This window comes from Thermobia domestica, chromosome 12 (assembly GCF_964235325.1).
Source record: "Thermobia domestica chromosome 12, izTheDome1.hap1.1, whole genome shotgun sequence".
NCBI classification, from domain to species: domain Eukaryota; kingdom Metazoa; phylum Arthropoda; class Insecta; order Zygentoma; family Lepismatidae; genus Thermobia; species Thermobia domestica.
In genome coordinates, this window is record NC_137465.1 from 176,068,388 (window position 1) to 176,645,103 (window position 576,716).

General features: G+C 35.7%; 7 protein-coding genes across 8 annotated transcripts; 3 read left to right on the top strand and 4 right to left on the bottom strand.

The window, feature by feature from the left end:
• Positions 1-23,760: 23,760 nt before the first annotated feature.
• On the top strand, positions 23,761-40,274 carry LOC145666844 (bridging integrator 3-like). Its single transcript, XM_081734419.1, has 4 exons — positions 23,761-23,918; positions 30,175-30,282; positions 34,904-35,078; positions 39,696-40,274. Exons 1-4 carry the CDS (start codon positions 23,911-23,913, stop codon positions 40,209-40,211), a joined length of 807 nt encoding a protein of 268 aa, XP_081590545.1. The 5' UTR covers positions 23,761-23,910; the 3' UTR covers positions 40,212-40,274.
• A 21,046-nt stretch (positions 40,275-61,320) lies between these two features.
• Positions 61,321-98,126, bottom strand: LOC145666845 (pyridoxal phosphate homeostasis protein). Its single transcript, XM_081734420.1, has 7 exons — positions 97,998-98,126; positions 87,391-87,534; positions 79,195-79,405; positions 76,568-76,710; positions 72,704-72,802; positions 65,504-65,649; positions 61,321-61,668 (listed from the first exon to the last, which is right to left on the bottom strand). Exons 1-6 carry the CDS (start codon positions 98,088-98,090, stop codon positions 65,518-65,520), a joined length of 822 nt encoding a protein of 273 aa, XP_081590546.1. The 5' UTR covers positions 98,091-98,126; the 3' UTR covers positions 61,321-61,668; positions 65,504-65,517.
• Positions 98,127-139,371: 41,245 nt separating this feature from the next.
• Positions 139,372-142,130, bottom strand: LOC145665818 (putative Na(+)/H(+) antiporter nhx-9). Its single transcript, XM_081732933.1, has one exon. The coding sequence runs from the start codon at positions 141,909-141,911 to the stop codon at positions 139,548-139,550; it is 2,364 nt and encodes a 787-aa protein (XP_081589059.1). The 5' UTR covers positions 141,912-142,130; the 3' UTR covers positions 139,372-139,547.
• A 36,212-nt stretch (positions 142,131-178,342) lies between these two features.
• On the top strand, positions 178,343-405,892 carry LOC145666846 (matrix metalloproteinase-21-like). The gene is made up of 15 exons (XM_081734421.1): positions 178,343-179,435; positions 232,431-232,613; positions 247,197-247,367; positions 250,938-251,055; positions 252,898-253,022; positions 342,662-342,778; positions 354,173-354,350; positions 357,663-357,814; positions 386,765-386,909; positions 390,786-390,918; positions 391,518-391,625; positions 395,541-395,721; positions 397,405-397,572; positions 399,990-400,241; positions 404,944-405,892. Exons 2-14 carry the CDS (start codon positions 232,434-232,436, stop codon positions 400,122-400,124), a joined length of 1,911 nt encoding a protein of 636 aa, XP_081590547.1. The 5' UTR covers positions 178,343-179,435; positions 232,431-232,433; the 3' UTR covers positions 400,125-400,241; positions 404,944-405,892.
• Positions 405,893-406,604: 712 nt separating this feature from the next.
• On the bottom strand, positions 406,605-439,143 carry LOC145666847 (uroporphyrinogen-III synthase-like). Its single transcript, XM_081734422.1, has 6 exons — positions 438,782-439,143; positions 432,109-432,318; positions 429,428-429,634; positions 419,928-420,088; positions 416,489-416,584; positions 406,605-416,159 (listed from the first exon to the last, which is right to left on the bottom strand). The coding sequence occupies exons 2-6, from the start codon at positions 432,293-432,295 to the stop codon at positions 416,040-416,042; spliced, it is 771 nt and encodes a 256-aa protein (XP_081590548.1). The 5' UTR covers positions 432,296-432,318; positions 438,782-439,143; the 3' UTR covers positions 406,605-416,039.
• Positions 439,144-481,429: 42,286 nt separating this feature from the next.
• LOC145666849 (uncharacterized) lies at positions 481,430-532,933 on the top strand. 2 transcript variants are annotated; one of them, XM_081734424.1, is made up of 4 exons: positions 481,430-481,571; positions 513,086-513,278; positions 522,248-522,337; positions 526,403-532,933. In XM_081734424.1, the coding sequence occupies exons 1-4, from the start codon at positions 481,485-481,487 to the stop codon at positions 526,633-526,635; spliced, it is 603 nt and encodes a 200-aa protein (XP_081590550.1). In that variant the 5' UTR covers positions 481,430-481,484; the 3' UTR covers positions 526,636-532,933. The 2 variants fall into 2 exon arrangements, with proteins under 2 accessions (XP_081590550.1, XP_081590549.1); XM_081734423.1 differs by having other exon boundaries at positions 481,451-481,760.
• A 17,743-nt stretch (positions 532,934-550,676) lies between these two features.
• Positions 550,677-559,597, bottom strand: LOC145666188 (F-box only protein 7-like). Its single transcript, XM_081733258.1, has 2 exons — positions 558,501-559,597; positions 550,677-550,998 (listed from the first exon to the last, which is right to left on the bottom strand). Exons 1-2 carry the CDS (start codon positions 559,595-559,597, stop codon positions 550,677-550,679), a joined length of 1,419 nt encoding a protein of 472 aa, XP_081589384.1.
• Positions 559,598-576,716: the final 17,119 nt, after the last annotated feature.

The window sequence follows — 576,716 nt, forward strand, 5'->3', positions numbered from 1 at the left end:
AGTTTACAAGAATCTATAACTGATATGGGTTTAACCTAATTTCATTAACGGTAATCAGGTTACGTTCGTACTTGCATACGATTCTAATAAAGTACATTGCACAGCACAATCGTGATTATGTCCCGTATTATTGTTCTGTACAGAAATTACTTCAATACCTGGATCTTGATGCGAAGTGCCATCTCTTGTCCTCCCATTATGTCTATCCACGTAGTTCCCTGTATTCCTAGAATTTCGCCATACATTACGTCTATTTTTAAACCTATTTTGATTATATGGTCTAACATATGGATTACTACGATTAATTAGGTTAGGCGGATTCCCTACATAACTTTGTCTATTTTGCTCGTTTTGATTGCTAGAGTATACTCGGCTTAGGTTATGTTCCGTATTATTCACACTTCGGATATTTAAATTCCGAACAGGCACCAAATGATCTGAATTATTCTTATTTTTACCCATTCCTGCTTGTTGATTCATGGCATGGTATTGAGTTTCATAGCATTGGACAAGCATTAATAAATGGTTGAAACTCATACACTGTGTGGAAAATAAGATCTGTTGTAATTTAAATGGGAGCAAATTTCGAATCGATGCTATTATTCTCGATTCCGATTGCAATGGATTAACGACCTTTAATTCGTTGTATGTATTTACAACAAACTCTACAATAGATTTATGCAATCGAGGATTGAAGTGTTGATTTCTAATGGTAGCATCTCTATTCGCAAGCAAAAAGTCATTTTCATAATTTGCGATCAGTGCCGCTTTGAATTCATCATATGTATTGATGTGATCACGTACTGCTTTAAACCATAATGAACAAGGTGGGAGTAATACATGAGGAATTAATTTCATATATTGTGATCTATCTATACACATAATATTGCATTCGTCCTGGAATTTCTCTAAGAAAGAAGTAGCATTCTCGTTACACTTACCACTGAATTTGCTCATAGCTCGAATTTCACTCATCTTAACACTTAATTTTACCTTCCTTTTATCATTCCGTGTACTTATTGGGTGATAGTTCCTATTCATGACGTGATGTGTCGTTACACCATCTATGTCTCGCCCATCTGTACTCTTCGGATGTATTTCTTCCAATATAATATCATCATCAGACACCGGCGAAGGCGAGTTCATCTCTGGTGAGTGGGGAAACTCCAAGCGATCACTACACATGTTATTACGGTATGTGTTGTCCTTAACCTGTAGCATTCTAATTTCTTCCTGTAACGTAGCTATCGACTGCGTATTTGCTCGTATGTTGTTAGCATTATTGATGACCTGGATCTTTTGTTGTTGAACAGAAGATTCAGTTACTTCCAAATCCTTTTTTATATCACTGATTTCTTGGCTCAGGTGGTTGTGATTACCCTGGCATTCCTCCGATATTCCTTTTAACTTTTCCTCGAATTGCGAGGTAATATCGCTCATCGTTTGGATAATTAATTGTTTCGTTTCATCCGACTTCTGTTCCATCTTCTGTTCTATCGTCTGCTTCAATTCTTCGTATTGCTTGTTAGATTCATCAGACTTCTGTTCTATTCGTCTACTTAATTCTTCAGAATTATGCTTCATCGTCTGCTTTAATTCTTCGTATTGCTTGTTAGATTCATCAGACTTCTGTTCTATCGTCTGCTTTAATTCTTCGTATTGCTTGTTAGATTCATCAGTCTTCTGTTCTATCGTCTGCTTTAATTCGGTAGACATCTGACTCAATTGCCGCTGTAAGACTAGCAAGATTCGGTCTTCCGCTGTCATTCTTGATGTTACACTAGGTTCACCGTTGTCACTATTGGTGGATTCATTCTCCATTATTTCATTGTCCATTTTCCTTAATGATTATTCTACCACTTCTCAATATGGTCAAATTTGTATTCATTAACTTAATTGTAAAAGTAAATTCACCCTTACTTTGCTTCGGGGTATAGAATTTATGAAAAGTCCCGGGTGAGGTAAACCAAAAATTTTACAATCCCGGTGTGAAGGCACCATAATTTTTATAACGACTCACCAAGGGTAGTCGTCAACCTGGTCCGTCTAAGTAAGATATACAAATATTGAGTGGTAGTATTAATTTGCATGTAAAAATTATCTTTAATAATTATATAGCATTATTCTCACCTTTTCTATCAGAATGATAACATCGATGAACGTTGCTAAAATGATTTATTAGCTGATATACTTTATAATATATTTTCCTTCAAACTGTCAAGCACACAAACTTGCTGACTAGGTATCCATAAAACATTTACATAGCAACAACTATCCCATAATAATATTTACATATCTCAAAAACATTCTTCTTTTGTTATTATCAAATTAACATTCTATTAAGTATAGTGCACATGTATGAGCACTTTCTGCCCAAGGTACAGGTAATTATTAATCTATCCAAAGTATTTTGTTATAATGTTTGAATGCACGAGTGTTATAAATACATATCACAGTTATGTAAATTAATATTAGAACATTAAGCAAAATCACATCTCTTTCTCCTCTTGTCTCTAACGTTTGCTCCGGCGTGGGAGACCCATATTTGATTCCCAGCGGGAACTCGTGGATTCGGATTCCTCGTTAAACAATATGTCCAGGTCTTATATAACCTCAGTGTTGAAAGGGACGCCAAACCACAATATAGCGCAGTCTAATGTTTACACTTGAACAGAAAGCGATATGGAATTATGTTCATCCCAGAAGCATTTTTTTTAGTAATTTGCACAAACAGGGGCGTCATTTTTGGAGGGCACGAGGGAAATTGCCCCCTGAGTTTGAGATGTATAGGTCTATATAGTTTAATCAATGATACTATTGAAAAACGTAAAACTGCACATCAGAAAGTCTTGCCTCCCAGCCAAGCAAAATCTGAAATGACTACTGTGGACAAGGAGAATCATTGTGTAGGAAAATAAATGGCAGATAAAATTTTATCAATACTAACAAACGTTCTTTCTGCGTACAGGAAGACGTAATAAATATAAAACCGAAAATTTAAATATGCAGAAATTGTCGTCCTTTTCTCTTCAAATATGGAATTTCTAAATGCTGAATCACATATTTTTAATGAATAGATTGTGTATTGGAGGGCACAATTCCAGCTGAACCAAATCCTAGTTTTGAGCACTTTTGGAATAAGAGAGAGAAATTTGAATATTTTATAAAATTCTCCCTTTTCTTTCTTAGAGAGGAGTATCCGAAGAGTATATTTCTTTACCTTTAATTAAGAGTTTATATACTGAATTTTACACCTCCAACTTGACCATGCTTAGTTTGGCCATTTTCCGAAAAAAGAAAAGGAAATTTGGGTGTTACTGAAATCAGTTACTTTCAGTTTTTAGAAGCGGAGTTTTTAGAAACACTGAAACACATATTTCCTTATTTTTAGTTAAAAATGTATTTACCAAATTTAGGACCTTTATATTAAACGAATCCTTACATTGGGGAATTCAAAAATAAAGGAAAGAAAGGGAAATTTGGATATAGAAATGAACCCCTTAGGAGCAGAATTTTTTGAAATGCTGAAACATATTTCATTCCTTTTAATTTAAATTTTAATTAATGTTACTTAACTACCCGTTGTAAGTACTGTCAATGATTTAGGAGTAATGTATGATACGAAATTTACATTTGAACCTCATATTGATAACATAATAAATGAAGCGAACAGAAATCTTGGGTTTATTCTAAGAATTAGTAGAGAGTTTCGTAAACCTGCCACACTTCATAAATTGTATCAAACTTACGTTCGATCTAAACTCGAATACGCGACGCTTGTATGGAACCCAGATACAAAAATTAACTCACTAAAAATAAAAAAAATCCAGTCCAAATTTCTTAGATATCTTGTATATAAGGAAACATTTTCCCAAGAACTGAAAATACTAATTCATTAAATAGGAATTTTGAAACTCTAACCCTCAAACAAAGAAGAACGTTATCTGACATGATATTTTTGTACAAGGTACTTAATAATAATTTAGACTGCAACGAATTGCTTTCGAGCTTTCAAATAAACGTTCCAGGTAGAAAAACACGTCCAGAAAACTATAACTTCTTTTATTGTGCAAAAGCAAGGACTAATATCCTAAATAAGTCACCAACATGGAGGATTAGTGCAACCTACAACAGACTCTTAAAAATGACAAATAAAATAGATATTTACGCTTATTGCCTCACAAGGTTTAAAAGGGAAATTGTAAATATATTATTTCATAAAATATGAACCCTGTAATTGGGTATAATACCTGTTGTGTTCTGTTTCAATAAATAAATATGTCAAATACCACATCTCCAACATAAGCGAATATCTACATTCGACATTTTCTGAATTAAAAAAAAGAGGAAATTTGAATTTTAGAGAAACAACATCCTTTTCCTCATTAGAAGCGAAGTTTCGAAAACTCTGAAACACGTATTTCCTTCTTTTTGATGAAAAGTATCTCGTTTCGGAGTCGTTGATGGCCCTTTTCGCTTCCCTGACTTATTACCATGCGATTATTTTCCTATGTGCTATTTGAAGGATATGGTCTACTCCCATCGACTCAGTCTTGGGAAGTAACTTAACGGAAATAACACGTTACTTCTTAAGTAACGTTTCTCAGTAACGTGTTACATTTTTTCCAAAGTAACTGTAACGGTAACGCGTTACAAATTTTTAAATAACGTACCTAGTTTGTGTTACTTTTTTCGCGTTACATTTCGGATGACGAACTACAATATATGTATATTTTTTATTCGGAAACAAATGTTTCTTTCCTCTAAGTGGGAGGCTAGTCGAGCGAGCGTTACCCCCCAGAGCGAACGCGGCCTAGGTGGCTATACGGTAATTTTAGTTTCACCAGAGTTGTAAATCATACTATGAGCCAGTCAGGGTTTCCAGGTCTTTTCTTTTCACTTCCCGCGCCAGAAGTGTAGAATGAGAATGAACTGCTTCAGTTGGTTTCTTGTGACAAGATATGAAGGTTATCGAAGAAGTATTGGTGTTAGCTGCAGTTTCTTCTTATGTAAAGAAAAAAAAGACGCAGAGGAAACTAAGTGCAGACAAAGTAAACGACCAAAACAGCTTACTTTATCTTAATCAAACTTGGAAAACAATTCAGTTGGTGTTAGATTCTTGCTTTTTCAATTTATTCCTACATCCATATTAATCTGTGTATCTGTATAAAAAGGATGTGTATGTATGTTAGGAATGGTATAGAGACGAGATGAAACTCAATACACTCTCGGTCTCGTCTCGAGTCGAAAAACATCGTATTAATCTCGGTCTCGTTTCCATCAATATATGGAGCTCCTTCGTGACTAAGCGGTAAGCGTACGTGTCTTTGGCGTGGTAGACCTGGATTCGATTCTAGGCAGAAGGTTATGTGGTTAGGGTAGGGTGATCAAATCATCAACTAGAAAAAACGGGACAACTTTTTACTTTTAGATAGGTTGCTCCCTTAAATATATATTTTGGCTCTTTCTTCTCTATTTCTTTCTCTTTCTCTCTCTCTCTCTCTCTCTCTCTCTCTCTCTCTCTCTCTGTGTGTGTGTGTATCTCTCACAAAAAAGGCAAATTTACACTTTTTCGTTTTAAAACCTATTGAAAAGGTTGTGGAATTAATTAAATAACAAGTAACTATCAGCAACTAACAAAAAAACAAATTTTGAAAACATTCTCTCTTCCAAGCGACAGAAAAGTTTTAAAATATCCATGTTGCCCACCAACCTATGGTTGAGGTGAACAAGAAGACTGAAAATATATGAAACACTCATCAATATGTCAACAACAAAATCTGTCACTGGCAGAATTTATAACGAACTACTTTCAATTTCCAACTAGCTTTATTTTTTATTTTCTTACTTTTAAACATTATTTCACTTAGAACTAGTTTTCTTTTTACTTTCAGTTTTATTGTTCTATACTTTGTTCCCCTTTCGTAAATGACAGTATATTATATCTTAGTTAAATCACGGAAAAACTGTACTGATCTGATGACAGCGCCTCAGTCTTCCACCCCCAAAACAGAGAGTAAAAACAGTTTGTTTTTCATAAGACTTTCAGCCCGTTGCACTGTCATCTGCGCAGTGGGAGTCTTGAGAGGGAGGCCTAGGAGGGAAAACAGTGCAACCACCACATCCAATATCGCAAACGTCGTAATGACGTTGCTCAGTAATTAGACATATTCGAATATAATTACATAGCTTAGAAAATAATAATATAAATTAGGAAATTTTAGATTGGAAAGTTTCTTGTACCCAGTGTACGTAAATACGGGACATTTTGGCGTCCCGGGAAAATTTTTCGGGACACCGGGAATGGTAGTGAACGGATGGTTACCCTAGGTTAGGGTCCCACGTTGAGCTATAGTTCACGTCTGATGTAGCCTCGCTGATATAGTCGAAAGAGACGGAGCAAGAGGCATTTTTTTCTAAGATATCCTCTGTATCGAAAACAAATATTAGACCCCAATCAATAAATTCCAACATTCACACTACTTTATACTTTACTAGCTATGCACGTGCCTTTGGAGAATGGGGTTCCGGATTCGAATCCTGTGGGAGATCATTGAAAGGTTGTTTAGATTCCACCTTAAACTGTAGGTTCACATCTTGTATAGCTTCGGTGCTGAAAGGACCGCTAAATTCCAAGCCACCAAGTATAAAATTTACATCATGATATTTTTAACCAATTCTCTGGTTTAATCTTTTAATTTTTTTCTTCTCATGATTTAGGCTAATTCTGAAATTCCTACTCTCTACCAATTTTAGCATCTTATTTTCAGTTTCAGAACAAAGTTGATAAAACACGAGCAGTTGCAGTTAAAATAAATAAATAAAATAAAATTACATATCTTTCCCAGGAATATTTCTAAGTTGCATGGAAAGAAATGTCTGGAAACTGAAACATTATGTGTTTGTTTTACAAAACTAAATTTCGAAATAATTTGGCAACGTAGATTTTCGGTCATTTCAAAGACTGGAAAGAGAATAAGATGTATTGAATCCCAATTTAAAATTATGGTCTTTGCTGTTTAAAACATTTTCGATATACCTAAGTACCAAACTATTAGAGGTGGCATTTTCCGCCTTTCTCTTGTGAACACATCTATGGCTTAGACCATCTAAGGGCAATTGTTCCATCATCTAACATATCCACCCCATAAAATTCCGCATAGCCGGCCCTGGCCCTTTCGGGCTGTTGCGCCTTAAGGTTTGGTATATATTAGGTATATTGGAAGTTGGCACAACTGTAACAAAGTATATTATTATTATTATTATTATTATTATTATTATTATTATTATTATTATTATTATTATTATTATTATTATTATTATTATTATTATTATTATTATTATTATTATTATTATTCATAGTGAACATACAATTTAGCTCGATGTAGCTCTACTTAACGTATTAAATGAAATCATAAAATAAGAATATTCTTCCTTCTTCATTCTGAGAATTCTGTTCCATTCCCTCCTAGTCTGGAACAAATATCGCAGCCACTTCTCTCCACATTTTTATTTTTAAGTCGCGATTCATGTAGTTCGGATCTCTTAAATTATATAGGCATGGCCTTTTTTTTTAATTATTATTTCGATTATAAACGCCTCTGTGTTAAACACACTAATCATGATTGGAGATGTACACAGGACACGTTTTCAAACACAACTGAAAATTTCTCTTTGTGATTACACTTGTGGTTATCTGTTTGGGGGTGGAGTGCGAGCTTCGGAGATAGGGGCTCAAATTCAAGTTATTTCGTTGTTTCATCTTTTGCCTAAAGCCAAATATTTTGCTTATAGATTACCATGGCACCAGCTAACTGTCAATCAAGTGTATCACGATAAATCACCGTTTTACATAGATTTTTCTGTGATTAGCTAATTTTTCGGAATTTCCTTCTATTTTTGTGAATTTTCTTTTGTTATACACACACATACATTATAATAGCAGAGTTCCAATCTCTGCACAAAGCGTCTTCCAAGCAGCTGTTTCTTGCTACAATCCCCTTGCCTGGCAACACGTCTTTCCTTTCTGTCAGTCCTTTTGAAATCTTTTAAGCAGCAGGCGGTCTATTGTTCCGACTCGCACCAAATACGCTGGAGCCGGCGTTTTCTCAGCAATTTTATTGCTTTCGCGTTCATGTTTAGCCGCTCAGATTTAAATACATGGTCAGCGTATTTCAAGCTTACGCATGAGCAATAAATGCGCTTTGCGATCGCTACAAATAGCCGGGGTCTAAGTGCATTTCTCAGAATGGAACAATGAACATACACTACATACGACAATGATCGACAGTTATCGACACATAGAGAAACAGATAAGATCAAGTGCCACTTGCTATTTTTGGAAGATGAGAGTAGCCTCATGGAAATGACGTGTACTGATTGCTAACACCTGGAAGATTTTATCATAGATTTTGACAGCTCTAAATCAATACATTCAGTGGGTGAACTACGAGTGCAATGATTATCTATTTTACTTTGATTGGTGTTGTTTCTATAAATATGGGGAACGAAAATATTTTACTGTTCGAATATTTGAAATAATATTTTTCCCTTAAAAGCTGACACGGGAAGGTCCCACAAGTTATCGCTAAAATCCGATTGCCACATAGCACATCTGATAGAGCATCATGAGAAATGAACATGAGCAAAGTTTAAGGTGCAATGGACCAGAAGGATAGAAGCTACGAGGTTTCAAAATTTGAATATCCAAAAAAATTATATCATGGAATTATGTACGTTTAAAGTAAATATCTTGAAAACCTTTAAAGTAATCAAAACAAACGTTGCGCAATGTAATGAGAGCAAAATGCCCTATCGAAAACCACAAACAGTGTTGCCATAGGTGAAGCAGTGTTGCCAACTCAGCATAAAAATATTTCGTTTGAAATAGTACCAGTACAATGGAGAAATCTAATACGTGGCAACAGAGGGTGATAAAGGAATGAATTAGAAAAATGAGAGGGTTTTGCATTATACTTCTGTAGCCTCGGTGACTAAACAGACAACTCGCGAAAACAAAATGATACATGCGAAGAAAGAAACACGGGTTTTCTAATTTTATAAATTAGTTCTCCTGATTATCTTATCAATATTTGGAAGAGTACTTTCTTGGTTTATGTCTTTCGTGTTATGTGACATATTCTTTTACTTCCTCTCCTACATACTATATAACTATGTTTGTACACTGTAATATTACCATGTTCACATTGGAAATATAATTATCTTATTACTACCTCATTTCGATTTTAGTCGGCCCGGATAGCCGTGTGGTATAGAAGACTTGACAACCGACATATTAGGGATCGTGGGTTCCAATGCTGCCTCGGACATATTTTGGTTATACTTTTCACCTTGCATTTCATTATTATCTTTCTCTTTCATAGTGGTTCGGATCCCACTTTACACTATGGGTCCCCTCCTATATAGCTTTGGAGCTGACACAGGACGTAAAAATGGCATCCTCAATTTCGTTTTTCAAATGCATCAATATTTTGTGACACGACTGACATTTTGCTATGTTGTATTATCGGTGTTACGCATTTGAATTTAATTCATAGTATGTGAAACAGATTACCTAACTACAATCTGTTGCCACATATTATACTTCTCCATTATACTACATTTTCAGCACACGTAGCTCCAATTGTGTGCAACACTGTACCACTACACTTCACTGTTATTTTTAGTAATAATAGTGCATTTTAAATCTGTGCACACATGTATATGGTGCTATTTCAAACAAAATATTTTATGTTGAGTTGGCAGCACTGCTTATGGTTTTCGATAGGGCATTTTGTTCAAATTACATTGTGCAACTTTTGTTTTGATTGCTTTAACGGTTTTCAAGATATTTACTTTAAACGTACATAATTCCATGATATAATTTTTTGGATATTCAAATTTTGAAGCCCCCTAGCTCTTATCCTTCTGGTTCATAACACCTTAAACTTTGCTCATTTTCATTTCTCATGAAGCAGCCATTTTTCTAACGTTTACGGATGGGTACGAGTCGAGCTAGAACTCGGCTCAAATTCAAGTCGAGTCAAAGGTAATTTTTTCGATTCGAGTTCCGAGCCGATTCACTGTTTTTGGCGTCCACTTTCGAGTCGAGTCGAGTCGAGTTTGATAAATGGCTCGCTCGTTCAGTTTGTTTTAGCTCGTTTTGAATCATGGCCTGATTATACTGGAAAGTGACAGTCATGAAAAATGTAAGCAGTAATATGGAATACTTTTAGTGTTGCTCACTGAATCACATCTCGTCTCGTCTCGATAACGAGATCACAAGAGATTTTTATAATGAGCTCAGTTCGGCTCGGCTCAACTAAGCCGATGGCTTTAACCAGCTCCGTTGAGTGAGCTGTTGGTTCGGCTTACTTCTCGGTTCGGCTCGATAGTGAATGAGCTGTAAGCCGAGCTGCTCGAGTCGTTGATAATTCTAAACTCGGGCTGAGCAGTTTTGAACATATTTGGCTAGCGACCTATAACTTTTAACAATGTTTAGAACCTAGACCCTCAACCCAAATTCAGAAGCTCGTGAACAACGTCCTTGACTCCTAGCCTTCACGACTACCAAGGTTTGCAATCAACTAGTTCTTTAATTGAGTTGAGTTGATTTTGAGTTTAACGTCCCTTTCAGCAGTGAGGCTATATGAGACGGGACCTACTGATCAACGTGGAATTCGAACCACATGAGCTCCCGCCGGGAATCGAACCAAAGGCACGTACGCTAACCGCTTAGCCACGGAGAAGCTCCAGCTAGCTTTTTAGTGTTCAGATACAAACCTCCTATATTTCATGTTTATACACAGTGTTGTTATAATAAATAAATAATAAGTTGTAGGCCTAGTTGTTATATCATTGATAATTATACTGTCTATGTATGTAGGATACTTCAAGACAGTACTTGAAACTACACTTAGGATTTGGCTCGACTCGACTCGAAACTCGACCAGAATTCGAGTCGAGTTTGAGGAAATTTTTCGAGCCGAGTTCTCAAGTCTTGCTCAAAGATGCCTATTTCGAGTCGAGTCGATTTTAAAAGAAAACTGGCTCGAATTCGCTCGTGACCATCCCTACGAGTAATGCAGTATGGCATTTTAGTCAGTGTTACATTATATGAAAATGTTCATAGAGCTGTCAAATAAGAATTTGTTATTGCATCTACATAGAGTGATTCAGAGCGTGCAATAATAATAATAATAATAATAATAATAATAATAATAATAATAATAATAATAATAATAATAATAATAATAATAATAATAATAATAATAATAATAGTGGTAGTAGTACGGGAAGTAGTAGGTTTTTTTCACATATTCAAAGTTTAGGACCTAAAAGTAACTTACCCAACACTGCATCGACGTCACACTTTAAAAAAATTGTGGTGTTTAATATTATTATTATTATTATTATTATTATTATTATTACTATTATTATTATTATTATTATTATTATTATTATTATTATTATTATAGATCATTTGCAACAATTCTCTGTAAAATTCAGTTCGCTGATTCAAATAACCAGGAAAGAATTGTTGGTCTGATTAAATTTTAAAGGGGCGGGCTGTTAACCGATTAGGACTATACTGAAAAGCTTGTGACACTCTGCGTATACACCAAACTGTGATTTTCCTCATATCACTTTGATTAAAATGCATATCCTAAGGGGAAGAAAGAGGTTCAAAATGTATGTCAAAATATGTCAAAATGCATCTCGCGAGCTCTGATGTTAGAGATTTGAAACTTGAAGTATGATGTTCTTAAATAAATTGACGTGTCCAGCGTCTCAGAAAATTCGGCTTGTAAGGAGGAGGGGAGAACGGACAATCTCTAATTTTTTCTCACTATATATAAAACGATATCGACTTTGTCTCTCTTCACTATCACGGAAAAGCGTTTGAACTCTTTCAGCTGAATTTGGGAAAGTAGTTAGTGAGACTTGGGCCGAGATGGATTTTTATAATTTCATTTCAATTCAAATATGTATCGTAAGGGGGAGAAAAGGGGTTCATTTCAAATCTTTTGCATAAATCAATTTTTCTCGTGCAAAGAATAAATATTTCAGATAGTCTTTCTATATTGTTTTCTGATCAAGGTATACATTAAAGAGAATTGAGATTTTGTTTTAGAAAAAAATATACAGGGTGTTAATAAACTATACCGACAAACTATAAGATGTGATTCCTCACATCAAAATAAGACAAAAAGTTCATATGGACCTGTGGGAAAAAGTGCATAGTTTCAGAGCTAAAGCTGTCCAAAATCGCGAAAAAGTCAAATTTCGAGAGGCCCCATTTCGAATTTGAGAAACTGTGGATGGTGGTCCTTTTCAGTTTAAAGGAAGTCATTCATACGCAGTCCAAAAATGCACATTTCATTAATGTTCAATGGGTGTACAGAATATTCTCTGCAGGGTGAAATTCCCATATATGCCATCAACCGAATTTTGAGATATGCTCTGGACTTTAACGTTGGTCCAAAGTACACAAACAATAAGTCTTGATAGCAGTGAATACGGAATCCTTTGGCGCGGTGTCGGAAAAGTAAAGGATCGTCAGCAGCACGGTCTCTCGTACTCGGGAAAACGCATGCTGCGATGTTTTCTTTCACGCTTATAAGTGAACTAACTCTATGGCCTATGGAACCCGGAGGTTCAATGCCGCGTTCACAAAAGCTCTCCACTGACTTCTATCCTTAGCCAACCGGATCCTGTTTCTACTTTGTATTCCTATTTCTGCGAGTTCCATCTTAATATTGTCCTCCCATCTGTGCCTAGGTTCTTCCTAATGGTCGTTTTCCGATTGGTCTTCCAGTCAAGATGTACACTCATGTCCAAAATTATTGTCGCATGTCTATAAATATGTTGTTGTAGGAATACAATTTGATAACGAATTCGCCCGGTATTTCTTATAATGTTAGTATGTGTATAATCGGCAAAGACGTGTATATGGCAAATTTCATGTCAAAAGAACAGTAAATAAGAACAATAAATCCAAAATAAAATTTTCTTGTTTATTTATCAACATTTTATTTTACTCATTTTAATTTTCGTATTTATAATTCTTTTCCTATGAAATTTACCACAAATTAACATTTCCCGATTATACACCTAGTATCAGTATTAAAAGCACCCTGCAAAATCAGTATCAAATTATATTCTTACAAGAAGAGAGTTATAGATATGCGACAATAATTTTGGACATGAGTGTACCTAACCGGGAATAGAACCTAAATATACTGCTTTGAAAGCGAAAACGCTAACCACTTTCCCACGAGAAATATTGAGTCCATTACTAGTAAATGATCGTTACTTGTTATATAAGTATCCTAGGAAATTGTCTCATATTACAGAAAAATATCATAAATGCAATTATCGTAAAAGGCTCCTCCGTCATGATTTTATGTTCCTTTTTTATTAGTGGCCATACAGTACGCTATTGTCATTGTTCTGTCTGTCTGTAATTCCTTCCCTGTCTGTCATATCTCCGCTATCTTGAGAACGGTGATACATAGAAACATGCGGTTTTCAATACTCCACTCCGCACCAAAAAGTATGCTTATTAGCCCTCTTTTAGACCACAGATCCCAAGAGATCACTTCCGGTCAAGGGTAAAAAAATGTCATTTGTTGACAATTTCTGTAGGGATCGCCTGAGTTGGATTCAAACTCAAACTATTAACTTGTCATATCTTTACCATTGTAACACGCTCAAGAATAAAAATGTCAGCATTGAACTCGGTGGCGAAGGCAGTAAAGCATTTGGCCATAACGTGGGAGACTTGGACTCCATTTCCGGGATGAGTAGAACCGGATAAATTTTCCGTCGCCTTCACATCTAGAGGCTCTGAGAGGCCCACTCAGCCTCGAGAAATACGTAATTGGGGCAGCCCTGTGGGAGCAAAGGATATCTTGGGGTAGTGTTGACCACCAACCTCCAATATTGCCGAGGTGAAGGTAGTGTGGAGCTCTACATTCTCATCCCCTTCTACAACCCTTCATGACATGGATCTTCGCACGAAGGACATTTTCACCTCCACCACTGGCCATTATTTTGTTTCAAAACATTTAATATTCCTAAAGATAATGGAAATGTACCGTCAGAGCAGTGGATCATACTTGTCTTACTTTCATACTCAGGAACAAACATTAGGTAGGTAATTCCGATTAAATGGTAACCTCTGAGTCAACTTAATAAAGTAGGGAAACTCGCAACGTGTGCAAAGGTTACGTCTCTTATTGAGTTCGGACGTTATTACCAGAGCACAATTATGGGCAAAGTAAGTATCAATCGAAGTTATGTGTCTGTGCAATCTAGCTGTCTGTCTGTGCCATGTCTAATGCTACTTCTGTGAAACACTTTAATATAGTTCTGTCCTGCCGCTTTCCTTTGTGAAACGTGTTTTCAGAAAGTATTGGGTTGGCACATAGGCCTAAGTTCTGGCATTACAACCTTTCCCATCGAGTGAAGGCGACACTCGGTAGTACTGGCGTGGATCTTCGTCATAGGCGTAACTTAGGGGGGGAGCAAGGGGGACAACTGACCCCCCTCCAAAATGTCTGAAGTTTATTAGGATAGTCATACAGTGTTACCTGTGAACTGAGCTGAAGCGAATGCGACACCGTTTTGCTTAATTTTATGTTTTTGTTTCACTATATTAAGGCCTTTAGGCGACTAACCAGACCAAGAGAAGGGAGGGGCAAGGAAGTGAAAAAACAGCGACCCTAGCATGACAAAAGGTACCAGGTAAAACCTCAGTCACTCAGTCAGGATGGCCGGTCGGAACAGAGTTCGTGCCCATGCTCCACCTTTCCAATGCTGCTCGTTAGACATGCATACTGCCCAGGGCTTAAAGTGGCTTCAGTGAATAGTCGCCTCACCAGAATGTTTATCCAGTGATTTGCCAGAACACAGTCAATAATGAAAGTAAATAGTCCTTGATCCATGTTCCTGATCTGGTTTGATAAATCATATGAATAGTCCTTTCATAGACGGAAACAAAATATTAATGCACAACCAGATGCACAAAGTTTGCAAAGTGGCAAGTGTTGCACACGAACTAAATTCCGACAGTAGGCTGATTTGCCGGAACGCAGTGCCGGCCAGTGCTTCAAGTGACATTAAAGGAGGTGACGATATGGAACAAATATGGCCACTTAGAGCAGTAATTTTGACAGAACCATAAAGAGCATCTCTACTCCTGACATTTTGGAACCATTTTTATATGAAAATGGAGCGAGAGAGAGAGAGAGAGAGAACTCTATAGTGACAACAGTGACACAACTGAAAAACAACTCTTATTGAGTCAATGGGAAGAAGAAAACCCGTTATGCAAATGAGCAATTTATAAATGTTTTACTCCCCACTATCATCATCCTAGTATTCAATGAATATAGTTTTCCGTTGTATTCCATTGTATTGTATTGTATTCCACTAGTATTTAATGATTCTTTCCAATCTAATTTCCATTTTCAAAAACTTCTTCTGGTCTCATCTCGTCTCCTGGTCAACACTAATTTTCTTATAATTATAAACACAGAAGTCCAGACAATGTGGAAAGAATGATATTGTATTTAAAAAAGAGTCCTGTCAGGTTAAACGTTTTAGGCGGGTGGTACGGTAGTTAGATTTTTTTTTTTTTTTTTTTTTTTTGAGAGAGAGAGAGAGGTTAATTGCTCACACAAATGTTGAAAAATTCAAGAGCACAAATTCTGCCACTGAATAAGGTAATAGGGAATGATATTTACTTTCGAAGCAGCAGCAACGAAATCTTTGATAGTACAGATATATTTGTTGAGTCAATGTTAACGCCGTACTTATTATTGTGTGTAAAATCTGTTTTCTTTTCTGCACGCCAATTACAATTTAAATAAGTTATTTTTATCGGTATTCCATACCGGCCGATTTTCGAATTTTCGGATGCATAACCGGCTCATACCGGCTCACTTTAACCACTGGTGCCGACGCGTTCCGGCTCACTTCAAGCCCTGACACTGCCTCTCTACTACTAGCTGGGTAATTGTCACTCATTTTGGATGCATGTGATCTGAATTGGTTCACACTTCACTTTATTGCTTTTTTCGTTTTTAGACACTACATGTTCCTTTACGACGGTAATAATAATTTATAAACTGTAGTGTCAAATTCAAGATTTCTTTATGTTTCTGTTACATCAAAAATGCTTCTAATTTGAATAAAAATAGGACTTATTCTGAACATTTTTTTGGGGTGGAGGGTCACAGATCCAATGTAAAATTGTGATTGAACTATATCTAAAAATAATTTGCTCATGTTCAGAGATGTTCATATACCTTATCCCTTACTGATTCCAGCTGTTTCTTAGGCAATCGACAGTTATTTAAAAAATTGTCTTATCTATGCTGATATTATTATAAAATGTTCGACTGTAAACTGTCTTTAAGTTTGAAAAAAGTTCTAGAATAACAACGAGAATGGAACTCTGATTTTAACCACATCTGGTAATGTCTTAAAATAAATATTTTGCTACATCCATCGTAATAAAGGTCACTGAACTTCAAGCATGCTGGAGAAAGGGGATGCAGTGTACGTTGATGGTCAAAGGAAGTACAGGTCGGTCTGTTGTCTGGTATACACGGTGAGTTTTATAAGGATAAGTAGAGACATACAGAACTCGGCTCTCTTGACTTATTCTGAAGTTTGTGTTTGCAGTGAGCAATTCGTTTCAAGTTTTTTTTTTTTTTTTTTTTTTTTCTGTATATATAGCCTTCAGCTGCATTAACAGTTCAACTCCAGTTTCTATATCAGTACATTTCGTCGGTAAGTGAAATATTAATTTATTAAACCAAAGTTATAAATGTGATATTTACTGGCTAATATTTGGAGTTCTTAATATTGTGATTTCCTTGTATTATTGATAAGCAATATTTCTTTCAGAGGGTGAGCCGCAGCTTTCCCCCACATACACACACACTCAAGTGCAAACTACCCTTCCGACAAATTTTCAGAGAAATCAGGACATCAAGAAACATATGTTTAACTATAATACCCTTCTTTACTTTTAAAATACCCTTTTTGGAGATATTTTTTGAAAGAAACACTATTAGTGTGCTGGGGTAGACGAATACGTGAATATTGTGCTGATAGGTTGTTCCAGGTAATTCCTTAACAACATTTAAGGCTCAGATCAATATGAGAGATTGGGCAAAAATCAGGGAAAGATTGGCTAAGCGAGGCTTAAAATGGAATGGAACGCACCAGTTCTGCGCTCCAGTAAGTCAGTGTGGTGTCCGAATTCAGTTCCTGTGCTGTATTTGTATCGCTCCAGATTTATAGTTTTCAGTTTATTATTGTCATGTTTTAAGCAGATTAATATACTATTAAAGCACGATATTAGAATTAATCTAAAACTTTTCGTTCTGTATCATTGTGTTCCGCCAAATAATTCTAGGGAAACGTGTTCTGTCTATTGACTTAAACAAGGGAAAGGTTTAATTTTAGGTCTCACCTGTCAAAAGCTGACGTAAAGTTAGGCTGGATATCTGCCTGAGTTGTATTTATATCATTCCCACACTCCAACTACACAATGGTGATCCAAAATCGGAGAGGGTTTCTCGAAACTGCGGTGCTATTTGGTTAAAACATTAGAAGCAAATACATAGTTGGTTTCAAAAACTGACAATTTAACCTCGAAGACTACCTGCCCAAGTGGAAATTTGTGAATATATTTTTGTCGAAACAAAGAAAAGTTTACACGTGCACAAGTGAGCAATGTATATTATACTGTATACTTCTAATTACAGCTTGTGAATCTCACAGTCAATAAATAAAACTTGTTGTCTTTTAATAATGAAAGAAAAGAAGAACGCGGTCATGCCATGAAGCTGCCACCGCAAATTCAAACTTTATAATCGATTTTTATACCAAACGCAATAATTTGAAATATGTTGCTGCTCCCAATCTAAAGTAGAAATTAATATCTACGCCTGGTTGAATTCACAAGTTTCTGTGATCAGTTGTTAATATATAATGCTTTTTCTTAAAAAAAACGAAATGAAATCTTTGAGTTTTACGTCCCACGGTTATGCCGGTTAGGCTAATGGAGACGGTGATGATGAGTGATGAATGAAATGGTGGAATGAAGAAAGTAGGAGGAAACGGGAGAACCCCGAAAAAACCCACGCACACGGTGTTTGTCCACCACAAAGTTCACTTGGCGGGGGCTCGGATCGAACCCGGGACCCCAAGCACCAGAGGTGAACGCTCTACCACTGAGCCACCGCGGCCCCCTGCTTTTTCTTAAACTTGCATAGGGAGAGAGCATATACAACTCAAAGAAGCATGGAGAGATGTATGCTTGGAATAGCCCGGAGAGATAGGAAAAGAAATACATGGATCAGGAAGATGACAGGAGTGACCGATATCATCGCGAAAATAAAAGGACTCAAGTAGCAGGAAGCTGGCCATATTGCAAGAAGAACTGGCGATAGTTGGACAAAAGTAGTCTTTGACTGGATCCTAAGGGAACGAAAACGACCCAGAAAACGTTGTAATACAATATGGTGTGACGAAATTAGGAAGCAGTGTTGAGTAACTGGAAACGAACTGCCGAAAATAGATACGTGTGAGAGAATTGGAGAGACCTTCATCCAGCAGTGGTTCGACAAAGGTTGAGAATAATATATATACAGATGGTGATCAGAAAAATGGAAACACCTGTAGTTGGCAACACGTCAGATGTATGGGTTGGCAGTGGTGTCGTGGCGTCCGCAGCGCCGGACCGCTGGTGGTGGTGTGTTAGGTCGGTCTCCATACTACGTCAGGCGCAGTGGAACAGCAGTGTCCAGTGGCTGCAGCAGACGGAGGTAGTGTAAAATGGGAGACCACTCAGATTTTCAAAGAGGGCAAATTGTTGGTGCGCGGTTATGTGGAGTGAGTGTGACGGCAGTGGCTACTGTGTTAGGTGTGTCGCGTGGGACAGTGTCGAAGGTGATGACGGCCTACACAACACACGGGAAAACCACTGGGCGGAAGAAAATCATGAGTGACAGGTCACGCCGGGTATTAAAGCGCATTGTCACGCAGAACAGTCGTGCCACTGCGGAGCAAGTGACGGAGGAACTCAATCAGCACCTCCTCCACCCTGTTTCGACAATCACAGTCCGCCGCGAATTAAATGACATGAACTTACGGGGTCGTGTTGCACGGGCCAAACCGCTCATCAGGGACCATAACGCTTTCGCAAGCCGCAAATGGTGCCGCGACCATGCAAATTGGACCGTTGAGGACTGGAGACGTGTGATATGGTCGAATGAGTCATCCTTCACCCTATTCCCAACCACGGGCCGTGTTTATGTGTGGAGAACGCCCAAAGAAGCTTATGATCTGCAGTGTCTCCACCCAACTGTGAAACATGGCGGCGGCTCGGTGATGCTGTTGGCCGCCATATCATGTTTTTCATTGGGTCCTGTGGTCACACTTAGCGGACGAATCACTGCCAACGATTATGTCGCAATTTTAGGAGACCACTTGCATCCCATGGTCCGGATGTTGTTCCCGGACAATGACGCCATTTTCCAGGATGATAATGCACCCATTCACACAGCTGGTGTTGTTGCAGCGGGGTTTGAGGAACATCGGGATGAAGTTCAACACCTCCCCTGGCCCGCCCAATCCCCAGATCTCAACATAATTGAACATCTGTGGTCCGTCTTGGAAACACGACTCCGGCGACGATTTCCACGTCCATCCTCTCTCACAGAACTGGCAGATGCCCTGCACGAGGAATGGTGTAAAATTCCACTTGCTACCATTCACGACCTCTATGCCTTCATCCCACGTCGCATCAAGGCTGTTCTGAAGGCGAAAGGTGGCCCGACACCATATTAATCTGGTAAGTTGCAATTTCGTTCAGGTGTTTCCATTTTTCTGATCACCATATATATATACAGGGTGTTTAATAAGTAATGGTCATAAATTAAACCGTAGATAGTACATGCCAAAACTAACAAAAAAAAGTCTTAGTAAACATGTGTCCGCAAACGCTTCGTAACGGAGATAGGGGCTGTCAAAAGTTTGGGAAAATGAAGTTTAGAGACGAATATCTCAAAAAGTATGAATCGGACAGAGGGCGGTCCAATGAATGACTATCGAAGTCAGACATGCGCTATGCAGAAATGCATGGTTGATAACTCTGCAATGCGCGCGCAAGGGATTCGCCAAAGAAACGGAAGGAATCCCGGAAAATTGTCTAAGGAAAAGGGGCTCGAGATGAACATCGAGGGCGAGTCTATCCACCAGTAATTCATACGTCGTGGTACCAGGTCGAAAGCTCGAAAAGATACAAAATGGCGGACAATGTTTACGTGCCGTGTGTGGTTGCATAACCAGCAGGGAATGACAGAGGTAATCGAAGTGTGGTGATGTACGTTCAAAATTGCTCCAGGAAGAATTCCGACAACTAATGCATACGTACAAGTGTAGCAGCACTTAGGTAAATCAAAGGGTATGCAAGGCACTGATGAAGCATTATGTGCTAAGCAGTTAACGTAACGAATATCCGCAAACTGGATTGCAATGGGAAAAGCATGACAACATTCGAGTATGTGGGACGCGAATCTGAAACATTCCGCATGTTGAACGCGTAAATGTATTACAACAAGCAAAAAATGATGGACATGTAGTGTTTCTCCATATCAACAAACAGAAATCGTCATGTTGGTAATGTGTACAGCATTAATCATAAGGTAAACAGTAAATACCCAGATGTGTAACCACAGAAGAGATGCATGAGAAATTAACGTACCTCTATCATTAAAGTAAATGTTGGAAGTGTCGTCCATTCATGCGAATGCATGCTCGTACTCGTTTTCGCAAAGATCCACGTACTCGTGATAACATGTCGGCATCCTGTTGAATATGTCCGCACCATTGTTCCACCCTTTCTCGAAAATCTGAGATCAGAACCACTGCATTCAGTGGCCACTTCAGCGGATTTGAACCCGTAACATCATGCACCCAAGGTGAGCTCAACGTCTTGCAACCCCGATTCAGTATTTCCAGCTGGCTTGCATGGTCTACCAGTGTTCCTTTCGGCCATTCCATTCATTTTCGCGCATCGTTTGTTTTACCTTGGTATTGGTACTGTAAAGGACTACTCTGTACATGTGCATTCATCTTAGGAATGAGCTCTGAAGTAGTTTAGAACATGCACCACCACCTTTCTTCGATTGCCTCTCTCATTTCCTGTTGGTTATGCAACCATACACGGCACGTAAACATTGTCCGCCATTTAGTATCTTTTCGAGCTTTCGAACTGGTACCACGACGTATGAATTACTGGTGGATAGACTCGCCCTCGATGTTCATCTCGAGCCCCCTTTCCTTAGACAATTTTCCGGGAATCCCTCCGTTTCTTTGGGGAATCCCTTGGGCGCGCATTGCAGAGTTATCAACCATGCATTTCTGCATAGCGCATGTCTGACTTCGATAGTCATTCATTGGACCGCCCTCTGTCCGATTCATACTTTTTGAGATATTCGTATCTAAACTTCATTTTCCCACACATTCGACAGCCCCTATCTCCGTTACGAAGCGTTTGCGGACACATGTTTACTAAGACTTTTTTGTTAGTTTTGGCATGTACTATCTACGGTTTAATTTATGACCATTACTTATTAAACACCCTATATATACACCCTATATATACACCCTATATATATATATATATATATATATATATATATATATATATATATATATATATATATATATATATATATATATATGTGTGTGTGTGTGTGTGTGTGTGTGTGCACGAATGTTTCCCCCCCCCCAAACCCCATGGGCCAAGTTACGCTTATGATCTTCGTGAATAAGCTGATTCACTCCCTTCTCATCAAAGTGAACGGAGAGCCTGGTGCTATACATGTCTTTGGAAGCGAAATTGCCGTCTTTGAATAAGCTTAAACCAATTTTTAGTCGTCTTTAAAGGCGTCGCTTCGTCGCCATACACTTCACAAATCTCTCGAGCAGCTTCTGTGGCTTTGGCACCTCGATTAAACTCCAAAAGCAGAACGTGTCGAAAATGTTCTTTCTTGTCGACTTGACACTCCATTTTAATGACCTGAAAAGAATGAAAAGTACATCAGCATAAAAAGATAAACACATTCCTTTGCAGAGCACATAATTCTCTACCGAATATCATAAAACGCATTGCAAAACATTTTAGGACTTACGCAGAGTCGTTTTGACGTATGATTAGCATCATAGTAAAGGTCTGACTACTGCAGGAAACATGTTAGTTAAACTCCTTAGTATGGCACTAATCATACATATGCTTTAGTATATGGCACTCTGCATAAGGCCCTTTAATTTTCACGCAAAAGTTTCACTACAAATACGCCAGCCCATATCAAACAACCCAATAAAATGTATTCAATACATGGAAAAGCTGAAATGGTGCTCCTTCAAGTAGTTGGAATGAGTCAACGGGAAACAGCAGCAAGGTACCACAGGCGTCATCCAAATCAGGTAGCACCGTTCCATTTTCATGTCCATGGCACCATTCTAAATTACATGTAGCGTGGCGCCAGGACCTGTAGTGGACGACCACCATGTGCAACTCCCTGCGCCATGAGAATAGATGTGGTTTCTAAGGTACAGTTAGTCCGGAACAATCAACATCAAAGATTGCACAAGAGGCTTTTGTGACTCTTATGTTCATCTCCATTATTTTTTCACGTGAAATACACTTAGAACAAGAGATCTATGGGAATGCCACAGACAGAAGAATAGAGTTCGGTGAATGGTTCCAGTAGACATGTATACAGCATTCTAATCTGGAGCTAACATTTCATTCAGTAATGAGGCTACTTTCCATCTTAACGGCAAAAAAAAAAAAAAGAAAAAAGAAAAGAAAAGAAAAGAAAAATAGAAAATATAACTTCTATTTCGAGTATTGGAAACAAAATCACAAATTTTCTGTTGCGTTGACGCTAATCGTTACGGAATATGCCCACCGGAGGAAATCACTGCTGATTGTGGTCATATTTCTTTCAATTTATTGCTTTAAGTGGCCCGGGGGCTCATTATGTACAAAATTCTGCATGCAACGACGCAAAACAAAACCTAAAAAACTCATTATATCTGCTATTACGATTATCGGAAATAAACGAGCAAATTTTGCGTTGCTTGATGCTAATCATTTCGGAATGTGCCTTCAGGAGAACGCTTCGAACCATTCAAGAACCAATAACCAATTGTGTAATCCACACTTTGATTCTTGAATTAATCATCTTTCTCAACGTATGAATCTTTCCACTGACAGTGGAGTCTGTAATAAATGACAAGTCATATTCGTCAGTGACAACATTCAAGTGCATATCGGAATTCTTTCTGTACGCTGTGTAGAAGAAGGGTTGAAGTTGGAATTTCTTCACATATACACTACACTTAACTCTCTGTTTTTGTACATTTACTCGTTCATACATCCACTTCTTTCTTTCACTTTTTTCATTATACCTTTCTCACGTTTTCCCACCTTTTTAACCCTATCCTACTGGGAACTTAGTTCTCTTTCACTGTCTGAATTTCTTTCCCGATTTTGACTTTTCCAAATATTTACTTTTTCTTTTCTTGATTTTGACCTTTACTTTGGACAATTTAGTTTTCATTTCAAAAATTATCCTTGTGAGATATACGTTACATAAGACCATTTTACAGTTGTAGCCTACATAAATTATGACCGATGCACCTCTTTGTTTTTAGTGAAGAAGAAGACGAAGTTATGACAGACAGAGAAATCAGATCAGATGTTCGTGGCATAGATAAAATAGTCTGGATGTGTGGGAACGAAATATGATTTTTTTAAACAAGTAATAGCATTACATTAGTATAGTGCGTTTGTTTGTGTCCGAATTCTGTACTACAATGACTTGGCAAGTATATGTTTTCGAGTATTTTGGAGATGTATAAATTTTTTTCTCTTAGTACGTGAAAAACATTTTACACTCTGTTCAACTCTAAACTTGCTGACTTGGTTTATACTAGTAACGTAATATATTTGGTAATAGTTAAGAACAGCTACTTCTCATCTCTCATGTTTGCTTTAGTTATTCTGAATTCGGCTTAGTATACAGAACATTAGGGTTCAGGTTTAGGCTCATGTAAATATTGCATATGTTCTACTTTTTTGACAATATCGAGGCCATTAGTGCCGTATCGGCGGACCACTCTGAAAACTGAAAAAAAAAAAAGCACCAAAATGTGCTACATTCGGTTATACTTTGTTTTATTATATTAAGTTACGTTGGATGATGTTACTTTACGTTGGGTACACAAAAACCATAGCGCAAAAACAAACACCCTGTGCTAGGTGGCCACTAAATAGCACGAACGCCATATAACTAAGTCAGAACAGGGGGGCCCAAGTAAAGCGAAGGGTTGCGTCCAAATGGAGGAGGCGCGTCAGCGACGTTGGGTATATGCGTAAGCGAGGGTAGTGAAAACGTCGGTTGATAGATCATAAAAATTTCGCTAGCACTTGTCATGATTTCATACTTGCAACGCTTCACTTGTTAACATACAATACAGCTTCTGTACAGTGTGCAGAAATACATTCCCGATCAGTTAGAAGTCACCTTCAAAACTGAGGCTTGTTAACTTTTCCAGCTTCAAGAAGAAAATCGTGTACAACAGTTCCCTTTCCTTAAATAAATACACCTAAATAGCCCTCGAAATGCTGTTCCTTCATCCCCAACGCCATGCCACTCGCGCTACTATATCATAAGAAATGTACCACTCCGCGAAATAGTCCTTCCGTCTCCATATACAGTGCCGCTTGCGACATCAAAAACCACAACTTTCTTCACTTTTACTATTTTTACTTACTTCACGTTCACTCATTCCTCCTCACAAACTTAAATAAATTCTCCAATTGACCCGTTAAATTTCCTAAAATTGGTCTGGCGATGCAGCACTTAACGCATATCGAGTTTTATACTTACAATTATGCTGTTTGGTATACGCGCTACCGCTCCGGACTATCGTCTTCGGCCTATCTTGTCTCGGTTGGATAACATTCGTGCTTTTTAGTGGCCACTTAGCACGGGTAAGTTTGTGCTTTTGCACTGTAGTTCTTATGCGGTACATCCGGAAACCGTATTTATACGCCAATTGGAAAAGAAAGCTTTGAGTTTCACGTTCCACGATGATGCCGGTTAGGCTAAAGGAGACGGTGATTGTGAGAAATGAATGAAATGGTGGAATGAAGAAAGTGGGAGGAAACGGGAGAAGCCCGAGGAAACCCACGCACACAATGTTTGTCCACCACAAAGTCCACTTGGCGGAGGCCGGGATCGAACCCGGGACCCCACCAAAATGGGAAAAGAATTGTATACCAAGTGTGATATATTCATGTCGCCCAGCGCAAATCATTTAAGAGACAGTAAGAAGTAAATTAGTGAAAGAATTAAAATTTTTCAACAGTTACTTCTAGTGGTGCGCCAAAACTACTACTACAAGGTTTTCTGTCTTCGTTAGTGTTGGCCCTCCATTCCTGAACGGTTACCCTGTTCTTTATATCCTTAAGAATTATTCTTGATGGGTAAAGTTGCATTCCTCGATACAGATTCACTTATGAGGGCTCAACCGTTTTGGATATAAACAGAGTTGGCAAAAAACATGGTTTTTATTGAAAAAAACAAAATACCAGGTTTTTTATGGTTTAAATAATTTACTCTATGTATTTATATTAGATATGAACAGAAATTAATTTGTTTTGCCTTGGTGTTATTATGAAACAACAAGGTTATGCTGGAAGGGGTCACATAAGCTTAAAACGGAATCCAATCCGCTTCTCGACTTACATCCAAGAAGAATTGTCCATTTGAACACGAAAGCGGGACTAATTGGTCACAAATGCGATTGCCAACTCACTCACGAAGGACTCCTGATAAAAATACATTGTACTGAACTTTACATAGGCGTACTTCGTACTTGTTAATATAATTGTCAAGAGTCATTTCAAAAGGACAAAAAAATAAACAGTTGCACAAGTAGAATTATATATAAATCGGGAAACTCCCGCCTTAGCCATTGGGAAAATCCTCTTATTACTTTAAATGTATTTGTATGTAAAATTTTAAGGTCAACATATCATAATCCCTACGCTAAAACTGAGGTATTAAATTACAAATTTGGTATGTAGAAATCATTCAATAAAATTAATACAAAGTCAAATCCAAGTTGATGTTGGAAGCTACATAGGCAGTTGATAAATTTTGCCAATTTCTATCAATAAGGGGCAAACTTGGCTTCTTTATAAAACAACAGGAATTCATTCAAGTAGAAATATATAATTTGGTTTCATTTCGTATGTTGAGGCTTAACATCTTTATGAAATACCAAGGTTATCACGGAGAAGACTTTCGCTTAAAGGGACACCTCGAATTGCTACTTGGTTTTTACCCTTGAAAGATGGGTCGTGGTTCGACCGAGAATTGAACACGGGATCCCTTGATTAAAAGGTGAAAAGTAGATAAACGTAATGCGGATGGTTTGATATGTGGAAACGTCACCACGAAGTTCACACGGTTTAAAGCAGTTTTCGTTCGTTTTTCTTTTTTTCTTTATTTTTGGGTTTAAACCAGTTGTTTTTCTTAAAAAAAAAAACAGCTGGTTTAAACCAGCCATCCCTGGATATAAATACGGCATTTCTTCGGTAGAATTCAATGCGAACCTTTCAAATACTGTTATGCACTTCTACAAGTATAAAAGTCAAGGTTTTATAACACAGGTCCCCATTTCCATTTAGTTGTAATGAGGACAGAAAACAACGTGCCCTGCGGGGCGCTCGCTCGGCAATACTATGTGAAATATATAATAAACTTTGGTTCAGAAAGAAACCAATCTAGCTACTAATCTATATAGGGCGCCCTGTGTTCTAGAACCTTCCCAGTATACAAGTGTGCTATACACCAATTGCGTACAGATTTAGTATATGCATCGGGTATATGCCATAAAGACAATGAGTGAAGAAAAATTAACACATTTAACCTGTGCAAGACAAGATTTTGATCCCGTTTCAGGCACGGAAACTAAACTTCTTACAAATTACAAATTTTCTCCTGAGTAACCAATTTCACGTAGCTTTAACTTTTGTCGTGGCGTCTCTCGTAAAATATTTCCCAGATACTTAACTTGAGCGACCTCTTTAAGTTCTCTTTGTTCTACTCTGACCTGTAAGGGTATTTCCACGGAATATTTTCATGACTTCCGATTTTTCGACGTTGATTTCCATTCCATATTGTTTTCCAGTGTCATCTATTTTGTCCATCTCCTGTAGTTCTTCTTCGGTTTTAGGCCAACCTGTAATAACCGTGTCACCCGCATACCTAACCTTGTTAATGATCTGTCGCCCAATCTTGAAATCTTCAACTCCCGTTGATGTTTCCTTCATTGAACATTTATTGTAAATGTTGAATAATTGGGGCGACATAATACATCCTTGTCTAACTCCTCTTCCAATCTCCACACTATTAGTTTCTCCTTCATTCAAGCACAACTTCACTCGTTGTCGTATATACAGGCTGCGAATGAGTTGTCGGACTCTCCAGTTGACCTCGATTTCTTTAAGTATTTTCAGACGTTTGTTCCAATTGATCTGATCGAAAGCTTTTTGCCAGTCGATAAACATAATCATAACTCTTCCCTTACGTGAAGACCTTGTTCTGATACAATTTCGTTCACAATAATTGGACGATAGAAAAGTACTTATGATAATCTTATTACGTATTTCTTTTAAAGCATCTTAATCAGTAAAAAACCAAAGTAAAATAATCTCGTAAGAACTGCAAAAATTTTACGTTGCCTTGCACGACACGAGTTTGAGTTTTTGTCATATATAAATTGAATAAAATTCGTTATACTCCTTTCATCATAACTTTCTTGTAATGAATATCAGTATCGTTTGATAAGATAAACTTCCATATCAGTATGAACTGTGTATGAATATGAATATTTGATTTCAAGTTATCTGCACCCGATGTGACGAAGGCTTACCGTTTTCAAATTAAAATATATATTTCCTTTTTCTTCCCATTTACAGCATTAACAACTAGCTGAAATGTCCTTTCTTAGCACTGAGAGAATATGTCTGTGGCAGATATATATGAAAGATGAATTTCACCCCTCTTTTCCACTCCCTTAAGTTGCTTATTTTTATTTGCGAAACATTTACCCACTCACCCCTTCAGAATTCGCACTAATTATAAGTATCGAGATCAATCAAAGTTATGTTTAAACGGTTCAACGTGTCCTTCCTTTTTGCCATTTTATGAATACAAAATGAGAGAAAACGTATTTACGATATGGATTTTACATACTCAGTTCCCTCTGCCTAACTTCAAGGGCTCGTGAAGTACATGCTTCCTTGGTTTAAAGCAGTTTTTTTTTTTTTTTTTTTTTTAATGCTTTAAATCGTGTGTACGGTGATGTTTCCACATATCAAATCATCCGCATTACGTTTATCTCATAGAGCTCCTCAGTGGCTAAGCGGTTAGCGTAGGCGCCTTTGGCGTGGAAGGCCCGGGTTCGATTCCCGGCGGGAGCTCATGTGGTTCGGATTCCACGTTAATCAGTAGGTCCACGTCTCATATAGCCTCGCTGCTGAACGGGACGTTAAACTCAAAATCAACTCAACTCAACGTTTATCTACTTTTCATCTTTTAATCAAGGAGTCCCGTGTTCAATTTTCTGTCGAACCACAACCCATCTTTCAAGTGTAAACCAAGTATTGATTCGAGGTGTCCCTTTAAGCGAAAGTCTTCTCCGTGATAACCTTGGTATTTCATAAAGATGTTAAGCCTAAACATACGAAATGAAACCAAATTATATATTTCTACTTGAATGAATGCCTGTTGTTTTATAAAGAAGCCAAGCTTGCCCCTTATTAATAGAAATTGGCAAAATTTATCAACTGCCTATGTAACTTCTAACATCAACTTGGATTTGACTTTGTTGTAATTTTATTGAATGATTTCTACATACCAAATTTGTAATTTAATACCTCAGTTTTAGCGTAGTGATTATGATATGTTGACCTTAAAATTTTACATACAAATACATTTAAAGTAATAACAGGATTTTCCCAATGGCTAAGTCGGGAATTTCCCGATTTATTTATAATTCTACTTGTGCAACTGTTTATCTTTTTGTCCTTTTGAAATGACTCTTGACAATTATATTAACAAGTACGAAGTACGCCTATGTAAAGTTCAGTACAACGTATTTTTATCAGGAGTCCTTCGTGAGTGAGTCGGCAATCGCATTTGTGACCAATTAGTCCCGGTTTCGTGTCCAAATGGACAATTCTTCATGGATGTAAGTCGAGAAGCGGATTGGATTCCGCTTTAAGCTTATGTGACCTCTTCCAGCATAACCTTGTTGTTGCATAATAACACCAAGGCGAAACAAACTAATTTCTGTCCATATCTAATATAAATACATAGAGTAAATTATTTAAACCAAAAAAACTTTTTTTTTTTTTTTTGTTTTTTTCAATAAAATCCATGGTTTTGCCAGTCCTGGCTGGTAGAGACAAGTTGTGCATGATCATGTGTAGAAACTTTATTGTGTTCAAGATATTATTTAAAGCTTTTGCAAAATTATTTGTTGAAGTTTTCGAAATTTCCATTGCCTATTTTCATATTTTAGTGTCTACACATCCGGACTCTAGTTATGGAATTTATTATAACATATGTAGGTAGGTTAACCTATTTGGATAAAAGATTTTGCGCCCAAATGTCATGGACTCTAGGAGGAAAGCAAACAAAGCAAGCGCGCGATTTTCATTGTCTGTAATCTTGTGCAAATGATGCTGTCTACAAAACTTTACGCAACTTCTAAACTTAAGTTGGATTGAGAAATTTATTCCATATGTCGTTTTGTAAGAATGTGAGCAAATAATTGATAGAAACAGTGTTGTTTATTGTTTTCATTTCAAGAATAAAAGTAGGTTTGTACTTTAGAAAATTAGTACTAAGAACGATGCGCAACTCTCTTGACATTACCAATTTTCTTCGTATCGTTATTCGTTACTCGACATGGAAACTCTTTTTCATTTCGTATTAAAAGTTATATTTTAAATATTTCGTTTATTCTCTTTATAACGAAACTTTCGTTTACTTGTCACAGGAATCCCCGAAAGAAGAACTTCCTGACAAACAAACCCACATCCGTACCTCAAGTATGTTCCAAAGCGGAAGAGAGAGATCTTGAACTCATCTTTAATAAATTACAACAGTAAGTAAATTGCAAAATTGTTCGTAAGACTTGTTGTACGAAAATGAAGAGTGCAGGTAACCTAATGCTTATAATTATATATTATTCTCTCTTTATTTTCTTTTAGCTTCGTATTCTAATCTATCTTTAAATCCTTTTACTTTAATTAGACTTAGGTTTTCTTTGCACTGCGTAAACTGTCAACTACAAAGTGGCCCAAAAGTAGATATACAGTCCTACAAAGTATGACAGTTTAGTTTATTAAGATAATTATTTTATTTGCTTCTGTTTGTTCCAAGCTTAAGTTATAAGTGAAAAGAGATTAAAAATAAATAAGAAAGAAACTGTAAATCACTGCTTGTATGGATAACAATAAGTAAATTATATAAAATGTCATGAGCCGGTCAGTACAGGACTGTATACCTACTTTTGGACCACGCTGTATATATGAATAACTAGTTTTACACAAGCATTTTCTCATTTATAGCCTTAAAATGTGAAGGAAATATTTCTAGTACTGGTGCTAAGCTTTTTTTCTGTGTACATTTACTTACTCTGTATGTGTGTACTTTTATATATATATATATACGCATTGTGGAGCTAATTATTTGTTAAGCGAAAGGAAGCAATGGGTAAAGATGGAAGCAAGTATCATCACCACAGTCAACGCAGCTGAGCATATTTCAGTCACTTGGACTGATATCGCAGTGATGAGCCTAATCACAAGAATCATGATGCTCTTCCATGTTCACATGATCCAAGGTTTTGAAATCCAGTGCATTTTATTTTGAAAGACGGAACTTTTTATTTTAAAAAAAAAATAAAAAGGGTGAAAGGACAAAGAAACACATGGAAATAAAAGGGATGAACCACAAAATTATGTATTATGTATAATAATAACACGTAAAGTCTTCCTAAGATCCGTCGTACCACGCATAATCATAGAATCCACTGAAACCAACGCGGAGTTCATTTACTTTAAAATTTTGTAAGAAGTGCCTGAAGATAGATGTTTTTTTAAATGATGATTTAAAAATGAAATGAAAGCTTTCAGTGTAACGTCCTACGGTTGGGTCTTTTAGGCTAAGGGAGACGGATAAATAATGCAAGTGAATGTTGATGGGAGATTTAATGGAATAAAAATATAAGAGGAACCCGAGATAACCTCGGTCCACCACAAACTTGACCCCACGTACCTGCTCTACCTCTGAGCCACCATGTCTCCTTCAAAAGGAATTAATGACATGGAATATTAAGTGGTGATTTTTCCAAATACGTTACAAAAAGAGCGTGAGTGAATGAAGGAATCATTAAGTAGAGAAAAGATTGTCGGAAAATGAAAATAGAGGAAAAAATAATATGAGCATTTAAGTTTATCCACAAGTAACAAATAAACTATAAAGATTACTTATAAAAGTGGTTTGTCGTATATTAATCTTCAATATTTAGCAATTCTACCTTTCAAAATTGCATAACAATTTTAAGTCTCTCTTCTTGGGAAATTGCTTTCTTCATCTGTACTTTCCCGTTAAAGCGAAAATATTACTATACATTTTCGCGTGATGCTTTTTATTTTATTTTTTTAAACTTGTGAGGTCAAAATACGGTTACGGACTTTACGCGAGTCGTGCAAAAGATGCGCATTTTTCCATTTTCGTTATCTATATAAATTGGTCTTCGAACCTACTATGTATGTAATATCGACAATTAATGAAGGACCGTGCTCGAGAACGTAATGGAACTACCTTCTACCTAGTTTCTGGTGTCGACAAGGGACAAAACAAGAACTTTTTTTAAGGTATATATATAATTTGCTTGTTTTCTTTTATACGTAGATAAAAGTATCCATCATCATGACTGAAGAGAAATAAAAATTATTTATAACAAGAATATAAATACACATACCCGTAGCTTATATTTTCAAGAAGAGGCAAGTAGAGGAAGTCTGCTATTTGTAGGATGTGGATTTTTTTTTTTTTTTTTTAATTTTAATTTTAATTTTACCTCTAAAATTCAGGTACGAACATTACACATGCGGCACTTATCGAGCGTAGGGAGCACGCACGAGGCTCTATCAGGTTTGTCACGGCACCTTCTGGTTACCTAACACTCGGTAGAGGGTTTGAAAGTTTTATACTGTGCTACTTCAAATGTCGAAAGAAATGTATTTGAAGCATATTACATAAGGAAAAGAAGTCCATTAATGAATACCGATTAAGGAAATCTTGATAGGGATTGGACAGTATTATTACCAATTATTTCAGCAAAATAATAATAATAAAAAAAAAAGCGTAAAAGCTTTATTATACGTATATACTGTCTAGATACACATAATGTGCTCTAAATTGCATGAATTAAAATTTGAGGTATGGATATGCTAGGTGAGTAATTTGAAAATGTTATTGTTACGCTAGGAGTTCAGTTGTATGTTTAGAGTGGAAACTTTCAAGATGTCGAAAAAGGAGAGAGGCCTTGTCGGAACCGCTTAGTACTCTAAAAATTAAGATGTGTTAACAGGAAAGTCATTACCTAATATTAAAGACGAAAAACAGTTTCTACGGAAGTTGCCACGTTTCTTCTTGAAATACTGAAAGTATAATAATCAGGGACCCGATGACATACTCTGGGGCTTACGAAGAAAGTGCCAAGAATGCCGTGCCATATATTGGCATGTCAGAAAAATATTTGTAGTGAACTAAAGAATATCGGAGTATAATTAAAACACGGCCAGGGTTATATAGACAGGAAAAAAATGGTAAACATAATATTGAAACGGGAAGGTTATTATATTACAAATCGAAATCAGAAATATCATACTTATGAAATGTAAAAAATACTGTTTTATTATTCATTATAGCTTTGGAAATATTCTAGAATATCAATGAAACAAAACTGCCTAAACATTAAATATATACTAATAACACTTGCGAAACAGTTTTGAGAATGTAACATTGCATGACTGAACTGGGACTTGAACGCAAGATCATTGTGCCGATGCGTTAACCACTACGCTTCCAGGACAGCCATAGCGCACTGGTTAACGCATCGGCACGATACGCCGAAGATCCCGGGTTCAAGTGTCGATCCTCGCACTTACAGAGAATTTGGTGTGTAAAAATAAGTTTAAAACGGTTTTTCCTGCTTTCATTAATATAATGAAATACAACCGTTAGCTGTGCTCTGAACATGGACACTGAATTGTCCAAGCACAACAGCTAGGTTTTGGTACAAACCACGGTGTCTGAGTGGAAAAAGACTGAAGAGTGGACCAGTGTATGATTATTCTGGGAGCGAACTGAGTAGCGAAGTGGTTAATGTATCGTCAGATACGCCAAAGGTCCCGGGTTCGAGTCCCGGTCCAGTCATGCACTTTTTCACTCTTCGTGTAACATCGAGTTAAATGTAGATGCTGATAAATTGGAGAAAACTTGGCTACCACATTTCAACGTTGCAAAGTCTAAACAGGAAAAAGAGAAATCAACCACATGTACAAGATGTTTTTTAGTTCCACACCGCTGTTCTGTGGACAGCAGGGTACATTTATAAGATTTTAAGTTTATTTTATTGCTGTACATGAATGAATAGTTTGTTTCATTAACAAATTCGGGAGCTGTAAGGTATCATGTTTCTTATGTAATAATTTCACTTGATTGAAACGAAAATCAAATGTTCAAATATATATATATATATATATATATATCTCAGAAACTTACCACATTACCTAGGTAGTATCTGAGGAATATATTCGAACAGCGGATGAAAGAACAAAACGAGTGATAGTGGAGAGACGGGAATAGCATTCAAGTTCCCCAAAATCGAGAAATAGTGTAATGTTTTTTTAAATATTTTTTCAAAGTCGTATTTCCCAGTTTCTTCAGTCATGTTGTTTCGTATTAAATATTTGAAACACTGAATAGAACATCCCTATTCTTAACGCTAACAGTTTAAAATGCCTTTAATATATGAATTCCTGATATAGTATTGTAATTATAGCTGAGCGGTCACCTCCGGTGCTTGGGGTCCCTGGTTCGATCCCAGCTAACGCCGTGTGGACTTCGTGGTGAACAAACACCGTGCCCGTGGGTTTTTTCGGGTTCTCCCGTTTCCTCCCACTTTCTTCATTCCACCATTTCATTCATTTCTCAGCATCACCGTCTCCTTTAGCCTAACCGGCATAACCGTGGGACGTAAAAGATTTCATTTCATTTCATTTTGTAATTATAGCTTAACTGATATAGTTGCTGTAATGTGTAATTAATAAACATAGTTTCTGGTACTTTCCAACGTCTAAAACGAAACCAGAAGTAATTTTTTTTATTTAGTTTGTTATTGTCATTTTATTGTGTTAGCTTACTTTGATGGATCTGAAGAGTTTCTTTGAAAATATGAATATAATATTTTCGAACCCTTATCCTGGATCCTCTTTAGTGAGTCTATAATTCCTATAGTATTCAAATGTAAGAAGAGTGTAATAGTATGTAACTAACTTAAAGTAACATTTTCCTAACCTAACCCATAGAAAAACTTTTCAGGTGCGTAAGAAGTTGATACAAGCTATTCCATTTGGTCAGTTCTTTTTATTATGTTGGTATATTTGTGGTGCCTCTCTTATAGTTCCTGTATTTACTTTATTTTTTTTCAGTGTGGAGGAGTCCACAAAAAAGATTCAGAAGGAGACAAAGAAATATGAAGAAGAAGTGTTAGCACTAAGCAAAGTGGAACAAAGACTTACAAATGATCTGAGCAACAGCCCCCTGTGTTATCAAAACGCTGAACTGCGTCAACTAGTGGAAGATTATTATTCAGTGTCTTGCAAGGTGTGTATGGTTTTTTAAGCATTTAACGCTTTTATCTACCCTCTCTTCTTTCTTTTTTTACTACTACTACTCTGTCATTTCCAGCTTACGCGGGGTCGACATTTTTGATAATTTGCTTCCATCTTGTTTAGTCCCGAACCATTCTCTGTTAACCCTTTTTCTTCGAAGGCTGTAATTACACAATCTATCGCTCTTCTTTTGGTCTTTCTGTTTTTCTTTCGCCTTCTACTTCCGTCGTCCTCACGCCCTTGCCATCATTTTTCTCTTGTACTTTCTTTGAAATCGCAGTCACTTTAAAGCTTCTTTTTATTCTTTTGTTTCTGATCTTATCCAACCTGGTAACACTACATATGCACCTGGATATTGTCATTTAGGCCACGTCTAGTTCTCTTTTCTCCTACGCCTTCTTGATTCCCCAAGTTTCTGCTCCGTACGGCGTTGCGGGTCTCACTACGATCTTGTTGGCTCTTTCTTTCACCTTGACACTTACTGTTTTATCACAAAAAATACCTGAGATCATCTTCCAGCTCATCCATTCCACCTTAATTCTGTGCTTTATTTCTGTATTTAAATTTCCATCCTTATTTACAGTGAAACATAGGTATTTAAATATATTTACTTCCTTTATACTTTGTCCTTTTATATGTTCGGTTTCCTCTCCGTCTTCTGCGAAGTTCGTGTTTTTTCCTTCCTTCTGACTTTCTTCCAAAGCTCGTTTTCACTCTTGACTCTTCTCAGTTGGTATCACATAAGATAGTCATCCGTAAACAGCGTATAGAAAGGTGATGCGTCTTTGATACCTTCAGAAATGACATTCATAGCCAGGTTGAATGCATATGGACTCAAGGAAGCTCCTTGATGTATTCAGACAATGACGGGTATTCAATCCGTGGAGCTTACACTGCTCTTGACTCTTGTCCTAGCTCCTTCATACATACTGTATTAGTCCGAATCTCATCCAAATTTCAATAGTAAAAAATTAGGATGAATCTTATATTTGCGATCTAACAAAAATTATATTCCTTCATATCGTATGCTGTTAAAAATGTGCAGATTTTTCATTTTGAAATAACGATCATGCATCAACACTGCCGAAATTGTCAGCATTCTTGATAACGTATTCTTTGATTTTACCATTAAGATTGTGTTCGTTGTTTACTAAGCTTATATCGGTATTCATTTCTACTCAAGTTGGTTTATTAGTTTATGACCAATATGAATGATCACGCAGAGAAGAAAGCATCAAGCCTAGATTTTTTTTTTTAGTACTTACCTAATTATATTTCCCTGAATATACCGGCAAATGATTAGTGGTATTTTTTTACTACTATTATTATTGCCTCGGCTTGTACGAGATATGGCTAGAAAAAAAAAAAAAAAAACGATTGATTTAGCTACTGGCAAACAACGTGTACATGAAGGTAAAGTAATGTATGATTCTATAGCACGATACCATGCCTACTGAATGACAGACTGCCCGGGATGCGGAACGTGGAGATTATTGCTTATCTCGCACACAATTGTTTTAATGGTTTAAACGTTTAAAAGAGGAATAGGAAATGATCAGAGACGACCCGCGTCCAGGACGACCTTGCACGTCGAGAACAGGAAACGAACATTCAAAAAGTAAGTGATGTGATTCGGAAAGATCGTCGATTGATCATTACATCTGTTGCTGACATCACAGGAATAGACAAAGAAAGTGTTTGTTAAATTTTACATGAGAATTTGAACGTGGGTAAAGTGTGTTCAAAACTGATGCCAAGAAACCTGACATTGGGACAGAAGAAAGCTCGAGTGAACATTTGTACTGACATTTTGACAAACATTGAAAAGGATTCTACATTCTTAGACAAAGTGATTACGTGTGATGAATCGTGGTTTTTCAACTACGATCCTGAAACAAAGCGCCAATCAATGCATTGGAAGAGCCCGAGTTCTCCACGCAGAAGAAAGCTCGAATGAGCGAGTCGGAATTCAAAGCCATGATGATTGTTCTTTTTCGACATCCGTGGCATCGTGTACGTTCATTGGGTACCCGAGGGTCAAATTGTAAACCAGCAGTATTATCTTGATGTTCTGACAACCCTTCGTGAGCGCGTAAGAAGACGACGACCTGATTTGTGGCAAACGGAGTTATAGAAACTGCACCGAGACAATTCTCCCTATCAGTTAAGACATTTTTGGCTAAACATGGCATTCCAGTGTTAGATCACCCGCCATATTAGCTGGATCTTGCTCCGTGTGACTTTTCTTATTCCCCACTGTGGAGTCAGCCCTGAAAGGAGACAGATTTGAGGCAGTAGAAGCTGTGAAAAGAAAAGCGACAGATGTCATGAACATGATTTAAAAAAAAAAAAAAAAAAAGATTGGCATCACTGCTTCCAACGATGTAAGAATCGTGAAGGGGAGTACTTTGAAGGTGATAAGAGTGCCCATTGTGCAAATGTCCAATAAAAGATTTTGTAGCGCCAGTCTTTTATATATATATATATATAAAGCTACATCTCGTATTCTAATCATCCTTTCTTCCCTTTTCACTTCTTCAAATTTTAGGGTGCGGCTTACGTGCTCACTAATATGGTATCATGGGCTAGGCGAACATACTTTTCTGGCACATCTCTACTTCTCATGAATCTCGTGACGCGGTACTTTATCATAAGCTTTCTTCAGGTTGATGAACACTATATGTAGGTTTTTATATTTGTTATTTTTCTTTCGTTTGTCTAATTGTTGTTCCCCGACCTGGGATGACGGGTCCAAATTCTTTAACTAAACCATGTTATGCTGCAGTTATTACTGAAACATTTGTCTGTGAAATATGAAGAAAATGATAAAGCCTTTCTTCGTACATAGAAAACTTGCCTTCTAAAGTAAGCTACTCCTTATGGATTTTTTTCGTGAAGAATGACTCATACCATATATTATGGCTAGTAAATGAAATATTTGTGAAATGTCAACAGAACAGCTTGAGTCGAATGTGAGAAAATTAAGGAAGAAAAAAATTATCTTTTCATAGGAAATGATTTACGCAACATTACAAAATTAAAATGAAATATTTATTTATGAAATATGAACAAAACCATCTGAATCGTTTTTCAGATAATAAACTTTTTTTTTTTTTTTTTTTTTTCAGAGTAAATAAGTTATGCCATATTGTCAGGTTATTAATCAAGTATAAACAAAATCAAGTAAGCCGTGTTAATCATCCAGAACAACTCATAACAAAAGCAAACTACTACTAGATGTTCCCCCAAAATTAACTCATATCACAGTATAGGATTGTTAATGAAGTATCGATATACGAAATATTAAAAAGAAAATCATTAGAGCCGTTTTCGAGAAAGAAAAGAAAGAAATAAAAAACAATTTTTAAAATTTATTTTCACCCTTTGGTAAACTATCCTTATTTTTGGAAACAGAAAGAAAATTCGAATATTCATCCTTGGAAAGTCTCGTAAAAACCTTAAGTTTATAATTTGGTGCGGATTTGTTTAATGGTCTCCTATCGTTGCGTCGCTCGGAAGTTAAAAACAAATCTGTTACTTGATACCTACCATTGCGCATTTTCACTAATTTCTTTCAACCAATACTTTGTATGCGAACGATTTGAAAACACACATTTAATTGTATTGACTTGAAACTACAAATTTTCCTTGCGTAAAATATGGCTGTCTCGGGTTCGATTCCCGTTGGGATACTCAGTCGAAAAGGTATAACAGTTTTTTTTTCAGACCAGTCTGCCTGATTTTTTTCTCATTCACACCAGGCGAAATGTTACCTAACATACAGATCCCAGGCCGCTTCCTGTCTATCTTCCTCTTTTCCCTGGATAGTGTGCTCACCGATGGACGTTATCCCTCCAACGTGATAGGCTTAAGACATATGTACATGCCGGTAATGCCCAGAAATACGTATAAATAAAGCATAATGGACTAAGTCAAAATAGCCAAGTCACCAAAAAAGAGAAAAAAGTGACACCCATACGGTATAAGGTCCAGATAACAGGTATTAAAAAAATTAAGATACACAACTATTAGCGAAGAAAAGAAAGAAAAAATACTTTGACTACAGTACAGGAAGTATTGCTGAAAGTTAACATCAATTTAAAGGAATCAGAAAGCAGAATGGCGATCAATGTCAATGGCGTTATGTCCCAGTTGGTGATAACTGAACAATGAAAAGCATCAGAGTGAAAACTGAGTTAAATCGTAAACAGAACTAATAGTACTAGTAAAAATTAAATAGCCTATCTAAATGTATCAATCGTTTGTGATGATCATATTCCACATATAGCGCACGAAGTTAAAAAGATCTATTAATTTTCATCTTTGCACGGTGACATGATTATGTTAGATTCCTTTCTTTTCGTAGTTTCACAAGAAAATTGATAGAAGTATGTATTGACGTTATGCTTTTGTGTGTGTACTAAAATAACTGTTAGCGAACAATAAAATCTATTTTCATTTCTAGCTTGTGTAAATGAATACAGACATCCACAAAATGATATAGAAACAACGCTCTGTTTAGAAACTATTTTGAAGTGATATGTCTGAACACGTAATTGTATTGTGATCTTGGTACTGTTCGTAAAATTTTGCTTTCTTTTTCTTTTAGGTTGGCGAGAGTGTGCAGGATCTTACAAAAGTGACACATAAAACAATTGTGGAACCAATGAAGAAATTTGGAGCCGAATTTTCTGGCGTCCAGTCAACGCTAAACAAGAGAGAACAGGTCATTCAGGAATATATGAGACAACAGGCCCGTTTAAAAAAATATGAAGAGAAGGAAAGAACTGCAGCCAATGTAGTAAAAATGGAGCAAGCACGTAACGCGTTGAAAGAAATACACAACGAACTTCAAACGATAAATGCACAGTTATTAAGTGAACTTCCTCAGTTTTATGATCGAAGAACTGATTATTTTCAACCGTGTTTACAGGCTTTGATAAGAGCACAAGTTGAATATTATGGAAACACCACAAGATTATTCACACATCTAATGTCTTCGGCTGGGGAAAAAGGACGCAATATTCCTGAAAGACAATATTTAGAGGACATGCAAGATAAATTGTCAACAATCCGTTCCTTATCAATAGTGCGCCAAGACAGGACAGGAACATTGAAAGATTGACAAAGAGTGAATGCAAAGAAAAAATGATACTGTGGTGTTTTATATATTTAAAAAAATTAAAAACGCTAGTTCTTGTGTTACATAATTAAATAATAGTTGACACTCACTTGAAGCAACCGAGTAAAAAGTAATCGCAGATTAGTATCAGTACACCATCTTCTTTCAAAAAGCGAAATTTTTTGTGCATTGGGGACAGCGTGAATTTACCGCTGAAATTAGTTGCGACTGCTTTTTTCTAGGATACTTCAGGTGAGATCGAAATTTCTTACAGCCAAAATAGTACTGATGCTTCAGTTAAATCCAGGAATCGTTTCAAGTTTGTGGCATAAAGTGTTCCTGTAAATAGCCATTGACATCGATTTTGAAAAAGACACAAAGCTCTCTGGAGTATCATACCCCGTTGGGAACTTCTCAGGAGCGGCGGTTTCCAGTTTTTCTGTATTTTTTATGAAATAATAAAGATATTATATATATATATACTTTATAAAATTCTTGCATTTATTATTTTTACATTTGTGTACAGTGCTCCCAAAATGTCTGAGAAAATAATATTAATTAGTAATTTGTATTAACTGTTCATCACTCTCCTACGAGTAGCAAATAGCTAAAGCTGCCCAGCTGCGGTTAGCAGCGTTTTGCAAGGTATTGGAAAAATCTTGGACGATAAGTAGATGGGGGGCACGTGTCCAGATGCAGAGTAGTGGGATTTAACTTTTCTTTCTTCCTACGCATGTCGATATCTGATAGCGAATGATGTAATACTCGATGTATAATGATGGCCGTTAGAAAATTGTAAAACTAGAATATGAATCTATAACTGTTGAAACAAAAAACGATACAAATATTGCCTGTAACGGATATAGCAGATGTATAGGTTTTACAAAAATGAATTCTCCAAAATTTTCTGACTGCCTAGCTTCCATTTGTTAAGTGAATTGAAATAAGGACTTTCGCCGTACGAACGATAGTGCTGGTTCTGATCAAATAAAGGCTCCCTGAGATTGATTGACATATTTTCTATTCGAAGCGAATAGATGTTCTTTCTGTTGCATATGATCTTATGCAACTAAGCACATCGAGTATTACACCGTTTGCTATGTCATCGATCATTACATGTATATAGATGTCCCGCTGTCAAATAATCGTGTCATTGACCCGTGGTTTCACTTGTAAGAATAAAATAATCACCTGAACTTTGTCCCCATAATTCGTTAACACCCTATATATATAATTACATATCAATTACACATTTTAAAGTAATTGATAAAAAGCTATGAAGTTTTGTAGCATACAAATATCGACAGGGGGACATTGTTTACATACCGCGCTATACCAGTCGATTAGTAGTGTTACTAACCTAACATAAACTTAGAGGTGTCTAAATGACAGTACGTCAGGTTATTTACATATTTCAATTGTACATGTTAAACGAAAACTTAACCACATTTAATATTCTGTGTTACAAACTAAGGAGACTATAGTATCATAAATAACCAAATTTTGGAAGGCTCTACAACAATAATAACGTAAAACACGTATCGAAATACTTTATATCGAATACTGTGACCATGATCTGATGTATTTGTATTGGCTGTAGGAATAAAGGTACAAGAAATTTAAAATTATACTTTCAGTATTGGCATGCTACGAAACTTCATTGTTTTTGTATTAGTTCAAATGTTACAAGTGCGTGTCAAGATAAATGGTTCACTATTTCACATCAACTTAATCGAGTCCTTATATTTGACACTGTCTTAACAGAAAGGGAAATTGTGCGTAGAAATACTGCCAAATTTTCGGAAACACTTACTTTTAATAAAGAGTTGATATATCGAGTTTCATCAGAGGGTTACCAGGGAGTTTCTATTTTCAATATCTCTGACTTTTCCAGGTCTGTGGAGCACATTTCTCCAGATTAAATTTCTTGAGTGTATACTTTAACCTCTAATATAAGGAAATCTTTGTTAGCTAAAAGTCTTATATAAAGAGTACACAGAAAGACTCATCACAACATTCACTCTTTGCCTTTCTTTATATGAGCAAAAATAATAAAAATAACAGGAAGTTAACAAGATGTGTTTTGATTATAATAAACAGAACCTAGAACATACTGTAACTAATGAACAGTTGTAGCAAGTTTTCACTGTGTTACGGAAGAGATTTTCTTTTCAAAGTGGCAGTTTCAACGTTGGTAGCTTCTGTTTCCAGATCAGCTTCTTTCGATAACTTTGCTTTCTTCCTCTCTAATATAGTAGTTTGATCAGCGATGCGTTTTAGACTCAGCTGCATTTTCTTCGGTACGCTTTTTCCTCATGGCTTCTTCATACCCCTTTTCATCACGCACGAACAGATTGAAGCTATTTTTCCCTTTATTTCCACCGCACAAGGTCCCCCAAAACTTTTACAGAATCATACACTAATCTTAATGCTACTATTGAATCTTCACAAAGGTTTTCTACCATCATATCTTTAATAATAATAATAATAAACACTTTCAACACTCGAATTTCCGCGAGGAAGAATAAGCAATTTCATTACCTTCCACAGTTCTTCGAACTCATCATTATTTCCGAGTAAATTGTGATAAAAAGTGTCCAGTCGATCTGTTTCAGGGTTGGAACTGCCAAACTTATCTTTCCATTCATTCTGTAATTTAGAACACATTTTACTGTACTGGTCTTTTGCTTTTTTCTGCAGTTCGTGGCGAAATGTGATTTTTCACATATAATTTTTGCAAAGCATAGTTCATACGACTTACACACAAATTCCGAACAGCCCAAATCTATCTCGGAATGAGACAAGAGAGACTGTGCATAAACCTATATTTCATTGGATAATTTTCAAGGATCTTCCCGCACATTGATACCAAAATTTCCTACATTCCAGCAGGAATTCAAGCTTTAGTCCTTCATTAGCTTTGTTATGATTTAAAAACTTCCTAGCAGCAAATCCTAGGTCAACTTTAGAACAAGAACAAAGTTTATTTTCATCAGATATTTGTACGAGTTTTAAAGTAGTGTCCGCTTCTATTAAGGCTTCACTTTTAATGAAACTCTTCATAAGGCGACGAATCAAATATTCACATTCTGGAGACAAAAGGGATGCTAGTGACTTTGACGATTGAAATTTGATCAGAAAACTATTAACATCAGTACTGATAGACACCAAGAAAGCCAGTTTAGGCAAGGTTAGCGGATCATCAATTGCTTTTTGAACAATTCCATCTTGCAGATACTTCGGAAGAGACTTCTAAGTTGTTCCTAGTATTTCCTGACATGTGGTAGTAAGTCAGTAGTGCACTGAACAACTTCGGCATTCTCCAGCCAGCGCCAACTGCAGAATTTCTTGGAGAATTAATACCTGTGCACGATATAAAATTGCACGGTGTGCAGAGCTGACATTGAAAAGTCTGTGCAAGATTTTAAAAAAGTTTCTTAATATTCCAGTCAGCAGCATCATGTCCAGTTCGAAGTGATCCGTGGACGATATGCAAACTGCAAGAATCCAAGTCTGAGAGTTTGGTAGTATGTTCATCTTGTACAATTTCAGCAGACAAATTGCAATGAAATTTCCAGTTGACACTGGGTTCATCCATGGAAATTTGAATTATTCTGGATAATGATAAGCCATTAAGAGGCGCTTATAATTTTTCTAAGGTCTTCCGCAGTAGAATGACCAAGAAAAACAGAATTCAAATACCTATCTGATACATGATTAATCATGTTATCCCAAAAACGAATAAGTGCATCCATTTGTCCTTGCTGAATTAAGTTATTTAGACTCATTGAAGGAGACAACTATATTTGGAAGTTCCTTAATAATTTCAAGTACTGGGACTTAAAATATGGTGCTGTCATACATAACGACATACAGGATGACTTCTCTTTATTGAAAACTTCTGAGCTATTTCACTAACAGGGAACATGCGTTAAAATACCGCATCCAAACCGGTGCATGAATTAAATGAAAAATGTTCATAATCATCTTCATTCCCATATGATTTCAGCGTTTGTTACCTCCTTTCTGATAACACAGTCACATGCTGCTTGATTTTGATACTTCTGGTACCCCATATGAAATTTTCCTGTCAATCACTGGCAGAGGAAGATGATTTTGTAATTGCTACGAACTGTGGTATAACTTCGTTTGCTTTTGTTATCTGTCCCTGTGTTTAGCATTTTTTGAATGACTTATCACAGCTTGTTGATCCATGTTACTTAGTTCAGATGCATTATTAGGTACTTCCTTCAACCACTTACTCCATTGAGGATATAGTGTTCAATCCACCCATTCAAAGTTGAAAACAGTTTTCTTCGACAATTTCAAAGTTTAATCTAAAAATACAATTAAATAATATGAAATGTCATATCAAATATTAATACAATATAGCCGATCAATCAAAGGCATTAAAAGAAAATAATAAAATAGCTTATAATAACGTTTGCAGTTCAACTTACATATGAGTAGTTCGGCTAAGTGCATTTGCTATTACGAGTCATTTTAATGCGTTTAAACGAACACGTATTTCGAGAGGAAAATTTGTAAATCATACTGACAACTGGCTCATGAACAGTTCTTCGAGACTAGTTATTCCAGTTCCCAGGTAAAAAATGACCCTTCATAAATCGCCACTGTTCATACCCCAGCCTTGAATATCGCGTGCACATTTCCCTCAAAAGCAGTTTCGTTTAAACGCATGCGAAGATCACCAGTAATAGAAAATGCAATGAGCTGGTTTTACAAACGAACTACTGATATCAAAACGTACATATTCATGAGTTGAATACTTTTCAGTAACTTGCTAAACACCTGATTTCATGCTTCCCTTAAATGATTCTAAAATGATTATTTTCTTTAATTGTAACACACTAAAAAAAATGTGATTTTTTAATTATAACACACTTAAATTTAAGCCGGCAAGCATCAAACATGAAACCTGAGAAAAAAAAAAGTTGTTTAAAGTTCTTTGATATAAGCTGTCCTTCGATTATCTACTCAATCTTCTTCCTCCTTCACTCGTACAATCACCTAGAGATTGAGAGTACTCACAGGATAGGAGATTAGTATTAATATTGTCAGTAAGTTCACAAAAAGTTAGACTGGTACAACCAAGTTCAGTTGGTCGCCTTAAGTTCGAGTCCTTCGTGCTAGGGAGTTTTGTCGTAAAAGAAAAGTATACTCAAAACGCTTTGCATGATCAAAAGCAGAGAACTATAAATAATGTTATTGATTTTTTTACTATTAATAATTCAATTCCTTGACTTCTCCAGGTCCCTGATCAAAATCAAGTTCCCAGACTTTTTCAGGTACCTGATAACCCTGTCAATCTCCCTAAATTCAGAGATTCGTGAGCTACACAATTCTTGGAGAAAAAAAAAATCCCACTCTACCCTCCCCCTCCTATGGTAAGTACAAAATCCTTTCTTGTCCCTTGTTTTCATAACAATTTTCTATTCAAATTTCACGTTTCTCCCTACAGTAGTATGGCCTGGTTGATAAGCCAGTCAATTCTATTCTTTTATATACTGTAATAGTATAGATGATGGCATTTAGAAACTTATTTAACAGCATATTGATGACAGCCGAGTGTCTGGCCTTCCTATTGGTCTAGTGGCTAGCGCGCGCTAGTGTACGGGCCACCGAATTCGATTCCCGCTGAGAGACAGTACGGTGGTCCTTGTCTTATCAAGCCTCAGTGCCGAAAAGGAACGGTAAACTCTAACAAATAAAACTAAGTTCGAGTGTCTGCAGGTAAGCATCCCTCCCCTCTTGTTCAGGCAACTATCCCAACACTGAATAAGTATCTCTTACTTTTGAAGGAGCTAGTTGAACCATTTTTCCACAGCATTACGAATCACTTGATCGGGATGAAGCTCCTACCCTTCAGGGCCTTGTTCAACGGACCAAAGACGTGATAGTCGCAGAAGAAGAGATGTAGGTGATAAAGTGGGTGATCCATAAGAGCTCAATGAAAACGGGCAATAAGTATTATTGTGCACCTCTTTAACAGTTTTCCCAGCTGTTTGATTTTGATGTCCCTTTGGAATGTGTAAGGTGTTACAGTAATACGAGGGTTTATTGTGGTGCCAGGTAGCAGCCACTTCAAACACCAGAGATCTACTGAATTGACAGTCAATGTTACTTCCAGCTGAAGCAATGGCTGCAATCTTTAGTGTTGTGACGTAAGATGTGCCCATTTCTGACACTTTATTTTCGAAATCTCATCAGGTTTCATCAATCACGATTAGCTTCAAGAGACATCCATTGTATATCATCTGGGATGTTCCAATCATATAGTGTGGTTTTCTGTTTGTCGGTCAAGTTCCAACGCATTAACTATGTTCTGTGCTGCTATGCAAATACATGCAATGCTGCAAGCTTTTGGCCGTATAGTCAACTATTTGCAGTTCCCAACGCTTTGTATATAATCTAAGCAAACTACGGCACTTTCGTTCTTTTAAAGAAACAGCTCGGAGTACCATTAACCTTTTCAGGACGGGCAGGGATTTCAAGAAAATCGTAGACCTTTACTTTGGCGGTCCTAGCACCCCTCCTAATTCTTCCATGGATATGAATTATGCCTTGTTGGAAAGCTTATGAAACAAAGATTCTAGTAAGATAACCTTTGAGGCTACGGTACCCAACCCGTAGAAGAAGAAGAAGAAAGAAATAGAAAAAGTAAAAAAGATATTTTTTCCGAAATTTGTGAGAGTCTGGCAACACTGTTTCTAGTCGTACGCTAGAAAAAATATTCTGATCTGTAGGCCAGACATTGATAATAATTATACCAAAAAATGGAGGGCAAAGGTACAATAGCTAGGTAAAAAAAAAATAGGTGAATCTAGGTGAATCATCCTGTTCCTATTTTTCCGAGAAATTTTCGTTTACCCTTACGTTGGCAGGCTTGGCGACGCCCCTAAATGTCACACATAAACAAACCATACCTCGTTGGAAACCTTATAGAACAGACATTTCAGCAAAGTAACGTTCGTGTCTCTCGGACCAAACTAGTAAAAGAAGAAGAAGACGAAAATCTTTTTTTTTTTTAATACATTTCTTCAGATTTTGTCAGATTGTGGCAACGCTGTTATATACCGTACGCAAGGAAAAAAAACTCAGATTTACGCCATACACTGGGGACAATGATGTCAAAAAATGAAGGGTTTAGATTCAATAGGAATGGAGGGAAAAATTCTGAACACCGAACCTACGTGAATCATTCTGTATTTTTTTGATAGATTGTGGTATACGCTAACATTGGCAAGTCTGGTGATGTCCCTAATTGTCACAAACATATCAGCTATACCTCGTTGGAAACCTTATGAGACACCCATTTCAACAGGGTAACTTTCGTGTCTCTCGGGCCAAACTAGTAAAAGAAGAAGAAGGCGAAAGTCAAAATTTTTGCGAAAAAAATCTATTTTTTCCAAATTTGTCCGACTATGGCAACACTAGTATTTGTCGTACGCAAGGAAAAAAATTCTCACATTTACGCCAGACATTGGGAACAATGATATAAAAAAAATGACGGGTTTAGGTACAATAGGAATGGAGAAAAAATTCGAAACATCCAACCTACGTGAATCATCCTGTATTTTGCTCGAGAGATTGTGGTATACGCTAACATTGGCAGGCTTGGCCACGCTCCTAATTGTCACAAACATATCAGCTATACCTCGTTGGAAAGCTTATGGAACAAACATTCCAACAAGGTAACTTTCGTGTCTGTCGGGCCAAACTAGTAAAAGAAAAAGAAGACGAAAATGAATTTTTTTTTGGGGGGGGGAATCAAGTTTTTCGAAATTGGTCGGACTATGGCAACCTGTTGTTTGTCGTATGCAAGAAAAATAAATCTCACATTTATCCCCGTTATTGTGAACAATTGTGTACAAAAAATAAACCGTGTAAGTGCAGTAGGAATGCAGAAAAATTCTATTTTACTAACGGCAGAGAATAAACCCGCATTGATTCACCTAACATTGTCCGTCGAAAGATCATTGCTTTTCTTTCCTTTTGCTTCGGCAGGAAGATTTTGGAGTTGAAAGAAATATATTGCATATTTACGACCCTCAGGTTCAACTGATAACTATAGCTGACCTTGACCAGGCTAAAAATAGAACGGTGCGTTCTGAGGTGATAACTGTTTTCCTTTCGCTCTCTCTCTCTGTATGTTTGTTCAATAAGTTACCTTGTTGGAACATCTGTTCTATAAGCTTTCCAACGAGGTATAGCTGATATGTTTTTGACAATTAGGAGCGTGTCCAAGTCTGCCAGTGTTAGCTTATACCACAATCTCTCGAAAACATACCGGATGATTCACGTAGGGTCGACGTTCCGAATTTTTTTCTTCACTCCTATTCCACCTAAGCCCTTCATTTTTCTACATAGTTGTTTCCAATGTTTGGCGCAAATGTGAGAATTATTTTCCTTGCGTACGACAAATAGCAGTGTTGCCATAGTCCGACAAATTTCGAAAAATTTGAATTTCCCCCCAAAATTTTCATTTTCGTCTTCTTTTTCTTTTATTAGTTTGGCCCGACAGACACGAAAGTTACCTTGTTGGAATGTTTGTTCCATAAGCTTTCCAACGAGGTATAGCTGATATGCTTGTGACAATTAGGAGCGTGGCCAAGCCTGCCGATATTAGCGTATACCACAATCTCTCGAGCAAAATACAGGATGATTCACGTAGGTTCGAGGTTCCGAATTTTTTTCTTCACTCCTATTGCACCTACACCATTCATTTTTTTTATATCGTTGTTCCCAATGTCTGGCTTAAATGTGAGATTTTTTTCCTTGCGTACGACAAATAACAGAGTTGCCATAGTCCGACAAATTTCGAAAAATTTGATTTTCCAGCCAAAATTTTGACTTTCGTCGTCTTCTTCTTTTACTGGTTTGGCCCGAGACACACAAAAGTTACATTGTTGGAATGGCTGATCTATAAGGTTTTCAACGAGGTATGGTTTGTGAGTCTGTGATAATTAGGAATGTCGCTAGGGCTGTCAACGTTAGAGTATATTACAGTGGATATTGAATAATATACATGATGTGTCACGTAGGTGTGGGGTCCGAATTTCTTTTTCCATTCGTATTGAACCGACGGGTTTGACTTTTGTGTATGATTGTCCCAAATATCTGTCGTAAATGTGAGATTTTTTTTTCTTGCGTACGATGAATAACAATGTTGCCAGAGTTTCTCAAATTTGAAATATTTTTTTGTCTTTATAAAAAAATATACAATAAGAAAATGGGTAAATTCAATACCCCTCCTATTCACCCCTCTCAAGCCCAAAAGTCATGGACTGGGTATGGCTAGTAACTATGTCCATTTGTCTCTATGGATGCCATTTTTTATCCTTGTAGCTCCATCAGGGGGGTACCTCCCCCCAAATTCTGAAGGGAGAGAGGGAAAGCTATAAACACCCAACTTTGCCCCCCTCCCCCTTCACGGCGGGACCCATTCCATGAATGATATACACAGGATTAGAAAGTTCCATCCTTTCTGAAGAGATACATACCAAAATCATATCTCTAGGTTAATTAGGTGCTGAGCTAGAGAGGTTTGAATTGCTGGCTCAAGGGTTGAGTCGTTCGTCCTGAAAACGTTAAGGAAAGCAATATTTTGGCATTATTTTTTCTTAACATGTTATGTGCGGTGAAGTTTTTCACATCAGTTAAATTCTCTGTATGTTTACTCGGGCACTGTGGTTCCAACAGCTTTGACTTCATGTATTCATAAGTAGGCATCAAGAGAAAATTTTTAGTTCCCAAAACTAATATTTTAATAAACTACTTCCTCCTCCATCTAAAATCCAAATAGTTTTAATTTTCCAAATAAAGAGGATATATTTTCAAGTATGATTTCAATATTACAACGTGATGATGTATTTAGAATGCGTAATGAGCTGAGCAACATGGAATGTTACTCGATTTAATTATTTTACAGCTTGAACAGCACATACTTGCTGGTTTCATTTTATGGCTATTAATTACTATAATTTTCTTTCCTAACACCTATAAATAAGAAGCGGATCTTACTAACTAAATGATTCGGTGTAGAATTAATACACGTTTGCTTCGTAATCGTCAGTTCGCTGCCTAAAGTTAACCCCTTTCTGCATGATTTTTTTTTTCTTTTAGCGAAAAAAATATAATCAGTATTGGAAATCCTCATATGGGAACTTGAAAAATGAATTAAAACTTGAATTTTAGATTTTTCACTTAATTCCGACGAGAAATAAGTAAGTGCCATATATGGCACAATTATAACTCACAAAGAACATGCCAGGTGACACCAAAATCTCTTATTCATAGATGTCAATATCTCACACAGCAGACAAAACAATCATTTGATGTCTTTGATAAATCACAAAAAAGCTAAAGTGAAAAAAGTGTATGTGCCATATATGGCACTGCATGCGGTAAGGGGTTAATTTGACTAATGTTCACAATATGAATTTAGAAGAGACGCATTAGTTGCCACCCCATTTATATGAAATGTACTATATTTAACCATAATGTATTTGAGTTAAATTTTTTAAAAGTTATTTAAGAAACTAAATACTTTAGTACGTAACTTGCATTTTCTGCTATATTCTCTGTGTTCGTAGCGTTGTCTGACCGACTGCCGTGTTATAGGCTGAATACTATATTAGATTTTTTTTTTTTTTTGTCGACTTTTCTGTTGCAATTACATGGTATAACACTATTCAGTTTTTAGCTTTTCTGTGAAATGGCATTTCGAAGGCTCGTGAAATAAGAAAAGTAATTTCGTTTCATTCCAAGTCAGAAATCAAGTTAAGCCGTGCTTAGTTACTACTGGGTCAATCCATTTGAAGTGATCCAAAGGTGGTTGCTCGACCATTGCTGAAAAGTATGAAACTTACTCAGTTGTTTACCTCATTGTTTAAGACTTTAAAACTGCTTTTACAATATTTGTATCTGAAGCTGTTTGCCGGTGGTGGCCATGTTTGTTTTGTGATTCGCGCCTACTTTCACGATTAGAAGGGATAAAAACGTTCATTACGACAAAAGTACATGTTCTAGAAGGATAAAATCAAAAGCATTTGATTGATAATGGATCGAAGTAAAAAATAGACCTATAAGTATTTATCTATGTTTCTCCTTTCTATGTGAAAATTACAAGTAAACGTAAACATCAATATCTGTGTAATTACACGTTTTGTAATGTTTTGTAAGTAGGAAGGAGCGGTATACATAGTTTGATTTAGTTTGTGCTATCAAGATATGTGTCAGTAATTTTACCAGAAAAGATATTGATCGTGACACACGTACCCTTATGTTTGTATGATTGTTTTAAAATCTCGGTTTTGTCGAAAAACCCAACTTTGGAGTTCAAATAATTCTCATGGGGCTAGTGATAAAAATCTCAAATTAGCACAGGATGTAGTGCTGTTGTATATGTTTATGGCAAATAAAAGACATTCTTGTGTATTTTACTAATGCAAAAGTTATAGCATTTCAAAAATGAAACGTACTCCGTTGAAGTGCTACCGTTTTGGCGCACTGAAAATGTGCTATGTAGAGGGTTACTTGTCTTTAGAGCACGTTCATAGCTTCACACGTTTCAAATAATCAGATACTCAACGTAGATGACATGTTTTCATTTTGTAATGAAAAGTTACGAAACATAAAATATTTTCTGATGAAATCAGATGAAGTAGCTACGAACTCAGAAATTCTTCAAAAAACGTTTCGACAGCTATACTAGAGTTGTTGGTATTAGAATCTACTACAAATATGTTCCTATCTCAGAACGCATTGTAAGATCTTACTTTGCTTCAGATCAAAGGACTACGACGACCATCCTGCATTACGTATTCTACCACTTGCATCAAACTAGTTTGTTAGAATCAAACATAATGGAATGGAATGCTAATATGCAGTTATGTTTTGTGTTTCTACAACAACAATATGTTTTTCCAAAACAGTTTCTTTTTATTGCAATCTCACCAGTCAGTTGTGGTAAACGCTTCGAGTAAAGTACTCTCAAATAGTAATAGGTTATTAGTATTGTCTAATCTCCATAAACTTAAATGCTGGGAATAGGAAAATACACAAATATAATTATTGTTCCAATATTGAAACAAAGCACAACATATAGGACAAATATACAGCATATCAACGTGCTCTGAAGACAAGTAACACTCTACATACCACTTCTTCAGTGTGCCAAAAGAGTACCGGTATCACTGCAACGCAATTTATTTCATTTTTGAGAGGCTCTAACGTTTGTATAACCTGACCAGGATATTAGTGCGATTTTTCGTGGAGGGCGCTAGTGTTGTGTTCACATCAGTTTCTAGGTAAGCGCGGTGGGACAGGGGAACGGAGAGCGTCACTCTGCAGTGTATCCAAAAGTTGCAGTTTACATGTTATAAGTAGCCTAATCTGTTTCTCTTAATAAAGAACTCCATAAATTGTATAGTTATTGAATGCAGTAATTGTTATTCCTGCAGTAATGCAGATGTATTGTGGATAATGGCATATGCATGGAAATTAACAATTTAAAAACAAGCACACAAGTGAATTTCTACCGTGTGTTAAGCAGATTATATATATAAAAAAATTATTACGTTTTATTTGATTTCATTATAAAACAGTAGAAACCTGTAAAACTCAGTAATAAGATGTTAATGACTAAAAGATTAATTATGGGTTGGTAGCTTAGATACTTGTGCAATCTCTTGTAACTGTAAGTTTAAATCATGTTAAGGCTCGCGATGCTTGTATTTGTTTTAACGTAGGTTTATCGATTGACAACTAAATTATTTTCTTAAGTTGTAGCCAAGAAAGAATTCCGATACGTTTCCACTCGAGAACTGTGAAATTCTCTTCGTTGGTCTATTGGCTAGCGCATGTGTCTTTGTTGTACGTGGTTCTGTGAGAGTCCAACAATTAATTTTACAATCTTTCACTTTCATTAATCACCTGTCTCCTCTAGCATAAAGAGCATAATCATGGGACGTTAAACTAAAGAAATTTCATTTCATTTTTTCGATGAATGTGAACCCTTTGGGGGAAAAGAAAGTGAAGAAGAAATTTTCCTTAATTTTTTAAAGAGCTACGGGATTGGATAGCTTGTCTTTCGGGATTGCCATGTAAAACCTGATTACACTGCATCTTTCTTTTAGGATTATTATCGTAATCCAGCCTTTTGGTAAATGTGAAATAAAAGTATCGATAAAACATCAGCGTATGGGTAATGTAAGCATAAATATCATTGGTTCAATACACAATAAATTCACAACTTTTATTTATGAGTATAGAAATTCCCTTTGAACTTCCTCTGAACTTCTTTGAATTCAGAATTTGACTTCAGAAGACTGAGTTTAACCCGTGAGCATAAGTTGCATATAGTTCAAACATATCAGATGTACGGTCTTGTTTAACAAATCCTGTGTACACATATGAAATTCAAAGACAATCAATCGTCTTTAAACAGCTGTGTTTTTATTTCAAGTGTGAGTACTAAAATGTGCTACGTATAGTTCCAAGAGGGGATCCTTAAAAAAAAAAAAAAAAAAAAAAAAAAAAAAAAAAAAAAAAAAACTGAACTTATGTACCTAACATTGGCACTCATCTTCTTCTTCATGATTTGATGTAAGAAGCGGCCGCATGATTTCCGGCCAATTGTTTCATCGCCGGTGTCTTTGAGCAATGAGATGGCAGTGGAACACAAACTTCGTTCTTCTAACTTGATATTTTGAAAAGCTGACGCAAGTGGTTTTGTTACTTAAATACATATCTATTCACTCTAATCAATTTCAAAAGTACCATTAACTTTATAATAACATAATGAATGTAAGAGTTACCATGAAAATGTATTTTGTATTTCTTTTTTAATATGAAATTCGTTTTTTTCTGAATTTCACTGGAGCTATAAGAAATCAATTATCAGGCTCCCCACTTTAAATTTTAATCGCTCCCCTACCTTCCCCAATATAACATTGGGTTTATTTCTTTTAAATAAATTTTTCAAAATATGGTAGAAATACTGAATTTTTAAATTACCAAACCATGCTAAATAATGACAGGTTAGATATCAGAGAAAGTTATCTTTATCTACCATCTTAATTAGGGGCGGATCCAAATCTCCTTCGGAGGCGGTTAGATTATCAGTTTCTCTGTCACCAGTCTTTTGCAGCACATCCGAAAATGATCTCAATGTTAATTTTTTACTGAAGGTACTGTCAATCAATCGATCACATGGTCCAAATTGGTAGCAATTTCGAAAACGCCTTATCTCAAAACTACACAATAAAACTTGCTTTAAACAATGAAAGCGCAGTTGCCAAAGATAACTTTGATTCACAAAGATGAACTTCGAGGTTTTGTTAACAGATGAAGTAGGAATTCCTTACATTCTAATGCTACGAAGTTCTCAGTGTTCCTTTGTACAACACTGAGGTTAGTTAATTCGCAAGTTATTGCCAAATTAATATGGAAGGTGTATGTACTTCTTTTTTTGCAGTCCCTTAAAATGTTCTGAAAATAACTTACATAACTTTTGAAATTGTGTTTGTCTTAACTTGAACATATGCGTGAAGTGGTTTATTATGAACAGGGCAAAAACAACTGTGATAGATTAATTACAAGTAATCCGGTTAGAAACACTGTTGTTTGTATTTCAGTTCCAAAACCGGCCGCCCGCACTCGTTCGCTGGTCAGGATATAATAGTAGTAAGAATGTCTTTTATTTACCATAAACATATACAACAACACTACAGCCTGTGCTAATTTAAGATTTTTATTATTAGCCTCATCAGTTATTTGAACCGAACTTCGACAAAACCGGGATTTGAAACAATCATACAAACAGAAAGGTAAGTACATCACAGCTAATATTTTCTTCCGGTAAAACTATTGATAGCACAAACTATATCAAACTATGTATAAGCTCCTTCCTACTTACAAAACACTACAAAACGTGAAATTGCACCGATATTGATGTTTACGTTTGTCATTTTCAAATAGAAAGGAGAAACACAGGTAGGCCTATTTTTTACTTCGATCCATTATCAATCAAATGCTTTTGGTTTTATCCTTTTAGAACATGTACTTTTGTCGTAATAAACGTTTTTGTTAACCCTTCCAATCGTGAAAATAAGTGTGCACCACGAAACAAACATGGCCGCCACCGGCAAACCGCTTCAGATAAACATATTGTAAACACAGTTTTAGTGTCTTAAAACATAAAGCAAACAACTGCGTAGGTTTCATAATTTTCCAAAAATGGTTGAGCAACCAAATTATTTTTTTCTGGATTACTTCAGATGGATTGACCCTACTGTATCCACTAGTAGCACTATTGGCAATTGATATGATATGACCTGAGCTATAGATTGCTTGGCAGTTACATGTTTTCACAATAAGAACAAGACTGTTAAACACAAATCCACAAATTACAGGAAAGTTCTGCATTCCGAAGAATTCTATCAGGGCGCCAGGAATAAGGGAGAAACTCGTAAAACACGGGATATATACAAATCCTAGCAATGGCTCATCAAGTTCGTGGATGATGCACTGAATATTCACATAGAAAAATAGTTAGCTGTACTGTAGTAATTTTTCTTGCTATAGAACATCCAATTCATAATATTTTTCTTCCGGAGTTTCGAAGTGGAGGGGAAACATAGAGGTATGACACTTGCTGAGAGAGGATATTTGCGGTCGTTCAGTTAGAAAAGAGGGACCCAGTCTCAACGGGTCGCACAAACACCAGATCTTATAACAAGCGAAGTCAGAATTACCCTTCAATGAATTTATAATTTAGTGTCATGCTTTACAGTAGAATTCAATCAGTACGTTAGAGACAGTGAAGATTAATAAAATACAATGTATGAAATCTAGATACATTAATATAAATAGTGAATACAGTGCAATTATCATAATTAATAATAATACAAAGGGTCCTTTATAAGAAAAAAGTACTCTAGTAATGGAAACAGCTAATAATACAAAACCAGCCTACCGATTTGTTAGTCAAACCCAGGGTTTCTCAACCTGGGGGTCGCGAAGATAAGCGGAAGACATAAATATAATTAGAATCTAACATCGGAAAATATTTTTAAATATTATTTTGAATTGTGTTACGATAGGCATATTTTAATTTTTATCCATATTGTTAAGAACAACAAAAAATAGGTCTGCTAAATATTTTCAAAAAATGCAGATTTGTTTACCTCCTCGGACCTCGTGTCGCCAATAGGCGACATGTGAATTATACATGATGTATACATTGAGTCCCTATGTTGCCTATAGGCGAATGCACTCAGCGGACAAATGACAAAGATAAAGAAAGAATAACTGAAAATTGGTTGAGTTGAATTTCAGTTTAGCGTCTCTTTCAGCAGCGAGGCTATGTGAGACGTGGACCTACTGATTAACGTGGAATCCGAACCACATGAGCTCCCGCCGGTAACTGAAAATTGGCTAACAGGGTATACAACCGAAGGTAACTATAATATTAGAACATAACATTTCTACCCCAAAAAATTACTGGGACCGAGGAAGTTAAAAATCAATTTAAATGAAAGAGGTGCGATATGAAACTAATGAGAACTGCATATTGAAATACAGTTAAAATTGAAAGCAAATGAGATACGGTGTACTTGAGCATGATGTGATTTCACTAGTGCAGTAATGTCCGGTTCAATCTTCGTGACGCACATTATAAAGTCATTTAAAATACTCAATAATGTTTTTTAACTGTCCAAGTTTTTTTTAAACCAAAATTAGAAATCACTATTCTTTGTATCATAGGACTCAAAATTTCTTAAGGGAGTCATGAAATTTAAAAATTTTCAAACGGCCTCCATTTTGAAACAGTATGATGGATTGGATTCGATATTTCTAGTATGAATGAACTGACCAAATTTGGTTTTAATCCATTCGCTTTTAGGAAGGTTACTGTATCCACTATATACAAGAAATGGATTCTACTATTATAAAAATAGGTGAATATCATGAACTCTCCGCAGTAGGTATATTAAAAATCCCAACAAGCTTACTACAAACCAGAAATTATAAGTGGGTCGTTGGCAAGAGGATGTGATAAAATGGAAGTCGTTATAGGAATTAGGTTGAGAATCACTGATCTAACTTGCAAGTACAATAAATAAAATAAAAGCTAACCTAGTAGTTGCCCTAGGTCTACAGCAAACTAGCATTACTTCGTGACAATTTTTGCGGTTACGTATTTAGATACTAGGTTCTGTATTCTTTCATTCAATCGTATGTACTGTCGTTATGTAAATACTGTCTTGGCGCAAGCGTCCCATTACTACATCAAGTAATAGGCTATGTTTACTACCCCTGCACTTACCTACAAAAGTTAATTTTTAATTCCGCCGGTAATACATGTCTGACTTTCAGAAATATCACCACTCAAGCACTGTGACCCTGACGTATGTTAATAGTTTCATACGTAAAGCACATAAAATCAATAACCTTAGCTGTAATCCACTTCAAAACACACAGTCCATTTCACACACACGCACACCTAATACTCTATTAATATTGTTTAATATCGCTAGTGTGCATTATCTGACATTAATATTGTCAATGTGCTCTATTTGTGTAAATTAGCATGTACGTGCATGGAAGACTCTTTTAGCGCACGTTTCAAGCTGTGTACTGCCAATGTCCTATATCCAAGGAAATGGAAGACGTCTTCATGCTTTTGGCGCACGTTGCATGCTGTGAACCGCAAATGTGCTGTGGCTAAGAAAGAGTTTTGAACAGTACCGCAAGTGACCCGGAAAAACTGGTTTTGTCATTCTACCGTAAACGTTTTGACACGGAAAGAAACATATTTCCCCTTTCTTTTTTACTATATGTAATTATTCTGTCTCCTTGCACAAACATAACGAACTGATATATAACACTAAGTCTCAAAAATAATTACAATACAGGAAATAAATGAGACACAGTACTATATATGATTTGGAATTAAATTGTACATATTACAAAATAAAACGCCCTTGTCAAACAATAAAAATTATATATTTGATATGTATATGCAACAAACAATTAACAAAATATATATGTGCTCCACATATTGACAAATATACATATTTTACATTATATATTGGAAACTTAGTTCCCTTTCACACACCTAAATTAAGATTCGTACACGTATTGTAATTGGCATATTTACATCCAATATATACAATGATTTTTCTATTATTTTCTCTTATTTAGCAATAAAAATGACTGGTGATTTAGCAGTCAAGTACTTGAAATAATGCTTATAGGTACAGTACAGTGTATTTTTCTACGGTACATGAATATTTGTATAAGGGCCACAATATAATTTTATTGTCATTGTAAAAGGGGCCACAATGTATAAGGATAATATTAGAATCATTTCAGCAATAATTCAATCTTTACAACACACAACCAAGGAAAATATAAACTGGTCAAACTGATTACCAGTAAAAGAGAGAGAGAAAAAAAAAAAAAACATCAATTAAAATGTTCACTGTTTTTATAGATTAATTACTTATGTATTTTGATAAAATACTAATTATTTTACACAGCCCGTCTACTAAATTTCAAGACTGGCAACAGTGCTATGTAACCGATGGCGGAGCAAATGCGAAATGTAACATCCCGAACGTGCTGTGACGAGTTCGTTGTTTTGCTGCAGCAGGAGGTACGTTATAGTGCTTCAAGGGAGACCTTGTGCAGTGTTATCATAAATATGAAAACAGAACAGAGGTTAGCAATCAAATGTTGGGTTTAACTTGGTAAAAAAAAAAAAAAAAAAAAAAAAAAAAAAAAGGCAGAAACGGTAGAAATGATTAATGATGCATACGGGAACGAAGCTTCCTCGAGCCAATGTTCTCAAGTGGCATTCTCGGTTCCGTGAATCACGGACGACCGAGAAATGTTCTAACTGCGAAACAAATCGAATTGTTGAGACAGAATTTGTTTGAAAATCGTTGCCAGTCATCAAGGGTGACAATTGAGGGTCTGAACATTGGAAAATAAAATTGTGGAACAGGATCATCAGAAAAGAAAAGTTCGCGCCCGTGTTGTGCCACACACACACTGACTGACGAGCAAAACAAGTAGCGTTTCTGCGAGTCATGAGTTGGTTAAAATGGTAGACAGGAATCCAGGTTGGTTCAAAAAGATCACAAGTGGTGACGAGTCACAGTTACATCTGTACGAGCCTTTCACAGAGTGTCAATCAGCAGATTAAATCGGTAAATGTTCTCCGCAGCCGAAGAAAATGTCCATTCAGAAGTCACTCATGAAGACTTATGTTGGTGGGCTCTCCGACTAGAAGTGGGTTCACACACAATTCCATCCCCGACGGTCACACCGTCATAACAGTTTACATGGATCGGTTGTTGAAGATATTTCGACATGCGAGATTGCAAGTTCTTAATTCTCACGAGTGGCTCCTCCTCCATGCAACTTGACACAAGGCGATTCTTGTTAAGCAGTTCTTGGCAAAGGAACAAGCTGTCCGCATCAAACACCCCCTCCCTCTCTTATTCTCTCGACCTAGCCCCAGCATACTTCCTTCTGTTCCTTAAGGCTAAATCCAAACTGAAGAGGCAGAAATTTGATTCAGTTTCTGACAGCTAGCATGCTGTTACCAATGAACAGGGTCACACAAGACTTTCAAAACGGAATCTTATAGTTCTACATTCGTGCCACTACTTCAGTCGAAATAGGGAGGATATATGTGGAATAATGGTATATGGTTACGGTTATTTTGTTTTTATTTCTTTTTATGTCACCAGTCTCGAAACTTTGTAGACCCGTCAGTAACATTAAGTAAAAGTTAACTAGAACGGAAATATGTAACATAGTGATATTTACACTATATACGAAGTGGTGGCTTACAGTGTGACCTTTCTGAACATATACGAAGTGTGGCTTACAAATCTACAGTCACTGAAGCTTATAGAATTCGTTCTTACTAGATCATTTGTGAGTTTCAAGTTAATAAATCACTATCAATCAACCATCAAGTGAGGTAATCGCCAATTATTTCTCTACCCATTGTCATAACTTACCTCAAGTAACAATTGCGGTAATAGTATGTTCCTAAAATATATTAATAATAGAACAGAAATAAGGTAATACACTAGTTTAGATGTTGTACTCAGCAGTTAAAGCATTTGTTCTTGTTCTTTTATTAGAATAAACTACTATTCCTTATAGTCGTGGCATCAAGTCTATTGAGAAATATTTACGGAACTTTTTTTTTTTCTTTATCTTCCTACTACTATTTGAGTCTTTAATGAAAATTACCGTGATTAGTATTACCAGTTCGTGATTATTTTATTGTAATGTGAATTCTGAAAATTATGTTTTTACTTATTTATTTGTTACAGTTGTATTTTATGTCCAAGTGAAACAGAAAGCTCATTACGGACAAGACCTACATCTTCCAGGTGAAGTCCGAACTTATCCGAGTTCTATCCCAGGCATTGTAATCCGAATAGGAATTGAACCAGAGCAAGCCCTCCTGTCTATGTGTTAGGGGTGTCTTAACATTCCACACTCAATGTAGTAACTATACGACTAAGGTGAGAATATTTAAAGCCCTGGAAAATGGCAAGGTAAAAAATGCCAATCCAAATTTTGATGTTACGTATAGAAATCTTCTATTTATATTTCTATGGTCCGATCTTAATTTACCCATGATATGTGTCCTCCAAACGTAATTTATGTACGTAGTCCTCGATTCCTGGTGGAAAACTATGTATTGGATACAAACCCGAGTAATAGTTCGGACCCGCTTTAGGTCCTGTCTGATACAGCTTCTGTGCTGAAAAGACAAATTATATTCCAATCAATGAATCAATAGTAAGCGCCCCATAATATAAGAAAAATAATCTGACGCTAGATGTCAATCTTTCAGTTCGAAGACCCTCTGCGCTGTCATTACCAAGAGTAGAAAGATACGAAAATTAGGCTAAAAGAGGTAAGTTTTTCATTTTAAGCGTGGTTCTTCAAAATTCACGCAGTTATTTTAAAACATGATCAACACTGTTACAATGACGACTGCATAATCCCGTTAAATTAGTTGTAAGAAACATTTCCTTTTTCTCTCTCTCTCTCTCTCTCAATGGAACTGTAAGCGCTTAAGTACTGTATTTTATCTTAACATACTTCGTCTATTCGTCTCAGAGCTTGATAACCCACATACTACTCAACTAAATTCGTTAAGTTACTCTTAATTGCAAATATTTGCATAAAGAACTAAACAGTGAATATCACAACCATATTCTTGCAGTTCACCTATACATTCAAATACTATTCAGATCTTGGTACTCTATGATGTGTTATTCTAATGCTGAGGAAAAGCGTCCATCAACCAACTGGTAATTCAGAAAACTTGTCTTTTGTAGCACAATGGAAGACGTTCAATCTTTGACTTCAATAATGTATCAACTGCCGCAGTCACCTACAAATAGAACAAATATAGTTAAGAAAAAATGAAATGTAATCTTTGAGTTTTACGTCCCACGGTTATGCCGGTTAGGCTAAAGGAGACGGTGATGATGAGTAATGAATGAAATGGTGGAATGAAGAAAGTGGGAGGAAACGGGAGAACCCCGAGAAAACCCACGCACGCGGTGTTTGTCCACCACAAAGTTCACTTGGCGGGGGCTGGGATCGAACCCGGGACCCCAAGTACTAGAGGTGAACGCTCTACCACTGAGCCACCGCGGCCCCCTAAATATAGTTAAGAAAACACGATATTTTGTGCGTTTTATTGCAAGTAAAAGTAACTGAGTTATTCGAGCGGAATATTTTCAATCATTAATTGAGTTATTCGGGTGGGATATTTTCAATCATTTGATTACTTATATTTTATAATGATATTCAAGAAAATATACACAACACACAAAGCAATTAGTACATTTTACGCTTGCCAATAAAATAAACTTCACTGGTACCATTTGAGTGGGATTACCACAAAGTACTGATTATGTTTTACTGACCGAGTTTGTTTAACAGGTACTGAAATATACGAAATTTATTCTTTCGGCGGCACGCATATTGCACACCCGGTGGAAGAGTGTTACAACCCAAAAATAATTTTGAGTTGTTATTATCACTCAAAAGAGAATAGAAAGAGAGAAGCGAGCTCTACCTGGTGATATTTTCACATAAACGTAACTAAACAAATTAACCCCCAGATGGCAGAAATACCAGTATTCTAGGGAGCGATTTTGATAGAATAACAAACTTTAAAAGTCATGTTCCCAGTATTTTTGACTCGTAACAGTCTTCCACCAAGTGTGCGATATATTATAAAAATACTGCTTGAGATGATGGCGTCTAACACACACACATTTAAAAGTTAGACGGTAATATTTCATCCGTCTAGTCGGCCATAGCCTTTCATAGATAGTTGACGAATTTAGTAACATAAATATCTTAAGCTTAAAAGAAAACAATCTATTGAACAGGACAGATATCAGTAAGTATAAATAATAGATCATATTTTTGAAATACACAAAATGGCAATTAAAATTATTTTTACCATGTACTTGTATCAAGATCAGGGCTTACTTTTCATGTCTATTTTGTCTATGAGCAAAAATATTCAGCAACATTCTGCTTAAGAAAAATCATTATTATCTTAATGGTATCCTCAATGAATTTCTGAAACATTCGTTTTGAAATATACTGTAATTTCTCTGTTCGGCTACTTTATTCTTCTTCCAACATCAAAAAACTAATTCAGGATGATAAAAACTATCAAAAAAGTTTAATTAGGGTAGATGCACGTAATGTTATATCTTCAATGCTCGTCACTATGATTTTTATGAATTTGTAGGTTAGCTATGTATGAAACCATATCGTTATAGCTATGTTGCAAATTGGTATTGGCTTCGTCTTTCTTTTGTGTCAACTACAGCCCTTTATCTAAAATGTGTTCTGCTCAGCGTGTAAAAGAAGTGAATCGATGATGATTTGGCGTAAATTTTGCTTTGCTTCTTTTAAAAAATTGATGTTGAGTTTCACGTGTGCTTCTTTTATTTCGATTTTTAACAATCTTAAAATATATATATATATCGATTTACTCTTGTAGAATGTGTGGGCAAACAGCAAAACATACATTGAAAATCTGAAGATGTTTTCTTCCAATGTTCCCAGGTGGATGGCTGAACAAAACATCATTTCTATTCATGAAAGATACATTAAATGTCGTACTGCGAAAAAGACCCGAGATTACCAGGCAAGCAAGATCCAAAAGCTTCCTTAAGTACGTAAGTAATATAAACTTACAGAACAAGTCTGGACTCTAGTTGTCAATGAGACTGCAGACATGAAACCTCTCTCATGAAGAACTGTTAAAGTGAAATAAGATTAATACTCACTGTTGAGTAGTGTGATGAATTCTATATGAACGGGGAAAAAAAGAACGAAACATATATATGTAAGTGAGATGAGGAATAGTTTTGGAATTAGGATCGAATACCAGAAAGTTTAGATTATATTGAAAAGGTATGTAATTGTGTTTACTAAAACAGGAACCAAAGTATGTATCAGATAACTGTGGAATTGACCACTGTGTTATAAATTGCAATGAAATGAAGGCAATTTAAGTTAACGTGGGGATTCGACTGTTACCGTTGTTTATTTAGAGTTGGCATTAGAGAATTACTGGATAAATGGCTTATACTTTGGTCGTGATGTAAACCAAGTACGGCATCGACCAAGTTAACACCGCAAGTTGTGTGTTCTGAAGTTACTCAAAAATAATTTGAACTTTTCCAATTATCGACAAGGTACTCGAATACACTCACTACTACACAAATATACTAATGGTATTATACCACTATAATTCATAAATTTATTCATAAACATTAGGTAATAGAAAAGTTTATATCTATCTATCTATCTATATCTATCTATATATCTATCTATCTATCTATCTATCTATCTATCTATCTATATATATATATATATATATATATATATATATATACATATATATATATATATATATATATAATTTCCTTTTTGAAGGAAAGAAGATTTTGACAACACTCCATAGTAAGTGGTATTTTATTCTGGTTATTTTTAGTAGTAGTGATTTCTATTATATATTTCAGTATATTCAAACCTGACTTTCTGCGATCGAAGATGCCTTGCTTAAAAATTTTATATCTGTAGTTCCATGTTTGAAATCGTATTCCAGGAAAAAATCCTGGCGTTGTAGCGGTATTATTTTCACTCTTAATAATTATTCACTGGAAGCACTTTTCATGTCCCTTATCTCAGTGTACTACCAAGCAGAGTCCAGAATGTTTTTCAAGTTCATATCACGTGACTTACCCACTGAAGGAAACTTTTAGAAATTGTTTGTAGGGCTTCTAGGGCGGATTTTTGTAAATTAAAGAGATTGCATTTGTGTTTATATATTTCTAAGTAATTTTTCCCACATTTTTCATTAACTTACATTGGCCGTAATCTTCGATTTCTTTATAATTTTATTTATACTGAAATCTATTTGTAATAAACAGATTATAATAATCAAGTGAACATGCAGGAGTAGTTGAGTATCAGTTTGCATTCCTTTGGATTCGTAAAAGACCACAGAAGCTTAAAAACATAGTTCAGAAAAATAATTCTAGTGCAGTAGCGAGTTGATTATTATTAACTGCTAGTAAATAATAATACTACACCAATACCTTCTGGTTTACGGACGGATAGATTATGACCAAAGCCCCAGTGCGGGCTGAAATATCGAACATGTGTTTTCTTAAATGAATCACAATAACAGCGGGCGTAGGTGAGTTTTTTATTTATTATTTTCATTCGTTGTATAATGCATAAAAGGCAACTTTTAAATATTAGTGTGTTTGCATGCCAAATACGTAGCACATTGATTTCACGTCGTGCAGTACAGGCTTTGAAGAAACCAAACGGTCTAGCTGAGTTGATTTTGAATTTAACTTCCCTTTCAGCAGCGAGGCTATATGAGACGGGACCTACTGATTAACGTGGAATCCGAACCACATAAGCTCCCGCCAGAAATCGAATCCACGCCAAGGGGCGCGTACACTTACGCTTAGTCATGAAGGAGCTCCAAGACTATCTAGTGCAGGAAATAGGTTTATATATATATATATATATATATATATATATATATATATATATATATATATAAAAATTATGTTTGTGTGCAGTGGTTGTCAATAACTAAATGGCAATCTGTGTCTATTTACTTGTGGGTTATCTCTATACTTCATATGGTCTTATTTTTAAACAAATCAACTTACGAGTTCTCCCTCTATTATTGATTTTCCTTGATTTCCACATTTTGAACTCCTTTAGTTATTTCTTCTGTTTTGTCCTTAGGCTCTTTCTTTGGTCTAGGTCCGAATATTGTGCTTCCAACGCGTATATTTGTACTTCCCACTTCAATCTAAAAATAAAATAAAAAACACTCAAAACAGTTCTTTTATTTCCTATATACCCTAATACAAGAGTGGTTAGCAGTAACAGGAAATAGAAACATTTCCCAAATTTGCTGTACAAGTAGTTTAATATTTAAGAGACATTTTCGCGATGTGAACGAATTTTACAGTTGCCGAACTTGTATAACTTTGATCACCTGTTTACTAATTAGAACGATTAACAGAGCTATTTTCGTCAAGTATTTGTATTCTCGTACTAAAGTACCCTATTGTTGAAATATTATATGGGCAAGAAGTGCCACGACAAATTGTATATACCGTACAGCGGTTGTAGACAGAGAGATATTATGTTGCAAACAAGAAAATGTAAGATATTCAGATATACAAGAGAGATCGTTAATCAAATGTAACTGAAGCCTAAGATTAAGATAAAAGCTTATTATACTTATATTCAGTAGTCGAAGTGAGACGGTATGCGGTGGTATGCCATACCGTCTCTGGTTTTTCTGTAATGAGGACATACCGTCTCTGGTTTTTCAGTGATCAAGACAATATCTAAATAGCCGGTATGTTGAGTCAAAATCATAATAAAACATACCGCCTCTGCTTTCTTTTCCACTTCGAACACTGCTTATATTGGTAAGAACTAGATGAGTGTTTAAAGAGATTCAATACCGTAGGATATTTGAGAGATAGTTTAATAAAAGAGAAACGAAGAAATAATGGTAATTACATTTAATATAGTATACAAACTAGTTTACAAACTACTTTAAAAATCCGTATCTCTTCTCTCCCTCATTAAAGTTTTTTTCAAAAATGTAAAATTGACGCAGTTGTATAAAGTACGTAAGACAATTAAGCCAGAGGTATGTCCAGTTTTTGGTAAAAGATATTTCCGCTGTTTTGGATTTAATCACTTTACCTCGTATGAGCGTCATGGTTCTCGTTTACTCCAAAACCACAAACAGATAAATCCCACATACGTATGAAGAAAGAATATTACAGCAAAAAGCAAAGTTCTAGCAGAATCAGCATGTATGAGCATGAACTTATACAGAAAGGGTTACAAGCAGACCACCAGCAGAAACGATGGGTAGAAAGTGAAACTAAGTCTACTAAGGTTATAAAGGAAAAAAAGAGACACAGGAAAACGGATAAGTCTGGAACGGTCATATTCGATATACAGAGAACCTATGCTCCAAAGAACTTGATATGTCAGCAAAGGACCAGGAAACCGCTCAGGGTGTAAAGCCGTTGTTAGCTGGTGCCAAGAACTTAGTTCAGCTAGTAACACCGTTACACAGTCCGGCCCAAGTCCAGAAGTTGCGTTCAGCAAAGAACGAGAATACAGACCAAGTAGTTATACCGTCGCCTAGCAAGAGCAAGAAGTAAAGGAATGAAGGCATACCTGTAAAAGATCAGGTCAAGGAAAGGGGAATTGCAAAGACCATAGTTCGAGTCATAACAATCAAGTAAAGGTCTTGGATAAGGAATTAGATATGTTAATCTTTCAAAATGATAGGATGCAAGAACAGGTTAACTCTAAGATGACTATTTTGCGAAGGCAAATTAGTAGGTCAATGCAAGAGTTCATGGACCAAGAATTATGAAAAAAGTATTGTTTAAAAAAATGGCCTCTCTCGATTTCAGCCACGAGCGGAAAAATGCGCTCTATTTAAGTTATTCCTAATTTGGTTCCAGGCCGTTAGCTTCTAATGAACAACACTGTCCACTAATCGTTGTTAGATGGGAAAAAAGTCACTAACATTAGATTTAAAAATAAATTTAAAAAATAAAAAATAAACTGCAAACAATACAGGGATCATTAGTACGAAAAGGGAAGTGCGCAAATCATTCAGATGCATAAAGAATTTAAGCTAGAAAATATAATAATGGAAGAATGTGATCAAAATGATATAACACAATTCGTATTCAAACAGTAACAATTCCTTAATTAAAAAACGAAAAAACAAAAATTAGTCAACGTAAGTTCTTCAACTTGAAATTATAGAAAGGAACACAGTTTGAATCTTATATAATTACTAATTTTAACTGTGTTCCAGTTATTGAAATTCACTCACAATCATTTTTAAGTATCTATCCTGAAGTATTCTGATGTTAGAGTGATTAAGTTAAATATGTTGGTGCAAAATGCAGTAGATTCATATTTCAAACAAATCAACCAATACTGAAGTTTTGTTTTTATTATTCTCTTCTTTAAAAAAGTATTCTTGTGCGCAGTATTATGTACTCATTTTATGCTTACAAGGAATGTACGTGACCTCAAACGCTCAGAAATGCACGAAAATATGCTTACAATATAAATCACTCATCCCAAAAGCAATGGTACGAGCCATTCGCATGCAAAGCTGCGCGTCTTATCACGAAAGACATGTGAATGATCACCTATGCAAGGTCTAAGAGAACTTTGGTAACACAAAGTAACAAAATATCGTTATAATAGGACCAAAAACAAATACACATATTGCAATGTCTCTCTGCTCAACATCATTACACTATCTGAATAACAAACATTTTCCACTGACCTGATAGTGTTGCTCCGCTATTCAAACTTCAAAGTGCAGGTACGAATTTCAATAAAGTGGTCAAAGTAAAGTGGAGCAGAATAATATGCACGCCTAACTAAAACCACTTTTTCACATTAACAGTACTTCTGCATACAAGCATTCCAACATCAAACGCCACACTAATTATATTTTCAAAACCTCCCTGTTGCCAAGAATACTGTAATATAGGCTTGTACTTCGGTGCAAAAAGTTGCTTGTATAGCACAAAATGAAGTCTGATGATAAAATGATGATCATGTAATCTTACTTGTGGTTTTTCACATTGTAATCTTACAAAACCAACGCTCCTTCCCACGTAGAGCGTATTTTGCCTTAAGAAGTATACATCATAAGACAATATTTTGTCGTCTTCGGTGGCAATATCTTGGGAATAGCATCCTTGTTCGGAAAACTTTCATCTAACAGAGTATGATCTCTATGGCCTGACCGCCAATCACCAGCAATAGGCTTTTCGCATCGTGGTACGTATTCAACTTCATATGCTCTTTCGTCATTTTGCCACTTTTGCTTCCCTCCATATGAATGTTTCGTGAATGCGTTACTTCACGTTTCTTTGAAACATCTGGGTCAAAGTGCTTTGTTTTTTGAAAACAGATATAGAGCTTGTTAGCTAATTTGCCACGCATTGATAAAGCCACATCAATTGTATAACTGTGTGTAGAATTAGACACAGGCTGTAGTTTTCTCGCCTCTGTGAAATTGTATTGACAATGAATGCATTTCATAATTAAATTGACTTTGGTCACTGTTCCAAACATTTTCTTTATCCACATTCCCGTCTGTTACATACGTATTAGTCTACTTTCCCTACAAGTGTCTTCTGACGAATACTATTATCTTCTTGTATGTCGTTACGTGTGACGAACATTTATAATATGCCTGGAAGAAATGCCATATTCAGCCCTAAGTTTGTTGATAAAAGTAATCGAAGCTGTGAAATTGCCTAGGCCAATCTCTTTAGACGCTTCTAGTGCCCACATCTGCAGATGCCAATAATGAACAGTAGATCCATACGCTCTTGCTATATTAAATTGTGTTATATTACATACTCTTTTGTAGTGTTTAATTGTGACAGCCTGTTTCACTTGAAGTGAGCTCGATCTCGCCTTTTACTAGTCATATAATCTAATATTACCTTGCAATTTGATTTACTTCGAATGTACTTATAACGTCTCATAAGTTGTGCTATAGGAGTTGAAGCCACCATTTGTAATAATCTTCACAAATGTTTTCCAGTATGTTGACATCAATATCTTGTAATATACTGGCCCTCGAAATTTTGGGTGGAGATGGTTCGTACTCACTTTCACTTGAAGGTTCCTGTTGCTTCGGAGATGAAAGTTTTGTACTGCTGGACGGGCCAGCTTCAAGTCCGGGCTCTTCTTGTCCTTCAAAATTATTATACCTATCCAGCGTATCTTCGTGAGTTTCTCTGTCATCCTCATTGTATTTGTGAATCGACTCCCGTACCGGTGGTATGCATTGTGGGCACCGTGTGCCAGTGGGGGAGATGGGTTCGAGTGGGGCTTGGAAACAAGTTTCTATCTCGAATGTCCGGCACACCAGGCAGTTCTTCCTTATAGACTGTCCCATAAAGCTGGATAACAACCTACCGGCTGAGGTGATGCTTCGGCTATCCTCCAAAATGGGCGACTAACTCGTGCTATTGGATCCGGGAGAGTACGTGTGACCTCGTCGCGTTCTCAGCGAGGTAGGTAGTTTTTCAGCCGCCGCTATCCTCCGAAATGTGCAAGTAGGCCGCACTCTTAGGTCCGGGAGATAAAACTACGTGGTATCTCAATACGTATGAAGGAGCGGGTAGTTGGTGTGCCCAGGGGGGCGGATCCAACCCCCTACCGGGAGGATGATGTAGGTACTGCCCTCAAAGAGCGTGTCGTGCGTGCTCTTGGGTCCCGGATGGGATACATGGTATCCTAGCGCTCACCCATACCTCAGGAGCGCTGAGGAAGTGGATTTCAATGTTCGCCTCCTTGCACCCGGGACCACGACCCTACCAGAGGAGCTTCTGCTCATGGCCATTGTCTTTAAACGAAGACAGTTTACATCAGTCACTGGATCTGGTAATGTACGGTGTACCTCTACCGTAATTAGAGGTGGTGAATTCTCACAATCCTGTAATGGGAGCCGCCGCTCGTAAATGGCTATTGTCTTTAAAGGGAGATAGTCTACATCAGCCATTGGGTCTGGGGGTAATGTACGGTGTACCTCTACCGTAAATAGAGGAAGCCCCGTATTGTTTGGACGGGCTTACCAAGGGAGACACGGCTCCCAAATGACAATGTCTGCCTTAAGCAGACGGTCTACACCAGTCATTGGCTCAAGCAATGTACGGTATACCTCTACCGTAATTAGAGGAAGTCCCGTACTGCTTGGACGATCCTACCGGGAGGGGAGTGTCGGATTCTTGCCTGTGGAGGGACTGAACGGAGGTGCCTATCCCAGGAATCCGGGCAACGGTTCTGATCCCGCTGAAGGGAGGATGTGGGCCGGCACCAAACTCAGATGGCGACTTAACACGTACCATAGGAACCGGAATGAGATACGGGAGTATCTCGACGTGTACGTAGTACCTCAACACACGAAGGCGGTTGTCAGTTGAACGTTAGAGGTAGGCAGGACCGGGATTGAACAATCCCCCTCGGGCATGCCTGGGGCACCCGGATTGGGTTGGACTCTGCCGGGCTTATCATACTGTGGGATTCGGTAGCTCATGGGAGCCAATCCCAGGAACCTGGGTAACGGTGAACATGGGTGGGAGGTGAGCTTGCTTTATAACGCTCGGGCACCATACCTGCAGAGCATGGGAGGACTGGCTCGCTAGCAGTCCGCCTCCACCAGTAGGTAACTGGTAGGTGAGGCTTCGGCTCTGCCGTGCAGTGGGCGTATCCCACTCCCTCAGTGAAGAGGAGGCTAAGGCGTTAAGGTTAAGGGACAAATCTTTGGCGGTGCACTATTTGCACATGGACAAACAGTCCAGATTAAGGAAATACAGGCTGGGTGCTAACGGAACCGGTCCATCAAAGAGGCCGAGCAGCCGCAGCACGTATCGTCGGCTTGCAACAAAAGCGTGGAAGTAGACCACTAGCTCCAATCGTGTATTTGTGAATTATTATTTATTCATTTATTTATTTCTTTCTTATTTAAAATGGCGGAGTTAAGGCATAACCTTTTCTTCCACTCAACCATTTACATTTTTCTTTTACAGCCGGATCTCATTTTACTTTTTTTTTCTTTCTTTTTTTTTTACGACGAGAATAAAAATGATATACAGTTAGGCACGTTAAAGAGTTACCGACATACATAACAATACAGAAAATAAAACATGAAAAATGAAAATGAAACTTATTACATATAAAATAAACACTAAAACAAACAAGAGACAATGCTAAAGACATGTTAAACTTTACAAGGAGAAACGAAGACGTCAATCTTGATTATATATAACATAAAATACATTCCTATGATTCACTATCTATAGATAAAATGATGCACCTACTTAAGTGATTGTCTATAATGTATACGTTCATACACATGTATCAGAAGCGAATAGAAAAGAAAATGAGAACAAATAGAAAGAGAGAGAGAAAAAAAAAAAAACGACTACATGGTAACGCCAGGAATATTATGCTATACAACATCTGCGAACTCCATTACCCTCGACTCCATTACGTTCCCATATTCAGCACATCGTAACATTGCCTCTCACAGTTTGAGAACATTCATGGGACTAATTCGCCTCATGATACCGATGTACACTCTTTACAGTCTAACCCACAACCGAACACTCCAAAAGAAGGCCTCCTACTGCAGCTATACTATTCATACAACTAAAGTAAGTACTTGTTTGTGCAGTACAACATGCCGCCGTCGAATGCGTTAGCAGACAACAACTGCATTTTGCATGGAAATTACTCATATTACTGTTTTTGGAATGAGCGATTTATAATCTAAGCATATTTTCATGCAGTTCTGAGCATTCGAAGTCACGCATCTATTTCGATAGTATTGTGAAGTATATAAATTTACCTGCCTCGTAATCATGAGGCACGGTGGCTCGGTGGTGAAGTGCTCACCTCTAGTGCGATGACTCCGTGGCGGTTCGATCGCAAGCCATGTGAGTTTATGATGGACAACATTATGCTCATGTGACACTCTCACGGGATTCTTCTGTTTTCCTCACACATTCTCATTCCATCAACTCTCTAATAATCACTCACTTTCATTAGCCTTTTAGCTTACAACGCATAACTGTATGACGTCAATACTACATTCACTTTATTCGTAATTTCTTCAACGCCAGAGAAAGACTGCAGAGCAAGTAGTTCAAATCATTGTATGAATAAATTTCAATAACTGGAACACAAATAAAATCCATTATTTTGTAACAATTATTCATTTTACTTAAAGCAGTATATGTTAATAACTTAAGTTCTTCTGTTTCAATGACCCTTACCGCATGCTCAAAATCATTTGACATTCCCATTGATAATTCTACTTGATCGACTGGTAAACCAATCTTTGAACAAACATCCTGGCGGCATTTAATAAGAACCTGAAAGATAAATAAACATTTTCTTGGATTAATTGAAGAAGAATCCATGTACATCCCGTTCATATTTCAATTACATACTACTATTACGTGATCATGACAGTGAATAGTTTATTATTAGTTACGAAAAGACATTCGTGCGTAGTTTTTCAAATACAGGCCTACTTGAGTTGTTAGTACCTGAGTTGTGAGCATTAATTTTTAAAATATTAATATAATGTAAAACCCAATAAATACATTGATTGCTTTTATAGGAAGCACGGCATTTCCAAACATTTTAGTACAAAAGCCATAAGTAACACTGTTGAACTTTATATATTTATTTTTCAGCCCAGCCATATGCCATAGTTCTATTGGTTGAGACGTGGTCAGTGCATAGGCTCTCAATGTAAAACGTAATTATTTCTGGCTCCCTATTTCTTAATATCCACGTAGCTTCTTAATTGCTTCATGATACTCGAGCAACACCGAAAATCCCCCACTTTCCCGGTATCAAACCTGAAACCACTCTCATTCTTTCGCCTATATAATATGAAAGGCAGATATTAACATGAAACATAAATACAAATAAAATAACTGAGGATACAGTAATATAAACTTGAATGGTAAAACAAAAATAACCGATAAAGAAAGAAAAAAAGATAATACAAGAAAACATTTAAGATAATTGGAGAGAGCTTCTTCCTTTAAAAAGTAATAAAAAGAAACAACCAAAAAGTCAATAGAAGTGAAGGTACTATAAATTGGAAGGAAAAACGAATGTGAAAAAGCGTGAACCTAAAGTATATATACATATATACGAGATGGAATTAGAAGCCTTGTCTGATCCAATAGTTTAAGTTTTAGCGATTTGGCTCTAGGGGAACATACCTTAACTCAAGTTGTTGTACAAATGACATTCTTTTGCAAACAAGCTGAAGAGCCCACACTGAACCTTGTGATCCAAGTATTCCCAGGATATTCAATTCGATTCGATTGATCATCCCCTTTCGAATGTCTGTTAAATTGTGTCACTTGCTTATGATGATCATGTATTGCACTATGCTACAACTGTGAGATATCGGTGCGTATGTATACTGGCAGCAAACCGTTCCACGTGAAGGCTCTAATGCGCAGCAAAGTTCATTGTGTATCTACGAGTAGTCAACTGTTAGTCTTTTCACTGAAGATCAAACTTTGATGTTCTAAAATGCTATCTGACCGAATTGCTACAGTAAATATCTTACGAATACGCACTGAAAAAAACAGTTCCCATTAAAAATAATATTAATGAGCTTCAAGTATTTAGTGGAAAGTTTTGCTGTTAATTAAGTATGGTAATCCTAAAGACAAATAAAGAGAAGTTGAAATACAAAAGGGTTGAGAAAATGATAAAATTAGACACAAAAGGATAAAAAAGAAAAGAGGTTAAATAAGTAAGTGGATGCAATGTCAAGCTCAGCTCAGGCACTCCGTGGTCGCCAACTAAGCAGTCACAAGACGAGCTTTTAAGGCACTTGAGTGCCATTATGTGCAAAGAATTTTGATCTAACGTTAATCATATTTCCGTCATTTTAAAATGTTCTCCATTTGCCAAGACAGAAGCGTCCGATGAAACTTCAAATCTTCCCGTGACCATCTTTAATTTCCCTGATTCCCCTTACGTTTCTAGTTTGTCGGAACCCTAAAATATAAGCCCACAATAAATTTGGACCAGGGTTAACTTAACAAAATCTGTCAATATAAAAAGACACACTAAATTTAATGTCACACAAAATCTTTAAATTAATATTAAAAAGTAATCATCTTCAATACAGGTCAAAACTGATCAGTAATTTTGGGGAAAATTAACACACAATGGCAACAATGGTTCAATTGACGGAAAACAAGAAAAAATATGAGAAGAATTAGATGATTATACAGGGTATTCCAAAATTATCTTTCCAACTTTGATCGAATATAAATCAGAAATAGGGATAGATAAGTAGAAGCGATTTGTGGCATAATGTTCATACACGCCTACAGTTTTGTTCTATAACAACACTGCCAAGAAATCTCTCTTCTCTAATTTCTTTTTGTTTTGTTTTTGTCGTTTAGGTGAGGCACCGGCGAAAATGGCCACTCCTAGGAAATGGCATTGAGAGTGGAATGATGGATAGGTAAAAAATCTGCCACCTAGGTTCAGCGAAACTTCCGGACGCGTTACAGACGCACACCACCATCACATTTGACCATCTGTCAGTTGTGCACGAGGTTCACGGAAATTGGAAGTGTCATAAAGAGGACGATTTCTGGACATCCGAGCACAAGTGAAGCAGACGTGGAACGGGAGCAAAACCAAATCAATCCGTAAAGCATCTCGATAGCTGCAGCTTCCAACGACAACAATGCACACGGTGCTACACAAGCGCCTGAATCTGCATGCCTACAAGTTGCAGCTACTTTATGCGCTTCCACCTTATGACAGGCCAAAGCGCAAAGCATTTCCAACTGAGATTGTGAATCGCTTCGCCGAGGACCCAGAATTTCGGACAAAGATTGTGTTCTCAGACGAAGCGTGCTTTCATGTATCCGGGATGGTAATGACACAACGTGCGGATATGGAGGTCGGGGAGCCAGCCCATGTAAGCCGGGAAACTGTGTGCGACAGTCCAAAGATAAACGTGTGATGTGGTCTGCTTCATGACCGTGTGGTGGGACCGTTTGCCTTTGCAGAGGCGCCAATTACCGCAACTGTTTATCTGGATATGCTGGAACGGTTTGCATTTCCAGAGGTCGAACACCTGCAACCTGACATCCTGCTGCAGCAGGATGGTGCCCGTCCTAACTGGGCTGTGTTCGTTAGGAAGGCTTTGGACGACACATTTCGAGATCGTTGGATTGATCAAGGAGGACCCATTGCCTGGCTGGCCCCCAAGGTCTCCAGACAACACCCCACTAGATTTTTCTCTTTGGGGTTTTGTGAAGGATGTGGTCTACAAGACCCAGGATCTGCAAGAACTGCGAGCTCGCATCAGCGCAGCACTTGGAACACGTTACGGATGACATGCTAGGCCAAACGTGAGTGGAACTCGAATATTGCTTAGATATCCTGCGTTCTACAGATGGCGCACACATTCAACTCTGTTACACGGCTATTAAAACTTTAGGTGTGTGAGACCATTATATCACAAACCGCACCTTTCTATCTATTCCCATTTCTGACTTATACGCGATCGAATTTGGAAAGATCATTTTGGAACACCTTGTATTTAATGGATACGCCAGAAGTGAGATTGTATCTCCGTTACGAAAGAAGATCAAAAAAGGAAAGCATCTCTTTCAAAAATTAATTATTCAGATTATAAGTTGTATTTATTTACCTATTCTAAAGTCATCCCAATGCGAAGTCTTTCTCCCTCACTTTCACATCGGATTTAATGAAATGTTTGTGTTTTGAAAACTTTTAGTGAATTCCAACTAAAACAGTGGACACCGTAAGGAGAAACTGCACGAAATTAAAATGTTCTCTTCAAGCCAATCACGTCACAGTAAATAAAACATTGTTTAATTAACTTATTTAAGAATATAATTTGTAAATAATAATAATAATAAAAGCAACTTACTGCAGTCAAATGCACTTCAAATTGCACTACACTGTTTCAGTAATCTCTGATGCCTTCGCCAGGAACTTTGGGAAACTCACCGTTTTTTTTTTTTTTTTTTTTTTTTTTTTTTTTTTTTTGTTGTTGTTTTTTTTTAAATGATATTTGAAGTAAATTAACTCTAAAGAAAGTTCATTATCAATACCTGAAAATCTGGGTTAGGTCCTTTTGACAAATCATAACCGAGCATTCCAATTGTCATTAAACCAACCATTTCAAGATTTGGGCACTTTTCAAGGATGAATTTCACTAAATCAGATGCCTCAGATGGTTCACAGCCATTTTTCTCTGTTAAAAAAATAACATAATTAACTCTCACTTTTCATATACAGACAGCTAAAATAGTTATAATCCTCTCTCAAATTCCCTGTACTTATGTACAATTCTACAATTCAATTATATCTCGTATTCCTCTCTGAAGTGTTTGCACTATATTTATAAAACACCTTCATTTAACCTACATATTCGAATGCAAAAATATTCAGAAAAAAATAAGAGATAACTTGCGCCATGTGATGTGCTATCTCTTGTTCCGAGTGCTATTTATACATCCGTATTAATACACTTCTGAATGTTATATTACAGCATTATTAGCGAAAGTGTTTTGTTTGGACGCTATAATGCAATAATAGTTGTATCGATTCCTGTGTAAGGTTGGATTAGAGTTTAGCATCCGTTCAGCACTGAGGCTATATGAGACGTGGAACTAGTTTAAGGCAGAATCCGAACCTCTGTAATGCGTTCAAATTTCAAGGCCCCTATCCGGAATTGAACCCGAGACCCCAAGTACCAAAGGTGCGTATGCTGGCCATTAGACTAGTGGGTAAAGCTGTATTGATTCCTGTTCTGAGCTATTTAGACACTAGTACTGGGTGCACATTCTTTTGGTTTGGCTGTTCTACTAGTGCTGTTATCGTATGTAATGTGTCAACTGTTATTTATGTAACCTGTTACTAACATACTAAATGTTACTTTGTAATATTAGTTGTCGATCCGCCTTGCAAACAGTGTATGACGTGAGTCGCCACCACTTACATTTAAATATAAATTTTGACGCACCGCCCTCAATTAGAAAATTTAAGGAAGAAAAATTTAAATAAATTTATCAAATATACACTTGTATAAAGCTGCATTTCCCCCTTAGCACAACCATCTATTTCGCATTAAGACGCACGATAAAATCAAACTTTAATAGTTTTCAATCACAACAAATAATGTCTCCGCATTTGAAAACACCTACCAGGATGTTGGGCACAAAGTGATTCTTTATGTGACTTGCTGTTACCAAGTAAATGAGAGTACCCTGTGCAAATAAGAAGTAGATATGATATGATATAAATTTATGACAGTTTGTTGAAGATGAATTATGATTTAAGAATAGGAAGATATGAAGAAGTATTAGTTAAGATAATAATATAGGATACGAATGTGAGTTAAGCTAACACAGGACTAACAATGTATAATCACAACACTGCTTCTACCAGGCAGTTGGCTTTTGTAACGCTTTCATTTTTCATCATCTCTTCACAATTCCTGAGCAATGTCTCAGAGAAGAGCCAGAAGTTAGGTCTCTATAAGTTTATACAAGAATTAAAATTAATTAAATAAATAAATAAATAAATAAAATGTAAGTGAAGATGAAATGATGTCGCGAAAATGAATTGAGTACTCTGTAATGAATCGAAAGAAGTCAAAAAAGAAACGAAGTTAAAAACATCTATCTATCTATCTTTTATATATATATATATATATATATACAGCGGAGCCTTTTTTTAATTCAAAGTCCAAGAGGTCACGAGAAAAAGTTTGAAATATCAAATATCCAAAAATATACATTTTTAAATACCTCAAATAAAATGAACATACTACTACTCCTACATAGAAAAAAAATAATGTGCAACACACTACCTTTAAGGCAGCATATTATTTGGGTGACAAATTACGGCAAAGAAACATCATTAATTGCACATATTTTAAGGCAAATGTACCATAGAAAACACATTTAAATACAGTACCTCAGTAAGTACCTGCTTTATTACATAAATCCATATACACGAGTAGCAACCTTATTTGTTCTTTGAGTTGCCTGCTCTTTACTTGATCGGTTTTACACGGTCAACAAATCTTTCAATTTCATATATTGCCTGAAATACACCATTAACAACGTTTGGGTTACATAAATATATCTTCCTAAATTTTCACCCATTTCGGAGATTTCAGATAAGTTTGACACATCCTATTTCTCTATTTCATCGCCTATTTCGTCTTGATCTTTATCATCTTCAAATATACTGTCAGGGCTGCGTACTGAAGAATATGTAGTATTACTTTATGTATTATGTTGTTTGTTGATACCCATATTGTATACAAGTACCAAATACAAATGCCTGAGATATATTTCTGAATAGTAACAACAGTCCTGCAGTCTGGCTGGTTAACTGATTGAATAGGAGTTCATCGTCATCGTCCCTTTTAGCACCATGACTATTAGACGTGGACCTACAGCTTAACGTGGGATCCGAACTACGCGAGCTCCCGCCGAAATTGAACCCTGGTCTTTCGCCCGAAGACCAGTACGCCAACCATATAGCCACGAAGGAGCTCGTATAGACGGGTTGGTAACATAAATATAAAAATTATCAACCAAATTGTGTTCTTGTTGTTAAGACTTTCCGTAGCGAAAGTAGCATTATAATAATAATCAATATATAACACATTTCAACCCGCACAAAATAAATCTTCGAGAGCTAAGACACGAAAAACTCAACATACCATCTTCTGCACTAGTATTTACTTGCACCATTACTTTGAGCTTGCTGTCACCGTGACGTTTACCCCAGGAATCATTCAGTGCTGTTGCTATCCTTTCCGAATCCACTGTTTCCACCATGTACAGATTTGGAACGCCAATCACCTTATTCACTTTATTCTTCTGAAGACGTCCGATAAAATGCCACCGAATCTCTTTACATTTCTCCAAGACCTAAAAATAGAGATCTGCTATGAAATCACACATTATTCATGCTATGAACTACAATGTTGTTTGTATAATCTGCAACATAAAGAAGGAATGACGGGAACACAAACTTGTGCACTAAAGTACGATACAATTTCAGCGATGTAATACATGCGTGGTTCTTGCAGCAATCGAACTGTTTGGCGCGTTGTTGTAGTACTGCGTGTAAGTGATTTGCGCAGCACTCAGTGGAGCGTGAATAAGAGAACAGAAAACGTGTGGGGGAGGGTACGATCCCTCGTCGACGTCAAAGGCGGTCGTATAAACAGCCGAACGCAAGACCGCATGGTCGCCCTACTAGACTACCGTGAAATTGGTGCGCATACAGGGCATAGCAGTGATGTGTGTGGAAACAATACAGGGCATAGCAGTGATGTGTGTGGAAACAATAGACTCACGAGAAACTACTTTCTATTTACGATCGGGTAGTGAACTGCGCAATATAACCACACTATGGAACGACAGACATCTTATTCATATGACTGTCACTGACCGTACAGCATCGTCAACGCTGGAGTATGGTAACAGATGTTGAACAGTCTGTGTCGATGGTTCCACAGCGTCTACTAAATGCTGCACTGGCAGCACGCATGTCTTTGCACTACGTTGACCTCTATTGACCCAGCAATACAAGGCCTCAGACTACGATGAGTGCACGAACATAGTCACAAGTGTGCTGAGTTCTAGATGATCGTATTTCTTCCACCAAGTCCCGCTTCAACTTTCCTACAATGATGGTCGCATACGCGTTAGATGCCAGCGTGCATTATAGAGCGTCATAGCGGCCGACTGGCAGAAGTGAGGTGTGGGTGACATTGGGTACATTACGTGATCTCGACTGTTACGTATTGAGGGCGACTTCATGAATAACCACTACCATGAGAAAATGTCCAGAGAACTGAGGTGATACGCTTCCCTAAGACAACTATGTCAATAGGACAATGCCCTGCGACATGTACTGTATTCCGGGATGTGAAAGTTTTCTTCGAAGAAGGACGATTACCGGTGCTTCCATGGCCTGCCACGTCCTCACCTTGCACCCGCAGCTATTGCGTTTTGTCTACGAATCTATTCTTCTATATTTCATTCCATTCTATGACCATGTTCACAACCAGTCACTTCAGAAGCTAGAAAACACTAGTTAAATATTATTTTTGTTGCTTTGTCCCGTAACAAAATAAAATAAAACCATACGTGAAAAAAATGTATATTTTTAACACTATAAGGTAGAAATTATGTCCATTTAATCTTAGAAATTAAGGTAATCACAATCGGATGGTTTGCACTATTATCTAACAAAATAACTCTACTACCATTTCTCCCTACAGAAATTTTGTCACTTGGATTCATTTTAATGTGTCTGTCTTTATGGTAGAGTTTTGAGCAACGAAAGTAGAGAAAAAAGTATGGTAACCGTGAAGAAAATCGAATTCCAGATCTCAACTGATTTACAGTTTCATGGCCCACACGCATCGAAAAAGTTATTTTTCGACAACTGTTTTTCTGTTTGTCCTGATGTACATTCACCAGAAAAGAAAGAAAAAAAACTCCTACCCTAAAAATAGGGGTAGTTCACTGAAGGGGAAAAATCAAAATTCGCGATTTTCTCTAAAAGGCCCTAACGATTTTGTTTATATTTCAAACGTGAACTTTTCAAAGACAATCTCATACTGTGATATAAGTCTTTTCTCTGGCAAAAATCGAGAAGGGGTAGAGTTTACTCTCGGGAGATTTTTCTCGAACCATTTTCTCAAAAATTAATCGAGGAATGTTTATTATTATTATTTTCTCAAAAATGATTTAGTCGATTTTGTACATATTTCATAAATAAGCATTTTTTTAAAGGTGGATCACTACCCGGAAGTCAGTATAAGCATTAGTTCATTGCCTTAACCAACGCGTAAAGAAATGGCACATATTATAAGTATTACAGTATAAAATAGAGTTATGCGTCAGCTACAACATGAGATACTATTTTCTGTACTTATGTATTCTGTTAGATAAAAAACTGACATATAAGAGGAAAACTTGATCAGTTTTAAGATGAGTACGAAAGATGGCGCTTGCTGTTAGATTTTGCTACTCCTGTGCTCAGTTTTATGAAATTTTTACTTACAAGCATAAATTATTTTACAAGTAGTTGTCTCATTAAGAAATATGGGTATTATATTACCGTTTTTCGTGTTATGTTTTACATTTTATCCAAATATTATTTTGTGTTTACGGAAATAGTGTTAGCGGCTGAATCTCATGTTTGCGCAGGACGCCATAAAGCTTCGTTGCCAAACTTGCATGTGTACTGTTGCAGTCACAGTAATAGGGCAATTCCTTGTTAGCGTTTGAAGTCCAGAGGCGAAACCTGTGAATTGTGACAGAACTATTATAGTTAATAAAAGTGGAAAATGGGAAAACGGAAGGAATGATACATATATATATATAAGAAGAATCCAACTCTAAGTAAAAGATCGAAGAGCCAAAGGAAGCAAAGAGAAAAGGAGAATAAATTGAAGAAACAGCTAAGCGCTTTTCAATTTTTAACTGTTTGTTTCCACGTAAATATTATGCACACGTGTAATACAAAGGTAGTTTATTTTGACTATCATTTTGAACGTTAAATATGTAATGTGTGTTTTTTCTGTTTTCTTCTTTCCTTTTTCCTGTATTTATTTATGCTGAAACTTAATTTGCTTAGGTAAAATATTATATCTTCTTGAAAATAATCTATATATGTTTTTGAGCTTTCATACATACACGAATAGTTGCCTGAACCCGTTAGTGGAAAATAGTAATTAGTTCCACTTACTAGGGAGATCGTGGGGTGTTACTCTGACTTCATATTGATACTATGCTCAGTTGGCTCCTTTTTACATATGAAACAATTAGGCAACCGGAGAAATCCTCGTTCGCAAGCTTGTTCGAATTATGGCCGTTAAAACTTCAAAATTGAACAGATTTTGAAAAAAGTTTGAAGAAACCATTTTTTTAGATACACGCTTCATTCTTGGTACTGAGGTGTTTTCTTGGGTACTCGACGGAATGGTGAGGTCAAAACGTATGCATTTTGCAAGATATGGGAACTTATTGGAGAAGGGGTGAAGAGTAATGGCGTCTTACAACTTGCAACTTGTATCCTATTTGGCACACCGGATAAATAGGCTAATAAAATTTATTTGAATCCAACTGTATTGTCATTCAAATGTCACTTTCTGTGTGGCCACCTAAACATTAAACAATGACATTTGTTTTCGAAACGTTTTGCCGCGGGACTAACTTCAACACGACTCCCAACCCAGCCGGCCTCTGTGTATTGTGAAAAAAATGAAATATTTCAGTTGAACATCCGATGATTATACCCTTTAGTCTAAGGAAGACGATGATTAAAGCTAGTGAATGACGATGGAAGAATTGATGGAATGAGAAGAAGGGAGGAAACAGGAGTATCCCGATAAACCCCATGGACATGATGGTATCCATTGTGGAAGACGGTGTTTCAATATTTCATCGCTAGCCATTTTTTAAAAATTTTCAACGAATTTCAATGGCGATTGTTTGAAAATAGTGGCCAAATTTCAGACAATATTTTACGGTATTTCGCGAGAAATGTGACCAAAAAACAAACAATCGGCTAGAGATAATGTATGCAAACAGCGGTTTTCTCGAGAATAAAAGTCACCTGGTTCACGACTTTGAGTGCACATTCCCGCTAACCACTTTTTTTCTTTAAATTTTTCGGTCTACTTTCTCGTTGAATATCTTAAAATATTTCCTGGAGTTTGACCAATATTTCCCCATAATCGACATTCTAATTGCTGAAAACTAAGCACATGGTTAGCGATGATGTATTAAAACACCGTATTCTGCGATGCATAAGCATAGGCCGACAGAATCCGGAGTACCGCGGTAGGGCAAGCCTGTCTGACGCTGCTCGAGCTGTTTAGACCTAGCTACAGAAGGGGAAGAACCAGGCCAGTAGTCAGTCCAAAAATGCAGGGGAGTGGTAGAAGTTAGGGGGGCCGATCCAACCATATTATAGTTCATCACCATATTATTGTTAATTTGCAAGCTTATCGTGAAAATTTTAGGGGAGCAGTAAAAATTTAGGGGGGGCCCGGCCCCTTAAGCCCCGGGGATGTGCGCCAGGGAAGAACACAACAATATAGATCATCACAAGTTTAATTATGAATATCACGTCGTTCTTCATTGAATTTTCCACGACTGGCAAAGCGTCTTCAAGACAAATGTGATTATTCAATTTGAAGGTGGTCACACAGGAAAGTGATATTTGAATAACAATATAGTCGAATAGGGGTATCAAATACATTTTATTAGCCTATTGGCCCCAGGTGTAAAAGTGAAGGAGAAAGCGGGGACGCTGTACCCCACCTCGAAAAAAATTAAGGCGTCCCCCCAGTTCCGAAAAAAAAAAAACTATAATGGGTATAGATAGGCAGGAGAACGACGTGTCGTCATGCCACTACCTACCGTCCCCCCACCTTTTCAGATCCACTTTTACCACTGGTTGGCCCAGTATGTCAAATGGGAGGCAATTTGCATGGTGTAAGACGCCATTACCCTTCACATCATTTCAAATAATTGCCCTTATCTTGCAAAATGCAATAATTTTGATCTTACTACTGTGTTGGGTATCCAGGAGACTCCCTGATATCAAAACTGAAGCGTCTATCTCAAGAAATGGTACTTCAAACTTTCTGCAAAATCTCTTCAATTTTGAACTTTTAACTTTCATAATTCGAACACGCTTGTGATCGAGGATTTCTCCCGTTGCCTAATTGTTTCATACGTAAAAAAGGCGTCGACTGAGCATAATATCGAAACGAAGTCAGAGTAATATCCCGCAACCTTCTCTAGCTAGTATTTAAAAATTCATAAAACCGTAAAGCTTGAATTGTCTTTTTTTTCCTATAATGAAAAGAAAATATTCAGACCCTATAGCTTTACTTGAGAAACGCAAACACTCATGTAGAAATGCAAATCCTTTTTCTACTCCGGAGCTGCAGTGACTCCGTGGTAGAGCATTGACATCTTGTATGCAGGGTCACTGGTTCGATCCCAGCTTTGCCAGGTGAGCTTTTTGGTGGACACACACCATGTGTGTGTGTGTGGATTTTCTCAGAGCTTCTCTTTGTGCTCCTACTTTCTCATTCTACCATTTAATTCATTCTTATCATCACCGTCTCGTTTAGCCTATATGGCCGAGAGACATGAGTGTTTTTTTCTGTAGCGTCCTATCACTGTGCTTCGAAGGAAAGATAGAAGGTGATGATGACAACGAATGAAATGGTTGAATGAAAGAAAGGAAGGGACTCGGAGGAAACTCCACTTATGATTTGTCCACCACAAAGCCCACTTGGCGCGAGCTGGAATCCAGCCAAAAACCTGACCTACCAGAAGTGAGTGATCTATGTTTAGCTCTTATTGATCCAATATTCTGACGAATATTGTCCGTGAATTCCGAATTGTAAGTGATACGTTTACCGCTTGCGGTATCAACATAAGAATAAGGAGCGGAGATGGAACCCATGCTCGGGACGCTGAATCTATATCAACAAATAATTTCTTGTTATCGCTTACCGTTGTGCTCTATGTAAATTGAGAGTGTGATAAGGGGCAATGCAGACTGACTGGATGAAGTAGCTAGGGGGGCTCGATCCAACAATGTTATAGTTCATCACCTTGCAAGCCTACTTTGAAAATTTTAGGGGGGCAGCCAAAATTTAGGAAGACCCGGCCCGCCTAGACCCCCCTGGATACGGGCCTGATGATTATGCCATGTAAAGTTACACTAAGGCATTCAACTTACAAAATATATGCACTGGGGAACACAACTTACAAAATATCTGCACAAGAATACAACTGACAAAATACCACGCTTGAAAGAACTAAGTCTGTTGAAAAGATAGGATTTGTGTAATGGTTTTGTATTTGTATACTTATTCTTAATTTGCACCTTTGACACATCTAGTTATAGATAAACGTATATCTTTGTAATTTGCAGAGAAACTTTTACCATAACAGTAGTTTTTGTTACCCCTAAATGCAGTTTGAGTGGAATTTTGCCCAGAAAACGCTGGAATGTTAGCCATGATATTTAAGCCCCTAAAGTAAAGCTGCTCCAAGGATTGCAACTTCGCCTATAAAATAACATTTGTGAACCTACTAAAAATCTGTTGTCCTATCTACCTAGGCAGTATTGAGTAAAATAGAAATAAAAGCTCTCATTTCTCTTTGTTGTAAATCTTGTATAAAATGCGATCGTGTCTAAACTCTTTTCTATCCGTAACTCATGTGGCAACATCGCATGTATCGCAACGTGCTCCGCCATCTAGTAAGAAAGTTTTACCCTAAAGGTGACTAGCGATCCAGCTTAATATTCCTATAATGCTGCATAAATAACTTCCATGAGAAAAATAAAAATGAAATCTTTAATTTTAAGTCCCACGGTTATGCCGGTTAAGCTAAAGGAGACGGTGATGATAAGAGATGAGTGAAATGGTGGAAGGAAGAAAGTGGGAGGAAGTGGGAGAACCCCGAGAAAATCCACGAGCACGGTGTTTGTCCGCCACAAAGTCCACACGGCGCGAGCTGGGATCAAACCAGGGACCCCAAGCACCGGAGGTGAACGCTCTACCACTGAGCCACCGCGCCTCCAACTTCCATGAGATTAACCATAAGGGGGTAGTTTACTCTCAGGGCATTTTCTTTCTTTCTTCTGTGAAATACGACTTTTGTGAGTTTGTCATTTTACATACGAATATTTCATAACACACGACATAAGTCATTTTCTTATGGAGAACTCTACCAAGGATAGTTTAATTTTGCGGGTGGGTTTTCTTTGGGTGAAATTTTCCCAAAACGCCTTATAATTTTGTTCGTATTTTACAATACTGCATAAATAAATGAAGCACATGATTTAGTTTAAGGAATTAAGGAGAGGAAGTTTAGTGCGGTACCCCGTATCTTTTATTACATACAAGATCTCGTTGTGGTTAATTGAAGTTATTTTCTTTGTGTCTTCAACGTTTCTATTTTCTGTAACAGAAATAGTTTTATCACTCACGAAATATAAATATTCATTGTACTTATTTTCAATTTACGTACGTATCTTCTAAGAAATTATCATGTACCTAAGTTTGAATAAGGCTGTTTTAAGAAAATACTGAAAGAAAAATGACGTCCAGGGTTAGCAACAATAGAAAAGAATTAGGTATTTAACCACAGATTCCTCCGATGTTCATTTCAATTTACGTCAGTCCTTATCCATTTTTCAAACCGACACACGAGCAACTCTAATTTAAAAAAGGAAAAGATAAAAATAAAAAATGACTTCGGTTTATCCATTTAACCCTCTTTGTTTACTTTACTTTTCACAGAAAAATGCTCCTACAATATGTATTTGTGGAATCTTCTCACTAAGCCCTTTCGTTGATACACCACACAGGAAGGGCTTCGATACTTCGTTAACAATGTTATTTCGCGTCCGATACATTAAATTTAACACGATGTTATATATTCATATATACCTAGCTAATAACATAGATTATAGCTAGCTATTAGCCATGGCTTGAAAAATCCACTCACTTGCTCGCCAGTGGTGAATACTTTTTTACATTTGGCAAGTAAAGTCTAATATAAACACTGTGCCTGCAAAATGGTCTGGCTAGTACTTGCAAGTAAGATTTTTCAAATCCTGTATATAGCTAGCTAATAATATAGCAGTGATAAAATAGTCACAATAGCTTCACACTAGCAAGTAAAAGATAACGGTTCATGCTCCCAGCTATTTAAAAAAAAAAAAAAAAAAAAAAAAAAAAAAAAAAAAAAAATTAGTTAATCAAAGGAAACAAACCACTTCACGCCCATGAACACCATGGTTAATGGACACTAATGATACTTTGAAAGTTACTACTACTTAAGCTATTATTTATACTTACATCATTATCATGGCCCTTCTCTACTAACTCCTGTACATAATTTTCACCGAAATGTCTTTGCCCAGCTTCATACGCTTCTATAATGAGTTCTTTTGGTTTCACTTTGCTCACAGCCACAAGCCTCGGGGTAAATTTCTGTAGATCCTTTAAATACATAAATGAATCATTTTTTAAACATTCTGATCCTCGTGCCAAGAAACACTTCGTGAATCTAGCTCTATGTCACAAATTGTTAATTTTATTGTAATAGTTTTGCATTAAATGAAAGTATTTGCTATAAAAAGTACCACAAAAGTCCGTATGGACGTACTCTATACACACTGATAGCTCTCAATAATTTTTTAACTCCATATAAAATTAATTAATATAAAATACTAGCTGGAGTACCTGTTCTTAGCACGGGGAGAATATATTTTTGGGAAGTATTTCAACCCTCTTCACCCTTAAGATACGCATTTCAATGAAAGGGCAATGATGAAAACCATAATTATTAAATTGTCCTCTTGGGTACATAGTTCAAAACTCTATATCTTACCTTGTAATTTCATAAACTTCCATCCCTCACTCTTTCTCACCTCCATATCATGGGGGCTGAACCTGGACTTAAATACCATCAGGGGTATCACTATTCATCTCAGCGATCCCGAAAACTATGGAGTCGACACTAATATCGGTCGTTCGGTCCTTTTCGATTATTTTTATGTCACTCTCTTATCAAAAACGCTGAGGCATGTATCCACATATTTTTAATAAGTTTATATACCAAGTTTCATTTTTCTACCTTGGTAGGATCATGAGATGCTCAATTATTCGCATACCTTTTGTCTCCTCTCCCCCTACTTTTTAGGGTACACTTTAATAAGAGGAACACGATGAAAGACTAGTTCGAAGTACGTAATAATTATATCCGAAAATTCACTACAATCGCGTAAGCCGTTTTCCTGTGATTCGATGACAAGCAACATTCTTTTTATTTTTTATGTAACAGATACTCCAATCCTGACATGCTGAGAATATCAGAATACTTCACCCAATTCCATTATGTTTCATTAAATGGTTAAGTCTAAGGTATAAACAGAAAAGGCAACATGTCTCATGGGATAATTTGGCGTGGGAGACCCGGGTTCGATTCCCGCCGGAAGCTCATGTGGTTCGGATTTCACGTTAATCAGTAGGTCCACGTCTCATATAGCCTCGCTGCTGAACGGGACGTTAAACTCAACTCAACTCAACTCTCATGGGATAATTCGAGAGAAAGAATGAAAGATGCTCTTTTCTTTTGCAAGGTGTATCCCGTTAGGCACTTTATGTAATCCTTACTAATGATACCATAAACATTTCATTTTATAAGCTGGGGAAATTCATCCCCTTACCTTTAACCCTTTAGTGGGCAGTGTTGCTCTTAAGCAACATCGCATTCTATTGCGTTATCCGCACGAATTATAACTTCAGTGATCATTTAATTGGTATTACTGCTTTCATACAATATTCATATACATTCTTTGCGGGTCGCTTCTTTAGATACTTCTAATCTTTGTCAACAGGGGATAGTCAAATTTAATATTGTAAAAGCTTTATCTCCAACGTTCCGCGAAAGTTTTTTTTTTATTATTATTATTATTTGTTGTTTCATGCTCTGTAGGAAAATATATCAACGAAACAGAGTATTCTTATGATATTTTACCATAATAGGGCAATGATGCTCAGTAGCTACACATAAGACCCATTTTATGGCAATGTTGCTTTGAAATAAACACCCTGTATTTTACAAACAAAGTACCGAAGTACAAAAGTACTTTAAAAATTACGAAATTATGATCAGGAAGACATGGTTCAACCATAAAAGCAAACTAAATACTTTAATGGTAATGCTATCAATGCTTGCCCATTAAAGGGTTAAGCTTCTCAACTCTAACCAATAAGATCAACTATTAAGCCTCAAAAAGAGCGTATACCTTGATTCATAAAACTAAAGATTAATTATTATTTACGAAAATCAAATTTTCTTAAAGCCAGGGATGAAATAACATATTATTCTTGCAATAGAATAATAAAAAAAAAATCTCGAAGGAAATACACGCCAGGTTTCGTGAGAATCAGGTAATTTTCAAGGAAGTTACATTAAACATACGTATATATTAAGATTGGGGGTGGGGATGAATTTGTTCTTTTACCTTTGAGTAATGTCAGTCCTAAGCAAGGAGTAACTCTTCAAGTCTCAAAGAAAACACACATTACGTTTCATGAAAATTTACTATTTTTTTCTTTATGAATTTTCTCGTGGAACATATGATGAGCTAGTTTCTCCCCTTACATTGTGATGGTCGATTTTAACCCCAAGCAATGGGGTGATTGGGAAGAAAGAAAAAATTTTTTTTTTACAACAGTTTCTGTGGAAAATTGTTTTATTATTACATTATGTATACGCGGAAACTCTAAAGTAGGAAAACAGATTTCATCTCAAAGAATTCCACATATTTACAAAAGCATACGTCAAGTATTACTAAAACCGGATAAATTTTACAGAAGTCACTCACGTGCGTTTCGGTGATTTTGTACTGATTTTTATGACACATTTTTGTTTGAATATATTCTGAAGTTTTGGCGAAACACACAGAAGTAATTCCGTATTTAATATGAGAATAGAATATAGCAATATACAAACGTATCTGTCGCACAAGTCGCAATTTATTTTATGTCGTTATAACTTATGTAAAACTATACAAGTTAAAATCAGTAAAACGATTGGGTTTGAAGTGAGTGCAAATGTTTTCATAGTTAGGAGACGGGATATGCAAACCCGCTGAATGTGGGGTTTTACTTTCTTGAAATTGTGCACCTCAGAGAAGTGTGCTGGGATCTATACTTTCTCTTATCTAAGTAAACTATTTCCCAAATTGTCTACTTTATAAATCTATCTTACATGCTGACAAGTACAGATAAAGTTTGATGAATATAAAATCTCAAGACAATGAAACGTTAAAAATGTTATCGCTTGGTTAAAGTGTAACAAACTGTATCTTAACGAATCTAGAACAGAAACTATACATTTCTATCTTAATGTGACTGAAGTAAGTGTGTGCTACTACGTAAAACTATTGTGAATTAATCTAGATTCGAACTAAACGGGGTGTGCATACTGAAAATTTAAGTAGGAAACTGTCCACATGATTATTTTTAATACGTAAGCTATGAACAGCAGTTAACGAAACAATGCTTTTAGCATACTATACATTTTTCCCATTCTCATTCACAATATGGCATAATATTGTGAAGTAATTCACCTGGTACACAAACTGTCTTTACATGGAGAAGGAAGCGATAAGAGCAATAAAAGGATTACGTGATACTGTGTCGCATAGGCCATTTGATAAGAAGTATATCATGAGAGTTCTCTTTACGAATATTTATAATTGTCTCACACATGTTAAAGAAAATCAGGATAGTATTGGTTACCGCAACAATAGTCATTTATATACAACTAGACATAAAGAGAATTTAAGTGCTCTCTATATTAAATTAAGAAAAACTCAAAATGCCATAAATATACCAACATGAAACTGTTCTATACATTATCAGTAATATACGAATGATATGCAGTAACTATTTCGAAATGCATTGTATTCTTTTTGTTAAAAATTTAACGTCCCATCACCGAGGCTAACGGAGACAGTAATGAGATGGATGACAACGGCGGAATGAAGGAAGTCGGAGAAAGTTGGAAATTTTTGATCGAATATTGATCAAACAATTACCATCGAAAAATTTCGATTCTGGCGTACAGAGGAGGCTAGAGTCTAGTTAGCCCCATACGATTTATTAGTAAAGCCGATTAAACCTTGAAAATCGGGTTTGGGTACAAAACCTCACGTCCCAAAACCTTGCCTGGCCAAAACATCGCGACACAGGATCTCGCCTGACCTAAACGAGACGTAATCTCGCCTGGGAAGAAATGTCGTCAGTATAAAACCTCGTCATGACGATTTCTTCGATGTAGAAAGTTCTATACATTGCTATACGTATATATTTTGTAATAACACGTAATTGCATTAAAACAATGACAAGAAAAATATTCTAACGCGCGCTTTGCAAATCTATATAGACTAAAAATGAAAATGACTATATGATCTTGAAGCTTTGCTGGCGTCTACTATTAATCCAATGTTCTCGGGATTGCTGCCAGAGTGAGTGTTGCTGTGCTGAGCTTTCGTTACCATACAGCGGCAACATATTCATAGCTCTGAAGATGTTGCCGCTGTATGGTAACGAAAACTCAGCACAGCAACACTCACTCTGGCAGCAATCCCGAGAACATTGGACGAAAATGACTATGTTTGTGACATCATATTTCATGAGCCGCCCAACCCATCTCGATCAAATTATCAACATACATGAGGTTCGGGTCTGGAATGATTTTTATTATTTCACTTGGACGCTACGACGAAAGGGTGGGGGCGATCTCGATCAAATATGCCACACAGATGAGGTTAGGGCAACGGATTTTTTTTTCTTTTTTTTTTTCACGTTGACGGTGCAACTTAGGGGAGAGGGTTTCATTCCACAAAGTTTTGGCCAAGCGAGATTATGTCCGTATTCCTGAAAATCGTTTATCATACTTGATCAAATGATGAGCAAACGACTGATATAAAGTGCCTTCCATTTCAACTCAGCCAAAAAAAAAAAAAAAAAAAAAATAAAATAAATAAATAAATAAAATAAAAATAAAATTGTACCATCACAATCTCAGATATTGTTGAATTTTTTTTATAGCAACTAAACATGTTTTCAAGAGACCCATATTTTTTTGTTTTGTCGCAAAAAAATTTTCCCGCCAAGTAATAGGCCATCAAAGACGGGGAGTACAATTTATGAATTGTAAGGAGACATGGAAAATGGTCAACTTCGGAGCCTCACCATTCGGCTATGGAGACAGGTAGAGTTATAATTCTCGTTGTGGTGTGTACATAGGGATATAAATAAACTATATTTTATTATAGTTTGGCTTGCGCATGCGTATCTTTTTGTTCATAAATTAACAAATAACCGTCAATTTATCTGAAAAGTCGAAGTTTGCGAATTTTTTCGAGCACTTCCGGTTCGAATTTTAAAATTCTGTTTTCACGGTTGGTAAGACCGAGTTACCCGCTTACCGAAAAAAAATATTGTATCGCTTATGTATGCAACTATTTTGTCGCAAAATATTCGACTAATTGTAAAATTTTCAAAGATAGCCATTTTCTCGAAAACACCATCTTTTAAAATTCTGAAATTTTGTCAGATGGTTCAACTTTTCATGAATAATAAACACACCAAATACCATTCTCGACCAATGCTATATGAATTAACTGCAGCCTTTTGAAGTTAGCGAAGTTTCGTTCACTTTGATGTCACAGTTAGCAACACTGGAAACAATAAAAGTGCAATAATTTGATGATGTTTGTCGTTCACATTCATTAAATGAAGAATAAAAGGTTTTCTCCACTCTGTTTTTTATTAGTTTGACCAAAAAGGCTCTCTGAAATAGTAAAATGAGCCTCTCCCCTTCTCCCGTTTTTTTTTTTTTCTAACCGAAGTAATCTGAGATGGAAATTACGATTACGAAACACACAAATTTCAAGTTCACTTACTTAAAATGGTAGTCGGAAACAACATTTCACTGATCTTTTTTTTTTTTTTTTTTTTCTCACGGACCAATCATTTGCTTGGGTGGTGTCTTCTTCGCTAATAGCATGTAACCGTGCAGTTGCTCCAATAGGTGTTGGTTCACTCGCAACTCGTCCAGGGGTGGATCCAGGGGGACGATCGCCCCCCCAGAGATTGGAGCTCTTAAAAATAGCTCTAAATAGCAGTATTACAACCCAACCCCAGAAGTCCGTCCTGGATCCGCCCCTGCGTAGCACATTGTCGATAGTCACAAAACACTTATTTTCACTTCTCTTATGCTCTTCTGAAAACCTGTAGCATAAACAGCACTTGAACTTCACGTAATTCATTATTTATTCATAATATTTCTGCTACCCACCACTGGTTATCAAATATGCATGTAACAAAAGTTCCTTTTTGCAGATTTCTTAAATCTACACTTTGAATTGCAGAAGTTCGATTCTGAATTGCAGAAGTTAGTTCATGGTGACCCGTTACTGCCATAAAAACTTCCCCATTTTCCGAAAGCCAAAGATGACTTCGTTGAATACCAGTTACCAGTCGCATACTTTCCCTTTTTTTCTTCTGGAAGTCGTCGAATTCAGTTCCAGGCAACAAAACGAGAGTAATACCCGGAGTTTGTACTTGCACTATACTCCCGAATTCTTCTGCGGTTTTAATACTGTGTATCTGTTTTTGCCTAAGGTTATGCCGCATTGCCACATTCTTTACCCCCCCCCCCCCTCCAATACCGTCGCAGAGACCCTTGCATGGCCGGTTTCACTGCAAAACCACTGCTTTATCGGACCTGTCTGCATCTCGAACATCTGAAAGCGATTTTTAAAGTGGGATGCAGCACCATCAGAAATCACGGACACGATTTGGGAAATTTTAGACACTTATTTTCACGTATTCAAACCTTTTTCTATAAAATATATTTTCGCTTTTCTTCGAGTATTTTTAGAATCTTGTCGATGGCTATGAGTACATGAGCTATATCGTGTGTTTCGTTGTCGCTTATTATAACAAAACTGTCAGTTGTTTCATAATAATATACCACTGCTGTAAAGATGGAAATTTGCTCGTTTTTCCGGTGATAACTCTGAATTTCACTTTGCAGAATAACAGTCCAGTTTTCAACGAAATCCACATGAAGTAAAATAGAATTTGTATCTTGAAATTTTATATGATGCTTTTCGATACCAATTAATTTTCTTTGGATTTTCTTGATGGAGCCATGAATTCCAATTCTTACAGTTAAACCAGCAATGTACGATACGAAAACAAAAAGTGGGACAGTTTACTAACGAGATAATTGTTTTCAAATATGACATACGTAACACTCATTTTCACCAGAATCAATGATTAAAGACTCCACACTTATTCCTTCCACTCCAGGACATTCACCACATTCTTGAAGAAGGCAGCTATCATTTTCTATGGATCATACTACTAAAGGAAATAGGTCACTCATGACGGCTTCAATACAGGCTGCACCTTTGATTTGTAGCAACGCAGTAGCAGCTAACGTAAAATTTGCACAATACACACACACTTCCATCGCAGGTTGCGGACTGACCCACTTTAGTCGAATACTATAAAATTCCGAGTGACACATTCTTATGCTGGGATTGTTCTGTTTAAAAAGTCAGTAAATTTCTTTGGAACGCGTAAGAAAACGTTTTGATTTTTTAAACTTTTTGTCCTTTTTTGATCACTGTAATAACATCACACTTAATTGAGATTTTGGAGCATTCCAAATCATCACTGAGATAATAGTTCAGGCTTTTTATAGATCAGAATTTATTGGATAACCATTTCAAGCAAACTTAAAATTTGTGTGTTTCGTAATCGTAATTTCTACTTCAGATTACTTGGGTTTAAGAAAACGGAGGAGTAGGGGAGGATCATTTTTCTATTAGAGAGAGCCTTTTTGATCAAACTAATAAAAAACAGAGTGGAGAAAACCTTTTATTCTTCATTTAATGAATGTGAACCACAATCAAATCATTGCACTTTTATTGCTCCCAGTGTTGCTAACAGTGACATCAAAGTGAACGAAACTTCGCTAATTTTAAAAAGCTGCAGTTAATTCATGAAGCATTGGTCGAGAATGGTATTTGGTGTGTTTATTATTCATGAAAAGCTGAACCATCTGACAAAATTTCAGAATTTTAAAAGATGGTGTTTTCGAGAAAATGGCTATCTTTGAAAATTTTACAATTAGTCGAATATTTTGCGACAAAACGGTTGCACACAGAAGAGATACAAGATTTTTTTCGGTAAGCGGGTAACTGGGTCTTACCAACCGTGAAAACAGAATTTTAAAATTCGAACCGGAAGTGCTCGAAAAAATTCGCAAACTTCGACTTTTCAGATAAATTGACGGTTATTTGTTAATTTATGGACAAAAAGATACACATGCGCAAACCAAACTATAATAAAATATAGTTTATTTATATCCCTATGTACACACCACAACAAGAATTATAACTCTACCTGTCTCCATAGCCGAATGGTGAGGCTCCGAAGTCGACCATTTTCCATGTTTTCTACAATTCATAAATTGTACTCCCCGTCTTCGATGGCCTATTACTTGGTGGGAAACTTTTTTCGACAAAAAAAAAAAAAAAAAATAAATAAATAAATAAATAAAATAAAATACGGGTCTCTTAAAAACATGTTTAGTTGCTATAAAAAAAAAGTTTCAACAATATCTGAGATGGTGATAGTACATGCTCTGCCTGAATTGAAATGGAAGGCACCATAATAAAGTGTTGCATCAGAGAAGTAGAAGTTTTTTTATTATTATTTTATTTTATTTAACAGCCTTTCTCCCCTTTATAACCTATACGTTAGTAAAGTTGACCAAACAAAAATCAAACTATTAGCATCGAGAAATCTTGAATTTGGTGTAAAGGGGCGGGGTTTCGTGTGTGGTAGCGCCCTACTAACTCATTTATAGTAGTCAAGCCAATCAAATGTTAAAAACTGTGGATCATACCTGATTAAATGACTGACATCATGAAGTGGTGAATCAGAGGTGTTGATGAGGCTAGCCCCTATTTTATCTGTATTAGTAAAGTTGACAAAAAGTTAGAAATTGAACAAACCTGATCAAACGGTACTTCGAGAATTTGGCAGTTAAACTCCTAACTAAACTAGCCTAGCTATTTTTATATTAACAAAGCCGATCAAACATTGAGAATTATTGATCATACCCCATCTTTTCTATCCTTTATACATATGTTAGTAAAGTTGACCAAACAACCTAATCGAACGATTAGCATGGAGACATTTCAAATCTGGAGTAAATGGGGTAATGTGTTGTTAAACCTCTTGCTTAGATTTGGTTTCAGTCTTGTCTACTTTTCAGCAGGTAGGCTATGTGAGACGTGCACCTACAGTTTAGAGTGGGATCCGAACCAAATTAGCTCAAGACAGGAATCGAACCATGCCAGAAGCGTAGCCCCGTACTAAAATACCTTATATTTATACTAATAAAGCCATTCAAACATTGAAAATTATTGATCATACCGGCTTAATAAAATGAATTGGAGATGAAGGGGCCTCTCTTTTAAATTTCTTTATATCTATTATAAAGTTGATCAAATATTGATCAAACGAATAGCATCGATAAATTTCGAATCTGGCCTAAACGTAGGCTAGCGTTTTTTTTTTTTTTTTTTTTTTTTTTTAAACATTTATGGTAGTTGAAAATTGTTGATCATGCCTGATCAAATGACTGACATAACAAAGTGTTGAATCGGCAGTGTAGAGGCGGCTAGCAGCCCTTTTGTCTGTTAGTAAAGTTGATAAAAATATTAATTTTTTAATATAAAACCTAATCAATCGATTACAATAAAAAAATTCAAATCTGAAGTAAAGCAGGGCTAGTTAGCGGTTAGTCCCCTGCTAAATAGTTTATATTTAGCCTATGTTAGTAAAGCAGATCAAATATTAAAAGTTATCGATCATACGTGATCAAACTATTTACATCAGGGGTTCTCAACCTACGGTACGCATACCACTGGTGGTACGTACAACATATAGTATTATTGCTTTGGTGATACGCCGATGGAAAAGGTTGAGAAATCCTGATTTAAAGCGCTGAATCGAAGCAACCCCCTTTCTCTACACTTTGTATCTGTTAGTAAAATTGCTCAAACGTTAGCAATAGTTGATCAAACTTGGTCAAAAGATTAGAATCGAGAAATTCTGAATCTGGTATAAAGGAGGTACCGTGTACGTAGACCACCTACTAAAAATGACTTTTTAGTAAACCTGATCAAACGTTGAAAATTGTTGATCATGTGAACAAACAATTGATATTGTGTCAAATCGGAGGTGTAAGGGAGGCTGGCTCTTCATTTATATTTTTATACCTCTGTTACTAAAATTGATCGACGTTGGAAATTGTTGATCAGAACTGTTCAAACAATTACCTACCAAAAATTTCGAATCTGGCCGGCGCGTAGTTAGCACCCTTTTGAGAATAGCTTATATTTATATTCATATAGCCTATCAAACATTGAAAATTGTCGATCATACCTGATCAAACGATTGTCATGAAATTCATTTTTAAATTACCATGAGAGTATTCTCGCGGTATGTGTTTTTGATTTAAAGAACCCATCACAAATTCGTCTGCTAGTGAAGAAAATGAAATGAAGAAATCACCTTCTTGCATTAATTGAAAGCAAGCAAGTATTTTCACCTGTTACCGCTTAGTAACAAGCATTTACCTTCAACTTTCGACCGTGTACTAAGTAAATACATTTATCACATAATTGCCAATTTACTGAGATAAGAAATCAGAGTAACAGACCTAGTTGTTATTTTTATGAATAACCACGAATTCGGTTTAGAAGAAATTCAATATATTACCTACATATACATCTTGTTCCCGATTAATTTTAATCCCTTCATAAGAATACTACATTAACTTAAGGTATGTCACTTACCGGTGGCCTTCTTTGACATGCTTGATGTATTTTATCATAAACAATTCGCAGATTTCCTTTCACGTCTATTTCGTTCATAATTGCTCGAAACATAATCAAATTCTCGATAACTCAAAACATCAGTATTGTGTTCGACTAATCGAAAGCGTACTAAATGTTGACTCGACTCTATGACTGCGTTGCTTTTAAAGATATAGGATATTTAGGTGCAAAAGTATTTATTACAAATGGAGATAAAAGATATGAAAGAAAGGAAGGAACAAGATTAAAACACTATCAAATATTGAATTCCCTACATAATTTAAATTAAATTGCATATTGATCGATAAATATATCAGAAAAATTTCTTTCATTCTCTTATTACACGCGGCCTCATTCTGTAGCGAATTTCATCAATGCAACGCAAATTTTGGGATGTAGTTTGCGATAGTTTACATAGCAGTTATAATTATTGTTGTCATATTTGCGATTCATTGAGTTGCGATCTGCAAACTTTGCGAAGAAGTATATGAAACGGTCTCGGATCTTAGAAATCATTTACACTAGAATTTTAAATTTTATGCAGACGTTTCTCGAACCTTAAGTTCAAAGTAAGAGGTTTTGCGAAATAGAAACCTGGAATGGATGAGGTTTTAGTGTTTTATCATTGCTCAGAGACCTTTTAAGCTTATACAATAACTTGATATTAATAATGTTAGTAAAATTTAATCAAGGGATGTGGAGTTAAACCCCTAGTTTCATATTGTTTCATATTATTTGCACACATAGCTTAATAAAGTAAATGTTTGTTTTTGCATTATATTGTTCAAGGTACGAGAAGACCGCTATGTACGCCATTGTTTGATAATTTGAGCATAGGCCTCATTCAGTATAACTTTGTGCCAACACACTAAAATTCGCGTTTTAGTTTGCGATAGTCGGTATTGAAGTTTTACCGCCTTATGCAGAGTCGTTTTCATGAATGATTAGAGTCATACTAAAGATCTGATTACTGAAGGAAACATATGTTAGTCAAACTCTTTAGTATGACACTAATCTCGCTTCAGAACGACTCTGCATAAGGCCCATATTTACTAAATGTTATTTACATTGCGTTGCGATCTGCATTTATTGCGAAGACTGTTATGCAATGAGACCCCAGTTCTTCTTGAAGTCTAGGCCAGTGGTTTCCAATCGAAGTGTAGCAACACTATTTAGTTGCAGTTTTACAGAGTGTGCCGCGAAATTTTAGAATTTAAAAAATTAATGCTCCTAATAAGATAAAAATCAGTTTTGGGTTATACTGTAACAGTCAACGACTCAAGCGGTAACTACAATGATCAGTGTTATATATAGACATAGACACATGGTTTATATAGAAACATACATTCTTAAGCTATCGCAATTTATTAATTAAAAATTAAACAAGTGGTCACGACGTCGTAGACGTTTAGCAGAGAGTGTTGTCATCCATAAAAGTTGGAAATTACTGCTCTAGGCTGAAGATAAGACAAAGTTTTCAGAATGTAATGACCACTGGCGCAAATCCCGGGGGACGAAGAGGTCTTCAATCTTGTAACTGGGGAAACTGTTCCCTCCATCAATAACCCGATTTCAAATGTGTTTTTGAAAAAAAAAAATGTGATTTGTGTCCGATTGCCACAAAGGAAAGTGAGATGAAATTGATGTCCCCCAGAATAAACCTCAAATCTGCCCGCCTCCCAATTTTGAAGACAACTCTGCTCTCCTGATCCTCCACAGGATTGTTTTTCAATGTCACAATTATTTTGAGCATACTTCAACGGTCTTAAGGAAACGGTCTTACTTGTCCCCCCTCCCCTCAATGTTAAAGACAGATTTGCGCCGCTGGTAATCACTGCAATGAGGCATGAACCTTCATTCCAACGATCACCAGAGTCCTAATTATGTAGGTGTTTGCAGGGCCGGTTTTAGATATTTCATAAGTGTTAGCAAACAATATTTCGATGCCCACACCTAAATAATAATAAAAGACTAGAAAGGTGTAAGGGACAAAAATTCTTCAACTAATTGCCAAAATTGCAAACTTCTTCAATATCTCTTGTCTCCCTGTGAATATTAACGGAAAATGATGAAATTATAACTAATTGACTGTGAATGAATAATTAATAACATTTTTTGTTAAATAAGCACAAGACCCAAGTAAGATATATACCTGAGATGTATTTTGATAAGTACAATTGAAATATAAAACTCGAAACACAATAAAACTCATAAGCTTGCATTTACACAGGTGTGATTTTGACAAAGACTCTTATGCTTCATTAAAATTATATTATATAGTGTTTTCTAGTGATACGATTATGGCAATTAGCTTAGCTTCTCGGTTTCTTTCTTACTGAAAAGTTCATGTTATAAAGACATTTTTCTGGCTTTCAATCTGGCAAAATCTCTTATTATTGTATCCGTATCTATTTCATGGATTTTGTCATTTTCAATGCCCATCAAAGCTAATCCATTTAATCGTTCTTGAGATATAGTTGACCTCAAATAATTCTTTATTAATTTTAGCTGAACTTGAATTCACAACAAATAACGAAAGTATGTGTCTTAATCGATATTAAATTTGTCTTCGATCCAGTGGCGGAACTTCAAAATCAGATCTCCCGCGAAAAATTCTTAACCCGCCCCAGCAATTTTTTCAAGGCCACCTTAGACCTATAAAACAATTCAGTCCTTTCATGTCTCTTTCCAACATAGAGATTAGAAAACAGGCAAAGAGAAACACAACGTAAACACAAGCACTAGCGCACCAAAGATTTCTCTTTTGGGTCCGAAGATTTTTCGGAGTAGCCTGGAAAATGCAAGTAATTTTGTGTATATTTACTTCCTGAAATTGTGTTAATTTTCTTAAAAAAAAAAAAAAAAAAAAAAAAAAAAAAAAAAAGTTTTGGAGAATCCAGACTCTCGGACTACCTCCGTCGGTGCATCGTTGAACAGAAGTCACTAGTAATCAAAACTCTACTTTGAATTAGGACTATTACCAAATGTTTAGAAATATGCTCCATCTGAAATTAATACGAGGAAATGAATTGATAATGATTCTTACACTGTCATAATACAACGAGTATATGTATACGCTGCTGTGATTGACTGTGAGAGTTCTGAAAAAAAAAGTGTTGTTTATAATCCCAATAATCTTTCGATTACAGTTTGGATTCCGATTACAGTTATCTTTTTGAGTTATATGCGTATATACTGCGTAAAAACTAATTGTATTCAAATAAATATTGAAATACATTAAATTTAACTCAGACCCATAACCGGAGAGGCCGTATCCCTTCCATTTTAATTTAACAATTAAATTACCGTAATCAAATGAAATAAACTTAGTTTCAAAAGTTTGTCGACTTGTAGATGCTTCGTTAGCAGTAACTGGTATTCACAACTCCCCCACCTCAACATTTGTATGATTATCACTTTCGAAATTTTGTTCAGAAGTCGAAAGAATCATTTTAGAGCTTTTGCTTGTCTCTCGTTTTTTGTAGCTCTCTTTTCCGATTAAGTGCTCCATTTTTTAATCGTCGGCCATTATTATTACATGGAAAGCAAAGAACTATTGAAAAGTGAAAACACACATCATTACAAATAATAATAATAATAATAATAATAATAATAATAATAATAATAATAATAATAATAATAATAATAATAATAATAATAATAATAATAATAATAATGACTCAGGATAGAAACGAAACTGTAGACGAATGACAAATGAACTAATAAACGTTAACAAAGTGAGCATTAATCAGTGGACAGCGATTGTGAGCCAAATTTAAAATTACCCTTAGAAATGATCAAATTTAGCAAAAATTTTTCTTGCTAAATGCTAAATTTGTATTTCTTTTAGGGTACTGGTTCTAGGTGATGACGCAACAAAGACAAAATATCTCTTCAATCATAAATGGGAGGATGTGCTGTAATGTGCGCAATATTTCGGACCTGTTAAACACAACAAATCGGAATTCGGAATATGGGACACCAGGTAGCCCTTCCTATGTTACCTTATCACATTCTTTATACATCTCTTGTGGTGTTTTATTTGTGTTAGCTGTGTAGAAAAAAACTGAAAAATTTTAAGTAGTAATATGGAAAAATCAGGTGAATAATTTATTCTTATCAAATGAGTAGGAACCCTGACTTTATAAATAGTCTGAGATTGGTGTCCCGGTTTTTTGTTTACAAAATCTGGCAACCCTATTAAAGATGTAATACGGTCTGGCGTTGTCATCGTGGTATACGATACACTTCCTGTTGCTTACATTCGCTAAATCGATGAATATTTTGTGTAACTGATAATTACGCTCCATAATCAATTAAAATGGAAAGATTGTGATCAGTAACGTATTTAAGGTGGGGGGGGGGGCTTTCGGGCTAAAGATCTCCCGAAATTTTATTTACTATATTAAAGTAAATAAATATCTTGCAGAATTTTCAATTTCCAGAACTAAAGTTAGAGAAGCCCCCCCGAAACAAAATTGTAAATACGCCACTGACTGTGATAGTATTTGTACAAACGGTGCCTCTCCTATGACAGATTGAGTGAAATGATTTGTAGCTAAAATGTGCAAAGCAAATCCTAACATACGATGTGATCATTGCGTCATTCACCGCGAAGCTATTGTTAAGTCCTTAACATCTCTGAAAGTTGTGCTGGACGAAATAGTAAAAATCGCGAACCTCACTAATTCGCGACCCCTAAATTCGCGGCTTTTTTCGTTTTGTGTCAGAAAATGGGATTAGAGCATACGTCTCTTCCACATACAAAAGTACGTGATTATCATGAAAAAAAAAAACTGTTAACGCCAATATTTGAACTTAAAGATGAGGAGATCCAGGTAATTTTTACCCTTGAAGGGCATGAATACTTACGCGGATTTATTTGCAGATAGTAACTGTGTATGTAAACTTGCATATCTTTCCGATATTTTCGTGGACTTAAATCAGTTGAACATAAAACTGCAAGGTAAGAATGAAAATGTCCTCACTAGTATGGATAAGATTGAAGGTTTATGAGTAAGCTGAATTTATGGATACAGAACATTGAAAATAAATCGTTCAAGATGTTTCCATATGTCTGGCCACTTCTGACGGTAATACAGTGGTGATGGACTTGAATTAAAGAACATTTGAGGCGCCTAGTGTCAAAAGCCGCCATTTTTTTAAATACCAAAATTGAGTTATATATCGCTTGTTATATATTTGATCTAAAGAAATTCCATGGAAACAGAATTTTGCTTAAAAGTTTAATATTTCATACTAAAAAAAAAAAAAAAAAATAGTTCAAATATGGAATTTTGTACGTTTGTATATGGAGCTTTACTGCACGTTTTGCGAGATTGCTCGAAACTAAACGAAATGGATGTGGCGGATTTTGATACTAGACGCCTCATGTACAATTTCTGCAGCAGAAATTCAAAAAAGTATTTCGGAGCTAGTGTTCAAGACTTCGACTGAGTTTGTAATCCATTCTTTGCAAATTCAGAACCCTTACAACTACAAGAAGAACTCGCAGGTTTAAAAAGACGACAGAACATTTAATTTGAAACTTCTCGAAGTTCCTTTAAATACATTTTGGTTCACAGTAAGAAGTGAACACCTGGTTACCTCCGATATGGTAGTTAATGAACTGGGCTTCTCGATGTCGACTGAAATTAAAACAGCAAAGAGCGAAAGACTCAAATTCGTAGAAGAAAGATTTGCATAGTCAACGATTCCTCCACGAATCAGCCGCTTATGTGGAGAGGTGGATCTAGAAGGTAAAAACGGGGGGAGACGGCCAGAACCCAGACTATAATACGTCTATCAAGAGTTTACTATAAACTTTCAAAAATATATAAATAATAGCCTAAATTATTTTTGTCAGAAAACAGGGGGGCTATGTGAAGTCAAGCAGAGACAAGTATCACAGTGAAGGTATTGAGTAATTAGAAGAAGGTATAAAGTGAATTATTTACTTTAATAATTATCGAATAATTCATGCTGTCACGAGTAGGAAAGATTGTGGAACACTACTAACAATGTCATTGAATTTACAGGAGATACAAGTTTGATACTGGATCGGTTTCGGAACTAAATTTCTCTCTTGATTTTTCAAGTATTTTTACACTTACATTTCAGTGATGGGAAGATTATTTTAGGAGGAAGCCAAAGGAGAGAGAAAATATGCTAGATAGGCCAATATTATTTATTAGAAACTTCAATAGTAGCCAATGCCTTCACTTAACTGTTATCAGGTTAGAAATCATATCGTAGGCCTGATGCAACTTTTAGGGAGGCCGAATCTGACCTGTGGGGCGTAGTTTGCCCATCATCTAGTCAATCATGTATTTGCTCACATAAACTTACGTATGTGCGACCCAACTGAAATCAAATAAGAAGGAATTTACCAACTACGATATTGAATGATTGATGATGTTCTGCTGAATAAAAACCCTATTACATTAGGCCACTGGTTGCGCAAACCAGTGGACGGAGGACGTGATGGAGCATTGAAGTATATAGAGCCTATTATACTAGGGCAACTGGGGACGCCACCAAGAAATCGTTGGACGGCTGGTGGACGAGCTCAGCAACTGTCCGTGCGACCATTGGTGGCGGGGGACACACTTGAGCCATTTTTCTTAACGCAGCGTATTACACTAATCCACTGGTGGCGCTACCAGTAGCAGGTTCAAGAGTTTTTTTGATCAGCGGCTCTCGCTTTGTGACTCATTAGACCGCAATATATTGTCACTCTGTGTAGTGTTGGTTGTTTCTTTTGATTCGCGAGAAAATGGTAAGTGACAATGAAAGTGGTGACAGAAATGCAATGAAGTTACAAATTCATTCCCAATGATAAAGACATTCCAATGCCCAATAGTTCAAAATGGTGACTTTGACATTCAAAAGTAATTTAAATACTTAGTCTCGTCCGCACAAAGATCATCGAATAGTGTGTAATATAGTCCTTTATCTTCCCTTGACATCAATATTGGGTATATCTACACTTTCTTCTTTCTTCGCCCCGTTTTTCATCAAGAGGACAAGAAGAAGCATACTTTCACTCACTGAAGACATTTTCTCATGAGAATATTCGTCTTGTTTTGGCTGCGCTACTGGTGGACAATACGCGAGAGTGTGGTGTAGCCACCATTTGTGCCACAGGTGGCGCAATCAGTGGCCTAATGTAATAGAACCCTAAGTTATTCAGTCACCTTTCTGAAGAGATAATGGAGTAATAAAATTGGACCACCTGAATATGTATATTCGGCATTATTATAAACTCAAATATTTGGAAAGAAATTAGTCGTTTTCTGCATGTAAATAACACGTTGCTCATTTCTGCGGGATAAAACACTCTTCAAAGTTACAATGAAACATTGATGCATATTATTCCTTGTATGGCCTGAACTGTCACCTCAATTTTCGTAAATGCACGTTGTGTCATATGTGATCCAAAAATAGGGCGATCATACGTCTCGTTTTGACCGGGACAGTCCCGTTTTAGGGGCGTGTCCCGGCCGTTCCGTCAGTAGATGGAAAAAAGTATTATTTGTCCCGTTTTATGCAAGTGAAAGAAGTAAATAAACCCAGTACCATAAAACGGGGTTACTTTGCACATCAGGGGTTACTTTGCACAAAATATGAAAAGAGTTTCACAGTTCTCTGTCGGCAAAACCATGAACAGAAAAGAGGAAGTTTCAACTGGCACCGTAAGATAGAACATCTAACTGTATTTTGGCTATAATGTTGGCGGTTAACATCAGTTCTAATTACTGGGAAGGTTCATTGTTGTAGAGGTATATAAAGCAGTCACTGTAAAGGCCGCCAAAATTTGAAAGATATCACGTACAAGATTTTCCGTCAAAGTTAAGTCAGTTTCGTAGAATACTACTGTGTATAATGGGACTTTGATGCAATAGTTGAAATTGAAATGTGAAACGTTTTAAAGTAATAAAAAAAAGTAAAACTGGGAGAAGGCGGTTTCTGCCTCTAGTCGGAGTTACTTTGCACCGGTCCAAAATACCGCTTAGATAGGAAATTATTACTACTGGAATCTCCTGTATTTTAAATTTAGGTAAATTTCCTATTTACTAAGATGTCGGAATGAATTTCTTGTTGGAAAATAAATTATGAACAGTAGCGGATCCAGAAAAGTAGTTTGAGAGAGGTTTCACTCATAAAGACTTTTTTTTTTTTTTTTTTTTTTTTTTTTTTTTTTTTAGAAATTACTAGACTTTGGGGAGGAGGGATCTTGCGGCTTATACGCACAGGAATGACTAACATTAGATTTTTTAAAAAAGAAATCATACAATTTGGGTGAGTTTCAGCCTGAAAATTCCAAATACCGTAAAATCTTCCACTAATTACGTTTGGGATGATATTCTTGGACATAAGGAATAACCAAGGCAAACCAGTTCACGGGGATTTTTTTTTCTGTTCCTGAGTTGACATTTTTGTGGGACATATGTTAAACTATTAGAATGCGGTTCCTGTGCCGATACCATCAAAAAATACATAATTTTCTTTACAAATATTCATAATTCAAACTAAGTACTGATACCGGTACCATCATTCTAATATCAATATTTGTAGACTGCATGCAGTTTTGTGTAGAAAGTAAAATGTATAAATACTGAAGGGTAAACATTGCACAGAAACGTTATATTCGTATGTTGAACATACTTTTTTGTATGTTGTGCAAAGTAACCCCAGCTATGCACCGAACTTTATATTTCAATAACTATTGTTATACTGAATGTTTACTAATGAACTTGCACTAATGTTTCTCTTATATATCTAGCTATTATATGTTTAAAATACAGTGTTCTAAATCATTACGTTTGTAAGTTACATGCGATTTTCTTTAAAATAGCTTAAATCTTGTGCAAAGTAACCCCGTTTTACGGTACTTTTACTCCTTGTAAAGTTATTAATAATAATTAATAATAACAAATAGGAAAGAATTGAACTGAAATTCCCTACACTAAACATGATCTACAGTTCGCAGTACTGCTCAAAAGGCAGCAGAGATTTAGCAGTTGCTTGTTTGTCGAACACCTGCCCTGTAACAAAGAGAGAGAGAGGAGGAGGAGTACTGATATCAGGGAACTGATAAGAACAAAGGTAAACAAACCAGGATTGCTAATTCAGTACCAGTAGTAAACCTAGCTACATTCTTTTCACTTCTAGCCATTTTATAGCCAATTTCATATTAATTCTTATGTCTCTAAAAATATAGTCATTATAAGTAAATTGTATGTAGGTAGAGGAAGTTTAAACGTGATTTTTTTTAACGCCAATGTTATGTTATAATACAATATAAATATGTTAGGTATTCCTAAGGTAAACAGGAATTAATTTACACACTGATCTGTTTCTCACTTCCCATTATTTTTAAAAAGCCGGGATCTATCCCGTTTTCAACTGAAAATTTTATGGTCACCCTATTCATAAACAAATTTTGCCAAAATTTTGCAAATTAAATTTTAAAAAATATGAGGTTTTTATGTACTTACATCAAGACAAGGAAAATATAAATTTCTAAAATTCATGTAGAAAGGAGTTTGCCATCAAGCGTCCATAATAGAGTGACCAGATTCTGACAAGCGAAAAGTAGGACATGACACAAGTATAATAGTAAATGATAGCTTACTGCGTCGATAATACGCATGTACTTATTTCATTTAAAGTTTGCCTTAAGTTAATAATTCAGTTTTGTTAAAAAAAAAAAACACTCAAGAAAATATTAAAATAATTAAACACAACTCCAATTACTATTATAGATAACAAACAAGATTAATGAAACAATTTAAAACTATTTAATGGAGTAACATAAAGGAGCCAGTTTAATGAAAAAGGAAACAAGTATGTTAAAGCATAAAATTTTAATGAACTTAATAATGCGGTTCATCTTAACAGTTATTTATCCATTCCCTTCCGAACTTTTTTCCAGAAAATGCTAACAAGTTATTTTCATTAATATGTGACATACCAGCTAAACATCAGTACAGTATAGGGCAAGGGCGTCAATCCTGGGCCCCCCAAATTTACAGAGAAATCGGCACCCTTGGTATTTGGTGACATATTTTTCGTTTGAATGTACAGTAGGGTGGAGTGAAATAGTGGTCTAAAATTTTTTTTTTGGAATTAATTATTCTAATAGGGCGGAAAAGTTGCCTTACCATTAGAGTACTGTATCACAAAAATATTAGTCTCGTTAATTAATTCCTTTGGGTGCCACACGGAACTTGAAATTTGGCTGAAATCCAATATTTTTATCCGTATTGGTAAAAGGGACAACATTATTTTTTTTCTGTATTAATTTTTCTAATAGAGAGAAAAATTTGCCTTACCATTAGAGTACTGTGCCACAGAAATATTAGTCTCCTGAGTCATTTCCTTCGGGTGCTATACGGACTTGAAGTTTGGCTGAAATATGTATTTTTAACAGTATTGTGAAATGAGGCAATTTTTTTTTTTCTGTTCGGAAAAGTCGTTATATAACAATATTGTATCACAGAAACCTCACTCCTCTGAGTCGGGCTCGAAAAGTTAGTTGTAAGGTACTTATATTTTTACATTATACTTGAATGGAAAAATGAAACTAAGTATCTTACATATATGCTACATATATGCGAATACATCTTTATAATTATTACAAATATTACACAAGTTTCATAACATCAAATTTTTTGTTTGTTATCTTAGTTTGAAAATCTTTATAAACACATGTGAATAAACATAAAAAAGAAGACTACCTTGTAGCGAAAATTGGAATAGATTTATGTGTAGTCTGTATTACCCTACGTATATACTCGACTACAGGCATCATTGATAAATACTGTATATTAATAATATTAGAGAAGTTAGTGAGGCGATTTTTCATTCTTGTCTGTTTGAATATAAGCTAAGAAAGCTTTATAATATGATATGTGAAAAAAAAGATGACAAAAATACACCACTCAATATAAAGATAAGATTTAGGTTTTTGTGTGTAGTGTATGTTACAATAGACATCTTCACACAATTTTTAGATTAATTGCAAATATAAGAAAAGTCATGTAATGACATGAACATTTCTGATCTCAGTTTGAAAATAGCCTAGGAAACTTATGTGAAAACATGACAAAATACATTACTTTCTACTCTTGAAAATGAGATACGAGAACTTCATATCAAAATAATATGTGGAAATACATGTCAACATACATTACACTGTAGAAAACTCTGACTTTGTGTTGAAGACAGGCGTACGTCTTCGGAACTCGAGTCTTGCCCTTATGTATCCATCTCGTGCACTTACACCACAAACACAAGACGATGCTTCTGTCACCAATTTTACACATCGTTCTACAACTTGGCTAAGGCATGGAATATTCGGAATTTCAATATTTGTGGTATCACCTTGAATGACTATGAATATTCGCAGCAGTTAGATCCATAATAAGTGTGTGTGGGGGGGGGGGAGTTATAGCCAAATCTGTCCAGTTTATGAGTTCTGTGTAGTCTTCAGCTTCAAAATTGAGTAATGGAATGTCGTAATTTCTGATTCCAGGCATTTGTGAGGTTTTTGCCTTAAGGACTCGTCTTAAGTCCAGTTCTCTGACATTTTTCTTCTCATCTGTCATCATAGAGAGGAGAATGTTTTCAAGATGTGCAAAGTATCAATTTCTTTGAAGTACAGGATCAATGACAGCTTTGTACTTTTCAGGAAGCAAACGCGATAACTGAATTATTATGAAGAAATGTCTTGATCCATCTGTGCAAAATCGTTTCTGTTTTATGCTGAACCAAACTGGCGCATACACTTTTACAATATACTGAGAGAGCACTTTTAATTCTTCTGAAGGGTTTGGTGTAGCTACATACAATCGAATAATTCTGTTCGCTGTAGGAACCCACCTGACGTGCGAAATGTTCCCTGGATAGCGTTTTGCTAAAGAATCAGGAAAATGTCCATTTGAAACAGCCCTGCGAATCTTATACAAATATTTCTGATCCGCACTGAGATCGTTATAATTCTCGAAAGCTGAAAGATGGTTCTCAATTATATCTTATTCCACAACTGATTGGTTTTCACAATTTAATAATGATCTTCCAATCTGTCCAGAAAATGCATGAGGACCTGTTATCTTACCATCAATTGATTCTAGCAAATGTCTTAAAGGGAGCTCATTTACGTGCAGCAGACAAACCAACCACTGCAAAAGCTTCTGAACAGACTCTTCTAAACGTCGTATTATTCCACCCTTTCTGCCAGTATTTGTAGCACGAAAATTTGAAATATTTTCACTCTACGTATTGTAAAATGCTTTGGCAGAATAAAAACACATACTCTCCATTTCAATTCTTTTTAGTTCAAGTTTCTAAGACAATTATTTGGCAGGATATCAACCATTCCCCTAGTCTCCTTGCTCGCCAACCTAAAAGTTGGAAAATTTTGCGGAAAGAAAGGGTTAACCATGCTGGTGGCATCCAAAGATAATAAATTTCAACGAAAATAAATATTGATTTTTAAAATACTTACTAAGGAGCAATAATTCCGCACTATTAGAATACCGATGTGCAAACTTCAATTTTTCACTCCACCCTAATGTACAGTAACTTGCTGTTTTGCAAAGTCATGTTATGGAATTAAGTAACATTTGAATATTAGATGTTTAAGAGTTTTAATTTTTAATTGAAATTTCTCATCAGTCCATAGATTACTCATTATACAAATTATCATTTCAGTCGGAGCATTTGTGGCAGAGAGGCACGTACTGAACTCCACATAATCATATATAGTCTAGGCGCTAGCTAGCCCATGTCACATGTGCAGTTTTATATGCCTTGATTTTGACTACGGTCACGTGATCTGGTTCATGGTCTTCATTCGCCATACGGGATTCAAGACGGCGGATAATGACCTTCTTTAAACACTCATAACTCGGCCATTTATGGACCTATTTTGATTATCTTTTTTCCTTTGGAAGAGGAAATTATGCTCTACAAGTTTGTATTCTTGCACTTTCCGCAAAATTTTCGTTACTTTCCCGGAAATTCGGAAAGAGTAGAATTAAAGATAAACTTTCATTATATTTTCGTAATTTTCTCTAAAACGGCTAATAATTCAATATTTTAGTAAGACAAAAAGAAACAGAATTTAATAAGCTTTAAAATGGTATTCAGCAAGCTGGATTTAGTTTAGAACTAGGCATATATTAAAGGAAAACTAGTAGTTTATGTGATTTTAATTGTTGTTACAAAAATAGCTTTTCCGGTGTTTTTACTTTCTAGCAATATACTTGTAATGCAGGTGTTAGCCCATCTCACGTGCGAAGTTTTATGTCCCCTAAGTTTTGTTGTGGGGTTCGTTAAATACCTATACGAGTATAAAAAATGGTCACATCATCCAGGTCATGGTCGCTTTACAACATGTATATTTTTACTACTTGTAAATCCTTATTTTATTGTAATTTTGGGGCGTAAGATATTTTAAATTATGTACTAGGCTGATTATGTAATTCGAAGAAGAAAAAGAAAAAGAAATATGTTAGTAACAGGGTTGGCAAAAACCATGGTTTTTATTAAAAAAACCAAATAAACCGGTTTTTTTGGTTTAAACCAGGTTTTTTTGGTTTAAACCAGGTTTTTATGGTTTAAATAATTTGCTCTATATATTCATATCATATATGGACAGAAATAAGTTTGTTTCGCCTTGATGTTATTATGCGACAACCGAGTTATGCTGGAAGGGGCCACATAAGCTTAAAGCGGAATAAAAACCGCTTCTCGAGTTACATCCGAGAGAAATTGTCCTCCATTTGAACTCGGAACCAGGACTAATTGGCCACAAATGCGATACGTCTGCCGACTCACTCACGAAGGAATCCTGATTAAAAAACGTTGTACTGATCTTTACATGCTTCTTAATATAACTGTCAAGTCATTTCAGAAGGACAAAAAGATAAACAGTTGCACAAGTGAAACCATTACACAGAATTACATATGAACAATTTCAAAGTAGTACGGAGTACAGAAGAACTAATTTAGTTCAAGCTAGTTAATAACGACTTTTATTGGTCCAAATTAAAGAAATACACCGACTTAATCTGCATATCAATAAGAAAAGTGAATAAAGATACGAATTATTTGAGTCCACTTTGGCTCAGACTCATTTATACATAAATAGATACCAAAGATACTTATTTCACTAAAGGCCTCTCGTGAGGTCTGTATGACCCCCCCCCCCCCCACACACACACAAAAAGTACGGCATTTTCGATGTATTTTATCAATAGTAAACATTGAAACGAAACAATATTTAGAATTTTTCTTCGACTGCAATTACATAACAATAATAACTACAAAAAATCACAAAATAAACATTTATAAACTTATATATATAAAAAAGTTGCTTTTGTAGTATAATCTTTTTGAGTAATGAATGGGGAATTTAGGTCTGGATATAATACGAATAATATACGGGAGTGAAACGTGATAACCCACAAATGTGTGTTCATCAAGATTTTACAAACACTTACACTTTTACGAACATTTTTTGTTTTTTGGTTTAAACCAGTTGGTTTTTTTGAAAAAACCAGCTGGTTTAAACCTTGGTTTAAACCATGGTTTAAACCACCTTGGTTTAAACCAGCCAACCCTGGTTAGTAATAATATCGATATAAAAAGATATTCATATGTTTTATGTGTTTTAAATAATAGGATTTTGGGATTTTCGTTGTCAAGACAACAGAGATAAATAAATGAATTTATTCAACAGAATTTGCGTTTTAATGGCTCAATAATTAATTATTATAAAAAGAACCGTTATAAATTGGTGCCAAAACGACGGGAGTTTGTTGTATCGTTTAGAAGTAAAGTAAAATCGAGCAACATTGAACCTGGTATTAATTGTACTATCTTAAGAAGTGACAAGAGAATATATAGAAATATAAATATCATGAGTGATGCGGATAACCAAAATATACATACTGATATGAGTTTTCCAGAAAACATGATGGATGTTTTAAAGGAAATATCGGAACAAATTAAGGAACAAGCTCGACGAAGTGATGAACAGTTTGAGAAATTAGACCAAAAGATGAATCAACACATTAAGGATCAAGCTCAACAGTTTGAACAGTTAAATAAAAAGATGAATCTACAAGCTCAACATTTTGATGAAAAGTTAGAGCAATTGCAGCAATGTAACGATGGCAAATGGGACCAAATACAACAACAATTAAGTCAAATGAATCAGCAAATTACAGTTAGGTTCGAGCGTTATGATGAAGAAATGGGCAAGATAGTACAGAGATTCAACGAAGTTCAAGACTCTGTAGACCATGGGCGGCGATTAGGGGGGGCAAAGGGGGGCAGTTGCCCCCGCACTTTTTTTAAGTAACCAATTAATGTATATAGTTTCATTTGGAAATAAAACGATTTTGTATGTGTTACTGATTAATAGGAAAAATGCTGCCATATAATACTTGCTGTTGCGTGAATACGTATTGGTTGTCTTCCCGTGGAGTAAAGAAAGCTACAGTAATTGCGTTTTAATCGCCACAGAAAATAACCCCAAAAAATAACCTATTGGAGCACAATTTCAGCATACTTTCATTTCTTCTTACAAGGGCTCGATATGTTAGTGAGCCGCTTTGAAGCTAATCGAAAGAACATTATGCAAAAAAGTAGGGCCTATTTCACAAGTTATTCTTTAATTGCACAAAAATTGACAGTTCCTAAAATGTCTTTTCTTCTTTCTAAAGTAAGGAATATCGATTAAAAAGAGCGTGATAAGAAACAACTTCTACCTTTTCCATTGTTTTGTAGTGTAATATACGAGTGAAGTGTTGTGTTTAAGGATGTACGAGTGTATATACAATCAAATTTAGTAAATTGAACATAATTCTAGGTTTTAAGTTTATTTTGTATAACTGAAGTGTGGATTGTAAGTATTGTTGTGTTTTGATGTGTTCCAAGAAAGTGAAATCTGCACCTAATGGCAACGAACATATTTCAAGAAGTTGCAAAAGCAAATATTTCTTTAAATGTCGTAGCATATGCTTGTAGTATTTACTGTCTTTCATTTTCTAAGAGTAATAACATACATTTAATATCATGTTTGGAATTAAATATTAAGTTTTTCATTAATCCTCAGTTTCAATATAACTTTTGCAAAACAAGCATCATTATTCATTACTATGATTAATATTATCCTTTCTATTTATTTGTTTTGCAAATTTATTAAATAATCTGATCACACAATTTTCCAGACAGAATTTTAAGATGTTCATGAGCAAGGAATCAAATCTCTTCTTACACTTTCGTTGTTTAAGAGTACAAAGGGCTAGTATCTACTTGCGTTGTTCTTCTCAATTTACTTAATAAACTATTATATACGATATACGGTATTTTAACTGAAAATATAGTATCCTATTAGTTATACAACCTTTCGTCAAACAAAATGTTAGAAACAACCAGGAAAACTAACATTTATATAAAATATTCAGATCATGTCTTGCCCCCTCACTTTTAACGTCCAACCGCCGCCACTGCTGTAGACATTATAGAGACAACGGTAAATGAGCACGCTAACCAAATCAAGCAGTTACAAGATGAAGTAAACTTCATTAAAGAAAGGTGTATCCACGAAATTGCAGTGCAGACTGGTGGGCATTCAAATACTGTACATACCACATCTACCGCTTGGGAATCTACACGTCATCCTCGAACAACTTATGAACGTAATGAATCCTCGAGCTGTAACGAAGATAGCACCGAAGGAGCAAGAAGAGTGAGGCAATCATCTCATCAGAAACGAAGCTAATACAGGTATTTGAGGACCAACAAGGTAAATCGTTACGGTTTAGTGATGTAAAATCACTTACAAAATTTAGTGGCATTCCGGAAGATAAACCAGCGAGGGGGTTCCTCGAAAAATTTGAGCACGAATGTGAACTAATGGGCGTAGACGAATCTCAATTTTTAAAATTACTACCACATATATTATTGCCACCGTGTCTAACTTTGGTTCAAGGCCATTAGGAGTGTCTTCGTACTTATTCCGACTTTAAGAACGCTTTGCTACCTAACTATGAGAACGATTTCATGATAGCAAATAGGGATGCATTGCTAAGAACGAAACCATTCAATCCCAAGGTATTACTATGAGCAAAATAAATGACGCGTCTCTTTATTTTGAAGTTTTTTGAAAATATCTCTGTTTTCTTTATATGTTCGAAATTTCGGAAGGTTCCCCAGCAGGAAACGTTAATAACAAGCCCGTTTTAAATATTTGTGTTAGATATTAGCTTAAAATAAATAAATTAGAAGCAAAAAACATTAAATCGACCGAAATTACGAGAATTACCAACTCTGCTAAAGTGGAAAATTTTCAAGAACGCGAGGGAATTCTGCAGTTCAACGACATCTATGTCATTGAGAGAAATGTGGATTAGATCTACAAACGAAACTTTTAACGAAACATTTCTAATATGTCCTATTACGTGCATTATCTGCAAACTTCAAATATATGAATCTATGCGGCTTAAGTTTAGAGTTGCCCCTCCAGTATGAAGGTGCCCTTGGACTTTGCAACATACAACAAACAGTACTTAAAGTATTAAAAATTTTTACATTTCACTTAACTTCAGTACTCCGTGGGCTTCTGAAATTTAAAAGGTTTTCTTTTTTATTTTTGCGCATCTGTTACACCTGTTCGCCATATTCGCCATATTTTACAACTACCATGCTGCTGAAACCTTCCGCGAATGCTTCCGTATCCAGCAAATAGTACTAACTTCCACATATCTTTTTTCGTATTAAACATAACTCTCCTGCCGAAATTACATTCCTAAACATCAAATGAAAACTTCAAATTATCATTTCTTACTTCATTTCTCCTGTAAATTTTCCTGATTTTTATAAAAAGCGGAGGGGTAACTCTAAACTTAACCCATCTATGCCAAGTATTAACGTATAGATAGAGCAAATAGTTGAAATTACGTATGGAAAAGGACGAATTGGTAGCACGATCGTAATGAAAAATCATTTTTACCGTAGAACAGATTCAGTTGTAAAAAAAAAAAAAAAAAATAGCTCAGTTAGTTAAAGCAACGAATCTGTATGCTGGGGGTAGCCGGTTCGAACCCCATATAAGTGAAATTGTCACTTTTATTATTATGGTTATTTTATTTATTTTTTTATGTGGGAAAGAATCAAATTGTAACATATGTGTAAAACTCATGACAATACCAAAAAAGAAAAATGTTGTCGCACTTGCATTAGTGTCCTAATTTTGTTTGCAAACAGTTTCGTAATTATTTTCCCTGTGCTCACTGCTCACAATATGCTCGCTGGTGTATAACGAATGCTTTCCAGTAAACGTTAATTCTAATTTGGAGAATTTTATAAAGTTTCGCAATGTTTATCATTAAATAATCTTCTATTACTTGTTTGGACATTTTGATAACAGATTTCCCTATTAAATGTTTAATTTTCCCTAGATGTTTAATTACGGAAAAGTTTTACAATGTATTTGTTTTAAATTGAAATTGTTTTGAATTTAGCACATGAGGTAAGTAGCCCGAAGGAGGAGAACTGAAGTAACTGATATTCTACGTAAAAGCAACCTATTGTAGAATGATGATGCTTCTTACCTTCAACACATAATCTTCACGTTAGAGAGTCAGATGGAGAAAAATCCTGTTATTTCCTCCCCTATGACCACCCATCTTAAACCTCTACATACCATGGTTCGTCTTACACAATTTCGGTGCTCCAAAGACATTCATATAATAATAATAATAATAATAATAATAATAATAATAATAATAATAATAATAATAATAATAATAATAATAATAATAATAATAATAATAATAATAATAATAATCCTGAATATGCCATACTTACCTAATGTAGTAACCTTAGACATCTTAGTTTAAAATGCTTTCTTTTGTAATAATTTGAACAACCATGTGAGAGGCGGCACGACGTTTTTTTGCCCCTCTCATTTCAGTATCCTCATAACAGACAAGGACAACGTTACTGACAAACAGGGACAACGTTACGTAATTTCTGATAAGCAGGGCAGACAAAATGAATAAGAAATATATTTATATCACCCTCTCCCCCTTCATGATTGGAATATCATGTAGCATTTTTAATTCTACCGAAGATAACCCTGTGCGTTTAGGGGTAGGTAACTAAAGAGATACCTAATTCATAGCTCCCCTTGTGTAATATTACCGCTTCTTTATTTGTTCGAGGGAGCTCCTACACAACCAGGGGTGACAAAAAGAATAGGAAAAGTGTCTATTGATTCTAGTGGCTGATCCAGCATGGATTCCTGAAAGGGGGAAAAGCGGTGAAGTGAAGGATTCTTTTGATGATGTGAAGCTGTCACAAATTACCACTTAATTAAACTAAACATAATAGTGTGGTTAACCGGAACCCAGTCAGTTCAAATTGATGTAAAAGTTTAATTTTTTACTTCATATTAAAGTTTTGGTTCCAAATGAGAATTTCAGTCCGAGTGGTCAATGATCAAATCCCGGGGGGCTTTTCGGTGTAGAGGCTATGACCCCCTTATGGGAAAAGGCAAAAAAGTTAAAATTCTTAAAACTTTCGAAGTTTTCGTCTATTTTAAAGGAATTTTTAGCTTCATATTCAAGTGTTTGTTCCAAATGACAATTCCAGTCCGAGTAGACAATGATCAAATCTCGGGGGACTCTGCAATGTAGGAAAAATAATGACGTCTATATCGTGATCCTGTTGGTGACATCACGAGTCATGACGTGAATATAGCACAAAGTAAACGCTAAATGTTGTCGGCTCTCGTAGCTGAGTGAGCAAAAAAAAAAAAAAAAAAAGTGAGCTAGCGCAGCATGCTAGTAAGAAAGATTGGTTTTGGTGTGGGTTCAAATCCTTCGTAAAGAGAATTATTTTTAAAAAAGTTTATAACACTTCTTTTGTTAAAAAGATTTAAAATAATATTCAAAAAATGATTTAACAATTATTTTTTTTTAAATTTTCATTAACCTTTTTTCATTAACATAAGTTTGCCCTTGTACTATACAGATCCACAGCAAAGTTAGTAGTAACAATAGTAGTAGTAAAAACGGGTTACAATGCAATTCAGCATTCATTTGTTTCCGTGCGATGTTGCCAAACGTAACTCGCTTACAATGCTTTCTGGCTAGGCCTTAGTGTGTTTCGAAAATATGCTTGTGTTCGGGAAGAAGTTCCAAGGTTCAGCATTGACTAGGAGTTTTTGCTATTAATATCCCTTCTAACAATATTGGCAGTGGACAAAAGTTGGACCGTGTTGAAGCTTTTTGCTCCTAATTTAGTTATTTTACTTTATTATTTAACGAATATATTGAAAATATGTTTGTCAGCAGGCACGTATGCAGGAATTTATTTCGGGAGGGGTCCAAAGTTATCTGGGGGTTCGACTTCAATATTAGGATAAATTATATTTTTTTAAAAAAAATAACCCCCAAAATTAGGTTAAATTTACAGAAAAGTGGGGTTTCAGAGGGGGTCCGGACCCCCTGAACCCACCCCTAAATGCGTCCTTGTTTGTCAGTAATGTTTCCTCATTTTGGAACTCTCAGAAACTTCGAATATATAAAGGAAAACGAGTTATTTTCGATAAAGTATCACTTCAAGGAGATGCGATATTTTTTATTGCACATGGTGGTGCCCCAACTTAACAAGGGCAAGAATTCCTTTTCTTTGGTTCTCTGCCATTGCGCTCTATCGAAAGGTTAGGTTTGTAATATATACTCCTAAGAACAAATGTGTTTACCAGAGAACCGTGATACTGAACAGAGCTCCACAGAAATGCATGCTGAATTTCCGTTTATAGCTACCCTTTGGTGTTTTTCGCCCTGAAGGTCAATCGAGTGATGATTCAGTTCAGCCCCTGTTCTTAAGCTGTGTTCGTATTACTTCGAACAGTTTTGACGTGTTTTCCAACCACCATAGGAACAGACAATCAGGGCAAATCATAGCATACAATACATTTAAGCAAGTATATTTGTCGCGAAATTATTACACACATTACACAAAGACACTTAATATATGAATCCATACATTTATTTATATAGGTAAAGCAAAGAGTGGAAATTACCTATCGAAAGAATAAATTAACAGCACGATCATAATGAAAAGCATGCCTCGTAATATAACAGACTTCTTTCGCGTAAGAAATCGAAACTCAGTTGGTCAGAGCAACTAGTCTGTACGAATTAGGTTGTTAGTTCGAGCCTAATACGAGTAAGAGTTTTTATTACTATTGTTTTTCTTTTTTTATGTGAGGAAAAATCAAATTGTAACATCGCGGTATCAAATGTATTTGGTTAGGTAACTTTGTCTTAGCTAAACTTTAAATATCAGTAACCGTCGAAATTATTTCACTAACCGATCAGTTACTGAACATTTCAAACACCAGTGGCATAACATGAATCTTAACCTCACGTCTGCAGCCCTTAGTTATGCGTCCATACTTTCAAGGTCGGACCTTGGCCGGTTAACCCGGGCGACTGCCCGGGGCGCCAGAGTCAGAGGGACGCCAAAACGAGCCTCAAAAAGTAAATTTTATAATGTGTTTCCTACTGACTTTTTTGGTTTACATTCTTGTAAAGTAGCGGCAATTACATAATCTTTTTTCATTTCACCATGGAAGAAGAGAGTTTCATAGCACTAAGGGGACTGTATCGACAAATGGAGAGATGGCATGTAGAATAAAGAGTGGAGGGGGAGTAAGTATTGTTTGTTTCTTTGTTTGAGTTTAGCGTTCCACGGTTATGCCTTAATGGCCAAAGGAGATGTGAATACTGATTATAGTGAAATCCGAACCACGTTTATCGTTCAACAGTAACCCACCGGGAATTGGACCCGGTACCACAGAAGGCAGGCGTGCTAGCCACTAGACCAAGCTGGGGGGGGCGGTGTTCGTATTGTTTATAGCAGGCCATATTCTTTGTGAAGTTTTCCTAGGTAATGAATGTCTTTTTGAAAAATGAGTTTAAACTATTAAAAACACTAGCATAAAATGTAAAATATAGGCTAATACTAGGGGGGAGGGCGCCATAAAGTCACTTTGCTCAGGTGAAAATTTGGCCTGGTCCGTCCCTGCGTACTTTCTATATATTTTTTGGCTTTGCAGCTTGTGCGGTCCCCACGCCACAGGGTTGTGGGGGCGCTATTTACGCCAATGCTTCGAACGTAATTCAATAACTGTTTCAGAAATTCTACCATCAGCGTGGAAACGGGAATATATATTTTTCTAATAGTCCCATAGAACTTTCACCCAGAACACCAGATGCAATATTTCAGAATGGGCTCTGGCTAAGTATAAGGAGGGCCTGATATTTCCTAAGTAAGTTCCTTTCAGAGTTTGATATTTCTTTAACGGTGTTGTAAATAAACATACTCATCGTTATTAGCCCGACACCAAACCATCCTGGACAAATCCCTCTAGAGCAACGATCGGCATAAGTTTATTCTGGCTAATTTTATAAGCGACTCAAGGGTGAAACACTTGTTAACGAAAACAATGCTGTGTATACACTGCCATGCTTCTGAAAAAATATAAAGTGTTTTATAATCTTTAGACACTTTTCCTATTCTTTTTGTCACCCTTGGTTGTGTAGGGCGCCTTCGAACAAATAAAGAAGCGGTAACGTTACAGCCAAAGGGCGCTATAAATATATTACGTATTTCTTTTGTTACCTAATCATAACCGCCTAGAGTCATCTTCGGTAGAATAAAAAATGCTACGTGATATTCCACTCACGGAGGAAAGGATGCTCAAAATATATTTCTTATTTATTTTGTCTGCCCTGCTTGTCAAAAATTAAATACTTTCTTTTGGGAGGGTGCTGAAAATAGAGGGGCAAAATAAAACGTCGTGCCCTTCCTACAGTTTAAATTCTGTTACGTGGTTGCTCAAATTATTACTAAAGAAAGCACTTTAAACTAAGATGTCTAAGGTTACTACACAGGGGCGTCATTTAGGGAGGGCAGGAGGGGGCAATTGCCCCCTCCAAGAGTTTAAGGAATACATATACTTTAATCGATTGTCTACTAATATACTAGTACAAAACGTTAAAGTCTTATGTAGGTGGTGGTCTTGCCCCCCTCAAGCGAAGGCTGAAATGACGCTCCTGTTACTACATTATGTAAGGGTGGCATATTCAGGAATAATAATAATAATAATAATAATAATAATAATTACCATTACCATTATTATTATTATTATTATTATTATTATTATTATTATTATTATTATTATTATTATTATTATTATTATTATTATTATTATTATTATTATATGAATGTCTTTGGAGCACCGAAATTGTGTAAGACGAACCATGGTATGTAGAGGTTTAAGATGGGTGGTCATAGGGGAGGAAATAACAGGATTTTTCTCCATCTGACTCTCTAACGTAAAGATTATGTGCTGAAGGTAAGAAGCGTCATCAATCTAAAATTGGTTGCTTTTACGTAGAATATCAGTTACTTCAGTTCTCCTCCTTCGGGCTACTTACCTCATGGGGTAAATTCAAAACAATTTCAATTCAAGACAAATACACTAAAACTTTTCTGTAATGAAACATCTAGGGAAAATTAAACATTTAATAGGGAAATCCGGTATCAAAGTGTCCAAAAAAGTAGATAGAAGACTATTTAATGATAAACATTGCGAAACTTTATAAAAATCTCCAAATTAGAATTAACGTTTACTGGGAAACGTTCATTATGCACCAGCGAGCATATTGTGAGCAGAGAGCACAGGGAAAATAATTACGAAACTGTTTGCAAACAAAATTAGGGACACTAATGCAAGTGCGACAACATTTTTTTCTTTTTTTGGTATCGTCATGAGTTTTACACATATGTTACAATTTGATTCTTTCCCACATAAAAAATAAATAAAATAACCACAGTAATAAAAATGACAGTTGCACCTCTGTGGGGGTCAAACCAGCTACCTCCGGCATACAGACTCGTTGCCTTAATTAACTGAGCTATTTGCTTTCTTACGCAAACTGAACATGTTCTACGGTAAAGATGATTTTTCATTACGATCGTGCTACCAATTCGTTCTTTTCCATAGGCAATTTCCACTATACGCTCTATCTATACGTTAATACTTAGTTTAGATTCATATATTTGGAGTTTGCAGATAATGCACGTAATAAGACATATTAGAAATGTTTCGTTAAAAGTTTCGTTTATAGATTTAATCCACATTTCTCTCAATGACATAAATGTCGCTGCTTCGTGTTGAACTGCAGAATTCCCTCGCGTTCTTGAAAATTTCCCACTTTAGCAGAGTTGGTAATTCCCGTAATTTCGACCGATTTAATGTTTTTCGCTTCTAATTTATTTATTTTAAGCTAATATCTAACACAAATATTAAAAACGAGTTTGTTATTAACGTTTCCTGCAGGGGAAACCTTCCAAAATTTCGAACATATAAAGAAAACGGAGATATTTTGAGAAAACTTCAAAATAAAGAGACGCGTCATTTATTTTGCTCATAGTAGTACATAGAAGCGTCACTGAATTTGTGGTTTCTACATTCAACGAGTTAAGACCATTAAATCCGAGTCATCCAGAATCACGAATTATTGCTTCTATCCGGATTTTATTACCTTTTAAGGTTACAATAGCTATTAATGTCTGCGCAATGTATCAATTTTAACCACTTGATTATGCTTGTCCAAAATTATGAAAGTCAATCTGTAATGCAAAATGGTAATAGGGGGCAGGACAGAGGTCAAGGTAATTCTGATCGTAATCATATACAATATGCTCCAGTTCGCAACTTGAATATATAACCAGAAAATACTTCCAATTCGTATTGTTTTAATAGCAGAATAAATGGTCACAATGTTACCAGTAATCAGACACAACCTCATCGCAGAAATGGAAACAGGAATTTTAGAAGTAGTAATCGGAACTTCAATAGGAACAATAATCATCGCATTTTTACACAAAATCGATTTACAAATAGCAGAAATTACGCTAATAGAAATTCGAATGTTACAACATTGCGTAATCGCCAAGATAGTACTCAAGATTGTGGAATACAATGTAATTTTATCGAAACTGTGAGTCAACGTGATTTGGGCTAGATTGTGTTGATGTGGAATGGATTGAATCCACGTCATTGTTAAATACTTCTAATGAGTAAAGTGATCTCTTTTACACTCGAGCTCAGTGGTAGAGCGTTGACCTCCGGTGCTTGGGGTCCCTGGTTCGATCCCAGCTCGCGCCGTGTGGACTTTGTGGTGGAAAAACACCGTGCTCGTGGGTTTTCTCGGAGTTCTCCCGTTTCCTCCCATTTTCTTCATTCCACCGTTTCATTCATTTCTCATAATCACCTTCTCCTTTAGCCTAACCGGCATAACCGTGGGACGTAAAACTAAAGATTTCATTTCATTTTTTTTTCTTTTACACTCGAGCTGTGAGAGTTAATATTGTCCAAAGGTCCCTTCTGAACAGAATTATTAGCACGTATAATAAGTTACCAGAAACTGTAGACGTTTTTTTCAAATGAGCATACCTTCAGATCATCTATAAATAAACTATCTTTGTAATGTTGCCATTGTGCTGTACTATCTTGATTTCAAATTGTTATTCTATTGTTATGTTACATAATTGTTAAAATGTTTTAATGTAAAATGGCCTAGTGCTGTATCTGAAACCTATTATAAATAAATAAATAAATAAATAAAAAGAATGTCTGTGATTCTAAATGTTTTGAATAAAGAATAAAACACTGAAGTACTGCAAATAAGTTAAGTCAGGTCATTTTGCAGGATATTTTTAAAAAAGAACATTTTTCGATTTTCTAGGGATCTCTGCAGGACAGCTCTTTGAAAATCAGTACTGTACTTCGAAAATCAGTCTGTCAGGTTACCCTAGTACATAATCGTATGTTTAAAGTTAGGGACTACTAATCAGTAAAAACTTACAGAGGCAGCAATGATTGTTTCGCCAAGTTCATATTTATCTTTTTCGAACCAGAAATGCATGAAAGAAGTTTAAAGATAATTGTAACTTAAAACCGAAATCTTTCCAGGTATTTCTATAGAGAATCATAAAGAAGTTTTCAACCGTGGCATTTTGGCAAGTGTAGCCATATCGCTTCAAGTGGTTTTTGGCTTATAATAACTGCTTGTCGTAAAAAAAAGTCCTGAACTTTTTCCTTTCTTTTCTTTTCTTTTTTGTGCATACTATGTTTACGACTTTTTATCATCGAAGCTCTCCGTTGGTGGCTCTGCCAGTAGGTGTCAGGATGAGAATTTCAGTTGGTATTTATAGATGGCGCGAGAGGGTAATAAATCGAACCAATTCCCCTCCTGGGTGAATCTGGCTCATAACATCACCGGTTGTAAAGATCATTGGAAATGAGTCTGCGGAGGCAACCTGGGGGAAGAAGAAAGTTGCACAGATCAACCCATGAATCTTATTGAAATCCTGCCTGTTGTCTCAGTGCACAAACATACAGAACAGTACATGTGAAGATTCCCCTCCCCTTTCTCAAAACGGTAACACTAACAAAATGTTATTGACATGATAATAGATAAGCATAGAATTCGTTTTGTAGAATTGCACTTTTTTCTACGCAAATCTTTTTGTCGGCACACAGTAATTTTCATCTATATTTTAGAATTAAGTATAGAACTCTAAAGGAATCGCAGCGACTTAATGGTACAGCATTCACCCCTGATGCGTGGGGTCCCTGATTCAATCCCAGCTCGCACCAAATGGGCTTTGTGGTGGACAAATGTCGTGTACGTGGGTTTTCTTGGGATTCTCCCACTTCCTCCTACTTTCTTAATTTCACAATTTCATTCATTGTCATCATCACCGTCTCCCTTAGCCTCGATGCATAATCGTGGGATGTTAAACCAGAAATTTCATTTTATAGAAGCCTTATATCTCATTTGCAGCTTAGAAATACGTTTAAATGCAATGTATGGCTTCATCGAGTACTGCTCGGTTACTGGTAACACAAAGAGTTTCTTCAGAAAAAGAGTAGTTTTAACAGAAATTTGCCAACTGACAATGAAAAAAAAAAACGAAATGAAATCTTTCAGTTTTACGTCCTACGGTTAGGCTAAAGGAGAAGGTGATGATGAGAAATGAAGGAAATGGTGGAATGAAGAAAGTGGGAGGGAACGGGAGAACTCAGAGAAAACCCACGAGCACGGTCAAACACAAAGTCCACACGGCGCGAGTTGGGATCGAACCAAGGACTCCAAGCACCGGAGGTGAACGCCCTACCACTGAGCTACCGTGCCCCCTAATTGATAACGGAGTTTTCATTTAAACTTCACTTAGCATAAGCGAACAATTTTCTCAATGCAGCATAAAACAAGCCCTGCTCCATCACACTATCTTAAAAGTCGTATAAATAATGGTAAAATTGCAAATGTTAGTATTTGAAGATATCTCACATTTTACAATTTCACATTCTACTAATCTCCAATGTTTTTCTGAGCGTCAAAACCAAACGTAAAAAAGAAAGAAAAAAATATAGTCAGGGTAGTTAAGATTCAAATTGTAATCTAGTGAGTGGGATACGCTTACAACGCCGAGAAATGAAAACTGAATTAATTTAGACATTTTTCACTTCACATTTTCTTCCTGGACTGCTTCCTTTATTGTTATTTTGTTTAATTCACTGTGATATTCTTCAGTTTGTATGCTTAAAATACTGTATGAGAAATTTGATGTTTAAGTTTGGAAACTATTCCGTTCGAAATATTGTTTATAAAATTATTATATTATAACTTTATATTTTGACAACACTGTTGAATTATGTCCATATTTTTTCTACTTGAGATTAGGACAAATATCATCCTGTCTTCTTTGGAACTATTTTCGTCAGAAACTATTGTATTTCTCGTGTATTTTGAAATGTATGAATCAAAGCTATTGCAATCAGTCTCCTCATATAACTCCTGAAGTTTGTAATACTGCTATGTATTACACTTACAATATACGTTTGTTGTAATATACTTTGAAAATTTAAGAAAAAAAGTGCATACCGATTCCATAACACTACATCTATTACAGCATTGATGACAATGCTTTTGGATAGCATCTATGATATGTATCTAGGATACCCTATTATTATTAAAATTTCTTATAAATTGCTTAATTACATTTCGGGTAATTTCAATTTATCTTAAAATTTTACCATTGCGTGGATTTTCAAATCTATATTGTGCCATATCTTCATTATTTATGCCCATTAGCAACTACAGCTTTTGAATATACCTTCAGAGGAGCTAATCTAAATACATAATCAGGTTATGTGATATCCATTTTACAGTTGGAAAACATTCCTATTAAAAGCAAGTCGTCCTCTCCAGACACACATTATGTTGCAGTATCACTTTCGCTTCCGTCGGACGATGTATGTAGGATACTCTTAAATTAGTTGGTACATATGCAATATATGCCATGTTTCTGGCATATATATGAGTACTATTTTTCACAACTATATTCATAGTTCAATATATTGTTACGCGCAGGAAAACTTCGTGCTTCTCCAGAAGTCCTGCTCCTATTTCTAATACAAGAACATATTAGTGTTAAACATTAGTATCGTAAAATATTAATACCCTGCTTAAGCTAATTGAATTGTTGGTTGGAAAAAGAAAACGGGGGGGGGGGACAATGAGAATTCTTTATCATACGAGGGCAAACGTCTTAGTGTAAGTGTTTACTATTAGGAGTTAGCATGATGCACTATATTGACAATCGAATTGTACTACTCATCAACATTAATATTCGAATTCTAGTTACAGCAGCAGATGTTCTACAAATAGATGCTTTTATCACTTTCAGGCTTGACGCAAAGAGACGTCGTCGTTACCTGCGGGATTGTTATGTATAACGATGTCTTTGAATAATTGCATAAAGAATATGGTGTGGAGTTTGGGGTGGTGAGTGTGTAAACTCGAATCAACAAGTAAATTCGTTAAGAGTAAACAATTAGAACTTTTAATAACGATTTTAGTCTGTTGTAATAAAAGCAGAGGTTTATGAAAAAAATAAAGGATCACTGTAAATGTAAATAAGAAAATGTATTTTTTAACAAAATTAAATAAACTTAAAAAACCTTAATAATATAATCGAAATAGACAAAAAAAATGAGCTATCTTGAAGGACGATGGTCATGTGCAAACTGATGACTAAAAGCAAAATGGAAAATAAATGACTTGTTATGAACGATAAAGGTTATGTGTATTAATGGAATGGATAATGGAATTCTTGGGATAACTTAGGGCTCTGATTAAAAATTAATGACGGGTTCAAACCCTGCTCCCGCCAAGTGAACTTTGTGGTGGACAAACACCGTGTGGGTTCTCCCGTTTCCTTCCACTTTCTTCATTCTACCATTTCATTCATTACTCATCATCACCGTCTCCTTTAGTCTAACCGGCATAAGCGTGGGACGTAAAACTCAAAAATTTCATTTCATTTCATTTCATAAAAATTAATGAGAAAAAAAATTAAAATAAAAAGGAGGAACCTAAAGTCTGGGAGGAGATTTTGGTCTTGGCACAAACTGAGGAAACAGCCAAAATAGTAAAAAGACTAGCTGAGTCATGTGTAAAAAAAAAAAAAAAAAAAAAAAGGCTTGATATTTGGGTTAAGAGAATTAAGTCTCATTCATGTAAGTCACCTTTCTTGATGTAAAAGTAATTAAAACGGAGTCTAAGCTTGTTTTGGTCTCCTAGCGTTCTAATGTGTAACAATAAAAGCTTACTTCATGTTAAAATCACTCACTTGTGTCAGTCAGTTTTCTTTTAGCAAATATTGTAATTGTAACCTTCTTTAATAATAATACATTCTAGTTGAACACTACAGGAAAAAGGGTTCTTTTACTTAAATTCCTTGGAAAAAAGAGAAGAACCTTCCTCTTACGCTTAAATATTCCTAACAGGTAGGAATACTAATTGCACCTTAAGGTTACTTTGTTTAACAAAACAAAAGATAAACAATTTTACCAAAATTCTTTACCCTAAACTCAACTTGTTTCAAACAAAATCAACAGTCTTATTAATCACTACATAGTCCAGCAATTAGAAAATAAGGTTCTTCATTAACTCATCTTCACTTTTCTGGGATTAATTGTGTAACCCGTACATTTACTTATTATAGTGTAGCCTATGTCTGTTTTATAATGTCTCTTAATCTTTTATTAGTTTCAGTGTAAAATTTGATATCCTGCAGAGTATGAAATATGTATTTATTGGACAGTAGTGTACAACTCATATTCTCTCGTTCAGTTTATTAATTGTGTTATTGTTTTATCGCATCTACAGGTATCACTGCAAAAAGTGAACAACTTAAAGACAATAAAGAACATAAAAAATGTAGAAAATGACCCAGGTAGTATCTACAAAACGTTATTATATGGACTACGAAATTGTTTTCAGCATCAATTTTTGGGTTTACAAAAAAATTTTATCTCCATCTTTTTGAAAACGATGTATGAGAATTTATATCCACCCATATATATATATATATATATATATATATATATATATATATATATATATATATATATATATATATATATATATATATATATATATATATATATATATATATATATATATACAGTGTGTTAATGAACTATACCGACAAACTGTAAGAGGTGATTCCTCACATCAAAATAATTCAAAATGTTCCTATGGACCTGTGGGTAAAAAAAAAGTGCGTAGTTTTAGAGCTAGGGCTGTTCACAATAGCGAAAACGCCAAATTTCAAGATGACCTATTTCGAATTTGAGAAATCGTGGAGTGGTGGTACTTATCAGTGTAAATAAAGTCACACATACAAAATCCAAAAATGCATATTTGATTAATGTTCAGTCTTCATAGCAGTGAACACGGAATCCTTTGGCGCGATGTCAGAAGTGTTAATTATCGTCAACAGCACGGTCTCTCGTACTCATGAAGAAACATGCTGTGTTTTGTTTCACGCTCATAAGTGAAGAAAACATGAAATATACCATGACGAAAACATTGCTTCACACGTTATTCCGAACACAAGAAAACATGGAGCTGCGTGTTCCTAACACTTTCGACTTCCTTCCGATGCTTTGGATGTCTATTGTTGTCAAGGCTTACCTCCTGCTTACTTTACACCCTCCTTGAAATCGAGGGGTGTACACATCTGAAAATTCTATTGAGAGCATATCTGAGAATTACACCCTGTAGAAAATACCCTGTACACCTATTGAAAATTGATGAAATATACATTTTTGGACTGTGTATGCATGACTTGCTTTACACTGATAAGGATCAACATCCACAGTTTTTGGAATTCGAAATAGGGCCTGTTGAAATTTAGCTTTTTTTGCGATTTTGGACAGCCCTAGCTCTGAAACGACGCACTTTTCGCGATAGGTCCATATGAACTTTTTATCTTATTTTGATGTGAGAAATCACCTCTGACAATTTGTCGGTATAGTTCATTAACATCCTATATATATAATAATGCCGTGGAGGATCAGGGAGCAGGATTGTCTTCAAAATTGGACGGCGAGCAGATTTGAAGCTTATTCTGGGAGACATCAATTTCATCTCACTTTTGTTTGAGTCAGTCGGACACAAGTCACCACATTTCTTCCTTAAAAAAAAAAAAAAAAAAAAAACTTCAAATCTGATTATTGGAGGGGACAGTCCCTCCCAGTTCCAAGATTGGAGAGGATGTCTCCCTCATTTCCCCCGGAATTTGCGCCAGTGTTCCTTACAAAACACAAAGAGAACGTTTCGGGAAGCTGTTTCAGAGTAGTTAGAAACTTAATCACTTTCCTTCCTTTAATTGCTACTCCTAGAATTATTATCAAACAGGTTAATTGACTATTAGAATTAGGAATAGGAATTAGATTTCTGGGCTAGTTATGGCCAAGTTAGCCCATCTCAGAGTAGTGTAGTTATATTATATGAGGGATGATGTCCGTCGGTGATCACACTATCCCGGGAAGTTAGAGAGGAAGAAAGCAACGGGCTGGGAACGAAGAGGCCTGGGACCATTGTGGTAGGTACCATTCCGGCATTTTCCCGGTGTGAATGAGAAAACCTCAATCAGAATGACTGGCTTGAAGAAGATTTTACACTTTCTAGGGGGCCGCCCCCTCAATTTTTTTTACTGACCCCATTAAAATTTTCACGATAGGCTTGCAAATAACTATAATATAGTGATAAACTATAATATGGTTGGATCGGGCCCCCCTAACTTCTACCGTCCCCCTACATTTTTGGGCTGGCTACGGGTCTGGAACTATATACAATCCTTCTGCAATTACTGACCAACTTTCTTTCTTTTCAGTGCATATTATATTATTTTTCACTTTACAATCATACACCATTTCAAAATGTATGGAATTCATATTTGAAACTAATCAGTTTAAAAGTAAAATAAAAAAAAAATCAGTCTTTTTATATCTCACAGATCACCTAAATATGAAGAGAAGTAAGCACTTAAAATATAAAATAATGTTATTTGACAAATTCGCAGGAATCATAATAATTATTGATACAATCATATGATAACTACAAAATTAGATTATATACCTAGAGTTTTAAAAAGTGAAGAATTTGTGAACGAGAACAAATTGTTAAGTGCAACCATGCGCTTGGGCACCTTTGGATTTACTTGATTTATCACTCCATTAACTTGATTTCAACCTCTGATTCGTAGCTTCTATGATTCAATCCAAACTCGCTCCAAATAGGTTTTGTGGAAGACAAACACCATGTGGGGGTTCTGTTTCTTCCCACTTTCTTCATTGATACTTTTCGATCATCACCGTCTCCCTTGGCCTCAGAGCATAATCGTGGAACGTTAAATTTCAAAAAAAGTAATTTGGTATTCCATTGATTAGTTTGAATTTCATTTCACTAACCCAGTTGCCGCAAGCTTTATCCGGTAGCAACCAATTCACTTGCAGAAAGTTATCGCAAGCTAAGTTGCTTGAGTATTGAAGCAAGCTCACATATTATATTGGAAAGCCTGGTGTTGCAGGTTTAGTACTGCACAATATTTACTTTGCATTGGATTTCCTGTTCACTAGTGTTCTTTTATTTATTTATTATAAATAAACATTATAATATATAAATTATTTATTGCTTGTTTTCATTATTTGACTGGACTGGAAAAAGACTGGAAATATGCATTAACTTTCCTTGCGTACTACGAAGGTGTCCTTCGCTTTAATCTCAAAAAGTTTATACGCTACTGAAGTAGAAAATACTACAGAGTACTTTCCTAACCTTAGTCATAAAAAGAACGAAGAAAAGTAAGAAAAGAGAGACCTCATAAATGAAAGTATATACATATGACGTATATGTGTTCAAGGTGAGAGGTCAAATTGCATACTTGTATAACACTTGCAAAGCCATACATTTTATGTAGATGTTGGAGAAAAAGGGGGAGGGCATAACAATCACGATAAACGTGTTACACAGAATGATTACTTATATGATCACAGCACCTTAAGAGTTTACCTTGATGTTGCCGCTAATGTTAGGGGGCCACACACGAGAAACTAGGGCCTGGAGGAGGGGAAGGAGAATTTTTTTTTAAGCACAGGCCTTTATTACTCAATCAATCACTGCAGCATTCAGAGGATAAAATGCTCAACACAGAAGGCAATTAAAATGTTAAAAGCTAACCCGTTCCGCCACTTGAATCACTGTACAACGCATCTGAACCGATATACATCATTTCAACAGTTGCTAACTTTTAGTGTTTTCCACTAACTTCTGACACGAAGATCGTAACTATATTGTATGTATGCTAATTCTTTGTTAATGACAAATAAGTAAAAGAAAAAAAAATCCAAATTCTAAAGAACGCAACCCAAATCGCTTAATGGTTATCTAAATATGATGAGTCTGGCAAGCTTTATCTAAATATGATAAGCCTCAAATCTGCCCGCCTCCCAATGTTGAAGACAACTCTGTGCCCCTGATCCTCTACAGCATTGTTTTTCAACTTCATAACTATTTTGAACATCGCTAAAAAATAAATAAATAAATAAAGAGAGAGAAAGAAAGAAAGAAAGAAAAAAATATGGGGACCTTCTTACCCGTCCCCCCGTAATGTTGAAGACAGATTTGCGCAGATGGTTGCAAGAATACTGTAGGTTCAATCTAGTCTTTTACCCCTCTATTTAATCGGAAAGTTGTAGAGTAGCTTCTTGTTTTTAATATTAGATTTTTATAGAACAAACACTGTAAGAATAGCACGACATTGTTTCTTCGTATGGGCTCATAAATCCAAGTGTAGGTTCCATCTTATCCCTTAACCACCAACTGGAAATAGAATTGATAAAGCTTTCATTTCTGGTCAGAATAGTGAACCATTTATAGTTTGGAAGTTTATCGTAGTTCCACAGTGTGAAAGGAAATGTGATTGTACGTAATATATTTTCAAGTGAACACTCGATGCTTAATATTAAAAACAGAGGAGCTGGCAACGTTGAATGATACCCTACTATCACATTTTCCGAAGGCTAAGGAAAATTGTGATATGATGTCACCACCATAATTTGATGCATAAAAGATCACAGGAAGAAATCTCCCGTGAAAGTCGCGTTCAATGGCGCATTATAGGACAAAGAGAAATCGCTGCAGTCATTCAACGTGACACTTCAGTGTTTACGCTTTTCATTTTAGATCATATTTGTCTTCATTCGCCAAATACAGAAAAAATCTATTTCATTGAAAAAAACGTTCTTATGTAACAATGACCAATGAAGAAATAAAATAAAGTAGGTTAGTAACAGACAGGTTAGAAATTCGGTTTATTAGCAACTGATGTATACACATTACACATCACGATTTACATCTGCAATTCTCCTTTTCCTTTAATAGTAGGCAACCCCAAAAGCTCGGTCTTTGGGTTGGTTGAGAATTCGAAAGGTGTTGGACCAAACCTCAATTTTGTTACAAATACAGTACTGTCACTGTATTTGACCACTGTATATCATTGTGATAACTGATGTGCGACTGAACTGATGGTTCAAAAGCACATAGTTCAGTATAATTGTGCACGGCTGAGAACCGTCTGGCTGCGCCAACTTTAAAGATAATTTGCTTGTATTCTTTTAATGGGACAAACCAAATATTAATTATATTTTGAAGGAAATTAGTATTAAAAAGTAAACGCTGTATCGTGTTATGATATTTTTGAGCTTGTGTAATTTATTAAGTATTGAAGACCACGTTATTATTAGGAAGTCACTTCTAGCTCACTGTTTAAGCAAAATACAAAAGAATACAAACAAAATAAAACACCTTCTTTAACCTTCGGAACGCCAAGATGAGGCAATTTTTGGTCCATGTACATTTATAATGAGAAATATTTTTTTCCAGAATAGGCACCACTTACATCGACTAACCCACCAGACTTGTAGTATGCATGTTGAGCTATCTAAAATATTGAGAGTTTTATAGTTATTGGGTCTGTTCTGATAAAAACATATAGAAATAATCGATAAAATATCCAACTTTTTAAAAGGTCTTAAATAATAGCAGCTACGCGTCATCAAAACAATACACACGTGCCTTTTATGGCTTGTTAGGAGAGCTACAGTCTACGGAAAATGTCTTCGGTTTAATGCAAACCACAACTGAGAACTGTCATTCTTTTGTATTTTGATTAAACAGTAACTTAAATAGAAACTCGTATTTAAAAAGTGGGTCTCGAATACTTTATGAATTGCCTAAACTCAAAAACAACATAACACAAAACAGCGTTTACTTTTAATACTCATTTTAAATATTTCATGGATTTGATAAGTTCAAAAACTACTTAACACAACACAACTTGTTTTTTTATATATATAAATTTTCTTCAAAATACGATTAACAGTTAATTTGTCGCGATAAAATATTATTACAATGAAACAACACCTAACATATATCAGAATACTAATATAAATAGGTTACTTGCAGAATGAACCAACAGTTTAGTTGGTCCATTAAAGGTACCGTAGTTGTACTTTAGTTGCTAATAAACCGAATTTCATCACATAAAAAAGAACCGCTACTCAAAAATTAGTCAAGTCTCAGTAATTAAATTTTAACCATTTGTTACTAAACAAATGGGAACTATTTTCTGAAAATTTGAGATTTTTCAAGCGAATTCCTTTGGAAATATTTCAGGTTGAACACAGCTGATTTTCGAAAAATCATAGTTTGAAGACCCTTAACAAAGAAAGAATAAGACCACCAGGAATGAAACTCTTTTAGGAAGTAGTATACGACGAAGCCTATACAGTGAAATCTGTCAATGTTGGCGACCATCCGTTCTATTGAAAAGTGGCCAACTTACAGAAAATAAGCGTGATTGATGTATTTTTAGAATAGAATTTCTAGTATTTCTTGATTGTAAAATGTTAATAAGTAATACTCCGACAGCTACTTTTAAATAATGTTTATAGAGTAATCATTATGGCAACCCAAAAGCATAAAAAGCATAAAAACAACAGTAATTTACACATATGGTTAGTACATTGAACATGGTTGTGGTTATCTAAGGGTCTAGAAGAAACTAATTTTAAAAGCATAATTTTAGAAAATAAATCATAAAGCATAATTTAAAATGCATAACACAATTCTTGGAAAATTCTGTTTAACTGCAAGTTTAACATACTGTACTATTCAACATACTGTATTTTTAAAACCAATATTTACAGTGCAAAATTTTTGAAACCATAACAATGTAACAATGAAAAGCTTATTTTTATTTCTGTAAACTTTTCGGTATAATCCCTTGAAGTGGAGAAAAGAAAAAACTTTCGTCCAACAATGAATAAACAATAGTTTTCTTCTAAGTATAACTGCGCAGTTATGTATGATGACTCAAATTGTACAAAAAGAACTCCACACTATATTGTTATGTGGACCTCTTGAACTTGAGCACTTTCTGTATTTTTGGTGGCATCTTTTACTTTCTCTTTCTGTATATATGCACCTCTAAGGCGCACACAAGTGATAAAAAAACGACTCGAGTATTAAGTAGAAAGTTCATTAAATATAAAAGAAACTGGTTGCATAAAATATTAATAAATAGATCAAGATATTTAGAATATTTAATGTATAGTAAATATTATACATTATACACGATTAATGTAAAACAATGACTGAAATTAACAATAAAGCGTAATTTGGCAAAAAAATAAATAAAGCATAATTAAGCAAAAAAATAAAGCATAATGTGGGTTGCTCTAGTAATCATAATAACAGTACTAGAAAAAATTACGTATTTTATGGTGGTTCATTCTAGATGCATTTCTTTTATTCTTTTTGACACATATGCACATTCTAATTTTGTAGTTCTTGTATAGTATCGTCTACCTCTTGTTAATTAGCTACAAGTGTTTCCCTCGGAGCAAAAGATGTTCTGAGAAAATCTTATGGGAATTCATACCTTAAAACCTCCGCTAGCTTTCAACAAACCGTCAGGTGTCAATAGTTGACAATTGAGATGGTTAGCTTTAACCTTGAGAATTTTCCGGAATTACTGAAGCTCCCATTGATGAAAGGAACCGATATAGCTAATAGTTTTATCAAAACAGACAGGGTAAAAAAAATACGTGCAACCATTTCCTGAATTCCTGTACGTGCTTTTTCTTATTCACACCTTCTTTCACCACCCCTTCATAAGGGTAGTGTTCTGGCCATTGACCTCCAAAAACAAATCGTGGGAATCCATGCTTCTTGTTCTCCAGTCACAAATACAGAACATCTCCCTCTTATATGAGAATACGAAAGATTTAAGAAAAATAAAAAAACAGTATTTTGTGTGGCCAAGATATGCAGGTAAGCTTTTCTTATCATTATCGTCATAGGGATAAACATTGCTTCAATGCGGCCAACTTTCAACATAGACAGGTGGCCAACTTACAGAGTAATAAGTAACAAATGTCTTATGGGAAAATGCAGGTTCAAAACGAACCAGGCCAAGATGATCAGGTGGCCAGGTTGACAGGTTTTAGAATAATAGAAACAATAGTAGAAAGTCTTGTTTTCTTCGATTTTTAAAAATTTCCAAAATGACAATTTGCGTTTTTTCAAATTTTAATTTTGTACAATTGTTTAAAAATATCTGTAATGTAGTAGGCTTAAATATGCATTTGGACATAAAATGTTATACATTTAATTTTCTTTCAAATTGTTTTTGTTTGAAATCAATATCTTCCAAAAATAACAGAGCTACAATGTTTATCGCAACTATTATTATAAATTACAGCAAAATAGGCTTACGCGCCCATATAAAGTAGCCTCTAAAACAAAAAATATAAATGAATGAATACTTGTTTTCAATCTCTATGCAAAAGCAAGCTTTGTGTGCAAAAATCCAAAAAATAAAATTTGTCAGGAACCATCATTAGTGGATTTGATACGGATTTACTCATACATTAGTAAGCAATAGTGGTTTATTACGCGGTGCATTTTCCTCAGGAATTAAGAGTCTTCATCCCGGCGAAATTAAAACACCGTTAATTTTACAGTAATTATGTGATATCTTCAAATAGATAAAAGATAATCAAAATGTGGAACAAGAGCGCCCTAGACAATAATATTTTACATGAGAAACCGTTATCACGACTCACTTATCTGCTTTCGATTTCGAGCCATTTTGAAAATCGGCATTTATTTTCGCGTTTCTAAACAGCTGAAAACGAAAAGCCACTAGGTGACTTGTAATAACGGTACCTCACGCAAAATAATATTGTCTAGGGCGCTCTTGTTCCATATTTCAATTATCTTTTATCTATTTGAAGATACCACATAATTACTGTAAAATTAGCGGTATTTTAATTTCGCCGGGATGAAGACTCTTAAGTAGTTGAAATGTTTAGACCACTTTTTAACTTACAAGAGCTACTTATAATCTTTTAAACTCTGAAAGGAGCTTTATTAGAGAGATCTTACAAGATTAAATATATAAAGTAACAAAAAGTGGATTATTATTCCTTTGTGCTCCACTCGACATTGCTTTCAATATAACTCCAGAGGGCATATCAAGTTTGTATGTACTAGTTATATAAAATGTTTTAGTAGGTTGCATAATACAGGGTGTCAAATATACAATGCAACCCGGAGTTTGGGATAGTAGAACTTTTGAACCGGAAGCGGTACACAAATAATGGTTATACCAAAATGGAGCCTTGTTCATACATATATTTTTAAACTACGAAGCAACGATTGAAGTACACTAGGAATCACACAGTGTTGCCAGATGTAACCGAAAGTGTATTTTTTTTTTTACAAAACACGTAAATTGACTCATAACTCATACGTATGGATGTTCTGTCGTTGAATAGTTGGAGTAGCTTGGAAACTATGGAATGGAAAAAAGAATTTTTCATTTCCACCGATAACTAATCGGATGAGGCCTCTGTAAGGGGTTACAAGGGAAAATGTAGTTTTCATAAATTAACATTCTCAATTAGCAACAGTGGTGGTTTCAGTGCATCAAAAGGTGTGTTAAGGATCTCTCTACATTATGCAATTCCTGAAAACAATGAAAACCAAACTGAAATTATCGTGATAAAACTTTTACTTACATGCACCTGGCAACACTGCTATTCATTTAATCAAAACGGGGACACTTCCAGAATCTGCCGTAGAACTGACAATTCAGTTCGTGATGAATAGCAATGTTGCCGGGTGCATGTAAGTAAAATTTTTATCATGATAATTTCAAAGTTTGTTTTTCATTGTTTTCAGGAATTGCATAATGTAGGCAGATCCCTAACACATCTTTTGATGCACTGAAACATCACACTATTGCCAATTCAGAATGTTAATTTATGAAAACCACGTTTCCCCTTGTAACCCATTACAGAGGCCTCATCCGATTAGTTATCGGTGGAAATGAAAAATTCTTTTTTCCATTCCATAGTTTCCAAGCTACTCCAACTATTCAACGACAGAACATCCATACGTATGAGTTATGAATCAATTTACGTGTTTTGAAAAAAAAAACTTCGGTTACATCTGGCAACACTGTGTGGTTCCCAGTGTACTTCAATCGTTGCTTCGTAGTTTAAAAATATATGCATGAACAAGGTTCAATTTTGGTATAACCATTATTTGTGTACCGCTTCCGGTTCAAAAGTTCTACTATCCCAAACTCCGGGTTGCATTGTATATTGGACACCCTGTAGTAAAAATGAACCTCGAAGTGATTTAATACCTGAATGTAGTGTAAGACTAAGGGATGGTATGCAATTAGTTCATGATACGCGACTTGGAAAAGTGACTTCACTGGAAGGAATATACGAGTAAAGGGTCCTGAATCTCCTACAACTCCGCCACTGGGTATTAAACCCTTCTTATGGAGATACTCAATGACAGCACTGCCATTAATTTCTCCATTTGGTTCTTGCATCAATATACAGTATATAAACATCAAATTTGGTATGACATCCCATGAAGCTTAAATAAATATTCATGTCTATTATATTTCTTAGTCAGGCTTAAAACTTTTACAAAAACCCTCATATCTATGACTAGCCTTATGGCTGAAAGAGGTCCGGAGGACAACTATATAGAATTATAGAATTTTCTTTTATTTTGACTGTGAAATAGTTTTTGTAATTCGTAGGTGCTATTTTAGAACACACATTATAAATGTGCGATAATTACTTAAAGCCGATTAGATTCATGTAGAGATTTTTAAAAGTCTCTATATATGAATCTAATTAGCTTTAAATAGCCATCGTCGCGTTTATATTTTTGATGCGGGAAGTGTTATTGGGAAGGGCAATGTTTCTGGTTTATCCAATTACAACATACTTGAAAATAAGGATTTGCAGTTATATTCCAGGTGGTTACTTCCTACTACTATTTTGATGTATATTCCAGTAACATTCATATGATCTTAACCAGGGGCAAAAGTGGAATCTGAAAAGGTAGGGGGACGCATAACGCCGTCCCTCGTGCATATCTTTGCTCATTATACTTTTTTTTTAGGAAAACGTTATAGATATTTTCTTTAAGTGGGGCAGGGGCATAAATAAGGGCCCCGCAGACCCCGAATTACGGGAGCCTTAAGTCATCAGGGGATCACCAAATCGTGAAGTGGGGCGTAGAGACGGTCCCCATTCCACGCTGTGTGCGGGAGGGTTCCCAAGCCTTTAGTTACGCCACTGAAGTGGGGTAACGGCGTGCCCCCGCGTTCTCCCTAACTTTTATACCTGATCTTAACTCCAAAACACTCAATATAAACGTAAATCAACATTCCTAGTTAAATGATATCAAAATAAAGTGCATAATCAAATATCTCCTTCAACAAATGCAAGTGACTTTACAATATTTTATTAAAATGTTAGAATTCAAGAGTTCTGAAATTATCAAAGTTAACATTTGTGTTAAGTGAGTATACAATGATGTATTAGACTTGATAATGTTTGTGATAAATTTAACGGAGGAAGCAGTTGACAACCTTATTAGTCACTTGTTTGTGTTGCCATCCATTACCACCAGGCTAATCACGACGATATAATTTTGCCTTTTTCAATATCAATTTCATTCCCTGGAGTTCTTCAGGTCCCATATTATGCCTTTCGAGTGGAGTTTGTCTTTCAGGAGGCACGTGAGAATCATAAATACTAGGAATCTTAGCATTTCTAGGATCAAATAGTAATTCCAACGGTCTTCCTCCCTCTTCGTCAATTACTTCGGATTCTGGAGCTTGTATAACGCCTGCCAATCGTCGAATCTGTGTAGCCGTAGCGTGTCTTTTGTTCCATACACTCCAATGTCGAGGTTGATTACTGTCACCTTCTCGAATCTTATTTCGATTATGCAATTGGCTGTAAGTAGTTTTGGAAGCATGGCGAATGGCCTTTCTAAAATCTTCTACATTGTCATCTCTGGTGGATACCTTACTTGTTACGGGTAACCTTGAAAATCGTGATAATCTAGAAAATCTAGACACTCTAGGTTTGAGTTCAGATATATCTGCCCTTACACTCGAGAATGATCTAGCAATTCCTGGGTATTTATCTTGTATAAGTGTCATTGGACCGTACAAGTGTGCATAATGGTCCATAAGACAAAGTTTCTCGTAAGTGGTCTTAAACGTCGGTTCAAAGCTGTGCTCTCTAAGCATAATTGGCTGCATGTACTTCTCGTCCCAGTGTGCTAATTTCAACCGTATATAGAAGCTTCCATGGACCCCTGCTATTTCTTCGATACCTCCCATAAGATTATTAATTACATTTTCTGCTATTTCTTCATTTAATGTATTTTGAATGTTTTGTTTCTTCCTTATATGGAACAATTTGACTAATAGTTTTATTGTTCCACCTTGAAGAAATACCGTAAATAAGATTACGACAATAGTTGCTGTTAAAAATATGGGCTTACTTTTTGTCACTGATTTGTCCAACATTTGTACTAAGGAATACGCAATACCTCCACGTAATCCTCCGTAGGATATTATAAAAATTTCCTCACGATTAATCACCACTGATCGAAATCGATTGGCCATTACTGATAATAGGGTCGTAACAATAAATCTGATGACCAAGCACAAAAACAAACTCCATAGGATAAACTTTACGTTTACAGTCATAGATTTGGTAATAGTCATACCTAAGAATAGAAATATAATGGCATCACTTGTTGAACTCATCATCTTTGTGAAATATTTAGTAGTAAGGTAACTTCTGTGTGATATATTCTTCATCGCATAATGTGCTTGAATTATGCCACAACCAATCAAACTCATAATGCCAGAAAAATCGAATATTGCAGCTGCAACGTATCCTATATACGCTAAACCTAATATTGCTAACGGTTCAACAACTGTTGTTTCTTCTGTGGTTCTTGTAATAAGTGCAGTCAATAAACCAAAAATTATTCCAACGAATAATCCACCTAAACTCACAGTGAAAAATGATATAACAGCTAAAATATAATCTACTATTTTAACAGTTTCCATTTTACTAAATGCCAGCATAGTATTATATAATACTATAGTTACAGCGTCGTTTAAAAGTGATTCTCCAAATACAAGAAAGTAAAGGTTTTTATTTACGCCTATTTCGTCAAACACTGAAAGCACTGCAACGGGATCCACAGCGGATATAAGAGAAGAAAAGATCAATATTTCGGCAAGCTTTTCGTTGACATCTGTAATTAATCCATGATTGATCAGAGCATACAAAAAGAATCCGATTGCTAGTGAATTCATTAAAGTTCCAACTACAGCAAAGATTAAAATCGTTATAAGATTATTGAAGAAAGTAACATCGTATAGAGAGTAAGCAGATTCCAGGACAATCGGTGGCAATAAAACAAAGAAAAAGAGAGTAGAAGAAAATGGAGGTAACATGTAATATTCGGTATTATCAAACCAGTAATCCATCGTTCCGTTTTCGTTCTGGTGTCTGGAAGCAACTAGAGTCGAGATATCAATAATGAATCCAACTACAATTCCTAAGGATATAAGTACACACGATTCTGGAACCCAATCCGCCAGTCCAAACGCACGATGGAACGCAGTTTTGAAGAGTCCCAGTAACACTATGAAAATAGCGAACGTGAAGATTTTACCTAGCTCATCCCATTTGAAAGCAATGAGTTGTATTCCTTCACCTACTGTATTTTCGTCACTTTCACGCTTAAATATGGAGTTTGATTTCTCTGATTCATACGTGTCTAATTCACTATTTAATTCATCTTGCGTGAATAATAAAGAGGTGCTATGTGGTAAAGGTCTTTCACATACTAATTCACGTAATGATATCAACAGAACAAACAAGAGCAATTTAACCATGATTGCACTAATTTTATTCCCTTGTACCCCGTTTCGTGTAAAATATGGAAACAACTTCACAACCATGATAATGTCAGTGTATCTAAATTATATTTATCTAATGATGACTAATATGAAAACTTACATAAAATCAAATTAATTTCAGCGATAAAGGCAAATATACACAGAGTATGCTCTTGCTAAATAAATACAATCTGAAACTCTGCATTTAGTTTGCAAACAGAAAAAGAGACTGCTTTATACTTTTAAAACAATCTCGAAAATAAATATCACAATTTTGTAGTTGACATGAGAACAGTTGAAGAGCGATCAGTGCAGATTAAAACCATAGACATCAAAAGCAATGTAGGTTAAATAAAAGACTGTTTTATTTTGTGGCTGCTACTACGAACATCTTGAAGTAGTAAACTTAAAGTACCTATGAATCTAAAAATTAAACAAGTTATGATTCGATTTCAAATATTCAAAGTCAGACAGCTACTAACTACTATTGCACTATTGGCCAATGTTTAAATTTTTCAAATAGAGTCTTTATTAACAACGTGTAAATCAAATTTATCTTCCATAACTTTCGTACAGGCAAATACACCACTGTAAATAATTAAACTAACTAATTTCACTAATTATTATTAGGAATGTCTCTCGTGGCTCACTGGCAAGTGTAAAAGCCGAGATAAATTATAGTGAGCAGAGACAGGGAAATACCAAAGAGACGCTGGGGTGGAAGCTAAGTGAAGTTAAGGGGGATCATAGCAAATATTGTTATGAAAATAGTCATTCTTGCAAAAATTGTCACAGAATACATTTGAAACTCGGTCTTAATAGCGACTTCCCATTTGTGCTGTATTATGTAGGCAGAGTTGAAGCTAAAAGGATCCACTATAAACATGGCTATAAATGCTCTCTGTAAAAACAAGAATTTTCAGTACCAGTTACCAGTTAGAATATCCTTGGAAGGCAATGTGCACGCCTACGATCACAGTAGAAAAGTATCTATTGGATACACAGGGTTTTAATAGCTTCATGAGTTATCTCGCCCTCCACTCATCTTTGCTACTCTACCACTACACCCACTACATCTACTCTTTACACTATATTGTTATACCGTTCCCCCAGATCATATGGACTTTCTGCGTGTCCATTGTTCAAGCACAATGATTTTATTTTGATTAAGAAGGCTCATCTTATCTTCATTACTCTATTGTATCCCTTAGGCAGAAGATAACCTCTAACCTACTCGTTGATCTTGTGTTCTAGCATGTTTGCACTTCAATTCATCCAAGTCCCATAGCCAGCCCAAAAATGTAGAAGGGGCTCGGTAGAAGTTAGGGGGGGCCCGATCCAACCATATTATAGTTCATTTCCAAGCCTACCCTGAAAATTTTAGGGGCCAGTAAAAATTTAGGGGGCCTCGGTCCCCTAGCCCCCGTGGATACGGGCCTGCCTCATCCTTCAGTTTCATTCTTAATTTTACACAAACGTAACTATAAATGTCAGCAGTATTATACTATCTTCACACTCCCAGTTATCCTTTCATATTTAATTGCACCCACTCATTACATTATTAATATCTATACTGCAGCATCTGTAGAACGCCTGGAGAAATTTCAACCACACTTGGAACATATATGACTTATAATCTGAAAAAAGTAATGTGGGGAAGACGCTCCTAGCTCCCATATGGGTGCGGGAACAGTTTTCGGGCCAAAAACATTTTAAAATAATGCCTGGAAGGTATGCAACCAAACTTGAGCTGAGGAGGTTGTGGTTGCATATTAGTGAGGGTCTGCTGTTTGTGATCGCAACATGGTTAAACTGTTTGAAATTAATTTTGAAACATTGTTAGTAGTTAGTACCTAGAAATGAAATTCAAATTGTAAAACGAAGATTAAAAAAGATGATATTTTGATTTAATTGTTAATAGAAGTTCTGTTTAAAATTACTCTGTAAATGAATAAATGTATGCTATTGCTTTTCCTACCTTGTTAGAACTTTGCTTTGTCACGTAATATAACAAGTGGACCAACAAATTATGACCAGAAATTCATTTTGTAATTCATTAGCACTGATGCTTCTAAGTCATTTGGACATTTGACCATAAATACAAAGTAGTCTATATTTATTTCATTATTAGAAATAAATCTGTAGCTTTACACAGGAGAGTAATATTTCTTGCTGCACTTCGCGCATTACTACTTGAGAAAAAATACATGATATTTGATAACATATTAATATTCATAACAAATGACACCCATATGACTTGTAATTCGTATCAGTTTATGACCTAAACAATAACTTAAAGGGAAAACTAAAATAAGTTTGAAGAAAGAAAATAATGACAAATGGTCCAATTGCTTTTGCCACTTCATCAATCATCTGCAATTTCGTTATGCTATCTCCCTCTTTTTTATGTTTTCTTTTATTGTATTCGTTCAGCTATTAAATTTTAGCCTTAAGACTTTTTAGGCGTAGCCACAGAACATTTAGAGAACAGTAAATGTCATATTTAATGGGTGTCAGAACATGATAAAATATCTTGAACGTCGAGTCGAAACACTTGTGCTTAGCAGATGTCTAAGTCAATGCTTTGGTATTAAAATCCCTGTTGGAAGGTTGGAAGGAATTGTTAGTGAGTTTCAAGCTATTTGAATATCTCTCTCTCTCTCTTTATATATATATATATATACCGCTGTTTCAAAAGTCCTCTGACATAGAATAACTATTATTATCAGAGTTACAACAAAATGTAAGAGGAATAACCATATCCAAATATGACGTTTTTAATCTAAAGTAAAGGATTTTCTTTAAAATCGGACGAGCCGTTTGGGCTATATACGCCCTTCATGAATCCAACGTTAAATGAAAATGCAACTTTACCATTTACCTGGACCCACAACATAAGTGAATGAAGTTACTGTTTGAAATGGGGGCTAGCCATCGGCATGTTAGCGTAAAGGACAGTAACTTCATTCACTTATGTTGTGGATCCAAATAAATGGAAACGTTGCATTTTCATTTAAAGTTGGGTGCATAAAGGATGTATAGCCCAAACGGTTTGTCTGATTTTAAAAAAAATATATATTTCACTTTAGATTGATAATATCACATTTGGAGATGGTTTTTTCTCTTACATTTTGTTCCAACTCTGATAATAAGTTTCCTTATGTCAGGGGAGACACCCTTTATATATATATATATATATAGGCGCGGATCTATGGAGGGGCTATAGCCCCACCTTAACGTCCGGGTATACACTGTATAAAACGGCCTTTAATCGAAGTTTACACAGAATAAGACACGTGGGTGTTTTTTGTACTATATAAGCAGGCGAAATGTAGCAATTACGTAAAACGCTTGATCAGAAAGTAATTTTAATGGAGAATTTAGCAGATTACATATGAGAAAAATAGCAGGTATCATCCCTTCCCATTGAGGCTCAACTTTTCACTGAATAAAAGTAGCATTTGCCAAAGCCAAATAGTCCAAGTAATGTCAATCTAGCTTATGGATTCTCAAAATTTCCAATGCCTCTACAATTTGCCAATACATTTTCGTAGATATTAAAATACCAATGTCAATGTATAACGATGTATTTTACTGCATTAAGAGTAAACTAATAATATTTTAAAGAATTTTCGGCGCAATGTTCGTTTAAGTATTGTTTGAATCTCTTTCGTTGCCATTTTCTCATTCCGCTGCGATGACGTCGCCCTGACAAGACCGAAGAAATATTAAAATACTGTTATTTAAGTGTTCCCTGTAAACTACCAACTTCGGGAAAGTCATAAAGTGACATGAGTTTCAAACAACAAGGAAGGAAAGGACTTGAACCGCTGTTGGTTTTTGCTTATCCATCTCGAAGACTATACCAGATCAGTCAGTATTATTCTGGATAGGAAAAAGATGGAAAAAGTAGCATCAAAGAGATGTCGATTGAAACCCATTATTGACACATTTCCATATTGTGCTACGAATAACTAACCATTAAGAGGACAATGAGATGATAGGCTCTTATATATCTAGAAACAAGGGTTAGTAAAGAACGCACATTCAGAAGCGCGTTAATATTCAGGTTTAATGCTGAGGACAAAATTCTGTAAGAGCATTTAGAAACAGCAGGAGAAAACCTTATAAGTAAAACTATAAAAAATGAAATAATATCGTGTGTTACTGAGCAGAGTCGTAGCTAGAGATTTGGCATCCGGGACAGAGGAGAATTCGGCGCCCCTACACTCACCTTACCAAGTTTTTAATTTTTTTTTATTTTATTATAATTTTTTTACAACTAAGAGAAGTAGCTTTTCCCATTGCAACAACCAAAAGCGATTATTATGTGTAAGAGCTGTTTTCAAGAGGCTTATTTTGGACTTTTTGTTAAACTTGACAAAACTATCTTTGGTTGTATACAGATCCACTTGGAGAACAGTTATGGAAATTTACAACTATTTACAATGTTTCCGATACCGATAAGAAACGAAATTTCAATACATTAGAAACCACGTATGTGCTTTTGAAATGTTCGAAATGGGTGACAGTATTAATTTCTAGTAATAATTATAAACTTTTCAATTTTATTCTGTATGTGACCACATAAATAGGATTTTAATTTCGATTGTTTTACGTACTAGGTAAATATAGTAAATAATAGGTAAATATATTTTGTGAAATGTAACGGAAGTTCAGAAAGAGTCTTCTTTGCGAATTTCTTAATATCGATCAATGAAGCTGAAGAATATATTTAATATTTAAATTTAAAATCCAAAATATACTTTGGCTACTACATGTGTTTGAAATTATAGTAATTACTTAATTTCCTAATGAATGAAAATTCTAAATTTAAGGTTACTTATTATTAATTAACATATTAAAATATATTACACACATACACACACGTATATATATATATATGAATTGTATTTATATATTTCTATGTATGTAGATAGATAAAAATACCACCAAGTAGATACGTATGCACAAAAAGAAAAATATCCTGGCCATACAAGCAAGGGCACCGATCCTGGGAGCCTCAAAGCTCATGTGGGCCCCCGCATTTTATTTATGAATATACAATATTTGGCATAATTTAAATGCAATTTGTCTAAAATCTTTATATATGCCTTCTGTATCTGAATGAGTCCCCCAAATTTACAGAGAAATCTGCGCCGTTGGATACAAGTAGTTAATGGACAAATGATCCCAATAAATTTCTTCAAATTGGAAGCACTTTGTATATCAATGGAATAAAATAAATCCCTGCTGATCAGTCTTTGAAAAAGACGAAATTCGTTGGGTTAAGTTCTGACCCGTTAGGCTCCTATTCTACAACTGCTTCAAGTTCGAAATTATTATTATAAACTTAAACGTTCCAGGTAGAAAAACAAGTCCAGAAAACTAAACTTCTTTTATTGTGCAAAAGGAAGGACTAATATCCTAAATAAGTCGCCAACATGGAGGATTAGTGCAACCTACAACAGACTCTTAAAAATGACAAATAATATAGATATTTACGCTGATTGCCTCACAAGGTTTAAAAGGAAAATTGTAAATATATTATTTCATGAAAGATGAACACTGTAATTGGGTATAATACCTGTTGTATTCTGTTTCAATAAATAAATAAATAAATAAATTATTCCCCTCGTTTATCTTCATTTTTAACATTCCCGCGCAAACAGTAGCTTGTGTATATTTCTTCACTCTTCTCATTTTTCATACCTTCATTCTCACCTCGTGATTAATCCGATTGGGTAGAAAAATATGATTAAGTAACCAAACTCATTACCATCAAAACGCCGAACACATTATTTCAGATTTTGACCGTTTCTGATTTTCAAAACGCTCCTGCGTACACTATAAGTCATTTTGCAGCATGTATATCACAAGGCCATTAAGAAATCATAAATAATAACTTCCTTGAAGTAATAAGTAAAAGCTTGTTGTGAATCTTATTGAAACATTTGGATTGCGAGCGTAGTAAGCAAGAAAATTTCTAACAAATCTATTTCTTTAAAAACCGACAACAACATTGATTTAATAGGGTGCCAATACTTTTTCGGGGCGATACTTTACGTGTCGTTTACTCATTTCCAACACTTTTTCTTTCTTCTTGTTCGTTCGGCGCCCTCTTGGATCTTGCTATCAGCGCCCGAGGCAACCGCCCCGCTCGCTCTCCTAGCTACGGCTCTTATCACTTAAACTTATTTCTTCACAGTAGTGTTTGTATTTTTATTTTTATTTTTATTTCTAATTACAGATTTACTTGTATCAGAGCTTCTCAAGAATTTATTTTAATATACATATAGGATATATATATATATATATATATATATATATATATATATATATATATATATATATATATATATATATATATATATATATATATATATACAGGGTGTTAATGAACGATACCAAGAAACTGTAAGAGATGATACCTTACATCAAAATAAGATAAAAAGTTCATATAGACCTGTGGGGAAAAGTGCACAATTTCAGAGCTAGGGCTGTCCAAAATAGCGGAAAAGACAAATTTCAACAAGCCCTATTTCGAATTCCAGAAACTATATATTACAACGACTCACCAAAGGTAGTCATCAACCTGGTTCGGCTAATAATATCAGTAAATCTTGAATGGTAGTAATTGTTTACACATTAAAATATCTCCCGTGATTACATTTACTAGTATTCTCACCTTTTATATTGAAATTACAAAACGATGATACGTTTTAAACAATTTTATTCGTTGATTCTTGTTGAACGAATATGCACATAGACTGTATTACAATCGTACATGTTAGTTAGGTATCTATCAACAACAACATAGCAACCAACTATATAATAATGTCTATATCTTCTATATAAAAAACATTCTTCTTTTGTTATTTTTAAATTAACATTATATCTGGTATAGTGCTTATGTAGAAGCACTTTCTGCCCAAAAATACAAGTAATTATCAATTTATACAAAGTATCTCGTTGTAATATGGTGGTTCTTATCAGCGTAAAGGAAGTCACGCATACGCAATCCAAAAATGCATATTTCATTAGTTTTCAGTGGATGTACAGAATATTCCATCCAGGGTGAAATTCCCAGTCATGCCATCAACCAAATTTTGAGATATGCTCTGACTTTATGATTGGTCCAAAGTAGGCAAACGATAAATCTTGATAGCAGCGAATGCAGAATCCTTTCGAGCGATGTCGGAAGTGTTAAGGATCGTCAGCATTACGGTCTCTTGTACTCGGGAAAACGCATGCTGCAATGTTTTCTTTCACGCTTATAAATAAAGAACACGAGAAATATTAGAACATTTTAAACAATAGCAAACTAATTACATTTCTCTCAAGCTGATAGATATCCTTAACAAAAAGTATAAGAATTACCTGCAAAATTAAAAAATCCAAATAGCTTCCACTGTCGACTAGAGCTTGCCTCCAACTGAAAGGTTCCCGGCAAAACAAACAAAGGGAACGCGGACAGAGAGAATCAGAGCTGCCAGCTGCAGGAAATTTTTACCAACTGCAACTGGAAATTTTTACCAACTCCAAATTTTTACCAACTGGTTCTGTTAGCGTGCAGCGTGGAGGCGAGCTGTGCTTTTCTCCTTCTTCTTCTTCTTCTTCTTCTTCTTATTCACGTTGTGATGCTCATGGACTGTAGTAACTGTAAAATAAACACTTGATGAATTCAGTATTGAGCTGTACAGACAAGGCGAATTTTATGATGAATTAGTCCTAGAAGCGACAGTCCTATTAGCGACAGGAACTGTTACCTATCCCATGAGAGACCGATTCATTTACATTGAGATAATGGGAGATGATATGATTTCCTCTCGTAAAATATGTTTGCCTCTGGCGTTATTAGAGTCCGAACAACCTCGCTATGAAAAATGTACATGTCAGTGATATGTTCACCTCTACTGTAAGTGTAAATAAAACATCTTAATTTTGAGTTACATTTGACATAAAACATATCAAATAACTTAACGAGACAACAGAGACGTTTCCATGAAAAGTATATTCCTATGTAATTAATTATTGAAAATCCAATTGTAATATCCTCTTTCTTCAAAAGCTCTGCTTTCTGTACTTAATTTAATTCGCATCTAATTACTCACTAACGTAAGCAAAGCAATATATTTTATTTTAGAAAACTTAAACCTTAACATTAGCGCCAATCACCTACTTTTTAGACTTCCTAAGAGTCTATGAATAAAATGAGAAAAACATTTCAATAATAAAAGACAGTTTTTGAGATCCCTTACATTCGATTGAATATTCCCAACCAATCCCATCAATTACAATGCAGCACACCCTAAAGAATCTAAAAGGTAAACAAACTTTTAAAATTACCTTTCCCCTCGTATAGCAATCTGATATAATCCCTTATAGCTAGATGAACTGTTAAGTCCTGCGAGAGATTTGTAACTTGTGTAATAATTTCTCCGGATATACCGTGTTTTTGAAATGAGACTTCTAGGAACGTAAATTTTTCATAGTACATTTTTTAGGTTCTAAATCACACTAGCGTAAAATAAGTTAAAGAAGAGGGAACCTTATCTTCTTCCATTATCTTAGTATGAACGAATCGCTGACTCATAGGCTAGTTAACAGATCGAATGGGTCGCTCATAGGACAGTTAACAGTTCCCGTCGCACCTAAGACTGTCGCAAGTAGGATGACACCATTATGATGGGAATCAAAAATTGTGTGTAACAAATATTAAAAGGGATATCCCACTTATGATTTTTTCCAAATTTTGTGTTTGCCACGCTATTAAACTTCTAGTAAGTTGTAACAAGTGAGTGTCTATTAAGAAATTTTGATTTGTTTAGTCAGGGAATTGTATATTTGGCTTTCGCGATTTGAATCACGTTAACTATAATGTAACCAAAAAGTCTATTCCAAGAATTTACTACTTTTGCTTTTCATTTCCACGTCTAGTGGAATTTCTAGTGATTTTAAACATTTTTAGTGGTATTATGGTGGTTGGTTTTAAGGCATTAACCTGGTGAAAAGGGTCATTCCTTAATTTTTAGATAGTGTGGTGCACATCGGCACGCGTGAACATCCGCACAGTACGATTTTCGTGCACATCGACACGGTATTTTTCTCTTTATTTATTATCATGCGCAGAGGGGTGAAAACCTGTTTACATAGAAAAGGGAACTGACTATAAGAAACTGGCTACAAACTTATAAAATATAAAAATAAAACAAAACCAGTACAACATTACGCACATTCATGCAAAACTTAATAACTACATATAATTTTCTACAAACTTATGAAATATTAAAATTAAACCACATCAGTACAAAGTTACACATATTCAAGCAACACTTCACAGCTACAAAATTTAGTTTGGATACAAACTTATGCAAAACACATTTATGCAAAACATATAAAAATACATGTTGATACGTCTGGACGGCCTATAACATGCCGCTCAAGAGCATGGAAGAAAGCAATGACTACATAATTACATCGCATTTGATCCATACCCTAGGCAGCTCCGATGGGAGCCTTGTCGAGTATATCCATACTAACTGCACCTCGTCGAGTATATCCGTACTGACTGCACCTCGTCGAAAATAATACATGGCTACAAACTTATGAATATTTATACATTACAATATCTAGCCTACTCGAGTTTATGCACGTACCTCAATCTTCTGAGACATCTCTTCAAGTCACCATCTTCTCCAAAATTTTCCACTATTTGATTTATTCTGTCATCTAGCTTCATATATGTCAACCTTCCCCTCTCCTGGCTGTTGCCAAACACTTCATATCTGTTAAGGAAATGGAAACTGGATGTGGCATCTGCTTTCAACACCTTTATAAGAGAGAAGAGATGCGCTGAATATCTTGATACGGTGCTGTTCAATCGATGATACCAACCTTCAACGACGTTGTTCGTCCTGTGCCTTTGCCCGCTGCAGTTCCACATTTTTCTAGGCCGTTAGCATTCTCCAGCCATTGTTCAATAAAATATTAATTGAACGCCTCAACCTTTTCTCCTGTTGGACAGTCCTCCACGTTGACCAACCAACCAACCATCGTCAACGCACTCCAGAGGCGCAAGTGCCATAGAAGCACACATCCGCACATGGTTGCGTATATCTTCGTTTTTTGTGTACTCCTCCACCATGCCGAGAGCTTGTACCTTCCGCCAAATTGCCTGGTTAAAGTGATAGTAGCACCCTGAGATCTGAGCAGCGGGGAATACAGCCTTCAGAGCATTCACAGCTGCTGCTTCGAAGTCGACTTTCAGCAATTTTGGGTTAGTTCCACACCATGATTTTACTAATGAAAACAATGTCTGTACGTGACGTCACGTTTATCGGGCAGCAATACATAAAGAACGACCTCCTATGTATACTTCCAATATCAGCATATAAGGTACATAGTTCTGCAAAATGTTTACAGAAACTCTTAAAAGTTCCATCCAAGAACCATTCCTCACTGTTTTTCAGTGCTCGTCTTAAACCATCATAACCGAAACACAAAATCCTTTTGTTTTCTTCTAATCTGTCGTATTGCAAGAATGAGGATCCATCCTCAAGTAGGAGAATACCGTCAGGGAAGAAGATGTTGCTAGGAGTTGGTGTGTCCTGCCTGTTTCATGCCGAGAGCTTTTCTCCTTGCTTTGTTCAAATAGCCTTTCTTGTCGCTGTACATTGGAATTGTTGTCACCAAATCTAAACCTTGGTTTACTCTTACTGTCTTTGACGATCTTTGAAGATCTGACTTACCGGTGTAAATATTTCTTCCTCTGTTCTTCTCTTGCAATTTGCGAGTCGTTTTCTTATCTCGCAAGCAGCGACGTCTGGTATACATGTGTGATTTCTTTCTACAACTGCTGTTTCCTCCACCAACTTCACTTTGCCAGGACAGTTCGAATCCTTCTCTTCACACACAACTGAAAGAAAGATGCAGATTTGATTAATTGCGTTTTATTTCATAAATGTACCAAATAATAATAATAATACATAACATATGGATTTGATTAATAAAGTTTTCTAAAATAAATTTAATTACAACTTTCAATTCATAAACTCCCAAGCCTTCTGTTTACAACTCTCGAAATTGGCTTATGGAAATATTAACGATTTTCAGTTACCCATCTTGTAGAATCTCTATGCTCTTTCTGGAAATGATACTGATATCCTTCATGCAGTAACAGTTCTTTGCCCATAGCGGTCCTTGTGAACTCCATTGCAGATCAATGTGGCACTGTAATCCCAGTGTCATGTTTTGTCCTTTTATAGTTTTCTTCACCCCACCCCCAGCACCAAGGTCACGGAATCAGGTGTGCACACCTGGCCTCTGGGAACGTCGAGATGACAACATGGCTTCCATCCCCACTCCCCAAGGCACGAAGCCAGGTGTCTGCACTTGACAGCTGGTAGCGTGGGGATGAGCACGATGAGATTGGAAGATAAAAATACCGTGGGGATGTGCACGAAAATCGGACTATGCTGATCAGTACGCGTGCGATCATCCTTTTAGACAGTCCTGGGAGTAGTGACGAGTACTATCGAATACTTTTCCTATCGAATGATCATTCGTTAGTTGTTTTGAACTATCGATAGTTTTTATTCTATAGTCCGATAGTTTTTTATTCATTCAAATATTGTGTTCCTATGCTTGTCTGCTACCTAAACGTTCATTCAATAGTTTGACTGACAAGTCTACACTACCCTCCCCTCTTTCTTCTGGTGACACGATAACAATGCAAAATAAGCATTGCGTATGCAGTCACTTCTTTCCTAAATTCTCCATTGCCTACCATTGGCTGAAATTCATTCGATAGTTTTTAAGTCTACTATTGGTTGAAATTCATTCGGTAGCGAGAAACTAGTAGTGATATTAAGCCTTCTTCAGGGCCTCATAGCAAGACACTACGGCCTCTGAAGTCTAACTATCGATTGTACCAAACATTTCAACAAGCTCGAATTCACTCGTTGGTATTCAAAAACATTCATTCACGTGGTTCCTTCTACTAGGCCCGGAAGAGGGTGTAATAACACTGCTGGTTTCTCCCTTTCGACATACAGCAAGGCGGCAGGGCCGCTAAAACGGTAAAGTATCGATAGTCTGGTCTGGAGAACGAAAACAGTCTGTCAGATATAGGCCCGCAACTAGAGGGGGGCTAGGGGGCCCTGGTCCCCCTAGACCTTAATACAAAATGCTATTATTAATACAAAAAACACAATTTAGCTATTTGTAAGAGAATTTTTAATTTTTAGTCATAATATAAAACCTTTCTGCATCATTGCTAGTAACGTTTATAGTCTCAACGTCACAAGAAAAAAATGGGGAAAATGAAAATACCCGAATAGCCCGAACACACTGCGTTTGACCACACCGCATAAATGAAAAGTAACTAATTCTTAGCAACTGTTTGATTGTTGATCTTTTACCGAAAAAATAACAATGAAATATGTTAAAATTTTAAATATTGAAAAACTTTCTTCTATTGTCTAATTTTCAATTCAAGTAAATTTAATTGTAATTATCCAGTAAAGGTTCAGTTTGGATTTGAAATTAATTTTCCTAAGTACTTCAATAACATAATAAAGGATAGGTAGAATGAACGCAGGGGACTCTCGATTCAGCCTTTCTGCTTCCATTTTTCCCAGGAGACTTTGCGATCGGTGACAGCACGTGGAGGTATCGCCAAGGATGTTATACCTAGGTATAATAGAGGATCTGCTCATACAACAAAATCGTGAAGACATACGTCACAATCATACGTATTCTATGATTGGTGATTTTCTTACCTGTGAAAGGTTATTTCGGGAGCACAAACCGTGGAGCAATTTCTTCTCATTCCTATTTGTACACCCATATATGCAGCATGTAATCATTGTATAATATAAATCTGAAGCAACGACTTAAGAGGCCTCATCACTGCGAAATTAAAATACCGCTAATTTTACAGTAATTATGTGATATCTTCAAATAGATAAAAGATAATCGAAAAGTGGAACAAGAGCCCCCTAGACAATATTATTCTGCTTGAGATACCGTTATCATGACTCGTTTATCTGGTTTCGATTTCCAGACATTAGAAAATCGGCATTTATTTTCGCGTTTCTAAATAACTGCAAACGGAAAACTACTAGGTGACTCGTGATAACGGTAGGTCATGCAAAATAACATCGTCTAGGGAGATCTTGATCTACTTTTCGATTATCTTTTATCTATTTGCAGATATCACATAATTACTGTAAAATTAGCGGTATTTTAATTTCGCAGTGATAGGGACTCTTAAATAAAAAAAATGAACGACAAACAGACTACATGTCTACATATGAAGATCACAATGTTTTGAGCCAACATATAAAGTGGTCATGCAGTTACCTAATAGGATGAAGATACATATGGGCAGATCCTCTATTTTATAATATCCTTGAGTATCGCGAGGTATCGTTCAAGAGAACAAGTGAAATACTGCATACGCGATTACGCTAGTTGATATACTATTTCAAGATGGGCAAAATTACCCCACACGACTTCACGGACAGGGAACCAATCAGAACGCTAAACGTGAACTGGTTCTACCTGTTATTTTATATACCTTGGAATGAATGTACAGCCAGCTACAAAAGTAGTTGGACCTCTGACTGCTATAACTCCATTAAGTCAGGTCTCCAGTACTCTTGCTGGTAGCACAAACCGTGGAGCACTGAGATAGGCTTTTGCTGGGCAATTGGTAGAAGAAAAATGCCTCTACTTTAAGTTTAATCTCTTGTTTGGAATATGGTGTTCAATGAGTGCCTTAAATCAATGATATAACTCGTTCTTTGTTCAATACATATTGCATATGAAAAAAAAAAGAAGAAAACATGGTGAGATTATAATACGTTCTTGAACTATGAAAGATGTAAATAGATGCAAAATGTATTCGGTTATCTATGAAGAAGCAATTAATGTTAGTAATAAGACACAAATGACTATATGTGAGGTGTGTTGATTTGACTGATCTTCGAAGACTTTCTCTGATTCTTAGAACTGACGTCAACAACAGGTAAAGGAGTTACGAAACCTGTAGTAGAGCAACTGTAGAGACTACGATTAAGTATGATACACCTTCATGGTCAGGGTTATGTTAGTAGTGTTAATATGGCAGGGAATAAACGATGTTCAAGCCGTATTTTAGCAGAACAGTCACTCGCAGTTTACACACACTGTTTTGTCCACTCCTTAAGCTTATGTGTGTAGATAAGTCATGTGAAGTTAAGCGCATTAGAAGTATGATAACTAACGTTGGTAGGATATCAGCTTTCCTTTCGGAATAATCAAAATATGTTAATTCCCTAGAAACGATCATTTCTGAGCCTGCTATTTCTAGTACAAAGGAAACCAAATTACAAGCACTTTGTGTGATATGTTAAGTAGAAAGACATAAATCAGTAAATATATTCATAGAGCTATATCCTCGTATTGTAGAACAATTAAATGCTTAGAAAATGAGTACAATGAAGTGTCCAGCAGTGGTTCGAGCTATAATACCACGGTAAAACGTAGCGACTTTATTGTCATTGGAAATTGTAGCTCACTTCATTTTCTTTCAGAGTGATGCTAAGATCTGCAGATTCCAAAATTAGAATTGTTGGCTGCAATTACCAATGTAATAAAGGTCCATCAAGCATTCGAAAAACCGAGAGAAAATATGGATGTAGCATTCTGATCTATATTTAATTCGGCGTGTAAAACAGTTATATGGGATATAGGGAAAGAAATTAAAACAGTTCTAGTGGTAGATCAAGAATGGGGAAACCTCAAGAAAGGCTGAGGAGTATTTCAAAACGATCATGTTTATTCCTTTCTTTTTTATACAGCAGCTTACAACGAGATACTTTGTATTTTGGGCAGAAAGTGCTTCTACGCAAGCACTATGCTTGATATAATGTTAATTTAAAAATAACAAAAGAAGAATGTTTTTAATATATGTAAGAAAATACATTATTGTATAATTGGTTGCTAAGTAATTGTTTATGGATACCTAATTAACATGTATAATTGCGAGACAGTTTATGTGAATATACGTTAAAAGAGAATCAACAAATAAATTATTTACTACTCATCATCGACTTGTAATTTCAGTATAAAAGGTGAGATTAATAGCGGATATAATTACGGAAGTTATTTTAAGGTGTGAACAATTACTGCCACTAAAGGATTTTACTGATGTTATTAGCCGAACCAGGGTTGACGACCACCTTTGGTGAGTCGTTGTAAAATTTTGGTTTACCTCACCCGGGAACTTTGTAAATTCAAATCCTGAAGTACAAAGTAAGGGGTGAATTTACTTCAGTAATAAGATTCATGTCTACGAACTTAACTATACTTAGAAGTGGTAAAATAATCACAAGAAAAATTATGATCAGTGAGGCAATGGAGAAAGAAACTGGTGACAGTGGTAATGACGAACAAAATACAGCTTCTGTTGTACCTGAAGTGTTGACATTTGAAGACAAAATCTTAATGGCTTTACAGCGACAGGAACAAGCCATGAAGCAAAATTTGGCCCAGATGTCGGAAGAATTAAAGCATACGGTTCAACAGAAATCCGAGGAATCCAGTAAACAGTACGAGGAATTAAGTAGACGGTTGGAGCAAATTGACCAAAATTCAGAAGATACGAAACAATCTGTGATCCAGGCGGTGAAAGACCTTACATTACAATTTGATGAAAAGTTAAAAAGAGTATCAGAAGATTGCCAGGATAATTACAACCATGTAATTCAAGAAGTCAATTGTGTAAAAAAGGATTTGGAAGTAATAGAATCTTCTGTACGGCAACAAAAGATTCAGGTTACGGATAATTCTAACCAAATACGTGCGAATACTCAGTTGATATCTACATTACAAGAAGAAATTAGGACGTTGCAGATTAAGGACAACGCATACCACAACAACATGACTAATGATCGTTCGGAGTTCCCTTGTTCTCAAGAGATGACATCGCATTCACCCGTAACAGATCAACGTGGACATCACATTATCTCATCTTCAAGTAATCCATCCGATGAGGACATTATTTTGGAAAGGATACATCCAAGAAATAAAGATGGGCGGAAAAGAGATGGTGGAACCACAGATAATGTAGTAGGTAAAAATTGTCAATCAACACGAACACGAAATGGCGAAAGGAAGGTAAAGTTAAGTGTAAAGATGAGTGAAATATGTTTATGAGTAAGTTTAGTGGTAAATGTAATGAAAACGCTACCTCTTTCTTAGAAAAATTTCAAGATGAGTGCAATATAATGTGTATAGATAAATCGCAATATATGAAACTAATTCCTCATTTATTACTCCCACCATGTTCTTTATGGTTTAAAGCAGTACGAGATCACATTAATACATATGAAGAATTCAAAGCAGCGCTGATTGCAAATTACGAAAACGACTTTTTGCTTGCAAACAGAGATGCCACGATTAGAAACCAACCTTTTAATCCTCGTTTGCACAAATCTGTTGTCGATTTTGTCGTGAATACATATAACGAATTAAAAGTCGTAAATCCGTTGCAATCGGAATCCAGAGTAATTGCATCAATTCGAAATTTGCTACCGTTCAAACTACAACAGATTCTGTTTTCTACCCAGTGTATGAGTTTCAATCACCTATTAATGCTTGTCCAATGTTATGAAACTCAATACCACGCTCAGAACCATCAAGCAGGATTAGCCAAAATTAAAAACAATTCAGATCACCTTGTACCTGTTCGGAATCTAAATATCCGTAATGCAGACAATACGGAATATAACCTAAGTCGAGCAAATTTCAACAATCAGAACGGACAAAATAGGCGAAGATATGTTGGAAATCAACCTAACCTAACCAATCGAGACAATAATTATGTCAGATCACTTAATCGAAGTAGACTCAAAAACAGTCGAAATGCATGGCGAAATTCTAGAAATGCTATAAATCCTATGTATAGACATAACCGTAGTTCAAGAGATGGCACTTTGTATCAAAATCAAAGTCATGACGCAATTCCTGTACAGAATAACAATACGGGACATAATCACGATTGTGCAGTACAATGTACTTTATTAGAACCATATACGAGTACGAATTTAAACTGACTGCAGTTGATGTAGTAAGGATTAAGCCCATATCAGTTATAGATTCTTATGAACATTTATCTTCAAATTTATGTGTTAATGTCAATAATGAAAACAACTCTTATGACTTTGAAGTACAACACATTAAAGGAGTAGGTAATGGACCCATAGATACTTTATTACGTCTGTTTCAATAAATGATAATTTTCAAATGATTTTAATTCTTTCTTGTTTATGTGAAGAATTATAATTCGATTCATAATTGATTAAAAGCAAAGGTTATTTATATTATATTGATTTGTGTTGAAACTTTGTTGTCAAAGATTATGTTAAGTATAAGGTTCATTCTATTAAGCTAATTATCCGACGACTGTCTTCATGCGCTACCTTATATGTTACTCGAATAAGAGTCTTCTGTATTCTGACGCCTTATTGATACGATGTATACATTAAAAATATCATCTAACGTAGTTATTATATAATGCGCCCTGGAAAGTTCAAACATTTTTTTTAACATCACCGTTTTTAATAATGATTGAAACTTGATCGTTGTGAATTATGTTTTAAAATGTAATTGCCTCTTACGATTTTTGACTTCGCACCCTTCATTGATTATATTAGTAAGCGACGACGTTTTTATAATAAAGGATAAATATTAATGGAATAAAAGATTTATTATAAATGTATCTATATGAAGGAAACTTAGTGTAGTTATATACGAGGGTCGATCAAAATGTAAAGGACATAAGTAATGTAATATCATTATTATAAACGGACCAGTGGTTCTTAAATATAAAAGCCAAGCTCGCTTGTAACTTTTATATTCAGTCCCATCATCGGGCGACATTTTATACAACGAGATACTTTGTATTTTGGGCAGAAAGTGCTTCTACGCAAGCACTATGCTTGATATAATGTTAATTTAAAAATAACAAAAGAAGAATGTTTTTAATATATGTAAGAAAATACATTATTGTATAATTGGTTGCTAAGTAATTGTTTATGGATACCTAATTAACATGTATAATTGCGAGACAGTTTATGTGAATATACGTTAAAAGAGAATCAACAAATAAATTATTTACTACTCATCATCGACTTGTAATTTCAGTATAAAAGGTGAGATTAATAGCGGATATAATTACGGAAGTTATTTTAAGGTGTGAACAATTACTGCCACTAAAGGATTTTACTGATGTTATTAGCCGAACCAGGGTTGACGACCACCTTTGGTGAGTCGTTGTAAGCTAAAGATTGGATTTTATAACAGACTAGTACAAACCTTACCCCTTGAATTCCAGCAAATCGACCCCGCTATGATGACTATTCGACCCGGTGCTATAAGCTGTATTAATGTATGACAAAAGTTTCACATGAATACCCAAATGAATTAGAGCTGCATGCTAAACTTACTTTGGGAAGAAAATGTGGAACTAAGCAGGAAAAGAGAAGCAGCGGGTACCCGATACTTCGGTAAATGCTTTACAATACTGTAATGAACTCTATCCTAATGTAAGAATTCTCCATTTGCTGCCTTACCAGTTTCAACTGTTATGATAACTAGAAAGTATACTTGAGTGGTACAATGTCGAAAGCACGACTAAATGACCCGCTTTAGCAACTATTCGTAAAGAAAGAAGGGTTGACGTGGAATAAAACATACATATTTTTTCTAGAACGAAATCCAGAAGAATGGAGTTAAGTGATTGAACAAAAGATGGAACAATTTGCTGTCAAATCACAACACTAGCATCAAATTAGTACACAACAAGTTCCCAGAATTGTATTTAAGCACGTCGTTCAATTAGAAATGTAAGTCAGTATACTTGTATTACTACAAGATTTTTAATGTTAGTGTTCTTCTATAATTAGAGTATGTAATGTACGTTCCTTAGCACATATATTTCATATGTGTTGGTCTATTTGTTTATTTGGGTTGACAAAAGAAGAAAACACTACTAGCACTATATATATGCATACATGTATGTAGTGTAGTAGTTGATTATAGTATGGTAATTTATATAATGTCTAATAGACATATGAAGATACACAAACTCATTCTCCTTATCTAGAACAAGGAGGAATTGCCACAAGCGTAGAAAGTATCAATAATTGTTCCAATCCAAAGAAAGGCGATAAAGTTAATTATAATAATTATCCTATAAATTGTGAACATCCTATAAAATCCTCTCAAACATTCTATTACCAAGATTGATTTCATATGTAAATGAAATTATTGGAGATTATCAGTGCGGATTTAGGTGAAGTCGATTAAATATTTACCATTCGACAAATACTCGAAATGAAATGGGAATACAATACCCTGATATATCAATTATTTATGATTTTAGAAAGGCCTACGATATGGTTAGTACGACATTCTTACAGAATTTGGAATACCAAAAGAGCTTATTAAGATGTGTTTAAATGAACCCAAAAGTGAAGTCCGAGTCGGAAAATTCCTGTCCAGGAGTGTTCACATCGAGAATTCTCTGCAACAAGGAGATGCGTTGTCGCCATTATTATTCAACTTTGTTCTGAAATACGCTATAACGAAAATCGAGAACAGTAACTAGAGCCTAGACCTGAATGGTATTCACCAGGTTATGGCGTATACTGATGATGTAAATAGTCTATAATGGATGATAGGAGGAGATTAGAAAGAATTGCAGAGATCTTATTAAACGCTAGTAGGGACATTGGTTTAGAAATAAATACAGAGAAAACTAAATACTGGAAAATTAACCGGGATAGTAATACTGCAAATTATTGATGCATCAAAATATCGAATAATACTTTTAATTAGGGATGGTATCGAGACGAGACGAGACGAGACTTTGTACAGTCTTGATCTCGTCTCGGTTTAAAAATAGCTGTCTCGGTCTCGGTCTCGGTCTCGTCTCGAGTCAAAAATCGCCGTCTCGCTCTCGTCTCGGTCAACAAATGTTTCTCTCGATCTCGGTCTCGGTCTCGAGGGCCAAATCTCTGTCTCGTCTCGGTCTCGTCTCGAAAGTCTCGAAATAAATAGGTGAAATTAAAATTGTAAAAGTATTATTATTGTAAAGTCTGTCGTTTCTGCTTTTTATTTTTGGCCTTATTCTTGACTTAGAATCATAGTATGGTGTACTTCTTCAGAGCTAATTTGCTAGCGCTGATGCCTTCCATGCGTGTGTTCCAGTTTCAATCATCAGTGGGTATATCATATCTGGGATAAAATTCTAATAGTAACCCATATTTCACTTTCTGCAAAAGACATTCTCATATGGCCTCAGTACTGCCTATAAATTAAACTCTATTAAATTAACTTCAGAACTATACAGTAGTTTATTTCCTTCCTTAGAATAAGAATTGTTCAATACATTCTAACGGATAACGCAACACATAGCAGCATGAATGTATTTAATCGTACCGAAATTGAAATTTTACAATTTCTCATTTATTATCCAATACATTCTGTTTTGACTGTCATTTTAAAAGCATAATATAACGTTCATTATCTGAACAAATAGGGTAAATTATTACTACAATATATTTTGTTTAAAATTGATCAAATGCTTTATTACCGTTTCACATCTACGTGTTTAATTGACACCTTATAACACGAAATTCCTGAACTTTGTGATGGGGTTCTATGGCACTCAAATTTGCTATGTGTGGCCTCGGGTTGCATCACGAAACAATTAGATTCAAAGTCAGATGTTTCGCATAGTTCTCGTCTAAATTTAAGTACATTCTGTTTTTTATACAAGTTCCTAAAGTAATGCATTGCATACGCATACGTATATCGACTGCCGTAACATAGATTAAGCTTATTCCTGAGCTCTTAGCGGTGCATGCGATCTTTATTCGAGAAAACCACTCGTGCGTTCATTACGTTGAAATTTTATATTAATTGAAAATTACTTGCGAAACATGAACATACATATTATATAACTATATAGATAATTCGAGCTAGCTGTATCTATTTTCTCTCTCTCGCCAAAACAAGTTATTCTTAGCTTTCTAGTTTTCTTTTGTATTCATTTTCGTAGTTTTGCAGCAACATGAAGTATTAAATAGTCAATATATATATATATATATATATATATATATATATATATATATATATATATATATATATATATATATATATATATATATATATATATATATATATATATAAATTTCGCTGTATGACTTTCGTTAAATTTTGGATCCACTTTTATCCTCTTTTGTCTCTAGTAAATTTATACAGTATATATATATATATATATATATATATATATATATATATATATATATATAGATAGATAGATAGATAGATAGATAGATAGATAGATAGATAGATAGATAGATATACCGGGTGAGGCATTTAAAACTGTTTTTTTTAATATCTGGAAAACTACAAATCGGATTTTGAAAAAGTTGTAATAAAAGTTGTTCGTCTCGAAGGGGGACATCCAATGATACCACACTCGACCCCCTGCCCCCACCCCCCGGGGGCGGGAGGGGGGCAACTTTGAAATCTTAAATAGGAACCCCCATTTTTATTCCATATTCTGATTCTCCGTGAAAAAATACGTAACTTTTGTATTGAATATTTTTTTCGTTGCGTGATAGATGGCGCTGTAATCGACAAAAATCAAAATGGCTCACAAACATTTGAAAAATGAGGCATTTAAAACTGTTTTTTTAAATATCTGGAAAACTACAAATCGGATTTTGAAAAAGTTGTAATAAAAGTTGTTCGTCTCGAAGGGGGACATCCAATGATACCACACTCGACCCCCTGCTTCCACCCCCCGGGGGCGGGAGGGGGAAACTTTGAAATCTTAAATAGGAATCCCCATTTTTTATTCCATATTCTGATTCTCCGTGAAAAAATACGTAACTTTTGTATTGAACATTTTTTTCGTTGCATGATAGATGGCGCTGTAATCGACAAAAATCAAAATGGCTCACAAACATTTGAAAAATGAGGCATTTAAAACTGTTTTTTTGAATATCTGGAAAACTACAAATCGGATTTTGAAAAAGTTGTAATAAAAGTTGTTCGTCTCGAAGGGGGACATTTAATGATACCACACTCGACCCCATGCCCCCACCCCCCGGGGGCGGGTGGGGGGCAACTTTGAAATCTTAAATAGGAACCCCCATTTTTTATTCCATATTCTGATTCTCCGTGAAAAAATACGTAACTTTTGTATTGAACATTTTTTTCGTTGTGTGATAGATGGCGCTGTAATCGACAAAAATCAAAATGGTTCACAAACATTTGAAAAATGAGGCATTTAAAACTGTTTTTTTGAATATCTGGAAAACTACAAATCGGATTTTGAAAAAGTTGCAATAAAAGTTGTTCGTCTCGAAGGGGGACATCCAATGATACCACACTCGACCCCTGCCCCCACCCCCCGGGGGCGGGAGGGGGGCAACTTTGAAATCTTAAATACGAACCCCTTACTGCAATGAGTGAAGTTGGTACTGTTGCAAGAACATAACTTTTATTTTAACAGTTGTGGAATTTGAAGTGCCATTCATTTGGATTCTTCATATTTTCTTACGATACTTACTTCCAGTTGTACAAAGCAGTTTCGTCAAATATCTCGATTACTATTTATGATTACGGAACACTTTAGCATATCCTTTAGGCTGTATCATTGTATCACGACCCTTAAGCTCAAGCTCAATGCTATTATAAAACACGATGAGAAGTGAGATAGGAGTGTCCTGGAGAAGTTAGATATAGTGCATTCATTCAGCCAATGGAACAAGATGCAAATCTTAGCAGAGTTCTTATTCTGCCTTGCATATCCATCTACAAAGTGTCGAATTTCTGATACGCCTTCACATGACGTGTTTTGCAGACGATGAAACACTACTGATGCAATTTCCGATGATCCTTTGGTTACGTGTGCTTCTGTCCAATAATATACTGTGTAAACAATTTGTTCTTTGTTTGCCTATCGGTTGATGTTCCTTCGTAAATCGTAAAATTAAACAACTATAATTGTGCTTCTGTAATAGGCGGTTTGATCTGGAACTCGAGGAAGAACATGATTCTTTTGCGAGTCGAATAATAAAGTGATTGCATCATTGTTTCTACTTTTCAATAAGGAATGAAAGGCTTCACCTTTCTCTTATGTATCAAAAATTCAGTTTCACAAGAGGTATTCCCTGATTGAAGTCTCAACTCAAACTGCATACATTTCGAACATTTATTTACAGCAGGACTTCCAAAACTTATATTGTATTCAGTTACAAATAAGAGTATGGAACCCGAAGATCGTTTTCCACATCGTTATTGTACAGTTGGTGAAGTTTTGCTACAGACAAATAACTTGGCAGCTAATGCTTCTTTCCATTTTTTCGTCTGCAATAATGTTTCTGTACAGGAATTAGTCTTTCACAGGCCCGTTTTTATAATATTGTGCGCCTATGTGCCCTTTGCTGCCTCCCCGCACAATTTTGCCGCCCCCTCAAAAACGACCAATATCATTATAGTTGAATTCAGTTATTTGGATGGGGGGTCGCTGAGATGTATAACGACAGCTTTAATACATTTCAACTTCAAGGTCATATTCCACTCCCCAGGAAGGGGGCGAGATTTTAAAAGTAATCGAAAACGACAGATATTAGTGTTGAATTCATAGTTTTCGAGGTTGCTAAGTTTAACGGTATCATTTTTCATGATGTTTTAAGTTCATCCTCACCGCTTGGAATGGAGTGGGAAAGGATGACTTTTTTAACATATTTTCTCGCCCTTGCGCGGGACTCTGCAGATTGCTAGTTTTAAATATTACTTTCTAAATATTGTGTTTTAAATATTGTGAATCTTAGAGAAATTCCAAAATTTTGCCGCTCAATAAATTCTGCCGCTCTGTGCTCGAGCATAGCTTACCTAAATACGGGCCTGGTCTTTCAATGAATGTTTTAACAGTTTTCTTCTTGGCTTCAAACATATGGGACTTATGGTCTCCTCCTCTGTTTTCTGATGCCAGCTATACACTTTCAAAATTCCGTTTACATATTAGCTTAAACCGTTTCTCAGATACTCCTAACACACAACAAAAAAATTCTTACATACTATCAGCAGTGTTTTGATGTCACTATCACATTTCGAATCGTAATATCGAATCCAAAGCTGTGTTGCTTCTTCCCTGTTGTTCTTTGGTCTTTTTCGTTGTCGTGTTGAAGGTTTCGTATGCTTTAATATGAAATTGTCTTGGATTATTTTATTTTTAACCAAATAGAAACATTGGTGAAATTTGCAAATATCTTGCATACACGTTTCTGTACATCTAAGTCTTTCCTCCTACATGGTTACAGTTAAAGTGTTTCGTGCAAACATTTGGGTGAATAGTTGACTCTTTTAATTTTTACGTTTTGCGTTTCCACTTGTCAGGATTACGCAGTTTCTTCCTGCCGTTTCCAGGTGGACTTGGTGTAATAATAACATCCTCCTCTTTCAAATCTTTCCATCTCCGTGGACATTTACGCCGGAAAGCTTCTTTTTAATAGGACAGAGTGATTTCATTACACTCTTCAAGCTACTTTTGTTACTCCAACAATGGCGTCGTAGTAAATAAAACCAACCTTATCGTTAAAACCTTATCAAATTTTCAGTTATAGCCGGTGATAACACAATATTCTTTCTTGAAGGAGAAATGAATGTAAATTCCGTGAAATTTAATTGTTTATCACTATTATCTTGCTTGCTGATGCAATGCATAGCATTGGGACAAAAGACAATTTGAACCGAAAATGGCAACTAGTCATTCAATGGTTATAGAAAAGAGCCGTTTTGGAATTAAAAAATCATTTTCTTATCAGTGCGCCATGTTGTTGTGAACAATATCACTTATGAATAAAAACCTACTTTTCAAATTAATTTTTTTTTAAATGTTTTAGACAGTTTTGGCAAGAAACCAATTCATAAACAGAAAGATACGACCTCAAAGATTTCAAAGCTACTGATATCTCAATTTAAAAAAGAAAAAATGGACAAGATCCGTTTTGAAAATAAACTCGACAATTAAAACTACTTTTAGCGTTACCCAGGAACAACGACGTGGACGTAGTAGTAATTTGTTCCCTTCGGGGTGCTTTTTTAATGTGAGTCCCCTTGCCTCTCACCATCGGGATGCTTGTTTCAGGTGAGTCCCCTTGCCTCTCACCATGGGGGTGCTTGTTTTAGGTGAGTCCCCTTGCCTCTCACCATCGGGGTGCTTGTTTTAGGTGAGTCCTCTTGCCTCTCACCATCGGGGTGCTTGTTTAAGGTGAGTCCCCTTGCCTCTCACCATCGGAAGCTCCATATTTTACCGAAGCAAATGTTCAAAATGGTGTCCGTTTTCTGCAATACACATTACAACTCTGTTTCTGAAGGACAATTCTACTGCTCTAAGTGTCTCTTCGCTAATGTTTGCACATGCATTGATTATGCGCTGCCGCATATTTTCTGGGGTGGTTGGTTCTTCCGTGTAAAATTTTGCTTTTAGCGTTCCCCACAGGAAAAAGTCGGAAGAAGTTAAATCAGGGGATCGTGCAGGCCAATTTTGAGGACCACCTCGTCCAACCCATCGATCAGGATATTTTCTATTCAAAACCTCACGAGATATCCGTGAATAATGCGCTGGACATCCGTCTTGTTGAAACCAAATATTCATTCTTGTTTGAAGTGGGACATCTTCCAGTAGTGTTGGCAAAATATTATCTAAAAAATCGGCATACATTTGACCATTCAAATTCCCGTCTATGAAGTATGGGCCAATTATTCGAGTACCTAAAACACCGCACCAAACGTTCACACTCCATGCACGTTGACGCTCGGCTTGCCTTAACCAATGAGGATTATCTACTGACCAATAATGCATATTATGCCGATTCACTTGACCAGTATTCGTGAAAGTTGCCTCATCAGAGAAAAGTATCTGTGAAATAAAATCATCATTAACTGGTAATTGCTGTTGTATCCAATTGCAAAAGTTCAAGCGGTGTTGAAAGTCGTCCCCATGTAGTTCCTGATGCAACGAAACGTGATATGGATTGAACACTTCTTTGCGACATTCCTGAACTTCGTGCGATTTGCCGAGAACTGATGTGAGGATTTGCAGCTAAAACATTCACTGCGGCATTTTCGTTCGTCACAGGCCGTGATCGGACTCGTTGTCTGGGTTGAATACTTCCAGTTTCAATAAATAATTGAATAATACTGCGAAAAGTCGTTGCAGAAGGAACATTCCTATCAGGGAACAGGTTAGCATACCTTAAACGTGCTTTTGCTACTGTCTATTTGACTCAAAGTACTCCTTAACTTCGTCACCTAATGTTACTGATATCTTCAATTGATCCATAATAAGAATTTTTCTGTAACTAATGAACAACTATTTTCATCATTATTGATCACATACTCTAACTACATAGCAACGTCCAACTTCATCATACGATACGGACTATTGTCTTGTTGCCCATATTCTTTTCTTTCAGTTAACATCCCATTAAAAGTGAAATCCACAATCGAACTCCACTCAATAGAATTTCATCAAGAAACTAATCCTTGAAACTACAAGTTATTCTCACCAATACAAACAACGACATAACCCTGAATGACATGTGAACGTACTTTGTGAGTACGTTATGTAACATTGTCTTTCTTGGCGCTGTCTAATAGATGGCACTCTAATAGACAACAATCAAAATGAGTAAACACCGCTGACAAGTGATAAGAAAATGTTCGAAATTGTGACTATTTTTTTGCGATATATTTTGCATTATTCAAACTACCGTCTACGAAGCAAGAACTGCTATCACGCGTAGCAGTCCATGGTTAGATTTCCTTTAGGTGTAACACTTGCAATTAGGGATGGGCACGAGCGAGTTCGAGCAAGTTTTCTTTGAAACTCGACTCGACTCGACTCGAAAAACTTCCTCCAACTCTACTCGAAATTCTACTCGAATTCGGGTTAAGTTTCGAGTCGAGTCGAGCCAATTCGAGCTAAATCCTGTGTGTAGTTCCAAATACTCTTTTCAAATATCCTACGTAGATAATATAATTATCAATGATATTACTAGTAATATACTACCACTACTACAACTTATTATTATTATTATTATTATTATTATTATTATTATTATTATTATTATTACTACTATACGAAAGATAGGCGGTTTGTATCTGAATACTAAAAACTACTTGACTGTCTATCTGCGTAGTCGACAAGTCTTTAGGAGGCAAGGACATCGGTCATGAGGTTCTGGGTTTGAGTTCCGGAGGAGCAAGCCAAAAATTGATAAAAGTTATAGGGCGTCGGTCAAACATGTTCAAAACTGCTTGGTCCGGGTTTAGGGTTGTCATCGGCTCAAGCGGTCGGCTCACAGCTTATTCACTATCAAGCCAAACAGAAAAGTGAGCCAACAGCGCACCCAAGCGAGCCGGCTCAGCCATAGGCTCAGTTAAGCTGAGTCGAACCGAGTCGATGGGCTGCTTTTAATGGAGCTGGCTCGAGCCGATGGCTCACATGAGTCGAGTTGGTGGCTGATCCGAATGGAACCGGCTCGAGCCATCGGTTCAATTGTGCCGAGTCGCTGGCTCGTCCCAACCAAGCCGGCTCAATTGAACCGAGCCGATGGATTTCCATCCCAACCGAGCCGGCTTGAGCTGTTCGCTCAGTTGAACCAGCAGAGCCTATTGACATCACTGCACGGATTGGGCTTCTTCTGGGGCTCAAAAAGTCGACCGTGCAGGTCTAAGCCTAGACGGTAAGAACTACAGTATATACTTATATTGGTGCTCACGAAATTTGAAGCTGTCTCGCTATAAAAATCTATTGTTGTCTCGTTTTCGAGACGAGATGACATATACTAAACGTACCCCCACCAGATGTACCTCTGTCGTGAGAAATATTAAAAGTATTCGACATTACTGCTTACATTTCTCATGGCTTTCGCTTTCCAGTCTAAACAGGCCATAATTTAAAAACGAGTTAAAAAGAGCTGAATGTGCGAGCCATTTATCAAACTCGACTCGACTCGAAACTCGAGCTCAAAACAGTGACTGGCTTGGAACTCGACTCGAGAAAATTACCTTTGACTGGACTCGAATTCAACTCGAGTCGAGTTTAAGCTCGACTCGCGCCAATCCCTACTTGCAATGTGTAGTCTATTGCAGAAAAGGGGGACCCTTTCGAACGTTTGTTCGTTTGTTCAGTAAACAATGAAGATGTGTGAGAGGCAAAGAGACAACCCTAAAACAAACATCCGAATGGTAGGATGCAAGAGGCTCAACTAAAACAAACACCTCGATGATGAGACTCAAGGAGACTTACCTGAAACAAGCACATCCTTAGTGAGAGGCAAGGGGACTCACATTGAATCAGCAAACCAAAGGCAACAAACTAATAGATACTACGTCCACGTAGTCCAATTGAAGTAAATTTCACCTACATCGGTAACAGAAATTACACCAAAAATTTGGGCAAAGTAATGAATTATGTTCTGGAGAATCAAGTGTTTTGCTTAAAACATTACAGTTTCTCATTAAAGATTTTAGAATAACCACCTTTCAGAATAACTGAGATAGCGTTACGGTAGTCAACTATGGTGTCATTTGATACCATTAACAAAGATATCAAAACTATCTACTTTAATTTTCTTAATCTGATGCGTATTTCTTGGATATTTTTCAATTGTTCGTAACAAATTTTCGTCGATTACAGCGCCACCTAACACGAAACGAAAAAAATGTTCAATACAGAAGTCACGTATTTGTTCCCAGAGAATCCAAACCTTTATTAAAAAATGGAGGTTCTCGTATAATATTTCAAAGTTGACCCCCTCCCGCCCCCGGGAGGTTGGGCAGGGGTCGAGTGTGATATTGCTGAATGTTCCCTTCGAGATGAGTTAATTTTTTTACGTTTTTTTTTAAATCCGATTTTTAGCTTTCCAGACATCTTAAAAAAACAGTTTTAAATGCCTCATTTTTCAAATGTTTGTAACCCATTTTGATTTTTGTCGATTACAGCGCCATCTATCACGCAACGAAAAAAATGTTCACTACAAAAGTTACGTATTTTTTCACGGGGAATCAGAATATGCAATAAAAAATGGGAATTCCTATTTAAGATTTCAAAGTTGCCCCCCTCCCGCCCCAAGGGGTGGGGGCAGGGGGTCGAGTGTGTTATCATTGGATGTCCGCCTTTGAGGCGAACAACTTTTATTACAACTTTTTAAAAATCCGATTTGTAGTTTTCCAGATATTCAAAAAAACAGTTTTAAATGCCTCATTTTTCAGTTTGTGAGTCATTTTGATTTTTGTCGATTACAGCGCCATCTATCACGCAACGAAAAAAATGTTCAATACAAAAGTTACGTATTTTTTCACGGAGAATCAGAATATGGAATAAAAAATGGGGGTTCCTATTTAAGATTTCAAAGTTGCCCCCCTCCCGCCCCCGGGGGGGGCAGGGGGTCGAGTGTGGTATCATTAAATGTCCCCCTTCGAGACGAACAACTTTTATTACAACTTTTTCAAAATCCGATTTGTAGTTTTCCAGATATTCAAAAAAACAGTTTTAAATGCCTCATTTTTCAAATGTTTGTGAGCCATTTTGATTTTTGTCGATTACAGCGCCATCTATCATGCAACGAAAAAAATGTTCAATACAAAAGTTACGTATTTTTTCACGGAGAATCAGAATATGGAATAAAAAATGGGGGTTCCTATTTAAGATTTCAAAGTTGCCCCCCTCCCGCCCCCGGGGGGTGGAGGCAGGGAGTCGGGTGTGGTATCATTGGATGTCCCCCTTCGAGACGAACAACTTTTATTACAACTTTTTCAAAATCCGATTTGTAGTTTTCCAGATATTCAAAAAAACAGTTTTAAATGCCTCATTTTTCAAATGTTTGTGAGCCATTTTGATTTTTGTCGATTACAGCGCCATCTATCACGCAACGAAAAAAATGTTCAATACAAAAGTTACGTATTTTTTCACGGAGAATCAGAATATGGAATAAAAAATGGGGGTTCCTATTTAAGATTTTAAAGTTGCCCCCCTCCCGCCCCCGGGGGGTGGGGGCAGGGGGTCGAGTGTGGTATCATTGGATGTCCCCCTTCGAGACGAACAACTTTTATTACAACTTTTTCAAAATCCGATTTGTAGTTTTCCAGATATTTAAAAAAACAGTTTTAAATGCCTCATTTTTCAAATGTTTGTGAGCCATTTTGATTTTTGTCGATTACAGCGCCATCTATCACGCAACGAAAAAAAATGTTCAATACAAAAGTTACGTATTTTTTCACGGGGAATCAGAATATGGAATAAAAAATGGGGGTTCCTATTTAAGATTTCAAAGTTGCCCCCCCTCCCGCCCCCGGGGGGTGGGGGCAGGGGGTCGAGTGTGGTATCATTGGATGTCCCCCTTCGAGACGAACAACTTTTATTACAACTTTTTCAAAATCCGATTTGTAGTTTTCCAGATATTCAAAAAAACAGTTTTAAATGCCTCATTTTTCAAATGTTTGTGAGCCATTTTGATTTTTGTCGATTACAGCGCCATCTATCACGCAACGAAAAAAAATGTTCAATACAAAAGTTACGTATTTTTTCACGGGGAATCAGAATATGGAATAAAAAATGGGAGTTCCTATTTAAGATTTCAAAGTTGCCCCCCTCCCGCCCCCGGGGGGTGGGGGCAGGGGGTCGAGTGTGGTATCATTGGATGTCCCCCTTCGAGACGAACAACTTTTATTACAACTTTTTCAAAATCCGATTTGTAGTTTTCCAGATATTTAAAAAAACAGTTTTAAATGCCTCATTTTTCAAATGTTTGTGAGCCATTTTGATTTTTGTCGATTACAGCGCCATCTATCACGCAACGAAAAAAAATGTTCAATACAAAAGTTACGTATTTTTTCACGGGGAATCAGAATATGGAATAAAAAATGGGGATTCCTATTTAAGATTTCAAAGTTGCCCCCCTCCCGCCCCCGGGGGGTGGGGGCAGGGGGTCGAGTGTTTTATCATTGGATGTCCCCCTTCGAGACGAACAACTTTTATTACAACTTTTTCAAAATCCGATTTGTAGTTTTCCAGATATTTAAAAAAACAGTTTTAAATGCCTCATTTTTCAAATGTTTGTGAGCCATTTTGATTTTTGTCGATTACAGCGCCATCTATCACGCAACGAAAAAAAATGTTCAATACAAAAGTTACGTATTTTTTCACGGGGAATCAGAATATGGAATAAAAAATGGGGGTTCCTATTTAAGATTTCAAAGTTGCCCCCCCTCCCGCCCCCGGGGGGTGGGGGCAGGGGGTCGAGTGTGGTATCATTGGATGTCCCCCTTCGAGACGAACAACTTTTATTACAACTTTTTCAAAATCCGATTTGTAGTTTTCCAGATATTCAAAAAAACAGTTTTAAATGCCTCGCCCGGTATATATATATATATATATATATATATATATATATATATATATATATATATATCTGAACACTAGTGGTAGACTGTGTTAAGCCACTTTTTGGTCAAATTGAGTTAGAATATTTTTTTAATAGACTATGTTCTTTCTAGTGGTGTAATAATGTAAGCCTAAAGCCATCTTACTACTTTGTAACTACTTAGTATAGTTTGAAAAACAGTATTAAAGATCTTAGTTAAGGAACCCGTTTTTCGCTTCTCCTGTAAAATTACGAAATTATGACTTGGTTTAGTTTACCTCTGAGGTCCCGATATAAAATCATCACCATTATCACAATCAAGCATTATCAATCCACTGCTGGATGAAGTCTTCCCAAGTTTTCTCTACAACTATCTATCTTGGGTAATTCTTTTCCAGGTTACTCCCCAGTGGTTCGTGATTTTGTCACAATTGCTTGTATGTGGACATTTCCTAGGCTGTTTTTGTCACGTGGTATCCAATCTAAAATTGTTTTCGTCTATCGATCATAATTTCGTCTTGCAATATGTCCATAACATTTTCCGAACTATTTTAAACATTATTTCATTAGTACCAGTCATTAGTTGCCAAATAATTCATTTCTATATATTTGGGCTACAAATAGTTCATGTCCTCTACTTTTGGAGCACAGACACGCTACTTTTTGATCTTCGGATCTGGCAACACTGACTCAATTATTTAAATCAACACAATGTAAGAACCCCCATTTGCTGTAATGGCTAGTACGCTTGATTTTGGTTCGCATGGTTCCGAGTTCGATTCCCGGTGGCGGTAATGTTCAATGACCAAAGTTTTTCGGATTCCACTATGATCAGTAACTCCACGTCTCCTTTAGCCGCCCTAGCATAATCGTGAGACGTTAAACTAAAACAAACCAAACCAAAAATCAACACAATGTGTATTACTAACTGTAAGTCTTTGAATGATTGCATATAGCTATATGATATGGATCGAGTTTGAGGTGGTCGGTGGTCAAACTATAACAAATGATATGCAGTTAGGGTGTAATTAAAATTTTAATAAAGCAGTGTTTTAATCTAAAACGTACACCAGGCCTAAGGCTTAGGGAGAACAACTAGTGCTACTGAAAAGTTGTCAGTTACGTTTAATTTCAGTTACAATTTGCTTTTACATGTATTGCTGGAACGAAAACTTTGACATTAACATTATAAGTAGCCCAAAGACTATGAAAAACATCGTGTTTTGAAAACATTCTTGCACCATAAAACAAATTACGAGTAATTTTAAAATATTTTGCACTTTAGCTACGTTATTTGCACTATATTTATAATAATATTTAGCAATTTTAATTAAGTTCGCAACACTGCTTAAAATAATGTAAGTGCGATTTGTTGTAATTAAAACTACTGAACACTAATGTTATAATGTTCATGCCATTTGAGTTATTAGAGATCTCCAAAATGTTGATTTTAGTGTTATGTATTGTCCTTTGTTACACTGAATAATATATGTGCTTTCGTGGTTTAATTTAATATCTAAATTAGAAATATGTAGAGCTCTTTCGTGGCTAAGCAGTTAGCCTATGGCGTGAGAGACCCGGGTTAGATTTCCGGCGGGAGCTCATATGGTTTAGATTCAAAGTTAATCAGCAGGTTCAGTCTCATATAACCTCGCTGTTGAAAGAGGCGTTAAACTCAATTAAAAAATGAAATGAAATTTTGGAGTTTTACGTCCCACGGTTATGCCGATTACGCAAAAGGAGACTGTGATGATGAGAGATGAATGAAATGGTGGAATGAAGAAAGTGGAAAGAAACGGGAGAACCCCGAGAAAACTCACGCACTAAACTAAATTAACTGAACAGAAATGTGTAATATCAAATGTAGTGCAATTTGAGAAATTACAACTTTATGTTGCGTTGGCAACATTGCTTGTTTATCTAGTGACATTGCAGAGTATCTGGAAGAATTTCCCCTTCCATATTTCACACAGAATGTTAAAAAAATTCAGCATTTTTAATATATATGACTATTATATATAACTAGATGAAATACCTATTTTTCGCATGGGACCAGTATTTGGAAGTCAAGACCTGTGGGAGTATCACTATCTCAGCAACCGCGAAAACTACTGTATGTATTTGACACTAATATCGGTCATTTTGTATTATTTTTGCATATCTGGGTACCCCCTCCCCAGCAGGTGAACCCCGGCCCGCATGCAATGGTAGCTGAATTTGAAAGTCATCGCTAATGGAAGTGACACCATTGATCTCAGCGACCGCAAAAACTATACATTTGACACTAATATCGGCCATTTTGGATTACTTTTACATGTCTCGGTATCCCTCCTGTAAACTCCGGCCCGCAGCTGAATGGGGTGAATTTGGAGGTTAATGCGATCGGAGCTTCACCATTGATCTCAGAAAACGCGAAAACTATTTCACACTAATATCGGTCATTTTGTATTATTTTTTAGTCTCGGTACTCCCCTCCCCCGCAAGTGAATCACGGCCCGCATGCACTGGTAGCTGACTTTGAAAGTCATCGCTAATGTATCATCATTGATCTCAACGACTGCGAAAACTATGTATTCGACATTAATATCGGTCATTTTCTACTACTTTTGCATATCTCGGTAAACGCCCCTCCTGATTCAAAATTAAAAAAAAAAAAAAAAACGCTTCTTCTTGGTCTGAGGCCTGGGACATGATAATTGTCACTCAAATTTCGTAACTCGTGGACTATCGTCTGGTCCTCAGGCCGCACACAGGCAATCAGAAAGACATACACGCAGACACACAGACAAACTCTTCCTTTTACTTATATTAGATATGATATACAGGCTAGGATCCAAGGGGAGGGGTTTACCTCCCCTTGATGCTCAGCTATACACTGTATAAAATGGGCTTCAATCCTACTTCTTTCTTTACACTGGGTAAAATATCAAACTATGCTTTAGCCCCTCCCTCGATCATATCCTGGATCCGCTAGTGTATATATATATATATATATATATATATATATATATATATATATATATATATATATATATATATATATATATATATATGTTGAGAGAGGGAGAGAGAGACAGAGATGACTATACACATCAGCAGTGGATTTTGTTTCGGGAGAGGCTTGAGAACGAGTAAGAAATATTTGTGTTGTACGTGCAATGCGAAAAAATGATCACAAATCTATTTCGGGAGGGGCTTCAGTCCGATAGCCATCCCCTAAATACGCCACTGAACATTAGTCAACCGTTCCCATATTACCTAATACAGCAACGAAAGAAATTTTGAGTAAAGGTCAATCTTAATAGTTGTCTATATCAATATTCGAGACGAGACCGAGACTTTCGAGACTGAGCTAAGTCTCGTCTCGGTCTCGTCTCGATTTATAGAGGTCCGTCTCGTTCTCGGTCTCGTCTCGATTTATAGAGGTCCGTCTCGTTCTCGGTCTCGTCTCGGTATATAAAAATCCGTCTCGGTCTCAGTACCATCCCTACTTTTAATAAAGTGGATACTTTCAAATATCTAGGATTGGTATTAACAAACCAAAACCATATTAAATTTCATCTGAAAGCAGGGAATTCGTGTTATTATTCCGTTCAAAATCTTTCGTCGTGAATTCTGTTACATTGATGAATGTTCGTACTAACATTTTATCAATTTATTGCCTTCTTACTATGAATCACACAACACTAAAACACTGTTTGAAATCTAAGACTTGGGTGAACCAGTGATCCCCACAAGACTCGAGAAATTTCTCGTCTCGTCTCAAATTTCAAAATGCACTTCTCGTCTCGGGGTGGGGACGTGACGAGAAATTTCTCGTTTTGGGGGAAATACTAATCTTGGGCGTCAATTTTATAGTCAGTCTCTAGTAACAGGGATTTTGGTTTGTGGTGGATTGATTGGTTTAAGGTTAGATAAACTAAAGGACACCTTGTGAATATTAGTGGGGTTTCGAAGAGACACAGGCCCGTAGCCAGCCCCAAAATTTAGGAGGGGCCCAACCCAATCATATTATATTTCATCACCATATTATAGTTCATTTGCAAGCCTACCGTGAAATTTTATGAGGGCCAGTCAAAATTTAGAGGGGGGTCCGGCCCCCTCTTACCCCTCCGTGGATACGGGCCTGAAGAGACATTTATCTCTGAACTAGTATCAAATGTAACATCTAATGAGAACCGATCCGCCATGAAGGAAAGACAATGATATATAAAATAGCTCTTTTATACTGCTGTATAAAACTGTCTGTTTTTTATACTGTTCTTTGTTAGAAAAATAGCTCACTTTGATAATAAATTATAGTCATGAATACTTCGCATTTGGCGATCCAGTTTCTCGTTTGCATAGTAATTCTATGATTTTGTGTAGGAAACTGTTTTACTACTTTTTTAAAAAAATGTTGTGTTATTAATAATAATCATTATATAGATAGATATAGATATAAGGGCATTTGAATTAGTTTTAAAATTAATAAAAAGAATGTGACAAAATAATATACGCAATATAAGGAAAAAAGAAACTGTTATATTATGGACAAAATAACATAGTATGATTAAGATAAGATTCCAAAAGAAAATGCAGATGACATTTTTTATTGCCTTTTCTGTCGTAATAACTCACACATAACATCTCAATCAGTATCCAGCTGAAAGTGGAAATTGTGTGTGACTGTGTTTTAACGATAAATCACTTCACATATTTACGTCACCAGAAAATTACCAGTTCAAAGGACAAAGTAGTTGTTCCCGTGAAATGTAACTGAAAATAGCTGTGGTCCGTACAAAAGCATTCTACAAGTTGCCCAGAACGCATTCATTGGACACTAACACGGCGATAAATCTCAATGCGATAGCTGGAATTGCCACAATCATTCGTTTTAGTGACAAACTCACCCTGTTTACGTGTCATTGGGACTTCTGTTAGTAGCAATCTTGTTTTTTTTAAACTTTGTGTCAGACAAGGAGTGATAACAACGAAAACTTTGCCTCATTATTCTCAGAGTGCTTTTTCTTAGTAACGGACCGTTTTATTCCCTTCTTAACACTTCCTCCACAACGTCGGCACTATATATAATAACAAAAGGGGACAACCAATGAATTACGCTTTAACACAAAACAACTTGGAAATATTCCCTGGCGAACTCATAAACGTCTGAGAAGAAGGAAGAAAATTGAGGTCTGGCGGAAAATGTAATTTGAAGCGCAACGTTTGGCTCGATAGATATTCCAGGTCTGTCCGAAGAAATTAAGATCGTGCATAAAATGAGTTCATGGGTGGCGAAGGAAGATGTGATGGAGTAGATATAATTTCTTTTGTTAAAAGAACGTGACAAAACATTTTCTCTTAGTGATATGGTTCATTCTGTTTCTTTCCTGCGTGAAAGTGTGATGATGTGTTTCGGTGAAGTGGTGTTGAATAGGTGAACAAGACTTTTTTTAATTCATTTTTTCTTCTATCAAGAAAAGAGGACCAGAGGGAGAAGGTGTGTCAAAAGGGTGAGAATAATGGGCGGGACCAGGCGGGGTATTCCCGCCTTCTCCTGCCTTTCCGACGGCAAACAAACGCGAATCTTACAACTCGCAACACGGTATTTTCTGTCTCTCTCTCTTTCTCTCCTTTTGTCAACGCGGAATATCAAAACTGAAACATAATGAAAAGAGGAACTCATTTTAAGGAACGAGAAATCGAATTTTTAAATTAGTGTATGTTTTAGTGTTAATGTGAGTTATTTACATTCTGAAATAGAAATCTGACTGAATTCTGAAAAGTAAACAATACTTACTTTCGGACTTGAATTTTAAGACCAAGAATTGAAAAATGTTCATATGTGAGCGGTTGTGTAGTAAACGACAGAATTCTGAAGTGTAATATGCATATCTGTAGACAAACACAGGTGAAATTTTAGTGTTTTAAACATTTAACACACACAGTGTGAGATATGTGTGCAAATAATTTAAGTGATTTTGCCTGCGTATACGAAAGCCGTTCAAAATATGTGTTTGGAAAACAGATTCATTTATTTTTGTATTTGAAAATGTATGATTTCCCTGAACAATTTAACAAAGAATTACGGACAAGGATCTGAGCGGTAAGTGGAAAAGAAACTACTTTTAGAGATTTTTATCAAAATTTATTGTTTTTTTCTTTATATGATATTTACGTTTATGCATTTACATAATACCTATATATACTAATCTAGTATATTGTATTCCAGCCGATGAAAATTTCAGAATGAATTAAAACGTTAGAAAACAAGAACTATAGCTAATGAATTTAGAGTATAAATTTTTTTTCTAAGATTTTTTTTTTTAAATCTCCAAATTTAAATATATTTCTTGTGCAGGTAACCCCTTTAGAAATCAAATTATTCAAAAACAAAGTAGTGAAATCAGGTGCGCACCTAGAAATTGTTGTTGCTGAAGGGAGGGGAGGGATCCAATATTACAAGCCATTATTTCTATGTAGTATTGAACGAATATTATTCTGCACTCGAGAAAACGATCAGTAATCTTAAAATACTTCCACCTATATTTTCAATGGGGGGGGGGGGGCGTAAATGATAGAACAAGAAAGTTTTTATAAGAGAAAGAGTACAGATGAAATGTAAGATCAAATTTTCATCCTACACCAATCATTTCTCTGTTAAACAATTATAATTTTATTGAGAAAGTGTACAAATGTATGTTGAGGTAGGAAGTTTGGGAAGGAGGTTCGTACTCTGTATATCCTCCACTTGTGGGTACGCTTCTGAGTGAGATGCGTACTGGATGGTTTCTGATTGGGCTATTTGACCAAAGTCACAAGATGCATGTAGTAATAGTACTTAACGAATTCCACCTTAATTTTGATTTTTTTTCCCCTGTCTTCACATATTCTTTTTTCTCTTTTGCGATTTTGATCTTTTCTTTAAATTATGCCTAAATTTTCGAGAATGTATAAAACACACTTTTATTCACTTATTAAATGTTTTATATTACTTAATAACTGCCCACATTGTGTTTCTTGTCTGAATATTAATTAGTGAAGAAAAAGAAGAAAAATAGTACCTTAAACAAAATTGAGAAAGCCCGTTACTTACGAGATAGAAAGTTTTGTGGTCGTAGAAAGAAAATGAATTCGATATTTCAACAGAATTACATGTCTCTGAAACCAGTGCTTCTCAACTATTTCGAACCTAGCACCCCTTTAGATGAGTGCACCCCTTCCTTTTGACCCAATCCATCCTTGCACATTCCTGGACGTAAGACCTGGCCGAGGCAGTTGAAGAACTACAATAAGGCTTGAATTCAGCTTTGAAGAATATTTTGGTCACCTTTTTCCTTACATTATTTCCCCCTCCAAACGCAATTTTTAGCTCTTTTTATTTATGTTCGCTTGCTCTCCTCGCTGTCCAAACGAAAGGACTCAACCAAGTTTCTTTGACCGACATTTTTTAGCTATAATAACAGATTTTGTATGTCGGATTTATATCTTTTATTATTACAAAATTGATATAAAACTCAGGGTATAAATGCAGCAAAAAATTAAGTTTTAAAGTGGCTATTCCTATGCTGGTTGGAAAATATAATTTGTGTAAAAAGTCTAATGTTTCGATAATTTGTAAATTGCATAATGGCTTTCGTCCAATAATAAGAAATCTAACAGATCATGAAACCTCAAACACACCTAAATAGTCTACTGTCCCCCCCACCAATTGCCTCTTTTTGATCCAGTATTCCCCTTTCGAAATGAGAACGCCTACATTGAGAACCACTGCCATAAACCACACATACCATTAAAGGTGGTTGGTCCATCTGTTCTTCCGGTCGTTTGTCCATTCATATGTGCAGATACCTATTGGTTACACCGTTCAATTCTTTCAACAATAAATTTTATAAAGTTTCTATGTGATTTCCCAGGGTTCATTTTGAAATTTTCTCTACCCTAAATCAAATGTGGGTAGTAAAGAATGAAAATCGAATCGAAAATCGAAAACGGATTTAATAAGCCTTATTATAAAGCAAAACGTATCAATCTGTGAGTAACGCTAATACGCAAACTTCAAAATATTTAAGTATTACAGGTTGCATAAACATGTAGGCAAAAATATTTAGATAATCTTAATTCGTATTATAGCTAAACACAATAGGTCTCAGTTTCTGGTCCTTCCCGCTGGCCTAGTGACTTTGGTGTACGTAGTCTTAGGTTCGATTCCCGGTAGGAGAGCAAAGAAACTTCACAATCAATCACTTTGATTAATGGTTAATCTTCTAGTCTAAAGAGCATAACCATGGGACATTAAACTAAAAAATAATATCTTTGCGTCAGTTACACTAATTCACTACAATTCACTGTCAAGCTAATAGCTGTCACTAGCTACGATGCCTCTTACCAGATATCAGGAAATGTCACTAACGTGCAGACAATTTACAGACTAGCCAAATCCTTATGGGAGCAAGTAGTATTTCTAATTTGTAAATAAGTAGTGATTCCACACGTACAATATAAGGTAAATCGTAGCCTATACTTAGTTAAAAACTCTACCTGTTTACATTTAACACTTTTTTTAAAAAAAATTGCCCACCAACTACCCCAATCACTATACCATTCGACGGGAGCTCATGTGGTTCGGATTCCACGTTAATCAGTAGGTCCACGTCTCGTATAGCCTCGCTGCTGCAAAGGGACGTTAAACTCAACTCCAACTCCAATTATTCAAGGGCAGGCAAGCTATTGCACAGGTAGCGACTTCTATTAGCATCAGACAGGCAAGCGATAGCACAGGTAGTGACATCTATTTGCATCAGACAGGCAAACGATAGCACAGGTAGCAACATATATTACCGTGACTTTATTATTAGGATTAGCATAACAGACTGAGAAGTTTGTCGTTTATTATTAGGATTATTTCATTAATAACATTATAATATATCATTCGTTCCTCATAGGAAAATCTAAGAGGCCTAGTTTACTGCTGGAGTAAAATTTTTGAAGATTATTTCCTTAATAATAGTTTGGTTGACTTTATTTGTGTTTTATTAAGAATTCTCAGTGTTGGGAAGTAACGTAACGCAAGTAACGCGTTACTTGTAACGCGTTACTTTTCAAGTAACGTTTTCTAGTAACGCGTTACATTTTTTCCAAAGTAACTGTAACGGTAACGCGTTACAAATTTTTAAGTAACGTACATAGTTTGCGTTACTGTTTTCGCGTTACATTTCGGATGAGTAACTACAATATATGTGTATATATTTTTTCGGAAACAAATGTTTCTTTCCTGTAAGTGAATTTATCAGAAATCAACAATCGAGCATGAACTACGTATGTCAGTGACCGACAGTCACAGACACACAGAGAAACAGATAAGTTCGTAGTGCCACTTGCTGCTTTTTGAAGATGAGGACAGCCTTAGGGAAATCAAGTGTACTGATTGCAAGCACCTGGAAGATTTTGTCGTAGATTTTGACAGCTCCAAATCAATACATTCAGTGAGTGAACTAGGAGTGCAATGTTACCGGTAGTCTATTTTACTTTGATTGGTGTTGTTTTTATAAAGTTGGAGAACGAAAATATTTTACCATTCGAACATTTGAAAGAATACTTTTTTCCTAAGAGCTGAGGATGATGGTGGACAGAATTTAATAGTAAAGTGTCTGAAGTGCCAAGGCGGAAAATGTTTATCAACAACTAGGGTGCCATAATTATCGATTTACATTGGTTAATATAAATAAACTGTGTTCTGATGAGCACGCCTACTTTATTACTAGAAAATAGTTTGCTGATGGTATGTAATATTGGAGTTCTTTCAGATCAGTTTGCTTTTCCTAGAGTCCCGTTGATTATAGAGTAGTGTAATGTTTCTCTATATTCTGTATTTTTAATTTTACATAACAACATTGTTATTAGTATATAATAATAAGCAACCATTTTTTCTAACGCATAGGGATGAGCACGAGTCAAGCTAAAACACGACTCGACTCGAATTCAAGTCTAGTTTCGAGTCAAGTCAAAGGTAATATCCTCGAGTCGAGTTCCGAGTCGATTCAGTTTTTCACGTCGAGTTTCGAGTCCAGTCGAGTTTGATAAATGGTTCGTTCGTTTTAACTCGTCTTGAAATCATGGCCTGATTACACTGGAAAACGAAAGCCATGAGAAATGTAAGCTAAACAGGAATATGGAATACTTTTAGTGTTGCTCACGAGAGGGGACACTGCCCGCATCTCGTCTGGTCTCGATAGCGAGACCACAAGAGATTTTTTTTATAACAAGCTCAGCTCGCCTCGGCTCAACTGAGAAGATGGCTCGAGCCGGCTCACTTGGGGTGAACCATCAGCTCGAGCTGGCTTGGTAGGGATGAGCCATTTGCTCGGTTCGGCTCAACTGAGCCGAGGGCTCTAGCTGAGTCGGTTGGGTGAGCTGTTGGCTCGGCTCACTTTTTGGTTCGGGTCGATAGTGAATGAGGTGTGAGCCGAGCTGCTCGAATCGTTGACAATTCTAAATCCGGGCCGAGCAATTTTGAAGATATTTGGCCAGTGCCCTATAACATTTAACAGTGTTTGGCTCGAGCCCAAATACTCAGCCTAGACCCTCAACCCAAATTCAGAAACTCGTGAACAATTTCCTTGACTCCTAGACTTCACGACTACCGAGGGTTTCAATCAACTAGTTTTTTAGTATTCAAATACAAACCGCCTATCTTTCATTTTTATATACAGTGTTCTTATAATTAATAATAATAATAATAATAATAATAATAATAATAATAATATAATAATAATAATAATAATAATAATAATAATAATAATAATAATAATAATAATAATAATAATAATAATAATAATAATAATAATAAAGGTGGTAGTAATAGTAGTACGGAAAATTGAAGTCATATTTTTTCACATTTTTAAAGTTTCGGACCTAAAAGTAACGCGTTACTAACGCGTTACTTTCGAAGTAAAGTAAGAGTTACTTTTTTGGGCCAAGTAACGCGTTACTAACGCGTTACATTTTAAGAGAAAGTAAAGTAACTTGTAACGCGTTACATTTTTGCAAGTAACTTACCCAACACTGAGAATTCTACAATTATGTTTTTAAAATATCGAGATCAGTATTTTCCTGGTAGAGTGAGTTTTTTCGGACTGAAGGAGTGCATTTTGTCCGTATGAATATCTCAAAAACTGTTTTCATTATTTTGTTCCCATTAAATAAGTAAATATTTAATTAACAATCGTACAATATAACATACTAGCAGCGTTCACCCCGCTTCGCTGCGGTCACCCTGGAACGCAATAAACTTTGTTACTTAGATAATTTTTACTTTTTCGCTTTCAAGTGATATGATAAAAACCATAGAAGAATGTTAACATTATATCGCCTGTCATTTATGTTAACCCGCCGAGTGACACGGTCATGTGGGTTGCATATAAATACGGTTAGATTTAGCTATGATGAGCTAACAAAGGATTTGTACGTTATGGACACTTGAATGGTCAATTATCTCAAGACACTGGTAATTAAAAATTAAAGTGATATGATAAAAACCATCTAGGGTCCAAATCCTAATAACCCCCCAAAAATAAAAGAAATTGGTTCAGCCGTATTAGCGTGATGAGGTAACAAAGGATTTGTGCGTTCTCTTTTATATATATAGATTTTAATAATCTGTTGAATTCTGGATGGAGTAGTTTATTGGAAGGTGATTTTTTTTGAACAGTTTAAAGAAAAGGACTCTAACGATCTTGTTCTTGTTTCATAAACTAGGTAGGTTTCTAAAAAATCTAAGTTGGAGTGAAGGGATGATTACCCCAGATCGGTTACTTCGCGAATATAATGAATAAAGATCTGCTTCTTGATTTGAAGCGGCAACTTGTACTGGACAAAATAAAGGGTCATATAAAAAATCTCCGCGGTTTTTTGGTACATTTTTGAACAAAAAATTTCTTTATTGAAAATCAATTTTAATCAAGTACATAAAGTACTTGATCAATTTTAATCAAGTACATAAGTAGAAAATCAATTTTAATCTATGACCTTTTGCCATTTTTCGGGAAGCTTCATAATTCCATCGGTGTAGAACTTCTGTGGTTTATCGTTGAAAAAAAAATGAGTGATTTTCAGCGGCGCGCTTCGGTCGGCCATTTTTTTTAAAATCATCAAAAGAGTTCTGCAGAAATCGAAACAAATGGTAGTCGGACGGTGCAAGGTTCGAGCTATACGGTGGATTCATCAAAACTTCCCAACCAAGTTCCATTAATTTGTTCCGAGTCATAGAAGATGTGTGTGACCGCGCATTGTCATGATGGAACACAACACAATATTACTGGATTGTCGGCAAACAAGGCTATGTTGAGTGGTTGGTGAGATTGGAAGGAAATTGTTCATTATGAACTGCTGCAACGTGACGAAACCATCAATTCGGTTCTGTACTGTGCACAACTCTATCCTTTGAACGAAACAAACCAGAAAAAGCGACCAGAATTGGCCAACAGAAAGGGAGTTGTGTTCCGTCATGTCAATTCGCGGGCACAGACATCTTTAATGACTCGGAACAAATTAATGGAACTTAAATTGAAAGTTTTGATGCATCCACCGTATAGCCCGGACCTTCCCCATCTGAATACCATTTGTTTCGGTCTCTGCCAAAACTGTTGATAGTAAAAAAAAAAAAAAAAATCTGACCGGAGCACCGCTGAAAATCACTTGGCCAAGTTTTTCGACGATAACCCTCAGAAGTTCTACACCGATATAATTAGGAAGCTACCTGAAAATGGCAAAAGGTCATGGATAATAATGATCAATATGTACTTGATTAAAATTGATTTTTAATAAAGAAATTTTTTGTTCAAAAATGTACCAATACATACTTTTTATATGACCCTATATCTTAGATGTGGAAAAGAAAAATAGTCTAATTAATATAATTTGTTAATTCCAATATGATTACAAGGCAGTTAGTTACTTAACAATGTTTGTAAATGATTCAGGGAGAAACTGAGCTTCTACTATTTATAGTTCTCCCATTCCGAGATCTTTTACATTTTACAAGATAGTGATTGAATCTCTAAGCGAGATATGAAATTCGGGACTTGGACTTCCCATTTAAAATAATTAGACGTGCCATTCAGCGATTTTCGATATTTGACCTAGAGAAGGTAAGTAAAAGGATGGGGAAAGGAGTAGAAGTGACTCACTCATGATCGCCTAGGCACTGATTCTCAACCTTTTTTGATTAACGACACACTTTACCGTATATCTTCGACATCCTGACACACTTGCTTGATATAATAAAATTATATAAATTTTACGTCAGTGGAATACGCAGAGTTTCATCAAGCGGATGTCAAGCATTCATTTCCTTTCACGACATGCATGATTTATGTATATTTTAATATAGTAAATGTTTCCTTTTCCATAATATCTTGCTCAATGGGGTTAAAATCCCAAAACGCTCCTTGTGGTGTACGCCACTGATAATAGTATAGAACTATAAGTTTCTAAAAAGTAGTGGTTTCACTACTGAGCATTGTTACTGCCATAGGAGTTGCTGACTCTTACAGTTTTTCTTAAAATTGATTCTGACTAATTGGCTCATTAAATTCCAAAATTTCACGACACACTTCATGGGACTGCACGACACATCAGTGTGTCTTGACACAACGGTTGAGAACCATTGGCCTAGCCCATCTACTATAGGTAGAAAGCTAAAAACGTGAAATTTTGACATGATATTTTCTCTTTGTCAGAACATCACGGGATAAGAAAGGAATTTTAGAAATACATATCATATCCTAAGGGAAGTAAAAGGGGTGTTCAAAAAGATAGTGTGTCTCACGACTTCCTAAAAGTAGAGATATAAAACTCGTCATACAAACTCTTCATTAAAAATAAAGGAACACGTATTTCAGCGTTTTCGAAAATGTATCTCCTAAGGGGAGGGGAAGAAACGGAACATATCTCAAGTACTCAAACTTCACTTTTGTTTAATGAAAAATGCTGATTGCAAGGATTCGCTTAAGATAGAGAGATAAAAATCGGTTCGAAAATTTCGCACTTAAAGAAAGAAAGTAAGTTTCTACAATATCCAAATTTCCCTGTCTTTATTTAAAAAAAACTGTCCAATGCAAAGATTCGCTTACTTCAATATATATAATCTCTAAAAAAAATTTTTAAAAAGAAAATACCTGTTTCAGTGTTTTCGAAAATTACTCTCCACATCTTTTATAATATTGGAATTTCCCATTATTTATTCACAAAACATCAAATGTAGGGATTTGCTTAGTAGAAGATGTGGAATTCGGTATATAAGATAGGGGATACAGTGGCTCATTGGTAAAGGGTTTACCGCTAGTACGTGGAGTCCCTGTTTCGATCCCCAGCCAAGGTAAGTCTTGTGGGTAACATCGTGTCCATGAGTTTTCTTGGGGTGCTCCCTTTTCCTCCCATATTTCATTTCACCAATTCTTCCATCATCATTCCCTTGTTTTAATCATCCATCTCCCTTATGCTAACAGGCGTAACCGTGGAATATTAAACTGAAATATTTCGGTATATAAGATCTTTAATAAAAAATAATGGAACACGTATTTTAGCTGTTGAGAAACTGTCAGTCCTAATGGGGGAGAGGAGGTCCATTTCTATAACACCCAAATTTCCGTCTCTTTATTGAGAAATTGCCCAATATGAGGATTTGTTTAAATGGAAGTTGTGATATTCGGTGTATAAACTCTTAAATAAAACTAATAAAATAAAAATAATACAATAGAAATAAGTGTTTCAGACAGAAAATTCCGCTCCTAAGGGTAAATGGGGTTATTTTTAATAATAATAATAATAATATATATATATATATATATATATATATATATATATATCTTTGTTGAGAAAGTGCCGAATGTAGCGATACGCTTATGTTAAAGATGTGAAAATTAATATATGAACTTTTAAATGAAAATAATAGTGTACCTATTCCAGTGTCTTCAAAACTTCTGCTTCTAAAGGATGAACGAATTTTTTTGAAATACGAGAGGAAAAGGTGATTCAAATCTTTTGCCCATAATAGAGTACCACATGAATACCTGAATTTAGGGAGATGAAACTCTGCGTATAAGGTCCTCATTGAAAATAAGTTAACAAATTTCCCAGCCTTTGTAAATTTCTCGTTTTAAGGGGCAGATAGGAGTGTTTTCTACTTTTTTCCCCTCATATTGAAAGAGACGTTGTCTGTTGCTTGTGATCGCATCACTTGAAGACGGCTGAAAATTTTGGAACATCTTATTACCTACCTTGAGCTAGGTTTTAATCATTACATTAATTAAGGGGTGTATCCTAAAGGAGATATGAGGTTCATAATTAATGAGAAAAATAGAATATCTCAGGGTCCCTCAATTTAGGCAAATGAAACTAAATAAACTCCTCAGTATTAAATAAGCGGACATGAAACCCAGCATTTACCAAAATTCCTGTTTCAAAAGGACAGAGATAATTTCTATATTTTTCATCATTTTGGAATTACGACAACAAAGTAAAATAGCGTTTAGTAATACTGTTTCCCTTAGACCTATCTAATAACATGTTTAGATAAATTTCACCTTGAAACTGGAACTAGAATACATGAATAGTTTTAGCAATAATAATCTAATTGGAATTTTTCATAATGAAAATTGAATAAAAATCAAAATTCTTGTTCCCTTTTCGTTCTTGGCAGAGAGAAGCGACCCGTTATCATCGACAAATGCTACACATAATTCGTGGGAATACGTTAAAGAATATATTCGCAGCCTCTGAGTGAAGTACGCAACGTCAATACGTTTCTCAATGATTCATGTGGTGTTGCTCTTCTTTCGAATGCAGTTGGGATGTATGTATTAACTCCTAATATAATTTCAGTGCAGGCATTGTACAGTGTATAAACTAACTTCCAATAGGATAGAAATATTTAAGACTAATAATTAAGGTGTACTAATAGATTAACTTTATTTTTTAATTGAGAAAGACATTTTATATATTTGAGTTAAAATGTTATCTTTTGCTGATCTCAACCGGCTTGTTCCCTCAGTCAACCTGTACAACACTGGGCGATAATGCGCTGGGCTCTGGGCCTCGAGCAGAAAAAGAAAAGGCACGGTAGTGTGCAATGGAGTTGAAAATACACTCAAATATGTATATGATTATCAAATATTTTACAGGCAGTGAAGTCAAGAAGATATTGTATATACACTTCGGTACTCATGTGATCTCTTCGTCTTGGTGTAGATATTATTCGTTGTTACACCATCCGTTAACTGTAGTCTAGCTCCCCGTCTCACTGCACCGTTGCCAGCCAATTTTTCGAAAAATCAGGAAAATTTTTATCCAAAATCCAGGGAAAATCCAGGAGACACAACTTACTACCTAAAGATGTTATTTAACAAGATTATTTTTTTTACAAGGCAAACAGTGAACCCATCAATGATTATACTTACCAATAAAGGGCTAATTTTCTTCATCTGTGTACACGTCAACACTGACTCTACTGGTAAGAGAGCGATCCACAGGGAAGGTGTTGAGGTGTTGAAAGTAAGCCTGTTTGTAATAATCCTGGCAAAGTTTGGGTACCTAGTCTGTTTTTTGTTTTGTTTTCATCAAATTTACGGTAGAAGACTTTCTACAGCGGCACTTGAGTGACGAAGGTAGAGCGGCGACTGTGAATAAATTCGAAAACATTATTACTTTTTTGAATACTTTTTTTTTCCTGACGAACATCCAGAAATATTGAACAGAATCATTATTTTCAGTTTGCAAATCTGTGTCTCGCAATAACCGCCACTCTACGTCTACTTCTTGCAATTTACTCTGTTCTATAATATTAAGGAAGTCAGATACGAAAAGAGCAATTGATTGTGCCGATTTGTTTATCACATTTGATGGGCTAATCATCTCTAAATGTTTCATGACGGGATCATGAAGTGCATATCTCTCTCGAATTTGATGTACTGCTTCAATATAAAATTCAAGACACCTAAGTTGAAAATCTCGCAGTCCATCATTTGGAAGATTTCTTGACATAGATAGGGAATATTTCGCTTCAAAGTAGATTTCATCTGTAGACAGAACTCCCGGGGACTTCTGAAGTCTACATTTTCAAAGAACTTTTGGATGATGTGCAAATCCAAGAGAATTTTATCATTTAAAAAAAAAATCATCGTTCGTTCTTTCAGTTTTACGTCCCACGGTTATGCCGGTTAGGCTAAAGGAGACGGTAATAATGAGAGATGAGAGAAATGAAGAAAGTGGGGGGAAACGTGAGAGCCCCGGGAAAACCCATGAGCACGGTGTTTGTCAACCACAAAGTCCACACGGCGCGAGCTGGAATCGAACCAGGGACCCCAAGCACCGGAGGTGAACGCTCTATCACTGAGGCCCCGCGCCCCCTTAAAAAGGATCAGTAGATCAGGAAATAACTTGAAAAACCAGAAAATCTCCTGAAAAGTTAGGAGACCTGGCAACGCTGTCTCAGTGTTTAACCTGCCACATCGTCTATTACGTTCTGCATAGTACATTTTTTCTCAAAACATGTCCTAATCAGTTTTTTCCTTTTTTAATTACTTGCATTGTTGTTCTCTTCCTTCCTTCTGTGCATATAATTTCTCATTGGTTTTCCGTTTGACCTAATTAATTTTCTCCATTTTTTTTTTTTCCATCTCGTATGTTATATGTCAATATATCTCTTGTTTCCTTAATATCATGATTTTACAGTAGAACATTATAGCACAACTTCGTAGTATTTCGTCTTTTCTCATAAAAAAACACAAGGTTTCTGTCCTTTTCTTTTTAATGTTTCTCTTAGTTCTATTTTTGTGACGGGAGCAATTTCCACGGTGTTAATGTTCCCATTGTCCCCCTTATGCTGTAAGTTCACGCCACATATAGCCTCGGTACTGAAAAATTAAGTTAAACTTCAATAATAAACAAATAAATAAACTTTTTAAAGCAATGTTTTGATTTAAAATAGTACTTTTATAATAATAATAATAATAATAATAATAATAATAATAATAATAATAATAATAATAATAATAATAATAATAATAATAATAATAATAATAATAATAATAATTTTCTGTATTTTTTCGTTAGAAGAATGAGAATAACTTACCTAAAGGAGTTCTTACGCCTTTCATTCTAGAAGTATTTCTAAGCGTAAAATATGTTTATACAGTAAATAAAGCTAGTTATATACTGATGTTCGTGTAGTTTAATGCCAGAAGAAATATTATATAGTTGTTACTGTAGAAGTAGAATTTGCGTCACAACACTAAATCTCAGCAGTTTGATGTACTAAGCAGCATTCTCGAGGCCAGATGCATTCTTACATGGATGGTGTGAGGGGGGTCAGAATTGGAACAAGTCGTAAATCTTTAACGCTTGATTTGACCGTGTTGGAAGAGAGATAACGGGCGTTGGATAACTTCCAAAGCCTCAAATTAATCAAGAGTTTACCACGACTGGTCGCAGCTGAAGCATACCAATTGCTTCATATTTCTCTTTCACTCTTCAGTTTGAAGTTTATCCCACAACTAATCTGTTTAAAAACCCTTTTGGACCTCAGTTATTACCGAATTCAATTTTCAAGCCACTTACAGTTATTTTAGGAAACTTTCCAAAAGAAATTTTGCATATATTCTCGTATCTTTATAGGTATGTCAGAATGTAGAGTGTTATTTATTAAAAAGAAAAATGTTACGGGGAATTCCAAGCTGAATCTGAATTTTTGTTACTTTAGGGAATTTTTAATATTTAAAATATGATTTAAGCAAGATAAATGCAGGGACAGTACCCTAACAAAATAACCAAATATGATTGCTGACTTCAAAATTGAATGAAGTTCAAGAACTATACAACGTATAACATGAAATGTGTTTGATATAATAAAAATAAAATTTAAATAATCACAGAACAGAGATCAACGAACACATAACTGTGATTGTCATTTATTTATTTATTTATTTATTTATTTATTTATTTATTTATTTATTTATTTATTAAGGTAGTTCTAAATATAACTGAAGGGAAACCCAGGTTCAATTCTCAGCAGGAGCTCATGTGGTTCAGATTCCATGTTAATCAGTAAGTCCACATCTCACTGGACTGTGCCTTACTGGTGAAGGGGACGCTAAACTCAAACTCAACTTAATTCAATATAACTGAAATATTATAAACTTCAAATATTAATACTAAATATTAATACTTAATTCAAATATTAATACTAAAAACTACAAGTCCAAACACTGAGTTTCAGATATTACTCTATTGCTATACATCAGACTGTATCTACTAAAACCAAACAATAACCAATTTTTACAAAGAAAACATCTCCTGGCCTTTTGAAATTTTGTGTTTGTTTTGAAGAAGAAGATTAGTGAAACGTATTTTGAGTAAAAGTATAAACAAATAACACACTTTTGCTCATGTAAGAAAATTACACTCTATGCGGACCCTTAGGCAGCAGCGAAGTTATGGAAGTATCATAAGGTTTAGCGGGATTAGAATATGTCTTTTGGACTACTGTTTGGCATAATTTACTAGAACTAGAGCAAGACAAGCTTAGGAAAGCTTTAACTCATATCTCCGTGGCTGCAGGCCTGTCTATATGTGGACCCTACGAGTATGTTTAAATTTATTAAAAACAAGTTGCTTAGCTTGCTGTATGCTATAGCTTAAAATCGTGAATTTGAAGTTCTAAAAGTTTACATGCAACTTTTTTTCTTTCTTTTTTTCTAGTTTACCAAACTAACTTAAGAGTTACACCAAATATTAGTGTTCAAATCTAAATATCGATACCGCCTATTATTGGTAGTATGCTTCATATGGATTAGCGGTTTCGCGGTAAAGATTGTTATAGGGGGAGGTGGGCAATGGCGATCACCTAAGAAAAATGGGTTATTTCGTAGTTTCATTTTCAAGATATATTGAATCAAATTTGTAAATACGTACTCCAATCCTTCTACAATAAGTGTGTTAAATATAAAGAGGATCATTCTTTCAGTTCGGGAACACGATGGGAAAGACTCAAACTGCTATTTTGGTCGCCATTCCCATCACGTGTTGGTAATGGCGATCACAGTACAAGCTTAATAAACACGCATAGTTTCATAGGCAGTTCAAGTTTTTTTTCTACCTCACCTATGTTGTTTTTTCTACCTGCGTCTTCGAAAGACTGAGAAACGTCAACTGAATGTTTTATTGACGTTTTTTCAAAGACACGCCACAGATATATACATTTGGTGAGTCCACAACAGTACAGTCAGCATGCACCCACAATCCACAAAGGTTACACCGATACCAAAGTTTCAGTGTTTGACTCAAGTAGGCGTATTACCTATCTTAGGTCAAGCCTCTTTTATAATTTTTGGCTGGAGAAGTATTCCACATGTTTGTTAGGAATGGCGATCACCATGATGGTAAACGATCACGTTGATCGGCGTTCCCAACATTGCGCCATTTTGAAAATTGAGCTGGTTATACTGTAAAACGTAGTTTATATGAAATTTAACTATGTGTCGTGCATTAGATGTAAATATAACTTTTTATGAATCTTGGTAACTTCAAGATCTTACAACTTAAAATTGTACGTATCGTAAGCTGAAATATGCAGATCCTTATAAGAAAATCAACAAAAACAAGTTTCATCACGATGTAGACTTCAGTCTTCTCTGACAACTTCCTCGACAATACACAAGAAACCTTGGTACAAGAGTCACATGACAGCACTAATTTGACTTCTCCTCGGGTCACGCAAGAGGGCAAAGTGGGCTGATCGCCATTCCCAACTGATCGCCATTTCCTTCCTCTCCCCTACTATATTGCGTTCTCCTAAAAGTAAACAGTAATAATTCTTTGTAGTTTATACATTGTGTATATGTTGTTTCATTACTAAATTATATTGTGGATTTTATATAAGTAATCACAACCTTATTTACATTTAATACAGAGTTTGTTCTAATAATAAATAGCTAGCCACGTTCATGTTCAACATGTTCACTGTCCATTTTCAAATAATGATAATCAGGTAGGTTGGCAGTGAATGCAGCTTACTGGCGATGGTTACTACTACAAATTAGTGCTACTCACAGACTGAGATGATTTTGTATTATAAATAGATACCAAGATCACCTTAACACTACAATTCGTACCATAACAATATCTCCACTGCAAGAGAGGTAGATTACGGTTCTTGTATTAACTATTCAGTAAGCAATGCAACATACGAGGGTCATTCGGAAAGTAAAGAACGTTTTTGTATAAACACTTTAATAACTGATATACAAAGGCGAAATTTGTGTTACATACTATGTGATACTTAAGTTACTTTTCGACATAGTCGCCGTGTAAATTTAAACACTTGTCATACCGTGGTACAAGTTTTTCTATGCCTTCGGCATACACAGTTGCCGCCAAAACTGTTGAACCAATCACTAACAGCTTCCTTAAGTTCATCATCACTGCCGTAGTGGCTTCCACCCGTGTAGCCCATCAATAGTGAATCGCCTATCCTCTTGAATTTTCCGCTCAATTCTTCCTTTGAGTTGGTCAGTCACAACAGAAGGCCGGCCCGAGCGTTCCTCATCGTGCACATTCGTCCGTCCGTCATTAAACATAATGCACCACTTACGACCTGATGCTTCATTCATTACATTTCCATACACCTCAGTGATTTGTCTATAAATTTCTATCGGACGCACTTTTCGTACATTCAAAAATCTTATCACACTACGAACCTCACACTTGGCGGGATCAGTAATTGTATCGCACATTTTACAGTCACACAGCGAAGCAATAACGGACCGTAGCGGATCGCAGCTGGTGACAGACTTAGGCTAAAGCGGGGAACACGCGCACGCGCTAGCGCAAAACGTTCTTTCCGAATGACCCTCGTAGAAATAAATTTTGGAAGAAATCCATCTAGAGCCTATATTTAAAGGTATTATCACACCATTTGCTTTGAGAGTCTAAGAGAAAAATATGAAAAAAAAATCAGTCAGAATACCCGAACCTGGATTCGAATCAAGGAACTTCACTAAAGTGAACCGAGAACATTAACCATCCATCTACGTTGGCTCGATTTGCTAAAGTATAGGGATGGGCACGAGCGAGTTTGAGCGAGTTTTCTTTGAAACTTGACTCGACTGGAAACAGAAATTGTTGAGCTCGACTCGAGAACTCGACAGGAAAGATTTCCTCCAACTCGACTCGAATTAGAGTCGAGTCGAGCAAAATCGAGCTAAATCCTGTGTGTAGTTTCCAGTACTCTCTTCAAGTATCCTACGTAGACAATATAATTATTAATGATACTACTACTACTACTACTACTACAACTTATTATTATTATTATTATTATTATTATTATTATTATTATTATTATTATTATTATTATTATTATTATTATTATTATTATTATTATTATTATTATTATTAAATACGCATTACTATTATAACAACACCGTGTATAACCATGAAAGATAGGCGGTTTGTGTCTGAGAACTAAAAACTAGATTCTTGCCGATCTCGGTCATCAAGAAGTCTTCAGGAGGCAAGGACATCGTTCACGAGGTTCTGGGTTTGAGTTCTGGAGGAGCAAGTATTCAGGCTCGAGCCAAAAATTGTTAAAAGTTATAGGACACCGGACAAACATGTTCAAAACTGCTCAGCCCGGGTTTAGGGTTATTAACGGTCGAGCGAGTCGGCTCACAGCTCATTCACTATCGAGCCAAACCGAGAAGTGAGCCGAGACAACAGCTTACGCATCCGAGCTGGCTCAAGCTGATGCCTCACCCGAACCGAACCGAACAGAACAGAGCCGATGGCTCACCCGAACCGAGCCGGGCCGGAGCTGGCTTGAGCCGATAGCTCACCTGAGCCGAGTCAGTGGCTCATCCTAACTGTGCCGGCTCGAGCTATCGGCTCAATTGAGCCGAGCCGATTGCTCATCTCAACCGAACCGGCTTGGGCACTTCGCTCACTTGAACCGAGCCGAGCCGGTTGATATCAGTACCCGGGTTGGACTTCGGTTGGGCTCAAAACTGCGACCGTGCAGGTCTCAACCTTGATGGTAAGAAATACAGCATATACTTATATTGGTGCTCACGAGATTTGAGGCTGTCTCGTCATAGAAATTTATTATCGTCTCGTTATCGAGACGAGATGAGATGTGAGCTGTGTCCCCTCTCGTGAGCAACACTAAAAGTTATCCACATTACTGGTCACATTTCTCATGGTTTTTGCTTTCCATCCAATCAGGATATGATTTGAAAACGAGTTGAAACGGGCTGAACGAGCGAGCCATTTATCAAACTCAACTCGACTCGAAACTCGACCTCAAAAACAGCGACTCGGCTCGGAACTCGATTCGAGAAAATTACCTTTGACTCGACTTGTGCCCATCATTACTAAGGTATCACACATCAGTTTATTTAAAAAGGTAGGTTATTTCACAAATTATTGCGTTGTTTATTACTGTTTCAATATCTTTAGTGAATAGGTCTGTCACTGAATGTGATTTGTTTCTAAGCTAGCTGAATGCTTTTCTCCTCGTAAATGTTTTTTACAATCTAAACATTTAAAAGAGCTTTGTTTCTGAGTTTTAGTTAAATTTACTATATTTGTGTTGTGGATTTGAGTTACTTTGTTTTGAGTTCTTTATGCAACACTTTAAGGTTATGAAGAACGGGACCTACTATTAACGTGGGATCCGAACCATCATCCGGGCTTGAATCCGGTGCAGTTAGCGGGTGCACAGGCTATCATGCGAGATCAATCCTCACTGTATTAGTCGTTTCTTATCATACTATCTCGCCACGAAGAGATCTAGTGTACAAGGTCCCGGCCATATTTCCATTATTTTACGCAATCGCTAACGCTCTCACATTTGGTGCGAGCGGTCCCGAGTTCGATTCACGGTGAGAGCACTCGGTCGGAAAAGTGTAAAAGTTTTCTCAGGCCAGCCATCCTGAATGAGGTTTCCCTGGGTTTCCCTCATTCGCACCAGAAAAATGCAGGGATGGTACCTAACATATAGGTCTCAGGACACTTCCTTCCTTTCTTTCTCTCCTTTCCTCGGATAGCGTGATCGCCGAGAATCATCCCTTACACGTGGCTGATTAACATGGTCATAGATCCTAAAGCCCAGAAATTTAATTCCTAATCCTAATCCATTATTCTATCATAAAATGTAATGTTTCCAGAAATTATTCGGGACCAATGACATGCGCAAGAGAAGTTTGGGAGTTTTTACCCCCCCCCCCCTCATCTTGAAGATGATATGGAATAATAAACATTTACTGTACAAAGATATAAGTACATTAGAGTTCCATTAATCTAATTTGATGGGAGTGCCGGTGCTCCGGATAAACGAAAATTCGGTTAAACCGGAATGAAGTTTTTTGATATAGATATGTACTGTTATTTGATATATTTTCAACATGAAAAGAGTTTTTAACAAGATAGGATGCCTTCAAAAGCGAACATTGCTAAGCTAAAGCCGTACTGCTAAAACAATGAAATTAAATTTAGCTTAACACTTATTTAGCGATTCTGTTAATCCGGAAATTCGAAAAATCGAGATTCGGTTAAACGAGACTGTGGCGTACAGAAAAATCATAATTGTTCTCAAAAGAGATTGAGTGATTAATCCTCCTGTTGATGAAATTATGCATACGCCACTGCTCAGAATCACGCATCAAAAATGTGATATGACTTCATTTATGGGTAGCTTGAAAACTTTCTGAAAGAATTACAGCTCAAAAGTGGATATAGAAATATCATATCGTCCTTTCTTTTTCGTGTAACAAATCATAGATACAATTGACTTTTTTCTTTCTTTTCATAATGGCGAAGACATCGCTGTCCCAATAAGGTGGAGAGATTCAAACTCAGTCCATGTTTGATTACAAGGCGGTAAAACAAATGACTGCGAATATGTGAATATGTAAACCCATCCTTCTTTCTAAGCCGGAAATGAAAAAACCTACTGTACAATTATTTGCGTTGTTATTGTAGAAAAAGATCGAATACGTACAACAATGAATTAAAGAACGAGAGAAGACTCAATGAATCGTTGAGAGGGTGGAGACATTCATGCAATGATCTTCATAAATAGAAGCATTGTTAAAACGTCATAGACTCTTAAAGTCTGTTAAGGTGTGAACACAACATTGTTTTCCAATGACGTAACAATAGTTTGTTGAATTCGAAGATCATAAAAGATGTCACAGAAAAAAGGCGTTTATTGTCAAGATGACAATATAAACTTTCGTGTTTATTTGTCTATACATACAGTGTACATACAGTATGTAAGCCAATATTCATAGTATCCGTATCCTTAACATGTACACACGAACCTTTCATTATTACCTGTAATAGCTATATGCACCTAGAGAGAGAGAGAGAGAGAAAGAGAGAGAGAGAGAGGTTAATCTGCATTCAATGGATGTTGATTGTTTCCGGTTCTTTCTCGATGCATTGAAAAACTGCTGAGAGCAAACAATAGTTAGGTATTCATGTCTCTGCTCATCATCATAGAGAAGAAGAAGATCAGTACGTTGTTCTGATTCATATTTCGGATTCATTGCTTTTATTTTAATTATAAGACCTCAAGCAGCTATTCGTAAATAGGGGACGATCAGGGTTGCCAACTTTTGAAAATGGAAATACCAGACAGTGCCGGATTTAGGTTTGATGGGGCCAGTGGCGTATTTAGGGGGGCTTCCAGGCTTAAGCCCACCCCGAAATCTTACTTAGTATAGTAAAGTAAATGAAATACCTTGCAGAATTTTCACATTTCCAGGAAAAGCCCCCCCCGAAAGTTAGCAAAGCCCCTCTCGAAACAAAATCGTAAATACGCCACTAGATGGGGCCCTAAGGTATTGAAAGTAATGGGACCTTTTATATATCTAGCTTTCTTTTTCAGCGACATTTGGATTTATCGTTTGGATTTGAATATATCATGCTATATGGTAATTTATGGACCTAATAGATATCTAAATACGTTTACATATCAAATATGCATATTATTAAGTTACATATTGATCAGCTTACAACATTTACAATACATTGTAAAATTCTTTAGGAACGAAATACAGATTCATTATCTAGTCTCTGGAAGCTTGCTATAACATGAAATAATGTGTCAATATATTACTCAAACTGCTAACAATTGTACAAGGCAAGTCAAAATGATGGACCCAATTTCAGAAAGTTATTCTTTGAAATCTAATAAACATATGTTATTGTGAGACATATACTTGGAAAGGTTAACTTTCAAAGTTTAGTTTCCATGCAGTGTTTCGACTTTCTACCGCTAGAAGTCAGCAGCAAGCAGTTAAGGAAAATGGCGTTGAGTGGAAGGCAGAGATCTTTATGTGTGCTTCATTATCATGTAATCAAATCTAGAGAAAACAATTGGATGTCCTGCGTGCCCGCATCACTGCAACCATTCCTGATATTGACCGCAAGATGCTGGAAAAGATTTGGCAGGAGATAGACTATCGGCTTGATGTGTGCCATGTTACGCGAGGTGTTCACATAGAGCATTTGTGAATATGTTCCAAGAAAACTTTGACAGTTTACCTTTCTTAACACATGTTTCATAACAACATATGTTTGTTAGATTTCACACAATAAATTTTTGAAATCGGGTCCATCATTTTGTCTTTCCCTGTGTATAGCATTATTAATATGACATGATGTTATATCCTACACACAATACAATTATAGTTAATAGAATGTATTCATACAATATCATCAGAGTAGTTCACACTGTTTATTGGGACAACAGACTTTTATAGAGCTGCAAATAAATGCCGAATCTATAAATAGTTGCAAAGCGAAAGCAGATTGGTGAGTCATAGTAACGGTATCTCATGCAAAATAATATTGTCTGTAGATATACCACATTGACTTGACTTGACCTAGTCTTCCCTTCCGAGCACTGTTATCGGCTGAAGGAATTCAATTCCCATTCTCTCGCTTAGTAACAGCTCAACCCTTATTGACTCAACGCATGTGTCGAGGGTGTGAGCTTTAGTTCGCATTTTTACCATGGATCAAGACATTTTGGCAGCATATAGCCCGCTGCGTTTCCACTTTTCGATTACTTTGGTCTATTTTGAAGATATTACAGAAAAACTAAAATGTTGTAGATTAATTTCGTCTCAATTAAGCCCCTTGCGGATCTTCCTCTGCTTCCTTCTGCGCCAACTACGATCAAAGCTCCACTCCCGTACTTCTATACGTGGAGGTCGCAACATCTCTAATTTTAAGTTGTTTCTATTCAGGTTTTCTGGTAAAATTTCAAACGTTTCCAGAGATCAAATGTAGATAAATACAGTCTGAATATCACCCTGGGCTAATGAGTATTGTCTGAAGCTCAACTCCACCATCAACCAATTGTGTGAGTTTTTTCAGGTCAAGTTACTAGAGTAACTCAGGCCAACATGAAATGCAGCCCTTGGAGATTACACGAGGTGTAGTACGACGCAAATTCGCTGAAAATCATCAAAATATCGTTGAAAAACGTCACTGTTAGATTCAAATGATTATAAAACCTATAAATATTATACGTATCTTCTTTTTACTGCGACGTAACAAGATTTAGGTACTTTACCTTGCTGTGTAGTAACTAGTGCCGATAGTCCTAACACATTCAGACTGCTGCATATTAACTTACACAAGATAAATTCACTTGTGCAGTTCTGAACATAACAGTACATAACAAAAATACAGTGAGCTGTTAATAAACAAAAACGAATGACTCAGATTTCTCTAAAACGAGTGATTCATGCTTCTCTTCTTTCCTTTAGTGAACCATTATTAATACTCTATAGATCACTATGAAAATGAGTTGCAAGAATGGTAACTGAATATTACGAAAAATATTTCTTGACACTATTTCTAATACGTACAGCGAAATAGCTATAATTTTGCGATATAAAAAGTATCGCCGCTTAGGGATCTAATTTATTGATATTTTACTATTATTTCACCAGCTTGTCGTTCCATGTCTTCTTAATAAATCCACTGTTACCAGCCCCGATTTTTTGTCGTATTCCAAAGAGTACGAGAAAGGGCAGCACTGTAGTTCTGTCAGCATACAAGTACAAGGTACCATAACATTCATACTGTTAAGTTTTATTAAAGTAGCTAAATGTAATGGCTGGGAAACAAGAGCCCCATTAGAAGCGGGGCTGGAAAACAGGTGCTTTATTATATGCAGAGCTGGGAAACAGGTACCCATTTCATGCAAGGCTGGGAAACGGGACCTTATTATGAGAGGGCTTGGAAAACGGGCCCCTTTTACAAGCAGGACGCTGAAACAAGGGCCCCATTAAAAGGGGGCTCAGAAACAAGTGCCCATTACATCTGGGGGCTGGGAAACAGGTGCCCCATTACATGCAGTGCTGGGAAACGGAGCCCCATTATGAGCGGTATTGGGAAAAGGGGCCCCATTATAAGCGGAGCTGGAAAACAGGGCTCGTATTACAAGTGTGGCTCTGAAATAGGGGCTCCATTACAAGCGGGGCTAGGAAACATGGACCCCATTTCAAGCAAGACTGGAAAACGGGGTCCCATTATAAGCGAGGCTGGGAACAGGGGCCCTATTACAAACAGGGTTGGGAAACAGTGCCCATGACCACGAGGCCCTCATTACTTGCTTCATAAGAGCCTAGTGCATATCAATACAAAATACCGTTGTTATATATATGCGTCTTATCTTAGTTTCTTTCTCTTATTATTTGGAAATTATATTACAGCCAATCTTTGTCTTTAATTTTTTGGGATCCCCAAGAAAGCGGGCCCTAAACTATAGCTTATTTAGCTTATACGTAAATTCGGCACTGACCAGACACCCTCCTGGAATACGTATACAATTAAGACATCATCGCTCGTCAAAAATATGAGCAACCTGAAAGTGGTTAACTTCACATAAAATTGAGTCCGAATTTAATAACTTTAGTTACTTTTGAAGCATTTATTAAACCTACTTATGCCAGTTCTGTTTGAGTCGGCACAAGTAATTTCTGTAGTCTACCATCAATAATACATCGTATTTACAGAAAAGTAAATGTAATTTGCAATATAATTATGGCAAAAGCCTACTTGAAAAGCAAGTCTTATCAGCATCCTTGGAGATGGTAAGGTTTCATAATGCCTACATACTTTTACTGGATCTGAATGCATTATTTAATTGGAAGATGTAGCTGAGAGTGAAACAGTTCTAGCTGCGCTTCTGAATATGTACTTTCGTTGACCTTTAGCAGTCCTGATAAGTTAGTAAATTTTTGCTGCCTTCAACTCTTCAGCAAATTCCACGCACGACAGGTCGTTATCAAAGGATTTATAAGCTCTTCTTTTAACCATGTTCATCGACATCCTTTCATCACTCCTAAATAAAGAACAAAATAGAGAATTGGACTAGTAAGACGAACATCCGGTTTTGAAACCGTACTGGATATCCGACAAGGTCAATAACCGAACTGTCCGGTAAAATACATGATGGTTGGCAACCCTAATCTATGTAGGATAAGGTGGGGGAAGGGTTGTCATCTGTACTTATTTCTTAGCACAGGGCAGAAATTAATTTATTTCGGAGGAGGCCTAAAGGTTTTCGGAGGAGTTCAAATTCAATATGAGGACAAATTATATAAAATTTATAAAATTACTACTAAATTTACGGAAAAGTTAGGATTTTGGGGAGGCACAAGGTTACAGCGCAGTGTATAATTGGAAATTTAGAGAGTCAAAAAAGTAGAATTTTTTATGCCTGAAAAGCATTTAAGCCAGTTATGCCCGGTTGCACCAACCGAAGATTAAGATCGGATAAGATAATCCATTGATTATTTTTATCTTTGGATAAGAATCTTACATCGTTGCACCAACAGTTTGTGAGAAAGGATTAACTTATCCACGAGTAATCGGAAGCTGTATAAAACTATGACGTTTATGACATGACGTCATGCGATATCATGCATTTGATTGGCTAAAACAGTGCAGTAACAACTGAAAACTGATTCGCGTAGCATGTGGTAATTTTTGTACTAGATATGGGAAGAAAGGGGGTGAAGCTGACTGCTCGGGAAGGCAAATATGTTTTAATGCTCTTGCAGAAACATATCCTTTAACAAATAATAATAATAATAATAAAGTCATATCAAATACTAAAAAGAAGCTGTTTCTAATATTCCAATATATATATATATATATATATATATATATATATATATATATATATATATATATATATATATATATAACAAATAAAACACAGTTCTGACCAGAGCAGAATGAAATATATTAAAAACTAGACTTGCAATGTGTTACAGTTTCAAGGACCTAACGTCTGATGAAGAGGAACTGTGTTTTATTTGTTAAGCTACTTACTCAGAGCCATGGAGTTTGTTCATATATATATATATATATATATATATATATATATATATATATATATATATATATATACGAGCGCTTTTTTTTTGATAAGCGGAATAGCGTGGAAGATCAGCCGGCGAGAGCTCATGTAGTTCGGATCTTATATTAAGCTGTAGGACCGCATCTTATATAGCCTCGCTGCTGGAAGGGATGCTAAACTCCAAACCAAATCAAATATAGATATCTAGGGTCCAAATATTAAATTGAAAAAAAAAATAGAAGAATAGCTTTGTTCTAGCAGATCAAACTCCTTTATCCGGCTGTTAAGAGACATTTTCAAGTAAGGGTGGGTAGTCCATTTTTCTCAAATAATTTTTGACTACAAACTACGCTAAGCTTCACACAAATACCGTCTTGTTTAAAATCCAACGTTCGGTATTTGCAGTGAAATATAGGATAGGATAGGGAGACGTAGAGAATATTAGGGTAGAATACGGTAGCGTAGGGTAAGTTAGATTACGTTAGCTCAATGCTTTGCCAATTTTTTCAAATGTAGGGTAGGGTAGAGTAGGTTAGGTTACGTTAGCTCAATGTTTAACAACTATTTTAAAATGTAGGGCAGAAAAATGAAATGAAATCTTTAAGTTTAACGTCCCACATTTATGCTATTTAGGCTAAGAAAGACAACTGAATGATAGAAAAATTGGTGGAGTGAGAATTGGAGGAAACAGGAGTACCCTGAGAAAACCCACGGACACGATCTTGTCCAAAACAAATTTACTTGGCCTGCAATCGAACAAAGGACCCCACGCACTAGAGGTAAACGTTCCAAATGTCGGGTAGAGTAAGTTAGGTTACCTTACAATCAACATTTAGGCCATTATTTTGAAGTGTAGGGCAGAGTAGGAAAGGTTAGATTAGGTTAACTCATCATATTGCCGTGTCTTACCATCACACTGTATTTAACAGTTATATGAGTCTGAGTGGGGGAATAATGGGGACATCAACAATGAAGTTATATGTCCCCGTCTCACCCCCCACGACTCTGTTCGGACCATATTTTTAAAATCCAAATTTTGATATAGATTTACATCTACATCGTCTCGCCAGTTCCGCTGAAAAAAAAAAATGTTAAGTTTACATTTGCATCGCCAGTTGGTTATACTTCTTTCCAGAAAGTAGCACTGGTGTACCTAAATATGGTCATCTTTATAAAGTAAAGTTTATTTTACTAGTTGACTGTCGGGTTTGCATAATGTTACCAATTGGCGATGCGGTGCAGATTTACGTATGGATCCAGCACAAATTTCTTGCATATATATACTTCTTTTTCAGTAAATCGACTTTTTGTATCTTAAATAATCATTCTTGGGTGAGGACTTGCATTCCCTTGCACAGATTCATTTTAGGGGAACTTCAGTGTATGTATACGATAAGAACTATTGCACAAAAGACACTAACCAACTCTTACCAGATGGTCACTAAAAGCATGAATGCTATCTAAACAAGTTACGTTAGGAGCGCAGAGGAGTGACCCGATCGGTAGCGAGGGAGTGAGTTAGCGAAGGTGGGTATAGATATAAACGAGGATAGTACAAACACTATATATGGCATCAAATTACCTTACATGTTGAATAATGTATTTGTTCGTTACTAAAAACGTTATAAGTAATATCCCGATTTTTTTATTGCTTGTATATTTGTGTTCCAAATTAAGGGTTAAGTGCTGTATCGCCGGACCAGTTTTAGGAAATTTACCGGGTAAATTGGTTAATTTATTTTGATTTCTGATGAAGAATTATTGAAAGTCATGTGATGGGAAAAGTTAAAGTTAAGGAAGCGTCTGTTGTTGGTTGTTTTCGATGTAAGCGGCATTACATATGTAGGCGGAAGGGACTATTTGGCGGATAGGTACACTTGCTATGATTTAGTAGCAGATAAGGCAGTGTGGAAATGGCGCGTATGTGTCAAAGTTCAGACACTCATATTTGAGTTTTATCGAATTATATCCTAACTAAATGTAAGTTAACTAACCTAACCTGCTAGGTGGCCACTACGACAATGTGTTTCTGCAAACAGTGCAGATAGTTATTAGTATGAACCCATGACAAGTGCTATTGAAACTCGTATCATTACCAAAATTCACATGTTTTCACTACCCTCGCTTGCGCGCGTACACGCTGCTCCGCGCCCGCTCCTTTCGGATACACTTCTGCGCTATCGTGTGGGTCCACTAGCTTCGCCCTGCCCCAACTGGGTATGTAGCATTTGTGCTTTATAGTGGCCACCCAGCACAAGTTGTTTTATGTATTTTGCACTGTAGTTCTTATGTCATACCTATATCCGGACTTCATATTTATACGAAGATATTGATTTTTTATTCCAAGCTGTAAAAGTTTATACGTATCTGTTTTCAAGATAATTGACTTGTAACTCAACCTAACCTAACCTAAGGCTCAAGTTTAGAGTTGCTCCTCCAGTTTCATACCTACAAGATAGCAGTAAAAACATCAAAATGTGCAGTTTTACTATCCGGATCCATAGTATAAGCAGTAGTAGTAGTAAGAGTAGGAACGGGTTAGAAGGGTTCTGTTCTTGACATAAAATGGGCACGCTACTGAATCATCGAACCTTCCGCGTCTTGCAAATAGTACCCACTTCCACATATCTTTTCTCGTATTAAACATAACTTTACTGCCAAAGTTACATACCTAAACAACGCATAAAAACTCCAAATCATCATTTCTTACCGCATTTCTCCTGTAAATTTTCCTAATTTTTATATAAAAAAGGAGGGGTAACTTTAAACTTAACACTAACCTAATATAATGTTATCTAATCTAATCTAACGAAATGTATTTTTTTGTTTTTTTTGTTTCGATTTTCGTGTAGTCCGGTGATACAGTACAAATGCTCAAATTAACATAACACATTACTAACGTATTTTTCACAATTATGTGAACCTCTTAAGCTCAGACATTTGTCGTTGCGGAGCATGAATTAACACATTGTCTTCAGATACTTTACTTCATATACTATGATTAATAGCTACCTTATAGGAAAGTCCACGGGGAAGGTTCTAAATTACTGCTCCCCCATGTAGGTTAGTAGCTGGGTTGATTTCTTTCTGTATTAAAGTTTATACATTTAATTTGCATAGTACTGCCGAGCGAGCGTTAGCGAGTGAAGGCGGATTAGAGCCCCGCACGGCACGTTGATTTCTGTCTTTATTACTGATCAATGAGAAGGGGGACCCGTAATCTAGAACCTTGTCAAGTCCGCGAATAACAGGTTCGACTTTCATTAATATATTTTTACGTAGCTATGTATTTGGGATGTCTTCAGGTAAGAAGAAAACATATTTCGATTAGTAACACATTAGTCTGTTTACAAATTTGTCCTGTAAATTTTACAAATCTATGGATCCGTGCAGTAAATGTGCACCGGAAATTCTAATGAAAATTTGCTTACATTTTTTAAAAATATATGCACATCAAGTATAGGGGCACGATTATTGGTAGAAGCACGATGGCAGCAATCAATAGTTTTTATTGTAAAATTTGCAGAACATGCTAGCAGATTTAATGTAAGGATGGGAGCAATTCTAGTTTATGACATACAAAGTTAATTTTCCAATTTTCTGCTTCGGTTTATTACTTTCCTTTTCACACTTATTTCTGCAGTATTTAATATACAAGGGCATATTCAACCCAAATAAACCAAAATTGTAAAGATTTAAAATGCCAATAGACCTGTTAAACGAACGAATGTTGCAGTGTATACCATTTAAATATAATTGACCCCAGAAGAGTGTCTTGCAGCAAGGTCGAATCTTATAAACATAATAACCTTAAATGTGAGGTAAATTTAACCTACTATGTCCAACTCTACTAGGTAGCCACTAAAAACTACATTTCTTCAATTCACAAACTATAATAAATAAGTCAATGAATATAATGAATTAGTGCAAGTATGCTACTTTAATCGGTCCGTTGTAGTAATAACAGATATTTATTGATGCAAATATCACTTTCTTGTTTTCGGAACAATTGAAATAAGCACAGTAACATCATTTATATCCACATAACCACATAAACAGCCAAATTATTGTTATAATCTTCTGCAAGCAATCCTGCAACAAAACAGAGTAGTTCGACAGGAGAAAACGATTACAAAATGCATCATCGTTGAAGTATTCAAAAGGATTTTCCCTGTCTCATTATTCTTCTAGGTCGCTTAGCGTATTCTATCTGTTTGAACACTTCAGATTCATCTAAATATCCAAATCTTTTGCAAGCATATTTACTCTAGTCACAGCTGATCACGACGTTATCAAGGATTAAACTCCCGTTTTCGATGGCTAATCTTAATTCGACGATTTGGCAATATAATCTTCAGATCAGTGTTGGTGCAACACATTATCCTCACTTCGATGATTAACTTTAGTTTAATCCCTATCCCCGATTAATGCTTGGTTGGTGCAACCGGGCATTAGTACAATAATTAAAAAATTATATAAAATCTGCATAATTTATACCAGGACAAATAGGTCTAACACAAGCGTAGTAAACACTATTCTTCGTTGATAACGAAATTTTATTTTGAGCATACAACGCAACAAAAGATATAACAACATGGTAGTCCCAACCAGGGACCTATTTCTCAAAACTATTAGACTTGTAGTATGCTTTCTACAAATATCGTGAAGTATAAATTCTAAAATAATAGTAGAAATCAAATGTTTCTAAATACTAATGTTGATACCTCTGATTTTTCATGGTTTTATGCAATATACAAAGTTTTACACTAGTATTAAAAGACTAGTAGTTTTGAGAAACAGACGACTAGAGATGTGTTTTGTAGATACCCTTGCCAAGGGTTTGGAAGTTTATATATATATATATATATATATATATATATATATATATATATAGTGGCGAATCCCAGATATGATCAAGGGAGGGGCTAAACCACAGTTCGTAGCTTTATCCTGTGTAAAGCAGAGTTTTAGCCCATTTTATCCAGTGTATACATGAGCGTCAAGCGGGAGGCTATAGCCCCTATAGCCCTCCCTTGAATCCGCTCCTGTATATATATATATATATATATATATATATATATATATATAAGGGGTTGTTAACTTCTTAGTAGTAGAGGTGGTCCAAGAGTTTATGTTGTAAGGATTATGGAAATGATCCAAGAGTTTATATTGTAAGAATGATGGAAAAACTTTAACGAAACGTTTACTATTACAATTTACAGTTTTACATACAGTGGATGTAATAATTCGTTACTTGTTAAAAGTCTTTTAAATCAAATAGCCTTACAACTGTCGCAATATGCTGCGTCAAAACTATAAATGCACTCCCATCAGTATTCGAACGAAGGACTGGCACACGTGCTACCCATGACGAAATAAATTATTTAACTCACTTTTTTGGGTATGGACGTAAACTCAATGAAGAAACAAATATATTAGTTTTTTCAAGTGTAAACAGTTATTATGTCCTCGCTTCCAAAATGGAATTTTTAATACATCAAATCTTCCTTAATACATTAATCTTCCTTTACAGTGGCTGTTTCATAATCCAGGATTGTGTTTCTTATATATGTAAATATTTTGTGGTGTAGAGTTATGGAACGATTAACGGTTTCTTCATTATAAATTAGTTTCGTATTAAAGGAAATGTTTTATGTATTCAGTAGAAATTCATTCTCAATTATGTCGGAGACAAATATCGATTTAAAAAAATATGTAAACTTACATGTAGTATGTGCGTCACCGCTAGCATTATGTACTCCCATGCGCAAAAAAAATTGCGCGTATACTGTAACTCAAGATTTTTCGCATTTATTCCATTTTCCTTACGTTTATGGGTAAAATTCAGTTATTAGTATGTGGAGATAATAGAAAGCAATTCATCTAAGGAGATATTTCCAAAAAATATAATAAAATAATAAAAATATAAGCAAAAAACAAAATTATGCTCGGTTTTGTGTATACTGGCAACGATGATTTCTAGGGATTTTTTCAGTAGCAGATCACAATTGCGGAGGGAATTTAGTAGGGGAATCGAGAAGTTGGATCAATTAATGGATAGTGGACTAAAATGTTGCATTTATTGGTTAAAACCTAGTGTGTAGATTGCCTGCCAAATATAAATTAGCTTCTGTAACTAAGATGTCGTACGAAAATATAGAATTAAACAGAAAAACTCTTATCTTAAGGTTCGAAGCGATACGGACCATGGTTATGAAGATAATTTCTTTAAAAAAAGAGCCAACACAACGTAGCCTCCGTGGTTAGGTGGATAGAGTGGCGGAGTCGTAGTTATTTTATTATTTTGACACCACATCGAATCCCATCCCATCCCATCCCTTTTTTTATTTTTTTTTACAAAACATTATAGGAAGTGTTTAATTTTGATGTTAATAAGAACCGAAACAATATAATAAGGAAATAATTTATTGGTAGTATCCTTTAATTGACGTATTTATTCAGTATTAGAATACGTGTACCATTGGAAGCAGTTATTGTTTTCAGTTTATAGTCTTGTATGTTACTTCCCGTTCTTGAACAGCAGACAACTCACTTCGGGATTGTGTGTCAGGAAGAACATACGCGACCTTGAAAGTCTGTCCAGTCTTACCCCTTGTTACATCGACCTGATGTTAAATGATCGTTTGTGTGTGTGTGTGTGTGTGTGCTTGTTTTTTGCTTTTTAGAGTATTGACTTTCTCTCTCTCTCTCTCTCTTTTTTTTATCATATCCACAAGTGCAAGAATGCTTTCGTTGAACGTAACTAAATTATACAGATCTATGTATACGGAACACGAATATTTCCAAATATAGAATGAATATGAACGATAATCATACCATATTTCTACATTATATAGTAGCGTGAAAAACTGATATTAAAATGATATAACAAACAGGCATAAGCCTTTTTTTCTAGCATGGCAACACATTAAACGTAATTCATTAAATTTTGGGAATTACAAATTATCACCTTACGTGTCGTTGTATTCCTATTCTTTTTCACGTTCAAGCGACGAAAGAAGAAATTGTAGTAATAGTGATAAAAATCGAATTCGAGATTTCAATGAATTCAAGTTTCACGCTCCCACATATCGAAAAAGTTATTTTGATGTCTGTCCATCTGTTCGTTTGTTGGTTAGTCACGCATTTACATGCATTCAAATAGAGGCCATTCTGTTCGACGTATCTGGACCTAAGTCTAGACATGAAGTTTTTATAACACTTTATCGTTTCGAATTCTATATTCTCCGACACATAAAAATAAGGGTAGTTTCCTGAAGGATGAAAATTTAAAATAATTAAATTGTTTCAAAAATAGCTGTAAAGATTTTGCTTTTATTTATTTATTTATTTATTTTTACAAATATAGTTTGAATCATTGCTCTGAAAAAATACGTAAGGTGTAATTTACTGTATGGGATGCGTTTTTTCGAACAATTTTCTCAATCACATTTTATAAATAAATGTATCATTAATAACCTAACAATATGACACAACTCGTTCGTCCTGTAAACATTCAGAAGGGTAGTTTAGCCTACTCTTCGACGATTTTCCCATTAGCGCCTGACCCAATTTTGTTCATATTTCATAAATAAATGTCACATAAATAACCTAAGGATACGGCATAATTCCATCATCCTAAAAAGCTAGAAGTGGTATAATACTTTTCGGAGTAAGATTTACCCTACGATTTTGTGGAGAACGACTCAGGCAATTTTGTTCGTATTTCATAAATAGCATAACTCGTTTGTCCTGAAAAGATACACAAGGGATATTTTATTCTTGGGGATGACTTTTTTGACGATTTCTCAGAAAGTACTCAGACGCTTTGCTCATAGTTCACATGCAATTATTTCCTTAATAATTCTAATATATGGCATAAGTTATTTCTAACAGAAATATGACCAATGGGTACTTTACTTTTGGACATAAGTTGCTTCGAACAAAGTTTTCCAAAACACATTATTTTATTCGCATTTCCCAAATAAATGTTTCAGTAATAGCTGCAGCCTAACACGAGTCAGTTTAAGAAATTCGAGCGAGAAAATTCAGTGCGTTTTATCCGTACCCATTCTTAAATATATTTTTAAATGTTACACCTAATCACAATTTTCCTAACAAAATCCAAACTTCTATTTAAATGTGCCTTGTTGTTGCCAAATGGTTCAAGTCCATTGGTTCTGGATTTGATTCCCGGTGAGGGCTAGTGTATTTATATATATATATATATATATATATATATATATATATATATATATATATATATATATATATATATATATACATTTCTATTACTATTAAAGTAAATAATTACACTCATTCCCTCAATGTGATACTTGTTTGTTTAATTGTATACAGAGAGCTGATCCGTGGAAAAATCGTTCATAATAATAAATAAAATAAACTCGACAAATATTCTTGTAAATAATAGGTAAAAGTTTGCGTCACACTGTTCATTTTGCTGGGCACGCCATTGTGCCACGTTATCCGGTTGTGTCACACCGGAATATAGGGTATGGCTTTCTAATTTTTCCCAACTATTTTAACTGCTTCAATTGAAATGAATTTATAATAATAAGAGAGTGAATTTAGTCTTCTTACCCTTCGATTTAGAAATAAGGTCCGCTAGAATTGTATATATAAAAAATAATAATACTCAGAATTTTATAGAGTGGTTTGTTTTATTCGAAATGAAATACTTCCTGCAACTGTTTGGGTTGGAATTATTTGAAATCAAATCTTTAAGTTTTACGACCCACGGTTATACCGGCTAGGCTAAAGGACACGGTGATGATGAGAAATGAATGCAATGGTGGAATGAAAAAAGTGGGAGAAAACGGAAGAACCCCGAGAAAACCCATGCACATGGTGTTTCTCCACCACAAAATTCACTTGGTGCGAGCTGGGGTCGAACCAAGGATCCCATGCACCAAAGGTGAACGCTTTATCACTGAGCCACCGCGGCCCCTCTGAAATTATTTATAGGAGAGAGTGACTACTTTTATGAAAACTTGATATCGAACACATTTGTTTAAAAATACCAGCTTTTTGTGAAATATTGCTTAATATTCAGGAAAACCTAAGTCAATAAAATAATAATAATAATAGTTATTATTATTATTATTATTATTATTATTATTATTATTATTATTATTATTATTATTATTATTATTATTATTATTATTATCTTAAATTAAAAACTATCTGGACCTAGTGCATTGGCACAATTTCACGAATCAAAAAGAATGTGTTTACTTATCATATAAGTGTAGAAGGACTTAATCCCTGTTGCTTTCAATATAAAAAGAAAGTGTCCAACTGTCAAATGATATGCTACATAAAATGCCCTATGCAACATAATGTAGTATAGAGTCATCATTCCAGGTTGTCTAAAGAACACTTTCGTTTTAGCAAGAAAGGAAGAAAATAGAAAATACTGAGTTTTAACCTAGTAGAAAGTTTGCAGATTTAAGGGAAAATGCACAGAGTTGTTGGATATAAAATGTAGTTCGGATTAATGGAGTAAGACACCGTAAATATTTTATTGTTTGAAATATACTAGGAGTGTCCAAGCCATTACATATGGAAATATCGAAAGAGATACGTTAATGCTGTTAGTTGCAAACTTTTTTAGAAATGAAAAATTAAGGAAATCTCTATAACTCTGCTATCACAGATCCAAATTGACTGACTGTTAAGTAAAACTGCTAAATCTGAGTAAAGCAAAAAAAAAAAAAAAAAAAAAAAAAAAAATATATATATATATTAATGACCTGTGTTAGTTTCAGACATATCATTCTCATATCAAAACTACGATAGAAGTAAATTATGAATAAAGGTGAATTCACAGTTCTGGAATACCAACAAATGATTTTGCTAGATGTAACTTTTCAGAAAACTCTTTTATAAGGCTTTAGATTTATTATTATTATTATTATTATTATTATTATTATTATTATTATTATTATTATTATTATTATTATTATTATTATTATTATTGTTTGTTTATTAGCTTCCCCATGCCGTAAACGTCGCCAACTCCTAGTGGCTCACTTGCCGGTAAATGGCGATCGTCGATATAGCGACGCGTCGAAGGATTGCCGCTAACGTGCCACTAGTGGCAGGGATTCGTCGAGTCGAAGCAGATATCTAGAATCGGGGGTATTGAAGTTACCACAACGTAAGAACGAGGACTTCATTTTGGTCCGCGCTCGTTTGATTTGTCACGAAGAATCGTAAAGGGACCAACATGAACTATCGCCAGTCATGTGCATGCGGTTATTATTATATATTATTTTTCCCTGACGAATTGTTATTATAAGGACAATATTTGAGCTCCGGGGGTCAAGAGTAACTCCTGCCTTTACATCATGAAGTGAAAAATCTTGAGGTGGGTGCGTATAATTGTATGAATTTAGTTGGCAACTGTCGCCGATCACTAGCAAGTGAATATGGGAGAACTATGAAAAAAGTAAATAGACGCTTGCCATTTTGTTATAAAATTACATGACGAGTGCATTTGATTTGATTCCGAACAGTTGTCTTCAAATATACACGGTTAAAGAAGCACTCTGATTAGAAATATTAAAAAGACTTCAACGATTTATCACTCTACAAGCTGTGTCTTCATAATCGCCTCCGTGACGAATTCGGAAGAACACGCAATTAGTAACCCTAAGGTTGATGGTTCACGCCCAGCTCAGGGCACTTTCGTTTTATTTTTTAAAAAATGTTTTTAGACTCATCTTGATGCAAAGAAATTACGCATATAGGCGATTTAACGTATGTTAGGGGAATAATTTTGTGGTTCGTTGGCGTTCCGTCGCTTCTCTGCCGGTGGTGGTATAATTTTCAAAACGGAAGTGGGACCAATTTTTGGCTGCGGGACCGCCAATTTTTGGGGACATCTCACTAGTCGCCTATCGGTGGTCCACCGACGCTTACGGCATGGGATTTTCCCCTCACGAGTGAGGCAGATTGTAATCGACCAAGAGTGTTTTGGAAAAATGGGAAACATCTTCCGACATCGACTTCTGAATAATACGTTTAGGATCAAGTCGAATCAAGGCTGCGCCACGGGAAGGTAGAACAAGTGAGGCAATCGTTCCAAGCACTACGCTCGAGAGCTTCCGTCTCATTCAAGACTTAGACTCTTCAGGAAAAGTAACAAGTTTATTACTTGTAATTCATTCTTTGAGTCAAAGTATTTTGCAATAAACCATCGTTTTGTAAGATATTTTTACGATTGTATACTATTAATTTCGAAAATTGTACTCATAATTTCCCATCATGGATTTGAAAAAAATCAAAGTTGGAGCAAAGAAAGATCTCCGATCCACATGTCTCTTCATGTTTGATATGGAAGTCTCATCTTCATTATTGACCCTTAATTATTTTAGTCCTAGGCAACGCGAATCGACGGGATGGCTCTAAGTGAAAACATTCATTTAGATGGTTAAGTAATCAGGAAATTCCTGCTGTTATTTCACGAAAGACAACAGATCTTGAGGGAAAAAAAATTTTTTTTTTGCTTACCAGGGGAAGGGAGTAAATCATCTGCTTACGTTTGCTTAAAGGAGCAGTTCGAGTTAAAAACAAGTTTGGTGCAATAGAAAGAGAAACAAAATATAAGAGACCCGTATTTTTTTATATCTTGATAGGCCGTCTCGTTCAGCTTCTACAGGCATTTGTTTTTGATGAATCGTAAATGGTGACGTCATTGGTGGGACGCGAGAAACAATGTGAGTCAGCAACCACTCCCTTGTACGCAGCTGATAAACCCTTAATAGTGCATTGGATTTAATAGATTGTGTTTTGGATTTGTTAGCAGTCTTGCTCTGTGTTGATTTCTTGAGGGAAGTTTCTGTTAGTTGTTTTTCCTATAGCATTAGTATTAAAAAGAGTAGAGAGAGAGCAGTAATTACGTTTGTTGTGCGAAACAGTGTTTCTTCCATACATGTTTTTAGGGTGGCACTGTCTCCCGGAGCTCTGAGAGATTCCCCCGGAGGAGACCAAAATAATGCGTCTATAATGTAATAAATATAATAGTACTGTGTAAAAATAATGTGCCTCTCCGAATACTAAGTGTCCCCCCCCCCCGGATTTTTTTTTCCTGAAAGAAACACTCGTGTGAAGTAGAAAACACATGTTAGTACAGCGCGTGCTGTATCTGTGAAGTGAAGTAGAAATGCCTAACACCTGCTGTGTTTTCGGTTGTAATTCTTGTGCAATTAAAGCTGAGGACGTAAAGTATCTTTTCTTACGTTTCTAAGTTGTGAGAAATCACCAGATCGATATAAATTATGGCCCAAGAAAATCAATGAAAAAAAAAAAAAAAAGAAAGAAAGAAAGAAAGAAACCAAATAAAATCACTCGTGTTCCAAACATCTTGAAGAGCTTGTCTTCGAGAAGTCAAGTTTACTGAAAGAAAAGTTAATGCCAGTGGCGGATCTAGGCTGGGGCCGGGGGCCTAGGCCCCCCAGTTTTTGAGTGACAAAATTGATTTAAGCTATTATTTAGATATTTTTGAAAGTTTTTAGTAAACATGATGTACATATCATAGTCTGAGTTCTGACCCCCCCCCCTTGAGTTTTTACCGTCTACATCCACTTCTGGCTAATGCCAGGATAATTATTTACACGCAAACTGAGAAAGAATGCTGTTCCAACTATATTATTGAAAGGTTTAAAATCCGAGCCATTGAACAAGCACCGATCTATGTCCAGTTACCAACATACAAATATCGTACAAGACGCAATTGATGGTTGTAGTCAAGACGAAGCATTAGAGGGTAATAGAGACGATGTCACTCATGATTCTGAAGATATTGCTTTAGAAATAAGCTATACAATATGAATTAGGGAGTGAAATATACCGGCTTGTAGAAGGAATCAGTGACGATGACTGTTCCTCAAGACATTGATCCATCGTTTAATTTCTCTGTATCATGTGACAATGATGATGAAACGGGTGATGAGAGTTGTTCCGCGGACAGCTATGAGAATAAAAGAAATTTAACCGGTGAAGTTTTTTTCGTGTTCTGGCAAACTTTACAGATGTTATTTCATTTTTGCCTCATATGTTACACTCCTATACATACCTTGAACCACAAAATTATAAGGTCAGCGTTAAAAATTGCAACAAAACGTGAAAATGAACATACTTATGTTTGGGAATCGGAAGAATGATTAAAGAAAAGGTACTTAGGTGTTGCAGCAATCTCGTCCGCCATCTATTTACATATTGGTTTCGATTTTTTTTTTTTTTTTTGAAACGCTGAACTCATGCTTTATAGGATACGTTTTATAATATAAAAACGTTTGTACAGCCCACCATCAGATATCATTTTCTACATGCAGATGATATTTGTAAGTCTTTGCAATCAGTTCTGGAAAAGGAAACCGCACTTAGAACGTGCCACCGCACCTCTCACAAACGAAATGCTTGGCACTGTGTAGTATGTAAGCCTGCTCTCGCTCTTTGCCCACCTATGACGTCATCACAAAATCTTTCTTCCTCTGTTACTCGCTAACGACTGAACGTATCGCGATCAAACAAACACCATTCCTTTTAGAATTTTCAACTCTACAAATGGAAATGAATTGTAAAAAATGCATTTCTAAGTCGAACTGCTCCTTTAAGTAGGAAGAAGGCAAGGGCGCCGATCCTGGGGGGCCGAGCCCGATCAAAGCTCATGTAGGCCTCCTTTGTATTTATGAATATACAATATTTGGCATTATTTGAGTGTAATTTGTCTTAAAATCCTCATATATATATCTTCTGAGTTTGAATGCCCCCCCCCTCCAAATTTAAAGAGAAATTGGCGTCCTTGGAAGATCTAGTGAAATGAATAAATATGTGATAACGTAATACTTGAACAACTCTATCTAATGGAGGAAAGTAAATTAGTATTCAACACTTCTTTCAGTTTTAAGCATTTCAAAGATTCTCGTAATTTAGTAGCGTCCCGGATTTGCATTTTTGAAGTACGGGAACTTTATCTATACCTTAACGTGGGAATCGGTTTCGGACCATGCACTTAAGCCGCTTTGCCATAAGAGGCACAAGGAGTTTTTTTTTCGATTTCCTCAGGAATATTGCGAATGGTATAACTTTTAAAACTATGTTTAAAAAAGAATACACATCGACATAATAAGATGATAATCTGATACCTAGGAAATATATTCAATTGTTTTTAATTTGTTCTCACGCTTCCAAATCAGTACTTATGCTTTTTTTTTTATTCAGCCTTTTAATATAAGCATTTTAGACTATTGTCTGTTCTAGGACGATACAATTCTAGTTCATGTATATGCTAGCTTTGGAAATACAGTAGAGTTTCGCTTATCCGACATAAACAGGCAGGCAGAACGCTGGATAATATGGATGTGTTAAGAAAAGAAACTAGTAAAACTTATGATATAATTTTACATATTACGCATCTAATAATAATGTTTTATAACAAATAACTGCACTGCACTGAATCAGGGACGTATCCAGCGTGAGGGCCTGAGAGCTGTCTCTCTCCGAAACTCAAGCACTTTTTAATAAACTTGCCTTTACCCTTTTGAGGTTCTTTTATATCAGTTTACTAGTAGTCAGTGTCCAAACTTTGGGCAATGTGCTGTTGTCTTGTTATAATTCTAAGAACATACCATAATGCCATTATACCAGGTGCAGTGGCGTATTTAGGGGGTGGCTTCCGGGCTTCAGCCCCCCACGAAATCTTACTTAGTATAGTAAAGTAAATGAAATATCTTGCAGAATTTTCACATTTCCAGGCAAAGCCCCCCCGAAAGTTAGCAAAGCCCCTCCCGAAACAAAATCGTAAATACGCCACTTACCAGGTGGAATTAAAGAACAGTTTTAAATAGGATTAACATTTCGTTTCCGTTCTGTTTTTAACTTTAATATATTAGAACGATACACTCCATGTCTTCTTGCTATTTTTGTTATGTGATATACGTAGCAGACAGTTTTCTTTAGTTACATTTCCTTCGAAAATATGTTTCATTTTGTTTGTGCTATAATGCAGTTTCCAAAATAAACCGGTTCATAAATGAAAAGTAGGAAAAAGTTTAAGAGAGGTACAGAACTGTTGCATTATTATTATTATTATTATTGATATTTAAAAACATTAGAATTACGTGCTTACGAGGATTCGTGTTGGGTCCCCTCCGAATAGAAAACCTGGATACGTGTCTGCACTGAATGATAGACGTATGAGTCAAGGTGTAGACGGGCGCGCTAGGCGATAGACTCCACAGCATGAAAAATAGATTAAGATCACAACTTGCAGATCTTCTTGCCGATTGGTGCTATTTGCAATGATATATCGGATCATATGGTATGTGGAACAAAGGATGGTCGGATAAGCGAGACCATGGTGTATTGGTGTTTCACGCACCTAAACCTGTAAAATGTTTGTATAAACAATTATCTTTCACTCCCTAGCTAAATTTGTGGGTATGATCACACACCTTGCCTCATAAAGTATAGTCTTCTAAAGAAAAACATATTTTTTTAAGCTAAATCCTAAAGAAAAGCCAACTTCATTTTTTTTTTTAAATAATGGCAAACTAGTCCACTTCATCACGATAAATCACGTTTGGTACTAAGTTGTCTTTTTCTGTCCGTATATATCCTTCACACTTCGTTGGAGACAAAATTGTTTTTTCCCCAAGAAAACAGGATGAGAGAAACTATACAACAGCATGAACAGAAAACAATAGCTATTAAGAATAGTTCTCTAATCCCCGATAAATACGTCATTACAGCAAAATATCAGTAAGTTGTCCTTATTATATTGCTTCGGTTCTTATTAACATGAAAATTATAATGTTTTGTAAAAAAAAGAAAAGAAAAGAAAAAAAGAAAAGAAAGAAAAGAAAAAGAAATGGGATGGGATGGGATTCGATGTGGTGTCAAAATTATAAAATAACTACGACTCCGCCACTCTACCCACCTAACCACGGAGGTTACATGGTGTTAGCTCCTTTTTTTAAAGAAATTATCTTCATAACCATGGTCCGTATTGCTTCGAACCTTAAGATAAGAGTTTTTCTGTTTAATTCTATATTTTCGTACGACATCTTAGTTACAGAAGCTAATTTATATTTGGCAGGCAATCTACACACTAGGTTTTAACCAATAAATGCAACATTTTAGTCCACTATCCATTCCTTGATCCAACTTCTCGATTCCCCTACTGAATTTCCTCCGCAATTGTGATCTGCTACTGAAAAAATCCCTAGAAATCATCGTTGCCAGTATACACAAAACCGAGCATAATTTTGTTTTTTGCTTATATTTTTATTATTTTATTATATTTTTTGGAAATATCTCCTTAGATGAATTGCTTTCTATTATCTCCACATACTAATAACTGAATTTTACCCATAAACGTAAGGAAAATGGAATAAATGCGAAAAATCTTGAGTTACAGTATACGCGCAATTTTTTTTGCGCATGGGAGTACGTTAATGTTAGAATCAGAGTTGCCAACCTCAGAGAACAAAATTATCGATTACATCTTTAAAATTATCGTATATTACAAAAATATCGTATATTCCTTATGCACGTGATAATTGTAGGAACAAGTATAATACTAACCAATAATAACAATAATATATAATAAACTTATCTAATAATCTTCAGTTTCGAACTTCAAATCGGCATCATTGTCCTTATCATTTAAAAAAAATCCTTATTAACACTACTCTCAACAACAGCAATATTTGCTCATTCTCGTAAATGTAACTGAATTTAAAGAATGGATGCAGAATTGACATTTGCCAATTCTCAAATTGTTATTGATTTATTTTAGCGGGAATGACTGATAAAAACCTCAGTGTGTGTGTGTGTGTGTGATTTATAATTATTTAATGCACATCTACAATTTACTTTGCCATTGAAAAGCTGCAAAAAAAGTGTGCATTCTAAAGTATATTATCGCAAGGACATTATCGTATATAGCATTAAGGTTTAAATTATCGCATAACACGATAAATTATCGTATGATTTGCAAGCCTGATTAGAATTATGTGTATCATTGTTAGGTAGATGTGTGTCACTGTTAAAACAACAATAGATAAAATGTGCTAGTTGATAATGTATTTTCTGCTTGTTCAGTAATCTATCTCGGTAGAATAAAAATTCATATTTGCATCAAATTTGACGAAAGCCGACATTTTTTAACTACATAAAACTTCGTTTTCCTAAATTTTCTCAAAAACTACACATAAGAATTGACGTTCAAGTATGTTGTTTAGTTCATTTTGATGTGATCTATCGATTGACTTATGTTTCATTCTTATTCCTTACACAGCATTATACCTAGGTATGAGGAGAAGTCAAAAAATAAAGGGACTTCTGCAATTTCTCGCACTAGGTTTTGGTAACACTGCTAGTATCCAGCGCTGAATTAGTGTCGTCTGCAACATTTCTTTGCAACGTGTCACTCTTATTCCCGCGTTAGTCGTTGGAGTGTAACAGACCGTTAAACATGGCAGTTCTATTGTCGATCTGCACTATAAGGAGGAAATTAAGGCAGTGATTCGCTATTGGTGACAGCTGTTTATCGCGAAGCAAGATCTATTAATGGATAGAGCGTTTCAAACAGGGAAGAACTTCTATATGTGACGAGGAAAGATCGGGGAAGCCATCGACGTCAACGACTGAGAATAATTTGAAAGTCGTCGAGGGTGTGTGATGGAAAACAGACGAATCACAGTAGACGAAATCGCCAATACTTTACAGTTCAGTCATGGTTTGGACCATTTTGGACCATTATAGGAAGCGCTCAGGGGAAGAGATTTGGAACCGATGTAGAAGTCATTGATACGGTGCAACATTTGTTACAGGTTCAATCGAAAAACTTTTTTTTCCGACAGAATAAAAAAAATGTGAAACGTTGGGAAATGTGCGTTGAAGTGCAGGGAGATTATGTAGAAAAATAATGTACGTTTCAGTTTTCTATCATTAAAATAAATGTATCTTTTCTCGAGTCCCTTTACTTTTTGACTTCCCTCGTAGTAAAACAAAAATTAAAATTTTATCGTTAAGTATAATTTTAGACTATTTCTCATTAACCATAGTATGCTCTGTTGTCTGTTAGTGTTATAATGAAAAGTTTAATGAAGGTATACTTCAGTATTAGCTTAATACTAATAAATGGCTTGGATATCGTACACTATCATTTTTTTAACTTGACAAGACTGTTTATATTGACTTTCTCGAAAATTACTCATGAGAAGTTACTCTCAGTTATATCATTTTGTTCAGACCGATAAGATCTATCGATCTTTGGACTTTTTCCTGTTATCAGTAGTAATATTGTTGAAATGTTAACTTTGTTTGGAAATAGATCTGGCAATATTTATTTCGTTCCATCTTAGGAAGTAGTCGTCCACTTTACAATCATAAAATTTTACTCTAGACCAACCATATGCAACTAACCCTGTTGGTCAGTTATTGAAAACAATAATTATTGTAATTTTGCTTTTTCACAAAACCTGTTAAGAGTGAACTGGAAATTTTCCATCGATCACACAGTGCGAAATGTGAACGCTCTGAAGACAAGCATGCTACCTACCGTTTCCCTTGGGTGCTGGCTCACGAAGAACTCCCTAAGAAAACAGCTGATAACAATCCTGGTCCAGGCTCATATTCTGTTGGGCGCAGATTGATAATGTTGAAATGTGAACAGTGATTTGACATGAGCCACGTTGATGCTTTTGAGACTCAGGTTGTGTTATACTTACTTTTGCGTATGCACACGCATACGTACATGTAACTGGCAAGCCGTCTGCTCGCAGGAATTCACACACACATGAATGAAGACGGTGATATTTACTTAGGTAAATTCCTATTTATTGAGTATAGATATATGTGGGTACGGAACAAAATATATATATATATATTAACAACACACAAAATTCTCACTTGGCAGAGCTAAATGCTTAAACAGAAGAAATTGCTCTACGGCAATCGAATAAGCAAAATGAAGAATAAACTTTTAACACTGCATGGTAAATGTAAATATGCACACACTCTATATGAACACTAGAAACATAGCCCTTGTTTGAATATCACTAGCACTATATATTCACTCTTCGTATTATGCTAAGATTTTCACTATGTGATAATGACGAGGGAAAAAGGGGGAATACTGCTGATTGAGGTATCTTGATTCCTAAAAGACGTTACATCTCCAGAAGGTATTTATCTTGTTTCACATCCTATATGTATATTAATGTAGCACTGAAAATTCTTCATACTATCCTTCTATACGATGTCTTGTACTGCCTTTTTCTCCAGCAAACTTTTCCACACTCTTGCTACAACGGATTCTCCTTGCTAACTCCTCGCTTCTGCTCGCACTTGGGAATAACCCGTCTCGATACTCAGGGTTGACAATGCACTATGTAAAATAATAAAGGGAATGTTAATGTTTGCCGCATTCATAGACATTGCCAATGTGTCGATTTATAACAAAGAATACTGGCAACATTTAATTTGATCCCGTGGGAAAGAAGCTTGAAAATAATAGTTGAAAAAGTGTAGCAGTCTTAACTAATAAATTCTTCCCATGGTTATAGATTTTTATGCACTGCTGTTATAGGTAAAATTGTTCAGTGGAAAGAAGCGAACAATGGTAACGGTGTGTATGAGTCATTCCACCTACGACTCCTGCAGGATAGGAACGTTTGTTCTCACGGTAGGAAGGATGACGTAATACGAAAGCATGAGAACACGATAAATACAATATCATTCACACACAATATCAACTTCGTATCCAAAAATATTCCCAATGTTAATAAATGTAATTAAGAAAAACGTATATGCAAAACAGTCATGGTGACGAAGACTATAAGTTGGAAACTATTTTACAGAAAGAAAAAAATAAGTTTGCTACGACGAAATACTCTGTTGAGACGATGAGCGTTGCATTGGAAAACAACAACTTCTTTGTTCTATCGTGAGAAGCGATAAGAACGACTGAAGAACACCTGCATCCACAGAACGAGTTGAAATTCTCACCAAAAGAGAAATAGCTTTTAGTTGAGTAAAATAATAATTTCGTTGCATGAATAAAAGTTAAAAAGAAATACACTGGTCATCCAAAAACATAGTTTTGTGGCCGGGCAGACGGTCACAAGCACTTGGCAAGCGAGGTACTTGGGGTAAAGTTAACTCCGTATAAAGATTGCTAGGTATACCGACAAAGTTCTAAATACATTATTCTGCTCCTCTTTAGTGAGTAAATATTTTGGTTACCAGTACAACAGTTGTTTTGTGTTATTGTGATGTAAATTACAATGAACATGTTCCATCATTTAATACTATACTATTCAATTGTCGTAAAAATAATATACCTACAGTGAGGCTCGCGACGCCATTTAGTGCTCTGTGATTGGCCCGCCCATTGTTCCAAGTTGCACACCCCTGCTCTAGACAATGGTAGACGTGACTTTTGGCTTTTGTCAGAATCTGTGTACACACATATAATCAAAATATATTGAATAATTCTTTACCGGCATTAGAAATTGGTTGTTAGTTGGATGGTGCGCATAGTCCTTAATGAAAGATTTATTTATAAAATATGAGCATGATTCTTATTGATCTTTTCGAAAAAAAAATATACAAAATACACTTTGCCGGTAAATTAAAATTTCTGATTTTTTTTTATTTGAAAAATAGATTATGAGTTATAAGACAAGGAAGGATACATCCAATCTATCCAACATTTCAATGGAACAATACTAATATGATTAGTGGTACACTCCGATTCAAAAAAATTGTGACATCTAACGCCGTGCAGCTAGGACACCCAATATACACCTTCTTATCCCATAATCGTGTCTGGTAGAGAGACTCCCTCCCTCTCCTCCTTTCTTCTCTCCCATACTAAAATTAGCTAACAACATGAACGCAATTCTAATTTCAAATACACATGTATTAGTATCGATAAACTGAAATAACAAAATTCATAAGTTGATTTATGGAGAAACTGAAACACACATAATGAAAAATTGAAACCAACGAATGTCTATTTCACAGAGGTTCAGAAACGAGCCAGAGAGAGGGAGAGAGAGAAGGCGAGAGAAGAAGAAAAGTGAAAGGGAAAACAGATAAAAATGAGGAATTTTAAACTTAGCAAGAAAAGAACTTAACATTATAAAGTTCCATTACCAAAAATCCAACAGTTATATAGAAATAACGTTTGCTTTTGTATTTTTTCAGGACTGTTCGAATATATAGAGGATGCTTGAAACATTCATTAAGTTTCTTTCATAAAGGATAGCATATTCAATTTCCAGTAGAATTGTAGATCTCACGGGACACATCTAAGATAATGTCAACAGTTTAACACATATGCTTTGTTTCTGCGTGGTTCGGTTGTAAATTCGGTAGTATTCATTGGACGTACTGATGCAAACTACATTCTAAAAAATTCAGTAGGCAGCGTAGGTCATATGTTCCATTCCAGACTACTAATGCAAAGTGAAAAAAAAGAAAAAAGAAAATAAAAAGAAAGAAAGAAAGAAAGATAAAATTGAATGATTGCTATTTTGCTGGTAAATTTTTATCAGAAATATCCAAGTCCAAACCGTATCATAATGAAAAGTTACAAATGTTCAAAAAGAAAATTGGATGTCCCTTATAGATGTAGCAGACCTTGCATGTTTCAAATTTCAACGTGAATAAATCACATTGAATTATAAGATGGAAACAAATTTGAATCGAACTAGTATAAATAAAATTTTGTTTTTAAATAACCAAAGAGGTTACCATTTTCTAGTCTTTTAGGAAGATTTATCTGTACCGAACATCCAGCATCACTTCCATCTCTTGCGAATATAACGTTGTAATTTGTACAGAGAGAATGGACACGCTTAGAGCTAAAACGGATCATAGTGTCAGTCGGATGATGTTGGTTAACTTATGGACCACCACTGGATCGAGGATTCAAACCCATATTGACCCGGTAATTCGACTGAGACTCGGTAACCCAGATGATAAAAAAGATATTTTGCTTATTCCCTTGCGTTTAAACAGTATTTCTTGCAGAGATGACCAGGACTGGAGATGTTATCCCCAGAGCACGAAAAACTCGACGTTGAAGTTGCCAGTTAATTACATTCTCCAGACCACGTCTATCGTTCTCTTGCTCCGTTTTAACTTTCGAACACGCACACGCACTTCATGTACGTGAGAGAGAGGGGAGAGAAGTGAAAGATGTAACTATAGGATAGGGAAACGTCAGGAAACAGTGAGAGAGAGAGAGGGGGAGAGAAAGAGACGAATATAAATATGAAACACACTTATCATTACAGTGTATGATAAAGAACGCACACACTGTTTATTCTAATTCCCGCCAGTGATGCTTTGTAAATTCTCCAACAGAAGATAAATCTCTGTTTGCTGCCATTATTTTATGTGAAAAAGTTATGCTACTTGGTGAGGAATCGAACCCACATTTCCTGCTGGGAAGTCTGGTACTTTACCACTACACCACCGATTGCTTTACCCAAACTTTGTTAAACAAATGCTGTAATATTTCTTTCTGAGAACGATAACACGAAAAGTGTTTACTGCAGATCAATGAAGTGTTTCGAATCCCTTGCCCTTTCCCAACTAACATTCGTGAATCGTCTCTATCATGGTAAAGGTGTTTGCTTCCAAATTCTTAAGCATTGAACGTATAATATGAGAAATCGATTCTTCACTATCACTTTGTAAAAAATGTAAGTTTGTCATGAACAGGATTTGAACCCATGCGGGACACCTTTATTAATCGTAACTCCATTACGTTACCGTTACACTACCATGCCACCTGAAGGTAGAAGGCAAATATTACTTACTTTACCCTCGATTATTAAAACGATCAATCTTCTTCCTGTAAGGTTATTTGCACCTAAGTGCACAAAGAAATTCATTTATTCGACGACCTAGAGAGAAATTAGTGCCCACTAATAAAGGAAACCACATTTAATCCAGGAAAAAATACAGAAATAAAAACATATTATGCAGTTATTTCGCCGTGTAAATTCATAACTACGCCAATTATTATTATTATTATTATTATTATTATTATTATTATTATTATTATTATTATTATTATTATTAGCCTCAATTTACCGCTTTGCTGGGCTAAATTGAGAAAAAATAATAATATGCTCCGTTATTCAGTCCCTTTTTACTATTACTAAAGCGCTCTTTGATATCGATCATTTTCGATGAGTTTTATATATCCCCTCACCTTCCCATGCTGCGGAGCACGGCATCTTCAGTGCCATTGTTCATCTCAGCCACCCGAAAAACTATGAATTCCACAATGATATTGTTTATTTTGATCAGTTTTATATGTCTGTCCCTCCTCCATGTTGCGGCCTGAATTTGGATTTAAACGACATCAGATGTGTCATTGTTCATCTCAGTGACTCCAAAAATTATAGATTCGATACTAATTTCGGCCATTTTTCGTTATCTTTTAAATGTTGGTATCCTTCCCCCTTCAATTAGTTACACCATCAAAATGATCTGAGAAAATCCATCTCGGGTTCGTACTTCATCTAGGTTGAAAATTTTATCGAGATTGGTACGGTGGTTCAAGAGTTATTAAATATATATATATATATATATATATATATATATATATATATATATATATATATATATATATATATATATATATATATATATCCCTTTCGCATTTCCCTTCTCTAATTTGTAACGTCAAAGTGAAATAATGAAAACCATACTAGGCCCAAATCTTATCTATGTTAAAAAAAATGATCGAGATAGGTCGCGTGGTTCAAGACTTATTAAGTTTTATTTATTTTTATATATCTTTTCCCCTATCCTCCACTTCCCTAAGTTTTACCGTCAAAGTGAAATGATGAAAACCACTACAGGCTCGAACTTCATCCATGTTGAAAATTTGATGCAGTTCTGTTCGGTGGTTCAAGACTAACTCATTAACATAGTCACTTTTATTTTAATTTAAATTGATTTTTGTATATCTGCCCGTCCTTCCCTTCCCTACATTCCACCATCAAAGTGAAATGATTAAAAGCATTCCACTACACAAACGTAATCTATGTTGAAAATTTCATCAAGATTGGAAGTTTGATTCAAAACTTATTAAGTTTCCTTATTTTTTTATATTTTTCCATCCTCCCCCTGCCCTAAGTAACACGATCAAAACGAATAGATAAAAATACTCCCAGGTACGAACATTATCAATGTTGAATATTTGATCGAGATCGGTCGGGTGGCTCAAGAGACTATAAGTCACAGTCCCTTTCAATTTTACAATATAGGTTATTATTATTATTATTATTATTATTATTATTATTATTATTATTATTATTATTATTGGCGTACTTTTGAATTTGCACGGCGAATGTGGGTTCGATTCCCCACCAAGTAGCATAACTTTTTCGCATAAAATAATGGCTGCAAACAGAGATTTATCTTCTGTTGGAGAACTTACAAAGCATCACCGGCGAGAATTCGAATAAACAGTGTGTGCGTTCTTTATCATACACTGTAATGATAAGTATGTTTCATATTTATATTCGTCTCTCTCTCTCCCTCTCTCCCTCTCTCTCTCTCTCTGTTTCCTGACGTTTCCCTATCGTATAGTTACACCTTTCACTTCTCCCCCCTCTCTCTCACTTACATGAAGTGCGTGTGCGTGTTCGAAAGTTAAAACGGAGCAAGAGAACGATAGACGTGGTCTGGAGAATGTAATTAACTGGCAACTTCAACGTCGAGTTTTTCGTGCTCTGGGGATAACATCTCCAGTCCTGGTCATCTCTGCAAGAAATACTGTTTAAACGCAAGGGAATAAGCAAAATATCTTTTTTATCATCTGGGTTACCGAGACTCAGTTGAATTACCGGGTCAATATGGGTTTGAATCCTCGATCCAGTGGTGGTCCATAAGTTAACCAACATCATCCGACTGACACTATGATCCGTTTTAGCTCTAAGCGTGTTCATTCTCTCTGTGCAAATTACAACGTTATATTCGCAAGAGATGAAAGTGATGCTGGATGTTCGGTACAGATAAATCTTCCTAAAAGACTAGAAAATGGTAATCTCTTTGGTTATTTAAAAACAAAATTTTATTTATACTAGTTCGATTCAAATTTGTTTCCATCTTGTAATTCAATGTGATTTATTCACTTTGAAATTTGAAGCATGCAAGGTCTGCTACATCTATAAGGAACATCCAATTTTCCATTTGAACATTTGTAACGTTTCATTATGATACGGTTTGGACTTTTAATATAGGATATTTCTGATAAAAATTTGGCAGTAAAATAGCACTCATTCAATTTTATCTTTCTTCCTTTTTCTTTTCTTTTCTTCTTTTTTTCACTCTGCATTAGTAGTTTGAAATGGAACATATGACCTTGGCTACCTACTAGGTTTATTAGAACGTAGTTTGCATCAGTACGTCCAATGAACACTACCGAATTTACAACGGAACCACGCAGAAACAAAGCTTGTGTGTTAAACTGACATTATCTTAGATGTGCCCCGTGAGATCTACAATTCTACTGGAAATTGAGTATGCTATCATTTTTGAAAGTGACTTAATGAATGTTTCGAGCATCCTCTATATATTCGAATAGTCCTGAAAAAATATATAAAGCAAACGTTATTTTTATATTACTGTTGGATTCCTGGTAACGGAACTTTATAATGTTAAGTTCTTTTCTTGCTAAGTTTAAAATTCCTCATTTTCATCTGTTCTCCCTTTTCTTCCTCTCTCGCCTTCTCTCTCTCTCTCTCTCTCTGCTTCATTTCTGAACCTCTGTGTAATAGATATTCATTGGTTTCAATTTTTCATTGTGTGTGTTTCAGTTTCTCCCTAAATTAACTTATGAATCTTGTTTCGTCTCTGTTTTGTTATCTCATTTTATCGATACTAATACATGTGTATTTGAAATTAGAATTGCTTTCATGTTGTTAGCTAATTTTAGTATGGGAGAGAAGAAAGGAGGAGAGGGAGGGAGTCTCTCTATCAGACACGATTATGGGATAAGAAGGTGTATATTGGGTGGCCTAGCTGCACGGCGTTAGGTGTTGCAATTTTTTTGATGTGCAGTGTACAAATCTGCTTCATATCATGTACTTCGATCACACTTCTTGATTACAATAACCGAGGGAGATAGCCACAGTCAGACAATGAAAATGTGTTTGCACAGCTTTAATGTGCCCCGGCGGGTGAAATGTATCTCATCAGCAAATGAAGTAACTATATCAGTACGTTTCCATCCCCTGATCGTGGAAAACTAGTGTCATTTAGAGACTGAGGATTAGCCTCTCTACACCTCGCCACGTCGCATCAAGTTATTGACGTCCATGTTGGCTCTAGCCGATATTGAATTCTTTTCTATAATAGTGTTTTTTTCTTTTTACATATGAATAGCAATATATTAAAAGCACTGTTTTAAACATTATTTTTTCTAGAAGAAAGATATTATCTCCACTAACAAATTACCCATCTTGATTATATATAGAGAAATTAATTTGAAGGGCGATAATGAACTTATTTATAAAATATCAAGGAAATAATTTTAGTGCTTTTGCAGATAGTCGTCCGAAGAAATCTCATCCCAGCAGTAAACTAGCATTACTCTTTCTGACATTATTTGATAAACAAAATCAATTACCTAGGTATATCTTATTAAAGTTGTTAATGTGATTTTTTTAACGAAATATAAACAAAGTGCTAGACTGTTTCCGAGAAAGTCATCCGAAGAAAGCTCACCAACCAGAAACTATTTTTCTCAAAGTAATGACATATGACTACCACGTTGTACTTATGTAAAGTTGTTAACGACATATTTGTTTATGATATAGGGCCTATACACAAAATCCTTAAAGCAGTTCTTGAGCAGATCTTCTAAAAAAAAGTAAAAGAATATTAATAACTCACTAATAACATCCTGGGTTCTTTTAAACTAATACATATTGCTTGATTGTTAATAGCCCATTTATAAAATGTGACCAAAGTTAGTAGAGGATTTTTCAAGTTAGTTGTGTTGAGTTTAACATCCCGTTTCAGTGCTGAAGCTGCACAAGTCTTGTAAAACCATTTCTTAAGAATTCTAACCCCAAAGTGAATTATCGCTTCTCGACTCTTTCGAAGAGAAGATACTTACACCATTGTAAACCGGGATAGGGCATCTATATGTGAGGGTACTTCCAGTGCATGATCGCCATCTTGAAAGGCGCCATATTGAATCGCGGTAAAATATGATAAATCGCAAGGGGATTATGTAGGCATCAAATAGCACTAGAATTTACACCTGAATCCATTTTCGTAACCAAAGTTTACATATCTGTTTCCACTTCAGAGTTGAGAGCTCTCTCACTCACAGAACATGTAAAAACTGTACAAGTTAGATTTGTGTTACGCGGTAGTAACCACTTACTATGGAGACTATGTTGCGAGTACAAAATAGTGTCTGTGATCATGAAGATTGTGACGAAAGTGCATTTGTTAAGTGTTTGTACTGCTCCACTATCCTGTATGCTAATGACTTCGTTATGGATATCCATGATCACTACTGAAGAGCAAAGGTTAGTACCTAGGTAGGTCAATATTTGCTTATGTGCACCAGTTTATATTATTTTTCTAATATATATCCGAACAATAGCTTGCTCGTGGTGTGTTTCATCGTCCACCAGTCTATTCCATCGCGCTTCCAAATAGATATAAATTGTTGCAGTGCTGCTACTCCATTTTTCGCTACAGGCATTTCAAACTTAATTTACGATTTCTCTCACTAATCTCAAGACTTGATTGGTATAGTGGATATTGTACATCAAGTGATTACTAGTGCACTAGCTAAAACTCTACAACTGCTCACACGACCGCATTTTAGAACACAAATCTAACTTGCAGAGTTTTTATATGTTCCTGTTGGTGAGAGAGCTCTTAACTCTGAACTGAAAACACACACACACACACATACATTCAGGAGTAAATTCCAGTGCTTTTTGATACCCCGCATGAAATCCTTGCGATTTATCATATTTGACTGCGATTCAATATGGCGCCCTTCAAGATGTCGATTATACACTGGAAGTACCCTCACATATCCCGGTTTACAATGGTAAGGTCAGATCCTCCAAAAATACTTCCATTTTGTGCCAAAAAGCTCTTCCATTTTGCCTATCGGATTTCAAGATGGCGTCGGTGTAGCAGCTTAACGAAGCATTTGCGCATCGAGTGACTATTACTACGTTGCTTAGTATCTCGAACAGAATCTTGTCACTAATTTTCATCAAAATCCAACTCTCACGGTTTATGGACCTTCCTTGTAAGACAAACCTTCACTAACCTTATATTATTCTTGGGAACGCCCAGTTTTTTAGTATACAGAGCATGTCAAACGAAAGAAATTCGTTTCAATAAATATAACTTGTAATTTATTTATTTATTTGAAAGGAACATTATTTATCTTTTGCGGGGAAAGAAACTAAAGGAAGGAAAATTTCTTTTTGAAAATACTATTCCTAACTTTGTCACGTACCTTGCTTCTGCCAATGATCTTTCTGCCAAGTATCTCGTCTTATATATAATACCAGTATGTTATACAATATTTCTTTTCTTATACTTTTCTTTTTAATTTTACAGGGCATGATGGGAATCAGTTATTACATGTCAGTAATTGTGATAACTATATTCCTAACAATTGGAGTCGGGCGGAAATTTGTCTACAGCATTCCAGTACCTTCAACAAAAGACTTAACTGTATTCTCTACAACATTGGATCACAGGTCATCAATCAATAGTTTAAGCTCCATGCAGCAAGCACAGGTAAAGATAAACATATTCTGATTGAAATTTTGCAGGGCTCTCACTACTATAATGTAACTACAAGATTGGTGCGAATGAAATGTCCAACCACGTACGTTGTTTGCAAACGTCAAAACAAAGTAAAAACTACAATACTTGGTTAATCATAATAGGATACTGTTTGTAATATCTGAAGTCACAATGAGAAGCAGGAAAAATAGTGAATTGCACACGTCCTGATGGCGATTATAGTTGGCTACTGTCAATTCAGGTAGAACCCATGAGTTCAACGTTTCCACCCATGAGTCCGATTTCATGAAGCTGTCGTGCGACAGTATATGTCTAAAAATACACTCATATGCAAAATTATTGTTGCATGTCTATAAATATGTTGTTGTGGGAATATAATTTGATAACGAATTCGCCCGATATTTCTTACAATGTTAGTATGTGTATAATCGGCAAAGACATGTATGTGGCAAATTTCATGTCAAAAGAGCAGCAAAGAAGAACAATAAACGAACATAAATATTTCTTATCCATTTAGTAACATTTTGTTTTACTTATTCTAATTTTCGTATTTATAATTCTTTTCCTATGAAATTTACGACAAATATACATTTCCCGATTATACACATAGTACCAGTATTAAAAGTACCCTGCAAAATCATTATCAAATTATATTCTTACAAAAAGACAGTTATAGATATGCGACAATCATTTTGAACATGAGTGTATATTGGCTTTAATTCGTCTGTAATAGTACCGAATATTTTCCCGAGGATTCGCTGCAAATTGTTCCTAAGGCTCATTTGAATGCGATGTTGTTCGGTGCCCAAGCAGTTCATTTTGCAATGCTGTGTCGCCGGAACAAAATTGGACAAACCAATGGTGAATGATGAGTTCATTCGCTGTTCTTGGGCTAAATGCAGTATAATATTTTTTGCTGCTTGTTGTTCAGAATGTCCCAGTTGCAATTTATGACGAAAAATTCCTCACAATTTATATGTTCCCCGTGATATACTTTCATACGACCCTGTTTAACGACACACTGCCTTCTGGGTATCCCATTCTGTTTGCTGGATGTGTACAGAGGTCATGATGTTAGACACGTGGCCTCAGTCCATCCTTGTGTTGTGCTGCTGAGATGAGTTTTCTACCAGACATCAATGCGGACATTTCATTTGCACTAACCTAATAGCTATTATGGCACTGGGCGATTAAAATTATAGAATTATAGTACAGCATATATATTAGATTTGTTATGCTTGCGAAAGACTTACGCAAGCATTAAAGATAATAGTAATAATAAGGTTGCAATAGCAGCAATAGTAGTAGTAATGAGAACCACAACAAAATAAAAAGAAACAGGTTAAAAATATGTACAGTAGTGTGCTGCCCAAATGAATATTATGCTTTCTTATAATTAAGGCCCGGATTTTTATGTAGTCCAAAGTACCGAAATATGTACATAAATATGTAGCAAAAATCAATGAAATATGTAAGAAATATGTTAACAATATGAAAATATGTAAAAATATTTTTTTCGTGTTTATTTTGTGTCTGTGCTATTTTCTTAGCTAATTAATTAATATACTGTAACATATTTATGTAATAAAAGCTTAACAAGTGTAAATAACTTCCTACAGATACGCACAAATTTTCAGAAGAAACAAATGAAAATATGTATAAAGAAATTAAAAAATCACATTATTGAACATATAAACACAAAAAAATATTTATTTAAACAAAAGGCACTTACTTTTGGGACGAACAATGAACCACTAAATAATTTTACGCAATGGAAAAACTTTGTCACTAACTTGTCACTGATACGTTCAAATTTTCACTAAGAACAAATAAAATCGTATCGTGGAGAAATGAAAATCACATTATTGAATATCAAAAGAGAAAAAAAAATATTTAAAATAAGGAGAGCTTACTTTCGGAGCGCACCATGAACCACTAAGTATTTTATATGATGGTATTCGAAAAAATCTCTAACTTCCCATAGATACTTCCAGCTTTTACTAGTAACAAATGAATTTGTCTCAGAAAAAATGAAAACCACATTATTGTATATGATGAAAAAAATCTTAGAAAAAAAAGCGCTTACTTTGCTGATGCTCAATGAACCACTACATACTTTTCCAATTGTTCAGGAGCTAAAGAGAGTCGTTGGTCAGTCAGGATCCTTTTATAGGCTGAGAAAGACCTCTCCACGTCGCAGGAAGTGACAGGCGCGAACTTCAGCAAATGACATTTTCCAGGGCTGATTTCCTCAGGTGCCTCCGTTTCTTCTCCATCCAATATCCTGCATGCAGTCCTCAATGTTAGGTATCCTGGATTCCTCTTCAAAACTGACTGGAACTTTCGGAAAATTTTCGCACCTGTTTCTTCCTGCACAATGTTGAGTTTCTTGTGTTTCCGTAGAGGTAGCACATACAAAAAAAGGTGAGAAAGCCAGCCAACTGTATGCGTTTTAGTTTGTTTTGTCGGCACACATCCGAGTGGCGTCTGCTTGCAAAGGCGATAAGCACAAAAATCCTTATATTGTTTTCTTTATTTATATATAAGAAAACAGATTTTTTTCAGGATTGGAAGCGGTAACTAACGACGTTTTTTCTTTTTTCATTTTTTCTTTCTTTCTTTCTTTCTTTTCTTTTTTCTTTCTTTTTCTTTTTTCTTTTTTTCTTTTTTTTTGCATATTGTAGAGTGTACGATTTGGTTTAACCCAGTTTTCCCTCAATGCAAATCGGTTGAACAAAGTGAGGAAAAAATACAGATAATTAAATAAAGTACTTTTTGAGTTATTATTACAGATATAGGCCTATTTTTATTTGCGTATTATTTAAAGAAAATTAGCGAAAAGGAGCAAGGAAACTGAATTTATTTTAAAATATGTACAGTAGACGGAAAACATGTAACAGACTTCAAAATATGTAAAAATATGTAACGTGATTTTGGTTTATATGACTCCTTACTTCGTAATTTGCGAACATTTCATATTTTCACCAGCGTACATACAAAGGAAAAAAATATGTAAAAACATAAAAATCCGGGCCTTACTTATAATGAATATAATGCAATCCACTGATTTCGTTTATTAACCTGACCATATTTCGTAATCTTGTAAAATATTCTGGTTTTTGGCGCTAGTTCAAACTTTAATCTAATACTTTAATATGTTGCTTTAGTTTAATCTAAATGATGAAAACATAATAAGAGATTGATATGTTTAATTTTTGCCGAAAGTTTAGATAGGGTATGTATCGAAAAGTAGTTGTGAACAAATGGTAGTGAAACACCGAAACATAATACAAGATTAAGAAACTTAGCAATTATTATACTATGTGTTATTTTCTATACAAAATAAGAACGAAATTACTTGCACAATTAACTTCTGACAAATAAATGGTTTCTTTCTACGCCTACCATCAAATTCTACAAAATATCTTCAGTGTATATTTTAGAATCATAGGGATATTATTTCTTTTTTGAACTCGCCTATATTTCATGAAGGTCTACTATTTATTCGGACTACTCTGCCCATAATTCAATCAATATCGTTCAATTATTTGGAAATGTGGTCAGTCGAGTAGGTTAATGTGTTTTTAAAGATTAATTGTATATATCAAATTTGCTGAAACTGTGGTGAAATATCATGCTCTTTATACAGAAGAGCAGCTTGTTCTCAAAACAAGTACAGAAAATATTTGAAGAATTGCATGCAAAAACCAGGTATGTCTACTTTTAGAAATTTTTCCGGAGATGCCTGCTTCTTACTCTAACTTCACGATGGACACTGTGCCTCCTTTGTATTATAACACTGAATTTAATCATCAAACTCACATGCTTCTTCACACAATGTAGAGTGATTTTTTTCCTACTGGAACATGTGAACATCTCAAATTCGCTAAAACTTGACCTACCTGTTTCTTGCATTCAACTCTTCATTTGAGCGTAAGGGCCAAGGACAAATATGTTATTAAACTAGCACTTTTAATTTAAATGCTTCCAATTTTGTGGGTTCGTCCAAGTAACCGAAGTCTACTTCTACGTGTATAAAATTGGCAACCAGAAATATTTTTGAGTACTCTTTGACACAAGTTCATCTATCCATCAACATGTAGTGACCTTGTTCCATTGAAGTTTCACCAAAAGTCCATTTACAATACATATGCCAGCTCTTGGCATAGCTAATTATGTTAGAAGATAATTGTTAATTTATGATGTATTTGTGCAGGGTATTTTCTCAATGCATTTGATCTCTTATTAGTTTTGCATACCTTTTCTAGATGAAACACCGGCACACTTTGCAATACTGCTCGATGAGTACGCCTACTGTAACATTCACTCTATCTTAATAAATTAATCTACGTTATGCTGCAAGGTACCTGAAAGTTTATTGAAACAAAACCTCTTCATTTGCCGATGTCAATCTAGTTTGTAATATTGTACACTTTTATAAGTCTTCTTCTATGTTTACCATCCAACTCCTTAGTCTGCTTCAATGTCTTCTTCTCCCAGATTTTTTAATTACAACAGTATCCTTATCAGTGGCGTACGCAAAATTTCATCAAGGATTCGAGCACTCAATATATCCTTTCAGGACAAGCGAGATTTTTCTGTATCGCAAAATGAATGCATTACTCGCAAAAAGTCGTACAGAGCAAACATAAAGGAAAATGCATTTTATTCAATTCGTAAGCTTGTATATATGTTTAAGCCTTGCTTTCTTTTTAAATATAAAAATGATGCTAGCTAATCCACTGTAGAAGAAATTTTAGTTCGTATGTTAAAACTCGACATTTTTGAAAAAAGATAAATTTTATTAAGAAAATCATTAATATTTTGGATGTTTTCTATGTTTTTGCGTGCCAAGAATTGTGTAAATACTATTCCACTTTGTGGTATGTTTTTCTTTTTACTTGAAACCTGAATAATACAAGTTGAAAATTGTACGGTGTAAAATATCCCTTTCCCGGGAGATTAGGTTGAACAGGGAATTTTGTATGATCTACATCTGAGATAATTATGTAAATTGTCGTCAGCAGGACTGTAAGATTGAATCAGAAGGAGCGAACAAATTGATTAATGGGGATAAACCTACTTGTCAGTTGATACAACACAGATATCAATCGAGTCGTCTAAGATGAGCGAGACACGTTATTATAATACGCTATGCTTGCAGGATGCATATAATATTAGTTGAAAGGAAATACGACTTCGGTAGAGCAGAAAACCAGAGGATAATAAGAGGACTAAGCCACCAGAGAACCACGTGAGCTGACGAAACGAGGATAAGACAAATTGTTCATTGAATGCCGCTCATTCCACATAGCGATGAAGAGATATTGAGATTCAATCATTGTGGAGTAACGAGTGTGACAACATATCGAGTGGATCGTGGGGAAGCACTCGCCAAGTGTGAACTACATGTCATCGTACGTGCTGTCCTATGTTGGTTTACGGGTAAAAAAATAGCCCTCGTATAAATAAGACTTTAGAGAGTTAAGTAATGAAGTTTAAACTTCACTTGCGGAAGAACCTATGGAAAAGTAAACATGTACCATAGTAAAATACACACTGTATACAAAAATCATACTATTTTTGAAAGGATAAAAAATTAAGGACTTTAAAAGCTCCTTTGTGAAATTATGTGTACGACTCTGGATGATTACAAGAATTCCATAAGACATAAAGCTACTAGTTTGTTAATATTTTTTTGAACATTGTTACTAAGTTTTTTACTTTCTTATACTCCGTATAATACTGAACCTACAATTTAAATCCGAACCACTACTAAAATTACAACCAAAGCGTTATTCTTCCAACAGGGTTTCAACTTCCAAATATTGCGTGACTTGAAGTGAATAAAGAGATATGTTTGTTAATTTAAATATTCCATATATTTTTTAACCATTTGTGGTACAGTATAAAATTTGCTTAGCGTGACTGCATACTCGTTGAGGATAGTTGTTCCTTTTTCTACGCATCCCCTGTTTGGAAGAACTTTTTAGAACACGTTACGGATACAGTTCATGGTGAATTAGGGAAAAGAAATGTCAGAAACGCTTGACAAGACGTAAATTAACTTGTTTCTTTTTGGTTTGGTTCTACGAATATGTTCCTGTTGACAACTTACAGAATGATACATAGTGAAATAATCTGTTTCCTTGTCATTTTATCTTCTACTCCAAATTTAATTACGATCTGTCTGCAAACTCATACAAGTCATATTTATCGTACGAAATATATATGTATATAAACAAACTGCTTCCATTCCCATCACAGAAATGTGGATCGCAGATGATGGTTTTGTGTGCGTGTGTGTTATCAGGGAGATAGGAATAATTGTACATGGGGAAAGTGAACCATATATTAAATCCGATTTCGTTATTAGGGCATGTGGCTCAGTGGTAGAGCGTTCACCTCCGGTGCTTGGGGTGGGTCCCTGGTTCGATCCCAGCTCGCGCCGTGTGGACTTTGTGGTGGACAAACATCCAAAAATGGAGTGGGTCAAGTTTCTGAGCGGCCAGTGGGTCGTGGGTCAACAGCATATGATCTACTGCGACCCGCCACCCACCATGACCCACTGCGGACCACCACCCACCATGACCCACTGCGATTCACCGACTTACTCTGACCTACCGAGCCACTTTGCTCACTGCATTGTTGACAGTTTCTTCTGACGACTGGTGAATTTGTCTGCGTTTTACTTTCGAGACCTCCATTTCCCTTCCTTTTCCATTTGTTTCTGTCTACTTACCTGAGGTGAGTATATCTAAGTGAAAAAAGAACTTAAGGCACTTTTGGATATTGATATTTGTAATTGTAATAATAACAATAGGACTTATACTACTCCTTCACTTTCGAGGCCTGTGAGTTTTTAGAGGAGCGAACTACTGGAAAAAATACATTTTTGAATCACTGTAATACAAATATATAAATCGGGTGGAAGTATTATCAATTTCCACAACAGAGTGCGAACGGGGGTTTCCCCTTATGAATTTACGGATGACTGATATTAGAAATAGACTAAGTGCTCAAACATTGTCTAACTTATTTACAACGATATTGTATATCTGATATCTGTGAATTACTTCCATGTTTAATTGTAGCTATTTTGGGCAATGGTGCTTAAAAGTGCACAATCTGTTGTGAAGAAGAAGAAGAAAAATGTAGAATATAAATTGTGATAGATAGATAGATATTTATATAATGATAGTTACAATTTCGTGTTGCTATGACAACAAAAAGTTTTTCATGAAGATTTGAGAATAAAAGTAAGTTGTGCTGTATATAATTTTAATGTGTGATAATAGATGGTTCTTGTAAAATATATATAAAAACTAAATGTGCTAATGGTGGTGTGTTATTCATTTTAATCTTCGAACTTGGTAATATAAAATATAACAAAAATCTCGTTATATAATAAATGGTGTTATCCGGCGAGGAGATACCTTGAGATTTGGTTGAAGCAAAGTAAACAATCTCATAAATAACCGTCAACACGGAGTATACTTTATTAAGAAGTAAAAGAAAATTTATCGTAACCTTAAAATGGATATACACAAAGTTGAAAGTATTAGTGATGAAGTTTGTGATGTTGAAACACCAGGATCGGATACATCAAGGAATGTGGATGACCTTATAAAACAGCTAGGTCAGCAAATGAATACTAAATTTGAGCAATTGACACAGCAAATAGTTACTAAATTCGAATAAAAGTTAGAACAAATTACAGTCTATGACACAGCAAATGAATACTAAATTTGAGCAATTGACACAGCAAACAGCAAATGGATACTAAATTCGAACAAAAGGTAGAACAAATTACACAGTCTATGACACAACAAATGAATACTAAATTTGAACAATTGACACAGCAAACACAGCAAATGGAAACTAAATTCGAACAAAAGATAGAACAAATTACACAGTCTATGACACAGCAAATGGATAATAAATTAGAGCAAATAACACAGCAAATAAACTCTAAACTAGAACGAACAGACTGTAGGATGGAACAAATTTTGCACAGATTTACCATTGCACGAAATTCGGTGGAAGCGGTTGAAACTTAAGTTAAGAGCATTGCAGTCAGATTAGAAAATTACAGGAAGAAATAAATACTATCAAGGAAAAGATTATCACCGTAAATGGTAATTCTGATTCCATCATCAACAGAGACCATATGCCAATTGAACCCAGACTAGCTATAGAAGAAAGTGATATACCTGAAAGCTATTCTGAGAGGGGTGATAGTGCCTCTAGTACCGGGAAAGAAGAGAGAAGGCCGCATTCATCACATCGCAGGAGAACCAAATATGTAAAGTCTAAACATCTAAAACAGTATATATAATAATAATCATTTCCGATTTACCGAAATAAGATCTCTAACCAAATTTACTGGAAGGTCGGAAGACATACCAGCAAGTGTATTTTTGGAAAAATTCGAAGAACAATGCGACTTAATTGATGTAAACAAATCAAAATTTCTTAAAATTTTGCCACACGTTTTACTACCACCTTGCTTTGTTTGGTTCAAAGCGATCAGGGGGAGCTTACGTAATTATTTAGATTTCAAGAACGCTCTGCTTTCAAATTTTGAAAATGATTTTATGTTGGCAAACCAAGACGCTTTGGTTCGAAAAAGACGTTATGATCCAAAAATTGATAAGAATCTTACTGATTTTGTGATTTCCGTCTATAATGAGTTGAAATTAATTAATGCATACCAACAGGAATCCAGAATTATAGCATCGATCCGGATTTTGTTACCTTTTAGGTTGCAGCAAATACTGATTTCTGCACAATGTATTAATTTCAATCATCTAATTATGATAGTGCAAAATTTCGAAAATCAATCAATGGTGCAAAGTGATACTAATCGAAACCAAACTAATAATAACCGAAACCAACCCAATCATATTTCGATCCGAAATATCATTGTGGGGGAAGAGTAGTCCTAATGTAAAAAGTAATGATAGATTCAATTATACTGGTAATAGAACCGAACCCAATTTCAGAGGAAACAAATAATAATCGTACAACATTTGGAAATCAGGCAAACAGTATATCGAATTTTTCTCGAACTGGATTTCGTAGTAATTTCATAGGTGGCAGAAATTTTCAAAATAGAAAGCAAAGAACTGGAGGAATTCATAATATACAGGACTGTATTCAAGCTTGTGCGATTCAATACAACCTGATTGAATCTTTTGGTAATGTAAGTTGAGCTAAAATTATGGCGTCCGTCAATACCAAAGGAAAATGGTTACCGTTAATTAAAACGTTAGCTCCTTCAGAAGTTTTATCTAAGATTAACATAGATAATGTCGATCGATTCTTAATATAATAATTTGTTTATTTGTATTATTCCTAGTTATGATATTGATCAAGTCTTGTTTTGTTTCACTTTGAGTATTGTTATGATTTCTTTGTAATTTGCTTCGCTTATCAATATTGTGCTTTCAAAGTATTTTATAATCGTCTTAATTATGCCCAAATGAAAGAAATAAGTTATGTAGTATTTCAATATACTTTAATTTAATTTGTCAGTGAGCTCGAATGATATTGAGTTAAAGAATCTATTTTAGGACCTAAATAATTAGCAAAAGGGTCGCATTTTGAATAAGTCCTCTTCGTCAATAATTTTATAGAATTAAAATGGAATTGATTATTAAATGAATGTAAGGATATTATTGAAACAAAATGAAATTAGTATATATGTGTTATAATTTATATATGTGAGAGCTATTCGGAAAGTAAGGTAACCACGTATGTAAGATATGTAATGGTCCAGGATTCTTTCTTCAATTGTAACCAATTTAAGAAGTCCTAGTCGGGAGCCATATATACAACAATATTGTATATCTGATATCTTGAATTACTTCCATTTTTAATTGTAGCTATTTTGGACAATGGTGCTTAAAAGTGCACAATCTGTTGTGAAGAAGAAGAAAAATGTAGAATATTGGTTGTGATAGATAGATATTTATATAATGATAGTTATAGTTTCGTGTTGCTATGACAACAAAAAGTTTTTCATGGAGATTTGAGAATAAAAGTAAGTTGTGCTGTATATAATTCTAATGTGTGATAATAGATGGTTCTTGCAAAATATATAAAAAAAACTAAATATGCTAATGGTGGTGTGTTATTTATTTTAATCTTCGAACTTGGTAATATAAAATATAACGAAAATCTCGATATATATTGTTCATCAATGTTAATGGCCCACCGCTAGACAAGCTCAAAGTAGAATAGCTAGTTATTTCTTGGCTGAAGGATGGAATCATTCCGCTACGGATGATTTACCACGAAAAAGTTTTGAAGGCCAACAGGGACGAAACCCGATTTCAGATTTGTTTTCAGGTAGCAAATTACGAGTTACAGAAAATGTTTACTTGTACTACTAATGGCTTATTTGTGTTATTCAACTTTGTATCTAACTTTTAATAAGTCCCTTCTTTGCTTTTTTATAAACTAGATATAAATTACTTTGAATAAATATTCATAATAATTGAAATTATGCATATTTCTAACTTAAATTTAACGTGGTGTTTTAGTGATTACATAAATTACAATTACTGTATAAGCACACTTTGTGGAGATGCTCTCACAAAGGGTACCGGAGCACCTTTATACGCTATAAAAAAACTGATTTTTCAGATCTTTTGTGAGAAAAATACTGTGAACTCAGAAATTATAACCTTTTCTATATTGTACAGGGGTATGTTCCTGCGAATAGAAGTTTCTTTTGGAATGCGTTGAGAAATTAACACTTGCAAGAATACTCTCTTAGTACAAGTATATTTTAGGCACACATTAATCCTCCCTCCACCTCGAAGTGTTTCAATTTCTACACTGACAAACACTTTACCATTTTATATCGTAAAGGTCAGATCCAACCTTTATTGTAACAGAGTGCTGCTTGAGCGATTGACCGTAGAAATTCAAACTCCGATTAGTAACAATTTCACAGCCTTGTCTTATTACAAGTGTAAACTTTTTAGTCAGGAGAGAAAAGGCTGTGGATCATGTGTCAGAGTTGATGACAACGGATATTGGTGAGTCAGAGTAGATCACAGTGGATGAGAGTGGTTCATGGTGTGTCAGAGTGGGTCACGGTGGGTGGTGGGTCATGGAGTTCAGAGTGAGTGACGGTGGGTGGTGGGTCATGGTGGGTCGTGGGTCAGAGTGGGTTACGGTGGGTGGTGGGTCACGTATGGTCGTAGATCAAGTTTTCATTGACCCACGCCAACTCTGCAAACATCGTACTCGTGGGTTTTCTCGGGGTTCTCCCGTTTCCTCCCACTTTCTTCACTCCACCATTTCATTCATTTCTCATCATCACCGCCTCTGTTAGCCTAACCGACATAACCGTGGGACTAAACCTGGAAGATTTCATTTCATTTATTTTTTCCGATTTCGTTATCTTTGGAATCAAACATTGTATTTCAATCCAAATTTACAAAGATGTGCATAAACGAAAAGGCAAACTGCAATAGATGCAGTCTGTTAGAACGACATACTTTTTAACGCCACAGAAGTTCGTTTTACGATTTTCTCAAAAACTATGGATGAAAAAAACGAAATTAAATCTTTCAGTTTAACGTCCCCACGATTATGCCCTTTAGGCTAAGGAAGACGGAACATTAAGACAAGTGAATGATAATGGAAGAATTGATGGAATGAAAATATAAAAGGAAACGACAGTACCGGAAGAAAACCCACGGACAAGATTGTCCACTACAAACTTACTTGGCTGGGGATTGATCCATAGACCCCAAGGATCAGAAGTAAGCTCTCTCCGTGGCCTCCTATTATGAAGATTTAACCTCTATTATTTTCTTCAGCTCGATGAGATCTATCAGTTGATATATGCCTTATCTTTGGACAACATTTTAGTTTAATTGTAAGAGTTAATGATGAGTTTAAGCTATATCTCACTCACAATACTATGTACTGTCGTCAGCTCGTGTCATAATAAACAGCATAATGAGGGCATGTTTAACTATCAGTTTTACTTTAATACGTGGTTGGTAATGTTCTCATAGAGCATCAAATTTTACGTTTACAAAAACATTCCATTTCTTTTGTTTCATCTTCTCGAAACCAATGCATGTTATATATATATATCACATATTCCTTTTACTCATCTCAATAAGTTCAGCTATTGGTATATCTCTCATCTTTGGCCATGTACTTTCTCGTTAAGTGCTAATAATATGCATATTGTAGACTGACATGTATTCTTGGTGCATAAGTGATTCCTGTTGCTTGCAGGTAATACATTTTCTGTTATCAGCTGTGCCCAAGTAGAACTTTTCACAAAGCTCAGTTTTGTGAAGTTTCCCTCTATTTTCAAATTTTCTTCTACTACTTTCTAGTTTAAGCTACTGTCCGGAGATGATTTATTTCCGCTACTCTTTCGTGGATTTATTTACTTGTTATTTTAGTATAGTAAAAGACTATTTACATACTTTAACAAGACTTGAACTCAATGAAACAATTTGGCAATTCTAGGCATTATCTGTACACTTGTCCGACTGGAAGAAACGAGTGGATATAATTTCATCTTCATATTTCGACAGATATTGGTACTTGCATAGTCAGTGGCAAAACCAGCAGCGCCGTTTGACAAAGTACACAGAGTAAACGGACACGTATCACGTCTTATTTGGATCACACAGGAATCCTTATAAGATTGTACTGTTAGTACATCCGTTTATCCTCACAACAACTCTTGAAAGGAAACGAATTTTTAAATTCTGTTTTGTGCAATAGACAGCTAGAGCAATTCTCTCGACCAATTACCGTTAACGTCTTTATGTGAAACAGTGACAATGGTGAGTATTCATATCACGTTTAAAATCTATATCATTCCCTAGCTTCTATGCAACTTGCTCGGTAGCAAAGATCTGTTGGTTGCCTATAATAAAGAATATATACCTAGGTATATACAAGTAACTTTCCTTACTTCCAAATTCTCGCTTTCCTTACTTCCTTACTTCCAGTACACAATACGTGGAATCGCGTGATAATCTTTACGGTTTTTAGCAGAGTTTATTAGTTTTAACTTGCCTCTCATAATGTCAGTAGAAGTTTAATGTCTTCACAACGTTTGCATTTTAACCAGGATGCGAAATCTTGAGGGTTGGGGGATTCTTTCATTTAATATTTTTGAAAAAAAAAAATCCTCCATATGTAATTAAATTCGTTTCGTATGTAATTAATGGCAGAACTAGTGGTTAGAAGGTATCCCTAGTATAGATGTTTAAATATGTAAAATCTCTATGTCGAAACATTCCAGTGGGAAGAATTTTCTTTAACACTCCTGTCTCTACCCCTGAACCTGCTTCCAGTTCGATTGTTATGATTTCGCACCATGATTTCAATTATCAAGAATAAGTTTCCCTTATTTAAAGTTTATTACGAGTAGTCGGTGTGTCACTGTTAGGAGAATATGCTTCACTGTTAGGACTGTGTGTGTAGTTATTAGCGTGTATGTATCACTGTTCGTAGAAAACATACAACATTACTAATCTACTACTTAAGAGGTTGTCCACGAGACGAGACGAAAAGTAAGATTATTTAGTCTCGACTCGTAAATTTTGGTGAAGTTCATCTCCTCTAGACTCTCGAAGAATTCTTTACTCTCTTGTCTCGATACTTAAAAACTTTTCTTGTCTCGCCTCGAAATTGTTCTGCCTCGTTTCGTAAACTTATGTACAAACTTTATGCCTGATATATTCTTAAATTTGACCTAAAAGTGATTAGAAGTCTTCCGCGTCACGAGAAGTTCATATATGATTTGATATAATAACATTGAAACAATGTTTATTATTGGAGTATATTGTGTAATGACTCGTGCATCTTCATAAATGTTCTTCGTTGTGTTCGTAAATCACTTTATCAATTTACATTTTTTTATACTACGAATCAGGTTACGCTAAAACAGTTAATGAGATCAAAGACTTGAGTGAATTAGTGTTGCCCACAAGAGTCGTCAAACTTCTTGTCTCGAATTTAATAAGATATTTCTGGTCTCGATTTCGAGACAAGAATCAAGAGAGAAGAAATTTCTCGTCTCGTAGGAAACAGTTTTTAATGGTATACTTATCATATATAAGATATAAAATAGATAATAAATAAATAGATCAGCAGAATAAAAATTACCAACTGTATCAGATTGGCAACGAAATACCATATACCTTTTAACTGCATCATCATCATGCCTTTTGTCATTGTTATACTGCGAGTGTTGGAGTGGTTGTGTTCCATAATTGTGGTGATTTGTGGTATTACGAAAATAAAGATTTTGGAAAAGCAATATGTGCATAAAATTTTGTTTCAAATTGGGCAGGACATTTCCACAAACTTCCAAAATGTTACTGGAAATGTACGGAGAAGACCGAACCCAGTGTCATGAGTGGTTTTACCGTTTCAAAGCAGGGAGAGCATTCATCGAAGACTTGGCAAAACTTGATTTACATCATCATCATGTGATGACGTTTCAGAAAAATCGTTTCATGAAAATACAAATTTTAAAAAAATCGTAAATTAAACTATAGTTTCTTTTACTGATTTCAGACTCTTCTCTGGAAATACGGATACTTACGATGCAGCAAACAAAGGCATCGGAAGCGAAGAGACGAAGTTCGTAGACACATCAATAAAATAAGAGAAGATACAGTTGATTCAGTCAACCCATTCGCAACGTGTTCACGACACGATTTTCAAGAAGCAATCCAAAAGTTCCAGGTAAGCTAAGGGGAAAATAATTTTGCATCTTTGACAGGAATTTTCTTTTAAATGTTTAGCAAATATACTAAGTTAAAGTTTTTAACATCGGATGCATATGGAGAAAGATTAAATCTGCCCGTTGTACTAAATTTTCTAATTATGCCTTACATTTTTGTCATCGACAAAATGCGAGATTTTTGTCCTATTAAGAATTTGAATAACTGGATGTAGCACTTCTGGAAATATAAGTATGCTGAAATATTACTAGTTCTGTAACGAATTTCTTAATAAAATAAGTAGAAACTATACAATGAACGCGACACTAAATTAAAGGATTTTCACAAAAGGAAGTCGGCGTTATTTTGATTCATTATTTATTATGTTATATGATGTGGTACAGATAAATTCGCTTTGTCTATTGGTGCTAAATGGAAACAATTTCCAATTTGTTCTAGAACATGAGCATTAACGTTTAAATAAAATTGCCTCCATTGTGCCTTGTGCGTCGTGTGACATGCAGATTTTTTTCATCACAGGGTACATACCACAATGGAGTTACCTCCATTTTGCATCAACCGACATAGCAGATTTTTCTGCACTACATAGAATTTTAACCAGTCGCAATGGAGGTGTTTCCATTTGACAGAAAGTGACATCTTCTCTGCAGCATCTAGGATATACCTAATACTGTCAAAATAGAGCTGCTTTATTAGTCTTTCAAATCATGCCGAAATATTTCCTTTCGCAAAAATGCGATTACAGTATTTTAGCTTAATATCCAACAAGAAATGTATCTTATATTATATTGCCCCTCTTCATCTTCTTCCAGCTACGTCTACCGATGATGTTACATTTATTTGCAAGTTATATTTCCTAGGTATATACTTAGAATTTTACATGTATTACGTGATATGTGTAAAATATATTAAATTACCTAATAGCTACTACTGTCAAATAAAAGTATTTATTTACTATTCCTAATCCTTTCCCAAATAAATATCCTGCCACTTTTGGAGCATGGTCAAAAGTAATATTAATAGAGAATATCATTATCTTTCATTTTGTGTCGTCACCCAACTGAATTCTGTTACAAGTAGTAAGGTAGGTGTAGGTAAATACGCCATGTTAAGCGTGTGGTTATTTTTTATGGCCTTAATTTTCATAAAACAAAAAGAACAAGACATGTGTGTTTCAGAGTAGCCTTTTCTGCGTGTAGAAAAAAATATGGCAGTGATGCTACTCACTTGGCTACAAAGTGGCGTATTTACCAACATGTGCAGCTAATTACGCTAAGTCGAGGATACTACTAGAAACATGTAATAAATCTTACAATTGCTTACATCGTCTGTATTATGTGAAGTGAAATATTACTACAGCAACATGGTTACAGGAAAAACTAAAATAACCGAAGTGCAAGATGAAGATAAAAAGATAAAATGTAAAAACGATAATCTCCAAAGTTGAAGTTCCAAATTAAAAAGTTTTAATTCATAAGAAGATAAACAAACAGTGCCAATGTGCTATGAATTAGAAAAGCTACACTGATACTGTATGGAACATGTGTGACAAATAAAAGTATCTTTGTCTTCTGCAGTCAGTCCTGCTCAAACCCTGGCCTATTTCGCTGCACCATGTTTGGTTTTGATTTAGTAGCCATGGAATCACAAATACTGAAATTACATTTACAAAACAAAATGTTCCTAGACGGACACGAAATAAGGCATACATTGCTGTAAACAATTGGCAATATTCTGAGTTAGCACGGTACTAATAACGGATTCTTATCTCTATTGGAATAATAAAGTCCTTCCACGGAAGCTTTCGAAGTAAACAACACTGCATGGCATGGCACAGTCTCAGCGCTGTCTCCCGGAGTATTCATCAAATCGGATTTGTCCAAGACCGTGGCACATATTGGAAGCGCATTTTAGCGGATTTAGTCGGAAACGTCCCAACACTGAACAATTGCCGTATTTAGCCGCACTGGCGTATATACCTGCACCTGCAGTTACCTTATAGTATTCGTCACTGTAGAAGTAGGTGTGACACTGTTAAGAGTAACATGTACGTAATAGTTAGGATTAGATAACAATAGAAACGATTTTACACTTAACACGGTATTTTTTTTTTTTTTACATAAAGTGCATAAACAATTAAATAATATGTTCCAATAGATTTATTATTGGCAATGAATGACATGCCATGAAAATTAGCAACAAAAAATTATCTTTTCTGGATTTTGTCCAAAACAATACCCAGTTATCATGAAGTAGAGGTTCGGATCAAGAAAACTACTTTCGATTTCCTGCAGAAGCCATGTGCAGTATTGTATACGTCTAACACTGCGGAATTCAAATCCTGTTAAAAGGGGGGGCACAGTGGCTCAGTGGTAGAGTGCTTACCTCTGATGCATGGGGTTCGTGGTTCGATGCATGGCCAAGTAAATTTGTGGTGGATAGCATCGTGTACTGGCATGGGAGATCGGGTTCGATTTCCGGCGGGAGCTCATATGGTTCGGATTCCAAGATAATCCCGTCGCTGCTGAAAAGGACGTTAAACTCAAAATCAAGTCAACGCAACAACATCGTGTACGTGGATTTTCTCGGGGCACCTCGTTTCCTCCCGCATTCTCATTCCACCAATTTCTCCATCATCATTTACATGCCTTAAACATCCGTCTCACTCAGACTAAAGGGCATAATCGTAAGACGTTAAACTGAAAAATTTCAATTCATTTTCGGTGTCTCGTTTGTTTGTATTCTTTTTTTTTCTTCTTTGCTAAAATTTAAATCCAAAAATCAACTCTGATGACCTATAATGCGAAAAAAATCGCCGTGAACATTATCTTTTCTGGATTTTGTCAAAACCCACACATTATAAATCATCCTTGCCCTTACATGATTTCTTCAGCTCGACTGATGAATGATTATTGTTTGATACGGAGGCATGAGCAACGAAACTATTTGTCCCTATTCAGATCAGGGACGGATCCAGGGGGGGCGATCGGGGTGATCGCCCCCCACAGAAGAGCAAACTTTCTTATTTTATATATATAAATAAAATCCATTCCAGAGTTTGGAGCCTTTAAAAGTAGCATTATGACAACCTACCGTCCCCCCCCCCCAGAAATCGGTCCTGGATCCGCCCCTGATTCAGATGGATGTGATCTACCAATTGATATACGCACCTTTCATCTTTAGGCATTTTTCTTTTTCGATAATCCTTATAATATTGTAGAAATAAGATCATTGTGATATTTAAAAGTAACTTTGGGAAGCTTAATAATTACCCTAATAAGGATTGGCAAGTATTCAGTTTGTTCACTATGGAAGATTTGGATTTCATTTTGAGTTTAGTGTCCGTTTCAGCAACGAGTCAATATGATACGTAGACCTGCAGCTTAACGTGGGTTTCGAACCAGATGAGTTCCCGCCGGGAATTGAACTCGGGTCTCCCACGCCAAAGGCGCTTACGCTAACCGCTCACCTACAATGGAGCTAACCATGGTAAATTCATATACAATGTATAGCTTTATTAATTTGTTTCAGAATACTGTATTAATTATTATTTTTGTTCTCTTTTAAATAGATGGTTTATGACCTTCCAATAACAGGACATCTCGATGATTCTACGTTGCAGCGTCTGTTAGCGGCCAGGTGTGGAAATCCTGATGACGAAAAACCTTTATCCTTGCTTGAAGAAACAGGTAAATAACTGACAAAGAACAAAGAATCGAGACCATAGTTACATGGGTAAGGAATTTTTGGTGAGGTCATAGTGCAGATTAAGAATAAGGGGGATGTTTATAGTAAAATCTGTCAAATTAACAGAGGAAAAGTAATGGTTAAGAAACGTATTTATGAAACACATAAAGCACCTGTGAACAAAGAAACAAATAATGTTAGTGGTTCGTTATTAAGCAATTGTAATGCAAAGGTAACTTGTAGTGATTATCTAGCACAGGTTGGTGTGTTTTTCGCACTTATTTTTCTTTATCACCGTCACTTCGCGCCTGGTCCCTGTGAACGCTCCTCCTCACAGGCTGTCAGAACTGGAGTAGATAGAAGTCTTGCTTATATAAGCACTTAGCACAGGTTGGTATTTTCTCACGAGTAGTTGTTTTAATGGCATAGAAGTTTTCAAGTATTTATGGCACACTGGTATGTAGAATATGGTTTATGGCTTATAAGTTTGGAGGTATATGGAGAGTTCAGAGCACAAGGGCAGCAAGTCGAATTAACAAACTTGTGAGAAAAAGAGACGAAGATTGTATGATACGCTTAAGAATATGGAAAAGTTGATACTGGTTTTACATTATAAAAGTTAGTTATAATACATGGATATAAATCTTTTCTGCTTGTTTGCGGGCATAGTTGCTGTGCATTTCATTGATTGTAGCTATCCGCAGTGATGATTCCACTTCACCTCAGAACATTAAGGATTACTACCACCATAGATTATTATACCAGCAAAACATCTTCTAAGGATTTTGGAAACTGTCCTGGAGATCAAAATCAACACTCTCCTGACCATTTACGATTGTCGTAGGAAATTAATTTCTAATCAAATGTGCCAATCAAACTTTTCCAAGTACTCTTTACACATTTTTTAAAGGACTATGTACCTCCAAAGGCCAATTCTTCTTAATCACTGTCAACTACGGTAGCACCAATGAGTCCGATTAAAAAAAATCTTACCGATATGATGGTATCGAATGACAGTGGCATGATATATGCGTAACTTATCTCCAACAGGGGGGCCGCGGTGGCTCAGTGGTAGAGCGTTCACCTCTAATGCATGGGGTCCTTGGTTCGATCCCAGCTCGCGTCAAGTGAACTTTGTGGTGAACAAACACCGTGTGCGTGGGTTTTCTCTCGTTTCCTCCCACTTTCTTCATTCCACTATTTCATTCATTTCTCATCATCACCGTCTCCTTTAGCCTAGGCTGCACAATCGTGGGACGTAAAACTCAAAGACTTCATTTCGTTTCATTATCTCCAATAGTATGAATAGTTTTCTGAAAATCTGCTTTCACGGTGTTTCTGAGGAGCTCATCCAAGCATGATGTTGATCGGTGCCCATTTTGCAATGCTGTATCACCAAACCGAAATTTGACAAACCAGCGTTGAATGATACGGTCATTCGCCATTCCTAGTCCAAATGCACTGTTAATGTTTTTTACTGCTTGCTGTGCAGAATATTCCAGTTATAATTCGTAAACAAACAAACAAACAAAAAAATACCAGCTATTGTGTGTTCTCTATAGCGCACTTTCATATGACCGTGTTCAACAATGCACTGCCTCCTACCTATATAACTAGGTATCCCAGTCTGTTTTCAGGATATATACAGAGTTTGTGACGTTAGACTTGTGACCCATCCCCTTAATCCATCGCTGTGTTGCGTTGCTAAGGTAGGTTTCCCACCAGACATCAAAGCGAACATTCATTCACACCAAACTAATAATTTGTTTAACTCTCTGTGCTTTTCCTTGTGTAAATTTTCCTTTAGAATATTTTAATAATTTTAATTCTTATTTTGATCGCAGAAAAGAAAAAGAAGAAACGCAAGAAAAAGAAAAGTCGTTCTCGCCATAAAAGAGAAGTTTCTTTTATATCTCTGTTAGATGACGCTAATAACAACAGGATCTCCGAAGTCATAGAAGGCGTAGTGGTAAGTAACAGCTAGCAAAGGCACTCTTCATTTATTTCGTTGTATTGACTCCCAGTCTTCTTTAAAACAAATGAAAGTATTAATCATATGTTCAAGGTGAAATAATAAAGCTATGGATCAGTGATATCCAATAGTAATGAATCCGAAGGTCATAACAGTATTTATTAGTAAAAAGAGAACTGCAGTTAAAAATAAAATTTAATAAACAAGGAATATATATTTCTAATTATAAACCTTTATTACTATTACTAACTTTACTAATTACAAAAGAAAAAATATTAAAATGAATAAGCCTATTTAATAGTGTTAAAACTTTTTTTTTTTAAATCTTAACCGACATGACACATGTAACACATATTTTTAAAGCAATAATCAGTGTTCCGAAATTTTGCAGTACAACCCCTCTGCCGTTATGCAACCATATTTACGCTAAAGAATGTATGGTTGCCTATAAGCATGTTACTTTGGCTTAATTAACCCAACATCCATTGAGATGTTTCATAGGCTAGCTCTAAAGATTACCATCAGATCCTAAACGAATTAAAATGGAATCATAGGGAAGGTATGCTCTTTCAAACAGAAAAAGAATAATCAAAATCGGTTCATCTGTGTAGAAGTTATTCAGTTGACTTTGAGTTTAACGTCCCGTTCAGCAGCGGGGCTATATGAAACGTGGACCTACTGATTAACGAGGAATCCGAACCACATGAACTCCTGCCGGGAATCGAACCCGGGCCTCTCACGCCAAAGGCGCGTACGCTAACCGCTTAGCCACGAAGGAGCTCTGTGTAGAAGTCATGTGTGAATATAACGTATATATTCGATGTGACAAAGTAGGGCGACCGGGGACACTTACAAGAAATAGGATATCCATGTCCATTCCTGTTGCTGCGAAAAGCATATGATTGAAAAGGAATGAATCTTTAAGGCAATAATTTTAATCCTTTACTTATCAAATTTACGTATCTCGCCTTTGCAAGGATACCCGATTTTTTCATGAATTGGCGGTAGCTACGTTCATTGGTTCACTTAAAATGCTGTAACTTTACTATTTATTAATACTATTCTACAAAACAAAACAAAATAAATAAATAAATGTTAATAGATACTGTGAAGAATGTATTGCAATATTATTTGTGTTATTTTGAGCTTAAAGAATACGTGGATATATCCACATTTGAAAGACAAAGGGTTGACAATCTTCATGGTGAATAAACCACTTTGACATAAATAAGTACTACACAACATTGACATAATTTTCCGATCGAAAACACAAAAGTTAGGAAAACGTTCGTTCGGGAAGTAGTCTGATGAACTCTGCTCCTTTGCTTAATATTGTCGTCCATTTTATGGAAGACACAGATTCAATTCCCGGTTCAGGTATGTATGGTTCGAATGATTTGGGGAATTGAACAACCCTTAATTATTATTATCCTGTCGACTAGTATTTTGTTAATCCTTTCCGTAATTTGGTGGCTACTGTGTGCGTTTAGTGCATGGAGTTCCGGCTTCGAATTTCGATTTGAGAGCCTTGAAATTTAAACGTCTTACGGTGGTTCGGATTCCACCTTAGGTCATAGGTTCACGTTTCACATAGCCTCGGTGCAGAAAGGGACGCACAACCCCAATCCAATCCAATAGTGTTTTGTTAAGAAGGAATAAATAAACTAAAATATGTTACTGGTTGGAAATCTAATCCAATTCTCGCGTATAGAAGTTACTTCTAGACGAGCATATACGCAGCAAAACAGCTATAGATCAACCGCGATTATTTGTTCGCTGATAAGGTTAAAAATTTCAGCTAAAAATCCCGGAACAAACTGTTACGAAATCAAATGGTGAGGGTGAGTGCATTAGTAACTAGGAATAATGTACTCTTGATCAACTTTTGTAACCTTATATTTTTTTTCCCAGTAATTTCAGTACATCAGACATTAACACAATGTGGTTGAGTTTTACCACAGATTATAGAGACAATTTAATTCTCTCATATTGCTCACGAACCTTTGATTAAGGAAAAATCTCAAGCGCATTACCTGTAATTACTGTTTGCTTTCAAATGTGTTGTTGCCTCGAAAGGCTGCTGTGAACTTGAACTTGTGAATGGATACAAGACTGAACTCACCTTGATTTGCGACGGTATGTTTCTTTTCTCTCTTTTTTCTTTTTACATTATTCTCTTCCCTTCATAAACACAAGCGATTTTCATTAACAGACACGAAACACGTGCGCGATGCTAAATTTAGCTCCAATGAGCGCCTAAGAACTGAAGGCAAAGGAAGGATGGGATTGCGGTACTGAGACAAATTGGGTGGGATGAAAAATAGTCATTGGGGAAGGTCTCTTTTGATCGGCTGTAGCTAAAAAAAGGAGGGGGAAGTGAAATGTTACAGTGTATCATTTACAAAAATTAAGATCAAAGAATTTGATCATTTTGGAATCTTAAAATCCGTAAATTCCGACTGATAATTGTAATTTATTTAAGATAGAATACTAATAAGAGTCAATTATTAATAAGGCTTACATTATATAGTTATGTTTAGTAAAATTTCAGCGTCCACCTCTTTTTCATACTCAAATCTAACGTTTTTCAGCCACCGGTGCGCGAAGCTATCTTTTGACTCTAGTTGATTAAATGAATTGTTGATTATCAATTACTATTATTCTTACAATATATACACCTATTACAAGACAATTTACATACAAGTAAACGAAATAATAATAATCATCATCATTAGGAAAGTTAATTATTTTTTCTGGTAAATCTTTCTTATTATTCGATTGACTTTTAGCGAAACTATATTACAAACATCGAGTTACAGCGAGAATCCAATTTCTTTGATGATTTGGTAAAAAAAATGTTTCTCGAGACCTAAAAGTATGATAGATAGCGTTGATGGTCTTTCAACACGCTATGGACACTTTTAACAAATAATAGGAGAACCCCATCCACATGGTGTTTCTCCACACAAACCCCACTTGGCAGAAGCTGGGATCGAACCAGGGATCACACAACACCAGAGGTGAGCGCTCTACTACTGAGTTATCTCGGCTCCTTTTCAAAGATTCGTATAATACGTATGGAATCCCGCTTCGCTAGAGTATTTATTTTGCTAACACTGGTTTTAGATTTCCAACTTCACCTATATTAAAATATCAACAAAGAGTACTTTTAAAAGTGTAAAACTTGCGTAGTAGAAATAGGAGTTTAAAAGAAAAATCAGTGGAATTTATCAAGGATGTTATAAAATAGAGGATCTGTCCATATGTATTTTTGTCCTATTAACACAACGAAGCCAAAAATTAAAAAAAAAAAAAAAAAAAACAAGTATCGGTATGTCTGATTACCTACTCTCGTTTCCGCCATGAATTTTGGCTCAAAATATTGCAATCTTATTGGGTAGAGCGGGCGGAGTAGGGAGTGGGAAAACTGTGACGTATGGCTTCATGATTTTGTTGTATAGGCAGATCCTCTATTTTATAACATCCTTAGAATTTACCACTGGACGATTTCACCATCTAATGGAAAAAAATCTGAAAATCGAAAAGAAATGCACACCATCTTTCACATAAATAAATTTTCTTTTAATGAAACTTACAGTTTCTTAAACCTGAGAGTCCCTTGTTCCCAACTGGTTTTAACCCCAAGCAATAGGCCTCATCCCTATCACATTCTTTGTCATGTTCTTTTGTGGTAATTAATTGAGGTAAGATATAGATTGTTTATAAGATAATTTAATTAACTTTCTAGCATCATTAAATTATCATCTTGTTCTAGTGAAACTTTCTGTGAGAGGCTGCTGTAATTGTTCCTGCACTTTTATACCTAGGGAGAGAAGGTTTTTTTTTTTTTTTTTTTTTTTTTTAATTCAATGTTCGACAATTATGCTCCGAGGCTAACGGAGGCAGTGGTGATAATGAACGAAATGATGGAACGAAAAAAGTGGGAGGAAATCTATACATACTGTATTTGTTCATTACAAACTCCAGCTGGCTAGAGCTTGGGTCGAACCAGAGGACAAATACATAAGAGGTGAACACTCTACCACTAAGCCACCAAGACATCAGGGCAGTAACGTACGCAGGAATTTATTTCGGGAGGGGTCCAAGCTCAATATGAGGGTATTTTATATTCAATTTCCTAAAATTGCCCCTAATTAGGCTAAATTTACACAAAAGTAGAAATTTCGGGGAGGGTCCGGACCCCCAGGACTCACCCCATGCGTACGTCCCTGCGTCAGGGAAAGTAATGTATTTTATGTTATTCTTTGTCTAAAATTAACTAATGAGCTAAGTTTCATGCTTATGCTAATTCCAAAAGAAAATGTAGGCTATAAAAACGTTGATATGCAATCAAAGATTAATGTGGCTTACACTATAAACATTTGTTGTTATATTTGTAAAAGAGTATATAAAAGTCATTCACCTATACAGTCACACAGCAGAAATGGCTTCGCCGTACAATAAACAGTTGAAACAAAATAGAAACCGACAGAGAAACTAATATCTGGTTACAGCAGAAGGCTGCGACGACAGGAACACCAGCCGAGAACCATAATGTCTTCCACAACTCTTGGCAAGCATAAACATGTAAATGACAGGCGAGAAATTGTAAATTTATTCCAGGCTCTTTGTAGTGCATAGTTGGCAACGTTGATCAGTTGCCAAAAAGAAAAAAAAAAGTTTCTTGATTTTTTTCTTCCGAAAAAGAAGAGACCAGTGTCAGTAGTAATGATACTATGTCTTTGTGCTGTCATGAGGAAAAGATATTATGGAAGGCAGGCCCATGTAAGAACAAGACGTTTTTCATTGGAAATGAGGGATGGATCAAACAAACGCAAGTAGTTTAAAAGACATCAGGTTCCTTAGGAAAAAAACGTTTACGCTTCACGCAAACTATATTTACCTCCAAAATTTTAACTATCAATTTTAAATGTCAGTAAAATATGATTCTCGTTCATCATAACAAATTTTGTTCAGCATAAAAGGACAGTCGTAACTAACTGATTCCGTTCAACCAGCTTTAAATAATTGTTTCTCAAACTTGGACGAAAATAGAACTACTTGTGAAGATAAACAGAAAAAGGTTAGCAAGGGAGATTTTTGTGAGTAAATAAATACACTTATAGTAAATTATTTTTCTGTTCATTTCTCCTCTCTTTTTGAACAGACCAGAATTTAAACTCATCAAGGCTCAACCCACATGAAAAGATCCGAAAATAAATAAACGAGTGTACTCGATTTTTTCTAAAGTAATTATTTTTATGAAAACGAATAGAACGTGTTATCCATTAGCAAAAGATAAAGAATATAGTAAGTTTTCTTTTCTAATAACTCAGCACAGTCGAGGGCCAAGATAGGACCTCTTCTTTTAATCCAAGATAAATACCATACTCAAACACAAAATTGACAGTCGATTTTTTTTTAAAATTAAAACCTTTCTTAGAGAAACTTGAAAATGCAATTTTCTAAAATGTAGACTTGAGGATTTCGGAGAGATTCTTACCACCAATACATCCGCTGTATAGGTCTAGCTATAGATATACTGTTATGATTATTTTAAGTGTGTTATGATATAATAACTGTAAACATGCCAATTTAATTAGTTTTAAAAGCTGACTGAAATAACTGAATATTAACTCTTGCCACTAAAGCTTTCGGTCTACTTCTATTTTTATTTTATTTTGTAGTGTTGTAGTGTCTCTCACACAGCTGTTAACCCAATATTATTTTGTTAATTGTCGCTAAGCTATTAGCTGCCAATCCCGACATTTAAGCCCAAATTTAGGCAAGAACGGGTACGTCAGCTAGCTCGGGAAATTGCATTGCCAACACCAAAATTTATTCTACTTGGATCCTTATTTTGTGACAGGGGCAACGCCTTGCATAACTGTATGTGTGAAGATGTATGTTTACGTGTACACACACACACACACACACACACACACACATATATATATATATATATATATAGATAGATAGATAGATAGATATAGATAGATAGATAGATAGATAGATAGGTAGCTGCAATGGGTCTATTCCGGACGTTTTCGTTCAGTTTAGACCCCTTTTGCAATGCACGAAAATACCCAAGGGGTCTATACAGGACGAATGGGTCTATTGAGGACCAAAAATGGGTCTAAGCCGGACGATAGGGGTTTAAATAGGACGGAGGGGTCTAAGTAGGACGATCAGTGCTACCAACATACTTTTCTTGAAGTGTTTACTGAAACTTTATAAATTATGCTCATCTGATAGTGATTTGAAGTTTAGTGTTTCTTTTCAGCAGTAAGGCTATTAGACACTTGAATCTAAAGTTTGAGGTGGAATCCGAACTACATTTGTGCGTTCCAATTTCTGTTCTTTTTCAACCGGGAATCAAACTCGGGACCCCACGTACCAAAGTCATTAGTGCTAGCCACTATAGCAACGAGATTAGCAATAAGCATGGCATAAGAGCTTGTGGTAGCATTATAGTATCAAACTACATATATCCATTATATTTCTTCCATCTCATTTGGGATTTTTTTTTTTAAATTGAGAAATATTATACTAGTTTCCAACTCTACCATTATACCAAGATCACTAAAAGTACAGTCATCCAAGTAAACAAAACACATCTTAATTCCAAGTAATTCGGAATACTTAATAAATAAAAAGATAAATACACAAAAACATTAAAATAGAAACGTAAAACATTAAACACTTGATGCAGCACTTACAATTTGGGACATCTTTTCGGTATAGTTTATAAATATCTTATTGATAAAGTGGTAGACCGCTTATGGTGGCGTTTCATGGTTCGATGGTGGCTAGTGCCAAGTCAGATTTGGGATATAAAAACACCGTGTGCATCGGTTTTCTCTGGATTCTCCCGTTTCATCTATTATCAAGTGTGGGAGGATTCAGTAGCCTCCGTAGAAAAAATCATTTTGGAAGTTCCACTATTTTCACGAAATGTGGTCAAAGTCCTTTTTCAAGTATGATGTTGCAAACTAAATGTGTTTCAACTTTCATAAAACTCAAACCGGTTACAAGTATGTGGAGGAAAGACTATGATGATTATTGAAGTTTAGTATCTCTTTTATGCACCAAGGCTATATAAGACGTAGATCTACAGTGAAAAATGGTATGTGAACGACCATAATACTTTAAAATTTAGGTACTCTTTCATCACGAATCGAACCCATGATCTAATGAACCAAGGACGCGTGTTAATTACTAGACCAGCGAAAAGTTTGGGGAAAAATTAAAAATGTATATATTACATCTTGAAAATTGATCTACCAGCTTTCACAAGAACTAAAAAAAAGCGTTTTAGATTAGTCTCATCTTATGAAACAGTAAAGAGATACCTGTAGTATGCATTCAAAGTTCACTACTCTTACGCTTTTGGTAAGGAAAAAATTTAACTTGGGAAAAAGTATTTTAAATCCATCTAGTGGCAAACAGTTTCTAGTCACCGCGCTCCAATCACCGCAGGCTTCTTAGAGGTACACATAATGATTTATTTATACTTTGTCATTTACCCCACACTTCCCTGGCTACAACCCAATTAAGAATTAGATATTTTGAAGCTTCCAGTTGGATGGATGATAAGTTAGGCATAAAGCCTAAATGTATATCAAATAACGAAGGGGCACTATTATGTTTGGTTTAAGTTAAACATGAAAGATATATGTCATCTCATTGAACCCGTGCCCTTAAATGTGGAAGACATACCATGAATGCGCACTTACAAAAGGGGCCAACCTGTTCCAAAATGAGTATTTCTTTAATTGACAATTTTGTAATACGAATTTTGATTACTCCCTCAGTAATCACCATAGCTAATAGGATCATTAATAACAACTAGCTTTTTATTTGAGTTAACATTCTCGGATTTACAGATTCTATAATTCAAAGAGAGAAGGATTACAATCATTAGATTGAATGAGTGGAGAATTGCAATATGTGTTATCAGTGACGTATTTAAGATTTCGTTTCGGGAGGGGCTTTGCTAACTTTCGGGGGGGGGGCTTTGCCTGTAAATGTGAAAATTTTGCAAGATATTTCATTTACTTTACTATAGTAAGTAAGATTTCCGAGGGCTTAAGCCCGGAGGACCCTCCTAAATACGCCACTGTGTGTTATTCTTTATATTATTAAAAAAAAATATGATAATTCCAATTTAAAGTAAACATTTTTAATGCACTTAATTTTCCAACTTTAAAAATTTCTAATGTTTCTTAATATGCCAGTATTTACTCTGATTTCTCATCTAAATTTATGTTTTGTGCAGTTTGTGTGTTGAGTATATTCTTCTATAGTTATGTTGCGTTTTTTTAAATTCAATTATTGTCAAATTACTTTAAGTTTAAGGCCACACGAAAGTTCTATGAACAAGAGGAATTGATATAGCATAATTAAATAAAAATATTGTTAAACCTACCCAGGGATTAGCGGCCGCATTGGCTTAGTGGTAGAGCGTTCACCTCTGGTGCTTGGGGTTCCTGGTTCGATCCCAGCTCGCGCGAAATGAACTTTGTGCTGGACAAACACCGTGTACGTGGGTTTCCTCAGGATTTTCCTATTTCCTCCCAATTTCTTCATTTCACCATTTCATTCATTTCTCAACATCACCGTTTCGTTTAGCCTATCCGGCATAACCGTGGGGCATAAAACTCAAGGATTTCATTTCATTTTCTGCTCACGGATCAAGGCCGGATTAAGGAGGGCTTAGGGGGCTGTAGCCCTGAGCCTAAAGGCGGATGGGGCCCCCCAATTTGATCAAAGTCTCAACTGGCTGTCTAAAACGCTTACTTTCAGCTGGTGCATGCCGTGTGTCTAGTTACGAGGAGCAACTCAGGGATTATTCTGCACATGTACAAATTTATCTTTTCTTGAAGATGATACAATGAGAATTTACTGCGTTACTATTCTAAACTGCACCAGCCGACAGCCTTGAAAATTCGAAGTTCCATTTCAAATTCATTTACAAATAACAGGGTCCTGCAAACCTTATATATTTGGGATATGACTCACTCGTTCATTCATCAAAGCTTATAGAATATTTGCTGTAAATATCGGAACTTAAAATTTGGCAAATATATATCTTTTGTGACACAAGTATATAATAAAAATTCTAAAACTCAAAATTTCCCCTCAAAGAGAGTAAACTAGGGGCCATTTGTGAAATTAAACATTGTAATTTCACTTGTGATATTTTTCTTCAAAATCCATAGGCAACTTCCTGTATATAACAACTAAACATATGCCTCATATATATGATTTATAGTACAGGTAAAGGGAGAAAACTCTAAACTTCCAATTTTCGCCCCTATAAGAGAAAATTAGGGAGAAAAATCCAAAAGCACATATTGTGACGTTATAATATTTATGACTTATTTCTATCACAATTTAAATAATTTTGACTATTACGGTGTCGATCTCGTGTTTTGAGACAATTGGAAAACGCTTGAATTGTGAGTTATCAAATCTCTATTTCGAAAGAAATAAACGATAAATAGTATTGGAAGTCTAGGTGTTGCCCACATATTATTGAGCCAAAGTACTTTACTTGGTTTGCTGTAGCCATTTGTTAGTCTTAACCAGAGGTAGATAGATACGCTGCTTATCCAATGGGTCTATTCGGTTCGTTTCCGGCGCGTTTAGACCCATCTTGGAATGAACTACATTATGCAAGGGGTCTAAAACGGACGACTAAATGAAACAACGTTTACGACTATTTTTCTATACACTGTTATCACTCCCGTTTTAAAAGGCTGAGGTAGCTAGATACCATGAGACAAAAATAGCCAAAACTTGTTACAAATATAGTTTTGGCTCACGCTGGTTATAAAGTGTAATCTACATTCTCGATATACTTTACAGTATTTTCATTCTCTCTGTAAAGAAGAAAAGATACTGCAATTATACAGTAAATAGACATGATTTATGGACACTACAGTGCGTCAATGCAAGTTTTCGCTTACTCTCAGCCAGGCCCGTATCCACGGGGGGCCAAGAGGGGGCCGGGCCCCCTCTAAAATTTTAATTGAAGACTTGCAAAAAAATCTCGATTAATTCTATGTGTGAACACTAAGAATAAAATCCAATATAAAAGAGATTATTCCAAGAATTTTTCCATTTTAACTATTTGACGAACACTTCTAAACATAGTTTAAAGGAGTTAAAGTAAAGTTTATCAGTCTTCTCGAATCTCGATATGAAATTACACAATATATATTGAAGCAAGTTTTCCGAAAAGAAGGAATATGTTCATAATACTTTACGCCACAGTTGTAATAGTGATCTGGGAGGTAGGAGACGAAGTGCTTACTGCAAGCCAAATCATAAAAACAGGAGCAGGAACAAAGCGTTTATCTTTGTCGATTACTGTAACGGCGGTAGGTTATTGTTATTCTATTGTGTAGTTGTAGTACATACATGCATTGCAAAATCCTCGTCAACAGCAAACCTTAGATTAACTGTGGAACAATTAGTTGTGAATTGAATTAAGAGCTCCGAGTTCCGTTAAAGGCGATTGATTCTAGTAGGGCCAAATTATTGTGATGTGATATGTAAAACAAGAACTGTGGTGGAACATTCACCGAAGTAATGGTTGCAAAGACTTTCATATGTTTGTTCTCGTAGAAGAATAAAGTTAAGCTAAATTACCTTAATTAGATGAGTAACTGAGCAAGTGAACATATTTAACGTTTAAGTTTAAGGATTAAATTCCGGGTTGTGGAGCCAGGACTAGTAAAAATTTGCAAGATTTAGAGGAGAAATTAAGTAGCAAAATGTTTTGTATTGTACTTGGGGTGGGAGATCCCGTGGAAGTAGCTAGTTTTCATATAAAAACGTTGTAAATTGGAACTATTTCTTAGTCGCGTACGCGTAATAATGTAATTCAACATGAAAGAAGCAGTGATGCTTTTACTCGATACTAGATGGGTGCAGCGTTTTACTTACATTGAGAAAAATCTGTTCTCCGGACAGTGGTATATTGTACAAATATACGGAATCCTCTTGCTTACTACAAAAATCAGAACGCAGCATAACTTATCCGTATGCTACATAGGAACTGCCCTTAGGTGTTACATCATGCCTTTGCAGGATGTCTGATGTCTAACAGTCTTCCTTATATTGCATGCATATATGTATGCTACCTTCGTCAGCTATATGTTATATACGTCCATTTGTATGTGAGATCCTGACAGCCTATATTGTTTCATACGGAAATTATGTATAGATGGAACACTTATACAGAAAGTATTATAAAACATGCGTTTTCATTTATACGCTTGCTGTATGTTGTCCAAAAACTAAGGTACAGGATTTACAAATGCAACCTACGATATTACGTAAGCCGCATACATTTTTTCTCAGTGTAGTTTTTAATAACATTATAGTATTTTTTTTAGCTGTTTTGGTATGTGTCGTCTTGGTATAGTGTGCAGGTGGTTCATTTATATAAAACGAGTTTAATTTAAGATTTTAAACAAGGACTTAGTACAAATATTAAATAAAAAAATACAACAAGGGAATTACTTCAAAGTTACCCATCCACCTAATATTTAACAAAAAACAGAATAAAATCTGCAATCATCAATTTCTACTTAAACTTTACTCATTTTATGTTCTGTTACGTTACCTCGAGGGTGTGAGTACGGGGGAGAAACCACAATTACATATGGAAATCCATTATTAACCTAAAGGGGAGACTGGTGGGCCGCGCGGAGCACGGTTGTGGGTAGTTAATGGGGAGTGCGCAGTTGGGAAGAACGAGCGAAGGGAGAAGCCGAAGTAAGGTGGGATGATGCACTACTAGGTTACTTAGGTTAGGTTATGCCTACTTTGCACTTACCTTAGTACATACTTAGGTTTGTAGAACTCTCCTATCTCAAGCAGAAACTCGTAAACGATTGTTGGTGGTCTTTGTTCTTTCACTAATTAAGCCATGAATATTCAGAAGATTAACCTCACTATCAACATCATGTTTTAGAAATGTTACTACTGTCAATTCACATCCAGCGCAAAGACCCTGTACACTTGCAGGCACGTTTACTCGAAAATTATCCACAATCCAACCGTCCTTAACCTAGAGACAAGTAATTCCCTCTACTTGCGAATTAGTCCCGTCTTTATAACCGCTTATCAAAAGGTATTACACATAAATTACGCTTCGCTTACATGTTATCAAGCACACAAACAATCAAATTATCAATTTCTTCTAGGTAATTTTGATAAAAACGGAAGGGCAACTTCGCAAGTTAACCCTAAACAATAGCCTAAGTAAAGTTGCATTTCCTTATTTCTGTCGTTCTTGAACTTAATATTAGTATTACATGTGGACTATCAAAACATTTATATTTTAATTCTAATTCATGTAGTTAGTAATACCCATTTAATAAAATTCAAGTTTTTTTTCATGTAGATTACAGAATGTTAACTTAATGTGTGTGTGTGTGTAAGGGGGGATAATAGAATTAAGTAGAAGCAAAATAAACATTCAAGAGCAGATACCGGTATGATGAATTGCTGATGTTACTATTTGAAGAACTATAATATGGTTGGCTCGCCCCCCCCCCTAACTTCTACCGGGCTTCCTCTACATTTTTCGGCTGGCTACGGGCCTGCTCTCAGCTAGTATGCCTTCTGTCTATTTACACGAAGCAACTCGGAGATTATTGTGTGTTTACAATTGACTAAATATGGAACATGGTAGGTATTAAATTTTGAAAATAAAAAATAACAAAAATATTACTGAAAATCATAACAAACACATCATTTCCGCTTACTTGTTATGGTATATCGTGTATAAGTTGAAACTACAAGTAGAGTGAATTCCCAAGAGGAAAAGAATATTAGTGAGGTACTGACACGTGAAAACTAGAAGTGATTTATTGCTTTACAGCTCCTTTTGTCTGCCATTTTAACAGGCTATGCAAAGAATATGCCAATCAATGATGGTGAGTACGGTCGATTTTTGCTTAGGTGGTAAGTAACAAGGAAGTATTCCTGGGTATATAGCGTCTTGTAGTGATAAAATTGGAAGTTTTCGATTATTTTATTATGTGCAATCTGACGTTCTTGTTCATAAACGAAGCTACATAATATAATGTTTCTGTAAAGATATGGTCCGTTTTGCCTGTTCTTCATTCACGGCTTAGTATGCTACCGAGAATAGAAACTGGAACAAGTACTTTGACCACTATTCTACGTTGCGGCACTAAGCTCTCACGTAGTCACATCTCGACTTTTGAGATTGACTTTGTTTCTAAAATGAATTATAATGTATTATTGTCTAGTTGAATTCTCATAATAAAGTTTTATCGTGACCCATTTATAATTCTTTAAAGGAGCAGATATAAAAATAATAGAATGGAACACAAGATAAGGAAATTCAAATTACACAGTTTACTTTCGAAACTATCTTCATTTCCATTGTTATTTCTACGGCCAAATGCTCTTGTTACTTAAGAGTTCCAAAGTGGAATTGGACTTAAAGAGAAGCGTAAAGCCATGTGTAATATTCCCTTAAGAATTCTTCTATCAGCATATATTTACAAGAAAAATGTCCGTTTTCGAGGGTCCATAGACCGTTCGATAATTATCGTAATATAATCACCTATTTATGCGTTACTCTCTTGAGGAAAGACAAATAATTTCAGGAAAACTGAAATTTCAAACAATTTGGACTATTTTGCAAGGGTTTCAATACTTCTCGGAGAACTGAAAACGCACATTCCAAAAATATAGTTACAACTACAAATTGATTTGCTGGTGTAGTCATGTGGGTCGTGTATTATACGTCATTATCCTCAACATGGACATGCTTTCCGAACAAAACCATACACATCCTGCCAAAATAGTGATGTGTTTACTTTTACACAAAATGGTGCACACTCGCGGCCCCAGAGGCCGGTTAAGGCACGAGAAATACCACGAATAGCCTTAAAAGACTGTCAGATTACTACAAGTAGGAATGGGCACGAGTCGAGTTTTCAGCCGAGGCAGAGAAATTTTCTGTATTCTAGTCACAGTTTTTAGGTCGATTTTCGAGTCGAATCGAGTTTGATACTTCGTTCACCCGTGCGGCTCCTTTTAGCTCATTTAGAGATCATAGATTTCTTTGTTTCGAAAACGAAAGCTATGAAAAAGTAAGCAGTAATGTGGAATAATTTTAGTGTTGCTCCCGAGAAAGGGCAATCTCACATCTCGTCACATCCCGAAAACGAGACGAGACTACATTACCCTGAGACAATCCCAAATATCGTCTCATGAACATCGCTGCATGTAGCAAAATCAAGCTAAAATTTTGTAAATAGGATTCTTTCCCAGTAATTCGAGAAAATGCTAACACAGTGCTTACTAACCTGCGGATGAACTCGGAAGAATAGCGTGAAAATCTATTACCGTAGAACCCTGATATTCCGCCGCAAGGAGCCCTGACCCGGACACCGACGAACCAAGCGTAGGTATAGGCCATCATATTCCATGTTTCTATGCATGTGGGTTTCGTCCCCAAAGCTCCTCTCGGGCTTCTCCCTCAGACTTTGAAGTAACTTTTTTAACTTCGAGAATTAGAAAACACTACTTTTTGTAACAGTTATCTCTTAAAATTTTCAAGTTGACCTCAGAAACACTATGACAGAGTTCTTTGGAGCATTTTTATTTATTTATTTATTTATTTAGAAAACAACATAACAGGCTTAATGCCTAATTATAGTGTCGTATAATACATACATATACATATATACTTTTACCCGTACAATTAATCAATGCACTTCGAGTGTCAGGTACTCGGTAATCTTGTTTCTAAATACATATTCTGACATACTGAATATATCTAATACATCAGTTTTATGACTTAATTCATTGTAGGAGTCACACATTCTCCACAGCGGAGATTTACTGAGAATATTTGTTCGTGCCCTTTCACAGAAAAATATACCAGTATTCCCTGGTCTTGTTCTGCCTGTTGGAACGCTCAGATATATTTTCGTTAGTAGCTCTGGACAGTCAATTTTATTATTTAATACTTTATATAAAAATAGTAAATCAAACATCTATCGTCGATTCGTCAACGTTAGGAAATTCAACTCCTTACTAAGTCCACGTAGGGAATCTGTTTGGGATAGAAAGCAGTTTTCTTGTACGTAAGCATTTTTAGAAATTTAAATTGTATGTTTTCTATCGCTTGTAAGTATTTATTTACATTCGGTGTCCAAATAACGCACGCATATTCCAATCGGGACCTTACGTACAAATTATAAAGTTTAATGAATGTTGACTCGTTTCTAAACTCTTTACCCATTCTATAGATAAAACCGAGGTTTCTGAATGCAGCGTTGGAGATTTCATCAATGTGATGAGAGAAGGTCAATTTTGAATCAAAAATTACTCCTAAATCTTTAACTGAATTTGGTTTACACAGAGATATGCCATTAATTATATACAGATGATTGATGGGATTTTCTTTCCTTGAGAACGATAAAGACTTGCATTTAGAGATATTCAATGAAAGTTTGTTTTTGGCACACCATTGCCCAACACCCTGTAAATCCTGCTCGAGTTGTGTGCAGTCATCTATTGTGCTTATTTTAGAATTTTAGAAAAGTTTTACAGAATTGAAACTTTTGAAACTGTTACACTTTATTCTCATCCATTTCCATCACATGCATATAGTTATTTTTTTAGGCTGGCCTTTTGATTCAGGGGTTACTAATACGAGTACCTTGAGAGCACTTCTTATATAAAATTTAAAACTAAGTTTGAAATTATATAAAACTTTTATTTTCATTCATTTTAAACCTAGTAGCACCAATTGAGTGCACGTGCACCCCAACTTCAATTTTTCATTTACTGTTCCCGTTTTTTTGGTGGAGAAATGTACTTATTCAGAGCATTGTTTTCTGAACGCTACGTTTCTTTAAGAAAATATTCAGATCATTTCAACAAAGTGAACAAGGAATAAGTTTTTTTTTTCTGTTGCAGTGCAGCTGCACCCCTGCTTGCTGCTTAACATGATGCAACGATTCAATTTCTCAGGGATTTCCAACAATGTGTTACAGGCTTTGTGAAAGATGTTTTCAATATTATTAAAAACATCTGAAGTATGATTAGTTTCATGAACAACAAACGTCCATCTGCACACATTATCCCCGTATATACAGTATATTATATAGGATGTGAGTGTACTGTATAAATAAACGGTGCCCCATAAGTATGGTTGCACAGGCCATCTAGATAGCGATTAAAGATATGAAAAAGTGATGAGACATAAGAGAGCAATGCTACTGGAAAGTATAGGCTTTCGGTCTAAAATGTTTCAATATTTCAAATTGAACCAAGCATCTGAGCTCTACAGTGGTGTAGCGCTCAATTAAAGAATAATGTAGCATTACCACGCCACGCCATTAATGGACAAAGTGAATGAAAGACGGGGTAGTTTGAAGTGTTCTGAACCACGAAAGATGAAAGATGGAAGAGACGAGCATATGAAAGATGAAGGATCATATCCCACTTCAATGTTCACGGCACTGGCGTCACCACAAACCTTAGTAATACATACGTTGATTCAACGTTGAAATTTCATTTATTGTGAAATGAATAAACCGTTTAATAGGCAGACATTTTCCCTTTATCCAACGCTGGTGAACAGTACGAGTTAACATTTAACTACCAGTTGTTGTTCTGAAGACAAATTCTTTAATCTATTAGGTCACCTCTATTTAGATAGTAATGCTCATTGCTCAGTAGACAGATATTTCTTTTTCTATATTTTCGGTTATTAATCATAAGTAAATATCAACGTTTTAATAAACATATGTATAGTAAAATTCACTCTGTTTTAATTTAATTTTGTTTTGTATTTGCCCCTTCCTCTTGTTTGTGAGTAGTAACGGTACTGCCATGAATATTGAAGTCGTGTGTAATCACTCAGCCAGTGGAGTAGAGATCAGATCACTATGCCTGCCACGCGTTATTTAGTAGGTCGAGGTTGGCAAGAATCCATGCTCCGGTAGGACATCCTGACTGAGGGGTTTCCTGATTTATTCAGTCCCTCCAGGTGAATGCTGGGATGATAGTTACTCTTTTAGGCTAGAGCCGCTTTCTTTCTTAATCCTAGCCCAACCTAAAGGGCGAATGTGACCTCGGTGCTGAAGGTCCGAACTCCTCCTTGTATCCTTCCCTTGAACAAAGAAAATGCTCGCGTGTGATCCTTTCCCCTTCATATATCCGCCCATCCAGTGTACTTCAAACTACACTGGATTTGACTCGAGTCGAGTTGGATAAATTTTCCAAGCCGAGCTCTCGAGTGGAATTGAAAGAAAACTCTCTCGCATTCGCCATGTCCATCCCTAACTACAAGCCATCATAGCAGTAGATTCTGTCTTTTGGGAGAGTTTTGTTCCGATTCTTTGATTTCCATATTACTTTGTTTTTACCACTTCCAAATTTAATAATCGATTAAAAAGATAGAATTATGACGTCGTTCTATTAACATCTAGCACTCCAGAATTTTCCGTGCCTTCGCAGTAGAAATTGAGATGAAATGTTTAGAATATGTGGAAGTTTATTTTCTGCGATTGCCAATTACACAGAAGTATTAGAAGGTCAACAGCCAGCCGGAAAAATGAAGGTGAAATCTTACGTCCCAAGGTTATTTCGGCTAGGCTAAAGAAGAGGGTGATTATGAGAAATAAATGAAATGGCAGAATGAGGAAAGTGGGAGGAAACGGGAGATTCACGAGGAAACCCACGCACACGGTGTTTGTCCACCACAAAGTTCACTTGGTGGAAGCAGGGTTTGAACCCGGGACCCCATACACCAGAGGTGAACACTCTAGCACTGAGCCACCGCGGCCTCGAATAGCCAGACGGATTTCTTACGTGAGAGAGATATGAATACCGAGGGTGCAATGGCAAAGTCACCAAAGATTACAAGAAAGAGTTTATTTATTGCATACAGAATCTGGGAAGAATTGAAGCTCCTTTTACAAAACTTATGATATAAACTCACTTGGCTCATGAATATTTATGCTGTAACACACATGCCATTTGTGTACTGTAATAGAGATGCATATTACAGCACACAAATCCAAGACTAGAATGTTTTATCAGCAATACAAGAAAACTAGAAAATACAGCGGTACATAATTTAATTCAGTTACATACTTTATGTTTACAGAAAAATACAAAGTATTGATTTTAGAATACTTTGGTTTGAAATTCTTGAAATAGCAATATCCCTGAGGAACATATTTGCTATACCTACTAAGAAGCATATCAAGTATCACGCTTTATGCAAAAATAAGTAAAATGTGCTTTATTGTTCAAGATCAGTAATAAAGACATTAAAAGATACATTAAACGAATGTATTAATTACATGGTCTCATTAACTATACAGAACTATATTCCCAGTTTTCCAGCTGTGTGATATATGAATGCTACGTCGTGAAAAAAGAATGACATAAAATAATAATATTAATAATAATATACAGTGAAACCCCATAATGGCACCGATAAGATAAAAGGTTGATTCAAAATTGTGTATACTTGTACACCTTTGTAAGTTGGAAATTATTGTACTGATTGCAATGGAATTCGCGCTATAGCTATTCTGGTTGACGCTTTTATCGGTGATATATTTTAAAACCTATAAAATATACCCATATTTCTTAGAACATAGTAGGGAGAGAGAAGCTGTTCAAAATTCGACACACTAAGGAATTTGCTACATGCATCTAAATATTGCCTTTAGGAGTGTTAATAAGAATAATATCATAATTCATGTTACACAGACATTAATAATAACTTATACCAAACATACACACATCATGCCCAGAAAATTTAATAAAAAATATGAAAATAACGGAATGTAACACTCATAGACGCCGACTTGATGAAAATATTGGGGGAGCCACTGGCGCAAATCCCGGGAGGATGAGAAGGACATGTCCCCCAGTCTTGGACCTGGGGAACAGTCCTCCAATAATCTGACGTAAAAAGTGCTTTTTGGGATAAGTGTTATGATTTGTGTCCGTCTGCCATAAAGGAATGTATGATGGAATTTATTTCTCTCAGCTTATATATATATATATATATATATTAGAAAGAATCGTATTCAGTAGTAGTTCAAACTGAACTTCGTGCTGTAGTGCGTTTAGTAGTTTCATCAATATGTATTAATTCCACATCCGCTACTTGGGCACAAATTGCAATAAATGCCAGAGGAGAATATGTCCCTCTACTCATTCTGGAAAATTGTCCCAGCTGTCGGTACGGGCAAAAATCCCGGGGAAATTGGGAGACATGTCCCCCAACATTGGAACTGGAGGCTCCCCCAATAATCCGATTTGAAAAGTGCTTTTTGCAGATAAGTGTGATGATTTGTGTCCGACTGCCTCAAAGGAAAGTGAGATAAAATTGATTTCTTTTGGCTTTTCCATTTTTAATGAAAATGAAGGTGTGCGACTGTGCGTGACGTAACCTGATGTGAAATCTTATCTCCTCCTCCCTCCTAGGCCCTAGCACACGAAGAGTATATAGACTACCCTACGTCAGTAGAACCCATCTTTTCAGTAAACGCGCATTTTATCTATTTGTAGTATCAGACTAGGCATCTACTCATGCTTCGTAAGTAAAGAAAAGAATTTAATTGCTGGAATATTTTTCTCCGTAATTTTAAGGTTACATCTGTTAACTAAAGTGTATATGATACGTGTCAGATTTCTGTAACGATTCCTGTAATGCTGTTGAGATTATCATCATTTTGCTCAAATAAGAGTATTGTTGCGTCATACATAATTTTCTTTCTTCATAGTTTTGGGGAAGTCATTATTTATATTATTATAAAACAAGTGTCCAAAATTTTAACGTGGATAATTGTTGATGCCTAATTGGAAACATACCAATTATAAATATTCATGTATTAAGATTTCAGAATGCGTTCACAGCAGTGATTTGTAATACGGATGTGTACTACTACTACTTCATCTGCATCGCCTAATACATAATATACTCTACAACGTGTTCATCACAGAAATCAGATTCATCTACCGTAATATGAAAATCTTTGAGTTTTGTGTCCCATGGTTATGCTGGCTGTGCTAAAGGAGACTGTGATAATGAGAAATTAATGAAATGGTGGAACGAAGAAAGTGGGAGAAAACGGGACAACCCCGAATAAACCCACGCACATGGTGTTTGACCACTACAAAGTGCACGTCGCGGGAGCAGGGTTTGAACCCGGGACCCGATGCACCAGAGGTGAACGGTCTACCACTGAGCCACTGCGGCCCTTTACCGTAATATGGATTTCATCTCCCTTCCCTAGAATAAGTCTCAAATCTGCCCACCTCGCAATGTTGCACATAACCAGTGGGGGCTTTAGGATTGTGTTTCGAGGGGCTACGCCCAACACAGGGAAGGAAGTGACAATTGCCCACCTGAGTTTGAGAATTAAATGTATTTTAATTTATGCATGAATTGAAATTTCAATGGCAAGAACTGCAGACCGATAAATCCTATATGGTATAATACAAAATCTTAGGAGTAAATCTCACCTTTTATTATATCCATAGAAGAAAAAGGAAGTATACTCTTGGCCTACCTAATTTTCCAGGTTAATTATTCCCCCGTTTTGATTTTCTTTAATTCAAACATTTCCTTCTTTTTAAAATAACAAAACGATATAATTTTTTCTTTGTTTATAATAACTAAAGTTCCGTCATGTTGATATCCGCTCAAGTTGGTGTGGAACACCAGTTTCGCTTATCAACTCCTGTTAGTTTAAGTGTTACTGATGACGGCCGACTTGAATCACAACTAACAACGGTCGATAAAGTATGATAGGCGAAACCAAAGATAGTAACATCAAGAAAAAGAAACAGAAAATTAGAAAGGACAAAAGAAAGAAAAAGAGGACGCAATTCTTACATTATATGAAATTTGGCAAATACAGTAGGCCTATTATTTCTGAACAAAGAGCATAAGAAAATGGAAAGTCAATGACATTCTTAGAAATGCTAAGAAGAATTATTGATTTGCGAAAAACTAACATATTTATTACGGGGCGATCTTGAGCCCGATAGCACCCTATACGCCACTGAAGACAACTCTGCTCCCCTGATCCTCCACAACATTGTTTTTGAATTTCATAAATATTTTGAACATTGCTTATATATATATATATATATATATATATATATATATATATATATATATATATATATATATATATATATATATATATATATATATATATATATATATATATTACTCCACCCACGCAATATTGAAGACGGATTTACGCCGATCGGGGGAGGGCAAACAAGGAATAAATATATAATCATATTCAGACGTTTTCTATTAGGTGCTGGATGAAAGACCCTCCCCTACAGGATCTCGGTCCGCTCCATCCGTTCCGCTGCGAATTTCAAGACCTAAATCAAATTTGCCTAAAACAAATTCAAGTTCAAAATTTGGGAACTTTACTGGAAGTTTGCGCACCACATTGATCGTCCCTTGTCATATCAGTACTGCGATAGTGTTGGTTGAAGCTTCAGAGCTCTATTAAACACAACTTTGAAAGTGGCATTTTGTATCGAATAAGAAGGCTGTTCCTAATATTGAATTAAAGGTACGACGAAGTTTACGACATAAATTCTTTCTCCTTTTTGTTACTTTTTCCTAAACTGGATTATATTGGGGGGCAAGGACCCCACCTTTAAATATTGGGGGGCCAAAAGTGTCCTGCCCCCCCCCCCAAAGTCAGTGCCTATGATGCCCGCTATTCGCACGGGTAGAATAAATTTTATGGAAAATATTTCAAAACATTGCAACAATGAAAAACTCGATCGACGGATTTTAGACATAGAATTAAACATAGAACTTACTCGTTACTCGTAAGTTGTGTTTAACACTACGGGTTAAGTACACTACTTTTAAAAATAAAACTCATAATTGAAGAAAACTCGACATGAAATGAAAGCTTAACCTATTTTTGTTTTTGGTTTGTTTGAGTTTAACGTTCCACTCTTACGCCGTGGTGGCTGAAGGAGACGTGAATCTACTTATTATTGTGGAATCAGAACCACTCTTTTCGTATCACAGTGGGAATCGAACCTAGGGCTACGCGCGCCGAAGGCAAGCGTTCTAACCTCTAAACCAAGCATGAGTCCTCAACATCTTCGTTTTACTCCCATTGAGATGAAGAACAACAATGATATACAGTGAATTATAATGGAGGAACCCATGTAACGCCAAAGAAAGGTAGAATAAAGCTCAAACACCGCTTTGTACACTATAAAATTCACATGAAACTTCCTGCCATTGAACAAAGGACGAATATCACCAGATGTTATACCTTTAGCACTTAGTCACTGCGGTACCCTTTAGGGATCATTAACCCGATTACCCTTTCCCCCTTTTTCACAGGTGTCTCTTTCCAAAGTGCTTGTGATCCATGTGACCTCTGTAAACTGCATCTCAAGTATCCAGTTGTGTGAAGAAATCGGTAGTGGATAGTCGGGAAACGGAAAAAGCTAAATCACAGCAAAAGGTTTCATAATGCGGAAGGGGTGGGGAACTCCTCCCATGTGGCAAGTTGTTGCTTCAATACATGAAAATAGAACAAAAATTTTACACACCTGCATTTTTGTTACTGACGGGAGTGAAATAGAAATTCTATCATCAAGTTAAATTTTTCCTTTGTGTTCTTAAATCATTTGAATTTCCCTTTACTATGAATGTTTCAAGAAAACTATGTCAGTTGTTTTTTCATTCTTTTTCTTTTCTTTTTTCTTATAAAAAAGCAACGCTCTCTTGTCACTTGCTCAAGTGTTACGAATGAGCTAGTGCATTTAGAGTAGATACTATTTGCTTTCATTGTTTGTAGGCTCTACTGTCTGTGTACCCTAAAAAAACTTCAAAGATATGGTTCTTTCCTTTTTATCTGGCACATAGAAATAAGCTTAATAAAATATGGTACCATTCTTATCATTCATGGCATCAGCCATTCAAATTTTACATATAGTTGTATCTGACACCGCCTGTGTGAACAACAGTCCTGGTGATGATTTATGGTGATTTATTGATTACTCTCAATACCTATATGAATGATTCGCTAATAATGATCGCAAATTGATATAAAATTGATCATAAAAAATCATTAAAACTTTCTAATTTAAATTATAGATTTTTTTTTTTTTAGACAAGCTATTTTAAAGAATAGTCAAATTTGAAGGAGTTCGAAAACGAGGTTGCAGTTCCGGTTTCGTCTCGTTTGACAAAAGTGGTCTCAGTCCCGATCTCGGCTCAAAGTAAATAGTATAAAACAAAATAAATGTGTAAGTAGTATCATTTTTTGCTTGTATTATTCAATTTGAGTTGTGTGGCATATCCATTCGTAACTAGGTGGCCAACACTCGTGCCTTTTATGCGTGTTCGCGGATTCAATCATTAGGGTGTATATCAAGCATTGGATAAAACTCGAATAATGATCCACGTTTCACTTTAAACAACGGATCTTATCATATAACCTCAGTACTTGCTATGCAGAGAAACTCTTCACAGTCAACTTCAATACTATAGTTAATTTCCTTCCTGCTGAATCAGAGTTATTCAATATCCTACCAGATAACACAGTAGATAGCAGCAAGAATGTATTTGAATGATAGGAAATTTAAATTGTACAATTTCTCATTTTTTTCGCTACCAGAATGCCCATTCTTTGCACGGGGAGAATAAGTTTCATTTTGGACATATAGGGCAAAAATACTGTCACCCATCAACTATGAATTCGACACTAATATCGATCATTTTCAATTATTTTAAAGTCACCATACCCTTTAAGAGCACTAATGGGAGCTGGACTTAGAAGATTTAAACAGCATCGGAAGTGTCACTGTTCGTCTCAGCGACCCCGAAAATTATGGATACGACACTAATATCGGTTATTTTTATATATAGATATAAATATATATATCGGGTGTCCTAAAAATGGCGCCCACAAACTACAGAACACTATTCTGCAGGTCAAAATAAAGAGAAAATCTTATATGATGGAATGCTCCCCGGGGCCTCCCTCAGCTGGTATGGGGAATTAAAATTTCACTATGTGGCAACATTGCATATTAATTGTGAGCATTAGCATCGCTCTACAAATCCATCAAACAGTTATATCGATTGTTAAGATAATAATTGGTGCTAGTGTCAACTCTATTGGCTTCACGGGCGTCTCTGGCGGTCTAAAGAGGGGACGCGTCCCTCAAATATTCTGAGTAGGAGATAAATGGATCAATGCTGAAAGTATTTAGATCTATGTGGAAGAAGTAAAAATATAGACAGAACAAATTAAAATTATGCCTGCTCTTAAACATTAGGTTAACGTGAATAGAATGTCCGCCTGACGTATGTCACTTTGAAAGAAGGATTTTATTTATTTATTTATTTTTAAAGTTACGCTTCTTGGTTAGTCAAAGTAGTATCTGCTGCAGGCACATAAGTTTTTCATTGCTTAACCAGCAACAATTGGTTTCCATGACGGAAGGGGGACTGGATAAGGGAAGGAAAGGATGTATAGAAAGTTTATCTTCGAATGAAGAAGGGAAATCTACAAAGACGGAAATATACAATAGAAGCGAAGGTGACCAAAAAGAATTTAAAAAGGTAGAGAAATTTGAATATTATATATGAGAGTAAATTTCATGCGAATACTGTAGAAGGGCAGCAAGGGACAACTACTATGACAATATAGAAATTAAAGATAGAAATGAGTGTTTAATGAGTGAATTGAGTTTGAAGAAGATGGAAAAAATACATTGAGGTGTCGGATGACAGCAAGAATAAACAGTACATTTTAGACATTAAAACGGAAAATGAAGTAAACGAGGATGGTTCATTGGACAAATTCAAAGACATACAGCAAAATTAAGAACAAAAAGGTAGATAATATACATTTTGAGTTCATTAAGAATGCAGAAGATTTTTTTTTAAAAATCGAAATTCACAATCAAATCAAGCAGGATCGTAAGACTTCTTTCAGAGAGTTAAGAATTTGTTAGCTAAAGAATCGAAATATATGAGGACTATGAAACTATACTGCTGCGAATGCGTTTAAGAAAACTGAACAGGAATTCAACGGTAGGAATGTCAAGGTGAAGAAATTACCTAATAACCATATTATATACAAACATATTTTTTTTTCGGCAAGTAGTCTAAAGTGATGGAAGAAAATTATGATGAACTGTGTTGCTAAGGCTAGAAAGAGCGGATGTCATTAGTAAAGTAGATTTCAGATTATTCATAATTTTCACATAACTTTAGTTGTCTAAAACGCAAAATGAAACAATCCAATGTATTGCGGTGATCGGAACTGATTCGTATGGACACGAACTGTATTTGATTATTTCGTTGGTACATCATAACGTCCTGATGAAGTTGTTTCATACTCTGTACAAATCTTATGCCATAATCTTTGATTGATAGGAATCCAAACACATCAAATGGTTGTATCCCCGTGTGCAGCAGTTCTTTGGTATCTTCTCAACCATTACGTCTTTTGTCATCCGTCATGCAACTTGTAATTAACAATTTGTCTGTGAATGGACCCAGTGATCAAGCAGTAGCAAGTTCAAAACATCAGGCTTCGCTATGGGAGAAAATACTTAACGCTTTTAAATATGCATCCACTCATTTTTTCATATAAACATCCAATCTGAATATCTCGAACAGTTCTCAACTGTACAGGAATATTATTACCTGTTGAAATCAGCATGAATTGGTCCTTCAAATGGTATGCTTAGTTTCTCTGCAGGCGAGTGCTTTGTCCCGAACTTCCCTTGTCAGCACTGACTTCAGACCATCATATCCAAAATACAAAATCCGTTTATCTTGTTCCAATCTATTGTACTGCAGAAAGGAAATTCCATCTTCGAAGCGAAGATGATCATCCGGAAAATCTAGTTCTTTAGACGTGGAATTATTATTATTATTCTTATTATTATTATTATTATTATTATTATTATTATTATTATTATTATTATTATTATTATTATTATTATTATTATTATTATTATTAATGCCAAGAACTGTCCTTCTATCATTGTTTAAATAGCCCTTCCTTTGACTCTAAAAACATTATTTGGGTGAATAAATACACACTAATTTTACTTTATAATACTTATCCATTAAATAATACAATAAAACAATTAATTTAAACAACGAAATGTGCAAATTGTACATATAACAGAAAAAACCCAATCCCTTTATAAACATCCAAGCGTATGTCGTTACACTTAGTGAGCAACTTTGTAACTTACAGGATACTACATAGATTTGCTGTGGTGATTACTACATTAATCCCTCATATTAATTTAGTATGATGATTAGTAAATTTAGTATGATGGATTAATTCCGCTCTTTCCAAATAGTTTCTCACAGGCTCGTGGCAGTCAGCTCACCGTCGTGACAGTCAGCACCTTGATATTTGTAATCAGCGCCAGTCGAGGCAATCAGCACCAATAATTGGCTGTGGCAGTCAGCATACGTGGCAATCAGCACCAAACCTTCAGAACGAAGCGATAGCGCAAAATATCACATCTTAAAAAGAAAGAACAAGAAATGGCTACCTGCATTTTCGAAGGTCGAAATTTTCTGAGCAAGAACGCCAATGCAAGTAATTTCTTGCGATGTATTGCTTCATTAAACTTCTACAACGAAAAAAAAAATCCTCTGGATCTACCGCTATGTGTAACAAAATAATATTAGAAGGTAGAAATCTTATGTGCTTGTTTTACAAAATTAGGTTTCGGAATTTGTTGAAAACATGCTCTTTGACTAAAAATGACTTGAAATGGAATAGATCTACAGTATATTGAGTCACAACTCAAAATTTGAGTTGTTTTAAACACTTTCGATATACCTTGTGATCAGAGGTGGAATTCCTCTTTCTCCCGTGTATACCACTCTGAACACGGTCACCCAAGGGTAATTGTTTACTATCAGAAATGTAACTTAACAATGCGTGCATTTTGAGTAAAGACAGTGGTATATATATGTATTTTTTTGTCGATATTCGAAACGAGAGACCGAGACTTTCGAGGGTGAGCTTGATTTTTTTTTTTTTTTTTTTTTTTTTTTTTTTTTTTTGGTGACGAGCTAGTTTTAGGAAGTTACTCCCTCACGAAGTTAATCCCCAGTATTTTCAGGTGGCGTGTTGTTTGCCACGACTCGATTTTCGTGTTGATTGCCACCATTTTGCCCCGATTTGCATTCCGATCTTACCATCTCTCATTATCGCGAAAATTCACACACACCTGGAGTAAAAGGAAGGGTTGCAAGGCACCTCTCTTTTTGATTCTCTGGAACAAGTGGTAAATGTTCTCGCCTTTGAACACAAAACATCATTAATATCACAATAGCTTAGTAAATTGATATAATTGCATTTTCTCTTTTAACTGAGTTTTTAATATGGGCTGTTACAAAATGTTACTTTTTCCGTTATGCTACGCGACTAAAGAACTGGGTTTCATATACTTTAGAAAAATGAAATGAAATATTTCAGTTTTATTTCCCATGGTTATGACGTGTAAGCTAAAGGATATGGTAATGATCAGAATGAATGAAAAATAGTGTAATGAAGAAAGTGGTAAGAAACAGAAGAACCCACTGCATCACTGTCATCTAAAGTGTTTACTCTGACGTGAGACTTGCTTGAAAAATTAAGCAAATATTTCTCATTTATGCACCCCTAGAATCCATCTGAGATACGATCTTGTGTACGATTACACCACGAAAACAATATTTTAAATTGTTCTTTTTTTCTGGGGGTGGTTCAGTATCGAATGATTTATCTTTCGATTGCGGAATTCAACTTCTTACATTTATATATGGTCTAAATTTTACCTTCAAACGTTCGAGAGAATTAATGTTTCAAACTTAGAGAAATGTAATCTGCTAGTTTACTTCTGCCATAGGTTTTATTGTATCAAATCGTACACAGTGCTCCCTTGTGGTTATGTGGATAGCCACGCGCCTTTGGGGTAGGAGACCTGGGTTAGATTACCGGCGAAAACTTATTTGGATCGGATTCCATGCTAAGATGTAGGTTCATGTCTCAGTCTGCTACTGAATGGGGTGTTTAACTCAAATCTACTCCAATTCATGCGCATTCCATCTTGTTTCAAAAAAGCTATAAAGGGATTGCCGACCCATGTATTTTAATAATCTCTGTTGAATTGATTTGATTTAATTTTTAGTGACCCGCTCAGCATCGAGGTTATATGAGATGTGGACCTACAGTTTAACGTGGAATCCGATCCATATGAGCTCCAGCTGAAATCGAACCCGGGTCTTCCACGTCAAAGGCGCGTACACTAACCGCTTAGCCACAAAGGAGCTCTCTGAGTGGGCTTGAAATTAGCCAACTAACAATACAAAAGTCACTAAATTTTTGTATTACCAATAGAAGTTTCCTTCCTCTCACCAAAGATGTTTAAAAGATTGCTAAATCCGTATATTTAAATCTAATTTTGTTTAATTTAATCTCTAGGAAAGCTATGAAAGATTAAAAAAAAAAAAAAAACCATGCCCCTCCTGAAGGTCCGGGTTCTCATTTTTCGGGATGGTTACCTCCTACTTATGGGTGGTCCTGATGAAATGCCTACATTCAACATTGGCTACACATTCGAACGCACACAAATTGTACGTCATATAAATTTTGAAAATGCATTTGGGGAGATTTTAAGCACACAAATGATTACATCGAGTGCTTGAACTCAACTTCAATAAATTTAACAGCGGCGTTAGCAGCTGATAGCGTAGTACCCAATAACGTGCTTGGGACAGTGTGTATTGTATGTATTATGTTTATAAATATAATAGATTTGATTTTTATGATATGGTCATCTGGCAACCCTCAGCTTATGAGTCGATTATGTATAAATCTTCACGATTGTGACATAAGATAAGCCAGAGATAATACCGTGGCAAACAACACCAAAATGAAGTCGTGGCAAACAACACGTAAACTATTTCCAGCCCTTTATCTTAAACAAAAAAAAATCCTGAAGTTTGGAACTTCACTCCTAAGTCCTCGCAAACAACTCCTAAACGATTGATTTTCACGAAGAGTTTGACTAATGGGAGACCACACTATTTTGTTGCACTGTATATCCAGAACTTTTAACTCATAAACTTAACAATTTCACCCCTAAATCCTTCGAAACAAATCCAAAACAATTAACGTAGGTTTCATTATTCGAATGGGGGCCCTCCTTTATTTTACTGGTTGTATCTTGAGAAGTGTAAACTTCTAAACTTTAGGATTTCAGTCTTAAATCCTCTCAAAAAATTTGAAAGCAATTTTTGTAGGTTTTAAAATTATATGTGACGTATGGGGTCATAACTTCACGAAGTTGGCCCCCAATTTTGCGGTAATGTATCTTTAAAATAGTAAACTTCTAACTTTGGGACTTCACTCCTATATCCTCCCAAACAAATCATAAACGATTGGTGTACGTTCTAAGAATATTCGCGATAAGTTGGACTAGATGCATAAAACTTTCGCATACAAAGAACTTTCAATTTTTAAAAAGGGAGCTAGAGATATACATCCCCCACATTTAAAATGGGGGTAAGTCGAAAGCTGTGAGAACACAAAACTCGGGGTTTTCAGCAAAAAACGGCACCAAACTTTAGCATAGAAAACACTTCCTATTTCTAAAGTGGGTTGTTGCATGTCTCCAGCCCCCTCAAATTTATTGTTGCTTTAACTTGAGAAATGTGAGCACGGAACTGGGGATATAAACTGACATATAAAAGACTTTCAATTTCCAAAGTGGTAGGTTCATCCCGCACCTCCAAATTTATTCTTGTTATAACTTGAGAACGAAAAGAGCACAAAACTTGGGGTTTTCAGAGTAAAAGGGTTAAAAAAAAACTTTGGCATAGAAAAGATTTTCAATTTTTAAAATAGTGGCTGGAGAGATGGGTACCCCATATTTAATAGAGAGAGAACTCAAAAATGGCAAGAGAACAAAACTAGGAGTTTTCAGCACAAAACTAGTACAAAAATTTTGCACAGAATGAACTTTCAACTTCCAAAGTCTCCAGCCCTCCCAAATTATTCTTACTATAACTTGAGAACGGCGAGAGCACAAAACTTGGGGTTTTCGATACAAAAGGTAAAAAAATACCACAAGCCTTTGCCGTACAAAAGACTTTGAATTTCAAAATTGTGTGTTTGTAGGGGGAGGGAGGCTTGAGATATGGACTTCTAACTACGGGACCGCGGTGGATCAGTGGAATAGTATTCACCTCTGGTACTGAATCCCTGATTCAATCCATCTCATGCTTATTGCACTTTTGTGCTGCACAAAAACAATGTGTGTAGGTTTCTTTGTGGTTCTGCCCTTTCCTCCTATTTTCTTAATTCCACTTGTTTCTTTAACATCATTCGTTTTTCTCATTCCTTACCATCCCCTTTGCTTGTTGTTTATTGAAGTTAACGTCTCTTTTTTACAGTTAGATCATATGACACATGGGCATACAGTTTAAGGGCTTCACTCACATCCTTCTCGTTTAAATCTATTCATGTTTATTATAATACTGACAACCCGAAATATTTAATCGTGAGTTTGAAATGAAAATTAAAAAGAAACGGAACGCTGTGGTAGGTTCCAAGCAAACTGGTATCGAAAATAACTTTCAGATTAATTATTTAACTTGCACTTATGATAAATACATCACGGAAGCAGTGACTGGGATAACAAGTCCGCAGTCGCTGCAGTGCAAGACGGCCGTGATGTTTTGTACCCCTTCCTCAAAGTTGTAAAACCAGATTCGTACAGGGTTAGCTTGTTTATTTTCGGGGTTGTACTGACACTGCATAGAAAAACTTAATATCAAACTAAAGTGAAAAATACATTTCATAGTCAATTTGTGCTACTTGGCTCTGAATGTTTCAATAGAACTAGAGTGCCTATCCAGCCCGGTCCTGCTTTTCTTGAATAATTATTTCGCCATAGCATATACAACGAGGTTTAATACCATCGATAGTTGTAGGTCCTCCATGTCATTGAAATTAGAAAGTATAATAGATGCGATAAATTATTTGGAAGCTGGATTATTTGTGTAAATTTCAAGTTATTACAAAAATTTCCTTATGTTCTTTAAATAATATTCGAACATTGTTTTGAAAAGCATACTAAGTTTTACAAGTCTTGCTTTTTGTTTCTTTGATGTGCATGATCAATTTTTAGGATGGGATAAACGAAAGTTCAAAGTTCATGAGATTTATTCATTTATTTATTTATTTTTGTGAAAATTTTCAAAACAATGTTCGAATATTATTTAAAGAACATAAAAGAACATATAAAGAACGGGTCTAGGAAAATTCGGTGTAGGAAAATTCGGTGTAAGAAAATTCGGTGTAAGAAAACTCGGTGTAGGAAAATTCGGTGTACAGAAAATTCGGTGTACGGAAAACTCGGTGTGGGGAAATTTTGGTGTACGGTAGATTCGGTGTAATACATATTGAATATTACTACTTACAATAATTTACGACATTTCATATTGTGAAAACGAAAACCATATAATGTAACGAATAAAATGTTATTACCTATTTCAAGAAAAGCAAATTTATTTTTCTGCCTTGAGTCCAATACCTCTTGCATGTCTTTTGCGGGGTATTACTATAAACTACTTTTCATCACACAATGAAGCTGACACTTTTTGTCAGAAATAAAACAATTACAACTATAAGTTCAGAGAATAGTTATAGGAACAACTAAAAACACCTTTCCTATATAGTACATCATAGAACATATACAAGGTGATTCTTTTAAAACTCACGGATTTCATTTGGGGGTCTAGATTTTCTAACTGAAGTCCGATTTTCATGCGGTTTGTGGCAAATTATCAAGGAACGTTGGAAGTTTTATGGAACTATGCTTACTGGTTTACATTCATTTGGGGTAATATAGGCCGCGCCTCTAGAAAAGCAGCAAATATTCGCCACTGTACCGAATTGGAATTAGGTGAGGTGCGGTATGGGGATTTGAGTTTCTTCGTTAGATGGTAACCTCGCGACGATCAATAAGAAACAGGAAACTGGGCCTTCGTATTGAGAATTATGCTGTGCTACTGTACCAATATGATCAGGACGCAGTTACAATAATGTACTCTTTGGAGCAACGTGATTTTATCGTTAAAAAGATTTTAGAGGCCGGGATCTGTTGTTGCTACGCAAAGGGCAGCTACACGCAACTTTGCCTCACGTTCTGCCCGAAACAGGAACATAATATGGTCGCTAGTGAATAAATTGCAGGAAGGATCTCTTCTGAGTAAGGCAGGGAAGCATCGGACACCGCTGGCGGATGTTGTTGGACATAAAACTTAAAGATTTCATTTCATTTCACTAACACTTAATTTGTATTCTCACTAACACTTAATTTGTATTCTTCAATTTCGCTTCAAATATCCAATATCTCATTCGAACTGTAACGTACAATGGCGAATATTTGCTGTTTTTCTTGCGGCCTGCTCGGTATTACCCCGGATGAATTTAAACCAGTAAACATAGTCCCATAAACCTCCCATTCTCCCTTGATAATTTGCAACAAACCGCATGAAAACCGGACTTTAGTTGGAAGTTCTAGAGCCCAATGAATCCGGGAGTATCACTCTGCATATACATATGTAAGATGCAAAAATATATTGATCAAAAAAGTCTTAGTGGAAAGGGCAATATAAAGCAGGATGGTTTTATCAGATAATATTTGTACAAATAGTTTAATTCTCCTCCAATCAGACACTTTAGTTTGTTTGCCTTAAGTTAAGGTAAACAAGTACTGCAACCCTATTGACTCCTTATTGACTTCTCCTCCAATCAGGCGTAGATACTTTAGTTGAGGCACCTATTTTTACACCTTTGAGTAACATAAATAAACTATGTCGTTTTTGAAGAATTTAAATTTAAATATTTATTTATAAAATATACATAAAATCGTCAGAACATTTTTGAAAAATCTACAATTTTCAACTTTACCCGTCTAGTAACCTACTTTTTTTTAAAAAATATAAAATTCTAGGAGACATCCTCCAAAACAGCATAAAAACTTAAGTTTTAAATGAAATGTCGATTGGTATCGATGATCGCTTCGCTAAATCACACAAACGGACATCAATAAACAAATTTCTCGTCATGTAAGGGCCATGAAATGCTAAAATCCGTCGAAATCTAGAATTCAAATTATTTCACGATCACAATTTTTCAAAATTTGGTATAGCAGACAGTAAAAGTACGTTCTACACAAAGTTTGAACTTAAAACTAATACGCTCATTTATGCTCAAAATTAAGTTTTTAATAAATACTACTGTCTACTACAACGAATCTTTCTTTACACCGAACATTCCCCACACCGAGTTTTCCGTACACCGAATTTTCTGTACACCGAATTTTCCTACACCGAGTTTTCTTACACCGAAATTTCCTACACCGAATTTTCCATCTTCCTTTAAATACAATCTTTCCTTTTTTTCCTTCCTTTTGTTTCTTTTTTTAAAGCAAAACTGGAAGTAACGTTTTAGAGGTTATTAATATATATATATATTTTCAGCTTCTCACACAAACATGCAGCGCAGCAATCCTTTCTTTTGTAATCACTCACGTCGTCGGTCGACACGTGAGCGTGGGGCTCACAAATTACGCATAGTCACATTTATAAAGCCAGCACTACTCGAACAGAAGAGAATGAAAAGATTACACTTGGCTCTCACACATAAGACACAGCTAGACAGCGTCTCAGGTCTGTGACCCCACTAGGGCGGCTTTGAAACGAAAATATAAAATAGGGTGAGCGCTGCGCTCACCTGTCGACCGTTCCCGGGTTAAACAAAATAAAGTATCACAATAATAATAATAATAATAATAATAATAATAATAATAATAATAATAATAATAATAATAATAATAATAATAATATTGTCTATTCCCACTTCTCTTTCAAAGCAGTTTTTCGCGCAAAAACTTCAGTAAAGAGACTTTTTATAAAATGTTTAACTTTACAAGAAAAATCAATAGGAGATCCGCAGCTACACGAAGAACTAATTGTTATATGAATAATTTGCGGTCACTAGCACCCATATGCAGTAATATTTTTCAAGAGGTGGCCCAAGGTATTGCTCCCGGAGCTACGAAATTTCCCCCAGGGCATAGTTCATATCGAGCTCAATGGGGATTCCCAGTATTTTGCAGTAATACTTTTCACATCCAATGTATTGAAATCCATCAGTAACAAATCTGAAATCATTACTGCCCATATGAGATATCGCCAAAGGATCGACTTTAATCCCCAAAGTAACGACATATACGAAATGTTTCTAAAGAACAAGTAATAATTCCGTGAACATATAGTACTCACAATAGAACATTCCGATTTGGTGAATTAAATTGTTGAAACTGATTACTAGCACTGGATTCAGCACCAAAATAAACAGAAAAAGAGAGTGTTTAGTGGCAGACCGTATACTGGGTGGGAGATAAGTGAGGGCAAAGTGCGAAGATTGAACGTAGAAAATGTCTAGAAATGCCACGTTAATTTTGAAACGAGTACAGAGATTGAAACGAGTTCATGCAGACATGCTTAATTTTACACACCTCCTTTTTTGTTAAGGTTACTGATCAGAACGAAATAATTATTCTACCATCCAATAAAATGTTTTCTTTGTTTTGAACTTTCTTTTATGATCAATATTCCAGGTAACTTATGTCAGTTGTCTTTTTTCGTTCCTATTTTCTTTCGTTTTTCTTTTCCATCGCTCACTTGTCGCACTCTCCCATGTTTGAAATGAACGAGTGGATTTAAAGCAGATAAAATTTCTCCTTTCATTGTTTCCGCTTGTCTTTCCTTTGTTTGGCACATAGAAATAAACTTCACAAAACATGCTACTATTTCTTATCATTCACGGCATCAGCCATCCAAAATTTTACACATAGTTATATTTGTCACCGCCTATGTGAACAGTTCCAGTGGTGATTTCTTGATTATTCCCAGGACCTGTGTGAATAGTTCCCTAATAATGTTGGTAAATTGGTATAAAGTTCATCATCAAAAAATCATGAACATTTTCTAAACTATGTTACAAATGGTTGTTGAGCCTGTAATTCTTTCAACTTCTTTTAGAGAATCGTCCAATTTAGAGGAGTTCGGATTAGGGATGGTATAGAGACGAGACCGCAGTGTAGGGCTTGTCTCGTTTGACAAATAATGGCCTCTATCCTGATCTCGTCTCGATAAACGCTTGTCTCGATTTAGAATGGCAAGTCTCGATTTCGTCTCGGAATAAGTAGTGTGAAATAAAAAATGTGAAAGTAGTATCATCTTACAGACTGTCGTTTCATCTTTCTTATTTTTAGCCTTATTAGAATTATTGAATGGTGTGTCCATTCGTAGCTAAGTTGCAATGCTCGTGCTTCCTATGCGTGTTTGCGGATTCAATCATTAGTACGTATATCAAGCCTTGGATAAAACTCGAATAGTGATCCACAGTTCACTTTAAACAACATATCTTGTCTCATATAACCTCAATATTTGTTATATAGTGAAACTCTAATCAATCAACTTCAATACTATAGCTTATTTTCTTCCTGCTGAATCAGGGTTATTCAACATTCCTACCAGATAATGCCGTCGATAGTAGCAAGAATGTATTTAAACGATAGGATACTTAAATTTTACAATTTCGTATTTATTATCCATTAATTCTTCTTTGACTGCCATGTTAAACAAAGAAAATCACGTTCATTATCTTAACAAATAGATATTTTACTAATACAATATTTGTTTCAAATGGATGAAATCCTTAATTACCTTTCACAACACCAACTTTAATTGACACTTTATAACACGAGCTTATTGCAACCTTAGGATGCGCTTATTCTCCATAATATTATAGTTACACATTAAGCTGTAGGTCCGCGTCTCATATAGCCTTGGTGCAGAACGGGACACTAAACTCAAATCCAACAATCATCTTGTATTATCTATGGTCTCGGGTTGTGTCACCAAACACGAGATTCAAACTCAGATATCTCTCCTAGTTCAGATTTCACTTTCTGTTTCTTATACAAGCTCATAAGACTGTGATATATTATATAGGTATACAACCTTTTTTTTTTCACCTAACAGTATGAATAGTTCCAAATTATCGTACACTTCCGTGTTTGTAGTCGAGCAAATCGAAACTGCTAGAATGTTTTATATATATAATAACGAGAAAAAAAAAACATAATTATGCAAAATGGAAAAAGAAAAATAATAAATCTCCGAATAGTACCTACCATCACTGAATTAAACTTTAAGAAAACACTGGCGTAACAGCCTTTATGGGACCATGGCTTGAAAGCTGTTTTACGGCACTCATGCCTTTGGAGTGATGTGTGGTCAGCACATCGCCCCCCCTCGCCGTTAATGCTGGATTACTAGACGGGAGTTCAACGGGATTCAAGTTTCGCCTATTCAAGATTCACCTAATACCTCCTAGCTATGCAAACGTCAATCAAAGCGATGACACAGTTAATTTTCTTACTAGGCGAAAGTTGATTTTTTAAAGCACTTCGTTTAGCTCACATACGTTGGTAGTCCTGCACCTTATTAATAGTTATCATTTTTTCTTGAAAGTATTTTCACGTTCTTATTAAATAGTCCAGTATGTAGCGGAAAATTTTGACAAACCCAGCGCAAATTGGTAGCCTAACGAAACTTGCAGGATAGTTTCCTTTTATCAAGTATAGTAATATCCTGAAAGTTCCCGAACATTCCTCTTGAGCTACATCCAATGTTGCTGCCATATTCAATTTGGCCGACACTGTGTATAGAAAAATAATGTTTTCCTTGATTTCTTAGCTTAGGTTCAATTATACGGTCTTGGTACTTGTAACAAAATATTTTTGTGAATAAAATTACGTTTCTTTCGTATATTCATCTCTGTAGGTCAGGTAGATATAAATCTAGAAATGAAGGAGTAGGCTTGTATCGCTTAATGTTGTGCCTGTGTTTCTGTCAAGCGTATTTTTCTGATTTCTTTGCTTGTTTATACAAATAATATTTATATAAGTAAAAAAAATAGAGAAAGAAAATATGTGAACATGCTAGAATTACACTTGACATATACAAAATATGATGCATTTGAGAACAATAGGGCATTATACGGAAGTTTCTGTAATCTTATTTAGCAAAATAATCTGTAGAGAAAACGTTATTTAAGCAAAATTCAGTTTTTTATAAGCGATAGAAATAATTTATGGTACATAAAAGACCAAAAAAAAAGTCCATCCCTGGCACGGTACACTGTTGGGACATAAACGATACGGTTGGGCGTAAATAAGGGCCCCGCAGGTCCCGCATTGCAAGGGGGGCGAAGCCATCACGGGGCCACAAATCGTAATGTAGGACGTAGAGAAGGGACCCCATTCCACGTTGTCTGCTGGGTGGCCCCCAAGCCCTTAGTTACGCCACTGCATGTCTGAGTGAAACAATCTCGAACATAAACAATAGGCCCAAGTACATGAGAGTTTTACATTTGCAATACACGAGCTTTAAAAAAAATGGTGCTGCTATTTCCAAACAACGAACTAGGTAGCGTTCTCCATTTTCTCTTCCGATCCTCAATACTTGAATATGTTGCTCCCCCATATCAATTACTTGAATGTGTTGCTCCAGCAAAGTTAGCTCCTCATGGTACACTTTCTATACGTGCCGTCTGCTCACATTTGCTCTTAAGAGTAAAACTGAGGAGTAAGTGACTGGTGTGAAATAAGTCTTCTGTATGTGGAATATCGACAGAAAGCCAGTGCGTCATCCCATGGGATGCATAAAAGTATAATTGGAAACGTTATCCCACTTTTACTAGTTCTTCAGAATTCGTGGTAGAATTATTGAATATACTCATAACCTGTTAAATTAACTGTCTATCTCTTGAGTAGTTTCAGAGGTTTTCTTCCCTTTTTGGAACAGAGACAAAGATATGTTACATCCTGAAAATTCATGTAAAAATATCATCACATCATCCATGTTTCCTCCTGTATTTTCACGTATTTAAACATTTTGACTGATTGATCAAATATGCTTTCTTTATGAAAAATCAGAAAAATACGCTTGAGAAAAAAAAAAACAGATACAAGATTAAACGACACAACCCTTTCCTTCATTTGTAACTTTATATCTACCTAACCTACAGAGATTGTATCAAGCGAGAAGAAATTTATTTACAAAATATTTTGTTATAAGTTTCAAAATCGTACAATTGAACGAAAGGTAAGAAATCAAGGAAACATGGATATTCTATAGACTGCGGCGATCACATGAGATATGGCAGCCATATTGGGTGAAGCTTAAGTGAATATCTGATCACTTTTAGGATATGTCTATACTTGATGGGAAGAATCTGTCCCATAAGTTTTATTGTTACTATTTTTTTTTTTCGGTTCAGACCCCTGCATACTGCACTAAAACAGTTTGCACTTAATTAAAAATTTACACTTTTAATGGTGATGCTCGATGTCAAGCGTATGCTATCTATACCGTAATTGTGCTTATACTGATCTTTGGTGCTTTGTTTAATTTTATTTCATGAATTATGCAAACTCTCGTCGAATTTGTGACTTCATTTTATATTTTCTGTAATGTATTTTGTAACTTCATGTAATATTTTCATATCTTGGTGTCAAACATATAATATCTAGAAATATAGTGTAATTGCGCTTATACTGTTTTGATGTGTACTTTTTATTTTTATTTTTTTTAATTTAGAAACTACAAATTTCTTAAATTGTGTCATTTCTTGTCAGTACTACCAACATAATTTCACATTAGGCAATCTTGAATTCAAGATTCGCTTACACTTTCTCTTGAGTTAACATGTGCAAATTTCATTGCCTGAGGTTATTAGACGAATCTTGAATGGCCGAATGTTGAAGTCACCGAGTTCAATACTTTCTTTCAAGTAGTTCCCCAATTGTCCTCACGACGCTGGGTGTATACCGAAATGTCGATACCATGTAATGAGTACGCATGGTCACTCGGGCCAGATCCGGTACAATTTCACTTCGCTGATCTCACTAGGACATTGCCGACTAAATTAAACATTAACAACTTTGCTTTCCAGTTAACATTATTTAGCTTTACTTTACATTGGTATCTACGTAAAATAGAAATTTCTTTTTTTTCCACACACGCAAGCGCTTGTAATAAACAACAAAAAATTTTAAATGTATCTTTCTGTGGATAATTCCTTAATTGTGTAACTAGAGGCAGATCCAAGTTGAATATTGGGGGGGGAGTCAGTCGTTCGAGCTCAAAACAAGGTCATAATAGATTGCAAAAAAGAAAGAAGAAAGAAAAAACGAAAAGTCAAACAATTTTAGAAAAGGGAATGGACTCTTCTGTAGAATTAATAAGAACAAAAACACCAGCGGTACAAAAAGTGCAGCCAAGTTCGTCAGCCTCAAAAAGTGTTGAGATGAGGATGGATGAGCCAAGTTCCTTACCACTGCATCTGAAACGAACACTGGAACTTGGCGCGAGATGTCTAACATATTCGAATACATTAAGATGTCTGTTCCTAGTTTCACGGCCGGGACATTTCAGCCATAAGGCTAATGGTGACCCCCAAATCCACCACACTCACAAACATCATCCGTAAGGCTCGTTAACATCATTTACCTTGACACTTCGTGAAGGAATATAAGTTTTCCTTGTCTGAGTTTCGAACCACTAATCTTACTGCAGTATACTGTATATTTGCCTTAGCGCCTTAGCGAAGTTGATATTCTTAAGGTTGGTGGTGGTCCCAAACCCACCACGCCCACTACCACTATCCCTAAGGTTCCTTAGCATCATTTTCCTTGACACCTCGCGCCAAGTTCCAGTGTTCGTTTCGGATGCAGGGCCAAGGAACTTGGTTCATCCATCCTCATTTCCAAACACTTTTTGAGGCTGACGAACTTGGCTGCACTTTTTGCACCTCTGGTGTTTTTGTTCATATTTCACTTCTTTTTGTAATTCACCATGTCAATATCGTTTATCTTAATTGTGGTATATTATTGGATTTAAATTTAAAATTGTACATTTTTAAAGGAGTCATAATGTGTCACATGCAACATTAGTTCCCAAGGGCTCTCCCACCGGAAATCGAACCCAGGACGCCGTACAAGAAAGGCGCACATGCTAGCCACTAGAACAGCGGAGAGGATTTATTCTATTAAATATCTGTCAGAGAGTTATGTCCAAACGTGATTCTAATTCATTTACCCGAACTACAAAATCACGATCGCTAACATCTCATTTTTCATTACCTAAATACGAAGAGTATCAACAGGGCCCAAAACCCTTAATGCTGAATCCTCGCTGCTACATCACTAGACATGGCTGGTGTTTCAATATATTTAATTGTTCTCTGCCATTCCACATTGCGAAATTACGGAGTTCATTACATGACGCGCATGTTGCGCAGTTTCATACTGCTTCGGGTTTTCCTTCCAATGATATACACCTTTCAAATAGCTTGTAATCTTAATAATATTTGCCACCAACATATCCAACTGTATATAAAACTACATGAACTGACATAAATTAAAGAGGTGCTTCCGGTTGACGTGGAAAGTTGAAATGATGAAGGGGGATGAAGAATTTCCCCATGTTATTTAAATGGGTCTTTTTTGGACCTATAATCTCATGTTTTAGGAACTTGGAATTGGAATAAGAACTTGAAATTCAGTATGCTTCTACGTTTTCGTTAGTATTACCTAAGTAATCAGTAAAGATAAACAATTCCAACTCTAGAGTGTTTTTATGAGGAACTGAAAAACCATTTCCATGTTATTTATATTGGACGTCTTCTACACCCCAAAATGTTTATTCATTTCCAGCAGGATTAAAATGATGAAATTTGGCACGATTGTAGCCTCCCGCGACTAACCTACAGGAAAATTGCTAAAAGTGATTTTTTTTTAAAGTTTTTAAGGAATCTAAAGGGAGATGAAGGAAACCCCATGTTATTTAAATAGGCGTTTTCCTGGGATACAAAATCTTATGTTTTAGATAGTTGAAATAGGAAAAGAAATTTGAAATTCGGTAGAATTGTGAGCTTAAGAGGTGTGAGGAAGTAGGCCGAGCAAAGGCGGACGCGTGGGGGCGACCCTCAGGTGGGCAAATTCAGGAAATATGAAGAGCAAAGGCACGAAATTCACTGTTGATGAAAAGGCTGATACGTAAGAGATTCGCACACTGTTCACAGATAGAGACACGAAGCATCAAGAACATTTTTACATAATGACTGTGGTAACCATAATACAACTCGTGGTACCAATATATTTACGAAATCCGTTACATCTTGTTGCTAGTCTCACATAAACTCGAACAATTAAATTTCTCATTTCTTCGGAAACTTCATTAATTATAAATATCCTCACTTCTACAATCTCTTACTTATCAATTAATTTCAATATCTATTTAATACAAATGACTGCAATAAAGGGAAGATCTTCACCGAAAAAAGAAAAACAATATTGGCTCCCATGTCTGGGTTTCCAACCACGAAATTTACGGCAGTATGTACGTGTCTTAGCCCACGTTTTTAAAAGTTAACTGATGCACAGAATATGCCTCATTAACTTGCTTAACTACTTATTACTAGCTTTCACTTTTTTACTCGCACACTGAGAAAAAATGTACGTAGGTACATAGGTTACATAGGTAGGTATGTGGCGTACGTAGGTTACATATGTAAATCCTGCAGTTTTTGGACTTAACGTACACTAAACGTATAACTGAAAAAGTATATTTTAAACATACTTTCCGTATAAGTGTTCCGAATAAACGCACTTTCCGCACAAAGGAAAGAACTATGTAGACAGTCAGGATCTCACATACAGATGGCCGTTTGTAACTTATAGTTGACGTACATAATGTATGGAAGGCTTTTAGATGTCAGACATCCTGTAATGCCACTGAGTAACATCTACGCGGGAAAGAGGCCAGTACGTATGTAGCATATGGATAACGTATGTTAAGTATTGATTTCTATAGTAAACATAAGGATCCCGTATACTTGTACAATATACCGATGTCCGGATAACGGATTTTTCTCGGTGACCTTAGCTCGTTTTTCTATTAATCTAGAACGACAGGGACACGAACACAGAAACATCGAGGAGAGTTAAAATTCCAAAGGCTCTTCTACCGGGAATCGAACTCGGGACCCCATACTCCAAAGGCGCACGTGATAGACAGCGAGGAGGGCACCAACTCGACTACTCGGACGATTGACAACATTATCACAATGCACGTGATGTGTTTAATAACGGAATCGTTCCCGATTTCTGATTTAAGGACAGTTTTTTTTTTTTTCAATGAAAAATTTTCCATAGCAAATTCCTCAAATTTCATTCTCAAGCCGTTACAGGGTACCTTCATAGAGTTTCGCATCTTTTTCTCATTAAGAAGTACCTAATGGATAGTTTTTGGCCCATAAAAATTTCCATAGTACATTACTTAAATTTGGAACCTTTTACTTAGATAAGTCATTATATAAGGTAGGTACCATTATGCTGAGTTTCAAATCTCTGTCTCATTGGGAAGTACCTAATCAATTTGATGAGTGAGTCAGTGAGCCTGAAAACTGCATATTTTAGGGGTCCAGTGCTCGAATATGGTTGGAGGTAGGAATGTGAGATTTGGTATATGATCACATCTCTCGGATATCTCCTTAAATTCTAAATTTCATGTTTCTTCCCGTTACTAGAATCGGTTTTACAGAGCCTCGAAATCGGCGATTTTACCCAAATCTCTAGTTGTGTATAATATGCTTACGGCAGTGCAGGCCAGTTTTCATTTTCTTCACGTAACTTGGCTGCCATGCATTGCCATGCATGTTGACTTGTTTAAACGTTGATACGGATGGATTACAAATAATAATAATAATAATAATAATAATAATAATAATAATAATAATAATAATAATAATAATAATAATAATAATAATAATAATAAACAGTAGTAGCAGTAGAATAAGAATAATAATAAGAATACGAATTCTTCTTGAATCATGAACTTTAATTTATATTCATACGCTAGTTATATTACTTCCTTCTTTGTATTTTCAATTGCACTTGCATGTAAAATGCCAGAACCATTACGTTTATTGACTTTCTGTACTGTCAAAGTCCTAAGAAATATTGGCAAACACTTGCGGACAAATGGGTTTATAGCTTACTGTTTACCACCTACATTTTCGAAAGTGGGCATTTTCTGAGCAAGAATTCCAATGCAAGTAATTTATTGAGATGTATTGATTCATTTAACTTCGGCAATTGAAGACTTACTTATTTTAGGTTTATTCTATAATTATAATACAATGTTTTAAAAAAAATCAAGAGCTACAACTTTGTAATGGGTTTTATTTTTTTTAATCCTATTCTTGGGGTTGCGATCGCCCCCGATCGCTATCCTGGATCCGCCCCTGTGTTTGTTTTACAAAATTAGATTTCGAGATTTTTAGGGAACATGCTCTTTGAGTACTAAAAATGACTTAAAAGGAATAAAGTATGATATTTGGAATATATATTTGTGATGAGTGGAGAGCTAACTTCAGGAAGTTACAATTAATAGGGATCAGGTCCCTGTATTTCACCCCCTACAGTCCCCGCTCTGTTCTAGTGGTTAACGAGCGTGATGTAAGAGGGTCCGAGTTCGATTCTTGATCAGCTTTAAAATTTGGTCTTATTAACGTAGATCTGATTCGATCTTGAGGTATGGATTCACTTATACGGAAACCTCGGTGGCTAGTGATAGAGCACCTATCTACTTCTTAGGATATGTGGCCCCTGCTTCGGTCCTGGTTCTCGCCATGGATGAAAACTATGTGCACGGGTTTTCTCGAAGACCTTCCATTACCTCCTGCTTTTTATATAGCCAAGATTTTACCATCACTTGTTTGTTTCATTCGCTACCATTTCCTTCAGCCTTGGAGCATAATTGTGTGGCACTAAACTCAGAGATTTCATTTTCAAGCAGTGATTATTTCAGAGAGTGACAGGGAGCCCCTTGGAGCAATTGAATTCCTCCTGGGCATGTTAAATGTGGATTTCCCACCATTTCAACACTTCTCATTTATTCATTGGTAAATCCTTTGGTAAAGATGATGCTGAAATTATAACAAAGCAAAGTTTTTATAAAATGCATTAAAAAGAAGAAACTATTTTTGAGAAGATAAAATAAAGAAATTAAAAACATTGAGTGCGGTTTTCTCGAATATCAGGGAAGTAGTTTAGTTTATAAAAACATTTAATCTCGCAAATGCTTTTAGTGTTAATTTCATTTCTTCAATTTACCACCACAAAAACTATTTTCTCCCAAAATTATTGTTTTCAAAATTTCTTGATGTTATTAACTATATTATTTGAATATCACTCCATTCTAGCTTTGGAACTTCATGTATAAATTAAAAGACAAAGTCTAACCAAAGCAATTTGCCGAATATTATTATTATTATTATTATTATTATTATTATTATTATTATTATTATTATTATTATTATTATTATTATTAGTAGTAGTAGTAGTAGTAGTAGTAGTAGTAGTAGTAGTAGTATCTCCATAGCTAAGAGATTAGCGTACGCGTCTGTGGCGTGGGGTACCTGGGTTCGATTCCCAGTAGGAGCTCATGTGTTTCGGATTCCACGTTAATCAGTACGTCCACTTTTCATACAGCTTAGCTGCTGAAACGGACGTTAAACTCAAAATCAACTCAACTCACTAATAATAATAATAATAATAATAATAATAATAATAATAATAATAATAATAATAATAATAATAATAATAATAATAATAATAATAATAATAATAAACGACACAATGTAAGGAGTGAAAGGCAAGAAACCATATAAAAACTGCATGCGATCATATGAAGTCGGAACCTCTCCTTTCAGTGTAATTACCAGTGAGACACTAAACCATAAATAAAACAGTAATATAACGGTCTTATTGATGGTGTTCCTGAAAATATGGGATATATTGTAGAGTGGTGTTACACTGGATTATTTAATTATCATTGAGTAACATGTATTTCTTATTCTATATACATGTATTGTAGTTATTTATTATAATATTTCAAATGATGTGTGTCTTTTAGTCCAGGGCTTCTACATATTTTCTCAGCTTTAAATATGTTTGTGTAGAGCACAGCCTATACAATTGTTATTGAAATCTGTAACCAGTCTTTCTTGTTCGCTTTACTGCTTTATAACCAGCGGAAGAAAACAGCTATAAAAGAACTTCAGGTGTCAATCAACTATTGAGCTGCTGCGTGACGCACGTGGGGAGGGCTCCTCCTCTACATATTTCCCCCTTCTCAATGCTGTTTGCTATGAGCGAACGGTGATGTGACTTTCTACGAAGCAATTGTTATGGCAATGATGTTCTATCTGAAATGTTGGTAGACACTGTTTTTGTCAATTTTCCATCCTAATTTCTGTGAACTGTTTAAACAGAATAGTTTATGAAATGAGAAATGCTTGAGAGGAGACGTTTTAAAGAGTACGCTCACAGTTGCCGACATTTTCTTACACATTCTGTTGAGAGTTGGATACCTGGAAATAACCAAAAATCGTCCCGAAAAAACCCCTTGACCATAAAAAATATCGTCATATCGATCAACGTTATTTCTATCTAATTACTGACACGTCTCGGGAAAACGTTTCTTATGCTACTTAGATTGAATTATGTCAGATTCATTGCAATAAGATGTAAAATATTGTTGTTATTTTTAAAAAATCCAAATTATTGGAAACATTTCGTCCCGTTTAAACCCCTCAAAATTATAGATATGTATAAATATGTTATTTATTAAAATCAATTAACGAAACTTTCTATAACAATGTTTCTCACAGTCCTTTACCACTCTCAACAAAATTTATTCGAAAATATAAACTTTTTTGTCCTTCGACTTTTTCGCCTCACAGAAAGATGCCTTGGTGATATGTAATGAACAAAATACATTTTGTTTCTTAAAAAAAAAACAAAATATTTATTTGTGAATAGATAATAGGGTCGATAAAGCTTTTTATACTTATTTCTTTGTAAAACGGTGACATCAAAAGTCATTTTTGCAAAAATAGTGATATTTTAGGAAATATATCATGACATTCCGAAAACTAAATTAGAACAGAACGTGTTGATGGCAATAGCATATTCATAGTTTTATTGCTTCACGCATTTCTTCAGATCAAGATTTAGTCAATATAGTATAGAGAGGAGCAAATAAATCAAAGTTAGAAAATATAGAATGTATCTATTGTTTCGTCCTTTTTAGACCCCTAGCAGCTAAAGATAGATAGATAGATAGATAGATAGATAGATAGATAGATAGATAGATAGGTAGCTGCAATGGGTCTATTCCGGACGTTTTCGTTCAGTTTAGACCCCTTTTGCAATGCACGAAAATACCCAAGGGGTCTATACAGGACGAATGGGTCTATTGAGGACCAAAAATGGGTCTAAGCCGGACGATAGGGGTTTAAATAGGACGGAGGGGTCTAAGTAGGACGATCAGTGCTACCAACATACTTTTCTTGAAGTGTTTACTGAAACTTTATAAATTATGCTCATCTGATAGTGATTTGAAGTTTAGTGTTTCTTTTCAGCAGTAAGGCTATTAGACACTTGAATCTAAAGTTTGAGGTGGAATCCGAACTACATTTGTGCGTTCCAATTTCTGTTCTTTTTCAACCGGGAATCAAACTCGGGACCCCACGTACCAAAGTCATGAGTGCTAGCCACTATAGCAACGAGAATAGCAATAAGCATGGCATAAGAGCTTGTGGTAGCATTATAGTATCAAACTACATATATCCATTATATTTCTTCCATCTCATTTGGGATTTTTTTTTTTAATTGAGAAATATTATACTAGTTTCCAACTCTACCATTATACCAAGATCACTAAAAGTACAGTCATCCAAGTAAACAAAACACATCTTAATTCCAAGTAATTCGGAATACTTAATAAATAAAAAGATAAATACACAAAAACATTAAAATAGAAACGTAAAACATTAAACACTTGATGCAGCACTTACAATTTGGGACATCTTTTCGGTATAGTTTATAAATATCTTATTGATAAAGTAATAGACCGCTTATAGTGGCGTTTCATGGTTCGATGGTGGCTAGTGCCAAGTCAGATTTGGGATATAAAAACACCGTGTGCATCGGTTTTCTCTGGATTCTCCCGTTTCATCTATTATCAAGTGTGGGAGGATTCAGTAGCCTCCGTAGAAAAAATCATTTTGGAAGTTCCACTATTTTCACGAAATGTGGTCAAAGTCCTTTTTCAAGTATGATGTTGCAAACTAAATGTGTTTCAACTTTCATAAAACTCAAACCGGTTACAAGTATGTGGAGGAAAGACTATGATGATTATTGAAGTTTAGTATCTCTTTTATGCACCAAGGCTATATAAGACGTAGATCTACAGTGAAAAATGGTATGTGAACGACCATAATACTTTAAAATTTAGGTACTCTTTCATCACGAATCGAACCCATGATCTAATGAACCAAGGACGCGTGTTAATTACTAGACCAGCGAAAAGTTTGGGGAAAAATTAAAAATGTATATATTACATCTTGAAAATTGATCTACCAGCTTTCACAAGAACTAAAAAAAAGCGTTTTAGATTAGTCTCATCTTATGAAACAGTAAAGAGATACCTGTAGTATGCATTCAAAGTTCACTACTCTTACGCTTTTGGTAAGGAAAAAATTTAACTTGGGAAAAAGTATTTTAAATCCATCTAGTGGCAAACAGTTTCTAGTCACCGCGCTCCAATCACCGCAGGCTTCTTAGAGGTACACATAATGATTTATTTATACTTTGTCATTTGCCCCACACTTCCCTGGCTACAACCCAATTAAGAATTAGATATTTGGAAGCTTCCAGTTGGATGGATGGTAAGTTAGGCATAAAGCCTAAATGTATATCAAATAACGAAGGGGCACTATTATGTTTGGTTTAAGTTAAACATGAAAGATATATGTCATCTCATTGAACCCGTGCCGGATAGGCCAAATTACCTTAATTAGATGAGTAACTGAGCAAGTGAACATATTTAACGTTTAAGTTTAAGGATTAAATTCCGGGTTGTGGAGCCAGGACTAGTAAAAATTTGCAAGATTTAGAGGAGAAATTAAGTAGCAAAATGTTTTGTATTGTACTTGGGGTGGGAGATCCCGTGGAAGTAGCTAGTTTTCATATAAAAACGTTGTAAATTGGAACTATTTCTTAGTCGCGTACGCGTAATAATGTTGTAATTCAACAAAGAAGCAGTGATACTTTTACTCGATACTAGATGGGTGCAGCGTTTTACTTACATTGAGAAAAATCTGTTCTCCGGACAGTGGTATATTGTACAAATATACGGAATCCTCTTGCTTACTACAAAAATCAGAACGCAGCATAGCTTATCCGTATGCTACATAGGAACTGCCCTTAGGTGTTACATCATGCCTTTGCAGGATGTCTGATGTCTAACAGTCTTCCTTATATTGCATACATATATGTATGCTACCTTCGTCAGCTATATGTTATATACGTCCATTTGTATGTGAGATCCTGACAGCCTATATTGTTTCATACGGAAATTATGTATAGATGGAACACTTATACAGAAAGTATTATAAAACATGCGTTTTCATTTATACGCTTGCTGTATGTTGTCCAAAAACTAAGGTACAGGATTTACAAATGCAACCTACGATATTATGTAAGCCGCATACATTTTTTCTCAGTGTAGTTTTTAATAACAATATAGTATTATTTTTTTTAGCTGTTTTGGTATGTGTCGTCTTGGTATAGTGTGCAGGTGGTTCATTTATATAAAACGAGTTTAATTTAAGATTTTAAACAAGGACTTAGTACAAATATTAAATAAAAAAATACAACTGTAATTGTAAACAAGGGAATTACTTCAAAGTTACCCATCCACCTAATATTTAACAAAAAAACAGAATAAAATCTGCAATCATCAATTTCTACTTAAACTTTACTCATTTTATGTTTTGTTACGTTACCTCGAGGGTGTGAGTACGGGGGAGGAACCACAATTACATATGGAAATCCATTATTAACCTAAAGGGGAGACTGGTGGGCCGCGCGGAGCACGGTTGTGGGTAGTTAATGGGGAGTGCGCAGTTGGGAAGAACGAGCGAAGGGAGAAGCCGAAGTAAGGTGGGATGATGCACTACTAGGTTACTTAGGTTAGGTTATGCCTACTTTGCACTTACCTTAGTACGTACTTAGGTTTGTAGAGCTCTCCTATCTCAAGCAGAAACTCGTAAACGATTGTTGGTGGTCTTTGTTCTTTCACTAATTAAGCCATGAATATTCAGAAGATTAACCTCACTATCAACATCATGTTTTACAAATGTTACTACTGTCAATTCACATCCAGAGCAAAGACCCTGTACACTTGCAGGCACGTTTACTCGAAAATTATCCACAATCCAACCGTCCTTAACCTAGAGACAAGTAATTCCCTCTACTTGCGAATTAGTCCCGTCTTTATAACCGCTTATCAAAAGGTATTACACATAAATTACGCTTCGCTTACATGTTATCAAGCACACAAACAATCAAATTATCAATTTCTTCTAGGTAATTTTGATAAAAACGGAAGGGCAACTTCGCAAGTTAACCCTAAACAAGAGCCTAAGTAAAGTTGCATTTCCTTATTTCACAGTAGATCATCTCTCGTTCTTGAACTTAATATTAGTATTACATGTGGACTATCAAAACATTTATATTTTAATTCTAATTCGTGTAGTTAGTATTCAAGTTTTTTTCATGTAGATTACAGAATGTTAACTTAATGCGTGTGTGTGTGTAAGGGGGGATAATAGAATTAAGTAGAAGCAAAATACTTAAACATTCAAGAGCAGATACCGGTATGACGAATTGCTGATGTTACTATTTGAAGAACTATAATATGGTTGGCTCGCCCCCCCCCCCCTAACTTCTACCGGGCTCCCTCTACATTTTTCGGCTGGCTACGGGCCTGCTCTCAGCTAGTATGCCTTCTGTCTATTTACACGAAGCAACTCGGAGATTATTGTGTGTTTACAATTGACTAAATATGGAACATGGTAGGTATTAAATTTTGAAAATAAAAAATAACAAAAATATTACTGAAAATCATAACAAACACATCATTTCCGCTTACTTGTTATGGTATATCGTGTATAAGTTGAAACTACAAGTAGAGTGAATTCCCAAGAGGAAAAGAATATTAGTGAGGTACTGACACGTGAAAACTAGAGGTGATTTATTGCTTTACAGCTCCTTTTGTCTGCCATTTTAACAGGCTATGCAAAGAATATGCCAATCAATGATGGTGAGTACGGTCGATTTTTGCTTAGGTGGTAAGTAACAAGGAAGTATTCCTGGGTATATAGCGCCTTGTAGTGATAAAATTGGAAGTTTTCAATTATTTTATTAGGTGCAATCTGACACGTATGTGAAGTTGCCTCCCCCCCACTTTCAAATTTCGATTCGAAACTGAAGCCAATCGATTGTTTTTCGTTTGTTATTGATTGTTTTGAAGAAAAAATCGTTTGTTTCGATAAACGTACAGAAATATTCAAAAAATAAAGTTGGGGGGCCAACTTCACACTAACCCCCCCACTTTCAAATTTCGATTCGAAACCGAAGCCAATCGTTTGTTTTTCGTTTGTTATTGATGGTTTTGAAGAAAAAATCGTTTGTTTCGAAAAACGTACGGACATATTCACAAAAGAAAGTTGGGGGGCCAACTTCACGCTAACCCCCACTTTCAAATTTCGATTCCAAACTAATGCCAATCGTTTGTTTTTCGTTTGTTATTGATTGTTTTGAAGAAAAAGTCGTTTGTTTCGAAAAAGTTACGGAGATTTTACTAAATAAAATTTGGGGCTTGGCAATTACCCGCTGGGCTCTCTAGTATGAAATGTCGACTCAGAACTGAAACCAATCGTTAGTTTCTCGTTTCTTATTGGTTGTTTTGAAGAAAAAATCGTTTGTTTAGAAAAACGTACAGAAATATTCAAAAAATAAAGTTGGGGCAACTTCATACTAGCCCCCCACTTTCCAATTTCGATTCGAAACCGAAGCCAACCGTTTGTTTTTCGTTTTTTATTGATTGCTTTGAAGAAAAAATCGTTTGTTTCGAAAAACATACCGACATATTCACAAAATAATGTTTGGGGGTCAACCTCACACTAGCCCCTCCGCTTTCAAATTTCGACTCCAAACAGATTCCAATCGTTTGTTTTTCGTTTGTTATTGATTGTTTTGAAGAAATGATCGTTTGTTTCGAAAAACATACCGACATATTCACAAAATAAAGTTTGGGGGATCAACCTCACATTAGCCCCCCCCCACTTTCAAATTTACACTCCAAACTGATGCCAATCGTTGGTTTTTCGTTTGTTGTTGATTGTTTTGAACAAAAAAATCGTTTGTTTAGAAAACGTACAGAAATATTCAAAAAATAAAGTTGGGGGGCCAACTTCACACTAGCCCCCCACTTTCAAATTTCGATTCGAAACCGAAGCCAATCGTTTGTTTTTGGTTTGTTATTGATTGTTTTGAAGAAAAAATTGTTTGTTTCGCAAAAGTTACGGAGATTTTCAGTAAATAAAATTTGGGGCTTGGCAATTTCCCGCTGGGCTCTCTAGTATGAAATGTCGACTCAGAACTGAAGCCAATCGTTAGTTTCTCGTTTGTTATTGGTTGTTTTGAAGAAAAAATCGTTTGTTTCGAAAAACGTACAGTCATATTCAAAAAAAAAACATGAGGGGAAACTTCACACTGGCCTCCCACTTTCCAATTTCGATTCGAAACCGAAGCCAATCGTTTGTTTTTCGTTTGTTATTGATTGTTTTGAAGAAATGATCGTTTGTTTCGAAAAACATACCGACATATTCACAAAATAAAGTTTGGGGTTTCAACCTCACCCTAGCCCCCACTTTCAAATTTCGACTCCAAACTGATACCAATCGTTTGTTTTTCGTTTGTTATTGATTGTTTTGAAGAAAAATTGTTTGTTTGGAAAAACGTACAGAAATGTTCAAAAAATAATGGTAGGGGTGCCATTGAGCCGTTTCATGTTGTAGAATACATTCTGGTCGCCCCTTGATGAGATTCAATTTACACTTCTATAACTTACTCTCTAATTAAAGTAGGAAGATAATTTTGGTATCAATGTGATTATGAAGGATGAAGCATCCCGCCGATATGTATTTCATGTATCTGACAGTACTTCAACGGATGGGGGTGCGAAGCTCTTTTTTTTTTTTTTTTTTTTTTTTTTTACATCAGGATTTTGGAGATGGCATTCCTTCCCCCTTGGGGTGCACCCATAAAAATTGGTTTAGGAAGCAATGAAGTAGTTCACTACATGCTAATACCCCTATATGCGTATTTGTTGCTTGCATGGGGGAGGAGGCCAAAGTTGGGGAAGTTTTTGAGTCTCACTTTTTTTTGTCGTAAATTACATTTATTTTCAGGGCGACTTTTTCTAAGAATATGGAGGGAATTGTACAAATGTTACCTCGTTGAGATCTGCGTTCTATAGAGTTTCCAACGATGTATGAATCATGACTCTGTGATAATTAAGTGTGTCAACAGAGTTCCCATTGTGAGAGTCTACGATTTTTTTCAAATCAGTACAATTACGAACACAAAATGTGCATCATCAGAGCAAAGAATACAAGTTGGCATAATCAAACCACACCCTTGGGGTTTCATATAGTGGACTACTTTATTGCTTTACATACCAAATTTTTTGAGTGTACCCCGAAGGGGGAAGGACAGGGGCGTCATTTAGGGGGCCAGGAAGGGGGCAATTGCCTTCCCAAGAGTTTGAGGAATACATTTACTTTAATCAATTGTCTACTAATATACTAGTACAAAACGTGAAAGTCTTATGTCGGTGGTGCTGTTGCCAGCCTCAAGCGAAGTATGAAATGACGCCCCTGGGGAATGAATGCCTTCCCCAAAATCTTGATGCAAGAAACAAACAAACAAAAAAAAACACGTAGTTACCCTCCCCTGTCCACCGTGGTACCCTCCCCATACATGAAATATATATCAGCCGAAAGCTTCATCCTTCAGAAACACATTGATATTAAAATTCCCTTCCTAGCTTAATTAGTAGGTGAACTATTGAGGTTTAAATTGAGTCACGTTAAGGGGCGACCAGAATTTGACTGTTAACAGCATCAGACGGCTCAATGGCCGTAACTCTGTAACGATGCATTTCCTGACATATAGTCATATAAACTTTTTTGCTTTTCTAGCCATAAGGGATCCACCCCTGAAAAATGCTCTACCTATTTTTTACACCTTATATATATATGTGTGTGTGTAAGTGTGTGTGTAAGTGTGAGTTTGTGTGTGATAAATGCTTATTTTTGCATAGTACCTTGCTCCAGGGAGGTTTTAAAACGCGAAATCGAATATAGGCTAGATAATAAACTAGTATTTCATTCTTTTATTTTAAACTTTAAAAATTAGAATTAAAATAGTACAACACACATAGATTAGATAATAACGCGATGCTTTTTAATTGCTATATACATTACAAACTGAGGAGAAAGAGAGTAATACGGTAGTATGTGAGATTAACAAAGATTGAATAAAACAATAGTGTTTCATCCTCTCTTTACACATTAAACGAATGGCAGTGTCACGTGTACACCACGTGATTTAATTTGGTTTTTATGGTGTGATATTTTTTCAATTATTATTGTAATTATAAGTGACAATAGATTTATTTCGCTTCTGGTTTTAGTAGAGATATTAGGGTACAGAAAATACGTATATTCCTAGGATTCTCGATTCAACACAACCAATAACAAACGAAAAACTAACGATTGGCTTCAGCTCTGAGTCGAAATTTCATACTAGAGAGCCCAACGGGAAATTGCCAACCCCCAAATTTTATTTAGTGAAAATATCCGTAAGTTTTACGAAACAAACGATTTTTTCTTCAAAACAATCAATAACAAACCAAAAACAAACGATTGGCATTAGTTTGGAATCGAAATTCGAAAGTGGGGGGCAGCGTGAAGTTGGCCCCCCAACTTTATTTTGTGAATATGTCCGTACGTTTTTCGAAACAAACGACTTTTTCTTCAAAACAATCAATAACAAACGAAAAACCAACGATTGGCTTCAGTTTCGAATCGAAATTTTAAAGTGGGGGGCAAGTGTGAAGTTGGCCTCCCAAACTTTATTTTTTGAATATTTCTGTGTTTTTCGAAACAAACGATTTTTTCTTCAAAACAATCAATATCAAACGAAAAAGAAAAGATTGGCTTCTGTTTCGAATCGAAATTTCGCCCCCCCCCAACTTTATTTTTTGAATATTTCTGTACGTTTTTCGAAACAAACGATTTTTTCTTCAAAACAATCAATAAGAAACGAGAAACAATCGACTGGCTTCAGTTTCGAATCGAAATGTGAAAGTGGGGGGGGGGGGGCAACTTCACATACGTCAATCTGACGTTCTTGTTCATAAACGAAGCTGCATAATATAATGTTTCTGTAAAGATATGGTCCGTTTTGCCTGTTCTTCATTCACGGCTTAGTATGCTACCGAGAATAGAAACTGGAACAAGTACTTTGACCACTATTCTACGTTGCGGCACTAAGCTATCTCACGTAGTCACATCTCGACTTTTGAGATTGACTTTGTTTCTAAAATGAATTATAATGTATTATTGTCTAGTTGAATTCTCATAATATAGAGTTTTATCGTGACCCATTTATAATTCTTTAAAGGAGCAGATATAAAAATAATAGAATGGAACACAAGATAAGGAAATTCAAATTACACAGTTTACTTTCGAAACTATCTTCATTTCCATTGTTATTTCTACGGCCAAATGCTCTTGTTACTTAAGAGTTCCAAAGTGGAATTGGACTTAAAAAGAAGCGTAAAGCCATGTGTAATATTCCCTTAAGAATTCTTCTATCAGCATATATTTACAAGAAAAATGTCCGTTTTCGAGGGTCCATAGACCGTTCGATAATTATCGTAATATAATCACCTATTTATGCGTTACTCTCTTGAGGAAAGACAAATAATTTCAGGAAAACTGAAATTTCAAACAATTTGGACTATTTTGCAAGGGTTTCAATACTTCTCGGAGAACTGAAAACGCACATTCCGAAAATATAGTTACAACTACAAATTGATTTGCTGGTGTAGTCATGTGGGTCGTGTATTATACGTCATTATCCTCAACATGGACATGATTTCCGAACAAAACCATACACACATATATTCTGAATTCCTAGTTCTGGTTATATTCGTGAATATTTAAGAATATCCTGCCAAAATAGTGATGTGTTTACTTTTACACAAAATGGTGCACACTCGCGGCCCCAGAGGCTGGTTAAGGCACGAGAAATACCACGAATAGCCTTAAAAGACTGTCAGATTACTACAAGTAGGAATGGGCACGAGTCGAGTTTTTAGCCGAGGCAGAGAAATTTTCTGTATTCTAGTCACAGTTTTTAGGTCGATTTTCGAGTCGAATCGAGTTTGATACTTCGTTCACCCGTGCGGCTCCTTTTAGCTCATTTAGAGATCATAGATTTCTTTGTTTCGAAAACGAAAGCTATGAAAAAGTAAGCAGTAATGTGGAATAATTTTAGTGTTGCTCCCGAGAAAGGGCAATTCTCACATCTCGTCACATCCCGAAAATGAGACGAGACTACATTACCCTGAGACAATCCCAAATATCGTCTCATGAACATCGCTGCATGTAGCAAAATCAAGCTAAATTTTTGTAAATAGGATTCTTTCCCAGTAATTCGAGAAAATGCTAACACAGTTCTTACTAACCTGCGGATGAACTCGGAAGAATAGCGTGAAAATCTATTACCGTAGAACCCTGATATTCCGCCGCAAGGAGCCCTGACCCGGACACCGACGAACCAAGCGTAGGTATAGGCCATCATATTCCATGTTTCTACGCATGTGAGTTTCGTCCCCAAAGCTCCTCTCGGGGCTTCTCCCTCAGACTCTGAAGTAACTTTTTTAACTTCGAGAATTAGAAAACACTACTTTTTGTAACAGTTATCACTTAAAATTTTCAAGTTGACCTCAGAAACACTATGACAGGGTTCTTTGGAGCATTTTTACAGAATTGAAACTTTTGAAACTGTTACACTTTATTCTCATCCATTTCCATCACATGCATATAGTTATTTTTTTTTAGGCTGGCCTTTTGATTCAGGGGTTACTAATACGAGTACCTTGAGAGCACTTCTTATATAAAATTTAAAACTAAGTTTGAAATTATATAAAACTTTTATTTTCATTCATTTTAAACCTAGTAGCACCAATTGAGTGCACGTGCACCCCAACTTCAATTTTTCATTTACTGTTCCCGTTTTTTTGGTGGAGAAATGTACTTATTCAGAGCATTGTTTTCTGAACGCTACGTTTCTTTAAGAAAATATTCAGATCATTTCAACAAAGTGAACAAGGAATAAGTTTTTTTTTTTTTTTCTGTTGCAGTGCAGCTGCACCCCTGCTTAACATTCTGCAACCATTCAATTTCTCAGGGATTTCCAACAATGTGTTACAGGCTTTGTGAAAGATGTTTTCAATATTATTAAAAATATCTGAAGTATGATTAGTTTCATGAACAACAAACGTCCATCTGCACACATTATCCCCGTATATACAGTATATTATATAGGATGTGAGTGTACTGTATAAATAAACGGTTCCCCATAAGTCTGGTTGCACAGGCCATCTAGATAGCGATTAAAGATATGAAAAAGTGATGAGACATAAGAGAGCAATGCTACTGGAAAGTATAGGCTTTCGGTCTAAAATGTTTCAATATTTCAAATTGAACCAAGCATCTGAGCTCTACAGTGGTGTAGCGCTCAATTAAAGAATAATGTAGCATTACCACGCCACGCCATTAATGGACAAAGTGAATGAAAGACGGGGTAGTTTGAAGTGTTCTGAACCACGAAAGATGAAAGATGGAAGAGACGAGCATATGAAGGATGAAGGATCATATCCCACTTCAATGTTCACGGCACTGGAGTCACCACAAACCTTAGTAATACATACGTTGATTCAACGTTGAAATTTCATTTATTGTGAAATGAATAAACCGTTTAATAGGCAGACATTATCCAACGCTGGTGAACAGTACGAGTTAACATTTAACTACCAGTTGTTGTTCTGAAGACAAATTCTTTAATCTATTAGGTCACCTCTATTTAGATAGTAATGCTCATTGCTCAGTAGACAGATATTTCTTTTTCTATATTTTCGGTTATTAATCATAAGTAAATATCAACGTTTTAATAAACATATGTATAGTAAAATTCACCCTGTTTTAATTTAATTTTGTTTTGTATTTGCCCCTTCCTCTTGTTTGTGAGTAGTAACGGTACTGCCATGAATATTGAAGTCGTGTGTAATCACTCAGCCAGTGGAGTAGAGATCAGATCACTATGCCTGCCACGCGTTATTTAGTAGGTCGAGGTTGGCAAGAATCCATGCTCCGGTAGGACATCCTGACTGAGGAGTTTCCTGATTTATTCAGTCCCTCCAGGTGAATGCTGGGATGATAGTTACTCTTTTAGGCTAGAGCCGCTTTCTTTCTTAATCCTAGCCCAACCTAAAGGGCGAATGTGACCTCGGTGCTGAAGGTCCGAACTCCTCCTTGTATCCTTCCCTTGAACAAAGAAAATGCTCGCGTGTGATCCTTTCCCCTTCATATATCCGCCCATCCAGTGTACTTCAAACTACACTGGATTTGACTCGAGTCGAGTTGGATAAATTTTCCAAGCCGAGCTCTCGAGTGGAATGGAAAGAAAACCCTCTCGGACCCGCCATGTCCATCCCTAACTACAAGCCATCATGGCAGTAGATTCTGTCTTTTGGGAGAGTTTTGTTCCGATTCTTTGATTTCCATATTACTTTGTTTTTACCACTTCCAAATTTAATAATCGATTAAAAAGATAGAATTATGACGTCGTTCTATTAACATCTAGCACTCCAGAATTTTCCGTGCCTTCGCAGTAGAAATTGAGATGAAATGTTTAGAATATGTGGAAGTTTATTTTCTGCGATTGCCAATTACACAGAAGTATTATTAGCGAGGAAAAGGGGGATTAGAAGGTCAACAGCCAGCCGGAAAAATGAAGGTGAAATCTTACGTCCCAAGGTTATTTCGGCTAGGCTAAAGAAGAGGGTGATATGAGAAATAAATGAAATGGCAGAATGAGGAAAGTGGGAGGAAACGGGAGATTCACGAGGAAACCCACGCACACGGTGTTTGTCCACCACAAAGTTCACTTGGTGGAAGCAGGGTTTGAACCCGGGACCCCATACATTAGAGGTGAACACTCTAGCACTGAGCCACCGCGGCCTCGAATAGCCAGACGGATTTCTTACGTGAGGGAGATATGAATACCAAGGGTGCAATGGCAAAGTCACCAAAGATTACAAGAAAGAGTTTATTTATTGCATACGGAATCTGGGCAGAATTTAAGCTCCTTTTACAAAACTTATGATATAAACTCACTTGGCTCATGAATATTTATGCTGTAACACACATGCCATTTGTGTACTGTAATAGAGATGCATATTACAGCACACAAATCCAAGACTAGAATGTTTTATCAGCAATACAAGAAAACTAGAAAATACAGCGGTACATAATTTAATTCAGTTACATACTTTATGTTTACAGAAAAATACAAAGTATTGATTTTAGAATACTTTGGTTTGAAATTCTTGAAATAGCAATATCCCTGAGGAACATATTTGCTATATCTACTAAGAAGCATATCACGCTTTATGCAAAAATAAGTAAAATGTGCTTTATTGTTCAAGATCAGTAATAAAGACATTAAAAGATACATTAAACGAATGTATTACATGGTCTCATCAACTACAGAATTATAATCCCAGTTTTCCAGCTATGTGATATATGAATGCTACGTCGTGAAAAATGAATGACATAAAATAATAATATACAGTGAAACCTCATAATGACACCGATAAGATAAAAGGTTGATTCAAAATTGTGTATACACCTTTGTAAGTTGGAAAGTATTGTACTGATTGCAATGGAATTTGCGCTATAGCTATTCTGGTTGACGCTTTTATCGGTGATATATTTTAAAACCTATAAAATATACCCATATTTTTAGAACATAGTAGAGAAAAAGAAGCTGTTGAAAATTCGACACACTAAGGAATTTGCTACATGCATCTAAATATTGCCTTTAGGAGTGTTAATAAGAATAATATCATAATTCATGTTACACAGACATTAATAATAACTTATACCAAACATACACACATCATGCCCAGAAAATTTAATAAAAAATATGAAAATAACGGAATGTAACACTCATAGACGCCGACTTGAAGAAAATATTGGGGGAGCCACCGGCGCAAATCCCGGGAGGATGAGAAGGACATGTCCCCCAGTCTTGGACCTGGGGAACAGTCCCCCAATAATCTGACGTAAAAAGTGCTTTTTGGGATAAGTGTTATGATTTGTGTCCGTCTGCCATAAAGGAATGTATGATGGAATTTATTTCTCTCAGCTGCTTATATATATATATATTAGAAAGAATCGTATTCAGTAGTAGTTCAAACTGAACTTCGTGCTGTAGTGCGTTTAGTAGTTTCATCAATATGTATTATACTAATTCCACATCCGCTACTTGGGCACAGATTGCAATAAATGCCAGAGGAGAATATGTCCCTCTACTTATTCTGGAAAATTGTCCCAGCTGTCGGTACGGGCAAAAATCCCGGGGAAATTGGGAGACATGTCCCCCAACATTGGAACTAGAGGCTCACCCAATAATACGATTTGAAAAGTGCTTTTTGCAGATAAGTGTGATGATTTGTGTCCGACTGCCTCAAAGGAAAGTGAGATAAAATTGCTTTCTTTTGGCTTTTCCATTTTTAATGAAAATGAAGGTGTAAGACTGTGCGTGACGTAACCTGATGTGAAATCTTATCTCCTCCTCCCTCCTAGGCCTTAGCACACGAAGAGTATATAGACTACCCTACGTCAGTAGAACCCATCTTTTCAGTAAACGCGCATTTTATCTATTTGTAGTATCAGACTAGGCATCTACTCATGCTTCGTAAGTAAAGAAAAGAATTTAATTGCTGGAATATTTTTCTCCGTAATTTTAAGGTTACATCTGTTAACTAAAGTGTATATGATACGTGTCAGATTTCTGTAACGATTCCTGTAATGCTGTTGAGATTATCATCATTTTGCTCAAATAAGAGTATTGTTGCGTCATACATAATTTTCTTTCTTCATAGTTTTGGGGAAGTAATTATTTATATTATTATAAAACAAGTGTCCAAAATTTTAACGTGGATAATTGTTGATGCCTAATTGGAAACATACCAATTATAAATATTCATGTATTAAGATTTCAGAATGCGTTCACGGCAGTGATTTGTAATACGGATGTATACTACTACTACTTCATCTGCATATACTCTACAACGTGTTCATCACAGAAATCAGATTCATCTACCGTAATATGAAATTCTTTGAGTTTTTTGTCCCATGGTTATGCTGGCTGTGCTAAAGGAGACTGTGATAATGAGAAATGAATGAAATGGTGGAACGAAGAAAGTGGGAGAAAACGGGAGAACCCCGAATAAACCCACACACATGGTGTTTGACCACTACAAAGTGCACGTCGCGGGAGCAGGGTTTGAACCCGGGACCCGATGCACCAGTGTGAACGGTCTACCACTGAGCCACTGCGGCCCTTTACCGTAATATGGATTTCATCTCCCTTCCCTAGAATAAGTCTTAAATCTGCCCACCTCGCAATGTTGCACATAACCAGTGGGGGCTTTAGGATTGTGTTTCGAGGGGCTACGCCCAACACAGGGAAGAAAGTGACAATTGCCCACCTGAGTTTGAGAATTAAATGTATTTTAATTTATGCATGAATTGAAATTTCAATGGCAAGAACTGCAGACCGATAAATCCTATATGGTATAATACAAAATCTTAGGAGTGAATCTCACCTTTTATTATATCCATAGAAGAAAAAGGAAGTATTCTCTTGGCCTACCTAATTTTCCAGGTTAATTATTCCCCCGTTTTGATTTTCTTTAATTCGAACATTTCCTTCTTTTTAAAATAACAAAACGATATAATTTTTTCTTTGTTATAATAACTAAAGTTCCGTCATGTTGATATCCGCTCAAGTTGGTGTGGAACACCAGTTTCGCTTATCAACTCCTGTTAGTTTAGGTGTTACTGATGACGTCCGACTTGAATCACAACTAACAACGGTCAATAAAGTATGATAGGCGAAACCAAAGATAGTAACATCAAGAAAAAGAAACAGAAAATTAGAAAGGACAAAAGAAAGAAAAAGAGGACGCAATTCTTACATTATATGAAATTTGGCAAATACAGTATTATTTCTGAACAAAGAGCATAAGAAAATGGAAAGTCAATGACATTCTTAGAAATGCTAAGAAGAATTATTGATTTGCGAAAAACTAACATATTTATTACGGGGCGATCTTGAGCCCGATAGCATCCTATACGCCACTGAAGACAACTCTGCTCCCCTGATCCTCCACAACATTGTTCTTGAATTTCATAAATATTTTGAACATTGCTTATATATATATATATATATATATATATATATATATATATATATATATATATATATATTACTCCACCCACTCAATATTGAAGACGGATTTACGCCGATCGGGGGAGGGCAAACAATGAATAAATATATAATCATATTCAGACGTTTTCTATTAGGTGCTGGATGAAAGACCCTCCCCCACAGGATCTCGGTCCGCTCCATCCGTTCCGCTGCGAATTTCAAGACCTAAATCAAATTTGCCTAAAACAAATTCAAGTTCAAAATTTGGGAACTTTACTGGAAGTTTGCGCACCACATTGATCGTCTCTTGTCATATCAGTGCTGCGATAGTGTTGGTTAAAACTTCAGTGCTCTATTAAACACAACTTTGAAAGTGGCATTTTGTATCGAATAAGAAGGCTGTTCCTAATATTGAATTAAAGGTACGACGAAGTTTACGACATAAATTCTTTCTCCTCTTTGTTACTTTTTCCTAAACTGGATTATATTGGGGGGCAAGGACCCCACCTTTAAATATTGGGGGGCCAAAAGTGTCCTGCCCCCCCCCCCCAAAGTCAGTGCCTATGATGCCCGCTATTCGCACGGGTAGAATAAATTTTATGGAAAATATTTCAAAACATTGCAACAATGAAAAACTCGATCGACGGATTTTAGACATAGAATTAAACATAGAACTTACTCATTACTCGTAAGTTGTGTTTAACACTACGGGTTAAGTACACTACTTTTAAAAATAAAACTCATAATTGAAGAAAACTCGACATGAAATGAAAGCTTAACCTATTTTTGTTTTTGGTTTGTTTGAGTTTAACGTTCCACTCTTACGCCGTGTTGGCTGAAGGAGACGTGAACTACTTATTATTGTGGAATCAGAACCACTTTTTTCGTATTACAGTGGGAATCGAACCTAGGGTTACGCGCGCCGAAGGCAAGCGTTCTAACCTCTAAACCAAGCATGAGCCCTCAACATCTTAGTTTTGCTCCCATTGAGATGAAGAACAACAATGATATACAGTGAATTATAATGGAGGAACCCATGTAACGCCAAAGAAAGGTAGAATAAAGCTCAAACACCGCTTTGTACACTATAAAATTCACATGAAACTTCCTGCCATTGAACAAAGGACGAATATCACCAGATGTTATACCTTTAGCACTTAGTCACTGCGGTACCCTTTAGGGATCATTAACCCGATTACCCTTTCCCCCTTTTTCACAGGTGTCTCTTTCCAAAGTGCTTGTGATCCATGTGACCTCTGTAAACTGCATCTCAAGTATCCAGTTGTGTGAAGAAATCGGTAGTGGATAGTCGGGAAACGGAAAAAGCTAAATCACAGCAAAAGGTTTCATAATGCGGAAGGGGTGGGGAACTCCTCCCATGTGGCAAGTTGTTGGTTCAATACATGAAAATAGAACAAAAATTTTACACACCTGCGCTTTTTGTTACTGACGGGAGTGAAATAGAAGTTCTATCATCAAGTTAAATTTTTCCTTTGTGTTCTTAAATCATTTGAATTTCCCTTTACTATGAATGTTTCAAGAAAACTATGTCAGTTGTTTTTTCACTTTTTTTCTTTTCTTTTTTCTTATTATAAAAAAGCAACGCTCTCTTGTCACTTGCTCAAGTGTTACGAATGAGCTAGTGCATTTAGAGTAGATAATATTTGCTTTCATTGTTTGTAGGCTCTACTGTCTGTGTACCCTAAAAACTTCAAAGATATGGTTGTCTTTCCTTTTTATCTGGCACATACAGTAGAAATAAGCTTAATAAAACATGGTACCATTCTTATCATTCATGGCATCAGCCATTCAAATTTTACATATAGTTGTATCTGACACCGCCTGTGGGAACAACAGTCCTGGTGATGATTTATGGTGATTTATTGATTACTCTCAATACCTATATGAATGATTCGCTAATAATGATCGCAAATTGATAGAAAATTGATCATAAAAATCATTAAAACTTTCTAATTTAAATTATAGATTTTTTTTTTTTTTTTTTGAGACTGAAGCTATTTTAAAGAATCGTCAAATTTGAAGGAGTTCGAAAACGAGGTTGCAGTTCCGGTTTCGTCTCGTTTGACAAAAGTGGTCTCAGTCCCGATCTCGTCTCAAAGTAAATAGTATAAAATAAAATAAATGTGTAAGTAGTATCATTTTTTGTTTATATTATTCAATTTGAGTTGTGTGGCATATCCATTCGTAACTAGGTGGCCAACACTCGTGCTTTTTATGCGTGTTCGCGTGTTCAATCATTAGGGTGTATATAAAGCATTGGATAAAACTCGAATAGTGATCCACGTTTCACTTTAAACAACGGATCTTATCATATAACCTCAGTACTTGCTATGCAGAGAAACTCTTCACAGTCAACTTCAATACTATAGTTAATTTCCTTCCTGCTGAATCAGTTATTCAATATCCTACCAGATAACACAGTAGATAGCAGCAAGAATGTATTTGAATGATAGGAAATTTAAATTGTACAATTTCTCATTTATTTTTCGCTACCAGAATGCCCATTCTTTGCACGGGGAGAATAAGTTTCATTTTGGACATATAGGGCAAAAATACTGTCACCCATCAACTATGAATTCGACACTAATATCGATCATTTTCAATTATTTTAAAGTCACCATACCCTTTAAGAGCACAAATGGGAGCTGGACTTAGAAGATTTAAACAGCATCGGAAGTGTCACTGTTCGTCTCAGCGACCCCGAAAATTATGGATTCGACACTAATATAGGTTATTTTTATATATAGATATAAATATATATATCGGGTGTCCTAAAAATGGCGCCCACAAACTACAGAACACTATTCTGCAGGTCAAAATAAAGAGAAAATCTTATATGATGGAATGCCCCCCGGGGCATCCCTCAGCTGGTATGGGGAATTAAAATTTCACTATGTGGCAACATTGCATATTAATTGTGAGCATTAGCATCGCTCTACAAATCCATCAAACAGTTATATCGATTGTTAAGATAATAATTGGTGCTAGTGTCAACTCTATTGACTTCACGGGCGTCTCTGGCGGTCTAAAGAGGGGACGCGTCCCCCAAATATTCTGAGTAGGAGATAAATGGATCAATGCTGAAAGTATTTAGATCTATGTGGAAGAAGTAACAATATAGACAGAACAAATTAAAATTATGCCTGCTCTTAAACATTAGGTTAACGTGAATAGAATGTCCGCCTGACGTATGTCACTTTGAAAGAAGGATTTTATTTATTTATTTATTTTTAAAGTTACGCTTCTTGGTTAGTCAAAGTAGTATCTGCTGCAGGCACATAAGTTTTTCATTGCTTAACCAGCAACAATTGGTTTCCATGACGGAAGGGGGACTGGATAAGGGAAGGAAAGGATGTATAGAAAGTTTATCTGCGAATGAAGAAGGGAAATCTACAAGGACGGAAATATACAATAGAAGCGAAGGTGACCAAAAAGAATTTAAAAAGATAGAGAAATTTGAATATTATATATGAGAGTAAATTTCATGCAAATACTGTAGAAGGGCAGCAAGGGACAACTACTATGACAATATAGAAATTAAAGATAGAAATGAGTGTTTAATGAGTGAATTGAGTTTGAAGAAGATGGAAAAAATACATTGAGGAGTCGGATGACAGCAAGAATAAACAGTACATTTTAGACATTAAAACGGAAAATGAAGTAAACGAGGATGGTTCATTGGACAAATTCAAAGACATACAGCAAAATTAAGAACAAAAAGGTAGATAATATACATTTTGAGTTCATTAAGAATGCAGAAGATTTTTTTTTAATCGAAATTCACAATCAAATCAAGCAGGATCGTAAGACTTCTTTCAGAGAGTTAAGAATTTGTTAGCTAAAGAATCGAAATATATGAGGACTATGAAACTATACTGCTGCGAATGCGTTTAAGAAAACTGAACAGGAATTCAACGGTAGGAATGTCAAGGTGAAGAAATTACCTAATAACCATATTATATACAAACATATTTTTTTTTCGGCAAGTAGTCTAAAAGTGATGGGAGAAAATTATGATGAACTGTGTTGCTAAGGCTAGAAAGAGCGGATGTCATTAGTAAAGTAGATTTCAGATTATTCATAATTTTCACATAACTTTAGTTGTCTAAAACGCAAAATGAAACAATCCAATGTATTGCGGTGATCGGAACTGATTCGTATGGACACGAACTGTATTTGATTATTTCGTTGGTACATCATAACGTCCTGATGAAGTTGTTTCATACTCTGTACAAATCTTATGCCATAATCTTTGATTGATAGGAATCCAAACACATCAAATGGTTGTATCCCCGTGTGCAGCAGTTCTTTGGTATCTTCTCAACCATTACGTCTTTTGTCATCCGTCATGCAACTTGTAATTAACAATTTGTCTGTGAATGGACCCAGTGATCAAGCAGTAGCAAGTTCAAAACAGCAGGCTTCGCTATGGGAGAAAATACATAACGCTTTTAAATATGCATCCACTCATTTTTTCATATAAACTTCCAATCTGAATATCTCGAACAGTTCTCAACTGTACAGGATTATTATTACCTGTTGAAATCAGCATGAATTGGTCCTTCAAATGATATGCTTAGTTTCTCTGCAGGCGAGTGCTTTGTCCCGAACTTCCCTTGTCAGCACTGACTTCAGACCATCATATCCAAAATAAAAAATCCGTTTATCTTGTTCCAATCTATTGTACTGCAGAAAGGAAATTCCATCTTCGAAGCGAAGATGATCATCCGGAAAATCTAGTTCTTTAGATGTGGAATTATTATTATTATTATTATTATTATTATTATTATTATTATTATTATTATTATTATTATTATTATTATTATTATTATTATTATTATTATTATTATTATTAATGCCAAGAACTGTCCTTCTATCATTGTTTAAATAGCCCTTCCTTTGACTCTAAAAACATTATTTGGGTGAATAAATACACACTAATTTTACTTTATAATACTTATCCATTAAATAATACAATAAAACAATTAATTTAAACAACGAAATGTGCAAATTGTACATATAACAGAAAAAACCCAATCCCTTTATAAACATCCAAGCGTATGTCGTTATACTTAGTGAGCAACTTTGTAACTTACAGGATACTACACAGATTTGCTGTGACGATTACTAAATTAATCCCTCATATTAATTTAGTATGATGATTAGTAAATTTAGTATGACGGATTAATTCCGCTCTTTCCAAATAGTTTCTCACAGGCTCGTGGCAGTCAGCTCACCGTCGTGACAGTCAGCACCTTGATATTTGTAATCAGCGCCAGTCGAGGCAATCAGCACCAATAATTGGCTGTGGCAGTCAGCATACGTGGCAATCAGCACCAATAATTGGCTGTGGCAGTCAGCACACGTGGCAATCAGCACCAAACCTTCAGAACGAAGCGATAGCGCAAAATATCACATCTTAAAAAGGAAGAACAAGAAATGGCTACCTGCATTTTCGAAGGTCGAAATTTTCTGAGCAAGAACGCCAATGCAAGTAATTTCTTGCGATGTATTGCTTCATTAAACTTCTACAACGTAAAAAAAAAAAAATAAATAAATAAAAAATCCTCTTGATCTACCGCTATGTGTAACAAAATAATATTAGAAGGTAGAAATCTTATGTGCTTGTTTTACAAAATTAGGTTTCGGAATTTGTTGAAAACATGCTCTTTGACTAAAAATGACTTGAAATGGAATAGATCTACAGTATATTGAGTCACAACTCAAAATTTGAGTTGTTTTAAACACTTTCGATATACCTTGTGATCAGAGGTGGAATTCCTCTTTCTCCCGTGTATACCACTCTGAACACGGTCACCCAAGGGTAATTGTTTACTATCAGAAATGTAACTTAACAATGCGTGCATTTTGAGTAAAGACAATGGTATATATATGTATTTTTTTTTTGTCGATATTCGAAACGAGAGACCGAGACTTTCGAGAGTGAGCTTGATTTTTTTTTTCTTCTTTTTGTGACGAGCTAGTTTTAGGAAGTTACTCCCTCACGAAGTTAATCCCCAGTATTTTCAGGTGGCGTGTTGTTTGCCACGACTCGATTTTCGTGTTGATTGCCACCATTTTGCCCCGATTTGCATTCCGATCTTACCATATCTCATTATCGCGAAAATTCACACACACCTGGAGTAAAAGGAAGGGTTGCAAGGCACCTCTCTTTTTGATTCTCTGGAACAAGTGGTAAATATTCTCGCCTTTGAACACAAAACATCATTAATATCACAATAGCTTAGTAAATTGATATAATTGCATTTTCTCTTTTAACTGAGTTTTTAATATGGGCTGTTACAAAATGTTACTTTTTCCGTTATGCTACGCGACTAAAGAACTGGGTTTCATATACTTTAGAAAAATGAAATGAAATATTTCAGTTTTACTTCCCATGGTTATGACGTGTAAGCTAAAGGATATGGTAATGATCAGAATGAATGAAAAATAGTGTAATGAAGAAAGTGGTAAGAAACAGAACCCACTGCATCACTGTCATCTAAAGTGTTTACTCTGAGACTTGCTTGAAAAATTAAGCAAATATTTCTCATTTCTGCACCCCTAGAATCCATCTGAGATATGATCTTGTGTACGATTACACCACAAAAACAATATTTTAAATTGTTCTTTTTTTCTGGGGGTGGTTCAGTATCGAATGATTTATCTTTCGATTGCGGAATTCAACTTCTTACATTTATATATGGTCTAAATTTTACCTTCAAACGTTCGAGAGAATTAATGGTTCAAACTTAGAGAAATGTAATCTGCTAGTTTACTTCTGCCATAGGTTTTATTGTATCAAATCGTACACAGTGCTCCCTTGTGGTTATGTGGATAGCCACGCGCCTTTGGGGTAGGAGACCTGGGTTAGATTACCGGCGAAAACTTATTTGGATCGGATTCCATGCTAAGATGTAGGTTCATGTCTCAGTCTGCTACTGAATGGGATGTTTAACTCAAATCTACTCCAATTCATGCACATTCCATCTTGTTTCAAAAAAGCTATAAAGGGATTGCCGACCCATGTATTTTAATAATCTCTGTTGAATTGATTTGATTTAATTTTTAGTGGCCCGCTCAGCATCGAGGTTATATGAGATGTGGACCTACAGTTTAACGTAGAATACGATCCATATGAGCTCCAGCTGAAATCGAACCCGGGTCTTCCACGTCAAAGGCGCGTACACTAACCGCTTAGCCACAAAGGAGCTCTCTGAGTGGGCTTGAAAATAGCCAACTAACAATACAAAAGTCACTAAACTTTTGTATTACCAATAGAAGTTTCCTTCCTCTCACCAAAGATGTTCAAAAGATTGCTAAATCCATATATTTAAATCTAATTTTGTTTAATTTAATCTCTAGGAAAGCTATGAAAGATTAAAAAAAAAAATGCCCCTCCTGAAGGTCCGGGTTCTCATTTTTCGGGATGGTTACCTCTTACTTATGGGTGGTCCTGATGAAATGCCTGCATTCAACATTGGCTACACATTCGAACGCACACAAATTGTACGTCATATAAATTTTGAAAATGCATTTGGGGAGATTTTAAGCACACAAATGGTTACATCGAGTGCTTGAACTCAACTTCAATAAATTTAACAGCGGCGTTAGCAGCTGATAGCGTAGTAACCCAATAACGTGCTTGGGACAGTGTGTATTGTATGTATTATGTTTATAAATATAATAGATTTGATTTTTATGATATGGTCATCTGGCAACCCTCAGCTTATGAGTCGATTATGTATAAATCTTTACGATTGTGACATAAGATAAGCCAGAGATAATACCGTGGCAAACAACACCAAAATGAAGTGGTGGCAAACAACACGTAAACTATTTCCAGCCCTTTATCTTAAAAAAAAAAAAAATCCTGAAGTTTGGAACTTCACTCCTAAGTCCTCGCAAACAACTCCTAAACGATTGATTTTCACGAAGAGTTTGACTAATGGGAGACCCCACTATTTTGTTGCACTGCATATCCAGAACTTTTAACTCATAAACTTAACAATTTCACCCCTAAATCCTTCGAAACAAATCCAAAACAATTAACGTAGGTTTCATTATTCGAATGGGGCCCTCCTTTATTTTACTGGTTGTATCTTGAGAAGTGTAAACTTTTAAACTTTAGGATTTCAGTCTTAAATCCTCTCAAAAAATTTGAAAACAATTTTTGTAGGTTTTAAAATTATATGTGACGTATGGGGTCATAACTTCACGAAGTTGGCCCCCAATTTTGCGGTAATGTATCTTTAAAATAGTAAACTTCTAACTTCGGGACTTCACTCCTATATCCTCCCAAACAAATCATAAACGATTGGTGTACGTTCTAAGAATATTCGCGATAAGTTGGACTAGATGCATAAAACTTTCGCATACAAAGAACTTTCAATTTTTAAAAAGGGAGCTAGAGATATACATCCCCCACATTTAAAATGGGGGTAAGTCGAAAGCTGTGAGAACACAAAACTCTGGGTTTTCAGCAAAAAACGGCACCAAACTTTAGCATAGAAAACACTTCCTATTTCTAAAGTGGGTTGTTGCATGTCTCCAGCCTCAAATTTATTGTTGCTTTAACTTGAGAAATGTGAGCACGGAACTGGGGATATAAACTGACATATAAAAGACTTTCAATTTCCAAAGTGGTAGGTTCATCCCGCACCTCCAAATTTATTCTTGTTATAACTTGAGAACGACAAGAGCACAAAACTTGGGGTTTTCAGAGTAAAAGGGTTAAAAAAAACTTTGGCATAGAAAAGATTTTCAATTTCTAAAATAGTGGCTGGAGAGATGGGTACCCCATATTTAATAGAGAGAGAACTCGAAAATGGCAAGAGAACAAAACTAGGAGTTTTCAGCACAAAACTAGTACAAAAATTTTGCACAGAATGAACATTCAACTTCCAAAGTCTCCAGCCCTCCCAAATTATTCTTACTATAACTTGAGAACGGTGAGAGCACAAAACTTGGGGTTTTCGATACAAAAGGTAAAAAAATACCACAAGCCTTTGCCGTACAAAAGACTTTGAATTTCAAAATTGTGTGTTTGTAGGGGGAGGGAGGCTTGAGATATGGACTTCTAACTACGGGACCGCGGTGGATCAGTGGAATAGTATTCACCTCTGGTACTGAATCCCTGATTCAATCCATCTGATGCTTATTGCACTTTTGTGCTGCACAAAAACAATGTGTGTAGGTTTCTTTGTGGTTCTGCCCTTTCCTCCTATTTTCTTAATTCCACTTGTTTCTTTAATATCATTCGTTTTTCTCATTCCTTACCATCCCCTTTGCTTGTTGTTTATTGAAGTTAACGTCTCTTTTTTACAGTTAGACCATATGACACATGGGCATACAGTTTAAGGGCTTCACTCACATCCTTCTCGTTTAAATCTATTCATGTTTATTATAATACTGACAACCCGAAATATTTAATCGTGAATTTGAAATGAAAATTAAAAAGAAACGGAACGCTGTGGTAGGTTCCAAGCAAACTGGTATCGAAAATAACTTTCAGATTAATTATTTAACTTGCACTTATGAGAAATACATCACGGAAGCAGTGACTGGGATAACAAGTCCGCAGTCGCTGCAGTGCAAGACGGCCGTGATGTTTTGTACCCCTTCCTCAAAGTTGTAAAACCAGATTCGTACAGGGTTAGCTTGTTTATTTTCGGGGTTGTACTGACACTGCATAGAAAAACTTAATATCAAACTAAAGTGAAAAATACATTTCATAGTCAATTTGTGCTACTTGGCTCTGAATGTTTCAATAGAACTAGAGTGCCTATCCAGCCCGGTCCTGCTTTTCTTGAATAATTATTTCGCCATAGCATATACAACGAGGTTTAATACCATCGATAGTTGTAGGCCCTCCATGTCGTTGAAATTAGAAAGTATAATAGATGCGATAAATTATTTGGAAGCTGGATTATTTGTGTAAATTTCAAGTTATTACAAAAATTTCCTTATGTTCTTTATATGTTCTTTTATGTTCTTTAAATAATATTCGAACATTGTTTTGAAAAGCATACTAAGTTTTACAAGTCTTGCTTTTTGTTTCTTTGGTGTGCATGATCAATTTTTAGGATGGGATAAACGAAAGTTCAAAGTTCATGAGATTTATTCATTTATTTATTTATTTTTGTGAAAATTTTCAAAACAATGTTCGAATATTATTTAAAGAACATAAAAGAACATATAAAGAACGGGTCTAGGAAAATTCGGTGTTGGAAAATTCGGTGTAAGAAAACTCGGTGTAGGAAAATTCGGTGTACGGAAAACTCGGTGTGGGGAAATTTTGGTGTACGGTAGATTCGGTGTAATACATATTGAATCTTACTACTTACAATAATTTACGACATTTCATATTGTGAAAACGAAAACCATATAATGTAACGAATAAAATGTTATTACCTATTTCAAGAAAAGCAAATTTATTTTTCTGCCTTGAGTCCAATACCTCTTGCATGTCTTTTGCGGGGTATTACTATAAACTACTTTTCATCACACAATGAAGCTGACACTTTTTGTCAGAAATAAAACAATTACAACTATAAGTTCAGAGAATAGTTATAGGAACAACTAAAAACACCTTTCCTATATAGTACATCATAGAACATATACAAGGTGATTCTTTTAAAACTCACGGATTTCATTTGGGGGTCTAGATTTTTTAACTGAAGTCCGATTTTCATGCGGTTTGTGGCAAATGATCAAGGAACGTTGGAAGATTTATGGAACTATGCTTACTGGTTTACATTCATTTGGGGTAATATAGGCCGCGCCTCTAGAAAAGCAGCAAATATTCGCCACTGTACCGAATTGGAATTTGGTGAGGTGCGGTATGGGGATTTGAGTTTCTTCGTTAGATGGTAACCTCGCGACGGTCAATAAGAAACAGGAAACTGGGCCTTCGTATTGAGAATTATGCTGTGCTACTGTACCAATATGATCAGGACGCAGTTACAATAATGTACTCTTTGGAGCAACGTGATTTTATCGTTAAAAAGATTTTAGAGGCCGGGATCTGTTGTTGCTACGCAAAGGGCAGCTACACGCAACTTTGCCTCACGTTCTGCCCCAAACAGGAACATAATATGGTCGCTAGTGAATAAATTGCAGGAAACAGGATCTCTTCTGAGTAAGGCAGGGAAGCATCGGACACCGCTGGCGGATGTTGTTGGACATAAAACTTAAAGATTTCATTTCATTTCACTAACACTTAATTTGTATTCTTCAATTTCGCTTCAAATATCCAATATCTCATTCGAAATGTAACGTACAATGGCGAATATTTGCTGTTTTTCTTGCGGCCTGCTCGATATTACCCCGGATGAATTTAAACCAGTAAACATAGTCCCATAAACCTCCCATTCTCCCTTGATAATTTGCAACAAACCGCATGAAAACCGTACTTTAGTTGGAAATTCTAGAGCCCAATGAATCCGGGAGTATCACTCTGCATATACATATGTAAGATGCAAAAATATATTGATCAAAAAAGTCTTAGTGGAAAGGGCAATATAAAGCAGGATGGTTTTATCATATAATATTTGTACAAATAGTTTCATTCTCCTCCAATCAAACACTTTAGTTTTTTTGCCTTAAGTTAAGGTAAACAAGTACTGCAACCCTATTGACTCCTTATTGACTTCTCCTCCAATCAGGCGTAGATACTTTAGTTGAGGCATTTATTTTTACACCTTTGAGTAACATAAATAAACTATGTCGTTTTTGAAGAATTTAAATTTAAATATTTATTTATAAAATATACATAAAATCGTCAGAACATTTTTGAAAAATCTACAATTTTCAACTTTACCCGTCTAGTAACCTACTTTTTTTTTTTTTTTTTTAAATATAAAATTCTAGGAGACATCTTCCAAAACAGCATAAAAACTTAAGTTTTAAATGAAATGTCGATTGGTATCGATGATCGCTTCGCTAAATCACACAAACGGACATCAATAAACAAATTTCTCGTCATGTAAGGGCCATGAAATGCTAAAATCCGTCGAAATCTAGAATTCAAATTATTTCACTATCACAATTTTTCAAAATTTGGTACAGCAGACAGTAAAAGTACGTTCTACACAAAGTTTGAACTTAAAACTAATACGCTCATTTATGCTCAAAGTTAAGTTTTTAATAAATACTACTGTCTACTACAACGAATCTTTCTTTACACCGAACATTCCCCACACCGAGTTTTCCGTACACCGAATTTTCTGTACATCGAATTTTCCTACACCGAGTTTTCTTACACCGAGTTTTCTTACACCGAATTTTCCTACACCGAAATTTCCTACACCGAATTTTCCTGCTCCCTTTAAATACAATCTTTCCTTTTTTCCTTCCTTTTGTTTCTTTTTTTAAAGCAAAACTACAAGTAACGTTTTAGAGGTTATTAATATATATATTTTTTCAGCTTCTCACACAAACATGCAGCGCAGCAATCCTTTCTTTTGTAATCACTCACGTCGTCGGTCGACACGTGAGCGTGGCGCTCACAAATTACGCATAGTCACATTTATAAAGCCAGTACTACTCGAACAGAAGAGAATGAAAAGATTACACTTGGCTCTCACACATAAGACACAGCTAGACAGCGTCTCAGGTCTGTGACCCCACTAGGGCGACTTTGAAACGAAAATATAAAATAGGGTGAGCGCTGCGCTCACCTGTTGACCGTTCCCGGGTTAAACAAAATAAAGCATCACAATAATAATAATAATAATAATAATAATAATAATAATAATAATAATAATAATAATAATGTCTATTCCCATTTCTCTTTCAAAGCAGTTTTTCGCGCAAAAACTTCAGTAAAGAGACTTTTTATAAAATGTTTAACTTTACAAGAAAAATCAATAGGAGATCCGCAGCTACACGAAGAATTAATTGTTATATGAATACCTGTAATTTGCGGTCACTAGCACCCATATGCAGTAATATTTTTCAAGAGGTGGCCCAAGGTATTGCTCCCGGAACTACGAAATTTCCCCCAGAGCATAGTTCATATCGAGCTCAATGGGGATTCCCAGTATTTTGCAGTAATACTTTTCACATCCAATGTATTGAAATCCATCAGTAACAAATCTGAAATCATTATTGCCCATATGAGATATCGCCAAAGGATCGACTTTAATCCCCAAAGTAACGACATATACGAAATGTTTCTAAAGAACAAGTAATAACTCCGTGAACATATATTACTCACAATAGAACATTCCGATTTGGTGAATTAAATTGTTGAAACTGATTACTAGCACTGGATTCAGCACCAAAATAAACAGAGAAAAAGAGAGTGTTTAGTGGCAGACCGTATACTGGGTGGGAGATAAGTGAGGGCAAAGTGCGAAGATAGAACGTAGAAAATGTCTAGAAATGCCACGTTAATTTTGAAACGAGTACAGAGATTGAAACGAGTTCATGCAGACATGCTTAATTTTACACACCTCCTTTTTTGTTAAGGTTACTGATCAGAACGAAATAATTATTCTACCATCCAGTAAAATGTTTTCTTTGTTTTGAACTTTCTTTTATGATCAATATTCCAGGTAACTTATGTCAGTTGTCTTTTTTCGTTCCTATTTTCTTTCGTTTTTTTTCCATCGCTCACTTGTCGCACTCCCCCATGTTTGAAATGAGCGAGTTGATTTAAAGCAGATAAAATTTCTCCTTTCATTGTTTCCGCTTGTCTTTCCTTTGTTTGGCACATTGAAATAAACTTCACAAAACATGCTACTATTTCTTATCATTCACGGCATCAGCCATCCAAAATTTTACACATAGTTATATTTGTCACCGCCTATGTGAACAGTTCCAGTAGTGATTTCTTGAATATTCTCAGGACCTGTGTGAATAGTTCCCTAATAATGTTGGTAAATTGGTATAAAGTTCATCATCAAAAAATCATGAACATTTTCTAAACTATGTTACAAATGGTTGTTGAGCCTGTAATTCTTTCAACTTCTTTTAGATAATCGTCCAATTTAGAGGAGTTCGGATTAGGCATGGTATAGAGACGAGAACGCAGTGTAGGGCTTGTCTCGTTTGACAAATAATGGCCTCGATCTTGATCTCGTCTCGATAAACGCTTGTCTCGATTTAGAATGGCAAGTCTCGATTTCGTCTCGGAATAAGTAGTGTGAAATAAAAAATGTGAAAGTAGTATCATCTTACAGACTGTCGTTTCATCTTTCTTATTTTTAGCCTTCATTCTTGAATTAGAATTATTGAATGGTGTGTCCATTCGTAGCTAAGTTGCAATGCTCGTGCTTCCTATGCGTGTTCGCGGATTCAATCATTAGTACGTATATCAAGCCTTGGATAAAACTCGAATAGTGATCCACAGTTCACTTTAAACAACATATCTTGTCTCATATAACCTCAATATTTGTTATATAGTGAAACTCTAATCAATCAACTTCAATACTATAGATTATTTTCTTCCTGCTGAATCAGGGTTATTCAACATTCCTACCAGATAATGCCGTCGATAGTAGCAAGAATGTATTTAAACGATAGGATATTTAAATTTTACAATTTCGTATTTATTATCCATTAATTCTTCTTTGACTGCCATGTTAAACAAAGAAAATCACGTTCATTATCTTAACAAATAGATATTTTACTAATACAATATTTGTTTCAAATGGATGAAATCCTTAATTACCTTTCACAACACCAACTTTAACTGACACTTTATAACACGAGCTTATTGCAACCTTAGGATGCGCTTATTCTCCATAATATTATAGTTACACATTAAGCTGTAGGTCCGCGTCTCATATAGCCTTGGTGCAGAACGGGACACTAAACTCAAATCCAACAATCATCTTGTATTATCTATGGTCTCGGGTTGTGTCACCAAACACGAGATTCAAACTCAGATATCTCTCCTAGTTCAGATTTCACTTTCTGTTTCTTATACAAGCTCATAAGACTGTGATATATTATATAGGTATACAACCTTTTTTTTTCACCTAACAGTATGAATAGTTCCAAATTATCGTACACTTCCGTGTTTGTAGTCGAGCAAATCGAAACTGCTAGAATGTTTTATATATATAATAACGAGAAAAAAACATAATTATGCAAAATGGAAAAAGAAAAATAATAAATCTCCGAATAGTACCTACCATCACTGAATTAAACTTTAAAAAAACACTGGCGTAACAGCCTTTATGGGACCATGGCTTGAAAGCTGTTTTACGGCACTCATGCCTTTGGAGTGAGGTGTGGTCAGCACATCGCCCCCCTCGCCGTTAATGCTGGATTACTAGACGGGAGTTCACCGGGATTCAAGTTTCGCCTATTCAAGATTCGCCTAATACCTCCTAGCTATGCAAACGTCAATCAAAGCGATGACACAGTTAATTTCCTTACTAGGCGAAAGTTGATTTTTTAAACCACTTCGTTTAGCTCACATACGTTGGTAGTCCTGCACCTTATTAATAGCTATCATTTTTTCTTGAAAGTATTTTCACGTTCTTATTAAATAGTCCAGTATGTAGCGGAAAATTTTGACAAACCCAGCGCAAATTGGTAGCCTAACGAAACTTGCAGGATAGTTTCCTTTTATCAAGTATAGTAATATCCTGAAAGTTCCCGAACATTCCTCTTGAGCTACATCCAATGTTGCTGCCATATTCAATTTGGCCGACACTGTGTATAGAAAAAAAATGTTTTCCTTGATTTCTTAGCTTAGGTTCAATTATACGGTCTTGGTACTTGTAACAAAATATTTTTGTGAATAAAATTACGTTTCTTTCGTATATTCATCTCTGTAGGTCAGGTAGATATAAATCTAGAAATGAAGGAGTAGGCTTGTATCGCTTAATGTTGTGCCTGTGTTTCTGTCAAGCGTATTTTTCTGATTTCTTTGCTTGTTTATACAAATAATATTTATATAAGTAAAAAAAAAAAAAAAAAAAATAGAGAAAGAAAATATGTGAACATGCTAGAATTACACTTGACATATACAAAATATGATGCATTTGAGAACAATAGGGCATTATACGGAAGTTTCTGTAATCTTATTTAGCAAAATAATCTGTAGAGAAAACGTTATTTAAGCAAAATTCAGTTTTTTATAAGCGATAGAAATAATTCATGGTACATAAAAGACCAAAAAAAAAAAAATCCATCCCTGGCACGGTACACTGTTGGGACATAAACGATACGGTTGGGCGTAAATAAGGGTCCCGCAGGTCCCGCATTGCAAGGGGGGGCGAAGCCATCACGGGGCCACAAATCGTAATGTAGGACGTAGAGAAGGGACCCCATTCCACGTTGTCTGCTGGGTGGCCCCCAAGCCCTTAGTTACGCCACTGCATGTCTGAGTGAAACAATCTCGAACATAAACAATAGGCCCAAGTACATGAGAGTTTTACATTTGCAATACACGAGCTTTAAAAAACAATGGTGCTGCTATTTCCAAACAACGAACTAGGTAGCGTTCTCCATTTTCTCTTTCGATCCTCAATACTTGAATATGTTGCTCCCCCATATCAATTACTTGAATATGTTGCTCCAGCAAAGTTAGCTCCTCATGGTACACTTTCTATACGTGCCGTCGGAGTAAGTGACTGGTGTGAAATAAGTCTTCTGTATGTGAAATATCGACAGAAAGCCAGTGCGTCATCCCATGGGATGCATAAAAGTATAATTGGAAACGTTATCCCACTTTTACTAGTTCTTCAGAATTCGTGGTAGAATTATTGAATATACTCATAAAATGTTACAATTAACTGTCTATCTCTTGAGTAGTTTCAGAGGTTTTCTTCCCTTTTTGGAACAGAGACAAAGCCATGTTACATCCTGAAAATTCATGTAAAAATATCATCACATCATCCATGTTTCCTCCTGTATTTTCACGTATTTAAACATTTTGACTGATTGATCAAATCTGCTTTCTTTATAAAAAATCAGAAAAATACGCTTGAGAAAAAAAAAAAAAAAACAGATACAAGATTAAACGACACAACCCTTTCCTTCATTTGTAACTTTATATCTACCTAACCTACAGAGATTGTATCAAGCGAGAAGAAATTTGTTTACAAAATATTTTGTTATAAGTTTCAAAATCGTATAATTGAACGAAAGGTAAGAAATCAAGGAAACATGGATATTCTATAGACTGCGGCGATCACATGAGATATGGCAGCCATATTGGGTGAAGCTTAAGTGAATATCTGATCACTTTTAGGATATGTCTATACTTGATGGAAAGAATCTGTCCCATAAGTTTTATTGTTACTATTTTTTTTTTTCGGTTCAAACCCCTGCATACTGCACTAAAACAGTTTGCACTTAATTAAAAATTTACACTTTTAATGGTGATGCTCGATGTCAAGCGTATGCTATCTATACCGTAATTGTGCTTATACTGATCTTTGGTGCTTTGTTTAATTTTATTTCATGAATAATGCAAACTCTCGTCGAATTTGTGACTTCATTTTATATTTTCTGTAATGCATTTTGTAACTTCATGTAATAATTTCATATCTTGGTGTCAAACATATAATATCTAGTTATATAGTGTAATTGCGCTTATACTATTTTGATGTGTACTTTTTATTTTTATTTTTTTAAAATTTAGAAACTACAAATTTCTTAAATTGTGTCATTTCTTGTCAGTACTACCAAGATTAGGCAATCTTGAATTTAAGATTCGCTTACACTTTCTCTTGAGTTAACATCTGCAAATTTCATTGCCTGAGGTTATTAGACGAATCTTGAATGGCCGAAAGTTGAAGTCACCGAGTTCAATACTTTCTTTCAAGTAGTTCCCCAATTGTCCTCACGACGCTGGGTGTATACCGAAATGCCGATACCATGTAATGAGTACGCATGGTCACTCGGGCCAGATCCTGTACAATTTAACTTCGCTGATCTCACTAGGACATTGCCGACTAAATTAAACATTAACAACTTTGCTTTCCAGTTAACATAATTTAGCTTTACTTTACATTGGTATCTACGTAAAATAGAAATTTCTTTTTATTCCACGCACGCAAGCGCTTGTAATAAACAACAAAATTTTTTAATGTATCTTTTTGTGATTAATTCCTTAATTGTGTAACTAGAGGCGGATCCAAGTTGAATATTGGGGGGGGGGCAGTCGTTCGAGCTCAAAACAAGGTCATAATAGATTGCAAAAAAGAAAGAAGAAAGAAAAAACGAAAAGTCAAACAATTTTAGAAAAGGGAATGGACTCTTCTGTAGAATTAATAAGAACAAAAACACCAGCGGTACAAAAAGTGCAGCCAAGTTCGTCAGCCTCAAAAAGTGTTGAGATGAGGATGGATGAGCCAAGTTCCTTACCACTGCATCTGAAACGAACACTGGAACTTGGCGCGAGATGTCTAACATATTCGAATACATTAAGATGTCTGTTCCTAGTTTCACGGCCGGGACATTTCAGCCATAAGGCTAATGGTGACCCCCAAATCCACCACACTCACAAACACCATCCGTAAGGCTCGTTAACATCATTTACCTTGACACTTCGTGAAGGAATATAAGTTTTCCTTGTCTGAGTTTCGAACCACCAATCTTACTGCAGTATACTGTATATGTGCCTTAGCGCCTTAGCGAAGTTGATATTCTTAAGGTTGGTGGTGGTCCCAAACCCACCACGCCCACCACCACTATCCCTAAGGTTCCTTAGCATCATTTTCCTTGACACCTCGCGCCAAGTTCCAGTGTTCGTTTCGGATGCAGGGCCAAGGAACTTGGTTCATCGACCCTCATCTCAACACTTTTTGAGGCTGACGAACTTGGCTGCACTTTTTGTACCTCTGGTGTTTTTGTTCATATTTCACTTCTTTTTGTAATTCACCATGTCAATATCGTTTATCTTAATTGTGGTATATTATTGGATTTAAATTTAAAATTGTACATTTTTAAAGGAGTCATAATGTGTCACATGCAACATTAGTTCCCAAGGGCTCTCCCACCGGAAATCGAACCCAGGACGCCGTACAAGAAAGACGCACACACTAGCCACTAGAACAGCGGAGAGGATTTATTCTATTAAATATCTGTCAGAGAGTTATGTCCAAACGTGATTCTAATTCATTTACCCGAACTACAAAATCACGATCGCTAACATCTCATTTTTCATTACCTAAATACGAAGAGTATCAACAGGGCCCAAAACCCTTAATGCTGAATCCTCGCTGCTACATCACTAGACATGGCTGGTGTTTCAATATATTTAATTGTTCTCTGCCATTCCACATTGCGAAATTACGGAGTTCATTACATGACGCGCATGTTGCGCAGTTTCATACTGCTTCGGGTTTTCCTTCCAATGATATACACCTTTCAAATAGCTTGTAATCTTAATAATATTTGCCACCAACATATCCAACTGTATATAAAACTACATGAACTGACATAAATTAAAGAGGTGCTTCCGGTTGACGTGGAAAGTTGAAATGATGAGGGGGATGAAGAATTTCCCCATGTTATTTAAATGGGTCTTTTTTGGACCTATAATCTCATGTTTTAGGAACTTGGAATTGGAATAAGAACTTGAAATTCAGTATGCTTCTACGTTTTCGTTAGTATTACCTAAGTAATCAGTAAAGATAAACAATTCCAACTTTAGAGTGGTTTTATGAGGAACTGAAAAAACATTTCCATGTTATTTATATTGGACGTCTTCTACACCCCAAAATGTTTATTCACTTCCGGCAGGATTAGAATGATGAAATTTAGCACGATTGTAGCCTCCCGCGACTAACCTACAGGAAAATTGCTAAAAGTGATTTTTTTTTTTTTTTTAAGTTTTTAAGGAATCTAAAGGGAGATGAAGAAATCCCCATGTTATTTAAATAGGCGTTTTCCTGGGATACAAAATCTTATGTTTTAGATAGTTGAAATAGGAAAAGAAATTTGAAATTCGGTAGAATTGTGAGCTTAAGAGGTGTGAGGAAGTAGGCCGAGCAAAGGCGGACGCGTGGGGGCAACCCTCAGGTGGGCACATTCAGGAAATATGAAGAGCAAAGGCACGAAATTCACTGTTGATGAAAAGGCTGATACGTAAGAGATTCGCACACTGTTCACAGATAGAGACACGAAGCATCAAGAACATTTTTACATAATGACTGTGGTAACCATAATACAACTCGTGGTACCAATATATTTACGAAATCCGTTACATCTTGTTGCTAGTCTCACATAAACTCGAACAATTAAATTTCTCATTTCTTCGGAAACTTCATTAATTATAAATATCCTCACTTCTACAATCTCTTACTTATCAATTAATTTCAATATCTATTTAATACAAATGACTGCAATAAAGGGAAAATCTTCACCGAAAAAAGAAAAACAATATTGGCTCCCTTGTCTGGGTTTCCAACCACGAAATTTACGGCAGTATGTACGTGTCTTAGCCCACGTTTTTAAAAGTTAACTGATGCACAGAATATGCCTCATTAACTTGCTTAACTACTTATTACTAGCTTTCACTTTTTTACTCGCACACTGAGAAAAAATGTACGTAGGTACATAGGTTACATAGGTAGGTATGTGGCGTACGTAGGTTACATATGTAAATTCTGCAGTTTTTGGACTAAACATACACTAAACGTATAACTGAAAAAGTATATTTTAAACATACTTTCCGTATAAGTGTTCCGAATAAACGTACTTTCCGCACAAAGGAAAGAACTACAGTATGTAGACAGTCAGGATCTCACATACAGATGGCCGTTTGTAACTTATAGTTGACGTACGTAATGTATGGAAGGCTGTTAGATGTCAGACATCCTGTAATGCCACTGAGTAACATCTACGCGGGAAAGAGGCCAGTACGTATGTAGCATATGGATAACGTATGTTAAGTATTGATTTCTATAGTAAACATAAGGATCCCGTATACTTGTACAATATACCGATGTCCGGATAACGGATTTTTCTCGGTGACCTTAGCTCGTTTTTCTATTAATCTAGAACGACAGGGACACGAACACAGAAACATCGAGGAGAGTTAAAATTCCAAAGGCTCTTCTACCGGGAATCGAACTCGGGACCCCATACTCCAAAGGCGCACGTGATAGACAGCGAGGAGGGCACCAACTCGACTACTCGGACGATTGACAACATTATCACAATGCACGTGATGTGTTTAATAACGGAATCGTTCCCGATTTCTGATTTAAGGACAGTTTTTTTTTTAATGAAAAATTTTCCATAGCAAATTCCTCAAATTTCATTCTCAAGCCGTTACAGGGTACCTTCATAGAGTTTCGCATCTTTTCTCATTAAGAAGTACCTAATGAACAGTTTTTGGCCCATAAAAATTTCCATAGTACATACTTAAATTTGGAACCTTTTACTTAGATAAGTCATTATATAAGGTAGGTACCATTATGCTGAGTTTCAAATCTCTATCTCATTTGGAAGCACCTAATCAATGATGAGTGAGTAAATGAACCGATCTCTGTTTGAGTAAGGACAGTTTTTCTCCTATAGAAAATTCCATAGCACATTCCTTAAATTTCGGACATTTTTCATATTCAAGCTATTACTGTATAAGCTACCTTTGTGTAGACATTCACATCTTCATCTCATTGGAAAGTATCTAATGGCTACGGACATTTTTCGCCTATAAGAAATTTCCCATAGCACATTCCTCACATTTCGGACTTTTTCCATACTCAGGTCATTATAAGATACCTTTATGCAGAGTTTCACATCTTATCTCATTGAGAAGTACCAAATGAAAGTGATGAGTGAGTGAGTGAACCCATTTCTGCTTGGCTAAGGACAGTTTTCACCCATAAAAAATTCCCATAACACATTCCTTAAATTTTGTACATTTCCCATACTCAAGTCATTATAAGGTTTATTTATGCGGACATTCATGCCCCTATCTCATTGGAAAGTGCCTAATCAATGGTATGAGAGTGAACAGATTTCTGCTTGGCTAAGGACAGTTTTCACCCATAAAAATTTTCCTTTAGCGCATTACTTAAATTTCAGACCTTTTCCATACTCAAGTCATTATAAGGTACCAATATACACTTTTACGTCAATATTTCATAAACAAGTACTTAACCAATTTGACGAGTGAGTGAATGAACCGATTTCTGGTTGGCTAAAATCAGTTTTCATCCATAAAAAATTCCCATAACAAATTCCTCACATTTCGGACTTATCACACTCAAGTCATTATAAGGTACCTTTATGCAGAGTTTTACATCTCTACCTCATTGGAAACTAGCAACTCAATGTGATGAGTGAATGAATGAACCGATTTCTACTTTGCTAAGGACAGTTTTCATGCATGAAAAATTTCCCATAGCACACTCCTCACATTACGGATCTTTTTCACACTCTAGTCATTATAAAGTACCTTTAAGAAGAGCTTCACATCTCTATCTCATTGAGAAGCACGTAGTCAATTTGATGATTTAGGATTTAGGATTTGGATTTCTGGGCTTTCGGCATCTAAGGCCATGTAGCCCTTCACGATTTGAGGGATGACGTCCCTCGGCGAGCACACAATCCGGGGAAAGGGAAGGAAGAAAGGATTGGGAAAGGAAGGAAGCGGCCTGGGACCTATAAGTTAGGTACCACTCTGGCATTTACCTGGTGTGAATGAGGAAAACCCAGGAAAACCTCATTCAGAGTGGCTGGCCTGAAAAAGCTGTTACACTTTTTCGACCGAGTGACCCCACCGGGAATCGAACCCGGGACCGCTCGCACCGAAGGCGAGAGCGTTAGCGACTACGCTACGCGGGGCCACTCAATTTGATGAATGAGAGGACGAACCTATATATGTTTGGCTGAGGACAGTCTCTAGCCCATAAAAAATCCCATAACACATTCCTTACATTTCCAACTTTTTCTGTACTCGAGTCATTATAGGGCGCTTCTATGCAAAGTTTCACGTTTCAATCTCATTGGGAAGTACCTAATCAATTTGATGAGTGAGTCAGTGAGTCAGTGAGCCTGAAAACTGCATATTTTAGGGGTCCAGTGCTCGAATATGGTTGAAGGTAGGAATGTGAGATTTGGTATATGATCACATCTCTCGGATATCTCCTTAAATTCTAAATTTCATGTTTCTTCCCGTTACTAGAATCGGTTTTACAGAGCCTCGAAATCGGCGATTTTACCCAAATCTCTAGTTGTGTATAATATGCTTACGGCAGTGCAGGCCAGTTTTCATTTTCTTCGCGTAACTTGGCTGCCATGCACTGCCATGCATGTTGACTTGTTTAAACGTTGATACGGATGGATTACAAATAATAATAATAATAATAATAATAATAATAATAATAATAATAATAATAATAATAATAATAATAATAATAATAATAATAATAATAATAATAATAATAATAATAATAATAATAATAAACAGTAGTAGCAGTAGAATAAGAATAATAATAAGAATACGAATTCTTCTTGAATCATGAACTTTAATTTCTATTCATACGCTAGTTATATTACTTCCTTCTTTGTATTTTCAATTGCACTTGCATGTAAAATGCCAGAACCATTACGTTTATTGACTTTCTGTACTGTCAAAATCCTAAGGAATATTGGCAAACACTTGCGGACAAATGGGTTTATAGCTTACTGTTTACCACCTACATTTTCGAAAGTGGGCATTTTCTGAGCAAGAATTCCAATGCAAGTAATTTATTGAGATGTATTGATTCATTTAACTTCTGCAATTGAAGACTTACTTATTTTAGGTTTTATTCTATAATTATAATACAATGTTTTAAAAAAAATCAAGAGCTACAACTTTGTAATGGGTTTTATTTTTTTTTAAATCCTATTCTTGGGGTTGCGATCGCCCCCGATCGCTATCCTGGATCCGCCCCTGTGTTTGTTTTACAAAATTAGATTTCGAGATTTTTAGGGAACATGCTCTTTGAGTACTAAAAATGACTTAAAAGGAATAAAGTATAATATTTGGAATATATATTTGTGATGAGTGGAGAGCTAACTTCAGGAAGTTACAATTAATAGGGATCAGGTCCCTGTATTTCACCCCCTACAGTCCCCGCTCTGTTCTAGTGGTTAACGAGCGTGATGTAAGAGGCTCCGAGTTCGATTCTTGATCAGCTTTAAAATTTGAACTTATTAACGTAGATCTGATTCGATCTTGAGGTATGGATTCACTTATACGGAAACCTCGGTGGCTCAGTGATAGAGCACCTATCTACTTCTTAGGATATGTGGCCCCCGCTTCGGTCCTGGTTCTCGCCAAGGAGGAAAACTATGTGCACGGGTTTTCTCGAAGACCTTCCATTACCTCCTGCTTTTTATATCGCCAAGATTTTACCATCACTTGTTTGTTTCATTCACTACCATCTCCTTCAGCCTTGGAGCATAATTGTGTGGCACTAAACTCAGAGATTTCATTTTCAAGCAGTGATTATTTCAGAGAGTGACAGGGAGCCCCTTGGAGCAATTGAATTCCTCCTGGGCATGTGGATTTCCCACCATTTCAATAATATTACTTTTCACACCTAATCTAAAACCATTACTGTTTTCAAGCAACGTATAGCTTCGGTACTAGAAAGAGGTCATAAATAAACTTCTCATTTATTCATTGGTAAATCCTTTGGTAAAGATGATGCTGAAATTATAACAAAGCAAAGTTTTTATAAAATGCATTAAAAAGAAGAAACTATTTTTGAGAAGATAAAATGAAGAAATTAAAAACATTGAGTGCGGTTTTCTCGAATATCAGGGAAGTAGTTTAGTTTATAAAAACATTTAATCTCGCAAATGCTTTTAGTGTTAATTTTTTTTTATTTTCTTCAATTTACCACCACAAAAACTATTTTCTCCCAAAATTATTGTTTTCAAAATTTCTTGATGTTATTAACTATATTATTTGAATATCACTCATTCTAGCTTTGGAACTTCTTGTATAAATTAAAAGACAAAGTCTAACCAAAGCAATTTGCCGAAACTGTAATGCTATTATTTATTAGTTAATGAGTGCTTTGGTCAGAATTTGTCTTTTAATTTAAACTATATTATTATTATTATTATTATTATTATTATTATTATTATTATTATTATTAGTAGTAGTAGTAGTAGTAGTAGTAGTAGTAGTAGTAGTAGTAGTAGTAGTAGTAGTAATAGTAGTAGTAGTAGTAGTAGTAGTATCTCCATAGCTAAGAGATTAGCGTAAGCGTCTGTGGCGTGGGGTACCTGGGTTCGATTCCCAGTAGGAGCTCATGTGTTTCGGATTCCACGTTAATCAGTACGTCCACTTTTCATACAGCTTAGCTGCTGAAACGGACGTTAAACTCAAAATCAACTCAACTCACTAATAATAATAATAATAATAATAATAATAATAATAATAATAATAATAATAATAATAATAATAATAATAATAAACGACACAATGTAAGGAGTGAAAGGCAAGAAACCATATAAAAACTGCATGCGATCATATGAAGTCGGAACCTCTCCTTTCAGTGTAATTACCAGTGAGACACTAAACCATAAATAAAACAGTAATATAACGGTCTTATTGATGGTGTTCCTGAAAATATGGGATTTATTGTAGAATGGTGTTACACTGGATTATTTAATTATCATTGAGTAACATGTATTTCTTATTCTATATACATGTATTGTAGTTATTTATTATAATATTTCAAATGATGTGTGTCTTTTAGTCCAGGGCTTCTACATATTTTCTCAGCTTTAAATATGTTTGTGTAGAGCACAGCCTATACAATTGTTATTGAAATCTGTAACCAGTCTTTCTTGTTTGCTTTACTGCTTTATAACCAGCGGAAGAAAACAGCTATAAAGGAACTTCAGGTGTCAATCAACTATTGAGCTGCTGCGTGACGCACGTGGGGAGGGCTCCTCCTCTACATATTTCCCCCTTCTCAATGCTGTTTGCTATGAGCGAACGGTGGTGTGACTTTCTCCGAAGCAATTGTTATGGCAATGATGTTCTATCTGAAATGTTGGTAGACACTGTTTTTGTCAATTTTCCATCCTAATTTCTGTGAACTGTTTAAACAGAATAGTTTATGAAATGAGAAATGCTTGAGAGGAGACGTTTTAAAGAGTACGCTCACAGTTGCCGACATTTTCTTACACATTCTGTTGAGAGTTGGATACCTGGAAATAACCAAAAATCGTCCCGAAAAAACCCCTTGACCATAAAAAATATCGTCATATCTATCAACGTTATTTCTATCTAATTACTGACACGTCTCGGGAAAACGTTTCTTATGCTACTTAGATTGAATTATGTCAGATTCATTGCAATAAGATGTAAAATATTGTTGTTATTTTTAAAAAATCCAAATTATTGGAAACATTTCGTCCCGTTTAAACCCCTCAAAATTATAGATATGTATAAATATGTTATTTATTAAAATCAATTAACGAAACTTTCTATAACAATGTTTCTCACAGTCCTTTACCACTCTCAACAAAATTTATTCGAAAATATAAACTTTTTTGTCCTTCGACTTTTTCGCCTCACAGAAAGATGCCTTGGTGATACGTAATGAACAAAATACATTTTGTTTCTTAAAAAACAACAAAATATTTATTTGTGAATAGATAATAGGGTCGATAAAGCTTTTTATACTTATTTCTTTGTAAAACGGTGACATCAAAAGTCATTTTTGCAAAAATAGTGATATTTTAGGAAATATATCATGACATTCCGAAAACTAAATTAGAACAGAACGTGTTGATGGCAATAGCATATTCATAGTTTTATTGCTTCACGCATTTCTTCAGATCAAGATTTAGTCAATATAGTATAGAGAGGAGCAAATAAATCAAAGTTAGAAAATATAGAATGTATCTATTGTTTCGTCCTTTTTAGACCCCTAGCAGCTAAAGATAGATAGATAGATAGATAGATAGATAGATTATATATCTATGCATGTCCTCCATAATTCTAAAATTCTGAAGTTATTATAACGAAACTTAGTACACATATCATTTATAATCTGGAAAAAAATGTTGTGGAGTAAGACATCTCTAGCTCTACTACAAGTAGAGATAGAAAGAGAGCGACGTAAAAAAATCGAAAACGACAGATATTAATGTCTAATTCATAGTTTTCGGGATCACTGATTTGAATATTAACCTTCCTATGCCATTAAGTCCAAGTTCAGCCCCCAGTGTAACACATCCCTAGTAACCCCAGGATGAAGTCAGAAGAAGCTGGAATGTAAAATTAATCGGAAACAACGTATATTAGTGTTGAATCAGTAGTTTTCGAAATCACTAACGTAAGATGAATACTGACACTCCCGATACAGTTTAAGTTTAGGTTCAGGCATGGTAGATGAGAAAGTGTGAAAAATGAAATATTCAAAATGACCGAGAATAGTGTCGAATCCATAGTTTTGGGAGTCAAGAAAACGGCTGACGCATTTGAAATAACTTTTGGAACTTAGTATCTGCCTCAAGGTAGAATTTTATAATGTCACTTCAATTAAATTTCTTATTCTATAAGGGTAAGATTTTTCAAAATTTATGTCAAAAGCAGAGTATCTTATGGATTATTATCAATACAGTTTTATTGAAATGGATTATTATCCTTAGGGGGGGATAAGATTCAAATTTTTCCCATACTTCTATTCTTCCCGTGCAGAAAACGGTTATTTCAACTAGTTATTCCAATAAACTCAATCAAGCTGAAATGAGTTGCACTTAAGAAATATTTCATTCAAATACTCAGTGGTGAGCTCATCGGGGGGATAATTGGATTAGAATTCGTGTTTGGCATTGATTCAAATTTTTATACTGTATCGTGCTATGTATATGATCAAGTATTGTGTTTATTTCAATCTTACTTTGATCTTTATGCATTTTAGGAAGAGGCGCCAAATAGAAATATAAAACAGCTTGCAGTTCGAAATAGTTCTTTCATAACCAAGAAGCTAAGTCGAAGAAAGAGATCAGCAATTAATATTGGTGAAGCATTCATTCAAGTATGTATTAGTAATATTTATTTATTTTATATATGTTTTTACTATCCTGACATGGCAGTTTCTCTGATTGAGTGTAGAAGAAAAAAAAACATTTAAATATATACAGGGTGACACATAAGAAACGCATGGGTTTGAATATTGTATAACTTTTTTTCTGTGGAAATGCATGTGATTATTCCTGTTCCAGATGTGAAGTACTAGGTTGGAAGATGTGAAAACACTAAGTGTGAGAAAAATCATATTCTTCAAATGACCGCTACTCGTACTTCAAAAGGCTGGATGATTGATATATACACGTTCCCTAGTAGCAAGAAAGCTTTCAGCCAGTTAACGCGTGCTTCGTTTTTGGCTTTCTATGCTTGCACTTGAAACGCTAGACCCTTCACAGAGCGTCACAGCATCACTGCCCGTTCATTGGCTATTGACTTGACTTATAAAACACTTGCGTCAAGCTTGAATAGAACTCTGAATGGAAGGTTGCTCCCATGTACCTTTATTACTGGAATCCAGCTTGCGGCATGCTTGCACGTTTTCCAATCAAGCTGGATGCAAGCTTGACCGACTTACAATTCAAGCTTACAGCAAACGGTTTGCAAGCTTTACTATCCTGACAAGTTTTACTCTCTGCTACTAAGGTTTTATCAGATATCCCTAGGGGGAAAAATCTGGGTCTGTTAGGTCTGGGGAACGTGATGACCAGTTGGAATCTGCAATACCTTAAAGTCACATGCTCTCCAAAAATTTGTGTCACCAGTGCCCTGGTTTTACGTACTGTGTGAGCAGTAGATCCATCTTGCTGGAACCAGTGTACATGATTATTCGCTACAGCCGATCTTTAAAAATACCTGACCATTGTACGATACCACTCCCCTTGTTCTCCCGTTACGCAACACCTTGTTCTTCAAAGAAATAAGGACAGATAATCCGTTCTGAAGTCATATCACACCACACCATACACTTTAATGAATGCTAATCACGCTCATACATGACAATGGCTTTTTCCGGGCCTATATTCTGCAGTTTTCCTTGTTTACAACTCCATTTAAGTGCAAATTGGCTTCATCGCTCATTATCAGATTCTGAAGATAGCTCTGTTGTTCCGTCGCCAACTCTAGGAAGCGAACTGCATACCTGAGACGGGCTACGGGGTTCAATCTCTGCGCCAGTCTTACTTTGTATGAGAACAATTTCGACTCCATCTTTAGAATCCTTTGCAGTGACCTTCGCGACATTAGAAGCTGAGTGCCACTAGGAGTGTTCGATAAGGCTGAATACCTATCGAATTTCGGGGAATGAAAATTTATCGAGTTGTCATACGTTACTCGAAACCGTTCGAGTATTTGAAATTATCGAAGTTTCGGGTATTATCGAAAGTTCGAGTATTATCAAAGTTTCGAGTATTATCGAAAGTTCGAGTATTGCCAAAGTTTCGGGTTTTATCGAAAGTTCGAATATTATCGGAGTTTCGAGTATTATCAAAAGTTAAAATATTATCGAAGTTTCGGGTATTTGAAAGTTCTAGTCAGTGGCGTATTTAAGGGGGGTCTTCCGGACTTAAGTCCCCCGAAATTTTATTTACTATTTTAAAGTAAATGAAATATCTTGCAAAATCGTAAATGCGCCACTGGTTCTAGTGTTATAAAAATAGCAGGTAATTTTGAAAATTTGATTATTACAGTAATTTCAGGTATATTCGAAACTTCAAATATTTAACAACCGGGTATTATCGAAATTTCGTGCATCATCCAAACTTTCATTATTAGTGACATTTCGGTTATTGCCGAAGCATTACGAAACTTCATTCGTCGAGTATTCAAAAGTTTTCGAATGTCATCAAATTTTGTCAACCATGATTTATTTTTTTAAGTGGTTTTAGGCCTACCTCTTATGCACGAGGCTAATGCTCCCCCCAAAAATGTACATGCCTGATATTCGAATCAAGGACCCCTAGCTTCGGAGTGCAGCAAGCTAATCCCCTTTGCTAGCAAGGTCGACATAAAATCTTAAGTGTCATTAACAATGCGGAAATTAATAATGTCAGGTATGAAGGAAAAATGTTTATTAATGGTTGATATTTTACCTGTAATTTGAATGGATTAGAATTTATCAATATCGCCTCATAGGAGAGGGAGTACATGCTAGATGCTAACATGGCTTTCCAAAGAATTGGGTGATTCAAATCCAAGCTGGTGCCCTTTTGCATACTCTCTAGCATTGTAAGTTCGTACCACAGACAACAGAACCGGCACGGTAAAAGTTATCAGTCGTATCATTTCATTTCAATATGGTGGACAAAAGAAAATGGAGGCAACGGGAAAGTGACGAAGTATAGGCCTAATCGTGTTAATATTCTGAACTGGTGAACCGAATCGAGTGATTCTTTGCACGATTACTGACATTAATCACCTACAGGTTACAGGCTTATAATTTCATAGGACGCGGGCTCCGGCGGATACCAAATGGAATGTTCGAAAGCGGCAAAAATAAGGGTTCTTCTGTGACCTCATCGGAGGGGGGAATGGATCCGATTACTGTGTGTGTAGTCATAGACATTTCAAGATGGCGGCAAAACGGACGTCCGAACGGAAGGTGGTCTACCCGTTCTCGGGAAATCACAGACAGGAGCGTCATTTGAGATTTTGCTTGGGGGGAACAAGACCCCTTGATATAAGTAAAATTTCGCGTTTTTCACCGGTTTACTACTATTTTATTGATAAAACCGATATAAATCTCAAACTCAAGGGGGTAATTGCCCACCTGCCCCTACATGACACCCCTCTTCGCAAACTAAATAATGTTACCAAAAGCGTGGTACCAGTCGGAGAATCGTAGTCTAATTAGTACAGTTGCACACTTTGGTATGTCCTCTGAATGAGGTTAATGTATCTTTGGATTTCAAAGTATCAGTTTCGTTCACTTTTCAGGACTTAATCTCTTCAGAATGAATCTCCCATGTTAGGGGCGGATAGGCATCACTAGGAGGGCGCGGGAGCTTTTTCCCACAAGGGTCTCATTTTCACAAATCAACTTGCACAGCTTTATTTCTACAGTAAGTCAATAGTATTAACAATTAACAATTAAAACCTTATATTGTTTCATCTGTATATTATTCCGAATTCAAGGAGTAGTACGTGTACTATACTACAAAATTAGCAGATGTTTCGGTGTACTATTTTTTGATGCTGCAAAGTCTATCACCTTTTCATTCGAAACATTCTTTAACTAATCTTTTTCGATAGACATCAACGTAAATGTTTTCAAATGTTCCTGAGACATGATACTGCTTAACTTATTTTTAATGTATTTCAGTTTTGAGAAACTTCTTTCACATGTTACCTGAGTTACGGGCAAAGTCAATAGAAATTTGTATGCTAGTAGCAAACCTGGATAAACATTACTGTACTAAGTACATCTCTGCAATTTTTTTTTTTTTAAAAAAAGGCACACTGGACAATTTTTGCAACACGTTTTACACTCGTCTTCCTTTTGAAGAAACGTATTTTCTTGTATTTCTGAATCAGTTGTGCCATCAGCACAATCAGTCGTTCCTTCTTGGTTGTACTCGTCATCAAGACTGACTTTCAAGAATTCCTACTTCCTTGAAAAGTCCAAGAGAAACCTTTTATAGAATTCTTGGAATCTTGTTTACTGAACTTCTTTAGAAGGTGAGTAAGTTTATCGAAAGCCGTGTCAGGAAGTTCTCTTATTTGGTTGAAGTTTCTAGGGTCCAAACAATCCATAAAGTATCTTGCTTCTTGAATCTTGAAGAAATACTTGAAGTTACCGTTTGTTGAATGCTTCGATGCAGTACCTGGTCATCGGATCAGAAGCAGCTTCATCTTCACATTCATAGGGAAACATTCTTTTCCACCTCCGAAGGTGAGTTGTCTACAGGTCAGTAGAAACAAAGAAATCACCTTTTAATTTTTCAAATTTATTATAGGCCCATTCTGCAAATCTTAACGATGCATTCTTAACAGAATAAAAATTAGCTCTCTCTTCTTTCAGTTTGGACAGAGTAATCTGATCATTCGATACGACTACAACACACCAACACACTGTGTTTGGAAATAATTTGACAGAAGGGTTGTCACTTGAAATATCCTCAGGAACACTTGTGCTGTCAGAATTGTTTTGAACTTGAGAAGATATTTTATATATCCTTTCACTTTACACCTAGCTTATAGTTTGATATTTTCTGTGGAAGCAGTTTGCTTCATTGGCATGGTCAGCTCTATGTACAAAGCACTTTCTGGATTCGAAAAATGGCTAAACTTTTTCTCCAAACTAGAGTGTTTTCCACATCTTCTTTCCGCAATAACTGTAAGACGACTTTGTTGATATTTGATCTTCCAAATGTCCATTCGCAGATAATATTCACGCATAAAATCGCAGTCATTCAGCAGAACAAACAATGACACAGAATCAATACAACTTTTTGTCAGATCACATATGACAAGATTGAGTATGTGAGCGTAACACGACACGTGAAACTAATCATAGATGTTTTGAAAAACCACAATATTGTCCTTGCATGTTACTTGTGGCATTGGTTGGAATTTCCAGTACACTTCTTAATATCAAGGTTCAATTTCTGCAGAATTTCCAGCAGTAAACCGAAAAAGACACTGACCTGTTGTGGATATGCATTTTACAGTGGTAGCAATTCTTTCTTTAACAAGTTTTAACAACATACCGTAAAACAACAGAGCACTGGCCTGTTGAATAGTATGAAATAGAACAGCTGAGAGACTTATTTCGAAATTTATTCTTTGATAAGTGTGTTGATAGCATCCAAAACATATTCACCGTATTTTTTAAAGTTATGTGATCATCCTGCTTACTTCCTCGTATTGACTCAGTTTACTCTTCGCGATGACCTTTAAGTTACTTTTAAGCAGAAGGTCAAATTTGCTCAGTAGAAGAATAATATCCAAAAAGTTTCCATGATCTGTAGCTGTATCTTGCAGTCTATAGGCTGCTTCATTTCCTTTTCCTCTGTAAGTGAGTCCTCTTTTACCAATGAGTTTCAGCACTTCGACAATTCAATGCATTACCTGTCTGTTCTTAAAACGCATTTTGAGTATATAAAACGCATATATAAAACGCATTTTGAGTAGGACAATATGAGAGCCAAGCCTTGTTGGCAAGGGCGCCGATTTCTCTGTAAATTTGGGGGGGGGGGCATTCAGATGCAGAAGGCATATATGAGGATTTTAAGGCAAATTGAATTCAAATTATGCCAAATATTGTATATTCATAAATAAAATGCGGGGGCCCACATGAGCTTTGGGGAAACCCAGGGTCCCCTCGGCCCCCCAGGATCGGCACCCTTGCGTGTTGGTGCTATCTGCTCGTTTATAAGCAAACTCAGAATTAATGGGTATGTTCTATTTTGGGTGATGAAGATGGAACTTAAAAACTTGAGGATATTCTTTCGTGAACGTATGAAAGAGTTCGTTGCTCTGTTCCCTGCTGCACCAAGCTTTTCAATGTTTTCACTGACTTCGGAATTGGCATCACTAGAACTGAAGCTTTTCTGTTCATTTTCTTTTTTGATAGCAATAATCGTAGCTGAGTTGGAAGCGCACTAATTTCAAGACTCAGGAATCTTCTTGTTCATTTTTCACTTTGACAGTGACATTCGTAGCTGATATGGTGGGAGAACTGATTTCACCATTTATGAAACTAAAGCTTTCCTGTTCATTTTCCTCTCTGACAATACCATTCGTAGCATATGAGGTAGGATCGCTAACTTCAATACTATATTCAGTTTGTTGGTAGTGAGTAGTTGATAGTCTTGCAGGTTTAGAGGCACTAAATAGATATATGATCATTTTGCAAGCATCAGCATCTGCATCTAATAACTTTGCCTTCTTTCTATGACACCGCATCGATTTTCACAATTTAAATCTAGGTTTATTCAGTCCGAAATGTTCTTTTATGTGTTGCACCTTAAGGGTGTTTCGTTGAGGGGGCGAACCAGGTGCCGTCCGGTAGCCCGGTGGCTCTATCCGTCCCTGTCCCATGTTTACTTCACAGTCCTGCAAAACAAAAATAACGATCGGTAACAAACAAAAAATTGTCGGCGTATTGTAACCCATGCGTTACATATGTGCCACCCTGTGTGTATATCTATTGTACCCGTATCAAATTTCATTTTATAAGTATTGTAAATATTGTAAGATTACTCCCATGTGTTCTAAAGTTTCTGCTGTAGTCTACTAACTACTATAAGTCATATTTGAAACTAAGCCTCAGGGTTGGATTTACGGGGAGTGCACCGGTGCACGTGCACCCCCCTACGTTGTAAATATACACTATCTAAAATGAGAAGCTAGCAGTAAAAATAGAAACACTTTCCGAAAGTTTCTTCCATCGTGTTTCCGTATGGGGCTAAAAGAAAGCGGAGTTTTGCAAAAGCAATAGTTTACGTCAATTTTCTGAAGGTTGAAGGAAAAGGATTCACCAAGCAAAGCAATATAATATTTGTCAAGTAGGGAAGCCAGGAAGAGAGGACAATTTTTCCTGCACATCAGTTGCGACCCTCTTTAAAATACCCCCTCTCTCTCTTTGTTCTATGTATCAGCGTTTTCAGATTAAAGAATATCGTCACATGTCATTTGGAAATGTTCCAATGAGACTGGTTATTGTGGTAGTTATGGTGCACCCCCTTCAGAAAATGCTGGATCCGAACCTGCTAAGCGTTTTCGTTTTAGCATATTGTTCCCTGTTTTACTAACTCTCATCAGGTACCGCATAATCTTAAATATTAATCACTTAAACACATGAATCCTGTTTAAGTCCTGTTGACACCTTTAGCAGGATTGCATTAATAATTGTATTGAAAACTCATTTAAATCCACATTTTAAGAAATTATTAGTTACACAATCGTTAAAGAGTAGTATGTCACGAATTTTTGTTCCTAAGTACCTGATACAGGGGTTATGGTCCAAGGATACATAGGACCACCGTCTCTAAATTTTGGTAGTGGATACGTTGGCTCACCCCCTCAAATTTCGGGAGGGGTGCATAGGATCATCTCTTAAAATTTGGAAATTGACAAAACTAAAATTTGATGTGGTAGTACAGGAACAGGACATGTACCTCTGAAAATTTGGTTGGTCCATTTCTTTCTTTAATGTGGATAAAATATTACCAGAAATTCAGATTTCGGATTTTTTTCACCTAAATATTGTATCCTTTTTAAAGAGGCTTTGTTACGTTATGTGGTTATATGGGTGGGTGCAGGGGTCCATTCTCTTTGATAGGACATGGTTTTCTTGAGTGAGGTTTTTCTGTGTTGGCACACCTTCTTTAGGGTAATACTCTATTATAGGTTAGTGATCCCGCATAGCGTAGTTTCTAACGCTATCTCCTTTGATGCGAGTGGTCCAGGGTTCGATTCGGTCAAAAAAGTGTGACAGCAAGTTTCAAATCTTGCGTGAGGTTTTCCTGAGTTTTCCTCATAGACAAATGTCGGGATGGTACCAAACATAAGGTCCCAGACTGCTTCCTTCCTTCCCCAATATTTTCTTCCTCCTCAATTCGCCGAGGGTCGTTATCCCACATACGTGATGGGTTGGAGCTGCCAAAAACCCAGAAATCTAATTCCTAATTCTAATTCTAATCAATCATAAGTTAATTGTCGACTTTCGGAACACATATTGAAAAAATATTGTATTTATAATTCTTATCATATACTGTGTTTAACAAATACAAAAGACAATATAGAGGTTTATTTCGTTATAGGGATTCTTTTTTACTAGTACTGTATACACATACTACAATTCAAAAAGGTTTTTATGCTAATTATTCTGTATTAATAAGCATGTAAAAAACTCGTTATAGGGGATGTTTCAAAACAACACCGACAACGTTTGGGAGGTGATAAAACAAAAAGTATAGACCAACTTAGGTACATGAATGCTTCCTTTCGGAGTTGTAGGCTACCGAAAACATGTAAAAATGAACTTTAAAGGTCCATAGCTCCGTAGTCGAGTCATAACTTCACTTAGGGACTAGTGTGTGCCCTATCCAAATATCCATGTTTCAGAATTCTGCGGTACTTCCACAACAATTTTTATAGAAGTAGTTGGTGAGTACTCCAAATTATATGCCCGTAGCCAAACTCTCTCTATAAAAACTTGCGGGACCCAATTTGGAACATTTTGCGGGGCCGCCAGGTTTACAACTAACTTGCACTAAGATCTGTAGAACCTATATATATATATTGCGGTTTTCCTGCTGGTCTAGTGGTTGCGTGCGCCTATGGTGCACATAGTTTCGAGCCTGATTCCAGGTGAGAGAGCACACAAAATTTAATTTCATAATCACACCCTTTAATTAATCATCCATCTCCTAAGAACAAATCCTAGGACGTCAAATTAAAAAAAAAAAAAAAAAAAAGTATATCATTTTCATTTCACTCCAAAAGTTTAATAGAGATTTTGCAGTCAGAATGAATGGCAATCAAAATGTGTGCTTAAATAGTACGTGAAAGTTATATAGACTAAACATATATAAGGTACATTTCAATATAAAATTATATAGGGCCTACATGTAAATCTACATCTAATGATATTAGTATATCATATCTGAAAAGGGCAGTCATAATATTAGCCTACTTGTTTTAGTGCCCACCCTCGAAATATTGAAAAGTTGTTAAAATAAAACCTAAATTTATTAAATTATTTTAGGTTAAATACGAATTAAATTTATTTATATATTTATTTACTTATTTATTTTTACACATAGTTTCAGTAATACATACTTTCACTAATGAGCAGATATAAAACAATGCAGACCTTACTAAATCAAACGTCCTGAAAACGAAAATGCAGTCAGTTTTTTCATGTGACCCTCAGATTTTTTGCTATGATAATGATGATGATTAGCTGCTGACAGAAGTAAATGTAATTTGAGATATAAAATAAAAGGTGTTTATGAAGAAAATTCTAAGTTTTAATGAAGGAAATACATGTATGTGATACTAAACATTGCAAACACATCATTTACAAATTTATGTGTATATCGTTATTACGTATTCATATACAGGGTGTTCCGGGAAAATCCGACAAACTTCGCATATGTGGTCAGAACCTCAGTACAAGAAAAAAATATGCAACTTTGATCGAAAACGCTTAATTACAGAGATAGGGATAATAAAAAGGTAAGAGGAATGACCAATTCCAGTAATAACTTTTAATTGGCTCTCCTCCCGTAACTAAGCGTTTCCGACCAAAGTCGCAGAATTTTTTTCTCTTGTATTAAGATCCTTAACGCATCTGATAAGTTTGTCAGTTTATCCCTGGAACACCCCGCATGTTTACTTATAAGCTTGATTAAGAGAAATGATTAAGGGCAAAGACGGTTTCGAAAGATTTTTCCGTTTCTATATTGTGGAGTCCTCTTCCAGGAGGAACTAACAGTAATCTCTCATCATGGACGGCTTCCATTTCCCTTTATAACGTTCTTCTATCTGCAAAATGTTCTGGTGAAAACGCTCACCCTGTTCATTGCTTATAGCAGCTATTTTTTCAGAGAAATAACTCAAATGGAAATGCAGACATGAATGAATTTTAAAATACATATTTCACTCTTGTGCCTCGCAATAGTACCAGTATTGCCTTGTGCCTCAAGAAGTACCAGTATTTCATAGTTTTCTTCTCTTACAAGTAAACGTATCGATGTCGAAATCTAGTTTCTTGACCAAACTTGGCAGAGAAGTGTAGAATATCAAGAAACAAGCATAAGCAAAATTTAAAGTGTTTCCGTCCATAAAGACGGCCGCAGAGACCAAAAACGTGATTGACCAGAATAAGTCATAACAATGTGTTTAATGGATAAAAGGGTTTAAAAAACCGAGAGGAAGTAGACATCTATTTGAGAATATGCTTATCATGGCCGCCATTTGCTCGACTTTTTTTTTAACATAGGAAGGGGATCATGTAATATATCAAATTGGGCTAGAATTTTAGAAGAAGTACAATGATGAAATCTATGTTTCCATAAGTTTATATTTGTAAGATATAATGAAATGCACATTAATATGAATCCATTGGTTCAAAGATTTCTTAACAGTTGTATCTTTTTGAAAATAATTCAAGTCAGGAAAACCTCATGTACGCTGGTGAGAACATCGTAGGTAGTTACTTATGAAAGGTGTAATCAACTTGAAATCGTTATCGACTGCAGACAAAATGAAATGGTGATCAGACGATCATAAACCTTAAGGAACTGATGGAAGATGAATGACATATTTTCCATTGGATTATTCGAATTAGAAGACAAACCTTCATAAGCAGCCACCCATTCAGTACGTGCTAATATACATTCGGTTTTCCTGACTTGATTTTAAAAAATACATCCATGGGATTTTTCGCAGGAGAGGGCAAAATTTGTCCTCTGGTTTTGTATTTTTAATATAGCTAAAATAAGAGAAAGGATATGCAAAGAAGTCGGGCAGAGGCTGATTTACTTGATCTATCTCGGTATTCACGGTACTATTACATGACATAATCAGTAAGAACGCCAGGAACTTTTACTTAGTAGGGTGTTCAAAATAAAAGAGGGCGTGCGCCAAAAATAATTATATATATACAAACTCAAGGAAAACAATACTTTTACCCCCAGAGGTGTGTAAGGAAATTTGTGGGGGTTTTAAGGGTGTTGGGGATGAACAGAAGTTGTAAACGTAAAAAAAAAAAAAAAAAAAAAAAAAAAAAAAAAAAAAAAAGAAAGAAAGAAAGAAACTACTGCAGCATTAAATTCAGAAAATATTTGCTTATGTCCGGAAACTTAACACAAACTATTCATTTACTTGTTAGGAAGATGCCATACCCTCCGTTGTAAAGTAAATGGATGTACCTGTATTTCAATATGTTGTGTGTATTTGACAACCGAGAGTAGCAGTCATCTTAATGGTACCATAGAAACTTAGCCGCGGGGGCCCCGCGAGCAGAATGGCATGTATAAGAAGCAAAATTTATTCGAAGGGATCACAACACACTTGTTTGCTCTAGGGCCTAATATGCTGTTAAAATGGCACGGGAGAGTAGAGTAGACGGCACTAGCGCAGGGCCCCTTTGGCGCGGGGCCCGATTGGGAGCAATCGGTCCAATCGGCTTAACGCCGGCCCTCTTAGTCAGGTTATTTCGTAAAGGTATTGTAATATATAAAATACAGTGTGCAATTTTGTAATCGATTTTCATTCTGTATAAGGTGAGAGAGGGAGCGCTGTTTTGCTTATCGTACCCCTTGTTTTCAAATCCAAAACCGACGGTACTTTACAGTTATCTTAAGGACGAGATCATGACTACGTACTAACTTGGCCAGAAAAAGAAATTAAAAAAATAAACTAATATTAATTTTTCTTTTCACTGTGGACATAGGATGTGATCACTTGGAGATTTGTAAGTTCTGGTTACAGCCAACATATTCCCATCGATCAACAAAGATCTGCAATTGCTTTGGCATTTAGAATTTGGTCTGAAGTTATTCCACGGACATTTGTAGAAGATTTTGTATCTGAAGTCACAGATGTTGATATACTATTGGGATTTGCATCAGGTGAGATTATGCATTTTAAGGGCTTACGTCAGATAACTTTCATGCCGTTTCTTGTCATTAAGCTTATTTTAAATACCTTCACCATCTTAGTTTCTCAGTACATTGATTTATGTGGGAAATTTTTTTGTCTTTATTTATTTATTTATTTATTTTTAAGATCCTTACATACTTAAAATAATATAAAATTTACAATTTTTCTTTTGCTTGTTTTTCATAACTGAAATGAGATAATGAAATGTAACCTATTTCAATCATAGATAATGCTATTCTACTATACAACAGACAATATAAACCTGGAGAATTTTCAGTGTTTCCATCCATAGAAATTACAGTATTGCCAGAATAACATTTCTCCCAAAATCTAAGTTAAGGCAGAGACTAGAGGAACGAACTCGACTGCATTTGATTTCGTATATTATTATTTTGGTATCCTGTGAACTACTTTTTAAATAATATTATTATTAAATTTAATAACTGTATGCTAAAACTATTTTGTTTATTACAAACTAAATAAACAATTATTTAAAAAGTAGCTCACAGGATTCCAAGACATCATAATACATAATCAAATGCAGTCGAGTTCGCTCCTCTAGTCGCAGCCTTGACTTAGATTTTGGGAGAAATATTTTCTGGCAACACTGTAATTTCTGTGGATGGCAACACTGAAAATTCTTCAGATTGATATTTTCTGTTGTAGAATAACATTGTCTATGATTGTGGTAAGTTCTATTTTATTATCTCTTTCCACTTATGAAAAACAAGCAAAAGAAAAATTGTAAAGTTTGTATTATTTTTAGTAGGCTATGTCAGGCTCTTAATGAAAGACAATTTTAGTAGTTTGAGTTGACTGGTTTCTTTCTCGCGTTTATTTAAATGCCCGTTGCTTTCTAGAAATCAATTTTTGTAATGTATATTTTAATATTTTTGATAAGATAAATTTAAATTCATTAATGAATATACAGGATGGGCAATTTATCTTGATACATCCTTGTAATTTTTAAACTAATTGCTAGAATACGCTGAAATTTTGTAAGATACCAATATCAACAGAAAGACATTGTTTGATGTATTGTACAATGTCATCAACATTTATCAGTGTTGTCAGATCAACATAAAGATTGTTTACACTTGCACTACGTCAGATTAATACATAATGTATTTCAAATCAACATATTAAACGCAAACTTACAATGCCACACTTATTATTCACTGTTACAAACGAAGAACGATACAGTATCATAAATATTCAAAAATATTCCAATTTTAGCGGTCTCAACAACAACAATGACGCAAGTGATACAAACAAAGCACTGCACATCCAACGTACCTTAGTGTAAAATACTATGAGAATGATATGATGTATTTCTAATAGATGAATACAAAATTATAAGTGATTGAAAATTTGACGTTTTCTTTTGAAAGGTTTTATTTCGAAAAAAAATACTTGCATATGTATTGTATTCAATTACATAAAAGGTTTTCAAGGTAAAGTTTGCAACGTTGCTTAACATTATATAGTTGCAAGAACTTATTTTAATTACAACTACCAAAAGCTCTTACTGTAATGTGGTAGAACACAGGGAAGTAACATATATGAGAAAAATTTACAAACTAAGTAAGAGTCATGTTAAAGAGTATTAAATCTCTACCCATGTTTTTCATTGCTCCAGAACGGTTTGAGATATTAAATTGTATACGTTATTATCTTTACGTCTTCTGAAACCATCTGTGTGATTAAACATGATACTTATCTCAACACTCTGTTGAAAAAAAAAAAAAAAAGTCAAATTTTCTACTCTTTGTAACATCGTTCCTACTCATTATGTACGTCATACCATGGTTATATTATTTGATAGTATGGTACTTTAGATGCACAGTGTCCCGCTAGTTTCACTTACATTATAACTGCCGTAGAGGCTTCTAAAATTTGGATATCTGTGATATTGTTGCGTCCTTAGTTTGCAATACAGTATTGAATAACAAATGTGATATTATTATTTTTTGTTTATAATATGTAATAATATGACGTAATGCCATTTAAAAATTACGACTGTTGGGTTGACAACACTGTTAATCTATAGTATTACAGAGTATGTAAACAATGTCCCTCTGTCAATAGATATTTGCATCATACAAAATTTCAGAATTTTACATCAATTAGTTTAAGAGTTACAACGTGTGGTACATGATGGCTTATGGTCTGCATATGGTTTCCTGACCCATTCAATTCAATTACTATTAATCTCATTATCAAAGCTTAATAAGAAACCTTAAATTGTAGCATTTCTGCTGGTTTTTTTATCTATAGTTCTCGCACATTCTCTAGCATCCAGCATCCATCGTGACGCTAATTCATGAATTTAGGTATTTTCGTCTTGTAGCAAAGCAAAAAATATGTTCTCAGATTCCATAATGGTAAAATAATTTCCTTTCAAACCATATTGAGGCATATACTTTCATCACATATTGAGCCAGAATCTCAGGAATGATGGATTGGCACATTGGTAGATATTACAATATATATATATATATATATATATATATATATATATATATATATATATATATATATATATATATATATATATATATATATATATATATATATAATCTTCCTTTGTTTCTTTTTCATTTCCTTTTCTTTCTTGGCTCAAGAAAAAACAAGAACAGAAAAAGAAAGAGGAAAATCTTTCTTTTCTCTTTTTTTAGAGAAAAAGAGAAAAAAGGGAAAAATAAATACATATAATATGTCTGCCAATCCATCATTCATGAAATTTCATTTAAATTTTAATTATGGAAAAGTGTACGGAAGGAGGCGCAGATATGCATGCGCTACACTCTGTAATATCGTCTATCTTATTCTTATGTCTATTACCAGTTATAAATTCAGTAACTTTATAACTTCATGAATCTACACGTATATTGCCACAAACAAAACCTATCGGTGAGTCCTATACTGCTAATCAAGAATTATTATCCATTTTCCTCAGACTTCAATTTAAATGTATATTATCCTCCCATCTCCTCGGCTTATTCAGTAACCTGTTGTCTAGAGAGTTTACAATCAATAAGTACTCTATGGACCATGCGCGCTTATCCAATACGTACCACATGTCCTACTCGTTTTATTATTTGCTTTATTTAGGACATGAGTGCATTATGATATTACATATGTATTGCTTTTCTCTTCTTAATGTATACGTCTACAGTAATAAATAAATGATTCTTAACAATATTGAACATTTCACGTGTTCAATAATCAAATTTAAACGCACAATGTGACTATGGTTTTCTTTCGCATTTGCTTCGCAGGTGAGCATATGGATTGTTTAAATAGATTTGATGGTCTGGGTGGACAACTGAGCCATGCATTGAGAAGTAGCAGAGCAACAGGTGCTCAAATTCACTTCGATGAAGAAGACTGGTTCACAGTTGGCTCTAGATATGGAACGAATCTTCTCAAGGTTTGTCTTCTTTTACACATCTTTCGTTGGTGGATAGAATATAGACAGATAGATTTGCCAGGTATGGAGGTTAAAAAGTTGTGAGGTTGCGCTCCAAAAGTAGCGAATTTGAACTATTTATAGCCCAAACATAAAAATGAATTATTTTGCAACTATACACTTTTACTAATCATTTATAATACGTCAGATATCTAGGTTGACAACGGTCAGGCGGCGCCGCAATTTCAGACTGTTGGAGGTGGTTCGTTAGAGCAAATCCCATACTACGTCAGAAGCAGCAGAATTGCATTATACAATGAACTAGACAGACAGTAATAGTATAAAATGGAAGACCTTTCTAATTTCCAAGAAGACATGTTTCCTTAAGTCAGTTTTATGGGCTTTGAAATACACTGTACAGTACAACGTTCACAGTACTACTATTCCTCACTTCTTTAATTCATTTCCTAAACACTTTATCTGGGAGCCACAAATGTTGGAAGCTTTTATTGTAACTTCACTTAATCGTTATGTTATATGGGTACTACAGCAACACAATTAGATTTGCGATGTTCACGTTTACACAGCTCTCTATAACTAACTGAGACAACACAGTTAGTGATACTGCAACAGAGCAAACTCGACAAAAGGCTGGTGTTGTCAGATTGAAGATTAAAATGTACTTAAATAAGAATTGAACTAGTATCGAACATGTTAGTTTCAGCAAAACTATTGTTCATTGCGAATAGAATATTCAACAAACAAAACTTTTCTTATATTATATAAAACTAATAATTTGTGATTTCATATATGAAAATAGGAGTAGCGCATTCGTAAGGTTTATAGCCTGCAGATAATTAAAAGTAGTCCAAAAAGTAGCGTGTCGCTCAATTTGAAATTTCGGTAGCGTGGGCACTTTTAAAAAATCGCCCAATCCGCTACTTGTAGCCTAATCTGGCAACACTGATTAGATAGATTAGGTATATATAGTGTGGACCATTTATCCTGAAACGCCCTTACTGTAACTTTTTAACTAATTGACAAAAATCAATGAAGTTTTGTATAGTGCAAATACTGATATAGAAGAAAATTGTTTCACATACTCTTGAAAATCACAAACTAGTTCAATTCTTATACAGGGTGAGCACAGAAACAGTCCCAGGTTTTAAATTAGTGTAAATTTAATATGCGAAGGAATATTTTGCTGAAATTTTGAACAGTGATACATAAACTCAAAAAGTTTTTGTAGCAATAATTGAAATCACAAACACTCGATGTGCGCGCCACCTGTAACGCGGGAAATATCGAGGCGGTAATCTAGCTCCAACACACGTTGTGAAGCATATCCGGTGTGATGGAGTTGACAGCATCACTGATGCTGATTCTGGGTTCCCCATATCCTTACATTGTGTCTATTCACCTTTCCACTTAAGTGAAATGTCGCCTCATCGCTGAAAATGATCGTCAGAAAGTTTTCGTCATCCTCCATGAAATTTTGCATAGTCTCACAGAACTCACGGCGCTTTACTTTGTCTTGTGGGTATAACTTCTGAACCAACTGCAGTCGGTACGGGTAACACCGCAAACGCTTGAGTAAGATCTTGCTTACTGGTGTTTGTGGCATCTGCAACTCTCTGCTAGCTTTACGTGTAGACTTCTGTGGGCTGTGTACGAAGGCTGCTCTTACGCGCTCCACAGTTTCCTCGGAGACTGGACGTCGCCCTGAATGCCCTTTTCTTTGATCACAAATGCACCCCGCCTCAATAAACGTTCTATGCCACTTCACAATGGATTTGTGTGTGGGTGGATCAGCATTAAATTGTCGTTTGAAATCACGCTGCACTCTCACAAAACTGCTTGTTTTTGCAAATTGTAAAACGCACCAGCTTCGTTGCTGTGGGGTGAACACCATTTTCGATGTTACTGTCCTCTAGCTTCTTTGGTCAGAACTAGGATTCTGAAAAGATAGATGGGAAAATACTTTTAGTTTACTGAGCTCTGTACAAAATTTCATGTAAATATTCAATTAAATGTTAATTATATGGCACTTTAAAATCACGTACTGTTTCTGTACTCACCCTGTATAAGTACATTTTAATCTCCAATCTGACAACACCAACCTTTTGTTGAGTTTGCTCGGTTGCAGAATCACTGACTGTATTTCTGTCTCAGTTAATGCCTGAACCTAATAGTTATAGAGAGCTGTGTAAACGTGAACATCGCAAATTTAATTGTGTTACTGTATTATCCATATTAACATAACGATTAAGTGGAGTTACAATAAAAACTTGTTACAAAATAAAAACGATACAATATCACAATCAACCATAAACATACAAATTTTGGAATAATAACAGTAATAACGCAAATGAGATCAGGGGCGGATCCAGGGCCGACTTCTAGGGGGGCGGTGGGTTGTCATACTGCTACTTTTAAGGGCTCCAAACTTTGGGATGGATTTTATTTATATATATAAAATAAGAACGTTTCCTCTTCTGGGGGGGCGATCGCCCCCCCTGGATCCGCCCCTGAATGAGATGTACGTGTTAATGAACATCGGAAGTACCTTAGTGTCGAATACTACGAATATCGTATGACGTACTTTTAACAAGTAGGAACTAAGTTACAAGTAATTAAAAATTTTACTTTCTTCAAAGATTTAATTTCGAAAATGTGCTTAGTTACGTATCTCATCCAAACATATAAATGGTTTCCAATAAACGTAAAGATCATAGGGTCGCTTACAGCAATTTGATATCTCAACCCGTTCCGAAGGCATGAGAAACATAGGTAGAGATTGCTATACTGCTTAAAATGACGTAGTTCCGGAAAAGTATTTTTAAAGAACTGTTGTTTTCAACTGCCTTTATAAAATTACAAACATAGTTTTTCGAAGTTGTAATTAAAACAAGTTCTCACAGTTTACGTAATTTTAAGCAATGTTGCAAATTTCAACAATGCTTATTATCTCTCTGGAACGAATTGAGATATGAAATTGTTATAAACTATTATGAGCTTTACATTTATTATAAACCTACGTAATTAGATGTTGTACTTATTATCTAAGCACTTTTTCTCGAAATAAAATCTTTGAAAAGGAAGTCAAATTTTCAAAACCTTGTAAATTTGTTCCTACTTGCTAAAAATACGTCATATCATGGTCGCAGTGTTCAACACTATGGTATTTCCTATATGCATTGACACGTCCATCTCACGTTGTTACTGTTGTAGAGGCCTCCAAAATTTGGATGTTCGCGGATGTTTGTGATACTGTAGCATCTTTAATTTGTAACACTGAATAATAAAAGTAATATTGTAAGTTTTCATTTAACATGTAGATTTTTAAAAAATGTAATTCTCTGGCGTAGTGCCATTTAAAAAAAAATACAACTTTGAGTTTAGTTAGGAACGCTATCAATTTAGTGATATAGCAGGGTATGACAAACAATGTCCCCCTGTCGATATCAAACGATATCCTCATCATGCATAATTTTATCGATTTTTGTCAATTAGTTTAAAAATTACAAGGGCGTTTCAAGATAAATGGTTCAACCTGTATACTTTATTTTCTCCCTTATTTGAGTGTAGATGTTTTACTCATTTATATGGCCTCTCTCTTAGTACTCTATTTGAAATTCCCCTAATCCTATCCTCCCTTCAGCTCTCTCTTAAATAAAAATGTCACAGTAGATGGATAAACTATCGATTTTTCTTCCTTTGGTTGGCAGCAGGATTGAATTCAAGGGGTAGCCCGGGGGGAATCTCCCCCCGAAGAAAATTCATTCCCCCCGGAGAAACAAAAAAATTCAGTCACAAAATGTAGAAATTACTTCACATAATTATTTGTTTTCTTTCCGTGCACGTGCAGACGAAATCCAATCTCTCAATATACATATAAATGACGCAGACCCATTCTATATAAATATTAAACATGTAACATCTAAGATAGAATACCAAATAGCCAATAAAACTTGTATTTCTTAACCGAGTTTGGCAGAACATGAAATTGTCAACTGTTGAAGAAAGGTTTGTATTTTAGTAGGTACTATACTCTCGCCCTATATTGTATATTAGTAGTTAGCACTAGCACAGGTTGAGATAGGAAAGGAAAGATAGGGAAGATCTTTCGATCATTCCATATGATCTCTGATGTCAACAGACTTCAGTTCGTGAAAATGTACAGTTCTTGCATTATTTGAAATAGGGCACCTAAATCCCATTTCTCGCATCGGAAGTAACAGACGTAAATGTGTTTTACGATTGTTAAAGGAAACACACCTTTCTTTAATTAAAAATAATTCAGTTAAAGGAAGAGATTCAGAGGGCATCATTTAGAGGGATCAGGGAGGAACAGTTATCCCTCCTGGATTAGAGTTGAGTTGAGTTGATTTTAGTTTAGCGTCCCTTTCAGCAGCGAGGCTATATGAGACGTGGACCTACTGATTAACGTGGAATCCGAACCACATCCTCCTGGATTAGAGACTTATATAGAATTTATCAATATGATAGTAGTATATAAGTGAAAGATTCCTATTGAAGGTGATGAAGATCCTGCTCAGAGCCGTGCCATGGGGGCGGGGCAAGCGGGGCGACGGCCCCGGGCGCCGAAGTAAGGGTGCAAAATTCGAGAGGGAAAAAGAAAAAAAGAAGGAAAGAAAAACAAAGGAATAAAACACATGTGCACATATTATATAAAATGAAAGGAAAAAAGTAATGAAAAGTGCTCAAAATCAAGGAAAAGCATGGTTTACTTTTTAAAATTTTCTCACCTTTCGCGGCTGGTCTGTCGACCTCACTCATATATACGGGGGTGCCGTCGTATACTCTCGCGCCTAGCGCTGATTTTCCACGACACGGCACTAATCCTACTGAAGATTTCGTAAACTAAACTATTGATGTGTATGCAGTGAAGAAACCAAGGCTAATATGCTTGATTTAGAATCAGAAGTGTGCGAAAGAATGATAACTTTTTGTTAAGATATTTCTGTGTGTGTTTGTTTTAGGACAAAAAATATTTGAGTTAATTTAAATCTTTTTAAAATCTTCTACATTAGTAACAAACAGTAACTACTGAATATAGGAAATAATAACAAAAATAGCTACTTTAAATAGCAGTCAAAGTTTAACGTAAAATATTTTTGCCAGTCTTTGTTTAATACTTTAGATGAAATCAAACGATTGTTTTTTTTTTTTTTTAATTATAATTTCACATTGAATATTTATCAGCAATTAGTCTCAATATTAGGTAAGATGTGTATGTGAATGGAATTGTTAAATATGCTGCTTTCTTGCAAAAATACAGAAAAACAACCCTCCCCCCGAGGAGTTGACATTCCCCCCCCGGGTGAAAATGTCTGAATTCAACACGGTTGGCAGAATCTGCCTTATTTGCTATCTGTTAACATTCCCTTAGTTCCTTTTTCTTGTACAAGATTTATGCAGCATTTTACACAAATTCATCCCAAAATCTTGTAATGTTTTCTTCTCCATTTGCTTAATGTCCATTTCGCTGATCCTTATGTCACTTATCCTCTTCTAAAATGCATGAGACTCTGTTGTCCTTCCCTTGTACACTTAATAATTGCCATTTTGTTGTTGTTTATTCTCATTTTACATTTTTTTTTCTTTCATGCGTTTAGATATCTTCATCATTCTCCTCCTGCTCATCATCATCATAATTTGTTACCTGCTCTATGCCATCAGTTCCCGACCCCGAAAACGACATTGAAGAAGTACAGTCACCACAACGCTCATTGCCACCGACTAGAGAAACTTAGGTTACTAATGTTTAATTTGCCGCCATCTTTATTTTCTCAGAATCCTTACATCCCCTCTCTCTCTTCCTAGTAAGAAGGCTTCATGTATACACGACTCCAAAAGTGCATTACCACCTGCTATTCTCCTTTTCCTGCAATAGCAGGCAACCCAAAAACCTCGGCGGTTTGGTTGGTTGTGAATTCGAAAGGCGTTGGACCAAACTTCAATTTTGTAAGAAATATATCAGTGTGGCAAACTGCAAATAAAAGAATAAAACAAATTGTTAAGAATGTCAATTTTATTATCGTGACGGAATTAAATAACATCAAAAGTTACAAAATTATCTTACTTAATCAGTTCAAACAAGATGAATGGCAAAAAAAGATACCAGAGGAAAGCATTTCTCTACTCCCCCAAACAAGAATCTCATCAAAAACAAAAAGTTACATAATGTAAACGTTCAATATAAAAGCCCCACCCAAAATTTATAAAGTTGACACCCGAAAGGCAAGAACAACTGAACCGAAGTAAATGAAATTCTGCACAGATATTGCAGACGTAAAATGAGGAAATACGGTTTCGTATTTTCCTAAAAAAAAAAAAAAAAACGGTTCGAGAGGCACGGACCCCTCCAAACATTTGATCACGAAATATCAAAATTGCTAGAAACAGTATGTCAGGTGTATGTAAAGGACATGAAGAATTGCAACATAACTTTACGTATGGACAATACACAAAAATTAACAAATACGTTTTTTAAAAATTTTCTGCGGAAAAAAGGTTTTAGGGGGCAAAATTTTGAAACTTAACGCCCGAGAGGCAAAAAGAAATGAACCGATGGGTATGAAATTTTGCACAGATATTTTAGACGTAAAATGAGGGAATACCTGTTTCGTAATTTCCTGGAAAAAACGGCTGGGTGAGGCACGGACCCCTCCAAACCTTTGATCATGAAATATCAAAAGTGCTAGTAACAGTATGTCAGATGTATGTAAATGACATCAAGAATTGCAATATAACTTTGTGTATGGACAATACGAAAAAAATAAACGAATCCGGGTTTTTTTATCTTCTGCAGAAAAAGGGTTTTAGGGAGCAATAGAAGCACCCACCCAAAATTTTGAATATTGTTGATCGAAAGGCAAGAAGGAGTGAACCGAAGTGAATGAAATTGTGCACAGATATTGTAGATGTAAAATGAGGGAATACGGGTTTCGTATTTTCCTGAAAAAAAAAACGGCTGGGTGGGGCACGGACCCTTCCAAACTTTTCGTCATGAAATATCAAAAGTGCTAGTAACAATGTGTCAGATGTGTGTAAAGGACACGAAGAATTGCGACATATCTTGGTGTACGGACAATACGCAAAAAATAAAGGGATACTTTTTCTATTTTCTGCGGAAAAACGGTTTTAGGGAGCAATAGAACCCACGCAAAATTTTCAAAGTTCGCGCCCGAAAGGTAAGAAGATGTGAAACGAAGTGAATGAAATTTTGCACAGATATTGTAAACATAAAATGACGGAATACAGGGTTCGTATTTCCCTAAAAAAAAAGGGGGTTGGGTGGGGCACGGACCTCTCCAAACCTTTGATCACGAAATATCAAAGTGCTATTAAGAGTATTTCAGATGTGTCTAGAGGACATGAAAAATTGCAACGAAACTTTGTCTATAAATAATAGTATAAAAATAAACGAATACGTTTTTTAATTTTAGGGGGAAAATGGTTTTTGTGGGCAAGAGCCCCCGTCCAAAATTTTGGAATTTGACCCAAAAGGCAAGAAGAAGTGGACCGAAGTGAATGAAATGTGCACAAATATTATAGAGGTAAGACAAGAGAATACGTGTTTCGTATTTTCTTGAAAGAATAAAAAACTGCTGAATGGACCATAGCGTTGAGTAGCGAGAGGAGTGGACCGAAGCGAACAAAATTGTATGTAGATATTGGATATGTAATATATGACTTTCGTGTTTCACAAGTGTCTTGTCTCCATCCGATTTTTTCAATTTAGCAGATCGAGTACAAGCAAAAACACTATAGCGTATTTTATAGTATTTCAGGAAGCAGCTTTAACGCTTACAAAGTTTTTGAGCATAAACAAGAACACGTATTTATTTATGTTCAGTTTGCTGTTGATCAGCCAAATTTGAAGCAAAACGGATAGAGGCACTTGAGAAACACGAAATGCCCTATTTTACATAGGGACTATATAATATCTACACACAATTTCACTTGCTTCAGTCCACTCCTTCCTGCGCTATTACGGTAATATTTACTTTTTTCGAATGGGGAATAGGCCCCAACATTGTTTCTCCGCAAATATTAAAACACGTTTAACTTATTGGTTTGCAAATTGTCCCTATACGAAGCTTCGTTGCTATTCTCCATATTCTTTACGAACTTCTGACGTATGCTTATTTGCACTTTTGATATTTCGCAATAAACGGTTCAAAAGGTTCGTGACTCACTTAACAGTTTTTAATAGGAAAATACGAAACCTAATTGTTACATTTTACGTCTACAATATCTGTGCACAATTTCATTCACTTCTGTTCACTGCTTCTTGCCTTTTGGGCCCCAAATTTCAAAAACTTTTGGAGGGGACTTTTGCCCCCTAAAACCGCTTTTCCGCACAAAATAAAAAACATATTCGTTTATTTTTTTGCGTATTGTCCCTACAAAATATATCGTTCAAATTCTTCATGTCCTTCAAGTACTCTGACATACTGTTATTAGCACTTTTGATATTTCACGATCTAAGTTTTGGAGGGGTCTGGGTCCCACCTATGCGCTTTTTCTTCTTCAGGAAAATAAGAAACTCGTATTCCCTCATTTTATGTCTACAATATCTGTGCACAATTTCATTCACTTCGGATTACTTCCTCTGGCCTTTCGGGCCTCAACTTCCAAAATTTTGGGTGGTTGCGTTTGCCCCCTAAAACCGTATTTCCGCAGAAAATAAAAAAAAACTTGTTTCGCCATATTTGTAGGCTCACTTTGATTCACTTGCGGTGATGCACAAAAAGTGAGAATAGGCGTACAAATTGGCACAAAACTATGCAAAAAACCATCCCGAAATTCGTTGGTTGCGGAACAAGTTAATGACGCCGGTTCTCACGGCATTTGATGCTGTCTCGTTATAAAAATCTATAGTCGTTTCGCTATCGAGACGAGATGCACTCCTCGAGATGCACTAAAAGTACAAGACAAAATGCAACCCTGTCATGAGCACCACTAAAAGTATTCCATATTACTGTTTACATTTTTCATGGTTGCTCTTTCCAGTATAATCAAATCATGATTTCAAAACGAGTTAAAACGAGCTGAACGAGGGAGCTAATTGTCAAACTCGGCTCGACACGAAACTCGACATCAATTTATGGAGCTAAAAATAAACAGAACGTGTCCTTGCATTTTTTAAAATCTCTTTTATGGAAGGAAGGACTTTCTACATATGGGAAATTGGTAGTGGGTTGATTTGTAAAAAATTATCGAAAACGATCGATGTTAGTTGAGAAACAAATTGAGAAACAAAATACAGTGCTTCGCATTATATATCCACTGCTTTCTATTATAATAATTTCTGAAGCTTGTGTTTAGCGTTCAGAGCACAAGGAAATTAAATTGTGGGAAAAAGAGATATACAATTTGTACAGTAAGCTTAATTACATGGAAATTTTATGTTTCGGTACCCTTAATTATATGAAAAATTTTATACTTTTTCATTTACGTTGATCTCCTTTACCTTGATTTTGGATTTCAAATTTTAATCCTTTTTCCACTGAAAAGTATCTATAATTCAACAAGGTAATAATTATCAATGATAATTATAATAATTATCTATTTAATTGAATTCATTGTAATTTGGTCCATGAGAAACACTTTACCATTTCGTACTAGCTGTTATGCCCGTTCTTCGCACTGATCAGATAAAGTATCAATGTAAACAAACTGAACAACGGAAGAACAATTAAGAAACATTTCTATAATTGGATATATTTTGTGTGAATATATAACCAACAACATACATGTGTTTTCATTGGGAAGGCCGATGGGGGCTGAATTTGAACGTAAACACTATCGGGGATGTCACTATACATCTGAGAAATCCCGATAAATATGGATTCGACACAAATATTGGTCATTTTCTACTACTTTTACATGTCCCGTTAAACGCCCCCTGAGACCCCCTTGGTTCCAATTGTGAAAAAATCCCCTCTGGCCTCCAGCCGATACCGCGAAAACTATGAATGTAACACTAACATCTGCCATTTTCTACTACTTTTACATATCCCGGTAAAAGCCCCTATGGACTCTGGTTCCAATTTTGAAAAAGCAACGCCTCTGGCCCGCAGCCGATGGCGGCTGTATTTGAAAGTCAACGCCTGTGGGAGTATCACCATTCATCTCAGCGACAGTGAAAACTATGGATTTGACACTAATATCGGCCATTTTCCATAATTTTGCATGTCTCGCAATTCACCCCCGGTGACTCCCGGCCTGCATACAATGGTGGCTGAATTAGAAAATAATCGCTAATGACAGTATCGTCATTTATCTCAGCGACCGCGAAAACTATGGATTTTACACTAATATCGGTCATTTTAGATTACTTTTACGTTTCGGTATCGCTTCCCCTCAGTTGACCCCCGGCCTGCAGCCGAATGGGGTGAATTTGGAAGTTAATGCGATCGGAGTTTCACCATTGATCTCAGCGAACGCGAAAACTATCAAATCGACACTTATTTCGGTCATTTTTACTACTTTTACTTGTCCCGGTAAACGCCCCCTGAGATCCCTGGTTGGAATTTAGTCAAAAACGCTTCGCCTTGGTCTGGGTCCTGAACCAAGGTATTCGTGGCCAAAATTTGGTTACTCTCGGCCAACTTGTCTGGTCCCCAGGCCGGTCCCGGTTGAAAAAAAAACACCTTTCGTCTTGATCTGGGGCCTAGACCAAGCTACCCGTGACCAGATTTATAAAACTTTCGTCCACTCGTCTGGTTCACAGGCCGCACACAGATAGACAGACAGACACTCAAACAAACACTATTTTATTTATATTAGAAAGGTCAGATCTACCGTTATTGTAATAAAGCGGTTCTTGAGTGATTGATCGTAGAAATTCAAACTCCAATGAGTGATAATTTCATAGCGTTGTTTTATTACAAGTTTAACCTCTTTAGTCAGTAGAGAAGAGGTCATGAATTATTGGTCAGAGTTGATGATAATGGGTTTCTACGGGTCTGTGGGTCACAGTGGGTGAGAGTGGTTCATGGTGGGGGGTGGGTCAGAGTGGGTCACGGTGGGTCGTGGGTCACGATGGGTGGTAGGTCAACTGGTCATGGCTTAAGTTTTCATTGCCCCACAACCTCTCTGAACTACAGTGTTGAAAATTAATAAGTGAAAATCAATTGCAATTGATCAATCAATTGAAAGTAATTGCTGTGGAAATCAATTGCAATTGAATTAATTGCCAATTAATTTCAATTGCAATTGAATGACTGAATTCAATTGCAATTACTTTCCACTGCAATTACTTTCAATCGATTGATTAATTGCAATTGATTCTCCTTTATTAATGGCCAACTGCAATTAACAATTAACCATTACTTACTTCAGTTGTTAATTCCAATTAACAATTAAATTTACAGATTAATTGTTATTTGTTAATTCAATTGAAATTTGCCTAACACTGTGAATCTTCTTTTCCCCTACCCCGATCCGGCCCTTCAAACTCTTTTTTTCCTTCTATCGAAGCCAGTACTGCCTATTTGGGAAAATTTTCAATGTAGAGGATTGCTAGTGGTAAAAGCGATGCATCCGCCGTTCTGTTGGAAAGGGGGGAGGGGCTGGTGGAAAGTGCCGTAAAATTTTACCTTGCCTCCATAGGAAAATATTTAGATTCGACACTACTAATATATATATTTCAGCGACCGCGAAAACTATGGATTTTACACTAATTTCAATATATATAAAATTGAAAAACACTGTTTTTGACTCTAAATCTCCCGAACCGAATAACAGATCTTGATCAAATTTGTAACATGGAGGAGTTTCCCGGCTGGGCTGGTTAGGCTATTCACTTTGATGGTAGAACTGAGAGGGAGGAATGTAAAAATAAATAAAACTTAATAACTCCTGAACCACTCGACCGATCTTGATCAAATTTTCCACATAGATGAGCCTTAGACTTGGGATCGTTTTTGTAATTTAAGTTTGACGGAGCACGTGGGGGCGGAGAAGGAGGGGAGATATATAAATACCAATTTATATAAGACTGAAAATGACTATTTTTGTAACTTAATAACTATTGAACTATCTGACCGATCGCAATCAAATTTTCAAGATATATGAGGTTCGGATCTGGAAACGTTTTCCTAATTTCACTTTAACGGTACATTCTAAGAGGAGAGTAGGGGAGCGAATAAATAAAAACTAGTAAAACCTAATAATTTTTGAACCAATCAACCAATCTCGATCTAATTTTTTATATACATGAAGGTCGGGCCTTGAGTGTTTTTTTACCATTTCACTTTGACGAGCCAATGTAGGGGAGGGGGAGGGGGAAGTATATGTAAAAAAATAAAATATAAATGACTGCCTTTGTGAATTCAATCTTGAACCACCTGACCGATCTAAATCAAATTTTCAGCCTACATGAGTTTAGGGGCAGGGATTACTTTAGGCTATTCAATTTGACGAAGCAACGTAGGGGAGGAGGACGGAGAGAAATTTAAAAATGATCAAAAATAACCGATATTATTGTTGAATCTCCATAGTTTTCAGGGTCAATGAGACAAACAGTGACACTTCTGATGCTGTTTCAATCTACGTTCAGCCCTAATAATTGGGGAGGGGGAGGGTGCAATGGAGTAGAGAGGATAAACATTTAAAAATGATCGAAAATGACTAATATTAGTGTCGAATCAATAGTTTTAGGAGTAGCAGAGATTAACAGTGACAATTCTGATGCCGTGTGCCGCAGCACGGAGGTAGGGGAGCTATATATAATAATAATCGAAAATGACCAATATTAGTGTCTAATCCACAATTTTCGGGATCATTCTGATGAAGTGTGACATTTTCGATCCGGTTTAAATGCAAGATCAGCTCCGCCACTTGCGGGAAGGCGAGAAAGTGATATATATAAAATGATCGATAATGGCCGCTATCAGTGTCGAATTTATAGTTTTCTGGGTCGCTTAGATGAACAGTGGTACTTTCTATCTCGTTTAAATTCAAATTCAACCCCACAATTTGGGGGAGAGGGAGAAAGAGATATTTAAAAATGATAGAAAATGACCGAGTGCTGAATCCACATTTGTGGGGGGTCGCTGAGATAAACAGTGACACTTTCGATGCCATGGCCCGCAAAATGGGGGAGGAGAAAATATACATATAATTGACCGAAAATGACCATTATTGGTGTCGAATCCATGATTTTTGGGGTCGCCGAGATGATCAATGATCTTTCCGATGCTGTTTAAATCGATGCCATTAAAAACGAAAACAGCATATTTCACGGGCACTAAACACATGAAATACGGAGTTGTGCATTTAAATTTTCATTTCAACTCAGCAAAGCGCTAGTAATATTAATAAAGCTCAGGCACTGTCCTTTCTCTATTTCAAAACCAGCTACAAATCTCTTTCGTAGAATATCTATTACTGGAACTATCGTTATATTTTTGTTTTTCGTCCCTATACAACACCAAGGTTATAAAGGAAGGTCTTTTTGATGTGGGTTCGCAGCTTGAATCTGATCGACCGTTCCCAACCATACTATATCGCCTCCAGAAAAACTGGATTACAGGGCAGAGTCTAAAGCAAGAAATGTATATCTCTTTTGCTAAAAAAAAAAAAAAAAAAAAAAAAAAAACTTTAGTTCGCATACTAGTCACAGCACATGTTTAGAGGTTTTTCAACGAATCTGTATGAGACGAGACCTGCAAATGACTCAGGACTGAAAGTTGAGCTTACACCAGAAGTCGAATCTGGTATCATTCTGAGACCAAAAAAATCCTAATGGCTGACTACTTTAATACTCATATTTCATTCTCATGTAAAAATTTAGGGTGAGCCCGGCCCCCTAAACTGCCCGTGGATTCGGGCCTGTGTGACCCCCCACCCTCGAACACAATTTTCTGGAAGAAAGCCTCTATTCTTCCTTTTGTCTGTCTAGTTTACTGAAAACATGAAAAGCAAACTAGGTCACAGAGCATAGAGTCGGAAATGATTGACATGTTGCATTGCAGACATATTTCGTACCATTGATGATTTTGGGAGGTTTCCCAGGGACAAAATTCCTCTCGGAGTTATATCTCCTATGGTGCTCAATATGCGTTGAGTTGATTTTATCGTCCCTTTCAGCAGCGAGGCTATATGAGACGGGACCTACTGATTAATCGTGAATTCCGAACTACATGAGCTCTCGTCGGAATCGAACCCGGGTTTCTCACGCCAAAGGCGCGTGCGCTAACCACTTAGCCACGAAGAAGCTCAGTGCTCATATTAGAAAAGAAGAAAGAACATTATGGGAATTTCAGTGCAGACAACTAAGTATGACGACTGTTAAATGAATATTTTTAACTTTTAAAAAATACCTTTATCGTTCAGATCCTTTATTATTATTATTATTATTATTATTATTCTTTTATTATTATTATTATCATGAATATTTTTCGTTAGTCCTCACAGCAATTAATACTTAGCAGCAGGAGTAAAAATGCGTGGGAACGCGGGGGACCCCATCCTCACCTCCAAAAAACTGTGTATGGCGTCCCCCCAGTTCCTAAGCAATTACAATGGGCAAAGATAGGCATGGGAGACGTCGTGACTCATGCCGCTACCTACCGTCCCCCTACCTTTTCAGATGATTCCATTCCATCTAGCCTAATCCCACTTTGCCTAACGATTTATCAGCCACTTACATCTCCAAGATAAGAATGTCCACCATTTTCGGATCTCACGTTAATCCGTAGCTCCATATCTCATGTAATTTTGCTACCGAAGGGATGCTAAACTGAAATCCGATCCAATAATAAAGAGAGATAATAGATGGAAGCTAATTTTTGGGAAATAATTCGTGAAAGGAGAATGTAGGAGAAAACAGGATAATCCCGAGAAATCTCACGGGTACGATGGTATCCACTACAAACTTTTATAGTCTGGAATCGAACGAGGTCCATCCCGCACCAGAAGTAAGCGCTCTATCACTAAGTCACCCTGCTCCTACTTTGGAGGAAACAGTATGATTCTGATAGATGTATCGATATACTAAATATTGCGTATGGTAAACCAACCTACAAGAAGTACAAACGATCAGAATGTGGGATTCGTGGAGTTTCCTTCGTGCGAAAATGGTGAGCACGTTTTTCTGTCAGTTATTCTTAACTGGATGCCGGCGTCTCTTAGGGATTGGGGAGGACACGGTGACTCAGTGGTAAACAGCTTGTCTCTGCTACGTGGGGCCTGTGGTTCGATCCTAAGCCAAGAAACTTTGTGGTGGACACCATCGTATCGTGTGTCGGTTTTCTCGGGATACTCCAATTTCCTTCCACATTATCATTCCATCATATCTTCCATCAACATTCACTTGCCTTAATCATTGTCTCCCTTAGTCTAAAAAGCATAATCGTGTTGGTTAAAATGAAATACTTCATTTCATTTTACAGGGGTTGCTTACAGTTTATCAGTGGGTTACCGTTAAGATACTAATACTTGATACTAATATTTGTAAGAAAGAAGGAGTCTATGAGTCTCATAATTATCGAAAGGCTGATAACTACAATTATACGTTGATTGTAAGAAATGCTAAAGGTACGAACTAAATTTGATTTGTGAGTCTTTTAGCGTTATTAGTCGTATTATGGACAAGAAATAATTCACATATCTATAAACCAAGAAAACTAACACTGAAATTTGATATTCGACAGTGAAATATAATAATATACAACTTGGATATCAAATATCGAGGTTAGTTTTCTTGGCTTTGAACATGTTCAACTTACATGTGTTTTCGTGATAGTCCAAACTTTCAACGTACGAGCATCAGTCTTCTAAATTTTCGTAAATAACTATGAAGATTATCCTAAATCTAACAAATAAGTACAGATAACGATCAATAAAGTTCATAATTGACTTTTGAGAACATGCTGCCCTAACTGATATATCACATCACTACCTTTCCATTTCCAAAATTATCACAGATTTCAAAATGGCGGATTTCAAGGTGCAGCCGGAAGTTCATGATTTACTCTGCCTATTGTAGATCACATTTTGTCAATATGTGAAACTACCACCGTTTGCATTGTCTATCTTTCACTATTTTCACGATTCAACAGTTTATTTGATGTATTTCAATAACATAGCATAGCCCTTCTCCCATCAATTTTGACCCCCTCCGTTTCTTATGACGTTTAGCCCTTATAACTTTGCACATTTACATATTTCCACATCCTCTATCAGTCACACTACGTCTCATTCCGCAACTCGATTCATCCATTTAGACCCTTTACTTGTCAGACAATTTCTTCTTGGTGGAGAAACAGGGAAAATAATTCTACAATGACTGACAAGTAACACTTCCCCAGTGTAACACTCCGATTTTGATAAAATTTGGTAGGTAGATACTACATATAAAATAAATGATTACCGGTACGTGTATTTTTATTTTCTCCGTTAAAGCTGTTTCAGGGGTCAAAAACCCACACTCAAAATTTTGAAAGTTGACGCCCGAAAGGCAAAAACAAGTGGACCGAAGTGAACGAAATTGTGCACAGATATTGTAGACATAAAATGAGGGAATACGGGTTTCGTATTTTACTGGAGAAAACGGTTAGGTGGGGCACGGACCCCTCCAAATCTTTGATCACGAAATATCAAAAGTGCTAATAACAGTATGCCAGAAGTCCTAAAGAACATGAAGAATTGCGACGAAATTTTGCGTAGTGGCAATATAAAAAAATACGTTTTATTTTCTGCGAAAAAACGGTAAAGGGGCAAAAGCCCCCACCGAAAATTTTGAAAATTGACGCCCAAAAGGCAAAAACAAGTGGACCGTAGTGAATGAAATTGTGCACAAATATTGTAGAGGTAAGATGGAGGAATACATGTTTCGTAATTTCCTTTAAAGAAAAAAAAACTTTAGAGTGGATCGAGGCGTCTGGTGGCGGAAGGAGTGGACAGAAGCGATGAAATTTTGTGTTGATATTGGATATGTAAAATAAGACCTTTCGTGTTTCACAAGTGTATCCATCTGTTTTTTCAAATTTGGAAGATCAACAGTGAGCTCAAACAGTATATATATTATTTTATAGTATTTCAGGAGGCACCTTTAACATTTCAATGTTTTCGTGATCAAATGTTTGGAGGGGTCTGTGCCCCACTCAACCGTTTTTTCCAGGAAAATACGAAACCCGTATTCCCTAATTTTATGTCTACAATATCTGTGTACAATTTCATTCACTTCGGCTCACTTATTTTTGCCTTTCGGGCCTCAAATTTCAAAACTTTCGGTGGGGGCTTTTGCCCCCTTAAACTGTTTTTCCGCAGAAAATAAATAAAACGTATACCTTCCTTTTTTTGCACATCGTCCATGCGCATAGTTTCGTTGCAATTTGTCATGTCGTTTACACATCTGACATACTGTTACTAGCACTTTTGATATTTCGTGATCAAATGTTTGGAGGGGTCCGTGCCCCACCTAACCGTCTTTTCCAGGTAAATACGAAACCCGTATACCCATATTTTATGTCTACAATATGTGTGCAAAATTTCATTCACTTCGGTTCAATTCTTATTTTTCGGGTGTAAACTTTCAAAAGTTTGGGGTGGGGGGTTTGGCTCCCTAAAACCATTTTTCCGCAGAAAATAAAAAAAAACGTATTCCTTTGTTTTTTGTGTATTGTATATACGTAAAGTTTCGTTGCAACTCTTCATGTCCTATACACACATTTGACATAGTGTTACAACTTTTCATATTTCGTGATCAAATGTTTGGAGGGGTTCGTGCTCCACCTAACCGTCTTTTCCAGGTAAATACGAAACCCGTATGCCAACATTTTATGTCTACAATATCTGTGCAAAATTCCATTCACTTCGGTTCGCTTCTTCTTATCTTTCGGGCGTCAACTTTCAAAAGTTTGGGGTGGGTTCTTTTGCCCCCTAAAACCGTTTTGGATGCCGGATGGTGGGATGGATACCAGACTATAAAAGTTTGTAGTGGATACCATCGTACCCGTGAGATTTCTCGAGATTATCCTGTTTTCTCCTACATTCTCCTTTCACGAATTACTTCCCCAAAAAATAGCTTCCATCTATTATCTCTCTCTATTATTGGATCGGATTTCAGTTTAACATCCCTTCGGTTGCAAAATTACATGAGACATGGAGCTACGGATTAACGTGAGATCCGAACTGTTTGTGCTCCCGCTGATAATTGGAGCCGGGTCTCCTATGCGAAAGTCGCACACTCTACCCCATAACCATGCGTGATCTCTCTGTCTTCCTTAGCCTAGAAGGCATAACATGTAAACTTTATGGACTTTAAATAACTTCAGTTCTTTCTCGATAGTCAATTCTATACTGAGACAAAGTAGATCAATCAAATATGTGCATCTTCCCTTTTTATAATTTTAACGATGTTCTTGTAACTTCGACCGTGTTCTAAGATTCCTGTTATTTGAAATATCATATTTAATTGTAGTTAACTTGCCTCAGTCAACATTTCATAAAATATCCCAATAATTTTTCAATTCCTTTGGGGTGATCTTTGTGCTGCCCATGTACCATATCGAGTTGTGCATTAATGGAAGCTGTGGCTAAAAATAATATACATTTCCTTTACCCCGACTTCGATACGACATTCTGTTCTCGAGTTACATTTTGGGCATTTTCCCGACAGGTTTTTGGCTGGTCATAAGGAAGTATTTGTGCACCCAGGTTCTTATCTTGGTATCAGGAATCAGCTCCCAAAGGTTCTCAGTGTTGCTTTGAAACACCCTGTATATTTCTATCCTGTTTCTGATTAGATCCTGTTTGCCAATCAATTTCCAGTATTCCCAAAACAAATCAAAAGTGAACTAAATTAACTAAATCGCCTTCCCCTATGCTTTCTTCTTGTATAGTAATTATTATATATTTAAATTGTAGTTTACAGAGATTGCCAATATTGATTGAAATATCTGGTTATAATGCTAGTAGAGGAATTCCCTCTTTAGTACAGAAATTTCCTCCTTGCATCCTACCGCGATATTAGGCGAGATGGGATTAGGCAATATGGGAATTCCCATTTCGCCTAAAGCGGTGGACATCCTTCTCTTGGAGATATAAGTGGCTGATAAATCGTTAGACGAGGTGGGATTAGGCAAGATGGGATGGAATCATCTGGACGGTAGGTAGTGGCATGACGTCACGCCGTCCCCCATGCCTATGCTTGCCCATTGTAATTGTTTAGGAACTCGGGGGACGCCATACACATTTTTTGGAGGTGGGGGGCCGGGTTTCCCCGCGTTCCCACGCACTTTTACCCCTGCTGCTAAATATTGATTGCTGTGAGGACTAGCAAAAAATATTATGCGGTAATAATAATAATAATAATAATAATAATAATAATAATAATAATAATAATAATAATAATAATAATAATAATACCAATTCTACTACTACTACTACTACTACTAATAATAATAATAATAATAATAATAATAATAATAATAATAATAATAATAATAATAAAGGACCTGAATGATAAATATATTTTTATGATAAATATAAATCTGGATATGTTGTTTTTTATAAGGAACTAGCAGCGTTCACCCCGCTTCGCTGCGGTCACCCCGGAACGCAATAAACTTTGTTACTTAGATAATTTTTACTTTTTCGCTTTCAAGTGATATGATAAAAACCATAGAAGATTGCAGTAAATCTTAACATTATATCGCCTGTCATTTATGTTAACCCGCCCCGCTTCGCTGCGGTCATCCCGGTGCTGGCATATTGTAAAAGTGTCTGTAAAAATAAGCAAATCAATTAAAAAATTTTAAACAGAAGATTCAAGCTATTTTCCGCTGTATATCGCCTGTCATTTATGTTAACCCGCCGAGTGACACGGTCATGCGGGTTGCATATAAATACGTTTATTTTTACCTATGATGAACTAATAACAAAGGATTTGTACGTTATGGACACCTGAATGGTCAATTATCTCAAGACACTGGTAATTAAAAATTAAAGTGATATGATAAAAACCATCTAGGGTCCAAATCCTAATAACCCCCCAAAAATGAAAGAAATTGGTTCAGCCGTATTAGCGTGATGAGCGGACAAAAAATTGTACGTTCTCTTTTATATATATAGATTAAGAGGCTTCAAACAACAAATTGGGAAATATAATTTTGTATAACAGAAAACTAGCCTTATTAGTTGTTTTATCTTGTGTCTGTGTCTGTTTTTAAACACAATGTTACAAGGCACAAAACAACGCCTGAGGGCAGGTTGCTTTTAGCCTGAGGCAGCTTCAGTACTCAAATTAAGACTCGTTCTGTCAGTTTGTGTGTAGCTATCAGTCAACCACACAGGTTGTTTGCAACGCTGAATTTCACAAGAAAGGTTTTGTTCATCGGTTTACAAGAATGCTTTACAAGAAGGTCCATCGTACATTGTAGTCACTTCCCCTCTTTTGCACACTGTCTGAAATTTAACTTGTATACTGTAGTGAGTTACAGAAAAGAGAATGCTATTTTTTTAAAAATGACATTATCAAATAAGATTGAAAATTATCACAATATATTCAAGATGAAAAATATTCATTTAACAGCCGTCGTTTTTAGTTATCTCAACTGAAAGTTCTATAATGTGCTTTCTTCTTTACTAATATGAGCACTGAGCTTCTTCGTGTCTAAGTGGTTAGCGTACGCGCCTTTGACGTGAGAAACCCAGGTTCGATTCCCACCGAGAGCTCATGTGGTTCGGATTTCACGATTAACCAGTAGGTCCCGTCTCATATAGTCTCGCTGCTGAAAGGGACGATAAAATCAACTCAACGCATATTGAGCACCATAGGAGATATAACTCCGAGGGGAATTTGGTCCCTGGGAAACCTCCCAAAATCATCAATGGTACGAAATATGTCTGCAATGCAACATGTCAATCATTTCCGACTCTATGCTCTGTGACCTAGTTTGCTTTTCATGTTTTCAGTAAACTAGACAGACAAAAGGAAGAATAGAGGCTTTCTTCCAGAAAATTGTGTTCGAGGGTGGGGGGTCACACAGGCCCGAATCCACGGGCAGTTTAGGGGGCCGGGCTCACCCTAAATTTTTACATGAGAATGAAATATGAGCATTAAAGTAGTCAGCCATTAGGATTTTTTTTTGTCTTAGAATGATACCAGATTCGACTTCTGGTGTAAGCTCAACTTTCAGTCCTGTGTCATTTGCAGGTCTCGTCTCATACAGATTCGTTGAAAAACCTCTAAACATGTGCTGTGACTAGTATGCGAACTAAATTTTTTTTTAGCAAAAGAGATATACATTTCTTGCTTTAGACTCTGCCCTGTAATCCAGTTTTTCTGGAGGCGAGATAGTATGGTTGGGAACGGTCGGTCAGATTCAAGCTGCGAACCCACATCAAAAAGACCTTCCTTTATAACCTTGGTGTTGTATAGGGACGAAAAACAAAAATATAACGATAGTTCCAGTAATAGATATTCTACGAAAGAGATTTGTAGCTGGTTTTGAAATAGAAAAAGGACAGTGCCTGAGCTTTATTAATATTACTAGCGCTTTGCTGAGTTGAAATGAAAATTTAAATGCACAACTCCGTATTTCATGTGTTTAGTGCCCGTGAAATATGCTGTTTTCGTTTTTAATGGCATCGATTTAAACAGCATCGGAAAGATCATTGATCATCTCGGCGACCCCAAAAATCATGGATTCGACACCAATAATGGTCATTTTCGGTCATTTATATGTATATTTTCTCCTCCCCCATTTTGCGGGCCATGGCATCAAAAGTGACACTGTTCATTTCAGGGACCCCCAAAAATGTGTATTCAGCACTAATATTGGTCATTTTCGATCATTTTTCAATATCTCTTTCTCCACCTCCCCCAAGTTGTGTGATTGAATTTGAAATTAAACGGGATCGAAAGTATCACTGTTCATCTAAGCGACCCAGAAAACTATAAATTCGACACTGATAGTGGCCATTATCGACCATTTAATATATCTCTTTCTCCTCTTCCCGCAAGTGGCGGAGTTGATCTTGCATTTAAACCGGATCGAAAATGTCACAGTTCATCAGAATGATCCCGAAAATTGTGGATTAGACACTAATATTGGTCATTTTCGATTATTATTATTATTATTATTATTATTATTATTATTATTATTATTATTATTATTATTATTACTATTATTATAATTATATAGCTCCCCTACCCCTCCTCCGTGCTGCGGCACACGGCATCAGAATTGTCACTGTTAATCTCTGCTACTCTTAAAACTATTGATTCGACACTAATATTAGTCATTTTCGATCATTTTTAAATATTTATCCTCTCTCCTCCATTGCACCCTCCCCCTCCCCAACTATTAGGGCTGAACTTGGATTGAAACAACAGCAGAAGTGTCACTGTTTCTCTCATCGACCCCGAAAACTATGGATTCAACTCCAATATCGGTGATGTTTGATCATTTTCAAATTTTTCTCCCCCTCCGCCTCCCTACTTTGCATCGTCAATGTGAATAACCTAAAGCAATCACTGTCCCTAAACTCATGTATGTTGGAAATTTGATTGAGATCGGTCACGTGGTTCAAGAGTGATGAAGTCACAAAGGTAGTCATTTTCATTTTTATTTTTTACATATATTTTTCCCTCCACCTATCCTACGTTGGCTCGTCAAAATGAAACGATAAAAACACCCAAGGCCCGACCCTCATATATGTTGAAAATTTGATCGAGATTGATTGAGTGGTTCCAAAGATATTAGGTTTTATTAGTTTTTACTTATTCGTCCCTCCCCCTCCCCTAGGATCTACCGTTAAAGTGAAATTAGAAAAATGTTTCCAGATCCAAACCTCATATATCTTGAAAATTTGATTGAGATCGGTCAGATTGTTCAATAGGTATTAAGTTACAAAATAGTCGCTTTTAGTCTTATATAAATTGATTTTTATGTGTCTCCCACTCCTTCTCCTCCCTCACGGTGCTGCGTCAAATTTAAATCGTAAAAGTGATCCCAGGCTTGAACCTCATTTATGTTTAAAATTTGATCAAGATCGGTCGAGTGGTTCAGGAGTTATTAAGTTTTATTTATTTTTACACCCCCTCCTCCTCCCCTCAGTTCTACCATCAAAGTGAATAGCCTAAAACCAGCCCAGCCTTGAAGCTAATCCATGTTAAGAATTTGATCGATATCGGTTGGGCGGTTCAGGAGATTTACTCACAAACAGTTATTTTCAATTTTATATATATAGATTGGTAGTGTAGAATCTAGATATTTTCCCATTGGGCAAGGTAGAATTTTGCGGGACTTTCCACACCCCGCCACCCTTTCCAACAGAACGGCGGATGCATCGCTTTTATAACTAGCAATCGTCAACATTGAGACTTTTCCCAAATAGGCAGCCCTGGCTTCGATAGAAGAAAAAAAGTTTGAAGGGCCGAATCAGGGCAGTGGAGAAGAGTCATCTTTTATTAGCTACACAACACGACTAGCCGACGTGACGGCCACCATGGCCTCGCATCATGTAGTCCATTTTTTTAAATTTTCAATGGAGACCTGCCTACGTATTTTGAATTGCAGAGGAAGGTACGTTGTATGCATTAACATTACAAATATATGAGCATACTGGTATTGAAATTTGAAAGACGTTTAGGCCAAATTGAATTCAATAGGTGATTGTATTTCTTTTGTAGGAGTTTTTACTTTTTACTTTTGCAGCTTGTCGTCCCCTAAATTGCCGCTCGGAGCGTTTGTCCCAATTCTTCAGATCTGGCACTGATTATTGGAAATGACTGCGATTTGCAGAGGTCATGGCTTAGTTATAAACAAAACTAAAACGTAAATATAGTGAGAATAATAACAACTCGCTGATTGTGCGAGCTGTTTTTCTCTTTTTTTCCTCAGCTGATCTAATAGTGACTGTGCCGCACTCAGAACACGTACAGGAGAATTGACAACACCACACGCGAGCCCGCCTGAAACAAATTCGAGCTGAAATTTCTGAATGATTCTTCCAACCTACATTCAAGGTTTCTTTATAATGTCAAAAATTATATTGTATATTTTATGTTGAACTTCGCTTACAAAAGTTTGTTCTTCTCTCCAAGGTTTTAAGTTCAATCCCGTTCTTTCTCTTCGTTGATAAAACCTAATGACCTTTTTACTTATTTGTAGCATGATTTTTTTCCACACAAGTATTAAACTTTGAATTTAGCGCTTGAGAGTAGCAGAAACATACGAGCTTGATATTCCTCCGCGAGACCAATATCCATTCATCACTGAGTTCTGTTGCTTGCCACTAGATGGCAATATAAGATGCAGTTACTAAAAAGGAGCAATTAATGATTTGAATCAATACAATCATAACCTTGAAATTCAGTCTTGTTTCGGCTCAAAACGTGGAATAGTTTCCCGTATGAATCAATGGGGATCATTTTTAAAATTCCGGCGGTATTCAGTCCTCTTAAATGGAAATTGTCGCCGATCAATAGAAAGTTAATATGGGAGAACTATGAAATAAAACAAACAGACACGCGTCATTTTGTAATAAAATTACATGGCGAGTGCATTTTATCTGATTCAAATCTGTTATCGTCGAATATACACAATTAAAGATGCCCTGATTGGCCAAATTTAAAAACGTCAGCAAATTATCCCTCTACAGGCGCATTTTTTTTCGTCACCACCGGTGGGAATACGGGTTTCTTATTATCCTAAAAAAAACCGTTTAGGTGGGACTCAGACCGCTCCAAAACTATGATCGTGAAATATCAAAAGTGCTAATAATAGTATCCCAGAAGTGCTTGAAGGACATGAAGAATTGAAATGACACATTGTGTAGGGACAATACGCAAAAAATAAACGAAATACGGTTTTTTATTTTCTGTGGAGAAACGGTTTTAGGGGGCAAAATACCCACCTAAAATTTTGAAATTTGAGGTCCGAAAGGCAAGAAGGAATAAACCGAATTGAATGATATTGTGGGCAGATAGTGTAGACATAAAATGAGATAATTCGGTTTCGTATTTTCCTGAAAAAAAAGGTTGAGTGAGGAACGGACCTTGTAACCCGTTGATTACGAAATATCGAAAGTGCAAATAAGCATACGTCAGAACCTCGTAAAGACTGGAAAATTGCAACGAAACTTCGTATAGGGACAATTTGCAAAACAATAAATGAAACGTGTTTTAATACTTGAGGAAAAACAGTGCTTTGGCCTAGGCCCCTCCGACAAAAAAGTAAATATTACCGTAATAGCACAGGAAGGAGTGGACTGAAGCAAATGAAATTGTGTGTAGATATTATATAGACCCAATGTAAAATAAGGCATTGCGTCTTTCTCAAGTGTCCCAATTCGTTTTGCTTTAAATTTGGCAGATCAACAGCTAACTGGAAATAAATTGACACGTTTTTTATGCGCAAAAACATTGTAAGGATTAAACATTCCTCCTGAAATACTATAAAATACGTTATACTATTTGTGCTTGTAGTTGATATGCCAAATTTGAAAAAATCGGATGAATACACGACACTTGTAAAACACGAAAGGCCTTATTTTACATATCCAATATCTATATACAATTTCATTCGCTTCGGTTCACTCCTCCCGAAACTCAACAAATCGTTCCACTCAACAGTTTTTTTTTCTTTCAGGAAAATACGAAACACGTATTCCCTCATCTTACCTCTACAATATTTGTGCACATTTCATTCACTTCGGTTTACTTCTTCTTGCCTTTTTGGGTCAAATTCCAAAAAGTTTGACGGGGGCTCTTGCCCCCCAAAACTCGTTTTCCCCTCGAAAATAAAAAACATATTCGTTTATTTTTTGCCTATTGTTCATACACAAAGTTGCGTTGCAATTCTTCATCTCTTTTACACACATCTGACATACTGTTACTGGCACTTTTGATATTTCGTGATCAAAGGTTTGGAGGGGTGCGTGCCCCACCTAACCGTCTTTTCCAAGCAAATATGAAACCCATATTCCCTCATTTTGTGTCTACAATGTCTGCACAAAATTTTATTCATTTTGGTTCACTTCTTACCTTCCGGGCACCAACTTTCAAAATTTTGGGGTCTATTTTTTGCTCTGAAATCCATTTTCCGCAGAAAATAAAACAAACCTTATTCCTTTATTTTTCGTATTGTCCATACACAAAGTTTCTTTGCAATTCTTCATGTCTTACACACTTCTGAAATACTGTTATTACCACTTTTGATATTTCGTGATCAAATGTTCGGAGGGGTCGGTGCCCCACCTAACCCTTTTTTCAAGGAAAATACGAAACCCGTATTCCCTCATGTTATGTCTACAATGTCTGCCTACAATTTCATTCACTTTGGCTCACTTCCTTATGCCTTTCGATCGTCAACTTTCAAAATTTAGGTGGGGGCTTTGCCTTCTAAAACCGTTTCTTCGCAGAAAATGAAAAACATTATTAGTTCATTTTTTTGCGTATTGTCCATACACAAGGCCTAGTTTCAATTCTTCATATTCTATATACACATCTGACATACTGTTACTATCTCTTTTGATATTCCGTGATCAAAGATTTGTAGGTGTCCATTCCCCATTCAACCATTTTTTCCATGAAAATATGATACCCGTATTCCCTTATTTCATGTGTACAATATCTGTGCACAATTTCATTCACTTCGGTACACCTATTTTGATTTTCGTGCGTCAATATCAGAAATTTTGGATGGGGGCTTTTGCCCCCGAAAACCGTTTTTCCGCAGAAAATAAAAAAACGTATTTGTTTATTTTTTGCGTATTGTCCATGCACAAAGTTTCGTTCCAATTCTTCCTGTCCTTTAAGCACATCAGACATACTGGCACTGGCACTTTTGATATTCCGTGATCAAAGGTTTGGAGGGGTCCGTGCTCCACCAATTTGTCTTTTCCAGACAATACGATGCCCGTATACCCTCGTATTATGTTTACAATATGTGTGCCAAATATTATTCATTTCGGTTCACTTCTTCTTACCTTTCGGGCGTCAACTTTCAAAGTTTTCGGTGGGGTTCTTATTCCCCCTTAAACTGTTTTTCCGCAGAAAATAAATAAAACGTATACCTTCCTTTTTTTTGCAAATCGTCCATGCGCATAGCTTCGTTGCAATTCGTCATGTCGTTTACACACATCTGACATACTGTTACTAGCACTTTTGATATTTCGTGATCAGGGGGGCACGGTGGCTCAGTGGTAGAGCGTTCATCTCTGGTGCTTGGGGTCCCGGGTTCGATCCCAGCCCCCGCCAAGTGAACTTTGTGGTGGACAAACACCGTACTCGTGGGTTTTCTCGGGGTTCTCCCGTTTCCTCCCACTTTCTTCATTCCACCATTTCATTCATTACTCATCATCACCGTCTCCTTTAGCCTAACCGGCATAACCGTGGGACGTAAAACTCAAAGATTTCATTTAATTTTTCATTTCATTTCGTGATCAAATGTTTGGTGGGTACCCTGCCCCACCCAACCCCATTTAAAGGAAAATACGAAACCCGTATTCCCTAATTTTATGTCTACAATATCTGTGTATAATTTCATTCACTTCGGCTCACTTCTTTTTGCCTTTCGGGCCTCAAATTTCAAAACTTTAGGTGGGGCTTTTTGTCCCCTTAAACCGTTTTTACGCAGAAAATAAATGAAAAGGATACCTTTATTTTTTGCACATTGTCCATGCGCATAGTTTCATTGCAATTCGTCATGTCGTTTACACACATCTGACATACTGTTACTAGCACTTTTGATATTTCGTGATCTAAGGTTTGGAGGGGTCTGTACCCGACCTAACCGTCTTTTCCAGGAAAATTCGAAACCCGTATTCCCTCATTTTGTGACTACAATACCTGTACAAAATTTCATTCACTTTGGTTCACTTCTTCTTACTTTTCGGGCGTCAAATTTTGAAATTTTGTAGCGCGTTCTTTTGCCCCTGAAACCCATTTTCCGCAGAATAGAAAACAAACCGTATTCCTTTTTTCTGCGCTATTATCCATACACAAAGTTTCCTTGCAATCCTTCATGTCCTTTACACACATCTGACATAGTGTTACTAGCACTTTTGATATTTCGTGATCAAAGGTTTGGAGGGGTCGGTGCCCCACCCAACCGGTTTTTCCAAGAAAATACGGAACCCGTATCTTTATTTTCCGTCTGCAATATCTGTGAACAATTTCATTAACTTCGATTCACTTCTTTTTGCCTATCGGGCTTCAACTTTAAAACTTTAGGTGGGTCTTTTGCCCCGTAAAACCGTTTTCTCCTGGAAAATGAAAATGCCCGTATTGGTTTATTTTTTGCGTGTTGCCCACACGTAAAGTTTCGTTAGAATTCTTCCTGTCCTTTACACACATCTGACGTACTGCTACTAGCACTATTGATATTTCGTGATCAAGTGTTTGGAGGGGTCCGTTCCCCTCCAACTTTTTTTTTTTTTTTTAGAAAATACGAAACCCGTGTCCCTCATTTTATGTTTTAAATATCTGTGCACAATTTCATTCACTGCGGTTCAGTTGTTCTTGCCTTTCGGGTGTCAACTTTTTAAATTTTTGTGTGGGTTTTATATTAATACTTTACATTATGTAACTTTTTCGTTTTTATGAGATTATTTTTTGGGGGAAAGAGAAATGCTTTCCTCTGGTATCTGTTTGTTGTCATTCATTTTGTTTGAACTACTTAAGTAAGATCATTTTGTAACTTTTGATGTCATTAAACTCCGTCACGATAATAAAATTGTCATTCTTAACAATTTGTTTTATTCTCTTATTTGGAGTTTGTCACACTAATATATTTGTTACAAAATTCAGGTTTGGTCCAACGCCTTTCGAATTCGCAACCAACCTGACCGCCGAGCTTTCTGGGTTGCCTGCTATTGCAGGAAAAGGAGGAGAGCAAGTGGTAATGCACTTTTGGAGTCGTGTATACAATTATTTATTATAGACTTAAGTAGGCCGTCTTTTTTCATCTGTTTTGATAGGTCGCAGTACACGAAATTGGACATGTGCTTGGCTTGGCTCACACATCTCGGAATGAAAGTGTTATGTACGCTATCTATCAACAACCAACAGAAGCTGATGTCCAGCTAGATCCAGAAGATAGGGAAGAAGTTCAAAGAATTTATGGTGAGTAAATTATAAGAGCAAAGTCATCAGTAGGCCTAATTGTTTTATAAATGAGTAGCATCTATTCATTATTTCAATTCGTAGTACTTCAATTATTTCTGAAAACTGAACTAAAACTATTGTTACCTCACTAAAATTAAGGTGGCCATAGGGGCGTATCTAACATTTTGGCCAATCCAAGCCATTTGCAAGTCCTGCTCCTCAATATAAATGGTTGCTGACAAATTTCTATAATTTGCAGAACTGGAGTATGAATCAAAATCCGGTCAGAGAAAATTTGCCGCCTCGAGCCATGGCCCATGCGTAAATACGGCCCTTGATGCCTACATGATTACTTCTCAAAATGAAGATAAGATCATAAAATGTAAGACTTTGAACCAAAAGTTATATCTTGTCGAGCAGCTAAATTTAATCTCAAATGAAAGGATATTTCCCACACAGAATTTTGGTAAACTAACTTGCGTAAAAGTTAAAATATCAATGAAAATGTATCATAACACATATATCGTGCAAAGATTCCAATTTCATTATATACAAAATCTTTACTTTTCAGTAATTAATATATATATATATATATATATAGAGAGAGAGAGAGAGAGAGAGAGAGGGAGAGAGAGAGAGAGATTCTATTATATTGATTATTATAGATGGTAATGAAAATAAGGAAGCAATTTCAGGACTTCATAAACATCTGCAAAAATCAAAACACACTATTCAAGACATAGCTATTTCACAACGCACTATTTCTCAAATTGAAAGAAACGTATTTGAGGCTTATAACGTCATACTCAAGTCACCGAGTCTTAACACGGAAGAAGGAAACCTTGACAAAGACTAGATAATATTATTTGTAATTTTATTAACAAAAAATAAATTACTTAATACATTTAAAAAGAATTTTTGTTTTATGTTAATATATTATAATAATCTAAACATAATTTGTTAGATGCCAAATTATCATAAAATTCACCAATCTGTATATAAGTATGTTTTGGCAACAGTGACTTTCCAAGGTGGCATCAAGTTGCGCATAAAAATTTTGATATTAAAATTCTTAATTAGAACATAGACATTAATAATTGACAAAAAATAGTGCACCGTTTAATCATATATATAAAACAACTGGAGCTTGAAATAAGTGTACATAAAACCATATAGAGAAAGTTTTCTATTACTGTGTTTAATACCAGTATCCATAGACTCTCATAATTAATTCATTGCCACTCAAGTACTATATTTTAGCATGTGATTAGACAGCTATGTAGCACGGTTTAAGCTATAAACCATTGTGAAGAAGAGTGAGATAAATTTGTTTGAAATATAAATTATATTTTAAGGAATTTTGGATCTTCATAGCAACACTTTCAGATTAGTACTGTGATAGTAAATAGAAACAACTTTGAAATTGGAAACCTAAAAAAGAATCTTTAATTGAAGGACGTTTTGTATTTTCTCCGTACATTGTATTAAAAAATGTAGGACATATCGGAGGAATATAGGAAATCTGCTTACTCTATTTAAATACATACACATCATACATAATCGTGCATTTATCAATGCATGCGGAGAAATATATGTATATTATTACACATCGTTTGTCATAGACACACTCTTTCCGTTATTATTAACTAAAAATAATTGGTGGCATACAATACTTTTCTTTTAATACACATTAGGCCTATATATTACAACATGAACAGTTTATTTTAGTATTTTTTACAACCATCATCAGGAAACACCTTCAAAGAAATGTGACAGAAAGGTGCAGCTCCTTTATTAGAAATTGTCTTGATTACTGGTCACAAATTTGTTTTCAAATAGAATTAAAAACAATTTTATGTAGTTACTAATGCTATTCTATTAAGAATAATGTGATAAAATATTAAGAACAAAAAAGAACTATAAACAATAAACTCATAACAATCGTTTCATTTCATTAAAATGTATTATTTCTATGGAATTACTTGGTTTATTTATGTGAGGGGTATGATATTCAGATAAGTATGACGAAGAAGTTCAAAGTTTAATCATTTTGTGCGTAACATCTACTGATATTAATTAAGAAGATAATTACAACAGTGATAAATATATTGTCGCTCCAATGTCGAAATATTTCAGTGAGTTGCTATCACTTTGGTCTAATTGTCTATAAAATATTTTAAGAAAATATAGCTTATTAATGTTTTTATAAGGCCTTAACTTTATAAAAGAAGTTGGTCACCGCATTTCTTTATCGTCAGGAGATGCTAGAGCAACCTCTTTTCTACTGCAACGCATCAGCATGGCAGTACAAAGAGGGAACGTTGCATCAGTTTTGGGAACGCTACCCTCTGGTAAAGAACTGGAGATCTTTTGTCTGTAATCTCGGCGAAGTTTGAGGATGCTGTTGCAAGGCTTATGTTATCAAAATTATATTTGAATTTTAAGTACCTTTCCAATATGTATGTTTGTTTCTTTGTTGAAGTCTATTGTTCTTTTTAGCACCGAGGCTACATGTGACGAAAACCTATAGTAAAATATAGAATCCGAACTACTAAAATACAAATATAATGTTGGAAATGTGCAAAGCTTATTTATTATTGTTATATTTGGTCTAACTTCTATAACGTTCGCTATTTGTTCTTTATACATGTATATTCCAATCTAAATATTATATTTTATAAATTTTAGATCCAATAGCTTATTAATGTTATTTAAATTTATTTTGAAAATAATGTTTCCAGAAATAGAGCAGAGATTCTTCGAACGATTGCACACTAAAATTCCTATTGACATAAAATTGACACCACAGTTGGATTCAAATTGGATACAAATTACTGTGATTTAATATTTAAAGAAATTGGGTTCAAAATTTTATACCTTCCTTTTAGTTGAACTTTTTCTAATTCAAGACAAATTGATGGTTGCTCCAGTGAAGAAATTGGTTTGAAATTAATTTAAAAATTCAAAATTCTAGTATATCGATTCAGTTTAAGCAATGGCTAGAAATGTGACAATGTGAAATCAAAAGTTAAATAAATACAAGTATATCTAAACAACAATTGAGCATATGATCTAATAATGATAGATATTGGTTAATTGTTTCTAGGCAAGCAAGCACTGCTCGCCATCATTATATACTGATTTCATAAAATCATGCCATAGTACAATACTCTGAGGGACGTGATTTTAGTACCAACATTCAGTTATCGACACATATTTCCGCTTATCATAATGCGTTTATTTCAGCAAGCAATTTCGTCACAGACTTCTGGCTTCAGTGCTAATATGAATAAGAAAGAAATACGGAAGCCTGCACCTATAGAAGCGATGAATAATCTAAATGACATTGACAGACTATGGCTATATCTTTTTTGGAATGCATAAATGAAAAAAGAAAAACGTACAGAAAGTGAGTCGTGTACAAGTGATCAAGCTTATCATTTCAAAATTTTCACTTAAGATCACAGTGATATTATCTGTTGAATATGCATCACGGCTACCCAAAATTCTTAAGATGGCGACAGAAACTAAATTTTTGCTTGATTTTCCCAGAAATCTCTCAGAAACTACAATAAATTTAAAACTACAATAAAAGATTGAACGAGAAGACTGACAAACAACACACTGAAATATTTCAATAACAAAAAAAAAAAAAAAAAGTTAATGTTGTAATACTTATTGATTATAAATACAACATGATTGTACGTTGCCATCATATACGTCCTTATAAAGGGTTTCCTGAACTTTGAAGCAACATTATAACCCTTACATAAATAAACCAGCGATAAATGTTTAGCGGAATCATAAGTAATTCTAAAACTTCTATTTATTTTCGTAAATGTAATGCATCTTTATAATAAGATAAACTTAATTGCTATAATTTGGAATGCCTAGGTGTTTGTGATGGTTCCTTCGATACTGTGTTTGATTGGGTGAGAAGACGCTCTGATGGGAAACTCATATACAACACGTTCTTTTTTCGAGGTGACCATTATTGGCTGTATGAAAACCGTTTTAACAGATCCAGGTAAGCAATGAATCTAGAGCTAATCTGCTAGTAAGTATAATAAAGTAACGTATGTAGAAATAGTGTGAAAAAATTCTCGATCCGCACTATGATAATTAAGTGCATTGTATAAAACAATTTCAATAAACCAGTTATCCAAAGTTCAAATAGACGTGCACTCTAATACAAGATACAAGTCTTATCAATTCCTCTGAAATGAAGTGAGTGAAAAAGTATTAATATTTTCATATATGTTTTTAGTTTGCCCATAACTAACTTTATAGCCCCATAAGACGTAATCCATATTACATAAGAGTTATAGTAATATAAGAACTATTCACTTGTGCTTATTTTTATTAAGTATGGTCACTTTTAAGATTTCGTGTTTTAACGAGACAAAAACAGGGGACATCTTGTATGGAACCCTGAGAAAAATTGAACGGAAAGGTGAGGTGGAGATGATGATATTTTTGCACGAAACCTTGAGAAGACTTCTTGCGGAAGCACTGATTTTTAAGTTCCACCACTCGGTAGAACTAATTTGTCTTTTAAATAATGCAAAATATTTTATTTCCTTTATAAGTGATAGCATTTATTAATAATTATTATTATTTTAATAGGTATGGGGATCCACTAGCAATTGCAGCTGAATGGAGAGGACTTCCAAACAACATTGATGCTTTTGCACATGTTTGGACCTACAACATGGATGCTGTATACTTCTTCAAAGGGAAGATACCTTAAATATTTGCTTCCTCTTTTCAAACAAGACGGAGAAAAAATAACCTCGTTGCTGATGTCCCCATCAAACCATAACAATTCATTTTAAACGAAGAAAAAATACGTTAGATTTAAATTGTGTGGTGCGATATCACAATATCACACTAATCTGATACTTGTTAGATAAATAACTACTTTCCCTTCTTTTTTTTTTTTTTTTTTTTTCTATTCGAATATAAAATAACTGTGGTTTGATAATTGTGAAATGTTAGTGAAACCTGTGTTAAGTTGTATCCTTGATTCGCAAAAAATTAACTTATACAAGTAGTTGACTATTCAGAAATAATAACGGATAGCTCTATCCCTATTGTCCCAAGATATACGGCCAAATTAAATAGATGACCAGGTTAAACAGGTAGCCAATTTTACAGGTTTAACTAAACCAAATATTCATACGTACTGTAGTGCAATTGTTAACAGTTTATGATTTAAATTATCGAAAACCAATTACATATAGAAGTTACAAATTAATGAAGACTAGTTGTATCTAATGCAAGGAATAGCCACGAAATGCGTTATTGGCATTTTAGGAATTGACATAATTAAATTAGTACGTTCTGTACAAATCTGATTAAATTAGCACAAAGGCAAAACAGGAGTGTACCCTAATTTTTTTTTGCTATTATTCTGACCATTGGTGAATTTTTATTCAAATCCCTACAATATTAGGATATCAGTGATTACAATATATGTTTATGTCTGTAACTCACTTTCTAAATGTAATTTTATTTTGCATTCTTTGGGAGTAGTATAGCTACCAACGAACCCTTAAATGAATCCTTTATTTAATTTCAAATGAAATACTTTTAGCTAGTTGAGGATTTTTTCTCTTCTTCCTTTATTTGAAAAAATTCGAAAATTTCGCCCTTTTCTCGCCTTAGGTTGAAATTTCCTATTCTTTACTAGGAATTTTTGTACCTAAAATCAACTGTTATAGCGAGCATTCAATTTTGTTTGCATTTAAGGAGTTAAGTTCTCCCTTTTATCGCGAGGAGAAATACGTTTGGTATTCTCTCCCACAATTTCATTTGTCGAGGTAGTCAATGTAAGTATATTTTGTGTATGTAGATGCAACAACTGTGTGTTCAGAATGATTTACAAAAAATTAGAAAAGGAAAAGGAGGTACAGTGAATCGATCTTGATTGGTGTATTCCCCATATGAAGGGCACGGCATTTTGTGTTTCTTGTCTGCTTTCCTCATGTGCAGTCTCTTATGAGAACTGTTCTCTATAAACTGAAAATGGCTTTAATAATTGAGGAAAAGAATAGAAAATTTTATTCCACATGAGAATTCCCCAAGGAATCGGAATTCTTTCACAACATGGAAAGAAATGGAAAGGAGGTGATAAAAATAAAAAGGAAGTTTAATAACTGTACAACTTTAAAATTAAATTATTGAAGAGAAACTGGCGACAAGTACTTAAGAAGGTGTTATACTGCTTAAAATACTTAGCCGAAAAGAATTTAATCCTAAGAAGCCACAGAGAAAGTACCACTGAAACTGAAATTTAGAAAAGTCACAAAAATGCTGAAAATTTAATGTAAGTTCTACACCTTGTTGTAGAGTTCGATTCAGTTATGAAGAGCCATCTTTCTTTCGTATATGTAACAAAATAAAATGATCAACTACGTGCTTTTAATCAGAAATACAAAATGACTCCATCCAGGTTTAGCTTCCACAGTTAGTCTACTTGTATATGACATTTAGAGAGCCAAATACCATGGAATAATGATTAACTCAACTTCTGATGCTGCTCACCAAGAACAGATGTCGGAGACCATTAGATATGTAGATATAAACTTTAAGAGAAACAGAAACTGTAGTTGTAAAGGAGTCTTTGTTTGGATTCATTCAAGCTATAAAACGATGAAGCAAGTATTGCAGACATAATATTGTAACAGCTGGAGAAGGATAAATTACCTTTCAAAGCTTGTCGATCAGCGGTCGATCAGCGATCAAAGCTTCAAGCAGTGTTATAACAATGCATTTGTAATGTCTGGCTATAATCCAGGAATGGAAAAAAAAAAAAAAAAAAAAAAAAAACTTGCTGCTTAACTCAAAAGCTACATTTGTTAACTTTGTTAACCACATACATAATTTACTTGGGGTTCATGCTGTTAGTTATGAGGTACGGCACGCTTCAGTGCTGTACAAGCTATCTATGTTTACCGTATTTTCGTGGACAACTCTTCGATGAGAGAGACTGAAAACTGTTCTTGCGTATTAGTAAAGTCAGTCAGAAACTCGTTGGACTGCCTTAGCAAAAACTGTTATACTGATACATGATGAACTAGAACACTTGGTAGACCTACTGGAAAATATTGCAAGTGATCAGGATGACAATTCAGAAACAAGAAGTGCTGTAATTCAGATGTTACATCGGATTTTAACATTGATTATAACAGTTTTTCGTTTTTCATCGGTTCTGTAATATTGAACTTGGTAAGATTAGCTGTGTTCAGAAAAGATATTAGGACTACTACATGAACTTTCATAATGCTGCTGAAGATACTCAGGCGTTTATATTTCCTCAGTGATGTCATCAAAGATGCGTTTTTATGGAAATAATGGACTGTCAAATGCTACTCAAGACAAGGACTGATGTTAAGCTTTCGACACCAGAGGACCTGTTTCGTTCATTGTGCAGTATCAGAATGATCTATTTCCATGTCTGAGAGTTGGTCCTCAGATTTTCCTGACTGCTGCAACATCTACTGCTAGTTGTGAAAAGTCTTTTAAGCAAAAGTTATTCTGTCCTGTCTGAGATCATCTGTAGGACAAGAAAGATTGTTAGCTTCAGCTTTACTGAGTGTGATGGGAGAAGTTAGCAACAAAGTCACTCTGACCACGCCTGGAACTAACGTTCAAGTTGTCGTACCGATTACTATGATTTCCGCCAACTCGGCTACTGGAGAATTGCTGCCTTCTACTAGAACATTCTTCGTCTAGTTACTTTATTTAGACTAACTCGGCAGGGGTGGCCCTTCTAATAGTGAACTACCACCGACATAGCTCTAAATTTCACTGTAACACGCAATCCTCCCCACCTGACACACAAGTGTCTTCGTAAAGGTGGTGTTTATTGAGGAGGTAATCGGAAAAGGTGTTCGATAAATTTTGTGAGACAATTGTCTCTTATGTTTTCTTAGAGTTTAATGTGTATTAAATTAAAATGGATATTAGGTTCCTGATGGAGAACCGAAAGAAAACGACGACTGGATAAATATCAGTTTAGAACTCACATTTAGTACATTTTTATCTTGGTATACTTTGAAATATGGACAACTTGTAATATTAAGCGATTTTTTTTAAAATATGTAGATCATATTAAACATATCTGTCTCCAAAATAACGAATACTTTGATACAGTTTGAACTTTAATACAGTCTGCTTAGACTTCTTGCCTACAGTTTTATGGTTTCAGCTGTTGATGTAACTAAAGAATAAGAAAAATGAATCGGTTCCTGAGAGGAAGTAATATACAGCATTGGTAATTGTGATCATAATTGAAAAGTAGATGTACCTGAGTACTAGTAGTTCAAATAAATAAAGGGGTTGAGTTGGAGTTTGTTCATTGTATGTATTTTAGGGAATACAATAACATAGTTTGGATGTATAAATCTTACCTAGTTAAGCATAATACTAACTACTCAATAGCTATAATCGGTAATTATGTTTTGGTCTTATGCAAAATCAGTGGCTAAACTAACGAGTAAAACAGTTTATTTATTTATTTATTTATTTATTTATTTAGTTTAACAAATAGAAATATGTTCTTTTCAAATATATGTTTTATTTTGAATATTTAATGATTAATTGGATGCAATTTAACGTAATAATAATACTTTCTTTTATAAATACAGGTCCTCATTATTGGTTATATGACAGCGTCGAAGATCATACAATTGAAGAGTTTCCAAGAAACATTTCTGATGATTTTAGACCAATTCCAAATTCTACATTCCAACCCATTCCAAGTTACCTGGATGCGGTGTTCTTTGATAAGAGAGACGCAAACTTGTATTTCTTCAAAGATGGATTGGTGAGTAACTACTCCATATCTGGGATCTAGTAAATAAACTTTATGTTCTACAAAAAATCTGTAAAGTAATTTTGATCATATTATCCATGTAAGAAATCAGGTAATTCTGAAAATACAGAGAGCTCCTTCGTGGCTAAGCGGTTAGCATACGTGCCTTTGGCGTGGGAGACCCGGGTTCGATTCCTGGCGGAAGCTCATGTGGTTCGGATTCCACGTTAATCAGTAGGTCCTGTCTCATAGCCTCGCTGCTGGAAAGGACGTTAAACTCAAAATCAACTCAACTCAACTGAAAATACACAGCATAAAAAAATACTACACTCCGTAGTAAAATAATCTTCAAATGAAGGAGCTATGTAAGAAGTAACAATTGGTAAACGTATTATAAAAAACGAAAATAGATCTTTTACATATAGTGGATGCTTTTGAATTGGAGGATGATTTTTTCAACAAACTGATACCAGATTACTTTCACTTTGATATATCATTTTATTCGTAAGTCTGGATCGATTTTTAGTTTGCTCTAGGAAAAGTCTCGCTCTTTCTACTACATATGTTAATTTGGTAGCTTAGCTGTTATTAAAATCAAGCAGTTAAGAAAAACGCAGAGTTCAATGCTTATTGATTAAACATACCATGATTTCTCTATATGTGTATATGTGTTGTCAATGATTCGATCTCCAGTAGGAGCAAAACGATACAGATCCTACGTTAAATTATCAAAAAGCAATCAGGAGTAAGATTACAATTAAGACTCAAACAGCTTAATAAGTTACATACTTATTTCACACTTTACAAATAATTACTTAGATACAGCTAGATCATCTTTCTAAATTGATTATGACAACTTTCAGCAAGAAATGTTAGTAAATTATAAATATGCTGATTCATGAGGTGTTTGTTAAATTAGATAGTCTGTGAGACTCGAGATAAATAAGATTAATTGTCGTAAGGGACATAAGATCAAAATATTCAGATGTATAAGAATTATTCTTGAAAGTATGGCCAAGATTATAAGATGTTTATAGATAATGAAAGAGTAATTTATTAATAGGAGATTTCATATAAGAATGGGTGTTTTGTAGTGATCCTATAAAGTTTTGATGAACTGATCCGTACTATTTAGGATAATACATGATAAATAACAATTAACTTCAAACGTATACAAACATTTCTCTAGTTCAACCAACAAATATGTCATTTACATCTGTAAGAAAAAAAGTTTATATTTTTGAAACTTGGTTGAAAATGCGACTCACCTAGAGTTCGAATCCGGGTCTCCGGATTACCAGTATGTTGCTAAGTCCTTCAAGAAACCAACAACAGAACCTCACCCTTGAGGGCAGTCTGGTAAGCCGAAGATCTGGATTTGATCCACAGTTCAGCTATAGACAATTAGGTATTAAACAGGTTGTTTAGTCCCTTTCTTTAACACAGTATAACATTATAAAATAATATAAACAATGTCATTACATAATGTAAGTCTTTTTTTTTTTTTAAAAAAAAAAAAAAAGATATATTACTTTCTTCCTTAGTATGGGGTTCTCCCGGTAATGTACCATACTAATTAAATTAACCCTATTTAGAATCGGCATCTTATTTTCTTCACATTATGTCATTATGAAAAGTATCTTCTAAATGGAATATATTAACTAAATACTTAATACTTTGTTTCGGGTATTACAGGTATATGGATACAATGTAAGTGAAGGAACAGAAGGATGTTGCCTACCAGGATTTCCTAAACGAATACGCGATGAATTTCCTCGAATAAATAAGTATAATCACCACTTACCAGATAATTTGGATGCAGTATACTTCTCCTATACGCATCGCACAGTGTTCTTTTTCAAGGTATTTTTCTCGATAGACTACGTAGTAATTAATTGCAGAAAATACAGACATAACTAGTATAAAAAACGCCTTTGTAGTGAAAAAATTGAAATTATCCAGTAGTACGTCATAACTACAATAATTTGAGTAGCATCAAAATATGAGTTTGAAATTGAAAATCTTTAATTATATTTAAAATGCTTCAACATTTTGTACAACAATATCCGTTTTAGCACTAACATTGAGCACAATATTCTTTCAATTAGTCATGGTTTCTGTCCTGCAAGGAAGAAGCATAGTTTTCAACAGTGAGAGTACATTTGGTTAAGACTCGTACAACATTATATTCTTCCGAAAAGACGTTGTACGTTCTAACACTAATGTTAATATTAATATTTCACTGTGAAATTTAGTCGTAGGTTTGTATTCACCGAATAGTTAGAAGAAATTATCAAACAGTAAATATAAACGAAATTATAACTGTACAATACACGCAAAAGCTAAGAAGAGTTTACGCATTCATGTTTAACAAGTTACAACGTTTACAATAACTAATAGAGCGAATGGAATACCTTTCAATACTTTTTGTATTTCTAAGGAAATAATAATATCCAATATTTCGGAAGCTCTATCGGGCATCAATTTTCAAGGTCCGTTAAAGCTTAAAACATATTCAGCATTAAGATCCTCACATATTTAATACTTCGATTTCAGTGGAACTCTTTAATTTTAAAAGCCCAACGTATTACAGGTAATAGCATTTTTGTATTCCTAAGGAAATAATGATGTCCAATATTTCGGACTCTCTATCTTGAATTCATTTTCAAGGACCATTAAAGCTTAAAACATATTCAGCAATAAAATCTGCACATGCTTAATGCTTCGAATTCAGTGGAAATGTTCGATTTTGAAAACATAAGGTATTTTAACCTGGTAACGATATTAATAACAAACAGTATTTTTGAGCTTTGTCTTTGTTGGCGCATGGATACAGGATATGGAAACTTTATACTTCATTTGGATTTTGCAACATATATACGTGGGAGATGGAATATTACACCAAGAACTGGACAAAAATGCTCGATTTACGTGCAAATATAGAATTATAATAGGTAAAATCTGTAAGTGCATTTACACTAATTGTAATTCCAAAAGAGAAAGACACAGACATAGCGTATCCCCTCCCCCCCCTCAAAAAAAAAAAAAAAAAAATACTATGAGCTATTGAAATCGTTACTTGGTTAAAATATGTTACGTCTTTAAAATCGAAGATTTCCACTGAAGTCGAAGCATTAAGCATGTGAAGATCTTACTGCTGAATATGTTTAAGTCCTTGAAAATAGATACCCGACAGAGCTTCCAAAATATTGGATATTATTACTTGCTTAGGAATACAAAAATGTTAGTACTAATTTTATTTACAACGTTTACATTTGAATAGTTTAACAAGCAATCATAGCGCTAGGTTAGATAAGTACAAAAACTTTATCTTAAATTGACATTACGGAACATTCTTTCCATTACTTTGGGAAAAACAACCTGCAAATCTTCAATGACATTATAGAAATGGAGCTGTCACAGAATATTTATAGCCTTATCATACTCATTTTATGAATTAAGCAACTATACAAAAAGAACAAATGTTAGTAAAGGAATATTGGATATATTAGAATCTCATGACAAGCATTAAACGACTTCTGAAACTTTTCAGTAGCAAGGCCATTTTGTAAGCAAGGCATTCGAAGTATTAATGAATTATTTCTTGTTGAAAATCTACATTATTCGTAAATGCCCAGTTGGTTCTGAGCCTGACGATGAAACTTAAAATCAAAACTACTTCATTTATATCTAGAAGAATGGATTTGCAATTTCAGATATTCTTAAATAAACTTTAAGTAATAAATAAGGGATATATTTGAAACGTTTGGCTGCTGCCTAATGAAAAAATTGATATCACTAATATCTTCAATCAGCACGTGACCTCAAATGTAACTGGTGAATAGCTCTAACTTAGAAATCTACTCAGATATTCCCAAGAAATTATTAAACCATGAAATTTTGACTGCTTGCTATCCAGTGAAGATACAAGGTATTTACTTTTGAGGAGTTTCAGATATAGAATAATTCTAAACTAAATGAAGTTTATGTTTTAAGATTTATACGTGTAAATATTGATTGCATTTTTAATTATTATGATTAATAATAATGTTGAATTGGCTTAATAAACATTTCTGTCTTCTGTCAACGTAATACAATTGATAAAACTTTTGTTGTATCATGCTTAGTTGAGGACAAATTTATTTTATGAATACTTAATTTAGACAGCACCATTACAGATATTTCACGTTTTATACTGACTAGTGGAAAATGAAACAATAAACTCAACTCTGTTTGCAGAGATAGACTGCCACTGTGTAATCTGTTTTATTTTGTTCCAGGGTACTAACTACTGGGAACTGGTGACTTTTGATCCTTTGGATAGACGCCGCCACAATGCTGTTGCTGGTCCTTACCCAATACGAGAACGCTGGAAAGATTTATGCGATGCAGAATTCGCGTTTCCTGATCAGTGAAGTAGCTAGCTCACAAGATTGACGAGGTGCAGCTCAGAGACATTCACGCGAGGAACGAAGCTTCTTATTTCACACAAACTGCTTCACGATGATAAGAAGCATTTCCCTTTAATGCAGGTAAGTTGAAAACAAAAAGAAATCACGTTTTCAACTAGAGAAATTATATAATTTAAAGTTGGTATTTATTTTAATGATACAATTTTCATTTGTTTATCCTACTATTGATTCCGAGATATTTTCTTAACTTTCACAAAACACTCGATTTTTTTTTTTTTTTTACTCAAAACTTTCGGGCACGGTGCAGATGTGCTAGGGTTATGCTAGTGTGACCAGTCATGTACCAAAAATATTTCATATTTCTTCCAGTTTCACTATTTCGTAATTCTAAATAAAAACTTAATATTTTAGATACAAATTTATATTTAGTCAGGGGTGCCCACAAGGGGGGCTATGACGCAAGCTGCGTCATTGAAATATTTGGGGGGGTTAAAAATTTATATAATTATGTTTGAGGGGGTGTAAAAATTAATCGAAAAGATTTTTTTTCATGGAAGAACACCTATGGATAGACAATTAAGGGGGGTGCGTCATGGACATAAGGGGGGGCACCACTGATTTAGTCATTAGCAAAAGGAACAAAAAAGTCTTCTGTGTTTGTGTCGAAACTGAACAAACTCTACTTCTGACTATTCTCTCAATGAGAGAAAAAAGTAGAAATAAATAATTAAAATCTTACAAAACAGATCCAATTTATTCTCTATTTATGGCCTACCGAAACTACACAAATCTGGTGTGCTTCAAAATTGATTATGACAGAAAGGAACACGACTCTCTAGCTTAACAGTTACAAAAACATGTTAGCAATAACTCGTCGAAATATTTCGCGAGATACTCAAAATTGCTACTAATTTCAACAAACATAAAAATGATCTTCTATTTTACATGTATGTATATACCCCTTCTCATATATCTAACAATTAAGTACATACAAAAATATCTTAAGCAAAATAAGTTTTCGGACTTTGAAATTTATGAGCTTACTAAAAAATGTGTCTTGGCACTGATTACTTCAGGTTCGAGGATAAAATTTCTATACAACGCGAAAGATTAGCAATCGGAACTTCTTATTTCTCTTCTTGCTTTTTCTTTTTTTCTTTCTTTTTTTTTATTAACCCTGGTAATGGATGTAAACGAAGTTGTTCTTAAGTATAGAAAATTTATAAAAACAAAAAAGTTACCCGCCTTTTTTTTCTCTGCTATTTCGACTTGATTACCCAATCATAAAACTTAAATGTCTGCTCTGAGTTGCATATTCTCAAGACAAAACATAAAATGAAATCTGTCAGTTTAATGTTCCACGATTATGTCCTTTAGGCTATGAGAGACGAATGATTAAGGCAAGTGAATGATGGTTGAAAAATCGATGGAATGAGAATATGGGAAGAAACTGAGTACACCGACAAAACCCATGGACACGATGTTGTCCACCACAAATATTTGTCCGAGGATCGAACTAGGAGCCCCATGTACCAGATGTAAGCGCTTTACCACTGAGCCACCGTGCCCCCTCTCCACTCTCAAGAAAAAAGGCAAATAACAGGGGTTCGTGGCGTTAGGGTAAAAACAAGTTAAATAGATATAAAAGATTAATTTTCGTTGTAGTTTATTTGTGTGAACAGAGAACAGATAATATCTATGCATCTTCGAAGTTAGATCGAATTAATAGCAATATGTAGTATGGTTTCCTCTCAACAAGTATTATTACTTACATGACTATAAAATGAACATGTGACGTAAGGATCAAAATGGCCGGAGCGCGGTTGTCGTTTGAAGAGTGTACAAGTATTTATATGTTCATATTACAGTCATGTAAGCAATATCCGCTAAAACGTCCACCATTGAGGTTTTCTTAACTTTGTATGCTCCAAAGTGGCAAAATTTGTATTTCTGTCAGCACTGCCTCTACTTCGAAATCATGTGGATCTCATTGTTTGGGCAATGAGGATACGAGAACTATAACTGGTTTGTTATTTACCTTGGTATACGTCTGTTATTTAGTAATTGCCGTCATTTTCAATGGGAACTCCTATCTTGTTCATGGAGTTTTCTTAGAAAATCTACGGCAAAGTCTTCACGTTACAGGACATCAATCATTGTGGTATAGAAATATCGAAAGAAAAAAGTATTTTTGTAATAATAAAAATATATAGATACCTCGATATCAGTAACAAAAATTGAACTCTTAAATATTTGAACTCTCACTTCGAAATTTTTCTTGGTATTACAAAAAACTTTCCTGAATTGCGCATATGAAGGGTAAGGGGAAAAAAACAAGGAATGTTCATGTATGTGCTTTATCGGGTGCTTTGTCCTATCTGTTGGTGACTTTTGGCACTATTTGACTGTATATGCCATGCACGCGTAGATGTAGAAATGTCAATGTAAAAAGGGGCAAAAGATTTAACTAACTCTATTCTTTTTACGCGGTTTTCAATATTAAAACGCTGTTTTCTCAAAAATGTAGTTTTGTGACACTCCTTTTTCCCCCTTACCCTTCATATGTATTGTACGGTTGTCAACTTGATCTACTTGTAAATAACGTGATTCTCTCAATAAACTTTCTTCTGCTTTTGGTTGTCATATTCTTTTACTTCACACGATGGAATTTGTTGGTATACTTTAATTAGTTATTTTACAGAAAGAACTAACTGAACTTTTTATACAACTCCTCCATACTATGATTCTAAATTAAGTCGTTTGCTGGTAAACAATAAATAAATGAACGAATTAACTATTCTTCTTTTACTTGTAGGTTAAACTTTACAAGTTGCAGCAGGTTTATTTTTAGTAAGTTGTAAATTTTTAGTAAATTTTAGATACGTACTGAAATAAAGTGTTAAAACAGACCTGTGTTGTACCATTCTACCTCTAGACTTCATATTTGACAGTTGATTATTGTGTTCCATCTCTTGCTGGAGTTACCTTCGTCAAGATTAAGATAGGATTTTTTGACTTTATAAAAAACAATTCATAACCGTTCCTCTCAATGAACGAATTCATTCCGTGTTGTACTTTAATATCGCTGATTTTGTGTTTCGATGCATGGAGATGTCGTGACAGGCCTGAAGTATTTAGATATCCTCTTTAACGTCTCTTGAATGCTGCTTGACCTTAATGGCTAAATTCCTTTTTGTCATACCTATATAGAATTCTTTGCAAATACAATTTACTTAGTAAACTCCTTGTGATCATACACGATTCGTATAGTAATTTTTATAATCCGCTAAATTTTTCTATATTGTCTGGTGACTCTGTTGAGACATTAAACCTTACTTCCTAGCTATTCTTTGTAATCTGTGGATTAGATTTATCCAGAATGATAAAGAAATCAATTTTTGGGTTCTGAAATAATTACCTTTAATGTGGACGTTTAAAACGTGATTTCTTCATTTAATTAATGCATCGAAATTAAAAACAATTTTCTTCCCTTAATTGATGATAATTTCATATTCCCTGTCCAATTCCTGTTTTTCCGAAATTGTTTCGAACACCCTTAAGAAGAAGTTTTTCCGAACATGGCTTTCGTTAAATAAGACTGTATCTGACTTTGGTCAAATAAGAATGTGCCGATTTTTTCATGCATGCAATATCTGCATGCGTTCGATTTTCTGAATGAACGTTAAAAACTTATTACCTTCTTCGCAAATTTTGAGGTCAAGGAAATCAATACCAGACTATTTTTTGATTCGTGTTCTGAAGTAAATTTTAAGTTTTGATGAAGACATTAAGAAGATCTGACAAATTATACAATATTAGAATAACATCCATCAAACGGATGTATCTGACATATTTGAACTTTTTTTTTTTCTCTTGCTTTCTTTTGAGACTTTCAGCCACAAACTGGTCCATAACGATGTTGGTCAACAGTGGAGATAAAGGTCACAGCAAGTGCATCTCTTTGTTTGTAAATTTTATCTTCAAACTTCAAATAATTATGGTTACTTAATATGCTGCATTTCTAATTCACTAAATTTATTGCTTAACCATTTCTGGGTGCATTCAATCGCGAAGTTGAAAAGGATTGAATTGTACATGTCGACTATATCTATAGACGATAATTTGAATTGACTAAACAACGTATGTCCGGCATTATGTCTTAATGAGCTTTTATTAAGTACCTATATTTACACGTGTTGTTAATAACGTATTTAGTGAAATAGACATATACCAAGATTTGTCCAAGTGGATATTTAAACATGCGTCAGTTTATTTCCGTAATTTGTTACTTGACCACTATTACAAGACTGACGATTGTTGTAAGAAAGAAACAAACATTAACTGGTGATGCCCTATCTGTAATTTATTTTTCTAGTTTCTAAAATATCTCGACAGTAAAATTAGCTATCAAACTTTCTGGAAAACACCAGTGCTAATTCCATTAGTTCTGAAGTTCTTCACGACATACAAACAATGGTCGTTTAAGAATATGAACCAGTTATAATCTTATATTTTCCATTCTCCGGAAGATGGAATCCGCACGATTCAACATACTGGCATGGATAAAGTATAATTTTTGCCACTTAGAAATATGCTAAGTATCCAGCATTTTAAAATTGCTTTCGTGCATTTTACCTCTAATTAGCTTGAAATGCTAAACCCTAAACTAGAGTCGATTTAGTGCACGTTTAATGATATTTTGACATTGATCAAGTATTAAAATCAATAATAATAATAATAATAATAATAAATTATATAGCACTTAAATTTTTGAAAATTTATTTATTCATTCTAATAATATGAAATGATTTTTGTTTTTCAGGTCGCCAATAACAACGCTGGGTGCTGAAAGCAATTTGACATTATTTTTTATACTCAAAGATTACTGGAAAGCTAAAAATGCTTGGTGCATTAGTCGCTTTCTCCTACCAACTATCATTTTACAATAAGAAACCGCTCTGGACAGTTGTTCGTTGCTTTCTTTTTTTTCTAATTAATCTTTAGTTATCATCACTTAACGTGAATAATAATTTCATCATTAACTTACGACATGCATATCAGTATTTAATTTTAAAAAAAATAGAAAAGTATTTTTCAATGTACGAGTAATTCTGCTGATGGCGTGTGAAGCATCACAATGAATGGGTGCGGAGAAACATAGTGAATGCTTAATCTGCACTATAAATATTTGTACTTTTTAAACTTCGAAATCAAAATAATGTTCTTTGCTTTTTTAAAACCTCGGCTATGTCAAGTCTTATGTAAAATTTGCAGCAAAGTACTAATTTTATTTCAGGTTAACTCGACTATTTAGTTCTATGAAATGTGTAAATAAGAGATTTCCAAATAGCCTAGTTAACATACCTTATATTTCTGAATCCAAAACGATTTTCCTTTTCTTCACAATTTCTTGCCCCAAAATATGGGGTAATCTTACTTTCGCGACATATAATGTAGAGTTTTCTTTACTGAACAGAATCACTAGCTTCTATTAACCAAACCTACCGCTTTAGCCTTGAATCTCTAGTTTCCGTGGACACTTCCACTGAAAAAGACTTAAAAAAAGTCTGTAGTGCAGTTTTACAGTAAATTTGAAAACATACTCACTATATGCTGTATTTATTTACTTTGTAATCCTTTGTTCAAATAATGGGACGTTATCTTCGATTCAGAAATGTACGGTATTTGTATTAATGCCTCTCATGTCGGACAAATGTTTTATGTATTTCCTTTTGTAACAAACTAGTCATTAAATTCTTTTAACTTTCCTATTCGTTCTGAAGGGTATATTTATTTCCAGCGTACCTTAAAGAACATACGTACAATGATTTTGATAAAAACGAACCATTAACAAAAATGTTAAAAGTTTCATATTTGAAGTTAAGGACACTGCAACATCGATAGAAATCCAGTATAAAAATATCTTCAGAAAAGGTTCTGTTCTTGAAATAGTTACCATTAGTGCGAATCAGTTTAGCACCTACGTAGTTTAGGTTGCTACCTAATGTGTATATGAAATATTTACCTTTGGTATCTCATCAACAAGTAATAATAATAATAATAATAATAATAATAATAATAATAATAATAATAATAATAATAATAATAATAATAATAATAATAATAATAATAATAATAATAATGAGTGATGTATTCGTGGGAGGGTACAGTATCTGTGCCGGCGAGATTTTTAGTTAAAATAATCCATGATTGGAGAACTTCATGCTTAACCCGAGAACTACCAAGCGGGTCCATTGGACCCGTGATTATACTTTTCAATATTTTTATTCTCTTCATGAAAGTTAATTTGTTACGCTGTATTTGTTTTTTCATACAATAAAACAATGTGAAAATCTCATAAAATTACTCCATATCCTCGATTCTTAATTAGGGTCCATTGGACCCGAATGGTAGAACATGTGTGTAAAAATGTATGGTAGTTGCAGGGTTAAGGAGGCTGACTACTAAAAATGATACAAAAGCTAAGAAAGTATAAATTTAATAACTTTCTGTTTATTACAAAATAAATACAAATATTATTTAAAAAGTAGTTAACAAGGAGCCGAGACAATATGATAAGTCTTCAATTACCGTTGAGTTCATTTTTCTACTCGCTGCCTTAACCTAGATTTTTAGGTAATTCATATTCTGGCCACACTGTAGTTTCTATGGATGGCAACACTGAAAATTCTTTTGATTCATATATTTGAGTGTAGAATAACATTATCTATTATTTCATTTCATTACATTTCATTATCTCTTTTCACTTACGAAAAACGAGCAAAAGAAAAATGGTTAGCTTTTGTATTATTTTTAGTGGTTTGTTCCCTTAATTCAAATTACTACTCTTGTTCGCTGTCAGAAGTAAGGCACAGTTGAACCATATCTTTGTTTTAACTGTCGAGTATTCAAGGATGTAGATAACTTTTGTAAATATATCTGAAACAACCTTTATCCATGTATTTCCTTACTATCAACATTTCTGTACATGCCATTCACATGGTCTCCTTAAATACTTAATCTAAAACAAATGGACTATGGAGACACTTATGACAAGGGATATTCACGTTTTTCCTTCCTTTCTGTCATTTTAACTGTTATTCTCTTTCATGTCATAATCTGCTTCCCCTACTCTCCGGACAGCGGAAGAACACATTACAAGCAGATGTGAAGACAATTGTGATAAGCAAACAAGAAATGTGGATTCATCACTACTCGTACACTGTCACGTCAAACATTGACTAATTGAAAATTACTGCTACAGAAGATCGAAAGTGATCAAAATTTATTTTTATCTGTGCATTAAAAAGAAAGGAAAATGTAAGTAGTTATTTGGATTTTCTATGTCTATACTGAAATTCCTTTCCCGAAAACACACTCCTGACTGACTGATCAACATACAGACCGAACTGCTTACGCTAGAAACTTGAAATCTACACAATACATATAGGACTTGTAACGTAAGGTGCCACTAAGGAAGGATTTTTGAAAACTTGACAAGGAAGGGGTGGCAATTATTATAATACATGTTCATATTTCGAAATCTCTTACAGTAGATATGAAATTTGATATTTAGACTTCCTATTTAAATAATTAGACTCGTGTGTCAACGTTTCTTAATATTCTTGATGTTTGACCTAGTAGGGAACAAAGAGGCGGGAACAAAGAGAGGGAATAATAATATGTCCACATCTAGGAATCTCTTCAGGTTAAAGACGTGAAATTTGATGTTTAGACTTTGTATTTAAAATAACTGGACACATGTTTCAACGTATTTTTGATATTTGACCTAAAAGGGAAGGAAACAGAGGTATAGATTACAATTACTATATTATATCCATATTTAAAAGTCTCTTAAGGTTACACAGATTACATTTAGTTTTTGGACTACTGAATTAAAATAATTAGGTTTTTGAACTTGTCATTAATATAATTAGATACATGTTTCTGTTTTTTTTTTTTTTAACTTTTTTATTATTATGGATGGTAAGAAAAGAGGCGGGAAGAAAAAAAGAGGTGAAGAATACGTTAGGAAGTCTTTCGAAGCAAACGCAACACATTTTGCAGCTAACATGTTATCCAGATAAAAAGAGTTTCCCCCTATGTAAACGGTAGAACATAACATTTTGTATAAAACTGGGCAGAAAAACACGATTTATTTTAATACATGTAAACAATAGTTAAATGATGATGCTTCATCATAACCTTCAACCACCACAAGGTTTATATATTTTAAAAGGGTTAACAAATGAATTCCCAATATCAATAGATCATTTTTTAGGTTATAGTTAAGAAGACAAATTTATAATCTACAGGCTGCGGTCGATCATAATTCACAATATTGAATTATGTAATGATGAGCGCGTTCTGTCTACAATGAGTAGGGTTGTAACTAAAAAAAAGGGAAAAAATTGAATGTAGGTGTAAAAATTAACAGAGGTTTCGTGTTCAAATTTCTGAGATCTTTGCCATTATTTCAAATGCCGTACTTCTGTCTTCTTTGAGTGCAAAGTAGGGATAGATTACTTAAGTGCTATTAACATTTTATAAATAAACAAGATACATACTTCTATGAAATCGATTTCCCAGTTTATATATTTTCAGTTCAAAACAGTTTGCTTTAACACAAGTTACTCATTTTTTTCCAATTACCACTAGCGCATATACACATTTTGCTTGATACAACAGGTCAATTAAATTTCTTTATAACTATCACTACTACATTATACATTTTGGTTGTTGCAACACGTCAATCAAAATTCTTTTAAATTATCACTATCACATTATACATTTTTATTGTTGCAACACAACTAAATGTCTTTCCAATTATCACTAGCACATTATACATTTTTATTGTTGCAACATGTCACCCAAATTTCTTTCCAATTTTCACCAATACATTATACATTTTGGTTGTTGGAACACGTCATCCATATTTCTTTTCAATTATGTTATTGCAACAAGTTACTCAAATTATAGTTATCACTAGTACATTATACATTTTTGTTCTTACAGCACATCACCCAAATTTCTTTTCAATTATCACCAGTACATTATACATTTTGGTTGTTGCAACACGTCACTCACATTTATTTTCAAGTGTCACTGGTATATTATACCTTTTAGTTGCAACGCGTCTACTTACTTTCCCCAAATTTACTTTCAATTATCACTTGTACATTTTACATTTAGTTGTGACATATAATCCAAATTTCCTTCCAATTGTAATTAGTACAAGTAACAGCATTAAGTTCATTGCGATGACAAATTACGTATTTTGAATGCCTTGTTATATTAGTAATACTTTTAGTTTCCACTCCAATCAAAATTTAGTTTTTCTGTGTGCCAATAAATATAAAAATAATTTTCTCCTTAATTCAATGCATTATTGAAACACGGCTATGCGCAACTGAAGTCTCCTCATGAAGGCTGAATCTCATGCTTTTTGAATGCTACCGTAATTTTGCTTAATAACTTTTTTTTTTTTTTTTTCACTCGATCATGGAAAGTAAATTTTCCCGTCTTCATTTCATCTTCAGAAAGGAGGTAACCCAATTAAATTTGGTCTGCTGGTAATCACCATAAATTATTATAAAGAAAGCAATATTGTACTAACAAGGAGCAAAAATGCTAAAACTTTATAAATGCTTTGTATAAAATGAAATCTATACGCGGAAACGGAAAGCGAATACAATCCCCGGGAATCTTCAAGACTTGCATAAAACGGAATCTCTTTTTCGCAAATGCACACACACACAAGCAACGTATTCTTTCCGTGTGCGAGTCTTGTTTGAAGGTGAACTGATCAATATGGAATGTCACTTGATAACAAAAGTGGCCCCTCCTCCACTCTTTCTTGCCTTTAAATAATGCATTACAGAATACCACCACCACCACAAACATGGTCAGTGAGAGAGAAGAAGTCAACGCAGATGGTTGGTGTAGCTCTGCGCAGCAAGTGAAAACGCAAGTTAGTGAAGAGTTTACATTCGTAAGCAGAACAGTCTTTTGAGATAGTTCTGCTACAAAGAGAAGAGACAAAACAAGAGAAGCACAGAATAGTCTTTTCAGATAATTCTGTCGTTCTCCCCACGGCACAATAGAGCAAGCAGTTCGCCATTGTTACATCAGCCTTCACACAAGATGCATATCATAGATAATTGTGATTTATCCCCTGCTGGCAGACAGACCCCCGGGTAGAACTAAGTTCGTAGTGTCTAACTACCTGATCTGTACAGGCTTTGCCGATAGTCGCTGGCTTGGGATTCAATCACCCTTACTTTGATCTGTACTCTAAACACGCACGGCCCTTTTTAGGCCCACATCACACAAACATACTCACAACTTCCTCCACCATTCCACAAATCACAATCCCCACCAAAAGGAGAATGGTGAAACGCAAACAGAAGAATCAGCCGGCATGGGGCGATAAGAAGGAGAATGAAGAAACAGCGAAACAACTCGACCTGTACGCAGAACGGACCGTACTTTCAATTAACAACCCACCTCCCGAACTCAGAGATCCCACTGTTCTCTGCGAAAAACTAAAAAACAAACAAACAAACAACATAAAAAAAAAAAAGATGGAAGCGAGTGGCCTGCATCCTAGGCTACATGACACGAAACAAGAGGTACTACCTGCTACCCTTCACGGATGAGGAAGCCTATTCCTTCTTCGATCAACATTTTGAAGACAAAGACTTCGGAAAACACGCCAGGATGTATTCAGTACCATCTAAAGAACATGAGGCTAAGATACAGAACGCAAGGGTTAAAGAATACTCAGATTACACAACAGATGAAGAGGACACACCGTCACCATCCCAAAAAGGAAAGTTTTGACAAAACACAACAGAAAAAGCATCCCCTCCTACCCTAGCCACCTCCCAAGAAGACAAACGTGGTAGAAGTCTGTCGCCACAAAACCCTCCCCCACAACCTGCCTACCAAGAAGAAGACGCAACCAGAACCGAGAAGATACCAAACACACCCAGAGATTTTCCTCCTCACCCCAAGACCACGACAAGCGAAAAAACCAAGAAACCCACCTACAAGCAATAATCCTCCCAAAACAACCCGTACAGAAGAAAGAATGGAGAAACAACAGACCTCCCGCCCCCCAAACTATCCACGCAGTGGCCCTGAAAACGTCAGGAAACAAATCCCTACTTGTGTGATCAAAGGAGTCTCTCTTGACATGTCCACCACTCAAATAAAAGAAGAATTGAAACCTCAACAGGTCGACTTCACAAACGTCACCAGAATAATCAACGACAAAGGGCCGGTGCCGCTGGTCAGGCTCTCTTCTCATAACCCAGAAGAGATAGACTCACTAATTCAAGCTGGAATCACCATTGGAAACAGGAGATGCCGAGTAGAAGCCTCCAGGAACGAAGCAAGGCCAAAACCATGCACAAACTGCTTTGAGTATGGACACCGGTTCTACCAATGCAAACAAAGACACAAATGTGTTAGGTGTGGTACTCACCATGAGGATGTTTGCGACTCACCTCTCAACAAGCTGTTCTGCGTCACCTGCGCCACCACCGGACACCGCACCGGAAGTAGTCAGTGCCCCAGCAGACCACTTCGCCAAAACAAAAATCGAGACGACCTGCCAAGAATTCTGAACAAACCCAAAGAAAGAGGAACTCCGGCCCTCTTCAGGACCACACAACAACTGACACGCCACAACAGGAAGATGAGCCTACATCTGTAAACCCGAACATCGAGATCAAAAACATGATACAGCAAGCTGTCAATGAAGCCACAGAGACGATTATGCAGTGGGTAACATACCTTCTAACCACGTATGCTGAACGTACCAAGATCACCATTCTCCACAAAGCCATCTAGAAAGCAACGAGACACCTTCTGTCCAAAACTATAAACACTGTCACGTCAACAAAAGGTGATGTGTATATCACTCAAATCACTAACAAACCACAAAACAAAAGCAAATTACAAACAAATACATAACAACATCATAGCTCGCACACAGCACAATAACAACTCAGCAACCAAATAAAACAACACAAAATATCCAAAATTACACACCAAAAACATATATATCTACACGAAAAAAAACCGCAAATAACCTCCAACCGTAGAAACATTAACAATAAATAAAGCAAAACAAAACAAGGAAGAACACAACACACAGATCCAAGCAAAAATCACTCCTCAAAAACACCCAATGAAAAAGCTTGCTACAACGCAGTAATTTGAAGGAGAGCGAAGACAGTTCACTCAAGAGCGAGAAGCAATAATGATACCCCACAGCGAGCTATTACACATCACAACCAGGAGAAAACACGGAGAACAAACGCCGGAATACCACGCCCCCACTCAAACCAGGAAGAAAAACCAAAACAGCGCTTGCATCAACTGGAGAAGCAACCAGCCTCCAAACAAAATCGAAGACAGACAAACAAATGTCAATTTTATTATTATTTTTCCAAAGGTCAAAGCAGCCTAATGGCTGGTGACCATCCTTTCCACAATATGGGAAGGTAAACCGACACTCTTGCTTGCTTGCTTACCACCACAAACTTGGCTCTCTCGCTTTTCCATCATACTCCTTATTCTATTGTCGGGAAACCTTGGGGCAACCTTGACAGGCTATTTTAGTTGTACACTTTTTCTCTGTCTGCAGTTGTTCTTAATCCTCCGCTTTGCTCTGGATACACATATGTGACCTTGAATTGGCCTCAAGATGTGCTGGAATTCACAGCTCTTTGTATCGAGAACTTTGAATCTTTCTTTTACAAAAGAAAGGTAAGGGGAATAAAGAAGGAATGTCACAAAACAGGATTTTCGAGAAAACGGCGTTTTAATATTGAAACGCGTACTGAATGAATACGGTTAGTCAAATCGTTTGCTCCTTTTTACATGGACATTTCTACATCTACGCATGCATGGCATGTACAGTCACATAGTACCAAGAGTTAGTTACCAACATATAGGACAAAGCACCCGTTAAAGCTCACACATGGACTTTCCTTGCTTTTTCCCCTTACCCTTCAAATGTTTTCTTCAAGGCACGGTTCACTAATTTTGCTCCAAGTAATGCATCTGGAGCATTAAGGATGGAAACCTGTCACCATTAACACAGAGAAAGAAAGAGGAAGTGGGACGGCGGGGGTTGGCGAGAGAGAATTGCATACGAAAATCACTGGTAAAATCACTTGGTAAAATTTTCAGTATTCTGAGTTTGAAGTCCATGTTAAGTATCATTTGTTTTTCACACACAATGTCTAAAAGACACGTGATTCTTACTTTAAACGAAAAGTAAAGATTATTGAATGCAGGGAAAAGAGCAAAATTTCTGTGAAACAAATCATGCGTCGCTTTAGGTGCGGGAACACACAAACCTACGACACGCTTAAAAATAAGAAGAGAATGTTGAATGAAGGGGAATGGAACGATAGGAAAAGTAACGGGAAACGAGAAAATAAACGAGTTGGTGTGGGAATAGTTTGTAAGTGCCAGATAAATAAAATAAATAAATAAAAAAAAAAACTGCCAATTTCAGGTCCTATCTTGCAAGCTCAAGCTCTTTCGATTGCTAAATCTTTGGGGAAAACTGATTTTAAAGGATCGTCTGGATGGTTAGACAGTTTTAAGTCCAGGCATAAAGTTGTGTGGAGAGAAATTTGTGGCGAATCTAAAGATGTTGATCTAAAAGCATTGAAGAGTTGATTCCCAAACTGTGTAAACTAACAGCTAATTATGAACCAAAAGACATCTTCAATGGTGACGAAACTGGTCTGTTCTTTCGGGCACTTCCGAGTAAGTCGTTGGCATTGCGTGGGGAGCAAGCCTGTATCCAGGGGAGGCCTAAGGGGCCGAGCCCCCCTAAATTTTTGCTGGCCTCCCTAAAATTTTCACGGTAGGCTTGGAAATGAACTATAATATGGTGATGAACTATAATATGGTTGGGTCGGTCCCCGCCTAACTTCAGCCGGGCCTCCCTCTACATTTTTGGGCTGGATACCGGCCTGGTGGGGAGAAGGGTACAGGTGGAAAAATTTCGAAAGAATGACTCACTGTGTTTTTATGAGCTAACGTGACAAGAGAAATGAAGAAGTCTCTTGTGATAGGGGAAATCTGCGAAACCTCGATGCTTTAAGAATTTGAATATTAAGTGTCTCTCAATTGTGTGGCGAAACAACAATAGTGCTTGGATGGCAAGTACCATTATGGAAGAATGGCTAAATTCTTTTAACGCAAAGATGAAGAGAGAAAATCGTCATGTTCTGCTGTTCTTGAAAAATGCACCATGTCACACACATATAAAATTGTCCAACGTTACAATAGTTTGGTTTGCAGCGAATACCACAATTATGTCTCAACCTATGAACCAAGGTATAATTTTCATCTTCAAAGGTCACTACAGGCGATTGGTATTGGAATTTCTTGTTAGTAACATGTCAGTAAGCAACAGTGCAAGTCACTTCGTGAAGTCAGTGTCTACTTGATCCTATAAATTGAATTTCTGTTTCCGCTAGAAGAATCAGAAAGAAAACCAAAAACAAATGTTCTCTGAAATTTGGATTTGCTGAAAATTCTCCTGAAAGTTCAGAGATTACGGAAGTAACGAAAATGTTGCAGTAGTTACACTTCTATGTCAACAAAATAGATAACCAGATGATGCAAGTGCCCTATATTTCAATAGAAACCTATTCTACGCTGGAATCTGCTGCGGACCTATTGAACGAGCTTGAAACTGAGGAAGAAAAAGACGAAGGTGGCACCGGAGTTGAAGAAAGTGTTTCTTTAAGAGAAGCTCTTGAACACGTTAAAGATCTCATTGAATTTGCGGCTAACTCAAATTATTCAGACCTTCTAGAACCATTCTATTCTGCCAAAAAGAGTTACAAAAAAAAAGTCATGTCACAAAAATCAAAACAACTCTAAAAGAAATGTGGAAAAAGTGTGCATAAGACTAAAAAAACAACAAACTTTTTAAACTGCAACGACACATACTCTATTTAATTTTCTCATTTATACTTTCCTCAATGCCAGTTGAGTTTTAGTTTTTTTTTTTTTTTTTTTTTTTTTTCCTGTCGTTTGTATATGTTTTATTAAATATTTCAGTGCTGTGAGAATATTGTTTTGTATCGTGGAAACTGCATCACAGACTAACATCCGTGTGTTTATGTGTGTGTGTGTCAAGAATTTGAAAGACTGCATTTCGGAATTCCAGATCAATTATAAACTATAAAACTATAAAACTATTTCTACCTATCTTATTTCGGTAGTTATTTATTTTCAAATTTGTATAAAACGGAAATAAAAATAAAGACCCGTCTCTTTCCGTTTTATACATGTTTCACTGTAATTCTATTTACGATTTAATGTTATAAATAATTAGCAGTACAATATAGGAAAAGAATTTCAGAAAGAAGTACGCCAAGGACCCATATTTAAAGGCACAAACCTAACATCCCCTTAATGAGACAGAGACAGAGACCTTGAAACGTAATCAGGATAGACTGACGCGAAATTCGAACCCAGGACTTCCCAATTATAAAGTGAGGATACTAAACATTTACGGCCCCTAGATTGCCAAGGTAAAAACTGTACCAGTACTTCAACCCATTTTAATTTTAACACACAGTTATCAGTTTTGGAGATATTGAAATCACGAATTCAGGAAAGATTAACAAATTTGGTACAATACGGACAATGTTTCTCCTTCATTCATTTCTTTCGAAATTGAAAGAGTCTTCGTTTAACATTACCTTATCGTTGTATATATTCTTTTCTTTCACTCTTATTACCTATTGGAAATTAGCAATGTATATACATAGAATTTATTGTACAACATTTCTCTAACTTATCGGAATTATTCTTTGCTATTTATAAATCTGAACAATTAAAATTCTCAATACACACACTAATGTTTCATACTGATTATGTGACTCCTTGAACAGCTTCTAGTAGTGATTCAGGAGTTGGTTGTTTTGCTACAGCCTTTACTTCAAGTCCTGCTTCTTTCAGTGCATCAGCGGTTGCTGGTCCGATTGCAACAATCTATTGTAGAAATAAATAAATATATAATTTCCATGTCTCGTTAGTATTATCTCAAAATAAACTTGTTTCAGTAAATGTGCACTTTTAACTTACAAGCCTGCAATTGACTTGAAAACGAAACTGCAAGAAATAATTTTCTTTTTCAGTTTGTAAAGCATGAAAATCATTCTTCCTTTTGAAAATAATAAATCTAATTCGTACAAAATATAACGTATGTTTTAATAGTAATTTTACATAAACTATAAAATAACTTTAAAATATTTTACGTAATTTTTCGTTGACAATTACGAAATATATGTTCATAAAAAGGGAAGAAAGAAATAAAATACCTTCAGATCTGTCAATGGTACATTAAGTTCTTTAAAATATGGTACACAAAATTTGACACCAGATGGGCTGAAGAACACTACTACTTCTGGAAAGCCCTAAAACAAAAAACGAAAACATTACAATCCATACGATACACAAACAATTGACAAAACTTTCTAATTTCTATTGTATTTTATTCTCCTACTAGCATCGTTCAACCTGTGTTGCTAAAATGGGCTAAAGGAAATAAAATTCTAATTGGAAACTGTTTAAAAAAATTAATGAAAAAGCTTTAAAATGATTAAAAAATAAAGAAAAACAATAAAAAGAATTATAAAAAATAGGGCAACGAGGAAAAATCTAAGCACTGGAAGGGCTAGTCTTGTCTAGTGTTGTGAAGGCCTGGGAAAAAACGGAAATTTTGGGTAAAAAGCAGTTTTCTACCGGTTTCTTTCCCGAGCTTGAAAAAAAATAGAAAATTTGGGAAAAATTGAAATTTTCTAATATTTTACTACATTATGCTTTTAAAATGAAAACTATTTTATATTTACTAGTTTACAGTTAAGATCATTGAGTACTTATGTTTCTTGTATTAGAATAGGGAAAATTTGTGGCAAAAAATATATGTGCACCACTCCTTTAACATTAGTACCGTGATAGAATGGAGTTATGGCTACAAAAGATACTCAAATACAATCCTAGTTAGATTAATTAATACAGAAGCATTTAAATTACCTTAAGCAATCTTATAAAGTCCCACTTTATGGCAGGGAAGTGTTAAAATAACGGAGCCACAATCAATTTAGTTAATACGTTAAAATCAAATATATATATTACGGAGATACGTATCTAAAATTTCCGGAAATTTTGAACCCATTAGAAAAAAATATTTTGTTCGGAAATATTAACAAAAACCGGAACCTATAATTTAAAAACTATTTCTTCACCTGATGCTAATCTTCGCTGTAACGTGTGTGCAGCATATATACAATGTATTTCGCTAGCAGGAAAAATACTTAAAGCAACAGGTTTTAATTTTACTTTTTTAGTTTTCTGATTTCTGGTAAAAATCCCTCTTTATTATTGTATATTTTTCGAACAGCTCAAAAAGAGAAACGATCTTATTTACAAGTAGATACATACAATGTACAAGTGTGTAAATTTGAGCAACGAGAAATATATTAAAGAATTTAACATGTGAAACTTCCGTTCGTTATTATTAAAGACTAGGAGAATACCCGTTTTTCGCACGGGAAGAATACGTTTTATTTTGGACAAAAAGGGCACCAAAACTATCATCAATGAACTTAGGGACCCCACAAACTATGGATTCGACACTAGTATCGGTAATTTTCAATTACTTTTACATATCACCCTCCCCCTATAGGAGTACTAATGGGGGGAGAAGACTCTGTTGTTTAACGTAACCTTGCATAACAGCCACGCTCTTCAGGTTTTACTTCATTTTTTGTATCAAAGCTTGCCAACAACTAAGGGTTAGAGAGTTCTTTGGAGGTTATTGCCTGGGTGACAACAGGGCAGATTCCATTAACCTACAAGACACGAGCACGGAAAATTTTCGAATAAAAGAAGACTTTTGAATATTTGTATTTATTATTGAGGTAATTGAGATTCAATGTGGAACAGCATTTCTAAAACTTTCGCAAACGGAATAGAATCTATACAAAGGTGTTTAATTAGACTATTATATTTTAAAACAAGTAGCAGTGTACCACGTGAAAAAAAATTGGTTTGTATGGCGTGGTATATTCTCAATTAGTATTGAAACTAAAAGTGGTAGTAGATTTCTACAACTCCGGTTTTAGTACAGAGATTAGAATGGAGATGGAAAAATACTTGGAACGTTTTATTGAATGTAGAAAACACCTTCTCGCTATATATTACCACTTTTAGTCTATAATGATCAACATTTAAATCTATAATAGTTCATTTCCGATACTTCCGGTTTGAAAAGAGAGTTAAGAGAAAAGATGAAACCTATTTTCAGAATGCTAAATCGATTCCCAAAAAAAGTTACAGTTTTTGACTTATGTACATGAATATTGGAACCGAAGTTGTAGTGGACTTCTAAAACTTTCTTTTTTTAGCAGAATTAAGAATAGAGATGAAAATGAACTGAACTGGCATGGAATGAAATATTTCAGTGTAACGTTCCACAATTATACCCTTTAGGTTACGGGAGACGATGATTACGACACGTAAATGATGATGAAAGAATTGGTGGAATGAGAAAGTGAGTGGAAGCGGGAGTACCCCGAGAAAACCCATGTACACGATGTTGTCCACCACAAACGGACTTGGTCAAGGATCGAACCAGAGATCCTACGCACAGTGGTAAGCGTTCTACCACACTGAGTCATCGTGCCTCCCAAGAATGGAGATTAAATGTATTCAAGTGACGCTTAATTCACTAGAGGAAACCGCTTGTTATTATGTATTACCGTTTTTGCTCTGTAGTGATTAACGTAAAAATCGAAAATGGTTGATTTCTACCACTTGTGGTTTGAATAACACCTCCATTAGTGAACTTGATTCCTACCTTTTGACCTTTTACATCCTGGCCAAAATTGATGGTGATCCGTCAAGTAGTTCTTGAGATTTCTGTTTCTCGGACGGACAGAGTAAATATATAAAGAAGTTTTAACAAACAAAACACTTCAGTTAAAAAAAAAAAAAAAAAAAAAAAAAAAAATACGAGTATTGGAATAATTATTGAGGTTTAGAGTGTCTTGCTAACATAAGAAAAGTTTTTGAAAAATCTGCATCCAAAAGATACTGGATAACATACTGTTTACGTAACATTGGTTTGAAAATACCAAATCACAGTACGATAAATTGTAAGATTCTAGTTTCTCTATACTGGAAATATGAGTTTTTTTAAAAAGTTGACAGATTCTGTTAATAGATAAATTCAGACCAACTGTATTAAATAACTAAATTTATCAGATTTGACTCATTGTTTTCAGTGATAATGCCAGCAACTTTAAGCCAAAACGTAAATTTGAAGACTGATCTTCCTTTCTTATTCTTTGTTTATTTGTTTTAACTACATTAAAGCTTGGATATTTTAACAACGTGACAAGAAAATTATTCTGCTTAATTAACGTTTACCTACATTATATTAACTCCCCTCTTTTTAATTTATTATTAATCTTAACTGCATTGTACTCTGATACCACATACAGTGCTGTATTTTTCCTCAAACCCTGTATGTGCCACTGAAATAAAGATTATTATTATTGTTATTATCGCCATACTGGGAGCTCACAGGTAATATAGATGTCCGTATCCTTTTTACTTTGGATACATTTAAATAGCTGGATTTATTTTTGTCTAGTTCCTGGATAATTCAAGACAGAGTTCTTTAATAGTTACAATGAATTTATCCCCCCCCCCAAAAAAAAATGTATAAAATACAACATTGATAAATTACCATACCTCCTCTGATATTTTCTTCAGTTTGTTACGAAGTTCAGGATGCTCCGTAGTTCTATACACAGTAACATTAGTCAGCTGGACTCCTTTTTCTCCTAATTTCAGATGAAGTGTTTCTTTTTTTAAGTTGCCACATGGGAACAGGAATGGTTTGCTATATGTACCTGTAGATAGTAAAGGCCATTTATCATCTAAACTGAACTATATATTTGACAGGACCGTGTCACTTTCCTCAATGTGACTGCAGGAGTTGTGAAGAAAGCAGTGTTACCATTGCGTATATGATATATTAAGGTGAATAAAGAATCAATCAGACATTATCAATAATAATAAAAAATCGCACCTCTGACAAACATATTTAGATATAAATTGACCCATATTTATAATAATTGGTAAGCGGACTTTTTTTATTTCCGTGATTAATATCTAATGTACTATTAATCATACTGTTTCGGTGTTTCCTGACATCTTCCTCAATAGATATGGGCAACTCTCATGAAATTCATCTCACATCCTGGAATTTTATCTTACACTATTTCGTACGCACGGTAAACAATCAAGGTCAAAAATCTTGATAATATGATAATGTAAATTCCTTGTACTAGGAGCCTCTTCTTTTAAAAGCCATTGAGTGAAACAGTTATGCAGAATTTTTTATGAAGCCTTACGTAACTTTATGCTAGTTTATAGAAGTTTATTCACTTATAAAGGGACTTTGTGAAGATGTTGTTAATATCTTAAATCTACTTTAAAAATGGTTTAATTATTAAGCTGTGATTACACACTTTTTTAACTTGAATCAAAACTTCAACAACTAACCGATACAGTTGTACCGATATCGTCATATTCTGTGATTAATATTAAAAGCAAAAAGCGATTTAGAGACAACAAAGGTATGTCGGACGATATGTTAAAACTGTGAAAGTTGCTGTAATAACATGTACCGCCATTTTCGTCCAGAAAAAAAGTATTAGTAACAATAATAATAATAATTTGTATCAAAATTATACTATTGATTTTTCATGTAAACCTAATTATTAAGATTATACTCCTAAATAAAGCAAGAAATTGAAGTATACGCCTTTAAAGGCCAGTCGACTCATGCCCTTTCATAGTTGGGTTTTATGCGGCCAGCATATGAAGACTCCTGTTTATATGCTTTGCTGTTGTTTTGGATTTTTGGCCAGAGTTCTTTAAATTCAAGTAGCTTTTCTTTGTCTTACGATCCTGAGTCAAAATTGGAAACTTTCATTGGAAATAGAATATGCGATCATGTGCGCATCAAAGGTACACGTGTTAAACTAAACCATACAGAGAAGTATATATAATACGTAGAGATGCAAGGGCTCGGAAAAAAACCGGCTTTTTTGAAAAAAAAAACTCGGTTTTTTCTGCTTCGCTTTTTTGCTTGGGAAATTTTGGGCTTTTTTCAAAATTCTGCTTTAAATTGATAAACGAGATTTTGTTTCGCTTCTCTATAACACAAAAAGTCATTTAATTAGTGGTTGATGTCGATAATAATATAAAACCTCGAAACTAAACTATGAATTTCGAAAAGATATTTCAAACAGTTTTACTTCTCAACATATTTACATTATGAATTCCAAAGGATTAACCAATGTATATAATAAGATTTTTTTTAACCTCCTACATACAAAAGTACGCTGGGTTGGCAAGAACCGTGGTTGTTTTTGAAAATGGCAAAACCCCGTTTTGGGGGGAGTTTAAACTAGGTTTTTTTGGTTTAAACCAGGCTTTTTTGGGTTTAGATATTTTGCTTTATGTATTTATATTACATATTGACAGAAATAAGTTTGTTTCACCTTGGTGTTATTATGCAACAATGGGGTTGTACTGGAAGAGGTCACATAAACTTAAATAAGTCCGGTCAGTAAATTTCTTAAATTGGGAAACTCCCGCCCTAGCTAACGGGAAAATCCCGTATTTACTCTAAATGTAAAACAATAACGGAAAAATCCTGTTATTGCTTTGCATGTAAAATTTAAGGGTCAACATATCATAATCAGTACGCTAAAACTGAGGTATTAAATTACAAATTTAGTACGTACATATCATTGAAAGTCTAATCTAAGCTAATGTTGGAAGCTACGTAGGCAATCGATAAATTTTGCCAATTTCTATCAATATATTTAAATAACCTTGGCTTCTTTATAAAACAACAGGCATGCAGAAATATACAATTTGGTTTCGTTTCGTATGTTCAGGCTTAACGTCCTTACGTAATACCGAGGTTATCAAGAAGAAGACTTTCGCTTAAAGTGACATCCGTACCGCTACTTTGTTTACGCATGAAAGAAGGGTTGTGGTTCGACCGAGAATTGAACATGGGACAAATTGATTAAAAGGCGAAAAGGAAATAAAACTAATGCAGATGGTTTGATGTGGGGAAACGTCACGATGAACTTCACACGATTCGCATTTTTCGTTCTTTTTATTTTTTTGGTTTAAACCAGTTGTTTATTTAAAAAAAAAAAAAAAAAAAAAGAACAAACAACTGGTGTAAACCAGCCAACCCTAAAAGTAATACTTATTTTTAAAAAGTACACAAATAACTAGCAAAATTCTATGTAGTATTTTTACTTCAAAATATTCCATACTCTCTTTATGGAACAAAATAAAATTAAAATAAAACATAAGAAAAATACTTAGATTTATATGATACACTTAAAGGCTGCACATCTAGAGCTTTTGGTTTTGTATATTCTTGAAATTTTACACTTTTATATAACCACCATCATGGTTTACTTAGTCCTCAAGTTTTCTGAATTTTTAACAAGAGGGATTCAACATATGAAGGGTTTGAGGCAAGATCATGGTAACCCACAATTTTACTATTTTAAGAAATTAGAAATTTTCTGCTGCACAATCCATTCTGAAAGTCGGAAAGCTAATTTTTCACATAAAACTATACATGAAGGATTAAACGAAGCTGTATGCGTTGCTGTCTCTGGTGCTGCATAACTCAGCAATTGAAAATTTGTTAGTTATCATGTTCTTGACTCACACCCTTCATATCATTATGGAACTCTCCTCACCCCCCCCCCCAAAAAAAAAGGACTACGAAATATATTTAACTTAAAAGAAATACAAATGCAAAACAAACATGACTGAGTGGAGCTTTTGCGCTTCTATCGGGAAGTCCGGGATTCAACTCAGCATTCGATCATTCTGACAAAGCTTTTCCTCATTCCATCTGTGAAGTAGAAATAGTGCGTGTACTGTGAGTTGGCCGACTTCCTTTCTTATTGCTTTTAAATCGTCATTATTACTAATTACCAGAAGTGACGGTTTTGCGAAGGTTAGAGGGCGGTCTTTCGGACTGAAGCCTGTTTCCCAAAATTACTTAATGTCTAAAACAAACGAAATATCTATTAGTCATGCCTTTACTCATAAACTTTAAGCTGCCGTCAAATAAAAATTACGAATGTTTAGAAAAACTAAACATTAGTAAGAAAAAAAAAACTCCCAAAATACTTTTCTAAATCCGTCACTGATTCTCAGTATAAAATGATCTTCAATGAGGTTGTATCCAGAAGATTATCGCTAAATATATAAACGAAACGAAATATTAGTTATGCCTGTACTCATAAACTTCAAGCTGCTCCCAAATAAAATTAGGACATTTTAGAAAACGAAACAATCAGAGAAATCCCCCCGAAAGTACTTTTCTAAATCCGCTACTGATTATTTGTATAAATTAGTATTCAAGGTTGAATCCGGAAAATTATTGCTAAATCGTTGCACAGCTACAGTATAACAGAAATGTGGAGGTACGGTTTGACGGATATATTGAAAAACTTACGCTTTGACGGATATATAGAAAAACGTAAGTTTAACTTTTGCGCTAGAATAGTAAGCTCTTAGAAATGAAACACGGATAACAAACTAAAATGATCCCAGAAGAAAAAAATGTCGATAACTCAAAAGTTAAAATAAAGTTAAATAGCCTCTAAAATTGTCCTCAAATACTACATTCTTCACGTTAGCTTTAATTTGTAAAACATGTGCTCCATCCATCTTGCTGGTGATTTTTAGAGCGAAATATAGCATTTAGGTCATGGAATTCTTATCTAACTAAAGAATATACTATAAGAAAGCTATTTAGATAGACAAATCATGAAAATGAAAAAAGCCAAAATTTCCAAAATTCTCGTTTTTTTCCCAAAAAAAGCCGGCTTTTTATGTAAAAAAACATCGATTCAAAAAGGCCGGCTTTTTTGCATCTCTAATAATACGTGAAGAAAAGTACTAACATATATATATATGAAGAAAACTTCTGTGACTTAGAACTTTATGGTGAAAACTAGCCTTTGGCTAGCTGGGGCTCCTCCCCCACATCCCCGCGTTTGCTCGGCCTACGGTCTCGCATCTCTTATGTATCAGCCTTTGCATCAACAGTAAATTTCGTGCATTTGCTCTTCATATTTCCTGAATTTACCCAGCTGGGGACTTCGCGCCCACACCCGCACTTTTGCTCGGCCTACGGCCTCGCACCTCTTGAAACCACAATTCTACGGAATTTCACGTTCCTTTTCCTATTTCAACTATCTAAAAATAAGATTTTGTATCCTAAGAAAACTTCCATTTAAATAACATGGGAATGTCTTCATTCCCCCCCCCCCCCTTCCTTTAGACCCCTTAAAAACTAAAAATATTTACTTTTGGCAATTTTCCTGTAGGTTAGTCCCGGAAGGCTACAATCATGCGAAATTTCATCATTTTAATCCTGCTGAAAGTGCCTAAACATTATGGAATGTAGAAGATGTCCCATATAAATAACATGGGAAAGATTTTTCAGTTCCCCATAAAACCACTCTACAGTTGGAAATTTTTATTTTTAGTGATTTACTTAGTTAACGTTAACGAAAACGTATAAGCATACCGAATTTCAAGTTTTTATTCCAATTCCAAGTACCTAAAATATGAGATTATAGCTCCAAAAAAGGCCCATTTAAATAACCTGGGGAATTTCTTCATCTCCCCTTTAGAACCCCTAAAAATTAAAAATATTCACTTTTGGCAATTTTTCTGTCGGTTAGTCCCGAAAAGCCTCAATCATGTCAAATTTAATCATTGTAGCCTTACAGGAAGTGCCCAATAATTTGGGGGTGCAAAAGGTGTCCCATTATAAATAACATGAGAAAGATTTTTCAGTTCCCCATAAAACCACTCTAAAGATGGAAATTTTTATTTTTACTTATTTACTTAGTTAACACTAACGAAAACGTACAAGCATACCGAATTTCAAGTTTTTATTCCAATTTCAAGTACCGAAAACATGAGATTATAGGTCCAAAGAAACAACCATTTAAATAACATGGGGAAATTCTTCATCCCTCCTTTAGACCCCCTAAAAATTAAAAATATTGACTTTTGGAATTTTCCTGTCGATAAGTCTCGGAAAGCTACAATCACGACAAATTTCAACTTTCCACGTCAATCGGAAGTATATCTTTAATTTATGTCAGTTCATGTAGTTTTATATATAGTTAAGATTAAGATCTATACATCTATTATCTATATATGAAGAAAATTTCAGTAATTTAGAACTTTATAGTGAAAATAAGTGAATAGAAATGGATTATTCACATTTAACATTTTTGCCGCATCCTACGCCCAAGAAAATGTTACGCCTCTACTATTCTGTAATTGTTCGTATTCAGTTGTGTGTGAGGAAGAGAACAAAAAAAAAAAAAAAAAAAAAAAAAGAAAAAAGAAAAAAGAAAAGAAAAGAAAAAAAATTCAGAAACTTTATAGTTTACGCTGGCAGCTAATAAGTAATAGCCTACCTCCTACCGCCAGTAGCGTCATAATGAGAGAACTTGGTCGCGCTACGTTACACTTCTGTACACAAAAAGCTAGACTGTCTTTCAGTCTGAAAAAAAAAAAAAGGAAAATCTATTTTCCTTCGTTATGCCACGGAATAACATTCCTAGATTTACAAGATAACTTATCTGAGCATTGGTGCCAACTAAATATATAATTAGCATATAGAAAACAGTAGTCATAAAAGACAACAAAAAAGTAAATAAAAATAAAACAAACTGTCATATTTGGTAGAACATGATTTGTGTATGGGTTGCATGATCATCAAGACAGCTGGAGAAAGATTAAAGTCATTTTGCACCGGCACGAATAATATAATAGTTACCGTAACAGATCTGTAAACAAGTGATCATTTTAGAATGGGTTTGAATCCTGTTTACCAAAAGTATATTATTTTTAAAAAAAATAAAGAATAGGTGTACTATTGCAAAAGAATAAGGATATGAGAAAATTATAAATGTACCACAACTTTGCAATATACTTTATTAAAACACATATAATAAACCAAATAATAAATCATTCTTCTTTTAACTCTAATGTATATTTTTGACAGAAAACAACACAACATAGTTCATCTAGTTCTTTATTATTTTGCGCAAGGGAATTCATTATATAACGAAACAAGATAGTTCCGTTTTACAGTTGTGAAAATAATAGCAGACTTTTAAACTCGACGAATCAGGGTTGTGAAAAATTAAGTTTTTTTTTTTTTTCTTTAAAAAACCTAACCCAGTGGGTTTTATTGGATAAAATGAGTTTTATTAAATTTTGTATGTACATTTAAAGGTAATCCTACTTAAAATTCCACTTAAGCATTCACACTCTATTGTAGACGTTTGGAATGAAACTATGGAATTCCCTTGTCGCACAAAGGAAATCCGTGAAGACCAATCCGTGGTTTCGTGGTACATACTTCGGACTTCTGATTGGCACTCACTTATATTTCAATTTCTAGAAAGGAGGAGTAGAGGTGGGTAATTCTAAGTAGTATAGAATAGGAATAAAATCCCCTATTGCACTCAGGATTTAAGGGCCAGCCATCCTGACTGAAGACATTAAAAAAAAAAAAAAAAAAAAAAAAAAAAAAAAAAAATCCTTCAAAACATGCCAGGCAAATACCAGGATAACCTCAAGTCAAGAGTCAGAGATGAAAGAAAGCGTTTTCATTAACCCTTTTGGCACAAACCATACACATATCAATTATCATCACCTACAACATATGCTTGCTTCAAAATAATTCTTTTCTCTTATGTTCAGATGGTACAATGTTTAACAAAATGCATTTTCCGCTCTTGTGTTCCACGATATGGGGTGATGTCCCTTCAAGTTTGGGCTCGAAACGAAGCCATGTGTTCTAGAGTAGCGTAGAAATACTTGTCTCTGCTTCACAAAAGTGGAAGGAAAAAGAAGTTTATTAATACTTTAGGTTCACTGTTCACGCGCATATATTAAGAAATGAAAATTATAGCATTATTTCCCTTCCTCTTTCCCAATTCCCCTCCTTACATTCAGAAAATATTATATGATTTAATTCTGAGCCAAGAAAGGGAAGAAAGAGCTCTTTTAACTGTTATTTATGTGGGTTTCATTTTTATTAGAGAAAAGTAATTGGGTAGTATAATTTAAGTATAATCCATGGTATATTAGAAGGATAAGAGTGTTATCACTGGGTTCGGAAGACAGTGATAATGAGATGGATGATAACGATGGAATGAAGGAAGTAGCAGGAAATGAAGTAAGAGAAAACCCACGTTCACCTTGTTTGTCTATCACACAGTCCAGCTTTCAGGACCCCACATGCAAGAGATACAAGCACAAATAAACCACTATATTTTTATTAATAAAGATTTATAATTTTAAAGTTTTCCTATTCTGTTTAGGTGTTTATTTTAAATAATAATTACAAAGTTACTTGCTGAAGAACTTTATAAAAAATAACTTACAAAAGTTTTTAGCTGTTTTGTTGAAAAGAATATTGTCTTTTAAAACACAGGTAGGTAATTTCCCTTATCCGCAGCAAAATGTATTAACATATATCGGTGCTTTACTTTCAAGGTTTGGTTTATTTTTTGTCCACTATATTCTAACATAACGTAAATTTACTGTGTTATGACGGTAGTAATATTGGAATTGCAAAATAAAAGTTTCTTGAGATCCCCTGCCCTTCTTTTGGATACAAAAAACAGTTTCCTCTCTATCTCCCATGTACAAGACGGCTAGGATTAATCACATGTTACCAGAAAATATCAGAATGGTTTCAAACATTCTTCGTTTTACCCTACTGATCTCGACTAGTCTTTCATAAATTACTCCTTAGTTTTGGTTGCAAGAAAGGTAACCGGCCAAAGGCATGTTTTGGAAATGAAAAAATAAAATCTTTTAGTTTATGTCCCACGATTATGCCTACTAGGCTAAGGGAGACGGATGATTAAGGCAAGTGAATGATGATGTAATTATCGGTAGAATGAAAATGTGGGAGGAAACGGGAGTACCCTGAGAACACATATTGTCTACCACAAATTAACTTGGCAGGGGATCGAACCAAGGCCCCACACACTAAAGGTAAGCGCTCTACCACTGAGCCATCGTGTCCCTTGAGGTATCTTTTGGGGACACTCGGATTAGTAGTGAAAAAATTAGCAAACTGTGTAAAGCAGATGGTTGTTCATTTGTCTTTTTCAATAGTTCTAGATTAAAAATATAAATAATGTATAAAATTTGCGACTTAAAATTATTGTAATTTCCTCTGATTGTAAATATTTTCTTTTTAATCTACAATGAAATTGAATCGGTGAGTAGAAAAAGGAGAATATTCCACAACACGTTACTTTTGAAAAACGAAAAGTAAAACTGTTTACCAGAAATACCACTGCTTACGTAAAAATATCTATATGGGAGATTTGTAGCGTATGTTAAGGCCTTTCATTTCCCAAAATTCCAAAAACGTAATGGGATTGGATATTTAGTTATAGAGAAATTGTTATCGTGGAATGTTATCCTTTATTTTTGGAATGTTCTCCTTTTTCTACTCACCGATTCAATTATCAAATGCATACTGTAATATTATCGTTCAATTGCAGCAAAAATGCAGGTAAAATGAACCAGACCTAAAGAAATTCATATGGATCTAGGGTTAACTTTTGGATCGATTCTTTAAAATACGTTGCCCCTGGAATTTCGCTGTTTTGGGACCGTATGTAAATACTGGCCTCAAACGGGTTATGACAAATGTATAATATTGATCAGAAGTAGCTGTGGATACACGTGTATATTGTTTTGGTAATGGTATACATAGGACAATAATTTATACTTTTCACTTAAGCAGAGTTTAGATAATAATGTTGTCATATCTCTATTTGATTAAAAGCTCTACACTACATTGATGATGGTTTTTGTTGAAGCTCTCTATACTCTAGTACCAAGATATGTTTAGATAACCTTGATCAAGTTTTTAAGAATACTATAATTACGAAATTACTAACTATAGATATTTTTTCTCGATTTAACCTTATTCATAATCATTTTGAGAATATCACTTAAATTCAAAAATCTGCAAGCAAGTCGCATGTACTTCTATATAATTTGCCCATCACAAAGCACATATGAAGTAAACTGAGAACGAATTGTTTCACAATTTATTAGAAGTACTTACTTACTCTTCAGGATAAGGTCAGCTAAAGATGATGCATTTCCTGTCTCACTGCCTTTGCCATCCAAACCAAGGCCTTGCTTCAGTTCCCGTGCTGTGGCTTCTCCAACAACGAACACATTGCTATCTTTCCATTTAGATGGCAGTGACTGGGAAGACGCTTCCATGCTTAAGACAGCAGCTTTTACAGCTCTAGGACTGGTAAACACAATCCCTGAAATTAAGCATTTTTATTAGATTAATTACAATATTCCAACGTCTTTTCTTTGTTTCGTTTATAATAAAAGTATCTCCAAATGAACTCCCTCTTGATGCTGTTTTCCAATTATTTTTTTATAAGTATACAATATTAAATTAAATTACACTATATTTAAGTTACAAGTACTGAAATCTACTTACTCATTCAAATTTATTACATATATTGGAGATATTCAAATAAACAAGTGAACGCCAAGGTTTATTCGTGTATAAATCATATACAACGTCTGCTTAATGGTCGCCAAACCATTCTTTGTAAAAAGTGTCTCAACGGTTAGGAAACCAATATTTGATAGTAAAAACGACATCTCCATCCGAAAAAAAAAAAAAATGCCTTCTTTCAGCAACTGTTCTTGAAAACAAGGAGTATAACGGCATGAAGTCAAGGTAATAGTGCGCATGGGTAACCGAACTAGTAACGGAGGCTTTACTTATCATTCAATATTTCCTGGACTTTGTGAACGGGAGTACTATCCACAAATAAACAGGCTAACACCAAAATCAACGTAGATGAATCCTAAGCTCTGGACTTCTGATCCATGACAATATCCGCGCCCACATATAGCTGCTCATACTGTTAAGACAATTCAAAGATTTTGATAGGAATTATTCAATCATCTCCTTTACAGTCCTGACCTTGATTCCAGCGTTTTCTTTAATTTTCCTTACCGGAAAAAATGTCTCCCATCAAGGCGTTTGAACGACAGTGAAGTGCTTAAGATATCAATTCTGAACTGGCTGTACTCCGAGGCGGCAGATTTTTACACAGAGGGCATACGGAAGCTTATGCGATGCTACCACAAAAGTCTAGAGGTTCGAGATGCTACGTCGAAAACCAGTTAAGGTTGTATATAGATCACAATAAATTTCTTCTATCATTTTCTTGTTTAAAAAACAAATCAGCTTTTCTTTTTTCATGCGCCTCGTATTATAATTGCTCCAACACCAATGGTTTTCAAGCTTTCTAGTAACGCGAACCTCTTGGTGTTGGAAAACTATTTAGCGGGGTCCCTTATAATAGGCGGCTTAAATGACTAACCCGTAGTGACAAAAAACTATTTTTTTCATTGTTGGAAATAACATAAGCATAAATAAAACCTGCTCTTTATTATTACATATACAGCTACTAAGAAAAATTTATAAAGAAAAGAATGGTTTACTTTAAACTAAACTTGCAAGTTACCAACTAAAATAAAACTAAGCTTGGAATTTCCAATGTAAATAGAAACCATTCCTATTTTCCAATTAAAAATTTTATTATTATTATTATTACTATTTCAATTCAAACGTACTCAGAATAATTACCTTACAAAGAAATTGCACATATTCATTAAAATTTTAAGTATTGTAAATAACCGTTTCCGTTGTCTAATTGTGTCAATTCTAAATAACTACATCATACTAATTGCGAGAAATTAAACTTCCAGCTTCAATCTGGCCATTTTAAAGATCGGCAAAATGAAATTACTACGACTGATGACTGTGATATAAGTGTGAACTAAAAGTTATATATCACCTTTTAGGCCTAAGGAAACAGTAATCAAACATCAAGAGTATTTGATGATAATGTCGGAGGGAAGAAAATGTACTCGGTCCATAATTTCGTATTTTATAATATAAACCACTTTATATCAGCGCCTAATTAAATTAAAAATGTGTTGCGAATTTCTAGAGGGTTCGCAAAATGAAAGGAAATGAAATTTCTAGTTTTACGTTTCACGGGTACGCTTTTTAGGTTAAAGGACACGGATGGTTATTAAATGCCTTTTACTCTAAAGGACAAGTATGGCAAGTAAATGCTTTTTAGGCTAACGGAGACGCATGGTCATTAAATGTCTTTTTGGCTAAAGGAGACGGGTGGTTAATAAATGCCTTTTAGGCTAAAGGAGACGGATAGTTAATAAATGTGTTTTAAAGTAAAGGAAAATGATGGTTAATAAATGCCTTCTAGGCTAAAGGAGACGGATAGTTAATAAATGTGTTTTAAAGTAAAGGAAAAGGATGGTTAATAAATGCCTTTTAGGCTAAATGCGACAGATGGTTAACAAATGCCTTTTAGGCTAAAGGAGACTGATGGTTAATATATGCCTTTTAGGCTAAAAGAAACGGATGGTTAATGAATGCTTCTAGGCTAAAGAAGACGGGTGGTTAATAAATCCTTTTAGACTAAAGGGGACGGATGGTTAGTAAAAGTGAATGACTGATGGAACAGTAATGAGGAAGGAAGCTTGAAAACCTCACAAAACGCACAGACACGATGTTATTCATTTCAAACGCACATGGCCTTGACTCAAACCAGGGACCCCTCGTACTAGATGTTCCTAGGGGTTCGCGTCCTTGCTTTGATAAACACTGTCCTAAAGTATAAACTACTGTCTAATACAAGGCATTGTTCAATAATTCTACTGTCCTTATTCCTACAGTACATACCTTCGAATCTTTCAGGATTATTGAAATGCTGTCTCAACATATCCAAATTACAAAATTCAAAATCTAAGGCGGGAATAATTTTGACCGGTACACCTGCAACGCCGAATTTCGACTCATACTGATTCTTCTCACTGCTATCATCTGATGTTGCTTTTATTAATAAAGTCTCTCCTTTGCAAACCTTCATGCTATACTTGCATCTTTAAAGTCCTGAAAATAAAACAAATAATTTTTAAAAATATTTATTTACTTATTACTAGTTTATACTATCACCCTTTGACCCTGAAAATTTTTGCTTCTTTTTCGTACACGTGTACAGACGCTTCTTTTCGTAATAATGTAATATAAATATTTCTACAGAAGAGTGAATCATATATGACACTGTCCCAGTTAGGGTATAAATAGATCTGTAAAATTTACGGAAGAAATGTGTTATGTTATTTTTGGAAGATCAATGTTTAAGCACTCGATATATATCGGGATCTTAATTCTCATATATAATAAGGTAAAAATACGAAAGCGAAGTATCCTCTGTAACACGTAATATTTCATAAGAAAGCTACTATAAAGTGGAGGGGTTAGTATTTAGTCGTGATCTGTAACGATGGATGTTTTCCGATGGTGTCCGATTCCCAATGTACACTTAATAGTTATGACTAAATAATATGATCTTACCTATGCCCTAAAGAGCCATAGGCAGCAAAGGTGGAACCTCTGACGTAGTGCTTAAGAATCAGAGGAAATTGAAGGAAAAATCTGATTTACCACACGTTGGGAAGAACAAAACATTAGGATTTCAAGAGATACCGAATCTTCAATTCCTCAATAGCGTTTAAAAAAATGTGAAAATCCCCCTGCGAGATAAATTAGTGATGTTGTAAATTTTAGTTTAAATGTCGCAAAGGTGTACAGCACGCAAGAAATGTGTTTTTATGCCATATGAAGTGTTTTTTTTTTTTTTTTCGTTACCTCTGTTTATGCACTCACCCAGCGCGCTGACGCGCCTGTTCCCTATGTACGTTGGCTGTACTGCTGCGGTTCTGTCATAAATGGTTTACATAACATTCTCGCTTTTAATTGTCAACTAACGCAAGTTGGTTAGTGTTTCTTGTGTGCAGGTCAAGTGTAGGCACACTATTCGAAATTGTTGAAATTATAATTCTTTTCACTAATTTTCTTCTTATTGTCCTCCAAAACATTTGTGCTGCACCACATGACAATATTCTTAGAGATTTAAATAAAGGTCCCGCAATATGGGAGGCCTCAAGCCATCAGGGGAGCCGAAACTGAAATGAAAAAAATGAAATCTTGAGTTTTACGTCCCATAGTTATGCCGGTTAGGCTAAAGGAGACGGTGATGATGAGAAATGAATAAAATGGTGGAATGAAGAAAGTGAGAGGAAACGGGAGAACCGCGAGAAAACTCACGAGCACGGTGTTTGTCCACCACAAAATCTACACGACGCGAGTTTGAATCGAACCAAGGACCCCAAGCACCGGAGGTAAAGACTCTATCACTGAGCCACCGCGTCCCCTACGGGGCCCAAATTGAAAAAAGTGAATTGAGTTGAACATGTTTTTGATAAAGAATTTAATAGAGAATGCCAGTATTATCTGAAGTAACATACTAAATATTATTATTTTCGCTGACATTATAGATCAGATTCATTAATTGTTCCAGCAGCTACTTTGCTTTAGAACACTCATGAGTACAAAAATTAAAAGAACTTGTAGCAGTGAGAGACCTCGTACGATTTCTCTAGGTTGAAACACCTAATTAGCAAATAGTTACTTCCCTTCAGTTGTATTTAACTTTATAGACAACACCAGCAACTGCAGAGAGGTATTTTTCAAAGATGAAATTAATCAAAACATATTTAAGAAACAGCATGACTCAGTATACGTTAAGGGCGCTAGCATATCTAAGTACTGAAAATGAAGCGTGTCATAAATTGACTTGGACGAGGTGGTGAAGATATTTAACCGTGACCCAAAGGCGATTTGGAAAGTGTTGACGTGTGAAATCCCTAAAGGATTGACAATTTTTTCCAGATGCTGAAGAAAACTCGGGTTGCTTAAGCGGAAAATAATTAAAAATCATCTGTTGATTTCGAGAAATCGTTTAAAGCCATTTCATGCTTCATGTTTCTTTCTCTATCACACGAAATGATGTTTACGTCAATGATGTTTGATTTCTTATAATCAAATAAAACTATGTAGAGTTCAGTTCTGTTCGCAGAAGCAGGTTATAACCAGAAATTATGCAAAAGTGCGTATGCCTGAACTGCTACAGCATACGCCTTCATATCCAGCACATATTGGTATTTTCTTAAATTGACTATTTACATTTTTCCTATTTGTCCAACCAAAAAAATAAACGTTTTCTGTGTTTAAGTCACCCAATTTCAAACCGACTTTCGTCCATTTAAAACACGCCGTGCAAAATCGATAAAAACTGTAGAATCGATGTTTTGTACCACTTGGAATGAGCATATTTCTCAACTCAACAAAAAATTAAGTAGTATTTGTTTCGGCCTCCGTAGACTAAAAGGTAATGTCACAACAGAGGCTTTAGTTTCGGTGTACTATGCAAAATTCCATTCTTTAATAACTGACGGTATTATTTTTGGGGGCTATTCTACTGAATGTATTAGCACGTTTCGCTTACAAAAGAAAGCACTAAGGATTGTGTTTGGATTGTCACCAAAGTCTTCTTGCAAGCTCATCTTTCAAGGACAAAAAAATATTACCATTACCTTGTGTGTATCTATATAAAATTATCTTGTTTATCGTAAGTAACAAACACTTATTTATTGAAAACAGTAACGTCCATAAATACAATACTCGATTCGTTAATAATTTGCATGTTATCCCCCAAAATTTCTCGTTTTTTCAAAAAAGCGTATATATTAACTGTACAAAAATTTTCAATAAGTTACCTGACTTTCTAAAGCAAAACAAATCATATTCTATGTTTAAATCTGATCTTCACGAGTTCTTAGTAGATAAATGTTACTATTCGGTAAATGAGTTTTTTTGAAGACAATGTATAATACAGTGAAACCTGTCTTTAGCGGAATCGAGCGGGACTTGCAAAAAATTCCGTTAAAGTCAGGTTTCCGCTTAGTGGAGGTAGACTTTTCCTCTTTTAAAAAAATACATGCTTATAAAGGGGCATACTGAGAAAATATATTGCTGTACGTACATTGTTCGATTACAGTACTTCATTCTTCTACGAATAAATACACAAAAAAATTAAAATGAATACAAATTATGCTATGCACACGTTTTCTTTATTTTTCTAATAGCCAAGCAGGGTTTTCTGTGTACATTGCTGCTTGACTTTCCGCATACACTTTAGCCTGAGAAATTATACTAACTGAATCAGAATCATTTTTTCGTAAGGCAAATTTTTGCAGTTCCTTTAAACTTCTGAGAGAATCTTGATATGTGAGTAGTGGTTGGGGAAGGTCAACACTGTCCAGAAATAATAACAAAAGAACGAACATTTTATCGCAGACAGTGTAATGTATATGTCTCACAGAATGTCTAAACATCTTCTAAACGCCGTAGTCCGGAACTCAGAATTTTCCGTTAAATGTTTATTTTTCTTTCCGTTGGCCGCGTAACACAGTTTCCGCTTAATGAAGGGAGTTTTACACGTTTTGTTCTCCAAAATTCATGGGACCGTGAAATATTTCCGTTTAAGACAGTTTTCCGTTTAATAAAGGGTCCGTTGAAGACAGGTTTTTTACTGTATATATATATATATATTGTTAATTATATTATGAATGTGTAAGCTTATAAAAGTCATAGTTATGTATCTATTACTCTATCTGTAAGTTTTTTTATAGCAATAATGTAATTATTTTGTAATTTTGACAACTGTATGCGTACTCGAGAATACTCTCATTTGTATGCAAAACAGGCAAATAAATAAATAAATAAATAAATAAACTGAAAATGTCTGAGTGTGTTCACGCATGTCACTTCAACAACCTCAAATATTTCCAGTTGTAACGGTACGAAAGAAATCGATCTCTGTTTTTCTTTTCTTTCTTTCTTTTTGTTTTGTTTTGTTCCAGCAATTTGCTGTAAATGGACCAAAGCTGGTTTGGTACTAAACAGCTCATATAGGTAGGACCAGAGAGTAGTTAGTAACTATAGGACTTATCTCAAGTACTGTAAGTGGTGATTTCCGATCTATTGTGATGAATTTCACAAGTCATTGTAGCATCAGTGAATGCTCCCTGAAAGTTGCTACAATCGGACAGTGCTTTGTATTGTCGTCTCAATAAAAAAAATAATGTAGCCCCGTGTATCGTTTCGTTCTCGCCTTTGGTGCGACAGGTTCCAAGTTCGATTCCCAGTGGAGACACTCGCACAAAAAGGTGTAAAAGGTTTTTTAGGTTACACATCATAAGTAAGGTTTTCCTCATTCACACCAGGACGGTACCTAATATAATTATTCTAACCCTCTTCCTTCCTTCTCAGTTCACCGGGTACTGTAATCGGTGAGGAACGTCATGCCGCATGTGACGGGCTAACATGGCCATAAACGCTGAAAGCCCAGAAATCTAATTCCTAACAAAACGTTATAAGTAAACATGGAGAAGGGGTCCCCACCATGCTGTCAGCAGGAAAGGGGGGAGCGAGCCTTTAGTTACGCCATTGAATATCTCGCTTGGAAATTTAAGGGTGCCACCAGAAGTAAATGTTGAAAAAGTGCAATTCTTTCACAATTTTCGTCCTGACATATCCCATAAAAATTATAGCCCAAAGGACGCAACTCGCCCTGTGCCAGTTAGGCATTAAAAAGCATGAACCGATCTATATGAGCTATGCTATCTAACCGATTTAGGGAAGGATGAAAGTGGTGGACTCCGCGGACTTGTATGGTTTGACACTAGTAGTGCTACGCCTGTAAACATAAAATACAGCTTCTGTACACTGTGCTGACATATTCTGCCCGTGGAAAATAATATCTAGTAGAAGCATCTTTCATAGGCAACGCACTCACTTATTTTAACTATCGTAAAGCACTTGTAATGATTTACACTTTAATTTAGCCATTTCATGTATTACTTCTGCAACCTGCAGAAATCTGCTCCTTATAAACACGTCTTTCCATGCACGGTATTGAGTTTTACCTATAAAATTTGCAAAATATGGTGTGCCTAAACTTGACCAGAACCGTTTCTTGCACTTAGCTTTTATAGCATAGGTCACGCTTTATTTGTTCTCGTAACCTGTAAGCATTCCTCAAGTGAATCTGCATCTAGTAACGCAAGTCCTCGCTTAAGAAACATTGTGTAATAATTTTTAAAAATTTCATGTTTACGTCCCACGTGATGCCGTGTAGGATAAGACAGTACGAGCAAAAATGCCGAGTGAACGCTTTATGATTCTATGTAAGTATACCTAACTGGAACTGCGTTATATACAGTACCCAGTAATTTTTAGAAAGTTACTAGTCTGCTAAACATAAGCCTTAATTTCTATATTTTACTAATTGCATGTATTTAGGTGCGAAATATATAAGCCTATTCATATGCAACATATTATCCGAGTTCGCCATATTTTTATGGTAATAGTATACATGAGAACCCCGTGATCTGCGTTTCTTCTGTGTTCTATTACCACTTCTACATGAAATATCATAAATTTTCTACGTAGCGCAATAGTAAGAAGTATCCATGTGCACAAGACATGCGATATGCGTTAAATCCCCCCCCCCCTTACACACACAGTCATAGATAAAGTACAAGGGCACTATACATGCAAATATAAAGTACAGGTAAGTTCTTTTTTTATTTTCGTATCAGTTGATAAGTAAATAAAAGTCGCTTTGTTACCCCATTTGTAAGTTCGTACATACTCAATGAATAATCCCTAAAAGTATGAGCGTCTTGCTCCTTCGGGAACTGATGCAGCTTCATGTATACTATATCCAAATTACTGTTAGCAATTTTTTTTTTCTAAAAAAATGTTCGGATTTCGGTATTTCTGTTCACATTAAATTGGTTTGGGTTGGTTTATGTTAAATTATGTTAGTGTACGGGTCCAGCATTTCCAAAAAATGATAAGACTTGAGCTTACTTCTACCAATATTAGGTTAGTTCAGGTTAGGTTATCTTAAGTTTGTCACGTGGTTACGTTATGTTTGGTCTAAGTACTTGAATGATCCATTTCTCCTGCTTTTTTTGGCCTATGTTTAGCAGAAGGGGTCCAGCTCTTTTCTCTAAAAAATGTTACTATTTTGGTAATTTCTGTTGACATTCGGTTAGTTTAAGGTAGGGTTGGTTAGTTTAAGTTAGGTTACGATAGTTTAGGTTACGTTAGGTTAGTTTAGTTTGTTATATTAGTGTAGGAGTCCCGCATAATTTTCCAAAAAATGATAGAATTTCGCTTATTTCTACCAATATTACGTTAGTTTAGGTTAGTTCAGGTTAGCTTACGTTCGTTTATGTTTGGTTAGGTTAGATTTCGTTACGTTATGTTACGTCTAAGTACTTGCATCATTCATTTCTCCTGCTAATTTTGTGTTTTTTACGTGCTTGTGGACCCCTTATACTAAACATACTCCCTTTTTTTTTTTTGTTATTTATTACTTTAATATACAATAATAATTTAATATGTAATTCTCGTAGTAAACGTAGAAACAACGACCTACCGCTTGTTATTATTGAATCAGCTGTTGTCTTCTTCTTCTTCGGTATCTTATTACCTTTGAAAAGATTGCTCTCTCTCTCTCTCTCTCTCATTGTTTTGATGCTCCAGGAAGTCGTCTGCTGAGCAATACAGACGGTAAAATGGGGATCTATACTTGTACAGATGAATGGTCCGGGATGAATTCGGTAACAAAATAAGTAAACACAATCGAAACAATCACTTCATGTGCAACACTAACTGGCACTATGTAATATTGTAGCAGATGATAAAGAACGAGGTGGTTTTTGTTAGCTAGTAAGAAAGACACTGTTACGGGGCTAGTGAAGTAAACAGAATGAATGACTGTGTTGAGTATCGGACGGTAACCAGGCGTTAGACAGTACTGACAGGTCAGGTGGTCAATAGAACCTTCATTTTTTCCACAATAACACAAACGTGGGTGGCGCTGCTGCTGTTTATATTGCTGGATGGGAGTTTGAGCAGTATGAAGACGAAGGCGAGAATATAAACAATGATGTTTTCTTGTCCAATTATGAGAGGCCTCCCATTTTCTCGTGGTGGGAATCGGTTCTAGCTGCCAGTAATAAATCCCTGGTCCTGATCATTGTTGATGTTGGTAGGTTCGCCATTCGGTTTGCCGTTTCTGGAGCAGCATCTCGGCGAAAGAAAATGCTGGAAGACGGAGATCAATCGGTGTGCCATGTTGGGTTGCATATCTGCTCAGGATATCGCTAGCTTCGTTGCCGGGGATGTCGCAGTGGGATGGCGTATGAATTAACGTAACCACTTGATGATTGTTATGTAATATTCGAAGCTGTTGACGAATATTGATGTGTAACCATATATTGGCAGATGTCCGTGGACTTCTACATATTCCTTGTAACGCACTAAGGCTATCACTACAAATGCCCACGATAAGTTGTTTTCGTTGTAGGGCGACTTTCAATGCCGGCGAATTGCCCAGCTTTCTGCTAAATAGATTGATGTATTCGGTGCAAGTCTGTGAGTCTTCTGCGTAATTAAGCGCTGGTATATAAATTCCTGCTCCAACAACAGATCCATGTTCGGTATGCTGTTTAGAAGCATCCGTGTAAATTAAAATGGTATTTGAGTGATGAGATTGAATGTGGTGTTCCCAGAGATGGCGCACTATCTGAGGTTGATTGGAGCGAAGACGTTTGAAAGAGACCACCGGTTGCTCAAGTGTGGGAGAATGTAGAAAAGTAATGTATTGTGCAGTATAACATGGTAGTTTTGGTCCTCGATGTAATTGATTGAGCCAGTTATGAATACTAACGAATGCTCCATAAATCCAAGGTAGCTGTTTATAATATAAATGCCGGGTAAGGAGGTTGCTATTGTATAGGAATTGTAATTTCGGTAATAATAGGGAGAAGGTGCAGCATAAGCGTTCAAGGAGGAATTTTTTAGCCACAAAATATGTTTTCACTGGGAAAGAAATTATTCCAGCTTCTTCTAAAAGTGCTGAGGAAGGTGCCGTCTTTGGTTGTTGGAATATAATTCGCTGTGTTGTGGCTTGAAGGCGGATGTGATGTTCGCTTATCCGTTTGGGTAGTGGAGAGAGTAATATTCCGCCATAGTGAAGTTTTGCATCCACACATTGAGTACTGACTTGTTGCAGGGAGGATATATCTGTTCCCCACCCCTTGTGGCTGATGCAAGACAGAAACTTAAAATAATGTTGGGCTTTATCTGCTATTGTTTTGAGATGATGCTTCCAATTTAGTTTAGAATCGAGATGAAAACCAAGATATTGTAAAGTAGGTGTAACTGGTAAAGGAGTGTTATTTACCGTGAGTTGAAAACGTTTTTGGGTGAAGAGAGTGCAAGAAGATTTCGCTCAGTTGACTGACATGCCGTTTTCAGAGGTCCAGGAACGAAGTTCTAGGAGAGCATCGTGCAAAAGACGTATTTGTTAGAAGTTTTGACATATAACAACATGTCATCACAGTATTGTTGAATACGAACCAGTTTTCTAAGTCGTTGATGGAGAGAGAGTGTGTATATGTTAAAAAGGGTTGGACAGAGTCTAGAGCCTTGAGGAATACCCAAGGATGTTGAACGGCAGGAAGAATATCTCTTATGGTATTTGATGCAGATGCGACGCTGTACCAACTAATTATGAGTATAGCGGAGAAAAGGCGTAGGAAGTTGGAGTTGTGCCATATGAGTGATGAGGCGATCGAGAATGACGCAGTCATATGCATGTTCCAGATCCAGTTTAACAGCAATCAAATACTGTCGATGTTGAAATATGTTCCAGATATCGAGAAGAAGAGCAGCAACCGAGTCCAAAGATGACATGCCTTTTCGGTAACCAGTTAATGTGGGTGGGAAGATTGAAAATTATTCTAAGTGCCAGTTGAAATTAGAGAGAATGATCTTCTCAAAACCTTTCACGACACATGAAATAAGAGTAATCGGACGATACCTCTGAGCCAACCCGATAGCTTTGTATGGTTTAAGTATAGGGACTACCACTAAGTCTTTCTATGAAGATGGAATGTGTCCTGTCCTCCATATCTGAGAGTAGATTTGAAGAAGTACTAATCGACCATATGGAGATAGGCCGTACAAGTGTTGATATCTAATCTGATCTTTCCCAAGGGCTATGGATCGCCGAGCAGTAAACAACAGGTTCAGTTCTTGGATGGTGATATTCTTGTAGATTGGTGAAACACACTCCGGATCGAGAAGAGGTTGTATAGTTCGTCTGTCATTCAGTGGTTCTGGAAGTGTGAGAAGGCGATGAAATTCGTCAATCCAAGGCGGGAGACTTGCAGTGGGAACTGCTCGTGGAGGAGACTCTATAATTTGGTTCCGTATAAATGTCCAGATAGAAGACGAAGTAGCCTGTGGTGGAGCGTGGCACAAAATTGTTGCCAGTGTTGTTTGTGACATTGCTGGATGTATCGTTTATACATCGCCTGGGACTGGCGATAGAGTACATATGTTTGTTGACTCTTCTCTTTAAAAAATGCCTTTTGCTTCTGTTTTCTATCATTTAGGAGTTGTTGGCAACGCCTGTTCCACCACGGAAAATGGGAACGGGATGCTTGAATTCGAGTCTAGCCAGGAATTTGAGAAGTAGATGCGGAGGCTTCTGAGAACGCTGTTTCTATAATATGTATGAAATAAGAGGTGTTGATAAAAGTGACTTGTGCAGAAAAATACCGGAAAAGTTCGTCGGTCGCACTCTGGTATGTTGTACGATTGTATGATTGAGGAATGCGAAAAACTGTTGGGGCAGATGACGAGAGGTGAGCCTTGGGCGTTCTCGGAAAAGTAACTCCTTCAAGTGTAGTTATGATAGGAAAATTATCGCTGCCACCTGTATATCCATACATACTCCAACTATGGTTTGCATACAGAGCAGAACTGAGGATGGTGATGTCAGGCGCACTGGGATAACCATTGAGGTTCGGGAGGCGAGTAGCAGTCCCATCATTTGCAATGAGGTGAGTTGTATGGTCCATTGCAGCGAGAAGGTACCGGGCAGCTACATTGGTGTAACGATTGCCCCATTTTACACTTTTATAGTTCGGATCACCCCCAATAACACAGGGACCTTGGATTGAAGTAAATAATTGTTGCCAGTAATTAGTTGTAGGAGGGCTGTCTGGTGGGGTGGACATGTTGATAAAAGTGAGTCCAGCACACAGAACTCCGAGAACTTATTTTTTTGTTGAGCCGGTTGGTGGAAGTATTGAGATAACACGAGCCGGTAAAGACGTGCGGATACCCAAGGCGATCCCACCGTAGCGGTCATTCCGAGGACAGTGATAAACTCGGTATCCAGGAATTCTTAAGTTGTCCTCAAGACGAGTCCAGGTTTCTTGTAACAGTATGATAGCCGGAGTAAAGAAGCGGCATAGTTGCGATAATAACACCTCCTTGCCAGGAGCGTCATTTCAGATTTTGCTTGGGGGGGCAAGACCCCTTGATATAAGTAAAATTTCGCGTTTTTCACTGATTTACTACTATTCTACTGATAAAATTTATATTAATCTCAAACTCAGGGGGAAATGCCCCTCCCTGCCCCCCTAAATGACGCCCCTGCTCCTTGCCACGAAATTGTTAGATATTCCATTGGAGTATTCTTAACTGCTGCAACTGAGTCATTCTTGTATATGCTCCAGAAAGCGAATAATTCGTAGTAGTAGCGCCTGTAAATCTAATGCGGTAAGTGGCTGGGTGTCGGACTGAAGAGTGGGAGTTAACTGATGTAATTCCTTTAGTAGTTCCTGTTTCTTGACATGACTAGTATCAAGTTCTTGTTCCAGACTGTCTTAGAAGAGCCGGCTGTATACAAGTTAGCTCCTCTGAACGGGCGAGTCCGTCTAATTGGAGAGGATCCTGGAGAATCTATTAATGCCCGTTCTTCTAAGGAAGAATAATTAGTCGAGGTTGGAATAAACGAAGGTTTCTGTGGAGCCAATTGGATAGAATCATGTGCAGTTGGGAGCCGTCGTTTCGGGGGAACGTGGCGATGTTCATCGTGGAGCTCTATATCTTTATGAGAGAAAGGTCGTTGGGGTTTGGGGGAATAGTGGTAAGAAAGGTTGTTCGCTTTCGTGGAAGAGGAAGTAATTGGATGGCGTCGGGCGTGAGCTGCTGAGGTAGTGCAAGGAGTGGGGAGTTGAAATTAGAGGTAGGTACAGCCGAGTAAGGGTTAGGAGATGAGCGCTGCAAAGGAAGCACTCGTTTTTGCGCTTCGTTATAAGATAATTTTTGCAATACCATGAGTTGATTGATTCGCTCATGTCATTTCCGGGCCGGGCAGGTGCGTTCAGTGGCTGCGTGAGGTCCGTGACAATTGATGCAGCAAAGTGGCTTGATGCAAGTGTCAGTATCATGTGAATCTCCACATTTAGCGCATATTGATTGTTTGGAGCGGCACCCAACTTTTCGGTGTCCCAGACGGAAACAACCCCCCAACACTGTTTGACCGGGGGGTTATACGTTGCTATTCGGAATTTCGCATAATAGAGCGAGCATTTCTCTGGCAAATTTTGGGAGGCAAAAGTAAGCACCACTGTGGCGGTGGGTATGAACTCATTATTTTGCCGGCGATGAATGCTGCGGATATGCGTTATTTCTGCCCTAGTTATTATATCTGTTTTAAGGTCAGCATCCGTTATGTCAGTGTCCACCCCTGTGATCACGTCAACGGAATGGGTGGCGTAGGTTGGTATGTATGCTTTCCATCCGTTTTCTCGTAAAATCGGGTTAGTCAGAAAGTCATTAGCTTGCTGTCCGGTATAAAAAAGCACTTTAATAAGATTTCATCCCGTAGGTTGAAAATATTTTATTCCTGGAACCTTATTGTGAAATAGTAGTCTACCAAGACTTCAGGGGTGTTTGCGCCCAATATTTGGATTGGTATTAGAAGAAGGATCAGATGTCACATACACTACGAAATCAGGAAAGTGATGGTTTTGGTAAAGATTCACCGGTGGTATAGTTTCAACGGTAACCTCTGACGCTAGAGGGATTGCAGAATCAGGAAATGTATTGTCTGTGGGAGGGTCCGCGACCATGGAATGTACAGGAGGAGAGTCTCCTCCCGATTGTTCAGCCATGATTAACACTTCCCTATATCATATAAAGCGTAATATGAATTCTATGAATCACTGTCACAAGAAGAACAAATTAAGGAAATACGTCAATTAATAACACTCAGCACTTCACTCGCGATTATGTAATCACTCGAGTACACAATACCACACGCGAAACCGAACTGAAGATCGCTCTCCCAGCAATTATAACTGATTATAGAAGGTAATTTTAAAATAAAAAGATGGAAGAATGAGATGAATGTTAATGATTATAAGATGCGAAATAACGTAGATCGTTGTAATTATAGATAATAGGCGTAAAGAGCAGGTGGAGATAGGGTGAAAATTAACGAATCGACATTAAATGAACCAGAATAAAGAAATTTATGGAGAATGGTGAAAAATGGCAGGCGGTGTTCCTGGTAGAGAGGACAAGAGAAAATGAGATGATTTTGGTGCCTGTGTCGAGACCACAAATACAGAGAGGAGTAGTGAGTTGTCAAAGAAGAAATAAGCGTTGGGGAGTAGAAAGAATGTGAAGTCTGTAACGGTAAAGAAAATTGAGGTAGGAGGGAAGGAGAGTGTGATGAAAGAACCAAGATGGGAAACGGAGAGAACAAGAATGGTGCCAGTACCAACGTGCCTTAGTACAAGAAGCATTATAAGCAGTCCAGCGTTGAAAATGAAGTGTAGTAAGTAGCTGAAAAAAGTCAATAGGCGAGAAAGGTCAATATGGGGAGTGCCGTGAAGGGCTTCATATCGGGCTTCTGCGTCAGCTAGTGAATTTCCGATTATACCTGCATGGTGTTTAGACCAGATTAAGCAAGTGGAAAAGTTAAAGGAAGTGCTGCGATGAAGAAGGCAACGGCTTTCAGAAAGAATCCAGGAGGATTTTGAAGCTCAAGGGGAAGATTGTAGGGACTGAAGTAGAGATTTAGGGCGGTATTCAGAGAGAATTCGTTAATAGAGTGTTAGTCACAGACTAGTTAGTAGCACTCTAACTCTTTACTAAGAAAGGTGCACTCTTGGTATTCAGAGTGTACTTTGAGTACAACTAAAAAGTTGATTTGGGTATGATTAACTTATATAATCCCAATGCATCGGGTGAAGAAAATAAATGTGGCAATTACGGAAAAGTAGATTAGCGCATTCATGGTCTGTAAAAATGAAAAAAACATGAAATACGAAACACGAAATATGTCGCACGCTGAACCGTGTGTAAAAGATTAGCCTCTGCTCTAGATTAATTAGTCACATGTGATTAACTTCGTCAAATACTTCGTCCTAATCAGAGACTCTGAATACAATTTTGATAACCATAGTAGGGATATCGGGATATGTCCACATACCTTCGACCCAGGGGTCCTTTGTTATAACAATAGGAACCTATTGTATTCGTAATAATGAAGCACCAGTGGGTGGCACCGCAGACAATGGGAAGAGAGTATAGTTGTATAGAAATACAGTATTGTTTAAATGACATATGATGACAGGTAATGGTTGTTGTACTATTGTATGTATAGTAGTGACATAAAAGAGAATAATAAAAGATGTCAAAGTTGAAAAGATAAATGATTTTTAAAAAACCTTGGAAACTTGTTGAACAAGGGTAAATTGTTATAAAGAATAATAAAAGAGAAACCTTGCAGGTGTATGTAAAAAATAATAAAAGAGAAACCTTGCAGCTGTATGCGTTAAAGAATAATAATTTAGGTGACGAACAATAGTGGATTGTTATAAAAAGAATTTTTAACCCGGCGGCGGCGGAAACGCGGACGCGGGGCGGGAAGGCGCGGGGGCGCGAACGGAAAATACCCGCGTGCGCGGGCGCGAGCGCGTGACGTCATTTGAAATTTTTATTTAAATATTGGTTTTAAAAAATAGGCATGTATAGTTTTGTTAGCGATGGAGAACCGTCAGTTTGTAGAAGACGTTGATGTGAAGCATAAGTTAGACGGTGAGAATGAATATCCAGATTCTCCAGATTGTACATTTGATGAACATGAATTAGAAAGATATGAAAACGATAATATAAAAGTTTATGCAAGTGATAGTGAGGCGGGAATAGATAATGAAGTGTATGAATTTTCGCAAGATAACTCAGATTTTGAGGCGGAATTAAATGACGAAGCGGTATCAAATGTGGATACGCCGACATGTTCACCTGATTTATCAGAATTAAGTTGGTACTGTGAATGTGGTGTTAATTATGTGGATGTGAACTGTGTAAGAGATTGTATACTGAAATGGAAACCAAATGATTATTTAATATGCTATGCATGTATTGGCATGATACATGTGAATGGTCTCATGAATGTTTTTACTGTAATGACGACGTTTTAGACATTCGTGTTTGGTCTGTGTTAGTGAATCCTCGTGTACAAGAGGAATTATTTGACATTTATGCAGAAACACATACAGTTATTGCCCCATTAACAAGAGATTATTTTAATATTACATTTGGTGAACTATCAGTGGATGTGAATGTACGAAAAGAACTTTTAAGTATTTTTCTTGAAAAAGACAGATCGAACGACTATAGTGAAGTGTGTTAAGAAAACGTACTGTACATAATGTATTTCGAAAATAATTTTTGTGTATCATGTAGTGAAGAACATATTAGTGAAGTTTGTGTTTTAAAAATTATAAGTGCATACTTACGCTTTAATAATAATATTTCTTGTGAACAATGTTTGCTGCATCTTGAACATCAATGTTTATTTCATCACGATATTGGAACTTTTGCTGTAGGATATTTATCCAACGATATAACTCTTATTGATTTATTTGAAGTGTTTGAAGAACACCATAGTGAAATTTCAAGTATAAACTTTACACGCAAAGTGCGTGATTGTTTAAAGAACACTGAATTTATTGGACAAATTATACCATTTTTCTTAGAACGTAAACATAAAATTTCACCAGGTGTTAATGAATACATTATTGACATACAAGGTTTTAAGATTTCAAATAATGAATTTATTATACGTGAATTTTGTTTAACTGCGTGTGATGATACAGTAAATTTGCATTGTTTAATAAAATCACCAGTAGAATACAATATACTTCCATTAGGTTGTCAAAAACAAATTGAATGGTTAACATTAAACTTACATGGATTAACTTGGAATGATAAATGCGGTTATACTGTATCACACATACGTAACCTTATATATCAACTTTGTAAACAAGATGCAACCTTTTATTGTAAAGGTGCAGAAAAAACACTTTGGATTAAAAATATTTTTGCACTAGCTAATGTTATTGATTTGGAAAGTAAACAGTGTCCACCATTAAACACAATGCAAGCAAACGTATTTAATGATTATTGTACTTTTCATGAACAAAATATTAAACTTGATAAAAAATCAGGATGTGCATTTCGTAATGCACAACAGTTATGTTATTGGTGGAAGTTTCAACGTACTATAACATTAACTAATGCATTTGCAAAGTTGTAAAAAGGATATATGATATGTTCTTGTAAATAAAAATACAAGATTTTAAATTGTAAATAAAAAAAAATTTTATTAAACTAATCTACTTGTTTTTTCTTTTTCAATATATTGGTTACATGATTGAATACAATTTTATCATTTTGTTTAAGATTATTTGTTTTGAACAAATTTAAACATTCGTTAAAGCTTTTCTTTCGTACAATATGATGCAGAAAGTACAACACAAATTGTCCACACAAGATTGAATTATCATCTTGATATGCGGAACTATTTGTAAAATATATTTTACAATTTTTATTTAAAAAAGTTTTTATTTCTTTTGGAAATGGTAATGCTAGGCTATCGAAATAGTATCCTCTTTGATTTTCATCAATGAATACACACACCCAATGTGTACCACTTGAAGATGAATTGCTTAAATTTATAATAAGTCCAGCTGGTGGTTGTACAGTTTTTGGTATTCTATCAATAGGATAAATGCCATGCACATTTGCACCAGTAAGTTTATCACGAAGTAACACTTTTATTAAATCATCCGTGTACATAACTTTTGTTTTTTAAATTCACATCACTTCACTTCACTTTATACGCGTATATGTTGGAAGACCTAGTGGAGTATATGGAATATTTTCATAAAACGAAATAACATGTTTAAAATATTCATGACAGATTTTTTTATAACTTTTCCAATAACGATGAATGGTGCTAACGCATAAAAAATACTTTTGAGAAACTTCATAGTATGATACCTTGCAACTCTTTGAATAATCAAGCACAAATATTACAATATACAATGTTTAACGCACGTTGTACCAGTAGGACACATGTAATTCATATGCTTAGAAGTGAACAGTTATACTTCTTTTATTAAAATGATACTTTTAAAAAGTATTATCAGTATATATATTTCTATCTTTATCAATTTGAATTAAAGAATCAAACTGAGCGTAAACAATACATGTTATAGGCTCAGTTAAATTTTCAGAAAAGGAAACTTTAACATTTACAGGCGCATCACGCACAAGGTCCCAAGTGCAGTCATCTAATGTTGCTGTAGGTGATAGAATAAATGCATAAAGAGTATAGCCGTATGGATATTCTTCAGGAGTAATAGTATGTGCATCATCTTTATAATATAAACCAGTACCGGAAAACAGAGAATGGTAACTTAGAAGGTACAAATTGTTTTTAAAATCGGGGGTGAGGGGACTGGGAGGAAAAGATTTTGATCCAACTTGTAGCTGCAGTTTGTTAACGTTAAAGTGTTGAAAATGAAATGGATTTAGTTCAGATTTTCCATTAAATGCCGAATTGGAAACAAACCCGATAACAACACCTTTAGGTACGTTACCCAGAAAAATATTATCAAGATTGTATGAATTAACGTTTGCAGGAATAGTATACGATCTTGTTTGTACTCTTGTAAGGGGATATTTTGCTGTTTCATGATTCATATTAGTATTGATTTCCATTGCCAAATGAGGTGCAACATCAATGCGACGTATATGTAGAGTAACATCTTCAAGTTTTACTTTATAAGAAGTATTTACAGGAGATAATAAACAAAAAGCATCTTTACTACGATGTAATTTTATACGAAGACCTACTTTATTTACAAGTGCTCTTGGTAATCCAGCAATATCTGTATAGAGACGACCATACATTTCAAACGATTTACTATTTTTAATATAATTAGCACGTTGTTGAAAACCTACATTAGCATTACCTATGGTATCAAATTGTTTAGCGGTATCTTTATACCACATACCTAATTTCAAATGTGTATCAGAAGCATCACGGGAATAATTTAATAATGTTTCAAGGTACGCACGATAAGGATAAAATCCTGATGAAGAAGTAATTAATTTATCATTTAATGAAATGTCAATTTGACTAAATAACGAATGTAGGAAATTATTTGTTGGTGCTACAACATCAGTGTCAGCTAATGGTGTATCATCAGGTTTTGTAATTTTACAACGTACGTAAAGATAAAGATATGCAGTATGAATAAATTCTCCTGTTTCACCGGGAATAAAAAATTCAATAGGTCCATCAGAACTTAATGTTGAAATTGGACGGTATTCAGCATTAAAGCAAGATTCAATTGCAGTTTGTGTCATTGGAGTACTAAATAAATCGAAATCATTGGTACAACATTCAACACTGTTTGAATTAAGTAGTGCCATTATGAAAATATATCTGTAACACGACTTATTTTTCTTTTTACTTTTCTTTTGCTTTTGCTTTTGTTTGTACGCTTACGTTTAGTTGGAGGTCCAAAACGAACAATTGCCGGAGCTTTACGCTTGCGTGGCCGTCTCTTACCACTTCCAGTTAATAACTGACCAACTTTGTTAGCAGCTTTTGTCTTTAATGTTTCACCAGCTTCTTTTACACGTGCACGAACAGATTCTTTAAATGGTTTATCTTCTAATACATCACCCGCTACTTGTATTCCCGTTTGTAATGCTTGTCGACCTAAAGTTTTTGCACCCTGTTTAAGAAATGGTAATGCAAAACGAAATAATCCTTGAAAGAAACTACCTATACCATGTCCCCGTTGATATACAGGTCCTGAAAAGTATGGGATACCATGTCCGTAATGTCGTCTAAATTTCATTTTTAAAATATAATTAATTGATTAATTACTTTTTATTAGGAGAGCGCTTAAAATGAAGTGTAACACTTAGTGTCCCAGAACGAAATGGCAAATTTCGTCCTGCATGGTCTTTTAATAGTATTTCAATACTGTTAAATGAAAACTTTGCAAGTGGAAGATAATGAATATCTTGAAATGTTAATGTTTTTACTTTACCGTATTTTACATTTGATATTGTTGCAATACGTAATAAAGGTGCTTTTGTATCACCTAAAAACTGATATTGTATGATATCAGTATAAATAAAAATTTGATGAGGATATCCAATATCAACATATGGTTGTTTAAATCCACGTTTATACAAAACAAGATCTTTATGTTGACGAAGTCCTAATTGCATTGCTAATGTTGGTGATAATAAGCCATATTCAACACGATCACTACAATCTACTTGTACAACATTTGATATAGAAAATTTTATATCTTTTGATATTTTATTTAATTCATCAATGATATGATGTGCAGAGTGATAATATCCACTTACAATTTTACCTTTTTGTGCTTCTTCATTTTTTATTTTATACCACATAACATTTTCTCCATCGTTAACATTATAACATGTTAAAGGAACATGTAATTCACTTAATCCTACATGCCAATCGGTTTCTGATAATTGAATATTATTTTTTAGTTGATTAATAAAATGTGTTGGAGTATTTGTAGGATATACATCAGTACTTGCGTTTGATACAAGTGTAATGTAAAAACTATCATCAATACTTTCAGAAATCATTTTCGTTTAAAGTGAAGTGTTAAGTTTGAAGTTCCAAATTCAAATGGCAATTTTAAACCGTGCTCATCTTTTAAGTTTACTTCAATCGTATTAAAATAAGATTTTACAACTTTAACATATTGTGGTGTGTGAAATAGAAAACATTTTACATCTCCGTGCTCAATATTATAGGCACTAACTTTACGAACTACTGGTCCAATATTTTCTTGTTGTTTTACAATATCAACACATACATTAAAAACGTTTGGTATATTATATTCTAAATTGCATGGAAATTTTGCACGTGTTACGGTTGGAACATCTTCATTAACTGGTTTTACAAAAACAGCATCTGTAAACTCTGTTGTATTTTCATTTATAAATCCAAGTAAATGTTGCAATCCGCGTGTCATTCCAATAACACAAAAATCTTTCAATTTTAAAGAATGTCTAATTCCAACTTGATTTTTATTTTTATAATATTTTAACATTCGTAATTCTTCAGGAATCATTTCTAAAATGGATGAAATAGAAGTATAGTATCCTGGTGTAATATCAACATGAGCAATTTCAAGTTCATCATTAACGATGGTTTCAATTACAATTTTTTCATTTTTACCTACATTATAAAAACTAAAAGGAACATTAAGTTGTGTTAATGCAACATACCATTCTCCTTCACTTAAGTGAATAGGTTGTGCTAACTTTACTATAAATGAAGAAGTTGTATTATTAGTAAAAATTTCAGTACTAGCATTTGAAGGAAGAGTAACATAGAAATCATGTTCTATCATTGAACTCATTTTGAAGACTGAACAGAATTTGTTTTAATCCATGAATTCATACTTGATGGATATCCTAACCACTTTACATACATCATATCTTTTTTTCGTTTTAGTACTTTTTCAATTAAAAATGTTTTGTTTGAATTTACATTTACTTTTTGTAATTCTTCTGTGTAAAATATTCCTTTAATTTCCTCATCATTCCAATCTTTTAATTTATATGTAATAGGATTTGTCGGAATACATTTATCAACAATAAAAATTTCTTGTGACCATTTTGGTAAATATCCCTTTTCTAATTTATGTTTATATTTACTAACACGCACATAATCACCAGGCTGAAATTTACATGTTAATTTGTTTTTATTCGTTTTATCACCGTACAACGTATTCAAAACTTGATCAACATTAGAGTAATTTACATTTGCCGGTGCCATTTTAATACTACTATGATACGAATGATTATAATTTTTTACAAATTGATCTAACACATCTATATAACGGTATGTATTTTTAGCCGTAAAATAACGATATAATTTTTCTTTTAATGTCCTTATAAAGCGTTCAGCTAATGCACATTTAATTTCTGAATGTACACTATAATGATTAATTTCGTATTCTTTAAATAAACGTTTTACATGTTGATTATAAAATTCTGTACCTAAATCCGTTTGTACATTAAACACGGGTAGTTTAAAATTTTTTAAAATTTTTTTGATTGCTTTTGCCATTTCAGGACCTGTTTTTGTTTTTAAGGGAACACAATACGCATACCGTGAAAAAATATCGATACAACATAATATATACTTATAATTTTTGTTATACTTTGCAATATTTTGCATATCTGCTAAATCCATTTGTAATGTTTCATTTGGTGCACTAACATAATATTGTTTACGTTCAAATACTTTACGTGCTGGTGCATGTAATGTATATGCATCTTGAGATGCTAACCAATTTTTAATTTTCTTTTTTGATAATTTTGTTTTTGTTTGTAATGTTTTAATACTTGATAAAGAAGCAGGATTTGTATAATCATAATATAATTTTGACAATTTTCCCATTTTTTATTTACATTTTATATTCTTTCCAGTTTTTAAAAATATTTGTTACTAGTGTTGGACTTTGTGATTTTTTAATTTTGCTATGTGATTTTACTATAGGAGTAGAAATAAATTCACGTGGTACATTAAGATCATCCAATAAATTTTTAAACTCGTGAATGCCTATAGGATTTCTTGAATATTTTCGTGTACGAACAACATCATTTATTAAATCAATAATATTAGAACCTGGTATTATTTTTCCTTGAATACGTACTGTTCCTGATTGATCCCAATGAATTTTATCAGAACTTGTTAACTGTTTTAATAATAGATCTGTTTTCCTTCGTTGTGTTTTTGGTACTGATTGTAAAATGTCTGATACAAAGGGTAAAATAGAATTATTTTTTTCTTCTTCTTGAGATAATGATGATGATGTTTGAGGAACATCTTTTTCAATAATAGGTAATGTAATTGGATTTTGTGAAACTGATGAAGTATAATTTAAATATTGTTGTAATGCTTGCTGATACAATTTCCATTTTTCTTCAATACTAAGATTACGACGTTGTAAAATACTATTCATTTCTTCATCTAAACGCGATTGATGTGAATCTATTGATTTTATATTTGCATGCATTTGTTGCATTGCATTTTCAGACACTAATATCATTTTACGAAATTCCGACATACTTATCTTCCAAACAAACTACTTGCTACTGCACCAAGTAATGGTCCTAAAATTAATGGTAAAAATGCCCCACCTTTTTGCAATAAAATTTTCTTTTTCTTATTAAGTGCTGTACGTTGTGCAGATAAAGCACGCAAGATCTTTTTATGTCTACGTAAACGTTGCTTCTGACGCGAATTCAACGGAATGTTTCCTTTTATTGTGTTTTTAGCAACTTGTGAAATAGTACGTATTAAATCACCAGATGCATGTCGTATAATTTGTTTTCGCTTTGCGCTTTTGCATTTGCACAAAGCACGGAGAGTATCAAAGTGTTGTTTCACCTTCAACATCTTGAACTAAACTAAACGTAAATGACTGAATTACTGTCTTTTACATTTGCATATACATGCAGTGTTTCATTAGGAAAAATATTTGTACGTAATCGTAATGCATCATTTGTTTTTTGAGTTAAGTCAAATAACAAATAAGTGTGAGGTTCACGTGTTACATCTTCGAACACATTCACAACTTGTTTACTATATCGTGGCATAATTTGTCTTGCTAAATATTGTATTTGTAATTTATCACGAGGATTTTTAAATACTATAATATAATGTGCATTTAAACTTATATCACGAGCATGTTTTCCTTTTGGAAATAAATTTTGAACAATAAATATTACTGTTAATTTTTTATGATGTGCATATTTTGTAAATAAGTTTGCAACATCACCATTGGTTTCAGACATTAAGTCATCTAATATTAATAATGAATTTTCTTGTATTTCAAAATTATTCATATCTGGAATTCCTTCTATAAATCGAATTTCTGAACTTACATCTAAATTTGGTATGACTGCACCATAACACCAAACAATTTCATTAAATTTCATAGTAAACATTTGATCACGTTCATTTAATAATCGATTTACAAAACATGTTTTACCTGCACGTGAAGGACCAGCAATTAAAATGGTTGATGGATGTTGAAACTTTAACATCTTGTATTAAACTGAATGCACACAATAGATACTTTACTTTATATACACTCATTCACACACTCACTCACACAATTAACAACATAAATTAAAAATAAATTAAAAATAAGTTAAACAATAAATATTAAAGCTTGAAATGACTAAAATATGAATGAATGACTAGAATAAATGAATGACTAGAATGAAATGTATACTTTGGTTTACAATTTATAAGTTTGCACAGCAAACGATGGAATAAATAAATAAATAAATAGTCATACTCTAATGTTAAAAAATAAATAAATAAATAAATAAAAACAATCACTTATAAGCCAAGCTAAAATTATTATTGTACATATCCATGAGGTAAACTTTTTGTCTTTGGTATTGGTTCGTCACTTTGTATATCGTCAATACGTTTACGTTTTTTGTTTACCTCTTGGTGTGTTTTTGTCTCTTTACGTGAAAAGATAGTGAAGCCCTGTTTCCGCACAATGCTATTTGGATTTTCTATAATTGTACAATTAATATTTCCTGTCACTAATCCATAGAAACTCTCAAAGTTTATTCTTTGAGAGGTCCTATCATTTAGTGTAATTCCCCGAATTTTGAAAATATTTCGAAATTCCCCTGCGGTATTTTTAAGCCGCATACCATAATTTTTTGGCCCTAATCCTATAAATGTTACAAACTCCCACCCTTCTTCAATTTCATCAGTAAGATCACCCAAATAGCTGCCAAGCTTCAACGGAGGTTCCCTATCTTTTTTACACGTAAACATAATACTGTCTGTGTCACAATAAATTACGTCTTCAGGTCCTACAGTCACAAGTAAATCATATAATTGTAGCCTGGCCCATGAAGTAATAAAACCGGCAAGGACAACATTGGAAAATTGCAGAGGTACATTTTCGGTTTCCAAGTCTTTATATGTTAGAATAAGATGTTCATCACCAACTGGAATAACACTATGAACCTCATATCTCGGTGTAGCAAGGTACCTATGGAACTCTGCCCCACTATCAATAATTACACACTGTGTCATATCTGTGCGCTGTCCCCATTTTCCGTATAAGGAATTGAGGTACAACTTCGCGCATTGTCTAAGTCCAGGGTTCGTCCTAATATTATCTTTATTTAATTTTATGCCTTCGTGAGCATAGTAATCGTCAATATACTTATCTTTGTCTTCTTCAGTTTTACACCAAGCAGGATAGCCAGAAGCTTCCTGCTTCATCTGAAGAAACGTATTCACATAGTCCCGGAATAAACTAGGTGAATTCCGATCTTCAGAACCCATGAGTTCGAATTCCCATATTTCATAAATTTTGACGATTTTATATCCGTTTTCAAGAGCACGGTGAAGCTCTGGTGTACAAAAAGTTCCAGTTAATGCACGTTCAGTATCACTATGTGTGCAATTATCAATAGTTTCTCCTTCCATACATAGCCTACAAAGTCCAAATATTAATCGGCTTTGTGCTACATACGGTAATATGGGAAAAAAGAGTTGTTTAGGAGCCAATACAGTACATTTTACAATCCCATGAATTTTTCCCACATCTGGGAAAACCGGCCCCTTATGCACCTTAGGTGCCCCCACCGGAAGAGGTTTCCTTGCCATGACGTAGGGGTATAACGATGTAATATCATAATAAAGAATGGATTCATCGTCCGCACAATTCACATAAGAACGAAATACTTCAGTACGGCCTCCGTTGTAGCAACTCTTAGGAATAAGAAAGTCAGCAGTAGTATCACAATGTTCTTTAAGGAACTTTTGTAAATCTACATCTGTGCGTACTTTATTATCCCAAGAGCACTCCCATATTTCATACAAATTCATTTTTAGAATTTCTGTGAAATATTTTCGCCGGATTTCCGTATGTTCATACCTTTTTTCAAATGTGCTGTACGGACCATGTGCATTATCTATTATGGCATTACGGTTATTTGGAAAACACGTTTTACAGGCATGCCAGTAACACCCCATAAATTCGAACACGGCATTAAGCTCTGCATTGTATCCGTCAACATTATACCTTCCAAAAGATTGTTCTCCGTTTCGTCCAGCATGCTGGATTTCTATACCCATTTGGTGTTCCATATACTTTAGCCATTTCATTGCTTTTTCGCTGGTTTTTGTTTTATAATGGTACCCCAAAGGTGGTATAACAGAAATACTTTCTTCTGGAAGATATGATGTACGATATGTTTGCATGGCTAAACTTGCAATCGTAGACGATACTAGAAAACATTGTAATCCACCCGTTTTCTCTTCTATGATATTACTAAATTTAATAACAGCTTCTGTGAGAATTCTCACATCATTTTCACAGTACTCCAGCATTTCCTTTTGCAAATTAAATTGCTCTCCCAATTGCACCCGTTCTTGGTGCCATCCCTCCAACCGCTTTCTTTCTTCAGCAGATCGCGATTCAGGATCATAGTACTCTATTCCCGGATATGGTCCTACATAATTTTGGTTCTCTACTGTGTTAAACAAGTATGGGAAATCTCCCTTCTTTAAATTTTCTGAAAGGCCTAACGTCTTAGGTAATTTTGATAATTTTACACCAACAAACAAATAACTATCTCTAAAAATGATTTTATTATGAATAGAAATACTAAAAATCTTTTGACCCTGAATTAAAGTTTTTGGAATGATATGCTGGGACTCAATGAGAGATCTCAAACAGAAAATGCTATCAAAACGACTACCATTATGACTTATGACACAGACTTTACTAAATTGGGGTCTATCTAATAAAATATGTGTAATAAATTCATCAATGGTTTTAAAAGAAAACGAACGGTTACCGTTTTCATCACCACATGTACTGCAGGCTTCATCAATGCCGTTATTCATACATTTATGACATACATGTCTAACGCATACCAAGCAAACAACGTGTTCCCGCTCCCCACGCTCATTTTCCGGTTTGAGCATGGTTTCTACGTCAAAGACAATATAAAGAAACCTCTTGATATGAGTAGGTTTTACTTTCTTCACATAACATGAGTGACCTTCCTGTACATGTTCACGACACGTACTACAAAAGTATTCACCACATGTATGATCAGATTTACGTCTTCTTAAATCATAGAGTGCATTACAGTTGATGCAAACTTTCACATATTCACACACATTCTTGCCAATTTTATTACCTTTTAAGTGATTGTCGAAACATTCACCCCTAGTAAAATATCTATTGCATGCATTGCATTTCATTTTATCCATCGTAACATCTACTTTGTGCATATGTTCGCAAGATGAACACATTAACTCACACTTATGAAATCGTTTACCACCATTAAAACCTTTTAAACAATGCAAGCAATACTTTTCTTTTCTTAGAAATGACGTTATTGTACGAATAGGGCGAAAATGCCCAATACTTCCCCTTTCATCGTAATAAATATAGATGGGTTTTGCATTTTGTAACTCTGGTCTTTGTACTTGTGTTTCCGGATAACGTACTCTAAATTCACGTTTGCTTTCGGGTACTTTTTCATAAATAATAATTTCATAGTTTGGACTTAAATGTTTCTGAAATAATTCTACGTCATTAAAATCGCAACCATCTTTAACGCTAACACCTGCCTCAGTACAAAGCTTAATTGCTCTACCTTTTAATGTATCTCTAGTTGGATCTGTTAAATTACTCAAATTTTGACGTGTTTCGGTATGCTTTGCTATACCCCAAGCAATACTTTTAGGTAAACAAAGTTTGTCATTATCGGTTCCCGGAAGCTCAACCAAATGTTGTACTAAAAATTCATTTAACGGTAAATATTTGTTTAGTGTGGAATTATTATCACGTGTTCTTCCAGCACCAAACATGGAATTTACTATATGAAATCGAAAGAGGACATGATTACCTAAAAGGAAGTCTTCATTACTATTTAACACTCTAGTAATGGAAGCTAAAACGGTCTTAGCAGAAATATCTTTGCGGCGTCTCCATGGAACATACATTGCTTTTTTATCCTTACTATTGGACGAATCAATGTACATTCCAACAAAATCGTTAGGTCTCGCATTGTTTAGTACATTATCCAATGCGAAGTTCATTAGGTTTTCAATATAGGCCGCAGGATTTCTAATTTCTTCATTTCCCATTGGCCTTACCGCAATTTCATGTCCCACCAAGTTAAACTTAGAGAAACTTTTTCTGCTTTCATGTACTACTTCGAAATTACCTTCCCCTGTATTTTGAACATCTGTATGTCCGCTACGTTCACTTGGAGGAACGTAACCGGAGGTGCTTGGCTGTGGAGAACCCATTCCGTAACCACGAGTATCCCGTGAACATTGTACACTTGATACCTGTACTTCATTATTTACAACATTCACAGGATTTTGTCCATTTTCACATAACTCGTTTAATAAAGCCTCCACATAATCAGATGTTCCAAACTCATCGGAATTTACTAAAACTGCGGAATTTTGATTTGTTTGTGTACCATCTGCTGCTTCATTTTCTATTTGTTCATTAATAATTTCATCAATTAAATTAAAATCTTCTTCTTGAAGTATGTTTTCCAAGGGTTGACTTTCTTGGTGGACCGAGGTTACGGAATTTTCAACAGATGGCGACACATTATTATGAACCAAAATAAAACGCGATCCATAATTACAAAATTCGGCTACCTCTGCTGCATTCATCCTATCACCTTGTGAGCAATTAAAATAATTAAAATGAATGAATTTATCATATGCCCACTGGTACATGATTTGCTCACGGAAAAATCCGTGTGCAAATAACTCAACAATGTCTGCACTAGACATTGCATATTGCAATATAAGTGCTTGATTATCATGATAAAAATTAAAAAGAGCTGATAACAAGGTATCATACCTTTCACTGCCACGAAATCCTTGACGTTGCTTATCCATAATACGCCACCAGGTCTCCAACACGCGCTCCTTTGTATTCAGACCTTCTATGACACCAGCCAGGTAAATTTCGTCAATTTCGTTAAACTCGTTTACGTATGATGCACCGAGAAATTCCATCTGTAAAATATTAAAACAAAAATTAGTTTACATTAAAATAAATACAACAATATATAAAAATATAGTGTTATTCAGTTAACAATATTATTTAGTTTTCTTCTAAGCAGCTCTACTTATTTTTTCTGTTGATCATCAATAAAATTCTGCAAGAACTTCATTGTTAAAATAGAGTGTGATCATCATTAAAATTCTGCAAGAACTTCAATGTTAAAATGGAGTGTGATCATTTTAAAATTCAGCAAAAAGTTCGTTCTTAAAATGCAGTGTAAACATTTTTAAAATTCTGCAACAACTTTGTTCATAAAATAAAGTGTGAATCTATTAAGAAACATGTTTTGCACAATGGTAAAACAAATTTCGTTTGTTTTAAAATGGGGTATTATTGTAAATATTTAACAGTTTACAATTTTTAAAAATAATACTTTATATACCAATATTTAATCAAAGTATAAAATTTGCATAATATATAAATATACTTACGATGATCTTCTAAGTAAATCTGTTGTGTATTCTAAACTTGAGATAAAATCAGGATTTCTTCCTTACTTCCTTTCTTCTTCTTTTGTTTTTTTCTTCTTTTCTTGTTTTGAATATCAACAACTGCAACAATACAGTTAATATTACTACTCTTTTGTAAATATAATATTTTAATATTTCTTTTATTATATGTTTGTATAAATTTATTCAGTAAGTAAATGTTGTGTTGAAGGTACGGTTACCAGCATACATATGATAATATTTCCTTAGCAACGGGGGTATATATACACAATGTCTAACAAAAAAACAATAAAACCAGTTTAAACCTGTTTAAACACCTGCAGCAAAGCAAACAAAAGAAATTCCTAGCATTAGCAACAAAGGAATTTTTTAGACCCACTAACATAAGGTACAAATTACATCATATTGTGTAATATCTGTATTACTAATTTAAAATATGTTAAAGCACCTGCGTACGAGATTACAAAACCAAATGCTTTTGGGTACAAGACTACAAAACGAAATGCCTTTGCGTACGAGACTACAAACTGTGTTGTAACCTATACAGATAATAGTGTTATATTCTGTGTTAATATTATAATTATTTTTAACGGTAATTAAATTATATTTCATGCATAGTATACGTATACTATACATGTACGGTAAATCATAATACATTTTTATGTTTATGTTTGGAACCATTCGTGTAATACATGTATAAACATGTACAGAAATTGTAAATAAACTCTTAGGTTTATGTTCGGGAATGTTCGGGAAACTTCGGTTAAGTTCGGAACCATTCGTGTTGTACATTAACCAATATGTACAGAAATTGTAAATAAACTCTTAGGTTTATGTTCGTCAATGTTCGGAAAAGTTCGGTTAAGTTCGTGTTAACTTGTTTAAATTTTTAATTATTACTGTTTTAAAGTTATTACATATCATTAAAATCCATCCGCCATGTTTGTTTCTTTCTTGAAAGAACGACACCTGTATCATAACATTCACATTAGTGTGTATAAGACTGTGCGTGTGTGTACATGTGCCATAGCAAGTTACCGAGTGTTGTTTGTTTTTATAACCGGCAATACCCCGTGCAGTTTCCGGGCAACAAAATTTTACGCGTCCCGCGTCGCAAAAACTTTTTTCGGCCGCATATACCGCGCGGCGCGTACCGGTCGCGGTAAAAACGCGCGGCGCGTACCGGTCGCGGTAAAAAACGCGCGGCGCGTACCGGTTGCGGTAAAAAACGCGCAAAAATGGTATTTATTTTAGTAATATTATTCATTTTACCTATTCATATAAAAATATATCTTTTAATAAACATATTTCCAAAGTTTGAAAAAAATCGACGCCATATTGTTTATGCAAATTCATTAAATTTTTATTTTCAAGTTACATTGTTCTAATCTGTATAGTCGTGTTCCTTAGGTCCTAACGATTAAGAAAATATCTTTCTTTTCTTTCTACGACCAATAGTTTGGCCAAAAAAGCGAAAAAATAAAAACTATACTTTTGGAACACACTGTATATAAATTTCAAAAAAATAAAAATTGTTCAAATGTATCATGTAGGGTGTCTTTCTATATAGATTTTGACCTGATAAATCGATTTCTGTTGTCCATTTTCACCTACGATGAACCGTTTAGGATTTATGACCATTTAAAATTATTTTCAAGTTACAATGTTCTAATCTGTATAGTCGTGTTCCTTGGGTCCTAACGATTAAGAAAATATCTTTCTTTTCTTTCTACGACCAATAGTTTGGCCAAAAAAGCGAAAAAATAAAAACTATACTTTTGGAACACCCTGTATATAAATTTCAAAAAAATAAAAATTGTTCAAATGTATCATGTAGGGTGTCTTTCTATATAGATTTTGACCTGATAAATCGATTTCTGTTGTCCATTTTCACCTACGATTAATAGTTTAGGAGCTACGCACATTTAAAATTATTTTCAAGTTACAATGTTCTAATCTGTATAGTCTTGTTTCTTAGGTCCTAACGATTAACAAAATACTTTTCTTTTGTTTCTACGACCAATAGTTGGCCGTCAAAAGCAAAAAAATAAAAACTGTACTTTTGAAACACCCTGTATATAAATTTCAAAAAAAATAAAATTGTTCAAATGTATCATGTAGGGTGTCTTTCTATATAGATTTTGACCTGATAAATCGATTTCTGGTGTCCATTTTGTCATACGATGAACCGTTTAGGATTTATGACCATTTAAAATTATTTTCAATTTACAATGTTCTAATCTGTATACTAGTGTTCGTTAGGTCCTAACATTCAAAAAATACCTTTCTTTTGTTTCTACAACCAATAGTTGGCCGTCAAAAGCAAAAAATGTAATGTTAGAGCCCTACATACCCAGCCACCACTGTTGGCCCCCCACAAAAAATTGTTCAATTTTATCATGTAAGGTGTCTTTCTATATAAATTTCGACCTGACAAATCGATTTCTGTAGTCCATTTTATCGTACAATCAATCGTTTAGGAGCTATGCCCATTTAAAGTTATTATACGGAAAAAAATCTTAGTCTTTATACATCAACGCCACCTATATACCAGCACGTGTCAGTACCATTCATGCTTTTGTGCGGTTAGCATCACATCGTATGGGTCTCGTCTTATTTAAACAACCGGGAATGCCTTATACGTTTACCGAAAAAATCTTTTTCTCGTTTCCCGTCTTTTTTTTTCCCGGCATATATTAGTGCTTCGTATGTGCTTCAAACATCAAACAAAACAAATTATCCTAGGTAAGTATCAACATTTTAACATTTCTATACTTTACATGTGCTTTTTAGTACACATCATAACATTATAATCTAACTTTACATAGACATATCTATTATTTCAATTGACACACATATTTTTAAAGAAAAAAAATAGTCACTTAGAATCTTAATAAACAGCGCGCATACGCCACTGATATCAACATATAAATTATTCATTTTCGTTCATGTATTTGTTTTCTCTTGGCTTACACAAACTTGCAGTTTCTGTGTTCAAGATCACGCTTTTTCCCCTCCTTTTAAAAGACCGTAAATTCCATTGCATTCAACTAGGAATAAAAAAAAGGCCTGAAGCAGGTTAACCCCGCGTCTTCCCCCTGTCTTCCGCTCAGCAGCGCACGTATGCATGCTTCGCTCTACCTCTCTTGCTCTTTTCGTGAAACTGTTCCCCCCGCACGTCTCCTCTCCTCTTACGCACCCAACGCATTTATCCAAGCTTGCTCTCTCTCTCTCTCTCTCTCTCTCTCTCTCTCTCTCTCACGCATACTATTGCTCTTTTCGTCAAAGTACAAGCACCAAAATCCTTCCACCCTCTCCTCTCCTCTTACGCACCAAACGCATTTATCCAACCTTGCAAACATTCTCTTTCTCTCTCTCTCTCTTTATCGCATACACTCTTTCCGTAAAACAGCCTTCGCGTCTCTATTGCTGTTTCCTTCAAACTACAAACACCCCCTCCCGCCCTCGCTTCATAGCATGCATTCAGCGTATATGCATGCTTCCCATATTATTTCTCTCTCTCTCGCTGTCTTATGGTAGGTAACCTATCCGTTCACTATTGGGCTTCTTGGTGTTTTAAATATCCACAAAATACACAACATTTCTGGTTTCCGTATTTCAATCTTCACAAATAAGTCTCATAACAACGGTTCTATCTCACATTTGTTCAATAAATAAAAGCCAACACAAGTCATTTTAATGCATGTAAATACATTTAAAATCAAAGTTCAATATTTATTTATATAAATGGTAAATTTTAACTTACTTTTTTTCCTTCCGGTAATTCCAAAATTATTCTCCAAACAACACACTCACAGAAAAAATACACAAGGCAAGTTTCCACAACGCCAAAAGCACACTATATAATCTGCTCTCATTTCAAACTTCGTTATATATATTCGTTAACCTGGGTGGTTCCAGCGTTCACACACACACACACACACACACACACTTCCGTTTTTTCACAAAAACAAGTACAAAGCTATTCTTTAAAGTTAACAAGAACCTTTTCCAGAAAAAGGACTTTTTTCTTTCTTTCTTTTTTCATTCTAACAGGGCATGCTAAATGGAACATTTTTCTGTCTAAGTCAGAAAAATCTTTTTTTTTCTAAAAAGAGCTACGTTCAAGTCGAAATTACTGGGGGTCCCATCCGTCAACAATAAATGTCACATACATTTTCTCAAATAACTTTCTATATCCTAACAACTTAAAAGATCTTTTTTTCTTTCTTTCTTTTCTAAAAAGAGTTAGACATACACGTGTGTCGCAACCAACATGACATTTTCTCATCCACACACAAAAAAAAGTTTCGCTTTCTATTGTAGTAATTTTAACTATTCCCACGTTAATTTAAACTGGTCCTTTGGTCAAAAGGACACTACACTTTCCCTATGCAATCTTGTATGCCCTGTCTCTCACTATGAGGCAATGTAACATTTTCAAGGTATTTCTTACATTCTCTTTCCTTCAGTATACTCATTGCTCTTTCTCCATAGGGTGCATGTTACACTATCAATTAAGCAATGTCCAGAGCACAGTACAGTTCGCTCCCCACCTCCAAAAACCCTGGAACACACACATACAAGCAGGTGTCTCCTATTTCTTTCTTTTTCAGTTTCCATGCATTAGAAATCACAGTCCCTCAATTAACCAATGTCCAGAGCACAGTACATCCCCCTCCAACTCCAAAAAAAAAAAAAACTGGACCACCCAAAATTACAGTACACCTGTGTATATGTTTCTTTCTTTCTTTAGTACACATCAACGAATTCTCTCCCTACCCATGCCATTCTTAGGTTACATGACTTTCTCACGTCCTGCTGTTACACTATTTTCAGACATCCATATGTCACGTTTCAGTGACAATATATTCTTTCTTTTAATAACACAATGTTCAAATTGTATCCTTTTCTTTCATGTTTCCAAACTTTCTAAAAGTCATTTCAGATCTCTCTCTCACCTCCTACGGCTAGACTATTTTCAAACACCCATATCTCACTTTCAACTCGTACTTTCTTACTTCCTTAATTGACAGAATGATGGAATTACGTGACACTTACAAGAACCTTCTCAATTTCAAATTGTATCCTTTTCTTTCATGTTTCTCATGTTTCTAAAATTTATTTGACGTGTCTGTCTCACCTCCTACGGTTCAAGTATTTTCAGACATCCATATGTCACATTAAATTGACAATTTTCTTACTTCCTTAATTGACAGCTACATAAGACCATCTGGTATACATTTAATTCGTTGCTATTCATTGAACAAAGAAACCATGCTGCGAAAGTATGTGGACAAACTTCGATATCCCTACTAACCATCCGTTAGTAAACCATGTAGTACGGCTTTAATGAGACGTCAAAACGACTCTGCATAAGGCCATTAGAATCGGTGGCGATACAGATAGATGGATACTGATACTGAAGAGAATGAATAAAGGTCGCAAATAGGGCGTAAGCTTCAGTGAGAAAAGTAGTGACAAAATAGGGCAGTTTATATTTGAAACATTGCTGGATAGAGGCAGGTTCATGCTGGCCCACTGGGACATGTCCCGGTGCGCCCTCCGAAACATCACAATATGAATAAAGGGCAAGTTTTTTATATAATAAATTCTTACAGTTGCTATTGGTAAAGAGCCCGCGTTAAATAGAGTGCGCTTTTTACATAAGACATCCTTGTGAAAAGACATCAAAGATAAATTGCTTTATTTATTCTTCCGTATGGCACAGTTCTGTACAATGAATACATATTGTTTCTGTTAAAAAAAACCGTGAAGGGTACAATGCGCCCTTTACGTAAGGCGCCCTTGCAAAACCATATCAAAGGTAAACGATTTTATTTATTCTTCTGTATAGCACAGTTCTGTACAATAAATACATACTGTTACTGTTAATAGAAAAAACCCTGAAGGGTACAGTGCTCCCTGTGCATAGAGCGCCCTGCGAAACATTACATTTATATATACAGTAAGTGGTTTTAGTTGTTCTTCCGTATACCAGTTCTGTATAGTATATTTATATAGTGGCTGTTGGTAAAGAATCTATGAAGGGTACAGTGCGCCCTTATAAAAGGCGGTCTGCGAAATATCACATTATAAATATTTTTTAAAAAAATTTCTGTATATCAGTTTTGTATTATACATTCATACAGTTCCTATTGACAGAGAGCAGGTAAAGAGTACAATCACTTTTCAAAGAAGTATGTTTAAAGCCAGTAAAGCAATTATCATGTAGGTCTATTTGGTATTATAATATAGGAGTTTCGTGCTGCTGCTCTGGGAGTGGAGCCACGGGGGTGTAGCCTAATGTATTTGAATCGCTCAGTACTTTTCACAAGGAACATAGAATAGGCGACATTTCTGATCTCCCAGCTTCTATACACAATTGCGAAACGTACGAGCTCAATTGGTCGGTTATTGTGGGCCAGTTTAGATCCCACGACGCCGACGTTGGCCGATGTCGATGCCGGGTCCCACGTCGGCATGCTACTGGGAACACTTGAATAGTCAAACTTTTATGGAAACCTCCAAATTTTAAACCTTTTCATACATAAAGTCCCGCTTTTTCCGTGTTTTGTATGAAATTATAATGTTGATTTGGTTTAAACTAAACAATCATTCCGAATTACATTAAGACAGAAGATGAATCAGATACCTCATACTTAATCACATATAATTCGATACAGGCCCGTATCCAAGGGGGGTCTAGGGGGCCGCCTCCCCCCTAAATTTTTGCTGGCCCCCTAAAAGTTTTACAGTAGGCTTGCAAAAGATCTATAATATGGTGATGAACTATCATATGGTTGGATCGCCCCCCCTAACTTCAGCCGGGCCCCCCCTACAGTTTTGGGCTGGCTACGGGCCTGATTCGATATGCAAATGCCAAATTCGAAAGTTAGAGAACAATATTACCTTCTACGGATACTTCAAAATATTCAGATTCATTTGTTCGTTAAGCAGTCTTTATACTGACTACAGATTTAATTTGAAATATAAATAAACAGTATCAAAAACGATATATGAGCCTGAAGCTTTCGCAATACGACAAGCAGAACTATATATTAAGAAAAATGGAATCATATCTTCTTGTATATATCCAGATTCCCTCAGTGTGTTACAATCGTTATCAAACAATAGTTGGTATACAAAGGAGTCCTGAATATTTTTAAATATTAAACAACTGTATAATAATCTCATATTTGAGAACTATGAAATATAATTTCTGTTCGTCATACAACATGTAGGCATAAAATTTACAATATAGATTTATCTGCTTAAAAAAATCGTCAAGAGGGGAAATCATACCGATTAAAAATTCCTTTCCAAATTCATAAGTATGTAATTTTCAAGAACAGGTGAAAAATGAACTAATGGAATCATCAAGTGACGGTTGAAGTGTTCCATCGGTTGAATCAGCCGAATCAGGTGAATATAATATACCTAAGATTGATTCAGTTGCCAACATTAGCAGGCCTAGTATTGGCCGTTTATCTACTAACTCTAAGAATGTGTCACTGTGGAAAACATTATGTGAATTCCAGAGGATTAGCTATACATATAGGTAAAAAGCATCAGGTTGTAAATGGGGACAAAGATTGTTGTCATATCTATAATAATAGCTATCCTGATTATAAAACTAAAAGAACTAACATCTCTAACCGCAATAATGGCACACAGGATTTGACGTTGTCTAACTTGTGCAAAATATTAATATCGTTAAGATCCTCAACACATATTTAAGACGTGTCCCTCGAGGTGTTCGAGCTACAGTTCCTGATGCACTTGCCGATGTGTTACTTCAAGTAACTATTTCAAATGACGAAAGAGATTGGATCAATATGTTTCTATTTCCATTAGTTGCCAACTAACTGCTCCCAAAAAAATCTGAAAATGTAAAAAACCTTACCTCGTGGGCAAAACAAAGAGTTCGTCTTTGGTGTGATATAGTTATTGACGCCTTAACCTGGCGTCCAACAAAGATCAGGAAATCTCTTCCAAAACAGAATGTTTCCAAGCTTAAGATTGTAGAAAACAAACTTGCAGACAGTGACATCCGTGGAGCAGTCCGTCTACTAATGTCAGATGATACTGTTGCAGCCCCCGACATTTCTGTGTTTGAGACGCTATTGGAGAAGCATCCAGCCCATCCTGGTGAATTTACTTTACCGAACCTTCCAGATGACCCAAAAAACTGTCATGGAGTTTCGATTAATGAAGTTAAGATAGCTATTAATTCCTTTCCATCTGATAGCGCAGGAGGTCTCGATGGTCTTCGCCCTTCGATTCTCAAAGATCTCCTATCCTGTCAAGTACTTGAACCGAAGGAAAAGCTCGTAAAATCATTATGCCATCTGTTCAATTTAATTATTTCAGGAAAAGTTTTCCTGGAAGTTCGGCCATTGTTTTTCGGAATCAAACTTACTGCTCTAAAAAAGAAATCTGTTGGAATTAAACCTATTGCCGTTGGTAATGTCTGGCGCAGAATATAATCAAAGATTATATGCTTCAAAACACCGAGCATTTCAAGAGCTTTTTGTCTCACCACCAACTTGGTGTTTGTACTCCTAACGGAGCCGAAGCAGCTGTTCATGCAACCCGGTTTTATTTTTTCTCCATTCACAATGCTCCTAAGGCTATCTTAAAGCTGGATTTTCGCAACGCATTTAACGAGCTTCACCGGGACTCCATGTTTACTACAGTGTTGAACGAATTTCCTTCAATCTATCCATATGTTTACCAATGTTACGCTCAACCCAGTGATCTATTCTTAGGTCAAGACACTATTTCATCCCAGAGAGGAGTACAAGGCGATCCCCTAAGCCCAGCACTTTTTGCTATAACCATTCATTTCTTAGTGAAATCAATCAACACTGAATTAAACATTTGGTATTTATATGATGGAACTATCGCTGATGAAACTGAAGTAATTCTTTCAACTCTAGCACAAATAAATGAGAAGGCATCTGCACTTGACCTATATTTGAATTTTTCAAAGTGTGATGTTCGTTTTCTTGGGTCAGACGAAGCCAAGTTCGACCTATTATTTAAAAAATTGACGAAACTGAACCAAGAATACGTCTCCTAACCAGGATGCTAGTCTTCTAGGCGCCGCTCTCACAAAGGAAGCTTTTACCAATGTCCTGTTAAGCAAAATATCGAAGTTAGAATATTTTTGTCTCGACTCACCTCGATTTCTGTCCATGCAGCTTTCTTTCTTCTATGTGCCTCTTTTCGATCCCTCGTTTAAACTACTTCTTGCGATGCTTTCCATCTTGGAATGAGACTCCACTACTGGAGAAATATGATCATATTCTTAAAATGGACATGGAGTCAATTTTAAACTGCTCCTTAGGCGACGGACCTTGGATTCAAGCATCCTTACCTGTGAGATTAGGGGGTCTTGGTGTTCGGCGATCCGTGGATATGGCGATTCCTTCCTTTTTAGCGTCCTACCACGGATCTCTTCGTTTAGTCGAGGCTCTTCTTCCGCAAGGTTACCACCTAGACCCAGATGGCACAGTTCAAGAAGGCTCTACCAAATGGAAAAATTTAACAGATACAGATCTTCCACAAATTAACAAAAGAGGTCCTCAGGCATCTTGGTACACACCAATTGCAGTGCATTTTCATGAACTTCTCTTACAGTCAGTTATTGCTCGAGAGGATAAAGCCAGGATTCGTGCTGCCTCATCCCTACATGCTGGGGCATGGTTGAATGCAATACCCTCCACATCATTAGGTTTTCATGTGACTAATGAAGCATTTCGAATCTCTGTCGGCTTAAGATTAGGTGCAGATACTTGTGAGCCACATCGCTGTCCAGCTTGCGGGGATCAAGTTAACCAACGTGGCCTGCATGGCCTTTCATGCATGAAGAGCATGGGTAGACACGCTAGACACTCCTCTGTGAATGATATCATTTTACGAGCCCTTACCACAGCTGGAATTCCTTCTATACGTGAACCTTCAGGATGTTGTTGTTCAGATGGTAAACGACCTGATGGCATGACATTAGTTCCTTGGTTGAAAGGCAAATCACTAGTATGAGACTTTACGTGTTCAGATACATTTGCCCATTCAAGTTTCCCTTTAGCTGTTATGAATGCTGGAGCTGTTGCTAGTCGTAGAGAAGTAGAAAAGCAAAGGAAATATAACAACCTCCTTGATAAATTTATTTTTGCTCCAATTGCCATCGAGACTAGTGGTGCTTGGGGATCTGCAAGCCTTGATTTTATTAGAGAAGTAGGCAGACGCATTTCTATCGTTACTGGAGATATTCGTTCAACATCTGTCCTAATGCAACGTGTCGTCGATTCTTGGCACCTTAACCACATGGAAAAAAACTAGATGAGGTGCTTCTTCTCTAACACAAAGGACAACACTGTCAACTGGACGACATACCATACAAATAAGTGTAATATCATTGGATGGCGTAGAAAAGCAGACAGTAACACTAGATATGATGCCGTTGATAGGTGGTTTTCCCTTTCCCCTACCCCTTCCTTTCGTTCGACTATCGAAATATATTTCCTGCTGACTTAATTTTTTTCGCAATTATTTCATAAATTTATTTAATGCTTTTTTCGCAATTATTTCATAAATTTATTTAATGCAATTGTTACAATTTTATTGTTAGCAATTATTGTTCCATTCCTCATTTATGGCTGTTGTTATTTTATTTGAATGTCGAATAATTTTGAATTGTAATAAATATCACACGAAAATGTACGGTATTTAAAAATATGCAAAATATATTCAAGAAATTATTTGAAGACATATCAAACGTAGAAAGTACTAATTGCTCTACACTTGGAAATTTCTGGTGACAATATAGTGACAATAGAAAACTGAAACTCTGGAATATATTAAAAGTTGATCTAGATCAGTAATATTAATCCTCTATAATATTCTACAGCATTAACCCTCATTGAAAGTTTTTCAAATTAAGGGCCGCGGTGGCTCAGTGGTAGAGCGTTCACCTCTGGTGCTTGGTGTCCTGGGTTCGATCCCAGCCCCCGCCAAGTGAACTTTGTGGTGGAGAAACACCCTCTGCGTGGGTTTTCTCGGTGTTCTCCCGTTTCCTCCCACTTTCTTCATTCCACCATTTCATTCATTACTCATCATCACCGTCTCCTTTAGCCTAACCGGCATAACCGTGGGACGTAAAACTCAAAGATTTCATTTCATTTTTTAAAAAATTAAGAAGAAACACACATATCACTGTGATAAAGGTATTGGCACTCATCTTATTTTATTCGAATGTGATCTATTCAAAGTAGGAAGAAAAGGTTTATTATCTTGTATTCATGCAGTTCTTGGTTTTGACCCTTTTCAATAAACTTATTGCCGATTACATCAAAATGATCGTAAATTTTCGAAGTACAGGAATTAAATGTTAATAAGTAAAACATTATAACATTAAGTAAATTAGTAACGTTTAACATTAAGTAACATAAATTAAATGTTAATTAAAATATTTAAAATTGTTTTTTCTGTTATACATGATGGAATCTAAGGGAATTAGGAATTATATTATTTATAGACGTCTATGAGCATTTAGCCTGTCACGTATGAGAGATAACGTCCCTCGGTGATCCTACTACTGTACAGTAAGGAAGGGAGGAAGGAACGGGTAAAGGCGTTTAGGACCTTAGGCACCAGGAGGGTATTTGCTTAATGTGAATGATCAAATACAACCAAGGAAAAACTTCACCCAGAATACTAATCTGAAAAACGCTTTTACACGTTTGCACCCGAGTTTCCCAAGCGGGAATTGAAGCCGGGACCGCTCCACCAAGGTAACAGCATTTGCAACGTAGCATATTTCTGTAAAGTTTATCAACATCTTACATCTTAAGTAGTCAACCACAATATACCCTTTTCCGGTACTTTTCATGTATTAAATTAGCAAAGATCGCTCCAGTTGGTATTCTTATGCTGACACGAACAAGGACATTTTTTCAACAATGAGAAGAAACAGCGGTATTAGCAAATGCTGAAACAAAGAAGTTTTACTTTATGCTCATACTTTCGCTAACGCATACACTCCATACAACCGCATTGCTACGCGTACCCTCCTACACCATCTTAGCCTGATGTGGATTATGTGCAAAATTATGAAATGGCACTTTATTAGTGGAAACGTGGACGAGAAGCAAACAGTGAAAAGACCAATTTAACCTCTTTGGACCATTAACTTGTCCGCAGAACTCCATCATCTACTGAACGTCTCTCGCGATGTGATATGATGGGACCTCTTAAATTCCACCGGGGAGAAGATTAAATCGAAGCTGCTTGACCAATATGTTGTACAGGTAGAGGTAACTCGCCTCAAAAGTAAGAAGTCGGGTGAACTCGTTGGGATTTAGTCAATGATTCTTACTTTCAATTTACCTACACTTCCAAACTACGTGAAGGCTGGTTATTACCGATTTAAGGTCCGTACCTACATAGGCGCAAATCTGTCTTCAACATTGGGGGGGGGACGGGTAAGACGTTCCCATATATATATATATATATATATATATATATATATATATATATAAGCGATGTTCAAAATATTTATGAAGTTGAAAAACAATGCTGTGAAGGATCAGAGGAGCAGAATTGTCTTCAGTGACGTATTTAGGAGGCTATCGGGCTCATTCTCCCCTCGAAATAATTTGTTAGCTTTATGCATTCCACGAACGCAATAATCGTTCTTACCATTTCTAAGAATATCATTGACTTTCCATTTTCTTATGCTCTTTGTTCAGAAATAATACTGTATTTGTCAAATTTCATTCCATGTAAGAACTGCGTCCTTAATTGTTCTTTCTGTCATCCTTTCTATTTTTCTGTTTCTTTTTCTTGACGTTACTACTTTCATTTCGCCTATCATACTTTATCGACCGTTGTCAGTTGTGATTCAAGTTGGCCGTCATCAGTAACACCAAAACTAAGAGGAGTTGATAAGCGAAACTAGTCTTCCACACCAACATGCACGGATATCAACATGACAGGACTTTAGTTATTATAACAAAGGAACAATTATATCGTTTAGTTATTTTTAAAAGAAGGAAATGTTTGAATTAAAGAAAATCAAAACGAGGGAATAATTAGCCCGGGAAATTAGGACGGCCAAGAGGATAGGGACCTGCACGGGCCGATTTTTTCGGCCCGAGCCCAATCCAGCCCGAACGTACCTAGGCCCGGCCCAGTCTGGGCCCGAAAAGTTTTGGAGATTTTCGGCCCGAGCCCGGCCCGATAAGTTTTTTAAAATTCTTGGCCCAAGCCCGGCCCGGGCCCGATAAATTTTAAAAGTTTTTTGTCCGACCCCGGCCCGATAATTTTTTTAAAAAAATAGCTCGAGCCCCAATCTTTCTCAAAATTTAGTACTAAATTTGACCTAACCTCAGAAACATTTTCTAAACTCTGGTTCACAACCTGACGATTGCTTCCCGAATGGTACCATTGCCTCCTAGAACTTTGCCTGTCATCAAGAGAACAAAAACTCCATTCCCTGTAACACAAGGTGACCAGACGTCCCGTTTTAGCCGGGACAGTCCCTTTTTTCAATCATTGTCCCGTATTTTTCTGATTCTCAAACGGGACGTCTAAATGTCCCGTTTTTAAGCAAAAATAACCCAGGTGTCCCGTAATTATTATTCAAAATATAAATGGTCAATACAAACTCTACACTTTTTCGTACCAACACTCATTGGAAAGGTTCATTTAAGTGGAACTCAAATAAAGTATCTCCTGACAACTGCTGGGTAAAAGTATTTTCCCATTTCTGTTCTTATAACGTACCGTACTCAAATCTTCTTAAACTTGTGAAGTTCCTTCTCTGTTTACCCGGGACTAATGCTACAATTGAATGTGTATTCTCGCACATGAATGCTTTGTGAACAAGTGATAAAAACCCAACTTTGCAAGATACTTTGGAAGCTGTGCCGACCAGTAAGATTAATTTTGATCAGTCTTGTACCAATTTCTACAAATTGTTAAGTGCAAACAAAGAACTTTTAAAGAAGATCCATTCATCCCAAAAATGCCAGTGAAAATTACGTTATAGATGATGTAGTGAAAGTAATGATATAGTAAAGAATAACAGATAATCAATAATGAGGTAAGTAGTTTATTAGTAGTTAAAAGTATTGTTGGGTAGTACTTAAGTTAGAAACGCTGTGTTATCACTCTTACTTGTGTATTTTATAAATTGAAAACAGTGCTAATCTGGAAAACAGATATCCTCCCGTCGCTGATTCGTATGTGTCCCGTTTTTGCAAGTAAGAATTCTGGTCACCTTGCTGTAACAAAAATCTAACTTAATTGATTTTTAGCATAAAGTGAAGATGGCAATATTGTTTAGCGACAAGCAAAACATTCCCACCCCTTCTTGTTATATTTTGAGTTTAGTGAAGGTCAAGGTCAGAGCTCAATTAACCGCATAATGACTGCAATCCCCTATAGTGAATGTGGAGCCGCTAAGCAACATAAACTCTAAATAGCTAGTGCATTCTTTGTAACATTTTTCACGGACACACTTCTTCAACGTTTGGCTTTATTCCAATTATCATTTAACGAAAGTCAATAATTATTAAAGAATTGCAATTGATCGGCCCCAGCGCAGCCCGACCTGAAGAGAAATCAGTGTCGGCCAGCCCAAGCCCGGCCCGGCCCAAAGAAATAACAGAGTCGGCCCGTGCAGGTCTCTACAAGATGATGCTTTCTTTTTCTTGTATGAATAGAATAAAGGATTAGATTCACTTCTAAATTTTTGTATCATATCATATAGGATTTATCGATCTGTAATTCTTGCGATTATAACTTCAATTTATGCATAAATTAATATATATATTTTATTCAAAAACTCAGGTGGGCAATTGTCCACTTCCTTCCTTGTGTTGGCATAGCCCTCGAAAGAAAATCCTAAATACGCCATTGGTTGTCTTCAACATTGGAAGATGGGCAGATTTGAGGCTTATTCTAGATAAGGGAGATGAAACTCATATTACGGTAGATGAACCTGATCAACTGTTGTAGAGTATATTATATATTAGGTGATGTAGATGAAGTAGTAGTACATATCAGTATTACAAATCACTGCCGTGAAAATATTCTGAAATCTGAATACATGCATATTTATAATTGGTATGTTTCTAATGAGGCATCCACAAAGATCCACGTTAAAATTGTTTTATAGTAATATAATAATATAAATGACGACTTCCCCAAAACTATGAAGAAAGAATATCAATTATGTATGACGCAACAGTACTCTTTGAGCAAAATAATTATAATCTCAATAACATTACAGGAATCGTTTCAGAAATCTGACACATGTCATACTCTTTACTTAACAGATGTAACCTTAAGATTATAGAGAAAAATATTCCAGCAATTGAATTCTTTTCTTTGCTTACGAAACATCCTGTCTCAAAAGAAAAATTGGGACACGCGGAAATATGTAGGAACAAACCATGGTTCGAACTAGCAGAGAAGAGAAAACAGGCAAAATTACGTTGGCTACAAAATCCGAATGAAATAATTACACAAAATTTCGTAGAAATCAGGCGAGGAACTTCCAAAACTTTTAGAACAAAGAAACGCGATATTTTGAATGCTAAAATTTAGGAACTTTAAGACAATAGTAAAAATAAAAACATTCGGGACATGTATAAAGGGATCAACGAATTTAAGAAAGGTTATCAACCTCGTTCTTATATATGAAAGAAAGCTGATGGAACAGTTCTCACTGATACAGATAGCATTTTAAATAGATGGAAATATTTCTTTGACGATTTGCTGAACACGCAGCCAAAAACTAATGTGCGTGGAGAAAGGAAGATACACATATTCCTCAGAACCATATATTCCAGAACCCAATCGAATAGAAGTAAAAATCGCTATAAAGAAATTAAAGAAACACAAATCTCGGGTGTAAACGAAATTCCGGCTGAGTTAATTTTTAGCTGGAGGCGAAATATTGTGGAACAAGATACACAAACTCATTCTCCTTATATACAACAAGGAAGAATTGCCACAAGAGTAAGAAGAATCAATCATTGTTCCAATCCACAAGAAAGGCGACAAAACTGACTAATAATTATCAAGGCATCTCTCTTCTGTTAACATCCTATAAAATCCTTTCAAACATTCTATTAGCAAGATTGACCCCATACGCAGATGAAATTTTTGGAGATTAGTGTGGATTCAGTGTGGATTTAGACGAAATCAACTATCAACCAAATATTTACCATTCGCCAAATACTCGAAAACAAGCGGGAATACAGTAGTCCGGTACATCAACTATTTATTGATTTTAAAAAGGCTTATAACTCGGTTAGGAGAGAAACATTGTACAACGTTCTTACAGAATTTGGAATACCGAAAAAGCTAATTAGATCAATTAAGGCATGTTTAAATGAATCCCAAAGTAAAGTCCGGGTAGGAAAACTTTGGCCACGAGCTTTCACGTTAAGAATGGCCTGAAACAAGAAAATGCGTTGTCGCCATTATTATTCAACTTTGTCCTGGAATACGCTATAAGGAAAATCAAAGATAGCAACCAGGGCCTAGAGCTGAACGGTGTTCACCTGGTTATGCGCACGCTGATTGTGTAAATTTAGTAGGGGATGATAGGAGAAAAATAGAAAGAAATGCAGAGGTCTTATTAGACGCGCTTGCATGGACATGGGTTTAGAAGTAAATGGAGAGAAACTAAATATATGGAAGTGCGTCGGGACCGTAATACGGCAAATTATGTATGTGTTAAAATATTAAATAATACTTTTGATAAAGTGGATACTTTCAAATATCTAGGATCAATATCAAAAGACAAATATCATATTCACGAAGAAATTAAATGTCGACTAAAAACAGGGAATTCGTGTTATTATTCAGTTCAAAACCTCTTGTCGCGAATTCTGTCGAGGGATTTGAAGCTTAAAATGTATAAAACGATAATCATACCTGTTGTTCTGTATGGTTTCGAAACATGGTCGCTTACTGAGTGCAGAGCATAGACTGAAAGTATTTGAGAACAAGATCCCGGGAAAAATATTCGGATCAAGAGGAATGGGAATGGGGAATGCTGGAAACTTCATAACGACGAACTACGTAAATTATACGGCTTACCAAACATTGTTGCAGTGATGTGCCGTAAACTATAATTTTACGTCTACGCGATTGTCTACTGTAATCTATACGTAATCTACATTACACCTTTTCCCGTGTAGACTATGTAGACAACCACTATCAAATGTAAGGAAGAATTTCGTTGCTCGTTTGTTCAAATTTCCTCATTCAGTTGTTTTGCTTCGGTGCAGCGAAAGATTAGGGAAACGACTAACATAAAAAGTAGAGGGAATTATCTAATCTGTATGTTTACTCTGCTCTGCACATACCACTTCCTTAGATTTTCCACTTCGAACACTGCTTTTATAATGAAATTTACGAAACTAATTCTCACCTTGGACTTTCAGTCTTGAATCTGCTGTATTTGCCAATTTTTTCTTGCATATTTTTCAAAATGCATAATATTTTTCATTTTCCTCCATCAAGACGAAACTAAGTATTCGAAAGTTACTATTCGCTGGTCTAGGCATTTTATTTTGCACGCAATTTCGCAAGGTAACGACAAAGAAAGCTCCTTTATTGTCCGCGATGCCATATTAAATTACGTGTTGTTGACATATTCTACATAGTCTACGTTGTTTACATTGTCTACGCACAGTTGACACGTAAACGTAAACTATCTTTTTTTACGCGTAGACGCACATCTCTGTGTTAAGATCATCAAGTCTAGGAGGCTTAGGTGGGCAGGACTGTAGCCAGGATGGAAGAAAGTAGGAACGCTTTCAAAGTGTTAGCGGTAAGACCAATCGGAAAACGACTATTAAGAAGACCTAGGCGTAGATGGGAAGACAATATTAAGATGAATCTCGCAGAGATTGGAATACAAAGTAGAAACTGGATCCAGTTGGCTAAGTATAGAAGTCAGTGGAGAGCTTTTGTGAACGCGGCATTGAACCTCCGGGTTCCATAGGCTATAGAGTTAGTTAGCTTACGAAGCATGAGTAGATGCCTAGGCTGATACTACAAATAGATTAAATGCGCATTTACTGAAAAGATGGGTTCTACTGACATTGGATAGTCTATATACTCTTCGTGTGCTAGGGCCTAGGGGAGAGGAGGAGATAAGATTTCATATCAGGTTACTTCACGCACAGTCGCACGCCTTCATTTTCATTAAAAATGGAAAAGCCAAGAGAAACAAATTTCATCTCACTTTCCTTTGTGGCAGTCGGACACAACTTATCACAGTTATCTGCAAAAAGCACTTTTCAAATCGGATTATTGGGAGAGCCTCCAGTTTCAATGTTGGGGGGATACGTCTCCGCATTTCCCCGGAATTTGTGCCCGTACCTACAACTGAGACAACTTTCTAGCATGAGGAGAGGGGCATATCCTCCTCTGGCATTTATTGCAATTTGTGTCCAAATAGTGGAAGTGGAATTAATACATATTGATGAGACTACTAAATTCACTACAGCACGAAGTTCAGTTTGAAATACTACAGAATACGATTCTTTTTTTTTTTAAAAAAAATGGAAAAGCCAAGAGAAATCAATTTCATCTTACATTCCTTTGGGACAGTCGGACACAAATAATGACAATTATCCGAAAAAGCACTTTTTAAATCAGATTATTGGGGGGCAGTCCCCCCAGGTCCAAGATTAGGGGGGACATGTCCCCCTCGTCCCCCCGGGATTTGCGCCAGTGCGTACCTATATTACCAGTCCCCTGCGTTGTTTCAAATGTCAACACTTCGGGCACACCAGCACGTCGTATAAAGCGATTACTGCTCTTGATGCGAATTGTGGCCAAGTAGTCATGGCGCAGAACTTTATACAGCAACCAAGCCCTTTTGTATCAATTGCAAGGTGGCCATTCTGCTTGCTCTGTTGAGTCTTTCAACATGAAAAACGTATCCGAGAGATAATTGTTGACAAAATCTCTGCTACTGATGCTATGCGTTGTTTATAAGGAAGTATCCCTTCCTCACTCCAGCTCTTCGCCGTTCTCTTTATGTGCTCGGCTTAAAATTTAGCCAGTATATACGCCAAATCAATATGGTCCTTTCCCCGAAAAGGAAAATAACTATTCATCTGTTCGTAAGACACCTTTAGTTTCTTTGAAATCTGATACGGTGGAGGACAACCTGATTGATATTGAGTGGGCGGTACTTGGCCCACGTGAAAAGGTTCGCCTCAAACGTTGATTTCTGATGTTTTATTGTTTTTTATGAGGCGGGTCCCTAAAATAAGATTTTCATTTGTTTTTCACATAGAAAACATATTTATTGCCAACAAATGGTACAGAAATGGTATGGAAAGGCTGGACTTTAAGTTATTTGTCGACGTAATCACTGTTCCGATCGATGAACTTTTGCGTGCGCTGTGGAATTTTTAGTATGCCACTGTCATAGAACTCTCCCGCCATGTTTTACAGGTAGCACTCGACCTCGTTTTTCAACTCATCCTCGGTCTGGAAATGTGTTCCAACTAGGTGTGCCTTGAACTCCGGAAATAGATGAAAATCACTAGATGCTAAGTCTGGATTCTGAAAAATTTCCCATCCGAATTTGGCCAGGAGAGAGGCTGTTGCACGGACAGCATGGGGACAAGCATTGCCGTGGTGAAAAAACACTCCCTTCGTCAGAAGTCCCCTCCTTCGATTTTGAATGGCACGATGCAGTTTTTATTTAAGTCTCAGATATCGATCAGCGTTTATTGTTGTTCCGGTAAGCATAAACTCGTACAACAATACCCCTTTTCTGTCCCAGAAAACACTGGTAGCACTTTGCCGGCAGTTTGTTTAAACTTCCGGGGTTTCGGCGAATTCGAATAGCGCTACTAAAGCGACTTTACCTTGGTTTCAGGTGTTGTGTACTGCACCCAGCTTTCGTTACCCGTGACAATTGACTCTAAAAATTCCTCTCCCTGTTCTGCATAGCGCTCCAGGAATCCGCGGGCCGCTTCAACAGGTCGTCGTTTATGGTTTTCGATTATCATTTTGGGAACCCACCTCGCACATACCTTGTGATAATGCAAATATTCCTTCAAAATCCTGTGAATCGTACTCATACTGACTTCAGGGATTACTTCGCATAGTTCGAGCATTGTCACATGCCAATCTTGAAGCATTGCTTGTTCCACTTGCTCCACACTTGCATCTTCATGATATAAACTCAATGAAGCAAAAAAAAAAAAAAAAAAAAAAAAAAAGCAATTGAACATCGTCTGAGCCAGCACGTCTGATTGGCTACTCTCGTTTCCGCCATTATAGTAGACTCATTGCGATCTTAGTGGCGCGGAGTGGGCAGAGTAGGTGTGGCGAAGCTGTGACGTATGGCTTCACGATTTTGTTATATGGGTAGATCCTCTATTTTATAACATCCTTTTTACTCTTTTCATTCTCATACCGTAATTCTCACCGTTGTGATTACTCCGATTGGGTAGAAAAGCGTGGGTAGCTAAGGAAACTAATCATCATCAAAAGTCCAAATTTCCGTATTTCAGACTTTGACCGCTTCCGATTTTGAAATAGATCCAGAATAAACTATCAGTCATTACTCAGCGCCTTGCACATCACATCGTCATTGAGAAATCATATATATATACTTTCTTTAAGTGATCATTAAAAAACTTGGAAACGTTCGGGTTGCGAGCGGAGCTAGCAAGAAATTTCTTACCAAATCTATTTATTTGCAAATCAACAACAATATTGATTGACAAGGACTCTAATGGTTTTACGGGACTATTTTCAAACACTTTCTCTTTCTGTTTGCTCGTTTCGCGCCCTCTTTCTATCAGCCCTCGGGGCGACCGCTCTGCTCGCCTCTCCCTAGCTCCGGCTCCGATCATTAATTACTATTCTTATTATCTCAAACAAATTTTGTTATGCGGACGCAAATTCTTACGGAATGGGGTGATGAGCACTAGATTAAACGTTATTTTACCGTTCTATGTAGAATTAAAGGCGTGCTCATTCCATAATATGCTTCACAAAATTTAAGGATCGAATTGTAACACAAAAATATAATTAGGGATTACAACGCGTTTGCAGATTATCGCAAATGAAAACAAAAAATTAGCATTGCGTAACTCTGACCACCATGGAATGAGGCATACGATCTAACTTTTCTTGCGTACGGTTTTCACATTTTGTGTCTGGCAACGCTGCCGCTCAAGATGCTTAACGCACCATTTGCGTTGCGCACTAGCCGCAAATTTGCGAACCGTGATACAGAATGAAGCCTCATAAACTCGGTTTCAAAGATGATCTCTATAATAAATATGGCGCAGGATTCAAAGAAGGAGGAGCTATTCAGAAACTTGTGAGTAAACGAAAAAGAAACTTTAGTGATGAAGAAGTTGATGTCTTGTTAAATGGTGTTGAACGTTACCAAAAAATTTTGTTTGGGCCTTATACATCCACTATTACACCTGCAACAAAAGAATCAAAATGGGAAATCATAGCACGGCAGGTGCAAGCAGTAGGTTACTGTTGGCGCGAGGTTGGAGAAGTAAGTTATTTTGTACGTTATACTTGACACAGTTGAATAGTAATACATTATATTTGAGTAAGGACATGAAATATTACTAAAATGTTTAGCAGAAGGGGCCCAGAAGTATGTTAAAAAAATATACAAAATTTACAGGAGAAATGGAAGATTTAAGTATCGTCTAACCTTACCTAACTTAAAATAACCTTACTTAATATGAGAAATAAGCGAAATTCGGTGATGATTTATTTTTGATGCACCACATTTTGGAAGTGTTACAGGTAAAATTAAAGGCTTAAGTTTAGAGTTGCCCCTCCAGTCTGAAGTTGCCCTTGGACTTTGCAACATACAAAAAACAGTGCTTAAAGTATTAAAAATTGTTACATTTCACTTAACTTCAGTACTCCGTGTGTTTCACAAATATTTAAAAGGTTTTCTTCATTATTTTTGCGCATCCGTTACACCTGTTCGCCATATTTTACAACTACCATGCTGCTGAAACCTTCCGCGAATGCTTCCGCATCCGGCAAATAGTACTAACTTCCACATATCTTTTCTCGTATTAAACATAACTCTCCCTCCGAACTTACATTCCTAAACATCAAATAAAAACTTCAAATTATCATTTCTTACCTCATTTCTCCTGTAAATTTTCCTGATTTTTATAAAAAGCGGAGGGGTAACTCTAAACTTAACCCAAATTAAATACTTTACATGAAAACCCATATTTATAAAGAACAAGTGGCCTATGTTTAACAGAAGGGGCCTGTTTTCTCTAAACCATGTTACAACTTTGGTAATTTCTGTTCGTATTCGGTTAGTTTAGGGTAGGGTTGGTTAGTTTGTTAGGTTATGCTAGTTTAGGTTAGGTTAGTTCAGTTTATATTTGTGTAGGAGACTCGCATAATTTTCTAAAAAAAAAAAAAGAAAAATGATAGAATTTCGCTTATTTCTACTAATATTACGTCAGTTTAGGTTAGCTTACGTTAGTTTATGGTAGGTTATATTTGGTTGCGTTATGTTACGTCTAAGTACTTGCATCACTCATTTCTCCTGTAAATTTTGTGTTTCATACGTGCTTCTGGACCCCTTGTACTAAACATACTCCGAACAAATTTCTGCAAGCGATAATCATAATTTATTGCATCCGTTCATCGTCATAGAACGAAATTGCGTGCAATTTTACTATACGGATCCACACAGAATTTCGTAAATTCTTCTTCTGAGATTTCATTTTTTTTTTTTTTTTTTTTTACCTTCAGCAATCATTTTTGATGTGTGCTCTTGCATTGTCTGGTGCAGGTTCACTTTAACAGGTCTGCAAAACACCAACCTGTGCTAGGTAGCCACTAGAAAGTCCTAATGTCATAGCAAACAACGGGTACTATACGGATCCACGGTATATGTAGTAGTAGAGTATGAGTAGGAGTAGTAATGGTACTACTATGAGCAAAATAAATGACGCGTCTCTTTATTTTGAAGTTTTTTGAAAATATCTCCGTTTTCTTTGTATGTTCGAAATTTCGGAAGGTTTCCCCAGCAGGACAGGTTAATAACAAACCCGTTTTTAATATTTGTGTTAGATATTAGCTTAAAATAAAGAAATTAGAAGCAAAAAACATTAAATCGACAGAAATCTCGAGAATTACCAACTCTGCTAAAGTGGGAAATTTTCAAGAACGCGAGGGAATTCTGCAGTTCAACACGAAGCAGCGACATCTATGTCATTGAGAGAAGCGTGGATTAGATCTACAAACGAAAATTTTAACGAAATATTTCTAGTATGTCTTATTATATGCATTATCAGCGAACTCCAAATATATGAATCTATGCTAAGTATTAACGTATAGATAGTGCAAATAGTGGAAATTACCTATGGAAAAAGACGAATTGTTAGCCCAATCGTAATGAAAAATCGTCTTTACTGTAGAACAGGTTCAGCTTATGTAAGAAAGCAAATAGCTCAGTTAGATAAAGCAACGAGTTTGTATACCGAAGGTAGATGGTTCGAATCCCGTGGAAGTACTGTTGTCATTTTTATCACTAAGGTTATTTTATTTATTTTTTATTTGGGAAAGAATCAAAATGTAACATATGTGTAAAACTCATGACGATACCAAAAAAAAAAAAAAGTTTGGATATTTTGATAACAGATTTCCCTATTAAATGTTTAATTTTCTCTATAAATATTTGTCTTAAATTGAAATTGTTTTGAATTTACTACATAAGCAAAGTTGCCCGAAGGAGGAGAGCTCAAGTAATAGATATTCTACGTAAAAGCAACCTATTGTAGAATGATGATGCTTCTTACCTTCAGCACATAATCTTAACGTTAGAGAGTCAGAGAGAGAAAAATCCTGTTTTTCCTCCCCTATGACCACTCATCTTAAAGCTCTATCTATAATGATTCGTGTCACATAATTTCGGCTCTCCAAAGACATTCATATTTATTATTATTATTATTATTATTATTATTATTATTATTATTATTATTATTATTCCTGAATATGAGCCAGAGCCCACTCTGAAAAATTGCATCTGGCGTTCTGAGTGAAAGTTCTATGGGACTATTAGAAAAATATATTCCCGTTTCCACGCTGATGGTAGAATTTCTTAAACAGTTATTGAATTACGTTCGAAAGCTAGGCGTAAATAGCGCCCCCGCAACAATGTGGCGTGGGGACCGCACAAGCTGCAAGGCCAAAAAATATACAGAAAGTACGCCGGGGCGGAGCAGGCCAAATTTTCACACGGGCCAAGTGACTTTTTGGCGCCCTTCCCCTAGTAGTAGCCTATATTTTACATTTTATCATAGTGTTTTTAATAGTTTAAACCAGGAGCGTCATTTCAGATTTTGCTTTGGGGGGGGGGGCAAGACCTCTTGATATAAGTAAAATTTCGCGTTTTTCACTGATTTACTACTATTCTAATGATAAAATCTATATACATCTCAAACTCAGGGGGGGGGCAAATGCCCCTCCCTGCCCTCCCTAAATGACGCCCCTGTTTTAAACCCATTTTCAAAAAGAAATCCATTACCTAGGAAAACTTCACAAAGAATATGGCCCGCTATAAACAATACCAACTCCACCCCCTCTGGTCTAGTGGCTAGCACGCCTGCCCTCTGTGGTACCGGGTCCAATTCCCGGTGGATTACTGTTGAACGATAAAAGTGGTTCGGATTCCACTATAATTAGTATCCACATCTCCCTTGCCCATTAAGGCATATCCGTGGAACGCTAAACTCAAGCAAACAAACAAACAATACTTAATTCCCGGCACTCTTTATTCTACATGCCATCTCTCAATTTTTCGATACAGCCCCCTTAGTACTATGAAACTCTCTTCTTCCATAGTGAAATGTAAAAAGATCATATAATTGCCACTACTTTACAAGAATATAAACCAAAAACGTCAGTAGAAAGCACATTGTAAAATTTACTTTTTGAGGCTCGTTTTGGTGCCCCTCTTTCTCTGGCACCCCGGGCAGTCGCCCGGCCCTTAGTCCGCCCTTGAAAGTACGGACGCATAACTAAGGACTGCGGAGGAGAGGTTAACCTTCATGTTATGCCACTGGTTTGACGTGTTTGAAATGTTCAGTAAGTGATCGGTTAGTGAAATAATTTCGACGGTTACTGATGTTTAAAGTTTAGGTAAGACAAAGCTACCTAATCAAATACATTTGATATCGCGATGTCACAATTTGATTTTTCCTCACATAAAAAAGATAAAAACAATAATAATAAAAACCCTTACTCGTACTGGGCTCCTAACTAACTAACAACCTAATTCTTACAGACTAGTTGCTCTGACCAACTGAGTTTCGATTTCTTACGCGAAAGAAGTCTGTTATATTAAGAGGCATGCTTTTCATTATCAAAACTGTTCGAAGTAATACGAACATGGCTTAAGAACAGAGACGGAACTGAATTACCACTCGATTGACCTTGAGGGCAAATCACCAAAGCGTAGCTATAAACGTAAGTTCCAGCATGCATTTCTCTGGAGTTGTGTTCAGTATTCCTATCTGCCAGTCATGCTTGTTCGTAGGAGTAATGTGTTACAAACCTAACCTTTCGATAGAGCACAATGACAGAGAATCAGAGGAAAGAAACTCTTGCCATTGTGAACGTGGGATACCACACTGTGCAATAAAACTGACGCGTCTCCTTGAAGTGATATTTCATCGAAAATAACTCGTTTTCCTTTATATAGTCTATCCGAAGTTTTTGAGGGTTTCAAAATGAGGAAATGTTACTGACAAACAAGAACGCATTTAGGGGTGGGTCTAGGGGGTCCGGACTCCCTCTGAAACCCCAACTTTTCTGTAAATTTAGCCTAATTTTGGGGATTATCTTTTAAAATTTTATTATAATTTATCCTAATATTGAAGTCGGACCCCTCCCGAAATAAATTACTGCATACGTGTCTCTGACAATTTTCAATATATTCGTTAAATAATAAAGTAAAATACCTAAATTAGGAGCAAAAAGCTTTAACACGGGCTAACTTTTGTCTACTGCCAATATTGCTAGAAGGGATATTAATAGCAAAAACTGCTAGTCAATGCTAAACCTTGGAACGTCATCCCGAACAAGTCTATTATTGAGAACTACATATGAAACATGTTATTAAAACTTATCCAGCTTTTATCTGGCATGAAATTATTATATACACCAAATTCACTCTCCTAAAATGTGTATCTAAACAATGTACGAAGCAATGAAAATTTTTTATCGAAATATTTGGGCAGGAAACTCTAACAGCCAGCCATTTTATTTAAATCGTAATAAACCCTGTAACCGTACGTTAACGTGAGGACAAAGCTTGGTCCATTGGTAAATTGTTTGAAGAATAAAAACTCAATGTTCGTAGGTTCGAATCTATCCAGTCACCACAACATTTTATTCTTATGTGTAACGATGAAATAAGAAAAAAATGTATAACCGTTAAGTCAAAACTTCAACCAAGTCTGAAGAAAACAATACTAAAATAGTAACACAATGACGTCAACCAAAAATTATTACATGTAGCGTTTGGACGAAATTACAGCTGTTAACAATTGCAGAAATAAAAACAGACTGATAGCTGTAATGCAATCTAGACTTCTGAATGCATTTACTTCCTGAAAACTTCCGTCTCGTCATTGGTATGCCGTTAATCATTGTAAAACCTTTCAATTGGAAGTGAAATGACACAAACTAAAACAGTTTTAAATCAATAAATAATGTCTATGTGTAAAAGTAGGTGTCTTTTGTCTGTAGTTCTGAGTTCCTTTTACTTTGAAGTGACAAATGAGAGAAGAAAGTATGGTGTTCGAAAAAAAAAATTAAATTTGAGATTTCAACGAATTTACACGTATTATAGCCCCTAACACCGAAAAAGTTATTTTTCGATACATGTCTATCTGTTCGTCCGTCCGTTCGCTACACTTTTCTGTGCACTCGCCTAGAGGCCATACCGTTCAACTTATCTGCACCAAATTTTAGTTTAAGATTTTCATAGTATTTCCTATAGTTTTTTTTTATTTCCCTCCTACTCCCAAAACATGGGTAGTTTCCTGTACGATGAAAATAGAAAAAAGATATTTTCTCATAACTGGCTCTAACGATCTTGTTTTCTTTCTTTTTTATAAATCAGTATTTAATTAGCAACCCTATTTTGTGGTATAAGGCATTTATCTGAGAAAAATCTACAAGGGGTAGTTTATACTAAGGGCGTGAGTTTTTTCTCAGTGATTTTCTCAAAATGGACTCAAATGTTTTCGTTCATATTTCATAAATAAAGATTTCATTAATAACTTATCAATATGGCATAACTCGTTTGTCCTAAAAAATGCGAGGGGTAGTTTATTCTTGGTGGAGTGTTGTCTGGGCGATTTTCTCAAAAACGACTCAAAAGAGTTTATTCATATTTCAAAAATAAATATTTCGTTAATAACCGAACAATATGGCAAAACTCATTTGTCCTGAAAAAAATATGCGAGGGGTAGTTTACTCTTGAGGGTGTTTTTCCTCCACGGTTTTCTCAAAAATGAGTCAAGCAATTTTGTTCGTACTCAGAAATAAATATTTCATTAAAAACCTAGTAATATGGAATAACTCGCTTACCCTGAAAGAATCCTCAAGAGATAGTTTATTCGGGGAGTTATTTTTCCCTCACGATTTTCTCAAAAATTACTCGGACAATTTTATTTATAATTCATAAATAAGTATTTCATTAATAACCCTATATTTTAGTATAAGTCATTTCTATGAAAAACAATTACAACGGATAGTTTATTTTTGGGGTCAAGGTTATTTCCCCGACAATTTTCTCGAACGACAGGCGAGTTTGTTCAAATTTCGCAAATAAATATTTCATTAATAACCAAAAGTATATCTTAACTCATTGTTCGAAACAATTCACAAGAGGTAGGTTACTCTTGACGTGTTCTTTTTGAACGACTTTCCCAAAGTGACTCATTTGATTTTTTTCATATTTCATAAACAATGATTGCATTAATTGGTCTATTATATGTCTAATGAAAATGTGCTCAAAGTGTGAGTTAGTTTTGTAGTGTGGATTTTCTTCAATCGAAGTTTTTTATTCGATAATCTGACATTCGATGTATTTGAATAATACGATAACTTTATTCGTATTATCCAAATACACACTTCAGTAACAACTGCGGCCTAACACAGTTAAGAAATTGAATTGAAAAAGTTTAGTGCGGTGGCCCTGTAATTGAATATTTTTTGAGAAACTCCCTAGCTTTTTGTGGTAAACCTAGGCTTTTCTTTTTCGAGCGACAAAAGAGAGAAGAAAATATAGTGATTGTGAAAATAATATCAAATTCAGATTTCAACGGATTTACATGTTTCATGGCGTCTACATACCGAAAATGTGACTTTTCGACACCCGTCCTTCCGGTCCGTCCGTTCGGCACACTTTTATATGCACTCGCCTAGAGGCCATACCGTTCAACTTATCTACACCAAATTTTAAACTTAGGGTTTACTTAGTATTCTTACAGGAGCTTTTCCATTTTTTCCTACCACCTAAAATAAGTGTGGTTTACAAACAGCCGAAAATCGAAAAACGCTATTTTCTCAAAAATGGTTTTAACAATTTTGTTTATTTTTCATTAATCAATATTTAATTAACAACCCTATATTGCAGTATCAGATATTTCTCTTAGAAAAATTTACAAGGGGTAGTTTATTCTTGGAGGTGACTTTTTCTCGACGATTTTCTCAGAAAAGACCCTGGCGAATTTTGTACACACTTCATAAATAAATATTTGACCTTACAACATGGTATAAGTCAATTGACCTGAAAAATATATGAGTAGTAGTTTATTCTTGGACTTGAATTTATTCTCAGTGAGTTTCTCAAACACGACCAGTTGGCAACCCTGTATCTCGACAACGAAGCTGAATTCGAAAACTGCAAGAGGACCATTTGTCTCCTTTTGATGTCACGAATCACCTCCCGAAGTTTGTGGACATCTTTCAGGTTCACCCTTAATGAAGCTTCTTTTCGAAAAGTTAACTATTAACTTTAGGCATTGTTTATCTTTTTTTAAATCACAAATGTCGTTATTAATTTTAAGGCAGAGAACTACTTCTGAGAGAATAGATCTTGAAAGATAATATTAAAACTTAGACTTTTGTTTTCGAGACATTCCAGACAAGACGAGACATTTTACAAGCTACCTCGTGTCCAAAACATTTGCCTCGTATTATCTTGGATGTTACAAAGCGCGTCTTGTCCCTTTCTCGAGACATGTCTTATCTCGTGCGCATTCGTTAACACTTGGGAAGGATTATCTTTCTACTCAAAGCATTGTTTTTATAATGGTTGCATATTTATGATAATTGCTGTCCACATAAATTACAGTCCTTTCAGTTGAATTAATTTTTATTATTATTATTATTATTATTGAAATTGCAATATCTAGTTTAACGTTGGTCGATTGTGCACCTACGCTAAGGGAGAATGATGATGAATGAAATGGTGAAATGAAGAAAGTGGGAGGAAAATGGAAAATCTCAAGAAAACACATACCCATGCACACGGTATTTGTCCACCTCAAATTTCACTTGGCGCGAAGTGGAATCGAGCCACGGACCCCATGCACCAAAGGTGAATGCTCTATTATTATTATTATTATTATTATTATTATTATTATTATTATTATTATTAATAATAATAATAATTGTAGCGAGCTCAACGGGTTTCAACCGTTCGACTTAACCAACGTTTGGATGCCTATTCGTTCGTCGGCTCCATGAGAACTTCTCATAAAAGACATTTCATTTTAATGAAACTAGTAAGTGCCTTCTTTTAGCTCTGCGAAGTAACTATTGCTTGGAATATGAATCTGCAAAACATAAGAGGTAAAATTAACCAAATGGTGCAAGTTTCCACTTATATATACAAAACAATTTTGCAATATCAACTGCGTGAATCTTGTCCCATAAAGAAGCCGAAACCCCTACACCGAAGAGCCCTCCGAGATTTGATCATTGTCCACACGGACTGAAATTGTCATTTGAAGCCAAGGCTTTAATATGAAGCCAATAATTTCTTTAAAATAGACGGAAAATTCGGAAGTTATAAGCATTTTCATATTTTTGCCTTTTCTTATAAGGGAGCCGTCCGTAGCCCCCTATACTGAAGAGCCTTCCCCCCCCCCCCCCCCGGAGATTTGATCATTGTCCACTCGGACTGAATTTGTCATTTGGAACCAACACTTTAATACGAAGCAAAATATTTCTTTAAAATAGACGAAAAATTCGAAAGTTATAAACATGTTAATAATTTTGCCTTTTCTCATAAGGGGGCCGTATTAGCCTACACTGAAGAGCCCCACGAGATTTGATGATTGACCACTTGGACTGAAATTCTCATTTGAAAACACAACTTTTAATATGAAGCCAAAAATTAAACTTTTACATCAATTTAAACTGACTGGGTTCCGGTTCCCCCCACTATTGTTTACTTTAGTTAAGTGGTAATTTGTGACAGCTTCACATCATCAAAAGAATGTTTCACTTCAACTCCCCTCCCCCAGGAGTTCGTGCTGGATCCACCACTGGAATCAATAGACATTCTTCCTATTCTTTTTGTCACCCTTGATTGTGTAGGGGCTCCCTCGTACAAATAAAGAAGCGGTAATATTACAATCAAGGGGCGCTATATATTAGGTATTTTTTTAGTTACCTACCCCTAACCGCACAGGGCCATCTTTCGTAGAATAAAAAATATTACGTGATATTCCAATCATGAAAGGGGAGAGGATGCTGTAAATATATTTCTTATTCATTTTGTCTGTCCTGCTTATCAAAAATTACTTTCTGTTGGAAGGGTACTGAAATAAGAGGGGCAAAATAAAAAGTCGTACCCCCTCCTACATGGTTGCTTAAATAAGTACTAAAGAAAGCATTTTAAACTAAGATATTTAAGATTTAAACTAGGAAACTAAGATATCCTTACATTATGTAAGGATGGCATATTCAGGATTATTATTATTATTATTATTATTATTATTATTATTATTATTATTATTATTATTATTATTATTATTATTTGAATGTTTTTGGAGCACCGAAATTTTGTGAGACGAACAATGATATGTAGAGGTTTAAGATGGGTGGTCATAGAGGAGGAAAAACCAGGATTTTTCTCTGTCTGACTCTCTAACGTAAAGATTATGTGCTGAAGGTAAGAAGCATCATCATTCTACAATAGGTTGCTTTTACGTAGAATATCAATTACTTGAGTTCTCCTCCTTCGGTCTACTTACCTTATGTAGTAAATTCAAAACAATTTCAATTCAATACAAATACATTGTAAAACTTTTCCGTAATTAAACATCTAGGGAAAATTAAACATTTAATAGGGACATCTGTTATCAAAATATCCAAACACGTAGATAGAAGAGTCCAAATTAGAATTAACATTTACTGGGAAACATTCGTTATGCGCCAGCGAGCATATGGTGAACAGTGAGCACAGGGGAAATAATTACGAAACTGTTTGCAAACAAAATTAGGGACGCTAATGCAAGTGCGACAACGGCATTTTTTCTTTTTTTGGTATCGTCATGAGTTTTACACATACGTTACAATTTAATTCTTTCCCACATAAAAAAATAAATAAAATAACCGTAGTGTAGAGATAAAAATGACAACGGCACTTCCATGGGATCGAACCCGCTACCTTCAGCATACACACTCATTGCTTTAACTAACTGAGCTATTTGTTTTTTTTTTTACGTGAACTGAGCCTGTTCCGGTAAAGACGATATTTCATTACGATCGTCCTACCAATTCGTCCTTTTCCATAGATAATTTCCACTATTTGCTCTATCTTTATGTTAATACTTAGCATATATTCATATATTTGGAGTTTGCAGATAATGCATATAATAAGACATACTAGAAATATTCGTTAAAAGTTTAGTTTGTAGATTTAATTCACATTTCTCTCAATGACATAGATGTCGCTGCTTCGTGTTGAACTGCAGAATTCCCTCGCGTTCTTGAAAATTTCCCACTTTAGCAGAGTTGGTAATTCTCGAGATTTCTGTCGATTTAATGTTTTTTGCTTCTAATTTCTTTATTTTAAGCTAATATCTAACACAAATATTAAAAACGGGTTTGTTATTAACCTGTCCTGCTGGGGAAATCTTCCGAAATTTCGAACATATAAAGAAAACGGAGATATTTTCAAAAAACTTCAAAATAAAGAGACGCGTCATTTATTTTGCTCATGGTAGTACATGTTGTTACCTTATGCTCAGCATAACGTAACATGGCGCGGTGCTTTTGAGCACCTTGTATATTGGAAGGGAAATTTTAATTTTATTTAGAATGTAAGAAAACTGTTTTATTTTATAGTAGGAAAAACGTAGGTCGAAAATTTTGTGTAATTTTAGTAAAGTAAATCGTTTCAATGAATATTACATGAAGATTACATGATTATTAATTATATTTTGTATATTTTACGTATTTATCCAAGAATATATCATTATTTTAGACAAATAAGTGTATATTCCAGCCTTTTTAATGATTCTCAGTTTATTTTTATTCATATTTCGGCATAGGGAATCCTCACAAGAAAGCTAAAAATTTTATTTCATAAAATCTTCTTCAAAATTCCAAATTAAGAAAGTCACATTGTTGTCGAGTCACAGTTGCGGAAGTATCATCGGATAAAGAGGAAGACTCTTTATACCAACCAGCTATTACGAAAGAAGATATTCAAAATTTTCTTTCTCAGAGAACTGATTTGGATTCAGATTCTAGGAATCGTTTATTTTCCTTGTTAATCAGGTTTCGTTGTCTTTTTACAGAGAATCCCAGAGTCGTGAAGGTTGAGCCGTATAGAATACAGCTTTCAGACGACGTTCCCGTGGTAGGAAAGTTGTATCCTGTACCTGTTCACCTCCAGAAGGAATTTGAGCAAGTGCTGGACAAATGGTTGAAACTTGGAATCATCATAGAAGGTCCTTCACCTTACAGGTGCCCTGTACATATTGTGCGTAAGGCGTCTGGAGAGCTAAGGCCTGTAGTTGATTTGCGTGGTATCAATGAGCGGGTGATTGCACCAAAGATTCAGGTCGAGCCGATCTCCGATCTAATCGCACGAGTCAGTGGTGCAACCATTTTCACCTCGTTGGACTGTACGCAATCATATCACAGTGTCCCGATCCATCCAGACTCTTACAAATATGTCAGTTTCGTTTACAAAGGTCGTCAATATCAAATGACACGTCTAACCATGGGTTTGAAGTCATCTCCAGCAGTTTTCCAATCAGTCATGCATACTTTTTTCGGCTTAGAACCTTTCAAAAATTTTCTCATTGTGTATCTTGATGACGTCCTTTGTTTTTCATCATCTATTGACGAACATTTTCAACATTTGGAAAAGGTCTTTGAAACTCTTCGTTCGGCAAATCTTTCGCTCAATTTTCAAAAGTGTAATTTTCTTCAATTACAAATTCCTTTTCTTGGCCACATTATTTCGGGATCATCAGTCAAAATTAATCCAAAAAGTAACGAGGCCATCCGTCACTTTCCTCTGCCGCGGACTAAGAAAGCTTTACGAAGATTTCTTGGTCTCGTGGGATGGCGAAAGCGACATTTCCCTGACTTTGCGGGGTTAACAGCTCCATTTTATGATCTTCTGAAAAAGGATCGAAAGATTGAATACTCTCCGGAGTTACTGGAAAAATTTGATCAGTTGAGAGAACTTTTAAGTAGTCCTCCCGCACTTGCGCAACCGGATTTCAATCTTGACTTTCATTTGTACAGCGATGCATCTGCGGAGTCATTGGCCGGCTATGTGGCACAATATCCCCCGGGACAGGATGATCCGGAGGTTATTGCGTATGCGAGTCGGCGAATAAAACCGCACGAGGCCTCGTTGTCAGTGTTCCAGTTGGAATTAGCTGCAGTTCTTTTCCTCTGCGAAAAATTTTCATACTTCATATTAGGTCGACGGACTACGGTCCACTGTGACAATGCAGCAGTCACATATGCTTTCAGTTTGAAAAACCTAGATGCTCGAACTACTCGTCTTCTACTCAAACTGCAACGCTTTGATCTTCAGTTCATACACATCAAAGGTTCGGACAATGAAATCGCAGACCTATTGAGTCGCTATCCTCCAGAGATTCCTCAGGCAGAAGAGGATCATTTTGTAAATTTCTTGACCGCGGAGGACACTGACTTCTTGAATGTCACGGAACTGAGGCGAGAACAGCGGAAAGATCCGTATTGTAGAAAATTTCATACCATTTGGAAGGGTTGTCAAAACAATACTAGGGTACGTGTGGAGAATAATTTAGTTTACGTCAGAAATTCTCAAAATTCTCTTTGGTTGCTGGTCATTCCTTCCAGCTCAGTGAAAAATATTGTTTCGGCAATCCACAATAAAGGCCATTTTGGAGTGAAGCGATGTTTGTCGTTCGCTAAGGCCATGTTCCACTGGAGAGGTATGCGTGAGACTTTTACAAAGTATATTCAAGAGTGCCTTCTTTGTGCACGAACCAAGTACTCCTACAGGGTGATTAGAAAGGAGCCCTGTCATGTTGAGGCGTCTTCTTCCTTTGAGAAGCAATGCCTCGACCTGGTCGGGCCTCTTCCTAAGAGCCAAGGATATAAATATATCTTGTCCATCTTGGACGTCTACAGTCGTTTTGTGTGTTTCTTCCCTCTTCGGACGGCACACACAAGAGAGATTGTGGCGGTCCTTGAAAAGAGATATTATTATCAGCTACCATACCCGAAGTATTTGGTGAGTGACCAAGGTCCGCAGTTCTTATCGGGCGTCTGGAAAGAGTTTTGTCAAAAACACCGGATAAAACATATACTTACCACGCCATACCATCCGGCTTCTCATGGCATTATCGAACGCAGACATCGTGACCTTCATCGCATTCTCCGCCTATATTGCAGTGACAACCAGTCCAAATGGAGTAATTTTCTAAAAGCCGCCCAAGATTTGTGCAATCACTCTTGGTGTGATGCTCTCGGATGTACTCCAGCAGAGCGTTTCTTATCGTATTCAGCATACAAGAGCTTCAAAGAAAACTTCATTTGGCCCAAAGAGACGGTGCAAGTAAAGGAAGACAAGAAATTTGTAGTTTCTATTCCGGCAGCAGAACCGAAGAAAGAAAGAAAGCTGCGGAAACAACAAGACATCGTCACAGAAGGTTCTTTGGTGATGGTGAAAACTCACCATGTGTCGTCGATACCAAAAAAGGTATTCGCTAAGTTTATGCATACCTACGTCGGACCTTACAAAGTGGTATCTCTAACTCGAAATTCAGCGAGATTGCAAACTCTGAAGGGAGAAAGCATAGGAGTTCAGAGTTTTGACAATCTAAAATTGTTTCGTTGTTCCGAAGAGAAAAGAAAGGAATTATTAGAAGGATTAAAAAAAAAAAAACAAAAAAAAAAGAGAAAAACTAAGTTTATAGGTTAAGGTTAGGTTAGGATATTATATTATATAGGGTTTATGTATAATTGTGATTAGAATCGAAAAAAAAATGTTTTGTCTTGTATAATCTCCAGTAATTTTTGTAGTAACAAAAAAAAAAAAAAAAAAAAAAAAACTTAAGAAGAACTCATAAGTACAAGTTTTTTTTTTTTCTCCGAAGCTCCCGGAGGATGTTACCTTATGCTCAGCATAACGTAACATGGCGCGGTGCTTTTGAGCACCTTGTGTATTGGAAGGGAAATTTTAATTTTATTTAGAATGTAAGAAAACTGTTTTATTTTATAGTAGGAAAAATGTAGGTCGAAAATTTTGTGTAATTTTAGTAAAGTAAATCGTTTCAATGAATATTACATGAAGATTACATGATTATTAATTATATTTTGTATATTTTACGTATTTATCCAAGAATATATCATTATTTTAGACAAATAAGTGTATATTCCAGCCTTTTTAATGATTCTCAGTTTATTTTTATTCATATTTCGGCATAGGGAATCCTCACAAGAAAGCTAAAAATTTTATTTCATAAAATCTTCAAAATTCCAAATTAAGAAAGTCAGCCATAATTTCTTCTTGGTGCATCTGTTTGTTTTCGAAGTAAATTATTTGATTGGATAATCCACAATCACAGCTGCGGCTGAGATTTCGGTTTTCTTTGATCTTCGCACAGAAGCCTATCATCCGATAGTTACGTCACGATTATCTTCCAATTAGGGATCATCTTCATGTATTTCTTTGTCTTACGGCGTCAGCCATTTCAGGAGACAGACGTGCAGTGTTCGGCGTCTGTAGAAATTGTGGAATAATTTGTTGTTACTTTAAAACTGTGATAAATTCTTCGTTTTGGCTAGTGTTAGAAGTTGTCAGCAGAGATAAACGTGCTGTGTTTGGTGTTTTAACAAAATTATTAAACCAGTAATATTCTAAACTGTGAAGTGATTTTCGTCTTGCATAAAGGATACTAGTATGGGATATGCTTATTGTTACGGAATGAGCTCATTGGCAAATATTACGTTCTCGGTCAGGGAGAGAACGTAGGAGAAGCCGGAGGAGACGGTGACGGAGAGTAAATATTGAGTCGTTGTGCAGGCATCGAAGAAGAAGAGGTTAAGTGACGCTCAATGGCTTTTTAGATCGGTGCTACAGTAGTTCGTATCCGAAATTATTTTTGGGACCACAAGTTGAGAGTCTCCCAGGAGACTCTAGTGGAGTAATTCATCAGAAAAACCTTTTTTTTTTAATATATCCGTTTAATCTCTGTCAAAGGAATGAAACTCACGTAAGTAGGAACCAGTGAAAGTGAAATTCCAATCCAGGTATTTGGCATCTTCAAAATTCCTTGTCTCGAGAAAACAAGCATGTGTGATTATATTTTCTGGTGCATGTGTGAAATTCATAACATGATGTGTTAAGTGCATAAAGTTTCCCTCAACGCCGCACACATGCAGATTCGGTCAATGTGACATCGTGATTTCATTCAATGAGGGGGGGGGGGGAAAGAAAGCTAGATTATCTCAGCACAGAGCGATTGTTGTAATCTCAAGAAAATGTGTGTACCACACACACATTTTCCCCCAGTGAAGAAAAGATGTTTAGATTCCCTGAAATCTTGAAATTATTCATTTTTTTTTTTTTCGGTAACACTGCTCGAAATTAAGTTTTGTTTATTTTGACATGTTTCTTTGGTTTTGAAACAAAATAATTCTAAACGTTGATTTTGGAAGTAAGTGTTAGAGTCACGGCTACAGTTAAGTGCAAGGGTACATGAAGTTTGCGTACTGGTAACTGAAAACTTTCGACAATAGGCTAAACCTTCGTAACGTTTTAATCTGATACCCATCAAGTTTTAGAAATTTCAGTTTTTTTTTTAATAATTTCTGATAAATACCTTTTCCTTCTTTACTAAGAAACTTAGAAATTTCAGAGCGACACTAATGCAAGTAACCACTGCGTCTTCGGTCTGAATGTGGTAGCGAAACAAAAACAAAAATATAAATATAAAATAAGGATGGTGCTTCATGAAATATATGTGTGATTTTTTTATATATTCTTGTTTAGGTTAAGTTAGTGTAGTTAGAATAGGGATTTAGGTTTAAGTTATGGCAATATGTAAGTGAGTGTTTACCTGTGCTAGATTGTCCAGTGGGTCCGAGCTGTAAGAGAGGTCGCTAAGAGCGTAAATCCTCTATGCCGGCCACAATCTCTATGCACAGAGAAGTTTAAGCACCAAAGAATAAATAAAGAAAAGTGAAAGTAGCTAACCACAACATTATGCAGTGAAGTATTATTTTCAATAGTGTAATGCATTTATATTGTGTCGTTTCATTTGTTTTGCGTGTCGATTCAATGTAAATGTTCTGAAAGTCAAGAATATTAAATGAAGAATATTAAATGAATATGAATATTTTGGGAATATATGTGCAAAAGTAAATAATGTTTTTGGCTCTGAAAGATATAGAAATTGATCATATTATTTTCTTAGATGGGTATGTCGGTTTAGTGTAAAGATTTTTCTGTTATCAAATATTTTGTCCAACACTACTTTCATGAAGATTTTCGAATAAAACTTACTAGCCGTGAAAACATCTTTCTTTTCGAATACAGAAATATAATTATCTTGTAGTTTCAAGAAGTAGTAGAAATATGGAGTTGATGTTTTGGTATGCATGCGAAGCATGATCAAAGCAAAGAGCAGTACGTACATAATAAGTTTACTGGGGAGATGAAATAGCTGTGAATCCAGGGAAGAGACTTTCCTTAGTGTGACCGGGGTTGAAAACAACCGAATCTGTAGAAATTTTCTCATTTTATCCGTTTAAATCAAAATCTCAGTTTGGATTTTTTTTTTTTTTTTTTTTTTGGTTGCAAAATTCTGTTTTTCGAGATTTGTAAGATTTTTTTTTTTTTTTTAAATTCAGATAGGGCTTTTACAGACAACATCAAGATCTTCATTGTGCTCATTGCCAGCTCCACTCGTAGGTCGGTGTCCTGTGTCTATAGTCGTGGTTCACAACCTATTTCCGGATGGGATGTGGATGATGAACTGCAGGCCTGGATATCGGACTGTGAGTCGAGATGGAAGAGAGTTTGGAAGCTTTATATTTCGGGCCAGATTTGAGTTCTATTTTCCGTAGATGATTGGCTTGGTGAGTGTGTCAGTGACTGTTGATGACGAGCCCATGCGGGCCCAGTAGGTTCGGTGTCACTAGTCAGTGATACATTCAACATAGCATGTAATCTCAAGGAAAGGGAACATCATACAAAACACAACAGACATTAATTAACTTATTTATTTATTCCTCATTTTTATTTTTTTTTTAAAGTAAAAATGTAGTAGAGGTAGAAACGGATGGCAGTAGTACGGACAGGTTAGAAGCCCCACAGGGAGTGGTTGGGTTTTGTTCTCGACATAAAATGGAGAAATTACGATCTTGTCAAAAAATTCTGTACATTTTACAATATATAGATTCGTAAAAAAAAAAAAAAAAAAAATGTTGCCGGCATCTGGACGTTAGCGTTCTTTTCTGCTGACGATTTCTAAGAACTTGAGAAATACTTCTTTCCCTCGTGTCAGAGCTTCCTGTGATGAGCATTTCACAAACTAGAAATTCATCTGTAATTAGCTTACGGAAGATTACGTGCATTTCAGGTTCGACTTTTATTTCTATTACTTGTAAACTACTTTATTAACATATTATTAGAAATTTCTTCTGTAAATTTTATTAATTTATGGATCCGTATAGTAAAACTACCCGAAATTGAACGTCAGTTATACAAGGTGTTTGATAACAACACCGACAATATTTGGGAGATGATTCCTGATACCAAGATAAGGCAAAAAGTATAGACCAACCAGGCTTCACAAATGCTTCCTTTCGGAGTTACAGACTGCCGAAAACATGAAAAAATGAACTTTAAATGTCTATAGCTCCAAAACTATGGGATCCACTGCAGCCGGGTCAAGACTTCACTTAGAAACTAGTATGTGCCCTATCCAAATATCCACGTCTCAGAATCCTGCGGTACTTCCGCAACAACGTTTAGACAGGTAGTTGGCGAGTACTTCAGATAATGATCGCAGCTAGACACTTTCTATAAAACTTGTTGTGTGAGAACCTTAGGATTCTGAAACATGGATTTTTGGATAGCGCACATATTAGTTCCTAAGTGAAGGCTTGATCCGACTAGGATAGGTCCCATAGTTTTGGAGGTATGGACCTTTAAAGTTCATTTTTTCATGTTTTCGGCAACCTATAACTGGTGCCTTCCATTTCAATTCAGGCAGAGCATGTACCATCACCATCTCAGATATTGTTGAAACTTTTTTATAGCAACTAGACATGTTTTTAAGAGACCCATATTTTTTTTGTTTTGTCGAAAAAAATTTTCCCGCCAAGTAATGGACCCTCAAAGACGGGGAGTGCAATTTATGAATTGTAGAAGGCATGGAAAATGGTCAACTTCGGAGCCTCACCATTCGGCTATGGAGACGGGTAGAGTTATAATTCTTGTTGTGGTATGTACATAAGGATATAAATAGCCTATATTTTATTATAGTTTGGTGTGCGCATGCGTATTTTTTTACATAACAAATGAACGTCAATTTATGTGAAAGGTCGAAGTTTGCGATTTTTTTTTTTTTTTCGAGCACTTTCGGTTCGAATTTTAAAATTCTGTTTTCACGGTTGGTAAGACCTGGTTACTCGCTTTTGTATCGCTTCTGTGTGCAACCGTTTTGTCGCAAAAAAAATTCGAGAAATTGTAAAATTTTCAAAAATCGACATGTTCTCGAAAACCATTTTTTAAAATTCTGAAATTTTGTCAGATGGTTTAACTTTACATGAATAATAAACACACCAAATACCATTCTCGACCAATGCATCATGAATTAACTACAGCCTTTTGAAGTTAGCGAAGTTTCGTTAACTTTGATGTCACAGTTAGCAACACTGGAAACAATAAAAGTGCAATGATTTGATGATGTTTGTGGTTCACATTCATTAAATGAAGAATAAAAGATGTTGATCAAGAAGGCTCTCTGAAATAGTAAAATGAGCCTCCCCCTACTCCTCCGTTTTCTTAAACCGAAATAACCTGAGGTGGAAATTACGATTACGAAACACACAAATTTTAAGTTTACTTGAAATGGCCATCCAATAAATTCTGATGGTCTACAAAAAGCCTGAACTATTACCTCAGTGATGATTTGGAATGCTCCAGACAAAGTCTCAATTAAGTGCGATGGCATTACAGTGATCGAAAAAGGACAAAAAGTTGAAAAAATCGAAACGTTTTCTTACGCGTTCCAAAGAAATTCACTGATTTTTTAAACTGGGTCACTCGGAATTTTACAGTATTGGACTAAAGTGGGTCAGTCCGCAACCTGCGAGGGAAGTGTATATTGTACAAATTTTAAGTTAGCTGCTACTGCGTTGCTACAAATCAAAGGTGCAGCCTGTATTGAAGCTGTCATGAGTGACCTATTTCCTTTAGTAGTATGATCCGTAGAAAATGACAACTGTCTTTTTCAAGAATGTGGTGAATGTCCTGGAGTGGAAGGAAAAATGGAGTCTTTAATTATTGATCCTGATAAAAATGAAAGTGTTACGTATGCCATATGGGAAAATAATAATCTCTTTAAAAAACTATGCCACTTTCTGTTTTCGTATCGTACATTGCTGGTTTAACTGTAAGAATTGTAATTCATGACTACATTAAGAAAATCCAAAGAGAATTAATTGCTACCGAAAATCACTGTATGAAATTTCAAGATACAAATCCTATTTTACTTCATGCGGACTTCGCTGAAAACTGGACTGCTATTCTGCAGAGTGAAATTCAGAGTTATCACCGGAATATGAAACAACTGACAGTTTTGTTGTAATAAACGACGATAAAACACACGATTCCGCTCATGTACTCATAGCCATAGACAGGATTCTACAAATACTCGAAGAAAAGCGAAAATATATTTTATAGAAAAAGGTTTGAATACGAGAAAATAAGTGTCTACAATTTCCCAAACCGTGTCAGTGATTTCTGATGGTGCTGCATCCCACTTTAAAAATCGCTTTCAGATGATCGAGATGCAGACAGTCCGATAAAGCAGTGATTTTGCATTGAAACCGGTCATATAAGGGTCTCTGCGACGGTATTGAGGGGGGGGGGGGGAGTGTAAAGAATGTGGCAACGCGGCATAATCTTAAGCAGAAACAGATGCCAGTATTAAAACCGCAGAAGAAAAGAAATGAAATGAAATTTTATAAGTTTTACGTCCCAAGCTTATGCCGGTTAGGCTAAAGAAGACTGTGATTATGAGAAATGAATGAAATGGTGGGATGCAGAAAGTGGGAAAAAACGAGATAACCCCAAGAAAACCCACGAGCATGGTGTTTGTCCACCACAAAGCTCACAGGCGCGAGCTGGGATCGAACCAGGGACCCCAAGCACCGGAGGTGAACACTCTACCACTGAGCCACCGCGCCCCCACTAAAAGCGCAGAAGAATTCGTGAGTATAGTGCAAGTACAAACTCCGGGTATTACTCTCGTTTTGTTGCCTGGAACTGAATTCGACGACTTCCGGAAGAAAAAGAGGGAAAGTATGCGACCGGTAACTGGTATTCAACGAAGTCATCTTTGGCTTTCGGAAAATGGCGAAGTTTTTATGGCAGTAACGGGTCATCATGAACTAACTTCATGCTTCCCCCAAAATCGAACTTCTGCAATTCAAAGTGTAGGTTTAAGAAATCTGCAAAAAGGAACTTTTGTTACATACATATATGTATGATAACTAGTGGTGCGTAGCGGAAATATTATATAAATAAATCATGAATTACGTGAAGTTGAAGTGCTGTTTATGCTTCCACATGGACCTTCAGCATTTGTGACTATCGACAATGTGCTACGCAGGGGCGGATCCAGGACGGACTTCTGGAGGAGGGGGGGGGGTAATACTGCTACTTAAAGCTACTTTTAAGACTCCAAACTCTGAGATCGGTTTTATTTGTAGGGTAAATGTGCCAGTCCTCCACCACCTAACTCATTTTCTTATGGTCCTTAATCGTTTTTCACTCAACGGAACAACTTAGGAGGATGCAAGTGGCTCACATGTGTTCCTAAAACTATATTTTATCTATACTTTATCCAAAACTGAGATAACTTATACCATTTATGTAATATTAGTCGGAGAAACACCAGTAACTGATTTCTTTTAGTGTTCGACCATTTTTCATTAATGTTCGACCGCCTACTGTTTAGTCATCAACCACTACTCGGTTAATGTGCTTTTAATTACACAATGAAGGCTAAACCATAACTTTACCAAACTAATAGCATCTGTAGATGTTACATCATTAGTTTTTCAGGCATGACTTAGCAGTTTCGCACAATAGTCGCTGAGATTAAGTAATTTTGTGATAGTTTTGTCAAGAAAGGGACCACCAAATTCATTTAAGGTTCAGTGAAATGCAGCACCAAACATGCTTCGTCTTCTCTGGGTTTAAGGGGTATAAACCCCATCTTCTAAATTCGTTTTTAATTACTAATTGTGTTGCTACCTTGTATATCACTCTTTTAATTAGCAGAAATGACACGTGTAACGTTTTACTGTTTCCATGTAGAACTCAGGAAAACGATTTGAACACTGATACGACGCAGGGTTGAAGAATATGTGTGCTGTTTGGTGGAAGGCAGTAGAGTACTATAGCATGGCTGGAACAAAATTCGCTGACTTACATTGCCAAGTGAGTCTTGGGCCGTCGATTAGCAGAAGGACTGGTTTCTTAATAGAGGAATCATTCACCCATTTTAAGAAGCCGTTTGCTATCCATTCGTAGTGTTTCACTTCGCAACTAGCCACTATCTGACCTGACCTGCCTATGAAAATCTCTGAAGAAACTGCACTGATGACGTCCTTTGGAAGATGTCTTACAGATATGCGACCATCAGGGATACAATTTCTCCTGCTGCGGAAAAAGTGCAAAGCAGTGTTAATGTTTCTTTCTCGCTGCCCTTCACCACGTACATATTTTTCCAGACTTTGGACCCCAATACCTTTCCTGATTTGTAACACAGTTGAAAGCTGGATTCATCAGCATTAAATATTTGCTCAGAATCATTTAGAATATCAGATTGTCCCGTTTGTTTCAAGTATTTCTCAAGGTCCTAAAACCACAAGCGAATGTTTTCCTCGGTTAGAACGTACCACGCCTTGTTCAAAGTTTAGGGACACAATTTGTGGATGTCTCCTTAAGTAAGTGTAGTACCAAGTTTCACCAGCTCGATTGTCTTTGAACGACGTTTTGCGTTTCTCTGAATCGACAATTTTTTAACACTGTTCAGAAGATCGTATTTCTTCTGTAGAAAGCCCTTTTGCTCACATTAAGGAGCCAGTTTGCTAATCCCTCCTCTTCTTTCTGTGTTAAGTATGGTTCTGGATCTATTTTCGCTTTTTGGAACTGTGACCATGAAATTTATCCATCAGCGTTACCCGAGGAATTCCATAGATTGCTGATGCCGTTCGTATGGAGCGTTTTTTTGCGACAAGCCTCCAGAGGTTTTTGTAGATCCTCGTTCGAATAAGCTGGCAGTTTAAGCTTAGGTCTGCTCAATCGTTATCTCTGAAAGAAAGAAAAATTCTTAAGGACATGCAAGGAAAAAGATGTATTCCAGACGTAAGCTGATAGTAGCTATTCCGCTAACAATATTTAAATGCGTTCCACGACGAAGCGAGAATAATGTAGTTCAGTATTAAACGAATTAGACCAAATATAATAAATTTATTATTCAAATTAAATATCATATCCTAACAGTGCCATTAATTTTCCATGAAAATGTTGGGAAACTACATGAATATTCAGTTACTTGAATTTGAATGTATTTTATGGCCTTTAGGCATCTACGGTTCCGACCGGGATAGGATGGGGGAGAGGTTGTTGGAAGTTAGACGGCCAGGGCCTATTTTGAAGATACCATCCCAGCATTTGCCTGGTGTGACTGAGGAAAAACCCGAAAGAACTCAGCCAAGATGGTCGACCGCTGGGATCGAACCGAGGACCTTCCGAATGCTAAGCAAACGCTTTACTATTTTTTTCAAAGTTCATCTTCGCCGAGACATTAAGCCTGAATGCTCCTCGAGCCAATTGGAGGTAATCCAATCCTGACAGGGATACGAACAGAGAAATATCGAGGACAATTAAAAATACCCTTGCTCTTGAGAGGGATTCAAATCCTCGGTGGATTGCCTCTTCACCATTACCACTGAGCCACGGCCATTCGATGAATATTCATGTATTAACGGTAAGACTCAGCAGATAATTATACAAATGTAAATTGATCACTGAATTAGTGTTTGAATCAAGAAATTCTGCGAGATAATACAAACGCAAAGCATGGTCGGACACTGAGAAAGAAACAGCTAATCTTCGACCAGTACAAATGTATTACGAAAAGTAGTGGTCGAACACTAGTAAATGTTTTCGTATTCCATTATAACTTCAGAATTGGTAACTAGGTACTCATTTCATGCAGATGAATCGTAAGTTAGTCGTTACTGATATTTCTACTATTTTTCAGTGCTCGACCACCCTGTGGTCGAACACTAGTTAACAAAGAATATTTCATAAGTCATTGTCCGACCACTACATTTTATTGATTTATTCTTCATATCTTACAGTTATCACTAAAATCTAATTACAAAATGTGCTCTACAGTTCCATGTAACAGAATAATATGTGCATTTCTTACCTGGTGAGATAAAACTATGGAAAAGCACGAAAAACAGGGAGATGTCGTTCCCATTTGCAACAGATTAAAGTTGTCGAAAACTCAGTGCGTCTTCCGTAGGCATACATTTGATTGGCTATTACTGAATGCATGTGCAATATATTTTGACAGTATCTTTGTGATTGATTCAGAATAAGCTGCAATTCAATTATAACAGAAAAGCATGCTTTTTTTTATCGGAAAATCAACCTAATATATGGTTTTAAAGTGAAAAGTGGTCGGCAACTAGCGGGTGGTCGAAGACTGGCACAACCACCCAATATAAAATAAAAAGAAGTTTCTTCTCCCTAGATCCACTCCTGGACGAGTTGTGAGTGAGCCACACCTATTGGAGCCCCTGCACGGTTACATGCTATTAGCGAAGAAGACACCAACCAAGCAAATGATTGGTCCATGTAAAAAAAATAAATAAAATAAAATAATTTTAAAAAATCAGTGAAATTTTGTTTCGGAAGACCATTTTAAGTAAGTGAACTTGAAATTTGTGCGTTTCGTAATCGTAATTTCCACCTCACAAGGGAACCTTCCGAAAATGATAGTTGCAGGGAAAGATGTGGCCTATGCCAATTGAAAGAGCTGTAACAGAGATGTTCATTCCCAAAAAAATTAGCTGCCCATAGCAATAGGTTCAAGAAATATAAGGGGTGAAAGTTCGGGAAACAGCAAGGTTGGACAAGGGGGGAAAGTGCAAGTTCCGCAAAAAAGGTGGGCAGGGCAAAATACAATGCTGACAAGTGATGTATAGAAAGAGACTTGCCACTATAGGGCACAAAACAAATGAAGGCCACCAGCATGGTTAACAGTGTTGCCAACTGCAATGAAAAGTACATGTTTTGCAAAGAGCACTATATGAAGTGAGTGAAATATTCAGTGTCAAATGTAATGTAGAACATAAGATTTGACGTGTATAATCAGTGGTACAATATAACAAAAGAAAATAGAAAAAACAGAAGTACGAAAAATACGGAAAAGACGAAGTTGGCCATAATGCGCCACATTTGATCACGAGCTGTGCATATTAGAATGAACAAAACAAGAAGCACCAACTATGCAGGAAACCGACGTACCTAGAGCCGAAAAGAAAAACGAGTTCCAAAGTTGGCAACACTGGCCATGAACATCCAGACAAGTCTAATATAGTTAGGCCACTCGCTTCACAAAAAGAAAATTCCGGCAACAGGCATCACTTGGAATGCATCAATGCTAGAGTGATTGAGGCAATGTCAAGTAGGGGAACATGAAATGGTTGGGTTGAGCCAACAACTGATAATAGAAGTAGTGAAAATTATGTCATGGTTGGGTCTTATGTGGGAATATACAGGGTGTCCCAGCAAACTTTGTGACCTGGAAGATTTGCTAAACGAACAAAAATGTGACGGATCTAGTTGTGCAGGAATGTACCAATGTCAGGGGGTGATAAAAGTCTGTGAGAAGCAAGTGCCCCCAGGTCCATCATAGGACCCCAGAAGCCAACTTCAAACTTTCAAATGGCAACAGAGACCGAGTGGTACCTCTTTCGATAGATCATGGAATGTGCAACAACACCTATAAGAAACATTTGCTATATGAAGCATGGTTTTCAAAATTGTGGCCACAAATATATGTTGTGTCTTAACATGGCATCGAACATTGTGATCTCAAATTGCTGCGAAGCGAAAAGAGATGTTGCAAATCCAATTGCACAGGAATGTACTCATGTCGAGGGCCAAGAAAACTTTGTAATAAGCAAGTCCCTCAGGGCCCCTATCATAAGGCTCGAGGAATCAACCGCAACATTTCAAATGGGAACAGGAGGCGGATGATATTTCTCTGGATAGATGCAACACCGCCTATAAGAAACATTTGCTATATGAAGCACGGGTTTCAAAATGGCCGCCAAAAATGCACGTTGTTCTTTTCACCGAGCAGATATTTTTGGCGGCCATTTTGAAATCCCATATAGTAAATATTTCTGATATGCGTTGTTGCATATTCCAAGATTTATCGAAAGAAATATAACTCGACCGATGGTGCTATTTGAAATTTTGAAGTTGGCCCCTGGGACCCTATGATGGGGGACTTGGGGACACTTGCGTCTCACAGAAGTTTGTCGCTCGCTGACATGGGTACATTCCTGCACAACTGGATGTGTCACATTTTTTTTTTTTTTTTTCGCTTTGAGACTATTTCAGTCGCAGAGTTAGGTGGGACACTCTGGATATAACATATAGGCGGTGATAATACTGCAGACAGCAGCACACAGCAGATCAAGCCATTGATTATGTTTGCTTTCTACAGGTGTGGATATGTGATAGATAGACCACCAAAGGTTCCGACACCTCTAGAGTACTGTTTCGAGACATCCACAGGCGATCATTGTACTATGTGTGACGGATTGGCAGTATTCCGCTGTGCTCACTATTAATGTAGTGTATCTTCTGTTTGGACCATTGTCTCATCGAACAATTGCACGTACAATGTTGACGAGCATGTACAAATGATGTGCAGGCTAATGCCTGTAGCCGGAATTTTCTTTTTGTGAAGCGATTGGCCTAACTATATTAGAATTGTCTGGATTTTCATGGCCAGTGTTGCCAACTTTGGAACTCGTTTTTCTTTTCGACTCTAGCTACGTCGGTTTCCTGCATAGTTGGTGCTTCTTGTTTTGTTCATTCTAATATGCACAGCTCGTGATCAAATGTGGCGCATTATGGCCAACTTCGTCTTTTCCGTATTTTTCGTACTTCTGTTTTTTCTATTTTCTTTTGTTATATTGTACCACTGATTATACACGTCAAATCTTATGTTCTACATTACATTTGACACTGAATATTTCACTCACTTCATATAGTGCTCTTTGCAAAACATGTACTTTTCATTGCAGTTGGCAACACTGTTAACCATGCTGGTGGCCTTCATTTGTTTTGTGCCCTATAGTGGCAAGTCTCTTTCTATACATCACTTGTCAGCATTGTATTTTGCCCTGCCCACCTTTTTTGCGGAACTTGCACTTTCCCCTCCTTGTCCAACCTTGCTGTTTCCCGAACTTTCACCCCTTATATTTCTTGAACCTATTGCTATGGGCAGCTAATTTTTTGGGAATGAACATCTCTGTTACAGCTCTTTCAATTGGCATAGGTTACATCTTTCCCTGCAACTATCATTTTTGGAAGGTTCCCTTGTCAGATTATTTCGGTTTAAGAAAACGGAGGAGTAGGGGAAGGCTCACTTTACTATTTCAGAGAGCCTTCTTGATCAAAATAATAATAATAAAAACAGTCAAGAAAACCTTTTATTGTTCATTTAATGAATGTGAACCACAAACATCATCAAATCATTGCACTTTTATTGTTTCCAGTGTTGCTAACTGTGACATCAAAGTTAACGAAACTTCGCTGACTTTAAAAGGCTGCAGTTAATTCATGAAGCATTGGTCGAGAATGGTATTTGGTGTGTTTATTACTCATGTAAAGTTAAACCATCTGACAAAATTTCAGAATTTTAAAAGATTGTGTTTTCGAGAAAATGGCGCCCAAAAATGTCGATTTTTGAAAATTTTACAATTTCTCGATTTTTTTTTTTTTTTTTTTTTTTTTTTTTTGCGACAACGGTTGCACACAGAAGCGATACATTTTTTTTTTTCGGAAAGCGGATAGCTAGGTCTTACCAACCGTAAAAACAGGATTTTAAAATTCGAACCGGAAGTGCTCGAAAAAAATTCGCAAACTTCGACTTTTCAGATAAATTGACGTTCATTTGTTAATTTATGTAAAAAAAGATACGCATGCGCAAACCAAACTATAGTAAAATATATTTTATTTATATCCCTATGTACATACTACAACAAGAATTATAACTCTACCTGTCTCCATAACCGAATGGTGAGGCTCTGAAGTTGACCATTTTCCATGTCTTCTACAATTCATAAATTGTACTCCCCGTCTTTGATGGCCCATTACTTGGCGGAAAAATTTTTTTCGACAAAACAAAAAAATATGGGTCTCTTAAAAACATGTGTAATTGCTATAAAAAAAAGTTTCAACAATATCTAAGATGGTGATGGTACAATTTTATATTTGTTTGCCTGAGTTGAAATGGAAGGCACTAATTCCAAAAGGAAGCATTTGTGCACCCAGGGTGTTCCGATCCTTCTTGTCTTACGTTGCTGTGAGGAATCACCTCCCAAACGTTGTCGATGTTTTTGAAACACCCTGTATATATACCGGTGTACATAAACATACATACTATTATTACATTTTTTATTCCTATCGGTTCACTAATGTACTTACTATATATTTAATTTTACGTATACGAATTATTTTGCACATATTCAACAGAGTAAAAGCATTGTTCTATCAAGTACTTTCAAGATAGAATTAAATGAAAAGTAATACACCAGTATTTTAGGTTTACAATTGTAGTGTTACTAGTTTAAAATCATTACAAGTGTTTTATGACGGATAAAATAAATCATTGCATATGAAAGATAACTGTGATAGATGGATGATGCAAGTACTTAGACCTAAAATAACGCAACCTAAACTAAACTAATATTAGAAGAAGTAAGGGAAATTCTATCAGTTTTTCGGAAAATTATGCCGGACCCCTACACTTGCATAATGTAACAAATTACCCTAAACTAACCTAATCAGAACAGAAGTTATCGAAATTATCTATCTATCTATCTATCTATCTATCTATCTATCTATCTATCTATCTATCTATCTATATATATATATATATATATATATATATATATATATATATATATATATATATATATATATTAAGAAAAAATTGCTGGACCCCTTCTGCTAAGCATACTCCAAGGACTTACGTTTAGTTGAAGGGTTGCAGTTTTTTTTTTTTTCTCGAAGAAATTTACAATTTCGCTAATTTACGTAAATATATTAAGTTAGATTAAGCGTAACTATTTGCATCATTGTATTCATATTCCCAGTGTGTAGATGAAGAGGGCCAAAAGCAGGTAAAAAGTAGAAAATTTACGGGAGAAGTGAATTGAACTAAGGGAAATGTAATTGATGGAAAGAAGTACATGTCTTAGAAATGAAAAATGCGAAATGCTGTAGAGACTATGTACTTACCGGAATCGCACATAAGGGAATATGAATTCAATGATGGAAATAGTTACCCCTAACATAACCTAATATAATCTGAACTAGGCATTATAGTGTATCGACGGACCACACGAAAAATTCGAAAAAGTTCCAAAGTGTATTAAATTAGGTTAGGTTAGACCTTCTGAATACTGGCTGGTAAACTTTCTGGTGCTTTCTGGTAAACTTCCCCAGGAAATCGGAGAAAAAAAAGAAATATTATTTAGTTTCTCCCCCAAATCACTTGGTAGTAACTCTGGGTCCATAATCGTTGATTGGGGTGTGTACTTGCATTCCTCTGTTAATTCACTTTAGGAAGACTTCAGTGTTCGTACGCCACTAAAAAGCACGAATCTATCTAGCCGAGTCAGGGCGGGAGTATAGCAGGAGGGTCCGAGCAATAGCGACGGGCTGCGTCCATAGGAAGTAGATGTCACCGACGGTGCGTGTACACATAAACGAGGCTAGGGCAAAACATAATATCTGGCATAAAACATGTGTGGATTTGGGAGAGATACTAAATGCGAGCCAAAAAGTGCCAAAATATACAAAGTAGGTTAAGTTAGATTAGCCTTCTCAACCTAGACAAAACACCATCTCGGAGTAAGTTTTAACTTTGGATCAAAATTTCTCTGTGGAGTGACGGAAGTAATACAAGGCAATGAATGAACGCAAAACTAACGTTTATATTTATTTATTTATTTATTTATTTTTGAACACGTTCAAGTTGACAAAGACAAACTAGTAGAAAGTCAATCTCCCGAAGTGTATATTCACTGAACAACAGACCATTCTCATAAAATTGGAGGAGCACCTTGTAGAAAACACAACATAATATCAGGAAATTCCTGCTTCCGTTTTTATTTCACTATCATTTAATAAAGGTACCTGAAACCCTCGTAGTTAACCAATTAACAAAAGAAACGTCATTTAATTTTATTCCTTTCTTTAAAAAACAATACAAGTCAATAAAATTTAAAAATACTTTTTTCAACCCTGCCAATTCATTTGCCACGCGAAAGGGAAACGTACAGTGAACCATACTACAACAGCTCGTGGTTCTAGAAATTTCGTGCAAGATGTAAAATCGTCAAAGATTAGCCAAGGTCCGAGTGCCCCAGGGTAAAAAATTCTGAGGTCATACACATACCATTGAGTAACATGACGATTGTCAAATCAACTCGGCATGTCCTAGTCACTGTAGTGCGTCACCTTCACGATTTCCGAAGAACCATCAGGAGTTGCTGCATTGTTCCACATGGGTTGATTCCATCTCAAGCCTAGAGGAAAGTGTGTTTGTGTGTGTCGACAAATGCTCCTGAGTGCGCGTGATGTTCGTTTCCTGAAACGGATTATCATGCGACCAAAAAAAAAAAAAAAAAAAAAGTTTTTTCGAAATTCGGATGTTCAAAAAGAGTGGTTGAGCAAGGGACAGATTCCAGAATCAGTCGTCAAATAGGGCCGTTTTGAGCATAATTATAGGACCGTAATCATGCTTGTTTGATGGAACTGCGAGGAGATAACTCACTTCAAATTCGTTTCTAACGATCATACCGTCAGTGCCGACCTTTAATCCGAACAATTGTAGTGGATGTATGCTGTACCATGCCAAATATATCCGTAACTGTTGAGCCGAAAGCGCGTCCTGCTGCAACTGGCTAACGCAGAACCACACACGGCTGAAACAAATTTCAGGAACTTGACGGCATCGAATTTATGCCACAGTCGGCCATATAGTTCTGATCTTGTTCCTTCGGATAACTAACTATTTCGGCCTATGACGCAATTCCTGAAATCACGATGCTTCACCAACGAACAGGAAGTGGAAAAAGCAATGGTTGACTTTTTTTTGTTTCTAAGGATAAGACGTAGTATCGATACGGAATCGAGAAAATGGCAGGAAAGCGGCTGCAGACAGTCCAACATGACAGGCTATACTTTGAATGTTAACTGACCTTCATTGTATCGTAATAAATGCAAGTAAATGAAAGACATGACTAACCCTTGTAATTCGAAACCAAAAGTTCCTTGGAGGATTTATTACAACACGAAAATATCAGAAAGCATTATTAATACAGTGTATTTTGATAATTTTAAATATTAATTTATATATGGAAATTAAAGTGAGAGTTACGAATAAACCAAAAATGTGTTATGTAGTGGAGGGGAGACAATTCAGAATTTTTACCAGTCCTTTTCTGATCTTTGCTATCGAATCACTACAGGCCTGGAATCGAAAGTGGATTTAAAGCTCGATCGAAGTAGAGTTTCGATTGGAAATCAAGAGAAGATCACAGACTATTTTACTGAACGAATTTCTATCTAGTTATAAGCATGCATTTAGTGTATAATTGACAGTACTTTATCCTATATTCCGAGTTAAATACTACATGTTAATACTTTTGACTTGGTATTTATTAAGTGTTCTGCGTATTTATTATTATCATTTTACATAAGTTCTATATTTCCAACAGATAAAGAAAAAGTGGGCCGACTTAAAGTCAAGAAGTCGGGAACATGCAAGAAAGTTCTTCCACAACAATTATTCGAAAAAGGATAGAAGTCAAAATCGAGTTAAACCTCTGACATCCATTGAGGAGAGAGTGCTTGCTATAATTGGAGAAGAAGCGTCCGTAGGAATAGAAGGAGGTGGTGAGACATCGAGAGGTAATATATTTCTCCTGTACGAATCCTTTACATATTGCCCTGCAAACAGATCTGAAACCTTCAATCAAACGACTTAACACTTCTTTCCGTGTCTGTTTCTCATAATCTTTATCCTGCTACCAGGTACTCGCCTGATAAGTTTAGGATGTTTATATTTATCACATTTAGAGTGTGATGGAATGGAAAGTGATCCTACCCTTCCCAAGTTTATTGATCATAGCTGGTACAGTCCACAGCAAAAAACCTGCAACATGAGCATGAAGTTTACTGTGAAACGACGAAGTCTTTTGCTCCAAAATAAGTATGCAGGGGAGGACACCGAGGTTTCTCCTGGTGTGATTCGTGCCACTTAGACGTTATGTTCATTCCCTGGGCTGTTAGGCGTAGTTTCACAATAAAGCTAAATGCTCATGTTGCAGGGTTTTTTGCTGCGGACTGTACATCCGTAGTCAATAAATCTTGACCACCCACTTAAAAGAATGTAAGCGTTACTACTATACGTACAGCAGTTCAGTATTTTTGATAGAAATAAATGTCTTATAAAGTAATGGGATTTTTGAGAAATTCAACTTACTGCCACTGCGTGCTTTTATCCAGCAAAAAAGGAACATTAAGTAAATATGGCGGTTATTCTTTCATGTTTAACTAACCAAAATGATACTGTATGTTATTATCAAGGGAAAAGATACAAAGTCTGTTGTAAACAATGTACAAGACCAAAAAAAAAAAAAGGCTTTTAGTCTGGTAATAGTCAAACTAAACAACACGAAAGCACAATATATATATACTTTTCCATTCATCACATGCTAAAAATATTAATAAATCCACAGTAAGTCTAAAGAACCCATTCATGCAGCTTGTCAATTAAACGAATTTTTAGGCATTATAATAGACGAGCAGTTGAGATGGAATAGTCCTATCGAAGCAATTATACATAAACTGAACTCGAGGCTATATGCTTTAAGAGTGTTACAAGACACATTAACTTTATAAAGCTTAATATGAATTTACTATGGCTCAATATACCCTAATATTAGAATATGGCATTCTATTTTGGGGTAACGCAGCTGAAAGCAAATTATATTCAACAGAAACAGGGCATCCGTACCATTACAAACTTACATTAAACAACAAGCTGCAGATCGTAGTTTAAAAAGTTAATGATATTAACAGTTCCATCTGTTTACATATATGAAGTCGTTTTCAGTCTAACGCAAAATGGAGATGTGAAAAATCATTATAACAATCAAAACAAAGAGTCTTACTTTACTAGATTATAACTGGTACAGCAGGGCCCTAGATATCTGAAAAATAAAATATTCAATTCTTTGCCCAATCATGTAAAAACGGAGAAAAGCTTAAATAAATTTAAACAAAACGTATCTAATAGAGAAAGAATTTTATAGTATAAAAGAATACCGAGAAATATCTGTGTAACGATGTAAGATATTTTCCTATATTTATAATCACTTCTGTAAATCATGTTATTTATTATTAGTCTTACATAGTATTATGTACAGTCATGTCCAAAATGATTGTCGCATCTATAACTGTCTTCTTATAAGAATATAATTTGATAATGATTTTGCAGGGTACTTTTAATTCTGATACTATGTGTATAATCAGGAAATGTATATTTGTGGTAAATTTCATAGGAAAAGAATTATAAATACGAAAATTAGAATGAGTAAAACAAAATATTGCTAAATGGACAAGGAAGTTTTATGTTCGTTTTATTGTTCTTATTTACTGCTCTTTTGACATGAAATTTGCCACATACATGTCTTTGCCGATTATACATATACTAACATTGTAAGCAATACCGTGCGATTTCGTTATCAAATTATATTGCTACAACAACATATTTATAGACATACGACAATAATTTTGGACATGAGTGCACATGTGCACTGCTCTTCAAACACCATTTATTGGTTAGATAGAGTAAATAAATGAAATGAAATAAAATCTAATTTTTCTATAATACAGAGCTTCCAGCTGTCCTATTTTTCCACATTTTTCCTAGATTATGGAAATTCCTATATTAGCAATATGCTAACTGTGTTTTAGCATATTTTTTTCTGAGGGACTAATCACTAATCCTCAGTATTATTTTTTAATTTATTTTTCCTATCTTCCCATGTTCACTTTTTTCTTTGTTTTTCTTTGTGCTTATTCTTCCCCATAGAAGGTTAGCTAAGGAACCTTGCTCCAGTTTCTTATAACGCAAGTTTTGTTAGCATTTTCTTTCAGCAGTGCGTGCAGTAGTATTGGCTAGGCATCGAGGTATGCTGGTATTCATCAACATATCCCAATGCCTTCCAATGTTGCTGTACATAATATGCAGGGTTCCTACTGTCCTGGAAAAAAAAAAGTGTGTTCTGGAAATGCCCTAGAAAAGTCATGGAAAGCAGAAAATGGTGAAAATTCTGGAAATGTCCTGAAATTTATGTTGTATAACAGTTGTTAGAAGTGTGTATATATAATTTGCAGAGCTATGATGAATGAAATGCTGTTAACATTATTTATTTCAGAGGGAAATACGTTGATCAAATAATTCAATGTTTAATTAGATTCAATTATTTCATTACAGAAAAATAAGTTATCAATCTTTCTGTTCCATTATAAAGATCTGAAGTTCAAAAAGTAAAAGGTTATATTGTGCTGGTGCTGTGCCATCAGTTGTAGCTCAGAATACTTATCAAATGAACGCAACCAAATGGGGATGAAACTGATGCACAACACGGTACTTAACTGAGAAATTGTGGTTGAATTTAAATAAAAATTCAAATGTTTCTAATTTGAAAAATTACTGGTTGTGGGAAACAGGTGAGAAAGAGAAAGGATGTAATTAAGAAGTAGGAATGAGCACTAGCCTGATAATTCCAACGAAGCTGGCGTCGTCCTGGTCATCTGGAACGATGAAGGGTTTGCCCTGGAGGAACCTGGATGTTCTGTAACAGCCAACAACTGGAATTCAATCTTGCTGGACTGCTAGGGGCGTCGAACTCTCTCTGTGATAGGTCTCTGCGATAATATTCTTCTTCAACTTCATTCTACTACTCTGCTGACAAACTCAAAAGTGTCTGCGGCGATGAACCGGCAGAGTGGCATTCTTTAGACATGGAGTCAGTCGTCCTCCAATGGTGGGATCTGCTTGTCCGATGATCCTGCGCCTTCCTCAACTTCGTGGCGAATCCCCCTTGTTGTTGTGTCCTCATTGGTTTTGTGTGGCTCAAGAATGATGACTTCAGAGTTCAATGAATGGGGAAGTATCAGTCTATGCTTGAAGGTATGCAGAAATGCAATCAGGAAACTAGTCGAGTTTATTAACAAATGTGTGTTTACAGAGGCTGGCTGAGAATGTACAATCTTAATAAAAGTTTTTATTCCTTTGGATTTTCAAGAGTTCATGCTTCTGTTGTTGATAATGCAATTTAATAAAATAATTGAATTTACACTTCACATCTAATACACAGCTACTTCACAATATATACTCTCATTCTGTATTAATCTAAATCTTGTTTCCAGTTGCCCATTGGTGTGAAGGGTGGCCTTTTCTTATATTTTTTATATTTATATTTTTTCGGTGCTTCAGAGTATAATATTCTATTGTTTAACCCAAACTGTCTTATAGTTTTTCAGTGTCCTGCTGGGAGGCCTGATTATGTAATACGAGGGTCACTACAAAAGCTTTGAGATACTCATTTTTGTGGCACAGTATTTGAATTCCAACAATTGCGTTCGGTAGTGGTATCCAGAGCGAAGAAGCAAAGCAAGTTTCAACTCGCCTCGCTTATCGGCATGGCCGTATCGCCTTCCTTCACTTGTTTGTTGATGTGAACAGTATTCGGCTGTCTAGAATGGAGCTCGAAAGGGAACATTTTCGGGCAATGATCCTTTACGATTTCAAAAGTGGTTTAAACGAGACACAAAGCCTTGACCGTTTGCAGGGGGCATTTCGAGGCCTTGCTCCTTCCCGTGCTACAATTTTTCGGTGGTTTTGTGGATTCAGAAGAGGCCGGACACCACTTAAAGATGATTAGAGAGCTGAAAACATTGCCGCTGTGGAACAAATGATTCGAGAAAATCCTCGAACAACTTTCAAGGACATTGAATTTACAATGAACATTGGATCGCCAGCAGTAACAAAAATTCTTCATGATCCTCTTGGGCTCAGGAAGGTTTCATCTCGTTGGGTGCCTTGCACTTTGACTGAACAGCAGAAGCGCATGCGTGTGGAATGGTGTGAAAAAATGCGTGCAAGATTTGATGGAGGCAATTCTCGACGCGTCTCTGACATTGTTACTGGTGATGAGACTTGGATCTATCAATTTGACCCTGAAAATAAACGCCAGTCTACAGTTTGGATCTTTCCAGATGAAAATCCACCCACGAAAGTGAAGTGACCGCGAAGTGTGGGGAAGAAGATAGTCGCTACTTTCTTCTCCAAATATGGTCATTTGCAACTGTTCCACTTGAAGAACAAAGGGCTGTTAATGCTCAATGGTACACCACTGTTTGCATAACAAAAATGTTCCAGAAGCTTCGGGAACGGCGTCCAAGAACTGGATTGCATGGGATCCTGCTTCATCGTGACAACGCGTCCGCACACACGGCCAGCATCACAATTCAGTTTTTAGAATCTACGGAGGTCAAACTTAAGACATCCGCCGTATAGGCCTGACCTGGCCCCATGTGATTTTTTTCTGTTCCCCAGGATCATAGATCGCATGCGTGGGAAGAGATTTTGCAGCCCTGAAGAAACTGTAGTGGCTTATGAGAATGAACTTTCAACACTTGAAGAAAAAGACTGGCAACACTTTTTCCAAAAGTGGTTTTCGAGGATGCAAAAGTGTGTACAGTGTAATGGTGAATACTTTGAGAAAATATAAGTGTTAAATTGATTTTAAGTATGTAAGTTATTTCACATCTCAAAACTTTCGTAGTGACCCTCGCATATAAATGATTTATTAAATTCACATGAAGAAATTGCAAATGGGTTCGCTAAGTATTTTGGCAGTATTTATGATTCTACGCCACCTACACATACTTTAAATGAAAATTATGAATCGGTTATAAACTATAGCTTAACAATAACACCTGTCTCTCAATCAATAAAACAATTAAAATCTAGCTGAATTAGTTGTCCAGATGAACTTCTCACATATTAGTTTAAAGGTTCTATAACTGTTTTATCAGGCCGTGTTTTCATATTGTCAAACTAAAACACAATAACACACTGAGCAAGGCTATGTGATAATATGTAATAAAAAAAAAATCACGTAACAGTTTCAACACAATAACTGTGTCTTCATCAGACTTCCACTCCTTCTGGCTGCTTGGAAGTTAGTAATCTCTTATATACTCTTCGGAGATCAATTTTTAATTAGGCCCCGCTCCTTCATTAAAAAGTAACACTTGTGTTTTTCACTTTCACTTGTTAACCTCACACGTGTCCAGTTAAAAGATTACTCTTTGTTGGATACATTCTGTCCTTTAATTATCGTTGTTATATTCCCTTACTAATTTGTTCTCTTTCTTTCTTCTTCCTTTTCATTTCTCCTTCTTACACGAAGCGGGGTCCTCTAGGGACCCCAGGGGGTGATATTTGGTGATACTGCTGCAACTATGAGAACCAATTTATTCTCGATTTTCATATGTGCGCTGCATTCTTTTGAGATATCTGCTACATAATTAGATCAATGACACGTTCGTTAAAAAAGTACAAAAAAAAATTGAGAAATTAAAATAATACTTGGGGTCCCCAGAAGACCCCAGCTTGGTGAACAACGTTGATGATTTAGGCTTGGTACGTTAAGGGTTAAGTAGAATCTTCTCCTACTCTTTATTTATGGCCAATCCTGCATTTCAGTTCATCATGTATGGAATGTATTCATCATGTATTTTAAAAAGACGTTATGTATGGAATAACAATTAAGTAAGAAGTGTTATGTCAATAAGTTGGAACGTATTTTTCAATGTTTATACAACTATTATGTTATTATTTTAATTTCGTTTTTATTTAATTTGTATTTTACTTCGTATATTTAATTTTTTTTCTCAACATATATGTGTCTATATATATAAAAATAAAAGTGACTATGTGACTTCATAGCTCTTGAACCACCCATTCGATCTCGGGTCAATTTTTCAACATGGATGAGGTTCAGTCCTGGGATGGTTTTTATCATTTCACTTTAACGGTACAGCGTGGGGGGAGGGGATATAAAAATAAATAAAACTTAGCTCTTGAACCACCCGTTCGATCCCAGTCAATTTTTCAACATAGATGAGGTTCAGGCCTGGGATGATTTTTATCATTTTACTTTGACGGTACAGAGTGGAGGAGTGGGAGCAGGCCCGTGCTGGCCCACCGGGACGTGTCCCGGTGCGCCCTCCGAAACATTACAGTATAAATAAAGGTACAAGTTTTAGTAATAAATTCTTACATTTTAATGGTAAAGAATTCGTGAAAGGACAGTGCACCTTTTACATTAGGCGCCCTTGCGAAGCCACATCAAAGATGAACAATTTTATTCACTCTTCTGTATACCACAGTTCTGTACAAGAAATACATACAGTTACTGTTGGTAAAGAACCCGTGAAAGGTATAGTGCGCCCTTTACGTAAGGCGCCCTACGAAACATCACATTATAGATAAGTGGTTTTAATTATCCTGTGTACCAGTTTTGTTTAATAAATTCAAATAGTGACTGTTAATAAAGAACCTGTTAAGGATATCAGGCTTCCTTTATATAAGATGCCCTGCGAAATATCACATTATATATTTTTAAATTTTAATCTTCTGTATTTCAGTTTTATATTATAAATCCATACAGTTGCTATTGGAAGAGAACAGATAAAGAATATAATCACTTACAAAACTATTATGAAGTTATGTAGCTATCAAACGAAACAATTTGATACATCAAGATAGTTCAGATGCATTCATGAAATACTACATAGACACTAGTCTCTAATTTAGGATTTTCACGGCACCAAAGCTTTCACAGTCTTAATATGCATCCATATATCCAGCATATTGATTGTTACTATGTGTTTTAAAGCAGTGTTTGGATAATCAGTACCTATTGTATTTCTGAAATATAGCTATATTAATTTCCGTGAAATGTGGCCTTCCTGTTACCACGGCATGGCGCGCCCTCAGGTTGTGGATCGAGGAGAAGGCCTCTAAAAAAGAGGTTAGCTGCGAACATACTTGAATAAGCAGTCGCAGATGGACGATAAGGGATGATCTCCAGCTTGGGGATTTGGTGTGGAGCTAAGAGCGTCATCCTGTAAAAAGAGGCTTGTTCAGATATATTCGCAGAATCCTCGGAGCAGAACTGATAACTTGGCACGAACTATGCAAATTAAAATCGACATGAGATTTGGAACATGAAATATTAGAAGTCTCAATAAGAAAGGCGCGTTAAAATTGTAACGAATGTATTTAAAAATAGAGGATGGACCTAGTGAGATATCAGGAAGTTAGATGAGAAGGAAATGGAGAAATCAAGTCCATGATGGAAGAAAAGAGGATGGAAGGAAATTTTACATTCTTTTACGGGGAACGAATTAAGATATGTTTAAATGAATCCCAAAGTAAAGTCCGGGTAGGAAATTTTTTGTCTACAAGCTTTCACGTCGCTAACGGCCTGAAATAAGGAGATGCGTTGTCGCCATTATTATTTAACTTTGTTCTGGAGAACACTATAAGGAAAATCGAAAACAGTAATCAGGTCCTAGAGCTATTTTATATGTTTACCAAACATTGTTAGGGTCATCAAGTCTAGAAGGCTCAAATGGGCAGATCGTGTAGCAAAAATGGAAGAAATTAGAAACGCTTTCAAAGTTCTAACTGGAAATCTAAATGGGAAAACGACAATTAGGAAGAGAGGCGCAGATAAGATGACAATATTAAAACATTTCTCGCAGAGATTGGAATATAAAGTAGAAACTGGGTACAATTAGCTAAGGATAGAAATCAATGGAGAGCTTTTGTAAACGCGGCACTGAATCTCCTGTGTTCACAGGCCATAGAGCTATATTAAGTTGTTGGTATATTTAGCTTCTTTTTATTTGATAGAAATGTTATTACAGGAACTAAAAAGTTTTTGTATAGTAAACAGGATTTCGATTCGAGGTTTCCACAAATTAGCTATTTACGTTAACACTAAAACAAATTTGTTGATATAAAATGGTACCCATACTTTCTTTCTGTCTCTCTCTCTCTCTCTCTCTCTCTCTCTCCATATATATATATATGGGCGCCCTCTCAGTAGACTTGTTCACCGCCCTCATTAGTATCCCAGCACGGGCCTGAGTGGGAGATATAAAAATAAATAAAACTTAACTCTTAAACCACGCGACCGATTTCGATCAAATTTGCCTCATAGATGAGGTTCGGAATTTGGAAGTTTTTATCATTTCACTTCGACAGTACAACTTAGAGGAGGGGAGAGGTATTTAAAAATGATAAAAAATGACTGATATTAGTGTTGAATCCATAGTTTCTTAGTCGCTGAGACGAATAGTGACACTGCCTATGTAGTTTAAATACAAATTCAGCCCTTTATGTCCGAAATTAAACGTATTCTCCCCGTACGAAGAACGGGTATTCTGTTAGTATATGTAAGCCTATATATAAAATATGTAATTATATGAAAATATCTATGTTTTGTAAATAGAGTTTAGATGTGTAGAGAACTATTATAAATAAATAAATCCAGAGTACAAGTTTAACCTAAAGTTCAATTACAAAAGAGTAAATAAAGTGAAAACTATAAAAGAGAAATATGTAGTGTATTTGGGTGTGTGTTCGCTAATAGAATAAATAGTGTACTGAATCATTTTCATATGAATTTCTAATACATGTTCTGATTTAAGTTTAACTTGGTTCTGTAGTTTGTTTCATTTGATTTCATTTCAAAATATATAGGATTGTTATTACTTTATTTTTCAAGCAACCCACAATGAAGCTCGAAGTGATAGCGAAGCAGGATGTTCCATTTCTGAAGATGAGGCCAATATCGAAGTTGTTGAAGTGCACCCAGGTATGTTTGAAAGTTCAAAATTGGGTAAGTTCGGAAAAGATAATAATGTATATTTTACATAAGTGAATAGTTATAAGTTGTTAATACGTAACTTTCGTACTTCACTTCAAATAGAAACATTGTACATAGTCCAGAGCCCACTGTATTTATGAATTTGCAATTAGAGGATAGATAAGAATTAGAGGTGGGATCAAATTGGCCTCTGGAACATTTCTTGAGAAGCTATGAAACAAGCAAGACAGTGAAGCGAAAGTTAGTTTGAAGCAGGGTGGAAAAAAGAAAAACATGATCAAATCTTTCTTCTCGTATAATATAAGTCACGAAATGAAATGTATATGTTATATTACATCACCTTTCATTTAAACATTTGGCATTTCAATATAATAAAATTAAAAATGCGGTGGGGGCAGCTATGTATAAACCTCAAAAAGAGAACATTTTTCCCATTTTCCTAAAACCTCTGGGGAAGCGTAAGCCGAAACACATACATAACCATCGAGATCTTTTCTTATTCCGAGAAGGAAGTAGTATTAAATGTTAATTATGCCATTTAAGTGAAAGTATTGGGGTTGAATTTTGAATTAATTCCCAATCCTGTTTCAATCCCAAACAATGTTTCTTAAGCTTAAGGAAAAAAGTACGGCAACTTTTATCAACATGACACTTCGTTTTTACAAACGTTACTGATATTTGGCAGGGGCATATTTTTAAAAAATCAGAACTAGCTTGCGGCACGAAATACATATAAAATACATAAATTTCGCCAAAAGTTGTAAAATATTTTTTACAAAAAAGTTTCGGAGAGGGGATCGGACCCCCTGTAAATACGCTCCTATTATCTGGGAACAGACAGAAGCGCACACAAAAGAATTTTCGTCTTAAATGTTGATGGTGATTTGCCTGGTGGAATAGTTAACTATTTAAAAACCGTATGTTAAAAATAAGAAAGCAGATAGCCCCGTTACCCGTTCAAAACGGGATTTTCCCTAATCATCCTCTGCACGACAGTCGTTTTCATAGTGTGCTGTACATATATTTGCGTCTCACTATATTACTATTATCTTCCATGATCCAAATAACAGAATAGAAACAAGATTTTACGTATTTTCACCTTACATTAATTTACTTTGGAAATTGATTTAAATAAGCGATTTTTATTTTAAAATTCAAGTTATTTAAATCGTGATTTATATCAGACTGATTTAAATCAATCCACCCTGGTTTGAAGTCATATGATATTGATTTAATTCAGATTGGAAAAACAATTTCATACGAAGATAATTCTAAAGCGTTAAATTCTTTAGGGTTTTTACGGATACCAAGAAAAGAAACGTTCGCATCTTCCATTAATTAAATAGAAAATATTATGTCTGTCTTTTAAATTCCTAAGCTATACATAAAAAGACTTACAGAACGTCTGTCTGTCCGTTAATCTATCGACAAGTATCAGACCAAAAACGGTAAGAGATGGCGAGAAACGATTTCTCGGAATCTATTCTGCTTCCCGAGAATAGGTTGCATCTCGTCTCTTAACACACTATGCAAACCAATGGTATAAATAGACCATTTCCGGTTTTAAGGTTGATCGCTATAGAGCGAAATGGTATGAAATAGCAAAAACGGTTTGTTTTCTGCAGTCTATTCTGTGTCTCTCTACTCACTTCTCTGTCTCTCTACTAAAAACGGAAGTGGCAAAACTCAGGATTGGCTGGTTTAAACTTTTGAAAAAAATATTTTAAGAAATGATTTCAACCAAAAGAAATAAAGTTAAAAGCAAAAATATCTCAAAAATATTCTGAACTTCATAGTGACGTTTCCATATATCTCAGACTATCTAAAATATCTTTTCTCATTCATTGTAAACCTAGCAAACATGAATGTAAGTAATGTATTGCAACCAATAGTATTTTCTGTATATGTGTATGTATAATGCAAGTGATTCATATGTTTATTCACCTCTTTTATTGATATGTAAATTGAATTTAAGACGCTGTATTTCTGGCTCGGTGAGTTCATATGTTTCCGTAGACTAAATTAGGTCTTCTGGAGTCTTTTGAAATTGTCCATTTATTTTAATGATGTGTATAACTCTGTTGTGAAATTGTCTAGTTTGTCCTTTTGAAGTGGGTCTTAAAATATTCACAAGTATATCAATAAAACTTATTTCTATCAGACGCCCTCCGTGGATGAGTCAGGAGACTCATCGCCTTTGTAATCAAGGGATTCCGTGTTCGAGTCGAGATGGAGGACAATTTCTCTCGGGTGCAAAGCGAGTAGTGGTTCTGATCCTATTTTAATCTGTAGGTTCTTCCTCTTCATAACTGTTGTTGCATAAGAAGGTTAAGGGCAAATAAACGTATTTCTATCCATATATAATCTAAATAAATAAAGCAAATCTATTTAAACCAAAAGTTAAAAAAAGAACTGTAAATGTTACTATATTTTTCGATTTTAATATTGATCTTCATAGAGAAAGAATGGAGGGAGATACTAAAAACGGCTTTTGACGGATTCATCGTTCCAAGAGCAGTTTTTTTTTTTTTTTTTTTTTTTTTTTTTTTTTAAATCTTTATACCTCTATTCAAACTGAAAGTGGTGAAAATCTACGATTTCCTTTTTCAACATTGATTGCCATATTAAAATGACGTAATAGATAGCGAGAAGCAGATATATATATATAAATGTGAATTCAGTTCCTCATAGATAGGTTTTTTCTCCAGTTTTATTCTTGTGTTGCAACCGGAAGTGGCCAGTTTCGGTTTCATTATTGATCTTCATCGAGCGTAAACTGCAAGAGTTAGCACGGAATTTCTTTTTAGTGAAGGTTCACGCCCAAAGATACGTTTCATCTTGATCTTTATACCTCTGTTCAAATTATAAGTGGTGGAAATTACGATTTCCGGTTTCGACACTGAACAACATAGTGAGAAAACGATAATTTCAAAGTAGGAGTAGTTCATTGAAGTGTATTCACTATCGCATGGATAGCTTTCATCTTTCATGGACCAGTTTCGTTTTGAATATTGACCCTCCATAGAGCTGAAACGGTAAAGGATAGCAAGAAATAAGTTTTTGATATGGATTCAGCGTCACAAGAATAAATTTCTTCGTGATCCTTATTCCGCTATTCAAACCTGTACTGGTGGAAACTACGATTTCCAGTCTCAATACTGATCGCCATAGTATCACACGGATAGGACTATCTTCAACTTTCTTGTTCTGTTGCAGCCGAAAGTGGTAAAAAATCTAGCACCACTTCTGATTTTAATTTTGATCTCCGTAGACAGAAATCATAATGCTGTGCAGGAATGATGGCATGGCCAGCTCAATGATACACGGTTTATCTAAATTCAGCGTCCCAAGTACAAGTCCCATCTCTGGCCTTAATCATCTGTTAAAATCGGAAGCTATAGGTCTACTACGTCCGATTTCATTATTGAGTCCGCATAGTGTGGAAATCAACGTAAAACGAAACTCACTTGTATTCATAATTGTACCAAGCCTTTAACTCGGTTCGTGTTACGTATGGTCTTAAAAACAAAAATGACATGAAATTGCATGTTCCAAATTTTAAACTTCTAAAACAAACCGGAAATTGAATTTCTTAAAGTATAATTTAGTAGATTTTTATCAATTTTTAAGATTGTTTAAAGTATATACTTGGAGCAAAACTGAATAATATTTCAGCATTGTTCCGATCCACCAATCAATATATCTTATGGAGGATTGACTGAGCATATGATGATATCCAGTATAGTTTTGTTTCTGTAACGATGAACCTTATTCGTTTCTAAAACTATGGTTAACTAGTAGTGGATTGAGGTTTTTTTTTTAATAATAATAATAATAATAATAATAATAATAATAATAATAATAATAATAATAATAATAAATGCCTCATAGAATGCTGAAAATAAGCCTGTGTACGATAATGGTAATATAGATTTAAGTGTTCACTCTTCCTATATTTCGTCAGTTGATTTTGTTCATTTTTACACTGTGAAACCGGAACTGAATGATAGATGGAAGTATTGATAAATGATGTTTGTATGTTTATTTTTTCAGATATGGACATGTTCATGGTTAAAGAAGAGCCGGTAGACAGTGTATTACCAAATGTCACTCCAACAGTAGAAACACAGAAACCAAGCACAGACAAATCAGACCCGACGTCAGTGAAAAGAAGGAAGCAAGCTAAGAGTTCTCTTTTGAATTTGATTGAGGAGCAAAATATGTACCTGAGAGAAATTTCCTCGTCATTAAAGGAACTAGTTTCAGTTATGAAAGAAAAACAATAGATAATATTTTGTGTAGAAACTACAGGTCTTCGAGAACGTTGAGATATCGTGATGCTGTTTAGGAGTAACAGCATGGCCAGTTGAATGGTACACAGTTTTATCTGGCAACCCAGATATTTTGTTGCAATTTCATAAACGTCTTGCAGGGAGAACAGGTAAACCGTGGCGCGGTGATTTCTAAAACGAGTGAACGTGGAAGCTGAACCATGCACAGAGTATTGTGTGATGAGGTTGGAATAGTCATGGAATTGGCATTTTGAGGTTCGTTTCATCATTAAATTAAATTCAACGTGATGTATAGTTCATGAAAGTGATCAAGAATGGTGACAACCGTGCAGGGAAAAAATCTCGTGTATGTTATGGCTGGTGGAACACCAATCAGTGATTACAGTTAAAGGAAGGGCTAGTATTGGGAACCACCTCACATACAAACATTTGACTTTGGTACAAACAATTCGAGGAAACCAGTAGTATGACAAACAACATTCTATCGGCAGACCCATTACATCAGAGGAAACTGGAAAAAATAAGACCGTCTTGTAAACGTAGTTCACAAAATTAGTCATAGTACCCAGTTAAGTCTTCCACCGATGACAGTCTATGACTTGATTCACAAGAGATTACGCTTGCATGCGTACAAAATTCAATTCTTGCATGAAGTGAAAGCAGAAAACAAATTGTGGAGAAACATGAATTTGCTGTGAACATGATTCAGAGAACTGATATCGATGATTATTTTTTGTCAAATATCACCTTCTGTGGTGAAGTTATCTTCCATGTCAACTGGCATGTTAATGGGCAGAACTGTTGCATATGGGGGTTTGAACAACCACGAACATATTAGACTTACCCAAGAATATCGTCTGGTGTGGTCTAACTAAAAATCAAATAACTAATCGCATTTTCTTTGCCGAACAAACTGTCACCTCAAATCCATACCTGGACATGTTGGAACTGCTTGTTTTTCTACAATCGTTGCTTTAAAATTATCTTCTAGCACGATTGGAGATCAATGGATCGGACGTCAAGGACCTATTCTTTGACCCCAAGAAGTCCCGACCTTTACATTTTTTTCTCTCTTCTCATTATGTACCGTATTAAAATTGATAACGGGGACCACCTGATAGCAAGAATCGACGAGACGATCGGCACTTTACTCTAGATATGCTCGACAGGGTTTGGTGCGAAATTGATTATCGGCTGAACATGTATCATGCTGTGAATGATGTACACATAGAAACATACTGACATGGAGACAAATTTTAAACTTTTTTGTCACAGTATAGTGGATTCTGGTAGCATTTGCTTTTATGATGATATTTGAGTCGCCATGCAAAACTGTGTATAATTCAATTACCCAAGTGCCATCACTCCTGCACAGCAACTCACGAAACTCCACAATTCTTTCTCCAAGACCCTATATGTTTATAATAGTTCATTTTATTTTCTTACAGCGCCTGATACTACAGGACTATTATGTTTCTTGTGTTAAGTGCAAATCTGGTGATAGTGTGTATATAAAAGAAACGTAATTTTATAAGAATTCCACGATAAATTATTTCAGAGATTATGTAGGTTTTATCTAAATTAATAGTATCAGTAACTTTCTGAGAGTATTTGTTGACGCGAAATCACAAATACACAATTAATCTATTTCCTTATTGTATAATAAACATGCAGTTCCGTATTTGCGCATACTTCTGAAACTTGTAGCGTGGGGTCTTTATTTATTTTATTTTATTTTTTTTTTCTAACCTACAGCCAAGAAAACAATTTGTTGGGGGTGGAGAAACCACCTCGTTCAAGGTTTGTCTTTTCTCTGGAATAAAAAATTCTGTTTTATTCTTGAAAAGATTTCGTCTTCTTCGTTCAATGGAAATAGGTCCGAACTGCTACTTATTTATTTAAATTGAAATTTTGAAGGAGTCTAAAAGTTACCAGGTAAAAAAGCCGTGAAGGACACCTTCGTATTATTTTTAAAATCAGTATTTCCCCCCCTCCTTTCTAACTTAAAGTAAAGTTTGTAAGCAGTCATTTTTAAGTCTTAATTGGCCTGAAGGTTTTTTACTGTTCAGTCTTTCAGCTGATTTTGGGAACAAATGAAAAAGAATCCACTTTTGTTCAGCTGATTGATAGGGTCAATTTTATTACTATTAATAGTTGTTGCCGTATGTCATTTGCTTTCTTTTCAAAGGAAAAGAACGTGAAGAAGACTACTTAACTGTTCTGATGTATATTCAGTGTTGTCTTCCTATAATACTCACAACTACATGTAATTGTTTTCAAATCGTAAAAATCATAACTAGAAGAAAATGTTTACAGCATGATTGGATTTCTTTTATAATTTTTTGATTGATTCGGTGTTTATCGTCTCTTTCAGCACCAAACCTATATGATACGTGGACTTACAGCGTAACATGGGATCTGAATGAAATAGGCTCCCACCGGGAATCAAACCGAGCCTCCCTCGCCGAATGCGTGTATGCTAACCATATAGTCACAATGATTTTTTTTTTTTTTTTTTTTTTTTTTTTTTTCACATTGCTTTATGACGTTACCTCGAATGGTAAATAGTCATGGGAGTTACTATATCAGCTCAAGCAGTAAACAGTTTGGCAATTATTCTGCCTTTGATCCACTTGTAAATTCGTGAAAGCAAAGGGCAATGAAATGAGAGTCGAATGTATCAACTCTCCCATGCGTGTGGCAGCCAGATAAACCTACTTTATCTTTACATCATCTTTCCACTATAGCACTTTAGGAAAAAAGAGGAAACGTAATAATCTAAACTCGGATGTAGTCCAGTATTGCTATTTTGGCACCTGTTACTTACTAGATTACTTCGTGACCCACATAGGAGAAACGATTCCAAGTATTTAAACTACGTACATCTAATTTTATTTTCATCTAAACGAAAACCTGTGCCAAATTACGAACTCCCATATTCTGCCAGTAGATGTTTTGAAAAATAAATCGAATTTAAGAGAATCATTTTTTGCCCTTGCCAACACAGGTAAAAAAAAAAAAAAAAAAAAAAAAAAAAAGTCACAATATTTACAGTAAACACGCGAGTTTAGTAACAACTTATTTTTAAAATTACACACAATAGATAGTCTAAAAATACAGTATTTAATAAACGCAGCAATGATTACACAACCTGAATAACAAATAAAAATGATTTTATAATTTAGTGCAGTACACAAAATCATAGTACTTGTATATTACTGAAGTTCGTGTTCATTAGAATTACTTAGTAAATGGATAAATTTTTTGTTGAATGAAAAAAACAATAAATTTAACGAACTGAACTACACCATTATAATTTCGAGTTTTTTTTTTTTTTTTTTTTTTTTTTTTTTTTTTTTTTTTTTCGTTTAAGTAAACCTGATATTGATGAATCGTTCTCTCATGTGGTGCTCCTGCACTTCCCTTCCCTGGTATGGCTTTTCAACAATATTCATCATATCTGCAATTGGAATATTAAAAATTGCTCCTGATCTAATAAAATGTTATGTAGAACGTAGAATGCAACGAAAATTTTACATAATTTTCTGTCGTATACTGGAAACGATTTTATTTATGAAGACGTCTATCTTCAAAAAGCAAACACTGTTCAGTTACAACTCGGGTCTCCTTATGACATGTATTATATCAAGCTTCAGTCTGTGGATTGGGTATAAGGGTTAATTGTCTCGTTTCGAAGGATTCCCATTATTTTCTACTAACCACGCAATGTTCTATTTTACATTCATTTCTTATTGTAGAGGATTTCCAATAAAGGAGTCGTGAACGGATTAGGGAAGCGATCACATACATCTAGTGATTTTGTGTTTGCTTCACACATCACTTAAACATTCGCTGAATGGCGTCCTTCTTGTTCGCGTAGGCATCTGCGCGATTTGACGTTGGTCTTACCCATATGGATGCAGTCTATTGTATATAAATAACAAGGAATCCTTTTATTGGTCAATATTAAATACGCTTGAACATTTATAAGGGCCACATAGCATTGAATATATAGTTCTTAAAATTTCTCATTAATTTGTACGGATGGAACTCCAATACCTACCAATATTGACACTCAAAATGTTGAATTAAAACGTAAAAACGAGTATGGTGGTGAAGTAATGGGAAAAAGTCCGCGTAGTATTATATAAATGTGTACGAAAAGGTAGTGCTTTAAAAAGACAGCTATCATGATGACACTGTTGAGTGAAAAAGGGCATAGATTACGCAATTCCTGATCTATGAGTCTCATGTAATTATCAGATATTTGAGAAATACAGTCACACTTAGAAAAACAGACCTACCCAACTAAGATAACAGATTTGATATAGCACAATTGATTATATTCAGGTACTGTTAGAACTAATATAAATCCTCCGTGGTAAGTTGTACAGGAGTGATCCGTCACAATGGAAGGAAATAGAGGCAATAAATACAAGATAGTTTTGTAACAACTGTAGTGACTACTCAAGTGTATGAATCCGTATGTGTAATGTTGTGTCCATACAATAATTGCGAATGGCGCCCTAACCTGCAGTGCTACTAGCATTGGCTGGTGGACCCCAGATTTTTAATCTGCAGGGTGATATTCTCAGTTTGCACAAAATTCCCCTATGAGCTGTACCTTTTAATAACAAAATGGGATGAGAAACTATCTTAACCTAAGGTACTGTACTGTACTTATTATATTCTACTTAGCTCTTCTGTACGAATACTAACGTAGTACCATTCTTCGAAAAGAACACCCCTCGTTAACCAAAACTCCTTAAGCTAATATTATTTCATCCTCATAGTAACAATTAACAAAATGGATAATGTTACAAGTATATAACACCAGTATTCTGCAAAACCTACAACAGCAGATAAGAAATGCACTGGTCCTTAAATACAAATTGTTACTATGAGGATGAAACCTGTAACTTGCCACTGTATTTTGTACAGAATGCCGCTATACAGCTGCTATCCCTTGCCCCTTTAATTGAAATAAATATATGAAACATACCTGTTTTCTGTGGTATTCCTGGAATTTAATCTCACTCAATTCTGTTATTGTTCTTCTACAATTCTTGGGAATTTTTGAGATCTTGGTACTAGTTGAATTAATTTATTAGTCACGCTTCCAATTATTAGCTGTACAGATGACATATCCATGCATACATATTCATGGAAAGCTGTCACATGCGAACAATGATGAGGCTATTAGTAACTGCGTATCTGCAGCTACTGAATTGTTTCTGCTAGTTTCCTTTCCAAGTCCACCTGTTAATCCAAAGATAAACATCATCACGTAATTAATCACTTCTCACTTTTTCGGTGCTCTCTACAATCAAATAGCACAAAGCAGTTGCCTTTTTATTCATTAATTTTGCTCTGAATATCGGATTGTGAGCTTTTCAACATGATCGCAAGGATTTTACTACTTGACTATTACCCAAATCTTGAAAATGGAGCGATTACACAAGCCAGTATTTAATCGGCTCTAATAATTCGTATTAGATCTACCTGTGTTCCCTATATGTATTAAAAGGTTCTATTGTAGTTCTAAATTATTACCAAGAATGTTGAATATTTTCAGTTCTGGTTCAGCCATAGTTTATAATCATAGGACCAAAAAAATTCCTATATCCATTTTTCATAATCTTATTGACTATTTAAAAAGTTTAATACCAACTGAACACCCCTGACATGAACTAGGAAAGGCTTATTCGGACCGCTTGTTGATTTGAAATCCTGAATATATGGTTAGCATAGTGATTCTTTTTATTTATTTATTTGCCCAGCCCCTAACTTAAGATTTTCTAAAATTATGATGTTTCCCGCTGTGCACTTTTTTCTTACTTTATTACTATTTTATTCAAAGGGTTTGTGACTGAAAGAAATAAAAGAGAAAAACCTAGACCATAAAAGAATTTTAAACATTGGAAAAATAAAAAAAGTAAAAAGTGAAAACAAAACAGAAATAATTAGAATAGAATCAAAATTGTGCGTTTTGAAATTGTTGTAACATTTGTAACCAGGTATATTTTCAAAACAATTTAAATATTACTGCACTGGTCATCAGGTATCTATAGGAGGGATAGCGACGACCCCTTTAATTTATGATTTTACAATCGAATTGCATTTTTATTTATTTATTTTTTAGTTCGAAATCATTTATGTATTATTTTGTTGCAAATCTTTACGATTCAAAAATTATAAAGTAAAGGGTTCTTCACCATCTTTTCAATATTTACATAAATGTAAACATGTGTCTGTAAAAATTAAAAATAAAATATTTTTCTGTCATTTTTAACTGATTTTTTTTTTTTTTTTTTTAATATTTTTAATGGTCCTAAATTCTTGAATTGCCCCCTAAAATATCAAACTACGGTCCACGTTGGAAATCACGGGGTTAACATAAGGACCCATCACTGTTCGTGGTGAGTTTCCTGACCGGAGTCTACTTACTTTTTTTTTTTTTTTTCAGATAGCACAGAGAAAACATACAAACTTTCTCTATACGCTGTTGAAAATAGCACAGAGAAAACATACAAACTTTCTCTATACGCTGTTGAAATTCTTTTTAATCGTCTACACGGTAAAATCATCAATTAGCGTTCGATTTCATCCAAGGAGTTGGCTTTGCCATCAATTTTCGCACATGTCGTAATGAGTTGTCATAATAATCACCTTGCTTTCATCTCTTCGTTTGTCTGATTAGCAGACTCAATGCGGAAACCCTACTGCATATTTATTTGTGTATATTATTGTAGCTATTAGTAACTTAAATACAAGCAATCCCATATTTATTTCATTTCATTTTCCTGCGTATCTTGTCTGTGCACACCATCAGTCTACGACTCCTTCACCAGTTGCCAGTGTACGGTTAGATACAAAATATCCACACAGCTGACGTCAGATCGAAAGTTAGTTCCTTCGTTGCAAGTAAGAGACGCTACTGTATACTGGTTACACAATATTTGATGTTTCTCAGTGAGTTTACTGTTTTTATATATTATTTGTCTATGCTAGATGTTCCCAATGTCCTTACGACGCTGAGTAAACGTCACATTCCCAAACTGCAAACGTCATCTAGATTTCCCCAATAACTAGTGATTGCACTTCTAAGTACATGCCAGATCCAACACTTTTAATTTTGGTAATCTCACAGAAACCGATAGATCTGTGCAGTTAGGCCGTTGGTTTGTATTGAATATAATTTGTAAATCAATAATTTATGATCTGGCTCTTCGTATTAAAGCTTTCTCGGAGATGTAAAGATTGCTTTTGAGGGCGAATTGAAGAGTATGTCGTGGCTGAACCTCATGGCTAATTGTTTTGATTGTATCAGTTCAAAATCGCAGCCTTTTACTGCAGTGAAATATTAGGCATAACTGAAAGTATTTTCTGAGTCACATAATGTAGAATTTTAGCACTGGAGACATTACTCATTGGCTAAAATATTGTTAACGCATTTAACGCCTCGTTAAGATTAAGCCATTTACAATAGCTTTTTAACTTAACATTTCTTACCACATTAAATCCTTTCCACTGGATTCAGTCTATTTTGTTTTTCCACTTCTGTGAGATCCATCCTAATATTATACTCCCATCTGCGCCTATGTCTTCCTAATGGTCGTTTTGCGGTTGGATTTCCAGTGATAATTTTGAAAGCGTTCCTACTTTCTTCCATTCTGGCTACATCATCTGCCCACGTAAGCGTCCTAGACTTAGACCCTAACAAAGTTTGGTAAACGGCATAAATTATGCATTCCTCATTATGAAGTTTTCACTGTTCTTCTTGGCTCCAAATATTCGCTTCAGTATTTTATTCTCAAATACTTTCAGCCTGCATTCTTCCCTCAGAGTAAACGATCTGGTTTTTTAATCGTACCGCACAACAGCATAATTATCGTTTTATATATGCTTAAGCCTCAAATTCCCTGCTTTCAGTTGACATTGTAATTTCTTCGTGAATATGGTTGTGGTCTGTTAATACTGATCCTACATAAGTAGAATCTTTGCTTTGTATATAATTACATACACACTAATTGTTTGCTGAGCAAAACCATATACTTTCATTAAAAATTACATGTGTTACAGTTTCACCAACTAACTCTTTGGCTTCATCAGACACTATGAGATACAGGATGACAGTTATCCTGTATCTCAGTGTCTGATGAAGCCAAAGAGTTAGTTGGTGAAACTGTAACACATATTTAATTTTTAATGAAAATATATGGTTTTGCTCAGCAAACAATGAGTGTGTACGTAATGATCCTACATATTTGATAATTTGACATATCCATAATTCACAGTATTATGATACCGGGAAATTTCTATGTATTTAGTTTTCTCTGCATTCACTTCAAAGCCTATGTCCCTGCAAGCATTTAATAAAATTTCTTTCTCTTCTCTTATCGTCCCCTATCAGATTTACATCATGGGACTCAGCTCCAACTCCTGGTTAGCGTACTTCAGAATGAAGTTGAATAATAATGGCAACAACACATCTTGTAACACGTCATTCTCGACGTGAAATCACGTGGACAAGTATTTTCCCACTCGGACTTTGGGATTCATTTAAACACATCTTAATTAAAGTGGAAACTAACTTTTTCGGTACTCCAAATTCTGTAAGAATATTGTACAATGTTTTTCTCCTAACAGAGTCGTAGGCCTTTCTGAAATCAATAAATGTATTACAGGGTGTCTATCGGTCATGAAAGTCACGAAATTTAGCTTTGGGGTCATGAGGTTTTTAAACTGTACAAATGTAAGTACAAATTGGAAAATTTTGTTCTGTGAAACGTCAAAATTCACCACTAAAAATGTCTATGGTCGGCTTTAGACGCTACCAAATCACAAGCAAAGTACGTTCCTATTGCATGGATGAAAATTCGGCCTAATTCGCTCTTTAAAATGTTAGGAAATTTTATGATTTGGTAAAGAAAAGGTCACGAAAAATTCACGAAATTTCATTTTGGAATTTTAGTAGACACCCTGTATTAGGGTATTGTATTCCCATTTCTTTTCCTTTTCAAGTATTTGCCGAATAGTAAATATCTGGTCGATAGTTGATCGATTTCGCCTAAATCTGCAATTTCACCTTGCGTACAGTGCTGGAAATTGGTATAAAGGCAGAGAGACATTTGAAAATAGAAGAAGACAAAAATGCCGAGGATGGATAAAGGTGATCTATTTACAAAGTATCATTGTATACTGTACAAAATCAAAGGCATATCGTTTGCTAATACGTCACTGGCACGTGTAATATACACAAAATGATAAATTAGACGATTTTCGGGTGGAAATTAGTATAAAGGCACCCAGTGTCTTTGACAAAAATGAAAGTATCATTTAACGTGCAGAATGGAAAATAAGTGTTCAGTACTTGATTGTCCCTCCCTTCTGAATGAGTTGGAATATGCGCTTGGGCATTGTTTTTATGAGATCTGTTAGTTGTTGCTGTGGAATCGCTGACCACTCTTCTCGTATCGCGTTTTTAAACTCAGCAATGGACCCAAATTGCCGTCCATTGCGATAAACATTGCGCGCAAGGATGCCCCATAGGTTTTCTATCGGGTTAAGATAAGGGTTTCTCGCTGGCCACTCCATGACCTTAATGCCTTTGACTTGAAACCACTGTAGAGTTGCTGCTTCCCTGTGGATAGCAGCTTTGTCCTGCTGGAAAATTAGGTTTTGATCGTCCAACTCCTCATACCTCCGCAGCAATTCTATTTCTAACATCTCTGTGTACGTGGATGAATTCATCTTGATGTTGAGCCGTGCAATGTTGGTTGTACCTTTAACACAAAACGCTGCCCAAATCATAACACTTCCTCTACCAAAATTTCTGCTCATTTGCACTTGCTCTTTTTCCCTAAGGTCATGCCAATAGTATTGAAAACCATCCGGAGCATCTAAATTGAACTTCTTCTCATCACTAAACACAACGTGATTCCATTCGGATGTCCACGACATATGTGTTTGCGTAAACTGGAGTCGTGCCTGCTTGTGCATCACACTTAAGGGTGGTTTACACTTACGTTTCTTGAGTGTAAGATGTGGATCGTGATTCAAAATTTGACGCACTCTTCTGGATGTGACAGGTAACTTGGAAGCAGCAACAATTTGGGAAGATGACATATTTCCGGCCCTTGCCTTTCGCACAATTAATCGTTTCGTGGACTCCGAGAGTTTTCTCGTTCTACCATACTTCCCATTTTTTCTATATTGTGCACCCAACCGAACGTAATTATCAACTACACAACTTGAACGATTTAACCGTTTTGCAATTTTCCGATTTGACAGGCCCATGTCCTTGTACGCACAGACACATGCTTGTTCCTCATTCGACAACAATTTTCCACGAGGCATGGCCCACACGACAGCTCACAGACGTTCACACCCGCGCATCTCTTATCGCACTGTGTCAGCTGATTCTCAAAGGCGTATCAGGGGTAGTGCTGAACGTGTAGAGGGTGCCAATCGACAAGTAACTATGGGTGCCTTTATACCAATTTCCACCCGACAATCGTCTCATTTCTCTTTTTGTGTAAATTACGTGTGGCAGTGACGTATTAGCAAACGATATGCCTTTGATTTTGTACAGTATACAATATTACTTTGTAAATATATCACCTACATCCATCCTCGGCATTCTTGCCTCCTCCTATTTTAAAATTTCCCTCTGCCTTTATACCAATTTCCAGCACTGTATCTTGCCAACAGAATGAGAGGATTTCGTAAAATATTGACAGAAGAGAAATGCGTCGATAATTACTAGTCAGTCTTGTCGCCCTTCTTGTGAATTGGAAATGATTGATTGTTTCCACTCTTGTGGCAATTCCTTCTTGTTCCAGGAATCAGTTTGTGTTTCTGGTTCTACAATTTTTCCCTCCAGCTAACATTAACTCAGTCGGAATTTCCTCTACACGGGAGATTTGTGTTTCTTTAATTTCTTTATAACAATTTCTATTTATGTTCGGTTATGCTCTGAAATATACAGTTCTGCTGTGTGCATTCCCTTTCTCCATTAGCTTTTGGCTGCATGTTAAGCAAATTGTCAAAGAAATCTTTCCATCTATTCAAAATGTTATCTGTATCAGTGAGAAATGTTCCGTCAGCTTTCCCTAATATATAACCGCGAAGTTGATAGCCTTTCTTAAACTCGTTGATGCCCTTATACATGTCCCAAAAGTTTTTGTTTGTACTATGATCTTCACGTTCAGTAATTTTAGCTTTCAAAAAGTCGCATATCTTTGTTCTAAAACTTTTGGAAGTTTCCCGCCTGTCAACGAAATTTTGTATAGTTATGTCGTTCAGATTTTGTAGCCAATGCAATTTTGCCTATTTTCTCTTTTCAGCTAGTTCAGTGCATTCCTAGTCGAACTATAGTTTGTTCCTATGTATTTCCGCGTGCCCCAATTTTTCTTTTGTTGAAATTTTAATGCTATCTTTAATATCAACACTGTGCATTCCGAACCTTGTGAAACCGAGAATCTTTTCGACACTTCAATCTGGTATTTTATCTCTCGCCTGGCTCTTCTCTGATTTCTTTTAATGAAACTCTCTAGTTTTTTAGATGTTGAATATTTTCTTTATTGAACTATAATCTCTTTTTTATTGCTGCTACCGGTAGTGATCGATCACAGTCAGTTTCTCTAAACGACCGAACATGACTATGCTAGACTGTCTTCTTCTATCTACTAAAACTTAAATTAATTTGATTATATGTTTTTCCATCTAGTGAGATCCAAGTATACTTATGAACGTCGTGATGTGGGAATTTTGTATTCTTCACGATAGGGTTTTTGGATGTTCCAAAGTTCACGAGTTTAATGCCGTTGTTATTACTTTCCTTATGCAGACTTTCATTCCCTATAATCGGTGTAGAAATATCTTCTCTCCTACCTTCGCACTGTAATACCTTATTAGAATTTTCATATGGTATCGAGGGAGTTGGTTAAATTCCCGTTTTACTTCTTGGTAAAAACGTTTTTTATATCGTCATCCTTATCTTCTGTTGAGGCATATAAATTTAGAACGATATTACACTATCGACCCTTAAAAGTAAAAAAATGAAATGAAATCTTTGAGTTTTACGTCCCACCCTTAAAAGTAATAAAAGAAAGTATTATCATTAACAAATTCAACCCGTTTAATTGTTGATATTACCGGATATAAAAAGATTGCCATATGATCCATATTGTAAAGGTTTCCATGAATGTTTCCGATTAGGGAACGTCAAAGATTGGATTCAAAACAGGATTGGTGCATTGAAGAAAAATTCGTTAATGATAGTTAGGATAAGCCTTATCAAACCATCTGTTTCTGAAAATAAGACAGCATCGTAACCTGTGGCAGCATTGCATTTTACAGAAGCTATTCCCAGAAAAGAGCAACACGCAAATCGAAGATGCTGAATATAAATCTGCTTAAACAACTATTTCTTCTACATTCAGTATAATATTCTGGTGTATTATACTGTGTGGGGTAACTGATTTTTAACACTAATGCTATTTCTGCTAGATCATAAGAGCATTATTAAGTTTGTAATATTTTTTGTTATTCCTGTTTAATACATCTTTTATTAATACTTTTGAGTGCTGGCCTCTGGAACACAGGACTTCCCAACAACGCTGCTTTTTTGCTGTACACATTTTTAAAAAAATCTAGAAATGCGAAAGTTATATATCATTACTCTGCTGGAAAGTTTGAAGCTTCCTCTTTATTTTGGTATGTAATATTTTAAGGTTATATTGGAAGGTATATTATGTATTGCATAAACATTTTCAGTATCTCCACTACTAGTGTATCAATTTGATGTGAAGATTTTTTTTTTTTTTTCAAATGAAAAGCTTCGAAGTAGGGTTCTTTACATTGTGTGACTTTGCAATAGCTGCATTCTTGTTTACTTTGTAGTTCTCACAAACGCCATATTTTCTTTTCCAACTCTTCAGCTAAAATTGGGTTGGTGTAAAACTCACCTGTAAACAAAATATATCCTTTTCTTAAATCCTCAAGCAGATTCATTACTACGTCTGCATTATAATTGTCCTTGTTCTTTTACAGGGTTTGTAATTATATATATATATATATATATTTGGTCTAGGAATTAATTCGTGCGGGTGGACAAGAGATGGCGCAACGAACGGAGCGTCCCACAGTTCCGTGTATCCACACATGTGTTGCAAACCCCTGTCATCGCGTATCGTTCGTAGTATAGGGCAGTGGATTAAAGCGTCAACAACACCAGTTTGTAGTTAAGTGAACATGGCGCAATTTGTGCCTGATAAAGTGTTTTTGCGGGGTGTCCTGCTGCATTACTTTAACATGCAGAAAAGTGCGACTGAAAGTCATCGTATTTTAGTGGAAGTGTATGGTGACCATGCTCTAGCTGAGCGAACGTGTCAGAAGTGGTTTGCACGGTTTAGAAGTGGTGATTTCGGCTTGGCAGACCAAGAGCGAGCCAAAAAAATTTCAAGACGAAGAATTGACAGCATTGCTCGAGCAGGATTCGTGTCAAACGCAGGAACAACTTGCAGCAGCATTAGGCGTTGATCAAACAACAGTCTCCAAACGCTTGAAAGCCATGGGAATGATTCAAAAGATGTCACATTGGGTTCCACATGAATTGAAAGACAGAGACGTTGAAAGACGAAAAACCATTTGCGAATTGCTGCTTCAACGACAGAGCAGAAAGGGGTTTCTGCATCGAATTATTACGGGTGATGAGAAGTGGATCCATTACGAGAACCCTAAACGAAAAAAGGCCTGGGTGAAACCAGGTGAACCAGGTCCATCACAACCAAAACGAGATATTCACTGTGCAAAGGTTATGCTGTGCATATGGTGGGATATGAAAAGTGTGGTGTACTATGAGCTGCTGCAACCGGGTGAAACTATGAATGGAGAACGTTATCGACGACAATTAATGCGTTTGAAGCAAGCTCTGGCCAGAACACGACCAGAATGGGAGAACAGACATGATAAACTTATTGTTCAACATGATAACGCTCGCCCACATGTCGCAAAACCGGTCAAAACCTATTTAGAAAATGTCGCATGGGAAGTTTTACCCCACCCGCCGTATTCACCAGACGTTGCTCCTTCGGACTACTACTTGTTCGATTGCATGAACAACGATTTGATTGGACAGCGGTTTACTTCTTCAGAAGATATCGAAACATGGGTCTCTGACTGGATCGCTTCCAAGGATGAGGACTTCTTTCGCCACGGAATCCGTACATTGCCTGACAGATGGGCGAAAGTGGTGGCTAGCGATGGACAATATTTTTCTTAAGGTATTTATGTATTTTGTGTTTGTACTACAGCTTCAATGTGTGCGTACCAACCGCACGAATTAATTCCTAGACCAAATATATATATAAAATATACACCCTATCTGGCTGAAAGTATCCGGACACCCCCTCCGAAGAAGTGGAAACGTCGAGACAATGAAACGGACGACAAACGAAGTGGCAGCCGAAAAATATTTACTGAACGCAGCCAAAGAACGCTGAAACATGTAGTGAAACAAAATCGCAAGTCCTCGTTGGTAGAAATCACACAGGTGTTTCAAAGTGCATCGGGTGTTAGTGCTAGCAGTAGGACTGTTCGTCGCGAGTTAAAAATCTGGGATTTCATGGTCGTGCAGTTGCGCACAAGCACATCAGTCTCCAAAATGCGAAGCGTCGATTGCAATGGTGCAAAGCTCACCGACATTGGACGTTGGACATGTGAAAACGTTTTCTGTGGAGTGACTAATCCCGGTATACAATCTGGCAGTCCGATAAACGGGTCTGGGTGTGGCGGATGCCCGGCGAGCGCTTCTGCAATGACTGCATTGTGCCGACTGTGAAGTTTGGTGGTAGCAGCGTCATGGTGTGGGAAACATGGACTCTTAAGAAGTATCTGGACATTCTGGGCAATGCTGCTCTTTCAACTCTATGGCAATATTTCGGGGAAGGCCCATTTCTCTTCCAGCAGGATAACTGTCCCAGTCACACATCGAGACTTATACAGCCATGGTTTGGCGAAATGGGCATTTTTCAAAAACTGGACTGGTCCTCTCAGAGCCCCGATCTCAATCCCATTAAGGCCCTTTGGGACGAGTTGGAACACAAATTACGTAGCCAGCCAAGGCGACCATCTACTCTGCAAGAACTCACTTCAGCTCTGATGGACGCCTTGACGTCCATTCTTATTGCCACGTATTAAAAACTGATGGAAAGTCTCCCTAGATGTGTCCAGGCTGTCTCGTAGATGCAAAAGGGGGACCAACACCCTATTAATATCTGCCTCAGGACTCTCCGACTTTGTATCACTGGGTGTCCAGATACTTTTGGTCAGATAGAGGGTATATATATATAAAGAACATGACTTAAGGTATTGAGATACCATGCTACAGAGGTTTCCTCACCTCTACCTGCTGAGAAATGGACAGCAAAAAAAAAAAAAAAAAAAAAAAAAAAAAAAAAAAAAAGATAGTAAGATAAAATGAAATAAAAGAGAGAAAAGCAGAGGCAAAGTTGCGGACTGCCCTACAATAAGTCCAGAAGTAATTTGCCAAGGCAGAGGAATGTGAAGACTTGCATTGAAGCAAAGAGCATTAGAATTCCAGATCATCATAATCTTACAATGCCTCCCTATATATATATATGTATAAATTGCTGTAACTTTCGACAAATTCCATTTCCAAACTGAGACTATGACATCGACTAACGGAAATTTTATTGTCCTTTTGCTGTAAAACTACCGTATCAGACAGACGTGAACAGAACAGTAAGAAGCATTTACTCATTATCTAATGGCTAAATTACAGTCTTTGAAATGCAAGGACTAATTCAAGATTGCTATGAAGTATGAAGGAAAACCGATACAATAATTTTGAACGGGAACATGTATTTATATGTGATCTGCAGTCTACGGAAGTTCGGCCACTGCATATATACCTGATTGCACTCAAGGTGTTAAATCTTTTGACTTCGTCCTGATGATGCACATAGAACTGTATTTGAAATATATTGACTGGTATTTCTTATTTTAACTTAAAACTGAAATGGTGCTGTGCAAATTTAATGTTGTCCTCTAAGTTAGTGATGTTAACGTTGCAACTATGAGGAGGGGGGGGGGGGGAAGGGCAGGTAAAAATCCTGTCCTTCGTTGCACATGCCACTGGTCGACTTCAACATTCAGTTAGAAATAACGGAGAGAGCGATTGTTGTGTTTATTGGTAGATGTATTATTAATGGCGAAAGAAAATTGATCGTAATTGCATTTCAACAATTTTCAGGTAAGAAAAACTATTTTACAAAGCATAGAACTAGCAGTGCTTTAGTATGTCAATTTAAATCACATTATATTGCATTACGGGATAGACTCCCTTATGATACAAGTTATTCAACTCTTGCATTGCCAATAAAGTAAATCAAATGTCTTCAAATTGATGTTGGGGTGACGCACTAAAGAGTTATTCAATGAGACATGTCTCGCTGCACTCTAAACTTACAGAAAATGGCTGTCTCTTTCAGAGAGATTCAACTAATCCTTTCTTTTGTGAATAATTACGGAAGTCCTACCTCTTGTTACCTATAGTAGGGTTACAGTGAGACAAAACGGCTTGATTAACTTTTTTAGGTTTTATACAAGTATAGATATCATAATGAGCGGAAATGAAAGTATTGATGTGTTTAATGCCATTTTTATATGTACGAATGCTTGAGCAATGAATTAATTATATATTTTTTTTAATTTTTTAAATATATTTTTTTTATTTTATGATGATGATTATTATTATTATTTGTGTGTGTCTAACTTTAACTCAACTTCCCCTATGTGTCATATTGTCAATGGTCCGGATGATGAGAACCGTAATTTTCGATTATATTTACTTTTCTTCTTTTGGAACGCTATAATAAGTAGCAAGGTAACTTATGTAACGTCCTACGTGCGCTCGATTTTTAGTGGACTGACTTCCCTTCTAAATTTTCCTAATGCTTGTCGTGATTGACTTACTTAAAAAGATAAATTGTACAGTGAAGACTCTTCATCAGTTTCACTACAGTAGATGATGAGTACATATCGTGGAGATAAAGTGTGAAAAATGCACGAATGGGCCGAAAATCAAGTCTTGGTCTCCGGCTTATTGTAGTGATGCGCTAACCAGTACACCACCCAGTTCAGCCTGAACAGCAATTGATTCTATGACTCATCAAGTCAGCTCTTAGCAGTACGTCTCATATAGCCTCAGTGCTGAAAGGTACGCTGAGCTCCAAATCAACGAGTCACGGCGAGTGAACTGGGAATCGAACTCGCTCATTGAATTCGCAGTTGGAGAGGAATTGCAGGTTTCCTTCATTATCATATACATTATGTAACCTCAAGCTCCCTTGTGGTTATGTGGTAAGTGTACGGCTCTTTGGTATGGCAGACTTTGATTTGCTTCCCGGCGGGAGTTAATGTTCGATCACACATTAAACTGTAGGTCCACGTCTCATATAACCTCGATGCTGAAGGGACACTAAACCCTAATCCAACCAAAGAACATTATATAACTTCCTGCACCAAAAGAGCACTCGCCACTGGTCGCTTCCAGGTCTTATGAGTTTGTGGTGAACATAATCTTGCTCGTCGGTTTTACGCTATCAATATAGCCACGAGGAATCTCAAATACTGATGTGATCTTTGTATTTTCCATTACAAATTTACATAATGGTTTACTTTAAAGAAATGTTAGCAACAACGATTCATTGGTAGAACGCTCACTTCTGGTGCGTGGTGTGTCTGGTTTGATCCCAGCTTCCTCCAAGTGGCTTTTCTGGTGGACAAAGACCATGTGCGTGGATTTCTTACGATTTTTCTATTTCCTTCAACTTTCGTCAATCCACTATTATTATCCCATCATCACAGTCTCCCTTAGCCTCAGAGCATAATCATGGGACATTAAACTCTCACACACAAACACAAAACTGTAGGTGAGGTTTTATTTGAGAGTGAAAAAAGTAGGACTGGACCGACAACCGAACGCAGGACTTTGGCCCAACTTCTGCAGTATCCCGACCAACAATCACAAACTCATAATTGAGGACAGTGTTCTGTGTCTGTGCTTAACGCAGCAACAGGGTAAGGCAGAGCCCTGGATTCAACACTGGGAATAGTCATTCTTATTATTTCCTTCAAATTCAAAATATTATGTGTAAGTATGCGTCACACACTGTAAAGCTTTCGCGTTCATCTAATAACCATTATCCAGTAGGAATTAACACTTTTATTCGTATCACTAGCCGAAATACCTGTTTTTCGCACGGGGAGAATAACCTTATGGAAAATATTTGAATTCTTTTCCTCTTACTTTAATGAAAGTGTAACTGAAAAAAAAAATAATAATAATAAGATACGCTACTTTGGCATAAATTTTGAACTACCCTATCTCCTCAGAATACGCCCACTATGCAATGGAACAACAAAAACACACAAACAAAAAATTGAGTTAGATACTATGTTCCTAGATTAATTTCAAATCAGTAAGTAGGCTTCGGAGGTGCGATTGCAAACATAAGCCAATTTCAATGTGGCAATAAAAAAAAATGACCTTCGCCCTTAAAACAGGAATTTTGGAAAATGCTGGGTCATGTGTCCGCTTATTTCTAAGGAAGTTTATATGATACACAGAGATTCATCTTCGAAACTTGAGGAAGTACTAGCGTAAGATAGCCCACTTTCCTCAATAATTCTGAACATCGTACCCCCACCCCCTCCCTTTACGATAAGCCCTTGTAATCAAAGTGATGATTGAAACCTAGCTCGAGGTATGCACTAACGAGGGAACCTATCCAAGTGTAACTCTGACTTCGAGTCGAGACTATGGCCGTTGGATACCTTGTCCCAAAAGAGCATAACACGAAAACGGATACATTCTCGATCGCAACCGTTGCGGAGATGTAAGCGTGAAAAGTTAGAAATTGAGCTCCATACTATACATTACAAAGTCGGATTCCGGGTCAGATTTTTCGGGAACGGTCGGGTAAGGAAATGCAGTGAATACATATCAAATTAGTATGGGAAGCCCAGCACCTTTTGAATGAAAAATTTGTGTCCCCGGGGCACTCGCAGGGTCCTAGACAGGGTCCAACTCAAAATTTGCAACTGGAACCTGGGGTCAAGTAGCATGTTGTATGAGAGCTATTGTTAAATAAAAGAAGATAGAACAAATCTCAACTCTCTATGATAACCCTGTGCAAACGGGCAACTGGTCAAAATGTCAATACAACCTACAACAGACAATCTATGGCCACGCTTTTAAATCCGTTAAGTTGCGACAATAACAAAACAGAAAAACACGTTTAAAAGGTACTCAAGTAAAGCAAATTGCTGCAGTCTCTTACAGAGTTGCACAACGGATCTTATCCAAGTATAAGTGTGACTTTGAATGGCCAATGGACCATAGAATGACCATGACCATTGGATTTCGTGTCCTAGAAGAGAAAGGATACATTGTCAATCGCAACCGTCGTGGAGGGTGAGAAGGTCAAAAGGCAACGGTACATGCTTCTCGCATCGGGACCCCAGATTCACAGATTGCACAGTGAAATTTCTATCGGAGGATGCTTTTGAGAGAGAGACTCTGCAGCAATTTGCTTTACTTCAATACTTAGCACTTTTAAACGTGTTTTTCTGTTTTGTTATTGTCGCAACTTAACGGATTTAGAAGCTTGGCCATAGATTTTCTGATATAGATTGTATTGACATTTTGACCAGTTGCCCGCTTGCACAGGGGTATGGTAGAGAGATGAGATTTGTTCTATCTTCTTTTGTTTAACAATAGCTTTCATACAATACTTGACCCCAGGTTCCATTTGCACATTTTGAGTTGGACCCCGCGTGGGACCCTGCGAGTGCCCCGGGGACACAAAATTTTTTTATTCAAAAGGTGCTGGGCTCCCCACACTAATTTGATATGTATTCGCTGCGTTGCCTTACCCGACCGTTCCCGAAAAATTTGACCCGGAACCCTTAGCATATACAGGGTGTAATGTATAGTATGCAGCTCAATTTCTAACTCTTCACGCTCTTATCTTCGCAACAGTTGCGATCGAGGATGTATCAGGTTTCGTGTTATGTTCTTTTGGGACAAGGTATCCAACGGCCATAGTCTCGACTCGAAGTCAGAGTTACACTTGGATAGGTTCCCTCCTAAGTATGTTTCAAAGTTTTCAGCCGTCTTCCCATGATGCGATCTCAAACAATAGATAGCGTTGTTCCCAATGTGGAGGGAGGGACGGGAGGTACAAAAAATTTCCTCTTAAAACGGGAATTTTCAAAAACACTGAGTCCCGCTTTTTTTAATGAGCTTATATATTGAGTTTAATCTCCCTGACTTCGTGATATTTTATTCTAGGGAACACATTTGAATTTTCTTTACCTTCCTTAGCATATACAGGGTGTTTCAAAACAAATACCGACAAGGTTTGGGAAGTGATTCCTGACATCGAGATAAGACAAAAAGTATAGACCAACTTGGGTGCACAAATGGTTCCTTTCGGAGTTATAGGCTGCCGAAATCATGAAAAATTGAACTTTAAAGGTCCATAGCTAAAAGAAGTATGGGATCTACGGTAGTCGGGTCAAGACTTCACTTAGGAACTAATATGTGCCCTATCCAAAAATCCATGTTTCGGAGTACTTCGATACTTCTGTAACAATTTTTAGAGACAGTTGCTGAATACTTCAAATTTTATGCCCTCAGCCGAAGTCCCTCTATAAAAACTGTTGCGGAAGTACCGCAGGATTTCGAAACATGGATGTTTGGATAGCGCACATATTAGTTCCTAAGTGAAGTCTTTACCCAACTTCGGTAGGTCCCATAGTTTTGGAGCTATGGACCTTTAAAGTTCATTTTTTCATGATTTCGACAGCCTATAACTCCGAAAGGAACCATTTGCGCACGCAAGTTGGTCTATACTTTTTGTCTTATTTTGGTATTAGGAATCACCTCCCAAATGTTGTCGGTGTTATTTTGAAACACCCTGTATATTACAAAAATTCCTTTGTTATTCATTGCTTTCCTAATAAAAGGAGTTTTCTGCCCAAATATCTCGTTTCTAGAGGCATTAGTATAGCCACGACGTCTTTGAAGGAGTTACCTTCTCTGTTTCTTGTAACAGTACACATACTCCATATTCTACGTTTAGGAGCGGAATTGGCGAAAACGCTGAAATACGTGTTCGCTTACTTTTAATTAAGAGTTTATACAATGAATTTCACACCTCCAATTTAAGAAAGTCCGTACATTAAGTACTTTGTAAATAAATAATGTAAGAATTTAATATTATAGAAATTGTCTCCTTTCCCCTTTCGAAGCGGAATTATCGCAAACGCTAAAATATGTATTCCTTTATTATTATTATTATTATATAAGAATTTATATGTCAATTTTCACGTCTCCAACTTAAGCGAATCTGCACATTGGTCACTTTATCCATAAAGAAAGGGAAATTTGGATATTATAGAAATGACTCCCTTTTCTTCCTTAGGTACAGAATTTTCGAAAAGGCTGTATGTGTTCCATTATTTTTATTTAAGAGTTTATACACTGAATTTCACATTTCCTACTTAAACGATTCCCTACATTCAGCACTTTGTAAATAAATAGAGATAAATTTTAATATAATTGAAATTGACCTCTCTTTTTTCCCCCATTAGAAGTGGAATTTTGAGAAACGCTAAAATACGTTATTTCCTTATTTTTATTTTTAGTGAAGAGTTTATATGCTGAGTTTTATTTCTCTGTAACTTCGTTGAATCGTGAAACATATGAATCCTGACCAAAAAAAAAAAGATATTTTCAAAAATCCTTTGTCCCTTGCTTTCATGACAAAAGAAGTATTCTATCCAAATCAGTGGCGTAGCAGCTGCCCCCGCAACCCCCGCACTGCGGGGGGGGGGGGGCAGGTCTTGCGATGAATAAAGATTTCAAGAAGTAGAAGTTCAACCATACTTCTGTCGGCTTTACAACTAGGGCCCCTTCTCTATACTTTGCGGGGGCGCAAAAGTGTGCTACGCCACTGATCAAAATGTTACATTTCTACGTATAGTGATATGGCCTGGGCGATGATAGTCACTCACTTATACTCTTTTATATAACAATATACATCAATGGTTCCGTATGTTTTTTGACTGACGACACACTTGTCTGATTTTTTTTTTTTATTATTAATTATAAATTATAATAGTGTAAGTTTCTAAAAAGTGGTCACTCTATGTACTGAGCAGTTGTAGCATTTCGGTATTGTTACTGCCGAAGGGGAAACTGACTGGTACAATCTTTCTCAAAATTGATTTTAACTAACTGTTATATGCTTCAGGATTTTTAAATTCTAAAATTTCGCGAAAAAAAAGTTGTGAGCCACTGTTATAGATTATAGTACACTACTACTTTCATTTCGAGTCATTTCCTGATATAAATATTATCAGCAAGTGTTCAGACTTCCCAGTGCTAGTAATATATGTATACACTTTTTTAAACTGAGCCACCTCACAGTAAATTTTATCTATAATGTATGCCTAGTAGAAAGTGGGACTGGTTCATGTTTTCAAAATTCACATACATATTACAATTAGGAAGAGTGGTCTATAGGTTACAATGTTAAACACACAGATCTAAACATAATCACGATTTAAGCAGCTGTCTCATTGTTGCACTGGCCGATATATGTCGTCAGTGTACTGTGCACACACTTTGCTGTACTGCAAATGATTTGGAAGAATAGTGTGAACAGGTTCCTTGCTAATCGACCGGTCCTCTTACGCTCTCGAGTTGATAGTCCTCGATTCTCTATTACAAGCTTATTCACTGACACAATTGATTCTTCAGTGATGGACACTTGTAAGAGACTTTAGCGTGGCATGTCTGCTGTACTGATACGTCCATGACGAAATTCACTACATCATCGGAAAATAGTACTGCGTGACGAACAGTACTCCCTAAACATTGTTCACTCGACGGTAAATATTGGTACCACTAACATCTTCCGCCGACAAAAATGGAATTACTGCACGTTGTGCTCGTTTGGAGGAACCACTCATCCACCACTAACAGTTATCACGCTCTTTGTCACTCAAATACTGTATGACAATTTTCTTCAAACACATTGTCATCTAACGTGAAAATTTGAAACCATCCTATAATTTAATATTACGACGCATGAAAAGATAAACTCAATATTAAAATTTCTGATTTCCGTTACCGTACCGTACCATCTAGACCAACTAAACGGTAAACCTTTATAAAGAAATGTATTCAAACATTTGTCTGCTAGATATGAGATCACTAATTCGCTCTGAATACGTGAGTTGCTAATGTTTCGTTTCAGGTAGACAACTGTTGGAAACTGCATCTTTTTCTATCAATATAAAGATGGATGGATTAAATCTGGATAATTTAACGTGCCTTCTTTTTCTAAATCTATGGTAAATTTTATCGTGGTATGTAGTATTGAAATTTTATAGGAGAAACCATTGTAGTTGTTATATATATATATATATATATATATATATATATATATATATATATATATATATATATATATATATATATATATATATATACACGAGGGTTGGAACTTAAATAGTGGCAACATTGCTCTGGAGATACTATGCAATGAAATGTACTAGTGTCGCTGATAGCGCACGTCGTTGACATACCTACCTAACCTCCGAGCAAATAGACTCGCCCGTCCCACGTCACCGGCAGGCGCACAAGCGAGGGAAGCACAGTCACTTTTGAGCAAGCGGCCTAACGTAAAGGTGCCACTATGTTTTCGAAACAGGAACAACGGAGTTGGATCAAGATTGAATGTGAGGTCGTACAGCACAACAGTGTCATCAAGGGCTTCAAGAGGCGTGTGGGGAATCGGCATTGCCGCACAGAACTGGCACGGTGGGTAAAAGCCTTCAACGAAGGTCGGCAAACTGTGGCAGACATGCATCGGGCAGGTCGTCCTAGCGTCTCTGAAGAAGAAGCAGGTTGGTCGCAGGTGATGCTTCAAAAACTAACAGTAATACTGGGCATTAACAGTCTGCCCTGGAGGAACGTAATGCGTTAGGATAACACCATCACAGTCATACACGAGAATCACCATAACTTTCACCACACTGGGCGTTTGAGCAGCGTCGTAACGCATCCATTTCTGCATTTCCGTCAAATCAAGCGGAACCCACCGTGATGCAATTTTGCGCATGCCCAGGCGTTCCTTCAGGATGCGAAGCACAGTTGTATGCGCTAATTCGGTTTCGTAGACGCGCTTACGAATCGTCAGGCGTCGATCACTGTCCACTAACGCTGCAACAGCTTGCACTTCTTCTTCAGAGACGCTAGGACGACCTGCCCGATGCATGTCTGCCACAGTTTGCCGACCTTCGTTGAAGGCTTTTACCCACACTTTACACTTTACGTTAGACCGCTCGCTCACAAGCGACTGTGCTTCCCTCCCTTGTGCACCTGCCGGTGACGTGGGACGGACGAGTCTCTTTGCTCGGAGGTTAGGTAGATATGTCAACAACGTGCGCTATCAGCGCCACTAGTACATTTCATTGTATAGTGTCTCCACAGCAGTGTTGCCACTATTTAAGTTCCAAACCCTTATGCATCATCGATTTGATAGAAGTACATACGTACCTAAGTTCGCCCAATTGTAAAAATATGAGGTTCGATATAATTAATTACAATGTTCGTTATCCAAGGAAACAAAGCAATACGCGTTGCCAATCCTTTTTTCCGCATAAATTCTGTCAAAAATAAAATTGTTTGTTTCTAGATACAAAAATTCCAAAGTTTTACATATTTCTTACCTCAGAATTTGATGAACCTCAATAAATTTTATTTACAGTATACAGCCATTCAATTGAAGTCATCTTGAGATTGTCAACATAAACCAATAAGCAAATTTCAGTTTAGAAAACACAAGTGACTTTAAAAAAAAAATGTAGTGTAGGCTACCTTGTTTATTTCATCTTTAACAGTTTTCCTGAAAAGTTTCAGTCACTCACATAGAAATCTAATCATTTTATGAACATACCCTGCTCTTCAGATGCAAGAGTTCTAAAATTAAGAAAAAAATATTAAAAACTGGCATCTTTGTACAGAAGGTTTCTGCAGAGATTTCTTGATAGAACTAATGGAGAATGTACAGTAAACAACAAAGTCACGGGAAGCAATTGGCGCGATATTTTCTCAATACTGAAACTAGAAGTGGTAGTAGATTTCTATAAGATAAACGATAAAACCAGAAGCGGTTGATTTCCGCCACTTCTGATTTGAGTGGAGATTGAATATATTCTTAGGAAGCTTATTTGATTACAGAAAATCGCTTGCAGCTACCTATTACGGTTTGTATTCTAGGTAGGTCAATGCTAAAACAGGAAATACTTGATTTATGTCGCTTTATATAAAAAAAGTTTTGGTCAGCCAAACTCCTTAAAAATTGTCACACTTGAAAATATCCAACATGTTGGATAAATAGAAAATGAAATGAAATCTTTGAGTTTTACGTGAACGCTCTACCACTGAGCCACCGTGGCCCCCTTGGATAAATAGAGATTGACTTTTCGACATTTTCATTTACCGTAAAAAATATGCACCGCATCATGCCGATTAGTAATTATCAGAGATTTTAATACTTTCATCAAAAAACCTTTGCAAACTTTTTTCTACAAAAACAAGTTTATCAAGAAGTCAGTCAGTTTTTTTTTTCTTTTTTTTTATAGGTTTTCAATCTATGCTATGCTCAGAACTCCCTCGTGGCTAAGCGGTAGCGTACGCGCCTTTGGCGCGGGAGACCCGAGTTCTGGTAGGAACTTATGTGGTTCGGATTCCACATTAACCCTTATCCGGACAACCGGGGCCTCCCAGGCCCAGTAGCTTCATTTTTCTAAAATTTCTCAATAACCATACATATTTCGAAGACATAAAATACCAAATTCTTCTATCTTTCGTCGAAGTTAAAATCATGAACTTATCGAGTTGGTAAAGCTAATTTTTTTTTTTTTTTAATTTGAAAATCTTTTCCTGACGTAACCAGGCAACCGGGGCCTAGGAGGCCCCGTATAACTTTAGTGAAATTCCTGTCAAATATTAGATCAAATTGTCCCATAATTATATATTGAACACGTGACTATTGTAACCTTTAGTGGGAACAGTATGCGGCAACAGGCATTGAATTTTGAGTGTTCTGCACTTAAAATATATACTGGGCCTGACAGGCCCCGGTTGCCCGTTTACGTTACAAAAATGTCTGGACCGGATTTGCTATTCTGCTTGGCTTACAAAAGCGTGACACGAAGTTTCGCTACTTGACAAAAGTATATACCGGTATATTCTAGACTAGTCTAAACAGTAAGTGACAATAGGCATTGATTTTGAGTGTTCTGCACTTAAAATATATACTGGGCCTCACAGGCCCCGGTTGCCCGTTTACGTTACAAAAATGTCTTGCCCGGATAAGGGTTAAGGTGTAGGTCCATGTCTTATATAGCCTCGCTGCTGAAAGAAACGCTCGACTCAAAATCACGTAATTGTCGGAAGTCTTATAGAATAACTATATGTCAGTCTGTCTGTCGCGAGAAAGAGTAAAAATGGTAAAAGATATTAGGAAGCGGCTTCTTGCAATCGATTCAGCGTTCCCAAGAATGGGTTCCATCTTCTCCGTTGATCTGCAATTCAAACCGAAAGTGGTTGAATTAAGTTATTTCTGCTTTTAACGTTTTTCGCCGTAGAACAAAAACGGTAACTGACACCGATAAGTGGTCTTTTGCAAATCGATTCAGCATATCACAACAACATATCACCGCCATCCGCAAATTCTGCTAAAACTGGAAGTGGTTGAAATTTAGTATTACTTTCGATTTTAATACTAATATCCAGATATCAATAACGCTAAAAGTTATCGAAAAGCGGCTTCTTGCAATCGATTCAGCGTTCCCAAGAATGGGTTTCATCTCCTCCGTTGATCTGCAATTCAAACCGAAAGTGGTTGAATTAAGTTATTTCTGCTTTTAACGTTTTTCGTCGTAGAACAAAAACGGTAACTGACAGCGATAAGTGGTATTTTGCAAGTCGATTCAGCGTATCAAGAAAACATATCGCCATCCATAAACTCGGCTAAAACCGGAAGTGGTTGAAATTTAGTATTACTTTCGATTTTAATACTAATTTACAGATAGCAATAACGCTAAAAGTTATCGAAAAGCGGTTTTTTGTAATCGATTCAGCAACTCAGGAATAGGTTCCATCTCCGTTGAGTCTCTATTAAAAACTGAAATGTTAGAAACCAGCCATTTCCGGTTTTAACTTTCAACTCTATAGAACAAAAATGGTAACTGATTTGACAAGCGTATTGACATAGACTAAAATGACAAGCGTTTCTATTCTTTCTTTTCGATTAGTTCAGCGTCTCAAGAAAACCTACCATCACCACCTGTAAAGTTCTACCGAAACAAGAAATAGATGAAAGTTACTAGTACTTTAAGTTCCCATATTGATTTCCATAGTACAATAATGGTAAGCGATACCGATCTTTTACAATCGATTAAGCGTCTCAAGGATGGACCTAAAACCTTTCGTTAACCTTCTATTCAAACCGGAAGTGGTAGAAATCAACCGTTTCCGGTTTTAACACGTTGATCGGTGATAGATAGCAAGAAGCAATTTTAGTAATCGACTCAGCGTCTCAAGAGAACATACCAATACACACTACCAAAACCGAAGGTCATTGGAAATTTACTAGTACTTCCGGTTCCAATATTTATTTCCATAGAGCAAAAAAGATAAAGGGTGTCAAGGAACGAAAGGGTGTGAAGATTTAGAACCCGACCTATCTGTTGAAACCACAAGTAGTGAAAATGTACTTTTATTCGATTACAACACTGATCGTGTAATGAATATAGGGGAAATAGTTAGCGACAAGCAATTTACATATATATATGGATTCAGTAGGAAAAATATGTTTCATCTCTGATTTTATTATTTTTATTGCAACGCGAACTTAATAGATATCAATTACCATTTCCCCTTTCAACGTTAATCCCCATAGAGTAAATACAGTATGATACCAACTAATATCATTTTCACATTGATTCAGCGTCCGAGGAAAATAATCTATCCTTGAACTTACTCCTCTATTGCAACCAGCAGTTACAGATGCACTGCCTCAAGTTTGAGCATTGAATTCACATAGTTTGAAAGTCTACCATAGTTTCATACTGTGAAATGAAACCCACTTGCTCAATTTTAGAACCCTTGCACCCTAAAGAGTTTTCTAATGTGATTCGATTTTTATGCATGTGACTCCAGCTGTTGAAAAACGTCCGAAAATAAATGACTGAAAATGTTCAGGATGCAATAAAGAATATGGATCCATATTATAATTTTAAATAATATTTAAGATACGTCAATTACTTTCTTTAAATAAAAATAATATCTTAAATAAATAACATGTTCATCCACCTATCCAGGCCTACGAAAGATGAAGCTGTGAACTATGAAATTAAACAATATTAGAATAGCATTTAGTACCTCGACGGCTCCAGAGCCGGTACTATGACTTATAGTGAGCTGTTATAAACAGGGTTGGCAAAAACCATGGTTTTTATTGAAAAAAAAAAATCCCTTTTTCTTAACCAGATATTTTTGCTTTAAAAAATTTGCTCTATGTATTTATATCACACATGAACAGAAATAAGTTTGTTTTGCCTTGGTATTATTATGCAACAACCGGGTTATGCTGGAAGGGGTCACATAAGCTTAAAGCGGAAACCAAACCGTTTCTCGGCTTACATCCGAGAGAAATTGTCCTTCATTTGAACTCGAAACCAGGACTACTGGGCCACAAATGTGATACGTCTGCCGACTCACTCACCAGACTCCTGATAAAAATACGTTGTACTGAACTTTACATACTTGTTAATATAATTGTCAGAGTCATTTCAGAAAGACAAAAAGGTAAACAATTGCACAAGTGAAACCATTATACAGAATTACATATGGACAGTTTCAAAGTACTGCAGAGTACAGAAGAACTAAGTTAGTATAAGTTGGTTCACTACGACTTTTATTAGTCCAAGTTAAAGAAATACAAGGACTTATTTTGCATAACAGCAGGGTTGGCTGGTTTAAACCAGCTGTTTTTTTGTTTGTTTTTTTCAAAAAAAGTTTAAACCAAAAAACGAAAAATGTTCATAAAAGTGTAAGTGTTCTTAAAATCTTGATGAACACACATTTGTGGTTATCACGTTTCATTTCCGTATATAATTCGTATTATATTCAGACCTAAATTCCCCATTCATTACTCAAAAGGGATTATACTACAAAAGCAACTTCTGTTTTTTTTTTTTTTTTTTAATAAGTTTATGAATCTTTCTTTTATGATTTTTTATAGTTATTGTTATCCAACTATAATCAAAGAAAAATTTTAAATATTGATTCGTTTTAATCATGTTTGCTATTGATCAAATACATGGAAATGTCATACTTTTTTTGGGGAGAGGGGGTCATACAAACCACCAAGAGGGGCATTTATGGAAATCAAAAGTATCTTTGGTATCTATTTATGTATAAGTGGGTCAGAGCCAAAGTGGACTCAAATAATTCGTATCTCTATTTCTTTTCTTACTCATATGCAAATCAAGTCGTCGTATTTTTTAACTTGGACTAATAAAAGTCGTAGTGAACTAAGTTGGACTAATTTAGTTCTTCAGTACTCTTCAGTATTTTGAAATTGTCCATATGTAATTCTGTATAATGGTTTCACTTGGGGAACAGTTTATCTTTTTGTCCTTCTGAAATGACTCTTGACAAATATATTAACAAGTATGTAAAGAATAATACAACGTATTTTTTTTTATCAGGAGTCCTTCGTGAGTGAGTCAGCAGACGTATAGCATTTGTGGCCAAATACTCCCGGTCTCGAGTCCAAATGGAGGACAATTTCTCCCGGATGTAAGCCGAGAAGCGGTTTGGATTCCGCTTTAAGCTTATGTAACCCCTTCCAGCATAACCCGGTTCTTGTATAATAACACCAAAGCGGAACGAACTTATTTCTGTCCATATGTGATATAAATATATTATGCAAATTATTTAAACCAAAGAAACCTGGTTTAAACCATTTTTTTCAATAAAAACCATGGCTTTTGCCAACCCTGCATAACAGCAAGAAAAGTGAATAAAGATACGAATTATTTGAGTCCACTTTCGCTCTGACCCATTTATAGATACCAAAGAGACTTCTGATTTCAATAAATGCCTCTCGTGGGGTTTGTATGACCCCCCTCCCAACAAAGTACGGCATTTCCATGCATTTTATCAATAGTAAACATTATTGAAACGAAACAATATTTAGAACTTTCCTTTGACTCCAATTACATAACAATAATAACAAACTATTAAAAAATCACAAAAGAAACATCCATAAACTTATAAAAAATTTGCTTTTATAGTATAATCTCTTTAAGTAATGAATAGGGAATTTAGATCTGAATATAATACGAATAATATACGGGAGTGAAACAAATGTATGTTCATCAAGATTTTACGAATAGTTACACTTTTACGAACATTTTTCGTTTTTTGGTTTAAACCAGTTTTTTTTCTAATAAAAAAAAAACACAGCTGGTTTAAACCAGCCAACTCCCTTTTATGCATATACCTACCGCCTCGCTTACGCTCGGGTTCCCCTGCTGCGCTCCGACTCTGGCTCGGTTAGATAGCATTCGTGCTTTTTAGTAACCACCTAGCACAAGTTGGTTTTGTGTTCTATGCACTGTGGCTTTTATTCCATACGTCTACACTGTATTTATACTCATCACAATTATGAAGCGTGGTCACTACCAAGTAATTTGAGAGAAAAACTAAATAATACCCTAATATTATTTTTTTCTTTTCTTTTCTTTTTTAATTGCTTATTTTTTGGCTTCGCTGTTATACTTTTAAAATCACGTTACCAGCTAACAACTATTATACTACATGAGTACAAATCCCCGTGGTGTAGTAAACGTAGCTATCTTAAATAGCTAGTAAAGTTAGACCTATAACAATTAACTTCACTGTAACTATTTAATGGACTTACCTGAAGTAGGCCTACAGCTTTTTACACTTTTACTGTTATACTACATACAAATCACACACACACACAAAACTTTCATGAAATAAATCATAAGGAAATGACCTAATGGATGCAATGATATTTCAAAAATACAATTATTTATTTTGGTTTTGCGTTGTGTAGTATTCATCACAGAGGTAAGAATGTTTAAGTGACAGCCACACGAAAATCGTTAAGTGTTACAATTTCATTGCTGGGCCAGTGTTAATATACAGTTAAGCTGAATAACATTAAACTAGTTTGCAGTAAATGTGAAAAATTATTTAAAAAAAAAGGCTTCAAATGACATTTAAGCTTACATAAGCACAACTTTTTAGCACTACACGGAACTTATGAATAGTGATCGCTTTTTAATGAGCACTCAATATATATATATTGTTATCTAAATATTCATTTTAGCACTATTTTACAATAATAATATACAAAAAAGAATGCTGTACAAATTATGACTTAAGCTATCAAAAACGGGGAAAATATTCAAATAACCTTCTTCGTGTTTGTCTTCCAATACCAAATGGTCGCTCCAACAAATACGGAAAAAGATCAACATCTGTTATTGAAACTGGCAGTATTTGAGCTAGAGTTTGCCTTCGCATTTGAGTTCTCTCAATTCTCTTTTTTCTTTCATATTTTGCCTTGTATTTTTCTTTCCAATCTATAGCCCCCTCTCTCTGTAATATTCGCCCTGCTTCGTAAGGAAAATCTCGAAACATAAAATACCTCCAAAGGCTTTGGTCACAGGCTAATGCATACATGTCTTGACATGTTTCTGATAATTGAAGCAATGAAGGTACTGGGAGAAATTTGAGTACCTTCAACTTTATTTCATTTGGCAACCCGGGCAAACTTGCATAATTTATTCCGACCTCAGCAAGTATAGAAGTGCGTGTTGGGAACGTAATCTGATTCTTAAAAAGCACAGAAAGCTCTTTCAAATTTTGAAATTTTGCCGCGACTACAGACGCTGTAGGATTAGTAACATATTTTGTACTCGATAATCCTATGCTAAACCCTTTATCAATTTTTGCGACCAATAAATTAATAATAAGAGTATTCTCTACAGGAACAATAACCAATCTACAAAGATACTGAAACAATGGTCTTATGACAAATGAGATCTTGTACAAACCACAAGGGTCTTTCCAACCTAATGGCACACTTTGATATAATTGCAAATTATGTACATTAAATTCATGAGGATTTTCTCCATTGATGTACTGAGACTCATCCACACCGAATGGTAGTTCAACCGGAATAAAGCCTGATTCAAGCATCATTGTATATAAAACTGTCACTAGCAAATCCCGAGGATTTTGTGAAGTGTCATCATCAAGGGATGAGATAAGGCGTTCTAGATTTTCAGGAACTTCTACGCTGTCACTTTCACTAATAAAAATTGGCTTACTGAGAAATCGATTGATGTTTAAACTGCTACTACTTTCAGCAGGTGTACACGTTTCTTCGCAATTGTCGACTTCTTGCATAGTACAATCCGTACATTCTTCTTGTACCATTGACGCATCATCTGCACTTGCACCTGAGCTTTGATTTTCTAAGGCGGAATTTACTAACTCACCATTTTCTAACTTCACAATCAAAATTTCACCCTGACAGATACCACAATCACATAAAGGGGTTTCATCTTCACATTCGAACACTTCATTATCCTTCCGAATTATCCTGAAGTTGCCTGTAGTAAGGCCACACTCACTTAATTTTTTCCTTAGACTATCTCTTAGTTCTTTGCATGATTGTGTAGTATCCAAAATTTCGGCTGTACACTGACAAGGATCATAAAGTTCCAATTTAAACTTCATATTTTCGTTCCATTTCTTAATTTATAGGTGAGTGAATACACACTAACCCAATTTGCAATACACATACAACTAAACAATTGAAGATAGATTTTCGCATGTTGATGCTCAATTTTTTAAATGCATTTTGTCTTCTCAGATGTTTTAGACTACAAAGGGAAACGGTACGAATAGGAAAATTCGGTGTAATTGAGTTGTTAAACGAGGAATTAAAAATAGATGTGGAAAACGAGGAAAATCTGTTAATAGGGGAAAGTATAGAAATTGCAACCATAGATTTTAAAATTTACAGAAGGAATATGTAATATTATTTTAAAAGAACATTGTGTAAGAAATGAAAATTACGTCGAATGTAAAAAAAATTTTGGAAGACAATGAAAAATGTATGATGAGGATTTTGTGGCATGATAGCTTCGGTGTTCACCGTAGCACATCGGGCGGGAACGATGCACGGCTTCTCCCGGGGCTTTCGGCGCACGATATCCCTATCTGCGCATCGCACACGTGGCTGGCTATCGCACGACCTTTAACTCGCGGGAGCTTTAATCTTTTTGACTAAGCCTATAGAGTAAGTTTGTCTTATCTTGGCACGCTTCCTGTCTAAAGGATGGATATGTCTGTAACGCATTGTTGCCATGCCACGATTAAGTTGACAGTTACAATACGCTACAGCAAAACGCCACACCACTCACAGGTCCCTGTAAGGGTAGGGACATGCCGAAGATACCTCACTATCGACGTCGTGACAGGCCCGTATCCAGGGGGTCTAGGGGGAATGGCCCCCCCTAAAATTTTCACGGTAGGCTTGCAAATGAACTATAATATGGTGATGAACTATAGTATAGTTGAATCGGGTCCTCCTAACTTCAGCACCCCCCCTACATTTTTGGCCTGGCTACCGCCCTGGGTCGAGCTTTAAGTCGGTCGCTACGTCGATGTCTAGGTCGCGATGGATGAAGGCCGCACGTAGCGAGGAGGTCGCACCCTCGCTGTTAAGTTCTCAGTTTAAGGAGAAACATTGCTGTGACGCATGTGAAATTATTCCGTCAGTGCATAAAAATCACTGCGAAACCACATTTTGAAATTGAAAGGACCAAACAGTTTATAAATAGGGATGGACACGACACGAGATATGAGAAATACCAAAGTCTCGTCTCTTGTTTCGCAAAATATTTGAGTCATCTCTTGTTCATCTCTATCAATATTCTAAATCAAAGATTTTTACCTTTTATTCAATTTTCTGCGAAGAAAATGCTCTCTTTCAGCACTCAGGCGAGAAATTGTTTCCCAGTAAAATTTAATAAATAAATAAATAAATCAGGCATGTCTTCAGGTTTCGAGGTAGAGGGGGTATTAACTGCAGCAAATGAAGTTTAGGCACTGCAATTCCATTATTCGACGTTTCCTCCCTATGAATACGTGCCTGTCTTTACAGGTATTTTTTTTTTTTTACCTTATATCAATAATGAATTTAGAAGAAACCCTTTTTATTTATCTCGGAATTGGGGGAGGGGCGTGGAGTTTTTAAGTATAGATATGATTAAGAGTAGTTTCTTTTTTAAAAAAAAATTATACAATTTACGGACTTAAGCCCAAAAGCCCCCTCCCTGTGACCACCACTGCTTTATATCTTTATATAATACTAAGCTACAGCATAATTCTCAAATAAATAACTTATCTTACATTCCCATTTCAGTTGCTATTTCCTTCCATTCTCTATTAAAACGTGACTATTATGATGTTGTTTGTGTTTCTTCATGCTGAAGCATTCCTCATTAGTTCTATTATGTCTTTCATAATAAAATATAATAGTGCAACAAAACCTCTCAAGCATAGACACACACACAATCCTCTGCATACGAAATTCTTAACAAATGAAGACTTTATTCCGTGTAACGCTTCAGGGAGAGCCAATGAGAACACTAGCCACAGCGATGCTTCCGTTGAACATCGATGTAAAAACAAACTCAGTTGTTCATCATCACGACCACTAATTCACCCTCGCGGTCGACCTCTAGGTCGCGATGTAGCGTACATCTTCGGCATGCGCTTACCTATTTGAATACATGGGTTTGTGCCAGTATCGAGGCTGCGACCGCGACTTATACCTCGACCTCGATCGCGAGGTATCTTCGGCATGTCCCTACCCTAACACACGTGTTCGCGTGTGGCAACTAAGCAGTTGAAATACCCGCCAAATAGCAATGACCTCATTTGATGGGCTGGCTGACAACTAACGTCACCTACACGACAAAGCCAATAAGACGGCTATTGAATTAAAACTTCACGTGAATGCCAGCAGAAAGTACTTTAAAAGCCAACCAAGTGCACTGGCTGGAAACGTGCCAAGATAGAGCAAACGTACTCTAGTTCATGTCAAGAGTGATTTTGTAGGCAGTTTAACCCATAACAGCTAAGCTCTTCTAAAGCGAACCTGGATGCAGGTTAGGGGTGAACATGAAAGACTGTATTAGATATTAATTTCATTGCCGGAATATTTCTGCATAATGTAATACAGATGTATTTTATGTTTCCGAGTGTGTGATTACTAAACGGCGTGACAAACATCTTGGCATTTGAAGGCGGCGCTCCAAGTTCCCTTTAAATGCTACTAGCAAATGAGACGCCAGCGGTATTGCCACGTTTATTTTGTACACGCCCACGTCTATCCTCTGTCACCTAATCGCGCTTGTAGTTCGTCTGCTTAGCCATTGCCACACTCCTTAGCACTCGGCAATGTCGCGTCAGATCAGAGCCTGCTTTTTATTCGTTTAGCTGAAATGCCAAGATGTTTGTCACAGGCTTTAGTCTGAATTCCATGTCAGAGGGACGAGGACAGCATGCCCAAGTCAAAACGACTCCACGTCTAAAAGGCCAGGTCAAAAGGAGCCAGCTTGAGAAAGGCTCCACTACAAAAGGACCTAAGTCGAAGGACCCCGTGCGACAAGAGTGCGAGTCAAAAGGATCCTAGGTCAAGGAGGCCTCGCCACAAAGGGGCTCGGGCGAAAATTGCCGTACGGCCTAAAATTCTGAAATCAAAGAAGGAGTGGAAATCAGAGGGGCACGAGGGGATGGTGTCTCCTTAATAAGTTGAAGTGTTTGTCCAAAAGAAGAAGAGTATCAGTCGTTATTAGTAACAAATAGGAAACTTGATTAGTGATCTTGATTTTGTTTTGTTATTGTTTGTTCATTGAATTATTTTTATAAGTGTCGCAAATACGTACTTCAGTTTTTCAGTTTTGTTTCAAATATATATAGTATCTTGGGTAAAGATGCCCCACTGAGTGAAGACGCCCCTGCTCGAATTGCTCAAGGCCTGTTGCTCGTGGTCATAGGACTTGCCATGCGCGTGAAAGGGTACACAGTCTTGGGTAAATATATGTGGAAGTTGCATCGGTGAAAGAAGCTGCTTTTGTTCAGGCCTGTTCACAAAGCTAAGTTACTGTTATTTCAGTGTCTATAATTTTAGAGAGTGAAACGTAGTAATGCTTTTGACGGTAGTTAAATAGAAGTGTATGAGTAAAACAAAATTGCTTAAGAACTTTAGTCTTTTACAAACGCTAATGTGTTTTGTTGTGTTTCTGCGTCCATGAGTATGTCACGTGATCGACTGCGGCGTCTTTGCTTCAAAATTGGGAAAGTTGCCCCAGTGAAATCGAAGGCAAGATGCCCCACTTTATAACATTAAAGGTTTAAGATTTCTGTTCGGGACAACCAGTTAATGAGTGTTGGAAGGATTTGTATCTTAGGGTTACCACCCGTCTGGGTTTGACCCGGACATTCTGGGAATTAAACAATTCGTCCGGAGCAACATCTACTCCGGACGCCAAATGTATGGGAAAATGAAAATTTATAAATTTACATTTCATATCTGTATCATAATACATAAGCCGTAAATATGGGATGGTCTAAAGTCGTGAAAGCTTATGAATTATCCGAGAAACATAAAATAATAGTACGGAGTGCGAGAGAAAGTAAAGTGTTAACTAATGTACTGAAGAACACCATTGAAGAAAATAAGGTGACTGCAGCTGAAGTTGCCAAAGTATTTCATCATACTCAGCACCATCATTGTTATTCCTCAATGGACTGTAACTCTAAACTTGCGGAAATGCATCCCAGATTCAAAAATACTGTAGCTAGTAAATTGTCCTGTGGTCGAACAAAATGCGAGAGTGTAGTTTGTAATGTTTTAGCGCCTCATTCGGTGGAAACCATTCATGAAGAATTGCGCAAATCCCATTTTTCAATTTGAAGTGATGCATCTAACAAGATCGAAAGATTTTCCCTCTTTGTATGCAATTTCATTCTAAGATGGAATATGTACCCGAATTCTAGATTTTTGCACGGAGAGCAATGAAACTTCCGATGCAATTGCAGATTGCATAAGAACTATTTTAAAAGGCAACAATTTGGATATCAAAAATGTAACTACATACACGGCACACAATGCAGCTGTTAATTATAGGAAACACTGATTGGTTTGCCAAAACTTAAAGAAAGACAATCCTAACTTGATCGCTACAAATTGCAACTGTCATGTTATTCACAATGTAGCTAAACAAGCCGGCAAAGCTCTTGGTGCCATGGATGTTGAAGCACTTCTTATGAAAACATATAATGAATTCTCAACTTCAACAAACAATATCACTAAGTTAAAGGAATTCTATGAGTTTGTTGAGTTAGAATGGCAAAAAATTTTGCGTCATGTACTAACCAGGTGGCTTTCTCTTTATCCTTCTCTGACTCATCTGTTAGAAAAATGGCCCAGGTATTGTGTATTATGTATTCCCGTAAGTATTGCTTTCACGGTACGTGTGTTCTCTATTACGGGAAATATTTGGTCCGATAGTGGCAATCGCCTGTTGTTAGTTGTGAAAGCAGAGATAGCATACAGTGTAAAGATAATTTTTCTCAAAGCTGCTCAGAATTTTATGACTATTTAATTACAAAATCATTGCTTCTTGAAGCTGTTACAGAAATCACCTACTTTTTAAATTATTCGGTTTCGAATACCGTAAGTGTCGCTCCGGCGAATATCCATAATGGAACAGATTCTGTAAAGCCAATAGAGCAACATTTTAATATTAAACTTAATGAAGATGATGAAATGGATTATTCACATCTTGTCAGTATGGCACATCTTCGTAGGACTCAAAAATTTCGTTTACAAAATCAGAAAATAGAACATCAACAAGCAGGTAAATCTAAAATTCAGGTAAATAACCTAGTTTTTGCGAGGTTGCATCCTCAAAGCGATGCATCATTAAAAGGAATTTATAAGTTTTGTGATTTATACGCAGGACCTTATATATATACTAGACAAGTTAACCCTAAAGTTTTTGAATTAATGGATGTGAAAACCGATAAACTTTTAGGTTTGCGTAACGTTGATGAGTTGAAATTATGGCGTCCATCAAAATATACCAAAAGTAAATGGATGCAATTATTTAAAACGTTAGTTCTTTCAGAAATTTTATCTAAGGTTAATATAGATAGTGTTGAATGTTACATAAGTGAACTAATATATGTGTATTAATGCCAAAGCTAAAGATAGCCCCACATCGAGGGAAATGAAGTGACATATAGTATGCGCTGATCCTGCTGTGTGTTTAGTGCTTTCTTCCGCTAGCTTCTACTGCTCCGAGAAGTGATTTTTTTCAGTGTTGATAATGTTTTCAGTGATGTTTTGCGTGATCCCTCAGTGTTGACAACACCTACAAGAAGAAAAATAATCCTTCGGCATATTTTTAAACAAGCCAGTGGGTGTAATATCCCATGTGGTGTTGTAAACAAACAATTCCATATGTCAGTGTTTACAAACACCACCAGTAGTTCGGTAAGAAGACTTCACACCAGATGGATCTACAATCACTTGGAGACGACGGCTTCTAGCCTCTCCCACGGAGCACAAGACAACATCGGAGCAACAGCGCCACCGCCACCCAAGGATCCCTATAAATTGGGTGGACAAAGGCAATTCAGTACCAGTTTTCTGGTTTCCCTCCTACTGTCTGCTTCGGGACTTTAGGAGTAACCTAAACCTGCCCTCAGAGCCTCTACTCTGCTTCGGGACTACGCCTATCCTTTCTCCTGGCTTAGCCTGATCGGGGCTCTGACTGGGAATCTCAACCTCAGCTGCTTAGCCTGCTTCGAGGCTCTGTTGGCCAACTAACCTACCCACTGCTTACTTCGGAGCTTTGGGTACCTAATTCCACTCCGCTTAGCCTGCTACGGGGCTCTGCAGAGATCCTGTCTGCAACCTTACGGTCAAAGACCACCTATAACTAACCTTTGATATTAGAGAGATTAATTTGTACAGTTTTTGTGAAAATACTTTTATGGAGAAGTTTTATAATAAAATTGGTAGTGGGAGTTCGATTACGGACACTCTTTTTATTAACGCTCTACCTACACCTATATGGGACAAAACTTCACAATATAGATAATGTTGAATTTTCAGATTAATTCTTAATATGATAATATCTTTATTTGTATTACTCCTGAATATGATATTGTTTAATTTGTGTTTCGTTTTACTTTGAGTATTCTTATGATTTCTTTATAATTCGCTTCACTTATCAATATTGTGCTTTTCAATTCTTTTATGCTCAAATGGAAGGAATAAGTTATGTACTATGTCAATGTACTTTCGTTTAATGCGTTAATGAGTTCCAAAGATATTGAATTAAATTTTAAAAAAGAATCTGTTTTTGGATCAAAACAATTATCAAGTTGATCGTATTTTTGAATAAGTCCTCTTCGACGATAATTTATAGAATTCAAATATAATTGATTATTAAATAAATGTAAGATTATTGTTGACATAAAATTAAGTTAATATATGTATTGTAATATATATATATATATATATATATATATATATATATATATATATATATATATATATGAGGTCTATTCGAAAAGTAAGGTAACCATGTATGTAAGAATATGTGACGGTCCAGGATTCTATCTTAAATTGTAATCAATTTAAGAAGCCCTCGTCAGGAGCCATATATACACAACGATATTGTATATCTATGCGATAAATTACTTCCATTTTCTTGTAGTTATTTTGGACAACGGTGCTTAAAGTGCACAATTTGTTGATAAGAAGAAGAAGAAGAAGAAAAATGTAGCATATATGTTGATTTTATATTGATAATCCAATATTGTGAGTTGTTAAAAAGAAGATAGCAATTTTGCTTGGTTGCTATGACAACAGAATAATAATTTTCATGAAGGTTTTTGAGAATAAAAGGTTAATGGTGTTCTGCATTTGATGTGTCTAATTCTCAATGTATGTAATCAGTAATTTTTACAAGTACAGGTAAATAAAATTAAGGTGTTTAGCTGTGTTGACTTATACCAGCCATACACTAACGTATTTTTCAGCCGTAGCCATAAAATTTCTTGCGCTAGTCTTGTTAGCAGCTGTCAATACGTTAGTGTATGGGACCTGGCGTACGTTTACGTACCGAATTTTCATACGCTGGAAAAGTCTGGGTGCTTTTAACTTCGAGCGTAAATACGGCGCGTAAAAACGGCTCAGATGAAAGGGTTTTCGAGCAGCAGGTGGTCTCTTGCCCTTTCCACGGCCTTCTCCCCGGTCTGGTCTTATTGTTTTCAGAAGAGAAAACCTGTTCTTGTGTTGTCCTAGCGAATCGTTGCTGAGGTTTGCTGGTAGACTCACCAGAAATCATCATTCCAATCTAATTTCAGTCTTTCCATACAATATACGATTTCTGCTAAACTAATATTTCCTATTGCACAAAACGAGACATTATTTCCAAATTAAAATTCATAATTAATTTTGAGTGCACAGAGAAAAAAGTATTTAAATCCAATACTTCCTAATCTGAATTCGCAAATTATGAGAGCTCCTCCGTGGCTATATAGTCAGCGTACGCGTCCTCTGTGCGGGTCGCCCTGTTCGATTCTAGGCGGGAGCTCATGCAGTTCGGGTTCTACTTCCCATATAGGCTCGCTAAACTTATCGAACCTCATGCCTTTCGACTAGGAATTTAAGATTTAATTTAATATTTGGACATTATTATTATTATTATTATTATTATTATTATTATTATTATTATTATTATTATTATTATTATTATTTTACACGGGTAAAGGTGCATATAAAGATGAAGTCACACCTTCAGAGTTACCCATGTTGTGATACTGAAATGAAATCTTTGAGTTTAACTTCCCACGATTATGCCATTTAGACTAAAGAATACAATAATTAAGGCAAGTGAATGATGACGAGAGAATTGGTGGAATGAAATTTGGGAGGAAACGAGAGTACTCTGCGAAAACCAACGGACATGATGTTGCACACACAAACTTATTTGCACGGGAATTGAACCAGGGACCCCACGCACAAGAGATAAGTGCTTTAGCACTGAGCCGCTGTGGCCCTCAGTGGCTAACACCGGGCGACGGTAATTTTGTCACCGGAAAATTCGTCATGGTAATTTCGTCACCGGTAATTTTGTCACCAAAATATTACCATATAGGTAATTTCGTCACCGAAAATAATGTCACGATAATTTCATCACCAGTGTCTTTTAGAACATAATACAAGTACAGTGAATGAACTCGAAAAAGTTTTTGAAATTGTTTTCTTTAATCTTCAACTGCCAAAACTGTGCAGCATAATCAAAATATATTATTTTTATTAAATAAAGAGTTACATATTTTAGATATTGTATTTGAGACAAGAGATAAAATTTCCAGTAATTCTATCACAGAAATATTGTCATATAGGAAATTTTGTCACGGTTATTTCTTCACCTTTGTTGAATTAAATAGAGACAAAGCAAACGATCAAACAGATTACGTTATTTTAATAAAACTTAGAAAACAATTCAGTTGGTGTTGAACTCTGCAAAATTGAAGTTTCTGGTAATCGACGCAAGAACAAGCACCAGTAGGAGAAAATAATGTCTGCTTGAGCAAATGTTAAAAGCACAGGCAACATGGGGCACTAATGGGTTCATTATTCACTATTTACAAATATTAAATTTCGCGAATATAAAAATTTCAGAACAGAAAATAATAAACAAATATGGGAAGATACGCCAATCTGTTAATTTTCCCGCAGAATAGACGAAAATTTTCTTCGTTCTAGTACCGTTCTCTGAGTTCAAACTCTTGGACCTTCCAAGTTAACAGAGTCATTTGAAAAGAGTGGCCTTTTTAAAGAGCTATTAAAAGAATTATATTATATTTGAACTCTGAGTAAACATTAGCAAATTGTTATTGGATATATGTGAAGAGAACAAATTTCTATAAAGGAAGAAAAACGTATAAATATTTCTGGATGTTTCCTTTAAATATAGCCTTATCAACCTATTAAAAAGTGAAACATGGATTGTGAACGCAACTTTTCAATGGCTCAAAAAAAAAAAATGTTGTTTGAGGTGAGACTTCCTTTACTAGGTATACGCCCTAATGTAGACCAAGACACAAAATTCATATGAAGAACTGTTTCGTGTGGTGGTGCATCAGTGCAGTGAATTTAGTGAATATCCGGACCTGTAACTATGCTAATGGATTTTATTATAGTGTAAATGCAACTTTTGGAGATTCAACTCGTTTATAGCGTTACTTTTTTCACCTGACTCAGTCAATATGGAGGAAGGTCCAAGAGCTTGGACTCTTAGAACGGTACAAGAGCAATTAAAATTTTCGTTTATTTTGCGAGAAAATAAACAGATTTGCATTTCTTCCAATAGCAGATGTGCATCGATTAATACAAGTGACTTCGGAGGAAGAGCTGGAACTTCTGGACTGTTTTGATAGCACTTACGTGTCAAACACGTATCGCCGTGTTAAAGCTCGGTCTGGGAATTTTGTGTGCGTAATGTGCCCCATCTATATCCCCCAAACAATTGGAATGTTCACCAATCTACCTTTAACAGCAATTCTAGGATAAATAATATTTGTGAATTGTGGAACTAGAAGTTTCATGATCTAGTAGGAATGTCCCACGCAACTATTTGGAAGCTTATTCATGAAATTCAACAAGTTGAAGCAACGGTTTCAGCTGTGCTTCATCAAGATGCTGTGGGGCAACCACCCAAACAGCAAACTAGAAGAGTGTTTCAGATCTTTTAGAAACGGCTCTAGTCTTTGTGCTTAACGTATAACACTGGAACTAAATGTTTCAAAAAAAAAAAAAAAAAAAAAAAAAATCCTTGTTTCCTATAGTAGAGTGAACATGTAAACCATTTATTGCATTAATACAAGTTATATTTTGTTTGCTAATTTTCTGTTCTGAAATTTTAATATTGCCAAAACTTAATTTTTGTAAATAGTGATATATAAATCCATTACTGGCCCATTTTGCCTGTGCTTTTAACATTTGCTTGTGTTATTTTACTGCTGTTTGTTCTTGCTTCGAGGATCCGAAACTTTGATTTTCCAGAGTCGAACACGAACTAAATTGTTTTCCAACTTTGATTAAGATAAGGTCAGCTGTTTCGGTCGTTTACTTTGTCTCTACTTAGTTCAACAAAGGTGAAAAAATGACCATGACAAAATTTCCTGCATGCTAATATTTTGGTGACAAAGTTACAAGTAACGAAATTACTATGTCGAAATTTCCGGTGAGCGAAATAATCTACATGCTAATATTTTGGTGACAAAATCACCGGTGATGAAATTATCTAAATCCGCTAACACCCAACCTTTCAATAAATAAATATTTAAATTATTTTTAACAACTTGATAAAAACTAAATGGCAAGATAAACTTTAAAATAAAAAAAGGTAGGTGGAAGCAACGGGGAGGATTCCTTCAACTTACAAAAGCCGAGGTAACAAGGATCAAACTATTTATAAAGAAGGGGGCTGGAGGTAGTTGTATAAGTCTTGTTTTCTCTTTCTGGTCTATTTTTGAGCTGTGGATAAGGTAGTAAAAATTGGTATTCCGTGAGGGGATAATTTATTCTATTTGTTACTACTATGGGGGCGCGGTGGCTCAATGGTAGAGCGTTCACCTCTGGTGTTTGGGGTCCCGGGTTCGATCCCAGCCTCCGCCAAGTGAACTTTGTGGTGGACAAACACCGTGCTCGTGGGTTTTCTCGGGGTTCTCCCGTTTCCTCCCACTTTCTTCATTCCGCCATTTCACTCATCTCTCATAATCACCGTCTCCTTTAGCCTAACCGGCATAAGCGTGGGACGTAAAACTTAAAGATTTCATTTCATTTTTTGTTACTACTATATTCTTCGTTAATATTGTAAGAAAGAAAAAAAACGAAAGCTGCAACCATTAATAAATCATATTTTCTTTAAATTGAATTTATCATTCAGTAACCCACTTTTTAACGACCAAAGTCAACAGTCTAAAACATTGTATAACAAAAAAATTAATCAATTATTCAACTATCGGAACACTCCTTTACTCCCTTATTTTTTGTAAACTGCAGTTCCAAACAATAGGCTTATTTCGGAAGGTAAGAGGAAATCACACATCAAGCTCGTTCAGATTGTATTAAATCATCATTGTGTCTGTTTAGAAATTTAAATGTTTCCAATCTACATCGTAAAAAATTGAAAATGAAATGAAATGAAATTTTTAAGTTTTACGTCCCACGGTTATGCCGGTTAGGTTAAAGGAGACGGTGATAATGAGTAATGAATGAAATGGTGGAATGAAGAAAGTGGGAGGAAACGGGAGAACCCAGAGAAAACCCACGCACACGGTATTTGTCCACCACAAAGTTCACTTGGAGGGGGCTGTGATCGAACCCAGAAACCCAAGCACCAGAGGTGAACGCTCTACCACTGAGCCACCGCGGCCCTTCGTAAAAAATTCAATATAACTTTTTCCCTGTCCTGTGTCCTCCTCCTCCGAAGTATGATTTATATAAATATTTAGTGATCTCAGATCACTAAGTACAATGATCTAAGATTGTACCAAAAATAGGCCAAATGGATTGAGTTGCTTGGACGTAATATAGATAAATGTGAATTTTTAATCCTCTTCGGCGTGGCTCCCAGTCTGTCATAGGCGCCCGAAGGGGAGGGCAGGATGGTTCACGAAAATGTATACTTAATATAGCAAACCATGTATATTAAATACGAGACATAATATAGCAACCATGGAGATGGGTCCCGCTCTAGAAAATTTTCTTCGGGCGCCCCTGCAGTCTGTTTATTTCATATTGTGACGTACCACTTTGACAAAGCTTTGCTGCAACAGTGTATTTCAGATCATGTTTAATGGAAATAGTATATTGAGAACAACGTGCTCTCTACTATGAGCAGTGAGGGGAAAAAAAACACCCTTGCAATTGTTTGACATGCTGTTGTGTGTATAATATGTTCGTATAGTTATCTACAAAACTTGTCGGTGTGATTCATCCAGCTGATTATTTATTAGTGTAATTATCAGTAATCATTAGTATATTATTTATTGCATTATCTATCTATTAACATGCTACAATACCAACTAAAATCCATTTCCTGGTCCAAATCTTTCTGTTTCTTCTATGCTTTCTTTTTATTCTTTTACTTTACAACACAATGTTTATAGCACCTGCACTTAAAACCATGGCCTCAGACAGATCCATCTTGTTCAAGCAACTTGAGTAAACTGGAAAACTACCATGTGCTCAAACAACAGGCAAGAGGAAGAGCGAAAAATGTCCGCTTCTTTTTCTTCTTCTTTTACGCGCCTATTTTTACGCTAGGTGTATGGGCCAACTTACGGACCGAAATTTACGACATCATTTTACGGACCGAAAATGCGCGCTGAAAATACGCTAGTGTATGTTGGCCTTTATATTGCAATTTGGACTGTGGGCATATATAACGAAATATAAAATATATAAACGTCATTTTATTATCGTTATAAGTGAGGGAAGGGGGTTAGGTGCTAACGATTCTTTCTTTGAATATAAATAGCCAAATATCGGAGTATAAATAGCCTTCTTTGAAATATCTAATATTGAAATTACTATTCACTTAAGGATAGAATATGAGGACAAATCAGAGAATTTTGGAAAATGTGTGCGCACGGAAATTTTTACTCTCAAAATGTTGACATGTCCGCATAAATGCTGACCTATGGAAAATTTATCGTTTTATTTAATGTTTTAAAAGTTATATTCACATAACGAATAAAAAATGTAATCAAGATCACTGCTTATGATGTATTTTGGAAACCCCTATCTTGCAGTTTAAAAAAAAATGACCATGATTTGCAAGGTTTTTGCATAAAAGTTCTGCAAAAAATCTGACGTAAGAGAAAGTAGTGATATTTGGCGGTTTTAAAAAAGCTGTTCCAACCTTGGTTGGAAACGAACTTTGCCCAATCTACAAGAAAAGGGGGCGTTTGTTTGATGTTGCGATGTGATGCTCATATGTGGTCAAGGTCAAACAGATAATATGGTCAAATGGGCACGATTATTATTCAAGGTCTCTTAGAACACTTTCCCTTTCGCTGTACGTGCCACGGGTCAACAATCTCCTCGCGTAACACAGGAAGTAAAGCTCTCGGGCTGAGTGGCCACATGCGGAATGCTCACATTCAAGTGTAACGTTTTGGTTTTTAGCACTTAGTAACTTAGAGAGATGATGTCAATTAAAAATATGAGTGTTGTATTCGCAGAAGAAATCGCATAACGAATACGAGTAATGAACACGTTAACCTTCGCACATAAAATCTTGTCATTGAAACATGAGAATGGATTCATATGCTTATAATTATTTACCATGATCATGATTATTATAATTACCATCATAAAAAGAACTAGGATCATTGAGCTTATGTGTAAAATAGAAAGTATCTCGCCATTGCAATGCATTGCATAACTAGGGGGCCCTTCTGAGAATTGAAAGAACTTGACCTGTGGTTTACTTTATTGTGATAAAGGTTGAAACCAAAAATAATTAACTTGAACCAATTCTGGTTTGACTAGAGGGTTAAGGGAGGAGATAGAGCCTATTTTTGGGACACAGAGCCTATTGCAAAAAAGGAAGAAGAAAAGAAAGAAAGAAAGAAAAAAACACTTCTCGACACTCTTACCTTTGCTCTGTGGAAATTAGTATGGAAACCGAAAATAATAGTAAATTTGAATCACTTTCAGTTTTTGTAGATGGTTGCGGATGGCGGCGATTGGACGTTAAAAGTGGGGGGGGGGGGCAAGACATGATCTGAATATTTGTATATCAATGTTAATATACAAATTTCCCTTGTTGAAACTATATACATTAATAGGCCATTTCAGAAAAGTGGGGGCAACTGCCCCCTTTGCGCCCCCCAATCGCCGCCCATGTTGCGGATAATCCTAGTGTGTTGGTTTGAGACGCTGAATCTTTGCAAAAAAAAAAAAAAAAAAAAAAACGTTACCGTTTTCGTTCTAGGGCGATAAACATTGAAACCGGAAATGGCTAATTTGAACTACTTCTTGTTTCAATAGGGGGTTGACAGAGGAGATATAACCTATTGTTGAGACGCTGAATCGATTGAAAAAAGAAAACCCTCGATATATCTTACCATTTTTGCTATGATACCTGTTGAACAGACAGATGAACGGACAAAACCTTTCTATAAAGACTTCCGACACTTATGAATAGTGACTTGAAAGACTAAAAAATTGAACCAGGCGTTTTGCTGATGAGATGATTTGGGGCCAAACACTTTGTTTTTTATCGCTACTATTTTCGTTATTGAGCGTTCACCTCTGGTGCTTGGGGTCTCGGGTTCGATCCCAGCCCCCGCCAAGTGAACTTTGTGGTGGACAGACACCGTATGCGTGGGTTTCCTCGGGGTTCTCCCGTTTCCTCCCACTTCCTTCATTCTACCATTTCATTCATTACTCATCATCACCGTCTCCTTTAGCCTAACCGGCATAACCGTGGGACGTAAAAAAAGATTTCATTTCATTTTATTTCATTTTTCATTTTCGTTATTTCTAGTCCAAAGGTCCCTATCTTTTAATTTAAGTTGGTGCCCTAGTTGCCTCATGATGTTTTGTGCACAGAGAATCGAACTCGTGATCACGCAAAGCATCAATCCGATACACGGGAACTTTATTTATTTATTTATTTTTACAGTTTGTCATGTTTAAACTGAGTGTGAAAGCAATAGAAAGTTACAATAATTTCGTTGACATTTTCGTCTTAATATTCTGCTGGCTTTAACCTTGTATTTTTCAATTGCAAGTAAGTACGTCAAAAGAATCGCTTGGAATTTGATTTGTTTGGCGTTGAGCATTCCTTTACAGCATTGAGACGATGGCCTATTGGTTAACATGTGATGTGAATCAAATTACCTTTTCCCAGAAATCGATTCCCGATCTTCTACATCGATGGCGAGAATGCTAACCATTAAGTCGCAAGGGAGCCCAAAATATCACGCTGGTCTAAAAAAAACAATATAAATATATTAAAACTTCCAAAAAAGAGTCTAATATGACTGATGCACTATGCCAATGCTCCAATTCTTCTTCGATATAAGATTGCGCTTACTGGTATGATTATGGTTTAAAAAAAAAAAAAAAAAAAAAACGAGAATTATGGCTTTTAAAGAAAATAGAATGCATATTATCTAAAAATAATAATAATAATAAACATTTTTGTAATTATCAATGTAATTTTCTTTTTCTCCCCATGCTAGTATTCTACTTATCTACTTTTCTTTTAGATTCATTCATGTGCGTTTTTTTTTTAATCATGCGTTTTCCTATATATAAAATTTGGCATGTAATGATAAATCATTTAACTAAAGATTTCCTTCACTTTCATTTCAGAATTGTGGTTATTGTCGAACCTGGCCCATGCTTTAAATAAATGCAGAAACAAAACATTACTTAATTTAAACATTATTTTTACTCAAAAAATGTCTCTTATGTAACCCTGTATCTGTGTGTTCTTTCTATAATAGCTAAGTTGATTACTGTTTCAGAAATGGTAGTATTTGCATGCAGCAGATCCATATTTGTGGCCTTGTGGATACGCACAATGCCTTCACGGTTTGTGGGAGTGATTATATTCGTCACACCCAGCACCACACGTGTGAAAACTTTTCAAGAAGTTTACCCACTTTTAAAAAGAGCTGAACATTTATGTATATGCAGGTTCATACACTCTACGTATATACGCATAAAAAAAAAGTAACCTGCTCTTAGCTATGACCTTCCAGGTAAAAATAATTTGTAGTTGGGGCAGGACCACAGGATCTTATTTCAAGGTTGTTAAGTAGACTATTTTTGCTTTAAATGAAAACATTGAGTTCGCTATGAACACAATTAGCTTCATTTTCTGATACAAATGAAATTACAACAGTAGCATATTAACATAATGAGTATGTATTGAAATATTTTTTTTCCTGAATTTCAACAATAAAACTGAGATATTGTATTATTCAAATACTACGGTATTTCAATAATAAAATAAATTAACTACCAATTATCACGAGCATTTCCCTGCACATGGCAACAGGTTTGATTCCGATGGGAGAACATATAGTTCAAATCAATGGCGAATCTAGCCCGGGACCGGGGACCTATCCCCCCAATTTTTTGTGACAAAAATAATTTATATATTTTTGAAAGTTTATAGTAAACTGATGATATACCTATTACAGTATGGATTCTGGTTGTCCCCCCAACTTTTATCTTTTAGATCCGCCACTGGTTCAGATTCTACATTAGATTGTGAATCCCATAGTTAAGGTATAACAAAGACATCCATCTAGAAATAAACGATCAAATATACAGATTTCACTCCATTCTATGTATATCTATTCTCAAATTCTTCTCTCTTTCTTTTTTTTTTTTTTTCAAATTCAAAGGATTTTGTCACGCCTTAAATCGGACTTATTTTAAATCATATATACATATATATATATATATATATATATATATATATATATATATATATATATATATATATATATATATATATATATATATATTGATATGGTTTCGTTGCTAATATTTAGTGAGAGATTTGACACTTCATAGCAAGAATGCCTTCCCTGTTGGTTTAGTGGGTAGTGCGCAAGAGTTTGATGCATTTGATTCCCGGTGGGACGCGTTATGGCACAGGGTGACACACGGGAGACGGACGGTTTTGAACTGCGTAGTACTGAGAGTGTGGTGGTGGGAGGT

Excerpts from the sequence above, each read along its gene's own strand:
- LOC145666847 (XM_081734422.1), bottom strand. The coding sequence starts at position 432,295 with ATGAAGGTTTGCAAAGGAGAGACTTTATTAATAAAAGCAACATCAGAT. Across the intron at positions 429,635-432,108 it reads TAATCCTGAAAGATTCGAAG|GGATTGTGTTTACCAGTCCT; the intron begins GTATGTACTGTA and ends GCTTAATTTCAG. Across the intron at positions 416,585-419,927 it reads TGAAGAAAATATCAGAGGAG|GGCTTTCCAGAAGTAGTAGT; the intron begins GTATGGTAATTT and ends TTTTTGTTTTAG.
- LOC145666188 (XM_081733258.1), bottom strand. The coding sequence starts at position 559,597 with ATGAAGTTTAAATTGGAACTTTATGATCCTTGTCAGTGTACAGCCGAA. Across the intron at positions 550,999-558,500 it reads TGTGACCAAAGCCTTTGGAG|CGTCTCTGAAGAAGAAGTGC; the intron begins GTATTTTATGTT and ends AGGTCGTCCTAG.
- LOC145666849 (XM_081734423.1), top strand. The coding sequence starts at position 481,485 with ATGAAGCCTCATAAACTCGGTTTCAAAGATGATCTCTATAATAAATAT. Across the intron at positions 481,761-513,085 it reads GTTGGCGCGAGGTTGGAGAA|ATAAAGAAAAAGTGGGCCGA; the intron begins GTAAGTTATTTT and ends TATTTCCAACAG. Across the intron at positions 513,279-522,247 it reads AGGTGGTGAGACATCGAGAG|CAACCCACAATGAAGCTCGA; the intron begins GTAATATATTTC and ends TTATTTTTCAAG.
- LOC145666845 (XM_081734420.1), bottom strand. The coding sequence starts at position 98,090 with ATGTTTCGAGCAATTATGAACGAAATAGACGTGAAAGGAAATCTGCGA. Across the intron at positions 79,406-87,390 it reads AGAAGGGCCATGATAATGAT|GTCTTGGAGAAATGTAAAGA; the intron begins GTAAGTATAAAT and ends CTCTATTTTTAG. Across the intron at positions 65,650-72,703 it reads CAAATGATTTTGAGCATGCG|ATTGAAGTGGGAAGTACAAA; the intron begins GTAAGGGTCATT and ends TTTTATTTTTAG.
- LOC145666844 (XM_081734419.1), top strand. Across the intron at positions 30,283-34,903 it reads ATCTTTAATAAATTACAACA|TGTGGAGGAGTCCACAAAAA; the intron begins GTAAGTAAATTG and ends ATTTTTTTTCAG. Across the intron at positions 35,079-39,695 it reads ATTATTCAGTGTCTTGCAAG|GTTGGCGAGAGTGTGCAGGA; the intron begins GTGTGTATGGTT and ends TTTTTCTTTTAG.
- LOC145665818 (XM_081732933.1), bottom strand. The coding sequence starts at position 141,911 with ATGGTTGTGAAGTTGTTTCCATATTTTACACGAAACGGGGTACAAGGG.
- LOC145666846 (XM_081734421.1), top strand. The coding sequence starts at position 232,434 with ATGATGGGAATCAGTTATTACATGTCAGTAATTGTGATAACTATATTC. Across the intron at positions 251,056-252,897 it reads ATCCTTGCTTGAAGAAACAG|AAAAGAAAAAGAAGAAACGC; the intron begins GTAAATAACTGA and ends TTTTGATCGCAG. Across the intron at positions 397,573-399,989 it reads GCACAGTGTTCTTTTTCAAG|GGTACTAACTACTGGGAACT; the intron begins GTATTTTTCTCG and ends ATTTTGTTCCAG.